At 37.5% G+C, this 576,716-nt stretch overlaps 2 protein-coding genes across 2 annotated transcripts; one reads left to right on the top strand and one right to left on the bottom strand.

The window, feature by feature from the left end:
- Positions 1-894: 894 nt before the first annotated feature.
- USH2A (usherin) lies at positions 895-485,204 on the top strand. Its single transcript, XM_088132494.1, is given in 71 exon segments — positions 895-1,373; positions 9,724-9,889; positions 41,443-41,578; positions 44,095-44,158; positions 46,009-46,303; positions 49,636-49,820; positions 55,364-55,585; positions 57,825-57,918; positions 67,836-68,031; positions 69,739-69,869; positions 74,083-74,278; positions 79,103-79,744; positions 81,888-82,071; positions 90,476-90,639; positions 97,972-98,130; positions 101,641-102,135; positions 103,753-104,025; positions 105,381-105,538; positions 106,971-107,115; positions 119,448-119,678; positions 142,155-142,285; positions 150,603-150,729; positions 150,991-151,092; positions 151,732-151,905; positions 152,246-152,380; positions 153,282-153,551; positions 154,946-155,149; positions 155,252-155,332; positions 159,774-159,959; positions 176,571-176,684; positions 180,033-180,194; positions 216,600-216,759; positions 217,471-217,642; positions 224,299-224,446; positions 240,676-240,827; positions 257,019-257,181; positions 273,949-274,128; positions 297,047-297,197; positions 297,346-297,488; positions 304,484-305,109; positions 320,197-320,531; positions 326,114-326,236; positions 328,662-328,822; positions 333,541-333,750; positions 334,982-335,184; positions 338,089-338,201; positions 347,120-347,318; positions 360,074-360,243; positions 364,286-364,500; positions 377,124-377,347; positions 378,404-378,503; positions 379,552-379,749; positions 381,191-381,345; positions 383,052-383,250; positions 394,696-394,803; positions 396,928-397,111; positions 398,587-398,744; positions 407,018-407,176; positions 409,160-409,322; positions 414,082-414,436; positions 449,599-449,826; positions 452,031-453,547; positions 454,135-454,450; positions 465,926-466,135; positions 467,295-467,533; positions 468,808-469,025; positions 472,221-472,397; positions 476,313-476,396; positions 477,902-478,146; positions 483,843-484,067; positions 485,004-485,204. Coding segments are annotated over 71 exon segments (15,477 nt in total). The 3' UTR covers positions 485,094-485,204.
- A 2,146-nt stretch (positions 485,205-487,350) lies between these two features.
- KCTD3 (potassium channel tetramerization domain containing 3) lies at positions 487,351-533,039 on the bottom strand. The gene is made up of 18 exons (XM_007420057.4): positions 532,623-533,039; positions 522,586-522,639; positions 521,137-521,182; positions 519,146-519,219; positions 518,340-518,398; positions 517,406-517,486; positions 516,592-516,732; positions 515,946-516,036; positions 510,241-510,431; positions 506,786-506,901; positions 502,456-502,543; positions 502,156-502,272; positions 501,295-501,465; positions 500,524-500,679; positions 498,671-498,767; positions 490,387-490,571; positions 489,897-490,035; positions 487,351-489,519 (listed from the first exon to the last, which is right to left on the bottom strand). The coding sequence occupies exons 1-18, from the start codon at positions 532,694-532,696 to the stop codon at positions 488,952-488,954; spliced, it is 2,448 nt and encodes an 815-aa protein (XP_007420119.2). The 5' UTR covers positions 532,697-533,039; the 3' UTR covers positions 487,351-488,951.
- Between the last annotated feature and the right edge of the window lie 43,677 nt (positions 533,040-576,716).

Here is a 576,716-nt window from a genome sequence, read left to right on the forward strand (position 1 = left end):
TACCAGGAAGACAGTCAAACAGGACAGATGGTGATACGTTTTTAATCAGCTTTGCTGAAGGCTAAAAGGCGCTGCGTGAAATGGACAATTGGGGTAAGACACAAAATGCTTTGCAAATTTAAAGTTATATGTTTCTACATTTAACTTTTTGAGTATCTTTTTAAAATGGATTATGTACACGTTTATAAATAGATTGCTAGGTGCTTTGCTTGTCACAGCATAAATCCAATTATTAAATACTGCGTAGCTGAAGTGTCTGCATATTTCAGATACCGAACTGATAAAGTTGTAGTTCTGGAGTAACTATATGGGCTTTAGTAGTTCTACAGTTGGGGTTTCATGTATGGCAGAATGTGAAATTGTTTCAGGTATTTGTGGAAATTTTCAATTTTAAAATATTCCATAATCTCTCTCCAGCTCTTTCTCTCTTTTTCAGAACAACCCCGCTGTATTTATTCTTCATATAAATAAGGAGGTTGCATGCTATCTGTTTATCTTAGACAGCAATGCCACCTCATTTACATGGTGTTATTACCATACCATACCAGTCATGAGATATACCATTGTAGTGAATATGTCAAGATTTGCAAGTGACTTTTCAGTTTCAATTGGTTTTCCCTCCCTGACAGATCTAGGTCAGTCTGGCCTGAGTTGTATGCATATCTGTTTATGGTATAAAGCACAAATTCCTTTTAAATATTTTTGTATTATTTTCAGGTGTTAGCATTCCCCAAGTAGATGCCACTCGACTTGAGAAACGTGATGCTGCCAGGATTTCAAATTAAGGAGAAATGCTGCATCATCTCTCAACTAGCTGCCCAAGGGCATTTCCACTGATGCAGTCATCATTATTTATTTAGGGACGCCTTATCAAGAAGCAGCCTGCCTATAAACATGATTTGCCTGGTCCTGCACTGTGGTTTCCTGCTTCATGCCATTGAAATATCCATCACCGTTTATTATACAACCTTACCTCTCGCCAGTTCACAGGGACATTTCCCAAGTCTTGAAAATGTGGGTGCTTTCAAGAACATTTCCATCGTGCCAACCCAAGCTACCTGTGGATTGCCAGAGCGGAGTGTTTTTTGTCAAAGTTCAGCTATTGTTGAAAATATTCACTCCTGTACTCAGCAATTTTGCATTCAGAAGTGTTTGTACAGATCATCTCCTGCTTCCCAGGCTGCCATTCTCTCAGAAGGCCTGGGCAACGGTATCAGACAAGACCAAGATGATGTGCCTTCTGGATCTTTGGGCAACACCTCAAGCATTGTTTTTCATGGTGAAAAGGGTTGCTTTTTCACTCCTCGTGCTCGGAAGCTTGCTGTTTCGTTCACTTTAGCCGTGTGGTTGAAACTTGAGAAAAAAGGCGTAATGTAAGTAGCTGGCAGATGGTTACTCAACCAGTAAAATCAAACATAATAATAGACAGAATTTCTGTCAGGATGCACATAAAATGAATGGCACACTAATGTTATCACACTGATTTCATGTAAACTTAGAAATACTATTTGGTACAAGTTTAGTTGACTGTTTCACTTTAGGCAGTATATGGAGATCACATATTTGATTATATGACTGGTGTTCTTTCTCTTGCTATTTACTATCTGTGTGTAGACAATTCTTACAGGAGGAACTTGAATGCATTCTTTCTCTTTATGAATTATTGTTTCTATTTTAAATAGCAGGTATGGTGTTGAACTAGGGAGAACTAGTTAAAGTCCACGGGTAGCCATGGAAGCTTACTTCAGTACCTTGATACAGATAACACCTGCCTCAGTCAAAATTCCTTTTTGGTGATTTTGGCAGCTGCTTACATTTCTTAGAAGTGTCTCCAGGGCTATCTTCTCTTCACCTTTTCCATGCTGAATGTATCCCTGATGTCAGTTTATGGCTGCTGCATGGAGCTGTAGTAGGTGGAAATGGCCATTATAGTGATGGGAGTGTTTTCTGGGCAAGTCAGGGGATAGATATAATTTGACCATGGAAATCCTTGGGTTAGGATTTGATGGAGACTGTCTCTGTGACAGTGGGATATTTCTCCTGTGGGTTGCTGCTGGTGGTACTGCTTCTTTGGACATCCCTGATGGCACCTTGGTGATGACAGTCAAAGGCACCTTGTTGGCTCCACAGATCAGTTTGATGCACTCAGATTCTTTTCTATTGTCAGGAATTTTTAGCAGATTTGTGTACTGTAGCCCTGGCGAAAGGACTCTCTGTTGCATTGGTGCTACTGCTGTGAGGGTGGGACTATCAGCTATATTTTCCAGGACTATTAGCCTCTGGCTTAGCAAAATAGTGGCCAGCTAAATATAATGGAATATAGATTTGGGATCAATATTCTCAGTTGTGCATAATAACTTTTGCCTTGCTTCTGCATTATTATTTACTGTTGTTGCAGCTCTATTCATTCATCTTTCCTATAATCTAGGTCAAGATGGTGTCCTTTATCATTCATTTATTGGTTACATGAAATAAGACACCATCTCACATATCTATTTACTGATGAGAAGTTTGATAAGACAGGTGATTGTCACACTGTCTCATGTTTTGGAATGTGGATGTGAAGGAGCATTATGCGGACATGGACTGGAATGGGCCCCCAAATCAGACAGGCTGCTTTATGGTGACTGAGTCTAGAAGTTGTTCTTGAATAATATGGGGCATGATGGAATCAGATTTGGGGTGTCCTGTGCACTTTGGTGACTGGTGTCTGGGGAGCAGTGATAGATTAATGGGATTATCTTTGTATGGATGGTTTCCTTCTGGAAAGCTAGAAAGAGCCCTGCTCCCACCCCCCACCCCCATCGGCCCTCCTGACAATGTAGGTGAGGGAATATTTTGACTATTGCTCTGTTGGCATGGATGGTAGAAAGATTAGATGCCCGCTTTGTCTCATCCACATAGTCCTGTGTGTTTGTGTTTGCATGCTTGTGTTCCTACCTATGCATTTTGCAAGGAAGTACAGTTTTTGATTAAAGCTAGCTTTTAGAATCAGTCTTCAAAAATAACTAAGGAAGAAATTAGCAGCTTCCTCCACTGACTGATAAATCCTTTTGTTGATTAAGAAATTGCCAGCCCTTTATGGCTCCTTAAGGTGTCGGACGCTCAATTCCTATTCAAAAAGTGATGCAGCAAGGATGCTTTTAAACTTTAATATTAATTCTCTGGTGTAGTCCTTGACAAAACCTGAATTTCACTCAATGTTGGCCACAAGGTCTGTTTCACTTCTGCTGTGTGCTGATTATGTCTTCTGTACAATGCAAGTGGGATTAAAGTGAACTCTCTGGGCCTTTTCCTTGTAGAAAGGAAAGACTAGTCATCAAGTATGACAAAATAGAAGTAGTGATTGTCTCCAGAAGTCCTGTCACATTTCCCCATTCCTACCTGAGTGCCTTAACTACTAGAGTGAACTGGCTGTCTTTGTTTCTGACTTTACAGGATCATTATTTGTCATAATGGAAGGCAGGTATAGATCAGGACATAACATTTTACTCCTTATTAGCTCAATTTTTTACCTTGATTTGCCTCAAAAGAACCCCAATAGAGCTGAAGCAGTGCAATCTTAGCAACAATATTCACAAGATTTTTCTCCACTTTGTATAGAGCACGTTTGTCTGGAAGTTCTCTCTCCCATGCTACTTATCTAGCCAATACCAAGAGAATCCTTACACTCACTAGATCCAATGTTTTTCTGTCTTAATTGTTGGAGAGAAGATTTAACCATATTCCAAGGCAAGGGTGGCCATGTCCCTGCCCATTGTGGAAAATAGTATCAGTCTCAGAGATGTGTCTGTGCTACCCTTTCTACTTGAGTTAGTGACCAGCTATAATAATGTCTTTCTTTACTAGCAACCATGGTAGATCAGATGAGGAGAATATTCTTCTTTTCTTAATTGACAAGTCATCCTAATTTCCAGAAGGGTTGTCTAGTTCTGCTATATTACTATTGCCATTTGATGTTTATTTGTATCTTTATAAACTTGTTTAATGATTTCATATCTTTTAATATGTTCTTTGGGCTATAAATGCCTGAGAACATGTAAACATACTATTTTGTTATCCTCTTTGTTTTTGACTGTAAATCAAATAAACTCTGTATGTGTCTTTGTGGGAGTTCCCACGGGTCGGTGGGCGGATGGAAGACAGAAATGAGAGTGAAGAATCTGTCCCAGCTGATCCTGGCATTTGCTAGGGTCCATACTGAGAGGACACTTAGTGCTGTTTTGAGTCTCCAGAGCCACGGCTGTGTCTCTTTTGCATAATTGTTTTATTCAGCAGTAAATGGAATTGTGTATGAATGTTTTTAAAGCTTAGATGCAAAAGACTCCACTAAGGGTTGTTTTTTTTAATTGGTTTATTTAAAGTAATTGCTGGTTGTTGAGGACTTATAGGACAAGAAGCATTGTTTACCCTGCAGCCAGTCAGCATGAGGGAGATACATTCAATGGGGCTATCAGGACACTGGTAATAAGTTCTGTAACATCCAGCCTGAATAGCCCCACCTCTTTTTCCTTGTGATCTGTGTAGGAGGAGTTGAGCAATTCCTTGGCTTTTAACTGTTTAATTGTTGTTCACATAGTATGATTGACCAGGGGAGCACACTATGGATTAAAACAGCTTCTCTCTAACTCCACAGTCGATTGGGTGTTTGCATGTTACACTAACCCTGTCCTTGAGCTGCTAAATGTGTCATACAAACATAATCATGATTTCTCATCCTAATCAAGTTGTCATAGTGGGGATACAACTGGAAAACAGATTATATGTACAGCCCATGAACTCTTGAAGAAATAGCAAGCTGTGAATCGAGTGAATAAATAACATTTAATACATTAATTTGGAACTTGTATTTATGCAAATGGTTGGATTTTCGCAAACTGGCACTTCAATAATACAGCAAGTTAAAGCTACTTAAGGTACATTATGTTATCTGTCAGCTGCAACCCTGTGCTCAAAGTTTATTGTCAGATTTCAGGTATGCATGGTATGTCTGATAGCTAACATAGATAGAATCTAAGTGAGACATATATTTAATACTGTTCTGCTCTCAAACAGTATCCTCTCCCAAGAGACTCCTTTCATTGCTGTCTATTGTAAATTGTATTGTTTTTATTTGTAATTAATAATCAGAACAGCAGTAATACATGCTCGAGATATCTCATTAAATCAATCTCAAGAGCAGAGACTATCTTCAGAGTCTTGATGGAGGTGTGTATTTACCAAGTCCCTCTATTTGCCATAGAATCCAATGGTCCAACAACCCAAAGGTTATCAAAGAGATCAAATTTAATCATTAGGAACCATTTCCTAGGCAGTTGCTAAGTTTCTACATCTTCTTTCACATGAAACTTTTACTTAAATATTTGATATATTGATCTTCTACCCTTAAAGTAAAAACAGAGAAATGAACAAAGTATTTAAAGTAATTAACTATATAAGGGGAGGGGTAGTCCTGCTGCCCCTTAAGGAGGCAGTGGTGCACTCCCTTCTCAAGGGGCTAACACCTGACCCAACTACTCTGGGCAATTTTCATCCAGTTTCCAAACTTCCCTTTTTAGAGAAGGTTGTGGAGAAGGTGGTCACACTGCAGCTTCAGAGGACTCTGAATAAAACAGATTATATGGATCCCTTTCAGCTGGGATTCAGGCTTGGGTATGGGACTGAGATGGCATTGATTTGGTGAGAGCAAGATGGGGGTAGTGCATCCATCCTTGCTCTTCTTGACATCTCAGCGGCTGTCAATATCATCAATCATTGTATCCTCTTGGGCCAACTCTGGGAGTTGGGGTAGGTGGTACTGTGTTGTGCTGGTTCTCTTCCTTCCTCTAGGGCTGGTTCCAGTCAGTGTTGATGGGGGGAAAGATCCAGCCCATGGCCTCTAATTTTAGAGTGCTGTAGGGCTTGGTTCATGCCCTCATGGAAATGGACCATGGACCATGGAAATCTGGACTACTTTAATGTGCTCTACATGCCCTTGAAGAGCATTCAGAAGCTTCAGATAGTAAATGGCACTGGCTATTCAGCATATGTGACACCACTACTTCATGAGCTGCATTGCTTGCCAGTGTGCTTCTGGATGAAATTCAAGGTGGTGGTTGTCACCTTTAAAGCCCTTCATAGCTTGGGCTGGGGTACTTAAGGGTCCATCTTGTCCATTAAGGGCCCAGTTATTTCTACCTGCCTGATCCAGTCCAGGCTAAAGAATGCTGGCCAATGGGGCCAGAAGGCAAGCCTTTTCCACCATAGCACCCACCCTCTGGAACATTCTCCCTCCAGAGATCAGGTTGGCCCCAACCCTGCTGGTCCTTCATAAGTCCTAAAGACCTGGCTGTGTGCCCAGGCCTGGGGCCCTGCGTGTGTGAAGGTACCCATCTCCTGGTTGTGTTGGTGATTGTATTTCTCTTGGCTGCTATGTATTTTAATTTTTGTAGTTGTCATTGTCATTGTTTTTATTTTTACTTTTAACATTGTTCCCTGCACAGGGTCATTCATTGAGATGGGAGACTATATAAATTGACAAAAGAGGAGGGGAGGGGAGGGAGGGGAGGCAAGAAGGAAGGAAGGAAGGAAGGAAGGAAGGAAGGAAGGAAGGAAGGAAGGAAGGAAGGAAGGAAGGAAGGAAGGCAGGCAGGCAGGCAGGCAGGCAGGCAGGCAGGCAGGCAGGAAGGAAGGAAGGAAGGAAGGAAGGAAGGAAGGAATTGAAATGTAATTCTGTGGTCCTTGGGAGGCTTATCCAAAAGGCATTGGATTTTTGTGGGGACCGTGTTATATGTGCAGAGAAGGCCTTCATGGAAATAATTGCACTATTGAAGAGCTTCTCCTTGTACTAATGAAACCTCCACTGTCATTGTCTTCTTTCATAATTGTTCCACAAGTGTTAAGAAGAAAAAAAGGAAGTATATTAAGGATGGTCAAAGTGAACTGACTCAGATCAATGCAGTTTCTGTCTTCCTTACCATAAACCTGGCTGGACCTGGATGGGACATCTACTGAGACATTCTAGTTGACCTAGCTAGCAATCTTAGGAGTGCTCTCTAAGAAAAGTATAAACTATAAAATATATAAACAACATAGATATGTTCATGTAATTAATATATGTCAAGCTGGATTTGAATGAGAATTAATATTTAGAGTAGTGATTGAACAGGATGAATTTTTTAAAAAAAACAAAAAACAGACTAGAACAATATTGCATGTCTTTGTATGGCTAGGAGGTCTTCCCTCACCTTTCATACTTTGATATGAAGTCAACTTTTTCTTGAAAGTTTTACTGTCATTGTTATAGTCATGACATTTCAAGATACCACATACTTTCACCAGATGGGAAATTCATTGTAAATCACACATTTGTGAAAACCTTATGGATTTTAAAGTGTTACACATCAGGGTCACTTCCTTCGTTAAAGGCAGGACACTTGTTGGGATCCACATATGGAAATACTTGTTTTTAGATAAGCAAAATTAATAAACTTTGGATTATCCAATTATTGTTTATCCAGGAACTGAGTAAATCCAGTTCCTAAATATTTTCCTTCTTGGCTGTGCCTTTGACAAATATTTGATTTTGAAAAACCAACATGTTTACAAGCAGGCAGAATCAGCAGTATGTTAAGAAATGCATTTTTAGCAACGTTGCAGACTGCATAGTTCACTTAAAATTCTGTTGACAAATAATTGATGGGATCAGAATCATTACTGAAAGAGAATAATGGTCAAACTTCATTTATCTTGTCTGATTAAAAGTGAGTTAGTGACAAGCCAGTCTGTGGGCAAGAATCGTGACTATTTTTAACTGAAAACAGTAGCGTAGGACTGCAGTGGGAAAACAACAAAGTTCTTTTTGAAATAGTATGCCCTGTAACCTTGAACTAATGTAAAAATACTTTTAGAAAAGTTGGAACATTTTATGGATAAATGTTTTATTGTGTGCTTAAATGGCATTGTAATAAAAGTAAAGGATGGAATCCAATTGCATTCATCTGCTGATGGAACAATACTCACAAGCAGAAGATTCTCCCCTTTTGTGTAGTTTCCTGCATGGGGGAATATCTTCTATAGAAGATTGGCTCACTGTCTAGAACAGAATTTGAGGGCATGCAAGGGAGATAGGGAATCTGGAAAGCTGAATGAGGAGAAGCCTGCTTCTATAATGTTGGATGTGGCATTATTTATATTATCAGTTTGATAATTATTAAATTATCAGTATTAAGTATCAACTTTAGCACATACTGAGATATAGTCCCATGGACACTTTCTTAGTTAATTTAGTGGCAAGGTGAGGTAGTGGCTTCTGGCAGCAGATGTTGGAAGACAGACAGTAGCTGCAGGTTATTAGATAACAGAACTGAATATGCTACATAAATTGTCCTGTGCTGCTCCCCCTCCCCTTAAAATAACTTTCTGTCTTCTGTTTTGATTTAGGATAGCGTCCCATCACCAATGTTGAAGTAAAATTCAGTACTCAGTCCAGTAACCTGCTATACCTGGAATGGTGGGGAAGCCATTTTCTTATTCACCTGAAACAACTAAGTATCTTTGGTGGGGCCTGAATGAGACATTATGTCTTTTCATGTGTAGCCCAGCCTTACCCACAACAATGTTGGAGGCCTGCTTGATACCATGTCTTCCCACAGCTCACAAATGACCCATCCTAATTCCATATTTTCACAGAGTTCAAATGCCTTTAGCCTAGTCCAATTCCCTAATCAATGCAGGATCTGCAGTAGAGGTTGCCACTACAAAATTCCTGACAGATGGTTATCCAGACTCTGCTTAAAGTTCTAAAACAAAGAAGAGAACACTACTTTCCCAGGCAATGTGTTCCACTCACAAACAACATTTGTTCTGAGGAAGTTTCTTCTAATGGTTACATAAAATATGCTTGATTGCTATTTCCACCATTGCTTTGATAGAGTAGCAGAGCAAATTCTATCTTCTGAATGCCAGTCTTTCAGAATTTGGAAGATCATTATTTTGCCTATCCTTTATGTGTTGTTCTCCAGACTAAACATACAAAGGATATGTGTGACACACATAAAAAAACAAGTGGAGCTTCAATTGCACCATCGGGGCTGCCATCTTGATTTTTTTTAACCCTGCAGAAACCCCTGAAACATATTTAGCTCCTTCATTCATCTTAGGAATTTTTTGCCAGTATCCTCAGTGTATTGATTGCTCTTCTCTGTAGATAGCCCATTATGTCATTGATCTTAAGATGTTGTACCAAGAGTAGAGTATTGCTTCCAGTGACCCAGACATTATGCTTCTGTTAACTGAATGATGGATTGCACTAGCTTTTTTAGCACATGTGATATGTGATTCCCAAAAAATCTAGAGCTTACTTATGCAAGTATATTTATTACTAATTTGTTGCACTTCAGTGCTAAAATTTATAAAGATCTCTGTTGAATAATATCTGATTAGTTTTGACCCATTGAAACTTAATTCTATCTTATGTTGTATTGGCAACTCCCCCCCCAAATCCAAGTTATTTATATACATTTGTTGAAGAGAAAGGGCCCCAAACAGAGGCTTAAAGGACTCTAGCAGAAACCTCCCATGATAATTTATTTGACTTTAACTCCATTAAGCTCAATTCCTGCTTTATAAATACCTGGTTCTCATACCTGCATCACTTCTTTCCCCCATCCCCTATTTCTGTAGGGATTCCACTGCTCTTCTAGAAGTTCACCTTAGGTGTTGTCTTCTTTATTGTTTCCAAAGGTGTATGGTGGAGAAAGCTGTTGATGGGCAGACTGTGTTCAAGCTTACAATTTCTGAAAAAGAGACAGTGTTTTATTATCGCACTATAAATGGGCTGCAGCTACCGATAAAAGTAATGACACTGGGGAGAATTCTTGTGAAGAAATGGAATCATCTTAGCGTGCAGGTGAGTTAAATAAATAAATAACCTTTAGCACCAGTATTAAAGTCTTGTATTATATGAGAGGGGCACATCTGAACAAATGTTAAAATGGTAGAATTTAACTTAAAATATTATGATAAAGTAGGGGACAAGTGATGATACATTCCTTTATTTCAAACTGCGGTCTCTAACAGAGTTTTAACAATGACCAGTGTTCATTCCTGCATATAATATCCATCACAATATTCTAAAGCAAGGAAGCATAGCAGTAAAAACAGGTATTGAAATATTTCACAAGTTACCCGGCTGTGCTGAACATTTGCCTTATAAAAAAGGTTCTAGGTTCAATAAGAAGACATAAAGTTTCTTGATTAAATACATAACAAATAGGAGATCAGCACTGTCATGTATAATAGCATTGATTCTCTAATCCACCATTCAAGATGCTGCATGCATTTACAGTACATACCTAAACTTCAGTACTTTTCAGATTATGCCATTTGTTAGAAAAAAAGGCTTGTATACAGAATGTTGTGCATCCCAGGCAGCTTATAGGTGTTCAAAATAACAAAATTGTTCCACTGGCTGAAGGATACAACTACATATAACTCACAATCAATCATTAGTATCATACACAGTGAATTAGTATCTTCTTTGGGGCTGACATAACAGCATATAAAATTGAAAGCTGATCTCTGTACTGGTTCTATGTCTGGGCAAATGCCATGAAGCGATGTTATACAGCAGCTCTACCATGAACCTAGAGGATATAAAATTAGCATAAGGGTTTAGATCTAAAGGTTCTACAGAATTTGTAAGCTAGACTTAAGGTAAAAGTTGAAGTAAGAGAGGTTAGGTCGGGCATTCTGTGCAGGGAACATGGGATTGCAAAGATACAGAAGGGCTGTGCTGTGCTTCCGATTCTATTCCAAAAAGATGCTTCAGAGCAAATGTGGCACTGATCTATAACTCTTTAGAGCATCAATTCAGCTGCTTTAAAGCATTGCAGAAAAGTCCTATATTCATGTCCCTATGTTCTCCAAAGCAGTTTTTTGGAATCTAAAAACCTAAAGCATTATACAGCCCTACTGTACAGTATTCAAAATGGCTATCATGTAAAATTAGATTATTTTGCTGTTTTCCTAATGCTTACTCATATTTATATATTTCCCTCTATAAATGAATAAAGAAATCATGAACTTTGAAGAGTCTTAAGAAATGTATGCTGTCATATCCACATCTACCAAAACTAGAGTGAAATGGGTCATCTATAGGACTGTCAGTTGGGAATGTTTTATTACAAATTCAGTGTCTCTAATTATTTAATAAAATTCATATTAGCCTTTATTTTGCTAAATCACATTTGCATAACTTTGCCATGTTTTGGCAGCACCACATTAAAAGCCTTAGAAAGGAAGTTTAAATGTAAAATGTAAAGGGGTAACTGGATTTGAATTACTCCTTTGGGAGCAAAATGCTCTTAGAATGCCTATTGAAATCAGCATTATCATTTCAATACATGTCAAATGTGAGTCTTCTTTTAGTTTAGGCAACATTTCTTTATAAATCTTTAAATCTTCCAGTTCTTTCAAGGAAAGGTTAAAGTACTTATGATTTAATGAGACCACTTTACATCATAACTGTTTGACTACCTGGAGAAAACTTGTCCTTTCCAATTTGTAAAATCTTCTTTTTCCTTCTTCTCTGGAATGTTTTGGGTACTCTATATTTTATGTTTAATGACAAGAACACGACAATCTCAGGCATATGAACAAAACATTTACTTCTTCATTACAAGTGTGTGTAACAAAGCAAGAACTGCAGTCTGAGGCTCATGGCCTGCCGTCAAGATTTCTGTATACTGTAACTTCATTTTCATCAAAGACTCCTGAGCAAACTTTGTGGTCATGGGTTAGGAGGACCTGTTCTTCTATAGATTGTGAACTAGTTAAAAACAGAAAGCCAAGAGTGGGAATAAATGAACAAGTTTCTCAGTGGAGAAAAGTAAGAAGCAGACCATCTCAAGGGTCCATGTTAGGATCAGTGATTTTTAATTTGTTCTAAAACGTCTTATGGATAATCAGTAAGATGGCCTAGTCTGCAGATAATACAAAAAATATTCAGGGTGGCAAGAATTAAAAGTAACTGTGAAGCACTCCAGAAAAATCTCTTTAAACTGGGTGAAATGGTCAATCAGATGGAGGTTTTTCAATTTCAATATGCGTAAACTGACTTCTTCCCCCCATCCCATAGAAACACTGATAAATCTGAGCTGTCTCTAACTTGGGATCATAGTGGATAGTCCACTGAAGACGTCAATTCAATGTACAGCAGGTATGAAAAAGGCAAAATCCATGTTAGGAATCATTAAATAATTAGATAGTCAGTGTAGTGTAGTGTTAAGGTGTTGGGTTAAAAATGGGGAAACTGAGGTTCTAATCTACTCTCATCTATAGAGATTTACTGGGTAACTTTGGGTTAAACCCTGTCTCTCAGCCCAATCTATTTTACAAGGTTGTGGGGAATAAGAAGAGGTTTATACTGTGCATACAAAATAAAAAATACTACTAAAGTACTTTAAAGAAAGGGAATGAAGACAAAAATGACAACACTGTAATTTCCCAATACAAATCTATGGTATCTTTGCCTCTGGTCAACATATTAGAAAAAGGTTTAATACAGCTAAAAAAAATTGCAAAGAGGACAGTCAAAGTAATTAAGTGGTTCAAACATGTCCCTTACAAGAAAAGGCTAGATCTGTCAGGATTCTTTAGGCTGGAAAAGAGGCAAATGTGGTGATACTGATCAAAGTGGATAAAATTATGCATGGTTTGGAGAAAGTAAACAGGGAGAAGTTTTAGTCCATTTCTCAAATTATTAGGATCAGGGGTATTCTAATGAAACTGACTGGAAGGAAATTTAGAACAAAACATTTCTTCACATAATTAACCTGTGAGTTTCATGACCATAATAGATGGCAATAGATGGTTTTAAAAGAGGATTGGATAAATTCAGGTTCCACCAAGAGCTGTTGGTCTTGAAGATGATATATGGCCTCTGGGCTGTAGACAGCATGCCTGCAAATACCAGCAGCGAAACGGTGGGATATGTCTCCTGCTTGGACGTACCATCCCAGAGGCATCTTTGGTTGGCCACTGTGAGAAAGAACATGCTGAACGAAGATGAGTCTTGACCCGATCTTATGCATTGTTTTATTCTCCTATATCTCATCATTCTCTCTCCCTCCTTCCCTCCCTCCCTCTCCCACCCCACCCAGATTTACAGATATTTGATAGTTGGTAAGGATATACATCCTGTTGAACTCAGTATGACTTATTTCTGATTACACATGCATAGTGTGCCTCACACTTTAAATCAGAAGTCGTTGAAGATAGTAAACTTACTGCAGCTCGGTACTGTACAGCTGCTGTACACATGATTCAGACTTTTTGTTTTCAGAAAATCATTTCTACAGTGACTCATTGTTCAATGAACCCCTTAAAGGAAACGAGAGGATTCTGAGAATTATTCTATTGTATTCTATTCATTATTTTTTATTTAGAAAATGTATAAGTCACTCATTTGCTTAATGGCTGTGGGTGGCTGACAAAAAACAACAAAAGCAGCATTAAAATGTAAGTGTACAGAACACAAAAGCTAGAACGGTAGTGTTAAAAGGTCAGTGAAAATAAATAAGTTTTCACTCTGTTTTTAAATTTAGTAAGCAGAGGGCTTGCTTCAACCACAGTGGCAATTTATTCCAGTTTATGAGCCTCTGCCATGAAGAAAGCTGAATTTGTTGTTGATGTCAAAGCTAGCCTAGTAGGACCCATAAAAAATGGGCCATTGGTAAACTGAGTATGTAGGGCAGACAGTAGGGGAATAGGTGGTTCTTTAAATAGCTTAGACCTAAACCATGTACTTCACTTAATTTATTTTGGAATTTATATGCCACCTTTAAAATTGGTTTTCTCACCCACTTTCTATTCTATGCTACAAACAGCTAATGGATAGCACTAGACAGGCCTTTTTGAACCCAGAATGTGACCTAAAAGAAGTAGATGGCAAATGTTTGATTTGATCTTGCAGAGAAGCTTATTACTAGTCCTTATTACCTACTACTATTCTTGCTAAACATCCCTGATGTGTATTCCCTGGAACATAATCTGTGAACCACAGATAGGACATTAGAAATAGCAACAGTGATCTATATTTACTAACTGTGTGTCTGTTTCATATATCTAATTTATTAAAAGGATATCAGTTTGGTGTAGCGGTTAAGATGCTGGCCTAGAAACCAGGAAACTATGAGTTCTAGGCCCGCCTTAGGCATGAAAACCAGCTGGGTGACTTTGGGCCACTCACTCTCTCTCAACCCAACTCACCTCATAGAGTTGTTGTTATGGGGAAAATAGGAAGCAGGAATATTAGCTATGTTCACTGCCTTGAGTTATATATATTAAAAAGGGATAAAAATCTCAATAATAATAATAATAATAATAATAATAATAATAATACAAAAATAATTTTAAATTTAATAGCAGTAAAGTAGCATGCTTTAGTGTATAACTTAGAATTACATACAACACTTTTGAGAGCAACTCTCTATGAACTCAAAATAATTTCATACTCCATATTCATAAATGCAGTCTAAACACAAGTCATAGAGAGAAAATTATGTGAAGTAGATTAATGAGTGGTGAGGGAGGGTAGAAATTCATCTAGAGTCAAAATGACACAAAGTACAGTAGGTGCTGGGCAATTTCTATAGTATACTATACTAGTATTATAACTCATGTGGGTAGGTAGAGAGATTGAGGAATGCTCTAGAGACACATTCTCTAGGCTAAGGCCAAGAAGTCAAGCTATTTTGCATTGAGCAGCTGTAGGTATTATATAGAGCTAAACTAACAAAACAATTTTGAAGAGATGTCTAGAAAAAAATGTTTAAATGCAGTTTTTTAGGGATGTATACAAGACTTGCATCATTCACCAATTAGCACACAGACTTTTATTTTGAAAACCAAGCAAAGTAACAGAATTCTGCAGGCTTTATACAGCCCAACAGTAAATCCTACAACAGATGTAAGTCACCGAATCCCACCTTAGCCTAATCAGATATACTTACAGGTCCTGTCCTGATGATATACTGTACCCATCAGCATACCAGCTGGTCATAACTGATGGTTCTGGCAGCCCAAAATTACACTAATTGGCTCCAAAGTCACAATTTTGGGAATACAGATTCCCCATCCCATGAGTCTTTGTCCCTGGAGAGCCCCAGCAAGGCTCATGGCAACACTAGGCCTTTCAACATTGGCCAGCCAGGTAGCATGGGCCAGGATTGGCCATTGTGGCCAGTCAGTGTGAGGGATGTCCTCTACTTATGTTTTGTCAGTGGGTTCAGTAATCAAGAGGCTTGCATCTTCAGCCACTCTTTTTTTCTCCAGTTCTTTTCATTTTACTTATGTATTTTATTTATTCATCAAATGTATATGGCTGCCCATCTCACGAAAAAGTGCCTCTGGGCAGCATACAGTAAGACTGTAAAATAGTTAACAAATTAAAAAAATATATTATTTTTTAAAAAATTTAAAAATCACAAAGGCTAAGAGAGGACAGCAGATGTTAACAATGATGGAGTACCTCAATACCTCACCAGTCCCCTGGGGCTGCCAGGCCTAATGGCATAATTAGGTTTTGAGGGACTTCTGGAAAATCAACAGGGATAGAGCCAGCCTCACTTTGGGAGGGAGGATGTTTCATAAGGGCGGCACCACAGCAGAGAAGGCCTGCCTCCTGGGACCCACCAAGTGTAGCTTCCTAGCAGATGGGACTCTCAGCATGCCTCTTCTGCTGGATCTGATGGGATGGGCAAATATAATCAGGGAAAGGGCAGTCCCTCAAATGACCTGGCCTCATGCCATGGAGGGCTTTAAAGGTCAAAACCAGCAACTTGAATTAGACCTGGAAGCAGACTGGAAACCAGTGCAGCTCATGGAGCGGAGGTGTAACATGTGCTGTTCTAGAGGCACACATAACTGCCTGCACCACTACATTTTGTGCCAGGTGAAGCTTCCGAATACTCTTCAAGGGCAGCCCCATGTAGAGGGGAGTCAGTTGACTAAGATGTTCCCATAACAGGCCTGACTGGATAGAATTAATTTAACTCTCTAGAAGACTAGGTCTATTTGAGACGAAATTGAACCCCATTAGGTATTAATAAGGTTCTTATTAATTGCACACACTGTTTGTTATTTTTGAAACATCCCCCTGCATTGTACAGGTCTTTGCAAGTTGCTCATAAAGAACCTCAGATTATCTGGAATAGTTGAGGCACTTTCAGAGTCAGACCATATTTTGGTTTCTTTCTGATCTCTCTGAGTGTGGTTAAATTTATGAATATGTGCTAGTTCTTCAACATCAAGTTAATTGCTTCAGGTGCTCAGCAAAGTCCCCTCACTGGTTTTTCCTTTCCTTTTAATTTATGTAGTTCTTCGAGGGATTCAGGTTGAACCAGTGGCCCTGTGTGCAAAAGAAAAAAGGAAAGTCTTGGATTGAAGGAAAACCATTTCCCATCGAGAAGGGATTAGCATTGTAGGAGATAGTGAGAAAGAAAAGTAAAGGAGGGCAAAGAGAAAAGCTAAAATATCTTTTAGACAAATGCTAGGAGCATATGTAATAAGACTGCTGAATTGGAGTGACGTGTTTTCAAGGATAAGAAAGATATTATTGGAATAAGAGAGACAACCAAGAAAATGAAAGGGGATTTAAAATGCCAAGATAGAGAAAGAGTTTTAGTGCGGGAAGAGAACCAATATAAAGCTGGAAGAATTGTAGTAATATTGGTGAAAGATGATACTGAATTTGCAGCAGTTACTAAAAAAAATAAAAATAAAAAATGAAATACTCTTGTAAATACTTTGACTGATTCAGCCGAGTTTCTGCAGATGTTGAGGGCAATACAAATTAGTTGAGTTATTTTGAATGTTGCTGTTTAGCCAAAGAAATAGTCAAGGACTTTGATCACTGGTGGGATAAAGAGAGGATTTGAAGAGGTAAGGGATTAACCAGTGAATATGTGAAATACTGAGCTTTTAAAAGAAGAAACTACCAAATGCTAGAATGTGATTTGTTTGTTACTGTTTCTAAAACAAGCACCCACGTTCCCCAAAACAGCATGAACCAAAGATTATTATGTGAAGTATATTTACCCATCTGAATTTGTATATTGATATGGTGAACAGGTGGGATCAAGCAATCATGTAAACATTAGATTTGAAACATATGTGGGAGTATGTAAGAGACAGCCAAAATGGTTCAAAAGTTATTGATTTTTTTTAAAGCAAAGCTAACTTTGAAAGATAAAGCTAAAATGCTCTGGGGATTTTGCTTACAATCCTGTGATGAATGGGAAATCCACTCCACACAAGTGGAAAATATACAGCCTATGAAATGTGCCAAGAAGCTGCAATTAAAATTCATCCCAGTTAAGTCAAAAAAAGGGAAAAGCCAATATGGCCTGAGGCAAAAGAAAGAAAGGGAAAGAGATAACTTGCTCTTCCCGACCCTGTTCTTCTACCTTTCCCCCTTACTCTTCTTTACCAATCCCCTTTTATCCTCCCTGGATCCTCTGTTTTATGACAGTTCTGTCACTCTGATCCCCTGATGAGGTTTCTTTTTCTGTCTAATGCCTCTGCCCTAGCTTTGCAGAGAAGTGGGCAAATCCTTAGAGGGAAAGGTTAGGAGACACATCTCTATTTTCCCCTTTCCCTCTCAACTTTTTCTGTGTCTCCTCCTCCTCCTCCTCCCCCAAATAGCTTTGAGACTAAGGAATTCCTAGATAACCTCCTGGCTGTATCTCTGTCTTACCTATACCATCAAATTCTTTGCATGCGGTCAGATAATAAAGGGATACAAAAAATGAGGTGAATAGATCAATCAAACATTGAGTGCTTTCCTTTTCAGATAATCACAAAGATATTTTTAAAGGATGCAGATGGGCAGAGGTGTCTACGGGGTGTGGTTAAAAAAGTCAAGATGGTGGCTATGAAAATGCAATCACAGCTTTACCTTTTTTTTATGTGTGTTGCACATACAGTTGATACTCAGGAGAGGCACTGACTCCTTTGGGAACTCAGTGTGGTGAACCCAAATTGCATTTTTAATAAGGAAATGTCTAATTAAACATTATACTCCTAGGTGTTGCATGCACATACAAAGTCACACACAATCTAAAAATGCCAATGGATTCTTCTCAGAGCAAATATGTTTTGAGTAGTAAACATATGGAGGAATGGCTACTTAATACTCTGCTCCAGTGCCACATTTGCACTGCCTTTTTCTACCTAGGTTCTGAATATCCTCACAGTTGTGCAGCTTGAATCCTGGGAGCAGGAAGAATGTGTTGTGGAGAAGCCCAACACATAAGCATGTAGTGAGAAAGAAACCACTGGAAATTCAAGAGATCCAGACTAGACTGAAATCTAATTACCCTAAGGGAAAACGATGAGATTGTGTTGTCAATTGTGTATAAGAATATTTATAGACATTTATTTCTCAGTATCTATATTCCCATTATCCAGACATTGTGATATTTATTGGAACTAATTAGAAGCTGTGTTATAGCATAATGAGCAACGTTCTGAACAGTGGAATGCTGGCTCAAGGCCTTTTCTGGAATAGAGAATATATTTGTTCTGTTAAACTACATACAACATGTTTCAGAGACAGATTTCTGGCTCCATAAAAACAATATAAGGGTTATACACTGGGGACAGTACTGCTCTACTGCATAATTTCAGAAATTAAAACATGTAAATTCAGAATTGAAATCAAAACTTTTTTTTTTCATAATTCACATGGTCATATGATGGAATGGGAATCAGGATGTGCAAGTGATGACAGATTTGTACAAGCCTCTCAAAATAATGCTTGAGAAGCAGCAGTTAACCCCCCCACCCCCTTTTGAAATCTGAACTTCTCCATTCCCCCCCCCCCCTTTTGGTAGAAGGGACGATTGTTATGTACATTTTCATACAATATGTTCTTTTGTCTTTAGTCTAGTATAGGAAAAGTCCTGGAATCTTGATTGCTGTAGCATTAGTGAAGCCGAATAGGTGAGTTCTCTGAAGGAGATGCCTTCTGGATCGTTTTGTTTTGTTTTAATAGCATAACTCGACTTGCTCTTTAGCCCAAGTGCTCCCTGGGAAGAGTAAGATAAAATAGCAACAATAAAATCTTAAAAATAGAGGAGCAGCATAAATATTCTAGTAATAAACTACTATTCAAAAGGCTTCAGCAGATTTTAAAAACTGGTTGTGAAAAGAGACTAGCAAATGCCAGGCAATTCTTGCAGAGGCTTTAGGGCTGGGGTTTCTAAACAATTTGCCATCATGCCTCCCTTTAGTGTAATCTTAATGTACCCACCCCCCCTAAAAATCCAAAGACCGAAATGAACACAAATGAACAATGAAAACAATAAAATGAAACTTTGGGGAAGGTGGATTTATTTTAGCAATATAACTAAAAGGTTCTTCACACTTCCCCTGGACTCTTGTCTGCACCTCCCCAAGAGCAGTACATTTCACAGTTTGGGAAACCTTGCTTTAGGGAGGATGGGAATTATCCAAATCCCTACTGGAAGAAAATCGAGCCCCCACCATTAGTCAACAGTGTCACTGGCCACTTTTCTCTGCAGCAAGAGAATGTCAGAGCTTGGTGCAAAAGTGCCAAGCAATGCTGTTGAGTGATTAGCAGGGGCTCAGTTCACGTTGTGCAGATTCGAAACCACATCTGATAATGTGCTATGGCCAAGAAGACCTGTCCTTAATAAACATCTGCCTCAGAGCAATGAGTCTCTAGGGATGACTTCAAACTTGGGTAGATTTATCTGGTAGGTCCTTAATGTACTGTAAGTTGCCTATATTCTATAAGAGGATAAACAGGTAAAAGAATAATGCAAAATAAATAAATAAAGGTTTTTAAGCATTTGTCCATTTCTGTTGGCAAGTTCTTCAAACACATGTTGATCAGATCATGCATGTGTGTGTATGTGTGTACATGTGTTTAAATGTTCAAATTGGTTGCCATTTTCTTCTAATCGCTTGATCTGAACTCAGATTTCTCCAGTTCTAGTCCAACACACTAACTAATGTATCACACCAGGCAGTTTTGGCTTAACACTTAAAGTCAAACATTTACCGAAAGAGTTGGTAAATTTTCATTTTTGAAACCTGCCAAAGACTGCTAAAATAGCAAAACATCCAATATTTGGCAAATCACAATCTGTGACTGATGAGCCTTCATCTTCAACAAAACAAAACAAAATGTCCCAGGAAACAGTAGGTGAGAGCATGGTGGCTTCAAGTGGCCTTTATCTGTCAATCATATCTGTACTGCTTCATAATAGTGGTGATGATTTATAAACCATGGAGATTCACTGAAGGCTACCCATGATGGCAAGGGCTTGTGGCCTCTCTTTCTGCTTGATGACTGACTGACCAATTTCTGATGAAACTTGGAAGGATCATAAAGTTTAGCTCCATGTCCATTGTGACGTTAGTCGCCTCTATATTTAAAGCTTTCTATCACAGAAGCTCTCTTGGTGTTGTTGGGCTCAGGATGTTGCAGCTTGTTGCAGGTGAATGTCAATAAGACCAAAGCAATTTTGGTTGATTCATAGCACAAGCTTAAGCATATTCACTTTCACAGATTGCATTTGACAGATCGTTACCTTCAGCTGAACTCTGTGGTTAGAAGCCTTGGTATACTCTTGACAGAGAGCTTAGGAGTTGATGCCTAATGTTTATTTCATGTCTTATTTTTACTTACCAAAGACTACAAGGGGATGCCCACATTAAAATGTATTTAGAACAGGAGCTTCAGTCTAGCACTTATTTTACATGGGGTGCCACCATGATATGATTTTGATAATAAATTAAAAGCATAGTTTTATAGTTAGGTAATTTTCTTCTCCTGAAATGCAAAATAGTAAATCTGTAAACAAACAAAAAAGTGGACAAAAATATACACAGATTGAAGAGACATGATGAGTGGTATGCAGAAATCATGACCATTTGACATCAGGTATTTCATTAGGTTGTTAGCAGGTTAAGAACCTAGAAGATGCTATCCATCAAAAAAGAGACTAATGATTCAAATAAATATAAGTTAGGTTCTTTACTTTTCAAAAAGAGTATTAATTTTTTTTTAATATAATAGATAGATGATCTATATCAGACAGACACAAACACACACACTGATTTTGCTGAAATAGTTATTTAACTAGGGCTGAACATAGACTCACTTAAAAAAAAAAAAAGCATCTGGAGGACCCCTAACATATCGCATTAGAAAATGTTCGGGATCAAGCAGCCCTGTACAACTTGACGGTCTCCAGATTCTTGGGGATTCTAGGGGTTCCAATCTGACTCATCTGGATAATGTCACAAGAGTAGAATATAGCCGGGTTACATAATATGTGACTAGGAAAACAATCAGTTTCTTGTACTTTTTGATATAAGAACTCTTCTAGATCAGAACTTTAGATGTGCTGCTTTCTACAGTAAAAATCAAATGCCTCTGCAATGCCTACACACGGTGTTTCTCCTGTGCATTGTCTCCCCAGTGACTGCTGTTGTAGATGATCATAGTCACTCTGTTCAATGCCCATGAAAAGACTGTCTTCCTAAACTTTATTTTATTTTTTTAAGGTACCTCAAATTAAAAAATATATAGTATCTTAATAGAAACAGCTTCTTAAGAGGTTTTACTTAATGGAGATCAAAAGAAAGATTGGAAAGGGAGGTGTAATTTTCCTCTTCCCAGCTCTATCATACTGACAATGACTTTTCGGTGCAGCAGTTAAAATAACTTTTGAGAGGGGGTAAGGAGAGCACCCTCACATCATGGTTTTCTTAAAGGTAAAGTGATTCTTAACCAGATCTTGTATTTTGTATTTTGTAACTAGTTACGGTATATCATTAATTCTATATGATAATTAAGCCAACTCTTTAGAGAGTGTACAAGCACCCTACCACTTGAAGGATCATATATTTTAGTGTTAAAAATGTTTTAAAATACAATTGGGTTGAATTACAATGTGCTTCTTACTGCTGCATTCTCCTTCCTTGCCTCCAAAAAACTCACCTGTGCAGAACCAGGTGATGTAGTAATGAATATCAGCCCTTGGGAAATATTTTTTTCCTTACGAAATGGACTACTTGCAGAATTCCCAGTAAAAGTAGATATTCAGGGCCAGCTTTAGGCTAAGACTAAGTAGCCTGGGGGGCCAAAGATTAGGGGGCCCAATGACACCCTTCTTTCTGAATCATGCTAAAACTGCAAATCTTCACAATAGTGGGAAGTGATACCATCAGTCAATGTGGCCTTTGGGCACTGTATACACTTGAGGATATATGGAGATATGTTTTTAATAATTTCTACTGAGAATAAGGCAATTTTTGGAATTCCTGTATATGTGAGTTTTTCTGCCCAAATCAGTGAAGAAAACAGATTTTTCCCAGATTAGTAGACTGCTTTACTCTATCACATACCTTGTATTCAATGAGTTGGGTATACTGAGACATCTTGTTGACATCAAGTCTCTTGATACAGGCCTGAATGAATCCTAAATCTCTCTGGAGGGCTGAGCAAACTCTCTTGAAAATTAAATAATGAGCAAAATGTGAGAGAAAAGCTACTTAAAATCAGATGCAAGTCTTATCATTTTTGAGCATATTGTCTTCTTGTGCCCCATTTGGCACTGTTCACAAAGACTCTTAACTCTGTCCCTCAACTTCTTTAGGCATTTTCAGGAACTGCCGGCCAAAAAACAAAGTCTAAAACTTGCCTGCCATGCACTTCCATACTGTAACTGTCCTACAACTCAAGCCATAATATTTTCTGTATTGGACTGTTAATGGAACCTGACTCATACTGAAGAGTTAGCTAAGGGTTAATATTCTCTTAGCACTTTAAATTGTCCTAGCTTGGTTTATCTAGCATGCAGACCTAATTAGGAGCCCTGTTCCCATGTTGCTTAGCAACCCAATGGAGCATAGAATGTGCTAAGTTTTCTTACACAGATAAAGTCCTAGATACCACATTCTTTATGTTAGTTACATTCTTTATGTTAGTTACATAAATGCTTTCATTCTTTGTCAAATCTGACCTTATTTATATTAATACTGAGTTTATGTTATTTTATATCTTTTAGGTCTGTTTTTCCTCTAAAACAAAGTTGACCAGTAAAGTTTATTGGATCCTTAGTTTTCTGGATTCAGTCTGCCCGTTCATCACCTCTCTACTAACATTCTCCAGTCCTATTTTTAGTTCCTTACTGAATACATAAAGATCAGAGGGTATGAAAGACAGATTACTAGTTAAAACAGGACCATAGTCAGCAGACTCATCAGCAATTTTGTTACTAGCTTAGATGTTGCCATTAGTCTGTCAAATATTATGTAGATAAATTATCTGAGCTAGCTTGTCCTCCTGGACGTCATCCTTTGATTTCTGCTCTGTTAACATGGCATTTGCATCTTTTTCTGTCTTGTCAAGAACAAGGCCCCAGATAAATTCCTCGTGACATATGCAGAGAAGCACTTTCATGTTAAAGTGACATGTTTCTTGTTCTCATGTATTTACTATATAAATTCATTATCTCTTGCCAAGCTTTAGATCTGAGAAGATTCCTTTGTGTTCTCTCAGTTTTCATTCTAAATCAAATATTAAAATGAAGCAGCAAATGCTTAAATACTTATACATTATACATATACATGCATTCAAACTGGGCATGACACACAAGAAAATAATATACAAGAAATTGCACATAGACAGTAGCAGCTATATAAATTAGATCTTTGTTAGACTAAACCTTGGGATATGCTGCACATGTATTATAAGCTAGGTTGAACCTACTATACCAGTGTTTCTCAACCTCAGCAACTTTTTAAGCTGTATGGACTTCAATTCCCAGAATTCCCCAGCCAGCATGGGTGCCTGGGGAATTCTGAGAATTGAAGTTCACACAGCTTAAAATTGCTGAGGTTGAGAAACACTGTACTATACTAACATTAATGCACTGGTATTCAAATATCTTGTGCAGTTCTAAACATGGGAAACGGAGAAGAATGGCTTTATCAAATTCATTTATTGTCTTAGAAACAACTATGAGTCATAAACTGTAAATGAATCATGAAGGTACATCATAATCCTCATCTTCTCACATTTAAGGTTGTTTTAATGGTTCACTGTAAGGAAAGCATACTGAAATAGAAAATGTGGGAAAATCTAGATTTCCATTGGCTAAATTTTGTATGTGTGCCTCCACCAACTCATGATCTTGTGGCCTTTTAGTCCATTATGCTTGGTCTTCATTTAAAATATGATAGTTTAATTCTTTCATGTATACTATCTCTTTTTATCTATTTTGAGGTCATATTTGAATCTTTGCAATTGAATTGGATTCAAGTTGAATCATCACATATATTGAGGACTAGAAATGTACATCTCTTGAAACCCAAGGTAAGGAAGAGGGACCATGGGCATGCTGGCTATATTTCTCAGTGGCACCTAAAACAAAAGTTGTACCTTTTCCTGATCTCTCATGGTAGACACACAGTCCCAGGAAAATACATGTTGGAGTTCAGAAGACCTTAATGAGGTGGCATGTGATTGTACTCTGTTGCTACCTCCTTAATGCTTCCTTCGCTCAAATGCATGTTTTCCTGGGATTGCAGCTATCATATGAACCCAGGACAAGACTTCTTCAGGGAGCCACTGACAAGTACAGCAAGTATGTCTACACTGCATCCAGGCTACACTTATCACCTTGAATCAAAGTAGCTGTACATTAGGACTATGATTTAAGTTGGTATTTGCATTCAGTTGATAGAGAAATCGATGTATTCATACAGATGAAGGATAATAGAATTGTAAATCTAAGACAAATCGAATTGTAAATCTAAAAATATAAGGTACCTTTTGGTAGGTGTGAAATTTCCTTTGTGTGCTCACAGTGCTTCAGTTAGAGTACCAGACTGAACTTGGAACAGTTTTTCACCATTTTAGTTCATCATACATGCACTGATATTAGTTAACTTCTTTAGTTTGCTAAGGTTCAGATAAGCAGAAGGAACTAACTAACCATACATATTTTCAAAGAAATTTGTTTCTGCCTAATATCTGAAAAAGTTGTAAGAATAAGGGTTCTCCAGAAGAGATGCAGTTCACAGGAGAATTAAAGTTACGTTCTTGGATTTGCTGACAAGAATATTTTCTGTATCAGATATAGAGAGACTGATTCCTAGTGGCCTGAATAAAAACAAATGGACTTATTTTAGGTAGCACAAACTTCAATTTACTTTCAATTTTGATTATTTTAACTTGTGCCAAGCATTCAAGAACTCACTCAGCCATCTGGGAAAGTAAAAAGTCAGAAAAGGACTGGAAATGATAGAATCACCACTAAAGCACAAACAGACAATACAGACAATATGGTTCACAAAACATTTGTTGAATCTTTTGTAGTAACTCAATGCAGCATAAACTGTCACAGCAAAAGCCAATCTGCTTCCTCTGTGGGGTAGTCTAAGAGAGGTGGTTATAAATCCTGCCATCAGTACAAAGGTTTCTGTGTCCTCCTCCTGCCTCTTAGTTGTTCGAGTTCCCGGGGTCCACTGTTGATTCCTCTATCTATCCCTTCCTCAGCCTCTTCCATAATGTGTAGAGCATCTCCTTTGCCTGCAGCCCTCCCCCACTGTGCCCACTACTCCATCTGCGTACTGGTGATTCATTCATCTGCCACTTCCTTAGGCCCTTTCCACATCCCACCAGTTATTTCAGTCCACCTGCATATAAGTGCTTTGTCACAACTTCCTTCTTTCTTCCCTTCTTTACTATGCTTTTTAGCCTTTTTTCTTTGATCTGTCCACCAACAGTGCTATGCCTCTTTCAGTTCCCTCAATCCATGCATGACCTATCTGCTGATTCCATTCTTTCACACTGTTTTTTTTTCTCCTTTGTATCTTTTATCTTTCTCTCCTCCAGTAGTCTTTCTCCCCATCAGGATTTCCTCTATTTCCTTCTATTCCTTTCTTTCTCTTGAACTCTGTGCCCCATTATGCCACCCTCCTGTCATCTTGTGACTTCTTCCTTCTTTCATTGCCATGTTCTCTGCCTCTGACTTCTGCAGCACATATGGGTATATACTGTATGTATATTTAACCATGTTTATCAGTATATCTGTGTTTTAGTATGTGCTTGCATGTTTGTGTGTGTGCTTGGATTTGACTGTGGGTATGTATATTACTGCTGTTCTCCCATCTACTCCCCTAGGTTCATAAGTGGCATACAAATCACCATTTATTTACTCTTCTCTCAATCACAAAAATTTATATTTATTTGCGTGAACAATTCTTATTCTATGTTGTATTGATAAAGTACCACCATTCTAAAAAATATGCAGGTTCAGTGATGATGGTAATAATAACAACAACAACCAGAATTGAGAAAACAACAACAGACAGCAAATGCTGCCTCTGCAAAGAAACTGAAGAAACAGTGGACTACCTAGTTAGCTGCTGCAAGAAGGTCGCACAGACTGACTACAAACAATGGCATGACAAAGTAGCAACAAGGGTGCATTGGAATATCTGCAAGAAATACCATTTCTCTGCAAGCAAGAACTGGCGGGATCACAAAATAGACAAAGTAATAGAAAATGAAGAAGCTGAAGTGCTTTGGGACTTTGGAATTCAAACCGACAAGCACCTGCCACACAACACCCCAGATTTAACTATTGTTGATAAGAAAGACAAAACTGAATAGTGGACATTGCAATACATGGAGACAGCAGAATAGAAGAGAAAGAACTTGAGAAAATCACAAAATACAAAGAATGTATGTATGACTGTGGTAAAAGAAAGCAAAGATAGTACCAATAGTAATAGGTGCCTTGGATGCAATCCCAAAACACCTGGAGCACCACTTGAAGACCATCGGTATTGACAAAATCACCATCAGTCAATTGCAAAAGGCAGCTTTACTTGGAACAGTTTATATCCTGCGATAATACCTTTCATACCATCAAACAACAACATCTGCCTATCCCAGGTCCTTGGGAAGGACTTGATGGGTGGATAAAAATGCCAAATCCAGTCTAAACATCTGGCTGACTGTGTGACCAACAATAATAATGCCTTCCATTTCCAGTGATAGTATAAGATCATTTCACTTTGTACAGATTTTGCCTGGTCTCATGAGCTAATTATCAACTTAGAAGTGACGCTGAAGGAAATAAACTCAAAGGCATACTATTTTCATTAGGTGGTATTCTTTTCTTTATAACAGGAGTTTCTCAGTGTGGTACTCAGTATAGAACAAATCCATTCCTTGCTTAGTAATAGATACGTTTATTCATTTAAATCAACTAGTTGAACATGTGAAAATGATGGTAGGTAATGAGTAATACCTTTAAAATATTAGAACAAAGCAAAGGCAGACATTAGGTGAATGCTTTGTCCTAATGTTTTCAATGTATTGTACATTACCTAGAATTGAAGCAGCTTACAGAGCAATTAAATAAATAAAAAAATGGTCATGGAAACATTAACATTAAGCATAAATGCTTTTGCTTTCCAATAGAAAAAGGGTTAACTACTTTTGCCCTCAAGACTGCCTCTAACTTTATCTAAGTAGATACACCGTTAGAACACTCTACGTTCTTTACAACACAGTGCATTCTTGTTCTTTCTTCCTAGTGCACTTGTTACAAGCACTTGAGGCAGATAATGTTTCCCATAGGTGATGGAAAGTGAATTTTGTGGACATCCTCCACCTTCACTGTAGTCAGGAAAACTCAAGTGGATAGAGGATGATAATATAGGTTTCTCTGATTCAATCAGGCCTCCTTATACCATATTAAGCTGGTGCCTTTGTCCAAAATCATACGTTATTTGCATAGAAAGCACTAGTCAATGATTTAGTGGGCAACCAATTTCATCCCCAGAATTTCTTCAGCTAGACCTTTACTCCTACTTTCCTGGTTCTCCTTCTAACCTTACCGTGTCTCCCTTCTTCTTATAAATTAACTGGGAAATATACTTTCCTCACTTTTAGCCTATTACATCTATTCCAGTTAAAGATCAGGAAATATAAGCCTATCTTAATGCATAACATTGTAGTTAAAAAAGACTTTATATTTCTGAAGAATTCTTTCTAAAAGAAAGGAAAAAAAGAAACAGGATAATTGCCCTTTTCCCCTGCATGCGTTCATATGGGTTCTCTAATAAAAACTCTCCTGCCCTCACTGGGAGAAAACCATTACTATTTATAATACTGGAATGAGAGATTACGATACCAGCAAACTCATTTTTACCTGTGACCACTGCCTTATTAACCCCTACACGGTCCATTGACCCATAACCATTGAGTTCTTATCCTTTGATGTAATTAACCATTGCACGTCTAAAGCAAAGCCTCAAGGAAGAGGAGATCAGATGGTATTGTACTTACCACATTTGACCTCTTTCCTTTGGTACGTAAGTTATTATTTTTTCTGTAGTTTTTAAAACTCCCCTTGCTTTTTCCATAGCTTTGTTATTGATTCAGTGGCTTTCATGACGATACACATGTAAAAATAATATATGTATATTTGGACTGAAGTTCTACAGTAGATGGAAGACAGTTTTTAAATTATTCCTGCATACGTCATTTAACATCATGATAGAGTTATTCTTGCATGACTCATGGCAACTTTGCACCCATAGCATTTACCTTCAAAGAACTTTAGCCAAGAAGCTATCAATTCCTTTTATATTATAAATGAGGTCATATCATATGTGGCACAGCTAAGCTATGGAATGTATTCATCTCACATTTATTTCATTTTAGATCATAGCTAGAGAAAGGACTGCAGTAAAGTGTCACAAAATTTTACCACCATTATTTTGGTTTGGGTTTAGAAGAATAAGAGTAGAAGCCTGACTGTTTTACTTCTAGTTAGACAAAAATATTTCTTGAATGATAATTTGGAGGTGGATTCACTTCATGCTAACATATGAAATTCATTAACTTTAATCACAAATATCTCACCACAAACATTTATGAACTCTTGCCCATCTTAGGCTTTATTGAAAATTCAGTGGCCATATTGTTGATAGTGCCTTTCATATATTAAAGAACAAAGGAATCAAGGGACTCACACATTTAGTAATCCATTGTAGAATTCTTGAACAATGTAGATCTCTTTAAAAACTGGCTTCTAAAACCAGTTTTGCTTCATTCAGGAAGCTAATCTCTTGATAAAAGAGAACATTTCAGTAATCTTCATTCTACTTCAGTCTGTATCTGTATAATTATGAACATGCTACCTTCATGAACCCAGGTAGGTACAGCTAGTTAAAAATAATAAATTCCAGTCAAATGTTAATATTTGGAGATGATGAAGGCTAAAATAAAGCATGTCATCCTTGAATGTTTTGATTATATAATAGCCATTACTAATTTCTTATTACCTCTATTACCTATTATATTTTCTTGCATCTATTGTGGAATCCTTGGGGTTCTCTGAGCTTGGTTGTTTTCTTGCAAACGTTTCGTTACCCAGCTAGGTAACATATTCAGTGCTAGAATGGAATAGGGTTTGCTCTCTGTTTATATACAGTGGCATGTCTGCCAGTGTTGATGGGCGTGTGGGTTTTGTTTTGTTTTATTTTTTTCTTCTGGTAGTTCCTCAATTAGGGTATTGTTTACTGCTTGATTGTATGTCTGGTGGTAATCTTGGTGCTAATCTCTGCTTATCTGGGTGATGATTGCTGGTGAGGAGATGTTCTGGTCTTTTGTTTTCCTTTCTATTGTATCTTTTGAATAGAGTGTAGATGCTGTTTATCTCTATGTGCCTGTTGATGGCTGCCTTGTCTGAATACCATGCTTCCAAGAATTCTCTTGCATTTTAGCTTGGTCTAAAATGCTGATAGTTTCCCAGTTGAAACTGTGGTTAAGTCTGTCCATGTGTTGTGAGATTAAGGAGTTTTCATCATGTCTTCTGACTGCTAGTTGGTGTTCATGGATGCGCTCTGCAAGCCTTCTGCCTGTCTGTCCTACATAGTGGTTGTTACAGTCCTTACACTGTATGTTGTAGATGGCTCCTGTTTTTTCTTCTTGGGCTACTAGGACTTTTGGTTTGCTTAAGATGTTTTGGAGGGCTTTAGTTGGTTTGTGTGCTACGGAGATGCCATGTGGTTGTAATAGTCTGTTGGCAGTTTCTGAGATGTTTCTGGTGTATGGCAGTGTTATCTTTTTCATAGCTTGTGTTGCTTGTGTTGTTGTAGGTTGAGTGGTCAGGCACTTTTTGTTAAAGTTGCATGGATATCCATTTTGTTGGAAGATGTTGTATAGGTGGTCTGTTTCCTTTTTCTGCTATTCTGAGTTGCTGCAATGCGTTTGCACTTGTTTGAATAATGTTCTTACACAGCTCCTCTTGTGGGAGGTTGGGTTGTTATTTTGGTACTGGAGTACTTGGTTAGTGTGGGTTGTATTCCGATAAACTTGGGTTTCTAATTTGCTGTTGTTTCCTCTGCTGATGAGGATATCCAGGAAGGGTAGCGTGTTGTTGTTTTCTTCCTCTCTGGTGAATGTTGTTCCTTTGAAGATGTTGTTGATGGTTTCATGTGTCTTCTCTAGTTGTTCCTTTTTTATTATAACAAAGGTTCCATCTACATACTGGATCCATACTTTAGGTTGTATGTGTGGAAGTGCTATAGTTTCTAGGCATTGCATTACAATCTCTTCTATGAGTCCTGACAGTGGTGATCCCATGGGTGTGCCTCTGAGTTGTTGGTACATTTGTCCATCAAACTGAAAATAGGTAGTGAGGCAGAAGTTGATGAGGTCCAATAGAACCTCATCAACCTCATCAACCAAATATTCAAAAGAGACAATAGAAAGGAAAACAAAATAACTTCTCACCAGCAATCATCACCCAGATAAGCAGAGATTAACACCAAGATTACCACCAGACATACAATCAAGCACTAAACAATACCCTAATGAAGAAACTACCAGAGGGAAAAAATAAAACAACACCCACACCAACACTGGCAAGGCATGCCACAATATATAAACAGAGAGCAAACCCCATTCCATTCTAGCACTGAAGATGTTACCTAGCTGGGCAATGAAATGTTTGCAAGAAAACAACCAAGCTCAGAGAACCCCAAGGACTCCACAGTTCAACCCTGAGCTACATATAATTGCTTCTATTGGTACTTGCATCTATTGTTATCAAAAACATTCTTGATTTGTTGTCTCTATTAAGCCATTCAAGGAAGCCATAGACCTGTCATTTTGGTCATAACCTTAATCTGTTTTCTCACCTTGGAATTAATGTAGTGTCTATTCCTGTAGACTGAGCTTATTCAGAAGCTGTACCAGTATTGGGCTGAAAAAACACTGGAGAAGAAATGGCACAAAGTTTTTTTTTTAAAATTCATTTATTTCATTCATATTTCATTCATTCATTATTTATTTATTAATATGAGTTACATAAACTGCATAAAAGGACATATATGGTAAAGTCTACATTTTCATTGTTAAAATTTATGAAACTTTAGTTAATTGATTGTGGGCTACTGACAGATAACATCTGTTGCAAAAGGGAAGTCAGTAAGTCCATCTAAAAGAGCCATATCTTCTGAATTCTAGCTTCCGCCTTACCCAAATTCAGATAGCTTGTTCTGCTGCTTGTAGTTATTCTCAGTCCAGAGACATGTGAAGGATTTGAAGATGTACAACCAACCTTGAATTCACAGAAAAGGAGTACAGCTGAGTGTCATAAGCGTACCAGTGTCTGAGCCTTCCCTACAACTTCAAATAGGTATTAAATGACATGGGAGATATGATAGAGCTTTGCAGGACCTACCAGGATAATTCTCAAGGTGTTATATTATTCAGTGCCTCTTTCTTAAAGTACCCAGAGAGGTAAGAGATGAACCAGTGGCAATTGGCACTTCCAAGCCTCAGCTTCCTCACTGCAAAAGGATTGTGTGATCAATATAATAAAAAATACTGAGAGATCCAGAAGGTTGTAGAATCATGGAATCATTATAGTTGGAAAGATGTGTTTAGGACATCAACTCCAACCTCCTGCTTAAGGCAGGAATCCAGATTAATGCATTCCAGAAAGATACCTGTTTATTTTTCTCTCAATCACTTCCAATGAAAGAGAATCCAGTACCTCTCTGGGTATCTGGTTCGACTGTCAATCTGATTTAATAGTTAGAAACTTTTTTTTCCCCTAACGTATAATTGAAATATGTCTTCTTGTAAATTAAACTCATTATTTTGTCACCTGCACAAATCAAATATGCTTTCAGATATTTGAAGAGTGCTATCATATCCCTCAGTTGTCTTTTCTAAAGGCTAAACATATACAGCTCCTTCAGTGTCTGTTCATATGTCTTATGAATTTCTTTCCCAATCATGCTCATTGACCTTCTCCAAGCTGATCCAGTTTCTCTGAATGACTGACCTCTCCCTATCTCTACCATTACAGATGATCCATTAGAATGGCCAACAAAATCTCCGCACCAACACTGATCTAAAAGATATAGATGAACCATTTCTTTTAAGAGTTTCCAGAACTGCAATAGTTGTTGAACTCAGAACCAGAGATGGCTTCTTAAGCAAGGCCTCATGATTGTCTCTTTTAATTTTGTGGGAACTGTCCCATAGGAAGAAGGTCTTAATAATCTAAAAATCATTGGCATGATGGAGTGCTTGAAGAACCTTATAAACTAGATTACAAGGATCTGAAAGGCATGCAGTAGTGTGAAAAAGATTCAAGAGTTTTATCCATTTCTTTTCTGAACAAGCAAAGAAATTGGTTCATGCAAATGTTTTTAGATGGTCCACTGGACCAGATTGTGTCCAAAAATTGTATCAACCCTTGCACAGATTTGACAGATTTTTATCCATGATCAACTGGACCAACTGTTTAAGTGGAGCTCAGATGTTCCTAGCACACCAGCTGGGGTCACTTCATCTATTTTATAACACTGAAGAGAACACAAGTGTCCCATGGACTGATTGTCTGCTCATTTTTGCTCTACTCCTTTGCACAATGTGTTAAAAGGAACTGCAAAGTGCATCTCCTTTTAGTCCTGGGATCTACAAATTAATATTGAAAATGAGAAGGCATTCCTAATTGGACTTCTGTATATGTAAAATTTTGATTGTATTTTGATGCTGGAGCCCTGATAGTATAATCTTCTGAAATCCACAAAAGCATGAAAGGTTGCCCGCTCCAACAGAATGCATGAACGAGCTTGGAAGAACCTTCCATTGTTGGATAACAAAGCAGATTTGCAGCCTCTTTTGAGTCAGTTTGCCCCTTGACACATGCAAAACCAGATGAGGCTTTCACTCTAGAATAGATGCAGGAAGCACTTCACAGACTACAAACTGCATGTAGCACCTGTGTGTTGCTTTGTGTAAGTGTAGTTTCTGGAATCCAACAGAATGATGCTGTCAAAAATCAGCAGCGAATTAGAAAACAGCAGTAGAGCACTTTTCCAATAATTCTCTGCCGAAGAACATAGAAAAATTGGCTTAGCATGCCTATTTTAGTTTTAAGACATCCTAATGGACAAAAATAATTGCAAACCTCAAAAGCATCTGTCAGATAGCAGTACAACCCTGTGCCCTCTGGCCCTTGTCCTTTGAAAAATGGAGTCCATCCCCATTTTAAGATCTAAACTCACCTAAAGACCAACAACCCTTCCATACTGATAGTATAAATGTAAATGTAAAATAATAATAAAAAGGCCAGTTGGTGCAGAAGGATATACCATGATGATGATATGATGGTGATATGGTATTTGGGGCCCATTCAGCCATCTTTTTTGCTTTATCCCTAGAAGTAGTGTCTATTTAACTTCTCTGCAAAGAAAAGGGCTCTTGGTTCCATATAAAAAATGGAAGAGAGGAGATACCATAGTGTGTTATTCGGACTCACTGTAATTGGCCCACCTTTAATAGAGCTAAGCAGGCTAATCCCCAACCCGAAACACAAGTATTCCTACCGAGGAAAGTGAATATAAGACGCCTTTCATTTCTGACTTAAAAATAAAGGTGCACTTAAACTTGTAAAAGACAACATTTTTATTTGAATGATATGACAGGACTGTCACTGGACTGTTACCTGCTATAAAGAAAGCAGAAGAATTATTACCTTTATTAGGCCGGTGACACTGAGCTTTAGCCATACATTTCTAACTTCTGTCCCTCTACAGAGACAATTTTCTTTTCTTAAATAAACTGTCATGCTAGTGTTAATATATTGTTGGCGCTCTCATACTCCGAGAATACTGCTGATATAAAACATGTATATGTTAGATTGGTAATAGTATCTTTAGTGTAGCTGACTAGAACAAATGCGTTTCCCTCATGGCTGTGCTAATGTGATAAAGGAAAATTGGCTGTTCATCAGCTTTTGGCTGGGTAAAGACAGTGAAGATGGAACCACATTCTTTTTTATGCATTAATACCACTAAGAACTTTCCACTAGTTGTATTTCATGTGGCCTGTGTGTTGTGTGCAAAGATGTTGTAAAACATGAGATAATGCTACAAATAACAGAGTAGAAAAGCCTGTATCTTTTATAATGATAACAGTCAAACAGCAAAAGACAGTAACAGGCTATAAAAAAAATGGGAGATGGAAAAAGGAAAATCATGGCAAGCGATACCCACTTTGATCCACAAAGACGTTTGGTTTGGTTTTGCTTTGCTTTGCTTTGCTTTGTTTTGTGTGTGTGTGTGTGTGTGTGTGTGTGTGTATACAGATACACACATACCGTATATGACGTACAGTAAAATCAGTTTTTTATGGGGTTTATATTAAAATGAAATATAATCTTTGTCTCTTTGGTTTGCATGGTAGTGTTAATGCAGTGTTTGTTAAACCTTTTGCTTTCAGGACCACTTCCCACTTTTAAATTGTATTGTTGTATGTTTTAAATTATATTAAAAAATTGTAGAGGACCTCTTCCCACTCTTAAAAATTATGGAGAACCCCAAAAGAGCTTTTATCTGTATGGGTTATATTTATCAATATTTACTGAATTAAAAATTAAAATTGATGCATTCGTAGAATATGTATTGATTCATGTAAAAATAACAATATCAAACCCATTAGATATTAACATAAAGTATTTTTCATGAAAAAACCTGTATTTTTAACACCCACCCCCCAAATGAGAAGAGTGTCATTGTTTAAATTTTTGCAAATATCTTCAGTATCTGGCAAATCCTTTTGATTTTGAGGACCCCTGAGAGAGTCTTGGCGTCCCCCAGGGTCCTAGGACCACACTTTAAGAAACACTATGTTAATGGATAAAGCTAATGAAGAATACTGGTAATGTTCTCTGAGTAGGAACATTTTCATCTGTGAAAACCTTTTTCAACCAAATTATACTGCCTAGCCATTATGATAATACTCTTCAGATTTTTCACTGGAAAGGCAACGATTTCATGTTTTCTCAAACCCACACAATATTGACTACTTCTGGAAATAAAAAGAATAAATCCAAGGACCTGTATTTTCTATTTATTCATGGAAAGTGAATTTTCATCAAAAAATCCATTTCTATTCATTTCACATTTTCTTACTTAAAATTTTAGTACAGCCTAAGCTGCCTGAATCATTAATGAAAACAATTCTGGCTTAATTTATAGATAACTGTAGCTTTTTATATTGGCCAGAAATTTATGTGGCTTTATTGACACTAGAATGACACTTTGAATGCTTATGTCCTGATTTTCCAAATGAATTTTTCAGAGCTTCACTTTTGCTGTTGCACTGAATTATTCTGCCTTTTCATAACCTTTTTGTTTGTTCTCACAGACTCAGTGTTTCTAGGATGCAATTATTCCAGTCCCATTTGATTTGATTAGAGTGGATATCAAGGCAGACTAAAGTACTCCAGCTTTTCTCAGCATCTATTTGGAGAGACAAGTCATCCCTTTAAACTCATGAGTACTTGTTTATGCAAAATGGAAATAGATTTCTACAAACTGGCAGGAGCAACAGTAGGAACAACAGCCACAGCAAAAGCTTTAAAATCTCTGGCATTCCACCTTGTTCCTTAGAACAAGCTGTGCACTGGTAAAGGACAAAAGGTTTATCAGATATGATTTTTTTCAAGAGTTATTAAAACAGAATAAGTGATCCATTAGTATGTAGGTATCCATCACTGCATCCGAATTATTGCCTAGTTCAGCTTTAATCATGAATAATTAGTGTGTAAGGATTCTAGATGGGGATCTTGATGCACATTAGAAGCCACATCCAGCTTGTCATGTAGCCTCTCAGTAAGCTTCAGAATGTGAATGAAGAATCACATTCATTGTACATCTGGAGTGAGTGCATAGTGATTGGCTGTGGAAAGCAGCATGTGAATATTGTTTGCTAACTTGGAGAATACTGTATACTGAATACTATACACACACACACACACACACACACACACACACCCCATACTCAACACCAGTGTTTTAGTGCACAATGGATTACTAGGTGCAAAAGGACAAAACTCTGCCTAGAAGAGCTTATAATGTAAAATAGGAAGCATGAGAGGAAGGGAAGCAGTAGTTGTCTGGAATTTAGACCTAGTTTGCTGGTAGCACTTAGCTGAACTTGGCTGATCTAATAAAAGCAAAGTTGGATCAGACCTAGTTTGTATTTGGATGGGAAACCACCAGGGAATATAGCCTGTAGGCTACATGGGAAGTCAGAACACATCCCAGAAGATGGCAGTAGTAAATCACTTATGTATGTTGCCAATCAATGTATCTCCAGGAGTCAACTCAATTTAAAAGATTTTTATAGGCAACATGGACAACTTTATAAGAGTGATGATGTCACTGGAATTGCTTGTATCACTGAATCATCTAAACCTTTTCGGCAGTAAGTGTATGACATTCAACTAATCTTTTTGGTATAACTTTTTGTGTAATCTTCACTGGTTCCTGTAATGCAGAAAGTTGCATGGAATACTTTACAATTTCTCCCCCATGAGGCAGGAAATGTAGTGCCTTTTTCATTCATTTCCCCTTTCTCTCTCTGATTTGCATAAAAATTGGGGCTTAGTTATTGACTCATTGTTTGTTAAACGAAGTATAGAGAGAACTAGGAATAGTTAATATCATACACTAGAACAGTATCATTCTCTTAAAAAAACACACAGCACCTATCCTTTCACATTACGCATCATGGCAGTATCATATTCTCCTATTATGAATAATCTCACAAAGGTAGTGAAGGACTCCTCCTGTGTGAAACACACCTCAGTCCCAAGTTAGGTAAATAATGTTATATCAGAATGAAACCATTATAGGGCTTTCCTGGAATTGAGCTTGGACATAAATTGATTTTTCCTCTTGAAAACAAAAGATTGAAAGAGATTCATGGATCACAGTAACAGGAAAAACGAACAAACCGAACATTAGGTTTAAAATTCTGAAATATATTGTAAAAAACGAACAACATTGCTGAGAAGAAAAACATGTAGCTAACCTTGCAGGGAGATCATGGGAATCTCAGGAGGGTTGGGAGACTGAATTAGTGGAGTTGGAGAGTCAACCCTGGCTGTGAACTCAACAAAGCACTAGCTAGCAAGTGCCTATTGATGGAACAAAGTTTAGTTGTCAGACTTCTGATACTTATATTATTGGTTTGGAAAGATTGTATCCCTGCTGGGTTCAAGACGGTTTAGATCCTTTACACTGCATAGCCAAATATGGCTTACAAAACTGAGTTAGAACACACATCCTCTGATGAACACCACAGGCACATAGAATCCAACCACTTCGTAACAACATTAGGTCAAAAGATTACTATCTTCATGGGGAGAAATGTGTTCATTGTTCTGTTTGTTCTGCAGTAAAGAGCTGGTTTTGAGAAAATCAGAAGCACTGAATAAATGTAGAAATAGCTGGCTACAAGATATAAGAAAAGGTGCAGATATTGCAGCTTCTATGTGTCTTCCTGTTTATCAGGACCTGTTAGATTTCTGTCTCAGACTAAGACTATGCATAGAAGGTTTTCTAAATTCTAAAACGACTTTAAAGGAGATTGCTTCACTTTAAACTGAATTAAACAATATGCCTTTTACCCCATGACTTCCCCCAGAAGAGTTAGAATGTAAAATGTACCCTCTTAGGTAAAATATGGCTAAAAGTCAGTTATTTCAAATTAAATATTTCATTTGACTGCACCATTGAAAGATTGTTCACCATTCATTTCAATTCACCATGCTCTGTTTTATGCTTTTTGTTTTAAAAAAAGATTGGTAGTACTTTCAGATTCTTGAGTAAAAACTGGAAATATTCTATTGTATCTTAATGCTTTTTATACAATGCACAATACAATACATGTTTCCATAAGAAACTCAATCCAAACCCACTATCTAGCCATAAAATATGATTTTGCCTAAATTGCAACATGCAAACAGCAATAGCTGATGGGAAACTTTTATCCTGCTACTAATCATGCTAATTGTTATTATATTTGACTCAAGGACCTAACATATGATAGAGGATTGGGGTAACATAGGAAAGTGCTGCTTCTCATTACTTCTAGAAAGGGAGAATGCTCTCATTGTGAAAACATGCCCTTTGATGTACAGGTTGTCCTCAATTTATGATGGCAATTGGGACAAAATTTCTGTCACTAAGTGATGTGGTCATAAAGCGCAACCGCATCACTTTGTGACAGCAATCCCTGCCATCCTGGTTGCTGATGTTAACTGAATCCCACAGTTATTAGGCAAGGTAACTTCCTGCCAGCTTCCCACAGCCAAAGTCAGTGGAGAAGCTGCCATGAACTTGCAAGTCCCAGACCAGCAGACAGGTAAGTGACTGCTGCCAGGTGGGAAAGGGAGCGAGGGGGTGCTCAGGGTGCACAAGAGGATTGGGGAGGGTGCTGAAGGGTGTGCAAGAGTGCCAGAGAGTCAGGAATGGTGTGTGAGAGGATGCGAGGGAGGGTCGGGGAGGATCCACAAGTGGGTCAGGGAGGGTACGTGAGGGTGTATGAGAGGGTCAGGGAGGGTGTGCAACGGTGTGTGAGGGTGCAGCATAGGTCAGCAAGAGTGCATGGGGGTGTGATGCAGGGGTGTGGTATGGGTCAGAGAGGATGCATGAGAGTGCACATGAGGGTCAGGGAGGGTGTGCAAGGGTGAGAGGGAGAGTCAGCAAGGCAGCACGAGGATGAATAGGGGTGCAGCATGGGGGCTTGGGTGCAGCGTGGGTTGGGGAGGGTGTAAGTGTGAACTGGTTGCCAAGCTCCCAGATCATGATCACATGACTACAGGGGTGCTGGGATGGCCAGAACTCCAAGGATTAGTTGTAACCACCATTCGTTCAGCACTATTGTAATTTTGAATAGTCACTGAACAAATGGTCATAGGTCAAGGACTACCTGTATTTCACTATAACGATCATTTCAAAAATTAGGAGAATTGTATACCTTCACTTTTGACAAGAAGCATGGGGCATAGGAGAGCTTTGGCTCAGAGGGAGCCAAAAGAAAATATGTTGAAGATTATCTTGCAATATTCCTCTGCCTTCTATGAGTATAGGAGGCAAAGGCTCTGTACCTGCTTAATAGTTAAACATGTGATGAAAGAGAAATTGCCAGTAAATGATATATCACGCTATATGACTGTGAGCCTGGATACTTGCCCTTTAGATCCACGCCCCTCCTGGCTAACTAAACCTGCCAGGGGTTGTTGTGTGGGTGGGTTCTAGTGGTAGTGAATTCTTCTTTGAGTGAGGGGGTTGTTCTTTCACCCCTTAAGGAGGCGCTGATCCACTTCCTCCTGAAGAAACCATTGCTGGATCCCAGTATACTGGACAACTTTCATCCAGTATCTAACCTTTTTCAGGGAAGGTGATTGAGAAGGTGGTTATGCAGCAGCTTCAGAGGACTCTGGATGAAGCAGATTATCTGGGCCCCTTTCAGTCAGGATTCAGGCCTGGGTATGGGATAGAAATGGCATCAATTGTGCTTTTGGATGATCTCTGGTGGGAGTGGGATGGAGGTTGTGCATCCATCCTTGCCCTACTTGATTTCTTGGTGGCCTTCAATACTGTTGACCATAGTATCCTTCTGGATCAGCTCTGGGGATTGGGGGTGGGTAGCACTGTATTGTGCTGGTTCTCCTCCTTTCTCCAGGGTCAATTCCAGTCAGTGGTGGTTGGAAGGGAGAGATCCTGCCCTTGGCCCCGACTCTGTGAGGTTCCAGTGGTTTTGGTGCTCTCCCCACCTCTATTCAACATCTACATGAAGCCGCTGGGTGAGATCATCCATCATCATGGGGTGAGGTATCACCAATACACTGATGATACCCAAATATATATCTCTATCCTTGGTGAATTAAAAGATGCCATGGATGTCTTATCCCAGTGCTTGGAAGCTATGAGGGTCTGGATGGGGAACAACAGGCTTCAGCTGACTGAGTGGCTCTGGGTTGGTTGCACTGCCCCAAAAAGATCCAGTGCACAACCTGGGGGTTCTCCTAGACTCATGAGTCCTGCTCAAAAAGCAGGTAGCAATCCTGGCTAGGAGGGCTTTTGCACAGCTTTGTGTTGTATGCCAGTTGTGCTTGTTCCTGGACCACTCATGCCCTGGTCACCTCCTGAGTGGAGTAATGTAATGTGCTGTACATGCAGCTGCCCTTTAAGAGTATCCAGAAGCTTCAGCTGGTGTAAAATGCAGCAGCATGGGCAGTTATGTGTGTCCCTAGAATGGCACATGTTATACCTCTGCTCCACAAGCGGCACTGATTGACAGTCCAATTCAAGGTGCTGGTTTTGATCTTAAAAACCCGAGGTGAGATTGGCCCCATGCTTGATACCCTTCCAGAAGTTGGTTAAAACATGGCTGTGTCAGCAGGCTGGGGATCTCAAGGAAATGGTGATTTAATGAGATGGCTACATTGTTTAACATCAATTTTCTTGACTATCTGGTTATTAATAATATTGTTGATGTCTTTTAATTGTACTTGTTTTGATATTTCGATTTTATGATTATTTTTTATTGTGCACTGCCTAGAGTCATTTTCTGTGAGATGGGTGGTTATATAAATAGGATGAATGAATGAATGAATGAATGAATGAATGAATGAATAAATAAATAAATAAATATTGTTTCCTAGATTTTTAATGCTATCATCAAAAGACTGATGGAAATAACTATGCACAGACACAACCTCATTATGCTAGTGTTAAATTGTATCAATGTTATTTGTGATATTCATGGAACTAAAAAGATTCTTAAATTTTACTCCATGAACTTTTCAGCCTTTTTTGTTTAACTATTGAGAACCTTTCTGTTTTCATATGTGAGTACAATTTTCTCTAATGAGAAACGGTTAATAAATATGTATTGCTGTTCTTTAATGGATTATGCTTAAACTGTTGATACAGTATTCCAAGCTAATTTGACAGAGACTTGTAGCATTATTTTAAGACAAGTTTTTTATAGAACTTTCCATTCTACATGTCAATTTATAGGTTCATCACAACAGAATTAGTTTCTTTATAAATGGTTTGGAAGATGATGACACAGCCTTTGATTCCAGAATTCTCACAGGCCTAATAGCAGATCCCTCTGCTGATGGTGTATGGCGAATTGGGCAAAACTTAAATGGTAAGTCTTTTTGATGGAATGTCTTGAATGGATAGATATTTAATGAAAAGAAAGAAAGAAAGAAAGAAAGATTGCATGGCAATGTACAACTTAACAAGCTATCATCATCATCATCATCATCATCATCATCTGTTTTCTCCCACACATTTTTCTATAGATGTATAAATGCTTTATTTATCTTCTTTATCTCTGTTTTATAGATATTGGCACTGTAATTTAGAAGCGCTGATACAAGTAATCCTAAACAGATTACTATGTGTGGCCTGTTCCTAGTTTTGACTACCTGAAGGCAAGCTGGTAGTACAATTGGGAAGGAGTCAATCAGCCAGGATAGTTTCTGAGTGCCTTGTCCTGTACAAAAGCAACAAATTGTTCAAATAGATAAATCATGCAAAATATGATATGTTGGATGAAAAGGGAGAATTTCACTCATACTGGCCACCTGCAGCAATATTGTGATAAAAAAAAGCAGATTAGTCCCTCTATTGTGTGAGCTACTATAGACAGATGATAGAGATTTAGGTATCTGGACCCTACACTTTTTTAAACTTCAAGTCAGAATGTTTTCAAGTCATAATGCTTAAACATGCAGCCTTTTAATAGCATAATCATACAGTGTACTCACTGTACTCATACAGTTTACTCACTGCTCATGGTACAAGTACTCTGTTCATAGTATTCCTTTAATATAACTATAGTTGGCTAAACTACTTTTCCCACTAATAGCCATCAATAGCATAGTAATGTAACTCAGTAATTCATCTCTTTTCACTAAGATCAAGTAGAGCTTGCTCAAGACTATCAAGAGTCTACACGGAGAGTTGCTTGGATGTCAGATTTAAGGAATGTACAAGGTTGGAAAGAACAAGCATGCCACCCTTCCATGGACAATTATGTCACTATTGGAAAGCCAACACTGAATACAATCCATTGGTTTTGAATACTAGTATCTTCCTTACATGTGATTAAATTAGTACTACAAGTTTGTTGGAGGATAAATAATACAATATAGAAATAAAATCATATCACCTGTGTGATTTTGGTCATCTAAAACCTAGACCTTCATCCCCTCTTCTACCCCAAGTGTTTGGATTGGAATTGTATATGCGGTGGCACAGGGCTTAATGATGCTGGCATTTGCCAGTCAGAAATGGTTGGCACTCCAGTGGTTCGGGCCCGGCTCCACGGGACGGAGTGAGCTCCCATCACTTGTCCCAGCTCCTGCCCACCCAGCAGTTCGAAAGCAATTCCATCTGCGAGTAGATAAATGGGGACTCCCATTTCAGTGGGAGGAACCGGTGGTGCTGCACAGGGAGCAACATACCGGGGCTGGACCGGACTCCGAACACAACTGTCGCAAGTGATGATCAACGCGAGCAGCGAGGAAAGATCTACAGGGGTGGAAAAAGCCTGGATGTGCTGTGACTCCCTAGCGATCACTGCTGGTCATGTAGTGTAATATATCACTGTAGTTACTGTTAAATATTGTTCGTCACTGTTAAAAATTGTATTAGAATTGTATACTTTGTGAGCTGCCCAGAGTTCCCCATTGGGGGATATGGGCAGAGAATAAATCGAATCAATAATAATAATAGTAATAGTAATAGTAATAGTAATAGTAATAATAATAATGTCTTTAGTTCTGTTTCTGCAATAAGATATTTAAGTTCCTTTGTCAGTTAAAAACACAATATTAAAAATTCTGGGAAAGTTTCATTTAGTAAGCTAAGGAAAAGGGGTAAGAAGAAAAAAACGTATCTCAAAAATACCAATGTATTGAAATAATCCTGAGTGAATATTTGGTGATGCCGAGATTGATTCCCCCCCCCCCCCCACCATTTTCTGAACATGGCTGTCAATATAAGGTTTCAGTGATTTTGCAGCTCCCTGAAATTCTGTTTGGTGATGAATTGGTTCTGCAGATTTATTAAGGCTGAGTATCACTGATCCAGAACATACTGTAATTTGGAGCTGAGTCCTAAATATATCTGCATCTGGCCTGAAGAAAGTTTGATTTATTCTCAAAAACCACTGAGCTCCTATACATCAAAACTTGAAAGTTTTCTCGTTTCAAAGTGCTTGTGGTTGGCACTGTCATTTTGAATACCAGATACAGAACAATTGTGCAAGAGAGAAAGAAGTCTTAAAAATAAACCTTTCATCTTTATCACATAAAGTGATAGCTACAGTTGTCTCCAGTATATCTCTTCTCTAATTAGAGATGGCGCGTGAACTGGCTCATTACTTCTGTCTAATGAGCCAGTTTTTCTGCCACCTCTGTAATCAGATAAGGGATAGGTACAGAATATTCCCATAAAGTTATTATAAATCATTTTAATAAAAAAATTTAAGTTACAGCCTTCCATAGTTTTGTCTGGAACCAAGATGGTTTCATTCAGAAAAGGCAACTGTGCAAGAGAGAGCTCGGTGTGCTGAATTTAAGATCTCCTCAAGCAGCACAGAGTTGTTTTCTGGTTGATGGAACTGGATTATTTATTTATAATGTATTTTTGCAGGTTCAGAGCAATTTGTTGGGAGGATGCAAGATTTCAGATTGTACCAAATGGCACTTACAAACAGGTAGGGACATTCTCAATTTTACAAAACTTAAAAATGCAATGATCAAGATAGAAAAGAGATAGCTATGAGAAGTTGGTTTCTTGGTCTTTTTTTTTTTGTTTTTTTTAATGATTAGATGTGTAACTGTAACTTCATGCAACCTGAATGCAAACAAGGCTTTTAATTAGTTGCATGGATTCAGGCTGCTGTAATTTCAAGATATTAAACAAGAAATTAAATGAACAAAAACCCCTTGTCCACCAATGGCACAATATCCATACGTTGTGAGATTTTCCTAAGGCATAATTGATTTCTTTATGGCATCTCGCCTATAGCATGCACACTGAAACACTGGGAACACCCCAAGCTGTTGCACAACACGGGAAACCTATGTTTGTCTCAAAAACTTTCTGCAGTTCTTCCTTCCCTCTCAGTCAAAAGTGCTATATTTCACCAAGCAGAAGAAATAGGTTAGATGAGATAGAGTACATGTAGACGTACAAAGTATTTTCCATAATGCTTTGGTGTGGTGTTTTGAAGACCATACAGCATGAAAAAGTCATAAAAGGACCGAAATGCCTTTGAAGGGATTATTCTGTGTGCCATTACTGCTTGTGCAGGTTGTTGGATTTCATTACTGAAAATATTAATTTTTCAGGCTCCAAAGATTAGTGACTCATAGCAACAGCAAATTGATAACAAAAGTTATCTTCGTTCCTATTTTAAGTCTTTTTATCCACAAATTCTGTTGCATTCATATAACAGACTTTATCTACCTGTTTTAGATATTGGAGGTTTAATTTTTTCTGTGCTGCTCTTTGGAAAATAAGACTTGTCAAAATAGTGCATAAATAAATTAATAACTTAATAAGCAACAAACCTAAAATACAGTTGAGTGAAACAGCAGCACACAAATTATTTTTCAGTGCAAACTAACAAATATAATAAAGGACAGCTACAGTTAAAATGATTGTTTGCACAATAACATTGAAATTATAGGTTGTTCTTGCTTAATGACCATTCATTCAGTGACCATTCGAAGTTATGACGGTGCTGGAAAAAGAGATTTACGACCATTCTTCAAAGTTCCACCCATCATAGCACCCCCGCAGTCATGTGATTGTGAACTGGGAGCTTGGCAACTCACTAGCACTTATGACAGTGCAGCATCCCTCGGTCATGTGATTGCCATTTGCAGCCTTCCCTGCCGGCTTCCCACAAGCAAAGTCAATGGGGAAGCTGGCAGGGAAGGTTGCAAGTTGCTTTGGTAAGTCACTCGCCCCCTCTCCTGCCCAGCAGCAACCGTACCCTGCCATACTCACGCCATGCCTCTTGGGCAGCTAATGCACTTTCCTCCACCCAGCACCAGATACCTCTGGCCCCGCCATACTCATGTTATGCGCCACACCTTACCTACCTGCTGGCCTCATTGCGAGCTACCTGGGACTTGCTTAACAGCCCACAATCCTTGCTTATTGACAGCAATGGGGAGTGCCAACATTGCCATCGCTAAGCAATGTGGTCATGTGACATCGTGCTTTACAACGCTTTGCTTAGCAATGGAAATTCCGGTCCCAATTACTGTTGTTAACCAATGGTACCTATACTTTTCAGTTAAAAGCAGATTTTTAAAGCCTGTTTAAAAACAGTAGGAGTGGGGACCAAGTACCTTCCATTAGAAAACCCTTCTGTAAAAATAGGGCCATATTGAGAAGACTGTGTCTTTTGTGCCTACCAATCTGATGGTTTTATCTGCAAGTCCTTGGATAGGACATTTGTGCACAATCTTGTATCTAGGGATTTAAAAATTATCCTTGCTCATTTCTTTGTGATGTGCCTTACTGATTTCTTATTTATTTCTATTATTCTAGAGACATTTTTGAAATATGGTCTGGAAAATTTCCTCAACTCCATATTCAATCAGAATGTCGCTGTCCTGGAAGTCACCCAAGGGTACATCCTTTGGTTCAGAGGTACTGCATTCCTAATGGTGCAGATGACACAACTAATGACAGAGTGCTCAGACTAAACCCTGAAGCTCACCCTTTAAGCTATATCAATGATAATGATATTGGAACTTCATGGATTTCATCTATATTTAGCACCACTGAACATCTACGTCATGGAGTAACCATCACCATTGACTTAGAAAATGGAGAGTACCAGGTAATTTTAAAGTTTCTTTAAAATTCTTTCTTTCTTATCTCCTCTTGATGTCTGATTTCCAGAAATGGAAACTGATTTGCTTATCTTGTTTTCATTGATTAACGAAAAATTCAAGGATATTTCAAATAAAATAAGAATCAATTATAAAATATATTTGAGCTTAATTATTTTGATATCAGCTAGTTTATTTTGAGGGGAGCTAAATAAACACATGACAGCCAGTTTGGTGTAACAGCTAAAGGCACTGGGCTAGAAATAAAACACCATGAGTTTTAGTCCTGCTTTAAGAATGAAGCCAGCTGGTGACTTCATGCCAGCCTAGGCAACGACAAGCCACTTTTGAAAAATTTTACCAAGAAAATTGCATGAACTTGTCTGTGTAGTCGCCAGGAGTCAAGGTACACAGACACACAAACCAAAAAAGTAAACATGGGCCTTTTTCATGTCTTTCTGTCTCCCATTCTTTAAATGTAAGATTTCAGTAATTCAAATGGTTTTTAGATACTCTAAAGATTTTTTCACAACAGTTAGCTCTTTGAAGAATTCCTGCTTATTTCAGCAATTCCTATCTCAGAATTCTGAGAATTTCTTGCATGCACGCTTGGATCACGTGGGATGCAGCCCTGATGCTCAACATATGGCTATGTGTAGCACAGCAGATTAATGCTGATAGACAATCAGTTATTCATGGAAACCTGTCTGCAGGTTCACTGAAGGGGTATGATAAGTTTTTGAAGAATTCTGGGTTTCTCCAGACACAGTTTAGAAATCTTGTAGTGATGGATAAGATACAAAAAGGTAGACGTGGAGCCACTGCAATTGTCCTTATGAAAGTGAAAAAGCAGGGCTTTTTGCTTTGACAAAGATTTTCATGTCACCTCAAAGCCTCAGTTGGCAGTTCCAAAGCCTGGAAGAAGCTTCTGTGCTGGAGGAGGCAGGTATAACATGCAAAAGAAACCAGCACATCCCTCTTGCTCTTAGAGGAGAAGGGGCTGCTTTGCTTCACAAACAGTTTTGACAAACCACTTTGTCAAAAAATAATGTACATTTTAGAATCTGGATTGTTTAGCTTCTGTTATGGGAGTCCATTGGGGATCAACTTGTCTTTGTCTTTGGTTGTGGGGTTTTTTGTTTGTTTGTTTGTTTTGTTTTGTTTTGTATAAAAAGGCATATTAGATCATGGCTTGTGAAATATGAAAAAAACATTTCCTCTGTTTTAATAAAAAGAACCCAATCGTTATGCAAGAAGGTAGACTGAGCATAGAGTAATAGCATAATGTGTGATAAGTGCTCAAGAATATAAAGCACTAGAGTTCAGCTATGATAACTGAACATATGAGTAGAAATGTGATGGAGAAAGACAGCTGGGGAACCTCCTGCTTTGGTTCTACCTGCACTTGGATCCTTTGTTGGTAGTTAACTTCAGTGAAAGTTTTTCTATGGTAGCCTATGAAACTTGCTTCTTCTGTTACAACTGATGTCATCTCTTCTGTTCTCTCTATCCTACCTGGAACTACTTCTTGTTACAAAACATCTCCATAAAATTGTTCAAGGAACACATAATAGGACATTATTATGTTCAGCACATATGATAACAAAACCTCCATTTGTGATGGTTCTTTATTTCCACTTCCTATGACTCCATAAGCATGATGCTTTCTACCAACTACAGATGGTCAAAGATCTGATTTTCCCATTAAAATCACAGACTGTAGCAGTTTGGTAAATAAGCATAGCCTTTAAAATTACATAAGTTCCTCTACTGGTGCTGTTGTCCAGTATCAGTTACCTGAATCCAGACTACCTGGATGAGGTAGCATGAGTTGCAGACTACCTGGATGAGTTGCATGCTATGGAAATGTATTTTTTTCAGGATAGTAAAAGACATGTTCCATTCATTAGTCCTGCAGCATCTTTATTTTACAAAATTGCAGGACTGATGAGGTCATCCAAACTTATATGTTTGCAAGGATACATTAAAAATACATTCTTTTCTAGAATTATCCTAGTTCCTAAACAAGAGGTATATACATCCAGTTAGAAAGTCCAAGAGGAATAAAGGAATTTTATTTTCACTGTCACATATGTGGAAAAAAAATTCAGGATATTTTCTTGGTTTACCTGACTCATTTGTTGAAATGCTTTCTACACTGTCAGAATGGCTTACTAAAAAAAGGTTTGTTTAGAGTTCTGTTTTTTGGAATTTTTTTCTTTTTTCTTTTCTTTCTTTCTTTCTTTCTTTCTTTCTTTCTTTCTTTCTTTCTTTCTTTCTTTCTTTCTTCTGTAAATGGAATAAGGATTTTAAAAAATCTGGGAATATATATTACATTTTTTATAATTTTTCATTGTTACATTTAAAAAAAAATAGCACTTTTTGAATTAAGACTTGAATCTTTTTAATGAAACATTGAACAATTACTGTGTACAATGTAATTAAAAGCTAGTATAATTAAATACACTATAGCCAATGGAACAAATTGATTACATCTAACTAAATACTGGTAGGATTACAGTTTACTGTTAGAATTGTGCATGTTTTTAAATCCCACATTTAATCCCTGGCATCTTCGTGGAAGACTATAAAGAGCTGCTGGGTCCCTCCAAGTCCTTTGGCCTACCACTCCCATTGCCATGACCATTGGCCTTGTGGGCATGCGCTAAACCTCTGGGGAAAAAAAAATACTGAATTAGATGAACTGGCGCTCTAACTCTTTGTAAGATTGTTCCTAAACCCAACTGTACTTAGATCTGCTTTAGGTGCATAAAGAGTCAACATGGAACAGGTATAGATGTGAACTGTGAGTAACACAGTTCAAAAAGAACAGTGACAAATTGGAGCAAATTCAGAAAAGAGTTACCAAGGAGAGCTATCAGAATGGTGAGAAATCTGGAAGCCGAGCCCTGTGACAAACAGTTCATGGATATGTTTAGCTCAGAGAAAAGACATTTGAGAGGAGACATGATAGCAATCTTTAAATATCTGAAGGTATGTCACACAGAAGAGGGAGTAGATTTATTCTCTGTTGCCCCAGGGGAGCAGGACCAGAACCAGTGAGTTAAAATTAGAAGGAAGTAGCTTCAGGATGGACATCAGTAAGAATTTCCTGACTGTACAAGCTGTCAGCCAGTGGAACAGGCTGCCATGTGAAGTGTTGATCTCTCCTTCACTGGAGGACTTACAACAACACAGAATTAATGGTCAAGTCAGACATGCTGTTAGGGGATCCTGCACTGAGTAGAGGGTTGGACTTTATGACCTTAAAGAGCTCTTCCAACTTTCTTATTCCACAGAACTCTTCCAAATTACTTCATATTTTGCTGTTGGTTTGTAGGTATTTTATGTTATAATCCAGTTCTTCAGCCCTCTACCTGAAGCAATCCGAATACAAAGAAAAAGGCAACCTGACATTGGTTGGGAAGACTGGCAATACTTTGCCAGTGACTGTACTGTGTTTGGAATGGAGAACAATGGATCACTACAATATCCGGACTCTGTAAACTGCCTCCAGCTTCCTAGGTATGAACAGGCTCATATTGAATCAAGTTACTGAAATCTCGTATTTGCACAGGCAATATGGTGCCTTGGGCACAAATAAACCCGCAGACACTTTTCTTATTCTCACAAGGCTGGCTTTTTTTTCATTTAATAAAAAGTTTCATTTACATTTTAAAAAATGAAATGAGATGCTGATATGCTGCAAGATAAATAATAAACCTTAGTATCCTTTTCCCACCTGCCTTGGCCACACGGTATTCTTAGAAAATAAAAATGATAAGATGCTACACCCAAACTTGGAAGTCTGTTCAGCTACCAAGAAATTAATTAAAAAAAAAAAAGTAAAATGGGGAAATAGAGCTCATCTGGGGGACTGAGTTTTATTTTTATAATTTTTTTTAATATTATTATTGACAGGGGGAGGAACCTCAGCAATTTTGGTAATTAAATATTTGATTACTGGCTAGCCCTGCTGTGGCAGCCATGTTGTCACTACCTTGTTTTGTAGATGTGTTGACCACATGCTTCTGAACTTCATAATATGCCCAATAGCCTTAAATGATTGCCTATGCTGGACTAGAATATTTTGAATCTCATAGCAGCAGCAGCACTCAATTACGTCTTCATTCAGTCTGATTATTTGGGAATTAAGTGCTAAAGTGTCTGAGGGCCATAGTCATAAATTTCCAAAGTTTTTGAGAAGGAAGTTTGTATTGCCTGATCTTGGCAAAAGGCTGCAGCTCTTGACCAGAGAAAATGAAAGTTACAATTCGACCTTAGCCATAAAATTCCACCTTGATTCTTAGGCCACGGGGCACAGGCATGCAACTATATTTTGGTAGCAAACCATTTGAAAACAGGGTTAAGAACAAAAATGACAAATACAACATTTCCAAATGATATGAAGTTAAGAATTGTTGAAGAACTTGGAATAAAGTTGAAATGCAGAGCTTTTCTGACGTTGATACATTTGCCATTGATCCATTTACCTTTTACATTTTAAATTGCAATGTGTTCTTCTTTCCAAGTTCTAAACATGCACACGAACACACATACATATCATAGCTATTCCCCCCCCCCCCCCCCGCAGACTGGAGAGACTGCTTAAACAAGTGAGGGGTGGGGGAAGAAAAAAGAAAAAAAAAAAGCGCAATCTCTTTAGGCAGTCTCTCCTGTGCCTGATCCATTTATTTCTTCCTTCCCCCCTCACAGAGCAGGGAGATTAGAGGAAGGGATTACAAGAGAGTAAGCAGGCACACAACGGAGAATACACTGGATGTTTCCATAGCATGCTTGGGACTGCTGGGACCAGGGCATTGCTTTTGATGCATATTCCCCACTGTGTTCCTGCTTACTCTCTTGTAATCCCTTCTTCTCCAATCTTTCCACTCTGCAAGACGGGGGGTGGGGGGAGAAAAACAATGGGTCAGGCACAGGAAAATGCATACCGACTGTAATGGCGATCACATGACTGAGGGACGCTGCAAACGGTTGCTGCATGAGGCAGTTGGTAAGCAAGATCTACCTGTATTAATATATGGGTTTTTTTTTTTAATCTGACTGTACCCATTTATTTCCTAACCCCACTCTTTGAATGTGATCTTCAGCATTTTACCCAAGGCAGTAGTTTCCTGCCCCAGCTGAAATGGATTGTTAAGGGAGTCTGATCACCACCCTTAAGTCTCACCATGTTCCTGAAATATGCCCCTGGGAAAAAAAGTAAATGCCTCCAAAACACTTAGGAGATGAATGAACATATAAGACATTTAATAGTGTCTGTTTAAAAGTATTATATAAATTATTATAAAGGCTGAATGGCATTTGCTGGATTCCAGCAGATAAATGCATATATTTTACTAAGTACACTGAAAACTTGATTGTCAGAAGCCTTTAAAAGTGGACAGTTTTAAAGATCAGGGATCTTTACAAGATGGGGCAAAGGAAACCTATTGCCTTCGTATTTACTATGTTGCAAAAAAAAAGGGGGGGAGAGAGAGTGATTTGCACAAAAACTGCATAGTGAATGCTTCCCTTCTTTAGCTTGGTAAATGCATCTCTTCACTTTTGAAAATTGTGAATGATTAACATACCCCAAAGAAACAACAAAATCTCAGCTGCTACTTACTGTCCTAGAGTTTTTTCAAGAGCATTGCTTTGCATAAGTAAATATTAAAGCTTTCCTTTCTTGCTTTTTTTCCTGAAAGTCTGCCTTTAGCCATAACTCTCTAATTGCACCAATCCTTAGGACACTTCAGAAAACACTCAGCATTAGGATGTGTAACACTTGTCTGAAAACCCATCAGGGACCATTCCACCTGATGTTTGTTTGCCTCTCCCTCCTATCCCCTCTTCTTTTCAATCTTGGCAGATAGGCTATTACTGTGTCAGCATTTTCTCTGGACTTCCACACTTCCGCATTACAAGGGAAGAGCAAGAGGTTGTTGAAGGTGCATTCATATTCAGCAAAACATAGTTGGCTTTCCTATTATTCAAGGGGAGTGAAGAGAAGCAAAGAATTACCAGGATTAATTAGCTCAGCAAAGGATAATTTTTGGTAAATAGTCAAAAGTGTATTAAAAGCAACAACAACAGCCTAGCATAAAAAAAATAGTGCATCTTCAAAAAAAGTTCAAGTGCTAATGTGTGAAATGCTGCTATAAATGTTTTATAATGGAGCATCGTTTTCCCTTCAATTACATGACATAAACAATAATAGGGAGTGATGCAGGTATACAGTGTTGTGTAGGGAAGTTACACCAAATTGAAAAAACAGCCACAAAAGGCTTACGTACATCTGATGTACCAAAGGAAGAGTTAGCTGGTAGGAAGCAAGCTTCCATTGTGATTTTAAAGATAAAATTAACAGAACATCTTACTTGTTCTCCTAGATTTAAATACGTGCTGAGCAGGAAGAAATTTTGTAAAAAACATTGCTCTGCACATGTGCCATATAAAGCTATTTGGATTTTTTCAAACTATGTTTGTTGACCTGCAAGCAAATTATAGTAGAGAACTATTCATTGAAGAATAAGAACACACTTAAGTTTCCATCCATTTTAATATCTTCTAAGAAGAAAAGTAATTCTTCCAGATGGATATGGAAAAACTTCATATTTCATTGTAATAGATGGCAAACCACTTCCATATGGGACATACCCAGGAGGTCACCAAGAGCAAAGCTTGATTTTAGGGATTTACATCCTAATTGTGAATTAAATCACAAGAAAGGAAACTAAATTATTTATGAATACCCTCCCCCCAAGTCCAGATAGAATTATTTTAGTACAAGTAAAATAATTTTAATATATATGGAAATCAGTCAGTTTTATGTTTATTTATAATTTGCTCAGGCATAAGTTTTATCTTATATCTGGTTTTGACTAGGCAGTGCTAGGTCTGCTCATCTGTCTTCACTTCTTCTTGGAGTAAGTGGCAATCTCAGGAAGCAAAACGCCTATATGTTTGACAGTAGGCCTTATGGGTGATTTTGCAAGATCAGAAAAATATATTCGCAGACTTTTTTGAAAATTAAAATGGGATGGCAGAATTTATTTTGCATAGGAATGATACCCTTTTCAGAAAAGGACCAAATGTATACTAGTTTGGGTTAAACATAGTAATACTTTTCAGTTTTGCAGGAATATACTATTGCAGATGCATACAAATATATTACCTAAAGAGTAGAATATAACAATAATTCCTACAGCAATCTTTGCTGTTTTCTTTAAGATGAATTTGTACCATTTGTGGATCAATACATAGTGAACATGTTCAAATATGGACACATTACATATGCACGCTCATGTGCAGCCAAACAAAATGTAGTATCCCTCTTAGATTTTCATGGGCCCAGTAAACATGATACTACAAAAGTTCATGCAGGTGTATCATGTCACATTTCTAAAAATAACCATGTAGTTCTATAAAGCAGTTGGCTGCACGTGCAGAAATCTGCTTCTCCATTAGTAACTAAACCTTTAATGGCTTATCAATGAGATGCTCTCTTCTTCTTTGATGCTTTCGTAGCATCCTCTTCCATCCATACTGTATCTCTGCCATATTCCTGGATCCTATTTACAGGAGGGAGAGTTGGGGACAGAGGTAATTGATCAGTTCAGTGAGGCCAGAGGAAAAGGATGTGCTGTTATTTCCCATAGACATGGATTAGAGTTGTTGATTTTACTGTCAAAAATAAAAGACAGGGAAAGGATTACTGTTTTTCCCTTAAGTATTTGGAGGGCTCCTAAAATGAACTAGATCCATTTAGTGGATTAATTTAGTGGATTAACTCAGTGCCAATTGCATTTTCTTTATGGATCTCAAAACCATAGCTCCATGATATGCTTTGGATGAAGTTTCATCACTATGCAAGTCACTTAGTTCTCCTGACCCCAATGGAGGGCGTATTGGAATGCATATGGACAAATTGGTTGAAAGTTGATAAAAAGAAGAGGTCCATTTGTTTTATTTTGGGGGTAGCAAAATCAACTGCTCAGGATGAAGATCTAATAGAATTATTGTATGAGGTTGCATTTCTGGTGAAGGATCATATATATAGTTTGGGAATTCTGGACTTACTCTTTATTGAAGAAACCCAGGAGCAGTAGTGGCCAACAGTATTTTTTCACAATTTAAGCTGGTAAACCAGTTATGATTCTATCTGGAGTAATTAGAAGTTGGCCCAGCTAGGTGAGCACAAGTGACATCCAGTGAAAATGACAATAATACACTCTGTGGGGCTGCTGTTAATGATTATTCAGAAATTTCAGTTGGTGCAGAATGCAACCATCTGGATGTTGCTGGGAGGAAAACAGTTGGATTACGTGATACCTGTGTTGTGCCAGCTGCACCATGTTTCCAAGCTATATTTAAAATACTGCTTAACCTTTAATTCTTTAACCAATGTGAGGGAAAGTTATTTGAAAAATCATCTCTGCTTGTAACATCATAACAATCAGTTCTTTAAGGTCAGCAGCAGAGATTTTCTCTGAAGCTGGCCAGCTTGGAGGACACAAAGGAATAGATCTTCCTGCTTCTTACCTCTGGAACATGCTAGGAAAAGACAGTTGACAAGGCCCTAAAGCAGTGTTGTCCAAACTTGGCTACTTTAAGATGAGTGGACTTCAACTCCCAGAATTCCGCAGCCAGCCATGCTGGCTGGGGAATTCTGGGAGTTGAAGTCCACTCATCTTAAAGTGGCCAAGTTTGGACAACACTGCCCTAAAGACTCAGATTGGCATGGGTTTTGATTAGATCATGTTTCTGTAGGACAGAAGGTTTCCTTTTTTAAAACAGTATTTAAAAAGCCAGCTGTTTTTATTTTCACTGGTTTTGACTATTTATTGTTTGTTGTTGTATCCTCAATTCTGCCTGGGGAGGGTTTGTAACCTGAAACAAGGATTAAAATTATTTTAAATAAATATGATGCATCCCTTCTAATGCTTGCAAATTTTATCAGGTTCCATTTTTTCCCCTGGTAAAAAAGTTATGTTTAAACAACTATGCAATTGTTCAAAGCTCAGAAATATTTTGGACATGCATTTTTTTTCTCTATGTTTCAATAGCCATACCCCATATTCCCATGGAAACATTACTTTCAGTGTTCTTACTCCAGAACCAAATCGTAGGCCAGGATATAATGATTTCTACAATACACCATCACTTCAAGAGTTTGTCAAAGTCTCAAAAGTTAAGATTCATCTATTTGGCCAGTATCATACTACCATGCCCTGGGTTAATTTTGGACATAGATACTATGGAATTGATGAAATTACAATCAGTGGGAGGTAAGTTGTGCAGTGTTCTTATTAAAAATTACGTTTTGGGATATAAGATCACTATGGCATTATATACATGCAAATGAGAATGTAGTATTAGGGCTGTGCAGTGTTTTGGACACACACAAAAAAGCTTTGGAACAAGTGGGGATATGAATGTAGCCCCTATCTGCCCGGAAAGCAGCCACATCTTTTCCTGAGAGCGGGTACATGCCATCCTCAATTGCCACACAATCCCAGGAAAAGACATGTTTGTACAAGGAACTGCAAACAGCTCTCAAGCGTCTTTTTGCCTTCAAATTTGAGGCACTGTGAAGCCTTATATAGTATGCTGCTCCAGTGCTGGTTTCACATCTAAAATGGCTTGTCTCCTGTCAATCTTTAACATTTCATTTCTCAATAATGTTTCAATTTTGGATTTGATAATTCATATGGAGAGGTATGTCTGATTGAAAGTATGATAGAAGCTTTGATCTACCATATTTCCAATTTTTATTATGGTCTCTCATCTGCGGCAGTTGTAATGGCTTAGTAATGAACTAAACTCTTTGTCTTGGCTAGTTTTTCTTCTTAAAAATGAGGCTTCTGTCAGCAAAAATGTTATATTATCTATGACTGACAGCTTTATTGTATATGTTAAGTCACAAGTCTTGTTGAAGGCATAATTACACCCTGTAAATAAAATGCAAATTAAGTAATGGCTGAGTCTCCAGTGAAAGATGTGCTATTTTTTTTTATCACTTTGGAATTTATGTTTTAGAGGAAAATATAATAAGCCAGACTTTCTTAGGAAGCAAAATGTATCTGTTGTTATTTGAATACAGTAATATTTTATTTTATTTTATTATGGTTTTTACTGTAATATTTCTTTTAATTATTTTAACTATTTGAATTTTGGAGAAGCTAGGATGTTATCTTTCAAGTAAGTGAGTTAAATAAATGTAGTTTTTGTTCTCACTTCTATAAATGAAATAGTGTGTAGGTACATGTTTTAAATGGCATTTTGGGGATACTGACCAGCAGAAGAATAATATTCTTGTTTCAACAAGTGATCTACATAATGAGTTGTTCTTAAACCCCACTGAAATCAAATGGAAAGATGCAGATAAATATAATTAATTATATTTTTATAATTATATATTTATAATTAATTTCTTTGGAACTTAAGCATGACCAACTTTATTAGGACTGTACCTATAGAAACAAAAACAGTAGAAGAGAGACCTGTGTATAGTTAGCAAGTATGCAGTAATCATTTAGCTTTCCAGTAGCTTTTCCCATTCACTCAAATGGATGGTGTGTACCACTATGTATGTCAAGGTAGCAATGCAGATGGAGACATCTCAGTAGTAACCTCATTGGAGTTTGTTCCACATTAGCAAGGCTTGAATTATCTATTTATCTTGAAACCCACATAGTTTAATCTATTTTAAGGATTTTTCATTATATGATGAAGGCCTATCTTTATCCTTAACTGTCAGTTTTTTTCCTGTTACAATTTGTTGTTTAATATATATATCTGTGTATGGTATTTTAGAGTATATAGTATCTTGTGAAGACTGCCTTAAATTTATAAGTAAATACATTATATTTCCATTTGTGTTATTAGTAGAGTTATATCCATATATATAATTATTATCTGTATGCTTTATTTGGAATTTGGAACCTTTGGGAAATGCAGAGCTGCTAGTATTATTATTATTATTATTAGTAGTAGTAGTAGTAGTAGTAGTATTACTTCTAGTCCATGTTCCTTGAACTTGTAGCTTGAAAAGGGAAAGTTTTATCAAAAACAGTAAAAATAAATTAAAGCAAATGCTCAGTGTGTTTAAGAACTTGTGGAATTACAAATGGAAGGGTTAATGTTGAAAACACAGGTGTTAACTCTAATAATTAGGGTCTTGCATCTACACAATACATAATGAAAGCACATAATGTGCATTTGATCACTTAATAGTTGGTCTGCAAGATGTCCTGTCAATTTAGTCCCTTTGAAAGCAGCACATATTTGACATTTATAAATGCTGAATCAAGTTCCTATACTTAATCGAGCCTTTTCTAAGATGGTTATCTTTAACAGAAGCAGACAGTTACATTCATGACAATGTAAAAAAAATAACTGGAAGGTGCCCTTTCAAATTATATATCAGCCTTATCCAACATGCTGCTCTCCAGGTACATTGGAACTGCAAGTTCTGGAGTTCCTAGCCAGCTTTGCTTTTTTCTCAAAAACGTTATTGTTTTACAGATGTAATTGCTTTGGCCATGCTGATCATTGTGACACAAGTCATAGTCCATACAAATGTCTCTGCTCCAAGGAAAGCTACACTGAAGGCAATAATGTAAGTTCCATTTAAATATGTGTTTCACCTCAAATCCTAATTTTCAAAATCTTGTGAGGTAGAGAATTAATGGTGCTTACTGGATTTTAATTCCCTTTAGCTTCTTGCAATATCTGGCAACTTCAAGTAATTCCATTAATCCATAGAGTTCCACAACCAGCAGGAAGCTTTCCAGGTGCTGATCACGAAGTGGGGATGATAGAAAGTATCATCTCTGGCATTGGTGCTAATGTGGTTCAGAGGAGGAAGCAGCTTTTTTTAAAAATAAGGAAATATTTTTAAGAAAATGTTGATGTTTTTGAAATGGAAACCTGCATTCCAGTAATTAAAATCTTTGTTTTGTATCTTTTTTTTTTTGCATTTGGTGAAAAATACATTGCAGGGGAGATGAAAGTGAATTATTGGTGCTCAGTTAATTCCTGTGACTCAAAGAAGCTTGTGGACCGAAAGTAACACATTCTCTGGTGTTTAACATATATATTTGTCTGAATATACAGCTTCAGACATGAAACCTCCCCACAGATCTTTTCCCATTCAGCACTGAGAGCAGGAATTTAAGATGTTTTAGATAGTAAAGGCACAATTGCTTAACCAAATATTACTGTAATTGAAGAGAAAAGAAGCATTTATTCAAGAGGTATTCAAAACCATTAACCAAAAGAAAATGTTTTTATCATGGAAAGGGTAGGGGGTATTTGAAGGGTGAGAATTGTATAAAGATTAATGTTAACTGGATGTGAGTGACAAACATTAGTGTTTGGTCTCTATAAGGATCTAGGTGTCTATTAGGGATAGCAACAATTACACAGGTAGTAATTTGAAGTTACCATACACTTATCTCTTTTGTGCAGTAGTTAATTCCAGCACAAACTGCCCGTGGATGTCCACAGTTCATCACATTGCGTTCTCTTTTTTTAATATAAATATTATTAAAAGTTTTAAAAAGAAGATAAAAACTAACAAAAACTAATACAAAGGAAAGAAAGGAAAGAAAGGAAAAAAGGAGATTGAAAGAAAAGGACAAAGGTGCAAAAAGAAAAGATAAAAAAGAAATAGAAAGAAGAAGCTCCTGCATTCCTCGGCAGCAAATATAAGTATGATTATAAAATTATCTCTTCCTCTATGGTTAAAAAAAAAACAGCTCACTTTTTTCTATTATCTAATATTTTCTGATCATCAAAACCACAAATCAAAAGTTCATTTTTTTTTCTGTTTCGTGCAAAACATCCATAAGAGGCTTCCAGTCAGCAATAAATGTAGATGTTGTCTTTAGCATCAACTGCTTTCTCTATGAGAAAAGCAGAACCCTGCTAGGGAGAGCAGCTAAGGATGTCTCTTATTGTTCTCCTGCTCTAAAGAGGGCGTGTGCTAAGATTTGTATAGATTAGTGCAGGAGAGGGTAAGGACAAGTATTCCCTCAAAGCAAGACAGTCATTCAAACCTTCATCCATTCTACCTTCTTGCACTGTGGGGTTCTTGCCCCTGCAGTGGTTGAGTGAACAAAATTTTCTGTGGGAGGGACAGGTCACAAGACTACTCCTGCCTTGGGATTATTATCCCACAAAGCCAGAGTAGGCAAGCCACCACTGAAATCTTAGTAGCATTGCAGTGAAAACTCTATAAAGATATAAATCATCTTGTCTACCCCAGTTTATTATGGTCAATCTGTGCTGGAATCTTAATGCAGTATCTGGAGCTCATGAGCATCTTCAGCTCATACATTTCAAAGGGGGTGTGGTTCCCCTCCCTTATTCACAACCCTTGTTCATGCAACACCCAATACTAACTCATGTATCACGTGCAGTACTTACAGCAGCAAGACACAGTTCCTAATAATAATTACTTTTCATTTATTTGCATCTATAAGTTTATATATAGGAATAATTTATATAGGAACAATCACCTAAATAATCACTGCCCAATTGTTCTTAATTCAGAATGGTCAATGTAGCAAGTATTATCCCAGATAAAGTGTAAAAAGTGTATATAGTCTTTTTATATAGTATGATTTTTTTAGCTAATTTAATGTGGATATTTATATTTTTTTTACTGTTTTTGATGTTTGATTTTAATTGTGAGCTGCCCACCCTCTGGGGGAGATGGGTGGCATATAAATTTAATAAACAAACAAACAATAAATAAATAAATAATTGCTTGGGGTTAGCCAGGTCCCCACCCACCAAGTTGAATGTTGATTAGAAGATACTGGAAGCTAAAGGACATTTTGGAAGAAGGCTGTCAACTGGGAGGTAAAGCATGACTCCTATGTCCCACAGGATGGCAGTCTTTAATAAAGGGGACTGGGAGCATGCCCACCCTGCCTGTTCTGGTAGGGTGAACAGAAACAATTGGAGACAGGTGGTCCAGCAAGTATCCTGTCCCTGTGCCATATAGGGCTTCATAGGTAATATCCATACCTTGCATTGTGCCAGAAGCTCAAAGAAAGTGTAAGATATGGATAGAAAGGTGTGGAGCCATATAATGGCTCCCATTATAAGGAGAACAGATTGGATGAAATACATCACTTCCTTTGCATTAAAAAAATTGTAAGCCCTGCTGCCTTGTTTCAGGGGAATTAATTATTTCAGTTAGGTGCTCTGTTTGTACAAGTCCCAATAGCACTGCTGTGTTTTTTCCTAGGGCACACATGAATATATTAATAGAGACTTTTCATTTTATATCATACTTCCCTCCTTGCTTCTTCCTCTCAGTTTAGGGTTGGCAAGCTACATCTACTCTCCTTTTAAAACCCACTCCAAAATAGAATGAAATAAGTTTATGATGCCCTATTAAAATAATAACCAGTAAACAGGGCTTTGTGATTTACATTGCAATCCCTTTGGCATGTGATGGCAAAATTATACCTTGATAATGTTTCATTTCTTGACATCGGAAGATATAAGGACTACTTTTATTTTATATTTTTTAAATTTAACCATTCCTATATCACTTTGAGTGCATCTTTTCAGGCAAATTACTAAATGAATAGCTGAGGGTACAAAGATAAAACTGGAGGATTCCCCTCATCTCAACATACCTCTCCCATTTACAAGTGTATCATTCATTCGTTCGTTCATTCATTCATTCATTCATTCATTCATTCATTCATGCTTTATGAACTCAGGATTTTGCAAGAAGCAACAAAGCCAAAGGGTTAGCACTTTAAAAGAGTACGAATTCTAAATACAGTGGGTTCTGGTAGAATTGTCAGAAAGGCAGTAAGACAAAATAGAGTTTCAGAGTTGAGAACAAAGAATTTGTTCAAAATATCACACAGCATGGAAATAAGATTTTAAGGGTTATGGCATATGTTATAAATAAAAAAGAATGAAATGATTTTTGTTCCGAAGTTCTGGATAAAGAAGCAGACCAAAGTGAAACAATTCCAAAACTAGATAAAAGGTTGCTGCCACCCAGGGGAAGGGTGAACATTGTGTTATTAACTAGTGATTTAGCTAAGGAAGTGAAGCAGAAGATACATGCTTTTATAACACTTCATTATTAAAAGTGACATGGTTGAATGTGGCTGTCAATACCAGGGAGTCAAAGATGAAGCCAAGGCTTCATGGCTGAAAGATAGAAGGTACTGTTGATGAATAGAAAGCATAATCATGAAGATGAATGCAATATGAAAGGAAAAATGAAAAAAAATCACTTTTGTAGCCATAGTAAATCTAGGATGACAAAAGGTCAGCCACTATGCTGTATAACTTTCCATTTTAAAAAACCAAGTAATGTGACAGGTTAAGTGAAGGTGGCCTAGAATGGTAGGGACTCTGAAAAAGTTTGGTATTTGGGGGGCCCTCAATGCCCATTTTTCTGAAGAAGCAGCATGAGAGACCTGTGAGAGGCCTCTGGGATGGTGGTTTTAGTTACCATAGGGCTGATTGGTGGGTCCAGTGATTTCCCTGTTTTTCTGTTCAGCTATTTTATGTAGCTGTCTTCTGGTGATATGTTCACATGAACTCAATCCTTGAATGCAACACATAACTATTGGTGAGCAGCCCCTCCTCTCTCTTAAATCATGCTTGGGATGTGACTGGCAAGACAGTCTTATTCATCTACTTACTTACTTACTTACTTACTTACTTACTTATTTATTTATTTACAGAACTTATATTGCCACCTATCTCATACAATGACTTTAGGTGGCTCACAACAATCCATAAAACTTAGTTAAAAACAAAGATACCCTTAGTTAAAAACAAAGATACCCAGGTGCCAGACCAAATGTCCTCACAGCTCATTCCTCCATCTTAGCTTGGGGGAAGAGCCAGGTCTACACAGCCCTCCAGAAGGCTAAAAGGGTAGGGATCCCTCTGATCTCCAATGGGAGGCTGTTCCAAAGAACCGGGGCAGCCACTGAGAAGGCATGCCTCTGAAGTCCCAGCAGATGGCAACATTTAATGGAGGAGACATGTAGCGTACCCACCCTATCCAACCTAGAAGGACAGGCAGATACTCCAGGGAGAGGCAGTCCAACAAGTACACTGTGCCATGTAGGGCTTTGAAGGTGATAACCAGGACTTTGAATTGTACCTGAAAAGCAACTGGAAGCCAGCACAGCTCATGCAGCAGTGGTGTTACTCAGGTAAAGCATGAGGCATCCAAAACTGTGCTTGCCACTGCATTCTGGACCAATTGCAGCAGCATCCGGATGGTCTTCAAGGGCAGCCCCATGTAGAGCACATTGCAGTAATCCAAATGGGAGGTGACTAAGGCATGGGTGAGTTCATATGTTCACATGAAGTCAGTCCTTGAGTTCAACACACAATTATTGGTGGGCAGCCATGCCTCTCTCTTAAATCATGCTTGGGAAGCCCATCTTCAAGGATACCATCCTGTTGTCTCTAGACAATCGTCCTATATCTTTGGGTGACCAGCTGTTTATTGACAACACAACATAACTTTACAGAGTTGAGGAGCTGCTTAGTTCTCTATGCAAAGGTATTGCCTGCACAGTTTGTGGTAGGTGGGGAGAAAGATAACAATTGTTTATATTTGGGAGTGGTTCTCAGATTTGGTGGATTGCCAGATTAGTTCAGGTAAAGGTAGTTATGACACTATACTTCATAAACATGTATCTGTGGGCCCAAAAACTGGGAGTCCTTAATATATATTACCTGTTGCATTGCGTTACATAATTTGGTTATATAGAATAGTTTTATTTTCTTTGGTTGACAAAGAATAGTCCTCTGTTACAATCAGCCTTCAGGGGATGTTTTTCCCCCCCACTCCAAGGACTGGCCAATTCAAGTAAGTAACCATAGGAAGAGAGACCTCCATGGGCCTTGGAGCCATGCTTCAACAGCAGCTGCAGTTTAACCCAGTGTTTCTCAACCTTAGCAACTTTGAGATGGGTGGACTTCAACTGGCTGGCTGGGGAATTTTGGGAGTTGAAGTCCACCCATCTCAAAGTTGCTAAGGTTGAGAAACACTGGCTTAAGCCAACAGACTATAGTCTTCTCCATCTTGAGACATGTTGTGGTCCTATTTAAATCATAACAATTCTTTCTAAATATTTATAGACATGTACACTAGAATATATTCAGATTTGTGAATCTTTTTGTCCTCTTTTTGGTGAGGCATAAGTTGCCACCTTTCCAATGTGTTGGAAGTGCCAAAACGCAATACAGTGATATTTTTGTAGAAAAAGCATCTACCTTTTTAAGCTTGGGAAACCTAATTTCATATTCCATTTTTAGACTTTGTCACACATTGTGACCAGCTTTTAGCAACTTGGTCACACTATTCCAGTATAATGGTCACACAATTCCATTGGTGAGAGGGCATTTAACAGGATAATTACACCAAAGATTTTGAAAAAGGAGTGAAAAGCTTGCAGGTGTACATGCAGAAAAGATTGAAGGAAGTTATTACAAGTTTTTGGCTTGAAGTGTTTTATATTAGCCTGCGAGAGACTTGATAAAAACTTTTAAAAATCAGCTTGATCCTTCTAACTAGTAAAAAGTTACTAGAATGATGGTCCATCACAAAAATGAAGTTTTCTACAGTAAGTCCTTTAGAAATGCAAGTTGATGCTGTCTTTTTAATTAGAACAAGTATCGTGAAGTGGCACTTTATGGGGGTTAATTATAAATATTTAATATGATCTGGAGTTCACCAAGTACTCTTTCGAGACCTGTGATTCTGTGTGAAAACAAGCTAAATTAATGCCCTATCATTTTCTGTTTGGAGTCATTCTTTTGGTGATTTCCACAGCTATTGCAATTCTAATCACTCTTAATCTACTGTGGCTATACTTAAAAGGCTTAAATAATCCTTCTTTCATAGTAAGAAAAAGAATGCTTTTCTTGCATGCAGTTGTGGTCCCAGTAATAAAAACAAAATACATTATATTCATTGCAAATTGCAGCTTACACATTTCAATCCATTTGCTAACCGTTTTAGTAATATGTAGTATACTTTTGAGGTTTTGGAGTTGAATGATTTCTTATCTATGTTCCTGAACGTATGTCTCTGTGTGGGGGTATTTAGCATATATATAAGTCATAAATGTATATAGATTAATATGATCAGTAAAACTAATCCATTAAATAAAATTAAATTGTACAAAATAAAAGCAGACATAAATAATTGGCACCTGTCCCAAAGGCTCAGCACACCATCTCAACAGTGAGGGAGCAATCCTGACCATGGTGTGTATGTATGTGTGTGTGTGGGGGGGCAAACTGTTCCATTAGACTGGGGCAGACAGTGAAAAGGCTTATTTTTGAATCCCTATCTCCCTGACCTCCCTTAGGAAGAATCTTCAACATAACATCTCAATCTGTGCTCTACTCAGAGAAGATGGTCTTGCAGATACCAAGCATATGAACTATAAGAGGCTTTATAGGTCTTATCAGCATTTTGAAGAGTACCTGGAAACATACTGGCAGCCAATACAGTGCACGCAGTGTAGTATTATCCTGCTGAAATGGCTGTCCCACCAGCAAATAGGTTGCTACAACTGGAGTTTTTGAGTAGTCTTCAAAGGCAGACCCAAACTGAATGCATTACAGTAATCCAAACATCAGGTCATAAAGGCATGAGTGACAATCACCCAGGCATCACATTTCAAGAAAACTTGTAACTGGTACATCCAGTGAAGCTAGGCAAAAGGTCTTGTGGCCATGGCCTCAGCTTGCTGTATGCAGAACCGCCAGATAACAGACATAGTCCTTCCAAGACCAAATTCAGAGTAGCATGCTCAGATTGTTTCTATATCCATGCTACCATTAATGGGACTATTTAATTTCTGTTTCCATATCTGCACCTTCTGATACATCTGTTACATAACCATAGATACTGTGACATGCATAATTTAACTGTTTATTAATAAACTAGCTATTTTTTGTAAAATAGCAAAAACTGCTTAGCCTAACAATTTAATGTGAGCTTTATATTCATGCAAGAATACTGTATTCATGTAAAAGCTTTTAAAGTTAATTTTAAAAGTTAATTTTTCTTTCTGGCAATACAGTATGTAGGTGTATCTTTTCCAAAGGATACTGAATAAAACAAAATGCTTTAGACTTGGTTGACAAAACAAAAGTATGCATGAATGAAAATAAATATCCCTAAATGGATTGTCCAACCCAGTTCTGAAATACAGCAAAGGGGAAAAGCAATCTGGGTCATAGCAGCTGAAAATTTTTGAATATTTTTTTTTCAAGATTTTTGTGATAGTGATGGGTTTGTCCATGAACTCATCCTTGGCAAACTGATTTAATTTCACAGGCCATAGATCCAAGATTTCTAAAATAATTTGTGGAAAGTATTTATTGAAATAGCAAGGTGCTGTCTCGAATATCGAAAGACCAGATGCCCAGACAATCTGCTAGAGCACAGAATTGTGAAGGAGCCATTGCATTAGCAAAAAATTTGGTTGTTATCCCACAGGAATACAATTTACTTTGCACAGCTGATGAAAATCCATGAGATCTTCATTTCAAACAGCCAATTAAAATTGAAGTTGTCAGAGTTATCTCAAGATGAGCAAGCTAAAATAGTGACAGGAAATTAAAGAGTCTCCTATATAGGCTAGTGAAAAGTACAGTGACCAAATAAATATACTAGTATTCTGTATAGCTGACTTCAGTCTGCGTAATGACTAACTGGAACACTTCCTTCCGTATTATTTAAAATGCCTGTCTGGATCCATGGCCCTGGGGGAATTAAATATGAATTTCAAGCCCTGTGTACATAAATTAATTCTAGTAGTTTTGACTTTTAGAATAGTTCACTCTGTCCAAATGCTGTTAAATTTAATCATAGCAATTCGATAAATCTCATACAATGATCCTTAGTTAATTTGGATTCTTTCAAAACTATATGTGCAAACAAGATGCTGCTTGTTGTTGTTTTTTCCCCCCCAACTTGCAATAACTGAGGACTATAATATATGTGAGGACTATAAATATATGGAGACTTTTTAAAACAAACAAAATTCCGAACAGTTGTTGGAAGAGAATGCTGAGTTTAGTCTCATGACACTCCCAAGTGTCTACAAACCAACAGAACGGTGAAGTTGTGGTTTATTAGTTAAGTTCTTACTGCCTTATTTGTTCCACGCATACCCTATTAAAGCACAGATTGGTAATTCTTGGTTATTCTCTGTGAAGCTTTCAGAATCCTGTGTACTGCTACATTTAGTTTCAGATACATCTCTATACTTGGACAACCTAATCTTGAGGTCAGGAGGGAGCAAAGGTAAAGCTCCTCTCCAAGAATATTATCAAGGTAATGGATGGGGAAAATAGCATTTCTCCACAGTTATACAACTGAGATTTCTGTTTCACATTGATGTTTGTCTACTGAAAAAGCCATTTTAATCAAGACTGGGGGAGGGAAACTTTAATCCCCACCTGAACAATCCCATTTCTAGGTTGGTTGTGCTCCTTCTGACTTAATAAACAACTGCTTGGTAGGTATGCTGACCATAGTCTGTCTCTTCTGCAATAAGTAACATTTCCTCTTCTTAATTACAGTGGAGACAGCCAGTGTCTGTGAGTGGTTAAGATGTTTGTCTCTCAGTGTGCATGCATTTGCATGTATATCTGTGCAGAGTACACATGCATTCTGTCATGACAGCAAACTGTTATGGGGCATGAGAAGAATGTGTATACACAATCCTGTATACTGAGTCTCATGATTTGCCATGAAACTCACAGGTTGAGGCTCCAACTGTGTGCATGTGTGAAGGAGAAGAAAGGAAAGGAAACTGTTGTACCACAGAGGCATTATTGTGGTAATAATTACTAGATACTGAGAGCCAGGCAGGGAAGTCATCTGCCCTGAACATTTAAAAAAATAATTATACAAACATTGAATATTCAAACAGCAGCAGTGAGACATCTTACAACGCATTCCATCTGTTTCAGAATTCTAGGCAAACACAGTTACTTTTCAAGTACTCCTCTGCTTTAGCATTTAGATGGCTTGGTGGCTGAGATTGTTTCACCCAAATGTAGTTCTGCTATTGAGAGCCACAAATAAGAAAAATGCTGATAATTGCAAATAAGATAAACTCCTTTCAAGAATACATTTCCATAAACATATTATAGAATATTATGGAAGATGTATGCATAACAGAACTAATCAAATAACTAAAACTTGAAATAGAAGGTCAGGCCACTTGTCCCTGAAGTATTTCAAGACTTCTGTCTCATAATGTTTGTGATATTGTTCTGTGATAAAGTAAATAAAGGCCCTTGTTTAAATTTTAAAAATATCTAGTTTTCTTGTTATCTGAAATACTTAAATTAGGACAAAAGTTTTATACAGGTTTATGGATTCAAAATTTGTCTAGTCCAAAATGCCATGATGCAGTATTGCAGGATTAAGAATACAATACTCAGTGAATAATTTGTAGAGAACAAATTATTTTAATCTGACTAATTCTCTATTTATTCCAGTGTGATCGCTGTCAGCCACTGCACAATGACAAGCCTTTCCATCCAGGAGATCAAGTTCATGCTTATAATTGCAAGCCTTGTCAATGTTTTGGCCATGCCATAAGCTGTCACTACAATAGGACAATGGATTATTTTCCTAATGAATACTATAGAGGTGGTGGTGGAGTCTGTGACAATTGTCAGCATAACACCTCAGGTAATTATCACAACCAAATGGAATGCACATACATTTGCACAGGCATATGCGCATGTTTCGTAGCTGGCTCTTCCAAAGTGCCGTTAGTTTGAGATGGAGATCTAAAATGTATAATTCTCTAATGTGAATGCTTTCCCCTCCCCCCACCCAAGGAAATTATTTATTGTGTAAATCCATGCATTATAGAAAGAAGTAAAAATTATGCACTAGAAAGAGGTAAGTCTGTTGGAAGTGTCATTGTACAAAATAAGACGGAGCCTGTATCCCTAGCTCCTATACATGTTTTAGGTACGCGCATTATTCATAATGTATGTGATCACGTTGAAAGACCGATGTACCTGTCATATTATACAGTACATGTTATAGGGAAGGGCCACAGAATGAATGTTTTGCACAAATAAAATCCCAGATTGAATTCCAGCACTGAATTGGCTATTTGAAATCTGAAGAATTCTTTCAGTTAGAGCATCATAGATGGAAAAAACAATGAACTGTAATATGACTCATGTCACAGTAGAACAGTTGCCAAGGAAATAAGGCACACAGAGCTGCTATGGGAAGTCATCATAATACAATATGCATTGCTTTCTGGCATAATTTGCTTTGAATCAGGTGGAGCCACTTTAAAGAAGGCAATGCCCATTGCAATAAAGGAGAAAGCACAACATGTTATGATATTTGTGATTTTCCCCAAGGATCTTCTTTTAATAGGACCTTGCTGCTCTGACGTATCAGTTCTGATGACAAGTCTTCAAAAAACACAGAACCAAACTAAATTATATTGGAATAACTAGATGAGATTAGGGATTAATTTAGGGATGTACTGCAGCTCTGTGTCATATAAAAATAAGCACTATGGTTTTGCAAACGTTTTCAGGGTCTGAAAACTAAATTCAGTATCTCAGTGTACTATTGCGAAAGATTGCAATCTGTAACTCACATCAACTGCTCCCAACCAATACAAATTCTACCAGAACAAACTCACTCTTCTGCTTTTTCAGAATAAGGCAGATTTGTTGGTTTCTAACATGTTCTGGCCTAATATTCTTCATGTGAAAGGATCCTTGAAGTTGCACAAGTGACTGTGATACTGTGAATTATTTTAAAACAGCGTTTCTCAACCTTGGCCACTTGAAGATGTGTGGACTTCAACTCCCCATGCTGGCTGGGGAATTCTGGAAGTTGAAGTCCTCACATCTTCAAGTGGCCAAGGTTGAGAAACATTGTTTTAAATGTGTAAGTCCAATAGAGTCCTGTCATTTCATACAATTTGATTCTGATTTTGTTTCATACTGAACATTTATAAAACACAAACATATACTTGCTGAAATTATCATTTTGCATGCTGACTCATGATAATTTTTGGAGCTTTCAGTACTCCTGGCTTTTGTTCTTAGGAGCAGATTGGAAAGTTTGAAGTTTAAGAACAACTTCCTATTTTAAAGAATAGGTATCATACAGCCTAGCTTCATAGGAGTGTCATGTTATGTAACAGATGGAAGTTTAATGGAGTAAAACACAGTTTGTAACAGGTTCATTGTTTCATATGCTCTGGATCACTAAATTGGCAGGTAGAGATGAAAGGTGCATTAAAATGGACGTCCTGAAAATTATATAATTCTCTCAAGGGAATAGTCTTTAATTTTGAATTATACAGCTAATTTTCATGAATTGGAAGCTACATTGCATAACCTTTTCTTTTTGCAGGAAGAAACTGTGAGTTGTGTAATGATTTCTTCTATCAGCATGTACATGCAGATCTCTCAGCTCTGGATGTTTGTAAATCCTGTGAGTGTTACTCAGCAGGCACCAAAAATGGTAGTCGCCTTTGCAGTAAAGTAAGTGGCTTTGTCCTCACGTTGCCTTTAAATTGGCTGCTGTTGGCACTAATTCCCATTATCAAGATTGGAAAAAAAAATGGAGGGGGGTTCACCAAGTTCTTGGAAAATTTTTTACTACTTTGTACTTCAACATTTTTGATTTGCCAAATTCTCAAAGGTGAACATGGGATAATAGTATTCAAGAATTCATGAAATATGTTAGAGATACAAAGATAATAACTATAACCTTCATTCCATCCTGTAGAGAAATATGAAGATTTTTTTGTAGAAGGAATGTAAGGGCAGTAATATAAACACCAACTTAACCGTAAGAGAGAGAGGAGGGACTGAGAAAGAAGCTCAAGACTGCCCTGCCTTGATTCTCTTTGGCAGTGTTTCTTAACCTTGGCGACTTTAAGGTGTGTGGACGTCAAGTCCCAGAATTCCCCAGCCAGCATGCTTTAATGATTTTAAACTGTTGGCTTTCACTTGCAGTTAAGCAATATAGTGTATTAATCAACCCATCTCTTTCAAAGGGCAAGAAAACTATATGGAAATATAGTTGAAAATTGCTTCCCTTATCACATTTTGGTACCCCAGGGCAGTGATGAGAAATATCTTGCCTGGGAGCATTCTGATGTGTGTGTTTTTTTCCCTTTCATTTTATGTATGTTTTTCTGCTCAGTGAGGACAGTCTTTTATGGGTCCTTTTATCATTCAAAAAGCTGTGAAAATATAGCCAGTTTTGATAACTTCTATCCATGAAGAGCTCATTGCTTTTACAATCCTAAATCCCAAGCCAGCAATGTGAAATGCAACACTGCTGACATTAGCCTTAAGTAATGAGCCTGATTTTGTGTTCCTCATAATGATACTTGTTAGGCCAAGACCATAAAATCTGGATAAATTCTTTAGAATTCTAGAAACAACTGAAAATCACAGGGTGTGCTAAGAATGAAGAGATGGAAAACGAATCCAATGCTACTTTTGAAATTTGCTGTTTCAGTTGGCAATTATTCTACATTGACAGTAGCTTAATTTTAAGTTGTTCTAAATCAAGATAATAAGTAGTTTCATGGTTTTCTTCTTTTTCTTTTATTTAATTTTAAGACTGAAGCTTAGCAAGACTGAGAAATTAGTTGAAACACAAAGATGATATAAAAAAGAAAATAAGGAAAAATGGGCTGGTCTGTACAGTTCAATAAGGCATAAATAGACTGTAGCAGTAAGACCAAGATAGAGCAGAATGATTAAGAGGCATTAAAAATAGATTAATAAGTCTGGAGAAAATGGGCAGCAATGAATTACATGAAATAGAAAGGCATTATTGAAGGAAGTGTTTCCAAGGCTGACCCATGGAAGATGGAATCATAAGGAATAAGGTCCTGGCTCATGAAAATTAATTGTCACGTCACAAGGATAATTTTCAAGAAAGTGTGTTTAAATGGCCCAGAATACACTTTCGCTGCATAATTTACCATTCCGAGCAGTTCATCAATGCTTTTCTGTAAAGAACCAGTTATATGTCATTTAGCCTAAACGAAGATACAGAATTTCAGAAGAGAATAAGTATATGAGTTTTTATCCCTATAGATTAAAAAAAAAACAACCTATAGTTTAGGGGAAATGATACTTCTTTCATTATAAAAGCACTGTATTAACATCTGTGTTCTGAAAGGTATTTCAGATGGATTTTTTTTTAAATTGTCATAATACAGAATGCAGTTCTGGGTAAATCTTTAAAAAATGTGCTTAGTAAATTTTTATATAGGATTGCAGCCTAATTGAGCTCTTTAAATCCCATTAATTTCCACTAAAAGTATTTTGATTTCAAGTAAATAGTTTTGTGAGTCCTTCATTTTAGACTTTAAATCTATGCTTTTAAAATCAGATAGGAATTTAGGTAAAGGCATGTGTCAGTCTCAGGTTCAGTATGACCCAACCAAATTAAACACTTTTAAAGCCTGTTCTTCAGGACCAAACACAAATTACAGTTTTCTTCTCAAGTGCAGTCAGAAGAATAAGAGCTATTCATTCAGCACTTCAAACTGTGTCACTGAATAAAACAATCAGGAGCCAGGCTGATTACATGGGATTTTCCTATTCTGTTGGAGGGTGATTTCCAAAAGATTACTGTGAGGGGGGAAGTTGTAGCGGATTCCTGAACTGCAGAAGGAATTGCAAGAGATTATCTCCAAGATCCTTTTCCATAAAACTTCCCTCCTTCCTTCCCTCCTTCCCTCCTTCCCTCCTTCCTTCCTTCCTTCCTTCCTTCCTTCCTTCCTTCCTTCCTTCCTTCCTTCCTTCCTTCCTTCCTTCCTTCCTTCCTTCCTTCCTTCCTCCCTCCCTCCCTCCCTCCCTCCCTCCCTCCCTTCCTTCCTTCCTTCCTTCCTTCCTTCCTTCCTTCCTTCCTTCCTTCCTTCCTTCCTTATGCTGCCTGACTTCCAGCAAAACATGATAACCTCATACTGCGAACTGTTTCTATAATCACAGGGTCCTGGTGGCATTCACCTGAGAGTTCCTTAAGTCAAATGTAGAATTGCTGACCTCTTAATAAAAATACGTAATATATGCCTCAAATTGGGCTCGGTCCTTGAGGACCGGTATTTAAGGATTATAGACTGGTCTGTTTATCATCCGTTTCAGCAAACTGGAAGAAACAATAATCAAAGAAAAATATATATATATAGAAGAACAAATCTTTATGAAGGAAAACCAGCATATAGGTATACTCTGCTGTATCAACCTTCTGCAGTTTATTGAGAATGTCAACTGGCACTGCCAACATTGTATACTTGGAATTTCAATGAGCCTTTCAAATGTTTCTCATCAAAAAGTCTGAGTAAGCTTAGAGCTAATGGGATAAGAGGTTGTGTCCTTTATGGATTGTTTAGCAAAGAGTAGGAAAAAATGGGAAATTTTCTCAGTAGAAAGGAAGTAAGACAAGTCCATCAAAGTTCCATGTTGGGCCTCGTGCTTTTTGACCTCTTCATAAATGATTTTGACTAACTGATAAGTAATAGCTGACCAATTTTGTCAATAATACCAGATGATTCAGAGATACAGAGAACCTCAGAAGGATACCTGTAACCATGGGTGAATGTTCAATCAAATGGCAAAGGCAATTCAAGTAAATGTAAAATAAGTACATTGGGACACTCCCCCCCCCCCCATTTCATATCTATATAGGCCCTGGGTCATAATGGATAGCTCAATGAACATGTCAACTCAGAGTGCAGCGACTAAGAAAAAGACAAATTTCATGCTAGGGATCATTGGGAAAGGGACTGAAAATTATAATGCCTTACTGGTCTGTGTTACAGCTGTATCTGGAATAGCATGTACCATTCCAGTTGCCACATTTGAAAAAAAAAAAAGATTTAATAAAGCTGGAAATAATGCAAGAGAAGGCAGCAAAAGTGATCCAGGGGTTTTCTTACAAGAATGTCTGAGACTCTTTAGCTTAGAAAAAAAGGCAACAGAGGTAGGACTCTTTAGCTTTGTGGTATATAAAAATATTCATGGCATGAAGGAAGTGGATAGGGACATGTATTTCTTCATAGTTCAAAATACTAGTACCAGAGGTCATCCAATGATTGGAAATAGGCCTGTTGAAGGTTATTAGTCTTGAAGATTCAGTGTTTCTTCTGGATGTGGGGTAGCCTACCTCCAAATACCAGTTGCAGGGAAAGAGCAGTAGGAAATGGTAACTATCTCCTGCTTGTGAATACCCTAGAAGCATCTGGTTGATTACTGTGAAAAACAAAATGTTGGACTAAGATGGGGCTTAGTTTGATGCAGAAAAGCTATCCTGATGTTCTTACCACAGCATGGTTTCTTTTCATGTACCATCTTAACAAATTAAGTAGCATAGAAATCGGGGGATACAGTAGCTGAAATATCAGCACCTGGACATTTGAAAGTTGTATATCACACATAAGTAAACTGTCCATAGGTGGAGTAGTTTGGTAAAGGTTCATGAAAGCATCTTTCTCCTAAGAGCACATACTCTTCTTTAAGTGAATGTATTGAATTCCTGCTGTTCCTCTAATTCTCTTTTTTAGTGAATAACTACTAGAGCATGAACCAAAGTGATCTGCTTTATTCGTGTTTCTGTCTGAAGATAACCTACCAACCAACTCATTTCACTAATGAGTATGCACAAGGCAAAGGGGGAAAAAAAGGGCACTCAACATTTGACCACACTTTTCTTTTTATATCTTTTTTTCAGATTGGAGGCAACTGTAATTGCAAAAGACATGTGTCTGGCAGACAATGCAATCGGTGCCGGGAAGGGTTCTACAATCTACAAGAGTTCAACCCTTATGGCTGCAGCCCCTGTGGCTGTAATGCCTCTGGGACGGTCGATGGAGATACTGCCTGTCACCAAATTTCAGGCCAGTGCAAGTGCAAGGAAAATGTTATTGGTAGGTGCCATCCAGATGTCTTTGTTTTTTTCAAGACATAAAATACTTGATGCCAAAAACACTGAAAACCACATCACACATGCAGTTTTCATGAGAATTTATGCAAATCTGATTTAGCAGCATATAATTGTTGAATACTCCTACCAAATTACAGTCTAGGCTAGGTATAATCTGCTATTCAGATTTTTCTGTATTTACCAGAGATTTGTAGGAATCCCAACAATGCCCACTTTCAAGTAGTAAAATGTAACATATTATTTGCTTAGTCTTACTAGAAAGATTCATTTTGGAGAACAGCACTTTTTCATAGTGTAACAAATCTAATGAGCTTTTAGCTGAGATTTTACATCAGTTTTCACAGGGCAGATGGATTTGTCCTCAAAATATTTTGTACTGTAGGGTCTTTTGTAATCCTTCCTTCCTTCCTTCCTTCCTTCCTTCCTTCCTTCCTTCCTTCCTTCCTTCCTTCCTTCCTTCCTTCCTTCCCATTCATTCTTTATAATTTTTTTAAGTGCTCCTATGAAATGCAAAAGTCAACAGAATTCCATAGAACCTATGCACTGTTAGGGTTTGTTATCATGGGACATGTAACTTTAATTTTTTAATTCAGTGTCAAGTTGGTTATAATAAACTGCAACCTTCTGGGTTATTTATCATTTTTTTAACAAGACATGCTTTTTTGTTTGCTATTCCCACAGGATTTTTCCAGAAATTAGATTTGATTATAGCAATTTATTATGTCTATCATATTTGAGGGGAGCTATATCTATGTAACGACAAAATTTATCAAGTTCCCAAAATATAAAGTGCATATAATGCACTTTGAAATGTTGATATATGGGAATAATATGCGGGGGGGGGGTGTTGTTTTTTGATGGAGGAATGGTAACTCTACATCTCTCATATAAGTCACTTTTTAAAAAATCACACATATTATTAATATCCTTTGATTAGAATATGTTTTATTGTAGAAAAAATATAGCATATGCTGGTGTTATGAGTATTAAAATATCAACAGTCTTTCCTAATATTGAAGTCTACATTAAATCTTCTGAGAGCTTTGTTTACCTGTAAGATTTCTGAATACAAGATTAGGGTTTTGGTTTTGGTTTTTAAAACATTTATTTATTTCAAAGTACTTATGCAATTAATATATAAGCCAGCAGAATGAAATGACAAAGCTTATTCTGGACTGAAGTATGCCAAAAGCTGTTTTTGGGGCGGGGGGAAAGGGGGTTGTTTGTTTCTTTGCCATAAACTGGTTAAAAATGTGAAAAAAATCTTAACATAGCTTTATTTTGGGGGAGAAAAGTAGAATCTTCATATAATCTCCTAACATTCTAAACAAAATTGTTAGATGTAATTTATTTTGAAAGCCATTGGTGAGAGTGGAAAAATATATTTTAAAGATTTTTTTTAAAAAATTTAGGGGAAATCTAAACATATATTTTCCTATAAAACTGTGTTTTATTTATTTATTATTAACCATCTGAACTTTAAAAACAGCAGTTAAACTAACCATAAAATCACTAAAACCCTAACAGTGTTTTTCCTTTATAAGATATATTATCTTTAAGGTTTCTCACATAGTTTTGTCCTATTTGGTATTTAAGACCATCTTTTCTAATTGGAAAATATTTTTTTAAAAATAGAAATTACAGTTAAAGAAATCAAGCTTGAGTTATCATTATTTTGCATAAAGGGATGATTTGCCGAATACAAGGGGAAAGAAACAAGAAATGGAGATCCCTATAATTTTATTACAGGATTATAATAAACATTAGGAGGTTCTGTTATACTTTTTAATTTTACATAAAGGATCATAGTGCTTTCAATATAGAGCGTTGAACAAGCTGAACAAAACTGTACATGGGTGGAGGTTGACTCTAACAAAGGCATTTCAGATGCATCGGGCACCTATTCTTGATGTCAGAAAGCTAATAATCAAAACAAGGTCAGAAACTTACAAAGTCACCTTGAAAATTAATAAAACGATTAATGCTTAATGTATAAAAAAGCACACACACGCATATGCATATGCATATACATATATGATCTGGAGAAAATCTTTGCCTAATATTTGGGGAAAACATTCTATCACTGGAGTGTCACCACTGAAAAGTTCTTACTTAACTACTTGCTCATTGTATTGTTTATCTATTATGTATCAGATTTATATTTCACCTTTTGTTTGGGAAAGCTGTCTACAAAGCATTTTCTGCCATCAGTCCATTAGATAGGGCATCAACCTCCATCCTTTCATTAACTGTGTATAAACCAAGCCATCTGGCTTACCCGTAGAAGAGTAAGAAGAACATTCTTCTTCTTCTTTTTTACTACTGAACAAAATATTGAAAGAGTCTACCTGAAATATGTGTATTTATTTTGAATAAATATGTGAGTACTTAAAAAAAAAACGCTGGTTGTACAGCACAAGTGATCTTAGAGTCCATTGTCACTGTATCAGTTTAAACAAGCCCTGATAACAGAAAATGTAACTAAGCATTACAGTGTTATAGAGTATGCGCTGTTTGAGTTAGCACAACTGTTAAATCTTACTAATGATCCTATCACTGCTAAAATACATTAGCACCAATAATTTTATTAAAGTAGGTCATTTATCTAGAATAAAAAAGGGAGAAGAATGTGAATTAAATGCCAAGCATGCTAACTCCCCTGTACTTGTTAACATTGAATGGGATGCCCTGTAGGCCTTTCCCAGTATCATTAGGAATAGATTACCTGTCAGGAATATGTATGGCATATTCAAATAAGCACGGTGCATATTTTTAAAACTGATACGATATGAATCCGTGTAGACCAATTTTAATAGTTCAAAATGAGTCATAATTCTTGTTAACAATACAGTTATTTTTAAAATTTGCAGCAATAGTGGTCTTTTTTTATTTTCCTTATTGAAATTAAATGATATGCCTTAGGTGAGCCATTCATCACTGCTGAAAGAACTTGCCTTCTGTTGGAGTTCTCCACTTTTTGTCCATATCTAATATGTTTCCCACCATTTGGGGATTTGTTTTTTCAACATACAATGTTCTAAGTATAAATGTGTGTGCTTATGTAACTTTTTGAAAGGATGAACATGTTTGTTAAAACAGGGAACTCCTGATTTATTTAATTCACCATGTGGCACAACCACCTGCACAATAACAATTTCCTTTTAATTTTAAAATAAAGAATTCAGCATAAAAAACATTATTTTTAAAGTGGGAAAGCATTTCTCAGTTTATTTCCTAGACCTATAAATTAATAGATCATATATTCCCTGAAGATTTTTTAAAAAGTGCATAAAGAGTCTTCAAAGCCGCTTGAACTGTAACTTTCAAAAGAAAAATGATAGAAGCATGTTGCACTGTTATGGGGGTCCTTTTCTCTTTCTTTCTTTCTTTCTTTCTTTCTTTCTTTCTTTCTTTCTTTCTTTCTTTCTTTCTTTCTTTCTTTCTTTTTCTCTTACCTTTAAAATTAAAGGGTAATCCCATTATCTCATGGATATTTCTAGAAGATATATTGGTTTTGCTGCCACCATTTGCTGATTGGGAATTCTTTTGATTGTTTTTTCTTTATATAAATATCTATCTGACATAATATGACTTGGTGAAACATGGGGAAGATATAGACCAGTACAGGTACTGTATTAACATTGAAACAAGGAATCAAATTAATTTTATAAGTAACTTAGAACAGATTGTAAATATGGTTCCTTAATATTACAATTCGGGTTGACTAAGAGTATTTTCTTAGCCTGTCACTACAGAATGATTCCTAGTTATTTATATTTTACTGGCATTAAATACATATTCATAAATTCATCACTCTAATAAAAGGTTTTCCTAGGACTAGAACCTGAGCTTCCCCAGATCCATCCTTCCACCCATGTCTCCCAAAGCCTCCTCTCTTCAGTTCCCCCTCCTTTCAGAATGTAAACTGGGAGAAGGTGTCAGGCTGTGAGTGATAGTTCTAATACCCGGTCATCATAAGGCATGTGTTGAAATATCAAGAACACGTTTTTTTTGGCTTCCACTGTGTTATAAATTGGTGGCAAGAAAAGGAGACCTTTGGTGATTTGAAGAGTGATCCCCTTTTGCATCTGTATTTACTTGTAATGATCTATTTATTATTTTGTTATTGATTAATATTGTAGATACTTACTTTTGCCATTATACAGTATATTGTCTCTTTTAAATATATCTTAAAACATAAGACAAAAACATGGTTTTTTAAAAGAACATAATAAAGTTACAGTGGAAACTGATACAAAGAAGAGGTGAAAGAAAGAGGGGCTTGTTTTTGTAAACTTTAGCAGCTCTGTGTGGGCAAGGTGAGATGAATGGAGACTCTCTGCTTCTAAAGCATGTGCTCTATGACTGCACATGGTATTTACAGTTGCTTTCCATACATTTCAGGTAATATGGGCTAATTAATGATCAGTGATCCCAACTCTGGTAGTAACTGGTAGCAACTCTAGGCTTATCCTCTTGTCCTTCTCCTTTGTATTTCACTGTATTTTATGGATGAATGGGGTATGTTTTGTTCTGATATGTTAGAGCTTGCAGCTGGATTTGTGTCTGTGAATGGTTATTTAGACTAGTTGGCTTTTTCACAGACTTTCTGTAGAGCTTTCAGTCAATGGGGCAAGTAATAGTAAGGGTTGGCCTAGATGTCTTATTCTTTCTCCCCATTGTTTTTCCATTTGAGGATTCCTAGAGTGTGATGTACAAGTTCCTGTTGTTCAGTTCTCCTTCAGATGCAATGTAAGATATTTATGTTATTTAATTATTATTTTTAATAAGAATTTTCTCTTTTTAGGTCTCAGGTGTGATCAGTGCAAGTTTGGATATAAATTCATCCAGGATATTAAGCAAGATGGGTGTGAGCCTTGTCTATGTAACATCCATGGTTCCATGAACGATTTTTGTAATCCTTCCACTGGACAGTGCACTTGTAAGAAAGGGGTTAAAGGATTTCATTGTGATACCTGCATTGATGGCTTTTATTGGATGGATGCTTTTGGCTGTAAACCTTGTAGTTGTCAAACAGCAGGATCGGTTTCTGGTACAGTGTGTGATCCCAGAACAGGAAAGTGTATTTGCAAGCCTAACTTTGGTGGAAGACAGTGTGATGACTGCTTAAATGGGTATTATAAAGAATGGCAAAAGGATGCCTTATTCTGTGCGCCATGTAACTGTGATAAGTCTGGCTCTGTAAATGGCTCTTTAGTGTGTGACAAATTGACAGGACAATGTCTTTGCAAATCTGGTGTCACAGCTCTTCAGTGCAATCAATGCAGGCCCTATATGTATAACCTTACTACTCAAAATATTCTTGGCTGCATGGCTTGTGACTGTGATTCTTTAGGGACAGTCCCAGGAACAGCATGTGACCAAACCAGTGGACAATGTATTTGCCAGCCTCACCGCCATGGAAGGAGGTGTGAAAAGTGTAAGCCAGGTAAGACAAATGAACAAAAACATCATGTTTTGTAAATCCCTACTCAGATTCTGGGCATTCCAATCTTGGAAGCTGTACACTATGTAAAATATTGACTTCCTTATTAATTTTTGTTATAGGAAATCTTCAGTAAGCATGTTGGATATATCCATTCACAGGAGAAGGAACTAATATAAACATATGTTATTTTGAATCAGAGGTTATTGTGTCAAAAGGGCATACTGAAGTTAGCAAAACTGGCTGGACAAGCCTAATCAAGCACATCTTTTATTAAGCAAATTACAGGGTATTTTGCCATACTGTTATTACAATTCCACTGAATTCTCACTTTAAAATGTGCAGAGAGGTACTACATTTGTGCTCTGTAGTTCCTTGTCAGAATCAAATCCCAAGGACTTCACAATTAATTGATTGATTACATGCCATCAAATTATCTATTGATCACTAAATTCTTAGTGAACAATAGATAATCCTTCCCTAACCTGGTCCTTCAGGTCTTCCAGTGATGAACCCATTGTCATTGTAACTGAGTCCACCCACCTTGCTGCTGCTTGTTGTCTTTGCTTTTCGTTCACCTGAAGGGACAGGTTGGGAACAGATCATCCTGGACAAGGTCTATCTATATGGCTATTAAGGATCAACACTGACTTGATGACACATAATCATTCATAATCAAATGTTGCTAAAATATTTAACAATTGTGGGTGGTGTATATCACAATATACAATGTAAATTGCGATCTTGATTATATTACTTATTAGCTGAATTTTAATATTGTATGTTCCAAAATTGTAGGTTTTATGAAGATTTGTCAGGGATGGTGCAAGGAAATATAGGATGTTTTCATTTAGAGGTTGGTAGAATTGAAATACTGGCTATGTCACTGTGCACTACGACATTTACAGAAAGCAATATCTTTCCATCTTTTTTGGGGGGGGTAATAAAATCATATATCCAAGTTGTTTAAATTTCTGCATAGTTCAGATTTTCTTATAATGCATTGATTCTCTCTCTCTCCAAGACTGAACTGGTGAATTTTATCCTAACTCCTTGTAAATACTTTACTTATATGAATCAGGCAGAAGAAGCATGCATGAACAGAGGCAACAAACTTGATGTTCACTTATATTGGGCTACATTGCCTGATCAGCCCCTAGGTCAGGAGGAGATTTGACTAATATTAGAAGTCAATGTAAGATAGCCAAGAGACATAGTTTACCCCCATTTTTAAACATTAAAAATACTGGTATGTTTATAGCAATTCCAGATGCTTTAAAGCAGTGTATTTCAAACTTTTCAAGATCATAGAACACCCAACCATCCATCCCATATATATGGAACACATATTTCTTTAACGAAAGGGAAAAATAAAATACATATTGAAGTAAAACATATTGCAAAACCACCCTTCATTTTCTTTAACATTAATCCATCTGTTACAATTCTTAATGGAATGTATGAGTGTGCAAGTGACAGCTTATTTCATCAATATCTCAACTAAGATTTATTAAAGTCTTAGAATCACCAAGATAACATTCAGCCTATTTCAATATTTAGTCTTGGTTGCAACAAAGGCAGAAAAACCACTTTCATAAAAATACATTGAAGGAAAAGATAGCATAACCAACACTCGTATTGGCTCATATGTTCAGTTAGCTCAAACGTGAAAAGCTCATGTTCATGAACTTTCATCCTAAAGTCTTCTAGTTAGAAGAAGAGATCTGTAATAAAATGTACATATTAGAAAAGAAATATTAAAAAGGCATACTTTATATGGAATATATACTACAAAATCTACCTTTCAAAATGTATGAAAGTCTGCATATGATGCATAAAAATGTATGCGGATTGGGGAGATAATGGGGCTGAGCCAAATGAGGATTCAGAAACTGAAATCGTAAGATACTCTCATACTGCATTGCACTCCAAATCCATCAATGCTTAAATGAGGAAAAAATATTTATTTTATTGAAAACTAAGTATTAGAAAACATATCTCTCAGCTTCTCAGTAGATGTAAGGCATCCTGTAGTTTTTAATTCCAATTTCACTTGATATTTTCCTATTCCTTTAATGTTTCTTTTGTAGTCTGTGACAAATTTATGACTGAATGCATATTTTTATACTGTTTTCTTCCTTATTAGGTTTTTATATTTCTGCACATAGCGTGAGTGGCTGCCTACCCTGTTTGTGCCACCCAAGTGGCTCAGTCAGCAATATTTGTGACGCTTTCACTGGCCAGTGCGTTTGCCAAGATTCTTCTGTATCTGGGATGAGATGTAACCATTGCGGTGACAACTATTTTGGATTCAACTCAGAAACTGGGAAGTGAGTTTTTATTGCAAAGCTAAGCCAAATGGGGTTGTGATTCACGTAGCTGTTCCGAAGAAGGGAGGTACTTTGGAAAAGCAGTTAAGGACATGTTATAGGAAATTTAACATTTCTGCTTCCGTTTATCAGTATCCTGGCCAGCTAACTTATAGGTGTATACAAAGTTTTGATAAGGTTACCTGAGTCCAAGATAATTCATTTGAATCACCCCATGGAAACAGGTCTCCAAAATGGCACCACATTTTGACTTATTTGTTAGCTATATATTCCACTTTTTTTTCAGCAGCACTTCCCATTCCATTTTTCTCCCCAACAATACCCTGTGAAGTAGGATGGGCTGGCAGAGAGTGGCATGGCCCAAAGTCACCCAATTTCCATGGGTGGACTTGGACCTAGGTTTCTCTGGTCCTAAGGCTTATTTACTTGCCACCTTAACTGTACTTTCCTCCTGTCCTTCATCTGGAAGGGACTTCTATCACCCTAAGTCTTACTACCCTAACAGTGCATTCTTACCATGCATCCAGAATAGGCCTGTGCTGTGCTGTAAAGGCAGTGTTTGATGGTTTACTCTGGCTGAAATTTGAATATCACCAACTGCAGGAAAAGCTGCCACCAATCACTATGCAGAATGCATCCCAGGGTGGTATGTGTACACTCTGGGTGCTCTACTCAATCATTTTTTTCCACTTTTTATTCTGTTGACTTAACCTACCACTTGATGGCAACAAAGGGTTTGTTTCTTACGACCACAACATAGAGGTTACCAAAATTTGTGCTGTTCAAATACCGATGCTGCATAAGTGTTCTTGGGGTTTGAGTGTGTGTTGTAATTATTATATCATTATCATTACTGTTGTTATTATTGGTGAAATATAACAATCCAAATATAATAAATAGGGAAAAATAAAACAACAGTAATTATACAGTGAAAAAAGAAATTAATGCATAATAATGATGAAAGTGAATTGAAAAATTGAAAAGAAAAAAGGATCCATATAATATTAATATATAATTAGCCAAATCCTTTTACATATCATTAAATCTAGACCAGTGTTTTTCAAACTTGGCAACTTTAAAATGTGTGGACTTCAGCTCTCAGAATTCCCCAGCCAGATTATTGACCAGACAACCTACCAACCACTAGGTGATAGCAAAGAGAGTTTTTAATCTCCATCTCTTGGTCTTCTGGATTTGTGCAATCAAAATGTAGCCACTGGATAAGTGTTGTTGAAGAGCTGGAGTTTGAGAAAGGGGTTCTCATAAATCAATTACACTTCAAAGTGCAACAAATAACGTGGCTGCTGGCATAAGATTCCAGGCTCCCATGTAGCCAGCCAAATACTGAAGGACAGGCGTGGAACCCAGTGACTGGCTGGAAGGCTTCCATCTCACAAAGAACTCCTGGACCAACTGGAGCCAAGCAGATTGCTTACACCAACCGTGTCAACTCAAACCACCTTTTCCATTCTGCAGGGAATGGCTTGTACTGGCATAACTTAGAAATCACCACTTCACACAAGAACACCTACATCCTTCTTTGGGCTGCCTTATTTTTACATGCCAAGTTAAACCTGGCTCTTATTTGCTTCACCTGCTTGTCTTTTAGTGGCCCAGCATCTCTATACCAAAGAATTAAAACTTACCTACCAGTCAAGCAAACAATGGAGAGCAAACTGACTCTCCTACCACATAGACAGAGCATCCCTTTTTCCCACTGCCAGATCCTGAACCATCACAGCAGGGTTTGAACCAATTCCTGCTACTTGATTGGCTATGTGGGAAATCATTTTAAAAACTAAGAACACATCTACACTGCCAAATTAAAGTGATTTTCTGCAGTCTGTGAGCCAGCATGAAAGTATGCTGGCTTCAAGGATGCTGTCTACATCTTGAACCCTTTTTCTGCCTCAGCAACAAGATAAAATGGGGTCTTTGTTAACAAGAGAAGTGGGTGGATGAGAGAGGTGGGATGGGTAATGGGAGCCATGGGTCTTCTGCTGCCAGTTTTCTGACCCCATGGATTGATCGTTCCATGGTATAAGAGAACTGGGTCCAAAAGAGACATTCTCCCGTGCTTCTCCTGCCACCAATGGTAAGAAAATGAGGGCGGGGGACTGGTTTCTTTCTGGTCCCAGTTCTCCCAGTAAACAGTGAAGTTCTGCCCCTTTAACTAGCATCTGAAGAGCTACTTCCCTCACTTTTTTCCTTCTCAAGAGGAAGGAAAGGGGGTAGAAACATCTCTTTATCTGGCAAGCAAAGCAGTAAACTGCCTCTCCCCATGGATTAAGTGCTGCAGTCCCTAATCCAGCTGTGATGGAATGGAATTATGAAGGCCACACTCAAGGAGGCAAGCATCCTCTTTTGTCTCCAGAGGGACGAGGAAGAGATAAGAGGATGAGGCTGGCACCTCCCTGAGGAATTCACTCTGTTTTCATAGCTACTGTGGGAACGGAATTTTCAGTCTGGGAGGATTCCTGATAGAGGTTGTAGCTAATAAACATTGCTGAACAGAACTTGCATGGTCTCCTGGAGTTCCTCGGGCTAGGCCTGACACCAGCAGAAGCATGGGAGAAACACATTTTTTACACCTCTCCAACAATCTTTCAGACTTCTGTGTTGATCCCCCACCTTCAGGTACTAGAGAGGGAGCTGTGTGTGTGGCAGTCTTTGATGGCCAATAGGAGTATGTCCCTGTGCCCCAATTTCACCTTAATATAAGATGCTGTATGCTGGAGGATATTGGAAAATAGTAGTAGCAATTCTTCTGTCCAGTTGTGACCAAATATTGAAAGTAATTTAATATAGTATATCAACAAGCTGAAATACCTTGGGCCTCAGCTACAATAGGAGATTAGTAATTTGGTCTGCTTTCCATGGTTCATACAAGGATTTCTGAACTAATTTTCTTTGAAGTACATTATGTCATTCAAATTGTGGTGTTCTTTTTCTGGTTTAAATTATTCTGATGAGCTAATAATACCGAGAGAAACTGTTCTCTGATTCCACTGCCTGAGATATATTAAACTCCTTCACCTAGAATAAAAGCTAAGTAGTAAACAGGTAAAGAAAAAGTACTAAATAGTGTAAAATGAATATATCGCATAACACACTCAATTTTTATATACTTTTCAAAAACTAAAACATTATGCATTGTTATGTTCAGAGATTAAACAGAATCCCTATTTGGAAGGGGATTTATTTTGACTTTCTACAGATGAAGGAATTTAATACCGTTTGGGAAAAAAATTCTCTTGGTGCTTGACTGCGAAAGAAAAGAAATGACAGTGTTGTAGTTTTCAAGAAAGAAAGAATATTTTTATTATTATTTAGTCCCAAAGGGATATTATTCCATAAAACAAATTTGCAGCTGATTCTGCTGCCTTAGCTTTTATCGGCCTTTTAAAGGGTGTTGAACTCAGGAGATCACACAGTAAGAGTTACTAAAAAACAACTACCAACAACTCCTTAAAAAAAAAAATCAGTTGCAGTTGTAAGAGTTACTAAAATAGTAATAGTAAGAGTTACTACAAAAACTGTTTAAAGTAGGCTGTCACAACTGTCAGTTGTATGTGAACTGTTTTGTGTAAATTTATTTAAATAAATTTTACACATTTAACATGTTTCTCTAATGAGTTGTCTATTTTTTTTCCAAAAAGAGAGACATGCTGCAGGAAAAAATTGTATAAGACATTCACATACTTAGCTTGGTTGGTTCATTTAAAATACTTCTGGGCTTCTTTAAGGTGGCTTACAATAATGAAATCAGAATAAAACATTTACAAAACCAACAAAAACCAGTAATTAAAATACACATTTTCACTACTTAAAAGTATCTAATTTTAGAGAAATAAAATTAGACATCAGTTCCAAGCACTAAAGAGAAAGCTTGAATATATGAATATGTCTTTAGAGATTCCTTAAATCTGACTGTGATGGAGCTCAAAGAATGTCAGTTAGCAACATATTCCATATTTAGGTGAGACACTGAAGAACAGGGATTCTTACCAGCCCTCAAAGGGTGCAAAAGAAAAGGGGCCTATTCTTGACCTTAAAATAGGACAGATTGATGTGGAAGAAAGCAGTCCTTCAAGCAGCCTGACTCCAAAGCATTTGAGGCAAGACTGGGCAACCTCCAGCCCCATGAGTCTCCTTTGTTTTGACCCCTTCTGGTTATGGCTACTGAAAACTGACAGCAAAGTTTTTTACCACGGTGAGCTGGGAAAGGATGGAAGTGGAGTATACTTCCTAAAATAGGCATAACATAGCTTAGAATGAAATAAAAGCCTTGCCTACTAAAAAGTGGGTTTTTTTTCCCTCTGATTAAAGACTCAATTATGATCTATCCCTAACCTTGTCCTTCAGGCCTTCCACTGGTCACCCATTGCCACTGTCATTGAGTCTATCCATCTTGCTGCTGGTCATCCTCTTCTTCTCTTTCCTTCCACATTTCCCAGCATTACAGCCTTCTCCAGAAAGCTGGATCCTTGCATAATGTGTCTGAAATAAATAATTTGAGTGTGGTCATTTGTGCCTCGAGTGAAAACTCAGGGTTGATTTGTTTGATGATCCATTTGTTTGTTTTCTTGGATGTTCATAGGATTCTCTAGAGTGTTCTCCAAGACAAAGTTCAAAAGTGTCAATACTCTATCCTGCTTCTTAAAAGTCCAACTTTCGCTTCTATAGAGTGTCACAGGGAATAGCATTTTGTGCACTATTCTGATTTTTGTGGGTATAAGACATCATGGCATCTGAATACTTTATCCAAGGCCTTTAGTAGTTCGAAAGTACTACTATACTACTGTAAGTACTGGTCTATGGCGTTAAGAAATATGCTTGTATCTTTATTGTTGATGAATTTTGCCTTTTGGAATTAACTATCTACCACTTAAATATCTTCATTGTCAGTTCTAAGGATGGTTTGTGTACTTGCTGTCATTAGTGTGGTCTTCTTTAAATTTAATTTTAGTCCCATTTTTTTACTGTGTTCTTTGACTTTATTTTACTAAAGCTTACAGATCATTTGTATTTTCAGCTATCAGAGTATTGTCATCAGTATAGTGCAAGTTATTAATGTTTCTTCCTCCAGTTTTGAAACCACGCTCATCTACTTCCAATTCAGCTTCCCTTAATATATATTGAGCATATAGGTTGAATAAATAAGGGGAGAATGTACAGCCCTGTCTCATTCCTTTGCCAGCCTGGAGCCAGTCTGTTTCACCATACTCTGTCAATACAATGGTTTCCTGAGTTGTATATAGGTTTCTCATGAGGACAATGAAATGTTCTAGGATTCCCATTTTTCTATGCACATTCCACAGCTTGACATTACTGATACAATCAAAGGTCTTTCTATAATCAATGAAGCACATATCGACTTTTTTTTATATTCTTTGACTTTCTCAATTTTCCCGCATGCATCATCCAGCAGCAATAATATCTCATGTTCCTTGGCCTTTTCTAAACCATTTTGAACATCTGGCATCTCTTTTTCCATGTAGGGTTCTGTGTTTTCTTTGTAAAAATACAGGTGTGGCTTACCATTAGCTTCTCCCACACAGTATGAAATGATGCCTTTTCCATTGTCATTACAGGGATCATCCACCTCCAGCATCTTCCCCTATCACTGCTGCCCAATATAGGTCCCTGCTTGCTTTAGCTGGGCAGCTGGAATGACCTTCAAGCCTTGGGTGACCCTGCTGGGAATATATACTCTTGGCATGCACTCCTGACGTTCTTTGCTCATTCCTCCCAGGGATACACACACACTCCCTCCCCCCATCATAAAGAGGCAGCACACATAAAATACCGTAAAAACCAGCAAACTGCTTTTAACCAGAATTTTTCTGCCCTGGGATCCATTTGGTTGCCCTATCTGTTTATAAAGGGTTGTTTGAATCCTTTAATATAGCACAGAGATGGGCATTTTTTCCGCCTCCAGGAACTGCTGGTAGCATGGAGGTGTGACAATGTCACTAGAGGGAATAGGATAAAATCTCTTCTTTTGGAGGAGGGGGAGGAAGAGATATATTAGAAGTATGAATTAAACCTAGCAGAGGCTTCACAGATGTATTTGCATTTATTTCATTTTTTAAAAAGCCAAAAATGGTGTCACCAAACATTGCTTTTTTGCCACTGAATTTCATCATTGTGCCCTTGGGGCCATGAGTGTCTCAGCCCTGACTTACCAAAAATCTCATTCAGTCAAAAGCATCTGAGTTTTTGATCCAACATTATGTGTTGCTATCATCCATACCATTCGGTTCCAGAAGATATTGCAATCTGCAACAGCAGAGTTATGAGTGGAACAGAAGGTACTTATGGGTGGTTTGGGAGCACTTGTGAAAATTAAATGCTCCAACTTGTGCAAGAGGAAATGCTTTTGCTAACTTCATTGGCTATAGTCCAAAGTTATTAAGTGTTACAGAAGTTGCCATATTATTAAAATGTGAAGTAAAACATCTACCCAATAGGGCCCATCTTCCATAGATTTAAATTTGATATCTGGTGTGTTAACCTAAATAATAAAATAGTTAGATGAGCAACTGCTGCTTCTCAGTAGTCTCAGAGCAGTTTTTATTTTTGTCTTGCACTGACTGGGTAGAATACTATATTATTGTGGGGGCTAATGGGGCAGGGGTATTGGAAAGCTAGACTCAGTACATGGAGGGAGGGTTAAGTATGCCATGCTTGTGTAGACTCAGCAAAAACATTGGGTTTTCAGACTGCTCCTCTTCCAGAGTATTTCAGCAAAGAGTTGGCTGGCATTTATATAGAAGTAAGCCTGTTGAACTAAGCAGGGTTTATTTCTGATTAAGCATTCCTAGAATAGTCACTAAAATTCTTGTAGAGCCTTTCTTCAGAATGTCAGACAAAAACCGATTATGCTAACATGCAACATTGTGTGTGTGTGTGTTTATTTTTATTTATTTATATTTCAAATTTAGATACCGCCCATCTCACAAAAAGGGACTCTGGGTGGTTCACAATAAAACAGCAATAAATATTAAAATACAGTAAAAACAATATAAATGTTTGAGTCAATTTTTGACTCCTGGTGACTGTCTGGACTAGTCCCTGCAGTTTTTTTGGCAAGGTTTTTTGGAAGTGCCATTGCTGTTCAGAAGTTGCCATTGCCTCCTTCCTAGAGCTGAGAGAGAGTGACTGGCCAGGTGGCATTGTGCCTAAGGGGAGACTAGAACTCATGATCTCCCTCTCTAGACTGGTGCCTAGTATTGATTTTTTGACTAGATATGTGTCTCAGACTTCATAAAGGTTGAAAGAACAAGCCGTAGATGGAATTCCTGGAACTCCCTATCACATGTCAGAGCCTGTGATGCCCCACAGTACATGAAACTGTTGCAGCTAACAAAACATGAAGGTGCATGACCTGAATGACTATACCAATTTAATTGCATACAATATAGGTGTTACTATAACGCCAGTACTGCAGCGATCGTAAATAGTTTTAAACATATTTAAAAGCAATGGGCTTACTCTCTGATTTGAACTTTGAGAACCAAGTAATAGAGAATTCGGGAGTTCTTGGCCTGGTGACAAAGCCCTTGCTCGTCCTGGCCAGTGTTCTAGTATCATCTGAGGTCCATGGAGAGTGGTTTGCAGGGTCCTTTTTGGATAAAACATCTAAGGTTTGTGCTGAACTTTATGCTGTCTTGGACAGTACCATATCTGAGTTACCTATAAACAAACACACACACACAGAGCTTTCTATCAAGTTCCACAAATTCATCTGTTTGGTCTAATTTATCTTCCTATATGTATCACTTACAATGGTTCTTTCCATTTCCCTTGCCACCTTGGTCTTTGCAATATTAATTTTCAGGTCAGTAGAACTATCTAACATTTGTAGCAAATAATTCAGGCTTTTGGCCAACAACATGGCATCAGCAGCAAAGAAATAACACATTTTATGTTCCCAACAAGCATACTTCTAAAATCACTGCAAGCATTTTTATACATTTAATCTGTAAATACATTTAACAGCCAAGGGGACATCACACATTCTTGTTACTTACTTTTGACATCACATTTAGTCAGATGAAAAACCATGCATATGAATTGAACTCAGAAAACAACTAGTGATCAGTGTAGCTGTTCCAATACAAGGGTACTAAGATGTATAAAGCCTTAAGCCTTTTGCATGTATACCACAGATAGACTTAATATCAATGGTTAAATAAAAGAAACACTGTAGTGTAAATTTGAGACACAACTCTTTATTTAAATGTAGTAAGTTTTTCTCCACCAGAGTTCAGTTTCTTAAGTTCTTCATTTCTGATACTTAATTATGTTAGTTAAAAGAAGCCAGTGAATTAAGCCCTACTGTGTCTAACTGAAGTGTTAATGTGTTTTCATTACTTTCATGATTTGTTTTTGTTTATAGATGTCAGCATTGTAATTGTCATCCTGCTGGAGCTATTAATTGGACTTGTCATCCCATTACTGGACAATGTATGTGTAAACAATTTGCAGCTGGCTCAAAATGTGACAACTGTGTTCCCAATGCTAGTAATTTGGATGTCCACAACCTATTTGGCTGCAGTAAAAGTGAGTGGTTATTGATTTGCATTTATTTCAGATGAATGGGTCTTATTAGTTTAATGATTGTTATAACAATATAATTATAATTCTTAACATTGATATTGCTCGTAATAAATGTATTAATTCCCCAATATTAATATATTTGGAGGTAGAGTTTGGAATTTGAGGTTCCAGATTGTATGTATGTAATCCATGTATGTATGTAATTCATGTATCCATGTATGTATGTAATCCATTTGTATGTAATCTATGACAGCATGGATTTGGGTATCAGTGAAAGGAAACATTTATAATGGTGAGTTAAATTGGAACCCTGAAGTTTGATTAAAAGTGCTCTGCTCATACTATCATTTCTATGCTAAGTTGAAATCTGTGCAAGCATACAGTAAAGGTTTTGCTGGAATTATTATATATATATATATATATATATATATATATATAATATATATATATATATAATCGTTCATTCATTCATTCATTCATTCACCATAAAATTGTTTGCATCTATCTGTCTGTCTGTCTGTCTGTCCGTCCGTCCGTCCGTCCGTCCATACATCCATCCATCCATCCATCCATCCATCCATCCATCCATCCATCCTTTTATTTTTCCTGATTGATATTTGGGTGGTACTGTTATGGATTTGATTGGTTTCCAGCAGATGCTTGAGCAGCCTCTATCTGATAGTCAATTTCAGTTGGCTTATTGGTTTTCAAAGGATCTCCAGGACATGAAGTGACAAAAAACAACACCTGGAGCACAGGTGGGGGATGATGAAGAGTATTGTGACTGAGCACAGGTACATGCCCAAGTTCGGGTATGCTCCATAGCAATAAGAGAGGCAAAGCATTCTTACATCTCCTCTCTTACTATACTGGCAAGTCGTTGTCCAGCAGCCCTTTTTCAGATAGCTGATTTGGAGAAGCAGTTTAATGTAGGCATTAAGGGCACTAGGCTAAAACAAGGAGACCATGAGTTCTAGCCCTGCCTTAGGCATGAAACCAGCTGGGTGACTTTGGACCAGTTATTCTCTCTCAGCCCTAGGGAGAAGGCAGTGACAAACCGATTCTGAAAATGCTATCAAGAAAACTGCCTTGACTTTTCCAGGCAATTGCCAGGAGTCAAGACTGACTTGAAGACACACACAAAAACACCTCCTTTCTGAGTAAGAAGCATTCTGTAGAATTGCCACCAGGCTGCTGTGACCAATTAGCACAACAGTTTGCCAGTAAAGTTGCTCAAATTTGCTCAAGACTTTATTTCATTTGGATGGAGTCTGGTATTGTGATTAGGGTATCATCTTGTGGTATTACCTGGGATTTTTAGGCCTCTAACCTCTGAGAAAGTAGATAGGGTGTTCTCTAAGCTGTCTATGGGTTGGATCTTTGCCCCTCCTTGCTCCTTCAGGGAGTTGCAGAGAGGATACTTCCCTGGATCTAGGAAATTGCAAATGTTTCATTGCAGGAGGGGAGAATGCCAGTGGCCCTTAAATAGGTGGTGGTGGGCCCTCTTTAAGGGAACCTTCTTGAATCCAGGGATGTTAGACAACTACTTCCCAGTTTCACCCTTCCCAATTTATTTATTTAATTTATATGGCTCCCCAACTCACAGCAATGACACTGTGCAGCAAGCAATGGATTGAAACCAACTCATTCTGTTAAAATAAACAAGCAAAAACTATCACTATAGCTGTAATGGACAGTAGGAATAAACTTGGGGAACAGGAGGAAGAGCTGCAACCAAGACAACAGTCAGATAAAAGAAATTTGGGTCCAAGGCAGAAATGTAATTTGAGAAAATGTTTCAGACTTGATCCTCCCTAGTTCTCATGAAGATAAAGGGAGGGAGGAGAGAAGCACATTGAGACTTGCAAGATTTATGTCAGCCCTTCAAGGTAGACCAGACTGGGAAACCAAATTATGAATGCCAATACTACTTCTATTATACGGTTACAGTAACAGAATCTTACAAATCTGAATACACACTGAAAGTCCTGTCCTGGGGGCTGTGAGTTTCTGGATGGGAAAAAGTAGGGTTAAACTGAACCCTAGCAAGACAGAAGTACTGTTTGTATGTCAGGGTTCCCCTCTGGTCCCTGTGGAGACTCTGGATGGGTTACACTACCATTGAAGGAGCAGGTCCACTACTTGGGGGGTCCTCCTGGACTTTTGGATCCTCTCAATAGTAAGTGGAAGCCATGGCCAGGAAGCCTTTGGGTGAGCTTTATCTGGTGCACCAGTTGTGGCCTTGTCTGTGATGTGAGGATCTTATTACATTGTCTCATGCCTTCATCACCATCCATTTAGACTACCACATGGAACTGCCTTCACAGATAAACGAGAAGCTTCATTTGCCGCAAAATGCAGTGGCCTAAGTGCTCAGTTATATTACACCTATACTGTGGGCCCTGCATTAGCTCCCTGTTAGCTTCCAAATACAATTCAAAGTGCTGATTTAAGCTATAAAACCGCTTCTGGCTTGGCTCCAGATTACTTACAGGACCAAGGTCTCCACTGGAATCAGCCCCACCAATTTGATTGTACCAGGGGAAGCACATGGTAGTTTACCATTTCATGAGGGTGAGGGGGTTGAAGCCCAGAAATGTTCCTTTTCTGTGTTAGCGCCATTCTTCTGCAATGGCTTCCCATTAGAAGCTCATTTACCTCTGACATTATCTGCCTTCCAGAATAAGTTGAAGATGGAGCTCTTCCAGAGGGCATTTAGGGCATAACACCATCTATTTGTTGTTGTAGAGGGTTTTTTTTCTTTTAGGTATTGAGGCGTTTTTTTGTTTGTATGTTTGTTTTTTATATTATACATGTTGTGTTTTAAGTTTGAGCTGTTGAGAGTGGATTATTAATTTGACAAACAAATAAAATATAAAATAAGTTATTTTAGTGTATGTGCAAAATACACTAAAAGGTACAGAAGAAAAAATGAAATGGGTATAATTTCCAATTATTTAAAAAAAGGTTTGCACAAGAATACTTCCTGGTTGATTGCGCTTTGCTATGGTCCTATTTATGCTTCCCTAAAATGTTTCCTTGAACCTGATGGGGCTAGCTCCGAGTAGCAATCTTATAAGTGTCAAGACCCTAGCAGCCACTTATTATCAAAAAAGCTAGATTCTCACCAAATGTTATTAACTGAATTTATTGAAAGGGAGAAAGGGACTTAAATTACAGAAAACTTGGTAACAGGATGCATTTACTTTAGTCTCCCATTTACCTTTAAGTAAGGTGGGCATTCCTAAATCTTCTTGCTACCCACTTGTTGATGCAGTGGGGAGATGGCTTCCCATTTTCCAGATGAAAATAGAAGGTGTGGATGCAATAGGGAATGAACTTGTAATATTTTGCAAACTGTCTTTCACAGGTGCTGAGAAGTCCATTATGTCAGGACTTAACCATATATTAAATAACTGATTGAATAGAAGTCTAGAACTTTGAAGTCCAACAATCCCACCTCCAAATTACCCCCCAGACAATGGAAGGAGCACATCGGTCCAACATTGGTATCAGGACTGATGCAGACATGCTCAGGCCCAGTGCAGCTAGTACTGCCCTACGTCATCATCGTTTATTTTACTTAAACATGTAGAAATATTTAATTCTCAGTTGTGGTTGACTAAGCATTTACAAAATAATATTCATAGCATTGTAAAAGGGAATGTGTCTTTGATTTTTTTTTTTCATTCCCCACCCTTCCCCCTTAATATCTAAGAGATAGTCATGAACTCAAAATTACAGGATGTAGCTCCAATTTCTGAATGTATAAAAGCAAGGCTTTGGATACAGTAGGGACATGGATAAGTTTTATAGTTATTGACATGCATGAAGATCTCATGTTCCCGTATTTAGATTGCAGGCAACATTTAATCTGCCTGGATTTACATAATAATTTGCCCTTTGTTGCTGGTTTCCTCTGTCTAATTCTATGTAATTTCCATTATTCTTTCAAAGCTGAAATTGATAAAATTTAAGTGAGATTAGAATCTGATATAGTGGCAGTAAAATAATTAATTATTACATACATTAGCCATATAAAAAGAAGCCCTTCTCTTTGACAAAATTATAATATAATCTAATTTTTAATCAGTATAACTCTCATACTATATCCTTGTATTCTATTAGATAAACATTAAACTGACATCAAAAGCAGTTTGATGAAAATATGTACTGTGAAAAAGCAATGTACTAAAATGCAAATTTTAAAGGTTAGGAAGTAGTTTCCTAAATACTGTAAGTATAGCACTGCTTTGTAGCATCAGTAGCGCTCTAAGAAATGCACTGACAACCCATAAAATAGCAGCTGAGTCTGAATTGTTGAAGGAGATAATTTCTGAAATTCTTATTTTCAGATGTTGCTGTTGCTGCTTGCAGTGCAAGAAAAAAAGAAATAAACAGACAAAAATACAAACAAGGGAGGGAGGAAGAAAGGAAGGAAGGAGCTGTCATTGCTAATGATGAACCCCAATTTCAAGGCAATCTTAAGAAATGTATTCTTTTCTCCCTCTCCCCAATTTCCCTATCCACGAGTAGGATGAAGAATTATCATTTGTGTAAAGAAGGCCTGTATGTAAGTGAACAGAGATAGCTAACATGCTAAGGAGGAAATTCTTAAATGTAGTTCATTTCTATAATATTCTGTGATTGCCTTTGTTTCACATTAATTATTATGGAAGTGAGGAATTTATATGCTCCTATACAAACCTAAGACATATAATAGTACTACTACTATTACTACTACTTATAATAACAAAACTTGCTAATAATTATGTTTCAAACTGTATAAAGAATTTCACATTTTAAAAACAGAATAGTAATCTTTAATAGGAATTTAAATTTAAAATATCAATGCCAAGAAGAAAAAGCTGGGAAGACAACATGTTTTATAAAGACAAACCCTAGCCACAAGGCTCTATTTTCTTCAGTATGCTGGAGAAGATTAATACAGTTGACTGATTTAGTATGAATTTAGTATTGATAAAGCCCCCTACTTTAATAGAAAAAAAAGACATTTTAATTAAACAGTAAAATTACTCTAGAACATCCTAGCTCTTGGTAAATGGTCATTTTTGAGCCTGTATTATACCTGCTGTTTTGGGAATAGCTTGCATACTTAACAACTAAAGGAAGATCAACCTTATGGTTGGAAAATATAGAATACTTGTTGTGGGTGAAATGGATTTATCTATTTGGTAGTGTACTATCTGCTATTATGTGGGCATGCATAGCACAGCTTTGAAGCCAAAAGCAATGAAGTTATTTTGAAATATGATTCATGTTGTTCATGTATAGAGCAATGCTGTGGTAATGCTAGAGGAAGGCAATACTTATTTTTGTCCCTAAGTGTGAGCTCTACCTTCTAATGTCTGTTCATCAAGCACAATTGGTATCTACTCTTGGCATCTACAAACACCAGGCCAAGGAAATTTTCAGAGATTTTTGGCTATTAGCGCCCGAACTGATGTAGAACTGCTTGCAAGCTCTAGATCTTTACAATGGTTGGCCAGGACAAAACGATGTTCCAAATATAAAAATATCTGACAAAGTACAATCTTTACCAGAGCAAGATTGGAGATGCTGGACTTGATGATAAAGTATGGGCAATTCCATTATGTGCCATATGATGACAGAAAATGCATCTGTGGAGCTCCAGACATAGAAGACATTGCACATGTCTTACTTGAGTGTCAATTATATGCTCCAACTATATGGACAAAACAAAATTTTTGGACCTCAACAATACATTGTCCTATCTCTTTCAGGGTACTAATAAATATGCAGCCAGCAGAACTGTCAAGTTTATAGTTAAGGCTGTTCAGCTAAGAACTTGTTACAGTACATAGAACGGATCAGGGTCACATGTAAAGGTGTGTGAGGGTTGTTTTCCAGGGACTAGGCACGCCACAGCATAGCAAAGCTATACAAAATGCTTTATTGCAGCATACACCTTTCCCCGCCAACAGACTATTGCTCTTCACCCATCTAGGACTTGCAAGGTGACATTGTCACGTACATATCTCTTTAATGCCCAGTCCTTTAATACTTAGTTCAAGCAAAAGTCTATAAAATGTATAAAATCTGTATAAATATATAAAGTTTGTAAAGTCTGTAGAGTGGCATACAACCTTTAAGTCTTTTCCAAATATTCTCACACTAGTTGTGATAAGGTACTGCTTGTTCCTCTTTTAGTTGCTACTGAGCTCCCAGCAAAGCTCCAGGCAGGACTCCCACCAAGACAACCTGTGGACTTAGCAGTGGAATGATAGTCCTCTGGCCTGCTTGCCTTAGCTGCCAGTCTTTAGATATTGCCTCCACTTCCCCATCTGTAAGCTGTTTGCTTCTCATGTTTCCAGTTACACACACCTCCTTTCTCACTCTGTCTCAATGTTTGCTTTTCTAAGCTAAGATCCTGGATGGGGTTGGGGCTGCTTGTGGACGTCTGCATGTCCTTGAAAATGCCAGGGTGTGGCTCATTATCACAGGCAGCTGGAAAGCTGGCCTGGATGCTTTTGAATAGTCAGGGAAATGGGGTGAGAAGTGTTCTTGCCCGGCTGCAGCTTACCTTTCCAAAGCACAGGCAGCAACTCCAACTCCAAGGTGATGCATTCATTTGAATACATTTTGTTCTGGATTTTGGTGCATTTATACTTATTTTATCCTTTTGTTAGGTAACGCTTTTGTTGTCTTTTGTGATGGTCAATTGATTAAGCAATAAATTGCTATTGTATTAGGGATATGCAGAAGCATGTATGAATTATTGAAACAGCTGCATCTTTTCCCAGGCTCATGTGGCTGCTTCACTTCAGAAAATGTTCCAAGCTGGCTCTACATGTCAACAGTGGCTTGAAGGGAGGGGCTTCATATGCACTTCCACGCATTATAAAGCACCTCTTCTGAATGATTTGCAAAACCTTGGAATCCATGTTGGTGGTTTTCCAGATCAAATGATGCACTGACTCATATATAGAGGTTCCTCTGAAGAAATTTGAATTCACCATGCACGCATTATGCTAGTGTAGGGAGATATAACTGTTGGGGCATGGTTGGTGCATGACGATTCTCAGGTTTCATCCTGTGAATAATGTTTGAATGGTATTTGTTCTATATTTATAGTTTCCCATGTATGTTAGTTAACTAGTTTGACATGCAAACATGGTTTGTAACTAGGCTAAAGCTTACCTGTAGGAAAAACCTGAAATAGCGGGTCTTCTTAATGAAACACAGGTGAACTATATTTTGTGGCTTGATGACAATCTTTTTCCTTGGCAGGATGCATTTCAGTTTATCCAATTGTGTGGCGATTGTCTTCTTTTAATCTTCATTTTCATCTAGCTCCCTCCCAGCAGCCTCCACCACAAGGACAGGTTCTAAATTCTTCAGCTATTAGACTTGCTTGGAATCCACCTGATTCTCCAAATTCAAACTGGCTTGCTTACAAACTCTACAGAAATGAGACTCAAATCTACACAATGGAGGACTACTATCCTTATAGTGAGTGCTCATTTGTACTATATATGCATTTATAATTTGTTTACTTGAGAGTTTTTTTTTATTCATTTTATTCTCGATTGGAGCACTGTGTAACATGTTATTCCACATATAAAATACCTTGGCTGTTGTTTTTCACACATCAAGTAAATATAATTTTAAGATTTTCTTTGTGGGGTTTTAAGTCACATTTTCTTCTTTGACCCCAATCTATTTGCTGTTGCTGCTGCAGTTTTTAAATCAACATAATATATGTTATGTGTGAAGAAATTTCTAGCCTGTTTATTCAATTCATATTTTTTAAAACTCTTGTTATATTAGCTTTCTGGGGATGGAAAAACAGACTTACTTCAGCCCATATCTTAAAATGTTTAGATTTTTTGTCATTCAGATGCCAAGTGATGCTTTATTCTTTTATATATTGTATGCTAGTTTGCTACACATAGGATTTGTACAACAGAATTGGATTTTGGCATATACCATTTGAAATAAATATGCTGAGAAAATTAAAACAAAAAAAAATATTCATAGAACTGAATAGAGTGGAAAAAGGAACAAGAACTTCCTTGACTCATGTCCACACACACACAACACCCACTTCTTCACTAGGTTACAGTGATGCTTACTGCTACAGTACTTTTCAATTAATATACACTTAATAAATTAATGTTCAGTATATGTGTGTGTGTGTACACACACACAGTGGCCTTAGCTTATCAAACTATACATACATTTCTTTACAGAGCGTTTTGCAGGTTCTTAACTATCCCAAGTGTTCCCTTCCTGATTCTCCCAGGTGTTCCCTATCTCTATTTTGATACGCTGACTCATGAGACAGCTTCAGTAACTTCTCAAGCTTGCTTTTAGCCGGGGGGATGAGAAGGGAAAGAGGGAAACATAGATCTTTGCTGAGCTTCTTGAATTCCAGCTTCTTGGTCAAGCTTTCGGAACTGACTCCCAGTCAATCCTTCCAAATGTAGCAGTCCACCAGCCAATCTGCTCTGCAGATCTCCTTTTCTGATCTTGCTTGTTTCTGCTGGGCCATCAGCTGCAGTTTCTTCTTCCAACCATGCCTGGATTCATCCAGCACCTCCAGTCCATACAGCACAAATACAACACCAGCCATGTCCAACAGCCACTGACAATCTCTTCCTTTGCCTAAGAGATCTGCCCTCTGCATATTTTCATCAGTAGGCAGATGTGCCCACTCCCAAGTGTTTTAATTAGGCAGGAAACTTCTAGGTCTTTACATGACACTTTGAATAGTGCTGGCAAATAGACAAGATCCCTAAACTTTCAGACCAATGTACAGCTCTGTCCCAATCAGGACATCTTGCCCTGCCCTACACTGTTTTTTAGAATATTCTGTGGGTGTCTTTTCAAGGTCCTATTAGCATATATAAGCAGTTGCTCTTGTAACAGTAAGTGCTTGTTTGCCTAATCATAGTCTGATATAGACTTCTTCAACAAATCATTAATTTCTAAAGCCCAAATTGTGTATGTGTTTGTGTGATTAGATAGATAAATAATCTGATATGTTCTGGCAAACATTATTAATTATTTGAATCCTAAGGAAAATACATAAACGCTGCAAAATTCTCAAGTTTATGGCTATTCTCAGGATGTATATAGCATTTATATTACACACAATCACCTAAATACTGTTGCCTGCATAGAAGTCCTAGTCTGAATAACAGTCTGAAATTACAAATATAAAAGCTTCCAACTTTTTAAGGAAAGTTATTAGTATCCTCAAAACCTGGCTTGATGATTTAATTGATAGCTTTCTAGAGCTAGAGCAAAACTATGTTTAGAGTTTTTCATATCAAAGCAAGAATACAAATAGATGGACTCTAACGAAATCTTTCTCTTTTAAGTCTTAATTTCTTTTTTTTTAAAGTGTGCTTTCATGAAAGACAAACAATTGGATGTTTCTGTTGATGGAAATGTTTCCATAAGTGGAACCGGGACATTGCTAACCCTTCTCCCCCGCAGTGAAGCATAGTCCTTCCAAACCTTCTCCAGTGTTGTTCTATCAATCCTCTGGAGGGGCTGCAGGGAAGTGACAAGGGAAAGAGATGAAAAATAGTTACATGAGCAGAAATGTATTTGTGCACCACTGACTTTCATTCCAAACTGTTCAAAATATTCATTCCTATAATTTAAAATATTGATTATCCACTGTATTGAGATATTAGTAGGGATAGACATTTTATGCCAGGTTAGAAGTATGTACTCTGGTCATTTCCCCTTTAGCAATTTATTATATCTTTTAGACCAACCATGTCTGTGCCAAAATAATAGTAAAGAGGACAGGCTTTATATCACTTCAGCAATGGCTGGGTGATGCTGTGAAGACACTATAAGTCACTAGTTGGGAAATGATGTCTGTCTGACTATTGGTCCATTTAGTCCAGTATATCTACTTTGACTAGCTGTGGCTCTTCAGAGTCTTAAGCAGAGGTTTTTTCCATGATCTGCTACCTGAACCTTTGAACTGCTGATGATTGAGCCTGAGATTTTCAGTATATAAAGCAAATCCTCTGACATTAAATGATGGACTCTTCCAAGAGAGTGCTTGAGAAACCACTGCCCTCCTGTTTGTTGAGGGCAACCCTGAAATACTTGAATTACTTATCAAGAGAAACTGATATAGATAAACTGTTGGTATGATCCAGCAGATCTAGCTTTTGTTCCATAGTGCTTTAGATTAGTTCCAGAAAATATTCTTTGTTGTTTGTAAAGGAAAATATCTTTTTATTAGCATGCTTCTTACTGTAAAGTTAAATAACATCCAACATTACATTCTACTTGTTTCAGATAATGCAAACACAAGAAAACAAACAAAAACCCACCCATGCACACATAAATGGATGCAGCCCTAGCAAAAGTCATTGCACTGTTAGAGATGTAATCCAAAGTGCTTGGCTGCAACTTTAACTGTAATAGCCTAGCAAGAAACATAATACAGAGGAAATTAAATATAATTCATCTAATGTGAATTAAAAGTGAAAGGCTAAGATCTCCATGTTTTATATTTTGTAGTTCTACTAACATTTATGCTAAATGGTTGAGAAATTGATAGTAAAATATGTCTTGTTTTTAACTTAAGTCTTACGTTGGTTCTTCAGTAAGGACTTAAAATGCAGCATTTCAATGTTGACAAGTAAGATGTAACACCTTTTTTCCTTCTCGGTGAGTTTTCCCCACCACAGAGCCTCAGCTCCAAAAAATTGAGATCCTGTGATTTGTGGCTCATTTTCCTGAGTTAGCCTTTTAGCTCTATGGCTTCAGACAAGCAAACAAACAGACATGCTAAGTTTTAACTATTCAGCATTTTATTTACTACATTCTTTTTAAAATGATTGTCATATTTTGGTTAGTAATATTCTCCAGCTTCTTTCCTGTGTTTTTTTTCCTTTGTCATTTTATAAGAACTATATTCTAAACTGCAGGTTATAATTTAATGTATACTATAAAAGTAAAAGAAAAATGTTTATATATTTGATGCAGGCCTCCAGGTCTTTGTTGATAGCAATTTACTTCCGTATGCCTTCTATGCATATCATCTTGAAGCAAGCAATGTCCACGGATCTACAAGAAGTACTAACTTGACCTACAGAACACAGCCTGGGATACCTCTAGGAAATTTGCATTTAAATCCAATCTTTCCTGTTGGGCCATATTCTATTTCTTTTAACTGGACAGCCTTATCAAATGACTCTGGTCCTATAGAGAAATATATTTTGACATGCATTCCTTCATTTGAACTTCAATCTTGTGGCCAGCATGAAAGCTTAGAAACCTCTATAACTGTCTGGAATTTAGTTCCATTTAAAAAATACAGCTTTTATGTTCAAGCATGTACTAGTGGAGGCTGTTTGCTAAGCCAGCAGCTATCAGTAGTTACTGCACAAGCTCCTCCTGAGGAGCAGCTCCCTCCAGTCATACAAAGCATCAGCTCTACTGAATTGGCTGTAGAATGGGTCCCACCCAAGAAAACCAATGGTAAGTTTTATGTTTGATTCAACATTTGGGGAGAATTGTATTGGACCCATATATTAACAAGATTTTTCCTGAACACAGTCTAAGTTGCTTAGATACATGAAGGTAATTGGCATAAGACTCAATGATGCTTGCTTCCCTTTGTCCCTCCCCTTTTCTACCCTCATTCATGATCAGTAGTCACATATGGGAAGTTGGGAATAGCTCAGGGGTACATCACACACTTTGCATGTAGATGATCTCAACACCTCTAGATACGGCTGGAGAAACAAACCTAAAATTTGCTGCTAGCCAGTACTGGACTGGATAGACCTCTGGGGTGACTAAGCACATAAGATAGCATCCTGTGTTCTTTTGATAGTGTGAAAGGAGGATATGAATATGAAGGATATGAAAGGAGCTGTACAATCCAATGGAAGTCATGTTCCCCCTGAAAACTGTGTTTTCCAAACCGGTGGATGGTTCAGTCTTCATCCAGTAGAAGAATCTATATGTGAGAGTACTTTTGACACCACCTTTAACTAGTACTGGTATCCCTGATTTGGAGCCATTCACAGACTATGAGTTCTGTGTTTTATGTTCTTTTTAATAGTGTGTCAGACATTACTGGCAGCATGTCTTCTCCTTCCAAAGATCTAACTGAACAGACTTAACTTCTGCTTAAGAGAAGAAATATTTATGGCCTACAGTTTTCAGGAGTAGAAAGAAAAATCTTGGAGGTCTGCAAATAGTTGTTGAGGTAATGGGCAGTGCATTGCATACATGTGGTGTCTCTGGTTGTCCTTAGAGATCTAGACAAGAAGGTATCAGCCCCACTAGGTAGCCCAAACTAGGAAATCAACTGCACAGGAAGGCTAACATTACTTTTGTTGAGGTGAGCTATAATAACATAATCTTGCAAGTCTGTGTTGTACCTCCTCCTGAGTCACTTCTGAATGTTATCTTGTTACTCTGGATTTAAAAAAAAGTTTCAGCCCCTTTTGTCTAGGTAACAGTTCTTGCATATTTCCCTCAAGATCATCACCCTTACTCTCTACGGAAGGTTTCCTCCAAGTGTTGACCTTTAGAGATTGTAGGGCTGGGTCTTTTCAATTGCTGCTCCCTAGAATATCTCCCCTATTATTAGATGGAGCCTGTTTCTGTTACTATTCTGTAAAGCAATTAAGACCTAATAATTTCAACAGGCCTTCAGGTTTTGAGGGGTTCGTTTTGTCCCTCTCAGAGGTTGAATGTGTATATGCGTTATGGTCGCTCCTTAGTGTTTGGGTAATTGATACTATTACATTGTTGTGCTTTCAGTTTTTAATTTCTTTACTTTTTAAAGGTCTGTAAGCTGTTTGGAGTCAGACACAATTGCAGCAGCATATAAACCTAGAATGAATCCACAAATGTTTGTGATCATTGCCAGCTGAGGTAGAAAAAAAAGGGGGATTCATATAAATCATATGCTAATCTCACATTATGTTCACAACTGCATCTTTGGCAGGATGGGTTAGGCAATATAGTTTAAGTCACATCAGTAGATATGGTTTCAGCAGTAGATAGTAATGACAAAAGTACAAATGTAAATATTTTCAGAGAAATATGCTTCTTTTATAAACTGCCTACTTTCATTTCTAGGTGTAATTATTAGGTATGAATTATATATGAAAGGAGCTCTACAATCCAATGGAAGTCATGTTCCTCCTGAGAACTGTGTTTTCCAGACCAGTGGGTGGTTCAGTCTTCATCCAGTGGAAGAATCTGTACGTGAGAGTACTTTGACACCACCTCTAACTAGTACCATCATTACTGATTTGAAGCCATTCACAGACTATGAGTTCCGTGTTTTATCAGCCAATATGGCTGGCAGCACATTTTCAAATTGGACATCGCAAAGAACAGCAGAGGCAGGTAATTATTTGAGTTTGTAGATATGTTAACCCTTTAGGTTTATATTTGGGAAATGACTTTCAAAACTAGTTCCTTGTTTTTTAAGAAGTTTGGTTTTTAATTTAAAATGTCATTATTCAAGTTGATATTCTCCATTACTCTGTTAAATTAAAAGAAAAGTGGGGTGTGGGGGAGAGGACTGTAGGGTTTTGGATTTCAGTGGGAGCCACACATGCTCTGTAATATCTAAACTTGGCTTTAAGTTATAAGATTTAGAACATGCAGAATATTGATTTCTAATGACTTCATACACATGCTTTACTTACTTTGGCTAATGATATTTAGCTGCTAAAAACTTATACTGTGTTCATTTAAATAAATTAAATAAGTGAACACCTGATAAACTTACCTAAATCCACTGATTTGATTTCTATTAAATTTACATTGAACTTCAATTTGTGAGAACTTGCTGGGAACTAGAGTTTCTCAGGGCAGGAGAAAAAGTTACCAAGGATATAAATAGGGTCCACAACATCTTCTGCCAGAGGGCAAACAATTCTTTATGTCGCTACTGTCTTGGTTTATAATAAAGATTCTCCCTAGCTGTGCCATGTCTGGAAAGCTTTAGCTAAGTTTGTGCCAGGTAAGGAATCTGAACTGATGGGAAGAACTAAAAAACTAGTCTTACAAAATCTACCACTTGGGTATCTCAATCCAAAACACCTTTTGGCTGGGCAAATTAAATAATGGCTTAAAGCCCAGGATGTCACTTTTATTTGCTTGTGAATCTAAAACCTCCAGCAGATTTTTCTGAAGAGTGATATGTAAGAAGTGTTTTCCAAAACACTGCCAATTAATAGTGCCTATATGGGTTCCAAAACATGGAATTATCTTTAAAAAGTCAGAGGTCATAAAATTAAATTATACACACACACACACATGTACATATATACACATACATACTAGAGAGACCTATGAACTTCCTAGCTTCTCAATAATTAAATGTACTTTGCTGAATTACTCAGCCTTCCTCTTAATCAGGTTTTCCCAGGTTATGATAAGCCTATGCTTTTGTATGAAGCCTACATTGTGTTTAAAATTTAAGTGGTGGTTTGTGCATTATAGAAAAAATAGATCCAATAGTTTGCTTATAGGTGGGAAACATTTACTTTGAAGTTGTAGCTTTAAAAAAACATATGAAAATTCCTTTTAGACCTGAAAATTAATTTCTACAAGCTGCTTATTTAGGAATTGGATGCAAAGAGCCATTTTATCAAGTTTAACAGATGGTATTTTACAAATATAGTGGGAAAACGTGCCTGACACATGTTGTTCATTTATTTTATGATAAATTAGCACATTTATTTGTGTTTTAGCTCCTGTATTCATGCCACTTCCATCAGTATTCCCTCTTTCACCATATTCTCTCAATGTGTCTTGGGAAAAGCCACGAGATAATGAAGCAAGAGGAGAAGTGATGGGGTATAGCATCAATGTAATTACCGAACAAAAAGTATTGCCAATGTTTTCTCAGGTATTATTGTTATTAGCAATCTGCTTTCTCTGCTTATTGATATATGGATCTTCTAAAGTGGTCCCAATCTTTTTGGTTATGCCAAATTGAAATTTGCCAATGGAGAAGTGCCCGGAGTTATTAAAATGCAGTAGGGCATCAAAGTTGTTATGGCAAACTGCCCAAGGTGGATCTGACTATTTATTTGCATTCTTGTCAAATGGCAAGAATGATTTTTGAAAGACTGTTCTGAAGTTAAATGGCCCTTTGTGTACGTAAAGATGTGATTTTATTCTGAAAGGATATCCAAGAAGCCCAGTATGGATGTACCATTTCCTATTCTTCTGGTTGTGCCTAAAAGAGTGAGTATGGGCTGTTTTCCCCTTCCCTTTTCCTTTTTTTCAACTGACCATTTTTTAATTTTTTTATTATTATTATTATTATTATTATTATTATTATTATTATTATTATTTTCTGCATTATATTATTTTTATCTAATCCATAGCAGGTTATGATACTTGAAAAGCAATAGTCTCATAGTAAAAGAACAAAACCAAACCTAATGACTTAACATTCCTTTGAAATGATTCTGGTAAAGTATTCTGTTTGGGTTTGAACAATTAAAATGTTCATTCTCATTCTAATTAATGATTCTCCCAGGACCTTTCATACAGGGAAGCACCATTGACACAGAATATAGAATTATTCTCTAAGGGACTTCATACGTCAATGGTAATGGAACAAAACAGGAATTTTATTAAGGAATCTTCTGAAAAGATACTTAAGAGAAGACTGGATCTGACATATGCACAGTGATATGCCAGACATTCAGCCTAAAATTAAACACATTTAATGGTACTGATGATCCAAACTCATCTTCTGGAATAGATGGTAAAAGAAGTGTTCTCAGTCTAATTGAATAAACTGGTTTTATTCAGTATTTCCCTTCCTTTCCATTTTTCCATTTTAATGCTTTTCACTTAAGGTATTTTAAAGAAGAACATTCTTTTCTGGTGCTGTGCCTACTGATAGTAATATATAATAAGGATAACTTTTCCTGTTTAAAAGGCAGTGTGTCCTCATTTTAAAATATTTGCTCTGATTCCGCTGCAAGTCGGCTAGATTTCCCCACATAATGGTGGTACCACTATCTTGCATAATCTGTACAGTTTGTACAAATAACTCCTCTCTTGCACAGCTTTATGAGGCAATAATTTTGTTTCCTCATTTGTCTACTCAGGAACTGGATTATTACCTCATAAAGTATTGTGATGAACGTATTATAATTTAATTCTATAGCTTGTTGGATTTTTTTCAAAATATTGCTATTTCTGCTAACGGTGCTTGGTGAACTCTGGCCAACCAATTACTTATTGTTAAATATGCTATCGTACTCATGTAAAGTAAGAGAAGCACTCTCAAACCAGACATCTTAAGTCCATTTATTTTGCAGATTTTGTATGTTGCTGAAGCCCATGAGCAATCCTATACAGTGACGGGACTAGAACCATACCGAATGTACTATTTTACCATTACTCTCTGCAATCGAATTGGATGCATTGACAGTAAGCCAGGAATGGGACAAACTTTAGCTACTGGTAAGGGAAAAAAGCAGTCATCCATGTGTAAAACTAGCTCATAGCTTTCTATAGAGGCTATTAGGCATAGTCAGAGATGCTGTAAGGGTTATGCTTTTATTATGTGATTGATTAATTGCAGATTAAAATAAAAATACTGGATTTTCCACATAGGTTTATAATAAATTAGAAAGTCTTAATTAAGCCTTTTCTTAATTAAGTCAATTAACCTATTTTTCTTTATGTTTCCTACAAGCATTGCTAGTTGTAGCTATCATATCAATAAACAACTGCATAACAAATTAATATGCATCCCTTCTAAGCTGGAGCTCTATTAAAACTTGTTTCCTTTGGATGTATATTGGTGTATCATAACTAGGGCATTCAATACTAGTGGTGCTTTACTGCAGCAAATTCATCAGTAAATTTAGTCAAGTTTACAGGGATATTTATGCTGTCAGCCAACAGGAGCATTGTGGGTTCCACCCCCCCCCCATCAATCATCATTATATAGGAAGCTACCTGTTTGTCCATTTGAACTTGTAGTTATTTTAGCTGGGGGTATTGGGATTTGAACCTATGCCCCTCTGCCTGAAAAATGAGTGTTCTTTTATTGAGCTGTGGCATTCAATGAACTTAAGATAAAAATCTCATCTTTCCCTGTGAATTTAATTGCTGAATTCACGTATTATGCTAGGCCTTCATTTGTTTTATCCATGCCACAGAAGCCTGCATAAAATTAAGATATAAACCCTGAGCTACACATATTCACCTCTATAGATATAAAGCATGTTTTGCAAAACATAACAGCTAAACTAAAACCAAACAAAACCACATTATGGTTTAATGCAATGTGAAAACCCAGGTATATGTGACCTTGACAAGGAGCTTCTTGCAAAGGAGCCTTTATATTTGAGGTGGAAGTCATCATTTTGACCTACATTTTAAAGTATGTTATTACTTGTTACCTTTATTTCCTGTCGTCTCTCCAGAAGCTCAGAGTGATGTTTCCAGCACCCCCTCCTCTCCCCCCCCCAAAATAACTATCCGGTGAGATGGGTTGGGCTGAAAGACAATAATTAGCCTAAAGTTGCCACTGAGTTTCCATAGCTGAGGACTGACGTGAACTTAGATTTCTTCAGTCCTACTTCAACATTTTAATCATATACTGTATTGGCTCTTATGTGGAACACTTTTCTATATAAAGACTGAACACGCTTTTTATTATTTGTAGCACATTCTTGGGTTCACATTGTAGCTCGTACATCTTTTTTACTTTGGATGTTGCCTGCCATTTTTAAAATGTACATGTACTTTTTGGTATTTGATCTACAAAGGTTTAAGGATATTAAATACTTTGTATATGCAATGTTACTCCTTCAGTGTTAGATGAAAGGATATATTTGCCCCTGTCCTAGATTAAACTACTTCCTCACAACTTATTGTTAAGTTCCCCAAAAAATAACAGTTGTTATGCCTTGCTGCCCAAATTCAGTGGGATTGTAACTGAATATATAAGCATAGGATTGCAGTCATAAGCATTTCTATCTACAGTAATTGTGATGGTGAGAAAATGACACACTTTCAGTTGGATGCAAGTTTGCACATCGTAATGTTGTGATGCACTCATATCATCACCCACCCACCCCCACATTCCAGCAACATTTGATTCAATTTATTTTTCTTACTATATATCTTTTTCTATGATAATAGAAGGTTCTCTCTGTCATAACATATCTATACTGTGGTTTTTATTTGCAGATTACCATTTAGTCTTCCTGTCAAGTAATCATTTTAATCATTACACATAGAAAATTAGTATCTCAAAGAAAGGGCTAGTTTTCTTTTTGCATAGAAGAGTTTGTGGGACTTTGGCAAGTAAAGTACAGTACTGAAATACAGTGGAACCTCGAGTTACGAATTTAATCCGTTCTGTGACTCTGGTTGCAACTCGAATTGGTCGCAACATGAGGCAAATTTTCCCATAAGGTTCAATGTAATTACCGTTAATCCGTTCTGGCATCCGCGGACCACACGTCAGGGGCGGAAAAATGGCCTCAGACCATGCGGCAGGGCGGAAAAACAGCTGCGGACCACACGGCAGGGCGGAAAAACGCCCACGGACCACGTGGCAGGGCAGAAAAACGGCCGTGGACCATGTGGAACGGGTGGAAAAATGGCCGCAGACCATGTGGAATGGGTGGAAAATGGCCGCGGACCACGTGGCACGGGCGGAAAATGGCCGCGGACCACGTGGAACGGGTGGAAAAATGGCCGCGAACCATGTGGAACGGGTGGAAAATGGCCGCGGACCACGTGGCACGGGCGGAAAATGGCTGCGGACCATGTGGAACAGGCGGAAAATGGCCGCGGACCATGTGGCACGGGAGGGAAAATGGCTGCAGATCTGGTTCGTAACTCGAGGTGGTTCGCAAGATGAGGTAAATTTTTTGGGCCAGAGCTGGTCATATCTCGAAAAATTCGTAAGGAGGGCCGTTCGTAACTAGAGGTACCGCTGTACTATAGTCCCCAAACAGGTTTACCGCTTCAATAATACTCATGATCCCTGCCTCCTGGAATAGGCTACTCAGATGTTCAGTTGCTAAGCTGTCTCTGGGTATGTCTTCCAAAAGTACCTGTGGCATTGACTCTCCCATAAACAATTACTTCTATGGGCTAATCTGGCCACAAGATACTACAAGTAAGGGTGCCCCCATTTTAATTGGGGAAGTTGGAAACTACAGTCCATATCATTCTCAAACCTCAGCTGTCACTGCTGAACTTTTCAGTGTCAACCTTTTGAATCTCTGTAGCTGAGCAGCTTAAAAAGTAGCTAATTCAATTTAAATAGGATCTTTTGTTATTATTAATGATGAAGCACACTTACACATTTGTCATTTTTAAAAACTGAATCATTCATTGAAGCCTGACAACTTGTTTCCGTATGTCTCCTTCCTGTAGTTTCAATATTTTTTCTGTTAATTACGTTAAACACAAGAGGCTATAACTGAATGACCAATAGAGTTAGATCCATTAATGTTCAATATTTATTTGTGAATTATTTTCAGATTTGGAAAGTGCCAGTTTTGGTTCTGAGAGTGCTATGTTAACTTCTTCAGAATTAATTTCTTTCACACCAGCAAATGAACATTTTATGTGCTAACTCTTGTTATGATCCACAAGAAAAAGGCAATTTACATACATACATACATACATTTAAAAGGCCACCTTGAATTCCAGGTGCTGGGTTGATACTTATTATCAGCAGGAATGATCAATAGCCGCCTTCCTCATGTTGGTTCAGGCTGCTTGTCTAAGCCCAAAAGAGAGAGGGAAGTACGTGGGAAAAGGGATCTACCTTGACCCTATTTCATGGACTGCCCTTCTTTGATAGCCCATAAACTAGTCAGAGACAGCCGTACTATATTGTTCCAAACACTTCCTTATTCACGCAGGTTGATTACCCACTCCCTTAACAGAGGAAGTAAAGAGTCAATTGTAGAGAAACAGAATTTGAAGTTTGTTGAAAGCAAGAGTTTAGCAGAACCATTGGGAATCTTTAGCAGTTCCTGTAGAAAATGCAGGCTCTGAACATATTAGCAGGTATAGAATCATATCTGATTTTTTTCATTCTGACATACTTTCATTCATAGACTTCTGTTTTTTAAATCTGGAAATATTGGAAGAAAAATACACTATTGTATTTTCTGACATGAATTATGAATTTTATGAATTTTAAAATTTACCATAAAAAGGCATAAGTAATAGCACTAAAACCTGGGTAATTATTTTTCAATGAGAAATCACCAAATATCACTGTTAAAATCTGGGTCTGTAGTTCACGCAAATTCTCCTCCTGCTTGTGCTGCCAGTGGGAACAGCTGGTGGCGGAGGGAAGATAACCATTTAGTTATTGTCTCTTGCTCATGTGTCAAAGTAAAAGTGAATATTTAGACATACAGGAGACATGACAGGTCCATCTGTGTAGGTATTGCCATGAAAAACCTGCACAAACAGGAGTATTGTCACAACCAAGAGCTTGTGCAATGTTTGTGAATATTTCTGTCTTTCCTTGGTTTGCATTTCCATGACGACTAGGATCATAGTACCAGAATATACTGATATTTTTAGAGATCTTATTTCAAATATTAACAGCAATACAATAGAATAATACAGGATAATTCCCATAACAGTGTGTAGAATATACAAACAGAATTCCGAAACCTGAATTTACAAATGTCTGAATTCCCACTGCCGTTTAACAATCTGTTCATCCTCATGTATTTGTTTTTCTAGGTATTCATAGTTGCCAGTGAAGCTATACAGTAGCACTCATAAGTGACCATTAATTTAAAATATTATAAAAACATTAAATGGCCTGTATCTAATAGACTTCCTTTATGTGAACCTGAACTAAACAATGTTATTGATTATATAGTCCTGCCATTGCAATTCTGAATCGATGAACTAAACATTTAGAGGTCATTCAATTGAATGATATTATAGTGAAAACACACACAGAGACATACACCTCACTGCTGCTATCAACTCATGCTGATTATGTCTACATCCCTTTGAAATTAATAACACAGACTAGATTTTTATGGAAACTCATGGCTAGGTTTAACTGATTCTGATCTAATGTTTATAATAGACCAGGCACCACATATTCTTAAGTTTTTTTTTTCATGGGGGGGGGAATAATATTTAAAATAGAGGGAAAATATCTGGAAAAATACCAAGTTTTAGAATTGTTTTGTTTCTAGTAGATCAAAGTTTTAAGCAGCAATAACCCAAGTAGCATAAATAACCATACAAACAAGTAGGAAGAGTTTGCTACCGGAATCTAGAAACAATTTATACTTTTGAGCAGTGTTAGGGTTCAGGGTTTACTGACTGTGGTCTAGAGAAGAGATTTCCTGATGTTTTGCTAGCAACTATGGCTGGCATCTTTGGAGTCAAAGGCAACTGGCTATAAAGACAGGAGCCCAGTCAGTTCCTGCTCAGTTGCCTTCACCTCTAGATTAGGCCTTTAGATTAGTTGCATTTGCTCAATCCCACACTCTTCCCTAATGACTTTAGGGTATATTCGTATACTGGTACATAGCAACTCATGGGTCATAACCTCCTTGTGAGAATTTTATGTAGCTCAGATAATTATCTATTAAATTTATGGAGAATACTTAATTATTATTTGTCAAAGCAGCTATATATAATCTCCAGTAAACAATTCTATTCTAGATTGCAACCAGTAGAGGGTGAGGGCCAGTTTCCTCTCAGTCTTGCTTGTGATCAGTATGACGTGCTGAAGCAGTTTGATAGATTTATTTATTTATTTAGCAAATTTATATAGTCGCCCATCTCACCAAAAGTGACTCTGGGCGACGTACAACAATCAGATAAAAACAAATTAAAAAACCATATTAAAAAAATTCATAAAAACCAAGATACAAATGATAAGGGAGAGAGAATAAAAATAGCCCTCTCAGCAATGGAGCCATCTAAGCAGATCTCCAGTTCTCTGGAGGCCCTGGCCTGATCGCATAACTAGGTCTTGAGGGCCTTCTGGAATAGCAAAAGGGATGGTGTCAACCTAATCTCACAAGGAAGGACCAGCTGAATCTTCTGGATACTCTTCAAGGGCAGTCCCATGTAGACTGCACTGCAGTAGTCCAGTCTGGAGGTGACTAGGGCATGAGTGACTGTAAGCAGGACCTGCCAATCCAGGAATGGACGCAACTGGCATGCAAGATGAAGCTCTGCAAAAGCCCTCTTAGCCACATCTGCCACCTGCTCATCAAGCAGGAGTTGTGAGTCTAGGAGGACCCCCAGATTACACACTGGGTCTTTCTGGGGTAGTGCAACCCCACCCAGGACCAAGGATGGAATAGCCCTGGAATCAGTGGCCCCAAAAAACCACAACCACTCAGTCTTGCCAGAGTTCAGCTGAAGCCTGTTGTTCCCCATCCAGGCCCCCACAGCCTCCAGAGACTGGGATAAGACATTCATGGCATTAAATATTAAATTCACAAAGGTCACTTCCTATCATCTTAAATTTATATCCAGCCATTCTTTGCTCCTCAGGGTTATCTATACAAATTTTAATTGTTAATGTTTTTTAAATTATTTCTTTTGTCAATCTTGTTTGATTCAGGGGGCATTTAGAAAGAAATACTTTGGAAAAGTACATGCCACTGATCAAAACCATGTGCTCTTCCTGTCATATAATGGTTATTAAGCACAATACTATATCACAGTATTTAAAATCACCCATAATTAATTAACTAGTAATTAGTGGTGCATTAGACTTTCCTTTCTCTGTTAAAAAGTAAAATGTGCAGGCTGTTTGGCTCTGGTTTGAAAATACACATTGCTTTGCATTCAAGTACATAAAAATCTGTCATTGTGAATGGGACCCAAAGAGATTAAACAAGCACTCTTAATATGTTAATTTATAATTTTAATTACAGCAATCTTGTATATATAGTCATTAGTGAATACTAATACAAATATTTTTCTACCTTTTTATTCATAATGCATAAACCAATCATCCCCTTCTTTCTTGGCAGTTGCTGTGGTTTTTCTTTTTCTTTTTCTTCTTTTTTTGTTCCTGGTTTCATTATATATTCTTTGTTCTTAGCTATGAATGCATTTTGTTCATTTCTGTCTTCTATAATCCCTCATTAAGCCAATCATTTTGAGTCCTGTGCTAAAAAATGAAAATTGTCATGTAAGTACAGCATTCCATATTAAGTATAGGTATATATGTATAAATATTGGCATATGCCAATGCATATATACGTGTGCACAAAAATGCACATATCTATGTGCTGTTGTGTGCTCTCCCTCTGTGCAATCACAGAACACAGTAAAACACTTTTACTAATGTGTTTCATGTTTGCTGTCCTACAATTAGTCCCTCTTCTTTGAATGTAATTTTACTTGTTGTTCAACCCCTCGCATGACATCTGGACTCATGAATGTGAAGATGATGCTAAGACCTAGACAGCAGTGGTGGTAGGAGGAGGCTGAACAGTAGGTGAACAAGAACTGAAGCTTCTTCTGGAAGTTACGAGGCCACAGTAAAACGAGTTGGCTTCACCTTTGATGAAAACCCTTGAATAGCATTGGAAATCGTGTGATAATTTTGCTTGGTTAATCATCCCATTATTTATTTCAAGACTATAGGCACTGTGTTACAATTAGAGACATGAAGCATAATCTGAGAAATTTAGATATGACAGATTACTTAAATAACTTGTGAGATAAACGGTATCTGCTTCGTATTTTCTCTTGCCAGACACTCTCCAGCTATAGATTGGGTGCTCTTTCTTCACCACTGCAAGAGCCAAAACTTATTTGTTTGTTCTCCCCAAAGGACATATTTCACTCCTCAGGAAATTGTGCAAATTATTCTGTTGTCAGTATGTCAAATTTGCATGGTCTTTAGGCTGAGTTTAAGTTGTATTTCTCTTGATTAAAAGCTTTTGGTTCAAAGCAATACTTTTTAATTGCCTAATGATATAAGTCACTTCTTAGGAAAGAGCCATGCATTTAGGAGTTCATTTGCAATATAACTGAAAAATTCATTGCATGGCAGTAAAACAATTTACTGTTAATTACAAGGAGAAGAATTTGCTGTACCATGCTCACAGATTGCCATGAATCATGCAGCACTCCTAGAGATTTATAACAGATGTGTAAGTGGGATGAATTAGCAGGGTTTAATAACAGAGACACAAATCATGCAGACTTCAAGGAGCTTTAATTGATATACTAGAATGTGACGGGCATGAATCACTCAGCCATTCAACAGCACTGTAACATATGGTCAGCTCAATATGCTGCATCTTAAATCGGTTGGTGAGTTGTTGGTTGTCCCATATGGTGGAAGCAATATATTTTTAAGGACTTTTTTTTTTTAAAAAAAACAACACCATTACATTGATTTTTTTAAAAAAAGAAATATGATTCAATATGCTCATCATCAGGTGAACTCTTAAAACTTGTTATGTTTGTTTGAGGCATATGATATACAATTTTCATACACAGATTTTCTCAAAAAGCTGATTGAAAAGTTGGGTTTCCAATGGAAACATGTAGTTTGAATCATCCTATGTGTAGATATACAGTACAATTGCCTTACCCAAAGATGGTGCCTTTATTTACAAATATCCCAAGCAACCTGCTACCCTACTAGATCCCAGTTCCTTGCTAGCACTTCATCTAAACTCACCTGTGCCTTCTCTAATCGAAGACTTAGTATCATGAAGGAGTGCCAGAGAGAAGAGCTAACAAGGAATACATATGCACCATGGCAGGAATCTAAATGCTTAAGCACTGCTGCAGAAATTGGACTTAATTTTCTAATATATATATATCTCCCTTTCACTCATATAACTTTTTAATGAATGCTTACTGTTGTGTTGCAGCATTTATGTTAGTATTTTATTGTGGTCTTTCAATTTATTTTAGGTTTTTTTTAAAAAAACCCTCTATTGTTTTAAGCCATTCTATAAAATCTAAATATGACTATTACAATGTCATATTTTAAATACAGTGCAACCACAATTTCAGATTAAGGGAAAAGGTTTCTTTTAAATTGAAATCTGTTAAATCTGGGTCCTTTAAATTGATATTTTACTGGAAATGTACAGATGACTCTGTTGCTAACTAACATTTTCTTGTCTCAAATGCTGAACCCAATCTATACAGTCAGGCCTAATGATCAACCTCCCTAGGTTAATGTGAAGTCAGATGGGATGACGGAGACCTTACATTGCTGAAAACATTCCTGGGATATAACAATAGTCAAGTCTCTAGAGTGAATGAGTGATCTTCCACTCTCTGGGCAAGCCTCCAATTACACATTTGCTTACAAAGTGAAATTGTGCATGAGACACAAATGCTGTTTTTAAAAATGGATAACCCTACATGTCACTATTCAAAAGGTTGAAATTGTAATGAGCAGTTGGCAAAGCATAAATGAGACTGTATCTTCATGAATATTACTCAAGGTTCTACCAGAAATGTAGCTATTTAGAAATTTGATGAAAGAGGAAACCTTAAGAAGCATATTTTTTGAGATAAAGCCAAAAGCACTAAGTGCTACCTGTATAATATTTCACTGAGGGGCTCCTTTTAGTATAAATGCATGAAAGAGAAGTAGACCAGTAAAGGTTTAGTAACTCTGATACAGATGCATTTTTATTAGCTTTAGAACCTGACATGGTATAGGAAAGCTTTAGCAGCTGCATTAGTAAACCTGACAGATTTGCGAAAAGAATTCACTATCCTTAGAAGCACGGTTGCCAGAATTTAATGTCAACAATTAAAATTTATTTTGATCCTCACCTAGTGTTTATTACTGTTTGTATACACAACAGACCTTACTAATACAGTGATGCACTATTAGATGGAATTACCATCTGTTCACAGTGAAATGCTGGCATCTGTCTTAGTTTCTAAAGCTAAAATGATATTGGTTCAAACAAAACAAAGTTAACTGCTCTTTACTTACCAACAATTATATTTTTCTTTCATGCATGCAGATATAACGCATGCACACAGAGACCTGCACGCAGACAAATTCATGGAAGACTTTATCTTTTTCTTTAATACCAAGCCATATAATGTTATCTATACTTGATGTATCTTTAATATGAAACTCTATGGATTGTCTGTTCCTTTGATTTTTTGGTGCCTTCTTAACATGGTGCCAGACAATGTAATAAGTGTTTAAATGTTTGAATGTTTTAGTTTATGAATGATATTCTTTTACTGAAGAAATTTTTAAAATCTGACATATTTAAAGTATGCAAAATATAATTCAGTCAGCTAAAATACAGAATGCTTTTATAGATGACTTTTAAAAGACTAGAACAAAATTTATTAAATAAATTTATTTATTATTTAAAACATAAATAAAATGATAATTCCAACAGGTACCACAGTCACAGCTTTAGGAAACAGATATTGTGGCTGTTAGCTTCTATTATCTATATTGCATATACAGCGATGTGGACATACATGTGATATATTTATTATCTAAATGTCCCCCACCATCTGATTTGTTGGTGTGTACGTTTCAGAAGAATTCTTCATATGTGAGGACATATAAATTGTGAATTATCAAGGACATGATAGTTAAAATTCTAATCTTAAACCAAAGGTGTTGCTTTCTGACATATTAGATTTCTATTTCATATATTACAAAATAATGCACTGCGTAATGCTAGTGTTTAATGTCTGTACCACAGTGCATTAACTGTAACTAGTACATTTATTTGTGCTAGAGTAGACTTGAAAATGATTAAAAAATCAATATTTTCCTGTCAAGGAAGTAAATGTTACAATGCATTTAAATAATTAAGCGCACAAGTGCCATAAAAGCTTCAAATTTGGATAGGGAAGATGCTATAATTACAGTATAGGCAATTCCAATTTATTATGGGAATATGTTTAAGGAATATTTGCTGTTTGTTCTAAAGGGGGCCATGTGTGTTCATTTTAAGCAATAATGAAATTTAGTGCTTCTGTTTTAGTAGTTTGAAGCTGAATTGGAATATTAAATCCTGCCACTTACATTTAAAATGCTGACATAGCTGAATAACTCCAAAGGTGAAATTCCAATTGTAAAGCCCATGTTTTCTTTTGAAACCTGTGCATTAATGCTGCATTTCATTAATGCTCAGTGCTACTTATGTGGGGAAGCTTGTAACCTCACATGCCAGAACTTCAATTTCGACACAGTAAATTTTGAACATAGCAGTATGATACTAATTAGATTATGAAGTCATAAATGATATCCGAGCAAGAATTTACAATGCACGGCATGGTTAGTAAGTTTTTGTCTCCCATCATTTCCTTTGCCTTAAAGAAATCTTTGATCACACTGTAGAAAAAGTAATAGCAGCACATTAGAGGATGATACAAAAAAATTGAAAGATATGCCAACGGTTTTGTATACCAAATTCTTTAAAGATGTATTATTAATTTATTATGGACAAAGACCTTGCTGTGAACTCTTAGCACAATGGCCTGAATGAATTTACAGGATGCATATTTTACTTCATATTATTCTGTAAATGAATTATGTGCTGTATGATAACAGAAGCACCTGACTTTGATATATGTGGCATAGTTTAAGATTCCTCATGCAGAAAACACGATTGCGGAGTAGATTTACAAAGTAATACTTGCTTGGGATTCACAACGGAAGAAAGGAACATAATGGATTCACTATAAAAAGTACTATTGTATGTTGCAATTAACCATCTAATCGTTAGCATAACGTGCCACACCCAGTTGCAGAAAGCTTCATTCTGTTTGTAAGTCTTGAAAGATTGTATATTGTATTGTATAGAGAATGTGACTAACGACATTATGTTCATAAAATCTATAAAAATTTGCTCACCAAAATAGGAAAATACTTATTTTGCTCCTATAGCAAGCTTTTACCGTATATGCCGTCCAGAAAACTAATAGACAAAGCACATTGATAGATGATTTCCAGACATGGCACAATGATTCTTCATAACATGCATATATGCGTGTACATGCAAAAGTATTATGTGGCACGTGGGTTATGATCCTTCCCAGGGCAGTTGCAGTACTAGTGAAGAATTATCCATCAGATCAGCTTAGATTTTCAGTTTCCCACATTGGTGTTTATTCATTATCATGACTGCAGATGATGTAATTTGCCATTTAAGGAGTGGAAAGTCTGTGCAAGTCTTACAGATCTTTTCATTTTAGCCAAGGTATATGAGCATTGCATATTTGAAAGCCTGGCAAATGCTATATATTGATAGTAAATCCTAGTATGTACATTTTTTGCGTATATAAAAGCTGCTTATGGTGGAGTTTCTATCTCCAGAATTCACGTGAACCGGCTCAGTTGTTTTTTTTTTACTCAGTTCAAGATGGCTCTATTGTGCTCTAACAAAGGTATAAAAAAAGTCAATGTCAAGTCAATAGACATCTCGTATTTGTGATTCTGTTCTGCAGATAGCATTGTATCTTCTTGTTCAAAAGAATTATTTGAACTTGTGCCATAATGTTTGCATTGTTTTTATGATATTAACGTGAAAATACTTTGTGAACGGAAAAAGTAAAAAGCTAGAAGCACTGCTTAGTCAAACAAGGAATTGGCAGATTGTATTTTTGCATTTTTAACAAGTTAAAGATTATTATGTACGGTGGAGTGGCTGCATAAAAATCTAAGGCAGTTTGCAAGCTATATTGTTGTAAATAGTTCCTTTGGTGATGGTTTTAGTAAATATTTATAAAATATAAGAAACAAAGAATTAAACCTGTCTTTTTTTCCCCCCTTTTCTTTTTTATACAAATAGCTCCAATTCAGCTAATTGCCCCTGACACTGAAGGAATAAACAGCACTGTAATAAAGATAACTTGGTATGAGCCTGAAGAACTTAATGGACCTCCTCCAGTTTATCAGCTGGAAAGAATAGATATATCTTTAATAACATCAGATGTAAATGTAAAGAAAGGAACCCGTTTCCCAGGAAATGGGTATTACAAGTTTCCAAATTCTACTTTGCCTGCAAACACCTATTTTACAGGTAAGGAAATTATCTATACTGTGTTTACTGCAAAAGGGTTTGGAGTACATATTGATGGATTTTTTCCTATGGATGGATTTCCTCTGAATTTATTATTTTACTTTCTACAGTTTCCTCACATTATTCTTTAAAATTCCACTATTTTCTGAAAATCCCTTCTGTATGATAATTTGTAGTGTGATAAAACAGGGCATTGCTTATTCGGCAAGGAAAAGCAAGTACTCTTCATAAGGCTTTTCTGGGATCCTGTGACATTTGATTGCGCGTGATATTTTTGTAAGTTCACATCACAGCTCATGCAAGGGATTATGGGAATTTTAGGACAGCAGTGTTTAGGGAGACTTGTTTCTAATTCTGTCCCAGCAGGCAAGTCTCTAGTCAGCATTTCATCCTTTTGCCAGGATACTGAAATGCTATTTACCCTGGCATGTATTTTTCTTTCTCTATATACTTTGATAGTATTCCATGGATCACAGGAATCATAGTATGCTTATTTTTTAATTGAATTGGCAGGAGGTTGCATGCTGATTTTGACATTTTTTAAATGCATACTTTGCACTCTTGAGGGATCATACTAACATGCTAGTGTTTCAGTATCCCTCTTTAGGGAGTTCACTATTAGATTCCATGAAATATTACATGAAGCTTCTGAATTCATTCTTTTTCCAGTTTATTGTGAGAAAAGGTATGTCTCAACTGGGCTAAGTATAGAAACATTTGTAGGTGGCCATTCTATCATCCCTTACCTGGCATTCAGTCCCACAGAACAAAACATGAATAAACATGCAAATCATAGAATAATTCATTTCAGGAAAGCCTTTCCTTTTAATCAAAAGGCATCTTTGTAAAATATTTCATGATTGTCCTCACATCACATTTTTCCCTTGATTTTGTGCTTGCTAAACTAGAAATGGTGTCCTCAGTCATGCTCCCAAACCAGCCTACATACTCTCATTAGTAAACCTGGTAAGGTGAAATTTCAGGGTTGTACTGGTCTGCAGTGCTTTTCAAGAGGGGCTCAAAACTGCTGATTTGAAACATAGCTTTTCTGCTTATTTTTAAGAACATCACACTCCTCAGTTGCCATCATTATTTATTTGTTTGTTTGTTTTTTATTTATTTATTTATTAAATTTTTCAACCGCCCATCTCCCCTCAATGGGGGAACTCTGGGCGATTCACAAGAAACATTAAAAACATAAAATATATAAATACATAAAACCTTAATTAAAAACATTACTAAAAAGAAGGAGAGACCAAGAGGATGAAAAATCTGAGGCTGAAGGCAGAAGGCCTCTATGGGGCTAGCCATCCCCATGCTTGAGGTATTCCCACCCCACCCCAGGCCCGGTGGTAGAACCAGGTCTTCAAAGCCTTACAGAAGGCCAGGAGTGTGGGGGCTAATCGCACCTCCGGGGACAGAATGTTCCAAAGAGCGGGGGCTACCGCAGAGAACGCCTGCCCTCTGGACCCCACCAGTCAAAGTTCTTTCACTGAGGGGGTCCGAAGCATTCCCTCTCTGTGTGATCGGGTGGGATGGGTTGAAGTCATAGTGGAGAGGCGGTCCCTTAGATAACCTGGTCCCATGGCATGTAGGGCTTTAAAGGTGATAACTAACACCTTGAATTGGACCCGGAAGCAAACTGGCACCCAATGCAGCTCGCGGAGCAGAGGCGTTACATGGGCCCTCCTTGGGGCTCCAACAATAGCCCACGCAGCTGCATTCTAGACCAGCTGTAGCTTCCGGATACTCTTCAAGGGTAGCCCCATGTAGGGCGCATTGCAGTAGTCTATCTGGGAGATAACAAGGGCGTGAGTGACTGTTCGAAGGGCATCCCGATCCAGGAAAGAGTGTAACTGATGCACAACCCAAAGCTATGCAAAGGCCCTCCCAGCCACGGCTGCCACCTGCTCTTCAAGCAGGAGCCGTGAGTCTAGGAGGACCCCCAGATTATGCACTGGGTCTGTCTGGGGCAGCGCCACCCCATCCAGCACCAAAGATGACAAAATCCCGGAAACAGAGGAGCCATTAACACACAGCCACTCCGTCTTACCAGGGTTCAGCCAAAGCCTGTTGTTCCCCATCCAGACCCTTACAGCCTCCAGGCACCGCGAAAGGGTGGCCACAGCATCACTTACTTTACCAGGGATGGAGATGTATAGCTGGGTATCATCAGCATATTGATGATACCTCATCCCATGATGACGGATGATCTTGCCCAGCGGTTTCATGTAGATGTTGAAAATGAGCAGAGAGAGAACCGAACCCTGTGGCACCCCACAAAGGAGGGGCCGAGGATGGGACCTCTTGCTCCCTATCACCACCGATTGGGATCGGCCCCGGAGAAAGGAGGCGAACCAGCACAAGACCGTGCTGCCCACCCCCAATTCCCTGAGCTGTCCCAACAGGATACCGTGGTCGATGGTATCGAAAGCTGCTGAGAGCTCAAGGAGAGCAAGGATGGTCGTACTTCCACCATCCCGCTCCTGCTTATGGATTTAGTCACCCATATTTTGATTTTTTGCTCATATTACGCAAGACCTAAGAACTACAATATAATTCATTAGTATTTTGAGTAAAAGTCTCTGCCATCTTTAGATTCCTGCATGTTTTCTCTTCCTTATTAGAGGATGAGGTAGTTACTCAAATGCTGTTCTAAATGGGAGAATTCCATAGTACCCCATCTGCCTTGCATGCAAAACATCCTAGTTCTAATTTCCAGCAATTCCAATTTAAAAAATTTGGGTAACTTGTCTATAAAAACTTTCTTTGGACCCTGGACAAAGGTGCCCAACAGAATAACATAGCAGAGGGGTAGGGGAACAAACATGTGGTAGACTCTAGGAAAACACTTATAAAAATGAATAGGAGCAGAATAATTCTCAATGAAGGAAATGTTGTCTGGGTAGGGCTTTACAGTGACTGAGAGCTCAGATAGTAAATACGTAACTGCTTGGAGTTATTTCCAATTCAGTAGAAGGGTGCTTAATATATCCCCATCGTCCCCTTTAGTAGGAAGGTATATGGGTCATGGCATGATAACTGTGGACCAAGCTCCCATCTTTCTAATCTTTACAGAGTATTCTGAGCCATGCTTGCTTTTCCTTTCATTTATTCCTGTTGACAGTGATATATCCCACTATGAACTATTAACTGGCCTCAGTAAAAAAAGAATTTAGCTGTCCTTTCATTTCTTTTTTCTCTTAGAACTTCTTTTGCTAGCATCGTGGTCTTGCACTTAAAATAACTTCACAGTTCCCCTTCTTGAACAAGACATTTTCTTTCTTCCCTCTTCCTAATCCCAAGAAGCCTAAAGAAAGGGTGAAACACTTAAAAAAGAAAAGTGATCCAGCACAACAAAGTGATTTGGGCAGCTTTGTGAACAAAACATCTTAAAACATTTTCTAATGTGCACAACAGGGATTTATGCTACAAATGTGCTGCACTAACCCTGACAAACGGCATTAGTGTAATAATTTTTTTCCCCTCTAAGAAATGAGTATTCCCTAAGCCTTTGTTTATGAATGATTTTTCAAATGTATCTTGGGGTTCATCTGTTATCCTGGATGTCCCAGGCATTAAAATATAATTTTGGAACTATGCAAAAAGAACTCAGTGCATTGTTTAAGTTGATTAGTATTGACTGGCAATATCTTGAAAATAAGCATACCAAGTTGAAGTAGGTAACAATAAGTGATAACTGAGATAATAGATGATAATAATATCTATTATCTGGAAAATAGGTAATAACTGAGAGCCAGTTTGGTCTAGTGGTTATGGTACCAGGCTAGAAATGAGGAGACGGTGAGTTCTAGGCCTGCCTTAGGCATGAAAGCCACCTGGTGATTTTGGGTCAGTCACTCTCTCTCAGCCCAACTCACCTCACAGGGTTGTTGTTGTGGGGAAAATAGGAGGAGGAGGGAGTATTTAAGTATGTTCTCCCCCTTGAGTTATTTATAAAAATAATAAAGGCCAGATTTTAAAAAATCTTAAAAAAAGAATTGAATTGGAATTACTATTCTACTTACTTCTTCTTCAGATTCTGTATTGTTTTCATTTTGTAAGTTTCACAAGCCACTTAAACCCAGTTGGTTTCAGGCAGAAGACAGATTTTGTAATTAAATGGTGAGGGCTGGCTTTAAGAGGACCAGGAGGGGAGATTTCTTTTACTGAGCCATGGCAGGCTTTCTTGCAGGTATGTTCAAAGCCATTTCAATTAACCAAAATGCACTGGAGAATACCACATCAGGAGCATTGTGGGTTATTAAAATGGAAACTAGGTCTACCTCTGTGATGGTACTTCAAACATTAGTCTAGAGGGGGAAAAGTAAAAAGAGGAAAGCAATTTTATTTATTTATTTATTTATTTATTGGATTTTTGAGGCTGCCTGACTCCAAAAAGACTAAAATCTCATGCAAGTCTGTCCTCATTTAGTGACGGCAATTCATTCTAGTGAAATGGTTGTTAAGTGAACCACATGACTGAGAGACAGAGAGAGGGAGATGCTGTGAAGTTCCCTGGTTGTTGCCATCTCATTTAGATAAAGTTCTCTCATGCAGCAACTCCAGCATTACTCTCATTCCACCATACATTGTTGTCAGGTGCAGAAATTTTGGCATAAGTGTGTGCATTGATCAGATTTTTTTTTCTTCTAATGTTTATTACTGTTGTATTTGCAAATGGCTGCTGAGGTGGTTGCTAAATGAGGACTGGCTGTATATTATTACAGATTGTAAACTGGAAGAGGCCATTTCACAATTCACTCAAAAAAAAAAAAAAACCTTCAGAACAGTATAGAAAGGGGATTTTTATGATTTCAGGCCAGAAGGACTCTTTATTTTTTTATTATTTTTCTAAACAAAAGCAAAAATGAAGTCCACATCAGTGCTTCCATTCTTTCTTGAACTCAGGTTGCTCAGATCCCATGCTATCATATTACACTGGCTCTGAGTGATATCATGACACTTAGAACAATGCTATTTGTATGTTTAGAAGTAAGTCCCACTTGGAGGCTAAATTGTAAATATCATACTCTGCAGTTCCATTTCTGTTTTATTTTTATGAAGAGAAACTCCTTCTTCCCCCATCCTTCCTTTATAGATGCTTAAAAAGGGTGGTGTCATGTTGGATTGGCGACCAGAGTAAGGAAACCTTAGTAAAGAAAATGAGAATTGAAGCAGCATGAAAATGTTTTATATACCATGTAGATAAACGCTCAGCTCACTTAGAAAAGAGTGTATAAAACCCTTATAGTCTATAAGTTATACGTAATCTACGCTTCCCTATAAACAGATTGAGTAGTGTTGAATAGAATTTCATTATAAAATATTTTAACTTTCTGAAATACTGCCCACTTTTTGAACTGATTACAAGATGTGACTTTTTATTCTTGCCTTGTGGCTTTTGAAGAAGACAGCGTGATGGTACTAACAAGTAGTGTATCGAACAAACAAGTATGAAAGGCATTCATTGATTCTAATTGTCTGTCATGAATATCATCAGAAAGTGTTCCTATGAATATTATCAGGGAATGTTTCATCCCACAATTGATCTTTTAGAAAGATCAGATTAATATCTTGTCTAACTATGATGAGCCTTATCAATTGAGTGATTGCCAACATTAAAAAAGAGGGAGGGAGAAGAGGATTAAAATGTGTTGTCCCTATTAGATTTAAGTACTTATGGCCCCAAATCAATCAGATCATAAACCAAGTGATGTTATTTCTGCCAAAACAATCAGTCAGGATTTATAATATACAGCTTTATCTGTCGAAAAATAATTGTATCATAGAAGTTTGCAAAATCTAGCACTAATGTGTTGGATACTGTCTGTATGCAAATATTTAATCTATGCCTTTCTCACATATACTTTCACTCAGTCTTTCACTCATCTTTGATATGATGAATAAGCTTATAAGAAGTATATTAATAAATATGTAAGTCCCATCAAACTAATTTGACCTTAGGGCGAGATGGTTAGATAGCATCACTGAAGCAATGAGCATGAAACTGAGCAAACTCAGGGAGGCAGTGAAGGACAGGAAGGCCTGGCGCAATATGGTTCATGGGGTCACGAAGAGTCGGACACGACTTAACGACTGAACAACAACAACAACAACAACCTAGAGTTATATACTGTTGCCTAACATGAATAAATTTGATTAACTTCTGCATACAGAATTATAGAATTGGGATCTAATATTTTAAAAGCTGTGTTCCATTTCAAGATGCCCCATAAGAAATGATGTTATTGATATAGCAGTAGTATGTAGATATCTATAAAAATGTGCTGAGTTTGACTTATTCAACAATCTAGCTGAAAATATTCAAGCAACGTGACCCAGCTACTTAGAGACATAGTTGAGGAATGAATTTATTTTATTGTATTTATCATCATCTGTGTCCAGTTTCAGAAGGATGTAGACAAACTAGGATGGAATTAGAGGATGACAGTGAAAATGACAGGAGCATGAAAAACGCCTTGCTTCAGAAAAGGTTGAAGGAAATGATTATATTTAGCCTAAAAAGGGGGAAACTGAAAGGGCACGGTAGCATTCTTCTAATATTATATTTTTAATATTAACAAATGAATTGTAACCTTATACTTAGATGCAAAGTAAATAATTAAAAATACAACTATTAGCATAACTAAATTCAGAAATGCTACTATTAGCATAAAAAATAGAAAGAAATATAAGAAGACTTATAAGCAATATAATTCAAACAGCAGGAATATAATTTGTTAAATTAATAGACAATACATTAATTATAGCAATCTCTCTCTCTGAACATTCACACACACACACACATGTATATTATATTGAGGTAGGACTATTATATCTCTTCACAGGAATTATTTGGTGAGTTCTGTGCATTTGAAGTAGAGAGCAATAAATGTTTATATTTAATTGAGAAGAAAGAATTTTAAAGTCAGATGTATGGAAAAATAATCTCAGATTCTCTGGTGACATATCAGTCTTTTTAAAATGCTGATTAATTACTATCATTTGGGATGATAAGATGGTGTTTATTGGACTAAAAGATATATGCTTTTAATTTAAAAAAACCTGTACATCTACTTCAGCCTCTTTGTTTTGCAAAGTAAACATATTTATAGCACTGAATAGTAATTGATGTTGGGGGACCTCTTATCTTGCTCTAACTATGGTCTCTGATCTAGCTATCATCAACTATCACAACCATTCAGGTTTATCTATGGACTATTTCAATTTTCTTTTTGAAAAATAGGCAAAATCTACAGGTATATGACCAAACCTTGTAACTGAATGTAATAAGTGGATGAAAAGAGTGAGAACATATGTTACCAGGTCATTGCATAAAGCTTATTATAGAATTAAGTGCATGAAAATCACATACATTATATATTTTCAATTAATTAAGACATTTATTTTTTTTAAAAAAAATCCAAGTCCTATGTATAGTAAAGATAAATACAGTTAAAAGAATTGGAAGCAGGTTTATTGCTTGAGAATTGGCTTGAGGTCATTTTTTAAAAATATAGTATATTGGAATGCAGTAATGTTTAGAAGTCAATGCCTTGGAAATGCAATTTGTCAATTTCAATGCAAGTTTCCTAATATAAGGATCAATGTGGCAAAGAAGGAAAGGAATAGCAGACTACAGAGAACTATTACATTAAAGCCAGGACAGTGGACAAGGATGATCCTGTCATTCCCTCCCCCTTCCCCCCACAAACAATCTGTGATTGTACAGTTAATTTTAGATTAGAGATTCCAGAAAGACATCTTCATCCAAAGTGAAATATAGTTAGCCTGCCTGAAAGAATATATCAATGAAAATGTATACAAAGGCCAAATTAGATCTCAGAAGGGCTTGCAGTCTGATTCCCAGAAAGGAGGGCCTTGAATTTTTAAGAATCATGCTATAGATTCTTGTTTGAATATACAGTAATGCCATTGGATTGAGTTGCAACCCATCAGTCTTCATGCAATTTACGAATCATATTTTTCCTGATTTTTCTTGCAAATTCCTAGTAATTCCTCGGATAACTTAACTGATGTACTCATCACATCAATCAGGTTCAAGTAGTTCTTCAGTACTATCATGACTACAGCCTATATGTTAAGCTACAGAACTGTGTTTTTTACTCATCTATGTTGGACTATTTGGGATATCATTTTTCCTTGAAAGGAATTCAGATGGATCCAACTAAAGTAGAATCCATTTTGTCTTGGGAGTTCCTCCTGCACACATGGCGCACATAGCACACATAGCATTTTCTGGGCTTTGCCAATTGTTATCATACATTTCTTCCTAATTTTGCTGCACTGTTCACATTGGTAATTCATCTTACCCAAATGGTGGGAATCCCTTAAGTGGGATTGACTTGAAGCCTTCCCTCAAGTCAAACAGGCATTCCCTTCTCAAGCTGTCTTTGGGCATCCAGATTCCATCTGTTCTTTTACTATACAAGCTGATATCTCTGATCTTTCTTTCTTTCTTTCTTTCTTTCTTTCTTTCTTTCTTTCTTTCTTTCTTTCTTTCTTTCTTTCTTTCTTTCTCTCTCTCTCTCTCTCTCTCTCTCTCTCTCTCTCTTTCTCTCTTTCTCTCTTTCTCTCTTTCTCTCTTTCTTCCTTTCCTAGAAAGTAAAGAAAGAAAGATTGGAGTGGCTTTACATATAAGCCACTTCAATCATATCTGACTCTAAGTAGCTTACAGAACCCCAAACTGTAATGAAATTAAAAACTAAAAACACAACACTCTAAGAATGTAATATAACTTAACCAAGTCACAAGGAACATTCATATCTCATATATGTAATCATCCTCCAAAAGAAACAACTTCTCACACCCCAAAGACTTACTGAAACTACCAGATCTTAACAGCTTTGCATAAATATAACAGGGCCTGTCTGATAGCAGGGTGAATGCTATTCCAGACAAGGGAGATAGCAACTGAGAAGACTTGGTCCTGCAATCCCTGCAAATGTCATATTGGCACCTGGAGTGAGCCGCCTCTTTCAGATCTCAAAGGATGGGCAGAAGCCATTGGGAGAAAATGGTCCCACAGATGATGATGATGATGATGATGATGATGATGATGATGATGATGATAGTAGACAAAAATGCCAAATTCAGTCTAAACATCTGGCTGACTATGCAACCAACCACCACCACCACCACCACCATCATCATCATCTCACTGTTAAAATGTTGCAAGTATTATCTAGTTTTAGATAATCTAATATCTACTTTTTATTAATTATCTACTTTAATAAACTATACATATCTGTAAAATTGGTCAGTCTTAGTTCTGCAGATGTGATCTTAAGGCTCACTGAAGGAGTAATCAAATAGTGATGACATTATCAGAAGCAAGATTTGAACCAGTGATTTCCTGATTTACTTTGATCCCTTAGATTACGAAGGGGGACCCAAGAAAAACCAGAATTATCTTCTGGGGGGGGGCCCTTGTAGTACAGGGTTCCCCTGCTAGGTGAATGTTCTAAGAACCCATCTGCACCAGCTGGCTTGTTGTGAGAGGCTGCATTCGGCTTCAGTGAGGGTTTTTTTAGAGACTCTTTCAACATGTTTGCCTATTTCGTGATGGGTGATTCGTGCCTCGCTTGCTCATCCCTGAACAAAGAGACAATTGCCTGACTGTGTGCTGTGCTTTGAAGGAGCAGTTGGGGGCTGACCCTAATTTTTTTTTTGAAAGTCATAACCAGAGATGAATCTTGGTGCTACGCCTATGACCCCAAAATGAAACAGCAATCGAGCCAATGGAAAACTGCCACATCCCCACGACCCCAAAAAGCACAAGTGAAGTTGAACGTGAAAACAATTATCTGTTTCTTTGATGTGAAAGGGATTGTGTATTTGGAATTTGTTCCTCCGGGTGAAACAGTCAACCCAAGTTTTTATCTGGAAGTTTTGAGAAGGTTGTGTCATGATTTGTGGAAGAAATGTCCCAAGTTGTGGCAAACAGGTGACTGGTTCTTCCACCATGACAACTCACCTGCACACACCACGCTGAGTGTTCAGCAGTTTTTGACCAAAAACGGCATGACCCTTGTGCCCCACCCTCCCTATCCACCTGATCTCACCCCGTGCGACTTTTTTTTGTTTCCCTGGATGAAAAAAGTCCTCAAAGGGAAACGTTTTGCTGATGAGGAGGTGAAACAAAAACCAGCAGAAGCACTAAAAGGCATCAAAATCGACGAGTTCAAAACCTGTTTTGAGTAGTGGAAAAAATGTCTCGATAGGTGTATTGCATCAAATGAGAGTACTTTGAAGGTGACTGAAGTTTGAACATGTAAAAATAAATACGTGATTTTTTATAAATTCTGGGGGGGTTTTGGGTCCCCCCTCGTATATCAGCACACAACTATGTATTCTTTCACCTACTTTTGAAAAATGGATGAGATGTTTATCTGATTCTGAATGTGAAAATGGTTCCCCAGTTTACTTCTTCAAACATTTACTTGAGATTAAGTCCATTAAAGCTACTCAACTCTTAATTCGTTATACAATGTAAATGCTCTCTTTTCCTTCAAGATGATATTAGTAGGTAAGTTTTTCTCTTCCTAAATCTGAATTGGGTATACTGTCCACAAAAGTGTATGCTATTTGTTACTGTGTGACAAGTTTTATTTTCTCTGTAGGTAAGACATTTTTCTGTATAACATTTTGTTTAGATTTTCATTTTTCTTAACCTTTTACTAATAACACTGACATTAATATACACTTCTTGTAAATAATGGGATATGCAGTGATAAAGGGTATGTAGAATGAACTCAGCCTTCTATAATGTGCCCTACATGAGGCTACCATTGGAATCAGTTCTACATCAGCTGATGAAGATTCAGTTAATGCACAAAGTGGCATATATCCATAGATATAATGAACAGGATAGCCATATTAGGTGATATCTTTTCATCTTTATGGGCTGCCAGATAACTCCATTGCAATCCAAAGTGCTGCCTTTTACTTATAAAATCCTTCATGAGGTCCTGCACCTCTAACTTTTCAGGCTCCATTCCAAGTTCCAGAAACTCTTGGATTAATGGGGTAAGGAGCAGGGCCTTCTATAGATGCAGCTGAAATATATTTCTCGGCATCTATCACTTTTGGCTGGGGATTACTGCTGGAGATTGTAGTTCAGCAACACTGTTGTGTTACTTTAGTTGGTTAATACTCTGGGATGAATTTACCCCTACAAACACCATTTTTCTATCTTTATTAAACTTCAGGCAAAGGTGTGAAAGGCATTTAGCATTGGCTCAAGTGGCTAATTTTGTTCTTATTTATGTTATTTTTCTCTTTTTGTTCCTTTGTTCTCTCCATCTGTCTTTTTTTTCCTTGCTACTTTATGCTGCCTTGATACAGAAAGGGTGCTTAATAAATACATTTTTAGCAATAAAAATTAGCTATGCTTCACAGTCTGTCTGCTTGCCTATTACCAGACCTTATCTAATAGTGATGTATTAAAAAGAAATAACAATTTATAATAGAAAATAGTCCTTTTCCCCTCCTCCAACCTCTTCTGTAATTCCTCCATCACCATTAAAATGTTTTGCTGAAATAAAAGTATTATAATCATACATTCTCTAAAATGATTCATATTTAGGCAATAAAAAGCCATGACAGGATGGAAGTATACTATAAAAGTTGCTGAAACACATTCCATAATTCAAGGATTATAAATCTAAATATAAATTGCATATTATTGATAGTTAATTACACATTTCAGGCCAAATAGAAACATAGATAATGTCCAGATAGACATTTACCTTGAATAAAATAGATCCATCTTAGTAAAATAATTAACTTGCAATCTTTACTTGTGTACACATTTATAGATTTTTAATAGTTCTTTCCTTTTAGTACAAAACTTTATTTTTAAATTATTCCTTCCTTAACAGAAAAGGTTATATAGCTAAATCATAGTAAGAAAAATACATGTTGATATACACACATCTATATGCATCTAGCTGGAACTAGGCCATTACCAAACTCTTAAAAGGTTTGCTTTGCTTTATTATTTGTGTGTGGGGAGGGGAGTTGTACAAGATTTTCACAAATCCCATACCAAAATAGCTTTCTCGTAACACTTTGGTAAGTTTGCTTGTTTTGAATGAAACAAACTTTTTTTTTTCTCTCTCCACACTGAAGAAAGTCACCGTGTCAAGAATAATTAGGGGAAATGGCATTTCAGACACTACTGAATGAAATATTGTATATTTCTTTCAGCTCCTGCCTCTTTGATTAAATCATTAGCATTTTTCAGATCTGTTGCTGAGTAAGCCATTCTGCTTTGAAAATCTGAGTTAGCCTGAGTGGAGGATAGTCTAATTTTCTTCCACTTCTGCTACAACTTGCAATTCCTAATGAATTTTCACTTGAGTTTTAATTGAACTTTTGTTTTGCCTCACTGTAGTCTGATCAAATAACTCTTTCAGTTTAGCTTTGCGTTCAACGTTGGCATTGTTTCCACCTTAAGCATAAACAGAATAATGGGTTCAAGAAAAAGTATAATTCCAGGATTTGCATCTTTCTTTTTCTAGTATCCATATCCCTGATTCTCTTTATTTTATGAGTTTTATTTTCAGCTAGGGTGATTATCTTTCTTAGAACACACTATAGCCTTAGTCTAATCAATAAACAGCCTCACTGTTGCAGAATTTCTACTTTATTATAACCTATCACCTCTTCCAGTCTTATGTGCTCAGATTCTGACTTGGCTGGAGTAGTCAAGTCTAAATTTTCTAAGTTTCACATAATTACATTTACTTCAATGTCCATGTATTTTTATTTTATTCAGCACTTTCTAGAGCCTTTTGTTAGTTGTTTAGTTTTGCCTGACAATATTTGTACTACCAAAGCTAGTATCAAACATAAATATATTCTGAACCTACCAGTAGAAATCATAGATCTCCAGTTAGTTATTAGGATCAATTCAAGATGGTTGAAGTTCCAAGAATTTTCAATAATTTGACTAACGTGTATTTTGGCTACACATTCTGGAATTTGTAGTACTATTGCATCAGGAGAGCAACAGGTTTGGGAAGGCTGGTCTTAGCTGTGCGAATATGAAGGAGGAGATACTGTCAACCGATTGGCAGTTGGCTATAGGTTGAGCAGAGAGAAACAAAAAGGTAGAGAAATGGGAATATCATTCAGTTTGGCTCAGTTTATTATGATCATAGACAGGCCAAGAAGTCATATAAAGCAAAGTAATATGACAAATTGCACAGGCTGAGAAGCTAGGAGTCAGAGTTTTATTGATCACTCTGGTCTCCATATAATTAGTCCTGCAGTGTAGCAAAGGATGGGTTAATAATATCCTTGAAGGTTAGCTTAGTAATGCTTTGCCATTTGACTCCCCAGTAAGTTATCTGCTTCCTTTCTAAAACAGCTACAAGTAACTCTGTTCTAGGTTTCATGATTCAAACTTTCTCCTTTTCTCAGATGTTATGTGTAGAGAGCACCACCTCTCTTATCCAAATTGGAGAAGTATCTTTAAGGTACTCTTTCTCTATTACTAAAAGTCGTCTTCTCATGGCTAAATCAAATTTCCTAAGTTCTACAAATCCAGAGTTCCCCCTTAGGGGGAGATGGGTGGAGATTAAATAAATGAATGAATGAATGAATGAATGAATGAATGAATGAATAAATAAATAAATAAATAAATAAATTTCAGTGCTATTGAGTTGGCCTCAGTAAGAGCCTATGGTTTGCAGCTGTCTGCCCTAACTAAATACTAAGTAGAAATATTGTTTTTTCAACTACTGACCACGATACAGAAGCAATTTGAAGCATTCCAGGGAGCTTCTATTCTGGATTAATGTTCAAATCATCCTCTGTGTGATTCCTTTGTGTCTGTCATAGTTACTCTCTAGCAAATGTTGATCTAGTATTTAATGTTTTCATTGCTGTAATCAAGTATCTGAATCCCCACACTGGATATGTATATTCATCCCCAGAGTAACCATTTTACCAAATTTGCTAAGTTACTTTAAATATACACTTCAAAGACTATAGCTACAACAATGACCAATAATGCTACTTTTTAATGCTTCCTGAGAATCAGAGAAAGCACCTATTTTACAAGCAGCAAAAGTCAGCTTCTCTCACTATGTAATAATCTTATACTGTGTATGTCCTTTTTAAAGAATCCCATAATAATTGTAGCCTAGGACAGCGATAGAGGAAAAGGCAAATGCACTAGCCTCCAACCATAGTAGACTGTGGCAAAGAGCTGTGATAAGTTTCAAAGTTGCCCAGCTTTCATGGTCATTAACTTGTGCTGCTAAACTACCTAACTGACTCACGATGGGGTACTTATTTAAAGCATTTATATACTGATTTAACCAGAGGTTTGGAAGTTTAAAACAAGGTGAACATTCAAATAACCAGATATTAAAAAAAAAATCGTTTTTTTTAAATTAAAGAAATAGAAGATTTTAAATATTTAAGAAGAGTTCACCTGATATCTAAAAGAGAACAAAACTGGTGCAAGGCCTGACAGGGAAGGGGATTCCATTGATAATAGACCACAGCAAGAAAGTCTTTCATTGTAAATGTAACTCTCAGCACCATGCAGAGTATTCAAAGACAGGCATTGGAATGCTGATATTGGAAAAATATTCTTTCAGGTACTTGGTTCCGAAATGATTTAGCGCTTTGGTGGTAATTCATAGCACTTTGAATAGAAATTGATAGAAAGTCAATTAAATTTCCTTAAGATGTATGAAATAACGGAGTGAGCAATGCCAATTAAATCTCTGGGTTATGGCATTCTGCATTATCTGATGCTTTCACTACCGGTAATCGGTATTCCCCGGTGCATGCAGCATCTTCCAAATGAGGATCACAACTGGTCTTGAAGTCACTGATCACAGGTCACTCTCCAAAAAATACTTAGAACTGAAATTGTTCATTTTATATAGATTTGGTTCATATAGATTTGAATTTAATTAAAATATAATAATATGATTACTCTCCAGTTGTATCTTCAATAACTCCCTGCTTGTCACATTAACACATTTACAAATTTGTAACAACTTTTGGAGTTTACAGCAAAGAATTTTGGATGCCATATGGAACTTTAGGCCTGCAAGTCATGTATTTCTGCCATATTCAATATTACTATTCCTGATTGTCATAACCATATAAAGATGTCTTTAGTTATAAAACAGGGTATTTCCATGAAATATTACATCCATGGTTCAGTTGGCCATAATTACAGATACCTGTTACTTTTCCCACATATAAATAAAATGTGTTCATTCTGTGCACTGTGGTTGCATAAGTATTAGGCTAAAACTATTTTTAAAATAATATAAATTGTTTACATTTGCCATACTATTTCTATTCCGAGAATACCAAACCCCATTTTTACCAATAATCCATGAAATTGGGCCCAGAGAAGTTAAATGATTTGACTAATGTTCTGTGCTGCATCCATGGCAGAATTTGGTTCAGAATCCATCTCTCTTAATTTATAGTCCCTAACCACTAGCCATTGTTCTCTTATTAAACAAAACATCATTCAGAAGCTAGGAGGGGAAAGTGCTTCTAATACATCAAATCTTATCAAATGACTCTAAACTTATCTTGCCTTTGTTTTCACCAAGGTTTGCTGTAAATCTTCTTAACCAGAGAGCAAGAGGACTGGTGTCCTTGCTAAAAAGAGAAGATTGATTTACTATATTCACAGAGAGGCAGGTGCTTCCAGTGGGGACATAATAATGAATTTAAGCCTGTAGACTCTTAAGGAAAAGTGTTAAGGACTGGACGATGCTGTAAATACTTGTAAAATAGAAAATCTGAAAAAGCTTTATACCCAATATCTATTTCAAGTAACTCTTTCAGAAAAACAGATGCTGCCTTATGGGCTTCTTATTCTTCAAATCCTCTAATTGATTGCTCATTGAGCTCATTCAGTCCAAAGTAGAGAGAAACTTTGTACAGACATCATTAGTTTTTCTCCATTTAAAGATTAATCATGAAGAGCTCTGGCTCTTTAATTCTGTAATTTGTATATTTAATGGGCTGCTGCAGAATCTATGACAGTAATTAGCATAGCCTGAAAACTCATTAATACACAACAACATGATTAATGCAACATTAATGCAAACATGACTGAAGTTATTTGGGTTATGTAGTAAGAAGATTAAAGCTAAAATGTCCTGTTTGTTTTACCAGTAGTGGGTATAATGGGGTGACAAAAAATAAAAATACAAATAGGTATCAAATTAGTAATTTTAATCTAGCAGAATATATCCAAATCATGATCATTTCCATGATGTCAGATGTTTGGATATAGAGAACATCATGTATCCTGCTAATGTTTAGGCTGGCTTTCCTTTTTGGGTAGACTTGTTGCTTTGTTAATTTTGCAGTGATACATTTCATAGATGGCTTCTGTTTTAGATGTTGCCAAAATTAGTATTAAAAAGAACATTTTTGAGCCCAGTACAAATAGCCACGTCACACCCTATGATTTAAACACATTTTGACCTGGCCTTGTCGCTAAGCATTATAGGGAAGTAATAAGAACATGTTTTCTTTCTTGGAATGTATGAAAAGTTTGAATTAGTTTTATACCAATAGATATTGTACTGTAATTTTTTGTTTTGCAATGAAGTTTTGCACCTTCCATTATTATCATTTTTGCTTTGCAGTACGTTTTCATATTCATCTCTGATAAAGCCAGAAACATGGAAGGTTCCCTTTAAATAGAACAATAGTTGTAAATTGGCTGAAAGATTTGAAATAATAGTCTCTGCATTGGGTACAGGGGAACATACTATGTAAATATATATAGTTACATTATTCTATTATTTAATGCTTACAGTTTTGAATCTGTGGTTATACTTATATGCAGTTATTTTATTTTACTTAAGCCACATTTCATTCAAGAGATCAGCATGAATAGCCATTTTATGTATTTCATGGATGAGGACAGACTTGAACCTGGATCCCAATGGATCTTATCCAACACCTTTACTACTACATCACACTGACTTTTTTGGGGGGGGGGGTGCCTTTGAGTCAGTGTTGACTCCTGGCAACTGCCTGGACAAATCCCTGCAGTTTTCTTGCCAAGATTTCAGAAGTGGTTTGCCATTGCCTGCTTCCTAGGACTGAGGGAGAGTGAGTGGCCCAAGATCACTCAATTGGCTTTGTGCCTAAGGCAGGACTGGAACTCTTAGTCTCCCAGTTTCTAGCCTGATGTCTTAACCTCTACACCAGAGTGGCTTTCCTGACTTTCCTTAGAAAGGATTATTTTAGAAACCTACAATGCCTGTCACCTGCCCTCTGTTTGTCTACCTCTCCATCAATCACACATGTACACAAAGATGCACTGTGTGTGTGCGTGTATTTTACATATTACATTTCTGTAGAAAATTGCTGTGGGTACGCTTGACAAATTAAAAGAATGTTCTCTTGCCTAAGATCCTCCTTCAATATTTGAGAAGCTCTGAAGAGAGACAGATTCAAGGCAAGACTGATTTCACATCCTAATGCCAGACAGCTGAGTTTCCTTGAAACTTCAGCACTTTTACATCTGCTCCATGTGAAAAATTCTTGGGTGTCTATATTGCAGTTATACAAGATAAGCTTTTTCTTAGCCTTCATCTGACACCATGATTAAAAGTTAGGTGCCTGATAGAAAAAAAATCTTTGAAGACAACTAACAGTTTGCAGTTGTTTTATTCTGTGGGTTGATATAGAAGCCAGATAGCCATGTTCTCATGTCACTGCAAAATTTTGCTGATCTCTGAAAGGGGGGATGTACTGAATAACTTATTATAAGATATCTGTGCTTTCCCCAGTCTGATGCCACCTAGATGCATTGCACTGCCACTCACATGATTCCCCATCAGTATGTTTGCTGGCTAGCATGGTTATTGGCTATGCTTGTTAGAGTTTATGGCATCTAGGGAAGGTTATAGAGAAACTGGTTGCATTTTGGCTTCAGAGGACTGTAGAAGAAGCAGATTATCTGGACCCCTTTCAGTCAGGGTTCAGGTCTCAATATAGGACCAAGACGGCATTGATTGCACTCTTGGATGACCTCTGGTGGGAGCAGGATGGGGAAGTGTGTCCATCCTTGCTGCTCTTGACTTCTCAGCAGCTTTCAATACCATTGATCATAGTATCCTTCTGGACCAGCTCCAGAAATTGGGGGTGGGTGACATGGTGTTGTGCTTGTTCTCCTCCTTCCTCTGGGGTCAGTTCTGGTCAGTGTTGATAGGAGGGGAGACATCTAGCTGGCAGCCCCTCCTTTGTGAGGTGCCTCAGAGCTTGGCACTCTCTCCTCATCTACGTGAAGCCGCTACATGAGGTCATCCAATGGTTTGGGGTGAGGTATCATCAGTATTCTGATGGTATCCAGCTTTATATCTCCACTCCATGCTGTCTGAGTGATGCCCTGCAGGTTCTGTTTCAATGCCTGGAGGTGTGGGGGCCTGGATGGGGTGCAACAGGCTTCAGCTCAACCCAAGCAAGACTGAATGGCTCTGGGTTTTTGAACCTCCTGGTTCCAGAGCCTTCCATCTTTGGTTCTGGATGGGGTGGCACTGTCCCAGACAGACCTGATGTGCAATCTGGGGTCCTCCTGGGCTCATGTCTCCTGCTCAAAGACCAGGTGGCAGCCATCGCCAGGAGGGCCTTTGCACAGCTTAGTCAGTTGCCCCCATTCCTGGACCAGGGGGCCCTGCTCACAAGCACTCATGCCCTTGTGACATTCAGATTGAACTACTGCAATGTGCTTTACATGGGGATGCCTTTGAAGAGTATTCAATTGGTGCAAAATATGGCAGCACAGGCAGGTACTGGTGTCAGTTACTCAGCACATAAGACACCACTGCTCCGCAGGCTGCTTTGGCTTCCAGTGTGCTTCCAGGTGCAATTCAAGATGCTGGTTGTTACCTTTAAAGCCCTTCATGGCTTAGAACCAGGATGCTTACAGGATCGTCTCTCCCCAGTTGTTTCCACCTGCCCTATCTGATCTGGCAGGAAGGGCATGCACCAGATACCATCAGCTAGGGAGTGTCGGCTGGCAGGGCCCAAAAGGAGTCTTTTCTGCCATGGCACCTGCCCTTTGGAACATCATTCCCTCTGAGATTAGATTGGCTCAATCCCTGTTGGCCTTTCATAAGGCCTTGAAAACCTGGCTATGTGCTTGAGCCTGGAGCCCTGGGCTTGGGTTAGAGTCTGTCTTCTGGTTGCATGGTTAGATCATGCCTGGCTGCTATGTGTTTTTATTTTTGTTTATATTATGTATTTTGTGTTTTTATTGTATTGTAAGCTGTCTAGAGTCACATAAAAGTGAGATGAGTGGCTAGATAAATCAAGTAAATAAATAAATTTAATTCAACACTGGAGAACCATGTGGAAGAAGGATGATTTACTCAAAAACCTCCTGAAATGTGCATTTCTTTGAATATTTTGTTTTTGGATACTGACAAGCTTTTTAAGAATATGCTATTTCAATCACATTCAGTAAACACATTAGGTTGTTGTGATATCCTGTGATGTCCAACTATGGCAAATACATCCATTCAGATTTAGCCATTTTTAAAGCTTTTTCCATTTTTTCCTCTGCTTTAAAAAAAAAAAGAAAAGAAACACTTTGGGTTTGTTATTAGTTGTTTTAAATTTCATTCTTCTTTAACTTTTCTGAGATTAAACTCCAAGTTCAATGTAACTTACATCTGAACGGACATTGTAGAACTGTAATCACATTTATATGTTTTTACAGTTTTTTATGTCTAATTGTTTTTATGTATTTATTTTTTTAATTGTTGTACGCTCCCCAGAGTCACCTTGTGTGAGATTGGTGGCTATATAAATAGGATAAATAAATAAATATATGATTAAATATCATTAAATGGAGTAGATATATTTCTGGAAATATGTTTGTGTGTATCTTTTCAGAAATAAATCTACAGCATTTTTAAAAACTGCTTGAAATGTTCTTTTGTGAACAGCATGTGATGAAATTTACTGTGATGACAGCTCCTGTCTGTGAAATACTAATTTCCATATGCCAGATATGGACTAATAGGTTGACACAATTCAGTACAAGGGAAAGGCATGTTCATACGATACGTTTCTTCTTCTTGGACGTGGAGGAGCTGATTGTTAGGGAATGAGATTGAAGTATAAGAGATTAATTCACTGTTCAGGGATCATTATTGTTTTTGATGCTGCTGCTGTGCATATGTCTGGGGGTGTGTTTTGCAGAAAAAAGAGTCTATAGGCTAAGTCAGCTTGCTAACATAGTTCACAAACACTTTTTCATACGTGACTAGGGAACAAAAAGGAGGAGTATTTCAACTTTATGAGGTAGGCTGGACCAGGAAACCAACTCTACAAGTATGACTGGAAATATATTTATTGATAAAGGCTGCAGTAACAGTATTTTGAAAGCCTGACAGCCTTTTCCCTTTCTTCCCTCTTACACCTCAGAGAGTTAGGCTGCAACCAGTCTGAGTTTCTTCCTAATGTTTTCTTGTTTTCCAGGTTTAAAGCATGTTTTTGTAACCATCTCAGCATAGTTTCTTCAAAGTCCCCTCTGTGGTTCTCTACACCATAAATGCAAAGCCCTTTTAACACCCAAGACCTGTCACACAACACTGCAACTGGAGCAATCACTGGAAAACTGCTGCCAAGGTTCCCTCTGATTTGAGAACAGATTGAATAGTCAAATACTCTCCATCATAGTTTTTTTTATTATTTTTTAGTTCTTGCTGCAGAGGCTGGAGTCCCATACTTTGTAGCAAGTTACTGCAGCTAGTTTTGTGGAAATCCAGAATTGGAAACAACCAGAATTGGACATGCCCAGTCCACCCTGGGAAAATGAAAATCTATTCTGAATTAACCCCTCTGCCGATATATCAGGGTTGTGCGGAATCTAGTGCACAGCACTATCAATATTAGCTTTTTAATGTGTATATTAAAGCAGCCTCGATGATTTAATAGAAAACCAGTTTACAGGGGGAAATATAATAATCAAAAATTAAATAAGCATAGATATTTTTCTGTAGTTGTTTTCTCAGCAGTCCCCTTCTTTCTTTTTGTTATCCCAAGCCCTCTGTACCACAACTGGAACATAAAGAGCTTTTGATTATATTCCCCGTCAAGTTTATTTAAAGTCGATTGTCACATAGCTCTGAACAGCTATTTTAATAGCATGATGGATGTTCATTATCTCAAGTGAATGTCTTAATATTTGTGAGTATATTGTGACTCTATGGGTGTCAACCTGTGGAAAGATTAAAGTATGTGAGTCAAAGGATACTGCTTATGGTGTGAGGTAATTAGTAGCATTATTGTAATATGAATATGTGCTGTAGTTATGATTCTTTAATTTTTCATAATAGAATCTGTCTACACGAGAAGCTTTCATTACTTATTATTTTCTGCCTGGCAAAGGAAGGAAAAAATGAATATGAAAAAGTTGATTCATTTGATACAGCTGGGTAGAACCCAATAAATTACCTTACGCTGTGATCAGTGTGCTAAAAGGGAGCAACAAGGACATGAGTATCACTGTATAAGAAGTAAAAACACACTGTTCATCAGAAGTACTCTTGTCAAGAACTCTGCAGAACATGGCAAATGATTTCAGTATTTGGCTCACAAACATAATTATGCCAGTTTAATATCCATGAGTTGAGATTTAAAGTTCCATTTTGCCACCCACAAGGACTTTCCTGTGAGAAACTTTCTGTGGGGATAAAACAAAATGAAAAGCATTTCATTTTATATGTGGAAAATGGGTTTATTTAGTTATATATATTTGGCCATATATATAACTGACAATAGCAACTGTGGTCTCTGTTTAAAGCAGTGTTTCTCAACCTTGGCAACTTGAAGACGGGAGGACTTTAATATCCAGAATTCCCCAGCCATGTCATGAAGTCCACCCATCTTCAAGGTTGAGAAACACTGGTTTACAGTGACTGGGGCTCATATTAATTTCATAGAATCATAGAAGGAACCTTGGAGGTCTTCTAGTCCAAATCCCCAACAAGAGCTGGAATCCCCAGACCATACCGGACAAATGGCAGACCAGTGTTTGCTTGAAAACCTCCAATGATGGAGTACCCAGTTCCACTGCTTAATAGCACTCATGGTCAGAAATTCCTCCTTACTTTGAGTTTGGATCCCTCTCTCTTTCTCTCTCTGCAAAACTTCCACCCACTGGTTTTTGTGCTACCTTCAGGCACTACAGAGAATAAATTCACACTTTTTCCCCCTGTGACAGCCCTTTAAAATCTATGGATCTATTTTCTTTCCTTAGTTTTATCCAGACAAGTTCAGAAGTAGTTATTGGATGTTTTTCTCACACACAATCAAATGTGTATAATGTGAGTGCCAATTGCATTCATCCTAGTGCTTTTCATCATGTTCATTTACATGCCATGAATGTGTGAACAAGTGAGAGATAAACATGCCTTTTTGATTTCTAACTAGGTATTAAAATGAGCTTTAAAACTACAGAACTTGAGGGTCTACTTTTTCTCTCCATGTCACCTGGTAATCAGGAGGAATACATTGTCCTTCAATTGAAAAGAGGACGTCCTTACTTTCTCTTTGATCCACAGGTAAAGTAGTAAAAGTTGCATGGCTATTTTTAATAATACAGTAGATATTTATTTATTTATTTATTTATTTAATTATTTTCCTCTTTCTCTGTTTCTTAATGAAGAGGTTAATGCAGAGGTTCTCAGACTATGGATCCAGACCCCAAGTCATGAGCAACTTAGTTGTGGGTCACATTATTTAGAAAATCTGATCACACTTGGACAGGCAAAGTGGGGGCATTTTCAGAAATTGCTGGGGGCTCTGCTTCTCATTTTGCCTGAGCAAGCCCACAGTGAGCAATTGATGTATCACAAAATTTGAGAATCTCTGTGATGCATAGATTAACATTTAATTATTCAGAATAGTATATTGTCCAACCCTCACCTCAATGAAATCATTAGTTTTATGGGGGGGGGGCTCTAACATAAATTAATTTATCATGTTTGGGAATCATAGTACTACAAAGTTTGAGAACCACTAATTCAGTGGCTTCAGGTGACACATGTCTGCCTAACAAGGGGAGAAGAATCTATACAGTGTAATCAGTCAGTTAATCACTTAAATGGAAAATGAATGAAATTTCAAAATTACAATTATTTGGCCTTTATGAAATGTTGATACTAAGGTTATATATAAAAACATATTTAATCTATAAAACATCTTTATAGATTAAAAAAATAAGGAAAATGAGAGCATTCTATTTCGAAGTAATTACAATATTGATTATAAAAATGACATAGGTTTCAATAACAGTGTATCCCACTTTGAAAAATGTAGCTGGAACAAAAATAATATCTATTCATTCTCCTTCCTATTTCTAGTAGCAAATGATGAGTTGAAGGTGTAGGCCACTAGATGTTGTAAAGTGACATTCAGAGGAATCCCTGTTTAAAGACAGAGGAGAGATGAAGCAGCAATCTTCATGTGCCAGTGCAAAGACATGCTAGAGTAGCAAGTAGGATCACTCTGATTGTGCTGTGTGCTGGTCTGCTTGTGTATAGTAAAAGACTGCAATGTAACTAACTTCTGTTTGCATAAAAAATAAATAGTCCTTTTATTGCTTATTTCAAAGAGAAAGAGTTTGGGAAATTGATGTGTATTTTTTCCAGGGAATTAAATGCAACCTTCAAAGTTTTATTATTAAATTGATACTTTTTTTTTTCAGTTTGAAATTACAAGGGTTTCCTGTACAAGGATATTTTTTCCTGTTGTTTCAACTGATGTTCATCTCTTAATCTAGACTATGGGTTTTTATTTATTATTTATTTCAAGTGCTTTTATGCCATTTCAATCACAAAATAAATCTAAGTGGCTCATGAAAATAGTGTACAATAAATTATATATCTGTATCTGTAATTATATGTTGTATTAATCAATAGCATCATTATAAAATCCCAATAACAATAATGTCATTAATAGTGCCTAGATATGCCCTATGTTCACACATCCTCCATATCTGTCTCCGACTGCCTGCTTATATAGCCAGGTCTTCAAAACCTTCTCCATATTAGCAATTGGGAAACTAATCTGGGGGAGCCAGTTCTACAGAAGGATGACTTTGCTTTCAAGTCCTTTCCTGTTACACCTCAAAGTTTTTCTATATGTCTTGGAGGGCCAGATTCTACTTGGAATAAGCAGTCCTTGAGAACAATCATGAATGGAACATGAGCCAAAACTGGGCAAAGGCTTTTCAGGCTATAGTTTCCACCTACTGTTCCAGCCTGAACTGTGAGTCCAGGAGGACCCCCAGGTTATGAACCAGCTGTTCTGATCTGAGAGATCTAGAATGATCCAGAAAGGTTATGCTTTCCCTATCTAGATCCTCATATAGGTCATTGACAAGAATGACCAATATGATTTCTTTCCTATGCCCAGGCCTGATCTCCATCAAGGAATTCTATGGATGTAATAAGGATGGAGAAGTAAGTTCACTTGTCTGTCCTTTCCATCAGGATACAAACATGTGTCCAGTATTCCTTGTCTGCCAAAATCACTCCAAGTGTCTCTTCTGGCACTTCATTTCTTGAAGTTCCTCTGTAAACCAAGGAGATCCTGGGATCAGCATACAGGTTGAGATGTTCTAGGGCAATCCTATCAAAAGCCCCCATTGGATTTTGTTCCAGAAGCTGATTAAATTCTCAATAGAATGGCTCTCATGTTGCTTGGAAATTTTCCATGCATCCTCTGAAAACCAACTGAGTCCATCAAACCGCCTAAGGCAAACTGTTTGAATGAGGTCAGCTCCCCTACAGAACTGTGACACTGGTCAACCCCATAGTCACCAGAAAATGGTCTGCCCATGAGAAATGACTAGTTTTTATATCTACCATCCCCAGATCATATCTCAACTGCTCTAATGTGTGGCTTCCCTTGTGTGTCAGGTATGTAATGACCTGGCTTAAGCCTATGGCAACCATAAATCCTGAGCTATTTCAGAAGTTGCTCACAGGGCTGGCAAGTTGAAATCACCCAGCACTAGCATCCTGGATTGTTCAGGCCTAAGGTTCTTCTACTACATAATCTGTTTCTAGTAGTGGGATAACTAGCCAGATAATTCAGGAAAGTAGATAAAGCATGAACAGTAAGGAGCTGTCCTTTTCTCAGACCCTGATGTATGCTATATGGCATCTTTTTCCAAAGTGGTGCCCTCCAGATATATCGGTACTACAACTTTCAGAATTACTGACTTGCATAGCTGTGGACTGCTTTGTCTGGCAATTTATGGAGGTCCAGATTGAGGAGAGCTGGTCTACAGTAGTATCTTGGGTACACCTATCCTGAATAAAGAGTATAGTATTTTCAGTAGATATGCAGTAAACTAGTAAAGCAATCTGTGACCTACAAAATAAAACAAAGTGAAAATTTTCACATTAGAAATCATCATAAATTAGATAATCTAATGGAAGTGATTATTTTGTCTATTCAGCATGCAGCAGCACTAGGTCAGCTTGTCTGAACTCAGAAGCTGAGTTAGTACTGGGATGGGAGAGCAGCAGGGAATACCAGGGCTGTAGGCTAGACTGAAAAGTTGAAAAATCCCAGAACACAGCAAACCTTTTTGGATTGCTGCCAAGAAAACAGCATGATTTTTATCCATGTAATCACCAGGAATTGATCGCAACTCAAGGGGACTTTATTTTCATTGGAACAGTCTTTTTACAAACACTTCTCCTTTGCTTTTATCTTTTACTAGTAAAAAGGTAATGTCTTCTTCAAGTACAGCTCAACTCTTAGTGGTTTCATGGACATCTCCAGGTACTGAAATGTGAAAAACATTCCAAAAGTCAGTGGCAAACCTTCAACAGTACAATGTTAGGATTTTTAAAAACGGAACTAATGTCCAATGATCAGAAAAAATATTAGAATGTGAAGGGAAAAAATTGAATCAATTTGTATGTAGTTTATATTTCAAAATCAATTCTTATCTGATTTTCTTGGCACTCTGTAAGTTTAAATAGTATATAAGACATACATTTATTTTCATGCATAATTTCCTTCAACATACTTTGTCTGTAATTTTTGCAGGCAAGATAAATAGACAGAGCAAGCATTCCATGGTATCTGGATTGGGTATGCAATATTTCAGTCAAGATTCACCATTTCAAAATTCAGGATACATGAAGTTGAAAAATAACTTTATTCCAGTCCACATATTAGTCTGGGAAATGCAAATTCAATTGATTCACTTAAATATGTGAATTTAAAAAAGCAGTTCTCATTCTTAAAAAGAAATATATGTGTTTAAGTGCAGCGTGCTCTCTACTGGGTCTAGATCAGTGTTGTCCAAACTTGGCCACTTTAAGATGAGTGGACTTCAACTCCCAGAATTCTCCATCCAGCCATGCTGGCTGGGGAATTCTGGGAGTTGAAGTCCACTCATCTTAAAGTGGCCAAGTTTGGACAACACTGGTCTAGATACAAGGACTGACAAGAGAAAGCAAGAGATTTCTCCAAAAACGATCAACATATAGCTGTAATTTGTCTAATGCCTATTCTTGTTCATTTGTGCAGCATCTTGCTTAGGCTACTTAAATGTGTCTATGGATGAAAGTCTTTTACTTCAAAGCGATTTCTATTAAAGATGACTGCACTGTTGCAAAGTAAATGGATTGTGGACTGTAGAGCTTCCGCTTTTTACATGCTACAGAAACATTTGAAGGAACGCATCTCAAATCTACAGAGATTGTCTCCCTGTTTGCCCTGTGTCTGGCATATGTGATTATATAACTTGAACCTGGGAACTTACATATGTGATTTTAGATAAATAACATAAAATATTTCCAGATTGTTACCAAACTATATATAAAGAATCGCTTTTGTAGACACCTGATCTTTGGCATGCAGCATCGTTTGTAACAATTTTAACGCTAACTAAGTACACTTTGATGAGACAGCATTTAATAAAATGCTCATTAATTTCATCATTAGCAAGGGTATGCTAAGAAGTAAGCCCGTTTCTTATGTCACGCCCAATTAGCATCCCATGCTAGTAATCCCATTAGTATTGTTGAATTCACTAATGGAAAAACTAATGGGCATACTACTAGGGCACATTAATTGGGCATGACACCAGTTCTGGTTTTAATTATTAAACTATGATAATGAAATGTGTGTTTGTAAAATATTAAAATATTGAAATAGGGTGGAAGACAATAAAAAATAGTGTGTGAATAGAAAATGAGCTGATTCATAAAATGCATTATCATGGAACGGATAACTTTACAATATATCATATATGCTTACTAAGATAACATCTGAGGAATAAACAGAAACTCCCCTATGGCAGTTATGAAGTTTTCCACGAATGCACTGAATTTGAGAGGATGTATGGTTGTGGGAAATGTCACAAAGTTCTGAACATAATGTGAGCAAAAGGCTTTAGGTCAGTGTTGTCCAAACTTGGCCACTTTAAGATGAGTGGACCTCAACTCCCAGAATTCCCCAGCCAGCCATGGAGTTGAAGTCCACTCATCTTAAAGTGGCCAGGTTTGGACAACACTGCAGTTTAGGTGATAGAAACATCAAGAAAAGCAAACAGGTAACACCTCCCCCCCCCCAATTAATTGTAGTAGAGATGCTATACAATTTTTTATGTACTTCTAGCATTTGAGATTAATGCATTTCTTGTTCCAGAATATCCCTACAAGAAAGATAAATGAGATCAAACTTTAGACCCAAGTTTGAAGACATGTGATAGCTGCAGATAATATCCTCAGTACCAGAGAATATGTTAAATATATTTTGAGCATTTCCCAGCTGTTGAAACTCTAACAACTGTTGCCCATTTTTATTTGCCAGATTTATTTTTTTTCTGCAAAAATATAAATCATGTGAATTTAAATTAAGATGCCATTTATTTTAAATGACAGGTTCTAAATGTGGAATGTTTCTGTATCAGTTCAAGTGGCTTAAAGCTCTCAAAAAGAAACAAATATATTTCTGATTAGGAATAATGCATTAGCTCACTTTCCTATTCTATGTGGTATTATGTTTACATTTGTTTCTCCATGCCTTCCCCAAATCTAAAATGTATATATAATAATTAATGATGTCCAGATCACTAAATCAAGATGTTTGTGTAAAGGCTTATGTTTATGGCTGTGCTTAGAAGCATGTATTTAATACAGAAGGAGAAAAGTGAGATTAGATAGCAATTTAGTGTTGTATGAAATTCTTATGTACAAATGAAATCAGAAAAGTATTACCTACAAATGTTGTCATATACTTGCTTTTGATCTATGATAACTCTTTCAAAGACTAGCCTGATTATTCCAAAATGGCTATCCTTTATTTATCCAAATCTGGTTTCTACATGTCTTGTTGAGAGAATTCTCTTTTTCAAGCTGGTAGGCATAGTGCCATAAAGAATTTCCCATAAATAATCTGTGGAATGTTTGAAAAGGAAGGCAGTTAGTGTCAAAAATTATATTGATCTTTTGTGTCTTTGGATACAGAACTAAGACCCACTCTCTTTCTCTTCCCACATTCATATATTCTAGCCTGCAAAATTAATCAATTTTCTGAAAGTTATTTTGGATGCTGTTTTATTTTAGCACATTTAATTTTCAAATTGTATTTTTAATCATTCAAATATTACTTGAATCTTCTTTTCATCCAATTCTGTCTCATTCACTTTTCAACAGGAAAAAAGTAGCATCAGTACATAGATATGAAAACTCATGTGCAAGCTGAGCATTGTGGGGTGTACAATGCATTTATTTATGGTTAGAAACCAATAATCCAAAGGACAAATTTATTTACAAGAAAAGAAAGGCAAAGTAGCAAGTTAATACAATAAAGCAATATAATATATTTAAACATTCCAAGATTACAGAACATAAAATATCTGATTAATGAATTAAAAATAGACAAGCCCCCTTACAGAAATTGCAGCTGGCAAAAGTTGGCAACCCATCTTGAAATTTTAGTTGAATGATCTGCTAGTACAAAGCTTATGTTTTCTTCATTTGGCTCACTAGGATGGGTAACCAGCAGAAGTGTTAACAAGCTGAGGTGCCAAGCTTGGTAGAATAGCAGGGGCTACACATTAGAATGCCCATTTCAAATCTGTATCTAACTCAGGGATATACAACTTTTTCTGGTCTGAGAGTTGTTGTTGACTGCTAAATGATGTGGGGCTCCAAAAAGTAGTAGATGGGACCAGATTCAAACCTATATTTGTTTTAATTTCATTTACATTAATATTTAATAAAGAATATGCATAGTCAATATGATTATTCTTCAAGTAGTATTTAATAATTTTTCTCTATGGCATAATAAAAATTACAACTCAATGTCAAAAGTCAGTTCCAAAGCTGTAAGGGCTAGAGGTGTTGTGCATCTCTGATGCAATGTAACTCTCTTCATCTCCAAGGTGCATTACCATTTACAGCTGTCATGGCTAATAAATATATATGTAGCTTATTGGTCACTATTTATCAAGGGCTTTTGTAGGTTGGGAATGCGAAGAGTCCCTCACATCTGACGGACAGCTAATGGACAAAGATTGGTTTAAAGATACGCTGAAAATATAATTGAGAATGTTTTAACATTAAGAGAATTCTTTTTGACAAAGCACTATGGAGAACTTACTGTAGTTGATTTTGGCAGGCGGATGGATGGATGGATGGATGGATGGATGGATGGATGGATGGAAGGAAGGAAGGAAGGAAGGAAGGAAGGAAGGAAGGAAGGAAGGAAGGAAGGAAGGAAGGAAGGAAGGAAGGAAGGAAGGAGGGCAGGCGGGCAGGCGGGCAGGCGGGCAGGCAGGCAGGCAGGCGGGTGGGCAGGCAGGCGAGCTAGCAAAATCAGACCTGGATAGCATTTTGATGGAAAACAACCTGGAAGTATGAGGGCTGCAGGCTAGACTGTGAAGCTGGAAAAAAAAAAATCCATCTCCATAACCACTTTGATTAACTTTAGGTCTGTTACCCTTCTGATTCCAACCACCTTAGCGGATTGATAATGTAAGGGTAAAATAATGGGAGTTCCTGAAAGAAAGGTGGGATATAAATAAATAGAAACCATTTAATATTGTAATTACTTTTTTAAATCTGGGAATATTCTTGGACTCCTGCTTGATAAGCAGGTGCTAGCTGTAGCTAAGAAGGGCTTTGCACAGTTCATCTGATGTGGCATTTGCACCCTCTCCTGGATTGGGACGGTGAGTCATTCATGCTCTATTCACCTCATAGCTCAAGTACTGCAATGTACTCTACATGGGGCTGTCCTTGAAAACCATGTGGAAGTTTTAACTGGTCCAGAATGAGCATGCCTCAGTATGCCTGTGTGTCACCCCTGCTCCACAAGCTGCACTGACTGCCAGTTTGCTTCTAGGTATGATTCAAGATGCTCATTATGACCTATAAATCCTACATGGCATTGGGCCTGGTTATCTAAGGAACTGCCTATCTCCTGTGGTGTCTTCCCAGCCAATATGAGCCACCATATTGAGTGATCCACATCCCTTCAATTATACAGTGTCATCTTTTGGGACCCTGGAAGCACACCACCTCTGTCCCAGCACCTGCCCTCTGGAACAAGGTTCCCCCGAGATCCATGTGGCTCCCACCATAATGGTGTTCCAGGGGACCTTAAAGACCTGGCTGTTCTCCCAGGCTCTGAGCTAGGGTAGATGAAGCCCCTCGTGGGATGTGTTTGTATATGTTTTCTATATTGTTGGCCAGATTCACCATTTTTTTTTAGTTTTACATTCTTATTCATATTGTTTCTTTTCTTATTCATATTGTATTTTATTTTATCTATTCTATTGTGAGTTGCCTAGAGTCATTCTGGAGTTGGGTAGTGCCTAAATCAAAATAATAATTGTTATTATAGGGTTCTGCTGTTGCACTAACTCCAGAAAATGATGGTGGAAGACAATATAATGATAACAATTGGCATCATATAATTGCAGTAAGAAATCAAGCTTTGGGAACAATAACTATAGATGGGCAATTCTCAGGTAATGGTCTCAGTATGATCAATTTATAGATTATTAATTTTCTCAAGAATTTCTTCCACGGTATTTTTTTTCTAAAATGTTCTATGAATGTTTATCTCATGATTACTTATCTCTGTTTCACTTACTTTTCATACTTTCTACCATACTAGCACACTTTTCTGAGATCAGGCTCCTTATCATTTGTTTTATCTATAAAACTAAAACAGTGAATTTTGATTTAACATATTCTAGTTCATACTTAAACATAACTATAATTTTTAGGTTCCTCATCGGCTACCAGTGGTAGTACCATTATAGGAGAAAACACAGGCATTTTTGTTGGAGGCCTTCCAGAAGACTTTACAATTCAAAGAAAAGACATAGGTGAGAAGACTACTGTATATTCGGTGTGCATTCTAAGAATTAACAACTACATTTTTTGATGTGTTAGTAAGCATTACAGTGCAGATACACTTTCCTCACTACTTCTTCACATGGCCCTGCAGACATGTTTATCCATTTCACTGAATATTCAGGAGCTGTTTTTCTACAAGTACTTTCCTTTTAGTATCTTGGAAGGTATTTACTTCCTTTACACAGCCTGATTTCTTCAGTACCGCTTGCTGAGATTTATCTGATGCTCACCTGCTTGATATGGAAGGATACTACCAAAAAGAATTGTTTTACAGCACATCTGCTCAAGAAATATCACTATATAAGTGTAAGGTATTAAATAACGTGTTGAATTGAATAAGGTGCTCCCAACTGCCCCTCCCTATACTGTACTTGCTCCACTGAAATCCTTCCCAAATTCTAGATCTGCAACAACATTTTTGTTTGGGATCAAATCCAAGAAACCTCCCCAAACAGGTAAGTGGGAAACTGTGCATCTGATTCTGGGAACTGCTCTGTGAATGCAAGGATGGATATAATGCAAGGATGGATATAATTCTGTGTCATCTTGAAATTCTAGTAATTTTGCTGTTTGTTTATTTATTCATTGATCAGGCCCAACTAAAATAGTCACACAAGGATTTGTGGGGTGTCTCCGAGATATCTTCTTGCAAAAGATGCACCATCCCTATGAAGTCTGGGAACCTTTAGAATGGGAAGAAGCAGTGGAACAAAGGAACGGTTATCACAGTTGGGAAGGTTGTCCTACTCTGCTTGAAGATGGAGCACATTTTCTTGGGAAAGGTATAATCACATGGTAAAATTGTTTGGATGTAAATGAATACGAAAAGAGGTCTGTCTGCCTTTGAAGGTTTCCCTTTATTTTAGAAGGGTAGCAGTTCTACTGAAGTTGAAAAGAATATAGATGCTTTCATTTGTGTTGCTAATTTATGTGTGCTGAATTACAGATTGAATATACATATAGTATGTACAGTATATACATTTCTTGAAAACTTGCAAAAATTAGCTCTGCATTCCTTAAACTGATATTATATGTAATTCCATGCATGACTCATATTAATTTTTATTCTCACTTATATAATTAAAGCAACTATAATATAACATTCTTGCTTTTCTCCTTAAGGTTTCCTAGAACTCCATCCAAATATTTTTCATGGTGGCATGGATTTTGAGATCTCTTTTATGTTTAAAACAGATCAATTCAATGGATTACTTCTGTTCATTTACAACAAAGATGGGCCTGATTACATTGCTGTAGGTTCTTTTTGTTTGTTTGTTCATTGTTGTTGTTTTGCTTGGGTGTATGTCTTTACTTGGCTGAATTGTAAATTGTTCTGGGCAGGGAATGTTCCATTGTCATGCAGGGCATCGTCTCAAAGTATGCCAAATTTTTATGTGATACTTTGGAACTGCCAATTGAGGTCACTTGTTGGGCTTGTCCTAATCTAGAGTAGTTTTATTAATTAGGTTATGTGTGTATGAAAACTCTCCATCAGATCTTCAATTTTTAAAAAATATAAAGTAATATTCCAATAACCTCTATGACTTCTAGCATTTATAGAAAGAAGACATGTTGGATCAAGATATGTCATGAAAGGGTAGCTTAGAATGGATGTGAGAACAGGTTGCCCTCTGTTCTCTTAACACAACACAAAGGATAGGGGCAAACTTTGGCAGACCAGCATGGATGTGTTTCAGTTTTAAATTTTAAAAATGTTGATCGTGGCTTACAAAAATGAAAGAAACAGACACACATACAGACACACGCATATTGATTCTCCCCCATTCCAGTTCTTTAAGTGCTATAGACAGCTGATGGTCTAAGTCTTATTGAACTGACTTAGAATATTTTCATTTTATCTTAAAAATGAAATAGTATGCAAAGAAGGATGTAATCTACAAATTCAATCTGAGGAAAAAAATGTGTATATCTCAAAAGCTTGGATTTTGCTTTTCAAACAAAGACCAGTAGTAGTTGTGATCTCTTATGTTGTTTTATGTTTCTTGTCCTGAGGATTCAATATAGCCACTGAGACTTGGAACTGTATTCCTTAGGTAGTCACTGCGCTTTTTCATGCTTAAATTCATACCTTAGTTTTGTTTTGCTTTCCTGCAATCATTAATCTTTTTTTCTCCCTGTTTTAACAAATGGCAGGCAGAACTGAAAAGTGGAAGCCTGACTTTCCTATTAAATAATGGCATTGTCTCTACACGTGTGAATCTCTGGTTAGGACTGTCTTACTGTGATGGAAAGTGGAATAAAATTATTTTGACAAAAAGAGGATTGGTAGCTTCAGCACGGATGAATGAATGGACAGACCACGTGACAGAACCTGATTTAGAGCAGCTATTTGTAAACTCTCCAGTCTACCTTGGAGGGACTCCAGTTAAAGTCCAGGAAGCCTTTAAAGAGCTGGGCTTAGAACAAGGTGTGTACTACGTGGGAAGTGTGAAGAGGTTTGCATATAGATAATAGAGTGCATATATTTCTTGGAAATGTTTATAGTTGGAATCAAGGTTTGGAGGGGAGGAGGGAAAATCAGCAAAATTCACTTTTATTTATGTGTGAATGGAAATGTATTCATGCATCTTTGGATCCACTGCCCTATGTTTAAGTAATTAATATTTATGCAATTACTTGCCTAGAACCACTTTCTACATTACCTTGAATTCCATGCTACTTCTAAAAATTAAATAATTAATTATATTATATTATACTAATATTTATAATTAGTTTAGCTAATATAATTAACAATACATAATTTAAAGCTATAGATAGAAATAGACAGTTTCTGGTATAGGAATGTTCTGTTCAAAAATAATTAAATGCATTTATTTATTTATTTATTTATTTATTTAATCAATTTGTAAATAATAAATAATATCATACATACGCCAATTAAGAGAGACAATTTGGTTAAGGCACCAGGCTAGAAACCCTGAGCCCATGAGTTCTAGCCCTGCCTTAGGCACAAAGCCAGCTGGGTGACTTTGGGCCAGTCATTCTCTCTCAGCCCTAGAAGGCAGGCAATGGCAAACCACTTCTGAAAAACCTTGCCAAAAAGACTGCGGAGACCAGTCCAGGCAGTTGCCAGGAGTTAACACTGACTTGAGGGCACTTCCCCCACCCCCCCCAAAAAAAGCCAGTTGACAATTAGAACTCCAGGAATGTTTACTTACTCTTTGCTGCAAATGTTTCTGCCATACTCCAAAGCCAGAAGGTTGGGAGATGTTGCTAGGTCACCTGTAACTGTGATAGTGAATACTAGGCAGGATAGGCATTACATCTTTAAATGATAGGGCAGCTGTATGTCTAATAGAGATACAGCTTTTTAGGTTCCTTGCACCTAAATATCGGATAATATGTACATAAAACCAAAATTTAGACAGCTTTATTTAAGAAAATAAAACTATGGGAAAAGAATATTTCTTAGCAGGTAGCAGTGATCCTCTGCACATACCCAAAGTCACACTTTCTATACGATTAACCAGGCAAATATGCCTTTGAAATCCCATGAAAGAACACCCACTATTATATGAATAAAGGAATTAATCACAAATCACATTAGCTTGTTTTGTATTTGAGCTACAATATCAAAATCAATCTTTTGGATGTCTTATGCTGACCAAAAGGGGGAAAAAAATAGCACAGAGCAATAATTGCATACAGCCACCCAGACATAGAGAGAAATGTAATCTAAAGTTTAACGTTGATATTTAGCTCCCTGTACAACTAAAATGTAGGACTGTAAGAAGTAAAACATGCTTCTTAATTAACAGCTGAAGCCCTTTACCTGCTGCTAATCCCCTTACTGTTTGCTAGGTTTTGGAGGCTGCATGAAGGATGTTAAATTTACACGAGGTGCTGTCGTTAACTTGGCATCTGTGTCCAGCAGTGCTGTCAGAGTCAATCTGGATAGATGCCTGTCAGCTGACAGTGCTGTAAACTGCAGGGGAAATGACTCCATCTTAGTGTATCAAGGAAAAGAGAAGAGTGTTTATGATAATGGCCTGCAACCATTTACAGGTACCACTGTGGTTTCTTCCTTATAGGTATGGGTTTTTTTGTTCACTTTGCAGTGATTCTATATTAATTTCTCTTTCTCTCTCTTTCCCTCTCTCCCTCAAGAATATCTATACCGGGTAATTGCTTCTAATGAAGGAGGATCTGTATCTAGTGCCTGGAGCCGTAGTCGCACAAGAGAATCAGGTAATTAACGTTTCTGCATAGCGTTCCCATATGAAGTCTTTATTTAGATTGCCAATATGACAGTATGGACATATTTAGATTGGCACTAGGAAAACACAGTAACCAGGTAATGCAAAATTGTTCTCTAAACTCAATGATTTTTACAGCTTTGCTGGCTACAGACTGGTAAGACAGAAATAAGAAGATCAGAGTTTGGACTTTCTGTTTTCTTTTGCCTTACTTTTACAGGAGTAACAACAAAATGCCATGAATTTATTTAGAAAGCCATTTCCTCCTGGACTGGACTTTGGAGAAGGGCAGAAAGAGCCCTGGGAACACATCAGATTCTTTGCTTCTCCTATCCTGCTCATTGGCCAATATCTGTCACACTCCTTTGGGGGTTTCTGAGTTCAATTTTTTCTGACTTTTAAAAAGCCAGCCTTGGAGGAGGCACAGCTGGACATCCCTGTGGTTCCAATATTCAAATTACTGAATCAGGCTGTGGGTTTGGCCCCTATTTTAAGTCCTATTTTTAGCGTGTTGCCTCTTTCATCAGATATAAAGTGTTGTTTCTGCTCAGAAGAGAATTTCAGAGCACTTTTCTAGAACGATAGAGGCATCTCCTTTGAGAATGTTATTTACAGTATTTGATTTATGGCCCACTTTTTATTCTAACAAGAGATGGTTAACAAACTTGTAAAAGAAAATAGCGCCCCCCCGAACCTAAAAAGTTTAAAAAGTAATTTAGAATGAGTACTAAAGTAAACACTAAAATAATTTAAACAAATAATGGTGAAATATTTTCTAGACACTGAAAAAGTTGGACCCAAATTTTGTTCCAGACAAATATACTTCATAACCTGAGTGCAATACAGAAGGCCCAAGAACCCAAACAACAGAATTCTTCATTCTGCATATTTAATCAGCTAGGTTTGTAATGGAAGAGATTGTCCCTTAGGTTCTAAGCTGTGTAAGGTTCTAAAAGTCAATACTAACACCTTACCTTTTGTCACTGAAGCCAGTATAATTTTTTTCTGATGAGTCTGATGATTCTATTACACCATTTTGCTCTCTAGCTGCTGCATTTTGTATCCTCTGTAGCTCCTGGATATTTTCAGGGGTAGCTCCATGTAGAACATCTTGCAGTAGTCAATACAGGATGAAATCACATTTTTGATAACCATCACTAAATTTAGCTGGTTCAGGAAGGATCACATCTGGCATTTGTGGGAAAGCACTCCCTCCCACAGCTGCTATCTGCAAATCCAGTGATAGCTGAGAATCGATGAACACTTCCAGATGAGGACCTTCTCATTTCAGGGAGTGCAACTACATCTAAAAAAAAGCTGAACCTCTGTCCCCAAATCCAGTTTTTTTATTTGTAGGTAGCAGCTCCATCTTGTTTCAATTTAATTTCAACTTGTTCTACTTCTTCCAGCCAGCTGTTAAATTTAGCTAATGTTCAAAAGAATTAATTGATCTTGGATTTAAATGGTATGGAGCAGCAGAGCAGGGTGGCATTTTGACACTGAAGCTTCAAATGACATCTAATTCCAAAGTTTTGGATGATCTTCTCCAGTTATGTTGTGTAAATCTTGAAAAGAATGAGGATTAAGTTTGAAGTCTTGAACTTCTTAGGTCAGGAGCCTAGGAATCAAACAGTAGTCTCCTAGCACCAATTTCTCTATATGGCTTGGCAGGAGTGACCAAAACACTGTACAAAAATGCCCCCAAGGCCTTATCTTGTCAGGTATTTGTAACAATGCCATAATTATTAAAAGCTGCCAAGAAATCCAGGAGAACTACAAGAACTGCAGTCCCTTCACCAGTTTCTAGTATAGGTCATCTGCTTAGATGATAAAAGCATTTTTGATACCAAATCCTGGCCAAAAGTCCAATTGAAATGAATCACGGTAATCAATATCATTCAGAGGTATCTGTAGATGCAAGGCTGCCACTTTCTCAGTTATCTTTCCCAGAATTAAAACATATGAGACTAGTCTAAAATAATGCAGACCTCCCAGGTTGGTAAAGGGTTTTATAACTGCTTTCATTAGGCAGGGGGAAAAACATTCTACCTGCAAGGATGCATTGATCACCTCAATTAATCACAGCCCCTCCTGAGGTCGAAAATGATCAGGACAAACAGGTACCATAGTTCCATTTAACCCAGCAACAACCTGATCCAACATCAACTCAAAGTTGGTCCAGCTGAGTTTGTCTGTAAAGAATCATGTAGTTTTCATACATTGACTCATCAACTGTTCTGGAGGAGCAGATATCACATAGTGTGAACAAGTAACCTGGCATGTTTTGTGTGAATGCAGTGAAACTAGAGAATGAAGCATTCTACATTGCCTTCACTGCCTTATACAGTGAAGGCCCTCAGAGGCCCTCACTCTGAGCTTTATCTGATCCATCTTGTGAGTCCCTCCACTTATACTCCAGATGACATTCCTTCCACTTCCTCACTCTCAGCATGTTAGTAAAACAAAATCCTAATTTGGTTCTGCAGAATGGAACAGAGTGCTGATAATTTTGTTATCTGCAAATGGGGTGAAAAAAATGAGAGAATCTTATTCACTTCAATCAGGCAGTTTGAGAATTTGCTTCTCACCACTTTTTACAGCATACTAGAATTTAAACCCAATTCCTTTCTGGTACTATTATTATATCACATCCACTTTTAAATTATCAATTGCTGATAAAAAAAATCAGAAACAAAATTGGCATATGACCTCCTCGTTCTACTTGCAAAGAGGTAACATAAGTGCTTAAGTCACAAAAGCTTTTTCAACATGTTTTCGTCAAAGCAAAGGATTTTTACTTGCAGATGTTTTGCTTATACAGCTTAATGCCACCATGTGGTCGACCATCCCAAAGCGAGCAAATGCAGCCATATTTTTGTCCTAATTGTCTGACCAGAGTAAGTTAGACCATAAATTTATATTTACAATCTGACCAGAGCACTAGCAGCTACATGTTCCCAAGGGCTAGAAAATAATTGCACTATTTAATTATTTTTGAGTCAGTTTTGTTATGTCCCCTATGAAAAGGCCATCTGCTATACAGTGCCTTACCTTGCTCAGTGATGTATTTCAGAACCAATAAAACCAATATATTTATGTAATATTGCCAGCAAACTGATGTGTTGTAAGTAGATCATATTGCTACTTTTAGGAGGCATCATACTTGGTCAACACTTTGAAAAGTAATGTATCATTTCTATGCAGTTCCTTTCTCTCCCCACTGGAAGATATTTAAAATAAATCTAGGGAAGGGAGGCATAAAAAGAAAAATACTTAGTTAAGAAATGCTTCAGCAATCCTAATCATTAAGGCTTTTGAGTAGATAGGCATTTATAGCAAAACCATTATCCATCATTCTGCCAGAGAGTTCCTTGAGCCATTTTCTTTGCATTCTCTGTGCAGTCACCTGTGATAAAGTTGTTTCTTACTAGATCTTTACTTGATGTAACAGTAGCTTATTAAAGTAGCTAAAGATTATTAGAAATTAGAATATTTTTACTACCATAGCTGGCTTCAGTGAGTTAAACTTTGAATGTTCTTAAGGCTTCAATGAAAGTTTGTGTTAATCATCTTCCATATACTGCTAAATAGGCAACACCTACCTGACTTTGACTGATCTTGAAAAGTTAAGGGTGACACGTGGATACACCATTAGGAAATACCATGGTTGTAGTCTAGACAAGAAAATTGAAAAGGAAAATGCCTTGGAAGAAGGCAATGGCAAAACACTTCCATATTGTTGACAACAATATCTCAGGGATGTGTTCATTTGAGCTTGATTTGATGGTGACTTTACATTTACTTTGCAAAGTAAAAAAATTCTTTATTTGTAGTTTTTTTTAATTGATCCAGAGCAAAACATTATATGCACATATACTAAAATACGTGGCCCAACCCACTTTCTCTTGGCTTTGATAGAGAAATGTTATGGATAATCCAGGATAAGATTACATACACTATCTGTAGGGTTGTTGTTGTGGGTTTGTTTTTTGGGGGTTTTTTGGGCCATTAAACTTTGCTTTAAGTTAGGAAATATTCAGTATACAAACTGTGTATGTTTAGTATAAGGCAGAATTTTAGGAAACGGTTTTGGATTTTTGTTGATGGAATGTAGAACCCCAGTTTATATGCATCTAATATTGTTTGAACTATTACATTCCACTTCCTTCTTTTTTAAGTAACGTTTCTTTGGTACCTTAACTAGAGAACGAAGAACATTGCATATATAGAGTTCTGATGGTTTTGAAATATAGCTAATGCTGAATGGCTCAAGATGTGTAGTCATATTAAATCAATGCTGAAAGTTACAACTCTAATAAATTGTATATATGCTAATGGTGAATCTGATTTACTGCAACTATTAAAAGTGAAGAATGGAGCAATAGTCTTCTTAAGACTGCTATTCTTTCTGTTTCTCTTTTATTCATTCATAGTACCACAAAACGTGCTGACACTCTCAAGAATTCACAGCATAAATGGTTACAACATTGAAGTTACATGGGATGAACCAGTTGGGGTAAAAGGTGTAATTGAGAAGTATATTTTGAAAGCTTCCAGTGAAGATGGTTCCAACATATCTGTTGTCACTGCAGAGATTTCTAATACTAGTTCATGTACAGGTATATGCTAATAAATATATCTTTAAAACAATAATATAGAGTTTAGTTTTCATGAGTATTATTCATTGGTGAAATGACTTCCAGGAAATGCCATGTGAAGAAACGAATAACAAAGTGGCATTTCCTGGAAGTCATTTCACCAATATTTTAACTTTTTTGCTGAGGTGCCAAAAAAATGTACTCAGATATTGCTTATTAATTGTATGTTCATGTGTTTATAAGAGTGAAGGAGAGCAGCCCCATTTTTGTATCAGCAAGGGCAGGGTGAAGAGAAGTCAGGATAGAGGTAAATGGAGAAGAACTCATTTTGGTAATGCTCAGATCAAAGAGGAAACCTGACTGTGAAAGGGTAGTCTTGGTTTCAGATCATCATCTTTGTTAGACATAAATAGGTTAAAGCCCAGAATTGCAGGAATTTTTTTCCTGTTCATTTTCTTTTTTGTGAGATTCAGACTGTTCTCATTAATGTGAATTTTGGAATAATTTTTAACATTAATTTTGAAATTGCAAAATATAATTAGAAAGATGGCTTTCAATCCTTCTTTATAAGTAGGGGTTAACCAGATTTTTTTTTTTTCATTTCAGTATAATGAAAACTGTTATCATGCTTGCTAAAACACATATCTCTAGCATATATTTAAGCTTATTTTACATTCAAGGAATCTGTCCACAGAATGAATGGGCTGGGCAATTGCCCTGGTGATAGAGGCTGCTCTTTCCTGTGCATTATCTGATTCTGTAGTTTTCAGTGTGGCAATGCTGATCCAGAAATTGCCTGATGTAACTGGCAAATTGAGAAGAAACAATGATTAACTTCAAAAGTTTGTTCTATATAGTGGAGCTGAAATGTCAGGTTATAATCCAGAAAAGTGTTTATTATAAAGACAATGAAAACTTAATGATTATGATATACTGGAGTGGCAGTAAATTGAGGGCAGGTGATGGGTGCACCTTGACAGAAAGGTGGAATAAAGGAAGAGTAAGGAAGAGAAAAAGAGGAGTGAGCCAGAAGATCAGGAAAGCGTATGGGGAAGAGGAGAAATGTATCTCCCATCTGCTAAGTGTCTACTAAATTTCCCAAGATCTCAGAAAGATCATGGGTCTTTTGTTAGGCAAATTAGGTAGGTATGTAGATTAGAAAGACAGACAGACAGACAGACAGACAGACAGACAGAGATAGATAGATAGATAGATAGATAGATAGATAGATAGATAGATAGATAGATAGATAGAAGATAGAATATTTCAGCAAATAAGTCTGATGTCACTGGACTCCAGGAATTATGTGCTTGTTTATAACAGTTTCTGCTTTAGAGGATCGTATTATTTTGCTGGAAAAGAAACATGTTATATTTTTATGTTTCCATATTTACTGAAAGGGGAACAGGTTTCCCAAAAAGAATCTGAAAAATGTTTGATGGAAGTTATTGATGCAGTTTTCTGATGAGTGCACAGGGCTTGCTGTATTGTCAATACATGACACGGTGCTATTCTGGCTGTGTTAAGGGTCTGAGGCATGCAGGTAGCAAGAGACTTTTTTCTTCATTTCAGTGGAGTGTAAAAGCTGATCCTGAATATCTGGCCCTGTTGACATGATGCTCAGGCTTGTCAGTTTGGCAGAAAGAAACAGAGAAAATAAAAAAGGAATGTAACATAGTGGTTGAAGCAAACCTTGATATAAGTTAAGCAAATGAGGGAATAGCAAAGAATAAGGACAGTTTATTTGATCCAGCATGCTGTTTCCAATAACTTTTCAGCAAAATTGAAGGTATTCATAGAACCAGTAGGCCATCATCGTCAAGGGCTCTACTAATTTTAAACCTCTGTTTTTACTAAAAACATAGAGCAATGGGACACCCATTATTCCCTATATATTAAAATGAAGAATAAAATAGGAATGGTCTAGTGTTCAGTCCCTTGGAATTGAGGAAGGAACTTTCTTTGGTGGGATTTAGTCTTTTTGAAATAATGTAAGCTTTATTTGTTCGTTTTTCAGAATGAATTTCAAACCTGTAAGTCATCTTGAATGTCCTTTTCAGACCAAAAGTAGAATTCAATCAATCTATTTAATCTCCTGCAAGCTTATCAATTGTTTTACTCCACAATTTTTTTAGACAGCTGTTAAAAATAAATGTGGTTTAAATAAGGGATGGTGGTAGAAATTAGTATGTTAACTTTCCTTTGGTGTGTATGAAAGGATATAATTTGTGTAGCTCTACTAAAATATGTACAGCTTTAAATTTCAAGGAGTTGTTTTGGCTAGTGGTAGATTTAAAGTAAATGATGCAATTTCTTATTGATTTAGAGAGCTGGCAAAAATCAAGTTAAAAAGGTTGAAGCTAGACCTCCTTTGAAAGCATTATGGTCAACTGAATGTTTTTCAAGGACTTTTCACTTCAGCTACCTGATTATACCAGTTTTACTTGCTGTTTGCTTAAATTCACATGAACAGACTTTTGTCAGCACAAATATTTGGAGAATGACAGTTCTGATATCTCCAAGATAATTCTGAACAAACATCAGCATTTTCTATTTATTGCTCACTCTTCCTCATTGATTGTGTTCTTGGTTTAAAATGTATCAGTCATCATTTTTGGCAATCAGACAAATAAGTTTGAAATTAGGTGACATTAAAGAAATGTGCTTTATTTTTTAACCATTAGCTAGAATATAAAGAAAAACTGGACATCTGTTCTGCAGAATGTCATTGAATTTCCTGTGAGTTTCAAACCAGAGTTGGTATGAAGCAAAAAGAAAAAAGAAAAGCCGGGGGGGGGGGGGGAATGCTTTGGAAGCAAAAATGGAAGCCTCTGTATGTAGTTGTTCATTATCCATGACCTCAATGTCTTAATACCATGTCAGTCTTTAACAACATTATCCAATGATAGGAAATCATGGAAACAAGATTGACTGTATAAAATGGGAGCACAAAAAAGTAGTTTTACAATACCCAGAAAACTAATCATATTGCCACACTTCTCTTCTAAGAACTATAGCAGATATCTTGCCTTGGGGCTTCAGATCTTGTGCCCTCCACACACCTACACCCATTCCATTCTCACAACAGAGGAGGCCATGACCGAGCATCCTACGCAAGTAAGGAAGAGAAAAATGAGAACACACACAACTTATTGAACCATTATTTGATGAACAGACCAAAATTGAATGGGTTCACCTATTGTACGAAGCCAGATAAAGTAAACATGGTTTAGTGGAATGTGTGAACCCAGTCAAAGTAACGAATAATTTCTGCAACTGTCTCCCATGGGTCTCCATCATTCGTTCATTCATACCTACACAAATTATCTATCTATCTATCTATCTATCTATCTATCTATCTATCTATCTATCTATCATCTATCTATCTATCTATCTATCTATCTATCTATCTATCTATCTATCTACTGTATATCACATAACATTCTACCATAGCTAATAAATTCTCATTCCTCACAAACACGGTACTTCTAGACTCAGGGATGATATGATGCATTCCTCTCACTTTATTGTGTATTCTCCTACAAGTAAAGATGCGTCTGATGCTTTTTCCATGTGCCTTATGGGAAAGAAGCAATAGCACGGATCCTTTTCTTTTATCTTGGATTTTTGAACCTCCTTCACAATGTAAGCTTTATGATAGACAGTTAGTCAACAGATCTTGTATTGTGAAACACTACTTTGCTACCTGTGGAACAAACAAAGAAAGCCCACGGAAGTGACTTTCTGGCAACCCCTTCATCTCCAATATTGTCCAACAAGGTTGTTATATTTTCTACACAAGGATCCTTGTGTCTGTGTTTGCTGAAGAGCCCTATGTTTAAAAGGTAGGTGAAGCTTGGTGGGCAAACTATTTTTTAAAAGTCCACCAGCAAACAAAGAATTAAGCAGAAAGGTAGTTTGTAATAGTCCAAGATTTAACCAAGTCAGCAACAAGAGTTCCATCCACCAGAAGGTACCAAAAAGAGTACCAATCAGGCTTAAGTCCAAGAAATATTAACACTTCAATACTAGAGAGGCAGCCAATCACAGGAATATACTGAGGATAGACATTGTTTCCAGCAATGAGTCCTTCCAGATGGTAAGTTTTATCCTAGAATTTCTAAGTCTCAATCTTCCACAACTGCTTGGAAAGAACAATGTTCAAATATCCATATTCCCAAAGAACTTTTTTTTTAGGTGCAATGCTCTTGCTCTGGGAAAGTGATTTGGAATCTTCCTGGTTAGCATTTAGGGATTACATTATGGTATAGTTATTTTTCTCCTCATGTTGCCACCCAACAGCCCTCTTCAACATGACCCATACCCTGCATGAGAGGGATGAGTTATAGGATCACCTGCAGATTTACTCAGAGTTGGATTATGATTAGGCAAGTTCTAGTGAGGTTACAGAAGCTTTTATGTGGTTAGCTGGGACCGGTTTGAAACTGTAACTCCTGAGGAAGTGGACAAGATCTTCAGTATTCAAAGCTGACCACCTGTTTATTAAATCCATATCTCCCCTCGTTGGTGAAGGCCACCAGGGAGTAATATGTGGTTAGGTCCATGCCATAGCATCTGCTTCAAAAAGAGACCGGGTATTCCTGTAGACAGTAAAGATTACTTTGTTGGAGATAAACCAGATCTATTGCCAGAGTGATGAAGCAAGAAACACAACTCAGCTCCAAAACAAGCTGAGGGGAGAAGGAAACAACTCAGACAGACACCTCCTTAGTTTCACAGGAGTGGGAAGGAAGCAAAGCCCAATCAGACTTTCTTGGTCTGGCATAGTGTAATGGATGGCATAAGCGGGGAAGATTCTGGAATGGAAATTCAAGGTTGTCAGGAGGGGGGAGGGGCATTCCAGAACAAGCGCCTCCTCAGCCTGCAACAAGAGTGTGGGAAGACGAAGAGGATGAGGATGCCCCCCCCCTAGAGTCTCACGGGGTATATCCACTAGTTGCTTTAACATAGGCAAGATTTATTTAGACTAAATAAAGATTGCTTTAGTCTGGCAAGATTGATGTCAGGTTCAGCCCAAGAACAACGAGGCAATCCAGTGCAGTTCAGTTCTTTTATTAGCTCACACCCAACAGACAGAATCTCACCAGACTAAATTAGACTAAACCTATGCTAAAGCAACTAGTGGATATACCCCATGAGACTCCAGGGAGGGGCCATCCTCATCCTCTTCATCTTCCAACACTCTTGTTGCGGGGTGAGGAGGCTCTTGCTCTGGAATGCCTCTCCCCCCTCCTGACAACCTTGAACTTCCATTCCAGAATCTTCCCTGCTCATGCCATCCATTACACATAGTGAATCTGACAGGCCCTCAATTCCATGGAGTAGGGCTTTCACTGAGGATGTTTCATTTTTAATCTGCCATGTGGTTGCACTTCTCCCCATTTTTTAAATGTTGTAAACCCTCATGTGCCCCTTTTAAAATCCCCAAATCTGTTATGTATAAGATTTTATAATGAACAAACCATAATGTGGCTTATCTACATACAGCTTTCCATGCTATATGCACAGTGCCTCTGAGAGTTTCTAATAATGCTTCTTCCTACACTGTAAAGGAAACCTTGTAAGTAGGATTTAGGCATTTGTGTGTGTGTGTGTGTGTATGTATTATGTGTGTGTGTATATGTATGTGTGTGTGTGTGTGTGTGTATTTATTTATTTATTTATTTATAAATAAAGAGTTGGTTAAATTTTAGCAGTTCTAAGATTTCTCCTTTTGCCTGCCTTAGCAGGTTGATTGCAAAGCAATTTGCACAGCTGGTCAGGCCTGCAGGTGCTTGGAAATGTGTTAGATAGGTGACCGCCTACTAACATGTGAGTTAATGTGGTGGACAGGGAAAATCTCAGAGGAACTGAAATTCTGTTGGTTGTTAACTCAGGTTGTGCCAATAAATCAGGAAACCATACGGGTAGGATTACCTGTATTAGAAACATTTGTTTCCTTGATGGAGAAGATTATTTTAGCCTGAAAATACATTTTATTATTGCAAAGGAAAAGGCTGCAAATCATATATGTGGGAACTGTATTTTCTAACATTGAAAAGATAGTAGCTATTTTTGAAGTAAAAAACTATGGTTTGCCTTTTTTATTCTGCATTTCCTTTTGGAAATGTATCACCAACTTAGATCTTCCGTACTTGCTTCTTGTTATCCTCTTAGCAGTAGAAAGATACTCATATGAAGCTCCTGAAAGGTTTATCTTACAAGGCTGAAAACACTAAAATACATGCTGGGTTTCCTTTCTTTATTCAGCATCTTCTCAAAAGTGATAATAAGAAAGGAAATGCTTTAATTTTTTATGTATATTTAATGTTTCATATTTCGGGTTTAGACTTAATGAACTTCAGAGATATTTCTGAAAACAGAGATTTGCAGTGTGAGATACAAATAGATGCACTATTTCTGCATTTAAAAAAATAATGTGCAAACTATAATTGAAAAGCAATCACATGGATTTTTTGGTAGCTGATGTTTATTAATGGCTGTGCATAGTGCCAGCAAAGTGCAGGCAACATGAAGAGAGATTCAGAAATACCTCATACAACATGTATTTCAGTCATGGAATCTGCTATCATAAGATGTAATGACAGCCACCAACTTAGGTGGCTTTAAAAGATGATTAGACAGATCCGTAGAAAGGAAGGCTATCAGTAACTACTAGTTATGATAGTTACATGTACCCAGCTACTAGATGACTTAGAGAAGCCCACAAGCATACCTCTGAATACCAGTTATTCAACAGCACAAATGCAAGGATCCTGTTTAATTCATATTCCGCTTGTGGGCTTCTCTTGGCCATCTAGTTGGTGATATTGGGACATAATGTGGTCTAAATTATCTTCTTGTTACCTTCTTCCTTCATCAGGTAAAGTACTTTTTATCCAATCTTTAAATGAATTTCAGCTGTTCTGAGATAAGAGTGAAGGACAAATGAAATTGGGATTGAAACACAACAGTGGTTGCATTTGTATGCAGTGATTCTAGCAAGTCCTACATGTATGGGTATACAGTATCTGCTGAAGAGTCACATGCCTGTATGCCAAAGGGGGTAATGACTTTCCTGAATACTTTTCCTGGACGTTTCTTAACCTGAACTTTGCTTCTTTTGCAAATGAGATTTCAAGCCTCAGTGAAATAGATCTGCAGCCAGGCAGGTGGAAAAAAGCTTTTCCTGCTTGGTGCTCAATATTTACCATTGTGTTATCTAATACACATTCTAACAATCGGTATTGCCAAATCAAAATTCTCACATTTATTTCCTTTCCTCCACGCAGATACTTGCATCCTACTAGTTGTACCCTGTTTCAACATTTCTGATGTCTATGCAAATACAGTTCATTGAATGACTTCATTTCTGGACTGAAATAACTCAGGCTACCTGGTTTATGTTTATATAGGAGGTTTTATATTACTATTTGCTATAAAACTATCAGGGTGAAGTACATCAAAATAATACTGTAATACTATAAAATTTAACTAAATGTCTTTTAAAAAAACAATCACTACAATATCTAGGTAATGACTTGCACTATTTTGCATTTTCTCTTTAATCAACAATGCTAAAGGAGAGATGAGACTATTTTTTTTTTTAAAAGGAAATTAAATTTTTAAAGTTCAATACAATTACTTAAAAATCCAATAAAACAGTTGTAAAAATTACACAGGAGTTCAGGATCAGAATAGAACAGAAAACAGCTTGTCACCCCCCACCCCAACCCCTGTATGGTACCAGGAGGTTAGTATGGCCCTTCTGGGTGCCTTTTACCAGGCTGATCTGGGTCAGACAGTGGGAACAATATCACACAGTTGCATTGTAATCTTCCTGAAAGAGACACAATTTGTCAAGGAAAAAGATCAAAGCAGGGAAGAACAAAATTATAATTCATTGTAACCCATTGGAAAGGATAATAGAAAAGGTAACAAAGTAGGGAGCATCAAGTCTCAGTATTAAAGCCTACCTTTGAAGAAGGGACAGCCAGAGCTTTGATATCCTGGTTGTGAGCCATCACTGGCTATGAACAAAGCTCAGTTGCTATCCTCTGTTAAATCTTTCCTTTGATTGTCGAAGTTAGAAAGTCCCCATCCCATCTCTTTTGTATGCTGCAATCACTCTAATCGCTAGTACAATGGAAGTATTGTAACTTTTCTCTGATTTTGCCTACGGTATTGTGTGGAAGATGCAGTATTCTGCTCTCCTTACATGAGGACACACTAGAAAATTAGGAGTAAAATAATTTCATATGCTATGCCATCAGTGTGCCAGCTTCTACCCACTTTTAAGTGATATTCTCAGCAAAAAATACATTCTTCAGTGCAGAAAATGTGACTGATACATTTACTGAGAAGATATTTCCTGTAACATTTTCTCAAATGTGTAAACTCAGAAAGTGTCAGGAAATAATCTTTGATTTCTATATTTACAAAAGACATAACTTTATGTACTCTACAATCCTTATCAGTTGTAGAATGAAAAATAATTCTAATAATTTGGAGATATCAGGCAGTTCATACTTCCCAGATTACACATTGATCCATTTGACAGAGTTAAAGGACACTCTCTAGGAGGACAGCAAAAGATCTGAGAGGTCCACAGATTACCAACTGCAGAGAATGAGATTTGCTATGAGGTTCTCTAATATTACAAATGCCCAGTGCTGGGGGGTTTTTTTGTTTTTGTTTTCCTTCCTATCTCAGTATTCTCCAATCTCAACTTCTGAGCAGGGAAGAACTATAACAGACAACTTTATTGGGCAGATCAGGTTTCTGATAAAGCATTTAATTGATAATTGCAAGATTTCTTTCTTGGTTGTTCATTGTTAGGTCAGCTGCATCTTTATATAGAATTGGGCAACTCTCATCCACAGCTGCAGCTCAATCCCAGAGATAAATGAGTTTGATTTAAGGAGTTGCCGACAGGTATATCCCTGTGTAGCCTGTGCTCCAAAGCACCTTTTTGCCTTTGAGTCTGAAACACCGCACAGCTCTGTCAAGAAGGTGTCATTCTTTGAATCCATTGTTATGTTCTTCCATTTCTTCTGTTGAAGTTCTTCTTTCTCTTCCTCTTCCTCTCCTCCTCCTCCTCCTCTGGGAGTGGGTGGTGGGGTGGTGGATACCATTTCAATCTTCTAAAGATTTCTTCTTTTTCTAAAAGCTTTGTTGTCAGTGTTTGGTCTCAGTAGTAGCTTTCTGATCTGCTATATGCATTCTAGAGTGGTTTTGAATAAGTCCCAAGCATTCTGGAAGAATTTAACTCTCTTGACTCTTTACATTTATGTATACCAATCCATCAGAGAGCCACTTTGGTGTAGTGGTTAAGGCACTAGGCTAGAAACTGGGAGACCGCGAGTTCTAGCCCTGCTTTAGGCACAAAGCCAACTGGGTGACCTTGGGCCAGTCATTGTCCCAGCCCTAGGAAGAAGGCAATGGCAAACCACTTGCCAAGAAAACTGCAGGGACTTGTCCAGGCAGTCACCAGGAGTCAAAACTGACTCAAAAGCTCACACACACATACCAATCCATCACCTTTGAAGTTCCAACTGACAAATCTTAAAAATCTAACAACATTTTGATTTTTACTGATTCTACCGTAACAGTCTTAGTCTTTTTGTCTCAGCTGCACAAACATAAAGTCAGCTTTAGCATAAAAGGAAAATTGGATTCTCTGGCCATAGCTTTTGCGCTATCAGATAATCTAATGTAAATGCAGCAGAAGATACAGTGTCAGAGCAGGGTCAAGAGTGGCATCATAGAAGTTGCCTCTAATCTTCTAGTGATGGAAAGGAGCACTTTGAAAGTGCATTCAATAAGCATAAAGTAAGCATTATTGATGTTTTCAAAGTGTTAGGATCCCATGTAATGCAGGAGTGTTGGCATCTCTATTAAGCTCTTTGGCACCAGCTGATCCGGAGATCTCACCACTAAGCGCTAATGCGTTTTGCATTAACGCTTAACACTGAAAAAGTGTGATTCACTTACCACAGTATGGTAGGATAAAGAAAAGAGAAGCAACAATACATTTCAGCTATCTGCATCCAGCAAATGGATCAATCAAATATCTAAATGTGACATTTGCATGGTTTTAGAATACATCAGAAGGAGCTATTTAATTTATAATGGATGATCTTTAGGTATTTAATTCTACTGAATGTAGGGATGACACTGCAACATTATATAGAACTGCACTGATTTTGTTGTACCCTGATATGTTTGAGGTGGCCTTTCAAAGGAAGAGGAAAATGTCTCTTCTGAAGCCAAGTGACACTTTTCATTTTCTATTTTAATGTGCATGCATTTATAGTCTAAATATACCATTCCTTTGGAAGCATTTGTACTGTTTCTTCACCACATGTGAGGAAGAATTCCAGTTGGTGTGCATTTTTAAATGAATGGACTTAATGCACATTCCCTGGAGTAATTTAGGAAAGTATCACCGGAATGTGCATTTCTCCAAATTCTGCCATGCAGTTTTTGGCTCAAACATTGCACATAAAATGTGCCTTTTATAAAAATGTGTGTAAAAAATCCAAATGTCTGTATATGTCTCTTTTGAAAAATACTGGGTTGATGCAGAAATTGAATGGAACACGTAGAACAAACTGACATGGATCAAAAATAGACTGATATGGGTATTGTGCTCCTGTTTTCATTCTGTGATTTCACCGTGATAAACTAGATGATATCATGTCACTAGATGTTGGCCCTCAAAAATGTGGGGGGGTGAATATCTTCTTCATGCCCAGGTACATCCGTTGCTCCTGCAAATACCTAAGGGATTATTTGGCAGGCCCTCTCTGCCAATGTTCCTTTCCTAAAAAAGAAGCACCAGTGTGCAGAAGCACCAGTGTTCAGGGTTGCTGGGAAGAAACAGTAGAGGCTGAAGGTTACTGGAACATCACTTCCCACTTCCCTTGGTGTTAACTGATACCACTGGCTACAAAAGCCATTATGACTCCTGCAATTGTCTCCTTTGCAAATTTAAGCTCTGGGAACATGGTAGAAGAGTACCTAAGTCTGGATAATAACTTCTTGCTTCAAAGAATCTCTCACAGTGTTGTCCCCATTAGGTAGATCAGACCATGAAATCAACCCCCAGGATGGCTAAAACTAGTTTATTTGATTGATTGATTGATTGATTGATTGATTGATTGATTATGTGCCATCAAGTCAGTGTTGAATCTTAACAACCACATACAGTAGATAGATTTTCTCCATGACAATCTCTCCCTAACCTGGTCTTTCAGGTCTTCTGATGATACACCCATCACCACTGTAACTGAGTCCATCCATCTTACTGCTGGTTGTCCTCTTCTTCTCTTTCCTTCCACCTTTCCCAGCATCAGAGGATTCTCTAGAGAGCTAGGTCTTTGCATAATGTATCTGAAGTAGGATAATTTGAGCCTGGTCATTTGTGCCTTTAGTGAGAAGTCTGCGTTGATACTTTTATTGAGATTAGCTATAATAACAGAATCTTGCAAGTCTGATTGTGCTATACCTCCTCCTCCTCCTTATACTCCAGTGAATTAGGGAGCATCTGTCTGGGCTGCTTCCAAGTGTTATCTCAATGTCCTGGACTTAAAAAATGCTTCAGCCTTTTTTGCCTAGACAACAGAGCTCGTATATCTCTGTCAAGGTCATCCTCCTTATTCTCTACATGTAGCCCCATCTCTGATTTTTGTTGGCTGAACTGAACTGGGTAAGCTATTCACTTGATCATTTTGAATCAGACCAATTATTAGTTAACTGCATGACTTTTTATATAAATAATGAGCATTTTCAACTTGTTGAGAAAAATTAAGTGAATAGCTGTACCCCTTCTTATAGTCCTATCTCCTAGCCCAGTCCAATATGTGCTATTTTGCAGAATTAAATAGTGCTATTAAGATCCTATTATCACAAATTATTGTTTATGTTCTCATTGTTCTGTTTAACCCACACATTATATTTAGATTTCATTTAAATATGCTTGTTTTTAATTTGATTTGCTTTGATTTTGCTACTATACAGATTGTGTCCCAATAATTGTGTTTCAAAATAACTTCTGCTTGGATGCCTTTTTTAACAATTGTTTGGTACTCTTGCCATTAGATCCTTTTCTTTTAAACCCTTTAAAGCTGTTTTTTTTTTTTTAACTATTCCTAAGGGAAGTGAGCAGAAAGTGTCCAAAGAAGGACATCTCTCTAGTCCTGAAAAAATCAGGTGTGATTATGAGATGGACTGTGTGGGAGGTTTTGCAGGATCGCTTCCATGTCGCATCTGAGTCACAAACTTCTGTTGCTTCCCCTCCCTGCCCCTGCAATGACAAGGGCAATCAGCAGAACACAGGTCTCTGGACTTACCCTTAAACGTACAGGAACTGCTGTATCAAAAAAATGCCATTTTTCTTCTCTGTAGTTTGGTAAGCTACTTTTTCTTCCTCTCTCAGCTGCCAACCAAGCTGTTTGGCTGGCTTCTGCTGTAATCGGTTCTCCTTCATTATGTTAATCTGTGGGCGGAAAGATTTCTGTCATCTTCAAATCACTTGTACAGCAATGGTAAACACCTTGGCCTGTCTGTAATTGGACAGGTGTCTGCATTCGTGTCACCCCAGCTTTTAATTCAATTAAAGAACTGGCTGCTCTGCTCTCATTACTTCCTCATTTGCTCAGCGCTCCAGTCAGTCACTGAAATTTATACTCAGCGCCTGCCTATCCTGCACATAAAGGCAGCCCCCACTACTGGGATCATCACTGAGGTATCATGCACGTGTTAATTTACAACAGAGCAAATTGAATTATGCATTGTCATGAGAGTGATGTTATAACATGTTTGAGGAAAAAAAACTCACTATAAAATTTTACTATAAAGTGTAATTGTCCATCAGTTGTAAGAGCTGAGTGAGTATTGGGGTGTGGGATATGATGTCTCAGAAATCACCATCCCTGAATACTTGGCTCCATTCTATGTTGGCTAGGCCTAGGCAGGAAAGCCCACATGTTGGAGCTCACCACCAATGTGTGTGGAGCTCCACATAGTTATATTCTGGATAGCGTTTGGATCATAATTGGATAGATTGTAAGATATTGAAAGCGGAAGGATTCTTTGGGCCTTCAGGTTAAAAGCAGCATATATGAAAATGCTACTTATAAGAATATTATCATTGATGTTAAAAAAAAAAAAAGTATGACTTCTGAAGCAATTATCTGTCAAATAGTTTTATTTTACATAATTTATCAAATGCAAATTCTCACCTAGGAATAAACATAAAAAATAGGACCTGAAGTCCCCCCCCCCCCGTCTAACTTTATTCTCCTCTGAACAATTTGAACAATTTCCAGTATATATAATTGGTCTTTTAAACAAAAATGGTTTTTTAAGTCATTGAGCATGCAGTTTGCATTAACAAACCAAGAGGCAGGGAATTTCTTTCACTCTCTTTGTAATTAGATTATGCCAAAAGTTGCAGTCTTTAAAAAATCCACATGGTAGATTATGGATAGTAAATCAGTAAATTGAAGGTACCTCTTTTTCTCCCCAATGATGGAAACCTTTGGAAGTAAATTAAAAATCTAATACAGACATTTTGACACAATGACCCCATGAAACTGAATAATGTCATTTGTTAAATATGGATGTAAAGTTAAGAGTGTGCAATGAACTGAACTCAAACGCAGCAATGATGCCTATTTGGTATGCAAAGCAAGTTTTCAATTTTATTGAAATAGGCTGTATTTAATTATTAGTAATATTTAATTTAATATCTGTTTAGAAAGACAAACCTTGAAGCTTTACTTTAGTTTATCTGAGGAAAATGAAAGAAGGAAAGAAGGGAAGGAGGGAGGAAGGAAGGGAGGGGAAAGATGGAGAAAGTATTGTTTGGTGCTGGCTTCTAAAATAATAATTCGGTTTTCAAGAAAACAAATTACACTTGTTAGAATATAAAATAAAACTCAAATTTTCATTTCTTCATTTTTTAATGATTTGGTTCTTATGGACAGGTCCCTATCAGATCTGAATAGATCTTTCAGGTACTTATAAGTCTCATAGGGGTAGAGGATCTGCTGCATATTCAGGCAACCTTTTGATAGCTGAGGGTTACACTTAAACCCTTTCATTTGTTTGGGAGTGATCCTAGGTGTGCAGGTTTATATAACATGCAAGGGTAAAGCCAGAGAATAGGATTTTCTGTTCCTTTCTGTTTTGTTTTTGGGGGAGGAGGAATTCTAAGTTTTTCTTTTTTTCTTTTGGGGTTTTTGTTACTGTTTTTGTTTCTTACCTCAAAGTATGAAGAAATCACACTAATTAATTTCATCCACTTTGATTGGAAGCGGCTTTTGAAGGTTGCAGAAAAGAGTTTTTTTGGGTAGGGGTTCTCCAATTTTTAACTGCTGAAATAGTTTTGTGATTCTGTCCCAGCAGATTTCTCTATCTAGAAGGATACCTCAATTCCTTGGAAGTTATTTCACAGACCTGGTAGTTTTGTTATGAATCCAGTTTCAATGTGGAACAAAAAAATGACTCGGAATGTATATAATTTGTACAAGTGACTTGATATTTTGGGGAATTGATAGCAGTGAAACTTTTAGGTCACTTTTTAGAGTTCAGGTGACAGTAAACCAATTGCAAGGTCCCATTTTACTTTTTCAGAGTTGATAATAATGAAGAAATCTCAGTGCTTTGCTGCCATCAAATCTGTTCAGTTCTATTCAGCTGACAATCTGAAAGCTGTGTTAGCTTTTCCACCAGAATCCAAAATAGGCAAGCAATAGAACCTTAAAAAAAATCACAATGGCCCAGTTGTCCTTGCATTCTGTGATAAAGTATCTTACATTTGCATTTAATTATAAGTACTGTATGACCATCTAATTAGATTGTAAGGAATTTGTTTTTTCAGTCTATGCAATCTGAGAATATGGGCACATTATTTGGAAGTCTGAAGCCCATCAGCTGTTATATTGATCATAAGAATTGTAAAAGGGAAGATTTTAAATTAGAAGTAGTGAATACCCCTGGATGGAAAGTGTATTCATAGGTCATCTTAAATAAACAGTAGTGCAGTCCTATGCTACAGAAATCTACTATTATGCCTTATGTATTTGAACAACTACCTTCCAATCTATAATCACTTGTTCTTGTGCAACATATTGTTGTTGTAGCCTCTCTTAGCTTAATTTTTTTTTTTTTTTTGGTACTTTACTGGCTGTTTAAATTCATTCCAGCCTGGTCTAAGGATAGAAACCCTAATGGATGACAGTAGTGTAGCAGCCTTAGTTCCTCTAGACGTTTCCCACTATATTTAAATACAAATCAGGCATTATCACTCACTGGAGAAATCTGTCATTGATTTCTTTTCAAGTGAGATGGTATGAGTTGCAGCACAAATTGACCCTCCCCCCCCCAAAAAAGGGGAGGAATGCACAAAATATACTAGCATCTATTTCAGAAATATTTCTTGATTCAAAAATTGCACCAAATATGTATGTATGTATGTATGTATGTATGTATGTATGTATGTATGTATATATATTCATGCATTTGGTAAAGTTGGTTACAAAAATGTATTTGGGAAAATAAGAGAAATCTTCAGGTATAATGGCTTGATTTGGCAAAATGAATTATGCCTCAACAGGGAGCTAAATATTTTTTGGCTCAAAATCAAGTAAAAAATGTTTGCATTCAGAGACAGTTAAGTACACTTGCTATGGATTCTTTGCATCTGTGCCACCTGAATAGTTCAATCTCACCTGGTTTATAATGAGCACTATACTTTTAAGAACTGAGAACTTCTTCAGAATTGGCTTTATTTTTCCCTCCCATCAACTTTTTCTTATACCTTTGCATTGCAAACTTAAAGGCAGGAATTACCTTGGTCCTGATATTTGCAAGTTGGGGGGCTGGTTTAACAAAGAGCAGAGCAAAAGCACTTTAAAGAAATAAATGTTAAATGAAGCTTTGTGCTTCTAGTAAGGAAAGGCTCTTCAGACTTTCCTGTGGCTGATAGTTACACAAATGTGCATGTTAATTGCAATCACACAATTAATGTCTTATCAAGTGACAAGATGCCCTCTGTGTTCTGCTGAAGTACAAGATATAGATAGCATGGCACAGGTTCTACATAAAGTACACAGGCTGATTAATAAAGGGAAGTCAAGGATAAGGCACTGGGCACAATCTAATTTTATCTTGCACGTTCAGACTTATTTGTTCATAGTTTTCAAACAACTAAATAATAATAATACTATATTTGTTATGCACCTCTAAGGAGGCTCGATACAAAATAAAATACAACATCAGGAATTAATACAGTAACTCTCTACACACCTCTTTAAAATCATATCTAAAGTATAGTGTTTCACTAGCTTGAATGGTCTGTAACACTGAAAACAGTTATTACAACCTGTATCTAAATAACAATGTATTTCAATAGGATGAAAGTGAAATTGAAGTGTCCTGCTTAGATCAAACCCCCCTGGAACCTCAAGAGGCTAGCAAAATTTCTTAGCTGAAGCTCAACACATTTGTCTCTGTTATAAACATACAATGTATAATTAGACTCACTGTTGTGTTAAATTATCTTAAGATATATCTGCATGCTATCTTTGCCTATTGTACACCCAGCATGGATTCTTTCTGTTGCAGGCCTGCTGACAGGTTTGCGTCCGTTTGCAAACTATGCTGTAACCCTAATGGCTTGCACTTTGGCAGGCTGTACCGGGAGCTCACATGCCTTGAACATCTCCACTCCACAAGAAGGTAAAGTAATTTCAAAGGTCTTGACTTCCACATTTCAGTCATGAATAATAAAATAGGAAAGGAGCTAAATGCTGCAAAGCCATTTGCTGGAAAACCCCAACCTAATTTGATGACAAAGTGCATTGCCAGACCATAATTGCTCCATTTTTTGGGGGGTGCTAAAATGAATCAAACTCCATACCCTTTAATGACATGCATCTTTAATAGCTGTAATGCAGATTAATGGGCTTTTTAATTGCTGTTACATTGTTCATGCAAGAGCCTTGTCATTAATATGAAGCATCTGAAAGATTAATGAAAGCTTCCTCATTTTACTATGGCTCAGAAGTAAATCTAGAGACAGTCTGACTAAAAAGAATTGATTGTATGGCACAGTATGAAATTGAGAATCAAACGGTTGATTTCCATGGTCTCTTTTAACTGCTAAACACCAGCACAGGCAACAATTATTTCAGCCTGATGGAACCTCAAAATGCCAATTGGGCCATTTATTAATCTGTTGTACTTGAAACTTAAAAGTTACAAGCTTAAATTATAGTTTCTGAAGCTGGCATTAACCACGAGAGCTGCAAGGAAGAGAAAATGTGTCCCAGCTCTGTCTTTACAGTGAGACCATCTCAATAACTTCTGTGCATCAATTATTGAAGAGTTCTCAAAAAAAATTGCAGGACTTAAACATAAGCTTAAACATAAAAGGACATAATATAACTTAGTTTTTAAATTCATGCCAATCTAAATCCAGAGTTTTCCTCATGAAATAACATTACTTTGGTTATTGATTAAAAGTTTATATAGAAAATATATATCTTTTAGAGAATGATGCTATGTCAGAATCAGGTAAAATATTCATAAACTATGTGGCAATTGCCAAAGATAATTTTTTTTCCATATTCAGTTTATTGTATGTTCAGCTACTACACAGTTCAGTCCTAAACGACTAATAACTTGGACAATGTCCAATAAATATAGATGTTCAAAAGAAGTAAAACACATACTTTCCTATAATCCTTATCTCAATTTAAGGAGAAGGCAATAATTACAGGATACAATAGGCACCTCCACTTTCTTATCACTGGCTGGTGGTTAAAAGAACCTCCAGTTCTGCAGTCCATTGGTAAATATTTCTTGTTCACAGACAAACCCAAACTCATGTGTACATATGGGAACTGATGGTAGAGTCCTTTTCACAGAGGTATAGATTGCCCAGAGCAGATTTATGCATGGTTGTTTCACAAATTTGGCCATCCTCCTTTCATCTAAATGGGAATTAATTAGTTCAGTCTTTGACTCCAGCTCAAATCAGTAGGGAATCTTAAGCTCAAACAAGTGCTCATGCTTACAAGCAAGAGGAAAGATTAACTCAGGTGAAGATCAAAGTTCAAAAGATTTACATGTTTATTTCATAGAAGCTTGAGGGACGCTGTAAGTTTAGATGGCATTCATTTATGCATTTAGCTGATTTATAATAGCTCTGGGTCTTGTACCTGTTAGTCCCGCTAACTTCTGTCAGAATGGAAAACTTGAAACATCCAAGTTACTCTGGATGTCAATTGATTCTCTTTCTAGGCTCCCAGTTTATACTCTGCTTCTGTCCCAAGGTTCTTCCATGTTCCAGAGGGCTGATTATGAATTTCACAAGCTGTGAATCCATTAAATGTACAAAATTAGCCTTTTCTCAATAGTAGTATTGGTGAGCTCATAGGCTTTGTACAGGAATAATACATAATTTGGAACAGTATACTCTAGAAAAATATGGGACCAGATTTTGAAAGTTCTTGTTACTAATAGTTGATGTACCTAGCTGGTAATTAATCATTTAACCTATTAGGAAGTAACAGCTCTGAAATAAGTATTTCTTGCTTTTGGCTAAATGTGAGACTTTCAGTATTTGGAAATATGATATATCATGTGGAACTAAATAGGTGTAAATATCTAAATTGGTGCTTGAGACAGATGATTTTCACATATTCCCATTTAACATGAATTGGGGGGGGGCGCTGTTTGTAAGAAGTTTTAGTTTTATGAATATCTTTGTGAACTCTTCTCAGATGTCATTCACAGTTTGTTCTTCTACTTCAAAATGTACCCTTTAATTATCTGTTCAGATAAGTCCTATTCTAAATCCCTAAATCCAGTTAGCACCTCCAAAAGTATTCTAAATACCCTCTCAGGTACATTAGTAAATTGATAACTTAATGCTTTACTACCATTTGTCAATAAGAATTAGATTATTTGTGGATCACTATGACAAAAACTAATACATAAATATGCAGTTCCAGAATTATAATCAAAATTAGTTAACATGATTATATTTGGAGTCAGATTTTCTAAAAAAACAAAACAAAACAAAACAGGAAGCTTTTATTTCCTTTCAAAATGATTGATATAGTCAAAACAAGCATTCTACAAGTGATTGAGAAAATAATTGCATTTATGCAAACATTGTCATTATATAATGATTTTTTTTTTCCTTCACAAAAATCAAATAAAGCCATGGAGAGAGTAGGTTTTACCCCTGCAAAGGGTTGGACACAAAGTCAATGTAAGCAATTTCTGTTTGGAGATGCTCATATTGCATGCATAGTAAAAATACATTGAAGATATCAGAAGACTGACAACAATCATATGCTTCAGCTATCATTTCCGCATGCATCATTTAGCATGCACATTGCTAACCAATATTGCCTGATGGTATACAGAAAACTTGTGAACAATCAGATTATCTTCTCAGATTCACAAAGTTGACCCCTACTGGGAGAATGCAAAAGACATCACCAAGTTCAATGAATGCAGCTATGACATTTGGGAGATCATCTTCCATGCTGACAAGACCTTACAAAGCTTCCTGGCTGCTACTTTAAATTTCTTCTTTCTACAGAACAGTTATGTAGTTAATTATAAGTCTGCATATTGTGCTATTTCTCACACAGTGCTTTGTACACTGGTCAAACTAGAAAAACAGAATTCATTTACTTAAGTGCACTCTAAATACATGTTGAGAGCCAGTTTAATTAAGGCACCAGGCTAGAAACTGGGAGACTTCTACTCCCACCTTAGGTACAAAGCTAGCTGGGTGACCTTGGGCCAGTCACTCTCTCTCAGCCCTAGGAAGAAGGCAAAGGCAACCCACTTCTGAAAATGTTGCCAAGAAAACTGCAGGGCCTAGTCTAGACAGTCACTAGGAGTTGACACTGATTCAAAGGCACCGAAAATAAAAGTCAGTTTTATATTTTGAAATATTTGCATACATATAAAGGTAAGTAATCTAAAACATATGGTTCTAAATCATACATCTCATCTGATCATGAAGCCATCTTTTTTAACGTATTTTTTTATTTCTTTCTACAGCTCCACAAAATGTCCAGCCACCCATAGCTGTTTCATTCCCCACATCTTTATGGTTGAGTTGGGATCCTCCAAAAACACCAAATGGGATAATAACACGGTACATTTTATATATGGAAGCTCAACAAATTTATACTGGAAATGAAACCAAGTTTATTGTCAAAGGTGAGTTGTTTGGGGAGAAAATTTACATAATCACCAGAGGTTACCATATAGACCTTCCCCTAGGTTTGCCTGATTATCCATTCAGAATTAAACTTCAGATTGAGTCAAGTGTGGGACATAATAGGCCATTGCTTACACATGTTAGCTAAGTGTGTATGGGTTGTCCAGGGAGGGGTCACACCTCTGGTAGAGGGGCCTGCCATGCCCTTTCTAGGGCTGCTTGTTCACCTTTGGCTCCCACCTGACACTCAGCTCTCCAAGAAGCTGTAACACACACAGGAGCCACACCCAGGTAAACTGTCTTGGCAGACAGGCCAAACCAAGTGAGGGTAATCGATGGATCTTCGACCCTGGGTGGAGTAGGGGATTTGTCTATCCCAGCATGTGAAATCTAGCCCTGGCAGATTGAGCGGAGGAGACCAATCAATGGTCCAATGGTCAAGAAGGCAGGTCCAGCAGGCACTGTGGAGCACTAAGAGCACAACAAGACACTTAGACATCCTGGCCATCCACTGCAGCAGGAGAGGTCTCCAGCCATAACGGTTGTCCATGCTACTGGATTAAGATCTCTTATGCCAAGAGAGTGGGACTGCCCCTGTGCAATGGCTGTTCCACTTAAAACTCCATCACACACAGCTTTCTGTTGTGCAGTTCATCTTCATCTACAATTCATCTACAATTCATCTCAGTCCAAACCTAATTCATTGAGCCGTGCAGTGATGGGAGAGTGGAGAAGCAACAGGTGGAGATGACCACTGACTGTTGTAGTCACAAATCTGCACATGGGTGGCCCTTGGACCAGTGGTCATTCATCTCAGTACCTGGAGCAGCAGAGATGTCCGGCAGCATCCAAGGTGACTGGGTAGCCCTTCTAGGATAGCACTGCCCACCTCACTTGAGGGAGGGGGTTAGAAAAGGTACCCTAAACATTGCCCACTCCACAACATCTGGCTAGCTAACCATGGCTGGCAAATTATCTCCTTAGCAGTCAAGCATCATGAAAAACAAAACTCATTTTTGGAGCCTGGAACATCTGCACCTTGCTGGATAGAGATAAGGTGTCAAGGCCTGAAAGACGAACAGCACTCATAGCAGCTGAACTTCACCATTATAATACTGACATTGCTGCACTCAGTGAGACCAGGCTGGCAGACAAGGGTTCATTACAGGAAGTAGCAAGTGGATATACCTTCTTTTGGAAAGGGAATCCACAGACTGATGGAGTGGGTTTTGCAATCAAAACTGCTCTGCTGAAGAACATCTCTACCCTACCCACTGGAATAAATGAGTGCATTATGAAGTTCCGCTTTCCTCTCAGCAAGTCCCGATATATCACCATTGTCAGTGCCTACACACCAACTCTCATGAGTCCAAACGAAGACAAGGACGATTTCTACAAAGACCTGGACCAGATTATTTGAACAACCTCCATCAGTGACAGACTCATCATTTTGGGTGACTTCAGTGCCAGAGTGGGGACAGACAATGACAAATGGGATGGAGTCCTCAGGAGACATGAGGTGGTAAAACTAAATAGCAATGGCCTGCTGCTTCTGAGCAAATGTGCCGAACACAACCTCTGCATTACTAACATGATGTTCACACTTACAAACAAGTACAAAACTACCTGGATGCATCCCAGATCCAAACATTGCCACCTACTTGACTTTGTCATAGTACATCAGCACAACCTTAAAAACATCACCATCGCCCAAGCCATGCAAGGTGCTGAGTGCTGGACAGATGACAGGTTGGTCCAGTTGGTTCTCAACCTGCACATAGCCCCTTTATATCATAAGCAACCAAGTCATTCAACATTGGCAGACTGCAAGACCAAGGCCAAGTCCAACATTTCCAAGATGTACTTAACGAAAAACTCTCTGGAAATTTACCACTTGTAGGAATCTGTTCTGAAAAGTGGATGCAATTTAAAGATGTCATCACACAGACTGAAACAACTGTACTCAGACTGAAAACCCAGGCGCATCAAGACTGGTTTGATGAAAATCATGAGACCATTTCAGCAGCCCTCCAGGCCAAGAACAAGGCCTATGCAGACCAGCAGAATGATCCATCATCTGTCTCAAAGACAGGTTTAAGCACCTGCAGTCCAAAATACAGACAAAATTGTGAGAAATGTGGGACGAGTGGTGGCGGAGAAAGGCTGAGCAGGTGGAATGCTATGCAGACATGCATGCCACCAGAGAGTTCTTCAGCACCATAGTCAGTTTATGGTCCTTCTAAATCAGGATGTTTCTCCCTGCTGTCATCTGATGGGTAGAGCCTGATCAAAGACCAGGAAGGTCTGAAAAACCGCTGGGCTAAACACTTTTCCGACCTACTCAATAGGCCATCCAGAGTTGATCCTGATGTCTTACAGGAGATTCCTCAGCTGCTAATCTTGGATGCCCAGACCTGCCTCTCTTTACAGATGAGATCAAGAAAGTAATCTCACAGATGAACTCAAACAAAGTAACAGGACAGAACGGCATTCCTGCTGAGATCTACAAAGCACTAGACCCAAATACCTTACAGGCATTCCAAGACATCTTGGAAAACATTTGGTCCACAGAGGAGATTCCTGATGACTTCCGTGATGCCCTTATTTTTGTAGAGAACCACAATGAGGGAAGCACTCAGACTGTGGAAACTACAGGGGTATCTCACTGCTGTCCATTGCAGGCAAGTTTTTTGCCCACATTCTCCTGAAGAGTCTTGGAAAGGAACCTCCCAGAGGCACAGTGTGGCTTTTGGCCAGAACAGAGTACAGCAGACATGATATTTGTCCTCAGGCAAATCCAGGAAAAGTGCATCAAGCAGAACAAGCCTCTTTACTCTGTCTTCATTGACCTGACAAAGGCATTTGACATTAAACAGGGAGGCTCTCTGGATCATCCTGAGATGTTATGAATGCCCAAGGAAATTCATGAAGTTGATTTAGCTACTCCACGAGGAACAGGATCTTTACAACAGTGATACATCAGCTGCATTTGCCATTTCCAATGGGGTAAAACAGGGTTGTGTGCTAGCCCCAGTCCTGTTCAATCAGTTCTTTGCTTGCATGTCGTCACATGCTGTCCAGGGTCTGAAGGAGTGAATCTACATCAGGCACCGATTGGACATCTTTGACCTTCACCACTTGAAGGCACAGATGAAGTGCCTCCATACAGTCATCCAAGAAACCCTCTTTGCTGATATCTGTGTGCTCCTGGTGCACAAAGGCAGTCATCTGTAGCTGAACAAATTCTCAGATGCTGCTATGCTCTTTGGCCTGACTCTTAGCCTGAACAAGACTGAAGTACTTTACCAGCCTGTGCCAAATTCCAACCCCATAGAACCAAAAATCACTGTTGATGACACCCAGCTGACAAATGTAAACAGCTTCAGATTCTTGGGAAGCATCATCTTGAGTGATGGGTCTTTGGACAAAGAAATTGACTCTAGGATCAGCAAGGCCGGCCAGGGGCGGCTATAAACTAGAGCAATCTATCAACACAACATCCATATCTCCACAAAGCTGAATGTCTACAGAGCTGTGGTTATCCCTTATGTCCTATATGGATGTGAGTCCTGGACTCTGTACCGAAGGCACATCAAACAACTGGAGAAATTTCACATGCGCACTCGCTGCTCCATCCTTGGCATTCATTGGCAAGACCATGTCTCCTACATGAAGGTCTTGGATCGCATGGAGTCCATTGTGTCCCTGATTATCAGAGCACAGATGTGGGTGGGACACGTCATCAGAATGGATGACCACTGTATGCCTTTCCAATTATGCTATAGTGTACTGGAGTCTGGGAAGAGACCTCGAGGTCAACCATGCAAGTGCCACAAAGATGCTGCGAAAGAAACCCAGGCCTTTTCCCCATCTGATCAGTAAATGACTTATATGCAAGCCTGCCTTTGTGCACCAGGAGCACACAGTCATCAGCAAAGAGGGTTTTTGCAGACCGCATCCATGAACACCAACTAGCATTCAGAAGACATGATGAAAACTCCTTGATCTCACAACACATGGACAGACTTAACCATAGTTTCAACTGGGAAACTGTCTGCATCTTAGACCAAGCTAAATCCAACAATGCAAGGGAATTATTGGAAGCTTGGTATTCAGACAAGGCAGCCATCAACAGGGACATAGAGATAAACAACATCTACACACTATTCAAAAGAGACAATAGAAAGGAAAACAAAAGACCAGAACATCTCCTCACCAGCAATCATCACTCAGATAAGCAGAGATTAACACCAGGATTACCACCAGACATACAATCAAGCAGTAAACAATACCCTAATCAAGGAACTACCAGAGGAAAAAACAAAACAAAACCCAGACCCCCACCAACACTGGCAGGGCATGCCACAGTATATAAACAGAGAGCAAACCCCATTCCATTCTAGCACTGAAGATGTTACCCAGCCGGGTAATGAAACGTTTGCAAGAAAACAACCAAGCTTAGAGAACCCCAAGGACTCCACATAAAGGATTAGATTCCCCTTTTACTAGTCATTGAGTGATATGTTAACAAGGCCATAACTATTCTCTGTCGCATATACTTATGAGGAAACTCAATTCTCAAAAAAACTTTAAAAGCCCCACCCCCACCCTCTCCTCCCTATAAATAGCCTAGCAGACTGACGGCTTCACTATTGGCAGAAAATGAAAACAAAAAGCAGGGAATTCAAAACTGATTGTTCTGGAAGAGGTCATAGCTAACTATGAGGAACCCTGGAAATGAGTACTCCATACTGCAACATTTTATTGTATGGTCTATTAAAGCCTTTTTTATAACTTCATTATGTGTCTGAATAAGATGATCATCTAAATTGTCAGGGCATACATACCTACATGGCCATCTATGGGCAGCAAAGGAGGCAAAAGGCAACATGTCCATCATGATGTCATCACCCAAATGGCACAATTTATGTACTTGCATCAATATCATGAGACAACTGATGCACATAATTGTGTCATTTGTGTGATGATGCCACTGTGGGTATTAAGCTCTTGGTAGCAGCATTAAAGCAAATATACAGAGTAGTTATGGTTGCTTAAGCAACTTCACTAAACAAGGATATTGTCTAGAGGTTTTTTAAAAATGCATTTAGGCATTACAAACTCAACTGGAATTAATGAGTTTATTACTGGTTTAGGCAGACGGTGATTATGAAATTCATTAAGATTGCAGTTCAATACTCACTTCATTCAGGAGTCCCGCTGAATTCAGAGTGGATATATATAGGGTTGGCCTATAATGCTACCTAGAGTGGTTGTGATGGTGTTGGTTGGATATACACTTTTCTATGAAATTGTGGGGTATATATTGTGTGGGTCCCATAGAAAACAGCCCCCAGCAATGCAGCCCCCCTAATCATGTATAGGGGTGGTAGGGCAGGCACTTATATGTTCCACAACTAACCAGTAAACCTCAATTCTCTAACATTATTGTACTGAAGATGTTACTTAGAGAGGTAGTGAAATATCTGCCAAATGAAAAACCAAGCTCAAAGAACCTCTACAACCCAACAAAGAGCAATATATACATACATTAATTAAGTGGAGGCTAATCAAAACTTCCCTGTATGGTTTCCAGTGGTTGTTATACTTTAGTCCTGTTCCTTTAAAAGCAGCCTTATTAGTCCATGATATTTCTGTTCATGTTATAAGGTGGTTCACTTTCTCACTAGTGTTATTTTCAAGTTAGGATCTACTCAACGCTTATTTACTTGTGTGATTATTTAAAATGCTTTTATTACAAATGTTTAAGTTAGCTGACTTTAAGTGGCTTACTGTAACACTATATAATACATAACATTACAAGAATTAACAAATTATCAAAAATATCAAATAATACAATCCATAAACCATTATACACACACACACATACACAATCAATATAATATAAACATAATATATATACAATCAACATAATAAACATAATATACAGTCATGTGAAAAAGAAAGTACACCCTCTTTGAGTTCTATGGTTTTACATATCAGGACATAATAAAAATCATCTGGTCCTTAGCAGTTCTCAGAAGTAGGTAAATACAACCTCAGATGAACAACAACACATGATGTATTACGCCATGTCATCATTTATTTTACAAAAAGAAAGCCAAAATCGAGAAGCCATGTGTGAAAAACTAAGTACACCCTTACTGCTTCCATAGGTATGAAGAGGCTAAGTAGGAGCCAGGTGCTGCTAATCAAATGCCCTTGAGCAATTGATCATCAGCAAGTGTGACTACCTCTAGAAAAGCCAAAGCTTTAGGAGTTTGGTGGTCTCGAGTATTGTGTGTGTTAAGGTTCTATTTACCTACTTTTGAGAACTGCTAAGGACCAGGTGATTTTTATTATGTCCTGATACGCAAAACCATAGAACTCAAAGAGGGTGTACTTTCTTTTTCACACGACTGTATATACAATCAACTATAAACTATAAGATGGGGACGCGGTGGCGCAGCGGCTTAATGACGCTGAAAGTTGCCGGCCAGAAATGGTCGATACTTCAGCAGTTCGAGCCCAGCTCCATGCAGCAGAGTGAGCTCCTGCTTCCTCCCCAGCTCCTGGCAACCCAGCAGCTCGAAAACTTACATGAGTAGATAAATGGGCACTCTCACCCCAGTGGGAGGAAAAATGCTGGCAGCGCTTGCACGGGAGACGGGAGCAGTTGCCGGTAATGCGGAAGCCGTGCACGCCCGAAAAAGGCGTGAAGCAATGGAAACCCTGCCTTCTGTGCTTGCCAGCTGGGCTCTGCTCTAGGAAGGAGACAATGGCAAACCACTTCCGAAACACCTCGCCTTGAAAACTGCAGGGACTCGTCCAAGCAGTCGCCACAGAATCGGTAACGATTGAGTGCGGATAAAAAAATCCCAACTATAATATAGTCATAAAATTTGTGATGCCTTATAACATCAGAACAACTAGCTTCATCCCAAGTTCAAATACGTCTTCCATTTTCACTAGAGTCTCCAATCATACATTGAAAGTGCCATGTTTTAAAAGCTTTCTAAATTTTAAAAGTGAGAGGGCAGTTCCTGCCTCTGGCCAGAGGGATGGTGCCCCCCAAATATTTTTCTATCCATTTAAGATAGAGTGGTTGGATTTAGGCATGTTTATTATGAAATCCAATTACCAAGGTAGAGTGAAGAACTGCTGATTCTGATGGACGATGAATAGTTACAATAGATGTTCAGTGGACTACACCTGTACCGGGTTTTTACCTCCACTCAGTCCTTTCTTTCCTTATGCAGTTATGCTATTCCTTCTCTTCATCCCTTCCTCTGGAGGTGGCCATTATACCAAGCAAAGAAAGAATACAGTGCAGATGTCTCAGATGTCTATCAAGGTGCAGAGTGTTTTCCTATCTCCTGTATTATAAGAAGAGATTAAAAAACTTGGAATCACCAAATCATACTGAAATTCACAATGAATTTCACAATGAATGAAACTTCACAAGCACTCCAATAGCCTATCAATTTCCCTGAAGCCAAAGATAAAACTTATATAATCCTTATAGACAATCATTTTCTCTGTGTTTTGACCACTAGAAATCATATAATTTGAAGAAACTTAATATTAACTGTTACATCAGTCTGGTATATATCACATGCATCATTAACTCTGCACGTGTGGACCACAGTTCAAAAACTTACACTACAGCATGCATTTGGATTCGTTTTTTAAGTTAGAGACATTGTATGCAATATCATGTAGCTATACAACTACGCACATACCCAAACACGCAGCCCATGTTGTTATGCTAACAAAATTCCTAAAATGTACGCTGTTTTAAGATTGTCGTCTTTAAAGCTATTTCAGAGTGCTTAAGGATTTGAAAAGAGGGCAGGACTGTTGGGTAATCATTAATGAATCCAGCAAGATTTCAGAGATTAGGGAATGCATGGCATCGTACATTCTGGACCCTCCTACCTCCTGCCTCCCTTGTTCCAACGTGCTCTTGTTTGCTCCCTCTTTTATGGTAAGGGGAAAAAGGAGGCAGAAAATGTTGAGCACTGGGGCAGGAGTGTTGAAGCGTCATGAGTACATGCCAACTCCACTTGTGAGTGATGTGGGGTGGATTCTTACCCTCTACAGAGAGTTCAGGCTTTAGTGGTGTAACTACAGGCATGTAGTATTTCCAGAACACAGAATCAGAGCAAATCCTCAGATTATTACTGAGTAATCCAGTTTCACAAAAACTCTTATTTCCTGGATTCAATAGGTTGCAGTTTTATTCCTGTTCATCCTTTGACATAGCAGATCTTCTGAGTTCAAACATGACCTGGAATAATCAAACTCCTTTTGGAATTGGGCCAGTCTACTTGAGACAATTTTACAAAAGCTTGGTTTGTAACAGCCAATCAGGGAAACTATTATCATGATGCCTTTCATGCAGAAAAAAGAAATGTTAAACTAAGCATTCTAAAGTTTTAAGCAGTTAACAATACAGTCCTGTTTATGTTTTTGTGTGTGATAAATATGCTTAAATCTTCAGACTACACCCTAATTGGATTATACTCCACACTTTAATCTCATGGAAATTCAGAAATTCCTCTAAAACCCTTGCAGAGCATTCAGAATTGAGTTAGCAATAGAGATTAAGCAGCCTGAGTGGTGTGAGGTGAGAGTTTGAATATTCTTTTGTCAAGTGACTAAATACTGAATCACAAAGGAAATTAAACTTGCTTTGCATACATGGCAGACAGGCAAGGTTAAGTTGATCAGACCTTTGAAATCTTGGCAGTAGAATGCATTTTTATTACAAGAACCTGGGCAAACGAAATGATGGCATTAGCAAGGCTGGCTTTACATTACAGGTGTCTTCAGCAGAATATTTCCACAATTATGGCTCCTAGCCAGGAGGTTACCTAGTGGTAGCAACTGATTCTGTTTTTAATTTTCCTTGGTGCCGCATTGGTTCACCAGTTCAGGCACCGGGCCCAACCTGCACTGAACCTTGCCAAGGAGCTGCTTTCTTGGCAGCTGCTGCTGTGTGCCAGATCGTGATGCTGCGTGTGTGCTGTTGGTATCTGCTCACACAACTCCATCCCCCACCCCCAGTCCAATAACACCGAAAACTGCCTCTAGCTTAAGACAGCTTAATTCAGTTAGTTGCCCTGGCATAGTATCCCTGTTTATTTGATTGGTCCTAAACTGACCACAGTTTAGCTTGTTGAACAAGTTGCAGTCCATTTTCTGCTTATGCAAGTCTTTATGCATGTGGCATTTCTGCATGTGTAGTTGATACGGAGCAATACATCCAGTAAAAATTTCTTGCCAGGCACATCCCATAAGCTACTAGTGTGGGGGGTCACTTCTGACACTGAAAAATGAGTCCAGTTAGAGAACCCCCTGAAGGCTCTTGATGTATACTATAATAAATAGTGCACACTTTAAGTCAAACTTTTTCATTCTGTATTCAAAGGTAATGGATTTTCAGTAACCATAGTAACCTTGGTTTATTTCTAGATAAATACATGAGGTATATACATTCTGGTTTTATTTTTGAATATAAACTACCACATTATGTATTGCTAATAATATGAGAAATAGGATATAGGGTCACATAATGACAGTTTAAACTAGTATGCATTTTTCTTCTGCAAAAAATAAATATTTATCAAATGTATAGGTGCAATTAATATTCCCCCCTCCAGGTTTTTCTATATTCTTGTAGAATCATTTATCTTCTTCTCTGTAAGACCCCCATCAATCTTTTCTGCATGTGCATGCTCATGTGCATTCTGCCCCATGTCTTCTACAAATATGGAAGCAAAGCTGGCTGTAATTTTATTATTTAAAATAATAATGCTTATAGTCAGAGTTGTATTTCCCTGGTCCGATCCAATCCAATTTGCCACGTTCAAGCATCTGTAGCTGGTGGTGGAGCTCAGAGGCAGGAGTAGGTTTTGTTGGTGGACTGTCCGTTCTACTGTCTACCAACCTTCCTGCCTAAATTTCAGACGTAGTGCTGAGAACCACAAGGCATTTAGTCCTGGTGCATTTTTGTGTCCAGGATGCAACTCGGCATTTCATGGACCTCTTTCAATTCATTTCTTGTTCAACGTTATGGGTGAATGAACTTTGGCCTTAATCTCCTCTATTTGAATGGACAATGGGAAGGGATATTATTGATTCCACTAGCATATCAAAACTGGGATCGTTTGCTGTATTCCATCTCTGCAGGGGTGGAGGAAAAATGTGGATATTCTTCCCAGGAGACAGATAAAGCCAAAGCTTCTTGAAGGCTCTGGGAAATGTTCTTGCAATTTTGGCAGGCAGCCCTGCTGAGGTTAACTAGTGAGTTAACTACTAGCATTGGGAATGACTAGATATATTGATGCCACTCCTTGCAAATCCCACTGGCTAACCAATGAAGTTAGTTAAGCTCCATGTGTTCTAATAACCCATTTCAGAGGTTTTTGTATGGAACTGATGGTAGTGAATAATATTACTATTTCTCATTGCTTCCACACAGTGGAGGCCAGATATATTTGTGCATTGCCTTGTGCACCCTAAAGGCAACCAAGGAATACATCTTAAAGTCATTACATGGAAGCATAGCTTTTCTGATCTTAGAGCTAGAAAAAAAGTAGAGAACTGATTAAAAAAAGTGGTGGGAAATGTTTGTTTGTTTGTTTGTTTGTTTTGTGGTAATTGTTCATTGTATAACTACAGTGTTTTTAGAACTTCTTGGATGACTCTAGTCACAGGATTCACCAAACTTAAATAATTCTGGAGTGCAATTGATGTGTTTTTTGAGTGGAAATGCTCCATATGACTAGGCTGATCCCACTTGGCAGTTTCTACAACCATTATAGGGTCTGGACAAAGCCACAGTGAGAAATATAACGCAATGCAGAACCTTATTTCCAGTACTTCAAAGCCTGATTGGTCTAATTAGAGGGTATGTCCAAAATCCATCACGCACAAAATTTAAAAAAATACTTAAACTGGTAAGTTAAAAGATAATTAACTGTTGGCAATTGGCCAGTGTCTCAGAACCAACTCAGAACTATCATAAATAAGATTGGTGAGGTCATGCTTTATTCTTTTTAAACTATCAAGTCCACAGCAATTCACTTTCATCAGGATGAAGATCTGGTTTTCTCTTGACTCACTGTTTCTTCTTTTTCTACTTATATCTGCATACTTTGTGCCACAAAGTACTTTACTGGGATGATGAAACAATAACACTATTCTCAAATTATGAATCCAGATGTTTATTTACATGCCATCACATCCATTTGCTTGGAATGACGTAAGAAGAAATCAATACCAGCAATCTGGAGATGCATTTACACTGAGCTTCTTCAGTAAGGGAATTTAGTATTTGCAATAATGGCATCAATACAACGGTCTTTCCTCTGCAATTTCAAGATAACCATCTAGAAAGATTAAATTTCTGTCTTACTTAATCTGATGTTTTCTTTGCATAGTTCAATTTATGTTCACTTAATCTGAGTGCCTCTGCACTAGTTGTTATTTTTTGTAATGCATCATATTTAACTAGAACCAAATGTATATGGCAAGGCTATATAAGGACTGGGTATATCTGCCCCATGAAATGTTAACAATTTTGGAAGCCAAACTGCAGTTGATGTAATTATAATGGGGCATAATGGGAAGCAAAAGGAACTTAAAATATTATGATGCTGTCTGTAAACAGGCAGTTATGCATAAGAAAAAAATTAAGCCAGCAGTAGACACTATAACTTTTTGATATGCCAAATGTTCTGATTTTGGATTTCCAAAATTTAGGCATAGTTTAGAAGATTAGAGCAGATTCGTAATGAGAGCATTTTTCTACAACACTATCCTCTTCTCAGCTACAATACAGTTGGCCTATATTATGTTTTTAAAAAAACAGCCTTCCGTGCAAAACATTTTTGAGTCAGATTTATGACAGACTATAATATTTTCAAAGAAATGCTTCTGACTTTATTTTAAGATATTGGCCTCAGTTAAAGAGCTCTTTGCACCAAGTAGCTGTTTCTGCACAATGTGCTAACTTGGTTTATTGAACCATAGTTTGATGAATTAACCAGATGGCTTATTCGCACAAGATGACAGATTTGTGAACCACATTGTAGGCTAGTGTTCACCCAGTACGTCAATGATTAAATATGATTAAAATCAAATTAGAATGTTGTTTGAGTTCAGATTTAAACTTATATGTTTAACAGCCACCCATCCCATCAAAGCACAACATCAGCACACATCGTGTGTGGCAAGGAACAGTTTTATGAAAGATGACACCTAAGAAATGCTCTGCATGATTAGCAGTTACCGAGGAATGAAAAGAGCAAATGCCTAAGGATAACTATATTTTAGTTTGGGTTTGTTTTGGGAAGTATAAATTAGGTGAAATTTGCTCTACAATGCAGACTGGCTCATTTTGATTCCACTGTTCCTAAAGAGGAAAAATAAAGCAAAAGTATTAGAGCAAGTATGTATTTAATCTGCACTTGTTCTAACTTTTTTCTTAAATAATGGATTGATTCTGAGATCCATCCATTAAAACAAACCACAGTTTGGTAACATAAAAATTAAAAATCAGATAAATCATAAGACTACACATAACATGAGGTTTCAGGGTCAGATCATCAATACTGAAGAGAGTTTCACTGGGACAGAGGAGAAATGAAGACACCTTTTTCTTAGAACATTTGAATATGTCTTTGTCTTAGTATTGGCATGTTCAGTTTTAAAATGAGAAAGAATATAAAGGGAAGCAGAGTAAATTAGACATTGATATAAGAGCCTGTTGCTGTCTGTTTCAGTCTCATAGATCTAGTGACTTAATAGAAGCAGAAAATGGCCCAGGTTCTCAACAGAAACAGCTAGTTCTTCCAATGGCTTCAAGGGTGATTTGTGTCCTTCAGCAGTAAATGGAAACTTCCATATAATGTGTAATATTATTCCCCGTGTGCCTCACAGGAGAATACTGTTAAATGTTAAATCTTAGGACAGTAATAAACTGCATTGCTTTTGGGGCTCTCCTACATCTGCTGGTTGTGTTGCCATAATTCATTACCATCCTGGACCAGGTAGAATCCCTAGTGCAGCTGGCGCATTTGATGTGATACACCTGTAATGCTCAGTTACAGCCCAGGGGTTAACAGCCAAGCAACAATAATTATCGTGCTATATAGGTCACCGTTTTTGTAATATCCATAATGTGCTCTTTTAGACTGCTGGCATCATTCAAATACAGTTTTTCAGCTGCAGTTTACATTGCCACTGGTTCGTACAAAATTCTACATTAACGTATTTGCCACTGACAGTATTTCTAGGATCGTGTGAACCAATTAGCACAAGAAATGTTATTTCAGAAAATGTTAAGAACCAAGCTGCAGAATTGCCGTACCATGGAAATTTAGCTTACAATGATGCCTTTTTTAAAGAAAACAGAGGATCTTGAATATAAGAAATTCCTTAAATTCCTTAAATTCCTTAAAAACGGTCAGGTTCAGTAACTGAAACTCAGCAGAAGCTAGCAGGAGACTTGGCATGACATGATTAGATAAGAATCCTAGAATTGTGAAGTTGGAAGGGACCACAAGGATCATCTAGTCTAGCCTACTGCAATATGCAGGAAGACTAATTAAACCATCTTCAAGAGGTGGCTGCTAGGCTCTTCTCAAAAACTCCCAGGAAGCTTTTCCTTATATTTAAAAGGAATTTGGGGGACTGCAACTTGTACCTGTTATTTCTGATCCTATTTATGAGGCAATGGAAAATATTTCCTAACCGTCTTCTTTCTGGCACTCTTTTATTTGAACACTGGCATCATGTCTGCCTTCAGTCATTTTTTCTTCAGACTGAACATCTCAAATTCCTTCAGCCTCTCTTCATGAGGCATGCCCTCAGATCCCAATAAAAATCCTCCTTTGAGCCTGTTCTAATTTGCAAGTATTTATATTTATATATTTGTGGACCTTCGAGTCAGTGTTGACTCCTGATGACTGCCTGGAGTAGTCGCTGCAGTTTTCTTGGTAAGATTTTCAGAAGTGGTTTACCCTTTCCTCCTTCCTAGGGATGAGAAAGAGTGACTGGCCCAAGGTCACCCAAGTGGCTTTGCGCCTAAGGCGAGACTAGATCTCACAGTCCTGTCCACTACACCAAACTTGCTCTCAACTTGTAAATATCCCTCTGGAAGTCATGCATACTACTCCAACAATATTTGTTACAAAGTCACTTTAAACAGCTTACTGACTCTGTTAACATTCAGAATGCAGCCTCCTTTTATACACCCTGTGGTTTAAATTTGGTGCTTCTTTTTCCCTTCCTTCCTATATGTAGTGGGCAGAGGAATGGCCTTGAGGGACAGGAGGAACAGCCGCTACCAAGGTTATGGTCAGATAAACCTGAGTCCAGGGCAGAACCGTAACTTGAGGAAACATCTCAGACCTCCCTAGTTCTCACGAAGATTCTGTTACTATAGCTGTTACAGTAAAAGTAGCCCTGCACTTTACTGCATTGGTTTTTTACTCTGGTCTACCTTATAGGGTTGACACAGTTGCCTTTGTTACTGCTTACAGTGATTTCCACAGTTTTAAGTAAGTGCTGGGTAAAAAAAAAATCCTTCTGTTGACCATGAATTTTCCAGCATTCAGTTTCAGTTGGTGACTTTAAGTTTTAACATTATATGAGAAGAAAAAGTTCTTATACAAGTTATCTTTGCCCTGCATGATTTTATTTATCATGTCTCTGCTTACTCATAATCACTTTGGCTGCCCTTTTTTGCCCTTTTTCTTTTTTTTTTATAATATTTTATTGAAGTTTTAAAATTACAAAGTTAAAAGTTAGAAATGAAAAAGAAAATGAAAAATACAAATTATAAGGAAAAGAAAAAGAAAACGTGAGATAAAGTAAAGAAAAGAAAAAAGACATGAAAAATGGATAGCTTCCAATCTATCTCTGGTCTTAAGAATAAGAGTGTCATAGGTGCTAGTTTTTAATGCATTTAGTAGGAATAATTCTTTGTCAAAAGATATTCCATTACATTTATAATCTAATCTTCAAATCCTCATATAATCTAATCTTCAAATCCTTCATGTAAGCTTCGCCCCGCCTGCATTTTGCAAATAGTCCATCAATGGTTTCCATTCCTTAAGGTAATAATTATTTGATTTTTCTTTTAATAAACAAGTCAGTTTATCGTTTTCTGCCATTCCCATCAGTTTTAGCAACCATTCTTGTATTGTTGGTAGTGTCTGGGTTTTCCAAAATTGTGCATACAAAAGTCTTGCTGCAGTAATCATGTATTGAGTAATTCTGATAAGATGCTTTCCAATTTGAAATACTATTATCCCCAATAGGAATATTTCTGGTTTAAATGGAACCTGTATCTGTAGTATGCTCTGCATCAAAGATTGTATTTGAGTCCAAAATTTCTTTGCAATTTTACATGTCCACCACATATGGTAAAACGACCCTTCTTATTGGTTACATTTCCAACAAACACTGGAAATTGTCCCGTACATCTTTGATAATCTTTGGGGTGTCATATACCATCGATACAACATTTTATAAAAGTTTTCTTTCAAATTATAACAAAGTAAATTTTAATCCTTTAGACCACATATTTTCCCATTGCTGCATATGTATATTATGTCCAATATTTTTTGCCCATTTAATCATGCATTTTTAAAGTTGTTCTTCAACCATTTCTTCTCTCAACAATAATTTATACATTTTTGCTATTAAGTGCTCATCTGTTTCACATAGTTGAATTTCAAATTCCGATTTATTCTGTTCAAATCCAAATTCTTTTTTATCAATTTTGAATTTTTCTTTATATTGCATATAAGAAAGCCATTGAAAAGTATGTCCTTCTAAAACCAATTGCTCTTTTGATTTAATTTTATATTCTCCTTGTTCTTTTTTTTTTTTTTTACCCTTTTTCTAATTCTATAATAACCTTCTTAAGGTGTGATGACCAAAACTATACACTACTCCAGTTTGGTCTCACTATAAATTTGTTTAAGGTTGAGTTGCATTTTCTATTCTATTTTCAGTTCCTTCCTAATGATTCCAAATATGGAATTGGGTTTTTTTTACAGCAGTTGCTCAGTGACTTGGTCTTAATATAGCACATAATTATGTCTGTAGAATTTCATCATCACTGTTTATTTGTATGCCACTTTTTCCAAATCACAAGAACAATAAATCATCACCAAAAGCTATAGTGACAACCTATTCAAGACAATAACCCCAATTTGTTTTTAAAAAAATGTCTATGAATATAAATTGTTAAAATTAAAATTGCCTTCTTAGCTGAACCTGAGCAATAAAGGTAGGAAAGCTATGTTACCCTGAACTGAACAAAGGACAAAGACTTTCAAAACTTTTCCAGCTGTGCTACTATAATGACTCTATTAGGTTCAGGCCATAATCAAAGCCTCTTAAAAGTATCCATGGTTTTGGGTTTAGGATCTACAATAAGGTTAACTAAGATCTTGAGCAGTAACCATTTTAGCAGTTCATTTCAGCAAGATATATTTAAACACTACTAAAAAGGTTTCAACTAAGTAGTTTATCTAGCACTGTGTTGAAAAGAATACAGCAGAAATGTCACAAATCAGAATCTTGCTTCTTCTCTATGCATCTCTATAATCTTTAAGACCAGAGAATGGACAAAATTCTTGGTGAGACTGACAGGCAAACTCAGCTAACCCTATTTGTCCTTTGATATGAGTATGCTGAGTCTGCATCCTTCCTGGATAGGAATAATAGCACTCAGCATAAATCAGTGGCAATGTCACTATTGTTAGAGTATAACGCTTGCACTTTGAGAGAAATTTAATGATTCCATATGTATCTACTGTACTCATGTGAAAGGATGTGGTGTTAATAATAACAACCAAATTAGCAGTATCACCAGATTTCAGGTTTTTTAACACAATGCTATACGCGTCTGGTCAAAAATAAGTGGGATTTCTTTTTAGGTAAGAGGCAAATGGTGTAGTCTTAAGCACCAAAGTATGACCTTGTGACTATCCCCCCCCCCATTCTCCATTGATTTTTATAACTGGCACTTTGACATCAGGAGACTCTGACTATAGAGAGCACTTCAGGGTGGGGTGAGAAGGAGGATGAGAGATTAAATTCTGAAAGCCTTTTCAACATCTCCAGCCTAAGGTAGAATTAGACAAGGATCAGGGAATGGCATTCACTAAAGTACATTATTGTTTGGGGCCAAAGTTGGATTAAAATGCATATCTTAGGGTAATGATGTTTTTACAAATGAACAAGACTTTTTGGCCTGGACTACTACAGCTTCCTGTTTCCCCATCTACAATATATGGATAATAATACTGACATTCTGAAAGGGCTGTTATAAATATATGCTTTGAACAATACAGCACTGTATAAGGGCTTAATGGTATCTGATAAATCTTGATTTTCCTAGTTCAATTCATCTGCAATTGAAAGTTGTCATTTTTTTTTTTTTTTTAGTAAACTAAGATTGCCAGTAACTCCTAAAAAATGCAGTGAATTTCATTTTATAATAGAAATATTGATTTATAAACCTTTCTGATCAAAGGGTAACTCTACAAATTCAACACATAGAACTTTTATTTCATACCAGAATATACTGTACTATGCAGTTTCCTTTTACCAAAAATCAGTTTAACTAAATGAATAGAATAATGCATTCTAACAAATTTTAGTGTACCCAGATAATTTTCTTTAATTCTCTTAAGCATTAAATTATATTTTCCTTTTTGAGGAATGTTTTGAACTCTGGTCATGTTGTTGGCCAGAGTCAATACTGTTGTTTCAAAATCACACAGTAATTTTTTTTGGGGGGGGCAGTATTAATTGGCACAAAGAGCCTGAATCTATGCAGAACTGAAGTCTTTTGGTTTAAAGGTATGTACAACTCTTACAAACAGGAAATTGTACCTGGACAATGTTCAATGAAATATGAAATCTATTGAGAAAAAAATGAACTATTGATCTTTTTGAACAGGAAAACAGTGAGACCTAGCTTAGCTCTCAAGTTGGAAAACAAACTGTTATTGGAAAGTTTACAATGTGGCAATTGTAAAATTGTAAAGGCTACCAATATGGGTACCAATACATTGTTGGAAACAAGCTCTAAAATATAGAGAAAATCGATAAGAAATTGATCTCTTTAAGTTGGCTGCCCTGGGGGTTGTTCTGTAGAATTCACATTAATAATTACAATTCTAGCACGGCTGTCAAAGCAAAACGATTCCCAAGCCATCCTGTTGATTAAAACTCTTCTTTCCTTCCTGTCAAATCCCATACTGGATTACATTCAGCAAAAGTGAAACTCACCTAGACAATTGGTTTGGCACATAACTAGACTCAGTTATAGCCATCACATCATGCAATGGAACTTCTTCTATGAACCTGTTTCCAGAGTAAAATGCTTTCACTAATATATTAAGTGTAATGCAGATTCACCTAGTTTTTTAATGTAACTTTCTTGCAAAAATGGATGGGGTACATGAATTAGATAGGTTCATATCTAATACTTTAATCTTTCAGTTTGAGGTCTAATCTTATTCTGGGAATGAGTATGTTTTGATGTAATGAGACAACTAATTGGATGTCTCAGTTTCAGAAAGCTTTGTCAAAGCAGTTGAATAGCTGAATTAGATAGGACAATGTTGAACTTGTTTAATAAATAAAAAATAAAATTCTACTATAGTTTGTTTAAATGTAACACACACACACGTATACAGTTGTGTGAAAAAGAAAATACACCCTCTTTGAGTTCTATGGTTTTACCTATCAGGACATAATAAAAATCATCTGGTCGTTAGCAGTTTTCAGAAATAGGTATATACAACCTCACATGACTAACAACACATGACATATTACACCACGTCATCATTTACTTTACAAAAAGAAAGCCAAAATGGAGAAGCCATGTGTGAAAAACTAAGTACACCTTATGATTCAATAGCTTGTAGAACCACGTTGAGCAGCAATAACTTGAAGTAATCATTTTCTGTATGACTTTCAGTCTCTCACATCATTGTGAAGGAATTTTGGCCCACTCTTCTTTACAACATTGCTTCAGTTCATTGAGGTTTGCAGGCATTTGTTTATGCACAGCTCTCTTGAGGTCCCACTACAGCATTTCAATCGGGCTGAGGTCTGGACTTTGACTGGGCCATTGCAACACCTTGATTCTTTTCTTTTTCAGCCATTCTGTTGTAGATTTGCTGGTGTGCTTGGGATCATTGTCCTGTTGCATGACCCAATGTCGGCCAAGCTTTAGCTGTCAGACAGATGGCCTCACATTTGACTCTAAAATACTTTGGCATACAGAGGAGTTCATGGTCGACTCAATGACTGCAAGGTGCCCAGGTCCTATGGCTGCAAAACAAGCCCAAATCATCACCCCTTCACCACCATGCTTGGCGGTTGGTATGAGATGTTTGTGCTGATATGCTGTGTTTGGTTTTTGCCAAATGTGGCACTGTGCATTATGGCCAAACTTCTCCACTTTGGTCTCATCTGTCCAAAGGACAGTGTTCCAGAAGACTTGTGATTTGTTCAGATGCAACTTTGCAAATCTAAGCCATACTGCCATGTTCTTTTTAGAGAGAAGAGGCTTTCTCCTGGCAACCCTTCCAAACAAACTATACTTGTTCAGCCTTTTCTAATTGTACTGTCATGAACTTTAACATTTAACATGCTAATTGAGGCCTGTAAAGTCTGAGATGTAACTCTTGGATTTTTTGCAATTTCTCTAAGCATTGCAGAGTCTGACTTTGGGTGAATTTGCTGGGATGTCCACTCCTGGGAAGATTGGCAACTGTTTTGAATGTTTTCCACTTGTGAATAATCTTCCTCATGGTAGAATGATGGACTTTAAATTGTTTGGAAATTATAACCCTTCCCAGATTGATGGGCAGCAACAATTGCTTCTCTAAGATCATTGCTGATGTCTTTACCCTTTAGCATTGTGTTAACACACATCTCAATGCTCAAGACGAGCAAACTCCTAAAGCTTTGGCTTTTATAGAAGTGTTAACACTTGCTGATGATCAGTTGATCAAGGGCATATGATTAGCAGCACCTGGCTGCTACTTAGCCTCTTCATACCTATGGAAGCAGTAAGGGTGTACTTAGTTTTTCACACATGGCGTCTCCATTTTGGCTTTCTTTTTGTAAAATAAATGATGGCATGGTGTAATATGTTATGTGTTGTTGTTCATCTCAGGTTGTATTTACCTACTTTTGAGAATTGCTAAGGACCAGATGATTTTTATTATGTCCTGATATGTAAAACCATAGAACTCAAAGAGGGTGTACTTTCTTTTTCACATGACTATGTATATGTATTTGCTGAAAAGCACAAATACTAAGAAATACATTTCACTGGTCTAAAATTAAAGTCATTTTGAACTTTATAATTTTTATAACAGGTGAAATCTAGACATCTTATTTAACCCAGTGAAATCAATAGGATCAAAGTTAGTTACAACCAATGTAAATTTAATGTATGGCTTATCATGTACATATAAATAAATATCTTAAATACATTAACCATTAAAAAAAAGCCTGAAAACAAAACAATCTCACACATTACTTCTAACACTGCAGTCTTGGCCTATTGAATATAATTATTGAAAAGAGGCACTGAAAGTTTTTTTTTAAACTGGGATCTAAAAAGGAGACACTATTCTAACATTCAACTAACAGCCTTAATGGATAATAAATAATCAGGAAGGTCCTAACTTAGTACCCAGGGAAGGTATGAAAATAACAAAAGCAGAGAACAGTGGGAATTGAAAAATATACCTTCATCAGCATGCCTGTGATTGGGGAATTCAGGAGTCTCTTAAGGGTTCACCACTTGTGAATTATGCATCTCACACTCACTAGTAGGCGTAAATGCATAATTCTAATCTGTTCTTATAATTTATTTATAACACACCAGTAGAATGTAAATTGTCTGCCTCCTTTCAACAAGCTATCATTCCATTTAAGGTATGCAGATATTTCAGAGGAGGCTACATAGACAATTTGCCTAGGCTAGCACATTGATTCCAATTAAAGGGCATATAAACTGCTAATGATAAATTAAAAGTGTTCTCCCTGGCTCACAGGTAAGCTGCACAGGAAGGCTGCAAAGCAAATAAACAGGAAGCAACTATTCATCCTGAAATAATATGCACAATATAGCACAGCATTTTTTTAAAAAAAGTAAAATCATCTTTTTATGATATTTAATAAAAGAAAAATATTGCTATGACTACAAAAAGTAAGATGCAAATAGTTCCACATCTATGGCACAAGCACTGACCGGAATCTAACAGGAATGGAAGCAGTGAGGAAAAGGTCCATGATAGTCAGATTTGTTGCTGATTGAACTATGTACCAAAGATGTAACCTAGCTACATTTATATACGACATAGTTTGCTCTTCATTACGTTGTTCTTTCTCACATAGTAAATGGAGGCAGGTTGGTACCTGACCATCTCATGTGGGACAGAGGCTTAGATTCTCTGTCTCCTGCTACAGTGGAGTTCCTACAGTATATGTACCATTGCCTACTCTTCATGGAGAATGAAAAAGCTCCCATTTGCTCCAGGCCATTGTGGATGGAGGCAACCTTCACTGCATGCAGAACTCATGCCAAGCAGTAACAATGACTCCCTATCATTGTCTTAAATGAGGTGCGGTTTGGGCAATCTGGACTAACCTTACTGTGTCTAGGGAAGGTCATGCTAGCTGTTGCTTGAAGCCTTACTTTTTTTGTGATTTCTGCATGCATTTCTTCTTTTAATAGTAAAGCTTTCATCAACATCATGGCACCCTCCTTTTCTCTCTCTGTGTGTGTGTGTGTGTGTGTGTGTGTGTGCATAGCTTTGAGTCAGTTTTTGACTCCTGGTGACTGCCTGGACAAGTCCCTGCAGTTTTCTTGGCAAGATTTCAGAAGTGGTTTGCCATTGCCTGCTTCCTAGGGCTGAGAGAGAGTGACTGGCCCAAAGTCACCCAGCTGGCTTTGTGCCTAAGGCAAGACTAGAACTCACAGACTCCCAGTTTCTAGCCTGATGCCTTAACTATTATACCAAACTGGTTCTCCCTCCTTATCTACTCCACACCAAATAAATAGAGGCTACTCTCTAAAATCAGTCCCTTTCCTTTTCCACTCTCCCTTTTTTCTCTCTGGACAAGTGCAATTTATTTATTTATTTATTTATTTATTAGATTTATCTCCACCCATCTCCCCCTAATGGGAGGAACACAATAAGTGGTCTGTAGTTGCAAGGGGATGCTCGAAGTATAGTCTTAGAATTATGATTATTGTTCCTAAACTGCCTAAATCTAGGTGTACCTAGTCTCTAATTGTGGCTCTAAGCTCTCCTTTGGAATCCTTTAGAGCCACTTCTGATTCTGTCATCAAGATTTGCTACCATAATAACTTAGGTTTATTTATGTAATTAAATTTAGAGGGCCAGCCATCTTGCCATAGCAACTCTGGGCAGCTACAGTGACACATGTATAAAACTTACAATGACCACCAAGATTTTTTAAAAAATCTAATAAACTAAAAATACCAATGGACTCTAGCTAACCTTTTGATCCCCATGCCTGGGAACACATCTAGGTCTTCAAATCTTGGAGGGTATGGTGTTCCAAATGGCAAGGGCTGTGATTGAAAAGGCCCACTTTCTGGGTCCTATAAGGGATACATGACCATGAAGGCCTTTATAGGTAACAACCAGCACTTTGAATTGTACCCAGAACCATACTGGGAGCCAGTGCAGGTCACTGACAGAGGTTTAAAATGGACACAGGAGTGTCTGTAACTGCCTGTGCTGCCACAGCTGGAGCTTCCATGTGTTGTTCAAGGGCAGACCCATGTAGAACACATTGCTAAAGGCATGAATGACCATGAGCTCCCAGTCAAAGAAAGGGTGCAATTGGCAAACAAGATGAAGCTGGCAAAGGCCTTCCTAGCCATGGCTGCCACAAGAGCTGTGAGTCCAGGAGCTGCACATCAGTTCCTTTTGAGGTAGTACGACTGTAGAGAGTAAGGAGGATAACCTTGATGGAAATATTCATGAACATAGGCAAAAGAGACTGAAATATTTTTAACCCCTGAGAAACTAGAGCTGGGCTGAAGCAAAGTGTTCCCTGTCCAGGCCCCCACAGCCTCTAGACACCAAGATTAAACTCCTACAGCATCACTTGATCAGCTCTGGCAGAAAAGTAGAGTGGATATCATCAATGTATTGATATCTCACCCCTTGCCATTGGATGATCTCTCCCAATGGCTTCATGTAGATGTTAAATAGGAGTGGAGGAAGAGTTGAATCCTGAGGCGCCTCACACAAAACGGATCTAGGGTCAAACCTCTCCTCTTTCCTCCAACAACACTAACTAGAATTGGCCTTGGAGGAAAGAGAAGAACCAGCACAAGACTGTACCTCCCATTCCCAACCCCCAGATCAATGGTATTGAAAGCCACTGAGAGATCAAGAACAGCCAAGATGAACACACTGCCTCCATTCCACTCCTGGCAGTGCATCCAAAAGTGTGATCAATGCTGCCTCTGCCCTGTGCCCAGATCTGAAACTGACTGAAAGGAGTCCAGATAATCCACCTCTTCCAGGGTCCTCTGAAGCTACAGCATGACCATCTTTTCATCAACCTTCCCCAAAAAGGTGGGAGGCAGGTTGGCATTTGTCCAATACAGTCAGATCCAGTGATGGCTTCTTGTAGACCACCACCTCCTTGTTTTATTTTCCTAGATTTTTGTAGGGTCTTATTTTGTATTTGATTTTCCTCCTGATCTCACCACTTGGCAGCATGGCTTGTCAATGCAGCCCTGTCAGAATGGAAGCTTGGTATATATACTTCCTTATGTGAAAATTCTGCCTTCCTTTCAGGTTGAACCTGAAGTCAAAATAATAATAATAATAATAATAATAATAGGAGGAGGAGGAGGAGGAGGAGGAGTATACCACCCAACTTTCAACAACCCTGCATCTCATCTCTGCTTCCTCTGTCTTCTCCCTGTGCCCCCTCCGCCTTTGTTAAAAATAAACTTCTTTTTCGTAGAAGAAGCAAGTATGGGACTGGTAGAGATGATTTTCATTTTGTATATTCAGCACTGAACTGCTTTAAAAAATCAAAGTTATTAGGTAGAGGGGATAGAAAGAACTTCTCTATTTCTATTTGCTTTTACCCAGAACCAATTATTTATTAAAAGTTTTACATTTCTGAGTTGAGGCTGAATTATGCAAAAGGACAAGATATTGGTACTGTATAAAGCAATAGGTAAAATCTATTCATTCTGCGAAAAGTTAAAAATTAGGTAAAAGGAGCAGGTTCCCAAGCATACCTGAGAATGGAATTGTGAATCGTGGTTACTTGTTGCTTAATTCTACAATGGGAGAGCATGAAAGATTGCATTACAGCTTCACCATCCTTTCTTCTGTCATTTACTCCTAATTTAGGGTTTCTAGTACATAAGCTGTTAAGGTTACCTGGCAGCCTATTTTCAGTGCCAAAATTTGGAACACAAACAGCAAGCATTCGGATGAGAATGTCTTTGAAGATTTGCAAAGTGACTTTCTTTCTGTGAGTAACTTGATAGCTTCTAGTGTTCTGGGATTATGGGACCTGCTTTCCAAGATTCTGACATGTAGTATTCAGGAAAGGCATACACATTGAAACAAGGCCACTCTTCCTGTCCTGCCTGAACTATGCCATGTACAGTTTGGCTTGAACACACTCTTTTTTTGTTTTTGTTTTGTCTCTCATTCCCACACACACACATTTGACAGAGACACCTTCCATCAACTTTGACTTAGAAGGAGGACTAGGCACTTTCTTAGTCATGGAATGATAGAACTGGCAGGGACAATTTAGGTCATCAAGTCATTCCTTCCCTTGCTCTGTGCAGGAATCTAAGTTGAAACATCTATGACCTGACAGTTGACCATCCAACCTTTGCTTGAAAACCTCCATTTCTCTGGGTAATGAGTTCCATTATCAAACTGCTGTGAAAGTTATCAAGTACCACTAAAAATGCTATGATGGGGAAGAATCACGTTGCCTTAATATTTTGAAATAAAATCTGACTATATTGTTCACATTTCATGAAATACGCCTATACCTTATATCTGGATGCTGCATCAAATACAAATTGCTGTGTACAAAATTGCCCTTTGTTTCAATTAAGCCCTCATCTTTCTCTTTTTAATATGTTTTGTCAAATACTCAAGAAAAGTCTATAGTGCTGGCCAGTAGATGCCCCATAGGATCTTATTTGTCAGGTTGCCTAAATCAATAGGACATGCTTCCAAGTAAGCAGGTTTTGGATCCACATGTAAGAATCAGATTTGCAGCAATTAGTTCCTGATTTACTACAGCAAATTTCCATTTATATTGATATAAACCTGATGAAACAGGATTGTAAAATAATTGTTCAGAATGGCTATCCCTGCACAAGATTTCTAATAGTTCTTACCCCTAAAGTTGAATTGGCTGTTTCATATTATTAATACCCTGCTTGAAACCTTTAGTTATAGCATTCCCTTTTTTTATGCTAGCAAATAAGATCAGGATCAGGGCCACTCAGTTTGACTGTTCACTAATTGAAATGAGAAAGCAAAGAAATATTAATTAAACCATGGATGGCAATGTAATGACCTCATTTAAACCAACCATGCAAGGAAATTCAGATTTAATGCTGAAAAATAGGGCTAACAGTTGGAGCCAATAGATGAACCTTATGTGGAAGGATATTTACACACTAAATAACTACATTTTGGTTTGCTCCGTTTCATCAGCACAGCAGTGATTGGAATATGGATCTAGTTTTAAAAAATAAAATCAGAAGAATGCACAGCTAAATTACTACCAGCTTCTGAATTTTAATTAAATACTTACAATATATTTTAGCTTTAGTTCCAAAACATGGTGCTATTGAACTATTTGTTTACCTTTTGTGCCATCTAAAATAGTGCATGCCTGAAATTGTACTGGTTTGGTTGTGTGTGTGTGTGTGTGTGTTTTATACATGAAAGTATTTCTAGCTTAGAATACCATTTTTTCTGGAGAGTTAAAGTATTTCCTGTTTTACAAATCAGACACTTCTTTTGTATGTGAAAGCATTGGGTTTTTTTTTCTTACAAATTACTTTTGTGCAATCTTTTGCACAAAATTTTGTTTATAAATTATAAATGTAATTTATACCCTCCATGGCTTGTGAGATCTTAAGACAACATCATTATTGTTTAGTTGTCAATTATGTCATAAAGAAGGATCTGAAATTTCATCTACACATTCGTTTTTTGACAGGAACTCTACATAGATCTAATGATCACTGGAGTTTCATCACCTGTACTGTTAATCAAAGACAAATGTCCATGGTCTGTACCCTGGAAATCCTGATTCTGCATCCTGGCCACTTCTAATTCCCCTCATATATTCAACTGAAAACATATACATGATGAATGAGTATATGTGTGTGTGTGCGTGTGTGTTAGAGAGAGGGGAGAGCTAGTGGAACTTTTTAGTGTTCTGTGCAGATTTAGCAGCATGTCTAAACTGTAAGATTCACAGTATAATTTTGTGCATATCTGCTTAGAAGAGTAAGTCTCACTGAAGTCAGTGTGCTTTATTCCGAGGAATAGGATTACATGATCGGAGATTATTACAGACGTAAAGCTTTTCCCCCCACCAGGTGTCCTCTTGATCTGTTCAAATACAGCTCCTATCTAAACCTGAAATTATCACTTCAAAGAATGTTTAAGTACCATGTAACTTTTACAGATTCAAAATTATGATTTAACTGTGTATGCCATTGACACCTGGCTGGACAAATTGATAGGAATATAATATTCTTCAATAGGTTTTCTATACATTTGAATCACTGCCTTGAGCATTGGTAAATTATGCTGGCTTCCCAGACAAAGTTGGGATTCTGGTATTGTCCTCCTTGTTTTGCTTGCAAGAATTACAAAAGACATTACACCTAGATAGTAATAGTAGTAATTGGAAGATATTAGCAACTAAAAGCCAATCTAGTTCTTAATCAAGATCTTTGAGTAGGTTGTTGCCAGCTAATTCCAAATATTTTAAAATAAAACTGATTAGGTATGGCATTCTGCATCTCTCTGGATGTTACTGAAGTACAACTACCAGCAGACTCAGCCAGCATGGTCAATAGTAGCAAATGCAGGAACTACAACACTTCATTACTGCCTGAGTCTACAGGTTCCCCATCCTGTCATTATAGTTTCAGGTTTTAGAGTAGAATTTGCTGTAATAATGTCATAGGATGGAGTTTACTAACACAGGAACTGGGGGATAATGTGATTCTGTTTCCATCTTTAAGCAGTCTTTAATACCATCAGCCATGTTATCCATCTGGATGGGTTTTATAGATTGGGACGTTGCATTGTTAATACAGCACTAGTTTTCCTCTAAGCAATTATAGATGGTATAGTCTCATAGCAGTAGCAGTGAGGATATTACTCCGTTTGATGGAATGTGGGTTTGACTCAAGACAGGGGAAGAGAATGGCTCCTGAGAAAGTAGTAAATGTGAGAAAGAAACTCAAAACAACTCCACCATGTTTTTGTTAGGTATAAATCGAAGTAGGGAGGGGCTTTGATGGACTTTCAAGATACCATTGTAATAACCACATTACAGTGCATTCTAAGATTCCTAGTTACTCCTGTTTGCTGACTTTGCCAAACCTGGAGGGCTATATAAATTTTGAAAGCCTTCCTACTTTCTTGTTAGAGAGGCCTTAGGCTTAGAATATGGTGACAGGACCTCGAGGCACCCCTGCCTGCAGAACAAGTGGCTGAAGCATTATTGCAGCATTAACAACACCTGTTAATGTGATATACAGAATTAGCAAACCTGCACAATGCCATGATGCAGCACTTGGGACAAAGCTTTCCTCATCTGGGAGCAGCCCCACAAGTTGATGCACAGGATAGCGTTGTTCTGTTCTCCTGGGAACAGAACAACCAGGGAAGTTGTTCCCTGAATTTACCAGGGAAGTTGGGGATGGGGGTGGGGTGGGAGAGACAAGATCAATTCCTGATTTTCACAACTCATTATGAATTGTTTGTGGTGGGCAGGTCAGGAGAATTTCCTACAGATTGGACCAAAGCTGTGTTTGTTCTAAGTCTACCGAAAGAAGCAGCAGCCAGATGGGCAGTTCCACTCATTGACAATAATGATACCAATTTAGACAGTTATCAAAATTTTATGCAAAGATTTAGAGCTGCATTTGATGATTCAACCAGAATAGCAACTGCAAATTGGGAGATCTGACAGCTGACATGAAGAACTCACTGAATTTATGACTACATGATTGATTTCCAGTTTTATGCCTTGGAATGATTTTTCTCTGCTTGACCAATTTCAGGAAGGACTTTCCAATGAAATGAGGGATGAATTGGTAACACAGGGCACTCCAGAGAATTTGGAAGAGTTATTTCAGCTTTGTGTAATAACTGATGGCAGTTTGGAGGAGTTGAGGCAGAGAGGAAAGACCATTTCACACCTTTTCATCACCCTTTCTTCCTTCCCCATTGCATCCTTGGATTCTAATGATGTAGAGCATGTGTAAATAGGAGCAATAAGAGATCCCTCTCTACAGCAGAGAAACAGCAAAAGGAGATTTCAGATTGTATTTTTACTCTAGTGCACTAAGGCATGTAGCTTTCTTGCTCAGAGTCAGCTAGAAGAACTGCACCTGTGCAAATGTTTCACCTTGTGAGTAAATGCCCAGATCACTCCAAAACTTTGCCTTCAGGAAACTTTACAGTTTCCCCTTCCAAGAGCTCTACAGGGGTTCCTCAGACAATTAAAAGGAACTTGGACACCCCATACCGGCAATTGCAATTAGGCAACATAATGCCTATTAACCTTTGCATCTCCATAGGCTTGCAAATCCAACTCTCAATTCATATGGACTCTGGAGTGAATGATAATTTTATAGATGAGACTATTGTGCAGTAATTTGGCTTGCCTTCACAACCATTGGAAAAGCCTATGCAGGTGAAGATGAATTGACAGCAGAAGACCTCTCAGTTCAGATCCCATACTGCAACATATGACTCCTCTGGAACTGAATATAAATTGCAAGTATACTTGACTGCTTCCTTGTATGTCCCAATTATGTTGGGGTAGACTGGCTTCAGACACATAATCCTAATATTCACTGGAAGCAAGAGACAGTTTCTTTTCCCCTCCAAAATGTCAACAGCACTATTTGCAGGCATTTGACCCTTTTCCTTCTCTCCTTCTCACACCACTGTCTGAACTTCCTTCTTTGCCAGAAAAGTATGTAGATTTTGCTGATGTTTTGGGGAAGAAGTAGCAGCTACTTTACCTTCTCCTTGGACATGTAACGTACCATCAACTTAATATTTAGATCCCAGATCCCAGCTAAAAGGCAATATTCCATGTCTCTTTAAGAGTTAGCAGCTTTAAAGGCATCCCTAGACAACAGTCTAAAGAAAGAATTCATTTGCTATTCTTCCTTTTCCACATCTGCACTTTTTTTTTAATTGAAAAAAGAAAGATGATTCTTCGCTGACATTTGTCTATGATTATAGGCTTCTAAACTTTGTGACTATTAGGGACCACTATCCCTAATATTTCAGATCTGTTGAATTGCCTTCAAGAAGGCTGACTTCTGCTTTAGAGATTGCACAATTCTTTCTAGACCATATTTTTCAGATCATGTGATTTCAGAATCTGGTTTTCATTTTACATCCAGATTCCTTTCCACTTGCTGGATATTCATGTACATTTGTCATCACCTCATCACCCAGAATTAAATGGGTAATCAGAGAACACTAACACTATGCTGGAACAATTTTTGCATTGTTATGTTTTCTTTCTACAGCACAAATGACAAATGTCATTTCCAGAATTTGCATACAACAATTCCCTGCATTCTTTGATCAGCACGTCTCTTTTCAAGCAGTTTTTGGCTATAATCTTCACCATTTGCTCTCTAAAATTGTCTTGATTTTCAGCAAGAGAGACAGGCAGCACATCTTCTCTTAGAATAAGAGTCACCCGTTGGGGGGAGATGGGTGTCATACAAATTTAATAATAAATAAATAAATAAATAATAAATAAATAACAGATTTGGCCAAGGCTTCATAAAATGTACAGAACGTGTACATTGGCAAGAAGGTAGCAAGATTGCGTGTGGAGGAGGATTTGGTATGGCTTTCACCTTTCTCCTGTCCATCCAGGAAACTAGACTCAAAGTTTATTGTCCCCTTCCATGTCATAGATCAGATCAATCCAATGGCCTTTCATTTGCAATTGCCAATCTCAGTGAAAATACACTTGGTGTTTCACTGTTTTCCTTGTGTGGGAGGGGCCTCCCTGTCCTTCATGTTCTCTATCTTGCCTTCCTCCACCAGTTCTCATAGATGGGGAAGAGGAATATGAGGTCGAATATATTTTGGATTTCAAATTGCTTCACTGGAAAGGCTACCTTGACATGGAGTGATCTTGGAAAGTGGCAGAAGATATTCACATACCACAACTTTTCTTTTTTTAAATAATATTTTATTAAAGGTTATAATTACAACAGTAAAAACTTATGCAAACTGAAAAAATAAAGAAAAAGAAAAAGAAAGAGAAGATGCAGAAAAGAAAGAAAAATAAAAATATAGTAAAGAAAAAGAAAAGAAATATATAAAGAAGTGACTTCTCACCTTCATCACAACAAGTATAAACAATTTTAGTAACTTATCACCTCCTCTTAAAATACAACAATCTCTTCTTTCAATATCCCATCTCTTATCTATAAACAAATCCATAAAGCATCGTCATTATAGTCCTGGTGTCAGCAAAAGTCCATTAAGGGTTACCAGAGATAACAACATATCTATTTTAATCTTGATCAAATAAACCAATTTTATATTCCCTTCTTTTACTTCTAATAATCTCGATCTTTAGTCCTTTCAAATAATGTCCTAGAACTTGATTTCTTTTCACTTCTTCTTTGTCCCTTCTCACAAAATTCTTCAGAGCTTTAACAAGTCTTTTTTGTAAATCCCATATAGGAAAATTATCCAGGTCACTCTCTTGTTTTGTGCCTTGTATATCACTTTTAATTATTAAAACATCAGCCAGTTTCTTTTGTATGGCCAGCGTAACATCTTTTTTCATGTCATTCTTGTAGCCTGTCATTTTTAAATCCACTTTCAAATCAGTCTCAATCTTGTCAGGTAAAACTTGACAAATCCTCTTCAATAACATATTTTAAACACAGTCTATTTATAGAGGCAGACACTATTAAAAATTAACTTCTGGGTCTGTTATTCAAAAATATCCTTCAATATGTCTAATGTTAAAATATTTTGCTTCATTCTGTAAATGTAATTCAAGTTTAAGTGTTCTTCTCCTTAAGTTTTGATCCTTAGTTTCCACTTGTTCCCTTTAGTGTCCAGTTTTAAAATCTTATTGTATTATGTTTTTTTTTAAAGAAAATTAAAAACAAAAGCATTTTCCCATGGGAAGGATTCTTTATAATTAATTCCAAAATCTTATTTCAAATTTATCTGGACCTTTAGTCTGTTCATAACTTTCTAAAATCAAAGTTTTAATCATCTTTTTGCTGTTTATTCCCCCTCCCTCCAAATTTAAGTTCTTAAACTTGTAGTTAACGCTTCTTTCACTAAGGATTGAAGGAAACTCACTTGGTACAATAAAACCTGTCAATCCAAAGGTTCCTAATAGCTGAAAATCAGTTAACAAGCAATTTCCAAAAGTGATTAGCAAATATGCAAACTTAGTGTCTTTTCAAAGGTGCCAACCACAGTTTGAGCAAGATGGCTACTCCCCCATCTCACAGAGCTCTAAACATGCTAGAGACCACTATCTTGCATTCTCCTCACAAGGAGCAGCTGTCTAAAGCACTTGATCTCAAGTCCTCTCTTTGTCCAGAGATGAATTGTCAAAGAGCTGGTCAACTCACTGGCTCTTCATTTTGCTGCGGTCATCAGTTCCACTTTTCACGGAGCCGTCTTCAGTCTGCCATTTCTTCCCCAGAAGTCCCACATATCACAACTTTTCCACCAGTTCCATTGGAAATACTCACACAAGCCCTATTCCTCTGAAGTGTCTCCAGACTCACCAGATAATGATCACCAAAAAGAAGACTCCTTGCTATCTGCCATACTGATCTCTCCAGTTGCTGTTGCTGGGCAACAAGAGAGGGGAAGACACATTCAAGCTTTGTGTAAATGTTCCATTTTAGACTTATTTGTTGACCTTTGTGAGCTACCTGGCCTAACTTCACTCATGGGAGGGGGGAGTGACTGATGGGGGAGATGACATGATGGAATATGGGCTTTAATCAGAAAAGGAGGAGGGAAATGCCTGGTTATTACAGAAAAGATATCTGAGGTCTTGGGAACTTAGAAAGCAAGAGAAAGAAATTCAAAACAACTCTGCCTTGATTGTGTTAGATATAAAATGAAGTAGAGAGGGGCTTTGATAGGCTTTCAAGATTATGCTACTATACCCTAGCCACATTAAAATACAGTCTAAGACTAATCCTGTTTCCTGACTTGCCAACCTTAAGGACTGACAATCCCATCATTTTTGCAATTACATGTTATTACATTTTACCTCCCAAGCTATTCATAACAATCTTAAACCATTAGGAGGAGGATTTTTTTATTTGTTTGTTTTGAGATGAGGCCAGGGTTGTCACCAATATACAGATAACCAGGTTTCTCATTTTTGTTAAATTCAACTGAGGCAGTAAATGTTCTGAACCAGTATTTAATTGCTGAAAAAGGGCCAGTTAACTGAGATTTCATCTAGACAAGATGGAGATACTGTTGGTAGGTGCCTTGTCTACTCAGCTGAACGGTGCTTAGACATTTCTTCAATGAATTAATTAACTAGATTAATTGTTTGTAAATGTTCTTTTGGATACCACATATTCAAGGAGGCCCATATGGTTTCTTGGAGCAAAGCTTTTTTTAACTTCTTAAATTGAAATACTAATTACGATCGTGTAGGCTATGGTCATAACAATCTACAATTATTCATACTTCGGTTACCTCTTATTGGAGTTATTGCAATGTATTATCTACTCTTCCTATTGACTTGGCTATGAGGGGATGCTTTGAGTCCCCCACCATGTGGAATGGGCACAGAAATGATGCGGGGGGGGGGGGAATAAGCACAGAAACAACCATCTGTGGAAATCCTTTCTCTTTGGAACATATTGCCCCTGAAATTCATAGAACCCTCACACTTCTGTCAGAAATAAGTTCACCAGCACTCACATTTCTTATAGGGCATTTGGAATATAGAACTGTAATAGATAATTTTTACCGGTAAAAGTTGCTTATGGTGTTTGTTATTTATGTTATATTAATATGAATATTTTTGTTATTTTATCTTATTAATGTAAAATGTCTGGAGTCTTGGGAGTAGTATGAGGGCTTGGTTATACGTTTTAGTAATAAATTATTACTAAATAAATACTAAAATAAACAATTATATGTAGTGATGCTACCTCTGAAATTAGTCCAGAAACCAGCTGGTCGAAGATAAGCCAGAGGGTTGTTCACAGAGACTATAGTGTTTGTTCATATGACAGTCCTTTCTGATTTCACTTTCAGTTCATTTCTGAGCCCAATTTGAAATGTAGCATTAACTTTTAAAGTCCTAAATGGTCTGAAGATCCTACTAAACTATTAGCTCTTTCCAAAACATTTTGTCAGTGAAAGTAGGAAAGGTTGTTGGAAATAAGAACTATTTTAGGAAGAACTTTCCATCCCTTAAAAACTCCATAGGGAGGCCACTGATGTTTTTTTGAAGCCAGTTAGTACCATCACACTTCATTAGCATGTCTAGCATCCATTATATCTTAATGCTAAAATAAACTTCAACTTTTCAGGTTTAGCGGTAGATATGGTCGTAAAGAAGTAAGTAGCAAAAGAAAGCGTAAAACCAAATTTTCAGAATGGAATAAAGGGAGAGACATGTCATCACATTAAACAGTTTAGATAGAATGGGCTATACTGTTGATAAATATGATATGTTACAGATTAAAAAGGGCAATGACTGGATTTTAATTTACTAATGTGGGTGTGAGTAATAACATAATAAAACATTCAATTTCTGTAGAAAGTTAAAAGGAAATCATTGCCTGTTTATTGGTTCATTTTGTAAATTGAGATCAATAAAATTTCTCCAAGAAAAGCATGAAATCAATTGTTAAATAGCATATAACTTGTGATCCTTAGAGTAAATTGTAGTTTATTTGACATGAATCCATGAGACTTCCATATTCTGAGCTGCCTTTCTTTTTAAGGCATCTCTAGATAATTTTTGTAGAACCATTTCTAATACATCTTAGAATTATCTGTTTTTCATGTCCACAACTGCCTGCATTTGCTCTTATGCAAATAATCCAATCAAGCAAATGGAAAACAAGAAGCCATAATCAGGAGGGCTTGACAAACAGTAACCTTAGAGTTTTAGGGGAGAGCCCAGGATTTAGATTTATGTTCCTACCTGCATCTGTTGAAGCAATTGATCCATTATGAAGCACTTGAATAGGTCAATTTCCGACAAGCAGTATAAATTGGATCAGATGTGGCAAGTAATTGATGCTGGTTTGATTTAAATGTGTGGTTCCTGTAGTTCATTGCTGGTAGAAATCAACCTGGGCTGTTGAAACATGTTAAAATCCCTGTCTCCTATTCTTTACTTATCATGCTGTGTTTGAAAAGACATCAATGGATTTCTTTGATATCTGCAGATACAAGTCTCTTTTTTTCTCCTGCTTTTATTTAAAATGAATGATGGAAGTGGCAGCAAGTTGTTGTTGTTGTTAATTTTTTAGTGCATTATGAATAGGAACAAGAGTCAGAAGCTGCTGGGAAGAAACTGCTCTGATTCCCACATTTAAAATCTGTCATCTACCTCTAAAATTAATTTGAACAATAGCAGTTGAAGACCATGGGCGGTAGGCAGAGGATGTTAAGGGTAGAATAGGAGAGGTTGTTCTTCCATTCCCATCCTTAAAATCCTGGGGGGGAAATATGAAAAAAATTAGCTCTGACTCTCCGCTGACATCCCCATATCACCAAATGATGCCTTGCACTTCCTGAAATGTCAAAAGGCTGAGTTGTGGTGCACAACCCTTCAAACGTTATCTGCTTCTGGTGTATGATAAAAAGCAATATAGGATGAGAAGATGTTAAAACATACCATAAATGGTCTGGTTTGTAAAAGTAGGCATATCAGGGCTGCAAAAATCTGGATAACCACTAGATGGTAGCACATGGTTAGAGCTTTTTATCTTGCCTTGCTGCCATCTAGAGGTTGTCCAGATTTTTGCAATCTAGATATAATAGTTCTACTAAAAGTATTAAAAGGGAATCTGAAAGGACTTAAATCTAGGATATCAGAACACTGCAATGTTGAGAAAAGAACCCTGTGCTGGCATCTGACTTTTGGTATAATAATGGGGACAATGTACTACATGTACTTCTTTATTGTTATTACTAAAAGTTCAGTTTTCCTTTCCTTTTTTTTTTTACCTAAATATATTGTATTATTAAATATGTCAGTTTTTAAATGACTTTAAAGGAGAACAGCCATAGATACTTGGCAGGATATATAGTTAGCACCTAAAGTTGATAGATTTCCTCCTAAGTATCTTCAGACAGTGCTGAAAATCCCCATCTGAAATTCTGGAGAGCTTGGTGTGCGGAGTCTTCCACGATATAATGTATGCTATCCAGACTACAGACAACTGAGCAGAGATGAGTGATTGGTCAATTGGAAGCCAACCTGAACAAACCACCAATCAGGAACCAACACCACCAAAACAACCAATCAGGATTGGGCACAAACAAAGAACCAATGAGAGATCAGCCCTCACCAACCTGCACCAATCAGAAGCCAGCTCAGTTAAAGACCAATCAGCAGTCAGGACACCTGGCTATAAAGGCAGGGTTCCAGTCAGTCCCTGCTCAGTTGCCTGTGGTTTGCATAGTAGACCGCCTTGCCTCTGAAGATGCCAGCAAAATGTCAGGAAATCTGTTGTTTAGACCACGGTCACTAAAACCTGAAGCCTAGCACTGCCCAAGAAATACTAGCCATGAAAGCCTACATCAGTATATAAAAATTAATTTATCTATTTATTCTTGTTATTAATTATGTGTATTGCTATGTTTTCTACATTATATTTTTGACTATAATTCAGAAACTATATTTTTATAAGATTGGTAACTCTATTGACATTTATGATATCCTAATTTTTGAAAAAAATATACAGAGATATGGTAGATAAATATTTGCTAATGCTTTATTAAATCCAAACAGGGAAATTAATCTTCATACCTATTGTTCCCTTTTTGTAGATTTAAAAACTTTTACAGAATACCAGTTTTTTATCTCTGCCTGCACAATTGTTGGCTGCAAAAACAGTACCCAGGTCACTGTGCTTACAACAGAGCTCCCACCAGTTCATGTGGATGTGCCAGACCTGATAGTTTTGGATTCTAGAACAATAGAAGCACAGTTAAGTAAAATGTTTCCTCTTTTTCCCCAGTAGTGTTGGAATGGGGTAGTCTTGGCTAATAGAATAGCTTTCCTCTTGAGTTCTTGTTCTGGGCACCACAGTTAACTCTGCCCAGTTCTGGATCCCACAGTTCAAAAAGTCATTGACAAATTGGAGCCAGTTCAAAAGAGGACTGCCAAGTTGGTGAAGGGTCTGGAAACCAACCCCTATGAGAAAGGGTTAAAGGACATAAGCCCAAAGTCCCTTTTCTACCTGCGACACATATAGTGTCAATTTATGCAAGAATCCTAGGGAATTCAATCATAAATAAGGTCTGCGACATATATTTACTATGATTAAATGCACAGAAGTGATTAGTATAGTGGCTCTGTAAATCTTTGATTACCATTTGCCAAGTTAATTTTCATTAGTCTTTATGCAATCAGTGTAACCTACATATGGCCATAGCCTCAGTGCAAACAGTGGTACAGGAAGAAGGGTTTGTGATATGATCAGGATATAATTTTCATCCTAAACATAATGTCAAAATAATTTGGGCCCCAGCTACAGATTTCAGATTAAAAAGTTTTCTATGTTGCTTCATTTGTTCTTCAGTACTTACCAAAAATTGCTTGATGATTAGATTAGCTTTCACTCTTTAAGTAAACATCATATATTCCCCCACTACCTTCTTTATTTGTTGTACAATTATATGTTGATTCTTTTTTTAGGTGGAACACACCAAAGGAAGTGAATGGAGTGGTACATAGATACATTCTGTACATTGCCAAGAAAGAGAAAAATGTTATAGTTTGGGATACAATTTATAACTCTACAGATCTTTTTCAGAACTATACTATACAAGATCTTTCCCCTGGTACTGAATACTTCATCAAGTTAGCAGTAAGTTGGGAAAAATAATAATATGACAGCTGAGCAAATGATAGCTTCTGTATGTGTGAATCTGTCTTTTCTTTTATCTGTTGTGATGGAAGTCAAACTGGTTAACTTTTCTTATAGCACATTAAAGGAAAGGAATAAATTGAATGTTTGTTTCAAAATAGGTATGAGGAAAATCAAATTTTCTATTACTCAAATCAAATGGGATCACAGAGACAAAAAGGATTTGGCAATTCGGTATATAAGAATCATGGTGGGAACAAGCAGATCTGAAAAATTGGCTCCATTTTACTTCCTCCTTTAATGAATCAGGTATTCTGGCCTGCTTATTAATAAACAAAATGTAGATTTATATCCTGCCTTTCATTCAAGACCTCAAGGTGGCATACATAGCTTTGCTTCCTCCTATTTTTCCCAAAACAGCAACACTATGAGGTAGGTTGGACTGAGAGAGAATGACTGGCCCAAAGTCACCCAAAACCTTCTGTGGTTGTGGATGGGCTACAACATGGGTTTCCCTGCTTCTTGTCCAACATGTTTAACCAGAATGCCATACTGGTACATTTTTTTCCAACAAAAAATAGTTTAAAATCCATTGAACCCATTTAGGGGATTGCATTCATATTATGAATGAAATATTCAAGATGTCGCCAGCCTTTTTTTTAATATGCAAATATCACAGAGCTCTTACCTGAAAGTCTGTCTCTTCCCCAGTTGATCATGCACCATGGCAGCTCCTATAAACAGACTGCAATGCCTAGGAGTCTCCTAACAGAAGCCTTTTTTTCAGCAGTTCTACTTTCTGGTCTTCCCAAATGACCTGCAATGGAGCATGATCACCTGGTAATTCCAGGAAGTGCTGGTAAACAGGTTTAAAGATTTTGAAAAAGGAGAGAGAAAATCTATTAGTAACCTTGTAAACATAATAAAGTGGGGTTTTTTAAAAAAATTTGTTTTTAATTCGGAAATGCAATGCCTGTCGATGTCATGTAATGATAGGGTTAATTAAACCAAAGTAGAAAAGAAAAGAGTTGCTCCCACCACATTATGCAGCAGAATTCTTTTGCATCATTGACATAGAAACCTCCTCACCTCAATAATAAGGCAAATCCCATACCAGACCTTTGAAAATAGGGATTTGAGTTTGATTTACCTCCTGTTGGGCTCACATCCACCACAATAATTTCCTGTCACTTCTGCCTCTTATTTCATCATTCCAAACCAGTTTCCAGTTACTCTCTTACTAAGATACGAAGTGTCCAAGGCTCCCTAGAAAAGCAGTGTTCTCTAAACCTCCTGGCTCCAAGAACTCTGGAGGTTCATTTTTCAAGAGCCTGCAGCCCATTCAGTATTGCTACTACCACTTTCTTGTAGGAAGGAGAATAGGAAAAGATGTCCTAAAATCAACTGACATGTACTGTAGGTCTGGAGAAAGGAATGGGGTGATCAAACAGTAGGGTTAGGGCAGCCGTGACTTTTGTGTCTCTTGAGCCAGCTAGGGATGATGAAAATTGTAGCTCAACAATTGGAGGATCATACTGTAGGTTCCCAACTTCAAGATAGAAAATTCCCAGGAAGATTTGGTGGAGAAAGATTTGTGAGACTTATGGATGTACTCAGAAATACAGTCATTAAAATGATCATAAGAAAAGCGTAAAAACTGAGTTGCAAACTATAGGGATCCAAACAGTGTTCCTTACATCAAGGAAGATGATAAATGACCATTCTCTCTCTCTCTCTCTCTCAGTTCTGCTCCTCTGTAGCTCCCCACAATGGTGAACATGTGAAAATAGAAGGAAAAAACATTTATTGCAAACTAGAAGCACTTAAAAATGTCTTTTAAATGTCATTGCTATTATTTTGTGCAGTCATTTCCTTTTATTTTTTGATTAAAGAACAGTTTAAGTTCCATGATACAACTGAAAATATCTTGAATATAAACATGAGATTGTCCCTATTTGTTTTAAACACTCTCATCATTTTATAGTAATACCTATATAAGGACATTTGCTTTGATAAATGCCATAGAAAATATTCTGCTCTTGATTATGAATACATTTACATTTATGTGTAGACACTCTGTATGCATTCATTTTGCTCAACATGCTCTTGAATGCTCTAAATATTGTACCAGATTATACCACAAAGAAAATAATCTACCTTCCAATAACAATAAGGCTTTGATTCAAAGTCCAACTGAGCAAAGACCTTCAAATTAATTAAGTATGACTTGGAATCCACACTGATAAAATCTGTCCTCTATGTATTTTAGCACAGAAACCTATAACAGTTAACAGAATCCTCTGTTAATTTTCTAACTACTTAATTCAACTTTTACATGCCACCCATTACCATCCTTGGCTCTAAGCAGCTTACAAGTATTCATGAGAATAATTTTTGTTATTGTTTCTTTTTACTGTTTCTTTGTAAGAGGAACCAATGGAAGTTAGAAACAAGGGAAGAATTTCAGTGCAATAATGATGGAACTGTGGTTGTGGCTTACCTCAACTGAGTTTATAATTTTTTAAAAAAAACAATAACACTGACTTTTCTTAGCAATTTGACTTGGAATGTAACTGTTGAGGCAGCAAATTAATTTCATAGCACAGGGTTGTTGTTTTTTTCCCCCCCAAAAGCAGCCCCTAGATGAACTGGGCTGATCTCAGAAGCTAATCAGGATCAGCGCTGATTGAATTAGGGGGTAACTGCCCTGAATGGGGGACCACCCAAGAATTCCAGGACTAGACTAGGAAATTTGAAAAAAAAACATATTCCAGAAGTAGTCAATGGCAAACTACTTCTCCCAAGAGACCTGTGTGAATGCAGTTGCCAAGAGTTGAGTTTAACCTTTCATAATTCATCCCCCTGAGATCCAGACAGCTCCCACCCTGAAGACGTTCAGGAAAATCTTAAAACCCTGGCTGTTCTCCCAGGCATTGGGGTAGGGGGGGATAGAACCCCCTGTTGTTAGAGGTGATTGACAGGCAGCCCTTCTCTTTAGAAGTCAGGATACCCTCGGAGTTTAGCCAATGACGGTTTTGATTTCTATTACACCACTGCATTTGCATAGGTCTCATGTTCTAGGTGGCTGTGAGAGTAATTTTTAGTTAATGTCTTAGAGCTGTTATCATATACCTAGAAAATAGCATATCTCTTTAAATGCCACTAGGAATATACATTGAAAGAAATTCAAATACAATTCCTCAGGCATGGCAGTGATTTCTGAACCATTGCCAAGGCTACTTATTGTCCAAAAGACCTGTTTAAGAAAAAGAAATGAAATTCAGTGCAAGATCCCAAATCAGTATGCCACTCCCTTAAATTTACTAGCGTAGCCTTTCCAAAACTGCTGCACTCCAGATGTGTTTGATTGCATTCCCCAAAATTCCCAGCCATCATACTGAACACATCCAGAAACTTCAAGTAATGGGTGTATATGGAGCAGTGGGCAAAAGATGAAATATGTGTGATCACTTCATCACCTAAATGCTGCAGCTGGCAACTTAATGTTTGATATATACATACCTTTGTAATAATGGCATTCGTCTGATCATGTCACTTTGTGTGTGTGTGTGTATGTGTGTCACCATTCTGGTATCATCATGGCTTGCTATAGATGCTAGAGCACCAAGTTCCTTAAGTCTTCTCTAACATCTTTGTGTAGAGAATGGAATTTTGATAGCTATAATTTCTTAGCATCTGTAACCCCATATTGTATGCTAATTATCTGGCTTTCATTGCCATGCTTTGCTATCTGCATTTCATCTTTTCCTACCCTTGTTCCCCAGATTTTTCTCAAACACCTTCTTGGCTCTTAAAGCAAGAGATGCCTTCTTTTACACACATCTTTGTCCTCTGCTTGTCCTTCATAGTGGAATTCCAGTTTGGGCCCACAAGGACTGAAGTTTTAACAGTTGAACTGTTCCATTGCTGCCTCTTGTCTTCTTGTATTGATTTCTTAGGTGAAGACATCATCTCCCCATTCCTTAGCACTTAGGTCTGCATATAAGCATATTCCCCTAAAAAGCGATGTAAGATGCAAGATACTCTTAGGTCTTTTTTATCCACTAATCTCTGGAAGTGTGACTAGGAATGTGAGAATCAGCGAAAAGACTGTTTACTTTATGGCTGAGATTAGTTGAGCAGAGTTCTGAACAAACATGTATTTCTATGACTAAGAAAAATCTGAAGAAAATTCTCTACTTCTGTTCTCACTTTGTATTTACCACCATCGAAATTTATATAATTGTTAAAATGATCAAGAACCTTTGAAAATGCAAATCACTCTACTATCATTCTTTGGCATGCAGTTTTTTCTCATGACTCTTTTAAAAACTGTGTGTATTTGTATGCAATTTTCAGTGGCAGTTCCTTCTTCACAGAAGCTTTTGAGGGCAGAATGTTTTTATGCAGAAAGATGAATGCTGACTGGACTGCCATTCATAAAGCGATGAAATGTAGTGGGAAAGAGCCCAAAGTCAGTGGTTGGTTGGTTGGTTTTCCATCAGCAGATTGAGTATAGCTGACAATATATCAAATTCAACCTATGATTGTGTAAGGTAAGGCTTGTCCAAATCTCATGTGTGTTTGAGCATACGCTGAAGAGTTGCTAAGACTTGCCTTGTCCACCACTTGATTTTTCCAAGAAAACTTAGCAAGGGCAGATCTTGCATCAGTGTGCATATAAACATTATTCCAAAGTGCACCCGTTGACAGGCATGGTCCAGCAAGTGAAGGATTTGGCCAAGACATGTAATCCTGCTAACTCATAACATGGAAGGGGAACTAATTTGACCAGCTGGTTTTTAAGAAGGAAATTTAAAAAAAAACAAAAAAAAACCAGGCCTCAAAAATGGCATGAACATGACATGGAAAACACCTCTTCAGTTATGTTGTGATTGTGAAGAATCCATCACTAGGATTGACTAATGTCGTCTTAAGCAAGTGTGGTGTAGTGGTCAGAATGCATGGCTATGAATCAGGTGATCCAGGTTCAGACTCCCATTTTGCCATGAAGGTCTTGGGTAACTTTAATGTAGGTATTCTCTTAGTTTATGATGATGTTAAAATGGAGGGAAGCAATATACACACACACACACACACACACACACACACACCAGTTGGGATATCTGCATAAAAGGGAATATGAAAGCCACAAAATAATAACAATATATCAAGACAGCAATCCTAAATCTTTATTTAGGAGTGGGCCCTGTTGAATTAGTAGGTACATTTTTTAAAGCATTTTCCTTCCAGTTTTCAACTGTAAAGTTTCCTAAGGGGAACAACAACAAAGACAGTCTTTGCTCTTCAGCTTACAATCTGAAAGACACAATTCCAAAGGGAAAACGAATAATAATGGATGCTGGATGGGGGGGAAGCAAATTTAGGCAGCATACTTTAAAGTTATTGGGTTCTTGGTGTCCCCTGAGCTTGCTTTTCTTCTTGCAATTACCAGGCTTTTCTTCTTGTTTCATTACCAGGCTAGGTGACAACATCAACTCAGAGAACACTAGGAATCCAATGACTGAATTCTGAGCTACATATATTCTCCACTAGTTTAATTCTAAATCAATGTGAAGTAATGTACTCGAAGGAGAGAAGCCTGATGGAGCTGGTCTTTCAGCAAAGAGGACCCCCAGGAGCCAGTCCCTTTTTTACTACAGCCCAAGGAGAACATATAGGATTTTGCTTTTAGGAAGCTTCAGCTGAAGATGCTTGTAGTTTCCACTCTAATACTTGAATGCAAGTATACACCTGACATGTTATAATTATACGAAATATAAAAAAAGTAGCAAACTGTGTTAGTGACTTAAGAACTAAAAACAAAGATCTGGAGGGAAAAGACTTTGAAAGGGAAAGTTAGACTTGATTCCTGGTGACTACATGGACTAAGGGGATTGGCAACAGTGTGGAAATGGTTTGTCATTTCCTCCTTCCAGGATGTTTTTCCACTTCCTAGTCAGGTCTAGAGTCTTGGGATTTCCTAGTAGTCTTCCCTTCAAGTAATAAAAAGATCTAACCCTGCTCAGGTTTTTCAAGATCAATCAAGGTTGGCTAGGTGCTGCCACCTAGCTAAGCTCAGAAAAGAAACGTAAGTTTTAGTATGTTTCACCTACTCCAAAGAACCCCAGCAAAATAAAATAAATCTTTTCCCCCTCCTTGATGGAGAAAAGAAGCAGTCTAGACATTTTTACATCTCTGTCCATTCCATAAACAAATTTTAGTGCCCCCTCCCAATGTAATGTGACACCCAAAAGTGTTAGAAAATGTTAATAAGCGTATGACTATAGACATTAATGTCCTAGATACTTCAGTTCTGCTTGTTTTCACAGAAGAAACTGACCCTGTTCTACAGGAGTCTTTTTCATGCCAATGCCTTTTTCTTAGGTTCCTGGATGGTGGTTGATACGTATGAATGTTAGCAGCAGGACTTCTACATAACAGCCATCCCCTCTGGAGGGGTCTGTTCTTGAGAGAGAGTCTTGGAATGATTATAAGTGAAAAGCATTCCTCACAAACAGACATAAGACTGCATTTAGAAATAAATTACGTTGCTTTGAGAGCTAAACATATGAAATGAGTAGATTTCTTTTCTGAATAGCATACGCTGGGGATATGTTTCATGCCAGGTTTTAGCATTGGTCTCTCTTTCAAAGGCCTGCACTGGAGGTGGATGTACAATCAGTGAAACTACTTCAGTAAAAACAATGAAAACTAACCCAGAAGGGGCTCCAGCACCGAAAGTCCAGTCATATTCCCCTGACTCCTTTAACATCTCATGGACTAAGCCCGAGTACACGAATGGTGAGTGAACTGTTTTAGCCTCAAGTTAAAAAGATGATTAGTAAAGGTAAATTAATATTCTAAATGGCAGCTTATATGTGGTGCTTAATTTTTAATGATCATTTTGGCACATAAAATACTGCGATGGTATCATTGTCTACAGCTTGGAGATTGAAGTTTTCAGTCCTGTTTTGCTGTTTCAGTGGCTCAAAAGTGCTCCCTTTTGATGGTTCTCATGAATTGCATTCTCTTATTTAATGCTTTATGGAACAATTGAACTGAAGGCTACTGTCTGAAATCTCTTTTAAACATCTTGATTTTCTTTATGGCATATTATTAGTTTTGACTTTTAAATATATCCAGCCATTAGTTTTGTATCTGTAGATTTTAAAGTGCTTGTGAGGAGGGAAATAACAGGTAGGGAATCATGGTGTTTGACTATATGTATCTACATGTAAAATTGTGATATGGTCTTTCCTTTTCTTTTAATAATCTTATCAGAGTGCAACTGGTCTTGTCAGTGAGATTGTCAGAGGCAGCCAAAAAGCTACTGACTTTGGAGTATTGGATAGACCTAGAATTCAGATCAATTTCCTCTGAGCCATATTTACTGTACCCCATTTTATGTAGAGAAATCTCAGGATTCTTCCTACAGAAATGCACACTGTAAAATGACTACTTGAACATCTTAGAAGAAAAATTTTAAAAATGGATAAAAAGTTGCCTGTATTATTGTGGCACTTGTGAATACCATAGCAGTGAATTAGACTTTCTTCCACAGGTCACTTGTTATGGGAGCCTTCTCCACTGTGGCACATTGAAATGTGTTGGCACATCAGATTTGATGGGATACAAGTCCCAGAATTCTTAGCTAGCGGTCTGGAGGTTGCCAGGTTGAAGAAAGCTGGTTTATGATTGATCCTGATAAGTGAATTATTTGGATGCTAGATGGAGAGGAAAATTCCTCAGCTGAAACTAAATACCTAATTGTAGGTTTGTAACTAGAATGGTCATCTTTTCCTGTTGATCCTACGTTATTCGTGCCTTAACAAGCATGTAGCACAGTAACGGATATTTTTCCTGATAGTTAATTATTATTAATTATATTAATTATATCCTGATCACAGTAAAGTTCTTTACTAGCTCAATGTCCATGGATCAAGCATAGGAACAAAAGCAGTAAAAAAATGGCAGCCCTATTTATATTATATATGCTTGTCCCTACTTCAAAAATATCTGGATGTTTTAAAAATATCTTATATGAATGTCTACTTTCCCAGCAATCACCTGAATTCTTAAGGCTTATAACAGAAAATGATACTAAGAAATTATTCAAGTTGAGTATAAAATATCTTTAATAATGTATTTGGTAGTCTCAGAGCACTATAAATATCTATTGTAATCTGCGAGTTAATTTAAGTTTGAAGGTAGTCTGCCTTTTGCTTTGAAATGACATAGTGTGGCTGATTATTTCAGAATAAATTGTAAGCAATTAGAAATTGTAACAAGACAAGTTTATTTGTCAGATGTGCACTGCACTGAGCATAATACCACTGTGTGTTATTGCTGTTATTTTTTTTTTCTGTAACATGAATTTTTCCATGGGAACAGTCTACTGGCATCAGATGTTCAAGACAAACGTGTAAGTAACAAAAGAAAGTCATGGATGATAGAGTTATCAGTAACTACAGTTCTTTATGGTGGTCTCATATCTCAAGAACCATAGGAAGCACATTCTAAATAACAGCTACATGGAAGTTCCAGTGCAAGAGAACAAACATCCTCCTGTGCTGATTTTGGGTATTTTCAAGGCAGATGCTTTGCCAGTGTGCAACACACAACAATAGGGCCATCCAGATTCATCTGTACTAATTTGGAACTGGTGTTATTTCATTCTATTTATCTAGGAATCTGGAGAATTTAAGCAAAAATAAGGCAGGACTGGACTATTCTTTTACCCCCTACCCATCCAGTTATAATTGTTCTGATAGCTTTTAATATAGAATCCTGAAAATGCATCATAATCTTTAATGTGCCACTTGTGAACTGTTTTATTGTAGGATAACCAATGGCAGAAATGGAGAATTTTAATCTGTTACATTGCAAATATAGGAAATCCAAATATGAGTATAAAATTGATCTTAAATTACAAGGAACCACCACCATTGCAGCAGGTAAAAAAAAGCTTCTAAGGGCTAATGCAGGTGAGGCAGAAACCAGTAGTTCTCAGATTAGACAGAACTATTATGTACGTTTCAAGCAGATGTCTTGCTTCCTTCTCAAGGCTGGGAAGAGAATGGTGATGGCTAGAGCAGGCAAGGTCACAAGCAAAGAGCCTGAGACCAAACTGGTCTATTACAACAACAGCACATAAATACATAGATATCTCTGTTACAAAGAACAGGCAGGAGAAATATGTAAGATTTAAACCTTGGATATAGATGGCTTGAGTCTCACAGTTTGCATTCACTGGTTTCCTTCACTATCAACAGCTTCTCTAGTGTCTGCAGTAACTCTCATCTATATATGCATATATGGCATTTACCTTTTCTGCAATGAAGCATTTTACATAGTGATGACATGTCTGTGCCGTTATGTTGTAAGCAAGTTCCTGAATATAAAGTTGAGTTCTGGAAAGTTGAGATGTATTACTGTGGCTGATGTGATGTCTGATAATCCTGCATTAATTTTCTAAACTGATGCCATAATCATACCTTGTATTATTAACAATAATTGTATAAAACAGCTATAGTGAACAGCATTGATAATTGCAAGACACAATTGTAGATTTATTATTATTTATTAATTAAATATATTTATATACCAACAACAACTCTTGGGCAGTTCACAATTGAAAACATTAAAAACAAGGGGGAAAAAATACAAGAATAGACAAAAATGAAGAATAGAAGATGACAAAAAACTGGTCAGGAATGAAAAAGAAACAAATCCACATAGTAAAACTGATCTGATCCTTATAAAATAAGCTCAGCATTGCTTGATTGCCAGAGAGTGTACTGAATTGCCCATTAGGATACATAATGGGCCTAATACTGTAAGCCAGTAGATGTTTTTAAGTGATTGGAAATGGCAATTCTTCAGGTCCCAATTTGCTGACATAAGCTAATACCTTCAATTAGAGCTAATTTTACAGAAATCTATTATGTAGCTGAACCTACGGACCCTCAAATGTACTTTTATACTTTATACTTAGATAGTCTTTCATAGTAGATTGCCACAAGGGTTGTCCATCTCTGTTAAATTATATCTTATGATGAAATTCCAGCTCAGCTATTATGCAATGGTTCAACACCGTTTCTCATAGATTAAACAAAGATCAAGGTTTTTTATCATGCTGCATGTGTTAACTAGACATTTTATGACAATATCCTGATTTTGGAAAGCACGTTGCATTTGATTGGATCACTCTTTTGAAGTTGTTTTGGTTTGCAGCCTTTTCTACAGTTACCTCCAGCACTTGCAATGGCCGGAAGAGGCTTCTGGGCAGGCCCAGCATCTTTCTGAAGCAAATTCCATCACTCACAACCACAACATCTCCCATTATTGAATCAAAGATTGATGTGATTTGTCTTGACACAGCCTCCACTTAGCCTCTTCCGACATTTGCACAACCGCCATGTAGAGCAGAATCGTAGCTGGTTCAGAGAGGCCTACAACACACTGTCAAAATATCTCTGCTCTACACCTATCTGATGCTTTCTGTTCAGTTACTAACTAACTAAAGTTTGTTGCTCTCTTTTTTCTTTCACCACTATCCCCTTTTTGCCTATTTCCACAACAGCTTTGTGTGTATGTGTGTGTGCATGCATGTACACACTCCATATATATGAGAAGCAGATTATGACCCATAAAAGCTTCTGTAACTAACCTGCAGCCCAGATGCATACAGATCTCAAGCTTTTTTTTTTTTTTTTTGGCTGCCCATGGTCAATGAATGCTAAAAATGTGATTTTGTGATACATGACATGTCAGAAAGCACATCCCAACTATAATATAGGTCTTAAAATAAGCATAATAGAAACAAAGACCTATCCAACCCTGCCCCCTCCCATCCTAAACTTGCCCACTGGCATCAGCAGTTTACCCACTGCACTCCCAAATGGCATTAAGTGCAGTGCTCTGCCACCAAAAGGTTACCTGTCCTGCCTTATGGGGTAATGGATTTGTAAGTCTCTGAAGTGCTTCAAGATTCTTTGTGGGTGTGATGTCTTTAGGAGAGGGAATGATCCACTGCATCCATACCTTTATGTCAATGAGTTTAGTACTTGATGGCTGCTTTGGAGCAGCCAAGTAAAACCAAGCATCAATTCAGAATGGCCCCATCTAATTTAAATTAATTGCTGGTTTAAATTTCAGTCCTAAAACATGCTTAAAATTGGGAAAGCATTCTATAAAAAGCAGTGCATTTGTAATAACCAAAACTTAAATTTAAACTTAAAAGGCAGTTTATATCCAGGACCAAAAAAGTCTATGTTAAGTTCTATGGCCTATTAATTACATTCACAATTCCATTACAGACTGTGCTGCTGTGCATTTTAACTTCCACAAAGCACTATTAAATAATGTTCCCCTTGGATATGCAGAATATCCAGTGGCTTTAGATATTAGGTTAAAGGAAGTGGAGGGTTAGGGGGTCAGGAGACCAATTATTTGCTAATTACCATATAATTTCAGTGAGAATGGCAATAGTATGGATTTGCTTTCTAATGCTAAGTGTAATGTAAATGTTGTATCCCTGGGGGCTTTGGAAAGTTGCTTACATACAGATAGGAAAATAGGGGACGATAACATAAAGTACAGTCTTCCTCTCGAAAGCATTTAAATTGTAGGATTATAATGAACATAGAATCTATTTAAGCATCTCTAAGGACCAAACTTCGTTTGCCAAAGGAAATGCCAAAGAGATTCCATTTGGAATTGAAAATATTTGGCTTTTCCTACTTGTCTTATCCCAGCATTTCAGGGTTTACTGATTATTTTGAGAGGATCATGTTACAACTAAGCGTTAACTTACCAGAAAGTAAGACCAATTGGAATCAGTGGAGTATTCTTAACAGAAATATCAATAACAGCAGTCATGGGTGCATGATTGGAGGACCTGAAGGGCCAGGTAGGGGACAAATCATCCTGGAGAATGATTCGTGGTTGTTAAGAGTCAACACTGAATTGATGGTACATAATCAATCAGTCAATCAACTGATCAGTCAACCAGTTTGATAGAGAGGCAGTTTGGTATAGTGGTTAAGGCGCTGGCCTAGAAACAAGGACACTGTGAGTTCTAGGCCTCCCTTAGGCATGAAGTCTGGCTGGGTGACTTTGGGCCAGTCTCTCTCTCTCTCAACCCGACTCACCTCACAGGTTTATTGTTGTAAGGAAAATAGGAGGCAGAAGTATTAGATATGTTTGCCGCCTAATTTTTTTTTATTATTATTATTATTATTATTATTATTATTATTATTATTATATTTTTGGGATAAAAGTATAGTAATAATAACAACAACCACAAATCAGTCAATAGGACTATGGCAAAATTAATTTAAGTGGACAGTACAGACAGCTGGTTTCCTTGTGCCATTAAGCAGCTGGCTGATTACTTTGTTTCCTGCCCTAAATGTTGAGTAGCTAGCCAGTGTGAAAAGTCCATGGGGCTCCCGTAGGGTCATGGATTATTCTTTTTGTGGTCAAGGCCCATATGCACGGATATCCTTTTGCAGTTGGGAGCCACATTTTTTTTAAAAAATGGTGAGTGAAGGCTGTGGTGGATAGGGAGGTGATACAATGAAAACTCAGAAAGGGAGAGGGAAGTTGGGTCCCTGGTTTTTCACAATTTGTTAGTAAAATTTGGCAGCATGATTTCTGAGGACTACAGTGGGTGAGAAAAGTAAAGATGGGACAACTTAGGTTCCCTAATATGTTAGATCTCTCCAACTATGCTACAGACAACTGGAAGTTTTGAAAATAGTTCATGGAATCCTGTTCATGGAAGGCAGAGGAGCTCTAGTGGAGACAAGTAACAGAAACCTCATAAAGCTCTAAGAAGTTTTTTGGGGGGGAAAAGGGGTCATTATCGTAATATGAAGGATGAAGGGCATATAAAAGGCAACAAAACTAGAAAACAAAATGAGTCATAACCTTTCCAGAGTTTTGTTGCTGATGTGCAAAGGCAAAGTGAGACATGTAACTCTGGAGAACTTGCTGACTTATTAATAAAGGATCACATTGTCAGAAGTACACTTTGTTGAAAAATGAGAGACATATTGCTAGAAATTAAAAACCTTTATTTTTGGCAAAAGCAATTGAAATGTCTCTAGCCACAGGGATTATCTCTCCGTTGAATTTTGCATATTAGATGGTGGCATATGAATACCCAGTTGAGATGAACTAGGCCTATGGAAATAATTGCAGTGGGCAAAAGATGGTTCCAGGTTTGCAGCACTTCCAAATGATAACCTGTCCAGGGTTCATTGAATAATTAAAGAGGCACAATCAATTAGCCTAGACTGAAAACTAGCAGTGACTGCTTGTAGTTGACAATAATATGATCAAGAGCTCAAATCTAGAGTTCAGTCCAAGAAGATGCAGTGTAAGTAGGACAGGATGATCAGGTCCAATCAGAAGTCATGGTTGCCAAAAAGTGGAAGAAGTTCTGTCTATCACATATGCTCTTTCAGTATTTCAATGGCAAAGACTTTTATTACAGAATTCCTGGTCTCAACACCCAAGCACAGCTGGTGCAGTTTACACTGAACTGCAGTGACTGGGCAAAGTTGGGAGCAACAGTTAACAATCCATTTCCAAATAGACTGCTGTACCCAAAACGTTCTTCTCTGCTGTCTGGCACTCCTTCATCTTTGCCATTTAGTTCTGCATGCGGTAGCATTCTGTTCCCACAGGATCTTTAAGTCAGGGTCAGAATCCAAGACTGGAATTTCAGGAGAACAATTCCTCTAAGGCATGACACCAGTGGGACATCATCAAGCGTTTTACCCAGCTCCTGCTCTTCACTCTTGCCCTTGGAAAAGGACTCATCTCAGCAGGTAATAACAAGAAAAGGACCACAGAGTATACCTTCAGCATTACAGTATAGGAAAAGGGCAAGCCTACATTACTAGCTTACAGTATGGGAAGCAACTGGGGTTTTTTGTTTGTTTGTGGAGACTGCATCATATCTTTGTGTGTATGAACTTATTTTGACTATTGGGGCAAATGGCAAGAGATAGATAAGGGGGAAGGGTCTTCACATGTTATTCCTGCATCTATTTCTCACCTGGCTTATTGTAAGTTAAATGAGTCTCTGTGTTTTTACAGACAAAGGGAACTTTCTTCTCTTCTTTCTCTCTCTCCTTTATGTAGTTTAGGTAGAAGTGAGGTGTTTCTATCATTTATTTTTAAAATAAATATACTTTTTAATTTCAAATATAATGAATGTCTGTTAGCATTCATTAATATGTGGGTGAGGTCCATGCTCTGCATCTAAGACAACTATATTATGAGCATTTTATTTTATTTTTAGTTGGACATTCTGCAACTTAATTACTTAATTTCAATTTCCAACACTGTTGAATGCCAACGTCTTACAAAAACAATCAGCTGGGGGCCATGTCAGATATCATTGGGGTGTCACTGAAAGCACATGCAAACTGGATTTTCTGAAAATGTGATTCAGAATGTGAGCTACCAAGTCAGCTATAAAGACCAAAAAAAAAGGGGGGGGGGAAGGAAAGGAAAGGAAAGGAAAGGAAAGGAAAGGAAAGGAAAGGAAAGGAAAGGAAAGGAAAGGAAAGGAAAGGAAAGGAAAGGAAAGGAAATTAATAGTATTGGAAATCTGCTGAGCTTCAGTTTAGAAGAACTTTTTTGATCTCTCAAGTCTGTTTTGTTTGTAGAGAATGAGAGACTAGGGCAGTATGAGGTGCATTTCCAGAGTACAAGTAGAAAACATGAAGGAAAGTTATGCTATGGAACTTAAAACCATCAAATCCAAAGCTTGTATGTGTGTTTAGGATGTCCCTCCGGTCCAATAAGGTTAGAAAAGACTTTGCAGTCTTATAGCAACATTCGGTGGTAAATCATACAGGAAGAACAGTTTCTAGGAAGTGGCACTTAAGGAACTGAACTCCATGATACTATATCATACACAGAAAGCAATCATTGCAATTAGAAGAGGTCTGGATCAAAATTCAGAAAGTTTTCAGGAGGACTATAATGGATACTGATAAGGCAATGCTAAAAAGACCTGAAAGTCCTTTATGCTAGGCGATGGTGAGATATTTTTCCCCTTTTCCTCTCCCCCCGCCCCAGCAGGAGTATGCTTGTTAATTTCCCCTCCTTTCATTTCCTAGTTTTGGATATGATATGCTATAGGTTTGCCACCTGTGTCAAGTTATTTGGTTAGAATGAAGAGATAAATATGATGGTAAAGCTCCTTTAAAAATGTGCTGGAAGAACATAAGCCAGAACTAATGTGGTAAAGTGGAAGGCTATAGCTGGTGGCGGAGGAAAGGTAGAAGAAGAGAAGCAAGAAATTAATTGGGATGAAGGTTTTTTTGTTCTAGAGCAGAATCTGTTGGATGCAACACTTTAAACACTGCTTCATAATATGGGAAACAATTCAGCTCATATTAAATATTAGATGTGCATAGGTGTGCAAAGGACAACCCTAGGCCTTACAAATCTGGATTATAACCTCCCCACTATTGCAGTCTTCTTCTCCCAGAAGCAAAGACTGCTGCAATGGCCCACTGAGGGAGAATCTAGAGTATTCCTGTCAGACATCCCTTACTTGGGATAATTTTCAGCTATCTGAGGCTATAACAGCTGAATTTTTGTATTTCATTGCTTTCAATAACAAACATTCAAAGAATTAAATCAAACCTGCTAATACAGTATGTTTCAAATTTTGCATCCCAGTGGGTAAAAACAATTCTTTCAGTTTTATTACAGTAGCAATAATTTATATAGCTACTTGATGCTGAAAGAAGGCTTTCACATTAGGGTAGTTTAATTATGCCTGGAGAATAGAAAATCTTCATGTCAATTGCCAACCAAATAAATTTCCCCCTAGGTTTTTGATGGAACAGATATTAGTGATATAGTACATATCAAAAGTGAAACAGAATGGTATTAAAAGGAAATATATAAGTGGACAAACATGAAGAGAAAAACATTGTCAGGAATTTAATTTGGGGCAAAAATGTAGTTCTAAATTATCATTTTATGTGATGTGTTACAGTACAATGATTTCTCACCAGTGTGACCACAGCTGCAGGACATCAGATTGGAGAAGTCTACTTTAGGAGTATCACCACACTTGTCTCAATAACATTTTAACTTTTGTAAGATGAGGAAAACTGAAATAATCCTACAGAAATCATTCTCTTAAGTATTTCTTTAGAAAAGTAAGGAAAAATGATGTCAAGATGAGCAAGATACTTGCTTCTCTGTGATGTCATGGCCATTACATAATTGACCATGCCACACAGTCCATGCAAGTTGTTATCAGAAGAGGAATTGCTTTTTCCAATTAATCTCATACTCCATTGTGAATTTAACAGGGTTTCTACAAAAGGGGATAGGGAGAACCCGTTTAGACTAGAGATTAAGAGACTGGCATAGAACTGGGAAGGCTTAAATCCATCATCAATTATGGAAGCTCTTCTCTTGATCTGTTGCACAAGGTAGCTGTAGGGGAGAAAATGGAGCAAAAGCACTGCACTGAACTTTGGGAGAAAGTAACAAGTTAAGGTCTATAACTGATAAAGCAGTGTTATATTAAGTGTTGGATTTGGATTAATCTCGTCATTGTTTTAATTTTGAAGCAGTACATTTGTTTCTATATTACATGATGACAAATGTATTTCCACATCTAGCTGTCTGTCAGGGGCAATGCAAATCAGGTGGGCAGAAATAGTTCTGGACACCCTTCCTGGGGGCATTTTCAAGGAAAGGCCAGGTGACCACTTTTTCAATAAACAAATGAATGAAATGACCCATAACACCTCTGTCTGAATTAATAATGAAAACATAATTATTTATATAATAGATGTCCTTGTTTATAATAAATTCAACAATTACTGTTGCAATGAAAAGCTAAAGTAAAGAGGCAATGGATCAGTTCTGAATTGTTGCATGTTATACTGAAAATATGGTCCACTAGTTTTTTCTGGTTAGGATTTTAAATATTATCTGTTTCCTTGCTTTTATCTACATATGTATTTTTATGCAATATGGTAGCGTGAAACAGAATTATATCAGCTTTCTCAGTTCTGAGTCTATTCAAAAACAGATTCTGTGAGGAATCTCCCCCACAGTTCCAGACTGGCTGACAATGTCTGAGTCTGAAAACACATTTACATGGATAAAATCTAATTTTTGGTATCAGTCCTTTGAGGTAAGCCAGGTCAGGAAACTCCACAAGAAATGCTGGAACTCTGTCTTTGTAGGCAATGGTAACAGAATCCTGAAAGCCTGACAGCATTTTTTGTTTTCTTCCTCTTATACCAAAAAGAGTCAAGGCAGATTCATTTAAATTTCTTTTGAACACATTCTTCCCTTCCCAGACTTAATTCCAGTTTTGCCAATTGCCATCACATTCCTTCTCCAAGGTAATATTTGTGATTCCCTACAAATATCCAGAGAAATCCTCCAATGTCTCCTTCTCCTGGAGCAGGAAAAGGTTTTGTCCTCTTAAAACTAGGGCAAGACTCTGGTAGAAGATAGAAAAGGTGTTGCTGGATGGAGATGGAAATGAATGAGAATCAACATCGCAGCCTCAGAATCAACTTACTGGAATTTCCAAGGAAAAGGAAAACCCAAGGTAAATTGAAGCAGAAGTAACAGCTGCCTTTTAGGTCTTCTATATATTTGGTAGTCCTTTGGGTTCAAAGAAGACACGCTATTGTGCAGTTCATCTGTGGACATGGAGGTGGCTCTGCAGTCCCAGTCTGGAGGTGCAGAATCTAGCACAATGGGGGCACTGGAAGCCCATTGTTGTAGTAACTGTGGGTGTTATTCTATGACACTGCTCATGGTTTTCTATCAGTTTTTATCGATACCTGCCTTCAAAGCCAGTGGAGGCTTCGTAGCACAAGGTTCGCCAGTGGCTTCTGTTAGCAGCTTCAGCTTCTAGTTCCCTTGCCTGGATGTCACAGTGGCATAGGATTTCTTCCACAGCATCTTTGTAGTGCTTGTGTGGACGATCTTGGGGTCTCTTCCCTAACTCCACTGGTCTACACTATAGAGTAATCAAAGAAGGCATATGGTGGTCATCCATTCTGATGACATGTCCCACCCACTGCATCTGGGCTTTGATAACTAGGGGCTCAGTGCTGATGGACTCCACGGAATCTAATACCTCCAGGCTGGAGACATGGTCTTGCCAATGAATGCTGAAGATGGAGCACATGTGAAATTTTTCCAGTTGTTTGATGACCCTATGGTACAGAACCCAGGACTCACATCCATATAAGAGAGAAGGGATAACCACAGCTCTGTAGACTTTCAGCTTTGTGGAGTTATGGATGTTGTGTTGATTGAGCACTCTAGTACACAAACTCCCCAGTGCCTGGCTGGCCTTGCTGATCCTGCAGTAAATTTCTTTGTCCAAAGACCTATTGTTCAAGATGATGCTTCCCAAGTATTTGAAGCTGCTTACATTTGTCAGCTGGGTGTCATCAACAGTGATTTTTGATTCTATGGAGTTGGTATTTGGCACAGGCTGGTACTTCAGTCTTGTTCAGGCTGATAGTCAGGCCAAAGAGCATAGCAGCATCTGAGAATTGGTTCAGCATCAACTGTAGATGACTGTGCACCAGGAGCGCACAGTCATCAGCAGAGGGTTTCTTGGATAACTATATGGAGGCACTTTGTCCATGTGTTCAAGCAGCGAAGGTCAAAGAGAGAGCCATCCAATCGGTACCTGATGTAGACTCCCTCCTTCAGAACCTGGGCAGCATGTGATGACATGCAAGCAAAGAACAGATTGAACAGGACTGGGGCTAGCACACAACCCTGTTTTACTCCATTGGAAATGGCAAATGCAGCTGATGTATCACCATTGTAAAAAAACCTGTCCTGTCCTTCCATCGTGGAGTAGCTGAATCAATGGCTAATGTGGGTCTTCCGGGCTGTGTGGCCGTGTTCTGGAAGTTTTGTGTGGCCGTGGTTCTGGAACCAAAACTTCTAGAACACGGCCACACAGCCTGGAAGACCCACATCAGCCATCATATTCCGGCCGTGAAAGCCTTCAACAATACATAGCTGAATCAACTTCATGAATTTCCTTGAGCATCCATAATGTCTCAAGATGATCCAGAGACCCTCCCTGTTTAGTGTCAAATGCCTTTGCCAGGTCAATGAAGACAGAGTAAAGAGGCTTGTTCTGCTCAACGCACTTCCCCTGGACTTGCCTCATGGCAAATATCATGTCTGCTGTATTCTGTTCTGGCCAAAAGCCACACTGCATCACTGGAAGGTCCCTTTCCGAGACAATAAGTCTGTTCAGCAGAGTGTGGGCAAAAATCTTGCCTGTAATGGACAGTAGTGAGATGCCCTTTTGGTTTCTGCAGTTTGATTTACCTCCCTTATTTTTGTAGAGAGCCACACTGGGGGCATCATGGAAGTCATCAGTCATCTCCTCTGTGGACCAAATGTTTTCCAAGATGTCTAGAAATGCCTGTAAGGCATTTGGGTCTAGTGCTTTGTAGATCTCAGCAGGAATACCATCCTCTTCTATTGCATAGTTTGAGTTCATCTGCAAGATTGCTTTCTTGATCTCATCAGTAGACAGAGGCAGGTCTAGGGCATCCAAGACTGGCAGCTGAGGAATCTGCTGTAAGACATCAGAAACAGCTGTGGATGGCCTATTGAGTAGGCCGGAAAAGTATTCAGCCCAGCAGTTTTTCAGTCCTTCCTGGTCTTTGATCAGGCCCAACCCATCAGATGACAGCAGGGAGAAACATCCTGATTTAGAAGGACCACAAACAAACTTTATGGAGCTGAAGAACTCCCTGGTGGCATGCAGGTCTGCATAGCGTTCCACCTGCTCAGCCCTTTTCTGCCACCACTCGTCCCACATTTCTTGCAGTTCTGTCTGTATTTTGGACTGCAGGTGCTTAAACTTGTCTTTCTTTGAGACAGATGATGGATCATTCTGCTGGTCTGCATAGGCCTTGTTCTTGGCCTGGAGGGCTGCTGAAATGGTCTCATGATTTTCATCAAACCAGTCTTGATGCGCCTGGGTTTTCAGTCTGAGTACAGTTGTTTCAGTCTGTATGATGACATCTTTAAACTGCATCCACTTTTCAGAACAGGTTTCTACAAGCAGTAAATTTCCAGAGAGTTTTTCATTAAGTACATCTTGGAAATGTTGGACTTGGTCTGGGTCTTGCACTCTGCCAATGTTGAATGACTTTCTGACAGTCTTTGGTTGCTTACAATATAAAGGGGTATGTGCAGGTTGAGAACCGAATGGACCATCCTGTGATCTGTCCAGCACGCAGCACCTCACATGGCTTGGGTGATGGTGATGTCTTTCAGTAGTCAAGGAGGTGGCAGTGTTTGAACCTCGGATGGATCCAGGTAGTTTGGTACTTGTTTGCAAGTGTGAACATTGTGTTAGTGATGCATAGGTTGTGCTCGGCACATTTGCTCAGAAGCAGCAGGCCATTGCTGTTTAGTTTTATCATCTCATGTCTCCTGAGAACTCTATCCCAGTTGTTGCTGTGTGTCTGTCCCCACCCTAGTGTGAAGTCACCCAGAATGATGAGTTTGTTGCTGGTGGGGGTTGTTCAAATAATCTGGTCCAGGTCCTCGTAGAAACCTCTCTTTTCTTTGTCTGGACTCATGAGAGTTGGTGTGTAGGCGCTGACAATGGTGATATAAGGACTCGCTAAGAGGAAAGAAAAACTTCATAATGTGTTCATTTATTGCAGTGGGTAGAACAGAGTTATTCTTCAGCAGAGCAGTTTTGATTGCAAAACCTACTCCATGAGTCCTGTTGTCAGTCTGTGCTTTCCCTTTCCAAAAGAAAGTAGATCCACTTGCTGCTTCCTGTAATGAGCCCTTGTCTGCCAGCCTGGTCTCACTGAGTGCAGCAATGTCAATGCTATAATGGTGAAGTTTGGCTGCTGAGTGCTGTTCATCTTTCAGGCCTTGATACCTTATCTCTATCCAGCAAGGTACGGATGTTCCAGGCTCCAAAAATGAGTTTTCTTTGATTTGCTATGGTGCAATTCTGTTGTGTACAGGTCTTTTACTCTTTGTATAAATAGGCAAATGTTTAGGCAATATCTTGTTCTTGACTGTCAATTTGTTTCTCTATACAATCCTGAGAATTCTGGGAACTTTAATCTTTTATGCATACCCTTAAGTTGTATATGAAGATATTTCCTTTCTTTCAAATTTCTTGTGATCTACAATTCTAATTTGGAACTCTCTGTTCTATGTCTACTTTTGTGGAGACCCTAGGACAGTAAATGAGCAATTTGTAGTAGGCCAGCATCATCTTTGATCTGATTAGAACACTGTATTTGCTTTTAGATGTTCCTTTACAACATTAATTGCCTGAATTTTAAATAAATGTTTTTATATACAGTGGTACCTCGGGATACGAACTTAATCCGTTCCGTGACACTGGTTGCAACTCGAGTTGGTCTCAAGTCGAGGTAAAATTTCCCATAAGGTTCAATGTAAATCCGGTTAATCCGTTCTGCCCTCCGAATTTGGTCGCAACCCGAGGCAAATTTCCCCATAGGGTTCAATGTAAATCCGGTTAATCCGTTCCACCCTCCGCCCGAATTTGGTCGCAACCCGAGGCAATTTTCTCTTCAGAGCCTTACTCCTGCCAAGCCTGCTCTGCATTTTCTTTGGAGCCATGCTAACACGCACACCAAAAACCTTCGCAAAACACCACAAAACACACCACAAGCCTCACCGAACGTCTCCTTGCTACCGTGACCTCGCCCACAGGAAGCCGCGACCACGTGGCAGCAGGGAAAATGGCCGCGGATCCGGTTCGTAAGTCGAGGCGAATTTGTAACCCGAGGTAAATTTTTCCTGCCGAAGCTGGTCGTAACCCGAAATGTTCGTTAGTAGAGGCGTTCATAACCCGAGGTACCACTGTATCTTCTTTTTTGGGAAAAAAGTTTGATTTTGTTTATCTCTTGTGAGATTGAGCTAACTCTGAAGGAATGGTTGAAACCTCATAAGCCTGTCTGCTACATAGCCAGGAAGCTGCATTATAGAAATTATTTCATTGCCCCCCCCCTTTTTTTCTTTCTACTTGCTAGTAAAGCAGCTAAGGTTGTGGGAGCCCTATCCTTCTCACATGCCTGGGTGAGGGGAGAATGCCAGGTGAGGGGCCCCCTAGAGATAGTTGGTACCAGCAGTAACTATGAAGCAGCTACAGCAGGGCAGGAGGTGAGGGTGGTGTGGAGTACAGAGGTAACCTTGAAGACTGAATACAAGAGTAGTTACGTTAACACCAAATTAACTTTGAAAGGGAGTAGGGGATAAGAAAGAAACTTATGATTGTCTTGCCTTGATTTTATTGGCTTTAAGGGGGAGGAAGAAAAACTTTATCAAGCTTTCAAGAGTTTGTTACTATACCCTGCAAGAATAGAGTTCCAGTAGTCCATGTGGAGTCCAGTTCCTGATCTGGCCTACTTCGAAGGGCTGACACCCAGGATACGTTGATTCTGGGAGAGGAAGTTTGAAATCTCCAGAGTTTCAACCTATGGGTTCAGACATGCTGCTACACAGGTCTGTTAAAATCAGCTTACTTTGGAGTAGTCCAATATTACTGTCAGCAATATTAGCATTGTACTGCTTCTGGAATTCAGACCTTGTCTATGAAGGTAACAGATGTATATACTGTTTTTGTTATCATGTATTTCATGATGTATTCATGATGTATTTGTTGCTTCTATTTTGTAAGCCAGTAGCAGCACCATCCTACATATGGTGATTTTGAGTTTATGATTTTATGGTTTATGATTTTATAGTTATTGGTTTTATTGTTGTGAGCCACCCAGAGTTGTGTGTATGATGGGCAGTCATACAAATCTTTTAAATGAATAATAATAAATAAATATGTACTCTGAAGTAAGCTTCACTAAGTGAAGCTTCACAATATGACCTATTTCTAGGTAATTGTGACCTTTAAAATGTACCGGTATTCTGACTTAATAGTTATTGTCTGTATTTCCCTTTTATTGTTGTTGTTTTTAAAATAGGATTTAATACTAGTTACGGATTGTACATGAATGGCATTCTGGTGCAGAATTCCTCAGAGCTGAGCTATTATACTTCTGGCCTTTCTCCTTGGAGTCTCCATGTGTTCAGAGTTCAGGCATGTACAGCAAAAGGCTGTGCTTTGGGCCCGCTGGTGAGTACTTCCATTTACATTCTGAGAATGTAATAAATGTCATTTGGCACTGAATATCAGCGTAAATGGTGATGATTCTCACTGGTCAGTATTAACCCATCTGACAAAATATGATATTTTACAAAAAATGCCATTAAAAGCTGCAATGGATTCAAATAGGTCACTGCCAAGCACTTTTCCAAAATATCATATAGATACAGTAAAGACAGAGAATTGGGGGGGGGGAATGAGAGAAAAATGCATATGATTGAAATTAAAGGAAGTTAATACGTTTAAAAGGCACAGCTGTGGTTTAATCTGATTTATAAGGACACAATTAAAGTAAGAATTACTATTCCAGAGATGAGGGAAAAAATGCTAGCCCCTCTTTGCCTTAAAAGGATTGTGTGACAGATTCATACAAGATCAAACAACCTTATACGTCACAACTTGAAAGATGTTGTCCAAAGTGATATGTTGCTTTAAAAAGCTATGAATCTGAGTTGAAAATTAAATATTTAAGGATGTGATACAGCAGCAATCAGTACATGAGAATTTTTAATATGAGTTTCTCTTTACACTGAAAGCAACAAATTTTAGAACTTAAATGATATTTACATTATTCTCTAGTCTTAATCATTTTACAGATGCGTGATGTTTTGCTTTTGTAACATATACTTTAACAGTGTAAAATACTATTGCCAAATACAGTATAAGATTCTTTATTATATTTCCCCTGATTAAAAATCAGTTCAAGCACAGTATTGTGTTGTGTCAAAAATAACATACTTTCTGCCTTTGTGGAGCTGAATTTACCCCTCCCCACTAAAATCTGTGATAAAATCCCTCATTTTCCTCATCTTACTCAAAACGGGTGGGGGGAAAGTCTGAAGCACATATTCCAGCACTTCTGGCAAAATTTTACTTAACAACCTCTCAGTTTGTAATAACACCTTCACTGTGTGAAGATTACCCCAGGAAAGGGTATCACAATTTAATTTTTTCTTTTCATTTTGTCTAGTGTTTTCCATTTTCTTCCCAAGATTCATTGCTTTAAAATGCTAGCAATATCATCCATCTGTAAAACAGAATGGTAGACTTTATTACCATTAAACATTTCAGAGCTTGAATGGGGCTGATAGATATTTACTCTTAAAAGCAGGAGTGGCTTTTTGCCAATTGTTCTACTCTCTCTTTCTCTCTCATTCTCTCTCTCTCTCTCTCTCTGTGTATGAATGAGATATTTAGGAAACAATCCAACAATCCTTGTAATATTACTGCTGTTTGCCTTCCATATATTTTTGTGGGACTATTTCATAAACCTATTTACAATGCATGAAGGTTGCACAGCAATGACCATGCTGGTAGAACCATGCCCTTAAAACATTTTCTTGTTCTGTTTTGTTTAAGTTATATCAGCTCAGGTACAACATTATTATTACTAAGATCACTTCCCATATGACATTGATATAGTTTATTTGCTGCTTGCATTATCTCTTATGGTATTACAATACTTTCAACATAGGTCCTCCTAATAGAAGCGAATATGTGTAGCTCAGGGTTGAAATGTGGAGTCCTTGGGGTTCCCTGAGCTTGGTTGTTTTCTTGCAAACATTTCATTACCTAGCTAGGTAACATCTTCTAGGCAAACCCCATTCCATTCTAGCACTCAAGATGTTACCTAGCTGGGTAATGAAACATTTGCAAGAAACCACCAAGCTCAGAGAACCCCAAGGACTCCATAGGTCCTCCTCTTCTGCAAGATATTAGTGGGTTAAAGCAATCCAGTAAAGCCAAAACTTAGCCTTGATTTCTAATGCAATTCAAAATAGAGAAGTTGCAATTAACCTAATTATTACTATCAGCTTGAATCAATCTAATGGAGCATAAAGGCCTCCTCACTGAAAGTTATGCATTGTAATCTACTATGCTGGTCCAATTGCAGGTGCATTAGACTTTCCAGACCGGGGCTTGGGGGAGGTAGTGACCCAAAGTCAAACAACCAACTTCTGTGCATAAAGACAGAAGGACAAGTTCTGTACCTTAACTGGCTCTTAACTGATCTGTGATTATCTGCATTTCTTTCTCAAAGAAAAAAAAATCAAACTATTTTCTTGTCCAGTGACCCATCTCCAGTCACAAAAACTGACACACATTGTCTTTATTTAAGAAACAAGGGGCCTAAATGCTGCCAGGAAATTAAAGCACCATATGCTCATTTGATTTTCTAAAGTATTTCTCTCCCTCTTTACCATTTATAACTTTGCTCTCTGATTCCTTTTAATAGAAACAAGGGCATCCCCCAACAGTAAGGTGATATTCTCCTTCCGGCTATTTTTATTGCAGATCTTTTATTTAATGTGCCAAGAGTAAAGATTTTTATCCATAAGTTTGAGAACTGCTCTTGCATAATGTTTTAATTTAAGGCTTTTTCAAAGAAGTTGTATGTGATTTAAGATTTAATGAAAATCTAGGTAATTCATAATTAAGCATATTAACTTATATTTGAACAGAACATTAGTTTAAAATCTGAACTAATTTTAATATGCTGTTTATGGAAATAAATGCTATTAATAATATTGATCCATTCATGAATCATGAAAATATACCTAATTTACAATAATACATACTTCAGAAAGATTATTCTATGAAAAAGGAAAGAGGCTAGACTGTCATATAATATATAAACATGATAAATTAGAATTAGATACATTCTATTGTGATATATTATATTTTTACTGTGGCATATTTTTCTAATTTGTCTAAAATTGGACAATTTTAGTGTTTTGAACTTTTAGATTTATTATTTTATTTAATAAAAGAATAAACATTTTCCACTAGTATTAATGCATGTGTTAAATTGGGACATAGTTATATCCAATAAATATATATACAATTTTTGATTATATAATAAACAATATATAATTTAAGCTATTGAAAAATACTTTAAGATTGGGACAATATGATAAGTATGAAGTGGTACGTAGGGATTTAAGTTTATTTGCTTACTTACTATTTACTTTCTTAGGCTTATATGCTGCTCCATTTCCAAAGACTCCAAGTGGCTTACAAGTAACCCCAAAGTGAAAATATAATAGATATACAACAAGGATCTGATGTATTACCTTTAAACCATTATCAGATGTTCCCAAAATGGCTTTATAAGGAGCTATTTCATAATTCTATAAAAACTTAATTGAGTGGGGTTAGACTGATATCTGGGGGTAGGCTGATTCAGAGGCAGGGCACTATAACTGGGAATGCTTCCATTCAAGCAGATGGCATTGTCTTAGACATAGAATCTTAGCAAGCCCTCTCTGCCAGATCTCCCCAGGTGGACAGATTCCAGTCTGAGATGGTGGTCTTGGAGATATCCATGCCCAGAGCCATATAGGACATTAAAGATGATAACCAGCATCTTTGAATTATGCTTGGAAGCTAACTGGCAACCAGTGTAGCTCCTGCAATAATGGTATTACATGGGAAATATAAGTAGACCCATAACTACTCAGGCTGCTGCATGTTGGACCAGCTGAAGTTTTCAAGAAGTCTTCTAGGCAGACCTATAAAGACTGTTGCAACAGTCAGCTGTGAGTTGACAAGGGCATGAGTAACTGAGAGCAACCCCCTCAATTCCAGAAATAGTTGCAACTGACAGACAAAATGCAATTGTATAAAGGCCTCCTGGCCATAGTCTCTACTCACTGGTCAAGCAGGAGCTATGAGACCAGAAGAACCCCCCAGACTGCAGGACAACTCCATCGTGAATCAATATGAACTCTTTCTGGAAAGAGTTGGCTTTTGTATCCACAAAATCTTTAGTTAAGATTTAATCTAAGCTTTTTTTCCTCCCCAGTCAGACCCTAATAGCCTCCAGAAATTGGGTCTGGTCCTCTATTACACCTCTTGCCTGATACAGGATGGTGAAGTATAACTGGGTTGTAATCAACATACTGATGATATCAAACCCCAGGCCAGTAGATACCCTATTTTAGCAGCTTCATGTAGATGTTGAACAGCAGGATAAAGAGGAATGAGTCATGGTGGACCCCATAATAAAGTTCCTGAGGGTGTGACCTCTCTCCACCCACCACACCAACTGGAACTGACCACTCAGAAAGAAAGAGAACCACTGCAAAACAGTACTTCCCAGCCCTTACCACAGGCACAAAAGGATACCATGGTTGATAGTATCGAAAGCTGCAAAATGATCAAGCAGGACCAGAACAGTAGCATTATCGCTATCCTGTTCCCACCAAAAGTCATCAAGAAGAGCAATGAATGCAATTCATTCCCACACCCAGGCCTGAATCCTCACTGGAAAGGATCCAGGTAATCCTTTTCATCCAGGGCTGTCTGTAGCTGTAGTCCAAGCACCTTCCCAACCACCTTCCCTAAAAACAAAGATTGGAGATTGGATGATAGTTGACTGGAGTGATGGCTTCTTGAGGAGGAGGTGTGCGAATGCCTGTTTTTCAAGGAAGAAGGCAACTCCCTCTCATCCAAAGATGTGTTTCCCACTGCCTGCACCTAGATTTCTATTACCTTCCTTCCAAAAGTGTACACAGTATGCTATGGCTTTGAGAAGAACTGAGAATTCAGAATTCAGCAGCGAATTTATGTGAGACAAAAAATAAGTCTAAGCAGTTGCAGAAACAAACATTGTGAAGAAAAGTTGATATTACTTCAATTATAGTATCAAAAAAGCTTCATTCTGACGATGGAAAATATTTATATATGCAGTACTTCCAAAGAGTTTAAATGTCTTTTTAACTAATCTAATATATCCTGACTAGAGGGTTTGTCCCAAAGACAAATGAGAGATAATGAGATGATATGAGAAATAATATCAGATATATTTTGAACAATATTGATAATATAAATCAGAAAAACAACAAAGCAGCTATGATTTTCCAAAATATGGAGATAACAGCCAAGTGGAATTTATCTGAAGAAGAAAAGCAGTATCTGCTTCAAATAACAGGATTTAATATCACTGTTATACCAGTTAAATACCTGAGACTTTACTTAATAAAAAACAATAAAGACTTACTTAAAAATTACTCACAGACTTGAAAAAACATAATGAAGGATATTTTAAGATGGAGAAAATTAAACTTATTCTGGTAAGGTAGAATATTAGTAGTAAAAATGAATATTTTACCAAGGATTAATTTTCTGTTCCAAATGATTCCAGTATTAAATGAGTGGCAGAAACAAATAACTAGTTTTATATGCTCAAATAAAAGACCAAGGAATAAACTCAAGATTTTTCAAGATATGAAAGAACAAGATAGACTGGCAGTAGCAAATCTTAAACTATGTTATTGAGCTAGCTGCCTAACTTGGATTACAGACTGATTTCTGTGACTCTACAACAGGGTTACCTGTACTGGTGGAGCAGGAATCCCAGAAGGTTTTCATAAAATCTGTGATTGGATTCAAACAGAAATATGCAAGGTATAAGGTATCATTCAATTATAAATAGTGTAGTAAAAGTATGGGATAAATACAGAAAAAGATTAAACTCAGACGTATCAGCCCTTGCTTCATTATTAGACATTAATTTTCATGAAGATGAATGTACAAAAGAGGAGAGATAACAATTCATATAGATTCTAAGATTTAATTCTTAATAAAACAAAAATAAAACTTCTTGATAATCTCTCTTTGGTATGGTCAAAATTGCCTTATTGGTTTCAATATCTCTAAATAAGCAGCATAGTCCAAAAGGAATTACAAAAACAAAGCAGAATATTTAGAGATTGATTACTGATTATGTATCATCAAGTTGGTGTTGACTCTTACTGTCCACATAGAATGTCCTTCTGTAGATGATCTGCCCCCAATTTGGCTTGTCAAGTCTTCCAGTGGTACACCCATCACCACTATAATCAAGTCCATCCATCTTTCTTCTGGTGGTCCTCTTCTCCCTTTCGTTCCACCTTTCTCAGCATTATAGACTTCTTAAGAGAGCTAAATCTTTGCATAATGTTTTCAAAGTATAATTTGAGCCTGGTCATTTCTGCCTTGAGTGAAAACACTATATTGATTTGCTCTATGGTCCGTTTGTTTGATTTCTTGGCTATCCACAATATTCTCAGGAGCCTTCTCCAATACCAAAATTCAAAAGTATCAATACTCTTTTTAATTCTTTTCTTTCCTTTTTCTTTTTCTTTGCCTTCAAGTCAGTTTTTGACTCATGGTAGCTCCCTGGACTAGTCCCTGCCTAGAAGTGGTTTGCCATTGTCTCCTTTCTAGGGTTCAGAGAGAGTGACTGGCCCAAGGTCACCCAGCTGGCTTTGTGCCTAATGTTGGATTAAAACTCACAGTCTTCTGGTTTCTAGCCTGATGCCTTACCCACTACAGCTTTTTAATCCTGCTTCTTCTAAATCCAACTTTCAATACTTCAGAGAAATGACTAAATTTGAAAAATGTATAATGCAAATCTCGGAAGATCTGTCGGAGCTTATTTACAAGTTGTTACTGTAATACAATTCAGAAATGAAATAAGCTAAAGATTGTATAATCTTTACTTTTACATTTACACATACATACTCACCAGGCTATTCGTTTTCAAAGTAATGTTACACAGAATGCAGAGAAATAGTAAGGAATAGTAACACAAAGATATAAGATAAGAAAAAGGAAAGCAAACAAACTAGTTTGTACCAGTACCATTCGCTATACCTTTCCATACCTTTCTATCCTTGCAGACCATCCCTGTGTCCATTATATCCATACACTACCTGATATATATGGAGATCTGAGGCTCTTATCAATTCCATCCAACCAAAACTTTCTTCTACATCTTCTCAGTTTGTTCACTTTTTCTTCAGATATTTGTTTTGCAGTTCAGTTTCTTTCTACATAATCAAACCACCTCCAAGCACTTCTTTTGCATTGTTCATCACTTTTGATTTCAGTTCACATTCAGTAAGTATCCATTCATTCTTGATCTTATTACCAGATACAATTCATGTCAGCAGTACGATACAACACCTAACCAAATACACCCAGATCAAAATACCCAGAATCATGGACCTCATCAGCCTCTGCCTCACTACCTATTTTCAGTTTGATGGACAAATATACCAACAAATCAAAGGCACACCCATGGGATCACCACTGTCAGGACTCATAGCAGAGATTGTAATGCAATGCCTAGAAGCTATAGCACTTCCACACGTACAACCTAAAGTATGGATCCAATATGTAGATGACACCTTTGTTATAATAAAAAAGGAACAACTAGAGAAGACACATGAAACCATCAACAACATCTTCAAAGGAATAAAATTCACCAGAGAGGAAGGAAACAATAACACGCTACCCTTCCTGGATATCCTCATCAGCAGAGGAAACAACAGCAAATTAGAAACCCAAATCTATTGGAAAACAACCCACACTAACCAAGTACTCCAGTACCAAAATAACAACCCAACCTCCCACAAGAGGAGCTGCATAAGAACATTATTCAAACAAGCGCAAACACACTGCAGCAACCCAGAACACCAGAAAAAGGAAACAGACCACCTATAAAACATCCTCCAACAACATGGATACCCATGCAACTTTATCAAAAAGTGCCTGACCACTCAACCTACTACAACACAACCAACACAAGCCATGAAAAGGATAACACTGCCATACACCAGAGACATGTCAGAAACTGCCAACAGACTATTACAACCACATGGCATCTCTGTAGCACACAAACCAACTAAAGCCCTCCAAAATATCTTAAGTAAACCAAAAGACCCAGTAGCCCAAGAAGAAAAAACAGGAGTCATCTACAACATACAGTGTAAGGACTGTAACAACCACTATGCAGGACAGGCAGGCAGAAGCCTTGCAGAGCACATCCATGAACACCAACCAGCAGTCAGAAGACATGATGAAAACTCCTTAATCTCACAACACATGGACAGACATAACTATAGTTTCAACTGGGAAACTGTCAGCATCTTAGACCAAACTAAATCCAAAAATGTGAGGGAATTCCTGGAAGCTTGATATTCAGACAAGGTAGCCATCAACAGGCACATAGAGATAAACAACATCTACACACTATTCAAAGGAGACAATAAAAAGGAAACAAAAGACCAGAACATCTCCTCACCAACAATCATCACCCAGATAAGCAAAGATTAACACCAAGATTATCACCAGACATACAATCAAGCAGTAAACAATACCCTAATCAAGGAACTACCAGAGGAAAAAAACCAAGCAAAACCCACCCACCCCCACCAACACTGGCAGGGCATGCAAGAGTACTGTATATAAACAGAGAGCAAACTTCACTCCATTCTAGCACTGAAGATGTTACTTAGCCGGGTAACAAAGAAAACAACCAAGCTCAGAGAACCCCAAGGACTCCACAATACAATTCTTAAATATATTTCCATTGCATTCAAGTTGCTTGTATGTTTTTACTGATATATCCAACTCCCATATAATGAAGTGGGCAAAAGTATACTGTTATACCATTGTTGCTTCTTTCAACAAATATTCATTCACAACAACAGACTACATACCACTCTGCTTTTTTACTAGCTTTTGCATATCTTAAACATTTCTTCATCAATTTCTCCATCAGTGGTAAACACACTAGCAAGATACACAACTTCATGCACCTGCTCTGATTTTTCATTATTTATGTATAACTTATAATAATTTACTCCATTTTCCCTATTAAACACAATTACCTTGGTCTTTGATATATACTTTTATCCATAAATATATTAAACAACTGAGGAGACATCTTATATTTTTGTCTTACTCCCTGCTTAATATTTAACTATTGGTTAATAATTCCATTTATTCTCATGTACACTTTAATTCCATAGTATACTGATTTTATTGCAAACTTCCACTTCATATTTGTGCAAAACTTTCTATCATTCATTTCGCTTTGCTTAATCATATGATTTCCCTAAATCTTTATATGTACAATAAACTTTCCTTCTCAATGACCACCTAAAGAGTCAGAATCTCCTGTCTGGCATAAAGTTGCACTAAACTAATTTTGGTCTTCAGTGTTTTTTTGAATCAGAACTCTACCAAATATATTCCACAATACAGTTAAACCAATTCCCTATAGTTCTTGCATTCACTCTTACAATATTTCCCTTTGTACAGGAGAACAATAATGGCATTCTTCCAATCATAGGCACAGATGCTGCCTTCATGAATATGTCAAACAAGTCACACAGCCACTCTATAAGCAAACCACAGCCATATTTTAACATTTCTCAAGTAATTCCATCAACATCTGCAGCTGTATCATTTTTCAACATTCTCACAGCATTTATGACTTCCTTTTCATTATTTTTTCCTAGACACTAACATTTATTGTTTTTGTTTCAATTATACTCTTCAGCATATCATTATCATCACAATACAAATTTCAAATGCTCCTTCCATCATTCCTTCATTTCAGTTTCATCCCAAATAATTTCATCACTTTTATTTTTAATTCCATTCACTCTACTGGAATTTCCTTGTTTAGCCTTCTTATTTGGAAAACCTAAAAAAATATCATTTATTTATGTACGCCTCTTTTAATCTTAACTATTCCTTTCTCTCTTTGGGCAATTCCATACAGCATGTTGGAACTCTCCCATGCTGGAAATAGCCAGTTTAAGAATTCACAGTCTGGATGTTATGTTTCATCACTGATGCTGATCAGATGTTCTGTCTGGATGGAGATTACATGGCCCCCAATTGATATATTCCTTTGCTTTTTTCCTCCTACTACTTATGCCAGGAAAGCAAGAACCTGTTGCTTTTGTTTCCATGACTAGATTTTTTAGGACGTGTGGTTTCCATTTTTGTAACTAACCAACATCCAGCAATCATGGAAGCATACAGTTGACTTCAAAGGTAATTTGGTCCAAGCACCTGCTCAGTGCAGAGATGTTGATGATGGCGATGAATATTTTCACCCATCTGTTAGTGGACTTGTGGGTGGTAGCAGAAAGGAACCTACCAATGTTTTACACTAGTAGGATAAACTAGTAAACGGCTGTCAATTTTACCCCAGTTCTTATGCTCAGAAAGATGTCTTCTTCCAGCACTTCACTTTGCAATTCCCATTAAGAGAGTGTCAACAAATCAAAAACAGTACTGGATTCTAGTCAAGGAGAAACTGAAGGCTCTTTTACTCCTCTTAAATTCTAAGTAATAATCTTCCAGATTTCATGATCACGAGATGGGTCCATAGGTACTGCCCATTATGGCTTTCATCTAATTTTTTAGTAAAATAGAGGAGGCATAGCTTAGGTTACCAGACTTACTCCTATGTGTGTGAGATGCAGCATTCTCTGCTAATGGTGGGGATAGTACTGGATCTTATTTTCTACAAAGCAGCTGGGGAAAGCTGATTTGATGTTGAGAAGCAAGCCATTCTTCCCCATTCCAGTATTTATATTTGTATATAAAGCTTAATGAATGAAGCTGTGAGACCCCTGTTATTTGCCTAGGCAGACAAATAAACCATCTGAAGATAGATGTAGAGGTCATTAATGGCTATACAGGACAGCCTTTCCTAACTTGTTACCATTCAGATGTACTGGAACTATCATTCTGAAGTTACGGCCTATGCAAGTTTGGTGGGCACTAAGTTGATATAGAAGATCAGATGCTTCCAGGAGGATTAGCAGGGTAGAACTAGACTGGAACCAAAAAGTAAGTAGGCAGATCCAGGGCTTTGAACCAGGGCAAATAGTCAGCGGATCTTACAACCAAGATGAAGACATCTCAGTAGACTATGGTTACAAATGATATCTAGCAACTTTTCTTGTCAGAATGTCTCTTATAGACTTGTGGTCAGGTGACATTCATCTGTGGCTGTGTGAAAATACTCTGCTGAAGTGCAAAAATTGTGGCTGGCTATGGAATTGAAAATAAATGCGGGTAGATGGTGCTGCCACAAGTACTCCCAGTCAGTCTCTCAAAGGGATGGGCAGTATTTTTTAATGATCAGTAGGAAATGGTGGCAACAACTAAGTACTATAATAAAAATAATATATTGTTTTATTGGTATTATTAATATAATATTAATTATTACTAACATAATTATTGATATTATATAATATATATAATAATATGTTATACAGTATAATATGTTATATAAATAATAGTAAATAAATAAATGAGAGCCAGTTTGGTGCATTGGTTAAGGTGCTGGCCTAGAAACCAGGAGATGGTGAGTTCTAGGCCTCCCCAAAGCTAGCTAACTTTGAGCCAATCACTCTCTCTCAGCCCAACCCACCTCACAGGGTTGTTGTTGTGGGGAAAATAAGAGGCAGAAGTATTAAGTATGTTCACCACCTTGAATTATACCTAAAAAGATGGGATAAAAATATCATCATCATCATCATCATCATCATCATCATCTTTGTCTTTGGGCCATTGTTTGGACTCAGGGCATTTCATATTTTAATAAATATTTTAAATGATATGTTCTCCACTAAAATGTCTGAAACAGCTTGCAATAATGTATTTAAAAATAAGAGAAATAACACAGGGAACAAATAATTTATCTGTCTTAAACACAAAGAAAGCTCAATAGGTAGAATATGTTTATATTCACAAGGGGTAGGTACATATATCCCTGTGGAACATCAGCCACAGATAGTAAATACTTAGCTTGGGAAAGGGAGGAAAAAAAGCAATATTTTACAAGAACTACAGGGATAATACAACATCCCTGGCAACCTCCAGTCAGGCTACCAGTCAGGGCCAATGATGAAGCTCATGGGCCACTCACCCAGCATCAGACCTTCAAGATAGATCAGGCTAGGAAACCAGTCCCATGCAGGTCAGTAACAGCTGTACTGTAAAGCTATGGTAACAGAATTTTGCAAGTCTGAATGTGCTTCCCCCTCCCTCCCTCCCTCCCTCCCTCCCTCCCTCCCTTTATCTTCATGAGAACTAGGGAGGGATTTGTTTACTCACACTACCTTCTTGGTCCAGACTCAGGCCTCTTTTATCTGACCATTGCCTTGGTAGCTGCTCTTCCTTCTGTCCCTCAAGGCCATTACCTCTGCCTTCTACACTCAGAAAGAGCCAGAGATATGGAGGATACATATCAGATATTCAGTTCTGAATCACTACAAACAACACATGAGACTTTAGATACACAGCTACCTCCAGATGCTGTTGAATTATAATTTTCATTAACTCAAACCATAATAGTCAATAGTAAGGTATGATGGAGGTTGTAGTCCAGCAACCTCTAGAGACTCACATATCTGTCCTTGAAAAAGATAATGCCCTAAGATTGCCACTCCATCTGCAACACATGGAGGGACAGAAGGAAAGCAAAACAGGAATTGTGCAGTTTCCCAGATAGATAGCCTGAAGAGCTCTTCTGAAACAAAATTCTGAGCTCTATCCAGGAACAGAATGTTCTTTTGCCAAACAGAGAGGGCAGATACGTCATCAGGTTGGTTACAGAGCCATATTTATCCTAGTGTCTTCCAATGGCTTACTGCATTGTACAAAACATTGGGCCAATTAAGGGAAAAGGGAAGTATACACCCTTACAAATGCCTGGAAAAATGGAAAAGCATTCATACTAGGGCAAAAAATAATGAGAATCGGGGACTCAGTCTAACCTCAAGCAAATCTCAGGACTGATAACTTCTTCGAATATGTCAGGTCTCTCAAGTGACACAGCCAATCAATCAATCAATCAATCAACTTTATTGATTTAGTCTATTGACCATATCAAGTGTAAAGGAAATAAAGTAAAAAGTCATTGTAAACATACTGATAAGAATTAGTAAAAATATAATTAAAACTATGGTACAAGTTCATATCAAACCATCATCCCTACAGTCAACGCCAACCTGGTCTAAATAATCTGTCCTCTTTATAATTCCCTTTGATATGAGTGCAGTCTTACTAGTAATACACAGGTTCTTGCCCTGTAAAGAAAGTAGAAAAATTTCTGCTGGCTGCTCCAGTATTTTTTATTTTTTAAATATAGGTCTCAGTGGTCAGTCCTTTCTACCAAGTATAATTTGCAATCAAATAAGGTATGTGTAGTATCTTCAACAGCTAGGGCGCCACAAATACATAGCCTTTCTTTTTATGGAACTCCTTGAAATCTCCCATATCTTACCATAGAGTCTAACTGATTGAAATGAGCTCTAGTAAAAGCTCTTCTAAGATATTGGGGTAAAGGAGTTGTTAAGTACTTTTCTAGTTGAGACTGATTTGTGTTGGGCCAGCTACTTCAAGGACTTGAGATGTTTAAGAAATGCTATATCCTCTTGTGCAGCCATGTCCAAAACCCTTTGTTTAAAGCTTTTCTTGGCCTGAACTGGGAAGTGGATTGAAAATCCATATTGGGAGATGGTATTGATGAGTTGGGCTGCCCAAGCACAAGAAGGCTTGTTGTGCATCTGTTCTTCAAAACAAAGCTTAGGTAATCTTTCTGAGTCCATAAATAGGATCCTCAGCCAGTAATTAAATACTTTTTTTACCGAATGGCTTTGTATGGGGGGTATGCCTAGCTCTGTTCTTACAGCTTGGGTTGGAGTTGACTTATCCACCCCCAGAATACATTTCAGAAATGAAGACTGTATTTGTTCAAGCAAAGGGACATTTAAGCATCCCCACAGTTCTGCACCGTAGGTAAGCATTGGGACGATTTTACTGTTATAAACCTTTATAATTGGGGTTAATGATCCTGGGTAACTATGGTTGATTAAGTGCCTTAAGGCATTGGTGCAGGCTGTAGCTTTTAGGGAACTTCTCTTGAAATGGTGGAGCCATGAACCTGTTTCAGTAAAAACAAGCCCTAGGTATAGATGGGACAACCTGTTCTATATGTTCTCTGTCCATGGTCCAATTGTACCTGATCCTTCTTTTCCCAAAGATAACTACCTTGGTCTTAGATTTGTGGATAGACAGGTAGTTATGTGTACAATATGTACTAATCTTATGTAGCAGCCTTCTCATTCCTACTTGGGTGTGTGACATCAGTACCATATCATCTGCATAAAGTAGTATATTTACGTGTTTATTTTTAATTTTGGGCATATATGTGTCTGTTGAATATAAAAACTTTGGGATGTCACTTATATATAAATTAAACAGAATAGGGGCCAGTACACATCCTTGTCTGACCCCTTTGTGAGTGTTAATGGTCCCTGTTAGGGCACCATTTGCTCCAGTACGTACCCTTAGGCAGGAATTTGAATATAATGCCTTGATTAATAAAAGGAGTCTGGGTTCCATATTCATATCCATTAGTTTCTTCCAAAGGAGGTCCCTATTTATTGAGTCAAATGCTGCCCTAAGATCAATGAAGGTAGTATACAGTTGGTTCCCATTAGCTGAATATTTGTCTGTTAAGTGGTATAGAATAAAACAGTTATCAATGGTTGAGCATCCAGGTTTAAAACCACATTGCTCTTCAGGTAGTAGGTCCTTTTCTTTCACCCAATCCTCAATCTTACATAAGAGATATTTAGCATATAGTTTAGTTACAATATTGATTAAACTGATTGGTCATTAATTTGAGGGGTCACCCTTGTCCCCCTTTTTATAGATGGGGATCACGATGGAGAGTTCCCAACCAGCTGGAATTTGGCAGGAGTTATTTATGTGGGTAAATAAGCCTGCAAGTAGGGGAGCCCACCAATTAATGTGTCCTTTAAATAATTCAGGTGGAAAGAGATCTTCACCAGGAGCCTTGTTAGGCTTCAGAGTCTGTATAAGACCTCTGATCTCCCGCTCCGTCACTGAGGGCCCGAATGGAAGAAAGCTGCAATCCTTCTGTGCTATATTTTGTGTATCTGCCATTCCATTACCATTTGGGGCTATGAAAAGTTGACTATAATATTCCTCCCAAGGAGGCAGATATTGGAATATCCAAGGAAAACATACATTCCTTCAGTATTCCTGTGACTGAATGCCAGAAAAAGACTGGGTGTGTATTTTTGGCAGCTAATTCTAGCTTTAGCCAAAGTGAGGATAGATAGAGAGATTTTTTTGCTCTTGATGGTTTTCTTGTATTTTTGTCTGAGTGCTAACATGGCAGTATGATTGTTATTTGAGAGTTGAGTCCGTGCAACCCACATAGCTTGTCTTAATCTTTTTCCCTGTACATAACACTCTGTATCAAACCAATGAGGGCCTTTTCTTGGGGGCCTTTTGGGGCGGGCCCCATCAGTTAAGAATGTTCTTAGGCCTTCACTTAAATTTTGATAAGCTGCAAAAATGGCAAATGTCTCAGAGTCTGGTGCAGCAACAGTGTCTACAAATGACTGTGTTTGGGTAGAATTCAAATAATCAGTTAGGACCTTTGCATCACCTCAGGCCCATTTTATTCTTCTGGCCTGATGGACCTCTAAATGGTGTAAAACTCATCTGTCTTTTTCAGTGTGGGGTCTAAGATCTGAATGCCCACAAAATTTTACAGTAACCAGTTGGTGATCACTATCCTCTCTTTCGTATGCCTGGATTTCTGAGAAAAGGGATACTTTGCTGTTTGAGATGCATATATAGTCTAATGTGCTGCTTGATTTCACTCGATGATAAGTATAGGGGTAAACAAAACTATGGTCCTTACCCCTAACACTTGCAAATTACCTTTAAACAGGTCTCTCAAGTGACACAGCCATAAAAGCACCAGGCTGCAGGAGGGAGGGCAAGCCAATAGAAAGTCTTTTGTTTTATATGCGGGGTTCCTAGATTTTAGTCCAAGTAGTGACCCACAGCAGAAATTACTGTTAGGTACAATCAGGAGTCTGGCTGCTGCACTATTCAGCCAATCCTGCTGACCTATCCAATCCCTGTCTCTGTTTCCCCTGTTGCCTTATAGAGCCAGTCTAACGTCATCCTTTCAGGTCTCCTCCTGGCCAAGAGTGCCCCAAAGAGACTCAGAACACCACTCATCCCACTTACGTACTCCAGAAGTACAAAGAAAATATGTCATAGGGGCTGCTCCTGAGCCTGTCAGGCTTCCTGTCCATTCCACACTGTCCCAGAGTGATTTTATTATTTGGATATTTTTAGTTTAGTTTATTTGTGGTCAAAGGTAAGTATAGTATCTTTCTTAGCAATTGATTTGGATATAGAAATTTAAATTAGATGTAGCGAAGAGAGTAGAAGAAAACATACACGATAGCTTCAGCAGTTGTAGATTACAACGTAATTGTCCCCTTCTTCTTCCCTTTATAAAATACTCAGGTAAAAGCTCGTACGACTGAAGATGTACCTAAAGGAAACATTGAACTGTTTGTTATTAATGATGGAGCCAGAGAAGTTAAAGTGAAATGGTTTCCTCTGCATGAACCCAATGGGCAGATAATGTATGTTGTTCTTTTTACTGGAATCTTCTATGCTGACAAAGGTATTTCCATTTTGATACATTACTGGAGAACTTATAATGTTGTTTTGTTTGCTTCTTGATTTTTACAGAATAAGTGTCTTATGAAAACATGAATCTGATATTGCTTCAATCTGCAGTATGGAAACACACAAAAAGCAAAGGAATTGTTTTAAAATAAAAAGTAAAAATATTGATTTTGATGGAGCTTGGAGTATAGAACTATAAAATATGGTGTTTGGTCTTCAGCAAAGGTTCATAAAACTCTAGCTAAGTGAGTTCTGCTAAAACTGTTGGTTCAGACTATGGTTCAGACTACAAGGTATAGTCTATCTTGGGAGGAATCTCCTTTCTAGTAGAACTGTTTAGTAATCTGAATTAATCTCTGTGCATTTCTGTATTGAATTAGATCTGTCTACTAGAAATAAGAGCTTAACTTACTCATAACTAAGTTAAATTGATTATAATGGGCCTATTTAAATCATATCTTTATCTCAACTTTAGGCCTTATTATATTTATTTGTTTATTTAATTCAATTTTGAGGCCGCCTGACCCCTTAACAACTCTGGGCAATTTACAATTATATCAAAGTAGTGCTCCTATTTAATCCTGCATAGTGCCATGAATAAATTAATTTCCCAGTAAAGGAGATTTCCATCTAACTCTAGAATTTGCTCCTTAGATTGATCGTTTTGCACTGGTGTTTTGAATGGAGCTCACCACCTTAAGTCATAGCAACATATTAAAAGTAAGATACCACAATAGGAAATTAGTCCACAAGCTGCCAATACAGACAGCTGGCATTAACACAGATATTTTCTTTCTAGATTGTTTTTGTCAAATTATTTGGCTAAAATTTGTGAATAATTTTTAAAGAGAGAAATTCTGCTTTTATCTCTGTAACAAACATAGGGAGAAAACATCTTTGAACCTCATGTAAGAAGACTGATTAGAGGTCTGAATCCAGCTTCTGCAAAAACTATTTCTTATTAAGCCACTATTATTTTACTGAATAATTTCAGGGGAATAAACATTTTCTGACAGCTTGTTGGATTGGGGCTTGCCATTATTTGTTTTATTTTTTTACCCCAATATTTTTTTTTTCCCTTTTGGTCACCAGAAACTATGTTGGCAGGCCAGCCACTATTTTTCATCCTTGTCAGATGAAAGAAGAATCATGGGGGGGGGGGGAGGTGTCAGCCACAATTAAAAATAGTGAAGAACATTTGGAAAAAAATATAATTATAAAATACTTTATTTTGTGAAAATAAATCTGTTTTCTCAGAGGAAAAAAATCTTATTTTGGAAAAAAAGTTCTTTCTTTTATAAAGTGAAGGTTTTGATGTTTCTGCTGTAAAACACTTGTAGGATTAGAAGGTGAAGGAGTGATGTTCAATATATGGTGGGGGAGCAACATTTTGGTAGGGCCTATGATAGCTCAGTCATTTACACCAAGGGAGTAGGATGAATATTTCAGAAGTGATATTCCCCTTTGTGTTTAATTTTGCATTGTTTTTTTTTTCCCCTGAAAAAATTCTCTTTCCTTCTAAGTCATGTCATTCCTGGTTGTCATCCCGTCTCTCAGACCATCAAAACTATATTAAATGTTGCAAAGTTGTGTGGCAAGAGAACTTTCAAAAGTCAGAACCCATTTGCAGAGCAGCCCTTGTAGAAAATGTATTCTGTTCTCGGCAGAATTTTCCTTCAGTTCTTTCCACTGAGAAGTTTACTGATTTCTCCCAGTGGAATCTGCTGGAATTTATCGGTTCATGGTTGGCAGTCACAGATTAAGGTAAATGTCGATCCGTAATGACCTTCTACATGTTAGTATTGCAGTAAAGCTGGGCTTTTATGTCAAAGATATCGGAGAGGGAGCTATTACACATGACAGGGGTGATCAAGGGACTCCAGACCAAGGCAAGCATTATTAAATATTGACTAGTTCTGTGATTTATGTAGAGCTGGAGGAAAAAAGTGACTTTTTAACCATTATATATTCTTCAGCAACGAAAACCAGCCATTTATCTCCTGCTGGTAATAAAGCACACAGTGCCTGCATATTTTAGTGGAGGGGGGGAACCCAGGCTTATAAATGAGATGGACTCTTTCATGATAACATTTTGGTTGGTTAATTGCCAAAAGCAAAACAAGTGCATTGGAAGCAGAGACAAATTTTGACTTCAGGAGGCTCCCCTGTTGCTTCAGGTCTGTGAGGAAAACAGGAGGGGGGGGGCTATCTGGGGAATGGACTCCAAGAAAATTCTGTTTATTTTTTCTCCCATGGTAGAATCTTTGCTTGGCAATGCTAAATAAAGGTCCTTTCAATACTGTTTCCCTTACAAGTTCTAAATAGCTATTGTGACTGACATTTATGCAGGATGTTGGGGGATGGGGAGTTAATTTCTATGCAAGAAAGAAATTAGACATTAATTCAGCAAACTTACTTATGACACCATCTCCTCTGTAGATTTACACAGAGCTTACTGAATTGTCTGATGGTTAATTGGACACTTCCTTGACATAATGAACAACTGTATTTCATCCATAGCTGCACTGTCTGCTAAAAAGACAGCATTAAAATGCTTAAGTTAAGTTGCACTGGAACTTGCTTTATGTAAAAATACATTGAGATCAAAAATATGGCTTTTCCCATTCAGGTTACCTGCCCCCTAGTGGGAATTCAAAGCTGCTAATATAGAAAACTAAAGGATGAAGCAAGCTTCAGACATTAGATCTAAAAATTAAGAGTGAACAAATTACAGACAATTATATAACACAGTGACAGGCTTTTTTGTTGTTTGTGTTCAAGACTCTTAATTTGGAAAGCTTCAGATGTTTTGATCTGGCATTCAGAAAAAATGTGTTTCCTTTCTTAAGAGGTTGAATGAGTGATGCAGTCACTTAAAAGCCAAAGTCCAGCTCCAGGACTAGGTACAGTAAAGGGAAAAGAGAATATGAAATATTCTTTGCAGTCACCAAGCAACTGTATTTTCACAATTTCTTCTTGTTCCATGACATCATGTCATTTTAACTTGACTTTTGAAGATGGAAAATAATAAACAAAAGAAAAAAACAAACAAACCAGGAGGGACAATCAGTAGTTCTTAATTATACTTCTTGTTTGGGCTATGAATATATCCACCGGAAAAATAAGTTGTGGATCTGAAAAAGTACAAATATTTCAACATGCAATGTTTGAATTAATCAAAAGTCTATGAATTTCATCCTTGAAAGGAAATTATAAAGGTGGCTGAATTTTTCTAATTCACCTATACATTTAGATAGTTTCAAATGCTTGATAATTTTCCAGTATTTGGGGGTTTTTAATGTTTGATCATTGTACAATCTTCTTCAAGGTTATGAAAAAACAGTGTCATTTTTAGGGGGATAAATGCTTACTTTACTTAATTTTTGAGGTGATTAGATATATATATATATATATTTGCCTTTTAAAACTTCCTTTGTACGTGCATATATACAGACAGAAAACATTGTGCAAAGTGCAGAAGGAAGTAAGAAATATTAAGGCATGAGATACGTAAAAGAAACACTTCTTTTGTGTGTGAGCCTTCAAGACAATCTTGAATCCTGGTGTTGTTTCTTGGTCCTGGTGTTGTTTCTTGGCAACATTTTCAGAAGTAGCTTGCCGTTTCCTCCTTCCTAGGGTTGAAATTAACTGGCCCAAGGTCCCAGCTGGCCTTATGCCTAAGGCTGGAGTAGAATTTATGGCATCTCCATTTCTAGTCCAGAGTGTCTTTAACCACAATACCAAACTGGCTGTCAAAGGAGCCACAGCTAAAATTAATTTACAACAACACTATTCACTATACTTTTCCACGTGTCTCTGTGTTTACAATCCACCCTTGCTTCTACTGTGCCCATATGCCACATCAACTATTGTCTCTTGTTTGTTAAACTGCTCACCTCTTGCTTTTTAAGGACCTTATCACCTACATTTAACCACAACTTTCTTGGTTTTCCCCTTCTCATGACATCCACTCTTCAATACCACTTTCTGTGAAAAAAATCCCTGGTAATGGGTCCTGTCCATAACCAAATTTTGCATGTGTTTGCATGTGCATACAATTGGAGGACCACAAGGAACATGTTATAACAGTTCCTTGTCATACATCAATTATCCCACTATTTGTGAATTTGCAAGTGGAAACCATGTTCAGATTTCTATTGGAAAACCATATAGTATAGTGCTTCATGTATTAAGACCAAATTCTCTCCTTCATCTAAATATATGTCAGATGACAATTTCCTCCAGAAAGATTGTATCCATTTCCTCTAAAATTAAAAAGTAACTTTCTGTCATTTGCACATATGTATAAATATATATGAATAATAAAATAGCAAAAGCAAACAAAGAGCCCAGATTTTTTTAAAAAACACATATTTTCCTTGAATCTTAGTTATGGCTACCTATTCAAAGCAACATCAGACAAATAAAACTAAACAATCATTATCAATGTTACATGTTGGAAAGAACTGTTAATTTTGATGGAGTGATGGAATCTTGTTTCATGTAATTCCATAGTATGTTCATACTCTGAACACGACAAACAATGATTTTTGTAACAGTGAAGGGCAAGCATAAGTTAATAGTGGTACCATTGAAGGAAGATTTGAAATATATGAATATATTTTTGCATACATTCATCTTATTAGTCTATTGTAGCTATGATTGCAGAGTACAATCTTTGCAAAATGTGGCTGAGTCAAGACTTTTTGAAAAAACACAACTGCTTTCACTTTTCCATTTTGGGGGAAAGGCAAATGTGCTTTTTGGATCCAACATGTGAAACACAAGAGTTGCTAAGGGAGGGGATAGTGTTGTGTCAGTTGGCTCAGCTTTTTGCTAGACTAAATCACTTATAATTTCAGATGGGAGTTGCATATATGAATAATGGCCAATTAAAAAATCCCTCCCTGCATGTTGAAGATATGGCATGTTGAGAACGGCTGAAGCAAAATTTATGTATCATTATGCTTTGTGTGAAATACATATTATATGTATAATAACATTTTTTGTTTCAAGACAGATTAATAAATGTTAATATCAACTGTACTATTGATTTATTCCATGAACAAGGGCACTTAATTTGATCTTATGTAGTTTTTTCTGAATGTTTATTCAAAATGATGCTACTTTATAACCCAGGAGTAGTAAGAAATTTGTATAAATATAATTAGCACTAAGATGGATAATGTACATAAATCTTTTTTTTAAGTAGTTGTCTTTGAAAGTGATGCTCATACTGGCACCTGGATATTAAGCCTATCCAAGAAATTTGCTTGCAAAACTGAGTTAAATAAAGAACTTTTTTATTTCTAAGACTGTGTGCCTAAAGGAGGGTGCTTCCTATTACTAGATTCATAAAATGGATATTAAAATAAGACTGCAGTTTTAAGCGTTCTTTCTTGCTCTGAAAGTTTTTCAGAAGAAAAGCTTATTATGGGGCATTGATATAGACTTTTATGCTCTGGTAGAATTTTTTCTTGTTTTAGTCTAGACATATACCTGGTCCTCAAATAACATACACAGTAGATCAATTTAGAAATAAAGAGTCAACAGCTAAATTTCTGACTCAGTGATACTGACTCTCAAGTCAAAGATCAGCACTGAATTCTACGGACAAAATTGTTGTTTTTTATTCAAAGGCATGTAATATATGACATCACATTCATGTTCAACTGGCAAAGCCAGGAACATATTGAATACCAAATACCATCCATTCTTTACCAATACCATCCATTGTTTGTACATCATTTCAACTGACTGTGGTGAGTTTCAACAGTATCAGTATTTATTAAATGACTTCTTATTATATACTGTAATAGAGTTTAGCTTGCTCAATATACCAAAAAACAAACAAAAAAATTGAAATAAAATTGGTCTGTGATTGAATGGGCTGAGTGATACCAATTCATTGTCACTCACAAAAGAGTTTATTTTGTTATTATAAATCAATTGCATCCCACTTTTAATACTGTTTAGTCACCACCTCCAGTTGGAATCAATGAAAGTGTAAGTGACAACAATCAATCTAGATATCTGATTATGGATTTAAGGACTTTTTCCCTTGTTTTGCTCAACTGATCTTTTTTCTGTATCATCCCTGGAGAAGTGAAATTTTTTATTCAATTTATTTAATTCTGAACAGCAATCATATACACAAAAGGTGGAGAGAATAGAAAGCCCATAGCTGATTATTCTGGCATCTTTTTATTATTTGGGAATATATATTAGTACAATGTTTTTTTCATGTGAACAAAGATATTAAATTAATGGGCTTGTTTAATATTAGTAGCAATGGTTTTAATAGAGATTTTGTACTTTATGTAGCTGAATCCTAGTTACTAAAAGTTGGTGAAGATCTTTTATGTGAAGTGTTTAAAGCATGATTAAGTAGGATTTACAGAGGCCAAATGGATCAGCTTCACTGCCTTCTATAGGCTTAGCTCCACCTTCTTTCTTGCAGAAGCAGAATAAATCATTTTAATTTTCTTAATGAAATATTCTGCATGCTAGGAAATGCGTGCATGCCCTTTGTGGAAGTTTGTAAGTCTTCTAAAGTTTACTGAAGTCTTAAAGTTATGTGGACTATACTTTTTCAACATACAGTTTAAAAACAATCTGATGTGAGTAGATTGAAAAGAAAAGGGTATGCTTAACTTAATAGACTAGTCAGTAAATAAGACTATAATGTTTTTGGTTGTAAATGGTGATCCAGGATATTCTGTTTAAGTTGTTCTTACTTAATCTCTAGACAGTCATCAGATCCATGTAGTTTTTGGAAATCATTTCAGATCTCATTTGTGTCAAAGAAGAACAGAGGTAAAAATCTAATGCTGTCATGTGTTGTTCAATTAAAATGTGCAGTCCCTGGATTTCTTTTTTTTTTTTTTTTTTACTTTCTTTACCTTATGACTCTGAGAAGCAATTAAGTTCTTGCAACCCAGACAAGTGCTTGGCTGAGCAGCTGGCTAAAGAACCAGGACTTGGGAGATTCCTTAATTTAGTTTCAGCAAGGAATGAAGGAGCATTGACAGCTGAATTCACAAAGTAAGGGACAGGGTAGAACATTTTTAATGAACATGACTAGCTTCTTCTGTTAAGCCTGTAACAGTTAACCCATTTTAAGAATATTGCAATAGATATTTTAGAACATAGTTAGAATTTTGAGATTGTGATCTAATAATAACACCTCACTCATATTCTTATTCAAAATCAATGTTCATATGCTTTTAAAAGTAGCATATAAAAAGAAAAATACATAGGCAGAAACAGAATTGTATAGTTGAAAGGGATGACAAGGATCATCCAGTCCAAGTCCCTGCAGTGTGTTGGAAAACTAATTAAACCATCCATATAAAATAATTTATAAAATCTATTTCATTACATAGGCAATTTTTAATTTTATTTATTAGATTTATACCCTGCTTTTCCTCCAGAATCTCAAGACAGCTTTCATTTTATCCCCATAACAACCCTGTGAAGTAGGCAAGGCTGAGTGATTTTATTTACTGATTTATTGATTTCAATTTATAAGGCCACACATCTCAGTTTCATGATTCTGTGTGGTGAACAGCAATTCACCATAAAAAGCATAAAATAACAATAAAATAACAATAACCCCCCCTATACATACATAAATGTGAGCCAAGGTAAAAACCATCTAAACCCTCAATACAACCATCCCACAGGCTCTGTCTTATATTCTGACCTCCATGCCCGGTAACATAACCAGGTCTTCAAAGCCATATGAAAGGCTGCCAGGATTGGAACTAATCTAATCTCCATGGGGAAAATGTTCCAAAAAGTGGGTACCATGACAGAAAAGGCTGTCTTCCTGGGTCCTGCCAGATGGTACTTTTTAATAAACAGGACCCATAGCATGCTTCTCCTGCTGGATCTGTGGGACAGGTAGACGCAATTGGAGGCTGTCAAATAACCCTTTTGTTCTTAATGTAGGATAAAGAAGAGCGGGAAAAATAGTAATTGAACTAGGTAAAAATAGTAATTAAAATCAGAAATGTAAAGGGAAAAGGGGATTATGGTGGTATAATCAATAGAAATATTTTTTGGAAATTACTCATAGGAAAAAGGAGTGGATGATTAGAGGATGTTTCCACTTTCTTTGAGTGAGAAGAGAAGAAGCAGGAAACTGGTCCAAAATGTTAAAGATTCAGATCATGAGGTGGTTTCAGTAATTACAAAACAATACAAGAGAACTGACTGGAACTTCAACCCACTAATGCTGAGTCCAGCTACCAGGGAATGAATAGCCAGCTGTCTCTGGAAAACCCTACCTGGCCCTGACTTCATTGGCTTCTCAGCACCAGCAAAGATATTTTGGCAGGCGCTGTAATCAAAATATTTCCACATAGCACCATGTGTTGTTTTTTCACATGGTGCTATGTGGAAATATTTGAATCAGACTGCTTTTATGGTTTTAGTCCATTGTAAGCTACCCTAGGAAAAGTTGGTTTTGAGAGATGGATTGCAAATCACAAAAGTAAAAGGACAATAATAGTAAAAATAATGGGTCCTATCAACATGGATACAAAGGAATTGCTGTCAGTCTGAATTCATCATTAAATGAGAAATCTGGGCAGCCAATAAATTTAAAGAAAGAAACAAACAAATGTTTAATTATGGATTAGGAAAACTCATGCTATTTAAAAGGTGAATGTCCACTTTCAACAGCCCAAATTCCCCTAAATACTAGAGGAAAGCTCCTGTGAACTCACAAGTATGGCAAGAAGCATCAGTCCACATAATGTGAGACATTATATTGGTATTCCGCATTATCAGCATTTTGGGACTGACATAAACTACAGTACTTTAGGTCAAAAGATTACATCACTTCTGTTTTAAGTGGATAACAGTGATTACTTTCAATCTGAAATTAACAGAAGTTACCTCATGCCAGGACAATGTCAGAGAAGCACTAAGCTCTGCCTAGTAACCATAACTCTAGTACAATCTTTCCCTGATAACCACACTTTACCTCCTTCATCCCAAGATGTTGCGTTTATTTCATTCTCAGCCCATGAGGAACATACTTACAATAAGTCATCATTAGCTGTGCTGGTATAAAAGAAGTATTTCCCCCGCTTGCCTACCCTTATTCCAACACCATTCAAATATAGTGCTTGACACCAAGTTTCCTTCAGGCTTCCAACAAGAAGAAAACAGTATCATTTGTAGAAGATAACACTACTGTGTCTATATTTGTCAGTTTCAATTACTTCTCCACTTTTTGCTTGGCTTAAGAGAATGGTTGCCCAGCAGCTGGTTAACTTAAATCTCCTAATATTCAAGATTTATCTCAGGGACCTTAAACTTGCAACCATGGGACATGTGGCCCTGCAAGTCATTTTCTGCATCCCACCCTATTCTGTAGGTGCTGAACCTGGGGAAAAAAAAGAAAAAGTACAGATCAACCCAGTTATCTAGCAATAAGGATTTCAGCAACTAGAGTGAGTATGGTTCTGAGTATCTTTGTAAGAAATATCTTGTACAGTATAAGGAAGACATTTGAAACATCAGTAAAAATTTGTTTCTTACAAATCTACATATTGAGTATAGACAGATATAGATATAGATTTCCAGCTTAAATCCTCAAACAAAATCTCCCTCAGCTATTTGATTCAGCTTTTAAGACACATAGTTAGATGACATCTTCTTCACTAAGAGGAGGGAAAGAATATGGCAGAAGAAAAGCATGTTCCTGTTTCTGAATAGTTTTAGGACATTTCCTTAATTCTCATTCTCATTCTCATTCTCTCTCTCTCTCTCTCACACACACACACACACAATGGGGAAAACAGCCAATGTTCAAGTCAAGCCATCAGTTTGCATTTCATTACTGTCTAGATGGAAAGTTGGAATAGATGGCAGATGTTCAAATTAGGTTCTTCTAGGGCTGAGATAAAGAAACCCCAGACCATTATAATGCTTGAGAAGTGTAATTTAAAATGCCTGTGGTCTCCTTCTATGTAGCATCATGACTTTAATGAAATTCAGATTCATGGCTTGCTAACCAGTCAGGAGGGGTTTTTTTCTTTAACTGCCTTCTTCTCTCATTAATAATTCTTTAAAACTAGAATCTTGAACTTTATTTTGTGGCCTTAACTTGGCCTAATAAAGGTATTGTCATATGGACATGGATTTATATTTCCCGCCCCCCATCCTAGCTAACAAAGCTACATTTATTCTTTACTCTTTTTTTTAATGGTCTTTCCATAGGATCTTTAGCAGTGCTGCATGTGGCCAAGATAAGTTGAGGCCAGTGGAAAGAATGAGATTGCTGTAAATTCAGCAAATCGGATGGTTACTGCCATTTAAGAATGTTCTGTTATGACCAGATGAGTCCAGTTAGAGAAGAAAAAAGAGAAAAGATGAATTTGGTTTATTTTTATTTCATTTTCAATTACTGTCTTTGCCATAAATGGCTTGATGCTATGTCATCTTTTATTCTTGTTAACAATCTTTGCAACAAGAAGAGGAAATTGGAATGCTAATGCCTAATAGGTGGCGTTGCTTGTCTGCTTAGCGCTCTACTGTACTACTTGACCTCTGCAATATTATGTATTCTGACTGGTCACCCATTTCACCTCTTTCCCGTAAGTTAATAAGGCTGTAAAAAGGAAAGAACCTGAAATGGCCAGCCAGTCAAATTACAGAATATTGAAAAGGTCAAAATAGTAGAGCCTGCAGAGAGAAAAAATTACAGGAATATATGAGGCATTTAAATTCTTGTGACAATGATTATAAGAAGAATGGGAAAGGATACCCATTTATGTTATTTCAGTCTAGCGAATCCCACAGGATGATGGCCCCTGAACAGAAATAATTTAGCCTACCAGTCTGGAAGAATTTTATACATCTGGTACATGGGTACTGAAGAAAAAATAAAAATAAGTATCTGGAGCTTTTTTCCAAATCATTTTTTTTTTAATTTCCATCCTCATTTACTGCATATAGCAAGTCCCATTACAGCTCACTTTAAAAGGGAAATTGGATAGATTGCTGGACATTTTTACAACCAATATGGCATATGGGTAAAGAAATTGGCAGAAGAAATCACCAAGAGGCATTTCAAGGTAAGACACGAGGTTCTCCAGTACATTGGCCAAACTATCAAAAGCAATAATCAGGGAAGCATTTGTAAACTGTGATCCTCCAAGTGTTCCTCAGGAGAGCTGCACTTTTAGCAACCCTGAAGTTGGATGAAGGGCAGGCTCCTTTTCAATGTCTGTGGTCAGAAAAGGAAAGATTTAACGTGAAGGGAATCTGCTTTTGAATCCAGGACTCAAAAATAGAGTAGGTTGTAGAGATCAAGGCAGACCTCCTTCAGTAACATATTATTTTTGTTTGTGCTTCCTCACCTAATTTAGGATTAGTTATTTCTTAAAATTCCAACTGTATGCATTAACTTTAAAAACCTATTTCTATATTTACACCTGGACATGGGAGTGATCTTTTCATTTAATGAAATCATCCACTTAGTATCTAATTATTATGCAATGGAGGATAATTTTTATGAAAGCAAAACTATCCTCCTGTCCCCAGTCCAAAACAAGATTTTGATTCATGAAAAAGAACAAATTTACCTGTTAGCTGATGTTTATATTTAAAGCTGTAAAAGCTATTCAGTCACTTGTGCTATTTTTAATCTATAAATAAAGCAGTTGTCCATGTGCCATCTCTCTCTCTGTAAAATATTTTAATCTCCTAATTTATTGCATTTAACCTCTATTGATCCTTTTTCACCCAAGTCCCATCTGCCAATTACTGTCAAAGCAAGTTCATTTTTTTTTCTAACAAGGCAGCTAAAATTGTGCTTTGATCTGTATTTAAAAACTACAGATTAGTGTTGTTTCTTTTAAAAAGGAACCCTGATACAAGTATTTCATAGCTATCTATGACTTGTGTGCTTCCCTCCTTTACTCATACAGCAGGGGATGTGATAGCCTGCAGACTTTTCAGGACTATAATATATCTCCTTTGTGAATCTCTTTGTGTAGAACAAGCCCCTAAATATACTTGAGTCAAGAGGTCATTTATTTTTCACCTCCCTCTTCTCAGCAGGAATTGTGAGTCTATGAGATAAAAGTATTTTTTTTTAAAGAAAGGAGGAATTGCTTGATCTACAGGTTATAAGCAGTAGAAGGAATGGAAAATCTGCCTTCATCTTCCTGCTTGATTGCTCTCAGTGGCATTTACTTGTCAGTTTATTAGTGCTACTTCCACAACCTGATCTTAGTGAGCACAATGGGAGGTTGGCCTAAGCTTTCAAAGGGAGTAGCCATCCCAAAGGATAAGATATCCTGGACTTCAGCTTGAAAGAATGACCTCAGTCAGGTGGGCTGCAGCTTTTGATTGAAGGGTTACAATGATGTCATAATTAAGAAAAGGTGAGAAAGATCAAGGAGAGTCACCTCTGGGCTCTAACCTTTTCATGCTTAACATTTGTGCTGGAGTAACTGGCTCAGCTTTTGGCACAGAGACCATGGACAGCTCTCCATATTTTAAATAAATCCCCATCATGCCCCCATCTCTCATTCTAATTTGGTCAGAAAAAAAAATTGAGGTGGTAAACCATGTCTTCCTTTTTAATGTAAATATCTCCTTTGTAAAGATGGAGCTTGGCGGATACCAGGCACTGTCCTACTTCATTCAAGGGGTTGCCAGTGTAAACAAGCTCTATGAATGAACATTTTGCATTCTGTAGAATTGAGGTGTCTGTGTGAGTAAAGATAACCTAATTATATGTTTATCTGGTCTCCCTATTAGTCAGATCCCTGAAGATGTTGTTGGCTAGCTGGCTAGTTCAAAATGTCCTTGTTGAGTGGAATTGATAAACTGTTGATTCTGGTTAAAACATCTGTCAGGGAAGGAAAGGATAAAACAATATAGTGCCTTGGCATAAACCATTGTGCAGGAAGGCAACAAGTGCCCTTGAAATTTACCAGTATCTTAAATTATTGCTTTTATAGGCAAGGGCACGATCTGGATGCCAAAATACAGAATTTAGAATTGTGGGTCAGGTGGAAGAGAAGGAGACATATGAAAAATGGAAAAATGAATGCACTACCCACTTATATGAAATGCTTATCAGTGTCACACTTTCTTTCAGGCTGAACCAATGTGGCTGCATTTTCCAGCCCACTGAAAGTCAGGTTTATGCACTGAAAAGTGGCAAAATGGCATACTGTGTCACTCCCAGCATGAGTAATTTGAGGACTTGCATTTTTAAAGGGGGAAAGAAATTTCCGTAATACTTTAGTTGCCAGGACTGTAAGCTGCTTGGATGAGAAACCTTTGTTCCGCCTATAATTCTTGTCAGGGGATCTGCCACCATCTCCTTTGTTTGAATTTGACTTAGTGAGCAATTTGAACTTCTGCATCACCAAACTCATTATAAATATGCAAGTTCATGGGGGGGGGGAACAGCTGAATAAAATGGTTATGTAATTACATACTTCTCATAATTATTGAGTAATTATATACTTCTCATAATTGCCAAGTAATCATGCTGCTATAACTAGAACTTAATGTTACAACTAATTATATAATTACTGTGTATTAATGTTGTTATCAAGGAAACAGAATAAAGTGTTGCTTAGCTTGAAGCTTTTTTCTGAGTAGCATTTTAAAATATAAAAACTAATATTTGTTATGCGGCTGGAAATGGGTTTTATAAACTGAACGTGTAAAGGAAAATAAAACTTATTTTAAGGAAAGAAATGGCTGAAACTGTTATGTTAATAATTTCTTGCTAGATATAGGACTCAGCACTTGAGTCTAAAGTAACAGTTTTAGTTGTTTCAGCACATTCTCATGTCTTGCTTCACATCCATGTGCAAAGACACATGTATGCACATCATGCAGAGAGCTATCCAAAGGGGACACAGAAAATGCATTCACTGCACATCAACAAAGTTGGGCATAGGCACTTAATGGTATCTCAAACAATGGTTTGAGTTACTGTTTGTTCTGAGACTGATTATAGGTACAGTAGTTAGAAAAATACAGTGGGCGCAGGTTTTGGGTTTTTACAGTTATTTGGGTTTAATTATGAATGTAAGAGGCCACATCAAATACTTATGAATACTTGAGAGAGTTTCTTTTAGTGATCATACAATGCAAGAATATGGCTTCTGGAGCATATTCTAGGAGTTATCCACACTGCTGGGTTGCCCTGTCACCCAAACAGGCAGGAAACTGTTCCCCGGGGTGAAACAGGTGATGTCACTATGTCACTCAGCTTCAAAGCAACCTCACGATACGTTTCTCTGTTCCGCACCTACAGTAGACTTTTCCATGTTACATCATCTCATTTCAGTTGGTTGCACATTATCTCAGCAGTTCATTGGCTACTTTGAAGAGGAAGGACGGACCCTTCAGCTGAGTCAATGCTTATCATGCACTGAAATAATTGTGATACCCAGTTGCCAGTTTGAAATCCATCAGATTTTTTTTATTATAATTTTTCTTTTGTTAATAGGTAGCTTTTCCCCTGTGGTTTTTTTTTAAGTGCAGGTTTTTATTGTTTCGTTGTTTATCGAGGTCCCCCCCTCACTCCCCCAAATGCCCAGATTGCTCAAACAGATCTATAGGGTGTCTGGGAACTAGGGGTAAACACTTTCACCTCATGTGACTGGAAGAATGGTAAAAGAGTAAAACTCTGGACTTGGTTGTTTTTTTTTTAAGTTGCCTCAATAAAGGTAGTTTTAGCCTTCCTACGGAGATAGTGGTGGTGGTGATGATGATGATGATTTATTAAACTTGTATGCTGCCTGATCTGGTCTACCTATTGGAGCCAACAGAAGAAGCAGTCCAAGGTCTCAGTCCAGACCAGATTTTCTTAAGCCAGTTTTGAGTCAAGCCAGCATGAGCACAGGACAGGAATAACTTAAATGTTAAATGTGGATGTACCCTTAGAATCATAGGAATCTATATAAAAATTGAATTAAAAGGTGGCTAAATAGTTGCATTTGGTTCAAGAATTACATAATCTTAGACTCGGAAGGGGGCATAATTTCAAGCCCATCCTTAGTTCAGAAATCTATATTGTAGCATCTCTGACAGACAGCTTTACAGTCTCTATCAGGAGACTCCCCTCCCCCCATCTCTAGAATATAGATCCTATTGCCAAACTTCTCATGGTAAAAGTTTTTTTTTTTTTAATTTAAATATTTTAACAAGTTTTACGTACAGAAATAGAAAAATTACAAAATACAAAAAAGAAAAGAAATGCATTAAAAACTATGAAAACAAGGCACACACATACCCAAACAGAGAAGCTTTTTGTCTTTTGGGTTTGTTTGTTTGTAAATCAACCAGAATTTGTTTTCTTCTCTGCTCAAGACTGAACGCATCAAATTCTCTTAGTCTTTTCTAGGATCTAGGTCTTAATCCTTTGAACATCCTTTGGTAGCAGTCTTCCCCAATTCTCTAATTTCCCTATTTTTAAACCACCATGATCCTTCCTATAAACGTCTCAGGGTATGAGCCCTGAAAGTTAGCAGCAACAGATATAGGGAGTTCACAGTCTTTGTCATGTCATGTATGGAATCAGTTTGGACTCTTCAGCACTTTACCAGAGAATAAAAGTTCTGTGTACATAAGAAATGGATTGTTCCAAACAAAAGCAGGAGGTTCAAGAAAAGCCATGAAGAACTATGTGAAAATGGAGGTTAATCAAGGATCATAAGGTTCAGTCAAAATAGGGCAGGACAAGAATATCAATAGTTTAATTTGGTGGGATGAAAGGAAAATTTAGGATGTTCCACTTCCTGATTTATTTTGATTTGGCAAGTCAAGTATGCATCTGAATACCTTAACAACTTCTAGAAGACATCCCCTTTAATTTACTCAGTAATGGAAGCACATAAATAATTAGACTCTGATCCATCTAGTGTCTTTTCTGTTTCTTGCAGTTCCTAAGTCACCATCTTATTCTTGATCAAGGTGTCAGGCTAATGTTACTCATGCCTGAGTACTTGTTCAAAAAAAGAAGAAAAAGCAAAGGGTTACACTGCTGGCTATATCTGAGTATCTGATAGACTTAATCCAAGCAAAATAAATTCAAGGTCTCCACATTGTGCTAGTGCTGGTCAAGCTCTTTGACCCACCTGACACCCCCCCCCCGTCTGTGTCTGTGTATCTATCACCATCCTCCAGCACCCTTTATTTCCAGAAATCCCAAATGGGATCTCTTGTTTGCTTAAAAATAAAAAAAAATTAAAAAGGTGGGTGGCTTCAATTAACTATTTCACTTGCTTGGAAAAAATGCCAAAAGTAAACAACATAGCAGAAAGAGAAAAGGGATGGTTCAGCTGGAAGTGGGGTGAGGGAGACTAAAGGAGGTGTCAAATAACATTCTGATAAATTTTTGCTTTGTAACTGATGATAGCCTCTCCTCCATGGCAGCTCTTTTGTGAAAGTATCCACAACACTTTCTCAAAATTCCAGATGTTGGGGAACTCTGGTCTCCTTGAACCCTTAAGCTTGTAAACAACATTGTTATTGGACTTTGGTGCCTAAAACACCAAACACCCTAATCATATGATTTTTCAACTAACAGTGTGCTGGCTTTATGATATTTACTTGTCTAAATCTATTATCTTCAGAAACGTTCTAGCTATAACTTCTTAGTATTATTTTTAATTTCCTGTTTAAGCTATCCTTTTAGTACAAAAAATATATATACTATACATATTTTACAGCAGTTGAAGATTTCAAGTTTTTTTCCCCCTTTTGCTTTCAGCTAATGGCAATTACACCATTTTAAATAGCACACAAATTTTACATATCGGCAAAGAAGCAAATGTCTGGGTACCCATTGGAGGACTAATCCCATTTTCAAACTACACAGTGGAAGTGAATGCTTCAAATAGCCAAGGATACGTGATCAGTGACCCTGTAATAATCGCTCTACCTGCTGGTGGTAAGTATAATGAAACAGTCTTATTGTCTATGCCCTCTCTTAGTGATACTTTACATTTACTATTTGAAGGTACATGGAGTAGGGGTGTGCTGTCACTTGCCTCTAGAGGACATTCCACTGCCTGGAGGTAGAACAGAGAGAAACATAACTATAGTAGTACTTTCATCAGCCATTGTGTTGGTGCTTGGAATAAATTTTCACAGATAACTCTAGGAGATTAGCATGCATTAATGTGTTGTGGAAGCCAGCTTCTTGTTCCTGATATAATGAGGCATCCTCTAAAAAGTCATGGTTGGATGCTGTGTTATTGTACAGAAGTTCAGAGCATGAAGCAAAAAGAATCAACTGATTCATGTGATTCCATACATTATAGTTCATTAGATGAATTCACATGGATTCTTTTATCCTTGTCTTGAGATAGTGGTACTATTTTAATGTATAGGATTGTGGTATACATATGTGAAATGTTTTGAACTGAAAAGAAAAAAGCATTGCATAATCACTAGGTTTGATTCTTATGTTTTTCAATGGTTTATTTGTATCAAGAAAGCTATCTGATGTCTATATCAGTGTACAGTAGTGGAGAAGAAAACATTTTAATTCAGTGAGCCAAAAATAGTGGTTGCCAAAGGAAAAGGCAGAGTATCCAAGATAGTATAGTCATATGATTATGCCAGTTTATTCTGGGAATTATGATATACTGTAGTTTCTTTCATCATTTGTTGTTGATTACAGTTAGGAAATGTATCACTTTGAAATGATCTTTTTTATGACCTTGTGGTACTTTAAAAGCAATACCTCATTGATTAAATAGGTTTTAGTTCATGCTTCCTTTTACTTAATGATCTGAAAGCATATTATCCTGATTTACACATAAAATCACGCTGAAAAGCATGTGGCATTCAGTAGACTATGTGTATTTAAGTAGAATTAAATTAGCACTGAAAGTTATTAAGATCTTCCATCCCATTGTCCCATGGACTATGATTTGAACTGAAATGAATAATAAATGAACCAGCACATATGAGAAAAGCCCTGATATATAAGACATTCTATAATCTGTATTTACCTTGCCACTATGTTTTATTATAATATATTTTTTTGACTGCACTAGCACCCAAGACCTAAATGCACATTTTAAATTAAATAGTAAACTGTAGCATTTTATTATAAACAGTCGTTAAAAGGAATTTATCAGAATAGCTTGCTAAAATTAGTTGAGTCCAAGTTTTGATTACTTTGTTTGGCATGTCTTAATTCTCCTGAAAGAGAAGTACAGGCAGTCCCTGGGTTAAGAACACCCAGTTTAAGGGTGACCCATAGTTAAGAATGGAGCCTATTGTAGCAAATACGAAATGATTTGAGTTAAATATACAATGGGTTGAGCTCATTACACAATACTATTTATACAGTATTATACAATAATATTGTTCCAGCTTACATACAAATTCGACTTACGGAGAGACCTTGGGAACAGAACTCGTTCTTAAATTGGGGACTACCTGTATTGCTTACCTGTTTATTCTTTAGCTGTTTCCCTGCCCAATATCAGGGTATAACTCTAGGAAATGTTTCTATTTGGTGCCCTAGAGAGTAAACATACACTGATGCTGGAGTTTCTCTACTAAATTGATATATCATGTTCAGCCATCCACGAATCTTTTTGGATGGTCTTGTGTATCACCAGCTCTGGCTGGCATCCTTGTTTATAACTGCAATATTGAATACAAAAACCCAATGAAGGTCCTTCAATATTTCTATCAAATGAATACTTACACTTAAGATTAATCTTTCCCTATAGCAGCTCTAGGCCAGGACTAAGCCAAAATTGTTCACTATCACCTTGAAATATTCTGAAGGAATCATTTGTTCCTACTTTTCTTTTACCTTAATCTCTAATAAATTTAATAACCTACACTAGACAATCCACTTGAGACCTATCCAAAATTGTAACGTAAAAGTTCTAAATTTGTAGCCAACATTCATCTAGATCAGTGTTGTCCAAACTTGGCTACTTTAAGATGAGTGGACTTCAACTCCCAGAATTCCCCAGCCAGCATGGCTGGCTGGGGAATTCTGGGAGTTGAAGTCCACTCATCTTAAAGAGGCCAAGTTTGGACAACACTGATCTAGATTAAAGTGGGCAACTTGCAACTTGCAGTTCAGATCATGGGGTAATACTGATAGTGATCAATTGAGACCTCTTCCTTCAAGTCTTCACAACTCCCCCCTCCCCCCAGGCATACAAATTATTTGTAAAGGAATGTGGCCTTTAACAGCAACAACAATAATAACAACAACAGGTTGTCTAGCATGGAACAGATGATGAATGGGCAGCTTAACAAACCTTTGGAAACAGTTTCTGGTTATCTGAGAGGGGTGGGGAAGCATGAAAAAAATAAAGTATCTGGAATAATATCACAGCTTTTAGAAAGTGCAAATGAAATATTGTTCATTTTTAAAACTGCACCTTCAAATGCTCCACTTGATGACAAAATGGTAAACATGTTTAATATTTATTTTTATTTTTTTTACAGTTAAAACTTTATTTAACAATAATACAAATATACAGAGAGATATAGTATATTCATTTCCCTCTATTTTAAAAGTACATCAGCAGTATTCTGTACTTATTATTTTAGTCTTATTATAATCCTTTTATTTTATTTAAAACAAGGGTTATTTTCCGAAGAGATATTATCTATAAATGGACAGATAATTACTGAAGTTATACAATTAATGCTCAGTATAACATTACAGTTAGTCCTTGGCTTACATCCATTCATTCAGTGACCATTTGAACTTCCAATGGCACTGAATGAGTGCTACTTCCAACTGGTTCTCAGAGTTCTGACCATCACAGCATCCCCCTAGTTACATGATTGCGAGCCAGGTGCTCGGCGCCTGGCTTATGATTGTGATGTCTCAGCGAGCCATGGTCATGGGATTGCAATTTCCAACATTCCCTGCCAGCTTCCCACAAGCAAAGTCAATGGGGAAGCTAGCAGGAAGTTGAAAATCATAATCACATGAGGTTAACAGCCCACACAGTCCTCACTTAACAACAGCAACGGGGCCTGCCAGAACTAATGTCACTGCAGGCACAGTCACATGATATTGAGCCCTATGATCACAATGTTTAGCAATGACAATTCTGGTCCCAATTGCTGTTGTTAATCTAGGACTACCTGTAGTGAAAGATACCACGCAGAGTATATTAATTTGTTTTCATGATATAAAAAAGAAGTATTGGGTTCTCTTCTTTTCCCTGGTTTTATTAGTGACTTGGATGAATAGAAGAACAGAATTGCTATAGTGTTTTGCAGATTGTCCACAGTTGTGTAGGACAGGTAATTCTGTAGAAGAAAAAATACAATTCAGAATAATTCTGAGAGGCTAGAGAAATGGGATGAAAATGACAAAATGAAATTTAACAGACACAGTTGTAAAGTTGCTAAGAGGATAAGGATTTCAACTCTTAGCAGAACCTAGTGCATTAGTATTTTGTGTATGTGGAATTTGGGTTTTAGCTTAAGTAATGGTTGACATCAGCTGTCCCTTAATTTGCTTTAATCTAATTAGTTATTTTAGCTATTTTATCAGTCAAAGCTGTATTAATTAGCAACTGCTCAGAAAAGTCAGCCACAAGTGTTCATGTAGGCAAGTGAAAGAACCACCAGTTAAACTCAGCATCGCATTAATAAACTGAAACCAAGAAAGGAAATGATCTTAGAGTTGCTAGGTAAAAGAAACCTGAGAAGTTTTGCATGATGTTCAAGTTCAGAACAAAGGCATTTATGAAGTATATAAATTTTAAATACACTGCATTTTGCCTCGAGACTTTTTTTTTCCAGATGAACTGAAATCTTGTCTGGAACTGTCTTTGTTACATCAAAGAACTGCATGGAAAGCTAAAAGAAACCAAAGAAGCATAAAAGGGCATAGTTTAAAATGATTAGTGACAATTTTTATACAGCAGAGAAAGATTTTTTTCTGTCTCCTTCCACCTCCCCCAATGAATAAATTCATCCCATTAATCTTGTCCTAAAATGTTTCAGTAGAAGTTGTTAAAAAAATATGAAAGCAACATATTCATCGATGCTCAGCTGCACAGACACTAGTGTTCAGATACTTCTAAAATAAACTCAAATAGCAATTAGCGTTTCAAAAATAGCAATTTGCCCTAACCTGTAAATAACAACATTTGAAACATAGGTGCTCTATAGAAAGCTGTTTTAGCTGTTGCTTTTCTGAGAGAAAGAGAAAAGAGGATATAAAGAAAAGAGTTGCTCTTCTACATATGTTTCGTGGTGCTCCCAAAACTCAACAGCAAAAGCAGCAACTTGAGACATTTGTCTTCAAAAGGTACCAGGCTGCTCATAGAATTGCTATTCCCAACCAGCTTTGGATTATGAATGGAAGACCAGTGGCCAATTGCAGGGAAAAAAACCTGCTGACACTTGGGATGCATGGGCAGAAGGCACATCCTCCTGTCCTCCTAAACCACAGCATAAGCATGTCATGGTGGGGTTTTATATGCCATGTCTGTGATATTGCCTTTGGGCCATCCCCAGCCCACAGCTGAGGCCACTTAAAATAATTTTTTTAAATGGTATTCCCCTCTTCTGCCAATACAGTTTTTGCTGTGGTTAAGATCTGACATGCCTTGTTGATAATGTGGATGCTGACATGATCAGATGAGATATATTCAACTCCTGTTGGCCACTTTCAGCTGTTCAGCAGTATGGGATTAGATTATCTGAAGCAAAGAAGCAGCATCTTTTTTCAATTCTTTTCCGTATATTTTTAGTGGAAGAGGGCCACCTTGAGTTAGGGGAGAATTCCTGTACTACGTTTTCAGTACAATTCGTATGTTGGATCGCTTTTTATTGTTGTTGTTGTTATTTGATTCTCTATATTAATTTCTTTTTATATTTTTATTCTTTTGATATTTGATTTATTTTTTAATCTGGTTCTCTTTGTGGTTTTTCCCTTTTTAAATTAAAACATTTTTTCCTTTTTATTTCTACTTGACCTACAGAAATATTGGGTTTTTTATGTGCATTTTTAAAATTTGTCATGTACAGTTTTATAGAATGGAAAAGGTAATTAATTTTTAATAACTATAGGGCATTTACTAATTACTATGGCCCTACTAAAAACCATCCAGATGTTATATCTTGGTTTTTTGAATATCTTTTTAGTTTAGCTGTGGATAATTATGGCTGATAGATTTTAATCAAATGTTGAATTCCGTGTTAGGCAGCAATATTTATCCAGCAAAACTTGATCCCTATACGTGTCAGAGTTTAATTTAGGAAATATATGACAGATTTAAAACTTGAACAACAGAAATTTATATATTTTTAATACCATATAAGGTTGGTTCCCTATTTGATTATATTTTAGTATCTCAATTGGAAATTGATTGGATAGTTATATAGGTCTTATTGCAATATTTCTCAGTACTATTTATTATAAGAAGAAATCCTGTTTTTTTCAAGGTCTGGTTATAGACATTCTATAGTTGGAATGTCTTTAGAGCATATATTTTCGGTCGTGCTATTGCACAAGCTTCATGGAAAAAAGAAGACTAAAAATCTGATCAAGAAGATTTGAAAAATAAAGTTAAGGAACTTTCACATATACATGCAAACAACCTACAGTGGAACTATATAAAGCTTTTATGTCTGTTGAATTGGAATGTAATTCTCTTTATGCATTACATAAAGTTTATATATTGCATAAGCAGAGGTTTTGGGAGCAAAGGGAATGATCTCATAAAAATATTAGCCTTTCAATTGAAATAGCAACAACAAACTTATTATTTCTACTATTAAGTATCTTGGGCAAAGTATATAATGACTCCAGTCTACTAAATCATATCTTTATTTTTCATACTCAATGTTACAATCCTAAATCAAAGGTTAGAGCAGAAGTTTAACATTTTTTTAAATAATACAGTTCTGAAGATTACACAAGAACTGGTTTATCTAGTTACATCTGTATCTCTTCAGGGAATAATTGGTTCCATTAAATAAACTATATCCCAGTCCTGATGGTCATCATACTGACTGGTATAATAGATGTATTATTTTTATTTGGTCATTTATTTATGTTCCTATATATTGTTAGAGGTTTACTCTGGTGCTTGTTTAAAATAATGTTTTTTCCAGCTTTCTTTAATGTGCCTAGCAGTTACCAGACTTTTCAAGGCTGATAAAAGTTCTGATGATTATGCAAGCAATCATCAGATTTCCTTGTTAAATGTTGATATCAAAATTATCAAAGTAACCCTAACACTTAAACTACAGGTGTTATTACCTTCAGTCCATCAGAATCTGGTTTCATCAAAGGACAACAAACTTCAGATAATATTAGATTACTAACTAATACTTCAGTTATATATTTAAAAAATACAAAATTAGTATTATGCCATCAAATCTGGAGAATGACACATTGGCCAACCAATTGAAAAAGGTCAATCTACATTCCAATATCAAAACAAGGAGACTTAACAGAGTGTGCAGACTCTGTTACAATATCCTTAATTTCACATGCTAGCAAAATAATGCTTCGGAACATCCAATGCAGATTAGAGGCCTACATGGAAAAAGAAATGCCAGATGTTCAAACTGGCTCTAGACAAGGCCAAGAAACACAAAACATTATTGCTGATGCATGCTGGGTAATTGAGAAAGCCAAAGAATACCAAAAAGATGTCAGTAAGTGCTTCATTGATTATAGAAACGCCTTTGATTGTGTCGATCACGTCAAGCTATGGAAAGTACTCAGAAAAATGGGATTCCCAGAACATATCACAGTCCTCATGAGAAACAGGTCAGGAAGCCACAGTATGGACAGAACAGGATGAAACAGACTAGCTTCAGGTTGGCAAAGGAATGTGACAAGGCTGCATACTCCTCCCTTATTTATTCAACCTCTATGTGGAATATATATTAAGGGAATCTGGCTTGGAAAAAAATGAATGTTGTTTTAAAACTGGAGGAAGAAACATCAATAACCTGTGCTATGCTGATGACACTACTCTGATAGCCAAAAATACAAAGGATCTGCAAGTCCTAGTACTAAAAGTCAAAGAGCACAGTGAAAAAATGGGACTAAAATTAAATATAAAGAAACTAATGACAACAGATAGAACAACCAGCCTTAGAATTGACAATGAAGATATCAAAGTGGTAGATAGCTTCTGCCTTTTAGGATCAACCATCAGTAGTAAAGCAAACCATCAACAGTAAATAAATTTAATGATAAATGAATGAATGAATGAATGAATGAATGAATGAATGAATGAATGAATGGTCAAGAAATATGCTGCAGACCAGCATCGGTAGAGCAGCCATGAAGGCCTTAGAAAAGATAGTTAAATACCATGATGTATCTATACCTACAAAGATCAGAATCGTGCAAGCCATGGTATTCCCTGTGACACTCTACGGAAGTGAAAGTTGGACTTTAAAGAAGCAGGATATGAAGTGTATTGATGCCTTTGAACTTTGGTGTTGGAGAGGTCTCCTGAGAATACTGTGGACAACCAAGAAAACAAGCTTATGGATCATTGAACAAATCAGCCCAGAATTCTCACTCATGGCACAAATGACCAAGCTCAAATTATCCTACTTCAGACACATTATGGAAAGACCTAGATCTCTGGAAAGGCTGTAATGCTGGGAAAGGTGGAAGAAAAAAGAAGAGGATGACCAGCAGCAAGGTAGATGGACTCAGTTACAGTGGCGATGAGTGCACTATTGAGACTTGAAAGAGGTTAGGGATAGATTGTCATGGAGAATATATATGTCGTCGCTAGGAGTCAAAAATGACTTGATGACACAGTCAATTGGTGGACATGGAAACAGCCTTTGATATGGTTCAGTGGAAATTTTTGGGGCAAATTTTAGCCATAAATAAATAAATAAAATTATTAAGCAGTTTACATTGTGGCATTCTAATATTTCAGCCAGGGTGATTAAAAATAGAATTTTTCCTCACCTATTACAATCTTAAGCATGCCTTTATTTAATTTTATAATGAAATCATTGGCTCACTTTATAAGGCAACAGAAGAACACTCTGAGCATAAAGGTGGCTGAGTTGAATGCAAAATGTTATATGCTGATGATACAATATATTTTATTAATCATTATTAATGTGCTCTTCCAAAATGTATTGATATAATACAACAGCTTGATTAATTATCAGATAACTCTTTTGTAAAAAGCTTTTGGTGTTTGACTACTTTGAAATATCTTGGAATAATTATCTCACCAAAAATTCTTTGTAGATGCAAATGCTTTTAACTGTTTACTGCTGTGCTTAAAAACAGAGCTTTTCTTAATATGTATCCTCATACATTTTTGTCTTTACTTTCCTCCTTTTTTTCTTTGCTTTTTTTATCACTTTTTTCTTTCTGCATATTAAAGCAATAATGTTTTAAAAATCTGGCAAATACTACATCCTCAAGAGGTCATTTCTGCTATGTCTAGGAAGGTACAAGAATGGCAAAGGTACTTTTTCATGCTGTAACCATAGCAAGTTTTTTTTCCCCCAGCCTTAGATGATTGCAAGGGACGGGTGGCAGTGATGTGATGCTATTAGAGAAGGCAGAACAATATTTCCAGCCACCTTCTGATTATGCTATTTGTAGTCATTGGTGTTAGCAATCTGGATTAAACAACTAAAAACATTTCATTGTCTATTGGCACAAGTCTAGATGGCTCATTAATTGCAACCAGCAGCATAACAACAGGGTTTTCCACTAATTAGGTAGTCTGCATTCACACTTGCCAAAATCAGGTTGCTTCTATAGGTTAAGCAGTACTTTTCACTGCTTTCTAACTTGAATGATAATATGCAACAGCACAGAACTGACAAAGAAAAATTACGCTAAAGAAAAGTGGGTTGACCATACTCAGCAAAAGGGATCCCTTTTGTGAGAAACACAATTTCTCACGGCTTATGTGGAAGCAGTTGCGTGCTTCCATGCGGTTTTATGCATTTCAGGCCTGTTGGAATGGGAAGGTTTGTTTTTTTGTTGTTGTTGTTGTTGTTTTGGGAAAGCTGGGAGCCGTGCATGGGTATCAATGGTTGGGCAAGAGGGGCTCCTGCCTGTCCACATTACATTGCACCAGCTCCTTGGAGGAAATCTCTCAGGAAGGATGGTGCACGGAAACATGCCAGTACCCTGTGCCACATACATGCAAAATGGTGGCCACCATTCTTCCTCAGCAACTGGTGGCCTGCCAGTTTTCACATCTGAAGAACAGCAGCTGCCATTTTGCACATGCACAGAACATGGTGCCTGCCTTTTTTTTCTTTTTCTTTTTCTTTTTTTTACTTACAAACAGTTCTGCAGATGCTCTGTCAGCTGTGCATCTCCAGCCATTCTTAAAGGCATTAAGAAGCACTTGAAATTAAACTTTAAAATTCCTCATGAATTTCCTTTTTGAATGGTAAAATAGTTTTGCTTTGTACATGGATGGATGGATCAACCTGTGAATTATGTGGGCTCAGTAGCCTCCAGACTGCATCTGGAGGATGGATGGACGGACGGACAAATGGACAGACAGATTTTCTGGTGAAGGGAAAGCAACAAGGAGGTTACTACAGTGACGTAATGTTTTTTCTTAAAGAAAAACTTTCTAATTTTTTGTATTATACTTATGTTTATATTATATTTATTCTTTACTCCTGCCAATATTTCTCTTTCTCAGTAAAATATCATCTTAAGAAACGATCAGCAGAAAAGGACCTCAGGTTTTTAAATATAAAATAAACTGTACAAATTCATTTCTTACGCTGCATGGATTGATCTGCTAGAATGAAGGTGTTAGTCTTCTGTTTTTGGTTTTTTTGTAATCTTCAGGTGCAGTGAGCCAAGAAGCAACTCTTAAGGCACTGAACATAGCATAGGGAGCTCTGAAGTTTCCTTTCTTGTAATAGGCTCAGTAAACTCAAGACATAGTCATGACTCTGTAATGTTAACATACTCACATGTGGGTTTTATAAACTAAAAACTAAAAACTAAAAACTAAAAACTAAAAACTAAAATACAGGACTTCCATAAGCACATCCTGAAGAAAGAATTGTAGGCCTTGGCAAAAAAAAAAAAAAAGATGTCAATCATTGATACCTCCCATATTAAATGAGAGGAGAAATAGTAGGACAGTATTCTTTATCTTCCACAAATGTTTTCTCTCCATTTACTTTTCCCCAGTTTTCAGAGCAAAAGTTCTGTGACTCACAAGTCAAAGCCAACCCTGTCTGAAATGAAATAGTTTGATATGAAACTATAAATGAAAAATGAAGAAAGAAAACCTTTCAGATAGTTACCTGACTTCTGAAGATATGCATCTTTTTTTTTTTATCCACACTCAGTCGTTACCGACTCTGTGGTGACTGCTTTTTTGGACGAGTCCTTTTTGCAGTTTTCAAGGCAAGGTGTTTCGGAAGTGGTTTGCCAGAGCCTCCTTCCTAGAGCAGAGCCCAGCTGGCGAGCGCAGGAGGCGAGGCTTCCGTTGCTTTGCGCCTTTTTTGGGTGAGCGCGGCTTCCGCGCTACCAGCAACTGCTCCTGACTCCTTTTGCAAGGCGCCGCCAACATTTTTCCTCCCAGTGAGAGTCCCCATTTATCTACTCACGTAAGTTTTCAAACTGTTGGGTTGACAGGAACTGGGGAGGAAGCAGGGGCTCACTCTGCTGTGTGGAGCTGGGCTCGAACCACTGACGTGTCGACCATTTCTGGCTGGCAACTTTCAGCGTCATTAAGCCGCTGCGCCACCGCGTCCCCACTATGCATGTTTATATAATGCAATATAGGAGTCACATTGCAGTAGGTTTAATATTGTTTTGTCATTGAATTTTTATAATATTATAAATGTTGCCAGATCTTTTGGCAATAAGAAGGCATCATCCAATGACTCACAAAGCATATACGGGGCAGTCTGGAGGCTACTGAGCCCACATAATGCACAAATAGATATGATGCCTTACACTGCCAAGCTAAGAAAAGTGTCCAAGTAGAAAAACAACTAGTCTTTTAGTTTATTCCTACTTGTTCACAGTAGCATTGAAACAGGAAGCTATGATCAAGCTATTAAACTCTTCAAGCCTTGACTGAGCTACCCCTCTATTATACATAGAATAAATTTTCTCAGTACATGAAGAGTGGCCAGTAACACACTATTTAAAGCTAGGCTTTAGCTTCAAGTCCATTCTGATCATGTCTACAGTGGACGCCCAAACTGTATTGATTTACATTTTGATACCAAAGTATGTTTACAAATTATTTGAAGTCACATTCGTTGTGCTATTACAGTTATAAAAGCCATGTTACCCAATATACAAATGAACTGTACATATAATACCACATAAAGTGATGGATATACTGCATTTGTCACTCTGCAAGTATGCTGTGTCAATAGTGTTGGATTTTGACAAAGAAGTGTAGATTCATGATGGCCATAAAGTGATTGTCAGCTAAACACCCTGAAATTTGAGAGCTGTTTGATCTCATTATGCTGGTAAAAGCCCAAGTAGCATCTATAACTTGCATTAGCTTCCGATATATAAATGGATATAAATTTCTGGTATAAAAATGGATGGGAATTGCAGATTTTGGGAGCAATTACACAGAATAAAGTACCAATTGTGCTAAGCCACAATATGATTTCTTTATTTTGTTTTCTTTTTTGTTTTTTTTTTTACTAAGCATGGTATGCAAATTCACCATTATGGCTTACTATAAAATGCCAACTAAAGTATTATGCTTTGTCAAATGTTTAAAAGGTACAGCAGGAAAATCTCAGAATGCAAAGATTCATCCACAAAATTGATTGATACTGCTGTAAGAAGCCAATGAAAAAAGTAATTAAAGAAGTTATTCTCAGCTTGCTCTAGGGCACCATCCAGTTTAGTCTTCATTGGATATCCATTTAATAAATTCATGCATTACAGATAATATTGAGCAATGCTTTTGTATTGACCCCATTAATCCTTGATACTTTTCTTTGGAAAGCTGATGAGTCCATACAGCATGGTGACCCAGGTCCAAGTCCCCAGCTGACCACAGAACTCACTGGGTGACTTAGGGACAGTATCCTTCAGACCAACCTCTTTTAGAGGGTGATTTTTGCAAGAAAAAATAGAGGAGACTATCATGAATTCTTAAACAAAGACATATTTTAACTGCATGGGTCACAGACTCTGGGTGGGGTTTAAGGAGCTCCAGGAGATAAAGTAGCTCAAAAGTGTCATTGATGGAAAATATATTTATCTTATTTTTATTTATTTGTTTACTTAAATTGGTAATAGCTGCCAAACTCCAATGGACTCTGGGTGGCATCCAAAAGCAAAAAAATCCATAAAAACAGATAAAATATAAAACCACACAGACAGCCCAGGCTAAAATTATCTAAAATGTACACATATCAAGTAAAACAGCCCCCCCCCCCAAATACAATAACACACTAACCACAAGCCTGGTACCAAAGTCAGGTTTTAAGAGTTTTCTGGAACCCCAGAAAGAGGGCACTGTCTTATCTCTTGGGGGGATGCTGTTCCAGAGGGTTGGGGATGAGACAGATAAGGCACACTTCCTTGGTCCTGCAAGATGACAACATTTAATCAAGGGGACCTGGAACACACCCACTCTGCCAGAATGTATCAGGTGGGCGGAAACAACTGAAGACAAGCAATCCCTCAGATATCCAGGCCCTATGCCATTCAGAGCTATAACCAGCACCTTGAATTGGACTCAGAAGTCGAATGGCAACTAATGCAGCTTTTGTATGGTGCTTGTTACTGCTCATGCTGCTGCATTTTGAATCAGCTGTAACTGCTGGATGGCCTTCAAGGACAGCCTCACATAGAGCAAATTGCAATAATCCAGTTGTGCCAATAGAGGCGAATATGTGTAGCTCAGGGTTGAACTGTGGAGTCCTTGGGGTTCTCTGAGCTTGGAACCAAGCTCAGAGAACCCCAAGGACTCCACAATCCAGTTGTGAGATGACCAGGGCATGAGTAAGTCTGAAGGACCTCCCAATCAAGGAAAGGGTGCAACTGGTGCACCAGGTGAACCTCTGCAAAGACCCTCCTGGCCACAGCTGCCACCTGCTCTTCAAGCAGTAGCTACAAGTCCAGAAGGACCCCCAAGTTGCACACCAGTCTTGAATGGGGAAGTGCAGCCCCATCCAAACCCAATAATTGTAACATCCACAACTCATAGGGGCCAAACAGCCACAACCACTTAGTCTTGTCAAGATTGAGCCAAAGTCTGTTGTGAGACTAGGCTGAAGCTGCCATAACCTAAAGATGAAGCAGGCACGTAAGCAGGGAGGACAAAAGCCAGGAAACTTATCTATGGGATCCCTTCGGGGAGGTAGATAAGAAGGAAGCAAGTCATTAAGGAAAAACAAAGGACCTGAACCAGAAAGAGGAAGTTGGGCCTGAGCACATGATCTGAACCAGAAAGAGGAGGTTGGGCCTGAGCACATGGAGGCCCTCGCCCCAATCCCATCAACTTGTACTTTTGGGGATAAAAGGGGTCCCAAAGCCCGCCCATTCTGAGTCGTCTGAGTCATCTGAGTCTTCTTGGTCATCTGAGTCATCCAGACTTGGCGGCTTCCGTCCCTCTAGCTAGTGCCTGGCAGCCTAGTTGGGAAGGACATGGGTAAGTGTGTGTGTGTGTGTATGAGGAAGAGCAAATATACCTTGCAACCAGTAAAGTTTTGCTGTTACTTTAAATTCACTGGGTCTCCGTGTATTACAAAGAACCTCTCATGCCCCAGTGTTCGGTTGGAAGTGATTTATGTGTATCCCCAATTATTTCCCCGCTGTTGACCAGGGCTGTGTGTCTGTCTGCTCCAGCCGCACCTATCTGGAAAACCCAGGTAGAAAGCAAGGGGGGCTGACAAGATCCGCGTGCCTCAGCAGGCTGTGCGTGTGTGAGTGATTTGTGTGTATCCCCAATTATTTCCTGGCTGTTGACCAGGGCTGTGTGTCTGTCTGCTCCAGCTGCACCTATCTGGAAACCCAGGTAGAAAGCAAGGGGGGCTGACAAGATCTGCGTGCCTCAACAGGCTGTGAGTGTGTGGGTGAGTGACCATAAGCCGAACCTGGGAGCAGCATCTGTAACACTGTTCTACCCCATCCAGACCCAAACAGCCTCCAGACACTGGGTCAACACATTGATAGCTTCACCTGTGCAGCTTGGGACTGAGATGTAATCTTGGGTGTCATCAGCATACTGAAGATACCAAATCCTGAACCAGCAGATGACCTCACCCAGTGGTTTCATGTAGATGTTAAACAGGAGAGAGGAGAGCATTGAGCCCTTGGTGACCCCACATGTGAGGAACTATGGATTCGATCTCTCCTCCTATCAACATTGAATAACAACAACAACAATAATAATAGTAATATCTGCAAGAAATACCATTTGCCTGCAAGCAAACTGGTGGGACCATAAAACAGACAAAGTAATAGAAAATGAAGAAGCTAAAGTGCTCTGGGATTTTAGAATTCAAACAGACAAGCACCTGCCACACAACACCCCAGACTTAACAATTGTTAAGAAAGACAAAAAAGACTGGATAGTGGACATTGCAATACCCGGAGACAGCAGAAGAGAAGAGAAAGAACTGAAGAAAATCACAAAATATAAAGACCTGCAAATAAAAGTAGAATGACAAAGAAAGCAAAGCAAAAGATAGTAACAATAGTAATAGGCGCCTTAGGTGCAATCCCAAAACATCTGGAGCACCACTTGAACGCCATCAGCATTTAATATTATTAAACAGCATCTGTTTATCCCAGGTCCTTGGGAAGGACTTGATAGGTGGATAAAAATGCGAGATCCAGTCTAAACATCTGGCTGTCTGTGTGACCAACCATAATAATTTCAGGAAACCTCTTTGAGCCTTTTCAAGATCAAGTTTCCTTACAGATTATGCTTGCGCATAACCAATGTAGCAATGGAAGTGGACAGAGGCCTACTGGGTTCTTCCACTGAGCTGGACTTTCATACTCACAGCTCCAAGGTGTGAGGTCTGCTGCTAGACCTTCCAGGAGCTGCATAATGTTATTTTTCTTTAGGCTTCAGAAGCACAGCCTTCCAGTGTCCTTGGAGCAGCCCCTACTGGACTGCATTATGTGGCCTGGAAGAGGTAGTGAACTTTCCCTAACCAACTGGTCCAGATCACACTAAGAAACAGTATACCAGTGGCCAGCCTCTGAACAAAAACTAGGGGATTCATCCAGGAAAACACTGGCTTCAGAAAACCAAGGGATGCACTGACCTGACTGAGCCAAAAAAACACGGTCAAACATTGATAAGAAACCCATATCCTCCTTCCTTCCTCACCTTCCATGAATTTCTGATGGCTGGGTATTTCAGAAATCATCAAGAAACAAAACTAAGACGTATAGAATGAGAATGAAGCACTTAAGAAGTGTGAAAGAGAAAACAAGAGTGATAGGGTCAAGAAAAAATGGGTGCTGAATGAACAAGAATTTAATATCCCAGTGGATGACTAGTATGAAGTAGGTATAATGGTCATATAGGGAGAATGTATGAGGTTGGAATCACAAAACAGATAAAGGAAGGAAGAGTGAATGGATTGAGAGGAAGGCAAAGTTGAATGGGTTGATAAAATATTCTGAAAGAGAGCACTGAAAAGTTTAAAGAAGGTGGTAATCTGGCGAAGCGAGGATGGATAGAAATGTGTGGAGAGGTACGTAGATGTATTTTCTTTTCTTTTTCTTACCTTATGCTTTTAATTTCTTACTCCTTTTCTAACACTGCTTATCCCAAAAAGGAATTGTGTGATGAGTAGTTACTTATGTATGTATGATAATATTTCTTTGTATATGAATGTGGAGAAAGCCCCTGCCAATTGCAATGTATTAAATTATAATTGAGAACTAACTCAAGGATCAAATATGCTCTTTGGGAGAGATCACTTTCTGGTAGGAAAAATGATTATCTTTTTCACATAGTCATATATTTGTATTGTATGTCTTGTAAATATCATTCCTCACAGTTTCTGAATTTTGATGTTTAATTTAACACAAAAGTCTTTGAGCAGCTCAATTGCACTGGGTGGTGGTGGTGGGGAGTTGCTGGCAGAGTCTCCTAGAAGAAAATTGAAATGTACATGTTTTTTCCCATATATCAGAGAAGTGCAAAAATCTAAACTGACATTTTACATCAAATGAATTATGAACTGTGTACTATGTACCTAAGGGAACAACAAGTAAATTAGATTTTTGTTAAGGGAGGGGGAGAGAGAAGCCAAATAATAAAAATGGGTTATATCTGAATTTGACGTGCAATTCAGTAGTCTACACACATGAGATTATAGATTGTTTTCAAATAGCAGATACTTTGAACAGATTGTGAACAAAGCAGGTAACATAAGATATAGTACAGCTTGAACATTACCCATAGTAACTATTGCTTGCTTATTGGATTTGTCTCATTGGAGCACATGGATGCTGGAATTCTTATGGATTAATACTAACAAGAACAAGAAAGGGACACAAAAATGTACATTTGAAAGATACATGGAAAACTTCTTATGTATTTGAAAGCTCCCTTAATTCTAAGATCTAGAATGTATATTTTGAAGGATATTTCTTTAAAAATGCCATTTTAATTCATGGGTTTCCATGATGCATTTTTCCCTACATCATTGCCCAACAGTGTATATCAGGTCCACAAGGAATAAACTTAAAATATTTTACATCTGACAGTTAAACCAGAGTCTCCCAATACATCTATAGAAGTAAGGGATGGTCTGTTGCACGAACTATTTTGGGTAAACCAAATAGTCTAACAACGGAAAACAATTATATAAGCACTTATTTCAAGCAGATTCAAAATTTGTTCTTCTTTACATAGCTGCATGAATGTCTCCTTTTTACTATTATAGAATTTCCTGCCATCCATTCAGAGAGTCATGCAGCATAAGACTATCAAGGTATTTGTGTTATTTACTGTAGAGTATCTTCTGACTTGCCTGCAGTATATCTTAAATACCTGTAGCTGGGGAGTGATAATGGAAGAGGATTATCACTCTCCTTTCCATGCTTGTGAATTTCTCAAATGCACCTGGTTGGCCACGGTGGGACACAGGATATTGGACTAGATGGTCCTTTGGCCTGATCCAACAAGGCTTTTCTTATCTTTCTATGTTTTATATTGTCACCTATTCCCACTGGGCGCAATGGGAAAGAGTCTTCTGCAGATGATTAAGGACTGAGATAAGCAACATGTATGAAGGATGGAGCAAAATTCTGCCTGATGACCTTATTCTTTCTGGTTTGATATGCTTCTCTGTACCAATGTTACATATCCAGATTTGTATGCTGCATTTTGATGCATATAGCAAGGATGCACATGGCTTCTGTGCAGAAAACCTAGAAGCATTAGAGGTCAAGGGCTGGAGTAAATGAATCTATCACACTTGCTCTTCTTTCATGCGTTGATTATTCCTACTTTGGGTCATTTGCACAAAGCTTTAGAAAACAGTGTGCTTTGTGTATGATTAGTATGTTAACAAGGGCATGCAGTGAACACCTGAGCAAAGATAAATTCAACCATTATATGGGAGGTGTTGTCTACTATAAAGACTGCAGATTACAATTATGAAGTTTTATGTTTTGTAGAAAGACAAAATAGCCCATAAAGAGAATTGTTCAAAGTCTTTCTGAAATTGATCTTTGAAGACTGTGATATGACCTTACTGATCTGGAAACAGCAGTTAGCCCAGAGTTAAATACATCCTTGTTCAACTTCTATCTTTTAATGCATTAAAAAATTGATTTGACTGCATTTCTCTAATTATGTTTCTTTCAATAAATCTATATTGTTCAAAACAAATGAGATTATACAGCTGTATAAAAACAGAAATAGTTCAATAAAAACATCAAAAGTAAACTAACATTAAAATTCAGGACAATGTTGAGGCAGATCAAAAAGCACTATAGCACAAGTTTAATCAAATGCCTGGGTGAACAGCTGTTTTAAGCTGGCAGGTGCAAAGATTAACAAACCAATCAATTGGCCCCAACTTTTAATGCCATAATAAGCCTCAGTATTATGAAAAGATACAGTTGTGTAATAATAATCCCATAAAATTATACTTGGATTTGTCTTCAATCTATGAATCCTTAAATGGAGGAGTAGATTTTGAGAAATTTTTGAAGAATTGTAAATATTGAGAGCTCCAGTAAGAAATTTACTCATTCATAAGTTTGGCTTGGCAAATGAGGTCCTTTGTAGATGCATTTTTGTTGTTGTTTAATTCTTGTTCTGGAAGCTTATTATTCTATACTTATTGGCTAGGTATCTGTTTAAACAGCATGACATCTAATTGGCTTTCCTGGACAGCCATAAATTCCATCGAGTGTCTCTCTGACATGTATTTATAATCATTAATCAGTCAACCAATTGCTTATTGGCATTTTTTTAAGTTCTGTGCATAGTTTAGCAGATCAGTTTCAGTAAGGATGATAAACATATAAATATGCTTGCAAATAGGAGTTCTTGTGTGATCTGCAGGCTCAGACAACAAGAATGGTCATTAGGGATGCTGAAAGTTCTGGCCTTGGGAAAGAAAGCTAAAGCGACTATCAATTCCACATATCAGCTACTGGAAGTGAGCACCAAACAAAACTGCCAGTCATATTTTTGTATAGATAAACTTACAATTACTTTGCCCGCTTGCTACACCATCACCAAAATTATGTTTTGGAATATATTTACAAAATTACTTGCAAGTAGTTCTTGTTCTTATTCAGAAAGGCATATTTCTTTCCACTGTTGTGAACATTTCAGTGCTTATGAGTTGGCCACAGCAGTGTCCTCTGGTGTACTACAGTCTGCCATGATTGTAGTCTCTTGTCCAGTGGAGGAACCCCATTTGACCATGGTCATGCTCAACCTGGCTACAAAGATGATTTATGTTGTTTCTGTTCAGTTGTTCAGTCATTCCTGACAGTTCATGACCTGATGGATATTATTTTGCCAGGATTCTGAGTAACTGCTTTGAGTTCTTGTAAGCTCCTGTTTGGGTCATCAGTCATACTATCTAAACACCTAGTTTTTGATTGCAATTCTGCTGCAATTCAAGATGCTGATTAGCACCTATAGAGTCCTTATTGACACAGGCCCAGGTTACCTGTGGGACTAACTATATATCTCTGTCTGCCCTATGATATCAGACAGGGTGAGCATGCCCCAGATCCTTTCAGTTAAACAATGTAATCTGATGGGACCCAGAAAGTGCCAGCCCAATGGAACAGTATGCCCCTCAAGGTTAGGAAGGCCCTGACTTTGCCAATTTTTTGTAGAATGTTTAAGACCTGGCTTTTCTCCTGGGCATTGGGCTAGGACACTGGGTAAAATGATCTTTGGTAAAACTGTTACTACTTGGCTGCATATTGTTTGTTCCTTTTTTTATTACAGTAGTTTGTTGTTTATTTTCATTTTTCATTATTGTGAGTCACCCAAGAGTCATACATGAAATGGGCAGCCATATACATTGAATGAATGAATGAATGAATGAATGAATGAATGAATGAATGAATGAATGAATGAGCGAGCAAGCAAGCAAGCAAGCAAGCAAGCAAGCATTGGCCTTTTTTTATTTCCTTCAATTTTTCCAGGTATCAGTCTTCTCCAATGACTTTTGTCTTTACATTATGTAGTGGTGGAAGAATCTGAAATCATTGGAAGAATTGGTCACATACATATTCTATTGCATTATTTAAAACCTTAGTTTCTTTCTTCCTTATTTATAAAGAAATGTCTCAGTTTTGATAAGTTCCCCAACTGAATGAAATTCTCACTTCTTGGATGATCTCAGTTCATTGAGTACAGCTTATACCTTCTTGCTGTATAGCTGTTATGAAAGGGGAGCTGTCAGGAAAAAAAAGAGATGTCAACCCAAATTTAGCTATAGACAGATGGCTAAATGCACAGGCTTCTGCCCCAGATTTTGAAAAGTCAGGCCTTCCAAATTCTCAACTTGGATAGACATTAGTATTTTTAAAATCTTAATTTCTTTCTGTTCCACTGATCAATTTTTGTCAATGAACTGAGTGACCTAAGGAAGAACTGAATGTATTGCTTAATATAGTATCATTAGCTTTATTAAGTCAGAGGAAGAGCAGAAGTGTTAGTGTAGCTCAGGGACCACATGTATACTTGGGATGGACACTTGTGCAACCTGGCTTTAGAGATTGCTTAACAGTTCATTTATTATGTTTAAAGCCTGCCTTTCCTCCAAGGAATTTGAGGTGGTGTTTAAGCATTTAACCTTTGTTTAATCTCCAAAGTAGCAAAATTGACTAGTTCGATAGCCTGTCAATTGTTCATGCTGTTAAGTAGGAATGAAATTAAATTTTGTTCCTCCATTGTACTTTTCCTATGTAATTGCTACATGCTATTTTGCCATGCTAATTGAGCATTTACTGGACAAGATGTGTTGATTCAGTAAGTTACTGGTGGAGTGTGGTGGTGCCCCTTGAGGGCTGTAGTAAACCTCAGAAAGAGCAGTTGAAGTAGTACTGTTTGTTAGAGGCAGTATATCATCCTGATAGATACATGACTCTTCTGTTAAAAATATGACAGGGAGATTATTGCTCCCTTATAATTATTGCTTGTGTATAAAGCTAGTCCTTATAGGAAACATTAGGACTAAAGAGATGAAAGGGGGCAATATTCCCACCAAGTTCCCATTCATAAAAAATATGTGAAATATTCTGTTTATTTTTGAATAATAAGTAGAAGTTTGATCTATGGTTGCAGGTAATCAGCTGTTCAGAAGCTCTTGATAAGTTTAACAGTTGCTTTGCATCGAGTTTTCCAAAACATCTTTAAAATTATTACCTGACAGAGACTCCATTTAGATCCTTGGAGTGCAATTGGGGGGGGGGGGGGGTGAGTGGAAGGTTGCCTTTCAAAAATTATATGTAGGTTATAGGTAACCTTTAATGCAATAGGAATAACCTACACTGTCCAACATATAAACCAGAGGCAGGTAACCTTTTGCTGACAGGAGCTGCCCTTTTTTTGTATTCTGAGAGACCTGCAATTTACTACTACAAAATTCGTTAATAGGAACTCTGGATTAAGACAAGGCAGAAATTTAATGCTGAGGCCAGCTCCTGTTCTAAAGAGAGAACAGAAAGGGAGAAGCAATGCTAGGCTCCAGTGCTCATTTCACCCTTTTTAAACCAAAGCTTATGAAACAGGAAAGGTGGGCACTGCGAAGTAGCTTTGAGGGCTGAATGATCAATAAATTCTCAGGATATTAAGTGTTCCATGTACAACATTTGCTTAAACACACCAAATTTCTGTTCTGATTGCCTCTCTTTCCACGATTTCATAACTGCTCTCAAACTTCTTTCAAATGTCAGAACTAGCATTTAGATGTGTTTTAGAAGTCTGAATTCTGAAAATGACTCCTAAATCCCAGCTACCAAGCTCAGTCAAAAGTACCAATGTACCTCTTACGTTCCCACTCTAATTGGCTCCCCAGTATCTAAAACAGCACATCCTCCATTTCAAAGAAGTCAGTATTAACTGTTAAAATAGTCTGAGTAAGATGTTCTGGATGTTCCATCTGTAGAAATTGCACTTCAACTTTGGTATGTCTTCTTAGACAAAGACCAACAATGAATTCCTTTCTGCACCAGGCTAAAACCTCTTTGACATTTTAGCTTAATTATTCCTTTTCTGTTCCTATCATTGTGATGGCTATTGTATTTTTATTGTTTTAGAACTTCACTGATTTCAAAGGTCTACCTACACCTACCCTGAAATGTGAATAAAAAAGTGGTTTGTATATTAATAAGTAAATGGTGCCATGTTATCATGCAACATTGTGCTTCTGATGATCATGTTTGGCTTACCATATTGCTGGAACTAGAGGTATGCAAGATGGCTTATAGTGCAGCTGGTAATTACTGAGAGCAGAAAAAGCAGGTATCCTTAGCCATTGGTTGTAAAGTTCATTTGCTAAACTCCCTCCTATCAGAGAGCAATTGTACTCAGGTGAGCTGAATCAGTTGCTTTCAGTTGATGAGATACATAGCATAACAAATTTGAGAGCATTACATCTTAATATATCAATGGATTGTTATTGGTATTGTGAAAGGAAAATTTTAGTAGCCTTCTATATGTTTTAATGTTAGTTTTGATTGCATTTAATAAAGCCAAGATAACTGAAATGTGACCTGTATGGCAATGACTAGAAGTAAGAGGAACTTGCAAAATGAAGGAAATTGCAAATTTGTTGATGAGAACAGAAGTGCCAGGGACAGGGCACCGGGACGTGCTGAACTTTGTTCTGGGAATGATCTCAGAATCATAATTGTGGTTTGTGGTTTAAAGGGATAAAAAGGATGGCATCCAAGTAAACGAGGCCTCTTGGTCAAGCTGTCTACCTGACAGCTCAGTCAAGTTGGTCATCGCATTGCAATGTGAATCTAAGTAGGTACCTTGTATGCTATTGGTTGAACTTTACTTGCTTATTGAACTAACATTTAATAAAGCTTTTAGAACTTTGAAGTGACTTGTTTTATGGTGTGTCTGCCTCCCGTGTTTAACATGGTTTTTCCCCTGACAGTATGGACATACTATGATTATATTATATTATATTATATTATATTATATTATATTATATTATATTATATATAATGATATTATATCATTGTAATATAAGGGGTGTGTAGCCCAATAGTACAGTAGTGCAAAAAGATGTTAAATTAAACTAACCATGCTTAAATTGCTGTTGATCCTCAATATCAGTTTTCCAGTGTATGGAGCATTTTGATTCCATCCAGCGTATGTTGCCCACATCTTTCTCTGCTCTAATTCATCCATGTTTTTCAACAGCTCCAGATGGCATGTTGCCTCCTAGGCTTTCATCTGCTACTCCGACCAGTCTTCAGGTTCTCTGGTCTATACCAGTTCGCAACAATGCTCCAGGCTTACCGAAATACAGACTCCAAATAAGACTTAAGAACTCCCCAGAAGATATTACAGAGTAAGTAAATAAATTCTAAACTCTGTCTATATTTTGAAGAAATGCAAACTGATGTGCGGTGGCTTATCTCAAATGCAGCAGTTCTGTTCATGCAGTATTTCCCTGTGATCTTTTATTTCCCATCTTAAAATATATATTTTTGCTTTAGATTGCTTTCTAAACCAACAACTTATTTACATCATGTACTCAAGGATCTGCAGCCATACACATCTTATGAGTTGAGGGTTATTGCCTGCAATGGCTATGGTGATACATTCAGCAGCTGGACTCTGATAGATACAACAGAGGATAGTAAGTAACTTGCAGAACTATTACTATTACTTAGTAAGTATTACTAAGCTTTTTGACTGTAAGGCTACACACTGTTTCCAACAATTGGTCAAGGCCCTCTGTTTTAGAAAAGCATTCTTGTTACAGGTGATATACAGTAAATGTTAAAAGAACCTATCCTCTGGCTCCTTTATAATTGTTATTAAGTATTTCTCGGTTTTATGTGTTTTTAATATTGTCTTTTTTCCTGCCTTTTAAACATTTTAATTTTTCTAAGCCATTAAGAATTATCCACATGCATTAGAAGAGTGGGAGAAAAACCTTAGACAAATAGATAAGTAAGGGTGGAAGGATATCATAACTTTTTAAATGCATTATGCTGCAGTCCTAAAATGTATAGCAACCCTGTTAGCCTCATTCCCATCACTTAATTCTTCTAATTAAGGATGCTAAACATGAAATATTTGTCCTTCAGCATACAATATGTACCAGTTTGGTCTAGTGGTGAAGGCCCCAGGCTAGAAAGCAGGAGACTGTGAGTTCTAGTCCCACCTTAGGCATGAAAGCTGGCTGGTTGACTTTGGGCCAGTCACGCTCTCCACCCAACTTGTTGTGGGGCAAATAGGAGGATGAAGGAGTATTAGGTATGGTTGCTGCCTTAAGTTATTTATAAAAATAATAAAGGTGGGATACAAAAAAATCTAAAAAAAAAAAAAAAACATTAAAAAAAATCTACTTCCAGGGAATGAACAGCGACTCCATTTCATGAACTTTTCTCCAGGAGCAGCTTGCAGCCTGAGAGCTATACAAAAAGCAGTGATAGGTTTATAATGTGCCTTATAATTTATGCATAATCCCAAATGAGGCCACTTCAAGACGTTTTGTCTGGTCCTCAGTTCATTGCTGATTTTGCCTGAATGTGTAAAAATTAAAATAATTTAAGATTAAAGCCTAGATGGGGATGGGAGGTGGGGAGATGGATGAAAGGTTTGATTTTTTTTAAAAAAGCAGATTTTTTTTAAAAAATGCTTTTATTCTGTTCATGGGCAATTTCTGCCTTACTTTCCATACCCCACTCTATCCCCATTAAGCTTGTGATTAATTCTGCAACATCCACGTATATCCCTTGACGCAAGAAAGGTTTTGTATCCCTCTACTAGATATAAGCAATTAAATCAACATTATAATGATTTAACATAAATTAAGATGTAATGACTTGGTCCTCAGACTTGGGAGTGTAGAATATTTGCATCCATATAGACAAAATTGGTGTTAGGGTTTATGCTATTTTATATTTTCTACATAGTGCCTACAGGATAAAGGCTCAGTCTCGCTCTTGCTCTCTAAACCAGTGGCTTTTAAACCATTTAACCCAATTATCCCTTTCCCGGTTTTAAATAATGTCATTACCACAGCCCCTCCCCCCAAAAAACACAAAACCCAGACTCTGTTGCTTAACACAAGTGTCTTGGCAGCAGTGGTCCCAAACTGGGTCCTTGACTCACAAACAAGCAATTACAAATTGCTCCATTACCCCCAGGCTGTGCCCAAGGGGGTAATTACCCCCAGTTTAAGAACCGCTGCTCTGAACGCACACCACAATGGAATTCAGGAACTGAATTTGTTGGGTGTTTTGGAAATGTAATAAACGTAATGGCTATTGGAGGCAGAAAAGCAAGCCCATCCAGTGAAATCTGTCAGGGACAATAGAATGCTCTGCCTTTGTCCGTGGTACCTGTCTTGTGAACCACTCCCTCCAAGCCGACATTGGGTTTTTAATGTCTTTGTTCCAAAAAGACAAGTAGACATTTTTTTTTCCTCTGATAACACTGTTAATAGAAAAATGTCAGCTGAATGTCAGCCTGTTAAACAGCTCTTTAAAAAACAAACAAGGACTCTTTCAAAAGCCATACTTGGATGGTGTCCTTAAATATTAAGTATTATTGTTATTGTTGTTTTAATTTTTTAACTGTAGAAGTGGCAATTGTCTGGAACTCATTTTAGATTCTATTAGCTTCAAAGTTTGATTAAATTTATGATTCTGCTCTGGAAAGTTCACTAAACACTGGTCCCTTACAGATATGTTCTCCCTGACCTCTGAAAGCATGCAACTCTCATTACCTTTAAAATGCAATAATCTATTTCTGTTGCCCACTGCATATATCAAGAAATTCTATGATTCCCATCGTGCCTGGCCATCAGAAGATAATACTGTACTAGTAAGTAAATAAACACTTGTCTCTAGTCAGATGATTAGAAAAGATTAATGATAATTTTATACCTCCTTTTCTTAAATAGAGTCTGAACTTTTGAAGCAGACAAGCAAAATAGCCTCCCATAAAAGATAATTTCATTTGGCAAAATGAAACTACCTTCCAGTATTAATGTTGTAATGAAATAGCCTGAGGAATCAATCAAAGGCACTAAGCGATATGCCCCTCCCCTTCCACTCCTCATCTGCTATAGTTGGCTCTATAAACAATTCTGACTAAGTAACAGGAGTTTATTATTTTATTTTCAGCCCTGGCAGGCGAGGCTGTGTCACTGTCAGACTCTTGCAGGCTTCCATCCAATGACAACCACATTGACAACACGTTCTATTCCACATTGATTTTACAGTTAAGGAGCTGATTGTGATATATAGAGATTTTAAGAATTCAGCTGAGAGGCTGACTTTTGCCTTTTATCATTCCATTAAAATTTTATAACCATCTTTTTCATGTCATTTCACCCATGAATTCTTACTTTAAAAGTGATTGCTGCTGCTGGGAGCATACCTTTTTTCATATTCAGAGCTTTTTATTATATTAGCAAACTACTCCAATTATAGTTAATAGTTGTGTTTTACATAATTGTGGTGACCCCGCCAGCTAAGCAGGATCATGCTAGCTGATTGTGTCTTCACAGACAGAGAGAGAGACAGACTGCCAAAGTATTCATTCATATAACACAATCATGAGATAAAACTTTAACTCTTCTTTTTCCAGCAGGGCCAATTCAAAGTTCTCCAAAGTCTTGTTTGTTTGGCCACTCAGACTAGAGTCCAGTAACAGGTAGTTCAAAATCAGTGCAAGAGTGAACGTCTTCCATCCACTTTCATATAACAGAGGGTCCTTACCAGCAACCAAGTAGGACAGTTCACTTCATCTGTTCCAGGGAAGGGTAGAGATTTCTGGACAGGCTTTCTTGGTTTAATCCAAGATACAGGGCCCTCAAGGTCAGGCTCTCACAAACAGCTATTCCAGCCCCAAACATCACTCAGGTGGGTCCTTTAAATAGGGAAAGCTCCCAGGCACAACCTGAGCACAGCTGGCCTTGTCGGACCTGACTCCCAGAAGTAGTCTATTTGAGATATCAGCCTGTTCCTAAGCAAATCTTATAACCACACACTCCTCCCTCTTGCCGCTCTCTAACTCCCTGAACAAAGGTGGTTGTGGCAGAGCTCCCATGGTCTAGCAGGCTGGATCTACGGTTCACAGTTGTAGTCTTCACAGACAACAGTCAGGGGCAATGGAACAAGGTTCTGCCTCACAGCTGGTGCTAAAACTTGGCTTTTCTGCATCTGCTGTAATAAGCGCCTCATCGCATTCCTCTTTCATATGTGAAAATGATTCCTAGGCCAAGGGTGTGACATGTTTGAATTAAGTTATTTTTTTAAGTGTTACCATTTTTAAAAAGGGGCTGTAGAAAATGAATGTGAAAAGGCATTCTTTCATTTTAATGTTTTTTTTCGGGGGGGCAAAGTAGAAAATTAAGTTAAGCCTCTCTTCTCATAAGTTATAACAGATAATGTTAAAAGGGCTATGTCTAAACTCTGCAGGGGTTTGTAATACAAGTTCATCTCATTATCCCAAATGTTATACCTATAATGCTAGCAGTAGGGATGAAAACCTTATCTTTCTTATCATAAGAGAAAACAAAGTGCTTGGTTATTTTCTTCCTGCAGATAGCTGCAGTCCAATTGTCCAGACAGATGCCTAATTAGTAAAGTGTTGTTGACCAGCCCTGTAGAAAATGAATCTTGAAAGCTGAATTGATTTAAGTTGACTTTCCAAAAATCACTATCACCTTCTGTACCTTAAATCTTAACAAGATGTTTTCTTTTCATCTAAAATTCTTTTTCAAAATTATTTAAATCTAGATATCCTTTTTGAACTATGGAAATGAAAAAAAAAAACCTATCCTAATAAAAATATGAAGATTCAAATACTTCATAAAAATTATTGAATAATTTTGAACATTACCTGTACATTTTAACCACATTCTAATACATAATTTTGCAACCTAAAGAACCACTTACCTAGAAGCCTCTATCTTCACAGCAATTGATTTACAAAAATTCACATAGGGGTAATTGCTGTCACAAGCAGGACATAAGCTGATTTAGCAGGAGAAAAAGTAGATACTGATATAATACTTCATGACTAGGGGTTTTTGTGGGTTTTTTTGGTCCCTGTCCCAATTGGCTATAGAATGTAACTCAAGGTCCCTGGCACTGTTGACTTTGAACATGTGAACATCCGATTCTATGAAACTGAAAAAAGCCTTGAAAGCTATTTAAAATGATTACTGTACCCAAGTATGTCTTTTTAAAAGATTTTCAATAAAATCTAACGTTCATCCAAAATCTCATAAACACCAAAAATGCTGTGGGCAGAATAGGTAGGCATAGTATTTTCTTGATCTCTTGCAACAATTTATAGATTTCACAAGATGGTTTATAAGAATGCTAAATGTTCTGGAATTACAGCTGTTACCGATCAGTGATTGAGCCAGATTTGTGTTTTTGCACCATGTTCTTGCTTGTACCTAGAGAGCAGTAAAGCCTCAATATAATAAAAAGCACCTGCATTTTAAATGAAATTTCAATTGAAAAACTTAACAGCCCTTCAAATTGCAGAATTTAACGCAGCCCACTAAAGCTTAAATAACGTTTTGCCTCCACAGGCTGAGGGGTTTTGCATTCAAGGTGACTTGATTGTGTCGCATGGTGAAATTATTTACAATTAAGGGATTTCTCGAGGGGGGGCAGTTGCAGAGTATTTGCTGTTCCGCGACACCTATGCGGGCATATGGTCCGTCTTTTTCAGTATTCATGGAAGCTCCTGAACCTTTATGATAATTGAATCTGTTAGAGTGCTGAGTGGAGCAAGCATAAAACCTGTTAACCTAAAGGTCAGATCTGTGCATTGTTTATTTATCAGTAGGTGAAAGAGCTAAATCGGCAGCTTCTGTCACAGTCACAGTAAAAAATCACCTACAATATTAACAGGGAGTAGATAAATTGCAAAAAATGGATTAGAATGATAAACAGAAGAGAGCAAAAATATTGCATATATAACAAGAAGCACAGGAATGGGTTTTACTGGGCTATGAAATATGCAGGCTTGTTACAATGGGATGATGAAAGTAATTAAGAGTGTGCTCTGGAAAAATAGCAGCAAAAGTTAGAACCATGATTCTTGCCCAGCTCCACATTCCCCATAAAGTAATGAATTAATCCAGATAAGTCCATCTGGCCGTGGAGTGGATATAGGAGGCAAGCTGTTTTTCTCTTCCACCTGCCCTCTCTGCCCACCATCTTCTCCCAAGGGTTTGGCTGCTCCTCTGATCTAATTGGGGGAACAGGATGGAAGAGAACAAGGGAAATTCTCTTGAGAGAAATTCTCTCATATATTTTAGCCTAGTTCTGACATCTTTTTTCAAGCTTGCATAGAAGCCTGAAAAAGGTCAGGCTACTTTAATGGACAGGAGAAAGGTGCTATGCCTGTGCTTGGTCCAAAACACTTCTTCCAAATAATGTTTGAAGCAAACACAGCCCTAGTAGCTAATATAACTAGGAAGTACTGGCCCAGTGCCATGAAGGCAGCCCCTGTTTTTAAGACTGAGACCAAGGAATCAAATGTTTGTTTGAGATGCCCTGAATATCTGAATGGCCCTTTTCCCATTAAGCTTGGGGAAGAAAGCTAAATATACATATAATACTTTGATATCAGAAATAGTACATTAAGATGTTATTAAAACTGAAACATCTGGGAAGTTTTCTGCTGCACCATGTCAAACTTCCACTTAGGCATGATATTTCATGTAGACTGGCCTTTAAAGAATCTAACACTAGAAGGCAAGCAAGGAGTAGCTCTTCTCTGGTGCTATTTTTCCACTGCAATTCATGTTAGTAGTGTACCACTATTGAACACTTGACCTTCCTTACTTGTGGCCTTGTTTTAATTACGGGAGGAAGTACACAGTGTTAATTTTTAATTAGAAGGGTCTGTATTCAGCTAAAGCTTCTCACTATTGGAGGGGTCTTCTTACCCATGGGAGGCTTTTGATTCAATAGAACTTTTTCACTGGATAAATGGGAGAGGAGCTAACATTCACCCATCTATCCCTTGTCCCTGCAGTCCTTCATCTTTCCCTAAAATCTGCTCATGGAAGTTGGGAATTACAAAGGGAAATCAGAATTGCCTTCTGCCAGTATTCTGAGCAGTGTCCCTAAGGAATGCCTTCCACTAGCAGAATCCATAATGCATTCCTCTAAATTGTTGCAAAAGTGGGTTAAGTTAATACTCTGTAGAAACACTGACTATAGTGGTTGAGTTAAGCCAGGATTAACCATGGGGCTGGTTTTACATACTGCTAAACCATAATGGATGGGGTACTAAGCCCAGATTGAACAAATTACATTGTGGCATAATGTTATTAGAAAATGAGACCAATGGGATTCTCAATTCAACTGAGAACTAAGTGATAGCTTTCAAAGAATAAATAGTTTTGTAATGTTTGTTTGCTACTGCATTCATTACAATAAAGGGAAGTTGTGGGTGATATTTCCCTCCATTTCTCATATTGTCTTGAAGAAACAAAGGTATTTTCTGGTGAAACAGTTTCATTTGTGCATTATAACACACATTAAAAAAAAAAAAAGGAAATGGCTGCACATTAGAAACAATGACCTTGTTCTTTTTTTCTTTTTTCTTTCTTTTCTTTTCCTTTTTGCTCTTCCTCTCTTGTAGAACCAGGATCTATAGACCCACCACTAATCCTGGAAGTGAAATCCAGAGCAGCAACCATCTCCTGGCAGCCTCCTTCAAGGCCAAATGGCAGTGTCACCCACTATAACATCTACCAAAACAGCCAGCTGCACACTACTATTCCAGGAGCTAGATCAAAATGTATTGTATCTTTCTTGCATCCTTATACAGTTTACCGATTTCAAGTAGAAGGCTGCACTTCCAAAGGGTGCTCTCTATCCTCTGAGGCCCCACCTATACAGACCCTTCCAGATGCACCTGAAGACATCCCTGCTCCAGAACTATACTCAGACACACCAACATCTGTGCTAGTATCATGGCAATCTCCTCTTCATCCAAATGGACTGGTTGAAAACTTTACAATAGAAAGAAGAGTGAAAGGAACAGAAGTATCTACAGTAGCCTCTTTGCCCTTCAATTGTTCCAAGAGGTATCTAGATCAAAGTACTGGTCTTAGCCCTTGGAAAAAATATGAATACAGAATATTGGCAAGCACTTTTCAAGGTGGCATTAACAGCAGTTCTTGGGTAGAAGTCATCACCAGGCCCTCAAGACCTGCGGACATCCAGTCTCCTAAGGTGCAAGCATTAGATCCATATACTGTCCAGGTTTGTTCAGTCTCATTTTTATTGTTTCCAGTCACTGGAATGATGAAAAGGGGCTCAGAATTCTCTGTAGGAAGGATAATTCTCTGAAAACTGAACTGAATAACACCAAATTGGGCATAGGGGAGAAGCTGGCAAAAGAAAGGTTGAATTTGAAAGCAAGCCAGATGAGGCCAGGGGTTGTTCCAGGAAAAAATTCTCCCAGTGCATCTCTATTGGGAGAGGCAATCGAGCAGTGGCTTGTAACATTGCTGATTGATTCATTCTCAGATCCCTCTTTCCTCCTGGTCATGTGCTCCAGAAAGAGCACACATAGGCACAAACTAGGCCCAGAGGCGCCCTCTGGGAGAGATGGGCGACATATAAATTTAATAAATAAATAAACAAACAAACAAACTAGATGGATCATGAGGGGAGAGCAGAAAATGCACATACATAAAGACACAACATGTTGCTTCATTACACATAACTAATTTACCAGGAAATTTGGTAAAGGGGTTGGAAAGTATTCAAGAAATTATACTCTACATGCTTTCCCTACCGTATTTATTTCCTAATATTAATTAACTGGTGATTTCACATAAGCAACTTCTAGAGACTTCATTTTACTACGAAAGTAACTGCCATGCACTGAGTTTTCCATTATATCACACCATAATTGACTTTCATCAACTATTGTGTATCATGCTGCAGTCAAAAGTACCCCATATGGCCTTCTGGTTCCCACAGAAGTTCCATCCATACAAACTAATTAGTTACTACCTCCACTGATTGTTCCCATTTGCAAGTTTCCTGTCATATCATTTTGATGGGTCTGAGATCATAATATTTCTCCTTGCATGTCAGAGGTTCACCGATGGTATATCACCCTGTACTGATAAGTGACCTCACCCAGCAGCTTCTTGTAGATGTTAGAGAGCAAGGGAGAGAGATAAATGAACCACAAAGAGAGCAACTGCTGGATCAACCTCTCCTTCCCCCACCATACTGACTGGAACTGTCTGCTTAGGAAGGAGTGGAACCACTGCACTGCTCCCCACACTCCCACGAACTCACAGGCGGTTTGTAAGGATGTCAGGAATGATATGTCGAAGGCAGCTGTGAGTCTTAAGAGGGCTTTCTTCCAACATCCAAACCCAGGTGAAATCCATTCACCAGAGCAACCAATGTGGTTTTCATTCCATAACCAAAGCTAACCCTGGCTCAACAACTTTCCCTACACTAGGTGGTTCATATCCAAAATGGCCAGATCCAGGGAAGGCCTGTTCGGGAGGGGATGTACCTCCTTCTCCCATAGAAAGGCATTGACCACCTCCTAAATACTGTTCATATTTCCTAAAGCTTCCCAAAGGAGCCAGGCATGGCATGAAGCCAGCTCGCAAATGCCCATTCTGCCAATGGAGTAAGGTTGGAGAAGTATTGATGCTACCTTATTCCCATACTGCAGGCTCTAACAAAGCTGTTACCAGTGTTCAGTCATGTTTACTTCTAGCCTGCCTTCTCCAGCAGCCACAGCATCATCTCTTGCTTCATTGTTCAAGCAACCATTTCTTTATGCTAAATATTTTAGTTTTGTCTGAATTAAGATCAACACTGTGACCTGAATAAAGTCTCTGAATTGACAAAACATGTCTGTGTGTGGTCTCCTGCGTCAAAGGGTGGTGCTCTAACCACTACTGGTTAGAGCACTGCCCTTTGACACAAAAGACTGGGGCTCAAATCCTGGCTGGTACCTACCTTACCAGTAGGGGTCCTTGGGCAAAGACCCCCTGAAGCTTCACCTACCTACCTCGGATATGAGAGTGATGCAAACTAAGAGTCATGCTGGCTCAGACATTGCCCAGATTAACAAGGTCCATGCCAGATGTTGGGGAACCAGGACAATCTGACAATAAGTGGGCTACTGGAACAAACCATGCATTGGCAAGACAAGAACCTGGAATTGATGGAATGCTACTACAACTGTAGACCTAATGAAAGGGGTTATATGAAATGTATGAGGGAATTATGGATGGATAGAAGACCTACATCCACACTAACTGAGAAATAGCTAGTTACCCAACACTTCAACATAGTAAAGAGGAAGCTGCTCTCACAACTTGAGATAGACCAGCTACACATTACATCCTGGACTCAAGAAGATCCAGAAGAACAACTGGATCTGCAGCCAACACCTGAAGTTAGAACATCACTGCCACCCCCTCCATTACAGAGCACAGCAGCTGATATGAGGCATACAATCATGGATAAATCAGCTACAGTCAACCCTCAAGACCAATTATCAAGACTCAGTGGAGAAGTAGCATCAGATAGTATGCTAGAAGATGTCAACAGAGCCCTCCAGACAATCCCTACAACCACCATAACTCAAACCAATGAACTGGTATAAGTCAATTTGATCACAGCCAGGATTGACTATAGGAAAGCGTACAATTCAATGCCACACTCATGGATCTGTGACTGCCTGGCACTATACAAAGTCAACAGGACACTAAGGACCTTCCTCAAGAACTCAATGGAACTGTGGAAGACAACACTGGAAGTCAACTCAAGATAGCTCACACAAGTAGCCATTAAGTGCAGCATATACCAAGGTGATTGTCGTGAGCCACGATTCAGAATCTGATTCCAACCCTGGCAACGTTGCTCCAACTGAACCTGTGGATTATCAGCCTCAGGAATCATCAAGCTATAATTCATCTGAGGCTGATCAACCATAGGCATCTCCTGATCAGCTGGAACATTTGGATGACAAGTCACCACTTCCAAGCCTCAGGTCTCGATGCATGTAGCGGTGAAGAGAACAACACTATTCAGTGAGGCTCCTTGCTAGGCAAAGGATTAGGCCTAAGCAATTGCAGCCAGCTGCCTGCAGATAGATTTATGTAGCCGCTTTGCCTTCAGCCTTTGTTGGAATCAACTGGTTGGAATTCCAGCTTGTGACTCTTGTTCCTGTGTTTCCTTGCTCTTGAATCCTTGACTATTAGACTGGCTGACTACCCAACTCAGCTCTCTGACTCCTGGAATGAATTTGGATTATTCTCTTGCTACTTGAACTTCAGTCGAATTATTCAGGCAAGCACTCTTTACAAAGACCCTGATTTACAACCTTGTCTACTGTTATCTGCCTAGCTGTGGTAAATAATTCAACTCCTTAGCAACTGTGTGTGTGTGTGTGTGTGTGCGCGCGCGCAACCTGAGTCAGAACAGTGATGCACAGTCCCTGCTGCTGTTCTGCATAGGCTTGAACTCCCTCAGCCAGATAATCACAAGGACTGGATACAGATATAAGTTCAAGAGTGGAATTACCTCCTCTACATGGAGGACATCTATCATGGTGGGCTCAGATTTGGAGTCAGAGGAGGAGACCAACAAGCAGTCTGCTCTAGAAGTGGCCACAGATAATGAGTCATCAACTCCAGAAGCACTGGACAGGCTGCCATCTGAGGAGGTGGGTCTGGCTAGCAATCAGCAGACACAGCTAATACCACTCTCCAAAAATGAAGGAGCAGAATTACTTCACCCTCCCAACGCAAGCTGCAAAGAGTACAGCAAAGGCACTTGCAAGATTACTCATGAGGAAGGAGTCTCACCCCGCTAAATGAGCTACAGCAGGGCTGCTTCTATTAAAATGGAGCAGCAAATTCAACTTCTCTGTTGACAACAAACATCTGTTAACTCCTGCTCCATGCACCTTGATTCTGGACCTGTGAACCTCAAGAACTCAACTCTAGACCTGGACTGGCTGACAAACTTTCTACCCAATTTTGACCTTCAAACTTTGCCTGACCTACTCTCTCTCTCCCTGCCTGCTATTTTGGACTGTACTCACTAAGGCAAGCTTACTAAGCATTGGGATTTGTTGTTTTACTACGTATGTGTGTGTGTGTTTGCACTCATATTTACTTTACCCGACATTTCTAGGAAAGCATTGCAACCACCTCTTCGTGTGTGTGTGTGTGTTGGCCAGATGGTAGTAAAGAGAGGGATAGTAGTTAAGACTGGTGGGGTGGAACTACCAGTGGGCCACATAGTAGATGCAGAGCAGCTACAAGTATCTTGGTATGCCACAGTCACATGGGAACCATGTGAAGGAAGACAGCAATATCCAAGCACCACCAAAGGATAAGACAGATCCTGAAGAGCCAGTTCAATGGGAAGAACAAGATCCACCCCATCAACATGTACACCCTGCCAGTCATCAGATACATGCTGGTATAGTGAGCTGGCCAAAGCAGGACACAGAGACTGCTGATGTGAATCTCCTCACAATGTATGGAGGTTTCCACCCCAAGTCCAACACCCAGAGATTGTACACTAGCAGGAAAGAAGGCGGGCAGCGTCTGTTGAGTATCAAAGCCACTGTCCTGGACAAAACCCAGAGCATCCAGGAGTATATCAGTAAGATGGCATCCAAAGATGAGCTGCTGAGAGAATGGGAGGAAGTTCAAGCAGAGGGAATGGCATGGCAAGACAAGCCCCTATATGGGATATACCATAAACAGGTAGCTGAGGTAGCTGACATTGGGAAATCTTACTAGTGGCTGGAAAGGGCTGGATGAAAATATAGCACTGAGGCACTGATCATAGCAGCACAAGAATAGACATTAAGCACCATATCCATAGAAGCAGGGGTCTACCACATTAGACAGGACCCAAGGTGCAGACAGTATAGAGATGCCTCAGAGACAGTCCAACACATAATTGCAGGGTGTAAGATGCAGGCAGGAACAGCATACACTGAATGGCACAACCAAGTAGCTAGCATTGTGTACAGGAACATCTGCACAGTGTACGGACTAGACCCTCCCAAATCCAAATGGTAGATTCCACAGAAGGTCGTGAAGAGGGCTAAGATCCTGTGGGACTTCCAGGTCCAGACAGGCAGGTACTGGCCAATCAACCAGACACTGTGGTAATAGACAAGGATGGGAAGACAGTGGTAGTGATAGATGTAGCAGTGCCAGATGACAACAGAAAGAAGGAGTATGAGAAGCTGGAGAAGTACCAGGGGCTGAAGGAGGAACTACAGAAGATGTGGAAAGAAAAGGCCAAAGTGGTCCCAGTGGTGGTAGGAGCTCTCAGGGCTGTGACTCCTAAGCTGGGAGAATGGCTCCAACAGATCGCAGGAACAACATCAGAGCTCTCTGTCCAGAAGAGTGTAGTGCTAGGAACAGTTAAGATACTACGCAGAATCCTCAAACTCCCAGGCCTCTGGTAGAAGACCTGAGATTGAGGAAGACACATACCATCCATAGGGGTAAGAGGTTTTTTTTTTCCCCTGTATACACAGAGAGAGAGAGAGAGACCTATATGGAGCTTCTCCATCTGGTAATTAGCACTGTCCCTTCTGCACGTTGTAGTTTTGGCTACATCTTTCAGTATTGATTTATAGATTGCTCTCCTTTTTCATCCTTGGATAGTAGAATGCAAAATAATATTAAATAGTTACAAACCAATTAAAAATACATAAATAACCACTATATTACAATAAATCAACTCAAAAGGCTTGGCTGAAGAAGAAGCTTGTGATTCCTTTCCTAACAGTGGAGGCTAAGGCTGCAGGAGAGCTTCAGTTACTGGGCGCTTTAAACATTTTCATAAATAAAAATAAGCCAAACTCCAGAAGGCTTCTATTCTATACTTGGGAGCAATGCAGAAACCAGCCCTCTTCCGTGGAGCCCAAAAATTGGGCCTTTGAAATTGAGATATATCTTTAACAGCACTTTTCCTGGAAATATTAGTTCTTCGATTGGAACGTGCTGAGACAGGCGGTGCCTCAGATTTTTCCAGGACTTAAAACTTTCAGTTTTCTCTTTCTCCAATTTTAAGTTGACATTAAATTCAGGATGTACTGAGAGAGAGAATTCTCGCTAGATTTTATTAGTTTGGACATCATGGTCCTTGATAGATTTTGATTCATCACCCTGTATCTTTTTCCTCATCAGCTCACTTGTTCTACAGTAGGGTCTCCTTAAATTCAACACATTGCTTTTCCCATTGTTTTAATTGTTAGCATTCAATCCCAAAATATTATAAATCCAGCCTGTTTCTCCATTTCTAACATTTTAATATATTTGACAGTATCTTAGATATCTATGTTGTACTGGTGAAATGCTTCCAGTTTCTTTCTCGTATGAAATATTTTAAATAGTACTGTGGGAATATTTAATTTTAACCAAGAGGCAAGACAAAATAAATTATATAGATGCTAAATGTAGCTTTTGTTTTAATTTCTGATAAAACTAAATTCAATAAATACATTGACTAAGGAAACAGTTTTAGAGGACTGCCTAGGAAATTTTCAATTATTCACATCTTTCATTTGGGAATGAACTCTAGAGAACAGGATAACTACTATTGTTTTGGCTTACATACAAACTTCATTCAGGGGAAATTAGTGTAACTAAACAAGAGGGATTTTTGTAGCTTAGAAGCCTCTTTTGTGTAAATACACACATGCTTCCATGGATTCAGTCTTGTACTAGTGCCAAAAAACATTGGTACAGTAGCTTGCTCACTAGAGCACAAAACAAAGGACATTTGTGTAAGGATAGAGATTATCCACTGCAATCATTGACACTGTTATTGCTAAAATGGTTGCTGCTGTTATTAGTAGATTTACTCTGTGTGTCTCTGTGTGTGAAAGAGAGTGTGTGTATATACACTCAGTGCTCATAAAGCATTGGAGAATATGTACAGAATCAAGCTAATTATTTAAAAAATGGAACTGTAGTTTGACGCCTTAGCAAGCAATAATAGTTTTAAATGAGGAAACTGATGCAAATACCTTGAAACATCCTCTTCTCTCTAAATGAGATCAACTAAAGTTATGCTGCAATGGTAAATATTATGTTTAATCATTAAGTCAGAATTCATTGTAATTCATAGACAGAATAGTTTACCTGGAGCTGGATGGAACTTTTGATGTGTATGTTTCTAGGTGTATATAAAGTACTTGGTTAGTGGCCTGTAGTATTTGGACCTGGACTGGGCAAGGGTACCTTAGATCTAATGTGGGCATCATCTGCCTTATTCTCAGCTTCTTCTTAAAGAAGCCACAGCCTTTCTTGGACTTGCATGGTAGCCAAGTGGGCTTAGGAAAATATGTGTTTGAATTAAGAAAGCATTAAAGAGGTAGCAACAAGATGCAACACATATCACTGCCCTGTTACCGTCACTGTGGTAGCGGGAAACTACTCGCTAGACATACAGAGCGGTGATAGCTTTGTACAGCTAGGTGCTGATTAATGCGGATTCAAATAATGCAGTATTCATTTTAGTGCAAATTATGAATTGATACCAAGTTGTGTTTAAGTGCATGTGCAGTTGCGGTTGGGGTTTTAGACGCTGCTAATCTTCATGTGTGCAAAATGGAGAAAAGGAAGATTCTGTCAGAGGAAAACAGTACAATCTCAAAAAAGAAGAGGCTCATAATGACATTAGAGTAAAGATTTGATGTAATAGAATGACATGAACATGGTCATAGCAATACTAAAATAGGACGAGATGTTGGAATGCCTGAAACTACAGTAGACAATATTATAAAACACACAGGGGAAATAAAAGAAAAAGGTAAAATTGCATCAGCTCTTTGTGGTTTGCAAAAATCTACAAGGAACAGAAGTGTTACAATGATAGAAACAGAGCATTTTTTAATTGTATGGATTGAGGACTGCAGTCAATATTAATATTTCATTAATATACATATAAAATGTATGTAATTTTCATTGCCTAAATCTTTCAAGGTGGAACCAATGACCATATTTTCCAAAGAAATATCACTTTGAATAGTGCAACTTTGAATACGGCGAACATTTCATAGGATTCATTACCTGCACTAATCGAGACATAGGTGTAGTTATCACCCCAAATCAGTCCACTGCAGGATGAAGGCCTCTTCACTGAAGGTTATGGATCATAATCCACCATGCTGGTCCAGTGCAGGTTGGTGGACAGACATGTTTAGACTTCCCAGTCTAGAGCAGAGAGGCAGTGACTACTTTAATAGTGAGTATTAGAATGGTTTTTAATGGGCTCAGTTTTCCACTTCAAATTGTCTCAGATTTTCTACCTATGGCATGACATTCAAGCACAGCAGACACTTGTACCAATGTGAATCTTATTTTTAGGAAATCTGTCTCTCTGCAAAATAAACTGATTAGGGCTACCTCAGGACTTCATTATCACAGAACAGTTCCAGATATCTAAGGAAGTTTCATGAGTGAAAGTTTATTAAATAGAATCTAAGACCAAAATTAAAGCATGTTTAATTAAACCATTTTTTCCCCCATACATGGCTTTCCCTCCTGAATGAGGGAGATCTAGTGGTTGATTTAGAAGACAGTTTGCAAGTGGTTTTATCTTGTTTCTTAAAGCTCCTTAAAATACAAGGAGTGCTCCTCTTTCACAATTAGTTGTGATCAAGTTTGGGTTTTGTTCTTGTCCATGGGATCATGGCCATATACTCAAAGCTTTTTGCCAGTTATACCTGCTTATGGTCTAACAGGTCAACAGAAATAAACTCTGCATAATGAAATGGAAAGGCAGAGACTGCATAGTTGGATATACACAGAGAAAAACAGGGTAGAAAATTTAAAAAAATCCTCTTTTACCTGCTTATAAACTTGTCAACATTATAGAGGGTAAGACCCAATATATCGCTTAACATTTATGCTGGAAAATGGCTTCAGTTTTAATTGAGTGAAAAGCTACAGGGAAGAGTGCAAATAATTTACAGAACTGCAATAGCTTTATGACTTTCTTGTTCTGCTTGGAGGCTAAAATAAATGGGTCAGTTCTCTTATGGCACATGCTTGTCATGTTAATATCATCAATAAGAGGTCTTATAGGCAAAAGATAAATAAGCAGTTGCTTTAGGAGCAGGTCAATAAGTACATAAAATAGCCTCATATTCTTGTGAGACTAGTTGGAAAGATTACTCTTTTATGAAAGTAAGGACATCAATTAATAGAAGTTTGTAATTGTGAAGCAATCAGTCCCTAAATCTTGAGTACAATCTTCACTTGAACTGGAATAGAATTTATTATAAAGAGTAACATAGTTTTGTTCTTTATGTAGTCATAAAATCAATATGAATGATTTGATAATGTGTGGAATCCACAAAACATGGTTCAATTGTATCTGCAGTCTACAGGTTTCTTTGGTTGAGGCTAAGCTTTTGACAGCTGAAAAGAGCTGAAACCTTCAGGCCATTATGTTTTTGTAAGCATCTCACTGACCTACAATGTGCAGGTAGGATAGGTGAGGCTAGTTGCATCTGGCATCTCCTTTTACAATTTCCAGTGTTTCCCGTATAGTAGCATGTTGTACAATGCATTGGTAACATGTCCTGGGGCTGGGATAGAGACATTGCAGGATTATTCCATGTACAAAGTTTCTGGTATGAAATTATTTTTGAGAGATTGTTCACAAAGACAGAGCTATATTGTACTGTTTATTGCTGAAAATAACAACCAGTGATGTTCTTGACTCTAAAAAAAAGATAATCCTTGGACAATTCTTACATACTCCTGGTCCTATAGCATTGTTAACACTGTGCCTTCATTCATCACAGTTATTATTTTCCTTGAAAGGTTTTGATTATGTCAAAAAGAAAGCTTTCCAAGGTTATAGCTGTTCAATGGGGAAAATTGCTACATTCTATCCCTTTCTATTCTGTAGCAGAAAAACTAAGGTGCTTTGATATTTAGATAGCAGAATGAAAACTACTTCAATCCAAGAGAATGTGTTCAGCATAGCAGGGACATCAAAAATGCAAGGGAGACAGAAATTTGAGATGTTCTTTTGCATAAGTGGAAATGCTTTTAGGACGAGGGCCACTTGTCAATGTTAGAATGTTCAATTGTTGGTCAAGTGTAACAGTAGGATAATAGTAGCGAAAAAGTTGGGGTAGAATCCACTATGTTGTATCCAGTATCAATCTGAGAGTGGTCCAGAAGGATGATTCTCCAAGTAACTCTGCAAATGTTTTATTTTGCTTCATTTGTGCAGTAAGGGCTAATCACTTTACTTTTTCTTACCTTTTCAGTACAGTCACAGTAGCATTCTCCATGCTATAATGAAATAGTTTGTGTGCCAATTCTATAACTAGTTCTCCTGGCTTATAAGCACTTGTTCTTTGATGGAAATGAAACAGCTACTTAATCAGATCTTGGGCATCTGCCCTAGATATGTGAAATGGCTGCAAGAAATTCAAGCAGCATGATTAATTAAACTTTGCTTTAAATGACTCCTATAGGAATTGACTGAAACAGGTGGCTTAATAGAAAAAAGTGTTAAAGACTTTTCATACATCATAAAAATAGCTTCCATGCTAAGTGTGAGAAAAGTTGAAAAGCGGTGGATCATGCAGACTCTTAGCCAATCATTATCATTCCTTCAAAAATAATGGGAACTGACATCAGCAAGATGTAGCCAAAGCCCATGAGGATGAGATAAAAAAAATAAAGTCTTGGGGCTAGTCATGACCCCAAGAGACTGAAAAACATATTTGAGACACTGGTATATATGTTCTACTGATCTGGAGATACCAAGAATAGTTTAAAGTCATATCCAAGTTGTGGGTAAATCTGTATGACTGACTAATTTCAAGGGAAAAAATGTCATTTCTAAAAACAATAAGGAAAGTAAAAATGGTATAATGCATACATTTTCATCCACCAGAGCCAACTTTGTCAGATTCATGATGCTATGAAAGTGGTAAGCATAGCTGGGAGAAGAAAGAAAAGACTTATTGAGTAAAGGGGGAGTTTTACAAAAGGAATTCAAAAGTAGCTGCCTGGCTTGGATGGGTTTGATTAACTAGTTAACTAGTCCATGAAATACATCACCTCATTTGAATTGATCATAATACGACTAGCATAAAAGCTAGTGATCAGGGTGGCAGAGAAGATTGCTTGACCAAGTATAGGAACAGATGTCTAGTCCCTGGTGTATTCCAAACAGCTGTTGGCATTGCTGTGCATAATTTCCTGTTTCATTTGAACCCAGCACATTCCCAGTCAGTCCCTGTATCCAAACCAGAGCAATCATACATGCCATTCAGTACAGCTACCAAAAATGTAGCTTGATGTTTGTTTATTAAACATCAGCAAACATCAAAAAACAGTTAACAGGCAACACTGGACAAAACAGGCAAAGGCAAGGAGAAACACACACATATTACCAACAATCAACATGATCTCTATATATTGAAAAGCACAGAGCTTTCAAGAGCCACTGGAACTGTCAGGCCCAGCCCAAGAACAACGATGAAACAGTCCAGTCCAGTTCCTTTATTAGCTTACACCTTATAGACAGAATCTTGCCAGACTAAATCTATACTACAGCAACTAGTGGATATATCCTGTGAGATTCTAGGGAGAGGCTATCCTGAATCTCTTCTCATGCTCCCCTTGCGGACTATGCTGCCTCTTGCCTCCTCCTCCTCCCTCCTGGAATGCATCCCCTCCTTCCCGATAGCCTTGATCTCCCACATCACTCTCCTCCTCATAGATACATTCCATCACAGGAACCAATATTTTGGGTAATCCCAAAGGAAGTGGCTTTGGTAATTCCAACCTTAACCCTTTTATATACTAGCAGTAGCAGAATAAAGTAGGAAACCAGGTTATTCCTCTTCAGGTAGACCTCACTTACTGACTACCTTGTTCAGCAATTGTCCAAAGTTTCAACGGTGCTGAAAAAATAGCTTTACATTCAATGCCCACATTTATGATCTTCACAGCATCCCTAAGTCATGTGATCACCATTACAATCAGTACGTGTTGTCCTGTGCCTGACCTGTTGTTTTTCTTTTTTCCCCCCTTGTAGAGCAGAGAGAATACATGATGGGGAATACACATCGAAAGACATAGGGTGGTGGCAGCAGCCCCAAATGCACTACACAAATAGCCCTGTGTATTCCCCATTGTGTGCCTGCTTACTGTCTTGTAATCCCTTTCCTCTCCAATCTCTCAGCTCTCTGAGGAGGGGGAAGGAAAAAATGGGTCAGGCACAGGAGAGATTGCCTACAGGATTGCTTGTTTTTTTTTCTTCCCCTCCCCCTTGCAGACCAGAGAGATTGCTTAAAGAAGGAGGAGTCAAAAAACAAAAAAGCAATATCTGTGGCTTCACATCTCTCCAGTGCCTGACTCACTCCCCCCCCCCCTTGCATAGCAAAGATTGGAGAGGAAGGGATTACAAGAGAGTAAGCATGCACACAATGGGAATACACTGGGCTGTTTGCATAGTGCGATACTGCATTGCTTTAGACGTGTGTTGCCCATTGCGTGCCTGCTTACTGTCTTGTAATCCCTTCCTCTCCAATTAATATAAATATAAATATTAATTCCCTTCTTGCTAATTATCCCAGTGCTAGGTTGAGCATTCAAAAGGACTGGGGAGTGGGGAAAGGAAAGCACAGTCATGGTCATGTGATTTCCCACTTAGGGATCTCTTTGCTTAACAATAGAGCTGCCAGTCCCAATTGTGGTCATTAAATGAGAACTACCTGTATTCTTCACCATGAAGGAAACAATTTGGTAGATGGGGATGACATATGTATCAGGCAAAGGGAATAAATCACATTGGTCTAGACTAACTCTTGGTTGTTTCTGAATAATGCTGGTTATTATTAACCAGCATATATCAGTTACTTTAAGGCTATGCTAATATCCTTTGCAGTGAATACTAAAAGCATTGTGGTTTTCTATGGCTGTTCTGGTTAAGGTCCTCCTTTTACACTGATTTGATTCTTTAGCGGAATGGCCAACTGCCATCTTGAAATTTTGTATGAGTTGTGCATTTGTAATATAAGAAGCGTAAAGCATGAAGAACTCTTTTTTTTTCCATGCTGAAAATTGTAATATGTGATTTCTCTGCCTGGATGATTTTATACTGTTTCATAAAGGACGATGAAGATAATGCAGCTAACTGGGATGGATTCACTTTTGCCTCCCCCATCTTAGATTTATTTTCATGTGGTGTTTTTGTCACTTACTCTCATGTTATTGTGAGCTAGAAATAGCAACAACCTAAACAAGTTTTAAGCCTTGACAGAATGAAATCTTTGCTGTGATGACATTGGCAAGCTATGATTCAAAAGTTCCTGTTAATGATGTTTGTATAAAAGAATTCCAAGTTCTTTTTATTAGATTCCTTTTACATTCTTAAAAATGTAGGCAGCTAGATGCTACATAAAGGACTAATAATTTCACTGGTTCTTAATGTCTCATGTTATTTATACCTTGATAATCTTTCAGCCCTGATTCCCTAGCGGCTTTATATATTTGGACATTTTTGGAATATGAAATTGGTGATCTAAGAATGCTCAGGGTTGAGGAGCAAGGGACGGGTTTTTCATATTTCTAATAATTTTTTCTTGTGGATTTTATTTCCTTTATAGCATTTATACCAGTTGAGCCAGCTGATTTATATAAATAAAAATCAGTTTCATTTTGAACTCAAAACTAAATACAGCTATAATGTTTCTTTTGATCTTAAGCTTCTCCAGAGTTTGTGGACAAGTAAAATTGCACTTTGTTGCATTTTTTCTGTGTCTGATCATTTAAGACATGCATAATTCAGAATATGATGCCTGATATACAAAGTGTGTGTTATAGCTGTCCAGTATAGACCATCTTAAATAACTCACCCGGTAGCTGATATCTTGTGTGCAATTGTTTACCAAATGTCTAGACAACCCTATTTTTTTTATCTTTTCAGACATTTGAGTTAACAGAGAAAATACTCATAACTGAATGGCAAGCTTTGCAGGTGAACAGATTGCCAACTAGTTTGATTAAAAATGGTAGCCATGATTAGCTTTTAATAGCAGTAAAGAATGATGTTATGGAAAGAAAATCCAAAAGCATGTTGAAATGGAAACGACTTGACTATATTTTCTGATACCAACAACCAGGGTCCTGGAAAAAACAGATTAGATGTACTAACTTCTGTTGAGTTTCCAGCCAGGATATAGCCCTGAGATGACATTAATTGCGCTTGGGGATGACCTTTAATGGGATGGGGTAGTACAACTCTTCTAATCCTTCTTGCCTCTTGTTAGCTTTTGATATTATTGATCATGGTATCCTTCTGGCTGACTTTGGGGGCTGGGAGTGGATAGTGCTGCTTTGCAGTGGTTCTCCTCCTTGCTCCATGGCCAGTTCCAGTCAGTGTTGGTGTATGGGGGGTGAGGGAGAGAGATTGAGTCCTAGTCCCATAATTTACAGGGTTCATCATGGCTTTACACTCTCCCCCTTCTTATTTAACATCTATAGGTGTTCTAATACCTCAGAACTCTTCATTGCCAGTTGCAATGGCTACCAGTTGGTTTCTAGATGCAAGTCAAAGTACTGCTTGTCATCTATAAAGGCTTTCATGGATCACAGCCTGATTATTCATGGGACTGCCTTTCTCCCATTCTCTCTGCCTCTTCTATAAGATCTGACAGGCTGTTCATGCTCTGGATCCTACTGACTAAACAATACCATCGTATGGAATCTCATAGGCATGTCATCTGGAATACCATTTCCCCCAGGTCCTGCCCTTTGGAAAACCAAAGTCCGTTTGGCCCCTTTAGAAAATCTTCTAAATCTTGGCTTTTCAAACAGGCCAGGGGTGATTTGTGATCCCATTTGATTGATGATGGGTGGCTGGAATTTTCTTGTTTGTGTATTTTCCCAGCATACAGATATTTCTTTTGTCTGTATGTTGGGTTGATGATGATGGGTTTTAAACTGGTAAGGCAAGCTACTGCAGATAAACAGGCAGCAAACCCCACACTCCCTCGTACTAGGGATACCTAGTTGAGTAATGAAATGCTTGCAAGCAAACAGCCAAGAGAGCATCAAGAACGCCACAGTTCAACGCTGAGCTATAGATAGTCTCTTCTATTACAACATCAGGTTATGGGTGAGATTAGACCATATACAATCTGTGATATCCATGATAAACATTTGAATTCATATTTGCTCATATAAACCCAGAAAATGAAACTCTGTTTTCAAAAAGCATGTTAGAACTATTTCTTTTTAATCTTGTAAAATTCTTAATCTTTCATTTCATTTTTTTTTATTGTTTTAGGTTTCCTGGGAGTCTCCTTCCATTTTAAATGGAGAAATACTGAGCTATGAGATCCAGATGCCAGACCCTCAAATCACTGTCACTAACAATTTGTCATCTTCAATGAGCCACATAGTAACTAACCTGATCCCTTTCACAAATTACTCAGTCACCATAGAAGCTTGTGCTGGAGGTGGAGGTTATATTGGAGGGTGCACCAAGAGTCTACCTACATATATGGTTACACTTCCAACACTTCCCCAAAATATTAGTCCTGTGTCTGTGACCTCAATTAGTGAGTCAGTAATTACTGTGTCTTGGCAACCACCATCTAAACCCAATGGACCACACATAAGGTAATGCAAAAAAACAACACATCAAACTTTATCCAAACTTAACTTTGTATATTAACTATTGAATTGTGAACTAGAGCAGGAGAAAGGCAGACTGTATGTATGTATGTATGTATGTATGTATGTATGTATGTATGTATGTATATCTATCTATCTATCTATCTATCTATCTATCTATCTATCTATCTATCTATCTATCTAGTCCATGTTTCTCCACCTTGGCAGCTTTAAGATGTGTAGACTTTAACTCCCAGAATTTAAGTCCCATGGCTGGCTGGGGAATCCTGGGAGTTGAAGTACACATCTTAAAGTTGCCAAGGTTGAGAAACACTGATCCAGTCCCTAGGTTTACTTGTAAAGCTGCCAAAGGTGATCCTATTGTTTGTCCTGAAGTGATGACAAATAATGAGAGAGAAACTTCCAAAAAGATGTCTGCCTGTCATCATAGCAGGGAAAATAGGTTTGTTGTAGAGCATTTTTTTTTGTTCATATGAAGAACTACAAAGCCTAAAATGATTTCCAATATAATCTGCAGTATATTTTATGAATCAGTATAAGACATATTCCCAGAAGGTAGGAAGAATGGACCTCACTGATTTCAATTATAGCTTTGTCTATGATTGAAGTAGTATCCCTGTATCTGTGGAGATCCACAGACTTTGAGATTATTCTGTGAGGTATATTGTATCTAGGAGCTTGCTCTTCAACTCCATAAGGTCTTGCATTGAAGTCTGCTAAATTTACAGTGAAGCAAGAAGGACTAGCATATCTTCCAGCTCATGGATGTTGCATTATATACAAAAGACTTAGATGAAGAATCCTTAGGGACAATCAATTCCCCAACCAGTTTTCTCCAACTCAGAGGATGTACCTCCAGTGTGACATCTAGTTTTCCAGCTTTGCACAAATATAAGTACAGAATGAGGCGAGGGACCTTGAACTGTCTCGGTAACTCCTGCAGAGAGCAAGAAGCTATTGACAGTGTAGATCCTGGATACTAATCTAAGGTTTCAGGTGGCTCTAAATTGTTGCAGAAAAATAATTTTGCAGTGTGCCTCTATCCTGTCTTGATCAGTCCTGCCTGTTCTTTCTACTCTAACACAACCCAGTGTTGCCTTATCTCCTGTGTTGCTGCTCTCTTCACTTGAGGGCTTTAAAATGACCTTGACGACATGGCTGACTTTTCCTCAGAGTCTCAATTGAATAGGATAAAAAACTAATAGAATATATATAATAATAGTCCTAGAATGTTGAATCTGAGATATGAAAAATGTATCAATGTATAAAGCCTGCAAACTCAGGGTTTCAGGCTTCTCCTAGCCTGTGTTCTTCATTACTCTGGGCTACAATTCATTATTCTGAGCCACCAACGATGGGGGGGGGGGGCAGTGTATGCCACTAGCTGTACTTCCTGAATGGTTAGTGGCCCACTTTGGTCAAACCCCTTGAATTACAGCTGAAAGTCCTGACTTTGCTCCCATCTGGGTGTGTTTCCTTTCAACTTCAATGCAGTGGTATACAGAGGCCAAATGCCAAAACAGTTACCCTTGTTCCAATATTTCTGGTCCTGACTGTAGCTACTGAAAAAGCCCAATGGGAGGAATTTCCTCTTGACATCATCTCTTAGGATTTAATGGAAGCATCAGATGCCAAGAAGATCCTGTAAAATAAAAGATAGGACATTGACAAACAACCACTTGGCAATCTTGTAACTAATGCAAGAACACAACATTCTTAACCCACTCCATAATATAGCCTTTTCACCAGAATTGTCTTTTGAAAGAGTATCCAAAGCAAATTTTATTTCATCAAAATTAATTAGACTACCTGGAACTGCCTGAAATTATTAGGGCTGTCTAAGACTCAACATGAATCCAGAATGGATTGGGATAATTCAAATTAGTTTTTAATTCATTTGACGGGATGGACTTCTCCATATGTCCTTTCTCAAACTGAAATCATTCACAAAATTCTCCTTCCAGTATGCCATCCAGGGTCTCTGTCAAGTAACAAAAAGAACTTTAACTGTATTTTTGATTGACAGGTCTGCCCTCAAATGAGAGTGACCCTTACAATAAGACAACCATCAGTTACGCCAGTCAAAATGTCTGGGGAGAGGAGGGGGGATAGAAATTGATAGAGCACTCTTAATTTAACCATTTATTTCCTGTTTTCCATCTTCCATCCGTAGATAAGAAGTTTATTGCTTCTTATCTACCTGATTGGTTTAAGAACTTTATTTGCTTTTAGGGAAATATGAGTGACTTAATCTCTTATATTTATCCCTGCCCTCAATCCCTGACTGCATTCAGGAAAGGATACAGCCTTTCCCTTTGCAGAAAAACCCATCAACCGATCTGCCTGAAATTTGCCACAGATACTCCTTGCTAGAGGATCCATTTTCATTACAGATTCTGTCTCCAAAAAGTTATCTTTTTATAGCATTACATTTCTATAATTTTAATTAAAAGTTGCACTCATTATTATTAAATTTAGTATATTCCATATCTTAAAAGCATCTACCTTTCTTGTAGATTTTATTATGTTCCTGGTGAAAAGTATAAAAATGCTATGGGGACTTTATAAAAAACAAACAACAACAACAAAAAAGATTTTAAAAGTGTGTAGCCCAACCTCCCCCCCCCCACTAATTTCTATGAAATTTAGAACACTTTTTAAACGTTTCTTTTAAAATTCATGCTGTTCTCATTAAAAAAAAAGATTAGAGCTATTTCATATTTTCCCACCCTAGATAATGGGAGAGTATAGTCCATTTTCATCCAAATCATGCTCCCAAATCAAAGCACAGTGGGATGGGATTCCTCAGATTGAGTCAAAGTGTCAGATCCTCTACTTCTGAAACCAAGGAACCATCCTTAAAGTGTGTTGGACAACTCTACTATCCACCTAGAAATTATGCATATGCAAGAAGGAGTTCTTAATTGGTGTTGCTTAATACGTAACTGGCAAATTACTAAAGACTAATTACTAGGCATTCCTTGTGAACTCTCTTAAGATGGATACTATATGCATTTACCTTGGTGAGAGGATTAATATAATGTTAACTTGTACCAACAAACTTTTTTTTCTTCATGATCTCTTAGTGTGGTGTAGGGATTAAGAGGTTGGACTAGGAATGGGAAGACCCTGATTCAAATTCTTCCTTAGTTATTAAAACTCATTTTTGGCCAGGCATTCACTCTCAACCCAACATACCTCCCAGGGTATTGTGAGGATAAAAGAAAAAGGGATCCCATGTAAGTTGTTTTGAGTTCCTGGAGGGAAGCCAGGATGTAAAACTTTCAGACAAACAACGAAATAGAATAACTATTTTGGCAGAATGGGATGCCAAGAGGAGTTAATAGAGCTCCCCCTGTGGAGAAACTATGTTTCTTCATCAAACTGGTGGGGAGTGAGGAGGTTGGAAGCGTGATGGTCAGTTGATAAACTGAAAACACTGAAGAGGTTTTATGCTGTGAAGACAGTAGCGTATTTGGATAGCATTAAGTTTTCAGTTATCTTTGGTGATTATCTGAGGAATTAGAGATTACATATGAAAAGAAATATGAAATATTTAAAAATATGAAAGTAAGTTCTTTTCTTCTGTTCATTCCAACCAAAACACTCTGGCTAATAAAAGTATCCTGAATAAAGTCCATTAATTCAACCAATAAACAAAATTCACACCATATTAATCCAGCAAAATCCTAAATTTTAAATAACTTGATCTAAAAATATGTGATCCATTCCAGCAATTTTTATTTCCAGATTTTATAGAAACTGGAAATGCGGTTTGCTGCAGTTTCAGTAAATATTCATGAGTTATCCCTGCAAAAACATGCTTAAACACTGCAGAAGTGTAAACATAATTATACTCCCTTTAGGTATTTTACCACTGTATCTGTAATCTGTTGATGAAATGCTATAAAAAGTTTAATTTTTCATACAGTTGCATCAAGATTATTAGTGGGGGGGGGGTTTTCCCCCAAAGTACATGTATGTATCATTTAATGTAAGACCAATTATATGTACAGACACATCCAGAGTACACATTTTTGTGAAGTTCTATCTGTGCCCCAGTAGGCATGGAAATGTCAAAAGGGAAAGATGCAAATGAACTGAAGGAATTAAAAGTACAGTATCCTGGCCCCTCCCTAATTAGGGTACCCGTCAGAATGTAATTCTTCTAAGGAATCTTCAGACTGATAAATTTGGTGAAGTGTTCTGAAGGCTGTCATTAAAATATATATCTTAGGACATTGTTTTAACTAAAATAGATATTCATAGTATCTAAAATTTAGGTTCTTCACATGGGAGCTGCTCTGTGTTCAAAATGGGACTACAAATATCTTGCAGGCAAGGGTCATGATGATGTATTGTTCCTCCCAGGAAACTTGTATCCATTTTTTAAAAAGATGCCTAGAGTTGTCCATCTTTTCTCTAAGCAATCTCTCCAGGAAAGAGAGGATGACAGTGTGTGCCATTCCTCCCAAGGACATGTGTAGTCAAATGGTCTTGGCAGCTGGGATTTCTAGCCACTTAAAGCAACCTTGTTTGTTTGTTTTTAAAAGGAGTGAAACATGAAAAAAAAATGTCTCTTGCCTCATAAATACTTTTTCAAAAGTAAGTGTTTTTAAACTCAAGTTTAAAATATGGAAATGTTACAGAGCAGACATAATTATGAACCTGTGCAAATCATTCAGACTTGAATAAGACTGATCCTTCCATCTCAAAGCAGACTGGACATGGCTGAGCCCTAGAATTAATTAATCACATTATTTGGTTAAATCAGAATTCTGGAGGAAATATTCCATTTTATTTGCCCTTCCTAAACATGTTCTATTTTTCAGGGGCCACTGAATATGTTCAGTCTTTATTAGTTTTCTTTCTTTTCACATACACACACGTACATACACACACCTCTCCAAACCTTTGGCTTTCTCAAGTCTGCTGAAGGCGCCTCCTTGTTCATGGGAAGTGTCATTTTGATGCCATAAGTCTTCACTTCTGAGCATCAGTCATTTAAGGAATAATGGAATGCAGGGCAAAGAGAATCCTGAAACACACATGAATAAAATTGGGGAAAAGCAAATCTTTTAAAGCAACTGATATTAAGGCTGTTTATCAGAGTATCCAGACCCAGTTATCATTTCAAGTTGTTCAAGGGCAAACCTTTATAATTAAGCCAAATCAAATTGATGTAAAGTTACACAGTAGATGCAGCTTATGCTACGAAAAGAAACCTCAAATTTCCATTGAGCTTCTCTTTCTTAACTTGCATTTTTTTCTGTATAAAACAAGTTTGCCTATTCAGACTCCTGTCAAATTATTTTAAAAGGATACGCAAACATTTCATCAAACTCTATGCACACTCAGATAATTTTTCCCTAATAAAAGAACTGCTAAAAAAAATTTCATCCATTCTGAAACTAATTACAGTTATGGAAAATGTCAAATCCTAAAATGTTAAAAAAAAAAAAATGCAGCTGTAAAAAGAAAATAACTGTGACTTTTAAAAACAACCTTTTTTTTGGTCATAACATTAGTTAAGATAATCCCACCATTCTGCTTGTCTTTTGTGTTAGATATGAGCTCCTGAGACATAAAATCCAGCAGCCACTTGCATCAAATCCCCCTGAAGATTTAAATCTCTGGGACAATATTTACTCAGGAACTCAGTGGTTTTATGAAGATAAGGGTCTTAGCAGGTAAGATTACTAAAACTATAAAAACAAATGCTGGCATTTTGTATAGCCCATATTTAATAGTTCAAAGCGTTCCTTGCATCTCTGTGTTACAAACATGTTAATTATGTAATGAAATATTTTCTGTCATCTCCTTTGGCATGAGCCTTTATTAACGTACTTTGGTTTGGTTTGGTTACCCACTCTTCTCCTCTGTGCAATTTGGTTCTGTTTAAAAAAAAAAAATGCTCAGGAAAGCGAGAAGTGAACTGCTGGAATATTGGGTGAGCTGTTTGTACTTATTTGATTAAAGTAAATAGCATCCAGCCTTCTTCCAAGTCTATTCTATTGCTAGCTTGCTCATGGGCATGTGAAATATCTATGGAGGGGATTTGGAGTATAGATCTGTGATGTGGTGACCTAGGAAACCTTGGATTCTTTTAATGGTGGCTTTTTCTTAAGAGGACATTTTTGTTTAGGCAAAGCAATCTCTCGGGCTTTAATTTATTGTCCTTTTTTCTTTACAAACCTTCCTGCACCTGCCTATCTCTATCCTATTCTGAGGTGTCCCCACTCCATAATAAATCCATAAACTCTAACCCATCTTTATACCCTTCCCGTTTCTGTTGGAAATGATCTGTTAGTCATATTGTCGAAGGCTTTCACGGCTGGCATACGATGGCTGGTGTGGGTCTTCCGGGCTGTGTGGCCGTGTTCTGGAAGTTTTGTTTCCTAACGTTTCGCCAGCACCTATGACCGGCATCTTCAGAGTGCAGGAGCACAGGCAGGAGCAGTTCTCTCTGTGCCCAGGGTGATGTGACCCTTTTGTGGGTATTTATAGAGATCTGAGGGGGGGGATTGGGGGGGTGAGGGGGGGTTGGGTTACTGAGTGGCTGCTTGTTTTGGTGTCAGAATCTGTGTGTATCTTCCTGGGGATTAGGAATTCACCTAATCTGTTAGTCCCTTGGAAGTCTGGTCCTGTCATGCTTAATCAGACATCCAAGGATCAGTCAAGGAATTCTGGTAATTTTTTTTCCCTCCTCAGAGCATGGTATTGGAGTCTGTATTTATTCTGAGTATGCTCAAACCTGTTGGCTGGGTTCATGTGGTTTGCTAAGCAATGGTTTGTTTAATCATTGCTTATTGAATAAACCACATTTTCAATTCTTAAATCATGGTTTACACATTACAAAGACTGGTTTCACATGTTACTAAGTCAAACCAAATTACTTTGTGGCATTGTGTAAAAACAGTCATTATCTCTTCTGTGTTCCTTGACTGAATTCTATAAATTCTGTTGAATCTAAGCCCTCTGTAAAAAGATTTCCCATCAAACCAATGGCCTGGATGTCTGTCTCTTCCTTATCATCCTTTCCTAGCACCATATCTCTGTCTCTCCTCCACACTTAGAGGTTCATACATCATGTTAAACTAGCTCTACTGTGCTTTTGTTGACAAATACAGAAATACTTTCTTGAACTTTTCATGGTCTCATGAATTTGTGTATTTCCTTGTCTAAATATTGTTCCGTGCATTTCCTTGAAGGCTAGGAACTTTTGAAAGCCAGAGTTTAGTATACTTTTGAAGTATGTGCAGTCAGGAATAAGTTAACTTTATGAATCAGGATTTAACTTTGAAATAAGTGGGAGCTAGAGCCTCCAACTAATATTTCATAGAGGGGTTTAAAAAAAAAAAAAGCCTGGAAATGATGAGAGATATGCGGACTATCTACAGGAGAGTGAAAATGAAGGGATCAAAAGTTGGGATTTCATCATAAATTAACCCTGCTTTTTAAAAATTGGACTTGGAATTGGCCATAATCTATCTTTAGAAATAGTTACTGAATTCTGTTTTCCAACTGAAAAGAAATATTTAGCAGAGATGCTATTTGACTAAAAATTCACCAAAGGTATAGTTTTGACTTGCAAATAGGTGGGGAGAGGAAATGGGACTACTGATCCTCTCTTAATCTCTGGATATTTTCTATTATTTAAAAATCAAAACAACCAAATTTCCTCAGCTATTGTTATAACACGCAGTATGCATTTTGTTTTGAACTAACTTCTCCGTCTTATTTAGATGCTTGATTTTTATGTTTGCTTGAAGTCCATGGGTGAAGCACAAGATAACCCAGTTACAATGAAACATGGAATTTCTGGTCAGGGGGTTCCCAAAAGACAAAAAAGTGGCACTGAATCAACTTCAGAACCAAATCCGGGCAGCTGGGCATTACTGTGATTGCATCTTGAATTGAACTATCATCTCTTGTTGCTTTGAAAACCTATGACATCCTTGTATAGCATTTCATTTGGTTTGCCTTCATTATGCTAATGTCTGGAACAAATTTATAACTCTTCCTCTATGAATCTGAAGTCAGTTCAGCACTTAAACTGAATACTTGAAATTATTTTTTCCTATTTCTTTTAATGATACAAATCATATCCTTTAGGGGTACAACCTATGCGTATAAGCTGATAGTACATAATGAAGTAGGATATACATCAAGTGAAGAAGTGATTGTTACAACATCAGGGTTTCCAAAGAAAGGCACTAATGTTGCTGCACAGCCTCTTAACCATACAGCTATAGAAGTGAAATGGGCCACTCCAAGTAAGTGTTCTTCTTGATTGTATCCACCATCTAACTTCAAATAGCTGGCTTTCAGTTACATACAAAGCACATTGTTTCTCTTTGCTTAAAGGTTGACCCCATCAATGTCTGATTTTTTAAAAAGTTTTGCAAACTAGAGTGATGTGAAAATTCTATCAGAGGTACGGCATCTATCAAGCAGAGCTATGAATTCAGAAAGTCCCCCAAATTATGAATCAGTTCTGTATAGAAAAGCATGATCCCATCCAGAACCAAAGATGAAATATACCTGGCATCAGAAGGCTTCTGACTCCAAAGCTACTTTATTTATACCTGGCATCAGAAGGCTTCTGACTCCAAAGCTACTTTATTTTGCTAGGATTCACTAAAGGGGTTCACTAAAGGGATTACCCTTTAGTGTAATCTTAATATACACACCTTCCCTAAAAATCCAAGCACCAAAATGAACACAAATGGAAAATGAAAACAATACAATGAAACTTTGGGAAAGGTGGGTTTATTGTAACAATGTAACTAAAAGGTTCTTCACACCTCTCCAGGACTCTGTCTGCACCTCCCAAGATTGTCTGTACTCTGTCTGCACTTCATAGTTTGGGAAACCGTGCCCTAGACTATTCATCCTCATCCAGATCCTAACAGTTTTCTGGCAGTGGGACAGAATTTTAACTGCATCTCCTGTCTGGCCTGGGGTTGAAATATACCAATACCGATCACACCTAACTTCATGTCAGCAGGTGACCTCACCCAGTGATCATGTAGATGTTGAATAAGAGGACAAGCGGGTCAAACCTCTGGAGTTCCCTTGGGTGCCATAACCCTCAACTGACAGGAAGCAGCCCTAGGATACCAAGAAGATAGTTGAGGTCATGCAGGACTAGGAAAGTCATGGTTCCCCTCTCCCAATCCTGCCACAGGTCATCCATCAATATAAACTTAGTTCCATACCCAGCCGGCACTCAGAACAAAAAGTGTCCAAATAATGTATTTCCTCCAGGACTCTCTGTAGCTGCAGACTGGGCTTCAAAGAGGCCACCATTGGGCTTGTGCTGCTTGCTAGCACCATAGATCCTTATGCCAGGACCTCTGGGCTACTCTAAATTTGACAAATTTAGAGATTTGCTTGAGATGCAATCAGTCTCCCTACATCTGGGCTACAATCAGGAGCTTGGCTGATACCCTCTGTGGTGGCCTGCCACCAACTACATCCCTTATTACAACAGCTGGCTTAGTTATAGGTGCTTTCCCACCAGGTTCATCAGCTCTTTCCTGGTCTTTGGCCTTTTTTTCTTTTTGCTTATCTTCCTTCTGATGCCATGATCTTTTCCCAAGAGTTAAGGACAGGTTCCTTAAAGGGAACAGGGGAAGTAAGAGAGCATTCTAGTTGCCACTCATCCTTCCTTCCACAGCAAGTACTAGGAACTTTCACAGCAATTGGTTTTCCTTAACATTGTTCCTCTTGATGGGAGCATAATATACTAAAGAAAAGGATGAGGATGAGGATGAGGATGAGGATGAGGATCACTCTTCCTTGGGGAAGCTGAACCATGCATATAAATATATGTGGTACAATCTGTTAAGAACATCTTCTTAGAACAATCTAAGAAGAACCAGTTATTTCAGCAAATGAAGGTTATTTTAATTATTCAATACCATTCCAATTATTCAATACCAAATATTCAATACCAATTATTTCAGCTCACAAAGAGAACAATAGCAATCTCTGCCCAGCAGCAATAGAATATTTACTGCCTTCCATACTGGAGATAATCTGTAACCATCATGACAATTTGTCACTGATAGTCTGTCCCTCTAAGAATTGATCAAATCCTCATTTAAAGAAATCCAAGTTTCTGGTCATCAGTGTACCTGATGGTAGCAACTTCCACCAATTAATTGTGTGGTGTCCTAAAGATTTCATTTCCTTTGTCTTGAATTTCTCATCTTTCAGGATGTTCAGGTATTTTGAGCAAGGGAGATACGTTCTCCAAATATTATAGCCTCTTTCCCAAAGAACCTTCTGATTTTTTACCTCCACCTTTTCTTACTCTACAACATTCTTTCTGAGGTGATTAATTAAGAGGATTTGAGTGGAATGTAGAGAAGCAGTGATACTAAACTCTAAACAGTAGAGTAGTCAACATTTACTTGTGATTCTGGATGTGTTTTACAATGTGAAACCACATAAGAAGTTCTGAGCAGACAATACATCAATTCAAACCTTTCTGAGGTTGTCATATTATTTACAAATGCCAGCATTTCTGTACAGCCTGATCTTCCTTTGCAGAGGAGTTATGGATTTTCTGTATATGCAAATGTACACATTTGTGCTATGTCATCTTGAGAGGAACATATCCATTTAATCCAGATTACCTGTCCATCAAAGCAGTAGGCTAATTCTTCAATATGTACATGCAAATCTGTCTGTAAGCACTTACTAGTGACTCTCAGCAAATAGAGGCTCCTTATTTTATAATTGGATGCCTGAAGTAAGCATGCTTATAAAAACTGACAAACCTAATAGATCTGAAGCAGGCTGCTGAAGTTTCATTACTTTAGTAATTCAAACCTCTGACCATCTAGATAAAGGTAATGCAATCTGGCTTCATTTTCATTCTTACTGCACAAATTTCCTAGATACCTGTTTATGAATGCAAAGGTTAAACGTCAAGTGAGGGTCATTAAAGTAAACCCTCATTTATTCTTTCATTGCTTGATAGGCCTTATTCCAAGCAAATAAGCAATCTCCCTTCCTCCATTTTTTTTTTTTTTTTGTCACAGGTCTGGAACAAATTTTCCCTGCTCTCCCCCCTCCCCCCATGAGTTCATCTGCAAACAACTTTTTTTTATGTCTTTGTTGCTAGTAGGTTCAGGGGTGAAATACAGTGCAAGAGTTTGGGAAACAGAAGCTGCGCTAAAATTAAGCTACAGAAATAAAAGAAAATGGAAATAGAAGCCTTATTCTGATGTTACATGTGGAAATATCAGTTCATGGGTGGCAGAGAGCTTGAGATTGTGCCTGTAGGCTTCTCCCCACTTTGCTTTTTCAAGCATTCGTTTGAAGTTCTGAACAGACTGTCTACGTTTAATTGATATGTGTTACGTTAAAAGCAGTGGCTCTCCAATGCTTCTCCCTCTGATCTCTTATAACAGTGTTGTCCAAACTTGGCCACTTTAAGATGAGTGGACTTCAACTCTCAGAATTCCCCAGCCAGCATGGCTGGCTGGGGAATTCTGGGAGTTGAAGTCCACTCATTTTAAAGTGGCCAAGTTTGGACAACACTGTCTTATAATATGCTGGTGAGCATAGAAATTGTATGTGTTTAAGATATTCATTCCTCCTATTCACACCTAGATACCCTCACACAAAGAAGATAACGATGCTCTCAAATCAGGCTTGATTCTTGGTGATTACATGAACATGAACATAACATGCAGCTCTCCTGACAACCACATTGAAGTGGTTTGCCATTGCTTTCTTCCAGAATTCTTTCCAGCTTCTCAGTCTAATGGCTAGCCTATCAAACTGCAATTCCCTAATTGTTCCCTTACAAGTACTAGCCAGACTGTTTTCCAACATCTCAGTTTAGCCTACAGCCCTAGGATTCCTAGTGATTTTCTACCTAAGGCCCAGCACTGCTTAGCTTTCAAGACCAGCTGAGGTTCTTTGCCCCAGTGTAGTCATATTCATTTTCTGCTAAGCTCAGAACAGTGCACCCAAAGAGATGATGCATACATGTTCCCAGGGCTTGATTCTTGAATCTGGCACTCAAGACAGTCCCTAATAGTCATCTGGGCATCAACATTCAGCATGAAACAGGTATTTTATTCTCCATGCTTCCAATGTGTTTCATACAAACATTAACAACCATTATATGGGTATCTAGTGGTACTTGATTTCTGAGGCACTGAGATTTAGGTTTAGTAAAGGATATGCCAAAAAAAAAAAAAAAAATTCCCCCCACATATTGGCCCCGGAAACAAGGCTGCCTGAATATATAACGTAGCTTCCAGGGACATTCTTCTGGACTCAGGAAGAATACTTTTGGGGTACTGTCTTTATTTTTTAAAATATTTTTGTTTCTTTTATTATTGTAAGGAGGAAAAAACAACCTTGCATTTTTCCTCATGCCCTTATCTCTGGGGTAGATTTTGTACCACTCTATTTAAATTGATGCCTTTAAAATATGATGTTGGAGAAAATGATTGAAAATACCTTGGACTGCAAGAAGAATAAATCATTCAATATTAAAGGGAGGAAAGCAAAAATGCTCACTGGAAGTACTAATAATGAAGCTAAATTTTAAATATTTTGGACACATAATGCAAAGGCAAGACTCATTGGAGAAGACCCTAGAAAATCAAAGGCAATAGAAAAGAGGCTGATAGAAGAAAAGATGATGAGATTCCTGATGATACAATCATGAGCTTACAAGAGCTCAAAGAAGAAGTTATCAACAGGCAATCCTGTTGATCCATCATTTTAGGAAGAGTCAGAAGGGACTGAACAACAAAATTTACCTGCAAAGCGATATCCCCTATAGAATATTTAGATCATCACTGCAGAGTTTATCGCTTAGTGAACATCTTTGAACTGGACCCTTTACATATAACTTTGCAGTTTCTAAAATATTTGGAGTCATCTTAGTGCCAGGACCTGTGGGATTATTATTTCTCCATTCATTTTCACTGTCAGATTTTTGTTTTTATTCATTAAACAGCCTTACAGGATATACAGGAGAGTGTTGAATATTACTTCCTTTCCTGGAATGGCACTGCCCAAATAAACTCCAGAAAGATCCCCGCAAGTGAAAACAGTGCTGTTATTGGTGAACTGTATCCAAACACAGAGTACCAAATTTGGCTTCAAGTTTTCAGTGGGCTTCACAGCATCGCAAGTGAACCAGTGCACGTGACGACACCAGATGGAGGTAGGTTGACTATTGGTTTCAGCTTAAAATCTGAAAATTAATTAACTGATTTTTATGTGGGTTGAAATCAGTCATTGTTCCATTATCAAAAGGGAAAGGACTGAAATGCTACAATACTCAAATGCTAGTTGTCATCAAGGGGTCAGTCAATAAAAGATCCCACTGTGGTAGGAACATAGTGCTTTAATGGAGAATATTAACCTACTTTTTATCTTGTCTGCAATTCAGAGCTATGTTTAGGCCAATAAATAGAATTTTTTTTAAAAAAAAACAATGCTATGAAGCAGGCTGCTTGTGACATGACAGTCAATTGTTTGACCAGGAATGGAAGGTGTAAATCCAGCCTCTTAGACAGTTTCCCTGACATATTTCCAAGCCAGTTGGCAAGCTGGAGGGAGGGAAGGGAAAGGAGGGGGGGAAAGCAACTTGTGAATCTCAAATGCTTTTGGAATGGCCTTTCTAATCTTTTTGGCTTTATAAAATCTCATTATAAACATTATAATATCATTACCCCAGAAGCAAGTGTTCCAGGTCATTAGCAAAGTACTTTAAGTCAGGATTGCATTTCCTTGGCAAAGCCAAAGTTCATCCCCTTTTTTATTTATAAAATAGAACCCATTGGAAGTACAATTTTTCAACTGGTTAAAGATGGACTTACCCAGATAAAAATAGTTCCTTTGCATAGCTATTTATGACATGCTTAAATAATCTGTGTAATTTAATGCTAAGAAAGATGGAGGTTATTTTTTGAAAAAGAAAAAGGTAAGGCTTCATCATTATCTGTGGTAATCAACAAAAGCATTTACATAATAATTTAATACTCATTGCTTCACATTGCTCACGTTATGATGCTAATAAAAGCTATGGGGAGATGTCACCCTTAGAAGCTAACTTGCGGGGGGGGGAGGGGAGATTGAAACATGAGACTATACTAAATAATTGTGGATGAGGTCACACAGTTAAATAAATAATCATATTCGCCTAGTCACATTTTTAGTAAAGAATAAGGCAAGGTTGGAGATATAAAGTGTTTTACCATCCCCTTTTCCACCATTTCTGAGATTATAAGAAGTCAGTTCAGAGAACAAGGACAGACTGTGCAAACTTCATAACAAACTAGCAGATAACTAGCAGACCTAGTTCCTAAACCTAAATTCTAATCTGTATATGGTTAAACAAGTGCTTTTACAGTGACAGCTGGAGTTTATTCCATTTCCTCCTTTATTTCTAGAGCCAGAGGGCATGTTCCCTCCAGAGGTTGTCACCATCAACAGTACAGCTGTATGTGTCATTTGGACAGGGCCTTCAAACTCAAATGGCGTTGTCACAGAGTATTCCATTTATGTAAATAATAACCGATATGAGACCGGAATGAAGGCGCCTGGATCTTTCACTTTAGGAGATTTGACTCCATTCACAATTTATGACATCCAGGTTGGAATATTTCTTTTTTCTCACTGTGTGCAGTTTAATTTCAGTGCATCTGTAGATGTACAGATATTAACACAATCTGTATAGCATTTTGCATACAGTCATGTAAATGGCATATGTATGTATGTGTGATATATGAAACCTTGATAGTTCATGAAATAATTACGAATATGTAAAAATGCAAATATAGTAGATTAATATTGCTTATTCTATAGGTGTAATATCATGCATCTATAAATGTACATCTTCTACCGTGCTAATAATTGAGTTTTTGCAAATTATGAATGTTTTCGAAGATTTTGCACTTTAGCTTGCAGCTTGAAAAAATAAACTTGGATGTTATTTTATATGGGTATTTTTGGATGAGGTATCTTTAACAATCAGAATCAGAATTTTTGGCAGAAAATAAATTTAAAATGCTGCTAAAAAATTAAAAGATAATAGTTTAATGCTAAAAATAGACGGAACGGTATTATGAATACATGCAAATACATTGATACATGAAACTCTAAAGTTCTATGAATGTGGAACAAATTTGTTTTATTTCTGTTGTAAGGAAAATGTGGTTAATTTCTGTTTCCTGAATCAGAAAGGAAAATGCAGTCATACATCAATATTCTATTTTTCTGAATTATAAGATACGATGCACCAATGAAAAATTAATAGAGATAACGTGTCTATCTGGGGAAATTATGCACAAAAGTCTACTGATAAAGCTACAAAATGCATTTATTGAACAGCAGTGAGTAAAAATATATACATTAGAAGGACTATGTAAACACATATACAAATACATGTGTATGCACAGATACATAGTCTCCCTTTTAAAACTATCAGGGTTAAATTTCCTCTCCTCCTGTGATGCTGAACCTATATATATTACAGAGATCCTACTCCTACTGATTAAAACAAAATAGCAATTGTTTTAGAAACATCAGGCATGCATAAAACATGAACCATGAGAAATAATGATATTGCATTGGTAGCCTTTTATCATTTTTCCCTTCCTCCACTTCTTCTCTGGAATAGGACGATCTTAACCAAGAAATCCCAGTCTTTTAAAAATACAATTAATATTTAAACCCTTTGTTTTTTCTCATTTTCCTTCTCTTTAGGCTTTCTCAAAATGTTGCAGGTTTTATGAATATTTCTGAAGATAAGGCATATAAATATTTTTCTATAATGGGTTTGCTTTCATTTGTTCGAAATGCTGTTTTAATTGCAACATTCCCATTTTGTTTGTATCACTCAGATGCTGGCTTACTTTGAATGATGTATGGGGACACTGTAACAGTAATCATGTATACTGTGTCCTACGATTTGCATCCAGTTGCAACATGCAATAAATAAACGTCATGCAAAGGCACACCCTAATGGATTTCTACCGTCCAGCTCCTCTATACTAGCAAGCCCCCACCTCCTATGAATACACAGATAACTTTCTAGTTTCCATATGGACACCTATTTGTCTTTCTCCAACAATAATACAGATTCCAAGCCTTTTCTACTTCTCAGGCCTCTGTATTTATTATTGATGCCTTACATATTAATCAGCTTTGTTTTTTAGCTTCTCATATTTCAGGATTAGTGCCAATGTTTGTGGCGCTGAAATATCAGGTAAAATACAAAGATTTAATTTGCTTCCCCCCCCCCCCGCCCTTTTTTGGCCTTTCATATTACATTCCCTATCAAATCTTCAGCTTTCTAAAGTTATAAGTAAATGTGTGTCTGTCTTGATTGTTGATGTCATGTGTAGACATCTGTCAATTCATACCCAAGTGTACTGAATGACCTCTTTGTGGTTGATGCAAAGGTGACATTATTAGTCTTCCTTTGGAGCTATTTAAAGAACTAAAAACTCAGGGAGTCATATTTTGACTTTCATCTTCAGAGTTCATCAAACATTAATATGTTGCTACAAAAGTTCATTATTTCTATTTTTAAAAAAGAAAAAAAGAAGAAACCTTGTAGATTAACAAAGGTGAACTTGTAACATTCTGACAGTCCCAGTCCCAAACTTATTACTGTAAGTCTGTTACTATCAGTTTTGTAACTCATATTCAAAATACATATCCTTAGCTTGGATGAGTTGATAATGTACCATGTTTGCAGAAGGCAAGCTTTAAGAGGAGGATAAATTCCCCTTATTGAAATGAATGGAAAGCCCCTGTGCATGTGAAGAGAGGAGGAATACTTGGATCACGCTCAATATATTTAAGATGGGTTAGAACAATTTAAAGGGTTTCTGGCCAGTTCTATGATTAACTCTACCATTCTTTTATCAATACAAGCTTAACAGTGGGATAACTTGGCTAAAGAAATCCTGTACTTTTTCGATGATTTGAACCTGCTAATTTATAGAGCACCAAAGAGCTCTACCCCAGATTATCTGGTGCCTGGTTTTATATAGGCCTATTCAATTTTGCTGCTGGGGGGAGATGGCCAACTGATTAAACTATAGCTCACTGGCACTTACTCAAGTGTAATGCATAAGCAGGTATTCCTTGAAATTATGCCCATTTTGTGGGAAAAAAATTCATTAGCATGGTCTCCTGCTGTGAGGTGCTTTTGTTGAAAATCAGAAATGTATTTATTCCCAGATGTTCCTATAATTCCATCAGCTACCCTAACATTGCTGATTTATTTTTAATGTACAGGTTTTATCCATTTTCCTGGTTTTATTGGTTTTAGTCCATTTTATTGCATTTAGTACCTTTATTGTTTAATACTATTAAATGAAAAGATATTTTTAAAATTCTGTGAATGTAAATAATAACAGCAGCAGTTCCCCCCTCCCCATTCAAAATGTTTGCCCTTCTTACCATTATACTAAATTCAGCTTTGCTACTACTTTGATCTCAATTTTTGAATGAGGAAAAGAACCCATGTCGATGCTTGTTATTCTAGGTTGAATCCTGTACAAGGAATGTTTGTGTGAGAAGTAATGGAACCCAAATTACAACTGCAGAAGATGAGCCTAAAGAGTTATTGCCACCGTGGATCTCTGTCCTTGGTTCCAGGTATTAAAATGTACTTGTCCTTGTTTTCCACCTTAAGCCATAAGAATCAGTGGTGGTTATAGAAAATATAGAGATAGAGATAGTAGATATATTAGAAGAGAATATATGTAGCTTAGGGTTGAACTGTGGGGTCCTTGGTGCTCTCTGTCTGCAAGCAATCAACCAAGGACTCCACACACACACACACACACACACATACACACACACACACACACATACACACACACACACATACATACACACACACACATATACATACACATACACACATACACACACACATACACATGCATACATACACACACACACACACATATACATACACACACACATATACATACACATACACACATACACACACATACACATGCATACATACACACATACACATATATACATACACACACATGCATACATACATACATACACACACACATATACATACACACACATGCATACATACATACATACCCACACACATACACATACACACATACTTCCATCTTGTCTTTCACACCAGTCTTTGTTTTAATCCAATATGTGGCAGCTGTCTTCTGGGTCTCTGTCTAGTTCTTTATTTCCCTGGTCTGCAAAGAGACCCATCCTGAAATTGCCTACATACTACATGGATGCTCTACCATTCTTCTGCCAGCCTAGAATAGAGATGTACAATTACCCATCATCAGTGTACTGATATCTAAACCTGCACTGTCACATGGCCTCACACAATGGCCTCATGTAGATGTTAAACAGAGCAGGGAGAGAGTCATATATATATATACACATACACACTATCTATCTACCTACATATTCAGTCTTCCAGTAAAGATAAAGTCTATTTCAAGTTGTGTTTGACTCCTGATGACTTAAATGGACATATCTATGTAGTTTTCTTGGCATCATGGATTTAGAAGGGACTTTAAATCCCTGTTCAATTCAGGATCCACTAGAGCATCTCTGATAGAGGACAATTCAGGCTTTGTTTGAAGGTTTCCAGTGATGGAGATCTCGTCACTTAATGTAGTAGTAGTAGTTCTCTTGGCTGACAGTTCATACAGGCATTCTTCTGTATTACTGGTGAATATGGGAAGGATTCCCAAAACCATATTTATAGTGACAGATTGAGAAACATGTGGATGTGAAACAGTTCTGTGCAAATTCTTCTTGATTTAATTCTATCATGAAGCAGTTTCTCTGAGTTCGTTGCAAATATTGAGTGAGAGGGGCTCATGAGTTTATACATCCAGGTATCCATTATTATTTTTTTCAAATGTGAAACTGATCAGAATTGGGCATTAAAGTCTAGAATAATTATCCACAATATTAGAAAGGCAATATGTAAAAAGGAAATTAAATTGTTTATGTATATGCACATACTGTAAGAGATTGGTTATATATTCTTTTCTTCATCTTTCCCTTATTATGGGAATTTTTTTCATAATGACAAATGCAATCATTCTTTTCCTAAAAAGCTCCACAAGTGCCAAAATTTCCAATAGAGATTATACATCCATTGCCAAGGATGTATCAAAATTATGGCAACAATAGTAAGTCCCCCGTGTGTATATTATTGTTAATAGGATTTTATTACACTACTGGCAGAGACTGGCACTTAGTCTGCTTCTTGCAAGAAAGAGAAATGTGGTTTTTTAAATAACCACCAGTTTAACATCTAAATCTTCAGAAATATGCCCGCAGGATATATTTACTTCTGCAGTCTTCTAAGGAAGCTTCGGCTCTTTATTTTATTTCATTTTTTTGTATTTGCCTGTGGAAAACATCATTGCAAAGCTTGTTTGATAAGAACTAAATTTTAGAACCCATGTTTTCCCCAGCTGACAATGGTTTCCCCCAGCCACATTGGGACTTTTTTCATTGCCTCCCCTTACATGTCATATTATCATCAGCTGTTCTTATATCCCCAGAGAATACTAACTACTGATCGATTGCCCGGACATGTCTGGCTGTGGCCTACATATGCCCCAGGTAGTTCATTTATTTGCCACGGTGGATTTGCTAGAGTGGAATTTAATCAATAGTTAATTCATTAATTCTGGTCCTCAAAAATATAAGGCCTTGTGCTGTAAAAAGTAGCTGGCTGGCTGGCTTCAACTGTGATTGAAATGTGACAATCACTACAGTTGACAGCTTTAGCAAGTGCTGGCATGCATGTGAATTTTCCAATTCATCCTCAGTTAAGGAAACAAATTCAAGAAGAAAATAGCAGATTGAATAAACAGGAAGATACTGCAGTCTGTATGGGCCAATGAAGAGATGATTTGGTTTCCAGCAGAGAGTCATATAACCAGTGCAACGCATATTCTGCAAATTTTTGTAGCAATTCTTCAACAGATCAAACCTCTATTTTGGGAACAGAAGAAGCTTTGGAACTTTAGGGGAATACTATAGAACCATGCAAAATAATAATGCTCACCTAGAGTTTATTTAGTCATAACGGATTATTACCTATCAGACCTGTTACAACAGAAAGTTTAGTTTCCCCTGATAGGTTAGCAATAATCTTGGTGGCAAAATGTTCCAGTGGGCACACCTTTTATCAGTTGATCTTTATTAAAATACATTTACTGGCTGAGATGTACAGATCTAGTTCAGACATTCAGATCTCAAGTTATGTCTGGAGCTCCTTCACCCCTCTTCATGTGAAATAAAAGGAAATCACAGTTGGAAAGAAAATGTCTAGTTGGCAAAATGGAAGACATTACTTGTAGTGGTGGTGTTTTTTGTTTGTTTGTTTTTATTGACAAATAGGGGTGCCTAATTCTAAGAGTCAGTTTGATGTGGTGGTTAAGACATCAGGCTAGAAACTGGGAGTCTGTGAGTTCTAGTCCCATCTTCGGCACAAAGCCAACTGGGTGACGTTGGGCCAATCACTCTCTCTCAGCCCTAGGAAGAAAGCAATGGCCGCCCACTTCTGAAATCTTGCCAAGAAAACTGCAAGGATTTCTTCAGGAAGTCACCAGGAGTCAACACTGACTCGAAGGCACCCAAAAACCCAAAAACAAAAACAAAAACCCAACCTCTAAATTAGGCTATTTTGGTATTATGGTATTTAAATGAATGAAAATTAATTCCTCCCCTCCCCACAATTATCTGTGAATCCAGGAGGTCCTTTTACATTTGCTGAGAAAACGAGAGTAGAAGAAGACCTTGAAAATAAGCAAGAAGGTGAGAGATGCAAAGAGGCTGCATAAAGGTGTCATGTAACACCTTTGATTGCCTACATAAAGGCATGGTGTTGGGGAGGAAGAGAAAGGAGACAAGCATACTAGCCCTGCCTACTTCTTGTCATCTTCCTCATATAGAGGATTTACAGGGCTTAGAAGCTGCCTGAAGAAAAGTCCAAGTCCTAAGCATGATCACCTGGGAGGAAGAGCAACTGAATTCAGCAAGACTTACCACAGAGTAACCAAGCATATGGTTCCATCTGCAATCCAACGCACAGGATCTATTAATTTGTTTCCTTGTTGCACAGAAACAAACAAACAAAAATCAGTGCCTCAAGAATCTCTTCCCAGTTTTCACCCTGATTTATGCATAGTAATCAGGGCAGAACAGATCCTTTACCAGCACAACAGAAGCTTCCCTATACCTACCTCAGTAGAAAGTAAACTTAATGTGACTTCCTGCAGACTACACATGTACAAGTTTATGCTTGTTGAGCTCAGATTTCCATAATCTCATTCTGACTGTGAGCATGCATATGCATGTATGTGAGAGGGAAAGAGAGAGTAGTCTGTGTTTATATGCAAATGTGAAAATAATTCATTTTATAATGGGTATCTTATTTTACAAGCAATTAACTTTAATCAGGTATTAATTCAATTAATGTTATGTTATTGTCTTGGCCCTGCCCTTTTTTGGAATGTGGCCTCTGCAAGTCAGGATATATACTTACATATGTGTATACAGACACAAATGCATATATTGGTATGTCACGTGCATTGGGGGGTGGAGGAAATGATCTTCAGGATTGGTTTCAGTGGGATTCTGGATGTCCGATTGCCAAGGTAAGGAAGCTGGGCAATATACTGGATTTTTGTTTCAGTTTATTATAATTCTATCTAATCTTCCTTTATGGAGATCATCTTAAATCCAGGGTTGTCTTCCTTTTAGGTAAATGCATCATTCAGAAAATCATACAAGTACTTAGGACATTCAGCTGTTATTAAATGATATACTGTTGTCTTGAATGAACTAGGAAGTAGAGGAAAGTAGTTTGTTTGTTTTTTGTAAATCCAAGTGTCAAAACACATCCATGTTAACTGTATAGCATGCAGCTGATGTGTACATATACATAGAAACCATTTGTTCACACTAATTTTATTTAAAGCAAGCATACAAAGTTCTGATCTGTTCTCTAACTGCTCCATCCTCCTGCTGAGTCTTTAAAAGATCACACATTCCAGGGCAGCATACTGAGAGTTAAGATACTCATTTCTCCAGAGCAGTCAAAGAAGTTGATAGGACCTATAACAGCATTCTGTCCTGATTTATTAAACCTTGTCAACTATATGCATATGTGGATGATCCAAGTCAATTATGGAATTGATGCTCTCTGGTTATGTAAATATATCAATGTGGGACTCATAAGCCATTGAGACTAACATTAACACAAGTTCTGTAGAATTGCCACCATTACAATTCAGGGTCTGTTTCCTTATCCAAGTAAACAGTATGGTGGCTTTGTCCTGGGCCTGTTGTTCAAGTTCTTATTTGCTTTGTGCCCATTTAATCTATTGCCTAAATGGTACTGTAACCCTGAGAAGTTCCAGATGCAATCCTCCTCCTCTAATTTCATGGATTAAATATTCTGGATTTTGGTGTCATTTGGGTGCTTCCTCAAACACTGAGTACCAGGATTGAGATAGAGAAGCAGCGCGATTAGATCAACAGTTGCAATCCTATTAGTTTATCATATGCTTCATATACTATACTTCCATTCAAAGGTGCTGAAGTTCAGAGTAGTTCAGCACATGAATGCTCTGGATAAAACCTCGCCTCCAAATGTCACTCAAATAATATTAGTTTCTTCCAGATATTCAGTTGTCTCCATGAGAACGATTTTCTACAAATGACTCTATGCATATTGGCTTCCACGTGAGCCAAGACACTGCAGATAACATGCATTATCAAGTTTAGGACTCAGTTATACATGCAGAGGCTATTCTCTTGTAAAAAGTGTGTTACTCTGAGCCAAGATGCCCTTACATGGAGCCATATTTGTATAACTTGTTCAGATAAAAAATAGGTTCAGTTCATAGAATACACTAAGCCATTTTGGTTTGTTAATTGTGATTTGTGGCTTAGCATGTCATTTGAAGCTAGCCAGTTTGGTGGCTAAAAGCAACAGGCTAGAAACTGGGAGACCATAAATTCTAATCCTGCTTTAAGCATGAAACCAGTTGAGTAACTCTGGGCTGGTTACTCTCTCCCAACCATAGGAAGAAGGCGGGACAAATTTACTTCCAAAAATGTTGCCAAGAAAATTGCATAGACTTCTCCAGGCAGTCACCAGGAGTCAAGACTGACTTCAAGGTGCACATGCGTGCACACACACAAAATCAATCATGGTTAGTTAATTAAACCATGGCTTAGCATGAGATGTGAATATAAACATTGGCTTTAGAGATATACAGTATAGTCACATATTGCTGAACAGCGTGACTGAATTCAATTATGACTGCTTTCGAGGATTGTTTGATTTCATCTTAATTCCATAGTGTGCAAAGACATTTTAACAAAATCAGTATGTTGCACAAAATGTCAAAGAACATGATAGAAAAATACTTGTCATTTACCACTGATTTATTTAGTTGCAAAATAATATACATTGAGATGTATTTCAAATCTTGGGTTCATTTTTGAAGTTTACTATCCCTTTCTTTGTTCTTTCCTTTCTTCTCTCTCTTTCACTCTTTTGTTCTTTCTTTTTATATGTTTGTCAGTAACTCATTGATATGTAAGGGTTTTTTTTTTATTTGAGTTGAATATGCAGTGAATATAAAATAGACTTCTACAGACTGTGGCATTAATTCAGTAAGTCAGATGAAGACTTCAGAAAAATAACGTGACTCTACAAGTAACCTGTGAAGTTATCCCTTCACAGTTGACATTAATTCTTCCTCTACAGATTGTTATTGTTATGTGTTCCTCTGTTTATACCTCAAGGTAGTGAAATAATAGATCACTGTGTTATTTTTATTCTGTGAGATGCCAGAGTTTATCTCAGCTGCTGTTTTCTGAACATAACTCTCTAACTTTAAATGAATGCTAATTTACAGTGTCACAAAGAATTCTGACAGCTACTATGTAATTGGGTTATATTACTTTCTAAAATGATCCATCCAAAGTTAGGTGATCTTAAGTTCCCCTTACAGCAGGAAAGATATAAGGATTTACTTAAATCTTAAATGGGCAAATGGAACTTAAAGAAAGTCATCTTTTGCTGATCAAAGTCCACATTGTAATGTTGAAGTCTGGCCTTTATGGATTTATTGTGGACAGATTGTAGCTCCACTTATTAATGAAATTAGATGGTCTTCTAGCAACAAGGTTGTGGGATTCTCTTGTTTTTAGTATTTATCCTAAAGCTCCCTTCCCATTCTGGATGGAAATTCTGCCAATTGTGGTGCCAGACATCTGAAGGGAACTAGATAGAAGTCTGACCTTGAGTAATTGCATGAGATCCTATTATTGTCGTTCTTGTTTCCATTTTCATTCTGTATTTTTACCCAGAGGGCACTCAGGATATGTACAAGGGAGGAGATGTTAAACCTTTCTACCTCAGCTTTTTCGTTTCTAAAATCATCTTCCTTCTGCTATTGGCAACAAAGAAGGCTTTAAGAAAATGAAGGAAAAGAGTGGGGCAGAGTTTTTGTGAACAAAGATCTGTACATGAAAAGATTTAAACCTCCTCTCCCCTTGTGTGATGGTACAGTCTAATTCATGACTTTCCATGTGTTTAGAGTAAATTCAGAGGTTAACTGCATTCTGTATCATTACCATAATATACAGTTCTCCCATGAAATATCTGCAGTATGATATTATAAGGAAGGAACTATTTAATTATTTACACTTCTACTCAGGCATCTTTTAAGGAATATATTTAATGCATGTTTTGAAGATATAGAACTGGATGAATGTTCAAATCTTTACACTGAATCTTGAAATTTAGAAGATATATTTCAGAACATTTAAAATACAGTGACTGTGAGCTAGTTTGGTCTAGTGGTTAAGGCACCAGGCTAGAAACCAGGAGACCATGAGTTCTAATCCCACCTTAGGCATGAAAGCCAGCTGGGTGACTCTGGGCCAGTCACACTCTCTCAGCCCCCTATGTCAGGCTTGGGTGACAAGCCGGTCGGTCAATTCCTGTCTCAACCAATGGATCAACATTTGGCTGATCCAGAAAAAAAGCAAATCCTGCACCTGCAGGAAAAACGCTAGGAAGAAAAAGACAATTAAAATTCAGTGCTGGTCAATCAGATTTGATGTCTCCCATAGATTTGTGTGATGTATTGCTCTTTTTGTGTCCCTTCCTCAATTAAATTATTCTTTCCCAAGCTGAGAGGAAGTCCATAAAGGAAAGGGAGGAAATACAAACAGGTAGAAGAAAGTATTGATTGAGGAAATAGAAACAGGTAGAAGAAGGTGTTGATTTTTTTTTTAAATGTGTAAGTATATCAGTAACAAGATATGAAAAGTTTCCAATCTTCTATAGCTTGTGCTACTTATTTCAAACTCCTGTGACTTTCCAAATCTTATGGTCCTAGAATTTTGGTCCAACTTTGCACTTTTTAAATTCCCCAGTAAATTTCTTTCTTAATTAAAAAAGGTTGTATCTCCAAGACAAACAAAACTTGGTGAGTTTTCAAATAATTGTTAAACTTCAAGGCAAGGTAGCCCAGAGCCATTTTGCATCTTTGGAAGAGTTTGCGCTATTATCTATTAATTCCTAAGTGCATCTAAATTTGATTGGGTTGAATATGGCTACAAGCATGTTCATCACCTACTACTTCCCATGATCGAAATTTCCATGGTTTACAGTCCTTACATACCTGCAGATATTTTAGAAATTTCTGCTACCATAGTTCTGACTTGGTTGCCCAGCAGATATAGGATGGTCAATTTCATCAAGAAAGTGCTTGGATGTGCCCAGAACACCAGCACTATGTCTAGTGCTCAATATTTTTCCTGAAGTGGGAAAATGTGAGATGGCTGAGATCATTGAGATCTTACTTGCAGATGACCAGCTTGTGCAGCTGAAAGTCCTTCCAGTGCTTTCCCCAAAGAAGCTGAAATCGCAAGATAATTGCCCTAAAGCTCCTGCAAGCATGGTCTCAAGTCACCAGTGCCTTCACTGAAAGAAGAAGATTGTGAGGACGACAAGATCACCACAAGCTGCTTTTTGCAAAAGCCTCAACAGAAGCATCTACAAGTGCAGCTGTGTCTTGAGCAGCCAGCACAGATTTTTAGAGGGGATGCAGTGTTTTGTTTCTGTCAAGTATATGTATAATGTGTTGCATTATGTTGAATTTATTAATGTAAAAATATTGTTTGTAGAAGCTGAAAGCAACTGAGGAGAGGTATTAGAGTGAGGCTGTGACTCTATTTTAAATTAAAGTTTAGCACTAGTTTTCTATTATATGTCAGGGCCAATTATATATCAGAGTCTTCAACTCTATCTTTCTGCCAAAGAATGAATCATAATTGAAGTGTTGTATAATGATCTTTCCCCAGAAGAGCCCCTTTAAAAAAAAAATCAGGCCCATTTGAAGCTCCATCCCATTGCAACAAAGTTAAAAAGGACACCTGTAAGGATTTGAGTGTTAGCAGAAGCTGAAGTAAATTACAGATGGTATGAATTGAATTATGTGTTAATGGTTTTGCTGCTTCAGGTCACTTCAGATTAACTGGGCATCACCAGGACAACCAAATGGCATTATCTTAGGATATGAACTGTTGCGTAAATCTCAGCATCACTGCACTGAGGCAAAGCAACTGGCAAAACATCAAAGTGAAAGAGCTTGTCTGCTCTTGGAATGCAGCATTAATGAAATCATATGTGGAGGACGATGCTGTAATCCCCAGTTTAAGGTAACACTGTGTAATATGCTGTCTTTGACCCTTAACCCCAACCCCAATCAAAACTGCAACAAGGATAACTAAAGGATCATCCATTGCTATATGAGCTTCTGCATAAGCATCTTCTGAAGCTGAGCTGAAAGCGCCTCTACAATCAAAAAGTGAGTAATATGGTTATTCAAGCCAATGCTTTCTAGCTGTAGCACTCAGTGTTTGAAATATTTGCCCAGGTAGATAGTTTACAGACAGTTAAAACTACTTTTGGGGTTGCCATGTACAGCCACAGTGCATAACACAGGTTGCTGTTTTCCTTCATCAAATGTTCAATTCCTTGATGTCTGATTTTGCATCATTAGTGCCTGCATGTATATGCTTACAAATCAGAACCATTCTATAAAATTGCTTTAAATTTATACCTTTGGACAGCTGGTATGTTTAGTTAGCCATCCTCCAGCCTTGTTTGTGGCAAAGGGAACATACTGGCCTGTCCCATAGAACTATTGGAAATATATTTATGTGGTATGTTTTGAAACCTTAGAAAGCTCATGGTTTGCTTAATGCTTAAAACTTAATACTGCTGTAATGGTGGCTCAAGCTTGTTTATTTATTTTATTTAAAATAATTATAGCTTGCTCAGTATTTTAGAGGATCCCATAAAATCAAGTAATCAGCAAATTTAGAGACAATTTATCATTTAGTAGTGGAAATAGACCTTTCAAAAATGGGCTATGAATTGTGTGCCTCTGTCAGAAGTGAAATGATTGGGCAAGCTGATGTTCTAAGGGTTTTCGAAAACTTCTTGAATAAACAGCAAGCAGTCTGAGTAACAATTGGAAATCTGTGACAGGGAATGAAATGAGCAGTATTAGAAAACGGGTCAGATACTACCAAAATCATACTCAGTCCCTTGACTTGTAATTGATCAGTAAAAGAAAAGTCCAAAGAAACAGGGTCCCAGCTGTGAGGAGGGAAAGGCATGCAACAGTCCAGCAGTTTCAAAATGGGAGAAGAATGATTGTGATCAGTTTGGACCTTGATAGCGCATTGCAACCCTTTGAGGAGATGGTGCTACTGCTGTAAGACTTACATGATAGCCAAAAACTTCTCGTTTAAAATATCACAGTTCTATTCAGCTAGGAGGAGTTGGCTAAAAAGGAATGCACAGGGGAGGAAGCAGCCCTCAAACTGGGGTTTATTGGAAAAGTACAACTCTTAAGGTGAAATCTGTACAAGGAAGGAACAGGTAGCTTCTGGATAATGGACAACAGGCTGAGACATGAATTATTATCTTTAGGATTCCTGTCACAGGGGATTGGTTTATTGAGAACAGTTAAACAGAGCATAAATACATTGCTATCTCCATTTCTGTAGCGTGGGATTCCAGGCTGCAGCTGTGCAATTATATTATTTAGTAGCAATAACCTGCACAGTAGCATTATTACAGGATTCTGAGTTCTACATGAAGCCAGCATATATCATAAACAACCACAATGTTGAATGGGAGCAGGGCCATTATATATTTTTATTTTTAGCATCACATAATACTTCCTCAATGCTACCTGGCCATATTATGCAGATTCATTTCCAACAATATTATGTTACCTTTATTGTACTGCTGTAAAAAACGCAAAGAGATAACTAAGGCGTATTCTCTAGTGCATTTTAGTCTTTTATCATTTATCACAATCTACATGGAAAATATTAGTTTATTGGGATGGTTAGACGCCTTTTGGGGAACTTGGTTGATTCACTGATTTGATGCTACTTTACAGCAAATCCATTTAGTTTCATCTATAAGTGGGTGGTTGTTTATGTGATAATGATGAACAACTCTGAATGAGGCCTATCGTGATTTGTCAGAAATATTTTAAAATCATGGTCATTTGCAGATTAATGATCATATTAGTTGCAGGTTAGGAGCTGGATCAATACTGCAGTCAGAACAGTAGGAGCCTATACATTTTTTTATTGACAAATGAGGTAGAAAACTCTTAGTTTGAAGTAAGATTTAATGTAATAAAATAATGTCCCTATTTGTCAACAGCATCATCACACATGTAGTGACAGTGTGTATTCATAAGATTTGTTGTCGGACAAGGCATCAATTAGGAAAGTGAATTATCTGAGTGATTCAAGCCAAAATATAAATTACACTGGCTGACAAAGTCTGTGGTTTGGTGGATCAGTCCAGGCAGTGTTCACCACTTCCCCTTAAAAATGAGAATTTACTTGTTTACATTATGTATTTTTTCTCTTTAAAATAGGTCAAAATAAGAGAAATAAATTTGGTACATAAGTTGTACAATATATTTACTTTGTTCCGTAATCTCTAAAAATATCTTAAAGAGTCACTGAGGTGCATTTTCTCATAAACAAGTATTTTTTGAGGCTTGGAAATCCTATTTGTCATTTAATGGTAATTGAGTTTTAACAGACACCCCTTCCTCTCTATTAGTCCAATAAATCAAGTCACTACATGTTGATATTCTACCATCCTGCTTCTTATAACCCACCCAGCTAACCATGTGCTGAGGGAAACATGGTCCCCAAAGTCAATTACCTGGAAGACTGAGGTTTCCAAACTCAGTGACCATGATTGATAAGTTAAGCAACTTGAAATAAAATAAATATATTATCTTTCTGCTTATTTTCTTGCCTTTAATATTATAATAGCACTATGCTAAATATATATTCTACATTATCTTCACATACTTCTGCTAAGAATCTTACGAATGATTACAAGTACTTTTCATTACAAGGATTTCTGCAAAGCATGGCTCTCTTGTATACATTTTCTGGAATGTGGAAGCAAATCTAGGAACATCATATCTTAATTGGTGTATCACTGAGCAAGCTATTAATTAATTCAATATAACCAATCCTAAGGTGCAGTTAATTCAAAGCAAAGAGGCAACAAGCTAAATGAGAGAAATAAATGCACTTGTATGAATTAATAAGGGGTTTTAAGAGCCACAAAATATGGCTATTGGTTAACTTACCAAAATGAACTATTTAATATTCTGCTGCTAAATATCTTATATAACAACTTATAGTAGAGTTAGTCAAATGTAGTATTCAGTTTCTGTGTCCATGTAGATAAATTTTTCAGATCTTAGTTTCACGAAATATAGTTGTTTGCCTAGCTTTGTAATCAAGAATCCTATATTGGAAACCAAGTTAAGTGTGCATTTTGAATAGAACAGAACACACAAGGAATTTAACTTTACTGGCTGGTAAACATGTATTGCTTTCTTTCTCTTGCTTGATGTCTATGTTTCGAATGTAGATTTACCACTCAAGTAAATTATACTGGAAATAGATGTTTTAATTAAACATTAGGAAGGTTGCTTTGTGGCCATGAGGAAGTGGCAAATTCTCCTTCACTGGATTTTTTTTGAGCAGAACTGGGATAGTAATCAGAGTTACTGTAGCCACAGATTCCCTATTTGGGCCAAGGGCACCCATTTTGTTCTAAGTACAAGAGTAGATCATATTAACTGCTCACTCGGATCATTGTTCTTTATTTTCCTTTGCAAATAAAACATAACAGTAAATTTTTAAAAATACAGCTGAATTTATTTATTCATTCATTCATTTATTCAATTTATATGGCTGCCCATCTCAACAAGTGACTCTGGGTGGCGAACAAAATTTAAAAGCAATTACAATAATTCAAAAATGAAAATGCATAGCAGCTGAGAACAAACCATGTACCACAATTGCTAAAATAACCAAGGAATGGGTCTCAGCACACACTTGGGACCCCAGCCCAAGCAAAGAGCCAGGACCTTAAGGACTTACAAAAAGCCAGCAGGGTCAGGCCATCCTGATCTCCAAAGGGAGAATGATTCATACAGCGGGCACTACAGCAGAAAAGGTGCATCTTCTAGGCTCTGCCAACTGGCATTCCTTAGCCAATGGGACCCAAAGCATGCCCACCCCACCTGACCAGATCGGACAAGTAGAAAAAACTGAAAGAACACGTGTATAGCATGGGGAAGTGTAGTGGTAAGATTCTAGCTAAGCTTTCATTTTACCGAACTACATAATAGTTTCTCATAACACTGTGAATGCCTTTTCACCCTTACAGAGTTTTAATCTCAAATTGCTCAAATTACAGAAAGTTCACAACAAATCATTAAATTGAATGGTGGGTGAAAAGGGTGAGGGGAAAACCAGTGATTTTGTGAGATTCTCCATCACTTTTATTCATTGTGAACATTAAATGTTCTTGAAAGGCACATTTCCAAATCTGGCAAGACATGTGTTAGTGATTTTCTCTGGCTTGGCCTGAATTCATGTACTATTGCTCTGAACTGTTTTAATTCATTGTTTTTGGCTTGCTTTCTTAGATTTTTTGTTCTTTCTGACACACCACTGAAATACACACAGACATACGTACCTTCATGGTTCATAACAGTTCTCCACATTTTTTCCTATTGTTTCTCATTCAGTTTGATGAAAGAGGATTTTCTTTCAAGATGTCTTTCCAAGATGAAGAGAATGTTGGTGAAATTCTTGGGACAGAAGCAGTATTCTGTGCTAATTTCATTGTGAGGTGGCCAAGGTGGAAGGGAGCCATCAGGATGGAACTCCTCCCATCCTAGGTTGTTGGGTTATTTTTTCACATTAGTAAACTTAAGCAGCTCAGGAAACTTCAAACTGATGGAGATGATGATGCAATGATTTGTATCCAGCTCTTCTGCCTAGTAGAATCCTCTGCCACCTCTCATATTAAAAAATGTTCAAAAACACCATCAACAGGAAAAAAAATCTTTATCACTTTTATAAACTGCACGCTCCTGGTTAAACCAGCCTATGGAGGACTGTACCCTGAGAATAAGGTATGGAAATAGAAGAAAGCTTTAGAGGAACTGAAAGGCAGATTGTAACACAGAATTAACTTCTAATTCTCTTATTTACATACAGACTACTACCAACCATTTTAATCATTGGGCAACTTGGTCTAATTGGAATCAGATGCTACAAAGGGTTTTGCAGAATCAAGGCAATTTTTTTCCTTTATAAACCTGATCTAAGGGAGACCTTTTTCTCTTTTGTACAATATTATTCTCGTCTTATTCTGAAATCAAATTACACAAAATATACTGATGCTGATGAGAACACAGAAAATAATTAGGAAAACCAGTATTTTTAATTGGATGGCTTAGGAAAGCAGATATATATGTCTGATTACGACATCCTAAGTTGCCATTCCTAAATAAAAGATGATGAGATAATACTGGCCTAATAAAAGCCCTGGCTGGTCTACACTTAAATGTAAGAGGATGAGATAATGATGATCATTACTAATTTCAGTAGTTGGCTTTTGGGGAGAATATGACATAATCCTGATAGTACTTAAATACATTTTGTTTTATGGATTGATAATGCATATCCTCTGGGCTTCATACCAATGCAAATAGTAGCTGTCCTAAAATGCTGCCAAAAATGCTATTTTGTAATTTACAGCCTGTTGCAAAGGATGTTGGGGAGCTACATAACAGTTCAAACTTACAAATGGGAGGCTAGCTAGATCAAGTAGTTTCAAGGGTGTGCTCAACGTAAGTAAATTGGAAGCTGTTTAAGAGGTACATAATGGGCAGATAATATTGATGGAATCTTGCCTCAGAAAAATCATTGAGTTGATGACAAGAGGTTTTACTGGGAAGGAGATAGCTCAGAGGGATTTGAAAATTTAAAGCACTTTGACATTTAAGATAATTGTTCAAAGAGCAGTGTAAATTGAAGCCTTGGTCCCTTCCTGAACACTAATTTCTCACCACTAAATAGCAATGCTATTACTGCTGTTGCTGCTGCTGCTTCTACTGTTTCTCTTCCTCCTCATAATAGTAATAATTTCCATCCAGAGGATCAAAGGACCTCTCAGTACAAAAATGCAAACTATACAAAACAAATAAACATCATTAAAACATATGTACAAATCTAAAAGTAATACTAACTGACTAAAGAACTGTGTTTTAATTTCCCTTCTAATACTGATTTCTAAATGAGAAACCAGTGGTTGTAAGTAGGATGGCTGGCAGGAAGTATGAAACAGCAAAACAGCAGGAAACCAGCCAAATGTTCTACCCTAGCTGACTGATCAGTTGGCCAATAGAAAAATAGTTGGCTGTGTGGACTGTGTTCTTTGTAGTCAGAAAGAATAGGCAGCCATGGCATACGAATATATATGATATAGGATGGCAATAGGCATAGCTGGGTTGTAAAAAGTCCAGATGGCCACTAGATGACAATAAAGTGTTAGGGTTTTCTGTATCCCTTTGCTGCCATCTAGTGGTCATCTGGATTCTGCAGCCCATATATATGTTATGACAATAATCCTAATGCCTGGGGTTCTTGAGTCCTATGATTACCTTTATATTGCAGACTCATGTTTCCCAGTTGCTGCTGCTTTTTGTTACTAGCGTGGCTAAGACAAAAATCAGTTCTGTAGTTTGAAAGACTTCTTTGTTCCTCTGCAATTTATCTATGTCATAGGAGGCCTGACAAAAGCAGAGAGCCAGTTAAGGCACCAGGCTAGAAACCAGGAGTCTGTGAATTCTAGTCCTGCCTTAGGCACGAACACCGGCTGGGTGACTTTGGGCCAGTCACTCTCTCTCAGCCTGTGAAGTCAGGCTTGGGTGACAAGCGGGTCGGTCAATTCTTGTCGCAACCAGTGGATCAACATTTGGCTGATCTGAAAAAAGGGGACGCTAGGAAGAAAAAAAAAAATAGGCCTGACAAAACTATTCCCAAATTACACTGGAGAGGTATGTTTCATGTCTAACTTAACCGAGTTGCAAAACAGGTTCAGTCTTCATTCAAAAGCATTCAAAAGCTGTGGTTTGGATCCAGAGTGTTTTCTGAGCATGGAAGGATTCCTTCTGTCTGTACGCAGAAAACTGGAAATACGCTGGATCATTTCTGCCAATACAAGGAAGGAATAATTTTCACCAACCTGGTGAAATAATTTCAATAGACTTTCCTAAACAACCAACCCCTTTGGATGAGGTTCACATACAAAAGGACAAAGCTTGCACAGCAGCAATTCAAAGGTGCTTTCATCATTTTTCTCTTACCCCTCCCCCCCCCACTCTGGAAGACACCTCTATTTTCGAATGAATGTGGGAAATCATTACCATTATACTGAGTAGAGAAGTTCCCAAATGCTAAGACATGGTTCTGAATTCTAATTTATCAAAATTAGCAAATCTGATATATTTTAGCTCTGTCTCGCTTTTATTTTTAAAGCAATATTTTTGCCTTTTCATTTATTTATTAAACATTACTTTTGGTACCCAAGGATAAAGAAATCAATGAAATATATGAATGGTACTCTTTTAATGACTCACCACTTTAAAAGTTTGGCTTCATAACCTGTGTTAATGTCTGTAATTTCCTTTATCTTCTGTTTAGTCTGATTTTTAGCTTCTTACCTGTTTAAAATTAATTGCAGCAAGAAAAATGAATGTCACAGTATCACTGATGTGCTCAGAAGAACTCAGTGGGACTAATCACGTGAATAGCATTAGTGCCTAAAGGAATAACAGTACTGAACCCTAACAAGCTTGTCTATGAACTAGATAATAGCTTTCCACTAATAACGCTGCACTCTCAGTCTGTCAGTGTTTAGATAAATATTTTATTCTACCATAGACTTTAATTAAACTTATGAGCTGATGGCTGTTAGGTGAGGCAGAGACACAGAAGCCGGCACTTAAGAATTTGTTCTCTGGACCAGGATTTAAATAGTCAAGTGTATACCAAAATTGAAATATATGTGGGGAGGGGGGAGAAAACTGCAATAAAAATGAAGAGAGAATCATACTACACTTCTCTTTTCCATTACAAAGCTAGTTCTTGGTCTTCATTCTGTAGAGCATCAGACAATTATTCAGAAGTCCTACTGGGGCTGCAATATAGGTACTTCCTCTCTCTTGCCAGATTATCTACATCTTAATGAATTCTGATGATTTACAGTATATCAACTTGCTGGACCATCTAAGCCGTATCTGGTATATGGTGACCAATATTGTCTTCCAAAGCTAAGGAAGAAATATATCTCAGCAAGGCTAGTTGCCAGTTGCATCTGGAGGTGGACCTGGAGTTGAAGCCTTTCTCCCATTTATAGACCACAACTTACTTAAAAAATATCCAGTAGCCTAATGAAAAGTAAACTGGCAATGGTCATAGTGTTTCTAGTACCTTGCCAACTTTTTGATCAAGTTAGGAAAACAGTGATTCCGTAGAACATTATTTTAAAAAATCCTGCATTTAGGATTTTATTGTACAGGTAGTCCTTGTTTAGCAAGCACAATTGGGACCAGCAACTTGGTTGTTAAATAAAGTGGTCGTTAAGTGAAACTTTGTGCTTATGATCTTACTTCAGCTTTCCTTTGCTTTACAAACCTGCAGAGGTCACAAATGCAAGGATTGGTAGCAAAGTTTCTGTATCTCACCATCATAACTGCAAACGGCCGCTAAACGAGGCAGTCACTAGAGAGGACTACTTGTACTTTGTAATTAATTTTTATGAAATTAACAATTAAGTACATTTAGAAATATACAAGTTGAACAAAATTAATCAACATTCATTAATGAGTATTTTTAAATACTGTATATATAGATGGCATAGCCAAAACTAGTAGACAACTAATTAGTGATGTGCAAATATGGTTTTGCACTTGTGGCAAGTATTTCTGTTTACAGAAGGCCCCTTATTACTGCAATCTTCTGTAAATATCTTCTGGAGGGTCCCCAGTCTTCATGACATCTTTTGGAAAAGTATTGCAGCTTCAGCAGGAACAGGAAATTGCTCAAAGAATTTGCTAACAATGCAAAGCCCATACTGAACAGTCTTTAGTCCAATACTGACATACATTTGTTGAACTATGCTTCCTTCAGCATTCCCACAGCATCCTGGAAGCTTTCATTTTGACCAAAATGTAGGAGTGTTTATTATTTTTTTTTTAAAAAATCCTCTTAGCACTATAATTGTTATTGTTACTCCAGTTGGTTGCTGTACCTTGGTGTATTTATCTCAACCTTTTCAAACTTGTTGTCCTCCCAATGTGATGGATTACAATTCCCATTAACTCCAACCAACAGATCACTACATTAACAAATTGCCTCATGAGGCAAACATCTCACTCTGCCCACTTTCTGGCAGAAGGCAGCTTAAGATAGCCTTCTATCTCATCTGAGCCTTCCTTACACAGTGTCCAGCTCTCTGGCTCGGACTTGGCAGAAGTTATCCAGACACACAATGCAGGACGTCTAGATAAGAAACTATTGCATACTAGAGTTAAAACATTTGAAACAGTTAATTACTTCTGTCAACATGAAAGAGCATTTCCTTCTTATACTCACTGCAGCTTAAATCTAGTCCTTTTTTCTGGTTTCCCACTGTATTAAAAAGCATACTTTGTGCTTCTCAGGTCTGGTGCTAGTTGATTGTTGACGTAACTGGCATTCCAGCTCTGGAAACTATGTCTCTGTTTATAACTTCCACCTGCAGCAAGATTCCCATTAAGGCATTCCCTGGATAATCCCCAGATTGTCCCAATAACAGAACTGCTCTGTAAAACCCTAACTTCTCTGCCCACACCCCACCCCACCCCCACAAACTAGTGTCATTTACATTACTTTAGATTCCTGCAGCCCAGTTGTCTACAGGGAGGGAAAACCCTGCACTGACAGATGTATCTTCCATAGTTAGTGCTATCTTCCATAGGAATCAAAATCCTGATAATGCTGTGTCCTTGCACCTTTATAGGTATTCATAAAAAGGTTTCCTTCATTACAACTATGATTTGGGGGGGGGGGTATCTAGAGGTAAGTATTCCAGATTATATATCATACGAACAAGTTTTCTTCAGCTGTAACGTACTCCTGCATCTTCAGTTATTATTTGGTCCTGACCTGTGGCTTATTCCATGCTCATGGCTTCTAGTTCATCCTTTATTCTTAAATTTTGTTTTCTTTTCCACTCTGCCTCCTGGTTCTGATGCTCTGAACACCAGACCAAATAAATTTTCTATTGCACATGATTCATAGCTCATTCAGACTGCTTCTATATCTCATTCTCGACACTAAGGTACTGCTGATACCTGGTTATCTGAGCACAGATGTACAGCAGGAACTCCTGTATCATCTCCTTACCTTATTATGGCTTGGAATCAAGAATAGAAATTAATACTAAATTGAGCTTGGCTGAGACAACAGTTTTGACTGGATTGCAAGCCAACATTCTTTTCCTTCTTTTAAATTAAGAAGTGAGTCCTTAGACTCCATGATAATTAGGTGGTAGTACAAGAGGTGTTAGCAATGGAAGCCTCTTTGTATTTCCCCTAATGCCCTAAAAGAGGAAAACTGTGAGATTACAGCAACTGGAGCTTAGTGATCTTTTTTGCAAAATAAAAATCACTGGATAAAGGAAGCCTGGTATACCTTGCTTTCACCTTCTCACTTTGGGGGGATGGTGTTAGTTTAAAAAACTGCTGCCTAACCAAGAAGGAAAAACATAGATACAGTGATCATATTTTCTTGGAAAAAATAAAGGACAAACCTGAAAAAGGGGCAAATCTGAAAAAGGCTCATAAGGATTAAAAAAAAAATAATTGTTTATGTTCATAACTTTGCTTTTCAAAGAAAAATTCAGGAGCAAAACCATGAAAATAAAAAAAGTACATTAAATAAATCTAAAGGACAGCTTTCTGAAATAAAGAACTGTCCTTTATAATAAAGGATGTATGGTCACTGTACTTACAGGTCTCTAGATGTCTTTGGATTGCAACTCCCAAGATCCTTCATCATTGTCTTTGTTGAGCACAACAGATGTGAGTTGTGGAGTACAACATCGGGAGGATCGTATGTTGTCCATTTCTACTATAAAGTGCTCTCATTCTCTGAAAGGTCATGAACCATTGAGGGGGAGTAGCCCCTTCCCTATTTAGGGCATTTTGAAGATAATAGAAATTATCAAGGTTTTGATTTTACATTAATTTAGTATTCTTTCAGTGGTTTCCAATTTTCTGTAAAGGAAAGAAGATGTCTGCCCTGTGCAAAAATAAAAACAGTTTATGAGTGATTTTAGTTTATAAAAAGTAAATATCTACAAGTTATCTTTTCAGTATCTATCCATGCTATTGTACCAGATATCTTTTCCAATTAGCTACGATAACTATCCTTTGTAAAACAAGATGACCATAAGTTATGAGGTTGTGTTTTATCATGATTCAACACAATGTTCAATATGTTTTTGCGCACTTTGACAGTCTGCTTGCAGTTCAAGCATTTAGATAATTATTTGATTGTTTCAGCGTACAGTTCATTCCAAAAATATTTATAAGGAGGCTTTCAGTTAAAGTCTATTCAAGAATCATTTTCTTGTTAAATTTACTTCTAAAATTGCTTTATTTTATACTATAGATTTGAAATAATCTTGTTTGAAGAATCATGGTCAAAAAGTAATATATGCCACACAAGGAAAAAATCCATTTGTGTTACTATAGGAAGCAACAAGGGTGAATATACTGGGAAAATATTTTTGTTGAAGTATAGATCGATCAGATGTCTTCTTTTTGATATACAAAGAAGTGTGAAAGAATAGCAGTGTAATGATTTCACCACTGCCTCAGAAACTTAAACTCTGCTGGGAGAAGTTTCATATTTATAGAGAATCTGCTCAAGAGCCAACTCTTTATTTATTTATTTTTTTTAATTTATTGATTGCATTTATATAGCCACCCATCTCACATAAAAGTGACTCTGGGTTAAACAGATTATCAGATATTTCTTAGTAAAATGGCATAGCAATCTCAAGTGCTCCAAATTTGAATCCTCATGTTGCATAGACATACTAACATCTTCCAACCTACAAATAACATTCCATGCCTCTACTTCCACATAATGCACCCTGGTGGTCACATGCACGGGTACTAGAGGGCGCAGTGATCCTCACTGGTGTTTCAATCAGCCAGTTTTTCTTTCTTTCTTTCTTTCTTTCTTTCTTTCTTTCTTTCTTTCTTTCTTTCTTTCTTTCTTTCTTTCTTTCTTTCCTACTCCATAAATCTTGGGCTTGTATGGTTGCTGCTGTTTATGACTACTAAAAAATTCACATTTACTTCTGAACTTTGGAAAATAGATCTGGCCAAAATAGCTAGCTGGCCCACAGATTTAAACTTATCATTGATTTATTTGTGAGATTATGTCTGTTAGCCTAGGTTTATTCATAGTGCTGTGGCTAAGGTTTATTGTAAATCTAGATAAATTCAAATTGATTTTATAGCTAAATAAATTATTGGTACATTTTATGATAAATTGATTAGTTTCCTTGTTGATCTAGTAGCTGTATTTCTTGTTTTTCCCAATAACTTTATTAGATTTTAAGATAAGAAAGATAAAAATTAACAAAAACTAATATTTAAGATAGCGAGTAAAGAATGAAAAAAGAATGAAAAAAAAGAAAGAGAACAGTCAAAAGTACAGAAAGAGAAAGAAAAATGACTTCCGACTTTCCTTACAACAGATATAAGTATAAATTTACATTAAACTCTTACTCTAAGTTTACCACATAAGTTTCATTTTTTCTATTATCTGCTATTATTTGTAATCATCAAATCTAGTAACTATTTCTGCTATACAATAAGAATTCAGTTTTATTGGATTTGTGGGTGTATCTATGTGTTGTTGATATTGTTTTACCAGGAAATGCTTCATGCTTTAACCCATAATGTATCTTTTTTTTAAAAAAATACATTTAGATATGTTGCAATGGGAGTCTGTACAACAATACTCCAAGTTTCCAATGCTGTGAGGACAAGTATCTTCCATTTCTTCTTAATGCATCAGGTGTTTGCTGTGGAGGTCAGATGTCTACAGTGGAACGAGAGTATCAGTGTTGTGGTAACTATTCTACATGGGTATTCACAGGTAAGAAGCATTTCACAGATATAAAGTTGTGTAGTAACTGTCTTTAACTAGTAAGAAGAAATATATATCTGAGTTTAAGTATGAATTAATGGGCTTCCTATTCACTTACAGAATGAGAAATGGAAAACCACTAAGAAAGCATTCTCTTCCATGATTATAGTGTTAAATAGTGGAATTTTGTTTGGTTAACTAATTTATCTGGCCTTGTTATCTAAATAGCTTTTCTATCACATATGTTAGCAGACTTGAGAATATGAGAGCAGGTACAGGATTGGATTGAAGTTTGAATTCATACTGAGCCAAGTACTTTGCTATGTAACCAATATGTGGCCTAATCCTAGAGCGCAGGCCTGACCTGCTAGTGGAATGGGACTAGTGGAAGAGCAAAGAACATGCAGAGTTATCCCATGCTAAAGAAAATGAGTTGGTCCAGTTTATCTGTTCCTAGAAATATAAAAATATATAAGGAAGCTGGTCATTACACAGACATGCTTATGTTGCTTTCATAGCAGTCAAATGGAGGTGATTGCCCTCGCCTTCTTCCAAGATATTTTGTTCCAGCCTAGTCTATAACTCTTGGATTTCCTAGTGATCTCCTATCCCAGTGTTTTTCAAACTTGGCAACTTTAAGATGTGCGGACTTCAACTCCCAGAATTCCGCAGCCAGCATGCTGGCTGGGGAATTCTGGGAGTTGAAGTCCACACATCTTAAAGTTGCCAAGATTGAAAACATTGTCCTATCCAGACCTACTTAGTTTTTTCAGGTCAGTCAAAGTTGGCTAGGTACTGCCACCTGGTTTGATTCTTACAAATACATTACATTTCTAATTAAAAATGAAGTATGAATGTTCAGATGACTGCTGTAGTCAGCAATCTTTGGGGGCCAATGGACACAATTGGTTTTTAAAGTGTACGTTCTGGGTATTCAAACAAAAATAGCTCCATGGGGGAATGGTTTGTTTGTTCATAATATGGCTGCCGGGAGGAACGTAGCCAGTCACAAAGCACCCATTTTCCAGAAGGCAAACTAGTGCAAAATCCCTCCAGTCTTTGTTTTAGCTCCTCAGGATATTTGTTAGCATCTTGGCTGTGTGGAAAGGCAGATGAGCATACAGTAGTTCCAAGGAAAATACTGGCTATTGTTTTTATTTCCCTCGAATGCCTGTGATAGCCTACTTGGGTCCAATAACATTAATCAAAATCAAAGTGCCCTTTAAAAGTTTAATTTTTTTTTTATTTAAAATCAGGGACGTATGGAGCCATGGAAGCTGTCCACAGCCTACGGGCCCTTACAGATACCGTGTGGCCTAAAATGCTGGGATATTTATCAATGCAAATTTGCCTTTGAGCACCTTTTAAAATGTTTTTTGCAATTTGGTTATAGACCACACACTTATACGGAATAAGTCTGGTGGCCCAAGGAAAGCTTTCTCCTGGATATTTAATGCATACATCTCTTTGCAGGCAATTGTGAGGTCAGGAGCTAAATTGACTGCATTACCCATGGTTTGGCACACATTCTCTGTGCTCGGAAGGACTTTGAATTTCTGCCAAGCTATGCAGCACAACCTCAATTCAATCCCTCCAGAAGTCGTTCATATATCACAATATTAGAATGTCTCTCATGATGTCATCCGAAGAAAAAAATGATGTCCCAAGGAACTATAGGAGAGTCTTTTGCTAGTCTCATTAATCTCAATGTTCTAAAAGAAGATGATCATTGTCTCTGACCTCTAGACCTATACAATGATTTCTGTTAACAAACTTAGTGCTGTTTACAAAGGCAAGTAAAGTACAGTGGCACAAACCATATTGTCTTTAAAAACAACAACAAACACAACAAGCAGTTGTCAATAACAGGCAAGGGATATTTATGCTATTTGCCAACGGTTTTGTGTTTTTGTTTCTTTTGTTTCCTAGAAAGAAACTCTTCTTATTATCTTCTCACTCCCTCATTTTCCATCTGTTACCTAAGGGAAACAAAAACAGTACCGGTCACTTTCTGTGTGTGTGTGTGTGTGCGCGCGTGCACACACACAGACACACACACACTGATTACCCCAAGGGAAATGTTAATGTGGGTCATTCTTTGATAAGGGTAACAATTAACTAGGAAGACTGCGTGGTCGTATTCAGAGAGAAAACATTTTCAAGCTTGGCTTGGAATGGATTCCATTTTGAGAGGTTAATGAGAAGGTTACTAATTCTTTGTGTCTTATGTCTAATGGTCCTTTTATAAAAGAATATAAAGAAATCTGTATTATTTGCAAGTGATGTAACTTGAAGGCCTTCAAAATTAGATTCTGAGAAAAATGCAGAAAAGTGGTTAAGTATCTCAACAAATGATATCTCTTTCACTCCTTCTGTTTATTCTTGTCTTTATTATTTATTTTATAAAGATTTATGCATGCCGCTCTTTGCACGCATGTTTTCAAGATATTATTTGGCTATTTTGGAACGATGTAAGACGTATTTGCATCTTGCAAATCAGGCAAGGAGTAGTAATGTTATCAGTATATGGAGAGCAGAAGATATAGCTATGAATCCTCAAGCAGAGATGAATTGGGATGAGTTTCCAAAGTGTGATAAAGTTAATAATATTAGCATTCAACACAGTTATTTTCTCCCCGGGGCATTGTGAAGAATGCAAACAATGTTCTTCCATGAGCGTTGTGTCAGAACACGGTAGATGGCTTTTTCCATGTGAGATTGCATATACGCATCAAAGATTGACAGCCTTTTTAGAAGCTCTCCAACTGAATCTCCAAGCTACTTATTAAATGTAGGAGAGATTTAAACACAGCTACTGAAGGAAATATTTAAAGTGGTAATAACTGAAAGACAACTACTGTAGGACACATGTAGACTAGAATGTGCATAGCCTTGAATGTGTGTACAAAGGCAATATTTTTAAAAATTATTACTATTTTCCAGAAGAGATTTATAAATAGAAGAACAGAGGAGTTAATGCAAGAAAATGCCATAATACAGCTTTATGTCTGCAGTGCACCTAATTCAATGCAATATATCCAAATGATACTTTTGATCTAAGTTGTATCATGCAGTGCATTGTGCATATCCAACCTCCCTCTTTTATCTATCCTGCTAAGCTTGTGGATTTTTTTAAATGCAATTTTTATGCTGCACCATTAACTTCTATGTACAACTGATGTTGTTTATATGACATTGTAGGAGGATGGCTTTGTTAGTCTATGGTCACCAAAAATTAGGAGTCTGGCTGTACCTTTTCAAATTAACACATTTTATTAAAAGGAATAAGTTTTGTGAGCTACCTAGATGGCTACATTGCTCCCACATTTTCACCAACAGCACCATCACAGGTTCCAACAACTTCACATATAGGTTTAGATGCACCTTCACATAATCTTCCTGAAATGTAATATATACCATCATCTGCCAGCAATGCCCCACTGGATTCTACATAGGACAAACAGGCCAAATATGTGGAAAAGAATTAATGGGCACAAGTTGGACATCATCATTCAGAACAAAGACAAAGTAATGCCTGCACATTTCAACCTCCCAGAACACTCTATTACAGATCTCAAAGTAGCCACTTTTTGGGGGGAGGGGGGCAGACATTTACCTGCACAATTGAGCAAGAGATTGCTAAACTCACATTCACCCAAAAGTTTCAGTCTCAGAATGTGTTGACAAGCACAATGGATTTATAATACATTACATTTGTTAATTGATAAAATACTTGTAGTCTGTCTCACAAGTAATCTGCATAACCCTCTTGTCTTCTGTCTTCCCCTCCCTTCCCCTTTCTCCCCACCTCATCCCAATTTAAATCCTACATCAGTTTAGCTATTCCATGCATTTGATGAAGTGAACTGGAACTCACAAAAGTCTATGCTTTTTAATAAAATGTATTAGTATGAAAAGGTGCTAGCAGACTCCTGATATTTTATGAATAACAGTGGAAACAACACTATCCTACTTACTATGTCCAAGAATAAATAATAGATTAGATAATTTTCACTGCCTTTCATGCACAAAAGCCCTATGTTGTATTTAAATCAAGTATGCTGCCCAGATGAAAACCTAAACTGGGTCTCTGTTGGAACTGGAGACTCCTACTGTCATGGCATTCCTTTATTGGGGAAACAGATTTGTTGTAGTGGGTTACTGCATAATGGCTTCAATCAGCAACGTTGTGGTGGGCAAATAGAAAACAAAGACCTGATTTGCTGTGGTGATGAAGAAGTTGGAAAAACCTATTAACCTACAACAGGTACTCATGGATTATTTCTGTATTATGCTCTGCTTGATGGTATATGATAAAAACAAGGTAGTTCAGTTTTGCATAAAGCCCTAGATCCATATAGTTTTTAACCACTTTTCTTTTTTCCTGGTCCCACCAATCATTTCTTGGAATATAGCCCACAATATGGCCCTCAAATGTGGAAGATCATTTTTGCCCTGAAAGAGTCAGCATTCCATAGCTGTTTTATTTTTTATTTTTATCCCTTGAGGAACTTTTCCTTAAAGTTTTTATTTATTTATTTATTTTTATATATATACACACATATATGTATATACACACATACACATACACACATACATACACACACACATACACACACACACACACACATACATACATGAAACTTGTTGAAATCCCTCTTGTTAATAGAAAGTGCTGATCTGATTATATAAGGATCAACAATCAAACACTTATGATTGTAATTTGTATATATAATCTGCCGTTCAGTTATGCCAAGTAACTAGAAATAATTCCAACCGGCCATTCAGGATTGCAAAAATTACAAATTAGCACAAACAGTTAGCTCTTCTGTGCCATGGCCAGTATCCTGAATGACCCTGGAAAGCACTCTAGAACATCTGCAGTCTTCCAAAGTGCTTATAAGAAAGTCTAGTGTGGGGAAAAATGGGATTCTAATGACACAGTTTATGTACGTATGTATTTTACCATTTTAAAATACTGCTAATAAGAATCTTTTTCCAAGATAGCTCACAAGAAACAACAAAGAAAAATCAGCTTCAAAGTCAGTGGTTTAAATAAATGGAATACTCTGACCATTTCTGAATTAAATGTAAATGAATCTATATCACTATTTGGATAAATCACTTTATATTCATATTCTGGGAAACTGTTGCCTAAAAGAGGTCAGACAACACAGCATGAATGTCAGGAACAGAGGAGTCTGTTTGAATTACTCTTGTCTGTTATTAGTTTGTGGCCTGTCTTTTCCTCATTCCAGAGAAAGTCAACTATGATGGAACCCTTGCCAGTCAACATACCTTTAACATGACAAATTTATTGCACATGCCTACCGTTATTACTAGATCAGTTCTGCCTTAGCCAGATGGGGCGGTGTGACTCTGATTTTCAATTTGTGGATTAATGTATTTGTATATGTGCTTTATTGGGGGAGCAGAGAAACAGGGTTGCACCTTCTGGCCACATAACTGTCTCCTAGATGCACTCAGAATTACTTCGTAAAAGGATTTATCAGTAGCAATTTATCTTGAGGAGATGCAAGGACTGAGAGAAAGAAAAGACTCAGCCAGCGCTAAGAACCAGTAAATTAGTCTTACAAAACACTAAAGCCAAAGAGTTATCCAAGTCTGTTGGTGAAAGACAATAAGTGCTGTACCATACAAAATAAGTCAGGCTGGAAGAATGGTTGTGATTCAGACAAAGATTAATATACTGTAGGCAAGGTAACAAATCATGGTTGCAGATTCCACTGTGGGGATTCAGAGATGGGCTGAACAAGCTTAGTTTCCAGCAACCATCTCTGGTTTTGACACTGACATACAGAGTTCCTAGTAATCATCCCTTCCTAGGCTCATTTGGTGGTCTTCATGGTTCTGACTCATGAGGAAGATCTTTCTCCAAGGGATCCTGACCTTCCTATCAGGTGATCTTCCCTCATTCAACCCTCTGTTCCTCCCTTAGTACTGCTTAGGATTTGGAGGTTGTAGATTGGAAAATTTAATTGTAGAGATGGAAGATGTCACAAGGACTGGTTCTGCTTCAAACTCTATTATTATTACTTGGCCTGAGGTTAAGTCAAAGTCCACCTTTGTCCAGCATTTTGTTTTCACAATGGCCAACCAAATATTTCTGGAGTGCTCACAAATAGGAGGTGGTAATGTAGCTGTCTCTGCAATTGACAGTCTTAATAGAGTCTTAATAGATTTCGATAGACTTGTTCTCCATAAATGTATGCAATTCCATTTTAAAGCTATCTAAGTTAGTAGCCTGAACCACATCTTATGAATTCCACAGGTTAATTATGGGCTGTGTGAAGAAATTCCTTTTTGTATGTATTAACTCTCTCCCATTAATTTGATTGGATGACAGCTGCTCCTAGTATTTTGAGAGATGGAGACAAACTTTTTCTTGTTCCTTTCTCCATGCCATGCATGATTTTATACACCTAGATCATGTCCCCCTCATATGAAATAGGGTGCTTAACCAAAAGCATCCTGTTAGCTTCAAGCAGTTATGAAACCAGAACACAACACTTCATTTAGAGTAATGCTTTGCCTCCGTTAGATTTTTAGATGTTTTTAGAAAAAATGTGACATAATGATATTTTCCATTTAAAAATGACAGTATGAAGAAATAGAAGAATTATCGCCAAAAGATAGTAGCTTATCTTCCCTACAACACTGCAGTAAGACTCTAGTCTAGAAGTTCAACCCCATATTGTTATAACCTGCTCTGAATCTGCTCCAGTTTCTCCATGTCCCATTTAAAATGTGATAACCAGAACCAAATGTAATGCTCCAAGTGCAGGAAGGGAAAGTGAGTTGAGTACTCTGGCACCCCACAAAGCTGAGCCCTGCAGCAACCTTCTACCTAGCTATCAATATGTAGCTAAGAATTAAGAGTTTAGTGATATTAAAGAGTGAAAAGAGAGCCTTAGAGCAGGGTTGGGTAATTTGCGACCCCGTGGCAAAGAGAGTCAGAGGATTGGGCTGCTGTTTTTTTACACAAAATTGATGGCATGGGTTCCTGCCATTTTAATGCAGGAAACCCATGAATACAAGATAGTACAATGATCTTTCAGCTCAACTGAGAAAAGGAAAGTTTGGAAGTTATTGGAGTGGGACAGATGAGAAAGAAGGGAACTTTTATTTTAAAGCTGCTCATTGTGCCTATATATATGGCATTTCTTGTATATATAAACTTAAATTTATTTTGTGTATGCATTTACAGTATGTAAATGTGTATATTTAAACATTCATGTATAAAAGTATACACATAAATGTATTCAAGTGTCTATGTCCAGGAAAACACTCCCACAGGAAGAAAGTGACTGAAATGGAAAGATGGGAGGGCAGAGTGACAGAGCAGTTCTTCAATGGGAGGACCTGTTAGGCTGTAGACCTCACTATTTTGTAACCTGTTGCCAAAGTATCCCAGTCAGGACAATATTTTTCTTAAGCCTACTGAGTCAAGCTGGCATGAGCACAAGACAGGAACACCTTAAATGGTAAGTGTGGATATGCCCTTAGAGAAAGCATACGATAAAATCAATAGGCTTGCATGGCAGCACATTTTGCATGGGCATGAACCTGAATGTTGGTTGCTGAATGTGAAAAGAATGGTATCAGTTGGAAATAAACCATACACGAGAATATGCTTAGCAAATGGTTTTGAGTTGAGGAGGGGATAAGACAAATATATAGGATATCCTTTTTGTTGTATTGAGGGATAAACCTACAAAGCATGTTTGTGGTGATATTAGAGGTGTGTTATCTGGAAACATGAATGTGTGTGTACTTTTGAATGATATGTTCTTTTCGTTGACGCTGTATAGTTTCCAGTGACAGTTGGCCAGATTGTAGGTTGCACTGAAGAGTATGGATGTGGAGGAGAGGGGCTTTGCCCAGCTTTGGCTGATGCACCAGCTGTGGCCCTTCCTGGAGCATAATGCCCTGCAATGGTTATCCATGCCCTTCTCACCTTGCAGGTAGATGACTGCAATGGTCTGCCTTTGAAAGCCACCAGGAAGTTGTAATTGGTGTAGAATACAGCAGCCTGCCTATTGGTGGGTGAGAGCTGCCAAAATTATAACACCAAAGTTGCAGGTGGCATGGAACTGAGAGTGGGGAGTGTCAGGAGAAACTTCAAAGTAAATTGAATGCAGTAGAAATGGCACATTTAAGAAGTCTCTTGTGGTAAAACAAGAAGAGACAGGGATGTGCTGAATGAATGTTGATCGTATACCGAAATAAGTGACCAGAGCTGAAAAAGTGTATTAAGGTGGTTTGGTCATATAAAGAGAATGAATGATGATCTAATTGAGTAAGCGGAAGGAATCACAACAACCAAGCAGATGGGAAAGAAGGAAAGTTGGTATGAAAAAGGACTGAGTTCCAACTTATTTCAAGAAATAGTGTAATACGAACACCTTTCAAAGGATCTAACTGCAAAACAAATACATGAAGAAAGGGTGAAGGGGAAGACTGAGAAAGTTAGGATGTGATTAATTTGATGGATTTCAGAAAGAGAGAAACGAAAAGGGTAAAGAAGAGAAGTCCATGAATAAAGCTGAGTATGAAAGTGATGGAAAAAAGGATGTTTTGCAGGGATAGAAAGATATGGAAAGGTATAATGATTGGCCTTGGTGTAAACCAGGTTTTGCTTGCTTGCTTGCTTGCTTGCTTGCTTGCTTGCTTGCTTGCATCCATCCATCCATCCATCCATCCATCCATCCATCCATCCATCCGTCTTTAATTACTTTTGCTTGCTGTTTTTTTCTGAGCTTTTCATAATACCACTTACCCCAAAAGGATGTATATAGCTTGGTGGGTATGTATGTATATAAAAATAACCTTTTCAATAAATTAATGATAGTATAAGAAAATTATTTCTCTTCTCTCTTGACATATTAAACCTAAAGTTGGGTAGGTTTTCAGTCATTACCCCAGTGTGAAACATTCAGTGTTTCAGCTCAGAGTAACGCAGGAAACATTATCTTACGTTTCTTCTAACCAGATCCCTTTCTAAATCCTCACAATGTGTGGCTGCCACTGGAAAGCATTGGCTCATAAAACAACTCTTTATGTATTTTATTACTTAAACTCTTTTTATTTGCCTGCAGGAGCCCTTTAACAAAATCACATTGAATTGACTTTCTCACACCAAATCAAATCTCCCTGGTCCCAGTACAGTTGTCTTTGTCAATATGTATTTTATAAATGGAGTGAATTAACAGATGCTCTTAGGAAAGAACTGCTGGGGTAGCGTTTATGTTTTTACTGCTCTCTCTGGGCAGATGAGTTGTGTGGGAGTGTAATACAGGTACCTTGGGATCAAAGATGTGTTCTTCATTTCATTGCATGTTTACATAGATTAAATGCATAGGTTCTGCACAAGTATAGTTTTCAAAATTTTGCTTTTTATTTTTTCCAGCTTTTGTATATTATGTCTGAAATGTAATAATATTACATTATTACATGTATTCTGCCCATAATAGCCAACTAAAAACAATAAGGCTGTATTCCATGCATGCTTACCAGGGATTAAGCCCCACTGAACCCTGTGGGTCTTGCAGCTCATTAGGCCTGGATATGATTGGGCAGAAAATGTTTGAATTCTCCTGATGTCACTGAACTATAGCTTTCAGCATCCCACACCATTGGCCAATTTGGCTGGAGGTTGTAGTTAGTGATACCTCAAAGGTCATCACCATCTTTGTTATATTATTTACTTAAAAATATGGCTATTAGATATGTTATATTCCACTATAAATTGCCGTGCTCTGCAGTATCCCTAAAAACACAGAATTTTCTTCTTCTTTGCCCCTACCTTTCTTCTCCCTATGGATGCTTTTTTGTTATAAAATTGAAGAGTTCTCAGGATAGAGCCATATCATTGTTGCTTCAATAGTCACAAAAAGCCATTTTCTTCAGTTGTTCTGTATTATAATATAAAAAAGTAAAGAGCAAAGATGTTCTGTCCAAGCATAGCACTTTCTGTTTTTGGAAGAACCTGTGATAGTTTAACCATCCATGGATTCTTGCTACACATGCATACTTGCCATTGATTGTCTCCCTCATCAGCATGCTGTGCTCATCTCTTCCAAATGTGAAGACCTTTGCCTCCATAGGTAATTAGTAATGAGATGTCCCACTTTCATGCCTGCATGGCTAACATTTATCAGATCAGGCTGGTGGAGGCTGGTAACTACTATTCAGCATTTGGTTACATTCACCCCTTCTTTTTAATTGATGAGAAGCTATCTTTCTTTAGTCATAGCTTTATTTTAGCCTAATGTTATTATCATCTTCCTAAGAGGTAGGAGAGATCACCTTCAGAATGGGTACTTGTAGGAAGTAATCAATTGAAATTACATAGGGGACAAGACTATCACAGTTTTCTCCTCTACATAGTAAATAATATAAAGAAGAAGGAAGAGAAGATAATGCTCACTGTTGTCTGACATATTCTTCTAAAGAATGCAATTTTTTCATGTGTACAGAGAATATAGCTTTTTAAAATTTGTGTAAGAAATCATGTGTACAAGAACTCCTTCAAGTATCTCTGACAGTTTTTCAATTTTGTATGTCTGAGGGCTCTGTTGGTCTCGACATCCAAAACTGTGATGAAAGACTCAGGTATAATGTGTGATTTTGATGCTATTAGTTAAAACGATAGAATACAATCACCTCAATCCTTTGAGTGGCCTTTTAATATCATTGTCATTTTTTCTAGCATCAATCTGATATTGGATCCAATGTACTTTTAAAAGTTTTTGTTGGAAATAAGGATTATAACTCATTTTAATTTTAGATAATATTTTATTCACATTGAAATCAGTCTAATTCAAAATTATATTTGGGCTCTTCATGTTACAAAAGTGAAACTCAAATAAAAACAAAAAATGAGGTATAGGAAAGCACCAGGCTCTAACTGAATAACAAAAGGAGTCAGATATATCCCAAGAGCACAATGGTGACTTTACCCCCTCAAGATAACATTACTAAAAGGAAACCATTGTTGCCAATTTGCATTATGTCAAAATAATTCTATTTTAAAGCAGAATTAAGCACCTATAATAAAGTGTAATTCTGAGGCCAATAAATTTTTACCATCCTTTTTATTTAGTTTGTGTATAGAGAAATGTATATATTCCGATGTGTATTTAAAAGAAAAAGTAATCCTATTCCAGGGGTCTTCAAGCATGTGATAATATTCTATAAAAAAGGTGTTTATGATAATGGCAAGATATTAGCATTAGTTAATTTATTTAAATCATTTGGATATGTCAGTTCTTCATTCGCTGTAGGAGGTAAATCAGAATGCTGAAAGTTTAACAATTTATTAAGCATATTAAAACAAACAAGCAAATAAAAACAACAATGAATAAAGAGGTGGGTGGTAGAAGAAAAAACTTCTGCACTATAGAACAATTGACCTGATCATTGTTGGGAGTTTATGTAAACTTTTAGTAATATTTCACTTGAAGCTATAGAAACCCAATTAATATAGGAGATATAATTTGTAAAAAAATAGACTTGGGTAATGATGATGAATTAATCATCAACCAGTCTGCTTCTATGGGAGCCTTTTGTCTTTGAGAAAATTTTACATGAAAACAAAACTGATTAACTTATCTTTACTGTTAGTATATGTATTTTCTGTTCTGTTTCACTTAAGCTTCTAGTACAGAGACATCTACTGGTTAGTCAGCCAGTTGTATCATATGATATAGTGAAATCTTTCCTAGAGGTCTCAAAATTGTGTTTGCTTGTGTCTACCTAAATTTTCACCAAAAGCTATTAAAATGAAAGGAACCATATCCTTTTTCAGCATTTGTGTTTTCTTAATCATTCTCCTAATGTTCAGTTGTGGTAATCAAATCTAAGGAAATAGTTCAGATGAGTTAACATTGATTCTTTGGTTTAATATATGAAATAACCAAGGTTAAATTTCTGTAAAGAACCTGTCATTGGAATAAGTCCCACTGAACGCATTGAGACTTCTGATTTAACATGGCGTAATCTATACATATTTACCTGAAACATAAAGAATCAGTTAAAAAAGACTTCCGATGGCTTTACTTGTATTATCTTCAGACCATATCATATTGCCAAGCTAGTAAAATAGTCTTTAATCCTTGGACATTTTGGTGAATTTGTGGGCTGAAATTGGAAAGAATTTTGTGTTTGGTTTTTGTTTTGTTTTTTTCCTCCTTTATGCTGGTACTTCTAAAAAAAAAAAAAAAATCTGAATTATATTTGCTTTTTGTGGTGTTTGTTAAAAAAAATTGCTAATAATATTTTAGCAAGTAATTCTCCCTCTTCGCAGAGCTGAAAATGATTATTATTATTATTTCTTTAAAAAGAGAAATTGTTCCATCAGTAAGAGATCGGCTTTTCTCACCCAACCCCATGCCACCATAGGCATGCTTTCAACTGTACCTTCTTAGTGTCAGTGGTCAAGAATCAAATGCTATGTCTGATAAATTAGGGTAAGGTCAAAGGCTATGCTGTGTGGTTTCAGAGGAATGTCTGTTTCTGAATTTGCGGCAGCTCATTCATGCTGAAGTGATGCACTATGGGAATTACTACCAAACTCTGCTCAGCAACATCTGCTCTCCCTAAGTGAGTTAGTGCACGTCAGACATCTTTATGTCAGAATATTGCAGTGATGGATGCAGTCTTCAGAAAATGCTGCATAAAAATCTGGTGTGCCGTTCTGGCCATTAAGTGAAATTACTATTTAAATTAATGGCGCTGTCACAGTTTATCTGTGCAAAGAATGAACGCTGATTAGGGTATTAAGTAATTAGCAATTTATCACGCTGGAACAAGGTTGATAATAATTAAAGAAGTAATGGTTTACCAAAGAAACTAGAAAGGGAGTCACTTCTTGTTATATGAGTGAAATCTTGGCTAAAAATATTATTCAGTGAAACAAAGATGAGATTCTTAGTGAGAGAATGCAGCTTTCTTTTTCTGTCCTAGCATAAAGGCAATTCATTAGCAAAATTTTACTTTGCCTGTCCAAAGTACTTCTAAGCTAAAATGTTCTCACTTGCTTTTTAAGAAGAAATCACTGTATGATGTAATCACATACTTTTGGGAAGGATAGGAAAGGAACAATGAACTCTGGCTAATCAATAAATGTCATATTTCTTAAACTGCTCAGAACAGCAGTTGATACAAAATGTATTAGTCGATGTGTTAACTGGTGCTAGGCACATGAACGTAGTACACCTGTGCTATGGGCACTGCATTGGCTGCTGATATGTTTCCTGGTGCAATATCAAGTGCTACTTTTAATCTATAAAGCCATACAGCTTGAAGCTAAGATATCTTCAGAACCACCTCCTTCAACCAGAACCCTAACCCAAACAACCTGGGAAAAATAATGCCATAAAATCAGGAGATCAAGATGAAGTGGAGGTTCTTCTCAGTTATGGCCCCCATGTTGTGGAATAGTCTTCCAGTAGCAATCCTATTGGTCTTCTTGAAGGAGATGACAGCTTTTATGAAGGGCTTTCTAAAAGTTTAGCACTTTTGGAATTCCTTCTGTATTCCTTCAGTTTAAAGTTAATGAAGAGTCCTCTTTCTATTTGTATTAATTACTATATTATTTGTACTATAGAGTCACACGATTGTGGCAGTCTAGAAATCAAAGAAATAAAGTAAAAGCCTAGCCATGCCATAGCACTACCATGGTAGTGTTAGTTTTGAAAAGAGATCTGTAGAAGTCTCTAAAACTAAGGAAATTATGCTGCTACATTGGCTATGATATCCACTAATAATTATGATATTATGCTATTATTCAAAATTGCTAGATGAAGCAGACACAGTTATCAAAGCTGAGCTGCAAAACCAGTGGATGGCAGCAAAGAGGTTGTCTGAATTCTTGCAACCTAGGTTTGGTTGCCCTAAAACTGGACAAGGCCATAAGCTAGGGATAAAAATTGGATGCTCTCCAGATGTTTTGAACTAAATCTCCTTTTTTTTTAATTAGTAATTTTTATTGAAGAGATTTTTCTACAGAATAAAAACAATACAAATTTAAAGAAAAAGCGCAAAGAAAAGTGATAAGTGAATAAGAGAAAAGAGAAAAGAAAAAGAAAAGAAAATGAGATATAAAGAAAAGACTTCTGATCTTCTTTACAGCAGTTATATTTTGCATTTATATTTTGTCCTTTCTCTCTATAGTTATATCGTGTCTCCCTTCTTTCCATATTCTACCCTTTCTAATCATCAAACCCATAAATCACAAGTTCATCTTTTTCTGTTTTCCACAAAAAGTCCATAAAGGGTTTCCAGACACTGACAGATGTAGTTGTTGTCTTTTCCCTAATCAAGCAAGTCAATTTTGCCATCTCTCCAAATTTTGTCATTTTCACCAATCATTCCTCTGTTGTGGGTATTTAGAGTCTTTCCATCTTTGTGCATATAATAATCTCACTGCAGTAACCATATACAAAACAATCTTCCATAGGGCTTTTCTAGTTGTCTATCCATTAGTCCCAACAAAAAAAAGTTCTGGTTTCAGTTGAATATTAATCTTTAAAATTCTTTGTATCACTGTGTGTATTTGAACCCATAAATCTCCTACAGTCCTTTGTCAATAGTGGAAATAAAATGAGTTGAAATCAAAGACATTCAGAGAGAACCAGGTTGCCTACTGCTGCTATTGGTAGAATGGAAAAATGAATGGGGATCAGTTAATTCACAGATCACCTCCTCAGCTTTAATAATATGGATTTCTTCTAAATAAATCAAATATGTCTGATAGTATATGAGATGAAACTGTCTTGCTTTAAAAGTTTGGTTCTGCTATGATATGATATCATTTACATGCATTTGAATTTAATTAGTCCCATGAATGAAATCACTTTGTTGAATGCATGGCTGGGTTAATCATTAAGTTTATTGTATCACATAGTATCTCCCCAGCTAAAGTGGATCTTCATAATGTAACTATTTTAAGGAAACTGTTGTTGAAAGAAATTCTGATTGAATGTTTGACTGTATGATAAGTAAGAGATATAATCAGAGATCTTGTTTAGAGTATCTTAAACATTCCTTTGCACTTTGTATTTTTGACCTGGCCCTACTCCCATTTATGAAGCATGATTCCTTCCTTTATAATTACTGGCATGCTTACTAGACTAAAATGTCAAAGGAGCATGGGTGGTTTATCATGCTGAAGAATTATTTTGGACCACAAGAAGCAACCTGCACAGCTGCCTTTTTCAACACTGCATCTGTAGGCAGAAGGCAATTGTATGAAGGAATCTGGCTTATGAGAGAATTAAGATGCCTTTTAGAGGTATAGATAGCAAAATTAAACTGCCTACTTTCCACAATAAGAGAGTAATCAAGAATAATTTTTAATGGTTTAAAAAAAAAAAACTAGACAGGTTTGACTCCCTGATTCAGTGTTAATACAGATGCCATCTTTTTTTTCAAACAGGGGTTTTAAGAATGTAGGAATCTGCCTTATACCAAGTAAAATTGTTGATGTGGCTAACTCAGTATTGTTTATTGTGATTGACAGCAGCTCTCTCAGCCTGAGGAAGAGTAGCTGTTGTTACCTGATGCTTACTCTGTTAATGGAGATACTAAAGACTGAACTTGAGAACGTCTATATGGATTGAAAAATGGAACTTTGCTCTGCCCAATTCGATGACTTGATCTTAGTTTTTCTCCTTCCTGACTCCCTCCCTACCTTTCTGCTTGGGAACTATAGCCCTCCTAGAACATTATGTAGATACTGAATCACAATAATATCAATATAGGCATAATGACAGATCCAACCTGTAACCCCATGCATTAATCAGACTTAGTTTCCAGTGTCCACATACACCCTTAAATCTAAGCATGTTCCTCTATGCACACTTTGGGACTGAAAAATATACTGTTCCTTATGAGAGATACAGAACATTTGTGTAATTTGCATGTTCTGATTACTGCATCACGGTGTCTAATGCCATTGAAAATATAGATTGTGAATGTAGCCTATTTATTGTGTTTATTTGATTTGTTCTTGCCATGCAGGAGTTGGCTTCCACAAGAAGGAATTTAAGAATGCAGCACAAATACCAACATAAATTGTGTTTTATATCTTCATTTACATATTTTTAGATTTCACAGTTGATCTCTGATGTACTATCACAGAAAGATAACTATAACAAACCAATATTTTTTAAAAGATGCATAAATCGTACTTTTGTAAAATATTGTAGCTTGTATGCAATAGCGTCCATTCAACAGTGAAAAGACTTTTAAACTAGTGGAACCCTGATTCCAGGGCATCTTCCAGATATCTTTCACAATGTTGAAGGACCATTTGGAGATGAGGAAGAGGAGATGGCTAATTTTTTTGTGGCAATAGTAAAATTCTGACACTTTTTCCTGGGCAGAAATGAATCAGAGGAGAAACCAAATCAGACTAGAACTCTGAAGTACTGATGTGTAGACATTAAGGAAATCTGCCTATTCCTAGTACCAAATCTATTTTGCATTTTATATGACTTTAGGAATCCTGTTTTTCACAGATGCATGTGTCGACAAAACTAGATTGTAATTGAACTAACCTTTTTAATAAACAAACAAACAAAATGAATGTGGAATGTGGCACATAAAGTCATGACCTGCAAATAGTTACTTTCTGTAACCTATGTGAAAGCAGGAGAATGTATTGTATCCGATCACCAGAATTAGCCACTCAACAAAGGCCTCTCAGACATTTTAAATTCAACATTAAGTACTACTTTAGATACCTTTCCTCAATATCAATAGCTGCCTCGTGCTGATGCTTTTATGCTGGATTTTACAGCATTCTTGTTATTTCCTTCACTTTCTCCTGTTTTTGCCTTCATGTATAATATTTTATTGTTACAGGAATGTTCTGTTGTGGACATGAATACGTGAATATGTCAAGTACCATATGTTGCTCAGCTTTCAGTGGTGAGGCTAAAGCCCACCTTAAAAAGAATAACCCAGTGCCATTAAGATGCTGCGCGACTGAACTTATTCCAGAGAGCGAGGAATGTTGTAATGGACTTGGATATAATCCCTTGAAATATGTTTGCTCTGACAGGATTTCATCTGGAATGATGATGAAGGTAATTGATAGAAAACCTCTTGGTGGTTCTGATTTGACAATGGGAAGAGAAATACATTGTTCATAACTATTTTTGTAAAATAGGAATATAAAAACTCCTCTGTGCATTATTCATTTTCACATTACATCCATATTAATACCAAATGAGTTTGCCATGATTGATGTTATTGCAGTGAATTCTAAAGGAATTAATAATGATTAGCTGCTTCTTGTAAAGTGTTGCTCAGCACTTCAGATTAGTATAAGAGCTAAAAGTTAACATTCTGGCCTGGCTGGAAAATGTGTATGTGTATATATAGTCATGTTCAGTTCCATGGTTGGTTCATACAGTCAATGATTTGGGCATTCTTAAACTTTGTGGTTTTGCGTGGGCCGTTAACATGGTATCCATATGGGGGCGAGGGGATGCCAAAATTTGTCATTTTAACAGTATGGCCATACGAACACAAGTAAGAAGGAAATTTTAAGCAGTGAAGCCCAGACTATCAAATGCTAAAACAAAAATAAACCAGCTGTAAAATGAATATTTAAAATCAATTAGTAAAATGTATTGAAGTTAGAAAGTTTCAGTGGGGTTTCACAAATTTAAGATCCAATAAGATCCAATAAACATACAGGTGGTACAAAGTTTCATACAGTAAGATAGGTGCCAGGGAGGAGATTCCAAAATTGGGAAGCGACTCATAAAAATGACTGCCTATAAGTAGACACCTGCTGAATTGCAGTATTTGTGAGCCTTTGCTGATAGTCTCAGAAAATGGTAAATAATAATCAAAGCATAAAAAAACATAAAAGCAGTAGGACTGAAACAAAATACACTAAGGTGGGGTGCTGGGATTGCATGAAAGGAATAAGGAGCCTTGAAATGTGTATCAGAAGAGTGTCTATGCATGTCTGTTTAGGTTGTTTTTAAAGGTCTTCAGAGGTTTGGGAATGACTGTTTTAGGTAAACGAAGAATGTAAATACAGCTCACTGTGCCCTATATCTGTGGGAGCAGTGACATACTGTGCACAATGTGACTTTGACGAGCATACTTGTCTATGTGCTTGGATAAAGATTTCCCGGAGTTATACAAAAAATGAAGAAAATCAAAGTATATGCCCATCTTTGGAGGAGAAGGTTTATACAGGAGGCCCAACTCAATATTCATTCAAAGGTAAAATAATATGCGATTATTCATCGGCTACAGATTGTAAATTCTGTAATCAATTCAGTAAAGTGTAATGTGGCCTCTCTATATTTAGAAATCTTTTTGAAATGAGTAAAATCTTTTTACCAGTACACTGATAGATATCAATATATTGCTAATTATGATTGGTATAAATATATGTTGTAAATGTAGGAGAGGCAAAGGAGCCCTATTGAATCAAACCAAGGATCCATCAAACCAGCCTTTGTTTTGCAAAGGGACTACCAAAAAGCCATCTCTCCTACCTCCATAACTAGTCCAGACTTCTGAAACTGGAGGTCACCTACACCCATCATAATTATTACCACTGATTACTAGGATTATACAAACTGTTTGAAAGAGATGCCTTGCAATGCACAGGAGTTCATATACGATCCATTTCTTTGAATCATTAAAGCAGCTGCATCTTTTTCTAAGCTCACATGTCTTGGCTTGTATTCTTTCTCCCCAAACTTTTCTTACCCTCTTTGAAACCTATCAAAGCTAGTGGACACTGATGTATTTTATGACAGCAAATTCATCCCATAACTACATGCTTTGTGATGAATTGCTCTGAATCTTCCACCCTCTGGTGAGATTAGATATTTTAGATGCTGAAGTTAATGGTATTTAAATTGTCATGATTATTGCTTCAATTACTTCAAAATGTGGCAAAACAACTCTGTTGCATTGGCACCTTTTTCTCATTTGCCTATTTCATGCTGTGGACTTTCACCCTAAAGTCATCCACTGAAAGCATCAGTTTCACTGAATAATTTCACTTTCTACTATTTTTACAAGAAAAGGAGAAAAAGATATCCATTTTCTTTATATCATGTATGTGTAATTATGTTTCAATTTATGCACCATTCTTCTAAAGTGCAAAGTTTACAGAATGAAGACATGGGTTCACAAATCTGAAAGTGAACCAGATTGATTTAGATATATCTAAATAGAACCTAATATGTAAGTCTAGCATACTTAATATACAGGTTGACGATCATCTCTTTGAATGTATTAAATATTCTCTTTGTAGATAAGAATCTAGAGCCTCATGTTACGTATGAATACAGGTTAGCTGCATGGAACAAACATGGGAAAGGTTTAAGTGAATTTAACAGTGCAACCACTAAACAAGACATCCCTGAAGGTATAAGTCCACCTCATTGGGCAAAAGTGGATAATCGAGAAGATGTAATATTTCTAACCTGGAAGGAACCTCGTCAACCAAATGGTATTTTGGCAAAAGAAAAATGTCTGATTTGGCATTTATCCAGCACAAGGAATTTTGAGAACAAAAACATTTACAAAAAAATAATAATATTGTGCTTAAGTTCACACCCTAATCCTGTATCTATCAGCAAAGAAGTGTATGCCTGTGTAGATAAATAAATATATATCATACACAAACATGAATATGTGCATATAAACACATGCTCATACACCAGTGTTGTCCAAACTTGGCCACTTTAAGATGAGTGGACTTCAACTCCCAGAATTCCCCAGCCAGCATGGCTGGCTAGGGAATTCTGGGAGTTGAAGTCCACTCATCTTAAAGTGGCCAAGTTTGGACAACACTGTCATACACAAACATAAATATGTGTGTTTGTATATGTGTATATATACATATAATGCTATGCATATATTTTGGCTTCAAATTCAAAAGGTGTTTTTATGCACAAGAGAGAGAACATAGCATCTATCCATAAACCTCTAAAACAGCTGCTACATTTCTTGGAGTAGCCACTTATTTCCAAGAAAAGTCATAGTTCCTTTAAAGATCTACTGACAGGTGCTATATTCTCCCTCCTCTGTGTGCTCCAAAGGACTTTTCTAAATTATTTCTGAGTTCTGAAGTACTGCACAGATGACAGAGTGTGAGTGTATGTGTGTTCATTCATTCATTCTGGTGAAGAATGACCCACAGTTACTGGCATCAGTTCCAGATCTTCATCTTCACCAGGAAAAGAAATGCACAATATATTTGATACAATATATTGTATTTCTCTTTGTTCTGGCATCTTGTTCATGACATTCCCCAGCCTCAACTTTCACATATCCTCATTTGAATGTAAAGTTATATGATGGTGAACGTTATATGAACAAGTCCTACGCTGTTGTGCTTCCTCTCTTTCTCTTCTCTGGCATAGCTGCAAGGAGGAGTTTAAAGTTGGTGCTCCTGTTTTTAATGAAGTGTAGTTGAATGCCATCCTCCTATACTATGCTGCAGTTAATATCACAGCTTATAAAGATCTTCCAGCTTTATAAAACATGGTGAAAAGTTGGCTTGTTTCAATAAACTACAACTGATTCTGACCACTATCACTTTAGATTAAGACATAACTTTAGAAACATCCAAGAAGGCAATGGCAAACCACTTCTGCATTGCTGCAAGAAAATTACAGGGATATGTCCATTAAGTAACTAGGAGTCAAGCTTAATTTGAGAGAGGAGAGAATACATCAGTGTGGACGGAATGCACAAACCTGAAATTCATTCATGGAACTTTAATGTTATATCCAAAGACAAAAAGTCACCCAATTTATTCTTGGTATCAGGTTGCTGTTTAAACATACCTTTTACAGAATCATTGTAAGACTTTCTAACTTTAGTATATAATTATCTGGCATATCTTTAATTCAAACAAGTTTTTTTTTAATTTCTTTATTGATAAGGCATCATCGTTTATTATATTATTCTCCGAAATGGAGTTGAACATTTCAGAGGAAAGGAACTGAGCTTCATGGACACCAGTGGTATTCAACCATACCAGGAATACTCATATATATTGCGTGCTTGCACTGTTGCTGGATGTTCAGACAGTAGCACGGTACGTAAATCTTTCAGTATGCTATGAAAGTAGTATTTTCTTCTCCATCATATTGTAGCAACCTTCAGCAGAGCAACTGAAACATGGAAACATTCTTTTTTTGGCTACGTACTTTGATGTTTCCAGATAAACCCTGCCAGCCACCTTGTGCTGTAGCCCAGTACAAGAAATGGGAGAAGTCATCCAGTTTGGCCAGATAGTATGTAAGTTGAATTACATTACACATTGAAATGGGATCGATTGGGACCAATGTGTTCACGCAAATAGAAACAGTTTTCAGGAAAGATGCAGTAAACAGAGTTCATAATACTTTCTTGGACAGTTGAGTCAACACACTTGTTGTAGATGGGGTCAAATATCACACTATCCAATCATTCTTACCTCCATTTTTTAAAGTGGCATGCAGTTTAGAGTATATTCCTCATTACTCCTTCTTGTTTCTGTCTGAATATAGTTCTTATAAATCCAAACACTTGATTCTATGCTTCATTCTCTGCCACAAAACTAACACCTTGATAATATGGGGCAGAAATCATTTATCTGTAATCTTTTGTTCTTAAGAATATTTTCTATTCTTTTCCTTCAACTCTTTATCAGAAATAGCTTTCATCAGTTGACACAGCAAATAAGTGTCTAGGGGAACCCACAGGTGGGGACAAGAGGCAAGGTTTTGTGTCCCTATTTCTGCTTCTGCTCTTACCACTGTTTCACAGTAGATAAGTAGCAACCAGGATCACAATAAAATATTATTTAGATAACTTTAAAAAATGTTCTGTCATAGACTCTGCATCCTATCTTCTAGTCATACCATTTCTTCTGGTCCATGTCTTCTGCAGAAACCTCCCTCATGAATGTTTCTCCTGTATTTGCACACATATTTCTCAGTTTAAGGGGCTTTGAAAGAGATGAATTTATATAACTCTCAATGTTATGTTTACCATATAGCAGTGGAAATCCTAAAGATATTTTGGACTCACATTCAACCAATTCAGAACAGATTTCTGTGGTTATAAAAACTCAGTGTGGAATCAAGTGAATTCAGATCTGTGACTGGAATATCTTGAGCCATCTGACCTCATTATTCAGGTCTGATGGATGAAATTTTTGAAATCTTTTAAGTGAACTCCAAAGAACAGGGCACTGCTGGGCTTGGGAAGAAAAAAGGAGTAGTCACATTAATATCATCCCTGATCACTTATGTCTTTTCTAATACAGCAGCTGAAGAACCAACTGCTCTCTGTCCACCAGGAAACTGTCCTTATCTCTGGAAGATGAGGAAGGAATAGGAATTCTTTCTGATGGCTTCCCTAGATGAAGCCAAGGGTAGCATGGCTTCAGAGTTTATGCCAATGGTTGCTTAGTGATTCAAGCCACATGACATTAGACTGTTAAACATATGGAAAGGAATTAGCCAGCATTTTCTGGTAAGACAGCCTGCCATCCAAATGTTCCTTTCACCTAGCAAAATACTGTGCATCTGCTTTGATAAATTGTACACCTAGATTCATAGAGAAATATATTCAAGGTCAGATCTCACTGTGAGTGGAAAAAATTTAAGAGAAGAAAAATAACTTGTTCTACACAGACCCATGGTAATGGTATGCCAGAGCAAACAACAATATTTTAAACTAAAAGTGACATTCTCATTGATCAAGGTATCTTGTGTATCACTACAATAAATTGCTGTCTAATTCTTGTGCATTCAGGTAATTGCAGTCACTGTCCAAGGAGTCCCGGAGAACATTCAGCCACCAACAATTATACCTCTAAGTGCAACAACCTTGCATTTGAGTTGGGTGGCACCAAAGAAGCCAAATGGTATAATCAGAGAATATCACATACATCAAATTGGAAGGGGACTTATACACACTGGTCCTGCAGACCAGATGCACTACACTGTCGCAGGTAAGAATAGAAAGCTCTTCAAGCAAATGACATAACTCTTTTATTTAGCAGGTCTTCCTATGTTAGCCTTTTTTTTTTAAAGACTGCAATCCTTACAATGAACAAACCTTTTATGTCAGTATATCAACTGGATTATAATTTCAGAACACAGGTGGAGGGTAGCAATTTTTAAATGTCCCTACAAATTTTTATTAACCCTCCAGCTTTCCTTATCTTAGCATGATAACAATAATGAACAATAATGATTATTTTCCATTGCCAATATTTGGATTCAAGAACTTGACAATCACCTTTATAGGAGTATATTATTATTACATACACATCAATGTGAAATCACAGCTGCCAGTTCTTTAGCTGGTTTTGGTCTTCATTTGCACCGGGTTTTTCCTAAGAACCTAGGATGTCATAATGTATCAGTGTAGTATATGTGCGAATCCAAGCAGTGTGGCCTTTTGCAATTGACAGATGGAAATTTTGTTAATGCGCAGATTAAGTATCATCCAAGACTTTTTGGAATGGCACCCAGTGTGCCAATAACCACTGGGACCACCACTGCCAGTTTATGCCATAATCTTTCAACTTTGATTTTCATATCTTGATACTTTGTGATCTTTGCCAGTTCTTTGTCTTCTATTTTACTATCTCCTGGTGTTGCCACATCAATTATCCATACTTTCTTCTTTCCAACCATATTAAATCTGGGGTGTTATGCACCAAGACTTTATTAATTTGTATTTGGAAATCCCACAATATTTTAACCTGCTCATTTTTGACTACTTTTGCAACTATATGTTCCCACCAATTTTTCATTATTGGCAGATGATAATTTTTACAGATATGCCAGTGAATCATTTTGGTGACTGTGTTATGTCATTGTTTATAGTTAGTTTATGCAAACTTCTTGCATGAGCTAAGTATATGATCTACTGTTTCTTCTGTTACTTTATAATCACCTTTATAGGAGATGATGATGATGATGATCCCAACAACCAGTTATACCATGTCTTTCAACAAGGCACATAGCAAATAATGAAAGACAATTAAAACATCAGACTATCAAAGACAACCAGTAATTGCAAAGCTTTACACAATAAATTAAAGAAAGATAACAACCAAATAAAAACCAACTGATAGTTACCAAATCAGCAAACCAATTAAACATGCAATCCCATCACCCTACCAAAATTGCTGATAAAACAATTTAATTAAATTAAAAACCAATAAAATGTAAAAGGCTACATATTACCTGCTTGAATAAGGATTAGTTTTTGCAGTATTGCCCAGACTGCAGATAGCTTCCCAGTTTGAAATCAACATGCTTTTAAACCCTTCTTAAATATGTTAAAATTAATTGTTGGGCTGATTCTGTAGGTTAGTGGCCAGGTCTTGGAAACTCTTTAGCTGTAATGAGACTGTAGGATAAGAAAGCACAGCCAAAGGACCTCTAAATTTACTCAAGACATCCAAGAAAAGTTTACTGGGAAGTTAGAGAAGAAAGATAAGGCAGAATATTGTGCAACAGGACCCAAAAGACCAAAAACCAAACATTTATATTGAGTTTTCTGTTACAGGAGTCAGTGAAGGGCCCTATAATACACAAAGGTATGGGAAGACTGGGGACATTCCAAAGTAGGATGTCCTGAATCTGGATTAGAGGAAAGTTCTGTCAATTTGGTTGTCCAAGGGAGAAACAAATAGGGGCTGCACTGAGCATTATTGAGTCCTTTGTCAAGGAACAACAGATCTGGCAAATATTTCTGAAAGGAAAATTAGAGGCTTTAACCATTGCCACTACAATTTTTTTGCAAATGCAGTCTGTTATCTACCAGAGAATGCCAAGTCTAGGGGTCACTGGGCAGCCATGAGTTCAGATAGGAGGGAGGACAAAAAAATGGTGGAAGAATGGTCAAGATGAAAAACCAAATCTCACTTATGTCCATGCTGAAACCAAGACAATGTATAATCATCCATGTTGAGATATTATTTAGACTACTTGAGATACAGTAGATTTCCAAATAATGCTGTGAAGCTCAACATAGGACTGGTGCACCTAAATATCATCAGTGTATGTGATTGTCAGGCTTCCCACAGGCACAGTTTTGAATCTTAGCTCTTCAGACATTAACTCTTTATTCTTATTCAACCAGAGGCTCACAGACATAATTCAGCAACATTAGTCTCTTTATTGTGGACAAAAAGAAGAGTGAGCTTTCTCCTTTATGGTAGAAAGGAATCAAAGCTTTTATATTTAATTTAAATTCTAGACAGTTTTCTTCCACCTTTTTGAGCCAATGGATATTTTGCTGTTCTCTTGGTCGCTGTGGAGGGTACCTGATCTACATAGGCATAATATTTCTCTCTAATATGTAAAAGACTCGTTCCATAATGATACCGAAAACTAGGGAAGAAATCAGTTTACCCAGGGAGAAGATGTATAGAGAGTATAAACGTGGAGGTGATAACAATCCGTAGTGAACACTTATTGTGAGGAGCAATATCACAGGAGGTGTTGAGGAGTCACAAATCAACACCAGAAAAGAATGATCATTCAAAAAGGAAATAAACTAAGAGAGGGCTATGCTGTTGATGCTCAGCAATCTCAGCTGGGACAGGAGGATTTGAGTGAGCAGCACCAGCACAGACCCTTCTTGTTTAAGATGTTGGACTAAGACTGGAGCCATGCAGGTTGAAGTCCACCCTCAGCTATGAAGGCTAGCTGGATGACTTGGGGTCAGTCACTTACTGTCAGGTCACAGTATGTCACAGGGTTGTAGTTGTAGAGAAAAAGGCTCAGGTAGGAGAAAATGTACTGGGAAGGATTCTAAAGATCACAGTCCAGTAAAGCAGACAGCTCCAGCTCAAGACCTTTTATGGTCACCAGACCAGGATGCCACCTTTCATATGCATAGCTGAAAAAGGGAGAATGAACATTGTCTGATAACTACAGGTGTGCAAAATATTTCTGTTCAAAACCATTTTGAGCACTTCACAAAGCTTTTCAGTCTGAATGTGAAATGTGTGGGGTTTTTTTTTAAATATGGGTTGTTTCAATCATTTTGGAAGTGTTCTGAATTGAAAACGCCTACGTTCTGAACTCAAGATACTCCATTCTGAATTTGAAATTCTTCCAAAAATATTCAAAGCACCCTGTTTGGCATTCAGAACAACAGTTTTCCCTTGAGGCAGCAATTCTGCACTCATGCTGAAAAGTTTCAGTGTTCATGCTCAAAACATTTTGAATCAGGTTTTTTGCATACCCCCACTAATATCTCAAGGAGTTGGGAAAAAACAATGTACTTATGGGGAAAAAAAAGTCATCATTGTGGATGTTAAAATTTCCACAAATGAGTATCCAGTTGTAACAAGTCACTCAACTAGGAGGAAAATTCCTTCTGGAATAAGAGGTAAATTGCTTGGGACCAGTAGACACAAGCAACTAATGTATATGAATTTTCAAGAACCAAAAATGTCCTTTCAAAGTTTGGGGGTTTAAGTCTTGCTGTAGAGGTAAGGAGTATTCCATTATGCATTTCTGTTCACTATCATATCAATCCTTACACCCCTTCTTTTCTCATGAAGGACCTGATGACATAATGAAGAAGTAAAGCTGCTCTGAAAGTTGGTTTATCTGCAGAGAACCAAGTCCCTGTCACTGATTACAATTAATAAATTGTCAGATTCTAGTGTCACGCAGTATCAAATTCCACAAAAGACATTGGAGAGGATAGTAATAAGATTGTCCAAACAATAACCCCAAAGTTTTCCACAGATCTGAGGAGTCCTTTGCTATTGTATTTTTACCAATAGAAGAGAACATATGTAGCTCAGGGTTGAACTATGGAGTCCTTGGGGTTCTATGAGCTTGGTTCTTTTCTTGCAAATGTTTCATTACCCGGCTAGATAACATCTTCAGTGCTGGAATGGAGTGGGGTTTGCTCTCTGTTTATATATAGTGGCTTGCCCTGCCAGTGTTGGGGGGACAGTGGGATCACCACTCTCAGGACTCATAGCAGATTATAATGCAACGTCTAGAAACTATAGCACTTCCACACATACAACCAAAAGTATGGATCCGGTATGTAAATGACACCTTTGTTATAATAAAAAAGGAAAATCTAGAGAAGACACATGCAACTATCAACAACATCTTTAAAGGAATAAAATTCACCAGAGAGGAAGAAAACAACAACATGCTATCCTTCCTGGATATCCTCATCAACAGAGGAAACAACAGCAAATTAGAAACCCAAATCTATTGGGAAACAACCCACACTAACCAAGTACTCCATTACCAAACTAACAACCCAACCTCCCACAAGAGGAGCTGCATAAGAACATTATTCAAATGAGTGCAAATACACTGCAGCAACCCAGAACAGCATAAAAAGGAAACAGACCACCTATACAACATCTTCCAACAAAATGGATATCCACACAACTTTATCAAAAAGTGCCTAACCACTCAACCTACTACAACATAACCAACACAAGCTATGAAAAGGATAACATCAGAAATGTCTCAGAAACAAACAACCACATGGCATCTCTGTAGCACACAAATCAACTAAAGCCCTCCAAAACATCTTAAGTAAACCAAAAGACCCAGTAGCCCAAGAAGAAAAAACAGGAGTCATCTACAACGTACAATGTAAGGACTGTAATAACCACTATGTAGGACAGACAGGCAAAAGGCTAGCAGAGTGCATCCATGAACACCAGCTAACAGTCAGAAGACAGGATGAAAACTCCTTAATCTCACAGCACATGGACAGACTTAACTATAGTTTCAACTGGGAAATTATCAGCATCTTAGACCAAGCTAAATCCAAAAATGCGAGGGAATTCCTGGAAGCTTGGTATTCCGACAAGGCAGCCATCAACAGGCACATGGAGTTAAACAACATCTACATACTATTCAAAAGAGGCAATAAAAAGGAAGACCAGAAGATCTCCTCACCAGCAATCATCACCCAGATAAGCAGAGATTAACATCAAGATTATCAGCAGATAATCAAGCAGTAAACAATACCCTAACCAAGGAAGTATCAGGAGAAGAAGAAGAAAAAATACCTGCCCCCCACCCCCACCCCAAACACAGGGCAAGCCACTGTATATAAACAGAGAGCAAACCCCACTCCAGACTAGCACTGAAGATGTCACCTAGCTGGGTAACGAAACATTTGCAAGAAAACAACCAAGCTCAGAGAACCCCAAGGACTTCACATTGTATTTTTAACTATTGTATCTTTCATATGAAAGTCAGTGATGATTTTCACAAAGTCTTTTGTCAAACTTGAAAAACTTGACATACCTTCAGGTGTTAATCCAAAATATAACTTGTCATAGCACAAATGCCTGGATTGGATTAACTCTTGCCTTGCTCCTGAAGTTTTAACGATACTCTAAAATGCCTGTATGGCTTTTGAAATACTTGTATGGTTTTTGCAATAAGTATTATTGGCTTTGCAATATTATTTAGTATAGAACAAAATGCATTAGCGAACTTCAAATAAAAAAAGACAACAGAACAATGCTTTTGCTGAAAAGTTCTCATTTGCATCAGTGCTTGGTTAAGAAGCTTAAAAGCAAAAATACAAAAGGCAACAACTTCTCTTTGTTACAGTTTTGTGCAAAATGAGATTTCCCTTTATCCCCGAAGTAAATGTTATAATTTAATGGGGAAGGGGTTGCAATGCCATAGCAGTTGCTAATATTTATTATTTTGTACAGTGTGGGTTAAAGAAACATCATTCTTTTAATGTAGCAAAGAACCCCACCCCTTTCACTGATCAAGGCAAATCTGCTTTTTCATCTCAAGGAGTGATTGTGCTTTTGCAACCTGTTAATTACTGCTCTGTAAATTCATGATGTTCGCTAAAACAACTGTGCTTATTTCACATAGCTCAACTGTTTGAAGTACCCATCGTTCCAGCTCCCATGGGCCTGTGTTTTGATTTTCTCATCTTCTTCCAAAACCTCTGCTGTTCCCAGAGCAACAGTTGAACATTAATGAAGCTGTAGCATTAAGCATTCCCTGAGACTTTGAATCCAAGGGCCTTACAAATTGCAGATGAAGCAGCTTGCACCTTGCCACTGCACCATTGTCTCACTGCTTATTTTTAATTACATCAAAGCTTTGGAAACATGATCCCATAAATGCTTGGTGGGAATTGTGGTGAATGTGTTCATCATGTGAAATCCATAAATTCCTTATAATCCTCTCAAGATGTTAAAAAAAGCATTAAGTAATTGAAGACAGGAAGTCCTGAGTTAATTATTTAGAGGTGTTATCAGTGCTTTAAGTAAACTGAAGCATTTTCCGCTATCACCCTGACTTGAATGCCACTGGGATCAAGGGGCACCAGCCATCATCTTCTCATATTCTCTAATGCAAACAGCAAATGGCAGCTTGTCAATAAAAGACCTTTTTGTATCATTTATTAGTGAACACTTCCAGTACTCTGTACAGAACAATTTGGATGACAGTTATGGCATTGTTTCACTTTGCGTTACTACTCCTTTACAAATGGCCTTACTAATGTAGTGGGGGGAAGATGAGGACAGACTCAAATAATGTGGGGGGGATGTTGTATTAAAAGAAAGCTGAGACTGCCCATTTCAGTAGCAAAATTGAAGTTAGAAATTCATTTTTCCAAGTCTATTTTTAGATTTTAAGTGTTTCTAGAACTTATGAGGTTGGGAGGAGTGATATTTTTCACTAAGACTGTAAGGTTGGTTGAATAGTTTTTGATATATTAATTGTATATATTGTACACATTTTGTGGCAGAGTGCCAGAGGATTTTCACATTTTTTTTCTTTAATTCCCATGTGGTGGCTATATTCCAGGTTGTATAAACTAGCAAAAATTCCTGTAGCATCCTAAGTCATTGTGGCATATGTTTCTGTGGACCAGGTACTGTTTCTCAGTTTCAGCATTGCAGGCTTTAACTCATAAAAGATTTGGTGGATAAGTACCTACATTAGGGATATTTGCAAAATGGATATAACTTTACAGGATTGCAAAACATAAAAGCCTAACTCTCAGTGTAAAAATCTTGGTTATCCAATAAGCTGTACCAGTGAGCCTATGGCAGATTGTAAGATCTAGCTTCTAAACATCCCTGTGTTCATAAAGAAATTTCAGGATTTTGTATTTTAAAATGATGGAAGAGAAAAAGAGGGGAAGGCCTCATTTGGCTGCAACACTAAGCCATGAATTGATTTTACAAGAATTAACCGCAGCAAGTCACTGGCTATATTCTCCCATACCTGATAGGATTGTGGCAAAGCATTTAGCAGCTTTGCTTCAATTTTAAATTAATTGCAACTTCTTATGACATCAAACCTGGCCAAACTGTAGCTAATCTTTTTCAGAAAAAACCAGTTGTGGACAACAGTAATTTATGAAGCTGGCTTGTTTCAGCAAATCATTATTAACAAGAACATCAATGTAGACTTCAGACAACATTAAATCAATGTTGTCTGATAAATTACTATTAATCAAAAATGGAAGCAAAGGCTTCTGATCTCTTCCTGATGGCCATACCAAACAGCATGGGGACCCAGAATACCTGAATCTAAAGGTTAGTCAGTTCATACCATAATTTAATATTTTGTATGAATGTGACTAGAGAGGACAAAGAAGAGATCTTGGAAAGAAAAAATATGTCCTGTGTATTCATTCTGTTTTCTTCATAGTTTCTCCAAATATTACTGATTTATTTTTACTAGTACATGATTTATACCAAAGCTTCTCTAGAAATTCAAGTGACTTATGGAATAACAATCACATAGGCAAATTGGGCCATTCATTGTCATTTGAGAAAAGACAGAGGATGAGGCAAGATACACTATTTCTATCAGAATGCATTAATTCAAACTTTCACAGAATTAATTCCATAAAAAATCCAGAGGAGGCAGACTTTATGCTGGAAAAGATCCTAAATTCTAAATTACTTTTAATAAGTAGAATAATCCCCACTTGAAATGTTATCAGTTCCATTAAAAAAAAAAAACTTTATTAAATTTTAGTAAAGAGTAAAATATAGAAAAATCAAGAAAAAAAAAGATAGCAAAAGAAAGAAAATACAGAAGAGAAAAAGTAATTTCTGACTTTCTTTGGTACAGATATAGATATAAAACACATTCACCTCCTACTCTAATATTTAAAAAGCTACAAAATAAATCTATATTAGCAAAAAATATTAAAAACTTAATACAAAGTATTTCTACAGTTATAGAATAAATCAGTAATCAAACCCGAAAATCAGAATTTTTTTTTTTTTTTTTTTGAGTCTCAGGTAAAAAGTCCAAGAGTGGTTTCCAAATAGAAACAAAGCCAGGAAATGATTTTTCTTTAATCAAGAACTTTAATCAAGATTTTTCTTTAATCAAGAAACATATCCATTCTTCAGCTGTAGGCGTTTGTAAGTCTTTCCATTTTTACGCAGGGATCATGAAGTGATCTTAAGTATGCCACTATTCCTCAGATTCTTTAGAATAATATTGTCTAATCTCATCTGAATGTTCTTAGGGTTTTCTGCATAATATACAGTATATGGGATATTTTGTATCCATCTTCATCATGATCATCACCATTACCTGTATTAAAACTCAATATTGGCTTTGTAAAGTAGGAACCTTCTCAATTATGGAATATGATTATATAAATTAGAATGTTCATCTCTAAGACAGGAGAGAGGTTAGCCATGAAAGTGGTTGAATGATCTGGGACAGGTGATTTTTCCCCCTCCTCCTAACCTCCCTTATAGACATATTGTGTAAGGAAAGGCTCTGGCCAAGGGATGTGGTGCTATATAAGTATGTTAGAGGTGGCATGCTGTATTTTGCTGAGCTGGAATTCAGTGTCCCAAGTGTCCTTGAAAAAAAGGGCCCTTTATTAATGCTGAATGCAATGGCTAATCATTTCATAGGAAAAAGGATGTTTGAAACTCAAGTGCATTGAGCCCTACACAAATAGAACTGTTCTTGAACGTTGAGTATTTTCAGCAAGACTTGCAGTATTTCTAAAGACATTTTCCCAGTGTATTATCTGATTCCTAATGCAGAATTAAACAGACTTTTAAAGCTTCTTCCAGGCTAACATCTCTATAATTTCAAGGAAACTACTGAAACAAAATTTTAAAAACCCCAATGAAATTTCTCAAGAGAAGTTCTCAGAATGTCTGAGAATCAGAAAAAACTCCAGCATTTTAATGTTAGAATTATTATTATAAATCTGATGCATGTACTGAGGCTTGTAAACCAAACAACAAAATTGTGATCCAGACTTCAGTGCTATCACTATATTTTAATATCAGATGAATAAACAACAACAAAATAATGCTTATCCCCAATGCATTTATGCAATAGACACTTCTTTGCCTGCCTTTTATTTTCTCTCTCTCTGTGGTATACAGCTGTAAATTAATCTTGCTTCATAATAAATGTTTCTTTTTAGTAGCAAATTAACATAGTTCCCTTTAGGGGCAATTGAAGTTACCTATTGCTAGAGTAATCTGTCCAGTCGTGAAACGTTGTTGAGTATTTGGCTTCTATCCATACTTTCTCTCTCATTTTAGCTCACTAGCTTTTTTTATGAAAAGAATATAGAGATAATTCTCTCCCTTCTTCTTTTCTAGTTAATGATTGTGTTATAGTCCAACCTGTCTTCCTGACTCATCTGATTTTTCAAGTTTTTCTAAAAAAACTTCCTCTTCAATTTATAAGCAACATAAAGCCCTGGTGACTCTTATTTACTCTTTTTCTTTTTCTTTTTTCTTTTGTCTTCCTGGACTGTTGCAAACAGCTGACTGCTCTGTGTCAACAACCATTTTGAGAAAGAGAAGGGAAAAGCAACAATGAGGTTGTCATCTAACTGGTTTTAGACAAAGTGATACTCCCTAAGTTTTTTGTTTCTTCTCTGTCTCTTCTTGACACAGAATTGTGTTGTCTTTTTAAAGTAGTTGGAATGCAAATGATAGGCAAGCAAAGATAAGAAAGAGCAGGGCCCATCAATGACAAAGACAAGGAAGATTAGAAGGAAAGAACAAAATGTGAACAGAAATCTAATAGCAGTTTTTGAGCTCATAAAAAAGAAAATCTAGCAGCTTTTCCTTCCTTGATACTGCTTTTTGAAACATATGTATACGAAAGAATACATATCTACATATTTATAAATCCATTTTCAAAGTTTCTGTTGAATCTTGCAGTGTTTTGTGGTAGAGAAATGCAGAGGCATGTTCAGAAGGAACAATAGGAGGTAATTGTGAATTAAGGGTATAGAAATAGGAGAGGACTTCTAAAACTGATAGTGAATGGGAAAAGAGGATGCATTCTGGAATAGATGCCAACAGACATTTAATGAATATAAAAAAAACAGTTCTGCTTAAAAATCTTTTAGACCCATTCCCTAAAATTGGAGGCATGCAGGTCTACATACAAAAACTAAACATACCTATTTTATGGAATCTGTAAACAGTAAGAAGTAGTGGCAGCCGTTGTTTGAATTTAAAAAGGGACAAGGAAAAAATATGAGTAATGGACACTGGCTGACACTGAATGAAACAAGAGAAACAAGAGGAGTGGAAAAAATCAACATGGGAACCCCTTTTGATTTCATGCTCTGCTTGTGGCTTCTTAGAGGCAATTGGCTGAAATACTTATTATCCCCTTTGAAAATTCTTGTTTCTTTTAAATTCAACATTCAAATGTTATTGCTTTAAAAAAAGTGAAGTTGTATCATCACACCTTGTTGTATACCACCCAGAGTCATTTGTTTGTGAGATGGGTGCCATATAAATTTGATGAATAAATAAGTAAATAAAAAATATGTGTAGTGTCATTTACCTACCTCTTTGCCTCTCTGGATCGGCCAGAATTTATCATCAAGAATCTGTGGCCCTTGGTCTAATTTCCATCCCTTCTCTCCTAAGAAACAAAGAGTTCAGTGATTATCTGTTCCTTCCTTGTAGTCTCATCCTTGGGGGAAAAGAATGGTTTGTCAGAGAAAATAGGGGAAATCCTACTCATGTTTGTCTCTAGCCTCAGCCACTGTCTGCTTCAGCCTTGCCTCATGTGGCTTCTAATAAATTATTTTGAAGGGAATGTGGCCCTCAACAGGAAACAGGTGGCCATGTCTGAACTCTTAGGGAAAATAGAAGAAAAAGAATATTTGGATGACTGCATTACTCATTTCCAGCATTCTCTAACAGTGATCCCTGCTATCCAGGTTAATAATTATGTTTATGTAGCTTGTGTTGAATACCCAAGGTATATGAATGAACACTGATAGCAACAAATACAAAATCCTGTATCCAGATATTTCTATGAATAAAAAGGTCCATGAGAGTAAATGTATTGGCTTAAGTGTGCTCAGTTGTCTTTCTCATAGAACTCTAACCTAAAGAACATCTGAAATGTTAACTTTTTTTTAATGTGTTTAGGTCTTCAGCCTTATGAAAACTACCACTTCACACTCACAGCATGTATGTTTGCTGGATGCTCTACTAGTCAGACAAGTGCAGGTAGAACGTTGCAAACTGCTCCTCAAGGTAAAGAGTAATTTATTCACCTTTAAACCATCTATACATGTGAACTATAGTCAGGACACTATATCTAGGCACTGATTTAAAAACAACAACCATTCCTCAACTCCTGGTTTGTTCAGCCTTCTCCCCACAGAGGAATTATGTTTAAATGGACCTAAGCAGAAAAATTGAAGAAAGGAGGAAATGGCAACCCAAGGTAAATAAAGAAATGTTTAGAGAGCACCTGGCTAACTTTCTTAGTTGTAAGCCACCCAGAGTCATTTGGGAGTTGGGCAGCCTATAAATTAAGTAACAATAAATAAATAAATAAATAAATAAATAAATAAGTGTAAGTTCCAGTAGAATAGAACACATAGACACAGACACATAGAAATAAACCATATTTACACACTATTAAAAAAATTACAATAAAAAAACTAAGAAGGAAACAAAAAGACCAAGAACACATCCTCTCCAGCAGCCAACAATCAGATAAGCAGGGATTAACACCAGGCAAACAAGCAGAAATCAATACCCTAATCAAGGAACTACCAAGGAGAAAACCACATGCCCACCAACACTGGCAGGGCAAGCTACTGTATATAAACAGGGAGAAAACCCCACACTCACTTGTACTGGTGATGTTACCTAGTTGGGTAATGAAATGTCTGCAAGCAAACAGCCAATCTCAGAGAGCACCAAGGACTCCATAAATGTACGTCTCCAGAACTCCACATTACGTTATAGGCTATTCAGCAAGCGGAGGACCTCAAGCCCTTTTGTCAATTGGTTTGATTTTCAGCAATTTCTTTACTTTACCCACATAACCCTGAATAGTGTACCTTGTCACTGTAATTTTATTTGTGTGTGTTAGTACTAATTAGTGGGAATGTACTGAATGATATCAGTGATGATACCAGAAGTGAAAAATTTCTCACATATGTAACCAATCTTCCATAAATTGAGGCTATGAAGTGAGGCCTACCTTTTGCCAGCCATTCCCTTTTAAGTACATGTTTTAGATTTTCTTTTTACTGTTTTTGTAAACTTCATTGTGGCCCAAAATCAAGATATATAATCTATAAATGACTAAATATATTCCCAGGCAATTGATGTTTATGTCATGCTACTGACCACAGCCTCTTACACTGATCCATGTTAAAATAAAGTGTGCTGAGACATAGCCTAAAACTCCACATCTAGTCAATCTAGCCAGTTCTATAAAATGTGTTAATGAACTGGACAAGGGCCAATAAATTGAATCTCAGATCATACAAGATGGGCTGTTGATATGTCTGCCTGGCTTGTGGGCAGGGGGCCCTAAAAAAGACTATATTCTTCCTAAAGCAAGTAGAGACTGGATGTGTCTCATAATGCATTAGTAGCACAAGCTGCCTCTGTGGCACGAGACAAATTCTCCGGCTTAAGCTGGTAGCACTTCCTGTAACTATATCTAAACTGAGATGCTTTGGCCTCATAGTTTCATGTCCCTTTTACTTTCAGACTAGACTATTTTGATTTTGTAAATGTAAAAGTCCTTTTATTGATGGTTCAGAAAGAGTATTTAATCCAAGATACAACTGCAAGACTGTTAATTAGAACATGATATTTTGGTAATTTTTTATGGAATATATGTACCTTCATATACAGTAAAATCTTCAGAAGATGCTCTTGTTTTCCTCATGTTTTCTGAGGCATGGCAAATGTTAAGAGTGGAAAAGGCTTATTCAGTTGTGATCCTTGACTATGAAATCTCTCCCAAGCAAACTTCATCTACCTTGATGTTATTTAATAACTAATCAAACATTTATTCTTATTTTCTTTGGCATGATAATCTTCTGTACACTGATTGAATGATGATTAGTGAATTTTGCATTACTATATAACTCTTTTATATTGTATACTTTGCTGTTTTTGCTGTATTTTAATTTTACCTGAAGAAGGTGGAATATAATTTTAATCATTGAAGGTTAGCTGTAAGTGAAATTAATTTTAAAAAATATTGAACCCTTAGAGTGATTCTTACGATGAATCTGAAATGAGTTTAGGTTTTGTTGTTAAGTGTGATTTTGTTGCATTCTAGCCTGTTTATAAAACTAAAAATATAAAGTTAATATTATAAACATAGTGTTGCTGATGTAATTGCAGGGGTATGGTCACAGCCTCGTCATATTATAATAAGCTCTAAAATAGTGGAATTGTATTGGGATGAGCCAAAAAAACCCAATGGAATTGTCATTCAATATAGATTATTTTGTAATGGAGAAGAGATTTTAAAAGGTGGTAGAGAAAATCTGAATTTCACTCATTCCGCCGTGCAACCAAATAACAGGTAAAATGTCACTTATTTGAGAAAGGATGTTGTTTAATTTTTTATAATATATCTTGATATATGCTATTTTAAAATACATTGGAGCTCAACCCAACTGTTACAAGACTATGCAGAGATGTAGATTTGATGGGCAAAATATGATCTGGAACACACATGGGCAGGCATGTAGCACCTGTTGGGAACACCTTAAACCAAACATGTCCAGATGGCAGCCACACAAACCCAGGAAAAGAGAAAACTGTTCCAGGTAGGTGCTGCATAGGGGCCTATGTGTGCTCCAAGCACATCAAGCCTTTTGAATCAGGATCTCTGCATAGCCTAAACTGTTGGCCCCAAGTACGGATGTCTCATGTAAATTAATACTGTAGTCATAATGACATTGAATACAGTCCCCATGAACTTCACATAAAAAGACCTTGCTATTTTATGGAAAACATGTCTTACAGCTAGCCATGGCAGACTAATAAGTAGCCCATTGGGCCTTCCAGGAAAGCTTTCACCTGGTCACAGTTAGGTTGATCCAAGTATACAATGTCTAGAGTTATTTCAGCTTGTGCTTTTATTGGCATGATATGGAAATGGTTTGCCATGAGTTTCTTCTGGAATCTGTTTTCCTAGTCTAGTCTATAGCTCTGCAAAGCCAAAGTGGTTCTCTCTTCACATGTTTATCAGAGCTGATCCTGCTTAGTTTCTAGATTAGCCAGGGCTGGCTAGGTGTTTCCACCCATTGTGATTACCAATCAATCATAACTGTCATATTGTAACATTTCTAATTAAGCCATGCAAAATGTTCAGCAATACAGTCATAATACTGCTGCTGATTTTATTTACAGATATTTGTTTTGTCAATCCAGCTACAGCTACCATGAGTAGATGGGCTTTTGTTGCAGAAACCCCAATTTTTTAAAATATGTACTGCATGAAATGAAGGAAAAACAAGATTATGGCAGAGATTATAGTAGGTTTTTTTCTATGCACACCCAGACAAATAAATCTTTGGTACAGTTAGCTTGTTAGATATTGATTTGTTAGATTTACATCCCATCTTTCATCTAGGCACAGAAGTTGATATGCATAGTGTTTCCTTCTCCACTCTTTTCTCTACAACAACCCTGTGAGATAGCTTGATCTGAGAGACAGTGAGTAAAGTCCCTCAGGCAGAAAAGATGTTAAGTAGGTCTCCTTGATCCTAGTCCACCTTATACTACTCATATGCATGATGGCCAAAGAGTAAGCACTTATTTCAAGTGCCTGCTTTTTACACGTAACCACAAAATAGATGGATTAGGCTTCTGTGTTAAGAGAGAGAGAGAAAGTCATATGACACACACATAAATGGTGGACATTACATTATGCTGGAATCTGATAAATGTAACGAATGCTAAAATAATTGTAAAAAATCTTTATATTGATTCTCTTGGGTTTGTTTCTCTTCTGTCCTTTCTTTCCCCTCCCACCTTCATGTGTATTTATAGATATGTTTACCAGCTAGAAGCCAGAACGTGGGGCGGTATCAATACCAGTGAAAAATATATTGTCCAGACACCAGTAACAACACCAGAGGAGATTCTTAAACCATATAATATCACAGTAATTAATGCATATTCTATATTTGTAGCATGGGACATTCCTGGTAAGCATGTGTAATATATAGTAAATTTAGAACATCATAGACTACTTATGTATCTGTTTCAGTTATTTATCATTTCCTGTGCTTGGTTTCCATTATATAAAGAGGCAGAATTAGAAGCTGTGTTGATACAAGGACATATCCTAAGGCAGATATAAATATATTAGGAAAAGTTATCAACTGTACATAATAGCAGTAGAGGACCACCTTTTGGATTTTTCTGCCTTAGGCGCTAAAATGACTTAAGTCATTTGTAACAGATGATAAACCTATTAATGAAATAATTAAGCAATACAGTCAGCTGTGCTCTGTTCAAATATAAAAGATGCCACATTGTGGATTTAATTTAATGGTGGACATGCAGTTATACTAGTGGTTTTTATATCTTAGATCTAATTAACTGATTCATTAAAATTGGCTTCAGAACAGGATGAAACAGTGATAACCATGCTTTTTTTTGTTTCCCGTTCTACTGAATGCAAAGTACATTCAACCATTGTGACAACAAATTAAACACAGAGCTTTCCTATATGAGTTCAGATACATTCAGAGGTCACATAAATGCTAAGTTCTTTGTAATGAGAAGTGGCATTGGAAGATATGGGGGGGGGGGGGAGAGGATAGATAGATAGATAGATAGATAGATAGATAGATAGATAGATAGGGAATATTCCATATCATTTGTGTGAGGCTGAACTTTTCACATTCAGGATAATCAAAACAAGAGTCATATGTGTTGTAAAATATAAACAATTTTGCATATTCAGGCAAATGTAAGCTCATTATGTGCTTTAGATATGTTCATAACTAATATTGTTATTTATTTTAAGAAGTAATATTAGTATATAACAAATTGCCTATTTTATAATTTAGGATTTTTTAAAAAGTCTATTATCTTCTGTTATAAAAAATATTCAACTATATTGATATGTATAGCTAAAATATAATAACCATTTTAATATTCAGTATTTATCTCAAATTATTTAAAATATTTACACCTTGCACAAAGGTCACAGGATGAGAAGATAATATAAAAACATTAACTATAAAGTTACCTGGTAAACATTTACATTCATGCTTGGAATAGTAAATATTACTGTGATGTCCACTGAATCAATTCTTAATAGATCTATAATATCCTGAGCTGTCAATCTTTTAGTTTTCAGAAGCACAAAATCCATTATAGAAATGCTATAATATATGAAAAAGATTAAAATCTTAAATTAAACTCACTCCCACCCCCACCCCCACTCCAGTACTGCCTAAAAGGATTTAAAAACCCAGGGAGAAGGTGGATGAATTTGACTTATAATCTACAGCTGATTTCATTGGAAAGTGTCCTGTACTGTCTCAGTTTTGATAATAAGTTTCTGTGAAAGCTTTGAATATTCACTCTTAACAGCCCAATCTCTATGCAGATCTAGCCCTGGCTAAAGTGATTGTGTGTGGAATTCTCTAAATAATCAGGTTGTTTACACAAAGAATTTTAAAAGTAAAAAATAAGCTACCAGATATGCCCTGCAAACATCTGGATGATCTCTAGCTATACAGAATACCCTAACCTCTGGTGCCATTTGCTAGACATCTGTATTAATGCAGTCTTGATATGGTAGCCCTAGTCAAAAAGGAAAGCTAGCTCTGTATGATCAAAATAAGGGCCTCCCTCTGTTCTTTCCTTTCCCTTTTTTCTGTTTGAATTTTATACAATTGATATGTTTTAAAGATAAGAAATTACAGTAGATTCACACAGTTTAGTGCACATTGCTATGCGGGAAGTGAATGTAAAATCTCTGATGCTAGGGATATGGGAACAGATAATTGCAGTCAGCTGTCATCTTTTGTTTTCTTTTATGCGCTTCCTGGGGTGCCTGACAAGGACACAGATGGGGGCACTATAGGATCCTGGTTTGATCCAGGATTTTTCTATACTTAGACATGTTAATAACATTTGAAACAGAAACTTGCCCATCACTTTCAAAGGACAGTCCAATTACCAGCATTTTTCTATGGGGAGTGAGGAGAAAGGGTGATAAGAAGCTCTTGCTTAGAAATTAATGTGCTGAGTAAGTACAGCATAGTTCACTCACACATCAAGAATTCAACCCTGTCATTGACATCTGAAACAGCTGATAGCCATATGTATTTGTAAAGCTTGTATGGATTCCCAATAACACTGAACAGTATTTTAAAAGAACTTACTTTTCTTCAATTGTTCATAATTTCAATTTTGGTGTCAATTTTTCCCTGTCTAGCATGTCCACTGTCCTTTGTCAGATGCAGTGTATGATAAGCAACTACTGCACTCCTGGAGTGGTGGTAGATGAGTGTACTTGGCTCCCACCCACAAACCTGTGAGTCAGGGATTGCAATGCAAAGGTTTCCTCTTCTTTTTTTGCAAAACAAGCAAAGAGTGATTCATGTGTATGCATGTATGTCCATGTATTTTAGGTACCTGCTTTTTGCTACACTGATAATTTGCTGGGTGATCTGCTGAAGATGGTTGGGAACCGTAGTCCAGATTAAAACAAGGAAAAAAAGGAAGCTTACATCAATAATCTACCTGTTCCTTCTTTAATCAGGAATTCCAAATAACAATGCATCTTAAGGAATGGTTAAGCTTCCCTCTTGTTGCTGATCACAAAGTGGATCCATTAGGCTTATTATCTGACAATTAAGTGGAAATCTATTGTTTGGAGGAGTGGGCTTATTTCTACAAAAGTTCAGTAACAAAAGGGTAGAGAGAGAGATTTCTAAGACACAGAATGCTGTGATAGACTGAGGATTTGCAGAGTGATGTTGACCAAGAGATCAACAGCTGAGAACTTGTTTGTCAGAAAAGATGGCACAAGAAAGTCCTTTTACAAGAATCCTGATAAGTAGATATGAGGCCTTGCTATATCTTTGCAAGATTGCCTATGAAAAGCTAAAATTGTAAAGGAAAGCCAACCCATAGAAATGAGGCCTGAGACACCAGCCAGGATTGCAGTTGGGAGGTACTGTGAGGAGACAGGTGGTGATAGGACCACTTGAGAGTAGTACAGTATTCCTCCCTACATAATAACTATTATATCATGACATTACATGTCCTGCAGGAAGTACTCGTGCCCATTGAATCTTTCTCGTTATGGGTTGAATCTTATTTTCTTTAGAGTTTACTTTTTCCATGGATAATTCCTCTATTACGCTTTTAATACTTCATACAGAAATAATATATTTCTTTCTTTTATATTCAAAGATCAAGCTTTAAAATAAGGATTGGCAGTGATTCTCCCACCAAGATAGTCATTTCAATTGATATTGTCTCTTGGAATAAAATTACTTTTTATTCATCAAATGTTAATGAGAGGCTAGTTGGCCACAGAATCTTCCTTCTATGAAAAGAAGCTACATTTTGGGATTGGATCCCCTTGTCTTCTGGAATAAATTTAGATCACATAAGGACCCACTAGTTTAATAATGAACTACATATCCATTGAGTCTTCTTTTATTTTACTTAGGATGTTTCAACCACTGTGGTATCTCTAAATTCCAAAGTTTTATAGATATAATAATTCAAAACCCCTCTCTTACCTAAGTGGCAAGATGTAAAAGCAGTGGTTAATCAGTTAAGGAAGGGAAAGATGCTTGAACACACTTAACTTAGAAAGGGTGGTAGAGTGATTGAGATACAAAGACCCCAATTCTAATCTACCCTCAGCTGCAGCAGCTGCATGAGTGATCTCTCAGTTCAACCTACCTCACAAGTTTGTTGTTGTCAAAGGAGATGTCACAAGAGATGCATCCAGAGCTGCTATTGATAGTACTATCAATGACATTGACTTATTTTAAAGCATATTTGCAGCTATTTCTGCATGTTTGGCAAGATTGATCACTCTATGGTGTTTTTCCATACAATCACCAAATGCTTCTTGAAAGGCTTGCCTTCTAGTTCAAAAGCTTACCCCAGTTCCAAATTTGACCTCAGCATGGGATTTAACTGTGGGTCTCACTGCTTTCCTTTCAAAACTGTTTAACTGTTTAACCCTAACCCTATCCAGTTTCTTTCATTTGAGATTGTTTTCTTCATGGTCATTATATCAGTCTGGCAAGCTGAAGAGATGTATGCATGGCAATACATACCCCTAGGTATACATTCCCCATACCTAGTAGGATTCCATGAGACAAATTGTCATGAGGCTTCCACCCATGATAGTTTCTGATTTCCAGCCATCCTTACCTTTTCTAACCTGAGATTCTGTTGGAATGCATCCTCCAAATTTTAGGTACTAGAATGAGTTTTGAGGGTTGATAAAACCACACCTTGTTTTTGCTATGAGAGATTTTTCCTTTGTTACAATGAAGCAGAGAAATGGCTTTCCAGTATCTTCCCAACATTTCACCCGATAGGTTCAAGAGGTTATCCTTTAATGTTACAGATTAACTGAACTGCCAGGTCTTTGCCATTTGAACTTCTCTATAATATTTAGGGTATCTCCTCTGAATGCCCTCTGTTTCATTCATTACTATACTTGCAGCATATATCACTGTTGCTTTAAAACCAAAACTAGAAGCTGGGCAAATTATTGTTAATATTAGTTAGCAATTGTTCTCTTAATAAATAATAATAATTTATCAATCATTTTGCCTTCCTTCTCTAGCTAACATTTCCAGATCTAATACTCTGTGCTTGCTCTATATTTGTACATGATAGTTGCCGTGCCGGAGAGAATTATAAAATTGACACTATACAGAATTTTTGTAGCAGTCAGAGCACAGTGGAATTACACAGTGCATTGCTAATGTAAAATGCATCTAGACATGATCTCATTTGTCTAGGGTGGGGGGTTTTGTTTTTGTTTTTGAGAAAATAAAAATTTTGGTTTGAATATTTAGCATTAATCAAGTTACTTTAAGTAGTTAATAAGGTAGAGCAATATATTCTAGTTTTATGGCAATATAGGTATATAATAATAAATCTTAATGGAAACAAACCTTTTCTTTTATATTAATCCAAGACATGAAACCCATTTAGGTAAAACTGTGAAAGATTTAAGGACTGGATCTGGAACACCACCATTTCAGGTTTAATTGAGGAAGTATATTTCAAAATTAACAGCTTCTATTACCCATTGACTTCATTAATGTCTCTAATCAAGAATCTTCAACAGAACATTTTAAAAATTTATTTTTATTAAATATTTTCCTTATAGGACATCTTTGTTTTAAAATGAATATTAAACAATTCGAGATCCCTTTTCACTGACTTGTCCATTTTTCACTGTCCAAATACAAAAAAAAAGGGGGAGGGGAAATCATCAAGATGTTGTTTGATTGACTTGTCCTGTTACAAAATATGCACCTGCCATGCAATGAAGTCATGGAAGAAAAAAAGTGGAATAATTTAACTTTTTTATTTGTAAAGATAATCAGGGTTTTCTGATTACATCTTAACTTCATAAATGTTAAATAACCTATCAGCATCTAGTTGTTGTAAATTATGAAAAGGAGTATTGCTGGGAATATTAACCAACTAAATCCTTGTTCTTTAGTGAACATGAAAATGCATTATGGCAGGTTGTCATTGTGCTCACGGTAACTTTGACACCAAATAACAAAACTGCCATTTGCACTTAGGGTAAATTAGTTCACTTATGCTTTTACTGTTCCTTTTATTCTGACATAAATGTATGAACTCTGGAACTAACCAAGTCATGTGGTTTCCCCACTGACTTTAACAAATCTGCCCATTTCATTCCATTCCCTCGTCAAAACATCAGCGCTACAGTAAATTCAAAATCACTGCATGTATTTTAAAATATAGGAGGTTTTCTTCCTATCATTGCCTAGGAAGCTTTGCTTTTCTCATTTTCAAAAAAACACCAGCTGATAAGTCCAATTCCACATGTCACTGTTTCTACTTCCCAGTCCCTTCAAACATTTTATTTATTTATTTATAAGAATCCCCCCCCCAATTTTATTATTGTTTTTATAAATAAGGTGGAGAACATACCTAATACTCCTTCCTCCTCCTATTTTCCCCACAACCTCCTGCGAGGCGAGTTGGGCTAAGAGAAAGAAACTGGCCCAAAGTCACCCAGCCGGCTTTCATGCCTAAGGTGGGACTAGAACTCCCAGGCTCCGGGTTTCTAGGCCAGCACCTTAACCACTACACCACACTGGCTGCAGTCCACAGTTGCCTTGGTGGGTCCTGATTCTAGAATGCCAAAACAACACAAGCCAATCCATTTTTCTTTCCAGCTCTCTAGTAGCATTCAACCAGTATCCTGCTCCCAATCCTCCGTTCGTGTTGTGTGCATTTGCACAGTGATCTCTTTTCCTTTGCCCCAGCAAAAAAAAGTGGTTTTGCTATGAAAGAGACACAACCTGGCTGCCATGCCAATGTTCCTGTGTTGCATTTGTAGAATCTTGGGATATCACAGTTAGAGCTGAGACTCTGGGGAGCAAGGGAAACTCAGATGGAACCCAGGAGTTGGGGGGTGAGGCGAGGCGAAATGAAGTCCCCCAAATGGGAAAATGGTCCACCAACAAGCTCTGCAGCACTGCAGTGTTGCAGATGAAGAGTTGACCTTTTCAGCAATTCTGTGCAGCACAACGGAGACAAATTGGCTGAATTGCAGAACACGTGGCATGAGATTACACGTGTGGAGCTATTTCCAGAACAATGCAAGATCCCATCTGAAAGTGGTCTGTGGTCGAAGGGAAAAAACAAGGCAAGGTCACCAATGTGAAACTGCATCTTTCATTGCATTTGTCATATTTACTCCCAAAAACATATTGCACTTTCTTCCTCTTAAGAGTCAGCTAAAGCAATCTAATTATTCTTATGTGTTTACTTGAATTATATGCTATAACAAGAACTTTGTGTCACCACTTACGTATTTTACAGACTGGAGCTAAAATAGCACTATAATACTGGATTTGCTGTCGAAAGATACAACTGTTTGTAGCTTTATAATTAAATTGTCCCTGTCTATTTAAAAACAATATGAAAAAGCAGGTGGAGATACCACTCAAAAATTAAGATTTGATGTAGCAAATAGCATCTTTTTGTTCCTGGAAGCTATTACATAATCCTGTGACTTTGTGCAGGCATCTCTTCCCCAAATTGCCTTCAGATCTTTCAAAATCTTTAAATCTTGATAAATTGTGGCGACGTCATTCTGAGATTATTGTGAGTTTATTATCTTGGAGGAAAACAAGTTCTGCCTGCCCCCTTTCCAAATAACATATGAATTGGGAGGAATATCTTACGCTCACTGATCAGGAAAGAAACTACTGAAGATATCGGAATTAGCATAAAGTGCATATAATTGCAGAGGTTGCTGCTGAAAAGCATGGATATCTTTGAAGATTAACTACAGTGCCTGTTTGCCTGGTGGATTTAACCCTTTTTGTAATGTTGAAATAGGGCTTCTCTCGTCTTTTCTTTCCTATTCTGTTACTTCTTCTGTTTTCCTCATCAGTATGCAGGTTTGTTTCCTCGAGTCCTAACTCTTTCCTTCCTTTACCAGCACAGTTACTCCTTCTCCTCGTGCTTTTTCTTCTCCTTCTTTGCAGTTTCTGAAGAAGGAGGGATCTGTGCACATGTACACTTGCATGTTTCTCTGAATGACAGTGGTTTGTGTACGAAAGAGAGTGGTTGATATGTGCAGATAGGGATCAATTAATTGTGTAAGTGGGATGCCTTATTTTATAAACAGTTTTAATTGGCTATAAATTCAATTAATATAGATTTATTTTATTATCCTAACCTGTCCTTTTTTTAGAACCTAGCTTCCGCAGCTTTATATACACACATATATATACAGTACATAAACACTTATTTGCCAGTGGCGGGGAGGGAATCTCTGGATTCACCTGGTTCTGACAACCCTAAGTTGGCAAGGTAGGAAAATTGGGTACAGCAAAAAATCTGTATTTTTCCCCATCTTCCCTTCTTTTATGGTGTGTCTTGAATTTAGGATAATCTTTCAGGTGAATATAATAGCAGCCCTTTCTCTATAATTATGATAATTATGGTGACGAAGCTTATACCAGGAAAACAGGATGTTCCACCTCTGATGATAATTCTTTAGGTTCTGACATATGCAATATAACACTGAACATATGTATGAGTATGGTATCATTATTAATGAATGATTAAATCATCAACCATAGAAGCCAATCTAATGCTTTAAAGTACATAGAACTCCCATGCTTGCAGGAAATTGATCACTGTTTCAACTGTGAATCAGCACATACCATTCTATGAACTTTATTTATTTATTTTATTACAGGCTCATTTAAGAGCAATGTGCCTTTGGAGTACAATATATTACTAGATGCTGGCAGTACCTCCCCATTTGTAAAACCAGTTGGGCAACCCAACTTTGTTCTTTTGGATGGACTTGATCCATGCACCCAATATGAAATAAGGATACAAGCCTGCCAGGATGGTAAGATGTTAATTCCATTTTGTGATTAGAAGACAGTGCAATTTTGCAAAATATATTCTGTTTAAATAACAGAATAACATCTTATTTCAAAATGTTTACCTAGTAAAAGCAAACCCTAGGACTGAATCATTTATTTTACATATCTCCATATTGTATCATGAATATTTCAACGGAAAATTTAAATAGTTCGCATTTGGGAGAATGTTAGCCCTTTTTATGAAAAACATAAAACAAGGTGTTTTTAAAATTGTTCTAGAAATACACATCAGATAAAACCCACTCTCAATTAATGCTACATCAGTAATTTATATATCTTTTTTATTATTCATATGAAACAGAAGGATAACTCTCTCTTATTTAAAATTATAAGAAATGTATGAAACCTGATCTCATGGGCTTTGTTAGCATGGGTGCAGTACGATGGAATTCTTCAGGTGATTTTGAATATACTGTAAGGCTGCCTTGTTCTTTGGATTTCTGAAGAAAGTGGCATTCCTCCATTGGAAAATAAAATATCCAGTCCTAAGTGCTTTGGAAGATGATGATGATGAGGAGGAGGAGGAGGAGGAGGAGGAGGAGGTGGATCATCATCATCATCATCATCATCATCATCATCATCATCATCATCATCTTGCCCCAAACCAAATTGTTTCAAAAATATTCTTGCATTGTCTGTATTCTTAAAAAAAAAAAAAAAAAGGAATGTTATAAATCATACATTACCAAACAGACTTTAATAAATAAATAAAATGAATAAAAAAGAATAGATAAAGAACTGATAACTGAGCCAAGAGCATGAGTTTGGCATATGTTAGAAGAAGCCCAACTATTGCCGAGATTTTTCAGCTGGCTAATTTTCAGAAAGCGAACTAGGAAGCAAGCAGGAGTGAGTACTGCAACTCAGTGCTTCTTCTTACTTTTGCTTTCCCCCTGTTAAACCAAAATGGAAAACGGCAATTTAATGTCAGCTTACTATCTGTGTTTTGAACAGAGTTTGATATCAGTTTACTTAACATGTTTGAATGGCCTTGATGAGGAACCGGATCAACACACAATAATCAATGCAGAAAGTAAGAAGGCAAATGGGAACTCATGAGTTCAATATTAATTACTATCTTTCAGAATTCTGGTTTTGCATCATGGGAAACGTATGGCTTTTTGTCTGTGCTCGCAGCTGGCATCTCTAAAGAAATGTAATATTTTCAAGAAAAAATGGCACCATATAGGCAATCTCGTCTAGGCTCAGAAAGTAATCAGGATCAAGTCAAGTTAGTAGTTAGTTGGGAGACCTTCAGGGAACTCCAGAGCTGTGGACTAGACTAGGAAATGAAAAAAAAAAAAAAATCCTAGAAGGAATGGTAAAACCCCTCCATGCTATTGCCAAGAAAACTTCATGGCTATATCCAATTAAGCTCAGCTTGAAGAAGGTTTTATTTCACCTATTGTAGCGTTACAGTGTGTGTGTGTGTGTGTGTGTGTGTGTGTGTGAGTCTAGAAGTCTAGAGCAGATGATGGCAGTACATTGAAAAACAAGAAGTGGCTTACAGAACACAAATAGCTTGCCAAGTTGGGTCTGAATGATATTTGGATGGAAGATTCTCTGGAATACTATGGCTGTAGGCTAGACTGGGAAACAAAGAAAACATCTCAGAACACCATCATGGCGAGCTCCATGTATGTCTGTGAAGACACGAGTAGGTGAGCTTGACTTGGAAGATACTATGAATGGTATATCTTCCTTTCTTACTTGCTGGACTCTCAGACTAGAGAGTTATAGGTGTTAATTTTATCTGGGCTTTCTACTAGAAGCCTCAAGACCTTGTGTATTTAATGTTTTATTGCAGTGGTTACAGTGATTTGAAAGAAATGTTATATTTTTATTAAGAAATATATGTTACTTCTTGAGTATTTGACAATTAAAAGAGTACTTTGCATGTTTGAAAGGCTTTATGATTCTTAAGTACTGGCTTTGTTTTCTTCTAGTTGGCTGTGGAGTTGGTGAGAGAGCATATGCAATCACTGCTGAAGCCTTTCCTGAAGATTTGAGTCCTCCTGCCATTACAGCCATCGGACCAACATCCATAGAGGTGAAATGGTCACCACCTAAAAAACCCAATGGAATAATTAGAAACTACTTTGTTTACAGGTAGTTCTTGTAGTTTTATATTTTTAAAGATTAGATTTTTAAAGATTAGATTTCACAGAATATTATAGACCTCACTGTGTAGTGGAGGCTTTCTATGAACATGAGGGTTTTTTCCCAAGAGGGCTATGCCTATTTTTTTTTTTTATCTGCGCTCAGTCATTACTGACTCTGCAGTGACTGCTTGGACGAGTCCTTGCAGTTTTCAAGGCAAGTGTTTCGGAAGTGGTTTGCCAGAGCCTCCTTCCTAGAGCAGAGCCCAGCTGGCGCGTGCAGGAGGCGGGGTTTCCGTTGCTTCGCACCCTTTTCAGGCGAGCGCGGTTTCATGTTTTACCGGCAACTGCTCCCGACTCCTTTCCAAGGCGCCGCCAGCATTTTTCCTCCCACCGGAGTGAGAGTCCCCATTTATCTACTCACGTGAGTTTTCGACCTGTTGGGTTGACAGGAACTGGGGAGGAAACAGGAGCTCACCCTCTTTAGCATGAAGGCTGGACTCAAACCGCCGAAGCGTCAGCCATTTCTGGCTGGTAACTTTCAGCATCATTAAACCGCTGCGCCACCGCATCCCCCGGGGTATGCCTAAGCAGTATGTAAAACACCCAAATAAATACTTCAGGGCTCCCAAAAAGGCACAGTGATTATGGAAGGAAGATGATATCATCATGGCTGTTCTAGAAAGAGTATTTTAACATCATTGCTGTTTTGAGCCTTGACCATGAAGTGCTTTTAGCAGAGCAAAAAGAACATTTTAAACCAAGTCTCACTGAGCCTTCATGAATATAGATGGGTCAAAGTACCCTTTTCAAATGTGCATCCTGCTGGATGCAACTTCTGCATCTGCATTAAAACTCTTCTGGATTTCCTTTGCAACTTGATTCTTTTGTCAGCATTCATTATGGTCAGATGTACTTTGGTGTGTTATCCACCAAGGGCAAGAGACTACAACTAGAAGAACAACTCAGTAGTATTCTGTACATATTTCTACAATATTTTAAGCTTGCACATGGCTTGCTTTGGGTCCCAGACCTCTATGATATATAGGGGTTGTGGCAGTAAAGCTTCTGTCTTCATTGGTTAAGAAAGTGTGGTTGATCAGAATGTTCAATTGTTCAAGGAAGAAAAGCTGGTATGCTGGGGAAAATTGTTTGGAGAAGGAGCAGGGACTCTGAAGAAACAGAGTGATAAATACAGATAGACGGCAAGCTGTGGGGAAAGAGAGAGAAGGGGTGAAGGGCAGTTGGGAGAAAATAAATAGGACGAACTAGGCATTAGTCTGAAAATCATCATTGTTGATGGAAATAGTGGTTGTTGGATCCATGGAGTTGAAGGAAGGAGTGACAGAAAAATAGATCTGAAGCAAAATTACTCATTAGGCTAGGCGATAACTGCCTTAACAAATGACAAAAATGGTATGGGTTAGCAAGGAAGACAGGATTCAAGATGATGTTTGGAGTTGCAAGATCTTCATAGTGACAAAGGAACTCGGTCAAACTTGATTTTGGCTGGCCCTGTACTACTTTGTCAGGGAGCAATTGACACTAAAGGGCTGTAGATGTTAGTGGTGAGTCTAAATGTATGTCTTTTCTTGAACCAACTTGCTAGTATTTTGAGTGAAGGCTTCTAGTAGTTTCTAAAGTGCCTCTTGATTTGGAACATTTCCCCTTTTCTGTGCTAATTGTATGACCAAATAGATTAAGCCCTAATTCTGAATAAAAGGAAATAAAGTATCTTTCATAGTCCAAGACACGTTTTCATTCTGCTGATTTTGTAAACAACTCTGATGATTATAGCAGCAATTCCACAGCAGCCAGGGAAAGAGAAAACAGCCAGGGAAAGGGAAATATAATGCAGAAAGTGGAAAATACTGTAAATTGAATTTGACAGCATTTGATGGCATTTGATTATTCTAGTCACAGGCAAACAATGATATAAAGAGTAATATGAAACAGAATGTGTTACTGCCTAGCAGACTCGAAAGCAATAAACCTTCCTCCAATGTGACACAATCACTTCACAATCATAATTGTAGCCTGTTTGATACCTCGGAGTACAGCAGAAGGGCACTGACTGACATAGATACATTTTGTTTTTTATTTAAAGTGAAATGAAAATGGCGCACTGGGGCTCCAGATACAATCGTTATATTCACCTACATAGGCATGAATCACTTGGCAGTTATTTCAGCTGAAGTTTAAATGTGCTTAGACAACAACAATATCACATCTTTCTCAGATAGCTATGAAAAAAATCAGAAATATGTAAGGACAGAAATGGGATGTAAGCACACCATTTTTTTTTTCATGCAGAGCTCATACATAGCCTTAGACTGCTATAACAAGAAGCCTTCAATATTTTTAGAGGATGTTATGCTATGTAATTTCTTTTTCATCTTTTGCTGCCCTGTCTTATTGTCATTTATACATTAAACTAAATTTATTTAACCAGCAAGTGAGTAGGCAGCTTTTCATTAAAACTGAAGGATCTACATTTGCAAGGGTTTCAGCTTCTTCTGTGCTAACCTTCATGATATCTCTCTCTCCTTCCCCTTCACAAATCTTTTTCAAAAAGTCTAAAGTCTTAATTGGAACAAAACTATAATGCAGATAGCAATATTTATTATTGTAGTGATAGCAATATTTATGATTCATTTATTTCTGTGCCATAAACCTGTGTACATCTATGTGTTTTTACAGTATGTCAGTATCACACATTTCCCTGTGTGATTCAAGCTGATATACACACACAGATTGCTTACAGAATAAATATAGAATAAAGTTAATATAACAGTAATGTTTAAAAGCATACCACAGTGGTTAGAAGGAGTTTTTTCCTTTCAGCAACATTTACTTGATGTGCTGTATAGAGTAGGGAGGAATGGTCAGGCACTGAATGGTTAAAAGATGGGAATGGAGTTCTTGAGCTTTCACAGACTGTAAGGAATAACGTGAAGAATTAAGAGAGGTCTCTCATCATTAGAACCATTTTCTTCATGTACTTTGGGATTTCTCTGTATGTTAGTGTCAGCCATTCTTAACACGTTCTACCAATTTAACTGTAGTTATGTGTAAAGTGAGTGAACATACAGGTTGTTGATGGCTAGGCTCTTTCCATGGGCATGTAAGCTCTGAAAAAGCCAGGAGTTCTCACACCGTGCATTGAGTTTACCAGTTACGCCTACCAAGGTTCTTTTCAGACCTTTGACTGACTGCAAAGGCCAAGGGAGAGACTTCTATAAAGTACATGCAACTGTCACATGAAAAAAAAAAACTACAGCCATAGCCAAGCAGAAACCACAGCCTTAAACTTCACACACTGGCTCACAGAATGACATCTTCTAGTTTAAATTAAAACCCAGCCCTTTTATTTTCAGAATAAACACTTCTAATACACTGGCTGTGTTAGTGGCTGCACAGCTTTGCCATGATAAAAACTGGGAATCTGACTATCTTAGAAATAAGCAGCAAGGCAAGCAGAGCATAATAGACAAATTCAGAGGCAGCTGACATTTCTTTAAAATGGGATCTTTCTCCTTTTATTGCTTACTGTGTTAGAAGAAAAACTTCCACTTAAATGAGCAGTTGAATTCTAAATACTCAGCCTATTGAAATGATTAGAGATTGCTCAGGCCCTTCTGTTCACAGTTTATTCATACAAGATATGCTCTTTTTTTAGCACTACAGATGGAACTATTTACCTAAGCATAAGTTTCTTTCATTAAATATTCAACAGTAATATGATCTAAATACTTTAACCAGGCTACATTGTTCAGCTTTTGCTTGTGGAAAAGCTCACAGTTGGTGACATTTTTGATATTTCCGTGCAGAGAAGCTGTTTCTCACAGATTCTCCATATTGCTAAACATTAATTTATAAATTCAGCAAACAGCTATTTTGGCTAAGGGAGATGCTGTGCAGTGGAAACAGAACTACTTAGCATTAAAAAGAGGTTTGTAGTACTTAAAATGGAATTTTTCACTTTTCTTCAGTGACTGATTTTTATAATCAAATGAAAAGTCTTCTTGCATTAAAATATATGCTAGATAGAAGTATGTTTGGAATCAGCTCCCTCTGACAAGCAGAAAAAATATTGCTGTGGATTATTTTTACTTTGAAGTTTTTCCACTTACATTTTCTAAATCGTTATTCTAGTCCTCATCATATAAATGATCTGAATTTAATAAAAATACCTTCAAAAGCCCAAGACCCTAGAACCCAATCATTACTTACTTTTATACTAGATCAGATAGACTTTGAGGTTCTTGTCTCAAACATGTATTTAACACCCCATCCAGTCCTTTGTGATCACAATAATTCAGCATTTTTTCTTCTTAATTTAGAACCCACCCCCCCGAGAGAATATTAATCCAGGCATCTCAGTATGCACATTGTAGACTTGTATCCCATATATTGAACTCTCACCTAGATAACACTAATGAATAAAACACTGAGATAATCAATACATAGCTGTTCTGATAACATTTCAAAAAATTTCCATGTTACTCTAACAAAAAAGGACCCTAAAATGATCCTTCCTTCCTTCCTTCCTTCCTTCCTTCCTTCTGAGAATGAGACTTTTCAGAAATAGGCCAATGATCTGGAGATAAAGTAAAGAGCACTTATTTTGTGCAGTCCTGAAGATCAACACTGAAGTTTATTGGGGAAACTGTACTAGGTTGCGGTAGTTTTGAAGTGTGCAGCTCAATATCCAATTATCCTATTTGAATTTGCCAATTACCATCAAATCTTTTTTGTCTGCCTTTCAGACGTCCCATGGAGACTCAAGAAGAAATGCTTGCGTTCATCTGGTCTGAAGGCGCTTTAGAATTTATTGATGCTACAGATGCTCTTCAGCCATTCACAGAGTATGAATACCGCGTCAAGGCTCAGAATTCCAAAGGTTCTGTGGGTAGTTCATGGTCTTCAGTACAGACTCTAGAAGCTCTACCATCAGACATGAAAGCTCCCTCAGTGCAAGCGATCAGTGCTCATTCTGTGTTCCTAAATTGGACCAGGCCTGCTTCTCCTAATGGTGCTATTTCTCAGTATCATGTTGTCTATCAAGAGAGACAGAATGACCCAACATTTAACACTCGGGATGCTACTGCACTAACAGTTCCAGTAAGTGCTAGATTAACCAATCAATATGTTAAGCATCTTCTGATTCATTTTAAGCATTCAGAAATAGTTTGTCAACTTTTGGTCCTCTGTTAGGATTTGTACATGTATTTCAGGAGACATGTCTATTTAAAAATATCTCAGTTGTTTAATTCTGTGTATTTCAGAAAATCATAGAAAGTATTTTTTTTTATTTTTTTATTTTTATCCACACTCAATCATTACCAATTCTGCAGTGACTGCCTGGACGAGCCCCTGCAGTTTTCAAGGCAAAGTGTTTCGGAAGTGGTTTGCCAGTGCCTCCTTCCTAGAGCAGAGCCCAGCTGGTGAGCTCAGGAGGCGGAGTTTCCATTGCTTCACACCTTTTTCGGGCGTGCGCGGTTTCCGTGCTACTGGCAACTGCTCCTGTCTCCTTTTTGCAAGGCACCGCCAGCATTTTTCCTCCCACTGGAGTGAGAGTCCCCATTTATCTACTCACGTAAGTTTTCGAGCTGCTGGGTTGACAGGAGCTGGGGAGGAAGCAGGAGCTCACTCTGCTGCGGAAGCTGGGCCCGAACCACTGAAGTGTCAACCATTTCTGGCTGGCAACTTTCAGCGTCATTAAGCCGCTGTGCCACCGCGTCCCCCTTTCTATGGGGGGGCCATAGAAAGTATATATGAGGACAAAAATATAATTCTGAAGTCAAAAAGAAGCTTCCTTTGTCTCAAGCTGACATAGACACCAATTTAAAAGAGACATCCCTTCTGTACATAAGAGATGGAATGTTTCCCTCTGTTATTCATAAGCTTAATCAGATATTGTTGCTTGACTACTAGCATACATTTCCCAATTTGTTATACACCAGATGTGTTGGACTACAGATTTGAAACTTCCCAGCCCAATGCAAGGTATGCAGTAGCCCCATCCTTATGTCCTCCATTTCTGACATTTTTTTTTAACTTCCCCATCTAGCCAATTGCTCTGAACTGTTCAAGTATTGTACATCTAACTAGTATATGCACAATGTAGGCAATAATGGCTATGGCATGGGTGGACAACCTTCCTGAGTCAATAGGCATACCTCATAAAATGGCTTGAAGAAGTGGGCTTGCCTTTTTACAAAATTGTTATGGTGGTGTGATCTGTCCCCAAACTCCCATCTTCCAGAAGGCAAATTGGTAAGGCTGTTCTCCATTCAACCCCACCTGCCCACCCCTTCTGCAGCATACTTTCTACTCTCTCAGTTTTTCTTTTTTATTGGCAGGTAGACACACTTCAAAAAACTTGCCTGCATTAACTCTTCATTTGTGTTTTATAAGAATTCCTATGTGACCTGTGAAGACCTCAAAAGCAGTTTTGTAAATAGATGCTAGAGGCTAACTTTTGCTTTGCAGTATGTGATTTTCCCATATATTTATTTTTTTAATTGAGCAAAAATAGTAAGGCACCCAAAAGAAAGTTAAGCAAGCAAGTTTACTCAGAGGTAAGTTTCACTAAACATAATTCTGGATTTGAGTCTTAAGCTTTAAAAGTCTAGGATGAAAACAATCCTATCCAAATCAGATATTTTTCAACCCCTGAAATATAATTTTATCTATGCACATTTACAGTACATGCTGGTTTAAGTATGATAGTAAAATTAACATTAGCTTGACACCAATGATTTATGTTTGGTAATTAGGGAGATTTGCCTCATAACTCTTCAGAATCAGAAATAAATCAACTACTACAAAAAGAAAGAGCTTTTACATGGTACTATGAGTTACAAAGCTTAATAAATACAGTAATCTGGAGTTGAATAGATATTATTACTTCAGAAGTGGAGCCTGTGACAATAATATCACAACAGATCTTACATTTTATGTGTTCCATTGGTGAGGAAGGAAAAAAACAGAACATTGATGGGCAGTAAGGAATAAAATAAAGCACGGGAGAATCTTGGGTAAGAATTTTGATTAGTAGTAAGTGAAAAAGCTTAATGTAGCTGACTGCACTTTTGATACTATCGAATTGTATAAAAAGAGTGAGACCAATTTTCAGAGCACTATAATATGGGCCCAGGTTACCTGAGGAATCGTCTCATCCCCATTACATTGACCCGTCCCACCCGGTCTGGCAGGAAGGGTATGTTGCGGACTCTGTCACCTACAGAGTTTTGATTAGCAGGATCCAGGAGGAGAGCCTTTTTTGCTGTGGCTTCCACCCTCTGGAATATCTTGCCCCGAGGTGAGATTGGCCTCCACTCTGTTGGCCTTCCGAAAGGGTGTCAAGACCTGGCTCTGCCAACTTGCATGGAGACCCAATGGGGATTCACAGCACTGGGGGTGGCTGGTAGCCTCAGGATGTGCTCTCCGCCTTTTTAGTTTGCCTTGTAGTTTTAACTTTTTAGCTTAATTTTTAACCTTTTATAGTATTTTAACATATATTTTTTATGATTTTATAGTTTTTTATCTGTAACACTGCCTAGAGTCACTTGTATATTGAGATGGGCGGCATATATACATTTGAAAAATAAATAAATATCCATTAACTATTTCATAAAGAAACTTCTCAATGCATCTCAATCTTTAGTTTTTTCTCAGTCATTCCTTAGTTTTCCAAAAGAATGTGTTAGAAGACTGGATTTGAAGTATATACATATTTTCTCCTTTAAAAAAAAATGTGTAGCTTGGCAAAACGCTTGTGAGATGTTCTAGCTCTAGTCATCTCCACATATATCTTCCATGTGTAAACATTGCTTCTGACAAATACACTCTACCATTATTTAGCATTTATCCTTTCCTTTTATTAGTTTTTATTCCAAATGCTAATTTTATAAAAAATATATCTTCATTGCACTTTGAAAGGAAATAGGTCTGAAGAAGTTAAATTAAAAATAATAATTAACCACAAAATATCTACTGTTGTCCTGAGTTCTAAGCTGTACTTGTGCTCCATGCTCCACTCCTTAATCCATTGTTGGAATTTATATTTTTAAAAGAATTTCAGTTAAATCTTCTTTAGTTTGAGTTGATGTGGAGATGGCTCATTGATTTCTAGTGAATCAAGAAATCATAGAATTCTTTATTTGTTCACCAATTTCTTATGCAATCTTACTATCTGCATTATAATAGATTTTGCTTGATCCCTCAAGCCAAACATTGACAAATGTTACAATAGATCTGGTTGCTTATGCTACAGTGCTCATCCTTTGGATCCAATACTTCAAATGCTCCTTATACCAGGGTGGATTTGTCTGTGGAATTTGTATCTGAGGAGTTCTTCCAATCTCCTCTTCTGTCAATGGGGAGGAGAATCCAAGACATAATTGACATCAGTTCCTGTGCTGCAGTTATTATTCCTTGTTGAATGATGGGATGGAAAGAATCTGTCTTCAGAAATGTTTATTATTAAGAGGTGGTTATGTCTACCTCACTGCTTACTTGTGGATTTGTCTTGGTCCTAGATGATAGGCCTCAGAGTGACTGCATATTTTGAGGTACCCCGTCATCCCCAAATGCCTGCCTGCTCTTGATAGACTCCATGGCTGTATTTACATTCCTTGGCAATTCACCAGTACAGCTCAGAGTGATAGGATAGGTGGATAGAGGTTACAAATGACAAATGGCAATACTGAGGACAGGGTACAGTGATATAACAAAGTTGCACACTGTGATGCATAAAAAGTGCACTGGATAGGCAATATGCTAAAATGTAAATAAAGAAAAAGTATCCTAGATACAAACCACAATCTATTCTTTTGGTTCAAAGATGAAGTAGACAGAAGGCCGAGGCCACCAGACAAAAGCTATCTCTTACCTACTCACTGTATCTTAACTCAAAGCACTGATTTAAAAAGCACTGGACCCTGATCTTTAACTTAAAAAAAAAAAAACTCTATATACCTTCATGTATAGGTTCTAAATGTCAAATTAAAATTATGTCAGTGTTGTAATCCATGATAATTTTATGAACAATCTCTCCTTGCTCACATTTATAATGAGCGTTAACTGGCTCAATGGAGCTTCCTTCCCAATAAGTGTACTTAGAATCTAAACGTGCAAGTTTGGATTTATGTCAATTTTATTGTTTCTGTTAACATTTCAGAAATGATCCAACACTGTTACAACAGTATAAACATTCTTTGTAAAAGCTAATTGAAGTGTAGGCTTGACAAATGTATAATTTCTAATTTAGGAATTGTTTTGAAGCATTCTTCAGAATGCTGTTGAAGTCCATAATTCATCTGTCTAATCATTCACTGAACTGTCTTCCATATCTTGCCCACCAACCTCAACAGGAAAATATCCAAGATGATTTTATTGTAGATAATATATGCATCCAAACAGCTGTTAAAATAATGCTTAGCATTATTGTTTTAACCTCCTTTCAATTAGTATTTACTTAGCACTGGAGAAACATTACCCTGGAGTACCTTAACTGAAAAAAGATGTCAAAAATGCTCACATATTGGTCAACTATATTTAAAAGAACACTGCTACATTTTTCTGTATGTTTCCATTCTTTTATTATTTTATGTCAAATGAATGTTATTCTGCTACAATTTTTCAGAACAAGACCTTTCCATGGCTCCCCCCCCCCCCATGTATGCTTGATTTCAGCTATGTTAAAGCAATTCTTTACTGTACCTAATGTAGAATGGGGCACATTGCATGCATTCTTTTATTGGAAATAGGAAGTGGAAATATTAATAGGATCCTATACCCTCTTATCTCCACAGGCCATTGTGCACAATAGGATACAATGGCCCTTTCTCCTATAGGTTCTGTCTCTCCCAGAGTTGAAATGGAAAGAAGGTAGCATACATTTGTAGAGCTAAAGTTCAGGGTCAGTATTCAATAGCTTCGATCCCCCTGAAGTGAATAGAGATATGTAAAAAGACAGTTCTACTACATACGTAAATTTATGTTGCTAGGATCATGACTCAAATCTTGTGCATTTTATTAGCTGTTATAAAAACTCATGAATTAAAATATATGAAAATCATCAAGAAATGTTTCTAATCATATCGACCTGCTCAAACTTTCCTAAAGTGCTTTGGATATTTTGTCCAAGAAGACATCTCTAAAATAGCTTCAGTTTTCCTTTAAGTGAGTTTAATGCTAATGTAAGGTTGACACTGAATTATGTCCACAGCAGCATTTCCATCCATATCCTATGAGAATTGATGGCTAACCTATGGCTCCTGAATATTTTTGCAACTTGAGAACCCTCTCAAATTCTGCTACTGAACTTCAAGCTGTGCCATTTTCTGGCATTTGGAGGCAGGAAATATATTTAAAAATGATTTAAACTGTAAAATAGGCTTAGCATGGTTTTTTTTTTTAAAGGATGACCCTTCCCACCATCCTCTCTCAAGAAGGGAAAATTGTAGCCCTTTCTACGTGCACAGTTCAGTTCCACTCATTTTGTTCACTGCCTATGGTCCTTGCCAAAAGTGAAGCGTGGTCCATAGGCACCAGAAGGTCGCCTAGAAGAGATATTGCTGATTATATCCTGTTTTGTCACCTTTCAAAAATTCCAAATTTACCTTGTATTTTGCTTGAGAGGAATTTGATTTAAGCACTAATTATTTTAAACCAAGCCTATATGTGAACAATGCCACATGTTTGTTCAGTTCCACAAAGGCCTAAATAGTTAAATTATTGTTCTATAGAATTTTCCATAATCCCAATATCTCATGGGATACTCCATTCTCTCACACAAGCTTCCACATTTGTTGCAAGATTTATAAATTTTTTAATAATATACAAAGAAGGGAAAACCCTCAAAAGCCTACGTAATTCAAATGAATATAAATTACAAAACCTAAAACAAAATCAATGTTAGAGCATGGGTGTTCAATAGATATAAAATACTATTTTTAAAAATTGTATTTTTAAATCTGTAAAAATGTGGCACATAACTTCCAAATAATTTTCCATTAACATCATGTACTAACTTACCAATTCTTTATTGATATAAAGTATAACATCCTATATTTGCAAAATCTAATTTAATATTATCTAAAAACCATCTACAAATAACAGTTACAAACTTATTTTAATTTTGTCCTATTCTATATATATATACAATTCCTTTGCACTATTGCCCCGCATCTAGATGTCAAAGGACATATTAGCTGGAGGATATTGCCACACACACTTTTTGACAAATAGTTACATTGCAACTAATAATTATCATTTGATCATATTAATTGATCTAAAAATATGCAATCCACATTGTGCCCAAGTTCTTGCACAAAAATTGTCTTGCTGTTTTTAAGGTTGAATTTCCATATTAATTTAGCAGAATTATAAGTATTCATGTAATTGACATACCTTCTTCATAACTAAGATGAATCTTAACTCCCTCCAGCTTGTAAGGTGTATCAAATTTGCCAATTCCAAGATAGCTCACAAGAGTTAATTTTCAGTAGAGATAACTTACCATTCATTGACCCAAGAAAGTTATGGTGTAAGTTTGAATTCGGAAAACTTTAAATTACTTTGTCTTCACAGTTGAAGTTTTGAAAAAGAAGGGAAGATGCTTCCAAATAAACTTCCTAAAACAGTACATTACAGTTCTGAAAATAGATTTTGTGTATTTAAAATAAAATCCACATGTGATATAAACTAAAACATTTATTTTTAGTATTACCCCAAATATTCAGCATAAGTGAGGCCCATTTATTTTATCCATTGCTATTTCTAATAATATTATTAGAATAATTATTTAAGTATTAATTAATTATTCAGTTTAAGAATATTCAGTTTAAAATAATTTGAATCCAGTTTAATTATCTGACTTTGTCTAGATATTCTTAACCCAAAGAGAACTTATTGTCTCCAGTCACTTCAAAATTATCCAAAGAAAGTTGGTTTTGGCATCATAGTAGCCTCCAAAGGCTTCAGTTCAGATTTAGACCAATTTATATTGTACCCAGAAAAGGCTGGAAAGTATCAATTCATGTTATTACTGTGGGTATGGAGGAATTGGATTTATCAATAAATGCCAATATGATATCTGCAAACAGAATTATTCATGCTTCTTTCCTGCATGATGTGTAAAACTTTGAATCTCACTATTCTGCCAATTGCACATCCACAAGTTCCTTTAAAAAAAAAAAAATTATTAAAAGTTTTAAAAACAAAAGTGAAAACTAATATAGAGTAAGGAAGAAAAAAAAGAAAAGAAATCAAAGAGAAAGCTAAAAGTTCAAGAAAGAAAGAAAAAGAAAAAGAAAAAAATAGAAAAGAAAGCAAAAAGATGCAAAGATGTGGCTTCCGGTCTTTTTTATAGCAGTTATAAGCACAATTATAAATTTACCTCTTTCCCTAAAGTTACGTCATGTCTCTCTTCTTTCTATAATCTATCCTGTCTAATCATCAAAACCATAAATCATAAGTTCATTTTTTTCTATTTTATGCTAAAAGTCTATAATGGGTTTCCAGTCAGCAATAAACGTAGATATTGTCTTTTCTCTAATCAAACAAGTCAATTTGGCCATCTCAGCAGATTCCATCATCTTCACCAACCATTCCTCCATTGTAGGTATTGCCAGATCTTTCCATCTTCATGCATACAATAATCTTGCTGTGGTTATGATATACAAAACAAAATCCCGTGACTTTTTTCCCAACTGTTTGCCATCAGTCCCAAAAGAAAGGTTTCTGGTCTCAATTGTATATTAATCTTTAAAATCCTCTAAATCAGTGTTCATATTTGAATCCAAAATTTTCTAGCTTTTTTATGCATCCACCAAGCATGATAAAATGACCCTTCTTCTTGTTCATATTTCCAACATAAATTCTCTTTTGAAGAGCATTTGCTCCGCTTATATTCAACCTTAAGCATTTGTAATCCATAATCAAGCCAAAAATTTAGAAAAGTCAATACCTGTAGTGTCTAATTCAGTATCATCCATTCCATTTTCCTGTTGCACCTCTCAAGGTTTTTGTGTAGTCTCATCTGACACCTCCATTTGAATCTCCTCCAAATCTTCTTTGAATTTTTCTATAAATTATCTCATCTTGTAGGCAGAATTCAGTTGGAACCTCTGCTGTTTAAAAGTAAAAATTTTCCTTTTTTTTAAAAGGAACACCTTCCAATTTATCCCATCAAAATGGAATCTTTTTCTGTTTAAGTCTATCAATCAAAAAGAAGTACTATTTTCTCTTACTCAATATTCCAATCAGAATTTATTTAATCACAATTACATCTGTATTATCAATCTTCAACCTTGTATTAAAATGCTGCTGCAAAACTTGATCTCTTGTCTTCTTCCTGACAAAGTGCACCAGGACATCCCTTGGGACATTTCTTATTCTTGTAAATCTTGTAGATGAAATAAGAAGTTAAGAAGATGGAAAGCTCTGCAAAACAAGTGTCTGGATGACAAAGGGGAAATTTTGGAGAGTAAGACATATGTTATAAACAGAGAGCTGGAAAGAGACATCGATAATCTGGCACTGCTGGAATTGAGAGAGAAGGAATTTTGTCTAAGATTCACAGCAATTCCAGAGGATTCTGGTGAAAATATTAGAGCAAAGGTTATCAAAGATTTATCAAATTTTTTGGAATCGGATGAGGAAGATACAGAGGCAGAAATTGATAAAGCACATCTACTGGTTCCAAGCATAGAACAAAAAAATAAAATAGATAGAGATCAACCTCACTGTATGCATCTCTCCAATGAAAGGAGCTTGGATAAGATCTCACTGGTCTTCTCACTTTCTATTCTGGAAAAGAATAGAAAATTGTAACCTATTAAAAAATCCTGAAGAAAAAAAAATTCAAAAGTGTAAGAAGCAGATATTACCAATAAATGTTTATCTAAGTTCTTCTCTGATTTCTTGTGCATTTGCAAGACTTAAAAGTATAGAACAAGCCACGAGGAGCGGGTTCTTTCTTCCTCCCCCACCCCTTCCTTTAATGTTAAATTCTGTTTCTGTTGTGGCACCCAAATTTGGGGTAAATGATAGAATCTGTATTATATAAACTTTTGGTTATAGGGAGATGGTTTACTTTCAATTCCTATGTGTTTTGCTTTCAAATATATGCTGATATACAGCAGAGAACTACACATTATGTACAAAAATAGTAGCAGCTTTAATATAGTGTGTACCCAGGGAATATCATGAAATGCAGCTGAATGTTAGAGAATAGAGTTTTGTGTAAGTATCATTGTGTGGAAGAGATACTGTAATTTGGAGTGCAGGTTATTCAGCTAGTCTTCTCCTTGGTGAACCAAAAACTCTTTTAAACTTCAACAGTTTCCTTGCATATTCATATACATAGTGTAACTGATCCTTTCCAAGAAGAATTGAATAAAGTGTGTCTGTGACAGGGTGGGAGAAACTCATCTATGTACAGTCCCAATTCACTGTCATTTGGACAGTTGCACTAAGAAGTACTTTAAAGAGAGATTCCCAGCCTTTTCTCTACATTTGTTGCACTGGTGTGGGTACCTACTTTCTTTTCTACCCTTGCTTCATGAAATATTAGTTCATACAAATCGTGTCTCTCTTGCACAATCAACACATATAATGAAATAATCTATCTGCAGCCAGTAAGTAGATAATTTGGGTTGTAAGCCAAACAATAATAGCCTTTGGTATATTTATTTAAAAGTAAACCCCATTGAATTCAATGATGCTTACTTCTCAGTAAATGTAGAAAGCACAGATGCAGTATGGTAAATTTATTGTCATCTTCTTTATAATCTTATAAAATCTGTATGGCAGTTTAAATAATGGTTGATACACATATCAGTGTTATTACCAATGAGAAAATAAAAATGGGAAGCTGGATTGTACATATTGTGCAATAGCTTATTTTACAACAAAGTTATGGAAATGTTTTTGAAAATTCATTAAATATTCTGCTTCAGAACTGCACAGCACTAATTCAGGCCATGTGTCACTTAGCAAACACCAAAAGCTGCAAGTGGCAGTTAGGGGACAGATGTTAATTGAATTGCTGTGCTGTTATCAGGGAAAATAGCCACCAGCAGAAACAAGATGGCTGCCCCAGACATGCCCTCTTCAAGTTAGAATATCATATCCTTCGCTCTGCAAGGGCTTCTGGGTTATGAGGAAATCATACACAGATGACTAATATTTTTATGGTTCACAGCCAAGCAAAGTGAAATTCAGCAGCTGTTCAGGACAAGTGACCACTCTAACGGCTGCAATATAACTCACTAAATAGAGAGGGAATTGCATGAGAGCAAGAGGTTAGCGGTGATTATCGGCAGGTGAGTGCTTTATTGAAGTTGAAAGACCATTAACATTGATGGAGTAATTATTTCAACTTGAAAGTAATTACCTTGATGGGTGATAACTTCTCCAGTGTTCCCAGACTGGATTGGGCCAAACAACTGTGAACTCCTGAAGCCTAGAAAAATATTACAACAATACTGCAATGTGTAAATTGCTAAAATTACTGTTTAAGTATTTTAACTTGGCTAACAGTGGGGAGAACAAATTCTTAAGTAGACTTATATTTTTTATCATAGGAAATGCTCCACACTAGACATGCTTCCTAGATTATGCATATTACTTGTTTCAGCTTTAAGATACAAAGTTCAGTTATCAAACAGAATTCTTGACTATGGCTACATTACATCTTTCCACAGAGATGCTTCAGTATAAAAGTTTCTATCATCACTTAATCTGATCATTTTGATAGCTTGATAGAGGTATATCAAAGATGTCTTGCAGATAGTGATTGTTCCTTGACCCCAAATTATTTCTGGTTTCCCAGATGGAGGTGGTGCCCAAAAGTGCATTTGCACAATTACCCCTAGTGCACAAGCTGCCACCATTCCTAAACCTGCTGGACTTGGCAATAATTCCTCATGCTTCAGTTACATACATACATGAAAAAGAGTCCTCTGCTGTGTCACCGTAAACATCTCAAAGTCATTTACCAAGCAAAACGAAATTCTGACTTCTCTACTGCAACATACTCAGCTTGTAACCTGCAGCTACCTTTCAGGAATACCTAAAGGTTTTACCTGGATCATAATGCAGGAGCCAAGCTGACTAACTGGTATATGTTATCAGAGGAATATCATTCCTGTGTTGAAAAACGTAGACTGGCTATCAGCTGCTTTCCTGGCACAGGTTAAGATGTTAGTTTTAATCCTGAGAATCCTGAACAGCTTGGGACTGAATGAAGGGCCATCTATCTCAATATAAACCAGCTTGTTTCCCAGGAATAATGCCCTCACTTTCTGAAGAATATTTTTCAGGCACCCAGAAGAAGGTTGTTCCCAAGCATTGGAAGGCACCGCCTCAGGACTGTTGCTATGCCTGTTTTAACCAAAAAGCAGAACCTTCATTTTGAAACCAGGCCTTTCTTTCATTTTGAATGAGTTGATAGTGACATTAGCTGTTGTTATTACATTTCATGCTTGGTTTTTTTTATTGCAAAGCATGCTTTTATTTATATATTTTATGTAAACTATTTTAGCCTATTTTATTTAAACTATTTTAGTCTAAATTATAGTTATTAAACTATATTCCAAGGATCTTAGGGCAGGTTACCATTTCTTTCATTCATTTCATTCATTCATTCATTCATTCATTCATACAGGCATTTGTCCATCATCCTACTTCAAACACTCAGGACTGTTGACAATCTCAGTGAATGTAAAGCCAGCATCAGTGAACAAAATAATAGAAGCCTGACTCAAAAGAAACTGATAAATTGCAAAGGCAACCCAGATCTACCATCCATACTCATTGGAATAGTGTGGTTTTCACATTTTAAAATTAAATAATACTAATAATACTAATACTACTAATACTAATAATATAATAAAAACATGTTAAGGTTTTTACAGCCTTACGAAAGGCAAGCAGAGCGATAACTAATACAGATTGGTAACTAATACAGCAAGCAAAGTTGCTACTATGATGTTACTAAATATACCCCTCCCTCTTAGCAGCTGGGCCAACTGCAACTTTCAAGTCATTTTCAGGGGCAGCCTCATGTGAAGCGCATTGCAGTAAGTGTAAGCATGAGGCGATGAGGACATGAATCACTGTCACAAGGGCTTCCCTTGCCGTGACTGCCCTGTTGCAAGGATTGCCCTCTAGACAAAAAAGTGGAAACATCTTCATTATCATCTTCTGTACTTCTCATGGTGTTTTAAACTTATCTCCTAGATGCATTTGGACAAATGCCAGATTGGTACAGCAAGATGTGGAATGTGAATCCTGGATCAAAATCATTAAATCATTGGGACTGGAAAATCATGCCCTTACTGACCACATTCACTCTTTATATTATTGCTATTGTTTCAGTGGTCTTGCTCTACATAGCACCTCCTCTTCTCAGCTTCCTGGCTGTGGGGAGCCATTTTCCCCCCCAAGCAAATCAAAACCTTGCATGGATCTCTTCCTGTCGAGCTATTTGTTATGGGCGTCATCTTCTATTTGGCAATTGTCACAGCTGTTGGAAAACGGCTGTCTAAATCAGCTGGATTGTATAAAAGTTAGTCATGGCAATTAAAATAATCTCACTGAACATCAGCCAGGTGCCCTGTGTCTCTAAAAAGTCACATTACATTATATATTTAAAAGCCTAAAAGTTAGTTTTTGACAGGAACCAGGTAATGAATTTTCCTGTATATTGTTCCTATTCAGTAATTACAGCTTATGAGGCTTATTTTTTGCTAGAACAATTATTAAAGTCATGGCTGATAACTCTGCCCACAAGAGTTTGGTGTGTTTTTCCTTTTCCCCCCTCCCCCTTTGTGTGTGTGTGTGTGTAAGGATAGGTATTGATCTCTTGCTGAGCTGAGATTTCAGTTTTATGCCAGATAGCTTGATTAATGGGTTGGTTTCTGTAAGTGGACTGAATGGGGATAGGAAACCCATGCAGCCCATACTGGCAGCCCTAAATCCGTCAAGACACATATCTCATTATGAAATAGTTATCAAGTATACATGAAAAATTAATTGGGCTCAGTTTGATTCTGAAAAGAATCAGCCTTCTACTTGGCGGTCCCCCCAATCTTTCCAGATGTTGAGCACTAGCCCCTTGAGGAAGAGTGAAGGGAGATGTATTAATACGTTGTATTGATTAGATCAAGACCCCTGACAGTTATTTGCAGAGATACCATCTGGCGGCTGTTCGAATTCCTTCACCAAAAACAGGACGTGACATGTTATTAATCTCAACTCTCTAAGTATAGACAGTTGCCTTTTCTGCTAAACCGCATTTTACCATTCCGTAGGAGATGAATGCAGACCTGAAGGGTGCTGAAATTAAGGTTATTACACAAATTGAGCCATATGGTCCAAATATTTCAGCAAGAAAATTGCCAGGCAATAAAAATTGCTCCTGCCTTCCTAATGGTGTAAATTACAGTTTAACCATGGCTCTAATGATGTCCTTCTGCCGCGCTTAACTACTGTTACATGAAGGACATTGTTTTAAAAATATAAAAAACAAGTAAATGCCAGCAGCGTGTTTTACAATCTGTTAGTGTGTCATTAAGAACACTGTCAGAATTACATAAACATAATGGTAGGCAACCTAGCATACAAAAGAACCAGTATGGAAATGGAGTGTCTTGAAAAACTCCATAGTGTCAAGAGCTCTTTCATTTTTTGGATCTGCTCCAGTCCGTAGTTACTGTTGCTCACCATGTTACTCAATGGAACTTTTTTTTAAAAAAAACAAAAGCATTCATTATGAAAATGTATATGGAAGCAACAGTCCAAAGGTCCATATGGAAAAGGTCACTATGTATATTCTAGCCTTTGCCTCTACCTTTCCACGTTTATAATTCTATATAGGTTCATTTGTAGGATCTTGGCTGAGCAGCTATAGACATCCCATTTATAATGATCCTGGATTCCAAAAGGGAGGGAGGGAGTCCATATCCATCTCAAGGACTAATTCGGATTGTGTCCAATTTGTGACATTTTCTAAGTCATACTTAATTTAGAAGATACCAAAGGAAGGTTCATAAAGAAAATGAGATTGCCAGAAGAGATGCTTGGTTTCTTTTACCTCTGCTGCTGCTTGTGAGATGTTTGTATTAATCAGATCCGTATGAAGCACACACCTAATATAAATGCCATCGTAGGGTATCCTTAGTGCTTATGGGAATGCAGAACTAAAGCCTGTTTAGATTACAAAGTTATGTAGCTTCTCAAGACATATATGAAGTAGAGAACTGAAGTCAAACCAAGGTACCAGAAATACTTAGTTCTGTTATTAGCCACTTGTTCATTTATTTCAAGAAAGAAGAAATACAAGGCCCCCCATTAATTTTCAGGAGAGAAGAAGATGAGAGCTGCAGTGATTGATGGAATTGTGTAGAGCGTCCAAGGGCCAAACTACACATATTCCACAATTTTGAGGTGGGGAAGGATGTTTATGTTTGGTTTATTTTTGTAATGCCTGTTTTAGGGTTTACATTATATTTTGCATGTGTTTCCCAACTCATCTCCGGGTCTGAGAACCTGAAAAAGGAGACTCAGACAGTAGGCTGCCCACAGCAGCAGTTTAAGCTACTTCAGCAACAGGGCTGTTGTTACTCTAAGAACTAATTCTTGCCCAGTTCCACAAATGTACTGTGCATGGCAGTCCTACTCATCCTCCCCACTCTGGTTTTCTTTCTCGCTACTGTGCAGCGTTACAGGCAGAACTGAAACTTCAGTGCTCTACTGTATATGGGACTTAGAGAAAAGGGGTTGTGAAAGAAAAAAAGTTAAGGGAGAAAGCTAAGCAGCACTAAAATGCTACTTAGTGGCCTGCCTGATCAGCCGGTCGTAGGGTATCCTTAGTGCAGAACTAAAGCCTATTTAGATTACAAAGTTATGTAGCTTTGGAGAGAGCTGGTTGCAACTCTCACAACCACAGGACTTTTTAATTTGTTTTTTAATTTAATGCATTTTCACAGCCACCAATTCCTCTGGCAGCTTGTAAATAAAAAAAAAAAACAATATAAATAGGAGGAACTATATGAAGGATCAACTAGAGAGGATGTGGAAAGTAAAGGCCAAAGTGGTCCCAGTGGTGGTAGGAGCACTCGGGGCTGTGACTCCTAAGCTGGGAGAGTGGCTTCAACAGATCCAGGAACAACCTCAGAGCTCTCTGTCCAGAAGAGCACAGTGCTAGGAACAGCTCAGATACTGCGCAGAACCCTCAAACTCCCAGGCTTCTGGTAGAGGGCCCAAGACTGAGGACCACCCTTAGAGGTGAGAAGGGAATTTTTTTATTTTATATAAAAGAACATGACCAACCAAAAGAACAAGCACCCTATTTTTAGCTAGACAAAACTAAACTCAAGCACCCTATCCCAGGGCCTGGGAGAACAACCAGGATATGTTTGACCCATATTGTTGCTAGAACCACCTGAGTATTGGGAGCATCCATTGCAAGCAAGTCCTTGCATCTTCTCATGCAGTAAATAGAGCCATTGCTGGTGCAAGAGCTCCAAGTGCACACCAGAACACCCAAGGCACCTTTCAAAAAATTTTCCTGTTAATCTTCCGGGATATTATATAACACCGATTTAGATTAGTTTATCTGCAACCTATATTATCTTTGTCTACATAGACAAAGGCAAATAAAGTTGTTCTTTTTGCTAAACATTCTGAGAAAAGTCAGAACAACAGAATCATTAATGAAAAGTAAATAAATTATGTTCAAGCAGAGCAAAGGATATTTCTTTTTCAGTAGCATAGATAGCTGGAATTTACCTATATGATTTATAACTAAATTCTAAATGTGATCAGAAGATGTTATCAATCTTTTATATCATAGAAGGCATGATATAAATCAAATATTATTACTTCTTATTAAACAGAATTACTTTTAAGTAGACATGAGCAGAATTGTCCTCCAAAAAGAGTCCATCTGAAGCCTTGGTTGCTGCTTGGAATAAAGGGACAGCTGAGGCATTGGATTGGATCACACCCATGCAATTCTCCCCTCCTGTGGATCCCGTCACTCCCTGTGGTTTATGGAGGAGCTGAGGGAGATGAAATGAGAGAAGAGGCATCCAGAGCATCACTGGCATTCAACCAAGGATGAGCTTGACCAGACATGGGTTAGAGCCACTGTTAAGGCCTACCTTGTGACAGAAAGGGTAGCGAAGTGACAGTACTTCTCCGCCCTTATTGCATCCATAGATTGCCCCCCTGCAGCCCTGTCTTGGGTGACATGAGCCCTCTTGGGTAAAGGGGGCCTGGAGAACCTTTTGCAGGGGCATGTGAAGGAATTTGCTCTGGGGTTGATTTCAGTTGGAGATGATTGGGAAGGAGAGGTCTTGCCCTCAGCCCCTACTATGTGGAGTACCACATGATTCAGTGCTCTCCCCTCTTATTTATCTACATGAGGCTGCTGGGTGAGCTCAGCTGTCACCATGGGGTGGAGTATTATCAGTACATAGATATACCCAACTATACATCTCTGTCCCTGGTGAATTAAGTGCTGTGAATGCCTTATCCTGGTGTCTGGAGGCTGTGAGGGTCTGGATGGGGAACAACAGGCTTCAACTGAACCCTGGCAAGACTGAGTGGCTTTGGGTTTTGGTTCTTGCTGGTTCTGGGACTATACCATCTTTAGTGCTGGATGGGGTGGCACTGCTCCAGACAGACCCGGTGCCAGACAGGGCCTTTGCACAGCTTTGTGTTATGCGCCAATTGCACCCCTTCCTGGATCTTTTCAGTGTCACTCATGCCCTACTCACCTCCAGATTGGACTACTATAATGCGCTCTACATTGGGCTGCCCTTGAGGAGTATCTGAAAACTTCAACTGGTGCAGAATGCAGTGGGGCGGGCAGTTATGTGTACTCCTAAAAGAGCATGTATTACACCTCTGCTTCACGAGCTGCATTGGCTGCCAGTTTGCTTCTGGATCCAATTCAAAGTGCTAGTTTTAACCTTTAAAGCCCTTCATGGCATGGGGCCGGATTATCTGAGGGACCGCCTCTCCCTGATTACATCAGCCTGTCCCATTAGATCTGGCAGGAGAGGTATGCAACAGGTTCCATTGGCAAGGGACTTGCATTTGGTGGGTCCAAGGAGGCGGGCCTTCTGTGCCGGGGCTCCCTCCTTGTGGAACATTCTCCACCCTGAAGTGAGGCTTGCCCGTTCCCTGCTATAGTTTAGGAAGTCCCTCAAGACCTGGTTATGTCATCAGGCCCGGAGGTCTTTGGGAACCGGAGACATTCTTAGATGGCTCCATTATGACTGATATTCTGCTCTCTCCGTGAGGTTTGTATATTTTAAAACTTTTGATACTATTTTTTATTTTAATATTTATATCTTTCTATAATGATTGTTTTTTATTTATTTGCTGTTTTATTTTATTGTTGTACGCTGCCCAGAGTCACTTTGTGTGAGATGGGTGGCTATATAAATGTGACAAATAAATAAATAAAAATAAATAAACCTCACAAGGTTGTTATTGTGGGAGTAGGGGGAGGGGATGGAGGAAGCATTACTGCATTCACTTCCTTAAACTCCTAAAGGAAATGTGAAATATACCTCTGATAAATAAATACATTGGCTCCTTCTTCCCTCATACAGAGGAAATGCTTTTTCTATTGCGACATCTCATCTAAAAAATAAAGTAGCCTCTCCCTCTCTATTTTGCTTTGTTGTTTTGCCAGTTACTGAATATATGAAAATGTAATTAACTGATTAGCAAAACCTCACAAATCAACTAAGATATCTTTAGAGGGGTGAAAACCAACATACAAATAGCTCAGAGCTTTATTTCACAGAAGAGCAGTTATACACTTCACTGACAAGAAAAGCTGCCTTGCTACCTCAAAGTGCTCTCAGTGCCTCACAATTGTTGCTTTCATGGGATGGGAAAGGAGAGATTTTAGTGGGAATTTGATGGCCCCAATATCTCTATTTAAAAGGCATTAATGGCAAACTCTCAATATTCCATGGCTTGCCAAGAAAATTGGCTTCTATGACCCTAGTACTTTCAAGCTCAGAAGTATCCTTAAGTAAATTTCTTTTGAAATGCAAGCTGTTTCCCTGCGTTCTCTCCATATTCTTTCTATCTCTAGAGATACCATGTCTTGTTTTGTTTTTGTGATGACTCAAGATGAGATCCATGTTTTGAAGTGCCTGGTTATTGTGAATTAGTAAGGGCAAAATCCCATTGCTCTTTCCTGAGTGAAGTGTGTTGGTGTTTTTAAAAACAAAACAAAAAAAATGTGTAAAAGATGTTTTTGGAGGAAATAGTTTTCAAATAGAATTGTGGATGTGAATCATATATATTATATAATCTCAAAGAAAAGCAAAACATAGTTAATTCAAATAGCCCAATGAAGCAGACCAACACTGATATCAAGGAAAAGGTTTCTGTCATATTTAGCCTGCAAAACTGCAGTGAAGGAGTTGATCATTTAAAAGCCTCCTGCTCTCTGCAAAACCCACTGAATGCCAAGTGCTAACTTGTAAAATGCTGCTCTTTTATGGGGCTTTGTTTTCAAGTCAAAGCAGGCAGTTCACACTCTTGTTGGGACTGCTGCAAATCCCTAGCTGTCAAGGGGTGTCAAGAAAGAAAACAATTTACAGTCACATTAAGCAATGTCTACTTTTAGGTTGTGATCAAATACCAACCTAGTTGCTTTCAACCAATGTGGAGTGCAGCTATTCAGGGGTGCTCCTGTATGTCCCTTCATTCGTTTCCAAAAAAGCTACAGATGAGCATACCTCCCTCTGCTCTTGAGAACGCATAAGAGTTTTGAACTGTGTGCTCCTAAGTGCAAAGAGGGGGAATGGTTACTGTTAAAATATTTCAGATGTCTTTGTCAAATTGGATTTTAATTCTTTTGATTGTTTATGGAAATAAGTAGCTTTACATTGTTAAGGAACCATATAGCCATATGGCAAAAGGATCAAAGCTAAAACTATTACCTGGATTTAAAAACAAATCTCAATCATATAAGTTTCATTGATTAATATATTGATCCATTTTTTACACCTACATAGGAATAAAAACAGTATTTTTTGTGAATATAAGCATCCTTGTCAGTGATAGTCCATCTTCAAAGAAGCATTCCATTTCCTTGGTCACATACAGTGCATGGGTGGAAATGCTTGTGCTATGATAGTTCCTGCCATCTGCGCTTTTTACATCTGTATCTATATTAAATAATAATCTCGGATTTCAGAAATTATTAATCCTGATAAATTAGCCCTCTCCCAAAGCAGCTAAAGTTTTTTCTGGCTCCAGAAATAAAACAGTGAGACATATAAGAACCAGTTAGAACACAAAGGCCAGAGTGACAGTCATAGAAACTGCTGGATCACCAGATCAATAGATTCAAAGATGACGAGTTTGTGTAGCTCTGTGCAGTTTAAACATTTGTGCAGGGAGGCTACCACATAGAACATTATTGACAATGACAAATCAATGCTAATTTTTGATCCATTTCAACCTACACAAATCTTTTGACCCACTTTCTACCTTTGGGGCATTTCAAGTAGTCAAAGGCAATTACAGATGGATATATAAACTTGTCAGGATTTTTTAAATGAGTAGTTTTGACAATGTCTCTTTTACATTTGGGTTGTTCTTGGCTTCAGCTCTTAAGAAAGGAAATTAAAATTGTTTCTTAAGTTTAAACCATTCCTGAATTACATCAATTTTATCTTGCCTTGCCTTTTAATGTTTAATTTTTTTTTAACATCCTCAGTAATATGCTTCACAATCATTACTGCTGGACACGTTTCTGTACTTTCTCTTTCCTTTTAACAAATACAAACAGATTATTTAATTAGAGAATTAATTAAATGTTACAGATTTTCTTTATAAAGCAAATCACAGGCAGACTGTATTCAATCAACTTTCTAGCTCAGCTCAGGAAGAAGGCAATAGCAAACCACTTTCAAAAACCTTGCCAAGAAAACTGCAGGGGCTAGTCCAGGCAGTTGCTAGGAGCTAAGACTGACTCAAAGGCATGGGGCGGGGGGGAGGCTGGGCATATTTCCCATATTACTGGGGAAAAGTGCTTCAGAACTCATGTAAACATAGGTCTTTTCTGCTATTCACTGTAGCAGCCCAACGTTTTTCTGGACATGCCTAAAAATGGTGCTGTTGCTTTAAGAATCGCATTAACCTGTCTTCTTGTTCTCTTTTCTTTTCCCTTTTAAGTGCCAACCAGGGTCAGATTTTTATTATCTAATTCTCTAGCTAGTGATATATTGATGAAAAACTTATCAATGTTTGTAATTCATTAGACATGGAAGCAAATTAGGAACCAATGCAGTGATTGCAGCATGTAGTGCTGCAAAATTTGCTATCCAAATTTAGCAGTTTAATCACTGTACTTTGGACTAGTTGAAGCTTCTGAGTCCCCCAAGTCACAGACCTGCTCCATAAGGAGGAATGCAACTCTCTCAAGGGCTAAAATATAGCCAGATCTATAGCAAAGAGTAACTTCATCTTATAGAAGTTTAACCTGAGCTTGTTTTTATCCATCAAAACCCCCTAAAGTCTCCAAGCTTTTGGCCAGGACTTCAGTGACATTCCTGTTCTGGCCTGGGGAAGTGGTATGCAACTGGCTATCATCAGTAGACTGATAATGTTGCACCACAAACTGATAGAGAACCTCCTCCAGCAGCTTCAATGGCTTAATAGTTTAAATAGCATGGGGGAGACAACCATGGGCACAGCCGCTCTTCCCACATGCACACCAACTGGAACCATTTAATCAGGAAAGAGTAATACCACTGTAGATCAGAGCCTCCAAGTCCCAACCACAACACAAGGTCCAAAAGGGTACTAGAGTTAATGGTATCAAAGATTGCTAAATGGTCTAACAGGACCAAGAAGGACATACTTCCTCCATCCAAGTCCATATACAATCCTCCCAGCTACACGGATGTGTATGAATCAACCTTAAAGGTGGAAGAACTGATACCATAGAGGACCCTATTGACATATTCAACATCAGTAAACTCAAATTAATTCCAGATCTCACAAGACATTGCCCTGGCCATCTCATCAGATTCTAAGTGGAGTGAAACTTAGGAGGAACTTAAACATGATCTTCAAGAGAAGAAATGCTGTGGGTTCCCACCCCATGGGTAGTGAGATAGGCAGGAACTCAAAAATATGTCTTCTCAATGGCTCTTTTTGCCCCCTGAGATAAGGAGTGCCTCCAACCTCTTGGCTTCCAGGAAGCCTTGAACATTTTTGTTCCACCAAACATTTGGTTGCTAATGGCAGTTGGGCTGCCTAGTGGGTTAGTTTAGGCTGGAATCAATAAAACAACAGATTATTCTTATTTTATGCCATCTTGAGTCTGAAGTAGGTGATCTATAAAGATTTGTATAAAAACATCTAGAATTCTGGAATTTCTCAGCAATTGTTTGGTCTAGATTTTGATCTAGCACCCTTATTTATGTTAGGTTTATATATTTTGGAATTATACCCAATGTTTTATGCCATTGTTTGTAATATTTTATGGCATATTGGGTATCTTACACTTCATAGAACTGTATTCAATTGTTATTCTTTAAAACGGGATCATGCTAAAAATTTAGTCTCACATTATGTTTGTGGCCATATGGTATTTATTCCAATCATTCCAATGGGAGTAAAATTAACTCCAAAGCACTAAGAATTTTTTAAAAAAATCTATACTCTTTTTTGTTACAATAAAGAGGAAAGGTTCTGAAACTTCATATGGAAACTCACACATTTCCATATTTGAGAACTCTCTGAAATGTGTAACATTTCTAAGAAATATTCTTCAAAGTTCAGGGTGTGTCTGACCTCTCTGACAGCAGAGTTCTGTGTAAATTGAAAAGAATACAGGTAGTCCTTGTTTAGCAACTGCCTCAGACAGTGACAGTTTGCAGTTACAATGGTGATGAAAAAATAACTTTACAACCAACGTTTGGTCTGCATTTAAAACCTTCACAGCATCTCTCTCAGTCATGTGTTCACCATTACAATAAGTTAGTATGTGTAGTCCTGTGCCTGACCTGTTCCCACACACACCCCCTTTTCCACTCCTCAGAGAGTGAAGAGATTGCCTAAACAAGCTCTCTCTTCCCTGAGCTGCTTTTCTCCACAGTGCAGCAGTCCCTAAAAAGTGCTAACTGCAAGTTAACAAGCTCAGCCCTCTGACATTAATTAGGTGATTAGAACTCTCCAGCCTTCTAGCAGCTGCTGCCTGACACTGACAAGACCCTAATCAGTTTCACCCTAATAACTTTAGTTTGCTTCCTAAGCTGCTGGCAGCTCACAGCGGTAAGCGCACTAGGCAAACAGCTGGTGCTAGCACATTCTTTTCCATGTGTATTCCCCATTGTGTGCCTGCTTACTCTCTTGTAATCCCTTTCTCTCCAGTGAATGTAAATACAAACATCAATTCTCTTCTTGCTAATTATCCCAGCGCTGGGGTGAATGTTCCAAAGGACGTGGGAGTGGGGGAAAAGGGCTATAAGATTTGCCCTTTTAACCAACTTCCTTGAGGCAAGTTCCTTCCCCACTATTTGGGCTCACTCAGCTGTTTGGGGTTGTTTCCTTCTGATGCTGTAAAGCAAAGGAAAGCTGAAGTAAAATTGTAAGCATAGTCACGGTCATGTGATTTCACTTAATGACTGCTTCACTTAACAACTGAGTCACCGGAACCAAATGCAAATTAAACACGAAACTACTTGTATACGTGTTGGCTGAAAATGGATATTTTATCCATTAGTAAAGTGGGATTTAGTTTGGGAACTTATTGATATCCCTTATCCAAATAAAGAAAGGGTCTTGGATTGTTCATGATAATAAGGATAGAATTGAGTACAAGAAAATGGAGTGGATGGAAGAAATGTTTTTTTCCTAACTCAACATTTAAAATAATTGATCTGTTAAATGTGTGTGTGTGTGTGAAACAGAAAAGAGGAAAGCAAGCAGCTGTCAACGTTAAATAATAGGGTGGAGGCTAGAGCGCTGATAGTCTTATACTTACCAATTGTCACACATTTCCTGAGAGCAGCTTGTTTGTTAAAGTGCAGACACAAAGCAACACTTTACCCCAGGAAGATCTTGTGCTCCAAACAGCTGAAATCAGTGAACTGATTTTGAACAGCTTCATGCAGGCTCCAATTACCTCCCCACCCCCAGCTTTTTGGAGATGCTGATTTGATGCCTATTCTATCCACAGAGCGTTTATCTTCTTCCCATTACAGGAAGTGTGATCTTTTTGATAATAGTAAAAGTGGCAAATTAACCCTTAAGCCAAACACTTCCCACCTGGAGATTAGAGGGAACTATTCTGTTTGTATATAGGTCCTCAGGAATGTATTATTTGCTTGAGTAGTGGCTAGGAGAAGAGCAGAGAGATTTGTGAGTGAAACTAGCTATCTCTGGTAAAAGGTTGAATGAATGCAACATGAAATGCAAATGTTAAGGCTCCCCCATGATGACATTTGGTATAGAGAGAGAGAAAGCCAGTATGCTGGCTAGGGAATTCTGGGAGTTGAAGTCCACACATCTTAAAGTTGTTGAGGCTGAGAAACATTGGGATAGTGGTTAAGGTGCTGGACCAGAAGCAGGGAGACCCAAGGTATAGTCCTCCCTTAGGCATGGAAGGCGACTTTGGGCCAGTCAGTCTGTCTCAGCCCAAATCAGTGTCAGGCTCTGCAGCAAGCTGGCTGATAAACAAAAACCCTTATTGCATCATGCATGTTTAGCTTACTATAAGAACTAGGGAGCGCTGTGTAAAAAGAAGCAGAGCTCACAACCAGGGGGACAATCTCTAAGAAAACCCCAAACCATTTGGTTTATATGTAAGTCAGTGGTGAAAAAGGAGCCAGGAGGTGAAGGTGTATGGTTCTTTTCTTTTTTCAGAAGTTGTTGTAAATGCCATCCAGAGTCATTAGGAATCAGGTGGCATATACATTTAATTAAATAATAATAATAATGCAGTCAATACTGCCTGGTTCTGGTTGTGGTATTTAATTAAACTGAAGAAGGCTGCAGTCCCACTACCATCTTAATGGAGATTGAACACAGTTGGATTCAAATCTGACTAGACACTTCTAGATTTGCATTGGGCAAATAGCAATTTATCCAAACATTCTGTTAGAGAAAAAAGTGCTTTCATAGATAGTTTTGAATTGGCTTAGGGGAAAAGGGAGTGAGCTAAAAGTATTTAATTCTCTGTAGGAAAGCTGCAAACTTGTACATGCTTACCTGGAAAAAACTGACACTGGATCTAGTGAAAAAAAAATGTGTCTGAAGCCATCCCTTTTTGGAAATGCTATTTATGGAGTGGGTCTGTCTAAAGTGGAATGTGGCTATAGAAGCCTTTGCCAAAATTTGGACGTAAAAGATCTACTCTTGGTAAAAACATAATGATTTAAAGACAAAGTAATCATTTTTGGCTGTCTTGTTTGGTTTGACTTATGTGAAGACTCTCTCTTCATGGCTTACAAGATAGGAAACTTACCCGGTGGGGGAAGGAGGTACCAAAAAAAAAAGCCAATAGAAATAAAATGCACAACTTCTTGAGTTCAGCTGACTCCTTGTGGCATCCATGCTGTTTGCCATTGCCTGCTTTCTAGGGCTGAGAGAGAGTGACTGGTCCAAGGTCACCCAGCTGGCTTCATGCCTAAGGTGGGACTAGAACTCACAGTCTAACGGTTTCTAGCCTGATGCCTTAACTACTACAGCAAACTGGCTGTCCTTTCTGACTTAATATAGTCATAATCAATCATGGTTACTATCCCTAAAAGGCTTAGAGACCACATAGACATTAGAGCATTCTGAAGGGCCTCATTCTTGAAAGGTCCAATTACCATAGAGCTCACTCAGTGTAGAAATGCCATACCTTAAACTCCTTTCAGCCAGAGAACCTTTTCAGTACCAAAGACAGGAAGGGCTGAGCAAACAGGCAGGAAAAGGGCTGGTAGATACCTATTACAGGCTTCACAAAATCTCTAGAGGGCTGCTTATAGTCCAGAACCCAATGAGAACAGGAAGTTGCCTATTCCTAGCATGAATGAAAATCCATATGCTGTAGATAGGAGGTAAAACACAAACTATGCCCAGCACAGTTGATAAGTCTGACCATAAGAAATAATTGCTGCATAGTTGGTATCATCATAATTAACTAGTTATCTGCAAGCTGTAATCATGGTCATTGGAAATAAAAATTAGGAGTCCAAAGATGTAGTGTGTGACAAGCCACTGAGAATTAAAACCTAAGTTTTGCAAGGAGAACAAAGAACATCATGCAGTTCAGAGAGTATACAGACAAGCAGCTGACTAGAATGAGAAATCAGAAAAGAACACAGCCTAGCTGTTAGTAGGTCAGGATTAAATGTAAAACAGTAGCAGCAACATACTGAAGAAAGTGTATAACTATATTCAGGCTGAACTAAACGTATAATGGCATTTAATGTGCATGTTTTCAAAACAGCACCAAAAGCTGAGGGATTCAGGGAATACGGTACACAGAGCTGCTGTTTGTAGATAACACAGGTCAAGTCCACAGAGGATTTCAGCTAGAATATTCCCAGAGTGCCTTCACATCACCTCTCTCTGCTTTGGTCAGAAACAATGAGAAGTGGCTCTCTTCACAGGGAGCTTTTTGAAGGCACTCTGAGATCTTTCAGATGGCAGCCTTCTGCTTTGGTCATCCCTCACCTTTTTCAGCTCAGAGACTCCTGAGTTCCTCACTGTTTTTCTGTTTCTGCTGGTCTTCAGTTTTCCCAGTCCAATAATTCAAAGGATGGTTGAAGGCAGCTCCCCAAAGAGTCTTAGAGTCAAGTTACTTCACAGAAGAGCTCAATTCTTTTCTCTTTGCTTTTCCTTACAGATGCTAATTGGCAGTAATGGCAACTTCTCTGTTACAAGAAATTACAGTTTCAAGGGGGCAGTTCTCACCAGTACTTTGAAGTGAGGACTAAAAGACCTCTGTGTACTGTGGTCCTTTTCCAAATTTGCCCCCCACTCCACCCTGCAACCTGTGTTCTTTAAATAAATATAATGAAGTGTTAATTGTGCTCATAAATTTAGTGTACTGTGTAGTTTAATTATTTACTGAATTTACTGTATATCCCAGCTTTGTATCATAAATGATGCTCAGTGTCTTATAGAAATGTGATGAAGCATAATTAGCTGATTGATGGCATCTTGCATTCCGTTTAAGCTCCTTTGAAGCTTTCTTACCTCTCCAGTAAAGTCAACAAGGATTTTTTCCAGGCAGTCTTGAATTTATGTAGATATTCTCTGGATTATTGTAGAAAGAATGGCAATTGTTCATTCTCTAACATTAACCTCTTTATATTACATGTTTATTTCATAAGGACAGATTCACACGCATACATGCATAAATATACACAATGAACCATGAGCTTTATGTAAGGTATATATACTTTTCTGTTGTTCCATAACCAAAGCTCTTAATTTTTTATCAGAAATGATCATTTAACTTCATGTGCTCACCCCATTTCCCCCACTAAATCTTAAAATGTAAATTGTAAATGGTAGGCTTTTAAAAGTTCAGTTGCTGAAGCCTAATAGATAACTCTCTTCATAAAACACTGTTAATATAGTCTGCATCCAATTGTAAAGCTAATTTTAATAGTGTTTTGTGCCAGCATCATTTCTGATGCCAGATTGTTATGCCAAGCATGAACTTCAATTTGAACTCTGTATTTTAACCCACAGTCCATAATTTTGCTTTGGGTTCTACAAGTTCCCTTTGGCTACGGCAGTTTGAATGCTTCCACTTTCAAAGATCTAAGCCATAAATGTTTATTAAAAGAATCTATAATGAAATCATTTTTGTTATTTTTTTAATGGCTGCCTTGAGTATGTTGGATGACTGAACGCTGGTCGTTAATCATTAAGTACTCATGGTATAAAAACTGTTTGATAGTATTGCCATCTAGGGGGCTAAACGGGATTCTCCATACTGAAATAAACTGTAATTGAACAGGTGCTACTATTGACAATATGCATATGTTTTTTCTTTATAGTACACACGCTTCCCATGCTTTTTATGAGAAAAGATATAGCTAAATGACCCCAAACAGCTAGCATTTGTGTGTGCGTGTGTGTGCGTGTGGGTGCCTGAGGTAATTTCTATAGACGTTTAATCTGTTCAGAGCATTGAGTTTTTAACTGATCACAAAGAGGTTTTTAAAATATCCCAACTTTGTCCCCCGTCAGAAAGAAAATGTGATAACCCTGTAGAATTTTGGCACCCTGTTTTACATATCTATAGTTACTATTAATCTCTATTACTGAGGATCATGCTGTGACTGCCATTGCTTATTCAGTCTGTGGAAATCACTGCTAATTTGAATCGTCTTCAAGATTTGAAGAAGGAATTATTTGATTTGAGTTTGCAATTCAAGGGCAAAATAGTTTGATCTAGCCACTTCAAGATTAGATTTGTTTCAACAAAATGTCCATAGGTTGCAATGAGGAAGCACCAAAATGATGATACTTACTTCATTTTTGGCACAATGGGATGAAAACAGCAGGTCTGATAGATCCTTCAGAAGCCATGGACCCTGCCAAGTACTATTTGGAGACGCTCAAGGACTTCACTGCAATACATTTTTGTAATACTCTTTTGATGCAAAGATAGGAGAGAAGAGGAAAGGACAGAATAGCAGCCTCCAGAATGTCTAGTAAGGAACCTAAGTTGTGCTGAAATAATGCAGAAAATATCCGATTACAACTTACTTGTTAAACACTTTTGAAAATATTTATTTTTCAGTCCTTACTTTTCCACTCATTTTGGGAGGCCCAGCTTGGTGTGACACTAAAGATCAGAGTCTTGACCATGCTGGGTAATATACAAAAGTATGTGGTGCTTCTGATTACTGGGCTTTGGGAGATGCCAGAAAGGTTGGCATAGCTGTTGGCAAGTTTAGTTTCCTTGAAGGAACTTGTCATCGCTGCCAGGGTACAGAATTGCACCTTAGGTATACAGGTAGTCCTTAGTGCTGAACAAGTGGTATTTATGACCGGTCCTTGTACTTATATTGGTCACAGCATCCCTGTGGTTACATGATCGCAATCCAGGCACTTGGTGCCTGGCTTGCAATTATGATGTCGCAGCATCCTGCAGTCACGTAATCACCATTTGCGACCTTCTTTGTCAGCTTTCTACAAGCAAAGTCAATGGAGAAGCTGGCAGGAGGTTGCAAACGGTGACCACATGACATCCTCACCTAATGACCCACTGTGATTTGCTTAACGACAGCAACTGGAAGTGCCAGAATTTCCATCACTAAGTGGTGCGGTCATATGAGATCATGCTTTATGACTGCATTGCTTAGTGACAGAAATTCTGGTCTCAAGTGCCATTGTTTAGTGAGGACAACGTATATTAGCAGAGACAGCAGAAACAGGCTGGCATAGTGAGATATAATGGACAGAGAGAGGCAAGCCACAGAGAAGGAGGCTGGCACAGAACAAGGGGCATTTTAGCCATTCTCAAAAAGTAGTAAATATTTAGACCAGCACCTCTAAGCATTAGTTTCGCATCCATTCAGTCATCAATCCCCAATCACAGAATTTCAAAGTAAAGAGTAAAGCAAAAGGGTATATTGAACTGGTTGGCCTTGAGTCCTTAAGCTGAGAGCTGAGCTGTACTCCCCAATTCCAATGTGTTTGCAGGACCAACAAAGAAATGAACAAGAAGAACAAGTTATAGCATGTGTTTGGCCACAGTAAAGAAGCTGAGAGCTGAGAAAATGAATGGAGCCCAAATGCTAGCCTTGCCATCTTGGGGAGGTACTGCTAGGCAGAGACTTTAATGAGATGATATTGACCAGATGTTCCTGCCAGTGACAGAGAACCTGCAACAGTCACACCACTCAACTCACTCTGCTTGCCCACCCCAGGGATCTCCGCATTTTCCATTCACTGTCCTGTTTCAGGGAACCTAGTGAATTCTGTGGACAGAACATAGTGGACTGCATACCATTTTTAGATGCAAGTATTTCAGTCTGTATCACAGATTTAGTGTGAGAGCAAAGTAAGAGGAGATTCATATGTCTATCACCTTGAGCTTCTAGAGGAAAAGCTAGGGCAAAGGTAACCTGTGTGCAACTTCAGCTAGTTTGGTAAGTACAATCTTTTCCAGAGCCAAATGCCCTAGCCTCAGTGATCCCTCCCCTAATAACCTTCACTAGATTGGTACAATGGGTTCTACATGGGGCTACCCTTTTAGAAGATGCTCATCTTACATGACAAAGTTTTGCCACATTTAAAGAAATAGAGTCATCTGAGTCCAAATGTAAGAGCTGTAAGTAAAACTGATCAGAATGACCAGAGAATTTAATTAAAAAGGGGGTTTACAGTTCACAGCGAGCATCAACATAAAACAGTATACAAAGACATGTTTGGTGGTTCCAATGGCTCCTTCTCCACATGAACATAATCTGGATTTGAATGGGATATCCTGTATTTCTCCTCTAAAACTGCTGATGGAAATACATTGGATTGTGCCAAGATTAAGGCCCTCCTTAATTTGGGGACAGTAATTTGGTTTAGATGCCCTGCAAGTCTGAAAGAGGCATAAGAGTTACTTAGAAATTTGTCTTTAGGTAGGGACATTAGATCTGATTGGATATCCATGTCCTTAAGGCATTACTTGATTGCCTCTGCTGTACACTTATGCACTAGCATATACACTTGTATTAAAAAAAAAAAAAACCCAAGAGTTCTAATTTTTTATGTATTACCTTGGCCCAAGAGGAAACAAAATGTTCAAAAAGGGCCCAGGGAGTTAGACCTATCAAGGAGAAGAACAGTTTAGTTCAGTATGTGAAAATGAGTATCTAGGCATAGGATTCAATCGTGATGTACAGCAGGATTGCATTTGAGATGCAACATGGTACTTGGAATTTGGTCCTAAGGTTCTTAGTCTGAATCCTTTCCAAGGGGGAAAGGAAGTATATGGAACCTGGTGAAGTATGCCTGGCCCTCAAACAGCCTAGTTTCAAATATCAGCTGAAGACAAGCTTGTTCATCCCAACAATTGCTGGACAGTAACTTCTCCAGGAACAGATAGGCTTCCCAATAAATTAGAGTTCTGCACTTTTATTGTTTTTATGGTAGATTGCTTTTTTGTTTTTATTTCTGCTTTAGGCTTCTTCAGGGGATGTAATGATATGTGGGAATGGCTTTGGGAAACAGGAGGAAAAGCCACAGACTAGACAACAGTCAGATAAGAGGTAGCTGAGTTCACAGAAGGGATGGGAGTGTGGCAAATGTCTCAGAAATGACCCTCCCTAGTTTCTTGGACTGTAAAGGTGAGGGGGGAGAAAGGTACTTTCAGACTTGCAAGATTCTATTACAATAATGTAACCTTACAATAAAGTTAGAGTTAGTCCTTCTGGATGTGTTTCTTGTGTGGACTACCTTCCAAGGCTGATGGGGAAAAAGTAATATACAAAATGAATCATCATCATCATCATCATCATCATCATCATCATCATCATCATCATCATCCAGCAGCACAGTGAATGTGAAATACTGAAATGCAAAGTGATCTTGCCACATCCTCTGCTCCTAACATTTTGAGATGGGTGTATCCTAGGAGTACTGTACACCTAGATTTTGTGTGTTTATACATTTTTTAAAACATGTATAAATAAATAAATAAACAAACACACAAAATCTAGTTACATTACACCAGTTTGGTGTAGTGATTAAGGCATCAGGCTAGAAATCAAGAGACTGAGAGCTCTAGTCCCCTCTTAGGTACAAAGCCGGGGGGTTACCTTGGGCCAGTCACTCTCTCTCAGCCCTAGGAAGCAGGCAATGGCAAACCACTTCTGAAATCTTGCCAAGAAAACTTCAGGGACTTCAGGAATCAACACTGACTCAAAGGCACCAAATATATATTTGTAATGTATACATTGCAAGTTAAGCAGATTTCAGCATTCTGAGTAGATATAGTCACAATGGGATTTCAAACCTTTGTTTTTCTTAGTCAGTTTAATAATGTAGCTGGAGGTTTTCCAGCTTGCTTTTGCTAATTAATTTCAAACTTGCCTCTTGGATTTTCTGTTCACTGTTTTTAGACTCCAGGCTTGGAACCTATAGCATTTCCATTTTTTCCCCTTCACTGGAAATCAGAAGTGGTTTCAGCATTGCTTCTGCAAAGGCAGAAGGGAAGGCAGCACTTGGAAAAAACAAGATGTGTTTTAGGTTTTAATTTCAATTTCCTGGTTTATAATAATAACAACAATAACTCTTCCACAATTTTCAGTTTGGTGAATTTTGGAAAAAATAGCCAATTTATTTAAAAATAAATTTAAAATATTTAAAATATTTATTTAAAAATAAATTGAGCGGTAATAAAAAGATTGCAGCCTTGTCCCTAGATCTTAGATTAAGCAATTTTGGGATTCTGTCTCTCCCCTCCCCACAAATAATAATAATAAAAAAATAAACCTGTAAATCTCACCAGAAAAATCTTCCCTGGAAACATTCTAGGACTGCAGTAAAACACAATTCTCTGTAACCTCTACTGAACTCAGTAGAGTTTTTGAATAGATGTATACAGGGATGAATTTAAACAAAAGTCCATCAACCTCATATCTGATTAATAGAGTGCTTTGTACAAATTCAGATCTTATAGCTTAGGAATTTTTACTCATCCTTGCAATGAATGCATGGCAATAATTCCTATTTCCCCACCCCACCCCCTTTCATTCATCATTATTATTCTCACTGGGGTTTGTCCTCTTCAGTGTGGGAGGGGGCAAAGAATAATTGTCATTGAAAAGTATATTTATAATCAGTCCTGGTGGGTTTTGAGTTTTAATATTCAGAATGGACATTCAAATGCTGTACTATACTTTTCTAAAAGAAAAGCTCGTTGTTGTGGGAAAATAACTATTTAAATATTTATTATCTAACTTTTAATATTTAAAAAAAAGAAATGATTATTTTTCTGCAAAAAAGAGATTATTTTTTCATCTTGACGCTTAACAGATACTTAAATATTTAGAAGCTTGGAAGTGTGGCTTTTAGCTACTTAACCAAAACCAAGAAATTGGGTCTTTATTTTATTTTATTTTTTTATGAACTGTAAGGAGATGTATCTAATCACCATCAAAGTAAAATGTGTGTAAAGAATTCAATCAAAGTGCAAAATATTATGAAAGAGCTGAGATTTTTTCTTGCAGTATAAATGAGTACTGGCCAGAATCAGGCACAGAGTCAAAGAACAATGGGCTGCCACTGTTGTAAAAAAAATTAAGTCAATATTTATTTCATGTTTTATCACTTTTTTGTAGAGAAAGTTTACTCTCACATACACACACTCTCTCACACATTCACACACACACATACACAAATATATACTCACACACACAATCATACAGTATGTACAAAGTGCATGTACATGCATATGTACAATCACCGCCATAATTAAAAACAACACAAAATATTAAAAGCAGCATAACTAGCTCACTGATTGTTCTGTTCTGTTATGCAGTTAATCCATGAAACATCAGATAAGGGAAGCAGATGAAAATGTGGTGGGAATATATAGCTTAAGGAACCAAAATAAAGCAGGACAACAACTTACCAATTTCTACCAATCAAATAATTTCTTCATAGCTAACACAGTCTTCAGACAACCAGAACAACTCCCATACATGGACATCACCAGGAAGAGTACACTGAAATCAAGATGACTATATTATTGCTAAAAGGAGGTGGAGGAGTTCAATTATAGCATCAAAGACATGGCCAGGTGCTGACTATGGAACATATTGCAAGCTGCTGATGTTCACATTCCAAGTTAAGCTAAAGAAGAAGAAGAAAGCCAACCAATTTCCACAATATAATTTTGAACATAAACTCACCAAAGGAGAACATCAGGAATGGCTTTGAAATCCTGAACCTCATTGCAAGACAACCAGAAGTGTAGAAGGAACTTAAGTTGTTAAAGATGAATGTGAAAAGAGACTGCCAAATATGAAGGAACAGAAGAAACTCTGGAACTTGCCAAGAAGGGAAGCCAAAGCCAAGAATCTCAGGAAGGAATTAAGACAGATTATAGCCCTACATGGAAAAAGAGATGCCAAATATTCAAGAGGGCTTTAGAAAAGGCCAAGGAACATGAGTCATTGCTGATGCACACTGGATAATTGAGAGAGCCAAAGAATACCCCAAAGAGTCAATAAGTGCTTCATTGATTATGGAAAGACCTTTGATCAAATCAAGCTGTGGAATGTGCTTAATAAAATGGGAATCCCAGGACAATGCATTGTCCTCATGAAAACCCTATATACAGCTCAGGAAGCCACAGAATAAACAGAACTTGGTGAAACAGACTGGCTCCAGGTTGGCAACGGAATGAGACAATGCTGTTTATTCTTGAGGCACAAATGAGCAGGCTCAAATTATTCTACTTCAGACACATTATGCAAAGATCTAGCTTTCTGGAGAAGGCTCTAATGCTGGGACAGGTGGAAGGAAAGAGAAAAAGATGGATTGTGAAGATGGCAGAACTTGCTGAAATGGCCAAATTGACTTGTCTGATTAGGGAAGGAACAATAACAATTTTTATAATAGACTGGAAACCCTTTATGGACTCTTTGCTGAAAATGGACAAAATGAATCGATCTTGGGATTTACCAATTAAAAAGAGTTGTTTATTGGAAGAAAGGAACCATGATATATAATTTAGGAGGGTGGAAATGGTAATTATTATGTTTGTAATTGCTACAAAGAAGATCAGAAGTCACTTCTTTTCCTTCTCTTTTCTTGACTTTTACTGTTTCTCACTTTTTCTTTTTTCTTTTCATCTTTTTCTTTTTTCTATTTTTTTTGTTTCTGTAGTTTTTAATCCTGTAAAAAACTTTTCTTAATAAAATTATACACACACACACAATTTTCTATATATATAGAAAATATGCTAAGACAGACTTTACAAATTAGGCTAAACCTCAGCTTTGAATACAAAATCTTTATTTTGTAAGTCTTTTACAACAACACTCTGGTTTATGGTCATTGTTTTGTCTCCTGAATAGTGCTGCTTCAACCCACCAACCCACAACAGAAATTCTACTCTTTTATTCTTCTTTGCATTTATTTGATCTTTGAAATATATTGCCCACTAACACCTCACAATATTATTAACATGAACATAGCAAATATACAAACAAATAGCACGTTGCACTGGCTATACATTGGCATCATCATAATCTATACATCGATGGGATGGTAGTGACTGGACCAGCACTAGAGGACACAGATTCAAAACCCTGCCCTGCTTTCATGTGTCTCAGTCTAATGTTGAAAGGAAAACCTTCTGCAATTTTGAATGGGCATTAAAAATGTCAGGAGAGGCTTTCGTAAATATGCCCATGTAAAATACTCAAACATGTGTTTTCCTGAGCCTACACAGTTGCCATGTGTGCCCTGGAAAAGGCACACTTCCTTTAAGGAGCTATCAAGAGGTACAGTGAGGGTGCTCATGCAGGATTCAAAGCATCCTTGCTCACTTTGGATCCAAATACTGCACACTTCTGTCCTGGGCTTTCAGAGGCCCATCTCTTGGGTATGGAAGAGGGGGCCTTCTCTTGCTTCCTTGGGAACCATATCACATAGTCTACATGTTTTCTACTATCCGAAAAGGAAGTGAGACTCTCCTCTTCAGCCAAGTCATTTGGGTTGGTTTAATAATTGATTGATTGATAATGTATCATCAAGTTGGTATTGACTCTTAGTGACCACATAGATCGGTTTTATTTGTCAGTGATCAATGATCTGTCCATAACCTGATTCTTCAGATCTCCCAATGGTGTTTAATAATACTTTAACAATTTTTATTCAGCTTTCCAATGTTTACCTTTTAATGGAGGTTGTTACCGATTATGAAGATACACTGCTTCACATAAAAAAAGCAGGATGCATAGATTGGTAATGGGAGAAGAGAAAGAGTGTGTGGAGTGGATGATGGGGTGGAATACTGCTGAAGTAGAAGAGAAGTTCTCTTTCTGTTATAATAAAGAAGTGTATTTTTGACCCAAGACCTACAGACCCTAGTGGAGTCCATTCAATACTGCTGTACATGTTATGGGAGTGCATTGTAATCAACCTTGTAAAACCTGCTTCCACAAAAACTCTTTTACACGTCTAGTTGATAGTGTAAGATATTTCTTTTTAAATGTTGGGCCTTCAGGCAAATCACAATTTTGTCTTTTTCACCACAGGGAGTAATACATCAAGCTTACTTGTTTGGTTTGAAGCCATTTACAACCTACTACATTCATATTGTTGCTGTCAATAATGCTGGGCAAGTTGCTAGTCCATGGACTTCAGTGCGCACCCTGGAAGCTTCCCCAAGTGGCCTAAGCAACTTTACAGTGGACAAGAAAGAGAATGGCAGGGCATTGTTACTCAGATGGGCAGAGCCTTCCAAGCCTAATGGTAACATTAAGGTAATTGAATCTTATTTAATCAAGGTGGAATGGGAATATTGTTGAGAAATGCATGATGTAAAAATCATTAATGCTCTAGTACATTACAAATGTTGTAATTTGCAGTACTGTAAAACTTTAATATAGTACTTCATGACTACTCTCAGTTGTAGTTCACTCTATGCCAGTGTTTCTCAACCTTGGCAACTTTAAGATGTGTGGACTTCAACTGCAAAATTCCCCAGCCAGCATTCTGAGAGTTGAAGTCCACACTTCTTAAAGTTGCCTAGGTTGAGAAACACTGCTGTATGTTATAGTTCACTCTAGAGGAGACTATCCTTGAAGACTACCCAGAAATTTCAGCTGAATCACAATGCAGCCATATTACGCTGTTGCTGCAGAAGCTGCTGCTTGCAGGTGAATTCAGGTGTTATTCAAGGTGCCAGTCATTACTTTTAAAGCTCTAAATGGCTTTGTGCGTGGGTATCTAAGAGACTGCCTTTCCCAAATAGATTCTGCCTCCCTGATTTGGATGATCAGGGAGTACCTGCTAAGGGTCTCCACCTACTTGGAGGTGTGTGGGAGGAGGCCTGATGGTGGGAATTCTTTGTGGGTGCTTCTTTTCCTGTGGAATAACTTGCTATAGAAAGCAAGGATGACTTCTACTCTCATGGACCTCTGGAGACTGGCGAAAACATGGCTCTTTTGGGGGGCTTTGGGGATTGACTTGCATTATCAGCCCTAATAATAGTTTTAAAGATTATTGTAATTTTTGGAATTAATGTAATCCTGGATTATTTATTATTATTGTTTTACTTGTATATGTAACTGCCCAGAGTCTATTAAGGATTGGAGGGGGGAGGTGATATGTATTAAATAAATAAGCGAGCAAGCAAGATCTCAGACCTCTTATAGTGAACAGCTTTATCAGGCAGGTTTTGAAGAACTCACAATTTACATCTGACCTGGCTCTTTACCATCTGTCCCTCTTCACTAAGCTCCAGTCATTACACTTTGGGTAAAAGAGACATCTGTAGCATTTTAAAGACTAACTAGCTTTATTATATAGTAAGTGAAGTGGGCTTACAATACAATGCAATAGATTAGCCTTACATCTGTGAGCATGTCCTGTTCTGGGAAGGATTTCCAGGATACTTTTTCTGTGTTTTCTCCTCCCCTCTGCTGTTCTTTTCCAGGGAGGAGAGATTGTACTATTTGACTCTTTTCACTGGTTATAGACACTTTCACTTTAAAATACAGGGGACACTGTTAGAGTATACTTTTAAAAATGCTTGTTATAAATAAATATGTCATTGCTTGTAGTGCCTTATCTTAGAATATTTTCATCGTCCTTTACAATTGCCATATGAAACCTTAACCCCAGCCCTTTTCTTGATTTAAAAATCAAGACTTGATTTAAAAATCACTCCATCCATCCATCCATCCCTAAGCAAACTGGACTGAGCTAAGTGGATCCTTCTCAGAGCTTTCATTACCACAAATATGAGGCAATCTAGATTTTCTTGTCTTTCTTCCAAGCAACAGGATAGTGATTCATTCCAAAAGGTCAACCACTGAGCTTTCCAGGATCCTCAAAAATTTCCTAATCCAAATCTAATGCTTAGCCCATTAACTTTTGAGCCATATGTACATATCTTGTTCTTTCTCAGTGAATCCTTCAGTTTTCAGTGTTAAAATAATGTTGGAGTACATAGTGAGCATTTTGAGTTGGTTGGGTCTAGTAGTTAAGGTGCTGGCCCAGGAATGGGAAAACCCAAGTTCTAGTCCTGCCTTAGGCACGAAGCCAGCTGGGTGACTTTGGGCCAGTCACTCTCTCTCAGCCCTAGGAAGCAGGCAATGGCAAACCACTTCTGAGAATGTTGACAAGAAAGAACTAGCCTCCAGGAGTCAAAACTGACTCAAAGGTGCACGCATATACACACTCAAAAGTGAGCACAGTAAAAATTTTGCCCAAAAGAAAAGAGATGCTTTAGGAAGGAGACAATGCCCCACATTGAACACTTTCTTCATGCTTTTTATTGTGCCTGCTGGATCTTTGATAATCCCCCTGTTACAGTGCCCAAAGAGCAGCAGGAACAGGGTGCCTATGGAGCATGTGAAAAGTCATTGCATCTATCTAGTGGGTTGCGCTTGGTTTATAAAGTTGCCTGATGAGGCTATTAATGGTCTTGCTGGTAATGTACTGACATTGTCTTTCCTTTCAGATTTACAATATTTTCAATGATGGTAACCTAGAATATAGTGGCTTGTCTCGTCAGTTCCTCTTCAGACGTCTTGAGCCCTTCACGGTCTACACTCTTGTTCTTGAAGCTTGTACAGCAGCTGGCTGCACTCGCTCTTTACCGCAGCCAATTTGGACAGATGCAGCCCCTCCTGCATCTCAAATGGCTCCTGTAATCCATTTGGTGAATGCAACCAGCATTGAACTGAGCTGGTCTGAGCCAATTAATTCAAATGGAAAAATAATGCGCTATGAAGTTATTCACAGACACACCAAAGAAAATGCTTCAGAGGAAAATAGAACGAAAGAAGAAGAGAACATTGTTTTCACAGAATATAACACTGGGAGTAATGCATTTGTATATCGTGCTCAGCATTTGCAGCCGTGGACTACATATGAATATAAAATACGTGCCTGGAATTCAGCCGGCTACACAGATAGCTCTTGGTCTGCTGCAAAAACCAGCCAAGCTTCCCCAGAGGGTTTGGCTGCTCCCGTGCTAACTTATATCTCAGAAAATCCCAGCAAAATGTGGATTTCATGGTCATTCCCAGAAAAGAGCAATGGTATTCTGCTGTCATATAAGCTCCAAAGAAATGATGTTCCTTATCCTTTTAGCTTTGATGCTTCAACCTTCAACTATACTGATGAAGACTTGCTTCCATATACAGAATACCATTATGCAATAACTGCTTGTACCCTGGGAGGCTGCTGCACCAGTGACCATTCCAGAATACGGACATTAGAGGCAGCTCCAGCACTAGTCAGCCCTCCTACTCTAGAAGGTATCCATTCAACCCAGATTAATGTATCTTGGTCACCGCCCCCAATTCAAAATGGTGAAATCATAAAGTACATTTTAAAGCTGAATGGTGAAGAACTATATGCTGGAAAGAGTTTATTCAGGACAGTATTGGATCTACAACCGTACACTAAATATGACATCACATTGGTTGCCTGTACCAATGGGGGCTGCACTGTTAGTGCACCTCAATCTGCTTGGACAATGGAAGCCCCTCCTCTTAACTTAGATCCTCCCAAGTGCTTAGTGACAGATTCAGAATCAATAGAAATCACATGGAAAGCTCCGAATAATCCAAATGGTAAAATCCAGATTTATGAGCTGAGGAGGAATGGATTGCTGGTTTATTCTGGTCTAGATACACACTATAAGGACTTTATGTTAACTCCTGGAGTAGAATACAGCTATACTGTTACTGCAAACAACAGCCAAGGAAGTGTTACTAGTCCAATAGCCAAGATAAGAACCAATCCTTCTGCCCCATCTGGAATATCTCCACCTAGGTTGCATCCGTGGTCCTCACAGACCATTTTGGTTACTTGGGATCCTCCAGCAAAAATCGGTGGTGACATAATTAATTATACAATCATTCTTTGGGAGCCTATTAAATCACAAAAGAAAATGATTTATCTGGATTCTTTTCATGATTCTTTTGGAAGAAGGTCTTACAATTTAACAGAACTAAAACCCTATCACAGGTATGTTGTAAGTGCATACTGTAATGAGTAAATGAAGAAGGAATTCTTGTACTTTAGAACATAAATTAATTTCCCAAGGCATGAGATTCGCTCTCTGTATCCATCAAAAGCTGAGAAGTACATGCATGCTAGTTTGTCCACTGTAAGGATTGTTGACTAAATTTACTTAGTCAATCACTTTTTCTTTCTCTTATAGCTAGCCTTTGTCAATGGGATTTGGAATATGCCATTAGCTGATCAATTAGAAGAGGATCTTTACTGATATTCTAGAAAGTTACTGTACTCATTAACTGTTGAATTCTGAGCTTAGGTTTAGATATCGTCTTCACCTTATATTTCCATCAAATTTAGTAATATGTTCTTTTCTGCCCAGATGAGATGATCCCAATATTTTCAGTTCATATGATTAGATTCTTATGCACCATAAGAACTTAAATTTCAATCCAGTCTTTTTGAAGTGATGCATTTCTTTTTTGTTTGAACGTCTGTAAACTTGTGTCTCGTGGAACATCTGTACTTAATGTTACTTTTATATGCAGTGCAATGCCTAGATTCTACTACCTCATTTCTGGTTTGTGTTTGTAAAGGTATGAAGTACAAGTGCAAGCTTGTGGTCTTCTGACATGCACTTCCAGTGAATGGGCTTCCATACAGACTCTTGAAGCACCCCCTGAAACACAGCCAGCTCCTTTCATAGATGTCCAGTCAAGCCCTGATGGATTCCATACTGTTCTTTCCATCATGTGGACTGGCCCAAAACATCCGAATGGAGACATCTCACATTATGAGCTTTATCGAAGACAGCAATTACCCAATCAACACAAAGTCAGCCTTGTTTATAACGGTTCATCCACTTCATTCAAAGATGACACACTCCTGCCTTTTACTGAATATGAATATCAGGTATGAAAAGACTACAGTGAAAATTCCTGGGCATCTCACTGAGAAATTCTCTTTATCAAAATGGTTAATATACAGCAGTGTTTCTCAACCTTGGCAGCTTTAAGATGTGTGGACTTCAACTCCCAGAATTCCCTAGCCAGCCATACCAGCTGGTTCCCTCTGAAGAATTGTTAGTGATCACAGTGCTTTGAGATGGCGTAGCAATTCCCCTTTATACATGAACTTGTTTTGTGATACACTGAAGCTGACAGATTCCCAGGGGCATGATACTGAATGGATATGAGTGCCTTCTACTCCAGTTCTGATGCAAATGTAACTCTTTCCCAGATAGGGTCTAGGCATACCCAAACTGGGGGGTGGGAGGAGGAGGATTGCAAGTATCTATTTCCCTGTCTTGTCTTGTTGGCTGGCTTAGTCCCCATAAGGAGTATTTCAGTTAGCATATGGTCTGAGCAATATAGCATATCCAGAGGCCTCTTAGACCTGTTACAACCAAGAGGCTACCATGGTTCCTTAACTCCAGTAATTATTCCTAATGCCGTTTGAGCTGGACAAACCATGAGACCTAGGGAACTTGGACAGTTTTCTCACTGAAAATTTTTGGATGCCTCTTGTGATTCGGCATAGGTGCACCTGGGATACGGATGGCCTCTACATGGCAAGCTTCAACAGGAATGCTTGACATCACAGGAAAGCCTGTGTTTCATCACAGATGATGGCTCTTCAATTATTTGATTTCCTACTTCTAATGATGCCATTTTCTTTGAGCTTCAATGAACTAACAGTGAGAGAATGCTTGAATGCTTTCCAGAACTCACCATTTCACATTAGAGGCTGGAATCTCTCCCTCCCTCCCTCACACACACACACACACACACACACACACACACACACATCTTGAAGTGGAGCAGGTGTACGTGTGAAAGAAAAAAATCATGTGTATATTCTTCTTCTACAGATGTCATGTGGAGCAGCCCTCAGGGATCTATTCTAAGACTCACTATTGTTGACAATATATATTTTGCCTGTGAGACATCTAATTCATAAGTGTAGGAATTGACTTTCACTATTATGCTGATGAAATCCAGATTTATTTTTCACTTAAGCATCATATTGATTCTTCTGCATCTCTCTCAGAGGCTTGTTTGCTGGCCATAAAGTTTTAAATGCAACTAAATTTCCTCCAACTGAATGAAGGCTTTTAAAAATTGCCATCAGTCTTCAGAGTCTAGCTTGATGGTTCTGACATCAACCATACAACTGAGGTCACAAATGTTAGCATCTTTTCTTCTTTTTTCTTTTTCTGAAGCTTTAACAAACTCCTTTAACTAGGTAGCATGAGGAGGATTGGTGTGGCTTAGGGTGGAACACTGTTTTGCACACCAAGGATCCCAAATTCAGTTCTAATATCCTGAGTTAAAAGGAGAGATGGACAAATGTTTGTGAAATTGAATTACATTCTGGTTTTTAGATATTAACTGTGCCATGCTCCATTCCACATCAGTTTGTGAATTTAATTTGTAAAAGAATCCACACAAAAATGTCTATGCATTTCTTTTATATGACTGTTTTATTCTAAATATACCAGTTTCTGCAAATATAATTTCCCTAATACACTTTGCTTTCAATGTTTTTGCCCTTTATATATGCATTTTTGTACATTTTCCTGTAATATATGCAATTAGGGGCAAACTTTCCCATACTTCCCATGTTTGTTTGCTTGTTTGTTAGATTTATATTCCACCTTTCCTTCAGAAGTTCAAAGTGACCTCAAATAGCACTCCTTTCTCCACAACAAAAACCCTGTGAAGTACGTTCAGCTGAGAGAGAGCAACTGCCCCAAAGTAACACACTTCCATGGCTGAGGGTGGACTTGAACTTGGCTCTTCCCAGCCCTCATTAACACCTTAATTACTTACTTGATTTTTATGAAGTGCAAAACAAAATGCATAAAAATATAATGAGTTTCAGTTTGCAGAGAGGTTTGGAAAGTACAGATCAGGTATGATGGCATTAAAATGCTAATCAATCAAATTTCTCCTCTCTGTGTAGTTAAGTGGATCAGATAGCTGATGAAATATGTTTGTCAAAAATCTTGGAGACCCAGAAAAGCTACTGATCTGGAACAGCAGCAGTTTACAAGGCAACATGTATTAAAGTGCCACCAGAAGTAAATGAATTAAATAACTGCAGGCCTTCATGTGGCCCATATTATCTATCTACAGAGATATTGCATTGTGTCTCTGAACAATCTGCTGCTCTGGTTTTGTACCCTTCCTGTCAGTCTTTCTTAATCTGAGTATTTCAAACCAAGAAAGCAATCCAATGATTTCAGGACTTCAGTTTCAGAGATCAGGAACAGTTACCCCAAATTAAGCTGGTCACTGAACCCCCGTAGGTGTGACTACTCTAAATTTGTCACACTTTCAGTTATGAGGCAGTGATTGACTGACTGACTGACTGACTGACTGACTGACTGACTGACTGATTGATTGACTGATTCACTCATTCATTCATCAACTCCAGAACAACTCTGGCCAGCTTCACAATTAAAAAGTGATAGAAAACAATATCATACAAGAAAAGAACAGCAGCCACTGGAGGGAACAAATAAAAAAGAATACTCAACCCATTCTCCAGGTTAAGAGGTCAAACCACACACTAACCCAAGGCCTGGGAGAATAGCCCTGAAAAGTCCCAGTCATAAATAGGGCTAAACTCATCCAGTGGTAGACACTCCTAAACCTAGTCAGTTGGGCCTGTGAATGAGCAAGTTCCCCTTCCACAGTAGCAATTTTGTGAGAAGATTCGTGACATATTCTCAAAAGTCCAGCAATGTTGCGATTCCTGCTTTAAGTAATTACTTTTACTTGTTGGCAGAGGTAAGAAAAAGGCTTATAATTGCCTGCCTAGTTTGCTATGAACACAGAGGGATTCTAAGACTACTTTGTTTTCCCCTTTTCACACATTCAGTGAATGCCTGAATGGAGCTACTGAAAGTTGTTTCCATTAATGCAGTAGGAAAATGGGAGTACATAAGGAAGAACATGTTGGGTTGATGATGGGCTGTTCTAAAGCCTTGGGTCTTGGCAAAGACTGCCAAGACCAACTGAAAGACTGGCCTAAGGTATTAAATGCAAGTTGTGTCTTAATGTGGATGGGTGAGTGGGAGAGTAGGAGCAACAGCAGACAGATGTTTTTGTACAAATGCCCTACTTGTGAGCTTCTTGCAACCTTCTTCCTGGCCACTGTAGGATGTTGGATTAGAATTCAGGGTTCCCCAAAGTGGTCAGTATCAAACCCCAAGGGTCGATGGGACTACCCAAGGGGTCAATGTTGTTATTTGTAGTACTATTAGTTAAAGTAGCATTTATTAAATTATTTTCATATAATAAATGTTTGGGGATCGATGAACAGTCTGAAACTTCATGAAGGGGTCAATGAGTTGAAGAGTATGGGGACCCCGGATTAGATGCATTTGGCTTGATTAACCAGAGTATTTTATGTTTCCCATGTTAGAGTAATATATTATTTTGTTTTGTCAATCAGTTTCAGTGTAGGTGATGTCTCTATTTTATATTTTCTGAAAAAATGAAGGGACTCAAGTTGTATATATTGCTGGACAATAGTTTTATTATATCAGTGGCTGAAGACTGAGGAAGTTCTTCATGTATCACTGAAAAAGCAGTTTCCCTTGTCGGTTTACCCCAGAAAATGTATGTTACTGAAAATCTAGGTATTGCAGTGTAACAGATGAATAGTCCACAGCCTGCTATAGACATCTGATATTTCTTTTCCTTTTTATAGTTTTATGTTAATGCTTTTGTATTTTAATGGAATTTTGAACATTAAACTGGAATCTGTCTGTGCTTTTGCCCATTATCAAGGTCTTCTGAATCACAATGTTCCATTCCATACCCTTTGCTTGCCTAGAATTTAACTTGACCCCTAAAACTCAAAGGCCATCTGAGATATCTTCCAAAGATTGCACAAAGTGCAATCTAGAGATCCACTTATGGTACAAAAATCCATGGTCATGCTCTCAAGAGTTCAAGAATTTAGTTTTCTATTTTGGCTGAAAACACAGAATACAAAGATTAATGCAAATACCTATACAATAAGCTTTGATTTAAAAATGCTTAAGTTGTGATGCCTATCACCAAAGCTGTGGTTGCTGTCTACTGAAGCAGGGCCTTTTCATTGGTGGCATCTGATTTATGGAGGGTTGTTTTTTTTTTTTTTTGTGGCGGGGGTTGGACTCTGCAGAATTGCTTTCATATTGAATTTCAGTTCAGGAAATAAATAAAACTACCATTATTTATTCATATAGTTAAAGTATCATTATTGTTCTTATTGTATCAAACATAGCTGTGAAATATACTGTGTAGGCTTTCATGGCAGGTATCTGTTGGGCAGTGTTGGGCTTCAGGGTTTAGTGACCGTGGTCTAAACAACAGATTTCCTGACATTTCACCAACTGTGACTGGCATCTTCAGAGGCAAGGTAGTCTGCTATGCAGACCACGGGCAACTGAGCAGGGACTGACTGAGCTCCTGTCTTTCTAGCTGATTGCTGACTGGTCTTTAGCCTAGCTGGTTTTCGATTGGTGCAGGTTGGTGAAGGTTGGTCTCTGTGAAACATCAGAGAGAGAGAAAGAGAAATGGGTGGGAGAAAACAAATCTCAACAAAAAATACCCATTTTTGTTGATCTTTACCCTTTGCAAATCTTTGTACCATAATTAAGTTGGTTATTAATCTTTGCACAATTGTTCAAGTAAATAAAAGTTTCTGATTAATTATGGCAAATTCATACATACAGATACAGTAGTTATGAACCTGTTAATGCTTCATTAGGGCAAGATCTCCTTGGGTTGTTTGTTTCTGACATATTCAAACACTGTGATAGGCATGTCTTTTAAAAAGACATTACTGTGAGTGCCATGGGAGTTTATACATCCCCTGGCTGTTATATGAATTGATATGGTTTCCTTGATTGTATCTTTTTATTTATAAGGCATAATTTATGAGCTCTGAAAAGCAAACTAAAATGAGTGATGACTAACTACAGCCAAAGTAATAAATCAGCAGCCCTGAAAGAAGTAGTGATTTTGATCGAATCTATTGAATTAGCTGTTGCCCTTAGTCATTACAGATATTGGAAAGACCTTTTAATATCTGCTTATCTCTCCCTTGGGAATGTTTTAACTATCTCATTATGTACCAATAGGAACAAATTATTAAATTGTCTGTCTTTTGGAGGTAAACATGTTCACATCCCATCTTTGTTATGGATGCAATGAAATATTTAAAAGGAACAAGGGTTATCTGAAACTTTGATTTACCTTTTTGTATTTTTAAAAGCATATATTTTTATCCCTCTGTCATAAAATCAACCAATTCTGGAAAGTGACTTTTTTAAAAGATATTTTGTCTTAGAATGGCATTTATGTCCCAGAGTTCAGTCACCAGGTTTTATTGTCTGACAGACAAACGTTCCCTATTTTCTCATCAGGAAAATTTAGCAGGATTGGATCCAGAAACACTAAAGGTTTTAATTACAAGCCAATCTTGTTTAAATAGAAGGGCATTAATCACAGGAAGATAATCTACAATAATTTGGATATGGTGAAGATTTTTATCATGTCACCTTCATCAGTGAATATTCTAGTTGATGCTGTTGTTTAGAAATGTGAATGATTTGATTCCCATGAATTGATATTAATAATTGAATGTGTATGATACTAATGTTATAGCTGAATATTACACTTATTGTTTCTGAACCTGGAAGTTGTATGAAAAGATTTCATTTTTAGTAACTTTAATGAATAATTAAGCATGATCAGAGGTGCTTCTGTTTGTTACCAGACAAACAGCTGTGAAAAAGGATAGATGAATTCATTTGGTTTTAATCCATACTCAATTTTAAAAAAAAACCTCTCAGATGGCTTCCATTCCATTTATACCAAATATGGATAATAAATAATGGAATACTTGCTAAAGGCAGTCATCAAAGGAATGCTTGCTTGAAACCATTTTCCTACCACAGTTTACGCCTGAAATCTGTAGCACAATCCCTTGCTATATCATTTGGACTGTTTGTTTATTTATTTATTTATTTTGGATAGGACAGTCATCTAACTGTTCCATTACTAGATTCTATGAAAGTAACATTTTCAGCCTCCAAACAAATATTCCTTTGCTACACCTAAATTATTTCATTCTTTAAGCAGTAGATTAATTAATGGGACATTTCAACAGTGACTTGCCAGATGTTCAGTCCAGGCAGCTGTTTATCTTGCACCCACCATCCATACAGTTCCCCTGTTGAGCTGCCCACTTTTTTTTTTTTTTAACAAGTTCACTCATGCAGCATCTTATAATTCCTCCTGTCACTTCAAGTAAAAGAGTTTCACCCCAGCTCCCCAGTATCTCAACTGCAGTATTTGTTCCTTTTAACTATTTGGAAGCTCAGTAAAACAAAAGAACAAAAAACCAAGTTCCAGCTTTGCATCAGTGCACTGGTGGACGTAATATGTATACATTTTTTAAAAAGTTCAGCAGCAAAGTAAATTGCTCAGGAGAAGAAAAATAGCAATTCAAAAAAAAAAAGGTTCTGCTGGGTTTCAAACCAGTGACCTTCTTCCTGTCAAGCAAACGTTATAACCATGATGTGATTGGAACACCATTGCTGCCAGGAGCTGCAGCCAAGATTAGAAAACCTCAGGGCAGGAACTATGGAGCCAAGTAAGGGGATGTTTCTGCTACTACACACCTGGCCAATCAAAGTGCAGAGAGCTACCTAGAAGAAAGTAAAGCACAACAAGCAAACTCAAATTTTTATCAGCATAATCTGGAAAATACTACTTTCAACACAGAGCAGGAAAACAGACAGAGGTCTCATTTGTGGTGGGTCCTCCCAAAATGCTTGGTGGCCTCTATACATGCCCTTAGATAATATATATTTTAATACTAATCATCTGTCATTTTACAGGGTCGCTCTCTTTGATACCTGCCCTCCATATCACTTTACATGTATTATTATGTAACATTCACTCAAGTGGTCAGTCCTATTCTGTTTTCTCAGAGGGTATATTTCTGTAGTCAACAAATGTATCTTGATTAGACATGAACTGAAATCTCATGAACCCAAACACTGAAGCACTAAGCTGCTGTTAACAATAGTAGAGTAAATGAACAAATGCATGAACTGGTATATAATAATATTGTTTCAAAATGCTTCCTTTAATAGGTTGGAACCAGGTTTAGTTATACTTTTTGCTAGCTTTGTGCCATTGTGTTGAGTTCAACTCTTGATAGTTGCATGGACAAATGTTCACCCCCTTGATATGTCCATGGTAGTAACTTGAAGTTTTTCCAAGGACATTCCAGTAATCTCTTTGATCCCATCTATCCACCTCATCTCTTGTCTTCTTCTTCTCCTTTCTGCAACATTGCCAATCATTTTTCTATGATTAGGACAAACTAATTTGTGTGTTGAATTATTTATTTACAGGGCCTATAGGTTGCTCCAATCCACTGGCTCTGAGCGATATACAATTCCCTAATACACTTTTGGATTAAAATTAAAACAAACAATATGAAATTAAAACACCATAGAATCAACATGGTTTAAGTTGGCTATAATTTACTTCTTCCAACAATTTTAGTGTTAGAACTGGTTCAAGGATTAAATGTATCCTAAAGGTGAATAACAAGGTATCTTCCCCACCCCACAGTTCATATTTAAAAGCCACTCTTCCAGTAGGATAGGGTTCTCTACCATACATGAGGGTAGTAGCCCCATAGCATATAGTCTAGGGTAGCTCATTTCTCCGAAACCTTAGCACAGTGTTCTTTTCTGACAATAACTGTTGCCTGAAGGCTTGGAAAGTTGTTCTAGACTATACCTAAGATTTTAAACAGACATTTTTGTCAGTATCCAAAGAAATCCCACAGCTTCTAATTCCATGCCATCAACTATTTACTTCAGTGCCTATGTGGGGGAAGCATGTCTATGCTATATGGGGACATCCTGTGCATTTGGATACAATCAATGCCTATTATTATTATTACTATTACTATTACTATTACTTTTCCTCCTCCTTCTCCTCCTCCTTCCAACATTTACATTGTGCATCACACAATTCACTTAAGAGCCAACCATTCCAAAGAAAGAATGTGATCCCTGAAATAATAATAATTAAAAAAAATAGTTAGATGGCCATCTTCTTGAAATTGAATAGTCTTATGACTTCAACAGAATACTTTACAAATGGCTTTCAGAGATGAGTTGCACAGCTGAGCCCACTAAAACTGGTTTCCTTTTCTTGAATCTTCTAGCACCAATAATGTACTTGTGGCTCCTCAGTGGCAACTGAAGCTAGATCCACAGTGACAAGAACCATTACATAGTTAAAATCCTCCTTTATGAAAATATTTAGGATCTTCTGCTTCTTTTGCAACTTGGAGTAAATTCAAATTTTACAGCAGAAAGTTAAAAGAGATAGCACAAGAGCAAGTTTTAGTACAGTTAGGACTACTCAACATGAAAGCTTACTAAGGAATACTTAATACTAAAAATCACACAGACAGTCCCCTTGTATTGCCATTTAGATCTATCATTCTGATTGATCACTGTGTGTTTCACTATTATTGAGCCTAATTTAACCCTATATATTCACACATCCATCCATTCCATGTATTGCACCTGACATTCTACAAATTACTTACTCATGCAAATGATGACCTAAGTCAACCCTTTATGATATTCGTGTTTAATTATACAAATGGTCTTTGATAAATAAGATTATACATCCTCCCATATGTTTATTCTCTCCTTGATGAAAGTAAAATTTAATTTTCATGCAGATTTGTTGCCGGTCTTGTTTAATAACTGCTGAGTTTCATATAGTGTGCAGATCACCCTGGTTTTTTGAAGTGGACAAAACGAAGCCATTCCTAAAGAAGAGCTTGGAATCAGACACAATTTTAGCTATTACACCTTGGAATCTTGGAATCCTAGAACTGAAGCCCCCTTCCTATGTGCATTGATTAAGATAATAACATAAAATACCTGCAAAAGCCAAGTGAATAAAGATTGTATGTTAAGCAATATGATTGTTGCTTTATTATCAGTTTAATAATATTAACATATTACATGTTCAGTATCATCAGCTGAATATGAATAAACAGAATACTAAGGATAGGCTGGATATATGGATTTGCTAAAATACACAAATATTCACAAGGCTTTTAACCACAGATTATTTATATTTAAATATTAATAGCCTGGGTAACTCTGATTCATGGGTACACTGCGTCCTTAACATTTCACATACAAGTCAACTTCAGCTCTCTTATGATCTCCACTGATGATATTTTTTACTACTCTAGGCACTCAAGACTGAGCATGTTGTGCTACTAAAGGCATCTGTGGAGAAGCGGAGGGTTGTGACTTGAGCTGACTGACCTCATGCAAATGATTTGGAATGCTAGAAGGTTTACTGCACTTCTGTGTTATAACCTTTCCATGCTACTCAATGTAGCATTAAATAATTCAGCAGTAAGTTGAATGAACACTGAATGAACAAGAGAGATTGCTGGACTTGATGACTGTGAGAGTTGTTAAGCAATGGAACAGTCTGCCTTCTGAAGTTGTGGGTGCTCCATCACTGGAGGATTTCAAGAAAAGACTGAACAGCCATTTGTCCAGAATGGTAGGAGGATTCCTGCACTGAACAGGGGGTTGGACTAGATGACTCCAAGATCCCTTCTAACCCTAAAAATCTATGATTCTATGATACTATCAAGCACATTGTGGTACCATTTATTCAGATGGCATGTCAGTCCTGAAAGTTAGAGAAGCCAGTTCATCATCTGAGATCTTAATGAAATGATATGTATGATGATCCTTTGAAATTGTAGAATCCTTAAATAAACTCACTTTTGTTCCCCATGCATTTGCAAGCAATTAATCCATCTAGTGTTCTGCTGCTTTACAAGTTTATTTACTTACTTTGCTAGTCCATTGGCTACCAAACCAATGGGTTTACAATGAAAACATGAAATCAGAGTTATCAATGCCATTAACATTTACATATAAATCTTGGGGGGGGGGGGTTAAAGACAGGTTCGGGTGGTCTTTTAATACAATCTGCAGAGATCAAGCTTCTTTTTTCAAGAAAATTCTAGGGACCCAGATCAGCTAAAGAAAAGGCATGACCTGGTCCCGTTGGAATATCCGTCCAAACCCACTGTAGACAAATGTCTTCAGATAATCTCAGTGAATGAGGGGCCAGAGGGATAGCTAGTCATATTAGGCATGTAGTAGCCAGCATTTGTCTTTCATCCAGAAATTGACCTTTAATAACATCTCTTGACTCTGTTTACTACCTACTTATCTACATAAATATATATATACACTTTAGGTTTAAAATATTGTATCCTACTTGTGTGCCTGTTGTTAAAATGTGAAAAATTAAGGTATGATTTCATTTTAAGTGAAGCAAGGATAATCATTTCAGTTTGTGATAATACAGCATGTCCATTTTCAAGGATGTAGACAAGTTTCTCTGAATCATACAAACATGACAAATAATCAAATAACGTAAGTATTAGTACTTTTATTAGTATGGTAGAAACCATCATTGCCAAAGTCCATTTTGTCAAAAGCATAATGCATTACCTTCAGTTACAGGAATATATGTGTGTAGTCTATTACAAAAATTACTTTGTGGTGGTTTATGAGATTAGAAGAAAATAAAAACAAGTACCAATTGTGAAAATTCATTTGTAGCTTAAATGTATGAAAGCTTAATTACTTATTTTGTTTTCTTTCCGCTTCTGCGCTTACAAGTCCCTCAAATAACCAGTCCTAGGTCAGGCTTCATAGCTGATTAACAGCACTTTGAAACACATCCAGCAGCAAACTGGCACTCAGTGCAACTCATGAAGTGGAGGTGTTACATGGAAGACCGAGGCTTGCCTATCACTGCCTGCACCACTGTATTCTGGACCAGCTGAAGTTTCTGGGTGGTTTTCAAGGGCAGTCCCATAGACAGTGCATTGCAATACTTGAGCTGTGAGGTGATTAGGAAATGAGTGACTGTCTGAAGGGTCTCCTGATCCAGGAAGAGATGCAACTGGTGCACCAGATGGAGCTGTGGAAAAGCCCTCTTGGCCACAGCTGCCACCTGAAATTACATTTCAAAGCAAGGTAATTCTCTCATTCTAGCCACCTTGAGAGCTCATCAGAGATGAAAAGTGAGGTATAAATCAAATAAATAAATAAATATGACAAATGTGGATGCAGTCCACAAAAGCATTTGCCAAATTCAGTTTGTTCTGAAAGTGACATAGCATTCCCTGTTGTTTTTTTATTTTAACAACAGTTAAATAAACAAAAACAGAAATGATAATGTGGATTTTTTCCCCTGAGGATGTTTTATGACTGTTCTGAACTGTTACGTTTTTCAGATTTGGTCAGTTAATTCTGCCGGCCGAACTGCTAGCAGCTGGACAAAATGTAAGACAGGCCCAGCCCCTCCTCAGGGACTTCCTGCCCCTTTGTTTGAAACAGTAGCTTCTACTTCTGCTGTTGTGAACATCCATCCTCCTCTGAAGCCAAATGGAATAATCACTCTTTACAGGTTCTTCTCCAATAACACCAAAGGAAGGGAGAAAGTGGTCAGTATTAATCAAACTCTTTGAGTTGATGAAATTGGTGGTGGTGGTTGTTACTATTAGTATTACAGAATTGTATTTAATATTCCTCCTGCCTGCATAGAATAAAGGCATTGCATGTATCAATCTAGATCTTTGTTACTGATGTGAAACTAGAAAATAAGTAAAATCAATCCTTCCCCAAAAAGAGGATGGCCGCGGGAAGGAAGGATTGTAGGATTTGTCAAAATATCAGCACATAGTTTTGGGGATGAAAAAAGTGGAAGTACTATTGATTACCAACCATGTCCATCAGTTTGAGTATTAATACTCAGGGCCTGGTGTAGCCACTGCTTCTTCTGAGGGAGTTGCATGCCTTTTCTTGGTGTAAAACTATCTAGGATTGGCTCAGCTTCTACTTTTTTGGTGGTAATTAACACTTTTTGGGGGTAGAAGCCTTCAAGTGAGTGGGCTATATCATACGTGGGCAAGAAAGGGTTGGGGCGGGGCTTGAAAGCTTTTCTTTGTTTCAACCATGATAATCTCTATTTTAGGGCTTGTGTAACAATTTTCCTTAGTCATCTTCAAAATGGCAGGGAACTGCTATCGATTTCCACCAGGCATGGCCAGAGAGGTTTCTCACGGTTGTAAAAGAGGGACTTCTGGATTGTCTGTTGTTTAGAATCACAGCTTGTCCTTCTACAGTACTGCTGATCTAGGATGATATAAACCATCAAGTCTTTTGGTGCAGATGCTGTAGTTGCCAATTACCTTTCCACAGAGTTCCCTGCAAGCAGGCAATTGCCAAGAGCTTACAGACATTCTGACATGAATCCTTCAGTAATAAAAATAGACAGCCACCTGGTGTTGTGGTTAGGGTGCTGGACTAGCACTCAGGAGACTGTGAGTTCTCATCTTCTGCTCGGCAGTAAAGCCAGCTGGGTGAACTTGGACCAGTCACCCTCTTTCAGCCCAGCCCACTTCATAAGGTTGTTACTGTTGTTGGGAAAATAGGAGAGGGAACATCAAGTACACCTCCTTGAGTTGTAAAAAATAAAGGCAGGTTGATTAATAAAAACAAATAAATAAAATCAAACAAATAGTTCATCCAGCTGAACGTTGTACAGTTCATAGGCTCCTTGCATGTCAGTGTCTATTCCTGCTCTTGTTCTGTCCTTTTCAGCTCTCAGAAGGAACAACCCCTCAGCAAACAATCCATGGACTTAAACCTTTTACCACTTATTCTATTGGGGTTGAGGCTTGCACGTGCTTCAACTGCTGCAGCCAGGGACCAATGGCACAAGTTACCACCCAGCCAGCTCCACCCACCCAGCAGCCTTCTCCCCATGTACGGAGCCTGACCTCAAGGAATGCTTCTGTTCTGTGGGGTGCTCCTCGGGAACCCAATGGCATTGTGAGAAGGTAACTGCTCACATCTAATCAGTTAAAATCTATGGTGGGGACCTAGCTATTGCTTTGGTAATGCTCACTATCCTCTCTCTCACTTCTCTCTTATTTCTGTGCCTTTCCTTCTCTCCCTCCCTTCCTTCACCAAGAGAGGGTGTGTGTGTGGGTAACCCCTTCTCAGCACTTTACTCACATATTTTATGAAATAGGTTTTGATGTACAAAAGCTAACCTGATAATATATATGCTAATCTTGACAGTACAACAAAAAGAATGTGTACATCAGTTTGTTCAAAAAGAGAATCCCCTGTGAGGAAAGGGGATGACTGGATTAAGTTCCTGAACCCAACACTAACTAGCTAATTAGTTTTCAGCCTTTCATCAGGTTATTTACAGATAGCCATGTTTATTGAATTGGGATCATTTTTCCAATATATAGCTATATGGCAGAATAACAGTAGCTTGCTGCTATTTATATATAACTTGATCAGTGAGCATACAGCTTAGTAAATTCTTGCCTTCATGACAATCACATCATAATTGTAAAACGGATTTTCAAAGGCAAATTATGAATTAAAACCAGTGCCTTAAAAGTATACAAATTAAATGATCTCTTATTTTTACATCCATAATTTGGGGAAAAACATTAAGCAGAATCTAAGTGTCTAAAATGTATTTATATCTAGAGTTTTGAAATATAGTATGATGAATAACAATTTGATATGGATTCTGAAAATACAACTGTGATACCTAGGCAATGGGAATTGTCTTTATTCATCCCTAATTATTGAAAACATTACTCCAGTGCTCCACTGAAATAATGACATACCATTTTCCTGTAAAAAATCAGGTACAGGCACATAAGTAGAATGAATGGGATATATAGAATTCTAAAGTAATTAAGTTGGATGCCAATCTTTCAGTTTAACCAACAGCTTGGTATTGGGAAAGATAAACTCAGATTTACCAGAAGGGATTGGGTTCATATATTGTGATAACTTATGGTTTGCTTAACTATGATTTGCTGAGTAAGCTACAATTAGCTGAGTTCTCTCTGTGTCTCTCTCTGTCTCTCTGTCTCTCTCACACACACACATATAGTCTCTCTCTCTCTCTCTCTCTGTGTGTGTGTGTGTCTGTGTGTGTGTGTGTATATAATTAGCTGTGGCTTACAAACCACAGTGAATGGATTACTCATCAACTAAGCCAGAAACAAACATATTACAGCTGAATACGATACATGAACCCAAATGATGTGTTGCTTACTAATGCTGACTTCTTTTCCTATAGGTATGAACTCCACATGTACACATCCTGCCTTCCCTGGTTACTGCCCATAGAAAGAGTTTGCAAGCCTGGACCTATTGAAGTGAGATACAGCGGAGAGAACCAGCATTCCAGTGTGAGTGACCTTCAGCCTTATACAACCTACAAACTGAGAGTGGTGTCCTACAATTCAGTTGGAAGCACTACTTCAGAATGGATCACTGTTACTACTGAAAAAGAGGGTGAGTTTCTACAGACAAAAATAAGTATGCATTTGATTTCCATCACTTTTCAGAGTGCTGTTTCTTGTCATAGCCAGTAAGGGCTGAGCCTGCATAATTCTTAGAACAGTATAAGAGGCTACATAACTGATGCCCTACATAGCAATCAAAAACCTTCATCAGTTTTTCCTTCTAATAAGACTTTTTGATAGCTGGGTTTTCAAAAATGCTATTAACTTCTGTCTGCTTTTTTAAAATGGACAGATGACTGAAAATGCCCAATTAATCTTACTACGTTCTGCAGTTTATAGTAAACAGATTTGTTTGTTCTTTGCAAAAGTTAAACGTGAGTATAAATGTGAAATTGAAAAATTAAAAACCAAAAAGTTTAGCTGCTTACATGGTTTCAAGACTATGCAGCTTTTGTGGTAGCTTAAGGGGCTGTGAAAGCAGAAGTCTTCACTTATCCTCAGCTGGCATGGAAGTAGCAGACACACTATCAGGAAGAAGTGAAGCCAAGGGATCCAATGTGGTAGTTTCATATTAGCTTTCTTCACTATTGCTGAAGCATATTTTCCCACAGTTAGAAATAAAATTAAACAAAAGCAGTTGAAACAGGACTATATTACCCACCTGAGTTTCTCTCTAGCCAGTCTCCTATAATCTGATTCAGCATTGAACTTCATCCAATAAAAGTCTCTTAGAATAATAATTAAAAGTTTTGTTGCTAGGAGCTTAGGTCGTTCTTTTTTTTTTTCCAATTTCTTTGATTGGTTCAAAACATTATCATCATCATCATCATCTAAAAAACCAAGGTCACTACTTGATACATTTTCTTCTTTGTTTAGCACAAACTCATGAGAAATTTCTGTCACCTTATTTTCCTATTACATGCTAAAGATTAGCTTTTTGATTGTGCAATGATGAATTAGATTTTTGATTTTTGAATTTTGGTAGAAAAAAACACTAGTTTGGTCTAGTGGTTAAGGCACCAGGCTAGAAACCAGAGTACTGTGAGTTCAAGTCCCGCCTTAGGCATGAAATCCGGCTGGGTGACTTTGGGCCAGTCATGCTCTCTCAGCCCAACTCACCTCACAGGTTTGTTGTTGTGGGGAAAATAGAGGAGGGAGGAGTAGGTATGTTCATCGCCTTCAGTTATTTATAAAAATAAGAAAGGCAGGATAAAAAAAAATCTTTAAAAATTAATTAAATAAACAAATTAGGCGATTGATTGATTGGTACAATGTATCATACTGGATTATTGTGAGCCTTTTTACCTTTGAATAAATGCTTTGAGAGGAAAGCATTCTAAAAAATGTAGAAAAATGTACTTTCTAAGAAGTATAGAAAATTTGACGAGAGCAGAAAGAATTTCACTATCATGGATGAAGTTTCTTAAATATTGGTTCACTATAAACAAATATATATTTATTACTATTGAAGTTAACTATTTTACTTTCCTGTCACATTTATGGAATATTCCCAGTTATTGCAATTGTAGTCAAAGCTCAACCCTTTTCAGATTCCATTCAGATTCAATTCAACCCTTATCAAGGGTTGTTTGTTAGAAATTCCAATGATTTGGGGGAAAATGAGGGGGGGGATGTGAGAGAAAGGACACACAGCAAAGAAATGGCTTGCTCTCCTTCCTCTACCCATGCCTTATTTGGGGTGCTGGCTCTTTAAAAATAGGGCTTGACTGAAGATGAAGTGTGGTAGTGGTGGAAAAAGGAAAGGAAGGAAGGAAGGAAGGAAGGAAGGAAGGAAGGAAGGAAGGAAGGAAGGAAGGAAGGAAGGAAGGAAGGAAGGAAGGAAGGAGCCATAAAGAGCTGAATGCCCTGCAGCTGAAGCAACAGCAGTTCCAGATGAGAACAGCTGACAAGCAATGCCAGCTCAGCGAGAGCAACTAGAAGGTGCAGTCACGCCTACAGCCACAATCATGTCTGTGGTGCTGTAACAGAATCCAGCAACCCTGAAACACAGTACTGTAATGGAAGGTGGAAAGCAAACCTCCAGAGGCCAGAAGCTGGCAAGGCAGAGAATTTTACAGGAGGAAGTCCTGAGTGAAGCCACTGAGGAACAGCCACCAAATGTCAGGGAAGCTCAACAACTGAACAGCACCTGCAGACTTCAAGAAGCAGGGAAGCAGTAGAAGACAACCCAGATTCCCGGGACCACAGGAGGGACTGTGGGTGGGAAGGGCAGGTGGGGGAGTTGAAGAGTTCCAGAAGACCAACGACAACAACCACAACCATGGAGTAGAAGTAGATAAACCAGAGTTTCTTATGCTTGGCAATTCCCAGAATTCTGGGAATTGAAATCCACATACCTTAAAATTGCCAAGGTTGAGAAACACTGGAATAAACGATAGGTTAGTAAATAAAGTAGAAATGGATAGGGAGGAAGATAAAGCAACATAAAGTAAAAGTAGAAATAGTTCCTGGGATTAAGAAATCAGAACCAAAACTCCTTGTGTTATAGAACAAACAGTGGGGTTTTTTTTGGGGGGGGGGAATTGGTTTTGGTTTTGGTTTTGGTTGTTGTTGTTGTTTTAGTCTAGTTTGATAATACAATCTTTTTTAACAGCATTACTCAGCTTCTTCTCTATCTCTGTCATCATCTCCCAAAAAAGACATGAAGCAGTATGGAATGGGGACATCCATGAATTTTGTTTATTTCATTGGATCCATTTCATTGGACTCATTTTTATTTTAATCCATAAGCATCCATTGCCTGCAACTAGTAACTGAACAAAAATGATGTTTAAAAACTTAGGTAGTACAGTAGCTGATGATTTGGATAGCTTTCTTCTTATAATTAATACTGGAGTCCCCTCTAAAATGTAAATGTCCAATTGGTGTTTTATTGATTAATTAATAGATATTAAGTAATAACCAAACAGTCCCACCGAAAGCAAGGAAGCTTGTAATTTCAGGTAAGGTTGTATTGCAAGAAAGAATTGTCTTTCTGATAATAAAAAAAGGTAAGAATTGCTAAGTGCAAGCATATGAAGTAGAGTATTTAAAATGCTTGATGCTTGGTAAATCTGTCCTGTTCTTCAATTGCAGCACCCCCACATAGACAAATTAATTATTCCCAGAAACTTTTGCCTTTCTATAACTAAGTCAGAAAATAGCTCCAGTGCTTATATTTAATCTTTTAAAGCTAGAGGCTTTTAAAAAATTTTATAAATAAACTTCTCTTTTTTCTTGCCAGTTCCTCAGTACAAATCTCCATTTATCATAATTGGAAATTTATCCACCATCTTCCTGGATTGGAGTCACACTTTCCTACTGAATGGACTTCTGAAGGAATATGTGCTAATGGAAGGAGGGCAACACATCTACAGTGGCTTTGACACCAGACTGTATTTACCAAGGACATCTGACAAAAGTAGGCTTGAATGTTCAGAGTTCTTTAATCTTTCTTTTTTAGGACAATATATCTTATGTGCACAGAGTTTTATAACTTGTTACTTTATTTAAATTACTTACTCCTCCAAAACTTGATTAGATGATCCTTAAGGTAGCTTGCAACCAATTTCATAATAAAACCAAAAAATGTTCCCCCATATCTTTATACATAGCTCCATTAGCCCTTTGATAAGGGATGTAGCTGGTTGTTTTGTTTTGAGTTCCACAGTCACAGGCTAGCAGGCAATGTCCAACATGGCATCAACATTGGTGCCAACCAAACCTTAAGGAAAACGATGTTAAGTTGTTGGTCTGCAAGTGGGGAGATCCAGGTTCTAGTCCATCCTCAACCATGGAAGTGCACTTTGTGGGTGACTTCTCAGCCCAACCTACCTCACAGGGTTGTTACTGTAAGGAAAAATAGGAGGAAGAAGCACTGTGTTCACTATCTTGAGCTCATGTACAAACAAATGGAATTTTAGAGGAAATTAATGGCTGGAGAATGCTAGTATAAGGGATGCCTTAAACACATAGACCTGACATACCATAAAGAGGAGTTCATTCCATAGGACAACTGCCACCACAGAAAAGGTACGCCTCTGTCTGCATCATCACAGAACAACAAAATGCAGCATGGAATGTCTGACCTTTTCTAAAGATCATGTATATATTTGTGAGGTTATTACAACTGAAAATTGGTTTAGGTAACTGTTCAGGGTTTTGTCTGCTAACATTAAAACACTGAATCCAGTTTAGTAGCTAACTGTCATAACTGTAATGAAGGTATGGTAAGGCACTCCAAATGCTGGTAAAAATAGATGGAAAAAGAAGAGGATGGCCAGTAGCAAGGTGAATGAACCTAGTTACAGTGGCAATGAATGCACCACTGAAAGATCTGAAAGGCCAGATTAAGGACAGATAATCTTTGAGAAAATCTATGTGGTCACTAAGAGTCAACACCAACTTGATGGCACATAATCAGTCAATCAAAAGGCACTCCAAGCTGTATATTAGTTGTTCCATTCCATGCTATTTGTAGCTTTCAGGCCAATCACAAGAGCAGTCCTGCTTATAGCAGTTGACAATAATTCCATCCTGAAGTTGCCAATGCAAGAATCAAACTATCACTATCTAGGAATAAGTGTGTGAAAGGGCCCAGCTGACCTAGCAGCCACAGGTGTTAATAGATGCTCCTAGTCACAGAGATTGCTTGGGCCTTAAGAGAAGATGGATCCAGGAACACTCCTTTCAGGGAATGTGCAGGCAGCTCTCCTAGGTCCTGGATTTAGGAACCACACTGCTGCTATCTTATCTCAATTCATTTCCAACTAATTCTTCATCATCCAGTCATTCTCCATTGGTTTGGGTTACATATAGACTCTCCTGGTTCTGATATCATAGACTAATAAACCTGGATAAGACTTCATTCCAAATCTCCTAATGGTCACACAAATGGCTTCATGTGGATTAAATAGAAGCTTTGATTCAGAGATTTTTTTTTGAAGCCAATTCGGTAAAATCTCTGAAACAAATGTTAGATCAAATCTAGTGTTTTCAATAGAAAATTGACTTGACTTAAACCAATTTGACAAATGAAAGTATCACTTTGATTTTCTAAACTGATTTGAACTCAGTCCACATGCTTGTTAAATAGTCTATGAGCCAAGATAGCACTACAATCTCCCAGTGCAATCTCTTCCACAAATAGGAGCAGGATCACTACATAATAAAGTCTAGAACTCCCTCCAATCCATGGAGGTAACATGATAACTAAGATGATGATGATGATCGGTGGCTTGAAAAACTGTTGAGAAATCCATTAAGTATAGCAAGATTATACTGTCTCTGTTTCTCTCCTGATAAAGATCATCCATCAAAGTAACTATAGCCAATTCTGCCTCAGAAGTTGACTGAAGTCTAGACTGAAATGGAGCTAGATAATCCAGGATTACTACTGCAGAATTGTCTTTTTGTAAAAAAAAAAAAAAAGGGGGGGGGGATAATGCCCTGTGATCCATTCCAGATGTTGAATACCTGGATGTATATCTCTTTCACAGGTGAATAACATGTATGTTTAAATAGCTTACAAGCTTATGAAGCACAATGACAAGTCAGATTTATAGGAATGCTGTGCTTTTTTAAGCTACTCATTTGGGCTGGTGTTCAAACTAAACATTTTTCATTGGAATAACCTGAGAGACTCGGTTGGTTGTCCATCAGAAAGTCAAGTGTACAGCTCATTTCTCCATTGGTGGCAAAGAAGGAGATTATCATAGAGCTCATGTAAACTCTCTTGGTCAGCACTATGATATCTGCAGCTATCAGGCCCAGCTCAAGAACAATGATGAAACACTCCAGTCCAGTTCCTTTATTTGCTTACACCTTATAGACAGAATCTTGCCAAACTAAATCTATACTACAGCAACTAGTGGATATACAGTGGTACCTCAGGTCACAAACGCTTCTGTTCACGACCAATTCGGGTCATGAACAGCACCATTCGCAAAATTTTGCTTCCGTTCGCGAACTCCGCATCAGGTGACGAACAGGATCCGCGGCCATTTTCCCTGCTGACACATGTGGTCATGGCTTCCTGTAGGGAGGGGGACTCTCCCTCCAAACAATAACCGCCTCCCCACCCACCTTCCTGTCCTCCACACCTCAAGCAAGGTTAGTGTTCTCTCTCTTCATACTGTACTGTACTGTACTTTGTGTCATATTTTTGTGGTTTTAAAAAAAAATACATATGGTTCAGAACCGATTAACCGTATTTACATTGAACCTTATGGGAAAATTTGATTCGGGTCGTGACCAAATTCGGTTGGTGACCAAATTCATAGGGGTCAGAACGGATTAACTGTATTTACATTGAACCTTATGGGAAAATTTGATTTGGGTCGCGACCAATTTGGGTCGCGACCAGAGTCGCGGAACGAATTAAGTTCGTGACCCGAGGTACCACTGTACCCTGTGAGATTCTAGGGAGTGGCTATCCTGAACCTCTTTCGCTTCCCTCGCTCCTCCTGAGGACTATGCTGCCTCTTGCCGCCTCCTCCTCCCTCCTGGAGTGCACCCCCTCCTTCCCAATAGCCTTGATCTCCCACATCACTCTCCCCCTCATAGATACATTCCATCACAGCAGCAGAAATGGAACTTTCTTTCCTCTGCACCTCACCTAACAGCCTTTGGCCAACTATATACTAGCCATTATTTTTAATATTCTTGGATACCTACATCTAGCTTTTGAGCTTGTGCACTTTGTAAGAGAGAAAACTAAATGAAAAAAAAAAAAATCAGACAATTTGCTGAAATACTAGTGTAATAAAAGGACAGCCAGGAACAGATTCTGAGGATCTCCTCCCACATGTGTGTCGATTGTTAAGGTACTGATAAAATCAGAAAAAATGTTAAAGATCAAGGAGCTTCAATGGTTCTCAGGTTTTGCTAGCTGTAGCATGGGGATAGCAATTAGAAGAAGCAATATTCATTGCTGGTTGTTACTTCCTCCCCTTACATGTGGGGATCTATTTAAATGACCTATCAAATATAAATACAGTGCACTGGCATTTGGTGGCATACTTGAGGGCTACAGGTTTTAGGATAACTTCCAGCTTGCTTCCAGTTCTGGGCGACAAAAATCAAAGTGAAAACTCAATGGCAGCCAAGAGACAGAGAAAACGCTTTGCTGCCATCTTGTGGGTATCTGGACTTTTGCAACCCCAAAAGAGTAGTGTGATCATTTGCAAGCTTTCCAAGCCTGGAGGGAGAATATCAATGCATCTTATGCCTTCTGAGACAGAAAGGACAGAATTGCTTCTATCTAGAGATGCAAATGAAATGATAATATGAGAGGCGCATATGATGCTCATATTTTTAATTCCTCATTTCTTTTCAGCTTATTTATTTCAGGTGACTTGCATCACTGATGAAGGGAGTGCTGTAACACCAGTAATCAAATACAACGCTGCTATTGGATTCGGTAACTACTTTAAAAAATTGCTCATCGCTGTATCTGGAAGTGGTGTTATCATTATTAGCTATAACTACGAAGCACTTAGTCTATAGAAAGAGAACTGTTTTATCCTCTTAATTGCATCTATGCACTGTAAGATATGCAAACGTGTTTAGTGCTTGGGCTCTTGTATAATACAGGTCTTTTTATCAGGCATAGGATCACAAAAAGATGAATCAAGACCTATTCTCCACAAATACCTCAAGTGTATCCCCTTATACTAACTGGTTCTCTCTAGTCTTAATTGTATTGTACTGATATCCTGAATACTTCCTGTACATAAATCAAACTCAACATGATGTTAATTGGGTCCATACAAATAAATGTGCACATTATTTTTTGTAGAAATAACAGCTGTCCAGAAGTCTCAGGATGGTGGGATGGGTGGGCAGGGAGAGGAAGTTTAATGTTGTGCCTCAGCCTGACAAAAATCACCAGTCTAAGGCTGCTATTTGCATTTGAAGGGAAATCTCCATTTGAATGCAAATAGCAAACTTTGAAGAAGTAGCTTGTCTTGGCCATGACAGAGGGAGTGAGAAGGTGTTAAACTCTTTTTCATACATTCCTGTTCAAGCTTCTGGGTAGCTCTTATTTATAATACAAAAATGTTTATGTGTTAACATTGTTGCTGTCTTGTCTGCAAGAATGAAATGTGCACACAGCCAAGACATTACCTTAAGCTGAAAACAATAGAAGAGGCAATTAATGAAAAGGGAAAATGACAGATTAGCATTCATTTATTCATTCATTTGGTGAGTGAGTAGCATAGTTGGTTTACTGCCTTGGCATGCTTCCATGCTATTATTTCACTGATACATATATTCCTTCAAAAATTCACAATATATTGCTTTAGGCTTGCATGATCAAATTGTCTGACATTTATCCAGATATGTTTGCAAATACTGTACATATTATTTGCTGGTAAAACAACAACAATGAAATCCTTTGTAAATCTTACCCCATTTATTCAATCCCAGACATCCCTGTTTAATTTTTTTTTAATACCATCACAAGAACTGTGATAGGCATTGTCAGTCGGATTTCTTTGGCACAAGCGCAGGAAAGCTTTTCGCAACATGCCTAGACCTAAAAGCCTAAACTCACCACCTAATTTCAGCTGTTCAAGATTACTCTGATGCATCTGCCTTAGTTTCAACACACACTGCCTGCCTCTTCTTCCCAATTTAGAGCTGATTCCCACTGAAAGCAGCCATGCTGATACTTAAAATAGAGTCTCCATGGTGAAAGGTGGCTTACATCCCTGACTACTCCCATATTTAAGCACTGCAGTACCTTGAAAATGAGCAGGGTGGGATGAAGTACCACCAACATGTTACAAAATTGACAGAGAACAACTGAATCACATGTTTTCTTTCTGAAATAACACCTTTTCTTCTCTCCTCCTCCTCCCCCCTCTCTCTCTTCCCTGTCCATCCCCTGCCTGACACCAACTGTTTTTCTGGATTTCATAGGTCCCATCTTGACAACTCCAGGAGAAAATAACAAAGGCAACCCAAAGCAAGGAATGTTCTACACAGAGCTGTGGTTTGTGGTACTAATGGCAATCCTTGCCTTGATCCTCCTGGCAATTTTCCTGTCTCTAATTCTACAGAGGAAAATAAACAAGCAGCTGTGTGCACGGGAAAGGCCTCCTTTAGTCTCAGTTCAAAAGCGAATGTCACCAATGAATGTCTGTTCACAAGGAGAAACACACATGGTATGGTGCTCTGAGTATGTTTTGCAAAAAGACTTCCTGTGAAGAGGTGCCCTGTCCTGGAGGTGGGGGGAGGATGGGACCTGTAGGCCTACATGGATATTCCCATAGACACCATATAAACAAATACCAAAGACAATATTTGAAAGACACTGAAAATACCCTTTGAAAGACAACAGCCGAGGGCAGATTATGGCTCCTAGTATAGCAGTGGCTCTTAGAGCCCGTTATGATTGTAGAATCGTTTCCCTCATATCACTTCCACAGCAAAGCAGAGAAAATGTGTTTTATTTACCAAAGAAAGAAAAAGGCTGTCCACGTTAAACCTCTATTAAGTCCCTTTATTCCAGCAGCTGAGCAGGTTAAACACATGCTTAAAGCATATACAGCCCAAAATAGCCTGTCTGTGTTGCCCTCTCTCTTGCCATAATGCACCAGCAGGCACAACTTGGTTATGTGTTTCCCTTAAAACATGAGGCGAGGAAATGCAGCGTGCAGGTAAACGTTTCATTTTCACGGCTTGTGCCTATATCAAAAACTTTGTAAGGAGTTTAGCAAGTCGGCCATTTTCATTTAAACACCTAGGACCCTATCAGTAGTCAGTTATGGCCACTCCTCAAGCATTTCTGAGTTTGGGGCCTAAATGGGTGTCTTAAAGGGAAATATTGGCATTCCAAGAATAGCCCTAAGCAGCCTGAACCTGCTGCTTTCAGAATATTTGGTGACTCAGATGCAGTCTTAAAGGCTGGTTTAGTACTTCTCTGGCCAATTTTATTGGGGTTTCTAAAAGAAAACTGAGCTTTGAAAACAAGCTTCTTTGCTCATTAACTTGATGACTTGTCACATATAAATGAAATAAGGTAGCGGCAGCACCAGAGGTTGTAGAGTTTGTTTTTGAAAGGTAAAGTATGTGAAAAGTCACAAGTGATACATAAAGAAGATCTTCATACAGAACTATAAGATGTCCAGTGAAAAGAGGGATTCCTAAGCCAGAGCCTGTTTTTCCTGCCACATCTCAGGTCCTCTAGTCCTGCTATCAAGGATGACAGCCAACAAGGGAATTCAAGAAAATCAGGGTTTTAGGCAAGAGAGTTCATCCATATAAACAATCAAGGTGTCCTCTCCTGTGGAAGAGCTTGTACATCTTCTGTACAAGCTCTTCCTCAGAAATGTATGTTCTGACTTGCTCAACAGGTGATAAGTGTATGTACTGGCAGTCACAGGACAAGAGTTATGGGTACAATCCTGGCTCATTTCTCAAAGTGTGGGTCTGAAGAACTCTTCAAGAGATGGAAAAATTAATACACAATTTAGGAAGTAACTTGGATGCTTTGTTTATTAATCTAAATACTTTTATCTCTCTTTTCTGCATAAAAAGCACTCAAGGCTACTAACAAGACAATTAAAACTGAATTAAAAGTACAACCACTATTAAAAATACAATACATACAGCCCTTAAGAAACTGGAAGCTGCTTTGGATGATGATAATGATGATGATGATGATGAAGAAGAAGAAGAAACCACGGGCCTTTGGGGGCATAATAATAAGAAGAGCAGGTTATTTGTAATTTAGAATTTCAGTTCCCCATGCATAATTATTGATTATGGGAACCTTAAAACTATAGCAGCTAAACACAGTTTTTAAAATCTTTTTGTGCTGGACTGGCAATGCTTTAACAACTTCAACCAAGCAAAAAGCAGAAACTTCGGCAGCCCTGATGTTTGACTATTGCTGGGGTATATTACAGGGAAAGGATAGAATCAGAAGGTTGTCTCTAACACGTATGGTTTTAATCCCAGGCCTTATGCTATCTTCCTCTAAATTTAAAAAGGCCAGCATCAAAATACTATCCGACAGTAATGGCACCATAAGCATAAAACTCCATTTTACACTGGGTGTAGAGATGTATGCCTTTGTAAGCAGTATGTGTTGGCCATACAGGTAGTCCTCAACTTACAACTTCAACAGGGACCAGAAAATTAATCATTAAGCAGTGTGGTTGTTAAGTGAGGCATCATGTGACTGCACCCGATTTTATGACATTTTTTGTGGTAGTTGTTAAGTAAATCATGTTTCCCCATTGATTTTGCTTGTTGGAAACCGGCTGGGAAGGTCACAAATGCCAATCACGTGACCCCAGGATGCTGCAACTGTCATAAATACATGCCAGTTGCCAAGTGCCCTAATTGTGATCATGTGACCATGGGGAGGCTGCGATGGTTGTAAGTGCTAGGACCAGTCATAACTCACTTTTTTCAGCGCTATTGTAACTTTGAATGGTCGCTAAATGAATGGTCATAAGTTGTGAACTACCTCTATTAGAAGAGATTGGATTGTGTTTGTGCAAGATGCCTGCTTCTATTGCATCTGTCCTCTGGTACTCCCTTCCAGCTACATTTTCCCCCAAAACTTAGCCGCTCCAGTATTTCCACACATACACATTTGTAGATGTGCATCTAAGCCAACCTACTTGTCAACATTTTCTATATTCTTTCAGCAAAATGCACCACCTAATTTCTGTGCTAAGGCCATCAACAACTGGGAAACGTTTATATTTAAAAATATAACTTTCTCATCTCCCCAGGCTTTCTCATTCCCCAGCCTTTCTGTTGTGGTGGTGGTGGTGGTTTTGCCTTCTACTTTGAAAGATCTGAAGTACTGTTCTTGTTCTGCCTTCTAACTGCACACTTTCTCTATCTGCCTTCACTTTCCTCCCTTTATTTCCTATACCTATGATATTTCAAAAATGCAGATTCCCTCTTTCCCTGATAATCCACAATACCAGTCTCCTATTGCTACTTCTTTACAAGTCCCTGTTATCTCATCTTCACAAGTATCACCGAGCTCAGATAAGGTAAGCCTTTGCAATGCATATGTCTGCATAAACATTTGAGAAAGATACCTTTCTAACTGCCAGGAAGTCTCTCTCTCTCTCTCTCTCTCTCTCTCTCTGTGTGCCCCCCCCCCCCCCACCGCACATTAGATTGAAGGAGTAGCTCTGTTTTATTATCCTTTTCAAGGTCACACAGCATACAGTGCTGATAATTGTCAGTGCCGCTTTTACATCTAACTCAATTACTGCGTTGAATTTGGAACACTCGACCACTGCAGTCCCATACAAATGCTAGGGAAATTTGTCTGTGAAAACAACAAATTGGCTTTCAGTCACCATAAGCCTTTACTGTTAACAGCTTTCCTTTCCTTTCTTTTTTGTGGGGGAGGTGGGTGGGTGGGGAGGAGACTCTGTATAATGGGCCAGTAAGCCACTGCAGATCAGAATCAGTTTATGTGAAGATATTGGAATATTACGACCCTCCTTCTCACTGACCTTCTGGATTACTCAGTACAAGCATTTGTTGATGCCTAACCTACAAGGGAAAATTTGTTTTAGCACCTGAATTAATAAAAAAAATAACACTTTTCTTCCCTTTTTAATCTCAGTTTGAGAGGATTGCCGATACATCCGAGTCCTCCGGTAGCATCACTCTCAAAAGCTACACCATGCACTTGGAGGTAGTGAACTGTATTGGATGCAGCAAGTCTGCAAACATTTGTAATCTGAATTGTTGGCATGAAATTTCTTTGTGTGGGGCTTGATTTGTTGCTGGGTGGCATTTAGGACCTGAAACTCAGTTGATTTGATTATGAGTATAATTTTGGCCAGGGGAGGGGCGGCAGCTAAGTAAATGGAGAATCTTTGGTTTTATATTCTGTAGTAAATGAACAATGTAAGCAAGATTGCTTGGCTTTTGAACATTGAAAATTAAACTGATGTGCCATGTTTGATGATGTGACTCTCAAACTACAAGCCAAGTCACATTAGGCAGCCAGGGAACATCAACTTAGTAGCTATATATCAGAGCTGAAGCGAAGAGAACACAATTTAGTAGCAGTTTAACTCACAACCTTCTTTATCCAGATTACCTCTTGCCATTGCATGATTATAAAGGTCAAATGACAAGAACTGGGTAAGAAATGTGTTTGGGTCATGCTGTAATAGAAACAGACCTAATTCACAGTTCTTAACCCAGTAAGAAAGCCAAAACCCAACTCTCCTTCTCTGAATCCTGAGATGCAATTTTCTAATTTAAGAAAAAGTAAAGTAGATCAAATTGCATGTAAAAATCATATATCTAAAAACATGGGAGGAAAATGCTTTGCAAAATATAAAATAAAAAAACATAATATCTGTGCATATTGAGAGAAAGGTTTACAAAAATGTAAGTTTAAGTAGAAACTTCACCCCCAAACAAAAGAAATATAGAAACAGAACAGTACAAAGTTGCATTAAAGAAGCTGTAGAAGTTGATACTGATATATTGATAGTGTCAATAGCGCAACCTTCCCCAGTCTGGTGCCATCCAGGTATGTTGGACGTAACATTAGCCAGCAGTTATGAGAGCTAGAAGTCCATATATGGAGGGCACCCACTTGAAGACACATGGATTGGTGCATTTGAGTTTCGTCCAGAACAATCAATGTTTCATCCCAGTTCACTTCTAACCAAGCTACCTTGGTGGCATTATAAAAATGGTTGCTGTGGATGCAATCACAATATTACAATCCTTGTTATATTGTAATGAGATTGCAACTACCAGGCAACACAGCAGGGCATGCTTCACTAAACAAAGCATGTTCCCATACCTAAACCAGCATAAAGCCATCAGCAAAGCTATGAATATCTAATTCTTGATCAGATCTTTGGTATATTCAATCTAGAATAGCATACAGCAACTGGCAATATATTAAAATATCTAACAGAATTCTTTGTTACCCTTGTTTAGCTGAGGGTCTTTTTAATTGATAATACTATCCATGAAATCAAGGGCCGTCTCAAAAACAGCCTATGCTGCAATTGGAATAGAGAAGGGTTTTGTAAATGTTGAACAACTAGCAATTGCACTCAGCATTTATTTATTAACTCTATACAAAGTATCCTCAAGTTTTGTCTCTCAGAGGCACCTGAAGCTAGGATTTTGACTTTAGAATATTCTGCTGCATCTCTCTCCCATTCAAGCATGTGTGTAACTGAAATACAGTAATAGATACAGTATATGCAACTCCTGCCAACTAACAAACCTAATTTCCCCCAATCTCCTGCACTGATGAGCTACCTGGTATGGTAATGGAATGTTTGCAACTCAAAAAATGTAGAAACTGTCTCATACATTGTTCTCTGAGTAAAAGTGGCTTCATGTGATAAATTGGCATTACTTCTCTACCACTTGAGTTTGTATGCTTGCTGTATCTGCATGTGTTCATCAATTGGTCAGGTCAGGAAAACTGCTGTGTGTCCAAATCATGAAAGCAGAGACCCAGCTGTTAATAACGAGAATGATACCTTCATTGGTAATCTGTGAACTGATAGCCCTGCTAAACTTGCCAGCATTGCAGGCCGAGAGGGGTTCCTTAGACTAAATTGGCAACTGTGCTGGTGATACGCATGTCTTGCAAGCTGAAGACAAACTTGTGAAACTGCATTGCAGAAGACTCTCATTCCCTTGGGGAACAATAGCTGAAGGGAGAATTAATGGACATAATCATATTTGTAAACTCTGCTGGAAGATGGCCTACTTATACCCTGTTGTCAGTTAAGGATAATCTACCATAAGGAAGAGTTCTTAGTGGAAGGTACGGTTTGAGGATACCTTGCTTCATAAAATGAGAAAACAAATGTTTGCTTGCTTCTATCCCTAGGGACTGGCAGATACAAAAATTCCAGGACCAGCATCCCCTCCGAGTACGCACAGCAGTAGAAACATTTCTGTCCGTCAGGTACCAAGCCAAAGCCAGATAGAGGATAGCTTTTCCCAAGATTCCCTCCATCGAAGTGTCAGTCAGCTCATTGAAGTATCTGAGAAAAAGTCCTCAACAGAAGATACTGTTTGGGATGCCATTATTCATGGCCATGACAGTAGTTTGGTAAGTCCATTTACTGGGACAACTGATTAGCTTCACCTACTGATGTGCCATAATTACAGAATCTTTGTAAAAATGTTGATCGTTGAGTAACCAAAAGGTGAGCAACACCAATGGCCTTCATGGTATTAATATGAATTGTATGAATGCTCTTGAAGTAGCCCAGTGCTTTCCAGATCTTCTGAACTTCACTACCTGAAGGCAAGCAAGCACGATCAGTGACCAGAAACAGTGCAAGTTGCAGCCCATAATATGACTTAAGAGAATCAATCTCTTCTATGAAGAAAAAAAAAAAAGCCTCTTCTCCTAGGTATAAAATATGCAGGCTGTATACATTTAGCAATGCATGTTGGAGTTGCACTCTAAGATGGGCGTCTATACAAATCTTTTAAATAAATCAATAAGATAAAATGTTCCTGAGAGTAAAGTAATGTTATCCTAATACTATATATAAATTAGGTAGCATGTATGGTAAGTGCCTTTAATTTTAACTCTACCTATCTGCAAAATGCATAGGGCTTTGGGTCCTTGCCCACAACCTTGCTTGTGATATATATTATCCCGTCCTCTAGGGTAGTTTTTTTCAGCCAGCGGTGTTGAAATTTAAAATCCCAAGTAGAGACCCACAGGGGAAGAGCACAAATTTGGGAAAGGCAAATTTAATTAACATCCTTGATTTTATAGTTCTTAAACTAATGCTTTTAAGAGTTCATGGGTGCATTCATTCTTTGAATACTTTTGAAATGTTTTATATTTAGAGGAGGTGCAAAGATGATCTTGTGAATTTCAGTGGGTCAGGGTGATCTCTTTTACTTAATTAAAAGATTATCCAACAATAAAAACTTTTAACAGTTGATGTTAAAAATAGCCTGTATGAGATCTAAAATTGTCTTTATTTTGTAACTCTTTTGCTTATCTTCTTGAAATCATTTTTTTTAGTGTACGGATGATGAAGATCTTGTGAGCGCTATCAAAAGCTTCAGTACCGTCACCAAAGAACATACAACATTTACTGATACACACTTGTAAGTTATTTAGTACTGTTGTCACAGCATAGCAAGATAATATGGAAGGCATTAATTCAAGCCTTGAATATTTGCTCTTTCTAGTCACTACTAAAACTTTCCTAGTATTTATAAATTATGTCTTGCACTGTAGGTATGTGAAAACTATTTTCTTTTTATCAAAACTTGGCAGCTTCTTTTCTAGTAACGCATTGTCTAGAGCAATTTATATGAGAGATACATGTTAAAAAGTTTTTAAAATGCATTTTTGGCAAATAAATATGGTTTATTCAGCTCATTGCAGGGACTGGATAAAATGGTTAAAAAGTAGTCATACACACAAGAACTTAGGGAACAATATTGAGCTCTTCTCAAAAATTAGTCATTAAAAACCTTTAGCTGATCAGAATCAGATCACCAAAAATCTTGTTAAAGGGTCTTAGAACTCCATTACAATAAGTACATGGAAGAAATGCACAGTTAACCCACCTATACTTTATTATAATTTTATGCTTCAGTTAGTTTCTTCAGCCATACACTGAAATCTTTCAGATCATTTATTAGTTATAGATAGGGGGGAAAGTAACCAAAATGTAAATGTATAGCTGTACTCTCTTTTTCATGCTTAAGTATTAAAATATACTTGCATGGGAATATAATGCAATAGAACTGATCTACACATTTTATGACAATACTGTTTAAATGCATATTTTATCTGCCTCCAGCAGTTAAGTCTCACTGCATTCAGTGGGCTTTGCTCCCAGATGTTTATGTATAGAATTGCAGCCTATGTCTTCTATTAGAACTACTTTATGAAAAGAATGCTATATCAACAGGCTTCAAAATGCACCAACTTTGTGTGAGTGGATAGTTAACTGAATAGGTTTGTCCGTTGGCTGTAGCAGATACTCATCATTGTTCTGCTATTCTGATACTTACATGATCCAGTGAGAAATGCTATCATATTGTAATAAAAATCACACCATTTCTACAAGCAGTACAGTACCTATTAGTCCCACATTGACTACTATGGCCATGGCACATATGTAGTTCTGCTTCTATGGCAAAGATATTAACATTTCAAGCCTGGGAGGTTCAGAAGCAGACTTCACTGTGGTGGCAAATATGTGCTTCTGAAGACAAAGCCACTCTAAAGCTTTGGTATCCTAGCTGAAAAAGAGAGTGACAAATTCAAATTAACAGCACCCCAAACTATAAAAACCAGAGTTGTGAGGAATAAGGTTTCTACAAGTACTCAGACTGTAACTAGATCCTTCTATTCTAAGTTACAAACTTGTGGAGCATAAGACATATCTATTAGGCTGTTAATACAGAATTTCAGCTTTGTGCATTATTAATTTTTGTTTTAAATAGCTCACATCAAAACTGATTCTTTACAATCAGAAATGTAATATATTGTCAAGCTGCAGGATATTGCCTCAAATTAAAACTTGATTTTAATTTATTTGTTTCACCGTTTCTCTTTTATCTTGATCTACAGTATTATTTGTTCTTACAATAGATAGTTGAATGCTGTTAGCACATGGCTATAAATAAAGATTAGTGCGCAGAGAATTATAAGTAAACAATGTAGCCTTACTTTTTTTCTGTTGCATAAGAAAATAACTTGCACCTTCAGGAAAATACAAACATAAACCATCTGGGGCATAAAGCCACTTACCTTTGACTAAACAAGGTGTATCAATCCTGATGTCCCTTTCAGCTGTCAAACAAACAACTATTTAACTATTTCCAAAATTATTTATGAAACCTGTTTTGATATGAGCCAAATGTAATCAAGCAAGAAGGTAAACAGTACGCCAGAACATATAACATTCAAAGGACAAATGTTCATTTTAAGAAAAACCACAGCAGTCATACAGAGTAGAATTAAAAATGTCTGGAAATGTTAAAATCCTTATTATTCATTTTATAATTCACATTAAATTGATGGGGTTTTATTCTTCATTTTGAAACCATTTGGAGGGAGAAGGAGCTACAACTCTCACTAATATGCACACACTGCACTTCTATGGAAGATGACAAAAAACAAGCACTCTAAAAGTTACCATGCTAATACATTTTGGTATGGGGGGAGGGGGCTCAAATGTAATTGAACAACATTTGCAATGTATCTATTATCACATTCATACCTTGTAGCAGGGCAGGCTTATTCTTTTGTATATTTTATTCTGCGTTGGTGGTGTTGCATTCATACAAAATCTATCGCTAAGTATTCAACAGAGTGTATCAAAGGTTTGAGTATAAAACTGGCCTTAGGCCATCATTTCTCTGCAGGAAGGAGAACAATTATCTACTATAAAATAATATGCTTATGATTGCTGAAAGTATGCAAGAAAATATCTCCAAAGAGGCCTATGGTGTCTTAGTGCAAGGCTCAGTAGAATCCTGGTTTTCTTCCGACCTTAGCACATGCGACTGAGGACATTCAAGGCTGAACCATTAAGGCTCTCTAGGAAACCAGAGATCTGTAAGATAATGTAATGTGACTGAGCTGAGGGGCAAAGGAAAAGCATGCACAAATCTCAAGTGCTCCAAGACTGCTTGTGTCTTTGCCAAAGGAATAAAAGACACTTTTTCATGCACAGGTATTGCTGTTAGAAATACTGGAGAACTTATTTATATCTACAAGTTCTAGCTTTTTTCAACTGTGCAGACCTAAACAGATGGATTAATTCTATACAATGCTATAATAATTGAAATGTACTAAGTTCTCTATAAATTTCTCTATAAATACAGATATTTTGAAATAAATTTTGTAGTTAATTACTCTAAAGATTACTATTTATTGTGAAGAAAATGACTCAGGTTGTCCTTTCCTGTGGAAGACAGCAGGATGCTTGGGTTTTTTTTCTCTCTTGCTAATTGCTTGCTAGACCAGACTACACAGAAATTTTGTAGAGGTAATTTGTGCAATGCTTCATAACAGCAGGCTCCACCTGCAAACATCTGATGCTTGGAGCTTCATAAAATGCAAGAAACCACTCTATATCTTTCTGTATGAGCTTATAGAGCAACTGCTAATGACTTTCTAGAATTAATCCATTGCTGCTATTATAATTAAAAGGAATGTACAGAATGACTACATTCTTTATACTTTAATATTAGACAAATATCTGCCAAATAATGTTTTATAATATCTATAAGTAACAACACATTTAGAAGTGCAATTTGGTTAAGTTAACACATTGAAGCATGAGATGGTGTACAAAGTTTATTAATATTAATAAAAACTGTGGTGGCACAACAGAAAAGGCAAACATAAAATAAAGCACCCTAACACTTTCCATTATTATTCCCAATTTGGAACCACGCTGAAAGCATGAATTGATCTACAGATGGACCATAAACTTTAAATACTTAGCATGTGTGTAGCCAAGAGTAGGAAACAGTTACTCTACAACAAAAATGGTAGTGCATGCCAGCCTGTATTAAACAAAGCTTGAAATTAAACAAAGCTTGAAACGTCTGTACCAGAACTAGACCTCACATACACAATTATACAAAGTTAACACCAATTTTGAGTAGTTCAAAAATGCTTCCATTGATTGTGCTGTGAAGCCAAGTTCTTTAGCAGCTTTCTCCATCTGGTGTCCCTCCAGAGAAATTAGATTCAACTCCCATAATTCCCCAGCCAGCCTACTCAATTGGATTATGGAAGTTCAGGTCCAACTCATCTCGATAAACACCAGGATTGGAAGGCTGATCTGTCTAGAATGTGTTTTCTTATCCTGCCTGATTCTACTTCAAACACATTTTCAATTAGAAAGATACAAATTTAGATGCATAAATGTAAACATTTCATCCAGTTTAGTGATAAACTTTCTATATATATCTGGGATATAGATGTCCTTCTGTATTTTCACAAGGTATAATCCTGGCAAGATGAGTCACTTTTCTTATGCCGTGGAGAAACTGTTGTCTTTGTAGGAGATGGGGAAGCTGTACCAAGTACTTCAGAACTTCCTTCCACAATATTTGGTGAAGAGACCACAAGATGTGGTCCTTTCTTTCTTCCAAGGAAACCACTTCCTTCAAATCCACTCTTCCTTTTGCTGTCTGCTTTGCTTTCATTTTCTTCATCATTTCCTCTTTTTTTCAATTCTGATATGCTTTCAGACACTTTCTGAAGTTCAGTTCCTCCATCTGGCACTCTAGCCATTCTTATCTCAAGTGCTAAGGCTGAAGCTTTTTTGTCAGTTATGTTTTCCCCAATTCTTTTCCCTTCTGTCTGTACAGGGCTCCAGTTGCCATTCGGAGGAACAGCTTTGTCTACCATAGTTTTACTTAAATTAAAAGGCTGAATTTCTCTGTAGCTGTGAAAACTCTCTGTCCGCCGGGCTCTGGCTAGTAAGGGGCTCTCCCTATATGGCCGTATGGAGCCATATGTAGCGGTTTCATGGATTGTTTCCCGGTGCTGTAACTGGAGGCTGAAAACATTTGAAATTTTTTAAGTAATTAGATTAACAAACTGTGCAGTCAAACTGAACAAAGTTTACTAGCTAGAAATTTGGATTATTTTTTATTTTTCTGCAAAAATCATAAATGACTAGTTATTGCTTGAGATATCACTACTAGATAGATAAGCACATTACATAACTAACACAGACAGACACTGGAAACAACTAATCTTTAATGGAAAAATGAAATACAACTTTTTATATGATACCTATTCTGCACAGTTTGCAAAATATCAGAGTATTAACTTTGAAGTACACAGCATGATAAAAATGCAGTCTTACACAAAGGAACATCTAGCTTAAAACTTGCCATCCACACATATGCAAACATAATTTTAAAAGCTTACCTAGAGCCTGATTCCCGCAGTCGGCTTTGTTGGACTACTGAAGTAGCTGGACTGATATTGGGAGTTGCACAGCGAGATGTGCTTAGATCACACTGATCCAGAAGCTTAAGCAATTCTTCTTCAGTAGGACCACCCACATCTTTGAGACAGAAATAAAGATCCATATATACATTAGGAAACTCTAACAAATTTGCTTAGCATCTGTACCTGACATGCACTAATGAGTCTATTTAGAATAGTATACCATCCTGGTAGCATAATAAACTATCTAACCATCTAAAAACACTTTGGAATATGATATTCCCCTTTATTAATCTTAAATTTATGTATTTACAGTTTAAGAATATTGTACAATAGGTCAAAACAAAATGATGAAAATATGGGAGAAAGACACCATCCCCTGCTCCAAAAAAGGAATAAAAATTAAGTGATGGAAAAGTGAGGTCAGTTCAAGTTCTATTGATAACTGGATTATAATCGAGACAACTACCTTTTTCTTCACTTTTATTAACCATATCCATTGCCGTAGTTAGGTCCCACATCTGAATACTGCCATTAACATGCCCTGTGAAGAGATAACGCCGTGGCCTTGAGCCCATTCTGCTGGATCCCTCACATTCCCGCACAGTAAAGGATGAAATTGTAGTACAGTCTACTGCCTGGATTTCACATATCCTGTCAAAAAAAGAAAAAAGCACTGTAGCATGTCAACCACCGACTGGCTAAAACAACCTGCTGTACCATATATATTCTCTCAAATAAACAGATACTCACCTTCAAATTAGTATTATACCCATAAATTGTAATTAGATGTAGTTATTCGCTTGAAAATAAGGCCAAAATTATTTGTGGTTTAGGATCTCAAAATGCAAGAAAATCTGCCAGAAATTCTACTTACTGTATAAGACTTTTTTCTGTTATTCAAAATTGCAAATTGCTATGCAAGCAAAGAACCCCGAACCACCCCTGCATCAACTATGAAAGGGAAAAGTTCCCAAATGACTATTCTATATTCAAAAACTCTTTTGTATATCTCTGTTTTTATTAAGCCATGAGCTTAATAGTTTACTGGACATACTTAAGAGTTTTTGAAGTATATCATCAAACTGCCCTTGAAATTACTCTCTTGGGGTCCTAAACTCACACTATTTGTCTTTACATCATTCTTTGAGGCAAAAAATGTCTTTCCTTTAACTAAAGAGCAATTCCACTACAGGTTAAAACAAGCAAAAATCAAAAGATTATTGATAGTTTAGCATGGCACAGCAATTCACATAATTAACTTACATACAGTGCATTCCAAAAGTATTCAGACCCCCTTCACTTTTTTCAATTTTGTTATGTTGCAGGCTGATACTACAATTGTTCAAATTCATTTTTTTTCTCATTAATCTGCACTCAGTACCCCATAATGACAAAGTGAAAACAAAATTTTAGAAATGTTTGCAAATGTATGAAAAAGGAAAAACTGAAATATCACATTGGCATAAGTATTCAGACCCTTTGCAACAACGCTTGAAATTTAGCTCACGTGCCTCCCATTTCTCTTGACTGTTGCTGAGCTGTTTCTATACCTTGATTGGCATCCACCTGTGGTAAATTAAATTGATTGGACATGATTTGGAAAGGCACACACCTCTCTATAGAAGGCCTCACAGCTGACAATGCATACTGTATCAGAGCAAAAGCCATGAGGTCAAAGGAACTACCTGCAGAGCTCAGAGACAGGATTATTGCAAGGCACAGATCTGGGGAAGGCTACAAAAATTTTTCTGCTGCACTGAAGCTTCCCAAGAGCACAGTGGCCTCCATAATTCTCAAATGGAAGAAGTTTGGCACAACCAGGACTCTTCCAAGAGCTGGTCGCCCGGCCAAACTGAGCAATTGCGGGAGAAGAGCCTTAGTAAGAGAGGTGACCAAGAATCCAATGGTCACTCTGACTGAGCTCCAGAGATCCTGTGTGGAGATGGGGCAAAGTTCCAGAAGGACAACCATCACTGCAGCCCTCCACCAATCTGGGCTTTATGGCAGAGTGGCTAGACGGAAGCCTCTCCTCAGTGCAAAACACATGAAAGCCCACTTGGAGTTTGCAGAAAAGCACCTCAAGGACTCTCAGACTGTAAGGAACAAGATTCGCTAGCTGATGAAACCAAGATTGAACTGTTTGGCCTCAATTCTAAATGTTATGTCTGGAGGAAACCAGGCACTACTCATCACCTGCCCAATACCATCCCACCAGTGAAGCATGGTGGTGGCAGCATCATGCTGTGGGGGTGTTTTTCAGCAGCAGGGACTGGGAGACTGGTCAGGGTTGAGGGAAAGCTGAATGGAGCAAAGGACAGAGATATCCTCAATGAAAACCTGTTCCACAGCGCTCAGGACCTCAGACTAGGCTGAAGGTTCACCTTCCAACTTGACAACAATCCTAAGCACACAGCCAAGACCAAGATAACACAGGAATGGCTTAGGGACAACTCTGTGAATGTCCTAGAGTGGCCCAGCCAGAGTCCTGACTTGAACCTATTGAACATCTCTGGAGAGACCTGGAAATGGCTGTCTACCGGCAGTCCCCATCCAACCTGATTGAGCTTGGGAGGATTTGCAAAGAAGAATGGCAGAAAATCCCCCAATCCAGGTGTGCAAAGCTTGTTGCATCATAGTGAAAAAGACTTGAGGCTGTAATTGCTGCCAAAGGTGCTTCAACAAAGTACTGAGTAAAGGGTCTAAATACTTAAGTACATGTGATATTTCAGTTTTTTTAAAAATAAATTTACAGACATTTCTAAAATTCTGTTTTCACTTTGTCATTATGGGGTACTGAGTGTAGATTAATGAGAAAAAAAATGAATTTGAACAATTGTAGTATCAGGCTGCAACATAACAAAATTGAAAAAAGTGAAGGAGGTCTGAATATTTTCAGAATGCACTGTATTTCCACATCAAGGCTTATAAGATATTGCTTAATAAATCTGTCTGAGCTATATACAAATAAGAAGGAACTGACCTGAAGCAGCTTCAGCATGAGCTTCCCTTCTGTACTGTCCCCAATCTAATATTTACTTAAATGTTCATTTCTCATATTTGACAGGTAGGTATAAGCAGGTAACCTGAGATGACATCTTCCCCAAAATGTGAAATATGCTTGTGGCATCCCCTCAGTCCCAGGCTTAGCTCTACTTCAGTGTGTTTTTCCCCACCACCACTCTGGAATATTTTTTATTAAATCAAGTATTTAGCATAAGTATCAGTTTTAAATTTGCAAGTTAGTAGGAAAACTCTCAGTCAAGAGAACACTTGCATATGTAGGATCATTTTCTTTTTATAAAGCCTCAGTGGGTCCCCCTCCCCCAATCAAAATATTTTCATCCAAATTTACTAGAAGGGTTTTTATTTTTTCTAAAATGATAGCCTCACATGTGAGGCACATGCTTTTGGCTGGAATTTCCACAAGTGCTCAGAAACTACTCAGTAACTACAGGTTACTTTGTAGTTAAGTGATCACCAACTTCTAGTTTTTCAGTAAAAAACTGATGGATGCCAACAAATTATTTCTAAGTACTGGGACAGTGTTAAGCAGTCCAACCATCCTAGCAGGTTTGGTGAGTCATGATCAATGTTTAGGGATGGCTTAATTATGATGCACTGTCCTGGCAGATAATAATTTGGCCAGAACTCTTAAGTGGGCATTGTACTGAGTGTATGCAGTCCCTTTGATGTGAAGCAAACACAACCACTTGGAGGTTTGATGGAACTACGTCATGGCCCTCCTGAGACTTTCCATGCTTCCACTAGAATAGGCAGTGAAAAGAAGTGCTGAGCATACTCAGGAGGGCCAACAAGCCCTTAAAACAAGCAAAAACACTGTTAGATAGTGAAATAAGGGCACTTTCCTGTTAATATCTCATTAATTTCTTCAAAGGGGTATTTATTGTTTACCTCTGCAATATTGGATCTCATATTGGATCTTATGTTAACCTTCCAGGCTCGGTGTGGGTTCTGTTTTAGCCTATTCTTTTCAGCCTCTGTGAGGCACTCACATGGCAGACTGCTCTTCTTGCAACATCTCATTGGCTAGAATACTATGGTAATAGGATTTTGTCTGATAGAGAAGTTTTCACCAGATAGACAAAAATTTTAATAGATCCCTTGTTCTGCTCTAAAGAAAACTTGGTATTTCCCAAGTTTCAGATTAATATGCCTCTTTTTTTTTTTTTAATTTGGTCACCAACACTTCTTATCCAAAGAAAAGGGGATCACACATTTGTTTTATAGGCCCTTAAAGCTTTGCATTAAAATGTTACAAATGTGTTGGTCACTTGGTCAGCTTCTTGCTTCCTACAAGACCAGGGCACAGAATTTAAAAAAAAATATTATTAGTTTTGGAGACAGCAGAACTTAGCTTGGCCTACACTACAAAGAACCTGACCGTTCCTTGGGGTTTACTGCAAGGAACTGCAACTTGCATGGTCTTGAGATCCATTGTTTCTCTAACAAGTATTTGTTGGCTGGGCCTTCTACCTGGTTCAGTTTCGTGGGATTGGCCAGCATGCTTCAACTAACTTCCTTAGTTGCAGAATATTGCAATTATTGGCAGTCTTTGGTGACAGGGAACAGAGAAATTGGATTTACCTTGGGAAGACAGGCTTCTTCTTGCTTTTACTAGATTGCTTTCACATGCTTGTTGCCTGATTGTATGGTTACTGCCAAAGGGATTTTTTAAAAGCTGAAATCAAATTCTGTGATTGAGGAGTTTCACCTCTCAAAAATGGCAGGAAAAATAAAACAATGCTTCTCATCAAGTCTAACTTTCCATTTACACGTGCATGAAGAGGTCTATTACTACTGCTGCTTAATAATTAAGAGTCATCTCTTTTTATTTCAAAATGGATGGATCCACAGCAGTTCAAGACAAAATGTGTAAAAAAAAAAAAAAAAAGATGTGTAACAATTGATTGCACATACTGCAAATTGCTACCATGGGAACAAATAACCAATACAATTATTTCCAGGATAAAATGGGTATATAGGAATGCAGGCTTAATTAACATAGAAGGCATGTGTTGATTAGACTATTCCCATAGTAATCAAAGAAAATGAGAAAAGGAGGTCAAAGTTTAACAGACTTTGAATTACTACATTCGAATTTACTCTAATATAACACTAATTTTAATAACTATATCCCACTTTCTTCCTAACCATGTACAGAACATTAAATCATGGTGATTTATAACACTTATTGGAATGATAGTGTAGCTTCTAGCCATATTACAGCTATCTACTATTACTTGCCTTAAAACCCACAAACTGTCAAAGGGATAATCTAGGTGTTTGGAAAATGTACTCCTGATTAATTTCTCTAATGTTTGCTTATGATTGTATGAAATGAGCTTTGATACAAAGTAGATTGCTTCTATTAAGGAGTTTTATTCATTATAAGATTAAGCAATAACAACTGATAGGCTGGATGCTATGCACTTGAGAAATGCTAGTACTCATGGTTATACTTTTTGTGTGTGTGTGTGCCTTCAAGTCAGTGTTGACTCTTGCTGACTACCTGGACAGGTCTCTGCAGTTTTCTTGGAAATATTTTGAAAGTTTTCTGCCATTGCCTTCTTCCCAGGTCTGAGAGAGAGTGACTGGCCCAAGGTCACCCATCTCACTTTGGACCTCCTAGGTTTCTAGCCTGGAGCAGGGGAGGGGGAGCGGAGGATGCCTTAACCACTACACCAAACTGGCTATCATGGTTATACTAGCCATGCTATTTTCTTTAAACAGTACCCAGGGCTTTCAAAATAATTTTGGCTGCTACTGCTGCATCTCTGGATTTTGTTTACTTTTAAATGGTCAGGCAACACATTATATTTTTAATGAAAGGTAGCAATAGACATTAGCATATGAGAGGAACAGAAGACATTCTAAAACAAAGGATATAATTCAAGGCCTATTACAATGTGAAAGTCTAAAGTGATCCTGCATATAGGTAAACTATGGTTGTAAAACAGTTTTTATTATTTTGACATAAACCAAGATCCAAATTTAAGTTTTGTCCTTTTATATCCTTGTATTCAGATTTTAAAATATTGTTTTGTTCTTTGAAATATCATGTATCAGAATATATTCATTTTAGAGGAAGTTATTTACTTGTTGAGGTTATGTAAAAGCACTAATCCTATGTTCAAAATAAGCGAAATACCTTCTATTTCACCCCACCTTTTTCAATGCCAAGTAATTAATTGTGGAAAGAAAATGAAGATTACATGAATTACTGGGCTAGTACATATATATGAATCACTGATACACGCAGAGAAACATAAGGAACATGAACTTGATTTAGCTTGCCACAGATACATTTTAGATATAGAGAAGCATACTGATTTTCTATTAGATTCTAACAATAAGATGTTAATTATTAAATCTTAAGTCTTTTCCAATGTGTTAAGGAAGTTGCTTGCTCAGCAGTTATAATCCAAAACAATAAACTCTTGCTAACTTTTATAGATACCTTTTGCTAATCTCTGCAGTCTAATACATATTCAGATTAAAAATCAAGTTTATTTGCACCCTAGAATACCTAGTTTAGCTTTAAAAGTAGAGCTTGGGCAAGACTTTCCCTAGATTACAGGCTATGGTGGTTTTACTGAAATTAGATGCTCGATGTAAATAATAAGTTATATCAATAATATCTAATCAAAAGTGGGGAAACCAACATCTATGGAGCCAGGCATAATTGTCAGTATTTTTATGAGCCTTGGTCAATTGATAAGTAGTTGGAAAGAAATAGCTTTACAGAAGAGTCAGCTTATGGTTTCTGATTTTTAGGAGTCTTGTTTGATACTTACGAGGCATCTACATCTGGATTATTAGTGTTTGCACTGCCATGCATTGAAACCAGCTCCTTTAATATTGCCAATTAACTTGGCTTGGAAAATAAAATTAAATATCATGGAGGCCCACAAAAATGGCAAGGGCTAATGAGTCCAGCTGCCTTCTTAAATGAGCCATATTTTCCCAGATTCCAACTTTTTACTTAAAGTCAAGAACAACTAGCGTCTACATTTTCTAAAAGTCTGTGTGCAATAACCATTTTGAAAGAAAGGCCAGCTGCTGCTTCCCAATATTTTTAGCCAATAAATTAAAATTAGCAGTAGTGATATATTCTGGAAAAGGAGAATTTTTTCTCCATTTTTAATCTTTCCTTCTGAGGAGCAATTGTTACTATACACACAGAAAGAGAGAGAGAGAGAGAGAATATATGTTGATAGAAATATAGTGGGTGGAGGGATTACCTCCCTCTTGATATTCTCACCCACTTCTTTTCATTTTCTGGCATTTTCCCAATCCTCTCCTTTAACTTCCCTCCACTCCTTCCTGGCTCCATGTTATACCACTTCAGTTGCTGCTCTATTCCTTCACTCCATGCTTATGTTTCAATGTGTGCAAGCATATGTATGTATATAGGTTTCTGCATGTTTAACATTTAAAAATATTTATATTGTGTGTAAGTTTGTATCACTCTGCTGTTTAAATAAGCCCTCTTCTTTTTGGCATACGTCACCCATTCTGGGGATATACCCTTGCCTGCATGACATTCAAAAACATGCAATGTCCTTAGCATATGGGACACACACATCAGTCTGTCAGATGATGGAAAAGTTGCTGATAAAGTAAGCTTCAGATCCTGGCAAGTAAATCCATTTCTCTCCATCTCCTATTATTTACAAAATTCTCACCAATGTTTCCAAGATGAAATGAAAAAATTAGGTTCAGTGATAGAGCCACTACTATGCATGTAGAAACTTCCAGGTTTAGTCCTTGGCCTTTTCTTTACCTGGGAAAAATTTCAGTCTGAAACCCTAAAGAGCTACTGCCAGTCCCTATAAACAATGCTGTTTGACCCAAATAATGCAGCTTTATATTTTAGAACACAGGCCCCTTTTCCTGACAAGTCATGTAAAGTTGTCAAATGCACAAAAAGAATGTTGCCTAAAATATTCAATACATTTCTAAAACTGCTGAACTTTATTTCTTTATTTCTAAGCAACAAACTACAAAAATAATTTATAGGTGTGTTGTAGTCTGTCATGTTCTACACAGGACTTACAATCACATCCTATACTGCAGCTTTGTTATTTCCGGGAAAATATCCTGCAAATGCCCAAGAAGGGGGATGTATGTTTTATAAAATTTGCATAGCTTTTGTTTTGCCTTTTTAATCTGTGCTTCTGCAGGTGACACACGGATCTAAATTACATTATATTCTAGAGTTCCCAATGTTTTGAATAGTTAGCACATTTAGAATTCTGAAGGCATATTATGAACACAATGGCTGCATAAGAAAGGAAGTGTTTGCCAATTCAGAAAATCATTATGAAGGAGTAATGAGTAATCACAAAACAAGGGAAATCAGCTGGAGCAGGGAGCCTTACAACTGCCAAGGAAGAATTCCAATGGCATACTAGCGCCCATAGGCACCAGACTGGGATGCCTAGCCATAAGATAGAAAAGTAATTATGAATGATATTCAGAACGTGTGAAAACCACCTTTTTAAATCATACATCTTCTATAAATAAAAAATCAAGCATATGATCCAGAGCCAGCCAATCAAGTGGATGGCTTGAAAATCTGTGTCTTGTGTTTGAAAAGTTATGACCACAGATAACACTCTCCTTTCAGAGAATGCTTTTAGAGAATAAAAAGAATTACAGATTATTGGGGGAAAAACTGCCTCAAACTTTCCTGAATTAATTACTTGCACTGTAATTTCATAGCTTACCTTTTTCCAGTAGAAGAGAGTCTCACAAAGAGTTTGTTGGTGATGGGAACAACTTTTTGGATAAATACCTGTTGATCATCACGCTCACCAAATGGACCTATAAGTGGAGACCAAAGAAAAAGTGTTGACGTTTGACTATATACAATAGTAAGTGAAATACTAAATAAAGAACCATAGAGTTCTGTGCATAGGTTTATAATAATCCCTGCAAAAGTTCTCAGACAACTACCCAAAACATTTAAGAATGCATCCATTCCAGCATTAGCATGACCTCTATAACAACCATATTTCACCTGCCTTTACTGTCTCACTAGCCTGAGTTTTCCGAACGGTGCAAGGAAACTGAAATTGGCAAGCATACCTACAAGTGCATTTACTGGGAAAGGTTCAGGGCAGACTATTATTATTATGCTCAATTATTTTGTGCATGGGGAGGGGGGAAGCCTGTCCCAAAAATCTTGCTCCCTTTGTCACTTGGCTTGTCAAGGTTTGGGTGACAGTTTTATTCCCTTTGAACTACACACTCAAAAAGATCTGCTTACCACAAAAAGGGTAGAAAGACACTCCAAAACTAGTAGTTACTCCCATCTCCCTTTATCTGTTTTTAATCATTTGAATTTAATTTTTATCCTAGATTACCCTGAATGATTTTGCAAAAACAGAACTTGAGATCTCTCTGCTTAATACAAAAAGCAACAAATGGAGCACTTTAACTTGACAGAAGTATGACTATGTATCCATTATTATGCCAGTCAGACCTAGCAAGGGCACCAAACTTCCTTGCCAGTGAATTCAACAGGTACTCCGCCTCCCTCATGACATACCTAACTAAACTGGAAGTCCCTAAACAGAGAAGGGCCTTTATTCTGGCACAACATCATGCCTCCCCTCAAATGTCCTTGAAGACTGATATAGGAAGACTCCCTACTTGGAGTGGCAATGCCTTGTGACTTTGGACGCACAGAAACAGCAGAGCATGTGCTTTTCCAGTTCTTATACTACAGAGACTACTGCAGAGACATTTGCACTAGTGTCATCTTATCATTACAAAAATATCCAGGGCACATAGGACAATGTCATATCACCCTACTGTTTTCGGATGCTAACCCTGCTATAATATACAGGTTCTGGGTAGCACTGCTCAAAATTCATCAGATGATCACTTCTGGCTTGCTCGGCACTCAGCGTTATAAACAAGATTCAGTGTGCAGCTAGTTTGATATATTAGGGCAGATTATAACTTGATATTGTCATCCACATACTAACTTTTTATGCTCCCTTACACCCATCTAACACCCCCATCCCTCCATTTTAGATTCTCATGTTTGTATCTTTTATAATGTGTGTGTGTGTGTGTGTGTGTATATAGTTTTTTTAATTTATGTATCTTTTATAACTTCTAGCTTCTTGTTTTAGATTTTCACTTTTTATATCCTTTATACGTATATTTAATTTTTTTTATATTGTTATGCTTCTTTGTAATGAATGTACCCTTCCTCCCTTTATGCTGGTCTAGACTGATTTAATTATTTGTCCAACATGGGCAATCTAGGGTCTTTTTCAGAAGCCGTATATCGATGTTTGCCAATTCAGTGTAACTGAGTTGAAGGAAACAGGCATGCACAAAAGACTCAGGTCTAAGATCCCTATATGCCTACTCTTTCTTTGCATATTGAACATGAACCAGTAGGGATACAGGAGTTCAGTAACCCTTAGAGAATAGGATTGATATGCTTGTCCATACCCCACACTCTAGTTAGATGTACAATTTGCAGACAGAAGACCTCCATAGGTTTAGAATCTCAAAAAACACAATTCTAATATCATCATTTTACCTGAAATGCTTCATTTACCTATATCATTTCCAGCAGAGTAACTGCCATGACTCTCAGTTTCCTCCAAGGACAAAATTTTGAATGATGCCAAAGGAGTGGATCCTGGCTGTGTTGAAATCATTCCTCTAAAACGTGTCACTGTCCATGTCCGGACATGATTGTTATCAGCACACACTAGCAAGAAAAGGACCATAAAAAGACACAGAGGTTATCATTCTAATTTTACCTCACACCTAAACCTAATGATGCTTTTGAATAATGATACTAAATCTCCCCTTTTCTAGTCTTTACAACATGGTGGGCAATGCTTCAAGGGTCAGGGATAACTCTTTCAGTCCTCTCAGGAAAAAAAAAAAAAACAGTCTGAGCCTTCAGGGGAAGAAAAAGAGATATTGTGAAACAGAAATCAGGTCAGGAGATCTCTAGAGTTACAGATGAAGCAGCTATGTCCTCCACAAAGAGAAAGAGAGTGATAGTAGCTGGTGATTCGATTTGCTGCCTCATGATGGGTCCTGTCTGCCAGAAGCAACGATTAGGGATGTGAAAACAAAACAAAACCTCTTTTTCACTTCGGCCACATTCATGGCCATAAATCTCACTGGATGGGTACTGTCCTGTTTCCACACCTTAAATCCCACATAACTAGGAGACATAAATGGGGGCTGGCCTTTATCCACTTTCTATCTTGCTCCTTTCTTTCTTTCTTTTTTTTTTTTGAGCTTTAGAAATATCAAAAAAGAAATACTTAGTAGAAAAAAGTTATTAAGTCATTTAGTCTGACAAGATTACCTGATACCAAATGTTTTTCTGATAACATGATCTTCGTAACAGGGCTACGGTGAACTGTGAAAGTCTGGAAGAGTTGTGGTCCTGAACCAACCGTTTCTGGGTGTTGCACAATTACACGTACAGCTCCAGAACTTGTGCCATATGCTATCTCAATCCAATTGCCACTGACACCTATACAAAAGCATAAGAGATAGAGATGGTTTTAGTACGTTATATTTGCCCAAGTTGGTGCAGGAATTCTGTCCAGGAAAGAGGTAGTGCTTGCCCATTACTTTTATATTCTTCCAAAATTAATTATAACAAGATTATTTCAGCAATTATTGCACTTATTGTTCACAAGTGGCACTCTTCTCATATATTATGCATCTTTAAAAAACTTGTTGAAGGTGCAAGTTATGTAGAAGACAAATCATTCTGATAGACTATAAATAATAAAATCAACACAATTTACTTATGAAGTAATATTACAAAGATGTAAACTGGCAAATGACATTTTGAGATTTAGATATGATTTTTTAAAATACTGTAAGTCATTCTAGGAAAAACTGTCTTGAAGGGAAGTATGCAATTTTGTCATATAGCAATAGTAATAAATCTCTCTTCTAAGTGCTGTCGCTTTGACTATACTAGCATAGGGATGGTATAACATTTCCAAATGCATAAAATCCATTAACTAAATGAGAGCTCTACATGAATATGCATTATGCCCATAATTTTCTTATTAATTTCAAAATGAGTCACAACTATTTTGTGTATGAATTGCTAAAGAACAGGGTTGAAACAAACATTCAATAAAATCCTTTTAAAGTTGACAACAGGATGGTTTCAATTCGGTATCAGTTCTATTAAGAAGGTACAAACTTGTTTTGGGTGTAAGGTAAACGCTAAGTGCAGTTATGGCATCATTAGAGGGATCGTGGTAAAGTTCTGTCACTAGAAGATCATTATCTTTCATTCGTAATGGAAATTTTTGCATATCTGCAAAATAAAGAGATACAGAAATTATTTTAGAATGCCAAACAACTAATTCAGATTTTTAAAATTGTTACACTAAAGTTCCTGAAACAATAGTTTCAAGAGATAAAAGTAAAACCACTAATTAACCCATAACACTGAAGTGTGAAGTTAATTCTCAAAATAGGGAGAGACTCTTGGGCTTACCAATGTAATATATGGAGCCATTGTTGCAGCCCAGCAGTAAGAATGATCCTGCAGTATCATAGCTAGTGATTGGAACAACATCTTGAACCTAGCAAATAAAATAAAAACACCGGATTTCAATTTTGTTTCATATTCTTTTGTTCGAGTAGCATTACATATGATCCATATCTAAAAACATTTGTTTTATGAAGATGAAACTGGACCAATTTAAAATTACATTAAATTTACAAGATGACTTTCTCACAATTTTTAAGAACTTCTGAAAGAACCCCTTTATCATAGTGTTGCAACAGCTCATACTGTAATGATTTTCAAGACACTGAATTAAAACCAATAACACAATAATAAGCTTGTGTAAAAGCATTACACAAAACATGGGTGCTGGGAAGGGAGAGAATGTGTGTGTTGTGTACATACATGTGCACATATACTGACTGCAGAGAGGTGAGGAAAGGCCAAGGAATTCCAAGACAGCAGAATGGAACACGGAAGTGCAGCAGCCTTAGGTGCCAATACAGCAGCACCAGATGCACAAGAGCAGCCCAGAAACTCCAGGACCAGACAGAATCAGGACTACAGAGTCACAGTAAGCTGGATAATGGCAGACCAGAGCCTAAAAGTTCTGGGTAGATGAGCTGGGAGGAGAAGATAGGCAGTTTTTTTCTCCCTCATCTGCAGAGCCTCAAAAGTTAGTTGGAACACCTGAAGAAGGTTAGCAAGCAGCCAGTGAGATGCCAGGAGTGGGAGATGCCTGAAGAAGGACAACAACTCAGCGTAAAAGAAAAAGTCCCAGAAAGCTAGAAAGGAAGCAGTGCTGGCAGTCAGAGAAGAGCTCCCAAAGGGCCTTCAAAAGTAATGCGGAAGCCAGCAGAAGAAGGCACTGCAAAAACAATTCTCACTGAAGGAGATGACAGGAGTTATATTATTTGGGAGGGGACAACAAAGCCAGAGAGAAACTGAGAGGAAAGAGGAACCATGGTAGCCAACCTCCCCTTCCAGCCAACAGTAGACATTTTCCAGGCACTGGCAAATGAGACCAATAGTGGGGAGGACAGCAATCTCGCAACTGAAAACAATGAACAAGTGACTTTGGGAGAAGAGAACAGACTATTAATACAATTTAAGTATAAAGAATTAACAAAGAGAGTAAGATAGAATGATAGGACAAAGGAAAAGATAGCTCTTAGTCTCAGACCTTAACTAGCATACTACCTTTTTAAAAGTAGATTTGTAAAGATATTCATAAAATTACTGAGTTGAAAGAGGCCATTTAAATTACTGAGGACAACTCCCTACTAATTGGTTCCTCTGTCAAATGGCTCTTACATTTTAGAAAGATTTCCCTAATATTTAAGTGGTACTTTCTTTCCTGTAATTTAAGATAATTCATTATTTTGCTTCTTTTCCAAGTACTTAAGATTATTGAACAACCCAGCCTTATTATAACCACTTCCTCAATTTCTCCTTGGCTTAATTTCTGCTTCCCTGTTCATCCACATCTGGCATATAGAGGATACAATGGAGTTATTATTTCCTATGATTTGGAAACAATACATCTACTGAGGCAGGGTAAGGTTGCAGTTGCCTTTTTAGCAGTCGTTCACATTGGTGGCACATAATCAACTTGAGATCAACTAAAATTCCAAGATCATTTTCACATGTACTGTAGCCATATCAGCTATACTGATTTATACCTCTCTGCAATTCACTTGTTTCTTACAATAAGAACTTTGAACTTTTCTCTGTGAAATCTCATTCAGTTTCACTCACTTTTCTAACCTATCAAGATCATCTTGTTTTACTTTTCTGTCTTGTAAAGACACCCAGTTTTGTAGCACCTGAAATTGGACAAACACCCCTTATATTTATTGGCATTTAATGTGTTATGCAGACAAACTATGCCCAAAACAAAGTTGGAAAATGTTCTAACAACTTCAACATTGTTTGAATATCACATTTTTGCTATGCTCTTTACGCTGTCAGAATTTTGCTTGAGAATGAACAAGCTACCCCAGCTTACTGCCCAAATCCTTAGATGGAATTGTGCAAACTTTACAGAGAACTTTGAAAGGGATTTCAGCTACATTCAGGAGACACTTATAAGATTACAATAAATAACAACATAATTATATCACTTGGTTCCTTGAATTCTCCACATAGTACTCATTGGCACAACAGTCACTTATGTGTAAAATCAGGATTTACTCAACCAGTGATGTGGTAACTACAGTCTATGCCTTAGGTCACTTTTATCTCTTGAGAGTTACATGGCAGTCTCTTGGATTTCCTTAGTTCTTTACACTGAGCTATAGAGACAACCATCTGGCTGTGTTATCAGGTTTGCTGCTTGCATGAATGCCCCTCAGTCTTGAATATAATCCAAGAATCTCTATTTCCACTGTCAGAATGCATAATGTATAAAAATTGCATAGCATTTGAGAACAGAAATATAAAATAGCTACCTTTGAGAAATGGTATACTGTATCATTAGTTGAGAAACTTTCAGTTAGACAGAATTTCTAAATTCCTCAGGATTTTACACAAACAAAATGATAGCCTGACTTACCATGAAGTACCTTCCTAGCTACTGAAAAATTGAACCAATGGGAATGGGTTAACTCTTCTAGCTAGAATGCAGGGCTTAAGACTTCTTCCTGTCCCATGGAAGAAACCCCTCCTTTCTGTAGCATGCATGACTTCAGCTGACTGTAGTACATCTTTTCTTTTATTAACTAATTCACTGTAACAATAAACAACCTTGCCACCAGCAAGAACACTTGGGAAGTCAAAGAATAATGTATAACAGTTAGCACACACAGTACAGTAGTTAACAATTTGATTCTTGGTCCCTTGAATCATCTCTGAATCTCTCCCTTTTTGATAGGTGAAATTGTTGGCTTCATCTTTCAGTGGCTAGGAAGGCACTTCATGTTAAGTCCAACTACTGTGTTGGTCATAAAAGATGAAGCCAACATGAAAAGGATATATACTACAGCAGCATTCCCCAAAATGGTTAACAGAACTTAAAACAGCTTTTGTAGCATCATGTGCCCAAAAACTGAATTGCAGAGGTAAACTTGTCTACCTTATAGTGCTTCATGAATTTAGATAGTTTAGCTTTGGTAGCTGCCTTATAAATGTCTATTAGTGGGACTCCCACGTTAGAGCTGTTAATACTAATTTGCCCTGAAGTAAAGACGAGAGTTAATGTGTGGCCAATCTGTGGGTTGGGCCAGTGATAACCTGGTTGTTATGGTGGCCATGAGTTCCCAAGCTGCCTCCAACTCCAAAGAGGGAAGGTTGAAATCATCTAGAACAGTCTCAATCACCCCTGCAATGAGATCAAACAGCTCAAGAAGAGTTGCCATGCATCTGGGAGGATACTATAGCAGCATCCCCTGAATCTCTCCCTTTTTGATAGGTGAAATTGTTGGCTGGTCCAGCCTCCAACTATGGTTTTACTTCCAGCCACTTACAGAACACTTCTATTTGCAAGAGCCAGGGGTTTCAGATACATAATTAGCCACTTTCTTGGACTTACTTGGATATCTCTTCCTTCTCCTTTTTCATTTTTCACATGAGTGCCACCACCTGACACCTACTCCATCAGGAAAAGGGCCATTAAAGAAACAATAAAGCTAGGGGGGGGGGGGGTTGGTCACATTGCAGAGATGCTTGCTGCCAGCATTGCTTGACTCCTCCGCTCTGCACCACTGTCTCTAGAAGCTCTTCTGCCTCTTGGATCAGCCCATCTGCAAGGATGCACAACTGCTTAAGACTGAGTGCTCCTGGGTTCTGATATTCAGCTATCACGCTGCCTCTTGGCTGCAGTTTGTCTTCAGCATGCCAATTAGCCCTTGATTACTAGCACAGGCATAATTTGCATTACCTCTTGCTCTCTTCCCCAGACTTCCTTCTCCTTCTTATTTACGTATGTTTGGTATTTGTCCCTCAAGTTGGAGCCAAGAGAAAAGCTGCTGTTTTTCTCTAGAAGAAAGCATTGAAGACTGAAAGGAGAGGTTCCTTCTACAGAACAGGAAGAAGTCTTAAACCCTGCTTTCCAGCTTAAAAAATAAAAGGAGTCAGCTCCATCTTTGGCAAGCATATTTTCTGTTATACAGAATTAATTTTACTGCAAAATAATAAAATGATTACAACTCTTGCTAGCTAAATGATAAATCTATTTCAATTATTAAGTGAAAATCAAACACTGGAGGTATTTCAGCAACAGTAAAGTATATTAAAAATGAACAATACACTGATAAAAAGTTGATGTCCTTTTTTGCATACTAATAATGTGTAGGTGTAAGCAATTCTGTTTCATATATACCTGCCAATGTTGAGTCACAGCATTCCATACTCCCACTTTTCCTGTATGACTTGTGGCTACCAACTGGTTACCAATGAAGAAAAGAGCATCTACTGGGACTCCAAGACTAAATACTCCTACGAGGAGACAATAACACACACGGATAAATGTTAAAAGCACCAAAAGAGCCTATTAAATATTATGTTAAAAAAATACAATCTACAATTACAAATGTTTTTGAAAAGTATAAAAATATCATTAGTAATTATTGCTCTGTTATAATATATATTATTTAATTATAGACTGGTTGATGTAAAATACTTATGGCTTGGTACATAGCCATAACTATGTTTCAACTGAGGCCATATCAGCCACATATACAGAATTGGAATAGGATAGCTATCCTATCCCAAGGCCTGGGAGAACCACCAGGTATGTATGTATGTATGTATGTATGTGTCTGTCTGTCTGTCTGTCTGTCTGTCTGTCTAATTTGTCACTGCCCATCTTGTTGAACTACTCTGGGCGGTTTACACAAAAAAATGATTTTTAATCATTTCTGGAAAATTGTTAAGGTGGGAGCCATCCAGATCTCTGGAGGTGGGAGAAATCATTCCACAGGGCAGTTGCCATGAGAGAAAAGGCATGCTTTTTTCAACACTGTTTAATCGATGGGACTCAAAGTGTGCCAGTCTGTCTGACCTCACCAGATGGGCAGAAACATTTGAAGAGAGGTGGCTCCTCAAATAGCCAGGCCCTACTAAAAAGAATTCAAATTAAAATATAAAGGAACTTATATTCAAATATTTATATCACTGAGAATTGCCAAATTGCTTGCTTGCATTTCTAACAGCAAGCAATCAAGCACACCCAGGGTTATGTACCAGTGGGTGCCTATAGAAGTAAACGAAGAAACAAGTAAATAAGCAGTATTAACTCTTTATATGCCAATAGCTACCCTGAGACATAGCCAACTGAACATTCTACCATCATTTTTATAATGAAAATCATGTGCTAGTTTTTCCAAAATTGATACCCTGGCTTTATTTCAAAAATTAACATTTTTCATAGATTAAATATAAAGGCTAATGCAACAAAAAGCATCACTTTTCAGATTTACCTTAATATTATATTATAAATTGTTTTAAATACATGTAAGCTGAAGTTATCAAAAGCAGTCAATTGTACTATTTTTGGATTTGTGATATATACTGTTGTGGTTAATTACTTTATAATTAACACTTAATATAAAGGCAAACAAGATAGTTGCCGTTCATCAAAACTGAAAATACTTTCTGCTTTTCCAAGTTTATCTTCTCAGAGATGACCTAACAAAATATAGTACACTAATTTTTACTTTGATTTTTAGCAATATATTTAATAATTATTTAATCTCACCCTGGATAATCTTAAATTTAAATATATTTTCTATCAAAATCTATACAGAAACCCTTTTAAAAACATTTCTATTATTAAGCTTTATGAAGTTAACAATGTATTACTTTAAAATAAAGGACAGCAGCCTCTATGGTTTTAGACTGTAGAGAAGAAGTCTAAAAGACTTCTTTCTTAAAATAGTCTCTCTTTAAAAGTCTCTCTTAAAATAGATTAAAATACTTATATTGTGTGAGCCACCCAGAGTTGCCAGACTGTACAAACAGAGTCTGTTCGAGTAGAAATAATAAATAAATACCAAATAATGGTAAATGCCAAAACATTTTTCAGGCCATATGATCTTTTCTGAGGTTTACTCTATTTACAGCAGCACATATAAAAGCAGGCAATAATAAAAAGGAGAGAAACAACTAGAACTGATTACTCTGGAGAAAGATGGAGTTCAGGGAAATCAAGGAAGACAGCATGAATACTCTGAAGGAATTTAAAGTGTCACTCCTACTTAAGCTCAACAGTCATAATGGCCATCCAGAGGGAAGACGATGGTAAAAGTAATGACAGATGCTTGTCTTAAGGGGATGTTTCTGTAAAATATTGCTTACAGCAGCAATCTACTAGTAGCTTATTATGTAAGTAATAGTGAAGGGAAAAACAGCTTTCAGGAGATGCCAGGCTTTATAATATTCCATAGATGGTGTTGTCAATTTCTGAAGAGTATATGTAACAAAAAATTGTTTTTCTGTTTTGTTTTGTTTTTACAGAACACTATTTCTCTATCCCAAGGCAGGGCTGCTAACATTGCAAGAAAATGGGCCTATAACATTGTCCCAAAAAGAAGACTCTCCTGTAAAAACTATAAATGTATAAAGACTCACTATAAAAACTACAAATGCAATCAATCAATCATTATTACTGTGAGAGTGTGCATACACATACACAGTTACATAATTAATACATATGCACGATGTTCCATTTACTCTATTAATGGAGTAAATATAATTGATTTTGTAAAGTCATTTAACAAACTCAAAACTAGTAAATTGACACTTTTAAAGAATAATTTAGTTTTCAGTGAATAGATAGGTGGGAGTCTGAATGTAATCTTGATAGAGCATTCTCTGGATTCAACTATGATCAAATATCGAAGGGCTGTTCAGCACTTTGGATCAGATCTTTAAAAGGTGATTTAGAGCATGCATGAGTGTGAATGTAGCACTTGTCTGCAACTCCTCATAGCAGCTCCATCTTTTTCTTAGGATTGAACAATTGTCCTCCACAGCTGTAGTTCTGGGAAAGGGGGGTGGCTGCTTTGGGTGTTATAGACAGGTGTTACATTCCCACCCTGCATGTGCTCTAAATCTCATTTCCTTGCCAATGATTCATTTAGCATGATTCTACTCCACACGCCCAGCAATATCACAGTCTCAATCCATGTGCGTATAGATTCACTTGTCTTCTTATTTGAAGCAAGAGGTTTCTATTCCTCTCCGACCTATACCTACAGATATTCTGTTGGAAAGAGCCATTATATTTTAAGAGGTAGGAAACGCCAATCCTGTCCTAGATTGATTGTAATTTAAAATAACATGACATCCAGAGATAATAAAATAAGAGTAGACATATAAAAACAAGTAAGATTCAGCACACAGAAGCGAAAGTTGGACTTTGAAGAAGCAGGATAAGAAGATTATTGATGCTTTTGAACACTGGTGTTGGAGAAGACTCCTGAGAATACTGTGGACAGCCAAGAAAACAAACCAATGGATCACTGAACAAATCAACCCCGAGTTCTCACTCAAGGCACAAATGACCAGGTTCAAATGATCATACTTCAGACACAAGCAAAGAGTTGCTAATAGGTAAGAGCCAAAAATGACTCGATGGCACATAATCATTCAATCAATCAATCAATCAATCAATCAAGATATTAGGAAATAATCTTTCAGTTATGTATACCTTCCTGAAAAGAAAAAAAAAGTTTACTCTAAGTCCCTCCAATTCAATCTACGAAAAGAAAGCATAGCAGATCCCACATTAAAATACCAGTATATATAAACAATTGAAATACAATACATGCTCACCTATTTCACTACCACTACCACCATCCTGGATGCTCCATAAGATGATACTGCTTTCAGATGCCACAGCCACCATTTTATCTTTGTCACCATGTGGACCACCAACAACCTTTGCATTCAGAGCTACACGTTCAATAGTCCAGTCTAAGTACGGACTTGTAAAAACTTGTTGCCATCCAGAAGACTCTTTAATTCTAGGAAAAAGATATATGAACAGATGTTTCTTTAGGTTGGCCTTCTAAGGTATACCTGAACTTCAGTACAAATGAGTTGTCCAACCACCAGAGACCAGAAAAATGGTTGGAAACATTCTAACTCAATCCTATATGCTACAGACAAGTTAAAATACTTAAAGAAGTTGACAATTAATATCTACAAGATAAAATATAAATGCTACAGACAGGTTAAAATACTTAAAGAAGCTTACAATTAATATCTGCAAGTTAAAATATAAATACATGCTGTCATAAATAAGGACTTACAATAAATCCTTAATTCAGGATTCATTTAAAAGACACATTTCAGAATAGAGTAAAACAGAACGTTTTCTCTGATACTCCAAAAGAAACACCTATGTTATTTTCTCAAATAAGCACATAAAATAACAAAATCAGTTCAATTTCTAGAATCACAAAAAGAAATTGAATATATAATTATTTATCTTCCAATACCTAACACTTCCCAGGGACTAATTCTTCCAAATTAAGAATGAGAAAGTGCCTACCTTCACATTTTCAATCTAATACACAAAAAGATGGATGGAAAAGGAGGAAAAATATAAGAAAGGCCAAATGTGTATTTCTTAAAATTATGTAAGAGTTATTAAATTGAACAAGGAAACTGTAAAGAAAACAGAGAAACAAAACAGCAAGTGTTCTTCAGATTAACTGATAAAACAGGCCTTATTACCTAATCTCTTTATGCTACTGCAGCTCAGCATAATGGCTACTAAGAGTTATTTAAGGAAAAGAAGAGTCAAGTGACAGTGCACATAAAGCTAACAAAATCAGCTCACTGCAACACTCCACATAATGACAATCCTAATTTTGTATTATTTGTTTGACTTACATCCCATCTTTCTACTAAGATGTGACCATATTAGTTAGGAGCTTGACTGCATGCAAACCAGTAATTTGTTTGTTTGCTTGTTTATCAAATTTGATAGCCCAATCTCACAAAAAAGTGACTCTGGGAGGATACAACATTTCATTTAAAAAACCAAAAAATATATAAAAACATTCATTATTAAAAACTATAAAAAACACACAGACAAGAGAGGATGAAATTAGCCACAGTAAGGGAGCCATTGCGATCTCCCTGGTCCCTTGGAGATAATGTAAATCATACTGGAGCCACATACTATAAACCTTGGAAATCCTTAGAATAATTTCATATTGAGCTCAGGAAAATAATAGCTATTTCATTTTTACAAAAGCATCATGTTACCGTAATTTGTATTAACCCCTGTAGAGGAATATATATTCTGGAGCATACTTAAGGTGTGCAAAATGATTTGAGTCTGAAATGGGTTGTTCCAAATCTTGCAAGAAATTATCTGATGTCAAAACAGTAAAATTGGACCAGCATCAGAGTATTTCAATGAGGTCAAAACAGCCCATTTAAAGACTGAAATGGCCAGCATTCCAAAAGTTCTGCACAGCTCAAGTAGAGATTTATTCTTTGTTAAACATGTAAATTCAGGTATGCCAACAAGTTTGGAAAACTCAACAGTGGCCACGGGATTGGAAAAGGTCAGCTTATATTCCAATTCCAAAGAAGGACAATGCCAAAGAATGCTCAAACTACCACACAATTGTGCTCATTTCACATGCTAGCAAGGCTATGCTCAAAATCCTACAAGCTAGGCTTCAGCAGTATGTGAACCAAGAACTACCGATGTACAAGCTGGGTTTCAAAGAGGCAGAGGAACTAGAAATCAAATTGCACATCATTTCCTGCCTTCCGCATACATTTGATAAACATCAGTTTGCATATAGAATAGATCCACAGAGGACGCTATAGCCATCACTCTCCACACTGCTCTGACTCATCTGGAATAGCAGGGGACCTATGTGAGGATGCTTTTTGTAGACTTTAGTTCTGCATTCAATACAATCCTTCCGCATAGACTGGTGTCTAAACTTATGGATCTTGGGCTTCCATATTCAATCTGTTCTTGGATTTTGGACTTCCTGTCTGGCCATTCCCAGACGGTTAGATTAGGCAATTATATCTCCTCAGCTCTTACTCTCAACACTGGTTCACCACAGGGCTGCGTGTTGAGTCCCTTACTTTACACTCTTTATACATATGACTGTACCCCCACTCACTTCAGCAATATTATCATTAAATCTGCAGATGATACAACAGTGGTGGGGCTTATCTCCGAAGGAGATGAGTCTGCCTACCGGGATGAGGTGGACCGGCTGCTTTCGTGGTGTGGAGACAATAATTTGGCCCTTAATATCAATAAGACCAAGGAGCTTATAGTGGACGATAGAAGGAATAGATTAGATGTCCAGCCCCTGGTTATCAATGGAGACCAAGTGGAGCGGGTGGCCAGTTTTAAGTTTCTGGATGTTACCATAAAGGAGGACCTGACCTGGGGCGCTCATATTGCAGCCTTGGTTAAGAGGGCCCAGCAGAGATTATACTACCTGAGACTTCTCAGGAAACAACAACTGAATGAAAAACTGCTGGCGACCTTCTACCACTGTACTATAGAGAGCATTTTAACCTACTACCACCTGTGTATGGTTTGCTAACTGCACAGTGGCAGATAGGAAAGCGCTCCAGAGGGTTACCACCACTGCCCAGAGGATCACTGGTTGCCCTCTCCCCTCTTTGGAAGAACTTTATAGTTCCTGCTGCCTTAAGAAAGCTCAAAACATTCTTAAGGATCCATCCCACCCGGGACATTCTTTTTTTGAACTATTACCACCTGGCAGACGGTACAGGATAATAAAAACAAGGACAAACAGGCTGAAGAATAGTTTTTATTTCAGAGCTGTAACTATACTGAACTCTACTGTATAGTGCAATATTAACGCAGCATCAGGGGTTGTGCAATGGTGAATGGAATGTGAAGGTGTGTTTTATGTGTTTTATGTGTTCTATGGTTTTTATATTTTTAAAGCTGCACTGGGGTGGCATTTAATTTCGTTGTACGAGAAGTACAATGACAATAAAGATTATTACTACTACTACTACTACTACTAAAAATTGCCAACATTTGCTGGATCATGGAGAAAGCATAAGAGTTCCAGAAAAACATCTACTTCTGCTTCATTGACTATGCAGAAGCCTTTGATTGTGTGGATCAAAATGGCAAATTCTTAAAGAGATGGGGGTACCAGAGCACCTTACCTGCCTCTTGAGAAATCTGTATGTGGGCCAAGAAGCAACAGTTAGAACTGGTCATGGAACAACCGATTGGTTCAAAATAGGAAAGGAGTATGACAAGACTATACTGTCACCCTGCTTATTTAACTTATATGCAGAGTACATCATGAGAAACGCCGGTCTGGAAGAATCACAAGCCGGAATTAAGATTGTTGATATTTCTCTCTGCAATCTCAAATATGCAGACGATACCACCCTAATGGCAGAAAGTGAAGAAGAACTAAAGAGCCTCTTGATGAGGGTGAAAAAAGAGAGCGCAAAAGCTGGCTTGAAACTCAACATTAAAAAAACTACGATCATGGCATCTGGACCCATCAATTCCTGGCCAATAGAAGGGGCAGAAATGGAAGCAGTAACAGACCTTATTTATTTGGGCTCCAAGATCACTGCAGACAGAGAATGCAGCCATGAAATTAAAAGACGCTTGCTCCTTGGGAGGAAAGCTATGGCAAACCTAGACAGCATATTAAAAAGCAGAGACACCACCTTGCCGACAAAGCTCCGCATAATCAAAGCTATGGATTTTCCAGTAGCAATATATGCCTATGAGAGTTGGACCATAAGGAAGGCTGAGCGCCAAAGAATTGATGCCTTTGAATTGTGGTGCTGGAGAAGACTCTTAGGAGTCCCTTGGACTGCTAGAAGGTCCACCCAGTCAATCCTAAAGGACATCTGACTGCTCATTGGAAGGATTGATACTGAAGCTCAAGCTCAGATACTTTGGCCACCTAATGTGAAGAGAGGACTCTTTGGAAAAGACCCTGATGCTGGGAAAGATGGAAGGCAAAAGAAGAAGGGGATGGCGGAGGATGAGATGGTTAGATAGCATCACTGAAACAATCAACATGAAAATGAGCAAACTCTGGGAGGCAGTAAAGGACAGGAAGGCCTAGAGCAATATGGTTCATGGGGTCACGAAGAGTCGGACATGACAGCTGTATTGCTATTACAGCTATTATAGTCATATTGCTATTATAATCCTAAGAACAGCACAACTTAATTCGAGGAATGAAAAATGGCATTATTAAGAGATCCTAACTGCTTTTCAGGTTTTTGTAAGTATCTTAGCAGTGAAGTCAAATTTCTGCTTTGAATCATACATCAAATCAAAATACTGATCATTTAAGGTTGAATGATTTAAAATGACAAACTCTACAAACAGTGTTTACCAAACACATGGAACAGCACTTTCTTGCTATATGAATACCAGTTTACTATGGTGGATGGACTCTATTACCATGGCAACAGGTGCACCATTGGAAGACCTGAAGGACCAGATTAGAGACAGATTGTCATGGAGAAAATCTATCTGTGGTTTGCTAAGAATCAATGCTGACTTGATGGCACATAGTCAGTCAGTCAGTCAGTCAGTCAGTCAGTCAGTCACTCACTCACTCACTCACTCACTCACTCCCTCAATCATGCCCATGTTTGTATCAGAACTGGTATATACCAAAGCACATTATCCTCAGTATCCTTTTAGAGTAACTCTTATACTAATTAGCCAAATGCAGGGACAGTAATAGGAGATCACTACAGGAACTAATTACTTAGAATGGTAGGTTCCTCTGTATTGGATGTGTTTGAGTGGAGGCTTTAACTTGGATTCCTGCACTGAGCTGAATATGCCTAAATTGCCTTTTTCAACTCTATGATTCTATGATTTAGCAATATTATCTATTAGTTTTGATAAGCTCCTTATTGTACCAAACTTGGTAGATAGTAGCATAGTAGTACAATATTCTTTTTTAATGTACAAACCAGAGCTTTTTATTTAGAAGTTCATACTAATGTGCATCAACAATTAAAGCAACTTATAAAAATATATTTTATTAACAATCTCTAATTTAGCCTAGTATACTATTTCTGACATCACATGTACTAAAGAATAATCTATATGTATTCCAAGCTTTTCAGATTCATTAAGTTTCTAGTAAGACAATTGGAAGCAACAAATATATTAGACACATGGATTTCTCTGTCAGAAAACATGAATGAGGAGAGTTAATTTCCTCCACTGCCTGATTCTGTCTATTTCAGAGAAAAAAAAAACTTATTTTAAATAAAGTGGCTTAATACTGGGCAACATGTCTCATCCATGGAAAATACCAAGTTTCACAATATAATTATGAAGGAACAGCATGCTGAAAATTTCCCATGATGAATTTAAGACCATTAAATATCATGAGCTTGTGTTCACCTAAAAAAACCTCTATCACCTTGCATTTAATGAATATTCTGTAAAATGGTGCAGATATTAAAAACTGAAAGTAAAACAAATAATAGCGTTACTAACTTGTCATTACCTATAACAAACTGCAAAATGGGCATATGCAGCTACAATCCAGTTGTGATGGCCAGCCACTATTAAAACTTTTCGTGGATCCACAGGAAACCCTGTTTTAAAAAAAGGCAAAACAAGCAGAAAAGATAAAATAAAGGTATCAATGATCATTTTTTAAATGAAGAGTTGCTACTATGTCACATATCAATGGCACTGTATATTCTGAAATCCCACAATCTGATTATGCAAGTACAAAATTGAATATTAGAACAAAACACAGTGTCTTGAAATTCAATGTCATGGACGCAAATCTAGCTTTTAATGCTACCAAGGTGGATGTGAAAGCATGCAACACTTTCCATTTATTAACTGTGAATGTACAGCTCCTTACTTTTTGAATGCAAATTGTCCTCAAAGTTAAAGGTATGTGCTTCACTGGCCATTCATTCAGTTTTTTTTATGTGTAATTTTTTTAAAAAGTAGTCTTTAAAAATCAGTAGCAACTGAAAGCCTAATTTCTATGTTCACAATGTTACTCAATGACAATACTGAAGAATCAAATTAAGACAAAGAAAGGTTTTGCATAGCCCTACACTCTAGTTTTCAACCACAAACATATGAATGCAAGAATCATGTGCACTTATAATAAGATTCTAAATTTCTCTCACCTAGCTTAACTGTATCTTCACCAGTACCAGTTAGTGAAGGCTGCAAACTCCCTCCTTGCACCTCACCTTCAGAGCAATTCTGAGGTACTCTAACATCAGTAGATACTCCTGCAGAACCACTGATCTTTCGACTTGGAATGCCTAAGAGAAAAAGGATATTTCTCTAATTCAGTATTACTGTTCCTCATTGTTATGACTAATTGTTAAGGTGTAAGTAAAAGAACCTTTACTAGAAAGTAACAGTTTCCCCAAATCTTCTGTGGGGAATTCTGTGGATATCAGGGGCTCTTCTAAAACAGCATGGGAGTCTCAGTGCAAATGGAAAATATAAAGTAAGCCAACTCACCAGCCCTAAAATAATATATTACAATTAATAACTCACATGGTTGCCCAAATTCCAAAGGACATTGTATGCAGATGTATTCCACAGAGGGGGCCACAATGATTTGTACAAACGACACTGCTCCAGAACTAAAGACTAAATAACTCTTTAATATGAAAAAGAGGAAGAGATGAAGGTGGATAAGGTATACCACTCCTGACCTTATAATGTCATCAGACAAACAAATAATCAAACCAAGTAATCCATTAAAGGTATTGTTGGCATTACTAGGACACTGGAAAATATGTATTGAACTAATACAAATGAGGCAAAATAATTTATAAAAGGATTCTAATAAGATCCTGATATGAAAGGTGGACACGATCATCTATTAAATATGGAAGTCACAGAGGCAAACTCTGATATGATTCTTTTAAAATAGCTGCAAAATCTCAACAGTTGAAAAGCCTGAGCTGAAACATACAGAAGTACCTGGAGGTGGGAGATATCCATGAAAGAGTACGCTGCCACAAGAGGAACGCTCAAGTTCTTCACATAAAAGCAATCTTCTTACTGAAAGGCAATAATGCACACACAATAAAACAGGTTACTTCAAAACAGTTTCTATCTCTTAAGATTTTTTTGCAAGAAAGCAAGTGGATGTGTTATACTATCCTTGAAAAATGTAAACAATCAACTTAAAACACATCTAAGTTTATTTCAGGGATGAATTCATATCCCCCATTTCTCAAAACTTTGGGCATGAAGAGTCTGGCAATTTTTCAGACTCTAGAATACTGCGTATATTTATTTTTAAAAAATGTATTTTATTTCTTTTAGTCTTCAAGTGTCTCAATGTGCTCTACAGTATTAACATATCAGACAAAAAAGGTTATAAGCCCAGACAGCAAAAGAAAAGAAATCTGCAGAAATAAATTCTGGTGAATTATCTGGTAGATCAAGAAAGCCATATATATATGGATTATATTTATGAAGAACTAAGCACATCTCTTGGAAGACAGCAGTAAACCCAAAATGCCATTGCATGGCCTAGCATACACTCCTCTCTTGAGGATGAAAATCAAAGCAGAGGGGAAAAAATGGGACTTTGGGGAAGAAGGTTACTGCTGGCAGCTATCCTATGACGATGCATCATTTCTTACAAATGGCTTCTGGAAATGAAATGATGAGTTCTGTTGCTGCAGTTCAAAGCTGACCAAGAAATGGAACAGATTTTGCTCAGTTATCTCCACACTTTTCAGTAAAAAATCCTTGGCTGGCTACTTTTATCTCAGTACTATTTAATATATAGATTTCAATTATGTATATGATTCATTGCCATTCTGATTTCCTATCATTCATTAAAAAGATAATTAAACCAGTTGCCAAGTTCAGTCTAGTGGATAATTCAAATACATATATTTACCTAAAGGTGTGATTCCATAAAATTCTGCTTCATGTCTGAGCACATTAATACTTACTCCTCTGCAAAACAAAGTAAACAGAATAAATACTATTTGGAAATAAAATGTATTTTTCCAGCACATGAATTAATATTAAGTGTTAGTTTCATGTAACAACAATATACTTAAACCTAACAACCTACATAAATATATGCTATTGTAAAGCTATAACAAAAGAGATTAAAATCAGAAGGATATTAATTGAAACTAATTCATTAACTGCAAAGTCCATTCTTAAAAAATAAATTTGTGTAGCTCATTGCTGTGGCTTGTGCTAAGGATCCAATCCAAAAACTCAGAGCCAGGAAATATAAAGTGGAATTGGTATATGAAGGTGAGTCAGGATAGAAACACAAGATAAAGGCTTGTTTGGCTTTTCTTAGGGTTACAGGGATACTCCGAGCTGGAACTTCTCTGGATACAGTTTTAAATATTATAGAGTGGCCCATTCTGAGATTTCTGTTTCTAGATTAGATCTCAGAATTTCTGGTAGAGGCTGTACAGGTATAAAATATATGGAGAATTAAGGATTTAAGCATGGATAGATTAAGCCTTTTTAAAAGGTTTAAGAATTAAAAATATCTGCTAAAACCCAGTGGCCCCTTATAAATTCTGAACACAATTTGGGAAAATAGAATCTCTGTGGAACCCCAGGAGATAGTATTATAACACCCAGAAGTACCAAACTTTTAAAACTAATTTTAAGTGATCTTAACACTGTTTTAATTACTTTCCTCCTGAACAGTTTTGATACAAAAATCTAACTTACCTCAAATCTAATTCCTTTGTTCGAAGAAAATTTAAAATTGGTGCAAATGCTGCAGGATCTCTATCAATAAATATCTACAAAAAAGAAGTGACAGCTGATTTATCTGCTTGCATGGATATTTTAGAACAAGAAAGCAATCCTGTCATAATTATGCATGCTTAAGTCACATTTATTTCACAGGGTGAAGCTTAAACATGCATTTAAATTTGTGGTTAAAGCTGATGAGACTTAATTTCATCAGCTGCAGCACCTGAGCCCAGACTGTATCTGGGCTCAGAAGCCAAGCAAGGTTAGACCTGCTTAACACTTGTACTAGAGACTACTAAAGAATGCCAGGGTTGTAGGCTGTCCTAGAACTGAAGAAACATCCCAGAAGGTGACAATAGCAAACCACTGTGCTGCTGTTGCTAAGATCGCTGCTGGGATATATCCACTGAGTTACCAGGCGCTGAGGAAACTTGCCCTGAAGGAGACTTATGTTTTCCCCTTTAAAACAGTTTATCTAGCTTTTCAGCTTAAAAGTCTTCAAGGCACGACACTCTATTACAATAATTAAATACAAACTATTAACCGATTAGATTAAAATTAAAGAGCTTGTGTTTACCTTATTATAAATTTCCAACAACTTATTCAGATGACACTTGGTCCCTTAAATTTTCCCCAACAAGAAAGGGAGCAGACCCTACCTTCAAACTAGAGGTGTTATCAATACCAATTATTCAAGTAATACTATTAAATTATATTACAAACCCAAAGTCCATTTCTCGAACACTTTTCCTTATATATATATCTTTTAAAATATATATATTTTAAAAGACATATATATATTAAATTATTATAAATGAATATAAATTAATTTATATTAAAAATATAAAATATATATAAAGATATATATATATATATATATATATATATATATATGATTAATAAAAATATATAATTTTATTAAAGATTTTTACATAAGTAAAAAATAAACTTGAAAATATATAAAGGAAAGTTAAGAAAAAGATAAAAGAAAAAGTGCAAGAAACAGTACAGATATAAAAAGAAAAAAGATAATTAAAGAAGCAACTTCCAATCTTCTTTATAGCAGTTACAAACTTATTATCCCTCCTCCTATTTACATTTATATTACACCATTCTCTTCTATCCCATATTCAACCCTTTTTAATCAGCAAATCCAGAAATCACCATTTCATTTTTTTCCAAAAAGTCCATAAAAGGTTTCAAGTCTTTAATAAAAGTTCTTATTGTTTTATCCCTGATGAAACAGATCAATTTTGCCATTTCTGCAAATTCTGCCATCTTCATAATGAAATCTTCCATTGTGGGTATTTCAGTGTTTCTCCACTGTTGTGCACGTAACAATCTTGCTGCAGTTACTATATACAAAACCAAACTTCCATGAGTCTTTTCTAATTGGCTATCCATAAGTCCCAATAAAAAAGTTCTGGTTTCACCCAACAGGTACTTTTCCAATGTGAATTGTACAACAGATTCTGCATACAAGCAATCTGCTTGATAGATCATGCAGGCTTATAGACAAACAACCTAAAAGGGCTTTAATGGTATACCATTAGTTTAATAAAACACTGTTGAAAATGAAGTGACAGGATCAAACTCTTTTCTAGTGGCTGAATGAGTTTTCTTTTATTCAATTCCTTCTATTAATTCTTGAGCTTGTCAAATGGTTGCTAGAATGTGTTCTGATTTAAAACAAGCTGTTTCAGTAATAGGTCCCACTCCAAATACATGATTCAAACTATCCCTCTGAAGCATTATTGAAAGTCAACATCATACATTGCTTTATATTGATTTACTATTGCAAGTCAACATCATATATTACTTTATATTGATTTACAGTTATAGGATGTTTGCATTTATTCAGATAAGCTTGCATAATTTGTTCTGAATCCAACGGTTTTACCAGATAAATCTAAAACAGGAATCAATTTTCACATTCTAATACAATTTAAAGGCAGAATACTCACAGCACCAGTTTCATCTTTCAGTGTTGAAATTCTTCCACTTAGCAAACTGAAATCAACAAATCTAAATTACAATCTAATTTGAATAAGAGATAGAAAGAAGACAAGCAAACCAAATAAATGTCATGAGCTGCAAGTTAGTTTACATAAGGGAGAAAGTGATTTCTGACTACCATAATTTCATCCATATCATTCCCAAGTACCAACCAAAACAAATTTACAAAGAATGAAGAGGGTTGCACAGTAGAAAAGGTAGTTGAGTAAGCTTTTCTGTGTATGGGAAAGTCCATCATTATAAATCCTTGCATACGCACAGATACACACAAAGACTGTGTTCAGGTTTCAATAACTCAAGTCATGATGGAGCTACATTTTTCAAGAGGGTAATATCTTTATAGTTCATATTTCTGCAATAATGATTATACAAGGGTGGGGTTAGGAAAGAATTAAGAAGAAATAAAGAATCCTTTTTCAGATTGTCCTCTCCTTCTACCATTCACTCTTTACAGCAAAGAGCATGTTTGATAAAAACCCTTAAGAGGGCCCTGGTGCACCCCTTCCTTAGGAGGCTGAGCTAGGATCTAGCTAAAACCTGGTAACTACTACCCAGTCTCCAACTTTTTAAGGTAGGTTGTGGAGAAGGTGATGGAGTGGTAATTACAAAGGGCTCTGGAAGAAGAAATGTGAACCCTTTTCAATGTTCACATCTGAGCATGGGACAGAAACTCATTGGGACCGGCAATGGGATCTAGACAGAGGAAGCACAACCCCATTAGGCCTGCTGGATCTCTTGGCAGCCTTCAATGTCATCATCAAAGGTATGCTTTCTATTGGTCTGCAAGGGTAAGGGGTTGAAAGCACTGTTCTAAAGTGGTTCCACTCATTTCTGAGTGGATGGTTCCAGTCAGCATATTATGAGGATAAGAGGCTGAGCCCTCAGGCATTCTAATATGAAGGCAAAATGAACCTCAGGAAGATAGTGAAAACATCTGAAGATGGCTGAAGAGGGGGAAACAGAAAGGCAGCTGTATTTCTAGCCATTGTTTTACTCATACAAGTTCCATCTTATGAATAAAAAGTAGCCAAGTAAGATTTCAAACTATAAGAAGGTGCATAATTTCATCATGGATCTTAAGATAAAGTATCAGAATGCAGTTAAAAATTTCATTGCAGGGAGATAAGACATAAAATATTTGCATTTTACATAGTCCACAAAAGAGTACCTCAAAATATTTACTCGTTTCTTACTATAAAGGGCACAATCAGAAGGGGAACCAGGTTGCTTGAGATTTTTCACTACAAAACAAAATTCAATAATAAAAAATGTCCCAATGTAGACAAAAACAAAAACCCAAAGCAAATGACATAATCTACTAGGGTTTCTCATTTAACAGGGAGTAAGTCTCATTGAGGCTACTTTCAACTAAAAATGACATAATTGTGACAAAATACCTGGAAAAAAAGGAGTCAGGAATCCACATTAGTGTTTGTCGTGAAGTACTGAACCTAGAAAAGACAGATGAAAAGTCAAGTAGATCTACAGGTTCAATCAAACAAAATTAAATGTGCTTTCAGTAGTAAATACAAATGTGTTAACACCTGACCTAGTGTAGAGATAATTTTGCCATTTATTATACAACTAATTACCTCTACTCTCCAAGTTTTCCAGAAGTCAAACATGGTCATAAGGCTTGAATGCCCTTGGGATACCAAGAACAATGCTATTCTAGTTTTATTCTTGGTTTTCTTCAAACATCAACTCATGCTCTATAGAAAACTGCTTTTGAAAAGGAGATAAAGGAAGTTTTGATTACAGCATATAGATCAACTCTTCAAAGGAAAAGGAAAGATTATATTGGGTTAGTACAAGCTACTTGCTTGAGCTTAATTGTTTGAATCTTGATTGACAAAGTTTGCCTCAAAGCAGGAGTGGGGAGCATTTATGTCCTGAGAAATGCATTCCATATTATTTATTTTCAGGGGTGACCAAACAGCTACAGAAAGTGGCAGGATGAAAGATAGTGATGTTACACACTTTTCATCTTTTCCAGTGATGTAAATGACTTTAAGTACGTGTCTTCAATTTTAAAGAATACACACACACACACGACATATGGAACATATATAGTGTTGAGGACTGGTGTGTTTTGTTTTCTAAATCTATGAAAAGTTACTAACAAATTTAAGACACTGAAGAAATAAATTCCCCACCCCACCCTCACAATAAGCAGGAGGTCATGTTTAAAACTGTTACATACATTGTTTTGAAGTAGCGTAACTTTCTCATATGTATACTTTTCAAAAGCAGTAAAGGCAAACTGTTGCCCTCCAGATATTATGGATTACAATTTCCATAAATCCAAATCAGCATAACCAATAATCTGAAATAAAGGGATTTTTATGGAACACACAAAAATATTAATATTTTGTACTATCACAACTTGTCAGATTGGTGAGAAGTGCCAGTGTGAATTCAATGAAAGGACACAACCATAATAAGTTCACCAAGCCTTTGTCTTCCTGCATCTCACATTCACAGAGTATATTCTGTTCAGGTAACAGTAACTAAATAGCAAATTTTACTGTATAAAACAGTCATAATTAAAAGGCCAATTATACCCTATTAGTACTCACAACAGATTAAGGTTCAAATTCTTTCTTCTGCTGCAAGTTCATATGCTTTTTTCTTTGTAGAGAAAATGCACACTTTCAATTTAAAAATTCAACTCTGGGGACTATTGGCTGGTGTGGGTCTTCTGGGCTGTGTGACCGTGTTCTGGAAATTTTGTTTCCTAAGGTTTCGCCAGCACCTGTGACCAGCATCTTCAGAGTGCAGGAGCACAGACAGGAGCAGTTCTCTCTGTGCCCAGGGTGATGGGGCCCTTTTGTGGGTATTTATAGAGATCTGGGGGGGGAAGGGGGGGATTGTGGGGGTTGGGTTACTGAGTGGCTACTTGTTTTGGTGTCAGAATCTATGTGTATCTTCCTGGGGATTAGGCAGGTTTTTTCTTCTATTGAATTGTTAACAAGGGGCTGCTGGGGGTGATTAGCAAGTTCATTGTGTGAACTGTTCACACGTCCTGGTGGTTGAGCTGAGTTCATTGACCATTTGCAGGCTGTATTTTTCAGGATTGGTAGCCAGGTTTTGTTGATTTTTAGACTCTCCTCTTTTTTGTTGAAACTGTGCTGGTGTTTGTGAATCTCAATGGCTTCCCGGTATAGTCTGGTATAGTGGCTGTTGGTGTTGTCCAGTATCTCTGTGTTTTCAAAAAGGATTTTGTGTCCAGTGTGCTTGAGAGCATATTCAGCTACTGCAGATTTTTCTGGTTGCTGTAGTCTGCAGTGTCTTTCGTGTTCTTTTATCCTGGTATGGATGCTGCGTTTTGTGGTTCCGATGTATACTTGCCCACAACTGCATGGTATGCAGTATACTCCTGCGGCGGTCAGGGGATCCCTTTTGTCTTTTGCTGATTTTAGCACTTCTTGTACTTTTCTGGTGGGTCTGAAGATTGTTTGGAAATTGTGTTTTTCCATCAGTTTTCCCATGCGGTCTGTGCTGGTGAAACGTTAGGAAACAAAACTTCCAGAACACGGCCACACAGCCATCGTATGCCGGCCGTGAAAGCCTTCGACAATACATCTGGGGACTATTAGTCAACACTAGTGTAACCATAACCTTACATCCATCCATCCATCCATCCATCCATCCATCCATCCATCCATCCATCCATCTAATTTATATAGCAGCCCATCTCACACAAGTGGCTCTGGGTGGCTTACAAAATTAAAACAACCGCACCACTAAAATGTTATTTCAGTATTTCTTCAACAAATACTACTGTTACATCATTCTGATTGAGTTGTTTGTCATCTACACTATACAATAAAGTGGTGCTAGAACATCCAGACTGAGTATAATATAGATTTCCATTTTTCACCTAGCAATACTCATAAAAGAATATTGCAGTGAGGGGTTTTGTTTTGTTTTTTGCTTTGGTTTAAATTCAAAGATCTGTAAATAGTTTTACTAGTGGAACAAGGTGCTCTCAGTTGCCACTTTCATATTTAAAATTCCTACCTACAAGGTTTGTCAGAGATTAAATGCCTGGTCCTTTGATTTAAAACTAGCAACACAACAGATACCCATGCAACAGACCTACACCTGCTCACAGACCAAGTAAGTTAGGCCACCTCACAAATGACACAAGACAATTTTGGAACAGGGAAGACAAGTTTCAGAAGTCCTCATAGCAATGGCTGGCTCCTACACTATGCTGAGCCACACTTGAGTTAGCTTTTCTGGCTTATCATGATTTGTAAACAACATTACTGAATAAATCATGTTTGTTTTAGGGCAACAGACTATAATTAAAACATGATTTGTTGTAGGCTTGTTTGCAGAGATGGTTTAACCTGATGTTCAAATAAGCATGCATGGTTTGACTGTGGTTCCTTGAATTATTCCTGGTTATTTTGTACCTTGTCCAAGCCTCTAAACATTTTTTTAAAATGCAAAAGGGAAATCAAATACAAGATCAGTCAAAGAAGTTATGATTTTGCTTGCTTGCAAGAGTGAGTCTGGATGACATACTATACCAAGTTAATGATTTAAATGTGCTTTGCTAAATTTCCACAATAGCAGAGTTCACACACTGTCAAACCTTAACACTTAATGTGTGAATCTAGCCTGACTTCAGCTTGTGCAACAATTTACATTTAAGGCAAGTCACAAACAAGCATTTTTATTTATTTCTTAATCATATTTACACAAAGTGACTCTGGGCAGCATACAAAACAACCATAAAAACAATTTTTAAAACATTCAAAAGTACAAAAAATTAATATTATTATAAAAGGCTAAGAGAGAGCATCAAATTATAAGCAATGGAGCCATCTAATCAAATAACCATTCCTTTGGAACACCCAGGCCTGTTGACACAACCAAATTTTAAGGGACTTCTGGAAGATCAGGAGAGATGGGGCCAATCTCACTTCAGAGAAGATGATATTCCACAAGGTGGGTGCCACAGCAGAAAAGCCTTGCCTCCTGGGTCCTGTCAGATGTCCTCACAGACAGGACCCGCAACATACCTCTTCTGCTGGACCTGATATAATCAGGAAGAGTTAGTCCCTCAAATAACCCATCCCTACGCCATGAGGAGCTGATGTGTGAACCCAACCGTTGTTGAATTATCAACTTGTACAAATACTTGGCAACAAAAAAGACACCTTGAATTCTACAATGAAAATTCAAGTTATCCATAGATTCAACCTCATCTTACTTTCAGCACTATTTTCATTCTTTGCCCAAGCAACCCTTCCTCAAGGAAAAAATATAATAGGTTTTTAAAAGGTTAGAGATACAGTATGTGGGAAAGTACGGGGCACTGTTAGCTACACTTAGCTATGCAATATATAAAAACAATATATCTTATGTAATTAACCCTGCCCTGGAAAAAAAATTGATATATTAAAACTTAGGTGATCAGCATGTAAGTACATAGAGAGACATACACAAACCTATTTTCTTATTTGATGCTTACATGGTAAAAGAAGTAGGGGTACTTCTTTCTGCAAGGCTCTGAAGATAGTATGTACTATCCAAGCAACTTATAAATACAAGAAACTAAATCTAAAATTTCACAGAAATCTATTAACTTAATCAGCTAAAATGTGTCACAAAATATATATTTTAATGATATAAATATATCATTATATCATTTACAAAATGTAAATACATTTTTAATGATAAATCAGAGATCAAATTATGGAGAGATTTAGTCCATGATAGTTCAGGACTTAACTTTTGTTTTTACTCATAAACAAAAATAACAAGACTTAAATATTTTTCCCCAAAATTAATGTTCAGAATAATTATGTCTATTATTAGTAGTGAAAGTCTAATGTTAGCAAAATAAATTTTTAAAAGTGCATCAAATATGATTTTGAATCCTTTCTTCTTCCTCTCTTACACCAACTACAAATCTACTTAGAAACTCTCTAGAAATGTGGGAAAGGGGGGGTGAACAAAAGTGGGGCTGCAGATAGGACAAGAAGATGAGAAACTTTCTTACTTGAACTTCTTTAATTTAAATCAAGCTAAACAAATGCCTTGTGTATAAATCTGCTAAAGTCCTACAGGCTTTCTTCTAACTACGTTATCTTGTACTTAGAAAATGTAGGTCACTTAACATGTTTGTCTTTATTTCTTGTTATGACATAACTATATCTGGAATTATAACCAATTATTTTTTGAGTCTGGTGTTTTTAGCCATCCTGATTCATGCATACACCAGCCACATGATAAATATAAAATTGTTAGCAACTCACTATTTGTCCTTCTTTATATTACTTGAGATTTGTATCATATCTAAATAGGCTATTCTTTTAATTTATAGCCTCTGCATCTAATTTGGAGACCAGAATAAAAGCATTGTGTAATAAGCAATGTTAAGCCAAACACTCATTACGCTAACTGGATGTACCATTTTTTAAATCATTCCATCTTCTTCCCACCAACAGCGATATAATGCTGCCCAATGTTATGAAACTATATTGTAAGAATTACTAATATAATTTATCCAAAGAAGGTGATATATGTAATACTAAGTATTGTCATTCTTAGACTGGGGTAGTTCTTAGCAAAGTTATTATCTGTGAAGTTCAAGAGGGACAGATCTGATATCCTACATAACACCTTAAGGAGTTCCCAGCAGATGCTATACAAGCATCCCTGTATCCTTTCTTTTCTCCTTCAAATCTAGATCACTGCAGATTCCTAGTCTTCAGGGATTTTCTTTGGCTCCCAACTGTGACCTGCATACATTTTATCTATTTTTTGTTCATATAGATGGGTAGATTTCAATTTACCTAATCTGAAATGAGCATCTTATTGTATTATGCTTTCTGTAGGAAAATACAGTGGGGCAAAAAAGTATTTAGTCAGCCACCAATTGTGCAAGTTCTCCCACTTAAAAAGATGAGAGAGGCCTGTAATTTTCATCATAGGTATACCTCAACTATGAGAGACAAAATGGGGAAAAAAATCCAGAAAATCACATTGTCTGATTTTTAAAGAATTTATTTGCAAATCATGGTGGAAAATAAGTATTTGGTCAATATCAAAAGTTCATCTCAATACTTTGTTATATATCCTTTGTTGGCAATGACAGAGGTCAAACGTTTCCTGTAAGTCTTCACAAGGTTTTCACACATTGTTGCTGGTATTGTGGCCCATTCCTCCATGCAGATCTCCTCTAGAGCAGTGATGTTTTGGGGCTGTCGCTGGGCAACACGGACTTTCAACTCCCTCCAAAGGTTTTTCATGGGGTTGAGATCTGGAGACTGGCTAGGCCACTCCAGGACCTTGAAATGCTTCTTACGAAGCCACTCCTTCGTTGCCCGGGTGGTGTGTTTGGGATCATTGTCATGCTGAAAGACCCAGCCACGTTTCATCTTCAATGCCCTTGCTGATGGAAGGAGGTGTTCACTCAAAATCTCACGATACATGGCCCCATTCATTCTTTCCTTTACACAGATCAGTCATCCTGGTCCCTTTGCAGAAAAACAGCCCCAAAGCATGATGTTTCCACCCCCATGCTTCACAGTAGGTATGGTGTTCTTTGGATGCAACTCAGCATTCTCTCTCCTCCAAACATGACAAGTTGAGTTTAGACCAAAACGTTCTACTTTGGTTTCATCTGACCATATGACATTCTCCCAATCCTCTTCTGGATCATCCAAATGCTCTCTAGCAAACTTCAGACGGGCCCAGACATGTACTGGCTTAAGCAGGGGGACACACCTGGTACTGCAGGATTTGAGTCCCTGGCGGCGTAGTGTGTTACTGATGGTAGCCTTTGTTACTTTGGTCCCAGCTCTCTGCAGGTCATTCACTAGGTCCCTCCATGTGGTTCTGGGATTTTTGCTCACCGTTCTTGTGATCATTTTGACCCCACAGGGTGAGATCTTGCATGGAGCACCAGATCGAGGGAGATTATCAGTGGTCTTGTATGTCTTCCATTTTCTAATTATTGCTCCCACAGTTGATTTCTTCACACCAAGCTGCTTGCCTATTGCAGATTCAGTCTTCCCAGCCTGGTGCAGGTCTACAATTTTGTTTCTGGTGTCCTTCAACAGCTCTTTGGTCTTGGCCATAGTGGAGTTTGGAGTGTGACTGTTTGAGGTTGTGGACAGATGTCTTTTATACTGATAACAAGGTCAAACAGATGCCATTAATACAGGTAACGAGTGGAGGACAGAGGAGCCTCTTAAAGAAGTAGTTACAGGTCTGTGAGAGCCAGACATCTTGCTTGTTTGTAGGTGACCAAATACTTATTTTCCACCATGATTTGCAAATAAATTCTTTAAAAATCAGACAATGTGATTTTCTGGATTTTTTCCCCCATTTTGTCTCTCATAGTTGAGGTATACCTATGATGAAAATTACAGGCCTCTCTCATCTTTTTAAGTGGGAGAACTTGCACAATTGGTGGCTGACTAAATACTTTTTTGCCCCACTGTAAGTGTGCTGACAATAGGTTTCAGCATCATGATATTGAATCCCTCAGCAATCTTAAGTAGGGCAGCAACTGCCAGTGATATGGTTTGTTTTGCTTGTGCAGAAGACCATAAAATCACCATATAATATCCTGTTACAAATAAACAGGAGTGTACTGAGTGTAATACTATTCAGCATGAACTGTAGAATACTTCGTTATCTAAACCTCTTCTCTTTCTTACCCTCCCAACCCTCCACCCCATACTAGCTTCCCAAAAATTGACCAAGGAATTTCTGTCAAAGAAACCTCTGGTGTAGCTAAGTTCTGTATGCCAGCATATTTATATACAAACATCATTTCAAGGATAAGTGACTTATATGTGTTAAAAACTGCATCCATGACTGATTTTTTGAATAATGCTATTATTCCTCAATAAAAAGGGAAAATAGATGCAAAAGCTACAGAGGGATTACTTTGTTAAATGTGTCTAGGATGATGTTCGGCAAAATTCTGATCAAAAGAGTACAAAAGAAAAGTATAAGGAAGGGTGATGCATTTTTTTTTTCTTGAGAGGGAGCATGCTGTCCAGATTTTTGCTCTTCAGTAGATAACTGACAAATGTATGCATGTGAGAAAGTTTGTTGTATGTTTGTTAATTTAAAGAAAGCATATGATAAAGTGAATAGGTTTTCCACTCTACTCTGTCCTGGTTGGACCCTACTGGGGAATTGTGTCCAATTCTGGCTAGCATTAAAAACGACAGGAATAAACTGAAACAACTTTAGAAGAGGATTTTATATTGTATTTTAATTGATGTTATCTCTGCTGTAAACTGCCCAGAGTCATTTCAACAAGATGGATGGTGACAAATTTGATATATAAATAATTAAATAAATAAAATTACCAAGATGGTAAGGAATCTGGAAATTAAGCCCTATAAGGAGTGGTTAAAAGATGGGTATATTTAGCCTACAGAAGAGACAACTGAGGGGAAATGTGATCATTTTCAAATAGCTGAAGGACTGCCACTAGAAAAGAGAGTGGATATATTATTTATTGGAAGTGAGGGTTGATTATCACAGGAGACATATAAAAATAAACTGAATGCAGTGGGAGTGGGTCATTTAAGAAATGTGTTTGGTAAAATAAGCATAAAGTCAAAAGCTGAATGAATGTGGATTCAATACAAAAATGAGTGACCAGTACAAAAGTAGTACACTGAGGTAGTTTGGTCATGTAGACAGAAAGACAAACAACCATATTACAAAACAAATATATGAAGGAAGAGTGAATTAACTGAGAGGAAGGGTGCATGGATATGATGAAAACAAAGATGCTTTGGAAGGATAACTGCCCAGAATCATTGGGAGTTAGATGGTGTACAAATTTAATTATTAATAATAATAGGATATGAGGTTTAGTGAATGGTGCTGGTATAAACTAGATCCATCTATATTTCCATTTCCTCATGTCATGGTCACTATTTCTTGCTCTTTTTCTATGCTTTGCATAATGTAGCTTACCCCATAATGGAATAATATAATCATCATGTATAGTACTCACGCATGTTAAACTCACAGGAAAGACCTTGGCAGAACTTCCCAGAATTTCAACTCAGCCTGTCTCAATTAGGCTGTAGGCTTAAGGCTCTCTGACATACTCCCTAGCATAGTTAAGATAACAATCTTTAATGCCTATTAGGAAGAAGCCATTAAAACCGATTATCCTTTGTCAACAAGAAGTACAATTCCCTCTTTATATCTACTATAATTTAATTGTGATACTTCTTTCTCCCATCTTCCCACAGTTTAACAAATTTTTTATCCTGCACTTTTTGGCACTGAAGTTGGGCAAACTGCATTCCTTGGCACTGAAGTTGGCTATTGATGTTACTGACATAAACAATAACTGCGAGAAAATCAAGACTCCAATTCTGAGGTTTCTGTTTGAACACGGGTATCATTATACAATTTTTTAAAAAAGCAGCTGGATGAGCCTTAGGCTCACAGTATATAGATAATTTTTACATCATATCCACCTGAAACCACCACCAAATTGCGTATCACAACTATCTGCATGGATAGAGCCACCCAAAAGGGGCTTATCTTGTAGTGTTATGACACAGGAATATAGATCCAAGACATGAATCCTCTTGATTTTTACCTGAGAGCCGGATGAAATCCTTGTCAAAGCACAGATCACATTGATAACGATTCATTCTGCACAGACCTATATTATCTATGTTTTGATAGTGATTTTAGTTGGGTTCCATGTAAAAAAACAAGAGAATTCATGAGGAATTGTGGCTTAGAATCACATATCTGCACCAAGACATCACAAAAAGTATCCGAGCAGTACAGTAACCGAAATGGCTCCTTCTGTGCATATGGCCATAGCCTGTTATTTGACAATGGTTTCAACTGGGTCCCATGTGAAAAAAATCAAGCGATTCCATACTCTGGAGCCAGGTTTTTGTGTGATGGTGTTTTTGTTTTGTTTTGGTGTCCCGGTGGCACACAAAAATGGTCAGCCCCAAGGTTGTAATGGCTTAGATAATCTGTGATTTGATATGGTTTCATGGAGTAACACATAGAAAAACAGTGACAAATTATGAGGATAGACTTCTGTGGTACAAATCATAGACTCTTGTGGCCCCCTTTGTCATTCTTAAAGCAAATAATTCCTTAAGTTTTGATATTATTGTTAGAAGAAGCTAGGCAAATCCATAGCCAGAACTCGGGCTCACTCATAGACCAGATCCTTTGCGTTTATTCTTTAAAGGAGCATACTCGCTATTTTATCAGTCTGAGGAAGGGCGGGTAGAGCAGCGCCTTCTCCACAGCTATCTCTTCTTTTCCCAGGCCCTGCCTCCACTGAAGGCATCTCTCCTTAATGCCATCACAACACCCGCCCCCCTTCTCGCTATCAGCCGCCAGGAGCCCCTCAAGCCACTGCCTACCCCACCCCTCATTCCGCGCTCGGGCTCACCTGGTGCCCCCGACATTGAGCTGGATGATCTCCCCGCTGCCAGCACCGGCAAAACTAGCGCCGTTCCCCGCCATTTTTCCCAGCAGCAGCTCCTGCCCCGAATACCGCCTGTCGCCGCCGCCGCCGCCGCCTCCTCCAACCGCCTCCCCAGAGTCGAGGGAGGTGGGAAAGGGAGGCGGCGGCGGGGCCGGGGGAGAAAATGGAGCGTCCAGCGAGGCCGTAGAGCCTTCCCCAGCAAGCCTTAGGCTGCCAGGTCGGGGGCCGGATAGGAGGGGAAGGAGAAGCTGAAGGGTCGATCTCTCTCTCTCTCTGGCCAGGCATCCAGAGCCGCCGCCGCTGCACCGGCCCCCGACCCTACTCTGGGCCGAAACCGCTGATAACCTCTGTGCGGCGGCGGCTCTGTACGACAAAAAAAAAAAAAAAAGCCCTAGCAACGCGCGGCACCTGGAGGAGGGGACTCCGCGAGGGACAAAATACCAGCGTTGGCTGCATCTTCGCGAGAGATCAAATCGAAGGCGGGAATATGCAAAACTCGCCCGAGAGGAACGTTCGGAAGGAGCTGCACGGAAGAAGTGAGAGGACTTCCCTTTCCAGGCCTGCACGTTCAGCTGAAGCCCAGGCTAGTTCCTCGGAGACCAGTGTCCAGGCTCGCGCTTTCGAAGCTGGATCGTATCCTTTAGGCTTCTGCAACCTTGCCACCTCCAGCCGGCTTGGACTCAGCTCCCATCAGGATGGTCAAACGTCGTTTGAGAGTTACGGAATTTAAAATCAATTGCATTTGCAGGGAGCTAGTTGGTGAAATGTGTTCTACTTACAGAGAAGCAGTTGGGTAAATTCCCATAATTTCTGGTGTATGTTTCGATGAGGCCCAGTCGCTGATTTTCACTTAAATTCCTGGCAAAAAAACCCCTCACAAATGTACATTTTTATCTGTAAGGTTGTTAACAGTTTCTGTGAGTTAACTGTTTGTACATCTAGCTGCGTTGGCAGCACAAGCCAATCGAGGTCTTGTGGATTTGGACTTGAGGAAGGCAATTCAAAGCCTACGGCGTGTAAGGGGGCAAAAGAAGAGCTGAACCATCGCCCTACTTGTATTTTCAAGCTATTTTCCTCAGGTGCACAAAGGGGGATTCCATGCAAAAGGAGATTTAGTTTCCATTCTTTGAAGGGGCATGTTGAACATTGTTCCCTCACTCACTGAAAATCAGTAATATCCTGATCACCTTTGCATTTAGTTTGGTTCTGAAATTTAGTGCTGGGCAAAGAATTTTTAAAAACACTGTAATTGTTCCAAGCAGATAATGTTATACTCTAATCTATTAGTATCTGGTTTAGAACATTCCCTGTACACATACAAGTGTGGGAAATCAGTAGCCCTCCTCATGTTGCTGTACAGCCCTCTGAAACACCAACTATCATGTCAGTGACAAGGGTTGTTAGATACGTTAATGTAGCAACATCTGTACGGCCTCGGGTTCCCCACCCAGTGCTGGAAGCTGCATACATTTTAAAGTACATTATTATTACAGTTGCTCAGTACGTACTTTGGAATAAGTTGTTCCAGAACATAGATGACTGGAGAAAATCTAACTTGAATGTTCTGAAGAAAAGGGATTTCTGTTACCTTTCTGGTTTTCTGTATTCTATTAATTTATCTGTGAACAAAGCATATTATTTACAATCAGATAGCAGCAGAAGGGTGTGGTTTCCAGATGTTACTGTACTACAACTCCCAGCAACCCTGGCAGGTATAACAAAGTCTAAGGGATGCTATGAACTGTAATTTAGCAACATCTTGAAGACTACAACTTCCCTACTTTTTTGTATTTCAAAGGATATACTGACAAAAATCTTCCTTGCCAGCTGCTGTTTGTCCCAAATTGGAGGAGGTCAGAGCCCCAATTATATTCACCAGAACAGAAACCATATGGCTTCAAAATGAAATAGCAGCATTATGCTTTTTCTTTTTTGATAGCATTTTGAATTTGCAATTTGGAGTTTCAAAGATACCATAAATGTTCGTTTTCTCTTGTTCAATGGAAAGTTCTATGATTCTGTAAGAAAAACTTCAAGCTGTCTCCAAATTCACTGCTTGCAGAAGTCCATGTATTTATCAGTGTAAATAAACATTAACCTATATGCTTGAAAGAAGATGGCATAATACTGAAAGCTGTACATTTCTAACCACTTTCAGAATAATTTTTTGCAATGCTCCAAAGTCTCATAAAATTCAGAAAAGGTATTTAAAAATTTGAGCAATATAAAACCCAAGGGACCATTTAAATGCTGTCAATTTTGCCACTACATTCCAGCTTTTTCATTGCTATGGTTTTACAAGATTGTTATATAGCAAGCCTGGACTGAACTTTAAAATGCCATCAAGTTTTTCACCATTACTTTAAGTACAGGAATCAGTTTAACTTAGTTGTAAAACCTGAATGATAGAAATTCCTCAATCTCCTGAATGACTTGCTCCATTGGTATGATATTACACGAAGTAACAAACTTTTCCTTTATACATTTTTACATTTCCTTCTTTTGTTTGGGGCAATTGCTTTCATGCCTTGTTATCTGGATTGGCATATTGTTACTATGGTAGACAAATGATAGCATATCCAAGCTTCAGGTGATAATGTGTCCATTCATGTATTTCTGGCCAACCTTTACTAGATTAGTGAGAACTCAGTTGTACCGTCATATTTTTAGTATATGGGGTTGCAGAATAAACACAGAAAATAGAAAAATAAGGAATTGACTCCTAATATTCACCAGAATGACAAATCTTGCATAGCTACTTCTAAACAAGGAATAATTCAAATATCATTTTTTTAAGTATCTGTAGGTTTTGTCTGAACTCCTAATTTGGAAAGAGAGGACCATTCCCCATCAAATTAAAGCTTATCAACCCTGACTGCCATGAGATTTATGGCCCTTTTGATCCTTATCCTGTCTCTATTGCAACTACAAAGTTTAGTATTATTGAACCCATACAAAATAAGCTTATTAGAGCCATATTGAGGGTTCCAAAAAGATGTTAAAATGCCATCTTACATGTAGAAACAGGTATAGTTTCGTTGGATGCTAGAGCATGATTTCTTCTTACCTTCTGCTTAAAGTTAATTCTACTTCCCATAGGTTTAGCCCCATTAGTATTTAGAGATCGCTTTAAATCATTGTGGCTTAAAAAAGCCTTAGATAAAATTCAATTGCTGGGCTTCTCTATGGAAAGTCTGTGCTCATAAGGTTTTGATAATGCCAGAACCACCTTTAAACAATGAATTTGGGATATAGATCTCCAAACAAATTTAAGGTGCTATATCTCAGTATTTCTCATTTTCTCCCAAAAGGGTTCGTTCCAGCCTCCTATTTATCATCCATTACAATTTTGAAATTTTGTAAGGCCTTCACCTTAGCCAGGCTGGATGCTTTGCCTTCAGCAGTCTTTTTTGGACATTTAAGGGAACTCCTATGCACCTTTGGTTGTGTCCATGTGGTGATGGCTCAATAGAAACTCTAAGCCATATGCTACTATATTGCTTCTTATATAAGAACTCTAGTCAGACCCTTATATATCCAATCTTGAAGAAATTTCCAGGTAGGAAATGTGATTTCTATTTAATGTTACTTCTTTTGGAAAAGGGCTCAAAAATATCTAAGTTGCCCAGTTTTGTGCTACCATCTGTACGATATGCCGCACCATATTTGGAATTTCTTATAATATTTTATTTTGATTTATTTTAGTATTTTTATACATGATTATTTTAGACCCTATTACATTTACTGTTTTTCTGTCATATATATGTAGAAGGATGTAATACTGCTATTATTAGATATTTTGACTGTATCTGGCCTTAGGATTGTAATAAAATTAATGATGATCATTGCCAAATAGTGCTACCCTGATTATATGTGTTCAGCTCATGATTGGCCAAGTGACTACTTGGTTCTCCTGCCCTGCTTTTTCAGTATATCAGCAGCCAATTGAGAAAACATTTGTTAATCACACCACTTTCACAGAAATGGGGTGGATCTCAGTGCAGAACGTGGTCTAGTATAGCTAGACTTCTTCCTATTTCTCTCCCCTAAACTTCTTCCTGTCATATCCTGAGTTGAGTGTTTTTTAAAAAATGGATCAAAGTCGTAAGAGAGCTGTCACAAGCACCCTTTTTTATTTAAGAATTCTCTTCCCTCCCTTTTCTTTCTTTATATAGGTAACACATACTGATTTTCAGTTCCTCCAGTTCTCTTTGGCAGGCAGTGCTTCGGTCATTTAACTATTTTGGTATTTCAGCCTTACACCAAACTTGCAAAGGCCTCAGAGACAAAGCAAGATTGAGCAATCCAGCATTATTATAGAATGCTGATAGACCAGTGTTTAAATTTATTGACCATCATTTGCTTACAGCATTCTGAAGAGGATGTAAAATGGTGTCATCTTGGTGTCATACAGTGCTATACAGGTAGACCTGAGTTGCTTTTGCATGTAGTTATGGCAGGGTTGCCAGAGGAATGCAAAGGGAGCCCCTATGCTAAAAATGCAATTGGACCACTCTTGCACAAGTCCAAAGGATTACTAGAACTGTATTGCTGTATTCAGTTCTTTAAGGGGTCAGCAGTAAAATGGCAGTAGACAATGCTGACCAGGGACCAGAGAGGGAAGGGGCATGCCTGCAGAAGCTTGAAATGTCCAGTAAACACCTCTTTCATCCCATCCATACTGGTCTCAGTACTGTCAGTTTAAGAGAAAAAACGCTAACCATGGTTCAGGCAATGATGACCAAAGCTTGTTTCACTCATTGGCTGGGGGCAAGATAGAGGTAGTATCATGAGGATGTCAGTTCCATGGTTAGATGCAAGTGGGGCAAGGTTCAGAGATTAGGAAAAAGGGCATTTGACAAATAAGATAGAGAAATGCTATAGCAGACCACAGACTGCTATGTGCTGCTGAAGAGAGGGGCTTCTGAAGCCAGATCCTTTTCTTTGTTAGGAAGAAGATCATCCTCATATCCAAATCAAATATATATAGTATATTTGCAGACATGAATTGTGAAAATATGGTTCTCAAAACCTGAAACGAACATAGTGAATAAGGCTGCTTCAGAAAACCAGAATGACGCCAAATGACACTCAGGCAAAGATGTCATGCAAATGTCACCATTGTGTATTCATGTCCTGCCATCTGATGCAAGTCAGGGCATTTGCGTAATGACATCATGCATGTGGCATCATTGGCCAACCTTACTGCCCCCAAGAATATCCATGGTGCTATATTCAAACCCCTGCAAAGCTCCAAACATTTTTGCAATCAAATTCAGCTGTGTATGGCATTGCACTCAGTACCTCTGTTTCAATATATTGGGGTGTGGAAATAGAAGAAGGAAACTGCACTATATGCCAGGAGTTATGGAGAATTAACACAATTTGCATGATGTATTTCTATTTGCACAAGTGAGTAAATTGATAGTTTAATATGACAGTTGATCCTCAAATTGTGGACAATTATATTCAAATTAACCAGGACTTTTAAAGCAACAATAAACTTTTTTTCAAAACTATTTTAGAATCCTAGATCACCAGAATGCAATAAATTATAATCCCAGATTCAGATATCCTGCTAAACCATCTATGGCTGATTTGATTACTTAAACAAATGGGAGAACCAAAGTAAGCTTGAATGTCAGTATTACAAGCCAAGGTTCCTGTTTCAAATGATGTGCAAAAATGGCTACTAAGTGTGTGCAGAATAGTGGATCTCCAGTGCTTCTGGTCTGCTGCTGCTATTGTTAATTTTTTGTTGGATTTCAAAGTCCAAAACAGTAGTACGGGTAAAAGTTGAAAAAAAAAAATCTCAGAAGTTTTTAGCAAGCTACTTACATGATTTCAAGAAAACTATAGGGAACTGTGGATTTACCAGAAATTGAGTTGAGATGTGATATTAACATTTGCCCACTAGATGGGTGTATTGTTCTGGGATTGTCATGAATAATTTCAGTTAATCTTTCACAAAATGGATTTTCAAAGCTGTATCCTTTTATAACTTATTATGTTACAATGAATGAAAGAACAAAATACAATGTTTTGAAGTCGAAAGGGTTCATCCTGCTTCTCATAAATGTAGTTGAACTATTAGCTGATAGTAAAAGTATTTTGCCAGGCTCAAAACTGTTATGATGAAACATCTAGCAAAAATCTTGATGTTTATCAACATTCCATGAATAAGTACTGTTTCCAGTATATCAGTAAATAGAGCTACTATATTTACAATAAAGACCTAGATTTTTTCTTCTAATTTTTTCATGAATATTCTATGACAGATTTTTATCATTTCTTTAATTTTCCTGGACTGATCTTTATATAAATAGTCTAGTCTATCCGTTGCTCCGATTATACTTCATGATCCTGCACAAGCCACAGAAATCACACGAGCCAGTAACAAATACTTGTAACATCATATTTAACTAATTCTGAACTAGCTGTAGTAGACTTTCATCAACACAAAAAAAATTCAATCTGGGATCTGAATAAATTACTCCTTCGCCTCTCCCACTAACTCTTGTGGGCTAAAGGTGGAGTTACATATATCCAAATAAAACAATGACCATTTAAGACCTTAGTATCCTTTTATTCTGTATATTCTCTTGTTTTTTCGCTATAATAACACTATCCTATGCATGTCTACTTAGAGAACTGAATGGGATTTAGGACTGCAGCTAAGGAGGCATATATAGAACATGTATAGATTAGTACTATAAAAGTGTTTAGATTTTAATTCCATGGTCAAATCTGTTACTAGTTCTTTGTTAAAACAATAACTGAGAGATGGGAAATAGAATATTTATATCAGTCTAATAAATGGCCCACTATTTTTTTCCTTCACTAGTCCCCAGGCTGCTAAAATTTGTTTAAGGATGGTCATCACAGGAACAGAAGGAAAAATATTATCATTCCTCTCGACAAATACATGTTGTACTACATTATAACATATTCATATCTTGTGCCTATAACACTGAATTTAGAACATACTCATTTGTTATCCCTCAGCAATTTGTTTATTTGTAATATGCTAAATTAATATGTACAATACAAAGTCAGAAATGCAGAGACAAAAAGATTCTGTGTTTCTTGTAAATATTCTAAAATATGACCAAATCAAGGAACAGTACTTTAATGGAATAAATTTATATTTAGTATGTAAAAACTGAACTATTAAATTCTTAGATTAACATTTCAACCACTAAGGGTCACTATGGGACTGTAATATTTAACGGGGATTTCTTGATTGATTATGTGCTATCAAGTAATTTTCGACTCTTAGTGATCACATAGATAGTTTTTCTCCATGATGATCTGTCCATAACCTGATCTTTCAGGTCTTCCAATATTGCACCCATTGCCATTGTAACTGAGTCCATCCACCTTGCTACTGGATTTCTTGGGTGGCCATTAATGTTCTGAACAACATAAGTGCCTCTTACAGTACATGGGTTTGACAGTCCTTTTATGGCCATTTTTATCTATGTAAAATCTTCTTCACTGGTAGCATCTGAATATAAGATCAAATATTGAGGCATGAGTTTATAAAGCATGATTCCATCATTCCCAGAAGCATGATTGGCTGAGACGCTATGAAATTTACAACTTTAGGAATAATGGCTTTTTAAAGCTTTGTGCATGAATAAAAGAGAACTTAAAATTTTAAAAGCTAGTGCACAAAATTGCATGATTGATGCAACTATTATCACATGATGATCATAGAACATTGTGTTATTTTCCAGCCTCCAACAAACTTTACTCCAATGAAGAGAACAAAACAGGCTTTTAAACACACTAACTGATGTGGTTGCCTAGCACCCCATCCTCCAGAATTGCTTGATGAAACAAAATTCCTTTTCTTAGAAGGTACTTTGCATATGTTCATTACATATGTGGGTTTTGTCTTTGCGGTGTTTTGTGTTTTCGTTATGTACATGCCCTTTGAAACTATGAATAATATTAAAACACAGAAACAATAAAGCACCAGCCATTTAATAAATCAGCTATACAGGGGGATCTGCAATAAATGTAGTCCATCCTTGTCCCATTTCAGGAGTTTGGGGCTACAGGTGGCAAGCCATGTCTTCTCCAAGGCTACCTTATTTTTTTAGTTTTTGTCAATCACCATGATTGGTAATGAGAGCCAGTTTGGTGTCATGGTTAAGGTGCTGGATTAGAAATGGGAGACTATGAGTTCTAGTCTTCCCTTAGACATGAAAGCTGGCTGGGTGACTTTAGACCAGTCACTCTCTTTCAGCCCAACCCACCTCACACGATTATTGCATGAAGAATAGAAGGTGGGAGTATTATGTGTGCTGCCTTGAGTTGAATTAAATGAAAGTGAGATATAAATTGAACAGTAATAATGGATGTCTTGTGAATGTATTTGCTTAAGATTAGCCTTTAATATGCTACAGTTAAAAGTGGATCTGCTGCTGAGATAGTCCAAGATTGACGCAACTTGACAGAAAGAAATTGTTTGGAGTAATTGGATCTGCTAGTGACAACTAGCAAGAGTGCTGAGGACCTGTTTTGTATGGATACTGTGCACCCCCAGGGCAAATGTATACCTTGCTGCTTCCAACCCTACCTAATTTGTCTGCCTCGCATGTCCCCAGCACCTCAGATCCCTTGGTAATATGAAATCATGGGCTGAGTTGTTTGCTAAACTTGATATTGGAATGCAGGGTAGAATGTTTAATTATCAACCTGAAAATATAAATTGCTATATCTGATGGCTTTATAGATTAATTGGGAAGTAGAAAATCCATTTTCGTACAATGTGACTAAGATCAGCCTTTATGAAGAAATTTGTAAGATTTTTTAACTGCTCTCAGGACACAGGCTAGAAATTGAAACTGCTCATTGTACGGGTTTTCATTTCTAATCAGTAAAAAATCCAAAAAAGATTTTGGAAATGGAATGCAAATAAGAATGATTTTTCAGGGCTGTGTCCACAAACAGTTCAGGAACACAACTTTTTCAACAAAGCTTGTTTGTCAGCAAAACAAAAGTGGATTACCCTTTTTTGTCTTTTCCCAGCAGTTTCTTTATCTGTGAATTCTGAGGTGAAAAAAAAAAATTGATCCGGAGGCTGCAGAAAAGTTTATTGGTCTGGGATCAATTGATATAAAGAACTAGTCTTTGATAACATCTTTTTCCCCCATATTTTTTTACGGCAAGATGTAAGGAAGACCTGGCCCAAGCTGGTCTGGGGAATTTCTAAATAGTATTTCAATATTCCAGAAGTCCTTCTAATACTAGTTTTGTGTTTGTAGTAACTTTTATTAAAAAGTCTCCAACATTAGTAAAGGAACAAGACATAATGTGAAAAACCACAGTAACCTCTTAGCTTCTGTGAGAGGAAAATTATTAGTAGCCTTCTATATGTTTTAATGTTAGTTTTGATTGCATTTAATAAAGCCAAGTTAGCTGAAATGTGATCTGTAGGGCAATACCAGGAAATAAGTAAACTTGCAAGACTAAGCAGACTTGTTGATGGGAACAGATGTGACAGGGACGAATAGAACAGGAAAGTATGGTAAAATTAGCACCAAGGAAGTATCTAACAGATACTAACAGAAAGTATCTAAGTATCTAACAGATACTTACTAAATTTAATAATTTCAAACCTGAGATTCCTTTTTATAAAAAAAAAATAGAAACTCATATCCATCCATATGAGAAAGATCTTTTTATCTAGAAGGTTTCGTCACGTACTGTATGTATTAGTCGGAATTGAAAATTTGTTAGAGGTGTAGTAACTTTTATTAAAAAGTCTCCAACATTTGTAAAGAAACAAGAAATAAATGACCCAGACAGATTTTTTAAACATTGTTGATTAAATGTTTTAATACTGCGCTTATTAGTAGGACCATATTGTGGCATTAATAACTGTCCAATACTTTACATAGATACTTTAAATATCTTTTTATGTTAGCTATGGAATTGATAATTATAGTTGAAGATTGTAATGCTTTAGGTACTTTATTAGATCATAATACTGCTCCAGCTATAATTCTCATAGAATCATAGCATCACAGAATCGAAAGGACCTGTTATATCTCTTTGCTGAGTTGTCTTTGCTGTAGGCTAAACATACCCAGACTTCTTTAACCATTCCACATAGGCTCCATGTAGCCTTGGTTTCCAGGCCCCTCAACGTCTCGGTAGCTCTCTTTGGAACTTACTCCAATTTGTTTCTGTCTTTTTGAATTGTAACTAGAACTAGACACAGTGTTTCAAGCAAGGTTACTCTGATGAAATGGCTGACCTGGTGTGTATGACTGAGACCTAGAAGGGCAGGGAGGGAGGTGGGGTACCTTTTTAGAGTGTATCCATTGAATTTCAAGGTGGAGAAAAGACTTTTGTTATCTAAGAGACTCCTGTGGCTTTCAGAGGCACTGTCCTACAGATAGCCAGATGCAAAAGCCTGTTTGTGAAGTAGGGCTGTAGGGAACAGATGGGATTGCTGCTATGGTACTGGCCTCCCTGCTGGGTAGCAGCTCACCTGCCTGAGCTGCTCAGTCCTGTAGTTGGGTTGGTGGTGGGGTTTCCCAGACATAAAGTACTGGGAGATTTCTGCCTGCCTCCCCGGGCACAGAGCCTAAAGTGATGTGATTTCATGATAGTGTAGTACATACCCCAAATGTTGAACCTATCATTAAATGAAGAACTATGGATCTATAGTGCATGGATCAGAGCAATAAAGATGACTCTTTTATGATGGAAAGGCAGCACTACCTTGGATTTATAATCTTGGATTTATGATGTGGTGTTCACTGTCTACTTATGAATTGGCTCTCTATCAATGTAAAGGGAAGATTTATCAATACATCTCTGTCTGGTCAAGATTTATTCCTCAAATTTAAAATCTGTGCTGTTTTTTGTATGTAAGATACTTCCTTCCTTTCTTTTCCTTGGTTTGTTTTTGTATCTTTTCAGTTTCTATATATTAAAGCACTGTTGTTTAAATGATACAATATCATTTTGCATCTGAAATATTCTATGCAGTTCTGGTTGCCACACTTCAAAAAAGGATATAGTGGAGCTAGATAAAGTTCAGAGGAGGGCAATTAAGATGATCAGTGGGCTGGAACAGCTTCCCTGTGAGGAAAGGCTGTGACATTTGGGGCTTTTTAATGTAGAAAGGAGCAAATGAGAGATGGTTGAAGTATACAAAATTATGCAGGTTGTGGATAAAGTGGACAAGGAGAAGTTGTTTTCCCCTTCCCAAAATACTAGAATCAAAGATCACTCAGTGAAATTGAATCCTGGAAGAATCAAGACAGAAAAAAGGACATTTTTTTTACGCAACACATAATTCAACTTTGGAATTCACTACCATGATGTGGTATGGGTACCATCTTGACTGGCTTCAAAAAAGGGTTGGATAGATCATCCTGGGGAAAATCCTGTAGCCTTCTGATTTGGTAATGAGTAGAGTGCTGATCTAACATCCCCTTCTAGTGCCAGAGGTTCTTGCAAGTAGGGAATATCTTCTAAGGATGTTGACATCTCCATTGTACAGAATTTCAATATATTCCCTCAATCTTTGTTTGAACTTCTTTGAATCAGTTGTGACCTGCCCATTGAAATCCTTTAGCATATCAATTTGAGATTGAAACCTTCTGAGTTTAGAGATTCTCTGGAAGACTTTCCTTCTTTTCCATGTCTGTTTCCATCTTCAGTGTCTATACAAACATCATTGTAATACTGTTTCTTGTCACTTAATTTTCTTTAAGTTCTTTCCTGAGATTTTTGTCTTTCTTGACTTTGGTTTCTCTTCTCTTCTTCTCAATTTCTACCATTTGTTCTGACATCCAGTTTGTTTTCTTTCTTGATCTCTGAAAATCTCTCTTCACATTCATCCTTAACAATTTCTTTGATATCATTCCACACTTCCTCCAATTCACTATCATTAAGGTACAGAACTTCAAAATGGTTATGTTCTTGAAAATGGAGGGCATATACTCAAGTTCCTATTGTAGAAATTAGCTGGCTTTGTTCTTCTGCTTTAGCCTGACTTGGAACATGAGTAGTTGTGATCTTTTTCCTTCTTAATTCCCTATTCAAACAATCTAACCTTTAAAAAAATTGGTAAGGTTAGCCAGTGACACCTTACCTCCTTCCTTCCTTCCTTCCTTCCTTCCTTCCTTCCTTCCTTCCTTCCTTCCTTCCTTCCTTCCTTCCTTCCTTCCTTCCTTCCTTCCTCCCTCCCTCCCTCCCTCCCTCCCTCCCTCCCTCCCTTCCTTTGCCAGCCTCAACTGATACTTAGTGGTTTACAACACTGAAAACAGCAGAATAAAAAGAGCAAAATAGGACTATAATTATTAAAGCATTGCACCACCTAACTCATTTATAAACCTTTGGGTTCCAAATGCCATGCAGAAGAGCTCAATGTTCATGGCCATTTTAAGAGATGCTAAGGTATGTGCAACCACAGCATCTGTAAGCTCCAGATGCTACTCAGCATCTGTGGTCACAACATAAAGCATGTTTTTCTAATTACTTCTAAGGTCCTAGTTTTTTCCAGGAGGTTTTTTAAAAAAAGAAAGTAAGTTTGAGAAAATGAAGTAATTGCAAAGTAAGGCAGAGACAACTTGCTCATTCTTGTCTCATAATCCTTGCCAATACCTTTATGATGGACAGTGATAGTTTCCTAGCATTAGTGGTTTGCATGAAATGCATGTTACTTTTGGTCCATTTGTAGCACCATTTCTTTTATAAATTCAAAAGTTAATACTCTGTTTTTGGTAGATCTAAGAATTCACTGGATGTTTGTAACAAGCAATATTGTAAGACATGTCATAATTTAAAGGAAAAAGCAAAAGCTCAAATAATAAATTATTAGGTGCAGTAATATTCAGGAATCCAAGTTTACTACTGTAGGTCTTGGTGCCTCTCTCACTACTTATAATAGAATGAAAAATGTTCAAGGGAATTAATTGATTTTACTGTCTATGGTTGAATGCCTAAATACTGCTTTCTTCTTCTGGCACTCATTTAATACTCATTAAAGGTAATAGAAATTAGTAGCTATCTTCAGAAGAGGAGATTCTACTCAGTGCCTTACCTGTCAGTAGATCTGTTCATTGTACAGTTTGTACATTTTACAGATAATTGCTTATTTTGGAAGAAGACACTAGCCTTTCTGTTCTTGCAAAATACATAAGCAGTATCACTCAGTAGAAGGTTTCTTTTATTATACCCAAACAGCTCCAGTCTTCACAATTTATCTTCATCCATCTGTCCCTCCCCATAGGAATTGATCAGGGTACGGATACTTATGCAATGAAAACAGCACCCTTTTAGTACAAAAGGGAAATATCAGCAGGCTCCAAAGTTTCTAAGTACAAAAATATAATCTAAATGAGAGATTGTAAAACAATGAGAATTGAGCCTCAGTCAGAATAGTGACTGTTAAGAGAGAAAAAAGCAAACCAGAGGGAGGAAGGGGGTAAGAACTATGGCATGGAGTCTCTGGGATAGCTCTGTAGACTGGCAAAGAGAAACCCTGAGAAGTTACATTCCAGACTGCCAAATGTTACCCCTAGTCCTGCATCCAGTCTGTTAGTTTATGGGTCTCCTGGCCCAGTGCTTAGAAGTGGTAATGGACTGGATAAGGATGAACAAACTGAAGCCCCTTCTGCACCTAACCACAATGCAGACGTGTCCTGGCAACATCATTTTTTTTTCTTCTGTGTTTTTGGCCAGAACTCAGGTGACTGGCAGTGACACAGAACAGAAGCAATGGTCAGAATAGGAATTGACAATGGGGAGAGCAAGTTTTATACTGGTATAATTTTTTGCTGATTCTCAGGTGAGTGGGCTAAGCAGAGGGAAAAGCCTTGAGATCCACCCCAGATAATAATGGGAGACACATTGTTGGACAGTGATCAGTTCACTCAAATGAAGAACAGCCAGTTCAACTGGGATGGAGTTACTCTTTTTTTCTTAAGGAAAGGTTTTTCTCTGGAAGTGCTTATATTGATTCAGCAATACAGTTAGCTTAAGAAATCTCTGCATTTCAAATGGCCTTTTATCAATACCCCAGTTACAGTCTTTCTTGAATGGAAGTAGCTTGGCCATTATTACATTCCTCAGCTATCTCCTGTTTAAATGATTGTTAAGGTGTGCCCTTAAAACTGCAATTGGTTTGTCCGAAACTCTTCTGTGGGTCACATTATGCCTGTGCTTTGCTAGCTGCTCTAGACTCCAGTCTACTTTTAGGACCAATCTGAAGTGCTGGCTTTAACCTTTAATCTCACACAATAGCTTCAGATCCAGTTTCAGAATAACACTAACGGATTTTAGTTTGTGATGACTTAAGGAGGTTCTAGAGACAGGAGGATCATGCTAGAATATGTTTACCCTGCAAGTCTTAGATGTTTCTGCTGCTGGAGACTGCTGTTGTTTGAAGGTTCCATGGAGACCACAGAAAAGAATAAATCCCTTCTTATGTATGCTTATGTGTAGCAACCAGGACAAATAGCACAGATGATTTTGTCCATGGTAGAGTCCGGCATCTCCTCTCATAGACAGTTGAACACTCCTCACCTGGAAGGCTGATGTAGACTTGGGGTGTAGCAGAGGGCCACAATAATGGTAACATTCCCCCCACATCACACATTTCAGATGTTACTACTAAAACAGCTTTTAAAAATTCCTATATGTACCATTATTCTGTAACATCTCAGAATCCCTCCCATTATAGCTATAGTTGTCTCTCTCTCCACTGAAAATAGAAGAGGATGTGCCTTTAAAAAACGAAAAACAAAAACTATAGCTGGTGCCATAGGTTCTTGACAGATACATAACGTAATATATGTAAAGGTGAAGCCGTTCCCCAAATAATCTGTTTCTTCCTTTATAAACAAGGTGAATGGCAATTAAGGAGAAAGCTTTTTCACTGATGAGAAAACTTCTGCCTCTGGATCCAGCAGGGCTTAGCTGGAACAAAGCTTGCAAAGATTTGAATTAAATAGAATCTCTTTTGTTAGAATTGTAATTGTGTGGAACAGGAGAATCTCCATAGAGCTGAATTCATAATTTCAGAGAAGAACTAATGCAAATTCCCTTTTTGGACAAAGGGCATTGTGAATTTTTTCCTTTTAGTCTTTTATAATTAACCAGTCAAAATGTTTCCTTGCTTTGCCAAGATGTTGGACACTTCAAAATTAATGTTGTACACAATATCAGAAATGGCAAATACATAAATTACAGCTTGAAAACATAACCTAGCAATAGCAATGCTTACACTGAGTTTCACTTTCTTTTGCTGATCAACTATACATGCCTAGTTGTTTATTGATTCAAATTGCTACATGCCTGGTTCATGGAGCTTACAGAAGCATTCTAGTTTCGGAAAGTATGGTATGCTTTTTCTGCTTAGGGTTGCATGCCAAGACCTTGTTTTTCTCAAAACTGTTGAGAATGTTTTTCCTCAGAACTAATAACCGTAAAATGTTACGACTAATGATCATGGATGCACACCTCAGACTGAACAGATACCAGCATACCATAGACAACCTCAAAGAGCAACTAGAACAAATCATGACCCCAGAGCATGCAAATATATTGACAACCACCGTCAAGAATACATCCCGAAGACAAGCTGAGAAAGGAAAAACAAAACTTCAAACTAAACTACTCAAACTAAACCCCAGAAACAAAGAGGCACCTGAACCAGAATGGGTAATCAACATGTCCAGCCGACCGCTATCCACTGCAGAACACAATATCCTCCAGAAAGGCCTCAACTGTAACATGGACAGTGCTAATCAGCTAGAATTCTGTGCAGCCTTAGAAGCAGCATTTAAAACTACAGGACTTAACGCTGAGACCCAAGAAAACATAAGGAAGACAATCATATCACAGATCAGAAGAACACAGTATCAGTACCAACTCAAAGCAGAGGACAGAGCAGCCCTCAATAGCCTAAGGAAGGACCAAACCGTCATCATCCTCCCAGCAGACAAAGGACAAACCACAGTTATTATGGATAAATCACAATACTTGCAAAAAGCCAAAAAGTTATTAGAGGACAAAGAAACCTACATCCCACTTAACACCAACCCAATACAGAAACTAGACAACCTAATCAGGAGAAGCCTTAACGACCTAACCAAGAAAGGCCAGATCACAAAAGAGGAACAGTGGTGGATGGAAAGCAGTGGACCCATCCTCCCACATTTCTATGGGTGACCAAAAACACACAAGCCTGACATACCTCTCCGACCAATTGTGTCTTTACCAGGGACTCCAACATACAACATAGCGAAAGAACTGACAAAAAAGCTTGGACATCTCACAGAGAAGAGTGAATATTCTATCAATTCCTCACTAAAGTGCCTCCAGAAAATCAAAGATGGACACATAGATGAAGAAGAAATTATGGTCTCATTTGATGTCATAGCACTCTTTACATCCATAAACCCAGAACTAGCGAAAGAATCCATATTAGCAGTACTACACAACATACCTGACCTAACCAAATACACCCAGATCGAAATACCTAGAATCATGGACTTCATCAACCTCTGCCTCACTACCTATTTTCAGTTTGATGGACAAATGTACCAACAACTCAGAGGCACACCCATGGGATCACCACTGTCAGAACTCATAGCAGAGATTGTAATGCAACGCCTAGGAGCTATAGCACTTCCACCCATACAACCCAAAGTATGGATCCAGTATGTAGATGACACCTTTGTTATAATAAAAAAGGAACAACTAGAGAAGACACATGAAACCATCAACAACATCTTCAAAGGAATAAAATTCACCAGAGAGGAAGAAAGCAACAACATGCTACCCTTCCTGGATATCCTCATCAGCAGAGGAAACAACAACAAATTAGAAACCCAAGTCTATCGGAAGACAACCCACACTAATCAAGTACTCCATTACCAAGGTAACAACCCTACCTCCCACAAGAGGAGCTGTGTAAGAACATTATTCAAACGAGTACAAACACATTGCAGCAACCCAGAACAGCAGAAAAAGGAAACAGACCACCTATACAACATCTTCCAACAAAATGGATACCCATGCAACTTTATCAAAAAGTGCCTGACCACTCAACTTACTATAATACAACCAACACAATACCCTAATCAAAGAACTACCAAAGGAAAAAAATAGAACAAAACAAAAACCCCACCCCCACCAACACTGGCAGGGCATGCCACAATATATAAACAGGGAGCAAACCCCATTCCATTCTAGCACTGAAGATGTTACCTAGCTGGGTAATGAAACGTTTGCAAGAAAACAACCAAGCTCAGAGAATCCCAAGGACTCCACAGTTTAGCCCTGAGCTACACATATTCACTTCTATTGGTATCTATGCCTTTCTCGTGATCATGCTTGTCAGCATCTCTGGTTAAAAGAAAGGATTCTGTTAATTCAAAGCTTGGCAGATTTTTTCTTAGTTTAGTAGTCAAATAGGCTCAATAAAGCCAAAACATGAAGTACTGCAGTTGATTTTTATTGGGTTTTTTTTTTTTAACTTCATTGATTTTTATCCTTTGACTTTTGTTGCATTTCGCTGCATTTGTTATAAATGTTTGGCAAACTGCTGAGAGCCACCTGTGCATTTATAGATAAATACATACATACACACTTCTCAGAGTTTTCTGGTCGTACCATAGAGCACAAAGGCTTGAGAGCAACATGCAGCTTGTACAACAGAATATAGTACAGGGACATGGGAGGCCTAGATCAAAAAGGAAATCATTGATATGCTGATCTGTTTCATTCTTGAGATAGTTTAGGACCTTACATGTTTAGGTTTTGGTAACAACTATCATTCCCATACCCATCTCTAAAATATTCCTTGAGCTACCAACTCAAGCTCAATTTCTCCTCTGAAATTGAGTTGGTAGCTGCCTTGAAGCTTCAAGAGGATAGAAACAAGTTACAGATTTCAGTAAAATAATCCATGCCCCAAATTCAAATGTAGCAATGCATGTGTTCAGGAGAAACCAGAATTTCCTTTCTCTATAAAGTTGCTAGAGCTTCCAAAGATATTTAGAAAATAATGCATTATGAGTATAGATGATGTAAATGAAGAGGTGGGGTGTATGTCAGTCTCATATATTTATGCTCATTTTGAAGCACACAGTTTCCCAATCTCAGTTCCTGTGATTAGAAATTAGACCTGAATTCAGATAAATAGGTAAATAAATGCCAACATTGCAGGTTACAATAAAATGGTAGCTCTCATAGTCTGCAGGAAAAAAACTGTCAGATTTCAAACCCTCTCCTCCTGCATTTAATGATTACTTTGGGGCCTTGGAGAATTTCATGTCACTTTTGCTAGATCAGTAGTCGTGACAGGAGACTGATATGGAATACAGTGTGGGAAGAACAGAATTCTGGATTTAGAGCCATACTGAAGTATCTTATCCAGGAAATGATAGATCTGCAGTTGTGCAAAATAAAATCACAAGAGATTCCTGGTTTGCAGTTGGGAGTCCAGAAACAAAATGTCCAAAGCCTATAATTTGCAACATCATAAATTGCCTTAATGTCCATGTTTAATGGGTACTTATTGTTATATGCCATCTTCCTGAAAAATAATACCATCCCTTTAGGTAGGTTGATACAATCTTGGCAGGAATTGCTAAATAATTTCTGTTTCTTAGTACCATTTCAGCAGTGTCTTCAGCGCTTTAAGTGTCTTGACCTACATTTCTCGCCAGCACTCTCTGTAAATGCACCATTTTTATTTTCTGTTGAGTGACATAACAATACATTAATGTGGTTAATCAATCTGGAGAAATATTTCTTATGACATTGTAGATAAACAGGTCAACCATACCCTTTAGTAAGTCGAACCTTCTGTTGGGAAAAAAGGAACATTTATTTTGCAGTGATCTGTAAATTCAGAATGTTGTAAGTGTTGGAAGGATTAAATTGATCGTTTTTGTATAATAAAATATAAAAATTATCCTATTATTCTGACATAGAACTCTCAAATTGTATTTTTTTATTACATTTTTATCTTGTCTTCCTGGCAAAATATCCAGAGTAGCACCCACATTTTTTCCCCATCCCAATGTTAACTTGTGAATAAATTACACTGAGACTAGCCAAAGTCAACCGGTGAATTTTGTTGTTGAATGGGGTTTTAAACCAGAGTTTCCTTCCTTCCTGTCTAATTCCGCAGTATCATAGTATCTCACTTTTTAGTTTTGGCACAATCTGGCTGCTCATTATGAATATAAATGAAGAGGACATTGAGTGACCAAATAATTTGGGGCATCTGTAGGATAAACTGACACCAACTGTCTTCACAGATTCGCAGTGGCTCTACAAGTAGTTACTTTTCATAATTCCATGTAGAGATGCTGGAACTCACCTTTTCTGTGCTTACCATGAGCTCCATTGCTCCCACTTTTATGTTACATCTAATCCTTCTAAAGCGTATGTGTCTATAAAACATTTATTTGCTCAGATAAACCATTTGGTTGAGGCAGCATATTTTGTAACATTTGCTCTTCAACAGAATGAAAAGTATATATAACCTGTTGCAAAAATAAATAAAAAAAATAAAAAAGAATGCAGTTGTATACAGTTAATTTTCAATTGCATACATTAAAAAAAAACAGTTCTTCTGTTTCCTGTGAACAGCAGTGCAAACACAGATTTTTGCTTAATCTCCAGATGTTTTCTGTGTCAAAGAATAGTCTTGCTCCATGAGAATGATGAAGAAAAGTGTTGGGTTTGGGGGTTTTTTTTTCTTTCAATATAAATACCTTGTTCAGATGCTAATCCCAAATAAGCTTTTCAAACAAGTGTAAGAAACATAGAGCCTGTTTGGTGCAGTGGTTAAAGGCTCTGAGCAAGTGAGTTCTAGTTCTACCAGCTGGGTGACCTTGGGCCAGTCCCTCTCTCAGCCGTAGGAGGCAGGCAAGGGGAAACCACTTCCAAAATCTTGCCAAGAAAACTGCAGGGACAAGTCCAGGCAATCACTAAGAGTCAAAACCAACTCAAGAGGAAGGAAGGAAGGAAGGAAGGAAGGAAGGAAGGAAGGAAGGAAGGAAGGAAGGAAGGAAGGAAGGAAGGAAGGAAGGAAGGAAGGAAGGAAGGAAGGAAGGAAGGACGGCAGGCAGGCAGGCAGGCAGGCAGGCAGGCAGGCAGGCAGGCAGGCAATGCAAGGTTTTCCTACCTTCTCATTCTTACTTTGACACTTCAAAGGGAAAAATCTAAGATTAAAAGAAGAAGAAAAAATGCATAGTAATTTTTATAGAAAGGTTAAAAAATGACTTGGAGGGGAGTAAAGATAGCTAAATAAGAAACATCCAGAAGAGTAAATTAAATTAAAAATAAAAGAAAATATGTTGGGATATATCTGAAGTGAGGGAATGCTGGAAGGAATATTTTAGAGATGGGTATGGGAATGATAGTGGTATATTAAAAAATAAAATTGAAATCAGTGCAATGAACATTAGTATCCAAGAAAAAAATAGATGAAAAGGAAACAATAAATGCTGTGAAAAAGTTGAAAAATTGTAAGAATGCAGGTATATATGATGTAACTGGAAAAATAATAAAATAAGATCTGATTTGCTTATGAGACAACTGTATGATTAAATAAATAAATAAGTGTCTGATTATTGCAATAATGAAAATACTATTCCAGTATAAAAAGGCAAAGGCAGATAGAGTAAATGCAAACCCTACAGGGAGATTAGTTTGTTAATCTGGAGAGACATTTGGCAGAATTCTGAGATGACAAATTTTAAAAAAAGGGAAATACAGTATAAAGAACAAACTAGATTTTCGCTCTTCATCAGGCAACTGAGAATTGCAAGAATGTGAGAAAGAAAGTTTATTGTGTGTTTGTTGATTTAGATATAGCAAAACAAAGTGAATGGGTTTAAATTATGGAATTTATGCAGAGAGTTGAAGGCCTGTTGCTGAATGTAAGAGTGATATATAATGGAGGTAAAATATGAATGAGAATAAATGTAATCCTTAGTGAATAGTTTGGGAAGCAGAGAGTAAGACAAGGATACCTGATGTTCCCTTGGTTGTTTACTGCCATTGTGTCATATTTGTATTTATAATGATACCCTGTAAAGCAAAAAAATTAAACATGAATGTGCATCTTTTAATGTTGTCTTCCAGTTGTTTCCTTAATGCAACATTCATTTTCCTTTCTTCATCTCACAATACAGTGAGCAATAGTACCCCCTCCATTACTACTTCCTAGTAACTGATCTGACCAAGAATGGAAGGAAGCATGTGATAATGGGAGATACAATTATTATACCCACCGACAGCAAGGTCTATGCTGGGCATTTAGCTCACGTGGCAATTCCCTGCTTTATGCAAAGGTTATGGATATTATGCAGCCACATAATGCCACAACAGAAAATGCTGAAGTATAATCAGCAGTCTGGTTTCTGTTTTCACCAATATGATGGGGAACTATTCCTTTGAAAATGCTGAATTAAATTGCATAATTCATAATTATTACAAGATATAATGGTGTAGCACAATATATAATTTATAATGATCAGAAGTTCTACTACTGTCTGCTAACTTTGAAGAAATCAGATAAATTCATAGAGAATAAGGCTATCCATGGCTGCTACTCAAGAGGGCTAAAGGTTATTTCTTGAATTAGAGACAAATGCCTGTATCAGTTGACAGAGAATATGGACAACTATAATTATACCCAGTTTCTCAGTAAATTATTTTGGTCATAGCCCAGCTATGTGAAATTTAGAACCAGTGGCTACATCATCGTGCAATATAACATATAAAATAAATAAATAAATAATGAGAGTGTTATCTCATCACAACAGTCTAATAATATTAAATGTTAAGACTAAGAATATATAGAAGAAAGAAGATGCACCATAAAATATAAAACAAAGTATTGTAAGTATTAATAGATGTATAATAAAATAATATACAATTCATACATGTATAATAAAATAATAAAAATATTAATAATATTAAGTATTAATAATAACACCCCCCCCTGCACACTGAATAGAAGCAATCTAAGCTGTGAATGATTACAAAAATAACAAAACTAGAAGAAAACTGAAAATTATAACTGAAGGGCATTATTTTGATATACAATTTTATATTTTATATATACACAATTTTATATATGCTTCACACAATGTTTAACCATACCTGTAACAGTGCACTCTATTTTATTTCTAAAGGGTTAACTTGCTTTTGCTTTGTAAAGAGCACTGGTTTCTTCTTCCCCCCTTATCTCTTTGCTGAATGCCAGATTGTCTTCGAAGAAACAATTAGATGAATACAAGTTGTTTGTTTTACCAAGCTTTTGCAACAGTCGTGGGGCCCTGCATTCCAGAGAGAGAGATAAGAAAAATCTTGTATGCCATTCTCTTGGTAACCAGAAGAATAAGTTACATTTAAGTTTACCTTTCTAAGAACCACCTTTCACTTGCTCAGACCGTCCCAAAAATCCCTTGTATGGGTGTGAGGGGATGTACTATCTGATTACAGATTTACATGTCTATAAAGTCTCTGATGTTTGTGTTGTAAGGTGTGATTTCATCAACCTCTCTTGTGAATGTGTTGATTGGGGTCACCCAGCTGTGTCTTGATCAAAATACATCTGTTATCTTAAAGAAGCCTCGTCTCAAGTCTTTTTATTTGGCTTTATTGAGACTTGGGAAATAAAAGGTGCCATACATTTTTGGCGAGCCAGCCAGGAGTCCCGAAGGCAGGGATTCCTTGGGGAGGCTGCTTTAAGCCCCCCTCATTGCCTTCACAACAGCGGACGGGGAAAATCGACGGAGACCATCCATCAATGTCAAGCGCGCGCCTGGAAAGTTTTCCAGTGACCTTGTGCTGATCGCCGTCGGCAGACTCCGCTCCTGCTGGGCCTGAATGCTCCAAAATTGAGGCTTCTCCCTTCCATTGTATAAAGACGGATTGGGAAGGGTGAGTATGCTTTTATTAGGTGGGGAGTGGTGCCTTGTGAGTGCGTGAATGAGACATGGGAAACTTCTGTTAGAGATCTGCCCATGAAGTGAGTGTGTGAGGATCTTAGTGCGGTTCCTCTTATTACCCATGTGAGGCGATAGAGGCCACGACGATCCGCGTGGTTGATTTGTGTGTGTGTTGGAATATATTGTCCTAGAGGAGGATTCCAAGGTAGGAGGGTGCACTATTAGATGGAAAAGGATTTCACATTAGGGAGGGTACTCTGGCCAGACCCCGAGCTGATTGAAGGAAAAATCAGCCCGAGAAATTCCTAGAAATCCCGAGCTGAGGCCCTGCGTCGAGGGAAAGACGAACAGGGAGTAGGCAGCCCGAGAAATTTTCCTGTGCCTCTCAAAGAATCCCGAGTCGACGGAAAGACCCGAGAAATCCTCTAGGCAGCACGCACCATAACTCACAGCAATAGAAGGCTTAAAAAGAAAAAAAAAAAAAAAAAGAGGAAAAAGGAAAAAGAAAAAGAAAAAGAAGAAAATCCACTAGGTGGCACTATGGGGAACAGCAACAGCCGCCTGAGTGAAACAGCAAGGAAGGAAGCCGCGGCAGAAAGCTTTATGCCGGCAAAAAGCCCTACGCCGCTGCAGTGTGTTCTTAAGCACTGGGACATTTTAAAACCCAGAGTTGCAATGAAATTGAGTTTTAAAAAGAATAAACTAAAAACTTTTTGTGAACTCGTTTGGCCACATTATTATATTGGCCCAAATGTAGGATTTTGGCCACCAGAAGGTACTGTTGATGGAGAGTTCATAAATATTTTTGCCAGCTTTTTGGCTTCAAGTGGCAGAATTGAGGAAGAGATATATGCCAAATTTTTCTTTAACCTCTTCCTTCGCCCAGACCTTCAAGTTCTATGTGGGCTGAAAACCAACCCTGTAAAACTTTTTTCCCTGCAGCCGAGAGCTGAGCAGGGCACAGAAACAAAGCTAAAGCACAAAACGGAGGAGGAGGAGGAGGAATTCCCCCCCCTTATTGTACTCCAACGGCCCCTCCTCCGCTTCCTGCATCAGCTCCTCAGGCATCTCCATTGCCAGCCCCCACTGGCTCTGCTGCTGCAGCAACCCCCGCAGCTGGGACTGCCCCCCCACTGCCTTTAACCTCTGCAGCTGCTTTTCAGCCAGCTTCTCAAGAATTTTTAGTGGCAGCTTCACAGTCACCAACGGCTGTGAGTAGCCCTTCACATACCAGGACAGGACTTGTTTACAACACGGACTCTCCTGATATTTTTGTTGCTCCACTACGGGGGCAGGACCCTAATCTCCTTGCCCCTCTTAGACAAGTACCAATGGGCAACCAATTGGCTTTTATTCACACTCCTTTCACTACCAGTGATTTATTTAACTGGAGAGAAGGATTGCCTCCTTATCGTGAGTCTCCACAGCAATATGTGGATCTTGTTCAACGCATCATTTGTACTCAAGAAGGGCCTTCGGCTGCTTCATCAGAGTCGCCTGAGTGCTATAGAAGCCCTAAGTGTGCCAACAAACATCAAACAACTCCAAACATTTCTAGGCATAACTGGATATGCAAGACTTTGGATCCCTGGGTATTCCCTCCTTGCCAAGCCTCTGTACCAACTCACACAGAAAAATATGACTTGGGAATGGACTGGAGAACATCAATCTGCTTGGCAGGAATTAAAGGACTCTCTTGCTAGAGCTACAGCCCTTGCTCTTCCTGATCAGTCTAAAGGCTTTGATTTATTTGTCACTGAGAAGCAAGGATGTGCACTAGGAGTCCTTACCCAGAAATTAGGCCCGGAAAAGGTTCCTGTTGCTTATCTATCCAAAACTCTGGATGCTGTGGTAAAAGGTTGGCCTGCTTGCCTTCGCTCAATTGCAGCTACAGCGCTTTTAATTCAAGAGACAGAAAAGATTTCTTTAGGAGCAACAGTTGATGTATATACACCCCACTCTGTACAGACATTACTGGAACAAAAACTTCCTGCATGGGCCACTTCAGCCCGATTGACTAAATATGCCAGCTTAATTTTGGAAAATGATTCAGTTAAACTGTTTCGCTGTGAGCAGCTCAATCCAGCCACCCTCCTGCCTCGACCATCAGAGGAGGTTAGCTCATTGGAAGGCCCCCATGACTGCCATCAGGTTTTAGAGATTATTGTTGGAATTCGCCCTGACCTCCAAGTTGAACCTTTTAACTTGGCAGAATGTCAGTTTTGGACTGATGGTTCTTCCTTTATTGAAAATGGGGTCCGCCAGACAGGTTTGGCTGTGGTCACCACTGATGGACCTATTTTGTTACGTAAGCTGCCCTCTCACTGGTCAGCACAGGCAGCTGAGCTGTTAGCCCTTATAGAAGCCTGTTATCTTGCCAAAGGGCAGACAGCCAATATTTTCACTGACAGCAGATACGCCTTTTTAGCTGCACACACACATGCAGCTCTCTGGAAAGCCCGGGGCTATGTGGGGGCAGATGGAAAAGCTCTGAAGATGAAACCACTGCTTGAAGAACTAGCTATGGCTGTGCGTTTGCCTACTCAATTAGCTATAGTTCATTGCAGAGGTCACCAGACTGATCGAGGTGAAATCTCCCGAGGCAATCGTGCTGCTGATTATTGGGCCAAACAAGCTGCTCGTAAGGGTGATGTCATGCCTGCAGAAACTCACCAGCTTTTACCCCTCATTCCTATAGAGCCTGATCACCCACTACCCCCTCTCTATGATCAAAGAGATCATCTTGATCCACAAGGAAAGTGGAAGGATGGGTGGTGGATTGTTAACAATCGTGTTCAGTTACCTCTTCAAATCCTATGGATGGTTGTCAAAAGAAGTCATGCTATGGCCCATTGTGGCCCCAAACCTCTTTTCAAGTGGCTTTCTCAAAGATACAGTAACAAGAAGCTGAGGCACCTCTGCCAAACAGCTGTGGCTCAATGTGCTATCTGCCACAGAAATAATCCAAGGAGTGGTAAATCTACTCCTTCAGGCCACCTTCGTACTGCTCAATACCCAGGAGAAGCCTGGCAAGTGGATTTTACTGAGCTTCCCAAAAAGGGACCCAAAAATCATCTTTTGGTCTTTGTAGATTTGTTCTCTGGATGGCCTGAAGCCTTTCCTGCCTCATCTCAACGTGCAGGAGAAGTGGTCAAGGCCCTGGTGGAACACATCATCCCAAGATTCTCGGTCCCTAAAGGGTTAGAGTCAGATAATGGGAGACACTTTACTTCTGATGTCACTCAACAAGTTAGCAAATTCTTGGACATTCCTTGGCATCTACATTCCAGTTATCGGCCCCAGGCTTCAGCCAAAGTGGAACGTATGAACCGCTCTTTAAAGACTCAGCTTGCAAAGCTCTGTCAAGAAACCCAGCTCCCCTGGCCAAAGATGCTGCCCCTTGCTTTAACACGTATTAGGGCCATGCCCAGAGGGCCACTGATGTTGTCACCTTTTGAAATGCTTTATGGGAGACCGTTTGTATCTCATGAAGTGCTAACTGCATGGACAGGTGAAAAGAACATTTCTCAATATTTGCAGAAGCTGGCGCACGTCCTATCTTTTATTTCACTACAGGTTCGAGACGCCTTGCCAGTTGTTCCTGATGTACCACCCATCGCCCAGCCAGGCCAGTGGGTCAGAGTGAAGGAGCTGTTCCCATCTTGCACTGATCCAAAGTGGTCCGAGCCGAAGCAAGTACTCCTGAGCACGCCCACTGCTGTAAAGGTTGAAGGCATCAAAGCTTGGGTGCATGGATCCAGGATCAAGCAGGTGAAGGAACCCCCAGATATCTGGCAAGTTTCCTCAGTTGATGGACTTAAACTAAAATTGCAGCGCTCTCTAGCTTCACCAGCAGATCTTTTCAAGGACTAATTAGGTCCACCGGTAGAGGCCTAATTCAGGAACAGAAGATTTGAAACCATAGACTTTACCAGCCACACAAACACCTAGATGTGCTGGCTTGGTCACAACCCAAGTTGTGAAACTGACTACATAAGAAGCATCTTATGTTCAAAAGCAAAGGGAGGAAATGAAGGGCATTATTTTGATATACAATTTTATATTTTATATATACACAATTTTATATATGCTTCACACAATGTTTAACCATACCTGTAACAGTGCACTCTATTTTATTTCTAAAGGGTTAACTTGCTTTTGCTTTGTAAAGAGCACTGGTTTCTTCTGCGCGCCCCTTATCTCTTTGCTGAATGCCAGATTGTCTTCGAAGAAACAATTAGATGAATACAAGTTGTTTGTTTTACCAAGCTTTTGCAACAGTCGTGGGGCCCTGCATTCCAGAGAGAGATAAGAAAAATCTTGTATGCCATTCTCTTGGTAACCAGAAGAATAAGTTACATTTAAGTTTACCTTTCTAAGAACCACCTTTCACTTGCTCAGACCGTCCCAAAAATCCCTTGTATGGGTGTGAGGGGATGTACTATCTGATTACAGATTTACATGTCTATAAAGTCTCTGATGTTTGTGTTGTAAGGTGTGATTTCATCAACCTCTCTTGTGAATGTGTTGATTGGGGTCACCCAGCTGTGTCTTGATCAAAATACATCTGTTATCTTAAAGAAGCCTCGTCTCAAGTCTTTTTATTTGGCTTTATTGAGACTTGGGAAATAAAAGGTGCCATACATAACTCTAAAAATGATATGTAGGAAAAAAATTCATATTAATACTAAGGCTCTAATAGCTACGATATAGCAAAGACTGCTAGTAATGAAAATTAAAATCTAGATGATTTAGACAGTGGCATACAAATATAAAAATAAAAGTATGGATAAGGTCTCCTTCTGATCTACTAATCTACTGTTTCTTGCTGGTTCCTACTGGTGGTCAAGTCCTGGTGGCTTTGCATGCTGCAGCTCAAAACACAGCCAATTTATATGTTGTTGGATTGCAGTCTGAGAGAAATAAACAGACATAGGATTAAGCTGTACAGCCTAGAATCCTTTCAAGTACTGAGGAGATAACAGTATTTCAAATATCTCTGTAGAATGAACGCGGAAGCAGAACATGTTCAACAGACTCGATTTTCTCAGACTTGCAAGACAAAACAATTCCAGATATGGGATCTCTGTGTATCTTCCCTCCAAAGCAGCTTTAGAGAGGGCATTGTGCCATGCAAGAATAAAAGGCCTTCTGTGTTTGGATTCTTGTAATTGCATAAGATATGCCACAGTTGTCAGTAGTAGGGAGATATGGAGTCCTGCTTAGATAATCTTGGCACTCTGTGTGCAACATTCACTGCTTTAGCCCAAAGCTGGCCTGATTGGATCTGCAGGAGAGTAAACAGGAGGGAGAGAGCTGTAGAGAACCTAATTTCACAACTAGTAATCATTTTAGCAGACTGAAATCCTCCACAAAAGTTTGAGGAGCTAGGCCCAGAGGGGAGAAAGATAATTTTAGCCAGTAGTTTACTATGTCTACTCTAGCCTCTACACCAACCTCTAACACTGGCCAGTATTTGTGAGACCAAGGAGAATCTGAAATGCTCATCTTTAAAATTTAGCTTGGGCTTGTTCCAACAGTCCAAAGTCAGGATATGGATCCAGCTGTGCACTGCAGAGTATCGGTGCTAGTGTTTTTGCTTTAAATAATTTGAGAACAGCAAGTGGACAACCACGCCGCTTTGTTTGCAAGAATTAAAGGATGGTAGACGCACTCCTTTGAGCCCTTTGGACAGGATAGGAGGTACAAGACTTCCTACTACTAGAAGTATAAAACCCATCCACAAATGTTTAAAGGATGTTACATGCTTGATCAAGTGTTTGTGTGCCAGGCAAAACTCATGACTTTTGTCTTTTGATAATTTCCAATGCATCCTCCTTGCAGAATTAGATCAGGACCCTCAGTGCTCCCCTGAGTCTTAAGATTGTATAACTGTGTCACCAGTATATAACAGGGTAGGAATAAATGTCTGTCTTAGCATAGGAGTATAAAAGTCCAGATTTGTTAAGGTAATTTACCCAGTCATATACAGCATGTAGAGTCTGAATAATAATGGGACTATGATACACCCGTTTGTTTGTTTCAATTTATATAGTCATTTTAACCAGTTTTATCGGAACAGAGGATGTTAAATGATTCTGGGGGATACACTCACATCCTGTTACTAGTATTCCTAATGGGATCTTGTTGGCTGTTGTGGGAACAGAAGATTTAAATATTACTTCGACTTGATCTAGCCTAGCTTTTCTTATTTTCTTTTGTTGCTATGCTTCAACATTCCAGCCTCCATTTCTCTCCAAAGGTGTGATCATATACATATGAAGATATATTTATAATGCAATCCTATATATCATCCTAGAGAATATTTATTTATTTATTTGTTTATCATATTTATATAGCTGCCCATCTCACACAAGGTGATTCTGGGCGGCGTACAACAATTAATATTAATATCTATGTGATCGCTAAGAGTCAACACAGACTTGATGGTACATAATCAATCAACCAATCCTTTATATAGCTCAATTCAAGTTAATTTCCATTGAATTCATTGGTATACACTTCCTGATAACTGGGTAGAAGGTAATGACCTAAAAACTGCCAAAAATTGTTACAACATTCAAAGAAATGTTTTTGAAAGGTCACACTGTAGTCAAAGAGATTAGTGTTTTATTCTGAGAATTTCTCAAACATAAAATTCCAAGGCCAACATGCTTTCAATTACTGATTTCTCTTCCTGTCATTCTTTAATTCTGCTTCAACTAAAAATGGGAATAGTTATGACAAGAATGTTGTGAATGAAGACAAACTAAATGAAGGCTGTAACATTCATGCAAATGGTAACAAATGAGAAGTTGTGACAGCAGTGATAACCTCATCTATAATTTTATCTTCCATTGTGTTGATCACATTGAAAAGTATTTTTGTTCTGAGAAGGCTTACAATGTTATTTTTTTACAGAGATAGAATCTCGATTCACACTTTGTAGCTCAGTTAAGAAATAAGAAGACTACTCCTTTTTGACAAGACTTCAACTGTAAACCTCACAAGTTTTTCCCTCCAAACTTCACTTTATAATGTGTTAAGCCTCAGTAAAATGGGTAGTAAATGAATTCTTACAGAAGATTATAGAATTGGTTGAGTGTTAGAAACCAATATATCAATCTAAATAAGTCTGGACTCCTTGGTGCTCTCTCTGAGCTAGTGATCCAAGTTCAGAGAGCACCAAGGACTCCACAGTTCAACCCTGAGCTACGTATATTCTTTTCTATTGGAACAAAATAAGTCTGAACTTTAAAATAATTGTGAAGGACTATCATTAAAAATATAAAAAATGCATTTTAATTTAAATAAACAGACTATTCCCTTTCAGGATAAAGAATGCTATGCACAATGCAGAGAAAGAGTTTGGAAATAGTAGGCCAATAGATTAATGGCATGAGATATTAAAAAAAAAAAGTAACATAGCAAAAGCTAGTTTACATCAATACTACTCACTATGCCTTTCTATATCTTTATTTCTGTATTTATTTATTGACATAATTTGCATACTATCCCAATCTCACAAATCTGGATTGTTTATAACAATTTTCAAAAGCAATTTTAAAATATCAACAAAACATTTATTTCTTGACAAATCATCCTTGTTTTACCATGCATTTCTTCATACATTGTGCTTCATACCTGGGTATATGTCAGTTCACTTTGAGGTGATGGGCTACAGGCAGCACTATGTTGGCTTGCAAGGTTCTCTACATAAGAGATCCTCCCTTGTGCAAAACAACATGAGCATCCTTGTGATAAAACTGGGCTTTGACTGTAGTTGTAATATACTACCAAAAATGTGCAGAATTGACCAGTATTGTCCTTCCTGTCAATAGAGAATGCATGCAGTATGGGTATCCCTGTTAACCTACTCTGTTTTATTAAAAAGCAATCGATTGTCGGAGATGACTAAAGTGTCACTTAGTGCTGTAATATCTCTGTTTCTAAGGGGATCAAAAGTATTATTCTGTAAATTAGCTTTCCAAATATTTAATGGAGTCAAGACTGCCTCTTTATGATTATTATCAGCACAATAAAGATGAAAACACCCTTTAATTGTTTTAAAATAAATCTTGTACGTTTCCTTTGTTAGCTCAACATTTTAATAGAGATTTTAACAGTAATCGTCCTAATTAAATATCATGGACTTGCAGCTGGAACAGTCTTTGGGGTACAACCCACAGTGAAGGACTGCCAATCTGAACTTTTGTGGATACAAATGAATAAGGAATGGGGGTATGTTCATTCTCCAAATGCTAGGAATGGAAAGTAAATGTTGGGCTGGAATCAAAATAAAAATGTAGATTTGGAAGCAGCTCAAAACTTAATGTATACATTCCTAATTCCTTCTTCATCCCTGTGTGGAGTATCAATTATTGATATGGGAGAAATATGTCTGATAGTGTCCAAAACCAAAACAACATATTAGATTGGATACAGTTCTATGCAGACTTATAAGTATACTCTTCTGCAACAGGCAGGTGTACAATTATGGCTGGTCCAATGCTTCTTGTGGTGCTTTTTTTTTTTTAATCTATGTTATTGCTTGATTAGAATATGGCCCTTATCCCAGAGTCTGGGAAGAAGCATCACATAGTGTTATTAAGGTCTCATGGAGTATGATGCCCCTACCTAATAAAATTACCCCGACAGTGGGATTTCTATTAAAGTTTTCTACTAGGCTAGACATTGCAACTTTTACTGTGCTGTTTCTTATAGAATTGTGCAACGCCACTTCCATTCTTCAATCTTTCAAAGCAGTTGACCTGCCAATCATCTTTAGTCCTGCTGACTTGAAGATAAATGAGCCAATCAGTGCTCTCTGTTCAGATGAACAATAGGAACCCGCAAAAACTGTACTGTAATTTAATTTAAACCCTGTCCAAACTGCTGCCAGTCCAACAGCAACAGAAATCCTCTTACCTCCCCTGCATATAAAAATTGCAAATGCTAAGCCATGCACGTTTTCAGCACATATGTTTATTTGTACTGGATTTCTATTTAAAATACAGTAATTAATCCTTAATTTAATGTGCATCTATGCATGCCAATTATCATGTACAGTTTTATGCAAAGGTGTTCCTGCTTTTGCCCTCTTTTGCTGATGCGTTTCTATACCTCTTTTTAAACAAAACATCCTGATTTGTAACATTTAAAACATGTAAATAGTGATAACCTGTCAGCCTTACCATGTAGACCAGATAGGAAATACAACAAGATAATCTAATTCTACTTCATTGTAAAGCTACATTAATAGAATTTTCCAAGCCTGAAAATGGAATGTGAGGGTGACCTTGGAAGGCGAGGGGGAAGAGATGCCACCTAAGGAATGATCAGATAAAAGAGAAGGGAGTCCACAACAGAGTAATGGCCAGAAAAAGAAACTTAGGAAGGACCCACCCTAACTACTCAGGTGGTAAATAAGGAGGGTGGGAGAATTAGCTCATCTAGGCGTGTTTCCTGTCTGGTTTACCTGGGAGGACTGACAGAAAGTACAAATCTCCTGCTGTCTCCTTTACAGTCCAAGAAGCTAGGGAGGGTCCCTTCTGAGCCTCTTGCTCCACCTATATTCCTGCTGTGGGCTATGCCCTCTCTTATCTGACTGCTTCTTAGGCAGCATATCTTTGCCCATCTCCCAAGATCATCCCCACATACCATTACATAACCATTGATAGGAGGTGAAGATCAGTCAGTGATGACCACCACACTGTGAGGGGTGGAAATATTCCACTCCTTGCAGGAGAAATTCTGCAGAAAGTATTTGATGCAGGAAGAGGTTCCATAAAAAGATGCAGGCTACTACAGAATGGACAGTAGTGCCCAATATGCATTAGTGATGGCATTAACATATGTCTGTAAGGACATTATTGCTGCCCCCTGTCTTAGCTGCTCCCAGTAGATGCCTGGTGATAACAATACTCTCCTCGCTCTGAGACTGTGACTGCTGAGTGATAGCAGCCATTCATTGCTTTCTTCTGAAATCTCCACAGCTGCTTCTAGATACCACAGCAAAGATAGATACATATACTTTCATCCATGTTCTTTAGCTCAATCTAGTCATTCATACCCCTAGTAAATCTTTCAGCTTTAATAAGATCTGCTTCTGGCAGAAAGAAATGAAGCTGCCTAATCAGAAAGCATTAATCACTCCTCAGAATCCAAATAACAAGCTATCAGAAAGGGATGAATAATTTCAGCAAAGGAGACATAATTTGTGGGCAACTTTCCAGAATCCAGAGTTCTGAAGGTTTTGAAGCTGCTAAATCTTTAGAAAGCACCTTCCACCCCAACATCAGTTCAGAAACCAATGAAGCTGAATGTATGAAGCTGCTCCCTAACTATACTATTATTGAACCCTCTGATGGCTGTGGCAATCCAAGGTTTCAGTAATGGATTTTATTCTAATCCTGCTACCTGCCATGTAGGCATTCAACCAAAGAACCTTGTGTTTGAACCTGAGGCTATTCCTTGTTCTGGAACACACTACTAACAACAGATATGCACCCAACATTTTGTGCATTTCAGCACGTTCAATAAACAATGATGCCTGGCTGATACGAGCATTGTTAACACATTTTAATATCTATCTAATATTATAATAGGGCCAGTTTGGTGTAATGGTTAAGGCACCAGGCTAGAAACCAGGAGACTGTGAGTTCTAGTCCTGCCTTAGACATAAAGCCAGCTGGTGACCTTGGGCCAGTCACTCTCTCTCAGCCCTAGGAAGGAGGCAGTGGCAAACCACTTCTGAAATCCTGCCAAGAAAACTGTGAGGACTCATCCAGGCAGTCACCAGGAGTCAAAAACTGAAGGGGCAAAAATAAATAATAAATTGTAATAGAGCAAAGGAAGAGCCCAATTGTTCTGTATTAGTTCTCTGAATGATAAGGCCAACTTTCACAGAGTTACCTTAGTTGAAAGCTTTCATAATAATGTTTGAAATTCTGTGTACCTAAACCTCTGTCACTTGCTGGTTTATATGAATATGCTCTCTAATTCTAATATGTCTCTCTCTCTCTCTCTCTCTCATCTCTCTATCATCTATCTCTCTATCATCTCTCTGTCATCTCCTTTGCCATATATAGAACCAAGAAGTAGGCAGCTGAATTGGCAATGTGTTTAGGAAGACTTTTAGGGAGGATATCTCCTTTGCCATATATAGTAGGCAGCTGAATTAGCAACGTTTTAAATAAAAACAGACTTTTAGGAAGGATAGTCATTTCAGTAACAGCTCTTCTACCAAGTAATATTTAATGAATTACATCATCATGACCTAAGTTTCTGTTTTAATTTTACACAGAAGAGGTCATAATTACTATATGATTTTAACTGATACCAGTTCTTTGTAATAATTACTCTTAAATCCATCCCTACTAATATGATGTCCAGTGACATTTTGGGGTTGTTTCTATGATTCTTTATATTAGTTTGCATAGCAGATGATTTATCAAAATTAATTTCTATCACTGCAATTACATGAAATTTATTTGAAATTTCAGCTGACATATCTCTACTTAGATTGTTCAGAAAAATAAGCCTATAATCTGCACATGAATTAATGACATGGTGTTTTGTTTTTATATTCCTAATATTCTGTACTAATAGTCCTATAATACATTAAACTGGGCATACGTACTTGTTTAGTAACTTTATTTATTCTGAAAAATCTGCATCTGATCTATTGATGCTAATTACTGCCTGTCCTATTAAATATAATTAACTATAAAAATCCTGTCCAAGTCTCATTTCTAATAAGAGTTTTTAAGAAGTTTGCCCTCCACTCTGTCAAATGCTTAAAAATATAAAACAACTGTAACTCTCTTGAAGTTTCATTATACATTCCATAACAAAAATCTGATATTCTTCTAAGTGGACTCCAGTGTATTTCTTTTAGAAACTAACCCAGATTAATATGGAGAGGTACAATTACTTAAGTGTTTTCAATTTGTTGGCCAACAGTAAATAATAATAACTGATTTTCCCCAATTTTTCATGTTTTCCAATCTTAAAATCAGTTCATTCTACATTTCCTCTGGATATTCTGAAGTGCCTTGATGGTACTAATGACTTTATTTTAACATTAAAATAGAGTGGTTGGTATCTTAAATGAAAGAAAGAACTGTGGGATCAAAAGAATAAGTTTGCACTGTATTTTGGGATTCAGAGTACTCTTCTGCCATATTTCAATACAATTACTTGTCTTTGTTTCCTCAGTTTAATTTACTATAAAATGGGATAATACTGGAAAAGAACAGAGTTCAAACGACTTTGATATGTTATTTATCTTTTTTGCATTCCAATTTGTCTTACTATGAAATGGATATTTTATGACTTGCTGCGTCTGCAACGGCAGGCAGTTTATAAATGGGAACTCTTCATCAAAAATAATTTGTATATAGATAGATACCTACAGACATACAGTACAACCCGTCATGCTATTCCCTTTCATCACAAGCAACAATATACAAAGTGCAGAAAAGGAATTTTAAAAAGTAAGCCAAGGAAATTAAATGCAAAAGATACAAAAAGGAAATATAGCCAAATCTAATTTACACCAGTACCATTCACTATACCTCACCATAGCTTTCTAACTTTACACACTTCCTTTTCTGTCTTCTTTTCTTTGACATTAATGTTTATAGCATTTATCTTCATTCTGCTTTTCATCATATCACTACCATTCCATAAAATCTCTAAAATGTTCCTTCCAGCATTTTCTTACCTGTTTCATTCCCATTTATTTCATCATTTTTAATTTAATCTGCTGGAAGCTCCTTGTTTAGCCACCCACTTTCAAAATACTTTTTTTTTTATTTCCATCAAAATTGCTGCACTGTTTCTCTGCCATTTTTAATTTTAATGGTTCTTTGCTATTTAGGACTGTATTTTTCCTCTCTCTCTTACATGCTCAACCCACCTGATATTCCTCCCTCCCTCCCTCCCTCCCTCCCTCTCTCTCTCTCTTTCAGTTGCCTTTGACTCCGTCTTGACTCTTAGAACCAAATCAAGTAACTTTCTCCCATCCTCATTTTAGACAAATCAAGTAACTTTCTCCCATCCTCATTTTTTCAACAGTAAACTTATATGCATGGTCTCTTTCATTTCATCATTCTCCTAAGCTTCTTTTGTCATACTACCCATTTCCATTAACTCCACACACTTTTGTTTCACTCTGTAACTTTTTTCACTCCGTTCCAAGCAGTTTCCACAACTTCTTTCATAATGTCCACTTTATATTTCCTTCCCTCCCTCCCTCCCTCCTTCCTTCCTTTTTCATTGTACTCTTTACATTTACTCTTCTTATATCCTAAATTGCAAACTTGCACATGCCATGATGATTACCAGCTGAGCCTATAGATATTGACCTCTGCTGCCAGTTGTGACTTTGGTCAATCAAGGTTTTCACATAACACTTTTGAGCAATTAAAAAATAAAATAAAATACAGACCAGATTGCCACCTGCTGCTTTCCCTAATACTGGGGATTATATCAGTAGTTTTGATTTAGCCAGTATGTGTAACTGCAACCAAAGCCTATTTTATCACAAGAATGTTCTTTTTATTCTATGTAAGGTTAGCCACTAATCTAGATACTATTGCAAATGGACATACTGTTGCCCACATCCCATAAACTATTGGCACCTATAGCATCGGTTCAAAAATATGTACCAGGCTAAAAGGATTGGAGATTTATTCATCAAATTCACTTTAGAAGTGAGAACTTGTATATGAAATGGAATTTCCACCTTTACTGTTTCTCAGCCAGACAGGTATTCTTCCTCCTTCTAAGAAAACGTTTATGTAGCTAGTCAAACCCTATGTTAGTGCCTTTCACACTTTCATTTTACTTACTGTCTTTCCTCTATTTCTATGGCCCTAAGGATGCTAGGAATGACTATGATCTATTTGGAATTCCAGGAAACCAATTTCTAGTCCTATAGCTGGAGTATCTGAGTTTGCAGGTGATTAGAGGTTTGCAGGGATCCTGTTCTCCTGTTCTTCTCTGAGGAACTTCCAATTTCCACTTATAGACAAGGTATATTTTTGGTACTTAAGCTTCATCCTGATTCAGGACCATAAATCTGTGTTTTGTCCCCAGGGATGGGAACAGAATAATGAAATTTGGGGCAGTTAAACAGTGAGGCATGTATAATGATATAAGTATTCTCAGCCTTGCTGGAAAGAACATATTGAGGCTTTAGTTTTTGCATTTACTGCATACACTATAGCAGCTAAATTCAGTTCATAAAGTCAGGTTCACATTTTTTATGTACATTTTGCAACATTTTATAATACTTTAATAATTTCTCATGAATAATTTAACTCCTGCAAAGTTGCAAAAAAAGAAAAAGCAAGTTTTTCTACCTTAATCTCTCCAGTTTTTGATTTAATGTACACTGGGAAAAGACCTATTGTTATCATACCAGTGATAATTACAAGGTATCAGTGAATTAATCAGCAATGAAAATTAAAAGAACAAGCCCATGATCATACTATAAACCATAGCACGGTAAGTTATCTGCAGTTCCAACGATAAGCCCCACACATTTCAAATTTAATGAGTTTTCAAATAAGAGATTCAATGACAAAATGAGTCAAGTGCATTTTTGCTTACCGTTGGATGTGGCAACTACTTTCTGCCAAATGTCAGCACAAGCCAAGATGTGGGGGCTCAGGCATACGTTCCATTCTGCCTCTTGTTGACAAATAGACCATCTGCCCAGTCTCACAAGGCCTGTCACAGTTTGACTCTTTGTAGTCATCTTGTTTAATAAGTCAAGGAATTTTTAATTGGATAAACAGGTTGGTTTGTTTCTACTCAGCTGTCTCTCCAATCCAAAAGTCATCTTGTGGAGATAGTTTTGCAGTGCAGTCAGATGAGATGCCTCAGGAACCTATCATCAAGTAAGAAGCCATAAGGATTTGCAAAAAAAAAAAAAAAGTATATGGGCGGTGTGCGTGCACTTATTATATATCTATTGCAATGAAATGTCTCTTTAGATTCCACATAATCAGGATGGAACTCTTCTATATACTATCTGTCAGCCTTTAGTCCAGACAGGAAACCAAAACCCTGAGTGCTAATGCTACCTTTACTGTAAGGTTACAATAACAGAATCTTGCAAGTCTGAAAGCATTTCTCCCTTCCCTCACCTTTACTTTCCAGGTTCCCTTCTGAAATGCTTTCCATGCCCCCATTCCTTCTGTGGGCTGAGATACCTCTTGTCTGTCTGGGCCTAGGCTGCGGCTCTTCCTCCTCCTGTCTCCCAAGGTTATTCTCGCAGCCTGTTACACTATCTTATCTTTACTTTATTCATTTACCTTTAGGTAGAGGTCCCATTTGGGACATTACTTGGCCTCCACAGGTTGTATTTCACACATGGGCAAAAGCATTGGGATTATTTATATTTCCTTCCACAGATTAAATAAATAGGAAAAGAAGGTGCAGCAAGGTAATACATCTAGTACAAGGAGATTCTCCAACAAGTGCATCTTCTCCACTTAGTCAGTTCTGATCCAACCAATCTGGGAGATTCTGCTGCCACTTGGTGAACATGGGCAGACAAGATACTTATATGTGTGTGTGCATAGCTGCCAGAAGCCACGATAGCAGGATTTTATGTATTACTTTAATTAAGAATTACTAATGAAAATTAAGGTCATGGAAAAATAATGGATTCCATTTACAAAATTAATTGACCCCATCCACTAGGCCAATAGATGTAATCAAAGTCAGCATGGTGATTCCCCTCTTTGAACTCCTTTATATTTCCTCTTTCCCTACCCAGCAAGCTTCTAATTAATTAGACTGACATTCTTAGGACAATCATTGCTTGCAAGTGCTGCTTTTTGTTCTCACAATCCCTCACTCTCTCCATTGGCAAGCTCCATGTGGTCTAGCAGATTACATGGCCTTTCAATCTTTAACTTAGAGTACAGCTAAAACAACTATTTAGGCCATGTAGCTCAATGCCATCACCTAATAAAGATGTTCATATTTCAAAAAGACGAGCATCAGCCTCCACAAATCCTTCTGTGAACTGCTCTGTTATTTTCTACTTCCTTCCACTTGCAAATTGTGCTCCAGAAGCTACTTCCATAGCACTAGTGTGTCGGTCATCTGTGCAAAGATAGAACCAAAAGAAATGTCCAAATCTTTCAAGAAACTGAGGGATAGGTTAGATAGGTATCAATACACAAAACCTGCTCCACAGTATTTGCTGCTTCAGAATCTGCAGCAGACTAAGATCAAGGTATGTAAGTTTTACTAAGCTGATTTGAAAGGAACAAAATTCAACAGGGGGAAACTTGTTCAAATCAATGCTAAAATAAACTCTGTGTGCATGTTTAGGGTTTCCAGAAATGCCTTAAAAATTTGGCCTTCAGTTTCAATTGTGAAATGCCTATTTGAAACATATGATGTTGACCCAGTGGTGCTGGAGGTAAGATTTTCTTTATCACCTCCAACTTTTCATTTGTGGACTGCTTTAGTGCTTTAGTACACAGCATTTTCATGTTGTTATAACTCTTTTCCTATTGGCCAGATAGATGTTGCACCTTTTAGGATATTTATTGCCTGCCCCTTTTTACATGCATTGTGCATTGATTGATTGATTATGTGCCATCTAACGGTTGTTGACTCTTTAGCAACCACATGGATACGTGCATCTGTGATTGCACATTTGCACATTTGCAGCTGCCACTTTGACATTTGCACAGCAGAAAAAAACCCTGATTCTATGGCTTATTTTTAAATTGTATTTAATTGTAGTTTGTGCTTTATTTTTATACAGGATTCTTTGGAGACAATTGATTAGGAGTGGATTCAAAAGCCGAATCAATGAAAGAATGAAAACATCAAGCCATATCATAACTATCTTCCTGAAGACATTATATGCGGTGGCTGTAATTAAGCCAGGCATTAACCTTTCAGTTGGCTCACATTGCATTCAGAGGCATTAGGAAAGGAATTTTGAAGATTCTAGAGGAAGGCTTGAATTACAGTTAAATGACAACACCATAATGTTTTTCTCCTGTAGCACTACATTAAATTGCCTCCAAAATAAGATCCCAGCTAAGAAGAAATAGCCTGGAAAACAAGGAATTGTATTCACATTCAATGGGTAAAAGGTTAACTACCCCAAAAGTGCTGAAAAATCATGTTTTCACCTTCCCACAGTGGACATGAGTCACTAAAATGTCTAAGGTTGAGTTTTATTATTTTGTTTTCTTTTCCATCACTGCTTGTCCTGTAAGATGTGTTTTTATGTGATTTTAATGCAGCTACACCTAAAATAAATAATTGTCTGACTTTGGCTTTCTGTTTTAACAGAACATACTGTTTCCTGTAAAGAAAAAAGAGACAGAGAAAGAAAGTAGAGGCACCATATTTAAAGAGATTAGATTTTTGTTGTCCTTCTGATGATCTTTGTGGCTGTCTCAAAATATTATCGCACCACCTGAATTAACAGAAATGTTCCTTTTCCCACTGATTTATTCAGGAGATTGAAAGAGGGTAGTAAAAAATAGCTGCCATGGACCTTTTCCAAGAATTACTCAATTAGTTGATTTAGGCAACTAGCTCTAGGGAGGGGGGAATCTAAGATGAAGCATTTATTATTCAGAATGCTCTCTCAGTTAGAAAATGGGTAAGATTTGTAGAAAGGACTGTGCAATGTGACCTTATTTAAAAATCAAAAACCTGTAAAGGGTATATTCTTATATTTGCAACCTCAAATTTTAAACCCATTTGGATTTAATCTCAGTATAACCGAAATAAGTCAGAAAAAAAAGAATGAGATTGGCATCCGAAGTAAAATGCAGTATCTGATTAAGAAAAAAAAAATGTGTTTATGTGTGCTACTTGTACCAGTTCCAAAGCAAATTAAAGAAGGATCATCTCTTATTACCTAGGATGCTCTACAGTTGAAACAACAATGTGACACTGCTTAAGAGCACACATGCAGTTTAATCAAATCATCAGATATGACTTAAAAGTATGAGCATGCTATCCTATGAGTAAACACCAGGTGCCTTTTATTTTATTTTATTTTCCAGGGAATTAGCAGCATGGGAGAATTCCAATCTGTTTATGAAGAAATGCTTTTTATGTTCTTACCAATATTAATGGTTTAGGAGCAGATCACAAATAACAATTGCTATCTTATCACTTCTTCCGAGCCAGTAGATCAAAGCATAAATCTGAGAGGACTAATTTTGCCTGTATTAATCTCCTTTTTTAAAATGGACTTACTAGTTTACTGAATGTTAGGAATGTTGGAAAATCATTGTGGGTAATTTCCAGTTAGTTTGCATCCTGCACACTCCCAGTCGATCCCTACATGCCGATCAGAGCAAGCGCACACGCCACTCAGTTCAGCTGGCAAGAAACAGAGCGTGAGGTTTATTTACATCAGCAAAGAGCAAAACAATTAACTGGCAAAACAGGATAAAAGGCTGGCAAAGCAGGGAGAGAGAAATATGAACAACAGGCAAGAATTTACATTATCGGTAAGCCTTTATATCAAAAAGGGCAGAGAACTTCCCACAGCACTGGAAACAATAGCTATTTGGTTATTCCAGCTTTGACTCTTCTCTCTACACAACAGCAGCAGACTAGTGATAGAAGGTAGGACACTAGGTGATCCCTCTTCTATTCTGCATCATAAAGGGAACAATTTGGTGGATGGGAATGATCCAAAAATTGAAAGCAATTTTTCTCATTGGATTTCCTTCTTTAACTACAGTACAGTAGATGCCTTAGGCAGCTACCATCAATTAGCCAAATGCTTAAATGCAAACTAGATGACAATAAGTAAATTAACTGCTCATTGGAAAACAATATCCAGAACACTCACCAGTTTCCTCATAAAACTGGAGGGCTATTTTCATGGGAGTATTGTAGGACTCAGTATTCTAACATTTCACAATGCCTCCAGTTCCCCTAAAGCAGAGCTTTAAGCCACTTCTACTGCCCCATGTGGGAATCTCATAACATATTCATCCAGATCTGCTGTTATATACAGGACTCCAAGGACGCTTTTGGGAGGCTGCAAACTGTATTCTAATTTCAGTGGCATTTAAGCCACACATTCCAGGTTAAAAAAGGAAGTGAATGGAACCAGAAAACACCCCCTAGCAAACAACAAGAATGAAAAAAAGCAAGATATACATTAACATTGAATACATTAAATTTGATACATTAGGATAAAGTCATGTTTGGGATCCTTGGTTTAGCAGACCTCTGATTTAATGGACAAAATCTGCAGGATAGGGAAGTGCTGCACAGGGAAAACAGTGACAGCAGCTGAGGAGATTCAGAGGAGAAAAGGTGCAGGAAAGGTTGGGGACAGGTAGGGAAGTGGAATATGTCTCCTTGCAACATTTGTGGCAGCCATGGCTGAGGATGGGGGAAGATTGAAGGGATGGGGGGTAGGCTGATGGGCCAGACAGTGGAGTGTGCCATTGCCTGGGGAGAGAGGATTGAGACACAGTAGTCTTACTGTACTCACTGATATTATTAAGATTGATAACAACCTTCATTTTAATGGACATTTGCCTTTAATGACAACCCTCCCCCTTATTAGTCTGTTAAATCAAGAATTTAGTATTCTGTTTCCAATAGTGACCAACCAGCTGTTTCCAAGAAAAGAGCAAAAGAAGACTGGACATTCTTTAGGCCATTTTGGCTCAGTACTTTTTTGTTATAATTGAAGATACTATTCCAAATCAACTTTACATGTTAAAATACATATTTGAATAGAAGGAACAGATGCAATGCAAAATGTAATTGATTTCACACTATTTCTAAAGTTTAACTTAATATTAGGTTTAATCCCTACCTTTTAAATACATACCACCCTGATTAGCTTTCTTCTTCCTAACCTAACAGATCCGGGAGAATATTTCCAAGGAGTATATAACCAGCAGTAGTGCAGTTTTGCCTCAGCTTCAAATTTTGATGGAAATGTTTGTGATAAAAGAAGAGGAGACTCTGAAAGTTAGAAAAAGGCCTTAGGAGGGCTGCATATAGCCTGCACAATTGCCTACTCCTGCTCTACAAATGTCTACTATGATTTTGAGTTGTGCAGGGTGAGGTCTTCTATAATGACCAACTCACTTCACAACCTGCCACCACAGCTGAATGCCAGTCATCTGCCCAGGTAGCTTTCCTTAAACAGGACAGAAAGTGTGTTTATATACCGTATCAGTGGCAGAGACACCTGTCAGGAAAAGTTTACCTCTGTATCATAATATTTTCATTCTATGATGCTTTAAGATCCATTTCATCACAATTGTCACCATTTTTCATAAGAAAAGGTCAAAACCTATCTCAGCATTTTGTTCCCTCCAGTGCCCAACCAGGTGCTACTCAGATGTCTATGGGGAAGGCCTGTAGTTTGTGTACAGTGTCTCTGATCAGATCCTGGTGTCTTTGACCATAGCCAATGATGGCTGTACCCTCCACTCCATGACCTATTTCTCTTCCCTCCCTCTTCACTTTTTTGCAACATCAAGCCATCTCTCACCTTTTCTTTATCCCTCTCTCATTTATGTAATACTTACAGTATGATGAATTACATGGTCTTTAATTGTAGGTCTGTCTGAAAATATATTTTAACATGGCTGAAAGACATATGCAAATTTTAAAATAAATATATTGCCTGGACAAGGGCTGTGTAACTCTCGTGCATATACCACACTCAGCAAGCTGGTGTGCTAAGATAAATGTTAAATGAGTGGGTTCTAGTAAGTAATAGTGATGTTACATAAATGTCACTAATTAAAGCTATGCTATTGGCCATCTAACCCTAGCCTATTTGGTGATTTTAAAGTATGCTTCTGAACTATGACATAAAAAATCGTAAGAATGAGTTTAAGAATGAGTGAAGAGATCCTGCAAATATCAGCATTAATAAAACATGAGTGGTGCTGCACTGTGCTTTGTATCATTGCCATCAGACCACAGCCATTAATTATTTCTAGCTCCAGTTAGAATTTAATAGAAGAGGGGATACGAATTTGAAAACAGGATTAGAATCCTTTGTGCCAAATTACCATTCATACAAAAAAGTTGTTATAATAGACTTTATGGGAGCCAA

Source organism: Python bivittatus, unplaced genomic scaffold, assembly GCF_059951505.1.
Source record: "Python bivittatus isolate LINGU-HERP-01145 unplaced genomic scaffold, Pbiv_v1 ctg000020_np1212, whole genome shotgun sequence".
Classification (NCBI taxonomy): Eukaryota; Metazoa; Chordata; class Lepidosauria; order Squamata; family Pythonidae; genus Python; species Python bivittatus.

Excerpts from the sequence above, each read along its gene's own strand:
- KCTD3 (XM_007420057.4), bottom strand. The coding sequence starts at position 532,696 with ATGGCGGGGAACGGCGCTAGTTTTGCCGGTGCTGGCAGCGGGGAGATC. Across the intron at positions 522,640-532,622 it reads CTCAATGTCGGGGGCACCAG|GTTCAGTACTTCACGACAAA; the intron begins GTGAGCCCGAGC and ends TGTCTTTTCTAG. Across the intron at positions 521,183-522,585 it reads CCTGACTCCTTTTTTTCCAG|TTTGCTAAGTGGAAGAATTT; the intron begins GTATTTTGTCAC and ends TGTTGATTTCAG.